General features: G+C 49.8%; 7 protein-coding genes, 1 non-coding gene and 1 pseudogene across 18 annotated transcripts; 4 read left to right on the forward strand and 5 right to left on the reverse strand.

The window, feature by feature from the left end:
* On the reverse strand, window positions 8,370–66,715 carry KMT5B (lysine methyltransferase 5B). Of its 2 annotated transcripts, none has more exons than XM_018043198.1 (11): window positions 65,660–66,715; window positions 45,451–45,686; window positions 35,769–35,916; window positions 32,350–32,418; window positions 27,631–27,796; window positions 27,136–27,245; window positions 25,516–25,682; window positions 25,219–25,238; window positions 25,002–25,138; window positions 20,157–20,353; window positions 8,370–12,689 (listed from the first exon to the last, which is right to left on the reverse strand). In XM_018043198.1, the coding sequence occupies exons 2-11, from the start codon at window positions 45,608–45,610 to the stop codon at window positions 11,212–11,214; spliced, it is 2,652 nt and encodes an 883-aa protein (XP_017898687.1). In that variant the 5' UTR covers window positions 45,611–45,686; window positions 65,660–66,715; the 3' UTR covers window positions 8,370–11,211. The 2 variants fall into 2 exon arrangements, with proteins under 2 accessions (XP_017898687.1, XP_017898689.1); XM_018043200.1 differs by lacking the exon at window positions 65,660–66,715 and adding an exon at window positions 65,365–65,571 and having other exon boundaries at window positions 10,345–12,689.
* C29H11orf24 (chromosome 29 C11orf24 homolog) lies at window positions 102,545–111,536 on the reverse strand. 2 transcript variants are annotated; one of them, XM_018043515.1, is made up of 4 exons: window positions 111,353–111,536; window positions 107,767–107,964; window positions 104,709–104,882; window positions 102,545–104,038 (listed from the first exon to the last, which is right to left on the reverse strand). In XM_018043515.1, the coding sequence occupies exons 3-4, from the start codon at window positions 104,782–104,784 to the stop codon at window positions 102,864–102,866; spliced, it is 1,251 nt and encodes a 416-aa protein (XP_017899004.1). In that variant the 5' UTR covers window positions 104,785–104,882; window positions 107,767–107,964; window positions 111,353–111,536; the 3' UTR covers window positions 102,545–102,863. The 2 variants fall into 2 exon arrangements, with proteins under 2 accessions (XP_017899004.1, XP_017899005.1); XM_018043516.1 differs by lacking the exon at window positions 111,353–111,536 and adding an exon at window positions 110,194–110,384.
* On the forward strand, window positions 143,695–266,180 carry LRP5 (LDL receptor related protein 5). Of its 2 annotated transcripts, none has more exons than XM_018043250.1 (23): window positions 143,695–143,910; window positions 178,741–179,137; window positions 187,803–188,000; window positions 195,172–195,368; window positions 196,442–196,573; window positions 215,072–215,468; window positions 217,215–217,386; window positions 225,247–225,463; window positions 227,194–227,483; window positions 230,078–230,304; window positions 231,486–231,670; window positions 236,863–237,186; window positions 239,319–239,518; window positions 243,789–243,997; window positions 245,461–245,651; window positions 246,288–246,497; window positions 249,442–249,567; window positions 253,236–253,472; window positions 255,652–255,792; window positions 257,187–257,423; window positions 257,695–257,834; window positions 264,353–264,450; window positions 265,714–266,180. In XM_018043250.1, exons 1-23 carry the CDS (start codon window positions 143,820–143,822, stop codon window positions 265,973–265,975), a joined length of 4,878 nt encoding a protein of 1,625 aa, XP_017898739.1. In that variant the 5' UTR covers window positions 143,695–143,819; the 3' UTR covers window positions 265,976–266,180. The 2 variants fall into 2 exon arrangements, with proteins under 2 accessions (XP_017898739.1, XP_017898740.1); XM_018043251.1 differs by having other exon boundaries at window positions 143,779–143,910; window positions 255,682–255,792; window positions 265,714–266,177.
* TRNAA-AGC lies at window positions 274,477–274,549 on the reverse strand. Its single transcript has one exon. It is a non-coding gene; the product is annotated as a tRNA-Ala (tRNA).
* PPP6R3 (protein phosphatase 6 regulatory subunit 3) lies at window positions 275,073–397,349 on the forward strand. Of its 8 annotated transcripts, none has more exons than XM_018043012.1 (25): window positions 275,073–275,179; window positions 296,410–296,505; window positions 313,014–313,166; window positions 328,634–328,866; window positions 333,001–333,187; window positions 336,420–336,557; window positions 338,948–339,013; window positions 341,025–341,137; window positions 343,319–343,432; window positions 351,630–351,759; window positions 354,051–354,203; window positions 356,038–356,187; window positions 357,164–357,228; window positions 359,628–359,743; window positions 361,393–361,478; window positions 367,448–367,534; window positions 371,830–371,927; window positions 373,741–373,795; window positions 374,642–374,772; window positions 379,005–379,126; window positions 383,281–383,434; window positions 384,737–384,843; window positions 386,498–386,648; window positions 392,700–392,819; window positions 395,851–396,269. In XM_018043012.1, the coding sequence occupies exons 4-25, from the start codon at window positions 328,640–328,642 to the stop codon at window positions 395,900–395,902; spliced, it is 2,622 nt and encodes an 873-aa protein (XP_017898501.1). In that variant the 5' UTR covers window positions 275,073–275,179; window positions 296,410–296,505; window positions 313,014–313,166; window positions 328,634–328,639; the 3' UTR covers window positions 395,903–396,269. The 8 variants fall into 8 exon arrangements, with proteins under 8 accessions (XP_017898501.1, XP_017898504.1, XP_017898502.1 ...); XM_018043015.1 differs by having other exon boundaries at window positions 371,848–371,927; XM_018043013.1 differs by lacking the exon at window positions 296,410–296,505 and having other exon boundaries at window positions 395,851–397,349.
* On the forward strand, window positions 441,191–446,943 carry GAL (galanin and GMAP prepropeptide). The gene is made up of 6 exons (XM_018042737.1): window positions 441,191–441,368; window positions 441,623–441,703; window positions 442,553–442,607; window positions 445,326–445,412; window positions 445,698–445,775; window positions 446,704–446,943. The coding sequence occupies exons 2-6, from the start codon at window positions 441,623–441,625 to the stop codon at window positions 446,772–446,774; spliced, it is 372 nt and encodes a 123-aa protein (XP_017898226.1). The 5' UTR covers window positions 441,191–441,368; the 3' UTR covers window positions 446,775–446,943.
* Window positions 455,662–496,157, reverse strand: TESMIN (testis expressed metallothionein like protein). Its single transcript, XM_018042745.1, has 10 exons — window positions 496,089–496,157; window positions 495,002–495,517; window positions 488,764–488,922; window positions 486,684–486,804; window positions 484,779–484,855; window positions 481,868–481,962; window positions 462,816–462,918; window positions 460,038–460,175; window positions 458,155–458,330; window positions 455,662–456,449 (listed from the first exon to the last, which is right to left on the reverse strand). The coding sequence occupies exons 2-10, from the start codon at window positions 495,476–495,478 to the stop codon at window positions 456,257–456,259; spliced, it is 1,539 nt and encodes a 512-aa protein (XP_017898234.1). The 5' UTR covers window positions 495,479–495,517; window positions 496,089–496,157; the 3' UTR covers window positions 455,662–456,256.
* On the forward strand, window positions 500,892–501,145 carry LOC102187655 (annotated as a pseudogene).
* On the reverse strand, window positions 502,159–562,721 carry CPT1A (carnitine palmitoyltransferase 1A). The gene is made up of 19 exons (XM_018043311.1): window positions 562,590–562,721; window positions 544,548–544,701; window positions 541,636–541,775; window positions 535,877–536,048; window positions 533,260–533,361; window positions 532,177–532,314; window positions 530,834–530,911; window positions 528,971–529,078; window positions 527,111–527,198; window positions 526,149–526,344; window positions 523,084–523,272; window positions 521,536–521,641; window positions 518,362–518,478; window positions 516,551–516,715; window positions 509,998–510,132; window positions 508,181–508,333; window positions 506,557–506,670; window positions 506,130–506,222; window positions 502,159–504,242 (listed from the first exon to the last, which is right to left on the reverse strand). The coding sequence occupies exons 2-19, from the start codon at window positions 544,686–544,688 to the stop codon at window positions 504,156–504,158; spliced, it is 2,322 nt and encodes a 773-aa protein (XP_017898800.1). The 5' UTR covers window positions 544,689–544,701; window positions 562,590–562,721; the 3' UTR covers window positions 502,159–504,155.

A 570,917-nucleotide genomic window follows, 5' to 3' on the forward strand; every position in this document is an offset into this window, starting at 1 on the left:
GCACGTCCTCTCAGGGGAGGGGAGATTTGGTCCTCTTCCTGCACACAAACATTGAGTGCCCCGGCCAGCCTTCATTGCAGGGCCCCCCATCTTGGGGGAGGGGAGACCTCTTCTAACAGCCAAGATCTGGGGCTTATCAGGAGCTGAGCAAATGCCAGGCACCAGGCTAAGCTCGAGTCCCTGGAGGCTCTGACGGTAAAGAAACTGCCTGCAATGCAGGAGACGCAAGTTCAATCCCTGAGTCAGGAAGATCCCCTGGAGAAGGGAATGGCAACCCACTCCAGGATTCTGGAGCAGTCTGGCCGGCTACAGTCATGGGGTTGCATAGATAGAGTCAGACACGACTGAGCGACTAACACTTTCACCTTCATGCCAAGTGCATGAAGCCAGTCCTCTTATTTAATCCTCCCCCAAGCTCTGCAAGCATCCGTATTACAGATGAGGAAACAGGCTCAGAAAGACGAAGGTTGCAGGTGGCACGTGACTGAGCCCAGGCTCAGAGCCAGGTCTCTCTGACCCCAGAGCCTGGCTCTATGACCGCCCTCCCAGGGCCTCCCCTCTTAATATTTTTGAATGTATCATCCATATCATAAAAGCAGAGGTCGGGGGCCGTGCCTGAGGCCTCCACTCTTCGCCCCGGGAGGGGGCTGCTGTAGGGGTGTGGTGAGAGAGTGGGAGGGGTCTTTCCTCCTGGACAGCTGAGAACTTTCCCAGCCCCTCCCCTAAAGGACACTTCCCCTGAGAAGCCTTCTCTGCTGTATTCTCCACTGTCCCCTGTGTACCAAGGCCCCTGGGCTGCCCTCATCAGAGGCCCAACCACAGAGTGTCTGTGTGTGTGTGTTTGTGTGTGTCTGTCCGTCTGTCTGTCTGTCTGTGGACGAGGAGTTCCCTGGGAAAGGGCGGGGGCCAGGGATTCCTGGGTGCCCATGGTGGCTCCGCAAACACGCAAACACCCCACAAATGTAGGAATGTCGGTGGGAGGAGGCATCTCATCACAGAGCGAGGGCCCCGCTGGTGGTCCGGGGGTGGCTGGGGCTGGTCCTCCGCCGCTTCCCTTGGCCAGAGTCCAAGATGAGGCCCTTCTTAATCCAGCTAACACCGAGACCTTTGGAAGCCACGTGGCCCATAGCTTGCTGCCTCCTGGGCTGCAGTCTGACCCAGGGCCTGGCCTGGGGCTGCTCACACACCAGCTCAGCGCATGGCAGCCTGGCCTTCCTCTTCTCGGGCTGAGGGCCAGATGCCAGCCCCGCTGCCCCCCTGTCCTCAGTCTGCCCACTGTCCGGGAGGGCAGGCAGCTGGCAGGCGGGGTGGGACTGCCCCCAGGGCCTCTGGGCAGCCCGCCACCCTGGCCCCCGTATTCCTTATCTCTGGGGTGGGCAGCCGAGGTGGCCCGTCCTCTTGAGCCTCCAGCTTGGCTCTGTGGTCAGGGTGCACTTTCTCCCCCGTGGGGGAGGTGCTTGTCCCAAAGAGAGAGAGTCAGGCCTGTCTTGCCCCTGCCTCGGGCAGACCCTGGCCCGCAGGGGCCCCGTTTCCCTCCCTGAGCTTCCTGGCTGTCCCTAGGCCGATCTGGACAGTTCCCTGAAGCTGGGTGAGGCTGGGTTTGTGCGCTCAGGGCTCACAGGGCTGCGTGGGAAGCCCTGGGAAGCAGGCGTTTCTGTCCCCAGAGCTGGGGGCGGGTGCAGTCGGAGGACGGCTTGTGCCCTGCTCTCCCGCTGGCCCCGGCCGGCGGCGCCAGCTGCAGCATGTGGAAGTGAAGAGGCCGCGGCCCCCACCCATGTCCCCCTTGGCCAGCAGCCTCCCACCCCGACCCGGGGAGGGTGCCCAGGCTCTGCTCCCCGCTTCCTTCCCCCCAGGAGCCCCTGTGTGGAGACAAGCGTCCTGGGGCCACGTCTGCTACGGCCCCTCCTCGCCAGCAGCACCTGTGCATCCAGCTTCGCCTGGGGGGAGAGGCTGGCTCAGCAGGCTTTGGCTGTGTGTGTGTGTGTGTGTGTGTGTGTGTGTGTGTGTTTGTGTGTGTGTGTCAGGAAGTGGGAGTAGGTGGGGGGTGGTGGTGGAAGCCCCTCCCATCACCTGTGTCCCCTTGCCCAGGCCTTCTTGGGGTTGATACCTGTCCGGCCATGGGGACCCCTTAGGGTACCAGGACTCGGGCTGAGCAGAGAGGAAATCGGGGTGGAGTGGGGGGCAGAGAAGGGTCCAGGCTGAGGGAAAAGCAAGCAAAGACCACCAAGGGAGCCCCAGGTGGAACAGACAGAGCCCCACCCCGTCCCCATACTTCAGGCCACCAGGGCCTCCTAAGAGCTCCCAGCGCCCATCAGCCCGACCCAGACTCCTGTGGGCTTTTGTGAAGCTGGTCCACTCAGCAACCCAGGATCCTCCTCCTCCAGGAGGGCAAGAGGGGCCCACCTGCTGCCTTTGTGCGTCTCTCCCAGAGATCCAAGAGACCCTGGGAGGCCTCACCTCCCCAAGGCCAAGGCCCACTCCTGCCTGGGGGAGGGGCAGAAGGCTTTGGGCCCAGCACTGGCCTGGGGTCTCACTACCCAGCGCCCCCTCCTGCAGCTCCAGGGTTGGAGGGAGTTGAACATTAACCCCCCTGGCAAGTGGCCCCAGCTAAACAAACACCTGTTATCACATGTCAACAGGAGCCGTCTCGATGGCCGGGCTGGCCACTGACTCAGGCCGCAGGGCAGGCCTGCCTGGGCACTGCCTACCACAGCCAGCGTCTGGGGCTGAGCTGCCTGTACCACCGCGAGTCCAGGTCCCGCCTCTGCCTCCTGCTTGCTGTGTGACCCCCCGGCAAGGCACGGTCCCTCCCAGCGGGCAGTGTTCCTCTCTATATTAATGGCCTCCCGGGATGCGGGGCCACAGGTGGGGCTGGGGTCTGGAGGAAGACTGAGGAGGTCTGGACTGGACCTGGGTCTGACCAGCTCCCTTTTTCAGAGTAACTGTATCTCGTTTAGCGGACATACAGGTATCCACTCTACTAGTCTCGCGACTTTCTGTTTGAAGTTTTTCAAAACAGACATTTGGAACCACAGAGTCCTAGCTCTGCCATATTCCTGCACGACCTCGATCAAAACGCAGCATCTATTGTATCCCCTCAATTGTAAAACGGGGAGAATTGGACTCCAAGGAACCAGAGCATCTGTTAGTTACCGATCACCACGCATCTTTCTGCTTCATGAGTTGGACACCACTCCCGTCTCCATTTTACAGGACATGAGACAAAGGCTGGGGAATTAGGAGGCAATAGAGACAGAATCTGACCCAAAGACGCCTGACCAGAACACTGCCCCCTCACCCCTCAGGGGGCCTGTCTCCCTCCCACCCCCACCCAGGCTCCTCCAGGCTGAGGGCTGGGCCCGCCTCTAGTCTTTCCTTGGAATCTTCTAGAGTGGCCACACTGAACTGCTCATCTTCCTTCCTGGAGGACACCCTGTCCTTTCCCATCTCCAGGACTTTGCACGTGTTGGCTGCCTCTCTGCTCTTTTTGTTTATGAACTCCTATTCACCCCTCGGGGCCCTTCTTAATCTTGAGTTCTCCTTGAAGCCTGCCTTGATTCCCCAGTAGAAGTTGGGGGTCCCCTCCTCTGTACTCCATCAGACTGCTCACACACCGTCAGGCACTTCTCGTGCTGACCTGCTGTTTGTGTGTTTGCTGTTTGTGAGGGAAGGGCTTGGGCCGCATCACTCCTGTGCCTGTGGAGCTGTGGGGGGCGGTTTTCATGTCTTTGGTGCTCAAGGAGGGAAGGGGGTCAAGGGAGCAGGTGGACCTGAGACCCCTGTGGAAGCAGGAGAGGAAGGGGGATGGAACAGCATCCTTTGGTGAGCGGAGGGGGAAAGGACTGGAACCACCTGGTGCCATGCTAACAGCGGAGATCAAGCGGAGACCAGCTCCAGCCGCCGGTGTTTTGAGGTTGGGATGGAGGGGGTCATGATTTAGGCCCTTGGAGCAGGGGTCAGCAGGCGAGGGGGCTTCTCCCATGGCTCAGCGGTAAAGCATCTGTCTGCAATGCAGGAGATGTGGCAAGAGCTGCGGGTTCCATCTCTGGGTCAAGAAGATTCCCCTGGGGAAGGACATGGTGACCCACTCCAGTATTCCTGCCTGGGAAATCCTGTGGCTAGAGGAGCCTGGCAGGCTAAGGTCCATGGGGTCACAAAGAGTTGGACACGACTGAGAGGCTAAATAACCACCACAGCTGGCGAGGGCAGAGGTCAGAGGACATTGAGGGCAGGGAATGCCATACAGGCTGTTGAGCTGGCACTGCTGGCTGGGGTGCCAGGCGCCACATGAAGGCCCAAGTGATGTTCTCACTTCACCCTCAAGCATCCCAGAGCCAAGTGGCAGTGTTACCCCCTGGTACAGGGAGGACAGAGAGAGCAGAGGGCTCAGGTAGCCATGAAAGGTGCTGTCTTGGAGCCCTGTGGGCAGCCTGGGCAGGGGGCGGGGGGTGGGAGGCCAGCTGCGAAACTCTGGTCGTGACCCCAGACGGGGTCATTTCTAGGGCCAGCTCTAGTCCACCTGGAGGCTGGCAAGTCATCCATCCCTCACCCTTGTACTCCAAGAGGAAAAATGTGGTTTAACTGGTAAGAGCAGGAAGTCATCTTCTGTTTGGTTTTCTAGGAGAGCAGCTGCAAAGGGCCTCCTCCACCTGCCAGAAGCGGGGAGGGAAGGTAACAGCCTTGGGCTCGAGCCCGGGGACCTCTGCCAGTGGCCGCGTCCAGCCCGCAGCCCCAGGGAGGTCCAGGAGGAAGCACAGAGCCCAATCTCCCCAGGCCGGGGGCCGAGCCCAGGCGAACCCGCCTCCCGGGGGGGCTTCAGAACCAGAAATCAGCTTTCCGTCCTAGAATGGAGCCCAGCTGCCCGGGCCTGTCGTGGCAGTGTCCAAAGTCTGTTCCGTCAGAGGCCAGCTGCCCGGAAGGTAACACAGGTGTGTTTCAGGGAATAACACAGAAACCTCCTGGTTGGATCTGGTCCCTCCTCCCCACCTGGACATTTGTGCGAGGTCACTGCCGCCACCACCACAATCACGGGCTTGCCAGGCTGGAGGAAACCCTGGACTTTTTCTTCTGCTGTCTAGAGGCGTGTTTGAATCACTTTTTCACACACAGACAAGCCTGCACCCCTCGGGGCCCAGAGAACATGGGTGGGGGCCTCACCCACTCTGGGCAAAGTGGGCGGTCACCCCACATATCTGCACGATAACCTCTGGACAAAGTTCTCCCGGCCCCACAGAACCACGTGGAAATGAGGGTAAAAAGCAGTGATCGCTATTTGTCATCAGCCAGGGGAATTCTTAGGAGACAGACGTTTGCAGAATTAACTCGGGGAAGGTGGGGCCTCCAGACTCAGGCTGGAGTGACCCTTGGCTCTGTGACCCTCACCAGCCAGTGCGGTCCTGGCTTGACTCCACCAGGAGCAGTGTCCTGGGGCCACAGCAGCCACTTGCCACCAGCCACGTGGTCTCGAGCAGACTGATTCAGCCTTTTTCTGAACTGTAGTTACTGAGCACGTACTACCCCAGCTCTGGAGGTGGGCAGGGAGTGGATGAGACGCCCCTACAGCCTGAACCCGGTGCCCCCTACCCATGTTTGTCCCCGCCAGGCTCAGTGCTGTCTGGCTTTGGGAGTGCTTGCTTGCTTCCCAGGGCTCACAGACAAGGCCATCTGCTGCCAAGGTTCTGCTCCCTTGGTTCTGCTCAATGTCCTGGCAACTCAGGACCATGACACTCTTCCCCAAACCCCATTGAAAATGCAACTCTTCCAGCCTCGAGAGCCTGCCTTCCAACCTCAGGTGCTTGTCCAGATACTGCTGAGCTATTCTGACTGCAGGAGTACCACCAGGCCTTGGGCAACTCTACTTTCCCTGGCCAGGGACCCACTCTTGCTGCAGACTCTTCTTCCCTAACCCAAGTGCATGCCAGCCATCCTCATTCAAGCCCTTTCCCACCCCCTGAAGCCTCCAGCCCTGCTGCCTTCTGAGATCCCCCACCTGGCTGAGAGCCTCATCCCTGTGCTGAGAAGTGCTGCCACCAGCCTTGGCTCCCGTGGGTCCCTACAACACTGACTGGTACCTAGACTTTGGTGATGCTTCACACTGGGTTTCTGCAGTCAGCTCCCTTCCCCTCTCTTGATTTCAAATCTTCTCCATGCTCCTGAAGCTTTGGGCCCCTCATTTCCTCCCAATCAGATGACCTCACCTCCTGTGCTTTGCTGTGCTTAATACTCAGTCGTGCCTGACTCTTTGAGACCCCATGGACTGTAGCCTGCCAGGATCCTGTCCATGGGGATTCTCCAAGCAAGAATACTGGAGTGGGTTGCTATGCCCTCCTCCAGGGGGATTTTCCCAACCCAGGTCTCTGCATTGCAGGCAAATTCTTTTCCAGCTGAGTTACCAGGAGGTCTGACCTCACCTCCTCAGTTCAGCTCAGTAGCTCAGTCGTGTCCAACTCTTTGTAACCACAGCACACCAGGCTTCCCTGTCCACCATCAACGCCTGGAGCTTGCTCAAACTCATGTCCATAGAGTCACTGATGCCATCCAACCATCTCATCCTCTGTCGTCCCCTTCTCCTCCTGCCCTCAATCTTTCCCAGCATCAGGGTCTTTTCAGTTGAGTCAGCTCTTCGCCTCAGGTGGCCAAAGTATTGGAGCTTCAGCTTCAGCATCAGTCCTTCCAGAGAATCAGACCTCGCCTCCTCCTTTAGACCAAATAGAAACCTAGTGCTGGAACTGGCTCCCGTTGCACGTACCGTCTCTTTACCTCTTGTTGCTAAGACAGACCTGTAATCCTAAGACGACCCCTCCTCACTGACTCTGAGGAAATCACGCCCCACCGCCAGCCCCACCCTGTGGAAATTTTCTGTCTCCATGGTCTGACCTGCTTGTCCGCACCGCCTTCCTTTCTTCATCATTTCCACCTTCAAACGTCCTCTCCGCCTGCTCTCTCCTCAACCTGCCTGGCTCCTCCTGGAAGGGCCTCCCCAGACTGGGCTCCCACAGGTCATGAGGACCAGAGAGAGACTGCACCTGCCACTCTGGTCGGAGCCTGCTCAGGGGCTCAGACCAGGGCAGCCCTCCTGCACGCCTGAGCAGACCCAGCAGTGCTCTGCTCCCCCTTAGCAGGACAGGGTAGGTGACCCCCAAAAGACAGAAGCCACTGTCCACTGCAACTGAGCAGGAAAACTCAGAAATCTGACAAGAAAACAGGGTCTGGTAAAATAAAAACTACCAGTTATTTTGATGAGGCTGTAGGCTTCCAACTGCTTCCAAGAATGAAAGCTTAACACCCTGGGAGAGTGCGAGGGGCAACAAGCAAGAAGGCAGGTGGAGGGAGCTCGAGCGGGAGACCGCGCCCCTCTTCCCAGTTCTGCCGGTCTATGTAGCCTGCCCCTTCCAGAAGAGTCAAAACCCACTCTCCCTCTGGGCCCGTCACTAGCAAACACAAGCGATGCCCAAGCTCTGACATCGGGGAAGGGAGGAGGCTGGAGAACTTTTCGTCCTCCCTTGCAAGAGGGGTCATGCTTCCCAGTCCTGGGGTTTACCCGAGGTCAGAGGCAGGCTTGCACCTCGCTGAGTGCTGCTCCAAACACCATGGGTGCACGCTCACAGTCGGCACTGGAGAAACAACTCACATGAGGACTCTGGACAGCAGGCCACTGGTTATGGAGAAGGAGCAAATTGCTTCAGGGCAGACAGCAGACTCAAGCCTCTGAGAGTGGCTGTAGATTTACCAGGCCACCTCTTAGCTTCTTTTTCACACTGGGAACCCAAGTTCACGTGGGCATTTCAATTATTCAGGAAGTCTTTGCAGCCTGGTTGCACCTCTCACGCTTACTGCCCTGAGAGTGGACGCAGCTCACCCTGCAGCATCACTGGCAGTAGGACCAGGTGTCCACGCTGACCTACAGGTGCTTCGAAGAGGTGGTCTGGGGGTGAGCAGCTTGTTCAGGGTCACCCACATTTTGCAGAGCTGGGCAAACTCAGCTTTCCTAAGTCAGTCTTTTCTCGGCTACGTTTTACTACAGTAACTGGGAGAGAGAGGCCCACACCAGTCTTGGACGTGCTAGTTCTGTCCAGTTCAATGTGGAAAAAAAAAACAAGAAGTGAGGAACCATTAGTTAACTTTCTCAGGTTCAAGGAATTTGGAAGGTATTCGATTTACAAGTGGTCTCCCCACTGGGAGGAACATATGCTCACCCTAATCTAAACCAAATGGCCCCAGAGCAGGAGACCAGGGCTCGGAAAACTCAACATGCAGAGACACGGAAAAGCTTCAGAAAGTGTGATTTTTACAAATTCTACTGCAAATGAAAACCTTGTGGACAAAGTCACCACTTTGATCTTCTCAGATACAGTGAACACCGGCCAAACTGTTTTAATTTCCGAATTTATTAAAATGATTAACCTCAATACTGCAAGTGCATGTACAAAATATTTGTAAAAAATGTTTTTTAATGAAACGTTAAAGAACTTACCTCAAATGCTGAAAAAGTCCTTTTTTTTTTCATTCTTTCAGTACAATACATTGTATCTCAAAAGTATTACAACTCAGCAAAACAATTTAAAACAGTAATTTGAAAAATGATTGAAAATTGAATACTTTACATATAGTTCTACGATCGTTTCCTAATTCTTACAATGCCACAATCTTTACCAATCATTGCATAAGCTCAGGCTAGTTTTATTGATTGCAACCTCTTCCAAGTGGTCGGCATTGTGTGGACTTGGCCGTTCCACACAGAGTCCTACAGCACAGGCACGCCAACTTCGAGGCCCCTCACTGTAAGAACGGAAGTCAGGTTTCCCTGGAAGGCGTCGGCTATGGCCGCCGAGCGCTTGTGCACACCACCGCCCGAGGCAGTGACCGCCGGGCATCACTGCTCCAGACCCACGGGAAGGTCGGCCCCCAAAGACGGGGCCTCAGTAAAGTTAAATGTCATAAATAAGTTACTAAAGTTAAGCTTAAAAAATGGAGTAAAGTGGGAAATGTGGTATTGTTACTTTTTCCTTTAAGACTGAAATTCCTGAAGTGGCTATCGTTGGTATTCCAAAAGAATGGTTCAAGATGCGGTCTCTGAACCTCTTCCAGACTGCAAACTAGGTAGGGTTCCTACCAATCAAGGTGACCCGCTGTGCTCCGGTGCTTCCCGGACGCAGGGTTTAAGCATGACCTTGGCGCGTGAGCCCCCCTGCTACCCCCCACGGCCACCCAGAGACTCGGGAGGGCTGGGTGAGTCTGTAAAGTGCTCTGAGTGCTCGGGGACAGACCTGCAGGGCTGCCCGACTTCGAGAGGTGAAGATTCTAGATGGAGTGAGCCAAGGGGGTGTGAGTGGGTGAGGAGGTGGGCCACCTGATCCCACGTTAATACCTGAGGGATGTAACTGCACCGTAACAAACAGGGACGAGACGAGAGAAGACCACGGAAGTTAATTCCTTCAAGGACAGGAGGGGAAAATTTTAAATTCAGAGAACCTTTACAAATATTACCAATTTTCATTTGGAATCTACTAGCAATAGTTTTAAGGAACTTAATTTAAATTATGTCCCCAAGAACCCAGAAGCTGGCAGGAATCACGAAATCCTAACAGTAAGCATTGAGGTTTTCCCATTGGATTGCTCATTACCTGCAGAGGCCTTTCAATATCTCAAGATATGGGTTACTCTTCTAGACACTACATGAATTCCCTAAATTGATTTTACTCAGGAACACTGTATATCCGAAAGCACATGTACACATTTCCCAGAAATAAAGAGACCCACTGGTATCAAACACCTGCTACAGATTTATATTCTCAAATCCTTTGTCCAATGATTTGTAAAATAATCCAGAGAAATGGAAGGTTGGTATTGAACATAAAGTAGTAATCAAAAATTTGCTCATTAAGTTACTTAAAAATTAATTTCTCTTTCAAAGTGCTTCAAAAACAAATTAAATCTGACTCCTCTTTTTTGTTTAACTGAAAATATAGTAAAAAAAAAAATCTGATATTTTCAAACATAAACTAACATAAGCCAAGAACTCCCACTGATGCAGTGCTTAAAACTATATATTTATAATTTCCTATTTTATTGGCATGAATATTTCTAAACTTAAAAACCTTCCTGGTAAGTTCTTTTAATTTCTTATGACAAAAATTTCTCACAACACAAATATTTACAACATATACACTGTTTTCAGTTCTTTACACTGAATTTCAAAGACGAACATTTTTATAGGTTACCACAGAACAAAAGCTGTGACTCATGTTTTTATTTCATAAACTATTATAAGTTAAAGTGAATAGTTTTTTTTTTAATATTCCTTGTAGCATTTTACAAGTGCAACAGAAAACTCGAAGACCCAAATTAAGAGAGCTGTAGTTCATTAGATAAATGTTGCTTGTTGTCGTCACATTGTTCACAGCAAATTTTTTGAAAAAATAAGCACCAATCATTCTTGCAAAGAACAATTTTATCTAAAAGGATTGAAAAGTGTTAAATACAAGGTCTTTTAATTTACATGACAAGCAATAAATACGCTGTATCGAAACTCATCCTGCACACTGCTATCCTTGTACATGTAATGTACTGAAAATTAGCTGTCACGCATGTAATTGTACTTTTTTTTTTTTTTTTTAAGAAACCAATTTGACTCCCACCCGATGGTCTGCTATTTAACCAAGGTCACAAACAGTACACCTGGGCCAGCAAACAGCATGAAACTGACAAAACTCCAAGGGGGAAACACCTAGCAAATAAATCAAAAAGCCAAAGGTCATTGCTGGTGATATTAGCATATACTAGAAAACCTTAATATGCTGCTGCTATGATTTGTTTTAAATTATTGTTTAGTCATATATTAAAGAGCCAGTTGATGCTTTTAAAGTTAAAAAAAAAAAGAAACTGTGTAGCCACATTATTGGTTTCAATGTCCTGTGTGGAAAGTTGCTATCACTGTACAATTTTGCTTGAGCCTTTATTTTACAACAGGGCTTTACCTCTAACTCAGAATTGCACATAAGAAGGCTATTTAAAAAGTACAATAAAAATTTGCACAAATCAGACTTTTTTAAGAAGAGTCAGTACGCTGTACACTTTCTACAGTATTATGCTGATAAGTGAAGAGACAATAGAAGTGCTGCCACTAAAACGTTTTCAGTTGAGGAATAATTGACTGGAATTTTTTATTTCTTTAAAGTAGTTATCCCGGGTCAAGTTAAGACCAAGAGCTTATTATGCGTTAAGCCTCAAAGACTGATCTTCTCTCCTCCTGGAAGAAATGTCAATATCTATAGAGTCTTTCCCAACTATGAGCCTCAACCGCTTGGCCGGAGGCAGAGGGATAAAATCGTCTTCAAAGTCATCGTCATACTCCTCGTCCTCGTCATCACCCTCCGAAGAGGAGTCGTCGTCTGTGCTCTCCTCCTCATACTGACTGTAGTCATCCACCTCCATACGTGACTCCAGGAGGGACAGGGGATCACTACAGCACACCCCGTTTTCATGAAGCCCCTCTGTGTACGGCCCCCTACTTTCCTCGTCCCGCTTTAGCTGGATTTTTAATTTTGTGGAACTACTGCCCGATCCTGAGTTAAAGCCATTGTTCAGCTTTGCTACATAGAGGTTATTATCATTTTCATGGTCTTTACTCAACTTGATGCTGATTTTTGAAGAATTCATCCCATCGCTCTCTTGGTCATTTGTCTTGCTACTGCTGTCATGACGTCTGCGAAGAGTCAACTTGGGAATCCCAGAGTTATTTTCCAGGATTAACTGTGCGTCATACCTCGTGATCCGCCTCTTTTTTTTACTTTTCGCAGTTCGGAAGCCGTCTTTTGTTTTGAAGCTCTCTGACGTCACCACGGAAGCGCTGACAGGCGAAGGGGCCCAGTCCGCGTAGGCCCCGGGCACGCCCTCCACGCCGCTGTGCTCGCCCGAGTCGGGGTGGGCCCCCGCCACCTCTGGCCCCACGCCGGCCCTGCCCGGGGCCTCGTGCACGGGACTGGCTTCCTCTGTCTTTGCCAGCTGCCGCACCAGCTTCCCCGGCTGTGACTTCTTTTTGGACGTGCTGCTGTCGCTCCTAGGACACCTGGCTTCTCCTTTCTGTGCAGCTTCGTGGGCCAGCTCTTCGTCCGGCGCCGCGGGAGCGGGCTGCTCGCCGCCATCGGGGCAAGGTTCTGCCAAGTCACTTCTATAGCCATCCAGCGTATTTGGTTCAAGCTTGATGTCGGAGGTCTCCTTCAAGGTCATCCTCGTCCTCATGGACCGCCTGGTTGTGTAGGTGCAGGGGCCGCCCTCCGCGTGCGAAGGGGCACCTCGCTCCGAGTTCTGTCTGTGCTCTCTCGCCGCGTGTCTGGTTAAGCACCCGCTGGCCACCGTGGCCTCCACTGGTCCCTCTGGCTCCTTCTCTTTTTTAATGGGCAAATTTTTGTATAGAACGACTTTAGGCTCTTTTAGTACCAAGTTTCCCATTTCGAGTTTTCTCGAAGCACTCTTCGGCTCCAGCCGTTTGCAATGATTTCTTAATTTTATCTTTGATAATAAAGGCTTTGCAGGTTTTTTCAGTTTCTTTGGTACCCTGGAATTATTTATAGGAGTTAGCTTAGATGAGGTAGAGTTGGGAGGAGCTGGAATTCTTGACATAGACTGCCTTGTTAATGTTCTGCTCTTGCTGTTCTTTTTTACACCAACTGAAGATTTTCGGTTAGAAGCTGTAAAGTTAAAAGAGAAAATAAGGGTGAAAAACAGTCTTGGTAACCCAGTTATGTTCAACAAAACAATGCCAACACCCAGATGATTCGTTGTGAAGCGGTTCACTTCCACACACAGGTGGTACACAGGCCCCAATTGAGCTTCTGTCTGCTCACAAGCAATTCCTACAGTTTTCCTTTATGTTATCCCTCTAATTTCTGCCTCTAACTTAAGAAGCATCGATTCACGTTCCAGGTAAGTAAACTCAGGGTTAAAGAGTTCTTAGCACAGCAAGGACCTAGATTTCACTCTAAGCTTGTCAGGACACTAGTCCAAACTGAGGATTTCTTTTCCTGATTTAATATTTTACTACAGAAAATATGTGAAGTATAACCAGTATTTTTTTTGTTCATAAATTCTTCTTAAACTCATCATTTAAAATGTTTCCAGAATCCATTATTCATTAACTCAAAGCATAGTACTTGACCAGTAATCCGGAACAGCAACACATGACTAAAGGGCTCCAGGAGACAAATTCCATCACAATGTCTTCAACTGAGAAAGAGATCCTAAAAACCACATGTAGAATGCCAGGCTGGATGAATCCCAGGCTGGAATCAAAAGACTGCCAGGAGAAATATCAACAACCGCAGATACACAGATGATACCGCTCTAATAGCAGAAAGAGGAACTATAGAGCCTCTTGATGAGGGTGAACAGGAGAGTGAAAACACTGACTTAAGACTCAACATTCAAAAAACTAAGAACACGGCATCCGGTCCTATCACTTCACAGCAAATAGAAGGGAAAAAAAGTGGACACAGTGCCAGATTTTCTTTTCTTGGGCTCCAGAAACACTGTGGACGGCAGTTGCAGCCATGAAATCAAAAGACCTGCTCCTTGGAAGGAAATCTATGACAAACCTAGACAGCATATTAAAAAGCAAAGACACCGCTTTGCTGACAAAGGTTCGTATAGTCAAAGCTATGGTTTTTCCAGTGGTCATGTACTGATGTGAGAGTTGGGACTGTAAAGAGTGAGTCCTGAAGGATTGGTGCTTTTGAACTGTGGTGTTGGAGAAGACTCTTGACAGTCCCTTGGACAGCAAGGAGATCAAATTGGTCAATCCTAAAGGAAATCAACCTGGAACATTCACTGGAAGGGCTGGTGCTGAAGCTGAAGCTCCAATACTTTGGCCACCTGATGCAAAGAGCTGACTCGCTGGGAAAGATTGAAAGCAAGAGGAGAAGGGGATGACAGAGGATGCTGGCTAGATAGTATCATTGACTCAATGGACATGAAGCTGAGCAAATCATGGAGGACAGAGGAGCCTGGTGTGCTGTAGCCCATGGGGTCTCCAAGAGTTGGACACAACTTAGCGACTGAACAAGAACCACATATTGTCACTCCCAGTAGCTATTTACCCCAAATTTCGCGCTATTGAAACTGTTCCCTTCAGGGCTGTGAGCACCTGCAGACTCTGAGGCTGCAGGGTTTAGCTCACCCCATCCCCCCAGTGACTGCCCGCTGCCGACTATTCTGAGAGAAGGAAGAGGGCACAGCTAGAGTCACACTCTGGGGACGGGGGCACCCAAATTCCTTCCTCTGGACAAGGATCCCAAAAGGCTGTAACAATCCCTGTGGGGACAAAACGTGGGAACTAATGTGACAGCTGACGGGCTTCTCGAAAGGCTTACATTCGACTCAAAGGCTGAGTTCCCTCCACGGTGGACCTCTGGCCTTGCCGCTGACTTCCGCCTTCCGTTTTTCTACTTACACACTGGATCTGTTATAGTGTTTTACAGGAGCTCTTTTCTCCATGACTTCGTCTGCTTCCCATCCCCCACCTGAAGGCCTCTTCCCATCAAGATACCTCTTTAAACCGCTCACTAGGGATGTTGAGGTGACCAAATAACTCACCACCTCTTAGGAGAAAACAGAGAATGAAAACCAGTTTACTATGGGTAAGCCCAGTACATTTCCCAACAAGACCATCATTCATTCCATGCTGGGGGTCGCCCAGGGCAACTGCTGTTCCTTCTGCATGGCTGAGCAAGTTAGGTTACCATTAGGTCATTTTTATTGAGAGAGGAGCAAGAATGCCTAACAGAATTCCAAAAGTATCAGACCACCAAGAACAGAAGTCTCTGTACTAAGGAACTGGTTCATAAGTGGCTTTGGGATCTACAAACCAGCAGAACCCCAGGAACAATATCCCCTGACTGAACTAAGAGCACACTTCTCCCTGCAGGCTGCCACCAGCGAGGCACTTATTCTTGGAATAGTAGTAGCAGTCAAGTTTGGTGCCACTCAACTAGAGAACCATTGTATCATGAACTGGAAATACCCAGAACTTGCCAGAAATTATTTTAAAGTATAAGGATATCCAGGGAATCCTTTTGCTAAAGGCTTTCTTTACGCTTACAAGGCTTCCTACAAGGTGAGTGGAGGTGTGTTTATTGATGGAAACACACCAGTGTTCTGGTGTTCATCCTTCTCAATGTGGTTGCTGGGTGGCCTCTCTCCATGGCTCTTTGAGGACCATTCTGTGATCAAGCTTCATGGTTCTTGTTTCAGATCTGCAGTCACCCCTCTGCAATGGTTGCGTACTTCTTACATCCTTGACAATAATCCCCCTGGAGTTTGGATCCATTTATCGCCCTCTCTCTCACAGCCTCCTTGCCATGAAAACCCATGAAGACTTTTCAGCGGGGGCCTTTGCTGTTTCTCTGCAGAAGGAGACACTGCTAGCCACTCTTCTTTCTGAGCGGCTCCTCTCCTTGGCTGTTCATGAGAGCCATCCCCTGGCTGTCTCTCTGTCCCTGGCAGTCTTCCTCCATCTGCCCTGTGGCCTGCACTCTGCAGGCCTCTGTGTCCTAGGCCCCTTCAAAACTCAAGTCTCCCAGGGATAAGCGGCCCCTCTGTCCGGGCTGTCCACATTGACATCCTGGCAGTTCCCATACGGCGTTCTCTAGCCCAAATCCATCCTTAATTACAGATTCACGTCACCAGATGGCCCCTGGACCTTGATCTCCCTCTAAGGTGGTCTCCCAAGCCCCTCGCAAGCCAACATGCCCAAAGGGAGCTTGCCACCAAGCCTCACGCTCCTCCTCCTGCTCTCCATCTGGTTTACTGCCAGCACCAGGCAGCCAGCTGCCTGGGCAGCAACGAGGTTACCCCTGATGCCAGCCGCCCCGTCTCCAAGAGTGCACTCCTGCACCGTCGCCGGACCCACCTCCCCCTCCAATCCCAATGCCACCGTCTCCTGCCGTGACTCTGGCGCCAGCTCCCGCCTGTCCCTGCCCCTACTGCTTCCCCAGTATTCCACTCCCCACCACACAGCCCAGGGTGATTCTCCTAGGACTTCTGGTCACCTCTGGGCTTGAAACCTTCCCGTAACCTAAGACCTAAGAATAAAGTCCAAAAGTCTCAATTCTGGTCACATCCCTTCTATTCCAGCTTTGATGACTAGACTCAAATCCTACATTGGTCTGCACGTCCTCATCTGGGACGTTCCATCTGCTCTGAGTACAGTCCATCTGGCCAACTTCTCACCCCCTTTCAAGACTCAGCTCAGCAAACACCTCTCTCAGGAAGCCTTTCATGACTTTCTTGACAGGTTACCCCTCCTACGATTCCTCATGGCACCTGAGGTTCTCCACACTCGGCACTTCCTTTTAAGCCCTGGATGAATCTCACTGTGTGGTGATCCTCAATCTGGGCTCTCCCCCTTGCAGCCCGCCTTCCAGGAGGCTGTTAGCTGACTGCAGTGAACCACTGACAGAGCCCTTTAGTATGTTTGTGTTCTAAAGAGCACAAGAGACGTAGGCGATGCTCCATCTTATTGCAGTGGAGTTCACTTACCTATTTATGTCATATATCGGTGTATTCTCATTTTGTTTGATAAGTATTATCTTATCAAAAGCCCAGCTCAAAGGTGTGCTCAAGTCAAAGGACAGAAATAGCACAGCTGGTAAGACAACTGTGAACAACGGGACTCAGTGTCCAGGGCTCTTCACCGTCCCAGAGAGGCGCTGCTACCCTCTCTGGCACAGAGAGTGCCAGCAACAGCAGGCTGAAGGAGAGGCGCTAAGAAAAGTCTATCAAGAGACTGAAGATCCTGACACAGCAGAGGCGGGCAGGGCGGTGGCTCCCCTGGCTTCAGCACTAACACACCGTGTGGTACCCTTCCCTTGTCGGGGACAAATCCCAACCGCATTAACCTAGACAGTGATTTGAGGTGGAGACACACACCCTTAGCCATTAGTATACACTAGGTACAGTGCAGGATGGCCAAATTAGTATGACCTGAATCCTAATAAGCATTCTTTGAAGTAAAAGCTATTACCCTAAGTGAAAACCAGGTTCACGTGGACTCACGTGCCAGTCAAGAGTGTCCATCTGGTATGCGGCAGAGATGGGGTTTGAACTGAGGCTTGTGGGTCGACGTTGACCACACTATCACATGGCCTCTAAGGCACACCACAGAGCTATCATGGGGCCAGTGCCAGCTCCTAGTAAAGGACCCACGGTATGGCTACCGTGGTGACCTCAGGGTGTCCTCAAAATCATCAGGCAGCTCTGCATGGGGCTCAAGAATGACAGCCAGAAACAAGCACAGTGAAACAACGCCAGAGCACCCCAAAGGTTTGGCTGCATCTATGCTCTGCGCTGGAAGAGCCTCAAACACACATGGTGGGACCAAGGGAACAGGAGGCCACGCAGCTTGAGATGTTCACAACACGGGGTCTAAGGACTTCAGTTCAAGGAATTTATCAGGCACCACAAGCAGGCTCCACCTCATGGGGCCACCATGGGCATGTCTGCCTGGAACAGGGTATTGGAAAAGATTAGGAAGCAGCCTGTAGGCCGCTTCATCCAGACTCACTAGAGATGTCTGTGGCGGGAGAGAGTGACAAGTGGCGGCCCAGCCCATCTCCAGGATGGGTGCTCCTCAGTCAAGCTGGATGAGATGGTTCCGCTGGGGGGAGTCCTCCGGGACTTGCACTCACATCCTGAGGCAGCACTGTGGGGAGTGGCCTAGCCACTGAGCCACAAGAGCCAAAAAACCCTGGATCTTCTATTAACAGCGTATAGTTCAGGTCTCTGGACTGATTCTATGAAAATGGATCTCTTGCCTCCTCTCTGGATGCTAAAGCAAAGTCAAGTTGTGGTTCTTGAGAAGATTCCAAAACAGGAGCTGCATGGAAGAAGTAATTTTTTCTTCCAACGAGGCAGAAATGTCTCTGTAAGAAGAACATGTTCAAAGAAAGCAGCTCCTCTCTAGCTGTGAGCTGCTGGATTCTAAGCAAACCGCGGGATGAGACAGGCGCCTCCGACCTGTACACTTGAGGTTCGCCCATGCCGCCCAGGAGGAAGGCTGGGCAGCTCTGGCCCTGCACCAGCTGCAGACTCAAAAGGTCCTCCTTTCAACAGGTAGAGGAGCATGGTCAGGACACAAACACCAAAAGAAATACAGCTGAAAAGAACACTTGGAAGAGCCTCAGAAATACTGCTACAAATATACTTAGTGAACAAGGTTCTCAGAGACGGCTGGAGGGAGCCTTGAGCTCCTTCAGAGCCCCTGGCCACGTCCAGTAACTGTCTCATGGCCCTCACAGTTACTTACGCCAATCCTTGAATTACTCAAGACAGCCATTCTGTAGAAAGGTAATCTGAATAAAGGAAGCACCCTAATATGAGCAGTCACAGTAAAGGGCTAGTTCTAGTCTGTAATGCTCAGACTACTGCTCAAAGGATTACCTGCCCCCTCCAGCCTTTAGGAAGTGGAGCTCCTCAGGGTTACTGTGTACTGGTCCGGGTCTGGAGCTAAGGCCTAAAGTTCCTGACAGAAGGGCCTGAGCCTCACGCACTTTTCTATTTCTTTAACAAGAGCAGACTTTGAACACTTATTTGGTTTGTTAACAAATATTCCTGAGATGGTCACATAATATAACACTCAGCACCTTCCAAAATTTTCTTTCCATTTTGATCTTTTAAACTAAGTGGTGTACTGAGTTCAGTATCCCTATATCAGTAATAGAGTTAATGCATCAGAACACAAAACACCCCCACCAATGTCACAGAGCCATGTGGACAGTGTCGGGGCCATCCCTACTTGCGGATGGCGGCTCGCTCCTAAGTGTTATCATGCAGACACTTATTAAAAGGGGCTTCAGAAGTCTCCAGTTTCACCAAGGAACCAGACTCAGGAAACAAAATGTTGATTATGCTGCATTTATTATTAAAACCAACAGTCAACAGTGAATGACAAACTAACTGCTCTTTTTGGTTCACTTTGGACATAAAGCCTGAAGAGGAACAGCACTGCCTTCCACACTAGAGGTCAGCCCTGGCTTCCAACTCCAGCAGCAGGCTGATTCGGAAACACATGGCAGTGACACTCTCCATCATGGGAGACACCGTCCCTTCTCTCTGGGACTTTCTGTAGTGGAGAGCACCCAGAGGTGGGCTGAAAACATCAGAAGACAGGAAGAGTCTAAAATAGTCAGACCTCAGAGGGTACTTACTACTCAGAAGTATGTACAGACATTTATAGTGCTAAAATAGGCATATCTGGGGACTATCAAGTTAAAACTTTTAAATTTTATTCCTATCAGAGACAAGAAAAAGTGAAGAGCCTACTGCTTTAGCGGCCACTAGAGCAAACTGGTGTCACCCAGATGAAGACCAGCAGCGATCAGAATGCTTCCAGGATGTCAAAGCTCCACAAACATGGCGTATTTTCTTATGCTCATTTGGGATTTCTTCTTTCTTTTCTCTTTATTCTTCATTCTCTTTTTCCAGTTTCCATTAGGTCTTGCCCCCACAAGCCACTGGGATCTTAAAGCTTGTCCCTTTCTCCTTTCCATCTCTCTTCCCACTTTTGGCAGTGGCTACAACTCGTCACAGTACAGTGACATTCAAACTGCCACTCTACCACAACTCTGAGTCTGGGGACTGGTGGCTTGGCGAACTGGGTCAGCTCATTCTGAAAACGGCAAGCAGGCAGTAAAAAGGTGGAAGCCTTGAGGCCAGAAGCTACGAACCCCAAGTCCATCACCCCCGCTAACAGACTGGCCAGCGCGGGACACGCAAGTGCCCGCGGGCCGCGGCCCCGTCCTCTCTCTGTCTTCTTGCAGACCTAACACCACCGCTACAGAGAAACTCACACCGGGAAAGCTTTCTGTCAAACATATGATGACCCTGGAACACATGACGAAGAAATTTAATGTCCTGTTACCAAGTATTCACAGAAAGCAGACAATTTAGTACCATCTAAAATCTGGAGGCAGGATACAGACTGCTTTGTGCTTGAATCACTTCTAGAACCTTGCAGTGCTGGTGAAGTGCATGAATCCCAGGGTTGCTCTCAATGTTCAAAAGATCAAAACTACTAAAGCACGCTTTAGAAAGCAAACTCTGTGAAAATACTTAAAAAAATAAAAAATAAAAAAAGATACGCTTATGAAACCTCCCTTACTTACTTGTATTGTTTTTTTCCTGAGTGGTATCTGCATCAGTGTTTGAGCTGACAGATTGACTGTCTGAATTTTTGCTGCTGTCACCTAACTTTTTAAGCCTATTTAAACGTTTATCTGTTTCTCTGAGTCCGTATTTGCTATTGATAACAGGAGCAGGCGCAGGCAGTCCCACTCTGGATTTAAAAGCACCAGTTCCCCGTCTGAAAAAGAAACAGCACAGGTTACACACACAGCATACTCACTGCCGTCAGCCTGGTTGCTGAGAGCACCTGTCCACACCAGGTCAGCAGGTGAGATGAACTGATGAGGCTTAATCACTGCAAGCTGCCAAGTCTAGGACTCTCAAAATAAATATGGAGATAAAATTAATGCCCCAAAGCCCCAGACTTAACACACTTTGTTATGACTACTGTCAATCACTTGAGAAGGTATTGGACCCTGCAGAATTTCAAGTGTAGGTAAAAATAACCCACCTGTTAATTATATCCTAGCTTTGTTCTGCATAATTTAACACTCCATTACTGAATATTGAGAATGAAGGAATTAAAAGGGAAACTAAAGAATTTCCATAAACTAAGTCATTGCTTAGAAGATAATGTTAGATACAAATAAATTCTGATGGAAATTTTATATTAGGAAGGCTAGGCTATCTTAGTGAAAATCTCATTTCTGGAGTAATGAAAACTGTAAAATTCCTCCTTTATAAAGTTACTGGATGAACATCATTAAGTTAACAAAATGTTACTAAATAAGAGACATTAAAAGACCTGTTTTTATCACTAGCTAAGAATGATTTGTAACCTGCTTTGATTATTCCTATTGTTTAGTCGCTAAGCCATGTCCGACACTTTTGTGACCCCATGGACTGTAGCCCTCCAGGCTCCTCTGTCCATGAGATTCCTCAGGCACGAATACTGGAGTGGGCTGCCATTTCCTTCTCCAGGGGATCTGCCTGGCCCAGGGATCAAACCTACCATCTCCTGCATAGGCAGGTGGATTCTTTACTACTGAGCTGAAGGGAAGCCCAAGATGGGCCATACTTACTAACAAAACAAATGATCATGGGTGGAATTATCTGGAAATTAATTTTTTAAAGTAAAATGACCATTCATCTGCTTCTCTACTTCCCTGATTTCTTCTTTTTAACTTATGACAGTGATATGTGCTTGCTGCAACCGGTGAGACCATCCATGGCTCTGCCTCCCCAAAGCGGAAGTTCCCTGAGCTTCCCAGCCATCTCCATGCGCAGAGCCCCGGCACCTGTGTTAACCACCTGCCAGCACCTCATCTGCTGCTCTGCCGCGAGCTACACACCTAGACCCACTGCTGTTTCTCCTTAAGCAAAAAGAAACCCCAAATAGGTAACATTCCCCTCAGCAAGCAGCTTTCCTCCTTGCCTCCCACCCCACCTCTCTTATCGCTGTATTGTGCACCAGCACTTCTGAACTCAGCATGTTTTGAAAGCTGTACCTTTTACAGACTAAACATACCATCATCTGTTCAGGCACTGGACGGTGATGACTGGAACCTGCAGGTGCTCTGGTGTCTGCCTGCCACCAGGACACTGCCGCTACACTGCTCTTGAAACCAAACCCATGCTAACTAGTGCTGCTTCTTCCACAGGACAGATTCTTCCACATGGAATTGACTGCCAGATAAAAGGGTGCTATTATTTTGAACAAATACTGCCAGAATAAGTTCCCAAAAGGTTAAAGCACTTTACAGCCCTACTGACATTGTGTGAGGGCTGGTCTCTCCATATCCTCACCCGCAGCACAGAGTATACTTCTCAATGTTACCAATTTGATGGTGAAAATGAATACCTAGCTATTGTTTCACTTATCTCGTTTATAGCTACCATTCTCTGTGTGGCATCCTCTATACCCCTCTTTCCTCCAGTGGAGCCTATCTTTTCTTTATGAGCTCTAGGAGCTTTCTGTCCTTGGGTTATTAACGTGGCCATATGTGTGCTTTTTCCTCCCTTCAAGTTTATCATTTATCTAACTTTTGCTTTTGACCATTCAATGTTCATACTCACCATTTCTTATACTAACTTCTTCCAGAAAATTCCACTACCAAGTTTAGACATATAAGTCTAAAATTTTTCTAATCATTTTACCTAGTTTTTAAATTTAAAATTTTAATCTATTTGGAATTTATCTTGTATATGGTATGAGATGGGAGGTGAGCTTGGTTTTCTTTCAGACCCATGATGTATTATACCACCACCTTTTATCAAAGAAATCATCATTTCCCTACACATGGTATTAAGACCTCATGCACACTGAGCTCTGCTTCAGGACTCTGTTCATGTCCTCTTATCTATTTGTTCCTATCTGAGCCAGTATCATCAGGTTTTGAACACAATTATTTCACAGTAATTTTTACTACCTATTAAAGCAAACTGCCCCTAGTATACTGCAAAATGTGATCATCAGACATACTTTCACACACTTTAAAATACTTTGGTCCTTCATATTCTTCAATCCCTCACTAGATTTTATTCTTCAAATTCTCGAGAGTTACATTTGCAGCATCTACTTATGAAAAGCATTACTACTGTGTCAGGATGGTCACTGCCCAGAAGCATGCACCCCAGGTATCGTTTGGACACTGCATCCGTGATGTCAGGGCCTTGTCAACACTGCACTCTCCCGTGTTCACCCTTCAGCAGCCAGCACACCACGTGTCCCTTCACAGTACTGCTCTCAGAGCTGGTGGGCTGGCCTCGTTTACCCTGCCTGGACAAGGTTTAACACGAGAACCATTCAGTAACTAGACGATAATAACTGAACGAGTTCCTTTGACTGGTCTCATTTTCTTGCCTAATTTCTGGAAAGGCAGAAACAATCTGCTCCTGAGGATTTCAAGAATATTCTCAGACAACCTTTAAATCAAACTCTCCAATAGTCTGATAAAAGCTGTGCCTACTGCTCCATATGAGGCCTTTCCATTTAAAAGTGATTTGCACATTTCTATTTATTCCTTGCACTAACCCCATCGAGTAAGCAGGATTAGCCCACCTGGCCTGTGAGAAACAGTCTCAGGGAGAGCTCAGCTGCCCAAGGAACATGGCGGCACCTGCGGTCCTGAGCCAGTGAAAGAGCTGCCTTGCGGCTGGTGTGGACTCCTGTGTATGCAGTTACATTTTGTAGGAAGACTCCTAAACATATTCAGCGTATCATTTACTCCATTCATTCATTCACCAAACAGTTATCAAGCACATAGTTATTACTACGTGTCAGGTACTGTTTTGGATGCTAGCAACATAGCAATAAATGAAAAAGATAAAAATCTTTGCCTTCATGGAACTTACATTCTAATAGGAAAATGACCAGAAACCACAAAATACCTTTATACCTAACATCAGTGTGTGTTTTATATACTTATTGTGAGATAAATTTAATCCTCACAGCAGTCCTATGATACCCTAGTGTTATCTCCATTTCACAGATGGTGTAATTAAGGCACAAAAGCAGCTAAGCTGCCCAAGACCACACAGCTAGTAAACTGTAGAGTCCCAGGATCCCAACATAGGGCGCTGATGTCAGGCCTCAGGTCGGGCTATGCCATGCTGTCTCTGCACAGTGGTTTAAAGCTTTGCTCGACTATACTTAAACGACTTTGTGGGTTAAAGGGTCTTTTTGTGGACTGGTCTAAGATTTAACCAATGTCTGAACCATTTTTTTTAATTTATAAAAAGATAAATTGTATCTCCCCACACTCCCAACCCCTCCTTTCCTGCCATCCTTTCAAGTCGAGGGCCCAGGAGCTGGGAGAGAAGCTGCAGGGGCTGTGCCATGGCTCCATGCCTCTGCTCTCACGACACAAGGGACCTCTGGCTGCCCAGAAAGGAGAGGAAGCCGAGCTCTGGGGAATCAGCATGTCTCCAAAGGCCGGGAGGCTGGCAGCTGGGTGTTCACAGTGAGAGAAACAGCACTACCCCCATCTGCTCCCGTGTGCGAAAAACAAGAAGCGGCGAGAGTGCAGGCTCTGAGTCAGGCTGAGCTGGGTCTCTGCACCTGCAGTGTCCCACTCTTCCATCCTCTCCCAGGACAGCCGAGAACTGAGTCCAGGAGACTAAAGCACCCGGTACCTCACACAGCACGTAAACTGGGTTCAATAAATCTACGTGTGCTCACCTGAAGAAGAATGTGTGTATATATATATACACACACGTATAACTGAATCACTGTGCTGTACAGCTGCAACTAACATGATACTGAGAATCAACTATATTTCAATTAAGAAACTAAAACAATAACAAAAACCAAATCCAGAAGTGCTCCCCGTGTGGCTATGCCAACTCAGACAAGCCTGTGAAGCTGCCTCTGTGAGCTCTACACACACGCTGCCACCAGGAGATGAGCAGTGTGGACAAGGAGTCCTGCTCAGTCAGATCTAGGGGGTTTCCACAAGGACCCGTCTCGATGTGTCACAAAAGGAAGGTCCTCATCAAGCAGTACGACTCAGAAATCGTGAAGAGCACATATATCAAAACACAGCACTTCCAGAAGACACAGCTTGGGGTTTTTAAATGGTGATCAGTGGTGAATCTCACCTGCCATTTTGGAGCAACCCCACCCTGGAACTGTATGTGTGTCTCCCACTCTCTGCTGAAGCATATTTGCATTCTGACTTACTCATAAGGGTAACAGCTGGGAACGATTTTAACATTTTAGAAGGCCAGGCACTGGTGCCCCTAAATAGTTCTGTCCTCTCTGGTCTCGCTCCTGTCTGCTGTCCTGGGTGTGACGCTACAGGACACAGAAGACTATCTCTGCCTCCAAATGATGAGGACGGCGCGCACTCATTCTCACAGCCATCAGGCGCTAATCGATACTTTACCTTTCGCAAGTGTAACACTCGCAGAATTCATTGTTTTCTCCAAAAAACCCATCTCCATAATAACAAGAAATTTCTTCTCCAGGTTCAATATCTCTTAGGGCCTTCACACATGCTGTATCTCGACCAGTTGACACAAACTGAAATAAAATGAACTCATTAAGAAACGCATACCTGAGCAAAGACAAAATACTTGAGATAAAGTATTTTTTATGCTTACCTTACAGTTAGGTCTGCAATCTGAAAAATGTCCAAAAGATAAAGTCAATTAACTGTAGATAAGATCTGAAACACGAACAATTATAGAAATCTGAAATAAGCTTTCCACATAATTTTCCCAACTTTTTTGATAGAAGTTTTTGATCTCGAGTTAAACTACAGGAAGACTTATTTTCATAAGTTTGTGCAAAAAGAATTTCCATTTCCAACCCTCCTTTAAAGGAAGACAGATAAGGTTACTCTCAGTTATCGCAGTGCTACCCAACACTAGAGCTAACACCTCGGAAATAGAGCTTACCATGGTTTATAAACGCAGCAGGACCAAGCCAGAGCTGAGCACAGTTTTTCCTTGTGGAATACATGACACTGAAGTCGTTTTCTCCATGTCTAAGCAGCATGTTCTCCTCAATTTCTGAAAGTTCGGCAATACAACCCACCAGTAATTCTATTTTGTCATTTCGTTTCCTATTTAAAATATGTGATGGTAAAAATTACTAGTAATTATAAATAATAAGGCTTCTTTTAATAAAATAAGCCTGTCCAATAAATACCAGGAATTGAGAAGACCTAGCTGTGCGTGTTTTAACTGACTCACGTTGACCGCACCTGGATATCATCTCCTCTTCCCTGGAAGCCCCACAGCCTTGCGCAGCTGCCTGATCCCTACAAGAGACCAGGAAGTCCTGCAGGCATCGTGCTACCTACACCTCTGAAGCCCCTGTGCTCTGCAGGCAGGAAGGACTCAAAAAGCCGCTGCACTGAACTCAGCTTGCTGACCCTGGAGAAGGACACAGATGAGCAGCAGTAAGAGGTCGGGAGCACCCAGAGCTGGGGTGCCAACCTCTGGAGAGCACCAGCCAAGTGCAGTGCGAGCCCGACACGCACCTATCTAGGGGCTATGGGAAGAAAGGCAAGTGGAACTGGTGAAAGTACTTTCAGTAGCATGTTTTAACCCAGTACAACCCAAATGCTAGTTCAGCAGGTCAGCAGTATGAAATACGAATGAGAAACACAATATAAAATCTGACATGTTTATCACAGCTGCAGCACTTCTCAACTCATTAAGACCAGCCACATTTCAAAAGTCCAATAGCCACGCATGACTGGTGGCCACTGTCCTAGATGGTGCAGTCCAGAACCCAAGACCTCAAACCTCACACCCATCTGCCAGGCAGGGAGCCACAAGAGCCCAGCAGCAGGCTGGGTACCATCCCACGGCAGACAGACACGCTCACTCACGTACATACACACATTTTTTTCAAGAGGCCAGGAGTCAGGCTCTTTAACGTTCCATTTTCAGGTAACTGACCCTAACATTTTTGCTACAAAAAATGTCGGGGGTCTTATAAGAGAGAAGCTACAGGTTTCTTCTGGGAGGTAAGGCAGGGAATAGGCATTCTTCTTTCTAATGAAGAAAGATATAACCACATACTCTCTTTCCTGTATGGCTTTCACCCCTCCTACCTGGGGTCAACTTCACTACATTTGTTTGAGCTGGCACACACATGTATTTTTAGCAGGCAATGTGCTCGTCAGCTTCTACACATGAAATTCCTTGGACCATTAAAACGTCATACGTAGCCTTTCTTACAGGCCTGTGAAAGACTGATTCTGGAAGCTAGGTCATCTAACCCCACACCCCTAACCGTTCAGCAGTCCCTGAGCAGGCATCCGGATTTGTCAAGAGGAAAACACAAAGCCCTTGGCTTAGAAGTAGGACCTGGTTCAACTCAGAACTTCCAGCTTCACCACCGTCCCAACCCCAAGTCACTGGGCTGAGGCGCTGGCTCTGCACTGTCTCCTTTAGGGCAAGCTCGGGTTTTATTCCTTCCCACGGCTTTCTTAGCACAGGAATGGTAATTTGAGACAGAACTTTAAGCAAGATTATTTTATGGGTTTACACTAGTGTAATAGTTACCACTCTTTCGTTGCAACTATCTTGGCTCCATTTTGTTCTGAAGAGTATCTATTACAAGGCAATATTTCAAATCCACTGTCAGTTGCAAACATTCGCAAATAAATAAATACCTAAAACGGAAAAAAAATTTTGATACTTACTTCACACTAAATTATTTACCTTGCTAGACTCTCAGAATTATAAAAGCAAACCACCACCACCAATGAAAAAATTTAAGATTAAGTCACAAGTATTGTTATTTTAAAATTTCACATCTTTGTATACTTGGTGACTTGGCTATGTTACTCTAATAAAAGTTCACAGAAGTTTCACTTCTAGACAACAAAGTTTTCTCTATGGATAGTCATAAGTTATCTAATGTATTATTAGACCTTCATATTAATTAGTTTTATGAAAATTGGATTTAAAATTTCAGTGTTCACTAAAATTTACATTTTAGTTTCCTTTAATCTTATCCAAACAGATAAACAGTATTAATTCTTTCAATAAACTCACATGTTCCTTGAATAATTTCTCCTGCATTTTGTTCTTGTTGAGAAAATAGTGCCGTGCCCATTCTCCTGAAGTCAGACATTTGAAGGCTTTCTCCAAGTGCTCATCTTTCTTAAAACGTTCAATTACTTCTTTGAGTTCTTCCTGCCTTCCTTTAATAGGCCGAAATCTGAAAGAAATCAAAACAACGACTTTAGTTATCTTCCATCATCCCTGGGCCACTGTTAGTTAAAAGATTTTGAGAAAAAAGTAACCTAAAAACAACAGCCAGGCCTAACAAGAGAACAATAAGTAGTCTGGATAATGAGTACTAAAGTAATACTGATCACCAAGAAATATAACTTCCCTTCCTCAAACTGTACTTTAGTATTTTTATTTCACTGTTATCTCATTAACCAAGAGGTGACCAGGTGACTCAAACGAAAGCTAATGCAGGCTTTTAACTGTCGCCTAATTCGGGAGGCACAAAACGAGAGATTCTAGGACACAGCTCATCTAATCGAGTTGGAAGGACAAGGATTTTTTAAAACATGCAGAAGCAAGCCAGAAGAGTGCAGGGCACTGAGCTTTAGAAGAAGGATGAAGTAAACAAACTTATGCCATAAACAAAAACACCCTCCGTTTACAGTTAGAAAAAACCCAAACTAAGCAACCTGACAGGTCCTAAAACACACTTGGATGGATGTTCTACCAGCCACGTCAAAGGAGTCTGTGATAACTGCATTCCAAGAACAAAAAGCGTGCAAGGGTACAACTTGAGAGGTGGTGCTGCTGTGGTGGTGATGGAAGGAAAAACTGCTGGGGCAAAATTTCAGAAGGCATCTACGTCAGCTATGACGACTTCAGAACACTACATGGCCAGGCACGTCAAACACACGATACAATCATGGCCCAAGTAAAATTTTAGTTTTACTCATTTTAAAGCTATGTTCTCAATAAAACGTGCACTATGATTAAAAGTTCTTGGAGCTTAACTTCAAAATTTCTTCTCATGTTAATGTAGTTTATTTTTCAAAATAAAGCTTTTTAAAAAATCAACAGCCAACAAAAAAAAGGAATTACAGACTGCTCTTCAAGTAAATTACATTAAGATTCAGTAAGATTTTAAGCCACAATATTTCACCAAGGATTATTTTCAGGTGCTGTGCATACAGGTGCTATGGTGAAAAATATAAGCTAGAAGACATGGCTACTGTTCTACGGACACTTTTGCTGGGACTGAAAGATATATCCATGCATCAAACAGAAAAGCAAGGATCAATGTGCAAATACACATTAATGTGGTACAAACAACACTGCTGTGGCACTTCCAAGTGTAGAGATTATACCTAAAGCGTGGTTTGGGGCTGACACTGATACGGACAATGAAGAAAGTGGTGAATTGAGATTTCTAAAGAAAAAACAGACTATCACTAGAGACAGGAAGGAATCAGGAAGAGGAAGGCAAAGGAGAGAAATTCTAAGCAGAGGACCTAAGCAGAAATTCTAAGGCTTGATTCAAAGAGATGACCAGGGCTGAGGGAGTCAGCCGGCGAGCAACAGGACAAGGAATGTTATAGAACAAGGAAGGGGGAAGATGCGAGGAAGAGAATAGGTATAATACAATTTACTGGGCAGGATCTTCAGAGGCCTTCAGGTGGGTGAGCACACTGACACCTCTAGAAACTCATGAGCCCCAGACTTCAGGGTTAGGAAGCTCTCGCGACTCCTAATACAAGGATCCAAAGGAGCTCTAGAGATAGCACATGAACAAACAGTGCCCTATTTTATTTCCCATTTCAATCAGTTAGCACACCAGCCCTCACAGACAGATGAGCGGAAGTCCTCTGGACAATTCAGAATGTCTTTAACTAGACTGTCAAGACTATGGTGTCAGGGGTCACTAAAGCACAGATGTGCAGAACTGTGATGGTACTCAAGCTTCCACAGTTGCAGTGTTAAACTACTCTTGAAGTGCGGCCACCACAAGTGATTTTGTCAACACTGGGTTTCACGAAGAAACCCAAACTAAACCCTTCTGGCTGCAACCCTGCACTATGGGATTATGTGCATATGAAGGACAGATAAGACCACTCAGCAGCTGTTAGCTGAGGCACACCACTCCAGGCAATACCAAATGACGGGGAACAGAAACTCACATTTTGCACAGTAAAGAGAAAAGTAAAAGTTCCCTGTGAGCAATAATACATGATGTTAAGTGATGGGGCCACAGCAATCTTTACATGTTCAATGCAGGCCTGACCAATGGTGATACCTGTAAAGTAACTGCATGGCTGCACACATCAGAGTCAGGACTATATTCACCTCAAAATCTTAAGAACATGACAAAAAATAAGTCACAGACCTGGAACAGACACCAGCTACTCCTGCTCTCCACTTTCTGAAACCTTCTATCTAAAGACACCTGATCCTTTTGTTTACTCTTTGCTTGTGATGGAAACCCTGAATACTCATTGGAAGGACTGATGCTGAAGCTGAATGAAACTCCAGCATTTTGGTCATCTGATGAGAACAACTGACCCACTGGAAAAGTCCCTGATGCTGGGAAAGATTGAGGGCAGAGGAGAAGAGGGCATCAGAGGATGAGAAGGCTGGATGGCATCACAATGCAATGGACATGAGCTTGGGCAAACTTCTGGAGATGGTGAGGGAGAGGGAGCCCTGGAGTGCTGCAGCCCATGGGGTCACAAAGAGTTGGGCACAACTAAAGAACAACAACACGACGCCAAACCATCAATATGCTAAACACACACACAGCAACCACCTGTTGAGTTACTAACGCTGTACCTTCCACACAACCTATGACTTTCTTTTCTGCTTTCCTGACTTCTACTGCCTCAAACACAAACAAAACCCCCTAAACTATCCCTTGCTGCCCACTGGACAAGAATCTCCATTTTACTTAAAATGTAATTTACAGTCAAAACTTACTGTCATATTTGGCTGCTACAGGCATATGACAGTAAGTTTTGACTGTAAATTGGTGGTTCAGACGGTAAAGCGTCTGTCTACAATGCGGGAGACCCGGGTTCGATCCCTGGGTCGGGAAGATCCGCTAGAGAAGGAAACGGCAATCCACTCCAGTACTACTGCCTGGAAAATCCCATGGACAGAGGAGCCTGGCAGGCTACAGTCCATGGGGTCGCAAAGAGTCGGACACGACTGAGAGACGTTCCTGTATAGGCATGAAATGATAGTGATGAAAAGGAGGAAGAAAATGCTACTGGGTGCAGACAGGAAGGGGAATAGACAGCTGTTTTTGATAACCAGATAGAACATCAAAATCACCTGGCTGACAGTTCAAGTTAAATCCCATTATAATAAAAACTGTGAGGAAATAAAAATTATTTAATAACAAGGCTGTTACAACTATCAGGTCCAGAGCAAAAGGCATGGGGGATCTTGGAAAAAATTAATTTTCTATTATTGAATAGAAAAATATAAAAAAAGAAAGAAAAGAAAAATATGCTCTGTCCTCTCCTTTATACAGTCACGCTAAATCTCCCATATAAACTGGATAAAGCTATTCTACACCATGGCTCCTAAAGGTAGAAGAAAATTCAGATGATCTAAAAAATAATGTCTGGCTCCACAAATGAGAAAAATAAGGCCCAATGAGGGCCAACTGCTGGAAGGAGGGGCCTGTTACCCAAGCTTTTCTTGGCCCTGCTCTCATCTGAAGCATGGGCGCCCTCTTGTGTGCCTTCACCATGAGAACGGGCTCTGACTTCTAGCTGAGCACCAGCACCAAGCCCCGCCCGAGACCGCGCCTGCCGCCCTGACAGCACAGCCTAAGGAGTGGAAGCAAGCTGTGTATGGAGCGGCAGGCGGGGCAAGGCAGACAGGTCTTCAGCGTTTCCAAATCAACATGCCCCTCCTCCCTCTTAATATGACATGTGCAACTTTCAATAAACCAAACATTTATTTTTCTCTTCCCACACTTCTCTGATCCCATGGCCGGTATAGGAAATTTAAAAATACGGCATTTACAATTATTTACTATTAAAAGGGGCAGGGGAAAAACATATGAATTCACACTCCCACACACCTGTTCCCCACTCTTTCCAGAGACTGACTTCCCAGGTTTTCCTGCTATTTGGTTTTTCTGTTTCCAAACCCAAGAGGCCACTGTGGCAATGAAGAAAAGCTGCAGGTGGGTATTAGCTGCACTACTGCCCTTCCAATGTAAACCAAGAGCTGACTGGAGGGAGGGAAAGAGGAGGGGCACAGAAAAAGGGAGCGAGGGAAGGAGGGAGGGAGAGAGAGAAACATGCTCAAATATTTAAGATAAAAAATAAACCCGTGAGGCAACATCGTGACCACATTCCCCCTCTCAAGAAAGTTTAACTGCAAACTGACATTCCAAGATGCTGGGGGGCGAGGGGGAGTTCCGCTAGGACAGCTCTTCATTCCTTCTTGACCTGAAAGTAAACAACAACCAGAAACATACCTGGCTGAGTCCTGCAATCAGTGCTCAGCTAATCCCATGGAGTGCCTCCTGATCTTTGGATGAATGATTTCTCTTAAAATTACCCTGTTATGGAGTACAAGTGGTTTTTTAAATATAGCTAATACTAAAGACCAAATTTTCAAAAGGTTTGCAAAATGTTCTACAAATCTTGTTTACGCTGACACCTCCAATTACTTAACATAAAAGAACATTATAATGGCTGAAACAAGTTAGTTTGTATCTTATTACTATTTGTAATGCTCTCTACCTACCTTACAGGGTTGTTGTGAGAAAAACTGTCAGATTTTGAAAAATGCCTTGAGCTCCTCGGAGGAAAGGCGCTATATAAATGCAAAAACAAACAATAAAAAACTATTTGTATAATTTGCATCTGTAATTTCTAAACAGACTTACAATAATAGATGTAGCAGAAATCCATAACATGCTGTGATATCTAACAACTTTAAGAAGCCACAGGTTGGCTCAAAATGATAAAAAAGGCCAGGAAGCTAAAATTCTTTCCTTCCCACAAAACATTTTATCCTTGATTATACTAAGTTAAGAGTTCAAAAACTTTCTTTATGCTTTCCAGTCAAACACTTGATATTAAAGTGACATTTAAAGTGATTTATAAGTTCACATTCAACAGTGGATACAAATGATAAAACAGTGGATATCAAATATATAAATAATGAAAAAAAATCAGATGGTTAGTGTAGTGGAATTAGGTAAGTGAGGAGTGCACAGGCGGAAAGTCTGTGCCCTACGAGGACTCTTCCTGTTTCTTCACAATGTGATGTCCCCTCAGCTCCTCAGGATACTGTGAAATCACTGGTCACACGGCCTGAACAATGGGGCATCACTGACAACACCTATTCCTGATTCACGACCTTCATCTCTCCACTAGCTTTTTAAAAATCATTAGAGGTATTACTAACAACTCTATTTTCTAGTTTAAAAGATGAATTTAAATTTTATAACTGACAAAAGTCAACTAAAAACATTTCCTGATAAATTGAAATTACTATTTTGCTTATGCTATTTCTAGGCATTCATACCACAAGTCTGGATTGCCTTGTTAGTAAATACAGGGACATGCTAAGGTTAAAATATAACCAATTCATAACATATCCAGTTTGGGAAAATCTCAAATAATTAAACATCTACTGTTTCTGAACAGTATCACTGAAGGTAAAACTGAAGTAAGTAGAAGGGAGGAAGAGGGCATAAAACCAGAAAAACTAAAATCAAATCACAGATCAATAAACATGAGAACAAAGAAGCCACTTATTGTAAGTAACAGATAGCCTGGAGAGTTAAAATCCAAGTTCCAATCACAACCTCCAGTCACTTCTTTGCACCTCAAAGAAAGAGAAGTCCACAAAAAACTAATGATTTCAGAAGTATACGTGATTATTCGAAGAAAACACTGCGAAGTTTCCTTACTGCCTATAACATAACTTTGAAAACCGTGTAAGTGGCATTCTGGCAAATTCTCACTCAGAAGATAAAGAACTAAGTGACAGCTTTATTTTCAAATAGTCCCACTAAGAATGAATGAAGGCCTCTACCAAGGCGGCGGCAGCACGCCGTGCTTGACACAGCGGCACTGACCGCTCGCCGCACTGTAAGCGGTGACCCTGTCACTGGGCCAACGGAGTCTAACTGGGGGCAGCAGCATTAGCTACAGCATCAGAGGCTCTTTTAGAGCTATTTGAGTAGAACCAAATGAAGCACTGGAAAATAGGAACCTGGGGCACTTGGATACAGTAAGATTTAAAGTTATAATAATATTATCTGTGTGGTAATCCTAAACTTTACATTTTAGGACTACATGTCTTAAGATGAGTCCCAGAACTACTGCTAAGGGGTCTCTTTCCACTTAGCACATGGCGACAAGGCTCAGCAGGCTCGATGGTTTGGGACTTTGCTTCCCAAGTGTAACTGGGAGTTTGTGACAAACGGAGACTCTCAGGCCCCACCTCAAAGCTACTGAATCAGAACCTGCATCTTAATAAGGTTCCCAAGTGACTCATATGTAAGCTGATTATAAGCAGCAGTTGTCCAGGACTTTCACAGAAAACATGAGTTATTTACTGTTACGGAAACCAGTAACAGGTAACTCTTCAGCCTTGGGGACAGTCAAAGCATGAGGGCTTCAGAATACATGGAGTTCTTTCCCAAGCCATTAAAACTTTTGTTGTAATTCTGATGGAAAACTTTCTAAAAGTGGTTTATATGCTTCCATATTTCAGGATACAAGGCATAATAAACATAATCTGTTTCTTGATGACTCCAGGCCGTAATTACAGGCCTTTGAGGTAATATTCTGAATGCCACTAGACTACTGGGTCAAACAGCGAGTGTATCACTTTTTCTTCCAGGCTAACCAGTGAGTTAAATACTACTAGGACTCTACTAGCAGGAGAATGAGCCCTGGCCTCTTATGTTCACTGGGAAATAAGTGATACGGACTCAGAATAATGCAAGCCAGATTTTAGTTAGGCACTAGGGCATCCAATCCTGCTGATTTTAGGAAATCTATGTGCCCCTCTGATGGCAGGGAACCAGCTAAATAATCTCAAGTCCATTCCAAATTTCACTTCATTTTAGGAAGTAAAGATACATGATGGCAGGAAATTACATGAAAATATCAAAGGCATGTTTTAACCGGAATTACTTCTTTGGGAATTTAGAATATAATTTATAAATGAATTATCTGGTTTTAATTGTTAACAAGGGACAGAATTAAAGAGGAAGAAATGAACACATGACTTTCCTCTAACCACCTGTCCCCAACTAGTTACTGGTGACCATCTGCCTGGTGATCCAGTCCCTCCAGGGCTGTCCCTGACATGGCAGCTACACAGCATCACGCTGGTATGACGCAGCCAAGAGTGAGCAAAAGTCCAGAATTTGCTCCACATTCTGAATGAACCCCCACTGTCCTGCTTTTCCACCAGATTTCAAAACCCTCTGGACATTAAGAGGCAACAAAAAGTTGTAAAGGTCTGACTTCAGTGCTTGGCGGCAGTTAATTATGAAATTATCAAAGGGTCTTTTTGGGAGCAAGATGATGTTTAAGACAATTAAAGAAATTTTTAAGGGTGACAGATGTAAAGAGTTATGTAGTATTTTATATCTGTGGCATGTGATATTCAATAAAGCAGTTACAGATTTATTGGTATTTTTTATCTGCATACTGAATATAAGCACGTCTTTACTTCTAATGACTAGCTGAGTCTCAAAGATAAAACATAATGGTAAAACTCCCTATATATAGTAACAATTATTTAAAAGAAGAAAAGTTTGTAATAAAATCATGAAAAAAACTGATGCCACCTAATTTAAGTAGGAAAAAAAATCATCCACATTTTCAAGATTGTACAGGATGCATATAAGCTATTTCTTTCAGCTAAGATAATTCTCATCAACATCTAAAACAGAATATAAAGATATGCCTCCAACTTTATATTTTAATAGAACCATCTCAAGATAAAATAAGAACACAGAATTAAAACACACAGCTCTTGGAAGCTTTTGTTCCTCTTCTTGGCTCACACTTGGAAAATTCTTCTGCAACAAAAACTTTCCTTTAACGTCACTTTAAATTTTGACTTAAAATTAACCATCTATTTTCTCAAGTTCAACGACATCATCTGTTCCACTCAGAATAAAGACTTAAAATTACCTAGTATTCATTTTGTGTGTTTGAAAACCTAAATAGGGATCAAGAACCAAACTGGTTGCTAGGTCATCATTTTCACAGAGTTCCTTGGCAGACATTCCAGAAGATGGTACATATCGACTCTGTCCTTCAAAGCCTGAATTCCCATTACCTGTGAGAAGAAAAGAGAAAAAGTAACTTGCACTGAATACTACTTAAATCTACCTTAAAAACCTTTAGCCTCACTGCCCATTCAAGTTAGTAATTAAGAATTAAAACTGCTACTTCAATCAATTTTACCAATTAAAAACTGAGTACCCTTTGCAAAAACAGAAAAACCAAATGCAGTACATTAACTCAATTATTGAGAACATTTTCGTTAGATAATATTATCAAGTTTCCCAAGAACAGGGTCTAGATAGCTGTGATACCCTGGCTCAGATACCTTACTTGCCCATCCAAGGAAGAGCTGAGACACAGGAGACCGGCAGATGTTCGTCACAGTAGCAAGACAGCATCAAGGGCCACTGCAGACGGGGCTGGGGTCAGAAGGAAACAAGAGGAGCACAAGAGCCCTCTACAAGAAGTGCCAGAAGGGCAGATCTCAAAGGAGCCAGAAAGGAACATCACGGTGTTACACCTTCAGCTTCCTGCTTTTGGGCCAGATGTGTGATTATCATCCCCACTATGCAGGAAATTGAGGCCCAGAGGTTAAGAAACTTGCCTATGGTTACAGAGCCAGGTAGCAGAAGAGGGGAGAGAGGTAGAGAGAGACTGAGAGGCCTATTTCTAACTAACCTGCTTGAAACAGATTTTGAAGGAATGGATAAAAATAGGGAAGTGACTGAAAAAGGTAACTAAAGTAAATGGGTTCAACCGTGTAAAAAAAAACAATGTAAAGAGAGGAAAGGAAGACTAAACTTGTACGGCTGAAGCTTCCTCAGTGCTGACTTAGGTCTGATGTACATGTCACTGAGTCTTCATGGAGCCAGCACATGTAATTACAGAGGATACCAGCAGTGTAACTTTAAGCCTCTCAAAATTAAAAGGTGGAAGCATGAGAGACAAAGCGAGAGGTCTAACCATTTCATTCACTCTTCCAGTAAGTAAATAAATAAATAAACACTTACATGTAAGTCCCTGGCAAAGAGTATTTGTTTTCAAGTCAAACTTTTGCATGTAGGTATGTGTACAACTATCAAAGTTGTTACATTTTCTATAACAGCTTTATTAAAATTTAATTCACATACAAGTCACCCATTTACAGTATACAATTCAGAATATGGTTTTACACATATTTACAGAATTGTATAACCATCACTGCAATCAATTCTGGAACATTTTCATCACCCCTAAAAGAAACCCCATACCTACTAGAAGTTACTGTCCATTTTTCCCTCCCACACAACCTCCGGCAACCACTCATCTACCCTGTGGATTTGCCTAGCTCTGAAAATTTCCCATGGATGGAATCATACGACATGCTGTCTTCTGTGACTGACTTCCACGCTGTACCACGCATCAGTACTTCATTCCTTATTAAGGCCAAAGAATATTTCACTGTATGAATAGACCACATTTTGTTTTTCATTCATCAGCTGATGGAAACACAGGGGCTGTATCCATTTCTGGCTATGATGAATAACGTTTCCATGAACATTCAAGTAAAGTTTTTGTGAGTACATATGTTTTCCAACTCTCTTAGGTACATATCCAGGGGTGGAAATTGCTGGGTCATGTGGTAACTCTATGCTGAACCTTTTGAGAAACTGCCAGACCGTTTTCCAAGTGGCTGCACCATTTTACGTTCCCAGAAACAGTGTATGAGGACTCTAAATTCACCACATCATCACCAGCACTCGTTACTATTTGTCCTTTTGATTTCAGACATCCTACTGATTGTGAAGGGGTACCGCTATGGTTTTGATTTGAATTTCCCTGATGACTAATGATTTTGAGTATCTTTTCAGGTATTGGCTATTTGTATATCTTTGAAGAAACGTCTGTCTATTCAGATCCCTTGCCCATTTAACAATTTAAATTGTCTTTTATTATTTACTTGTAAGAATTCTTTTTAAAATTTATTTGGCTGTGCTGGGTCGCTGTTGCTGTGTGAGCTCTTCTCCAGCTGCAGGGTATGGGCTTCCCAGCGATGGCTTCTCTCGTGGCGCACACGGGCTTCGGTAGTGCCACACATGGGCTCGACGCTTGCAGTTCCTGGGCTCTCGAGCACAGGCTCAGTATTGTGGCACACCACCGTAGCTGCCCCACCCCATGCATGTGGAAGCTTCCCAGGCCAGGGATCAAACTGTGTCTCTTGCACTGGCAGGTGGACTCTTTACCACTGGGCCATCAGGGAAGCCCACAAGAGTTCTTTATTCTGGATACTAGTCCTTTACCAGATATGTGATTTGAAAACATTTTCTCCTGTTCTGTAAGCTGTCTTTCCACGTTCTCGATGGTATTCCTTAAAATCTGCAACTTCAGCGAAATTCACGTTATCCTTTTTCTTCTGATCCCTGTGCTTTTAGTATCATATCCAAGAAACCACTGCCTAATCCAAAGTCATGGAAACTTACCCATGTGTTTTCTTCTGGGGGTTTTATAGTTTAAGCATTTAATCTAGGTCTTTGGTCCATTTTGAGTTAATGTTGCACATACGATCTGAGGTTCGATCTAACTTCATTCTTTTGCATGTGAGTATACAGTTTGGCCAGAACCAACTGCTAAAAAAACTATTCTTTTCTCACTTAATTTCATTCACTTCTGTCAAAAATCAATTGACTACAAACATGAGGGTCTTCTCTGGATTCTCAAATCTATTTCATGAATATACGTCTATCCACATGCTAGTATAATGCTATCTTGATTACTGCAGCTTTGTAGTAAGCTCTGAACTGAAAAGTATGAATCTTTCAAGTCTGAGTTTTTTGAAGACTCTTTTAGCTATTGTAGGCCCCTTGAATTTTCTTAAGAGATCTAGGATGGGCCTGTCAATTTCTACAGAGAAGCCAGTTGAGGTTTTGATAGAGATTACATTCAATCTGTGGGGCTTCCCTGGTAGCTCAGCTGGTAAAGAATCTGCCTGTAATGCAGGAGACTCTGGTTCGATTTCTGGGTTGGGAAGATCCCCTGGAGAAGGGATAGGCTACCCACTCCAGTATTCTTGGGCTTCCCTGGTGGCTCATATAGTAAAGAATCCATCTACAATGCAGGAGACCTGGGTTCGATCCCTGGGTTGAGAAGACCCCCTAGAAGAGGGCATGGAAACCCACTCCAGTATTCTTGCCTGGAGAATCCCACGGACAGAGGAGCCTGTCCATGGGGTCCCAAAGAGTCGGCCACGACTGAGCGACTGAGCACAGCACACAGTTAATCTGTACATCATCTGGGGAGTATTACCATCTTAACAATATTAAGTCAATCAATGAATATGGGATGTCTTTCCATTTACTTAGATCTTTAATTTCTTTTCAATAAGGTTTTATAGTTGTCAGAGTGTAAGTTTTACACTTTATGTTAAATTTATTGCTGTTTCTGATGCCATTATAAATGAAACTGTTACTTTTATTTTTGGATTCTTTATTGAAAGTGTATAGACAGACAATTGATTTTTGTATACTTGTATCCTGCAATTTTGCTGAACTCATTTATTCTAATATTTTTGAGGATTCCTTAGGACTTTCTATATACACAATCATGTCATCTTCAAATAGAGATTGTTTTACTTCTTTTCCAATGTAGATGCCTTTAAGTTCATTTTCTTGCTTAACTGCCATAGTCAGAACTTCTAGTACAATGCTGATAGTGATGAGAACAGATAAATTTCTGTCTTGTTCCTGACCTCAGGAGAAACCATCCACCATTATACATGACATTAAGCATTATCAGGTTGAAGAATCCCTTTCTATTCCTAGTTTGCTGAGAGTTTTTATCCTGAAAGGATGTTGGATTTTGTCAAATGCTTCTTCTACATCTATTAGGATAATAGTATGGTTTTTGTCCTTGATTCTATTGATATGATTGATATCACATCAGTTGATTCTCAGACATTAAACCAACCTTGCATTCCTGGGACAAATCCCACTTGGGCATGCTACAGAACTCTCTTCAACTGTTGCTGGATCTGGCTGACTAGTATTTCACTGAGGATTTCTGCATCCATATTTATTAGAGACATTGGTCTGCAGGTCTCCTTTTCTCATGATGGCTCTGGTACAAGGATAATACTGGCCTTTTCTGTGCTGGTAGTGCTTTCTGTTTTTTATTTTAAATTTACTGATTCAATCTTCTTTACTTGCTTTATAGGTTTATTCAGATTTTGTATAAATTTCTTTCTAATTCAGTTTCAGTAATTTATTACTTTCTATAAATCTGTTCACTTAATCTTAGCTATTTTATTTCTTGGTATACAGTTGTTCATAGTAGTCTAATTCTTTACATTTTGCTAAGGCAGTAGTAATACCCGTCAATCCCACAGCCTCCAGAAGAATTGTTCCTTTCAAATTGTTGTGTTAGAGAAGACTCTTGAGAGTCCCTTGGACTATAGGGAGAGCAAACCAGTCGTAAGGAGTTCAGTTCAGTTGCTCAGTCGTGTCCGACTCTTTGCGACCCCATGAATTGCAGCACACCAGGCCTCCCTGTCCATCACCATCTCCTGGAGTTCACTCAGACTCACGTCCATCGAGTCAGTGATGCGATCCAGCCATCTCATCCTGGGTCGTCCCCTTCTCCTCCTGCCCCCAATCCCTCCCAGCATCAGAGTCTTTTCCAATGAGTCAACTCTTTGCATGAGGTGGCCAAAGTACTGGAGCTTCAGCTTTAGCATCATTCCTTCCAAAGAAATCCCAGGCTTGATCTCCTTCGAAGGGACTGGTTGGATCTCTTTGCAGTCCAAGGGACCCTCAAGAGTCTTCTCCAACACCACAGTTCAAACGCACCAATTCTTCAGCGCTCAGCCTTCTTCACAGTCCAACTCTCACATCCATACATGACCACAGGAAAAACCATAGCCTTGACTAGATGGACTTTAGTTGGCAAAGTAATGCCTCTGCTTTTGAATATACTATCTAGGTTGGTCATAACTTTTCTTCCAAGGAGTAAACGTCTTTTAATTTCATGGCTGCAGTCACCATCTGCAGTGATTTTGGAGCCCAAAAAAATAAAGTCTGACACTGTCTCTACTGTTTCCCCATCTATTTCCCATGAAGTGATGGGACCAGATGCCATGATCTTCGTTTTCTGAATGTTGAGCTTTAAGCCAACTTTTTCACTCTCCTCTTTCACTTTCATCAAGAGGCTTTTTAGCTCTTCACTTTCTGCCGTAAGGGTGGTATCATCTGCATATCTGAGGTTATTGATATTTCTCCCGGCCATCTTGATTCCACCTTGTGTTTCTTCCAGTCCAGCGTTTCTCATGATGTACTCTGCATAGAAGTTAAATAAGCAGGGGGACAATATACAGCCTTGACGTACTCCTTTTCCTATTTGGAACCAGTCTGTTGTTCCATGTCCAGTTCTAACTGTTGCTTCTTGACCTGCATACAGATTTCTCAAGAGGCAGGTCAGGTGGCCTGGTATTCCCATCTCTTTCAGAATTTTCCACAGTTTATTGTGATCCACACAGTCAAAGGCTTTGGCATAGTCAAGGAAGCAGAAATAGATGTTTTTCTGGAACTCTCTTGCTTTTTCCATGATCCAGTGGATGTTGGCAATTTGATCTCTGGTTCCTCTGCCTTTTCTAAAACCAGCTTGAACATCAGGGAGTTCACGGTTCATGTACTGCTGAAGTCTGGCTTGGAGAATTTTGAGCATTACTTTACTAGCATGTGAGATGAGTGCAATTGTGCGGTAGTTTGAGCATTCTTTGGCATTGCCTTTCTTTGGAACTGGAATGAAAACTGACCTTTTCCAGTCCTGTGGCCACTGCTGAGTTTTCCAAACTTGCTGGCATATTGAGTGCAGCACTTTCATAGCATCATCTTTCAGGATTTGAAACAGCTCAACTGGAATTCCATCACCTCCACTAGCTTTGTTCATAGTGATGCTTTCTAAGGCCCACTTGACTTCACATTCCAGGATGTCTGGCTCTAGATGAGTGATCACATCATCATGATTATCTGGGTCGTGAAGATCTTTTTTGTACAGTTCTTCCGTGTATTCTTGCCACCTCTTCTTAATATCTTCTGCTTCTGTTAGGTCCAGACCATTTCTGTCCTTTATCGAGCCAATCTTTGCATGAAATGTTCCCTTGGTATTTCTAATTTTCTTGAAGTGATCTCTAGTCTTTCCCATTCTGTTCTTTTCCTCTATTTCTTTGCACTGATCGCTGAAGAAGGCTTTCTTATCTCTTCTTGCTATTCTTTGGAACTCTGCATTCAGATGCTTATATCTTTCTTTTTCTCCTTTGCTTTTCGCCTCTCTTCTTTTCACAGCTATTTGTAAGGCCTCCCCAGACAGCCATTTTGCTTTTTTGCATTTCTTTTCCATGGGGATGGTCTTGATCCCTGTCTCCTGTACAATGTCACAAACCTCATTCCATAGTTCATCAGGCACTCTTATCTATCAGATCTAGACCCTTAAATCTATTTCCACTTCCACTGTATAATCATAAGGGATTTGATTTAGGTCATACCTGAATGGTCTAACGGTTTTCCCTACTTTCTTCAATTTAAGTCTGAATTTGGCAATAAGGAGTTCATGATCTGAGCCATAGTCAGCTCCCGGTGTTGTTTTTGACTGTATAGAGCTTCTCCATCTTTGGCTGCAAAGAATATAATCAACCTGATTTCGGTGTTGACCATCTGGTGATGTCCATGTGTAGAGTCTTCTCTCGTGTTGTTGGAAGAGGGTGTTTGCTATGACCAGTGCATTTTCTTGGCAAAACTCTATTAGTTTTTGGCTGCGCAGGCACAGGAGGACCTAGAGGAGCTATTCCACGTTGAAGGTCAGGAACGGTGGCAGTAAGGAGATACCCCTCGTCCAAGGTAAGGAGCAGCGGCTGTGCTTTGCTGGAGCAGCCGTGAAGAGATACCCCCACGCCAAGGTAAGAGAAACCCAAGTAAGATAGTAAGTGTTGCAAGAGGGCATCAGAGGGCAGACACACTGAAACCATACTCACAGAAAACTAGTCAATCTAATCACACCAGGACCAGAGCCTTGTCTAACTCAATGAAACCAAGCCATGCCTGCGGGGCAACCCAAGACGGGCGGGTCATGGTGGAGAGGCCTGACAGAACGTGGTCCACTGGAGAAGGGATGGCAAGCCACTTCAGTATTCTTGCCTTGAGAACCCCATGAACAATAGGAAAAGGCAAAATGATAGGATACCAAAAAGAGGAACTCCCCAGGTCATTAGGTGCCCAACATGCTACTGGAGATCAGTGGAGAAATAACTCCAGAAAGAAATGAATGGATGGAGCCAAAGCAAAAACAATACCCAGCTGTGGATGTGACTGGTGATAGAAGCAAGATCCGATGCTGTGAAGAGCAATATTGCATAGGAACCTGGAATGTCAGGTCCATGAATCAAGGCAAATTGGAAGTGGTCAAACAAGAGACGGCAAGGGTGAACGTCGACATTTTAGGAATCAGCGAACTAAAATGAACTGGAATGGGTGAATTTAACTCAGATGACCATTATACCTACTACTGCTGGCAGGAATCCCTCAGACGAAATGGAGTAGCCATCATGGTCAACAAAAGAGTCCGAAATGCAGTACTTGGATGCAATCTCAAAAACAACAGAATGATCTCTGTTCGTCTCCAAAGCAAACCATTCAATATCACAGTTATCCAAGTCGATGCCCCAACCAGTAACGCTGAAGAAACTGAAGTTGAATGGTTTCATGAAGACCTACAAGATCTTTTAGAACTAACACCCAAAAAAGATGTCCTTTTCATTATAGGGGACTGGAATGCAAAAAAAAAGTCATAAGGAAATCAACTCTAAATATTAATTGGAAGGATTGATGCTGAAGCTGAAGCTCCAATACTTTGGCCACTTGATGCAAAGAGCTGACTCACTGGAAAAGACCCTGACCCTGGGAAAGGTTGAGAGCAGGAGGAAAGAGTGGCAGCAGAGGATGAGATGGTTGGATGGCATCACTGACTCAATGGACATGAGTCTGAGCAAAATCCATGAGACAGTGAAGGACAGGGAAGGCTGCTGTGCTACAGTCCGTGGAGTAGCAGAGAGCTGGACATGACTTAATAACTGAACAACAACAGTAATGTCCCTTCTGCTGTTGATTCTTCAGTCTTCTCTTTTTCTTAATCAATCCTGCTTAAAGGTTTGCCAATTCTTGTTGATCTTTTCAAAGAATGAACTTCTTGAGCTTTGTTCATTTTCTCTGATTTCTATTTTGTTAATTTCTACTCTATATCCTTCCTTCTTCCTGCTTTGGGTTTAGTTTTGCTCTTTTTCTGGTGTTTTAAGGTAAAAGGTTAGATTATTGATTGATTCCTTCTTTTTAAAATACAGGTGTTCACAACTATAATTTCCCTCAGGCACTGCTTTCGCTGCATTCCGTAAGTTTTTGGTATGTTGTATCTTCATTTTCAATCGTCTCAAACTATTTACTTATTTCCCTTCTGATTTCTTCTCTAATCCACTGGTTATTTAGGAGTGAGTTAATTTCCACATATTTGTGTACTTCCCAGGTTTCCGTTATTCATTTCTAATCTTACTCCACTCTGGTCAGAACATATATTGTATGATTTCAATCCTTTTAATTTACTGAGGCTTAAAGTATGGCCTAGTCTACGGTCTATCCTGAACGCTTCACGTCCACTTGAAAAGAATGTGTGTTCTGCTCCTGTTAAGTGGAGTGTTCTATAGAGGTCTGTCAGGAACAGCTGGTTTAGAGTACTGTTTGAGTCTTCTTTCCTTCATCTTCTGCTTATCCGTTCTATGCATTATTGAAAGTGGGGAACTGAAGTCCCACATTATTGCCGAATCGTCTATTCCTCCCTTCGGCTTTGTGAGTGTTTGCTCCATGTATTCTGTGGTTCTGGTGTTAGATGAAGTCACTAAAGTCTTTAATCTAAGATGATGCATCTCCTCACCACTAACACTCTTTCTGCACCATTCTTGCCCAATAACATCCAGTGTAATGCTGTTCGTCGTCACAGGTTTACATTCATCCTGGGGCAATTTACTACTCCTAAAAGAGCTCTGAAACATGGATCAAATCTACACTTTCTTGAACTCTCAATATGTAGCCTCATTATCAACCCAAAGATACTGAGATAAAAAAGTAATTCATTGTCAACAGTCCTTCTCTATTAGGATATTCATCGTAAATAAGCAGAAGAAACAGTGACAATTTTAACATGTAATGAGGGCTGACTTTATCATTCATACCACTCTACAAGTTTTCAAAGAAATACATACTTATACTTACATCAAACATAAAAAAACAGTTTAAAATTAAAAGAAATTTAATAGCAGTCTTTTAACATTTTTAATAGAACAAAGCAACCATTCAGGTATAAATTCTACAAAATATATAGTTATGGATACAAAAACAGTATATTAAGAATTAAATTTGAGTTGTACACAATGTTTGATGAGAATAAAAGTTGACACAACTGTGAAAGAGTAAAAGAACCATACTGTTAATTGAGAAGAGAATATACATGGCAAACTGGAAAGAATTCCTGCCCCATACCACAATTAAAAGAGCGACAGTTGAGGTGTACATACATCTGCTCGACCTCCTCTCGCCTGCGTTTCTGCCAGCCTTCACGCTGTCCTTCCCCGTGTGCTGTACTTTTGCTTGATTCTGCTGATGGTCGTTAGACAACTTGCCTCCATGTCTCCTGCCATTCACCACCATGTTCTTGGATTCTCCCAACCACTTCATACCCACAGGCAGCCTGACCCAGGTGCATTTAGTCACTCTCTTCAAATAGCTTAGAGAATAATTTCAACGTTCTCTCCTGACAGAAACAGAACATGAAAAACAGAGTAAAACGGGGAGGTAAGTACATAGAAGACCGCGCTGCACAGACCCCTGAGCAACTTTCAGAGCAGTAAAAGACCATGCTGCACAGACCCCTGAGCAACTTTCAGCGCAGTAAAAGTAGCTGCACAATCCATGCTTCCACTCTTCACAGACTGTCCTGGCCCTCCCTCCTTCCATCACGCTGAGGCCTACAGAGCCCCCAGACTCACTCCGCCCTGCTCACTGCTTGTGCTAACAGCGACCGGTAACTAGTAAGTGTTCAATAAATAGTTATCTCTCAGTTACCAATAAGAATCATCTTTGCTTCCCATTACTGTGATATCTAGGTATAGCTAGACATCAATAACTAGCTCAAACTACAAGTTTTGGAAAACTGTATTAACTCTGTGAATAAACTACAAGAAAAATTGCTTCTTCTCTTTTTGAGGAGCTGAAGAAAAGGCATCTAAGTTAAGCTTTCTCCACAAGAGTTTTGTTAGTCTGAAATCAGTATTAAGGGTATTTAAGAGACCAACATTCAAATATCAAAATACTGCTCATCATGAAATACCTGCCTTAGCTTTCTTTACATTGGCAACAAGAACTGAAATTATATTTGCTAGTACAGTGGTTTCCCTATCTGAATTTTAAATGGCTGAATTTAGGGGCAAAATTACTAGGACAGTGAGTGATGCTTATCATATGTAAGAACCTATGGAAAAGAAGGTATAATAGATGGCGTTTGCTGGTAGTGAAATAAGCGAGGATGTCCATGTCATCACCTCATTAAGTCAAACTAAAAAGGCTCAAGGAAAGGAAAATACAACAACAGAGCTGAGGGAATTTTCGGATTTCAGCACAACTCTTTCAACGTGCAGAGGGAACTGAGGCAGCACACCCAAGGCGCACAGCCAGCCTGCAGCAGTGTCCAGAGAGGAGCCCAGCACTGCTGCCGAAAGGTCTCTCACTCCAGCAAAGGGCATCTTCCCTCACTTTCCCCAAACACACAGAAAAGTACACGATAAATCATTCTGAAGAACTCCCAGAAATGTAGAGCTGGAGATAATTACTGATACCCAACACAAATACGAAATATTAATTTTTACTTGACCTCCAGTCTCTCTGACATCAACAGGAATTCTGTGTGAACTCAGCGAGGTAGAATGTGTGTTAGAGCAACATGCTTAGATATAAGAAGGTAAAAATCAGCTGATCCATATCAAGAATACTTTTAAATTGTTCTCAAAGATGTATTTTCTCTTAGTTCCTTCACTAATTAAATTCAATTAGTCTACAGCTCTTACTGTACTGATCTTTTGATTCTTCCTGTGGGCTTCACTAAACCTAGAAAAATGCCGCAGCTTAAATAGGTAAAGGCAAGTAAAATACTGATATACCAGTTACAAGCTAAATGTTTTCGAACTAATATACTTTATTAAATAAAACAGTATCTCCTAGCAATGATGGAATATCTTATACTTACACTTAGACAACTGGTCTTTTTGTCTAATTCCTACATGTTCCAGGAAGTCTTCCTTGACCTTCATCCCCAAATCCAGATAGACACCCTACTATAAAACTGGGTGAAAGCCCGTAAGTCACCTTATAGTGGAGGCCTGTCTGTCACCTCCAAAGCTAGCGGAGATGATGGAATTCCAGCTGAGTTATTTCAAATCCTAAAAGATGATGCTGTTAAAGAGCTGTACTCAATGTGCCAGCAGATTTAGAAAACTCAGCAGTGACCATAGGACCGGAAAAAGTCAGTTTTCATTCCAAGCCCAAAGAAAGGCAATGCCACAGAAAGTTCAAACCACCTTAAACTCATGCTCATCTCACATGCTGGCAAGGTAATGCTCAAAACCCTTCAAGCTAGGCTTTACCAGTAAGCGAGCCAAGAACTTACAGATGTACAAGCTGGATTTAGAAAAGGCAGAGGAAACAGAGATCAAATTGCCAACATCCGCCGGATCACAGAAAAAGCAAGGGAATTGCAGGAAAACATCTACTTCTGCATCACTGACACCCTGAAGCCTCTGACTGTATGGATCACAACTGGAAAATTCTTAAAAAGATGGGAATACCAGACCACCTTACCTACCTATTTCCTGAGAAACCAGTATGCAGGTCAAGAAGCAATAGTTAGAACCAGACATGGAACAATGGACTGGTTTCAAAACTGGGAAAGGAATATGTCAAGGCTAAACATGGTCTCCCTGCTTATTTAACTTCAATGCAGAGTACATTGTGTGAAATGCTGGGCTGGATGAATTACAAGCTGGAATCAAGACCGCCAGGAGAAATATCAATAATATTTGATATCAAATATCTCAGATACACACAGATGATAACACTCTAATGGCAGAAAGTAAAGAGAAATTAAAGGGCCTCTTGATGAGGGTGAAAGAGGAGAGTGAAAAAACAAGCTTAAAGCTCAATATCCAGAAAACTAAGATCATGGCATCCGGTCGAATCACCTCATGGCAACGAGAAGGGGAACAAGTGGAAGCAAAGACAGATTTTATTTTCTTGGAATCCAAAATCACTGAGGACAATAACTGCAGCCATGAAATTAAAAGACGCTTGCTCCTGGGAAAAAAAGCTATGACAAACCCACACACCATATTAAAAAGCAGACCTTCCGCGACAAAGGTCTGTACAGTCAAAATACACTTTTCCCACTAGTCACGTACAAATGTCAGAGTTCACGAATGTGAACTATCAAGAAGGCTGAGCACTGAAGAACTGATGCTTTTGAACTGTGGTGTTGGAGAAGACTCTTGAGAGTCCCCTGGACTGCAAGGAGATCAAACCAGTCAAGCCTAAAGGAAATCAACCCTGATTATTCACCGGAGGAACTGATACTGAACCTAAAGCTCCAATACTCTGACCACCTGATGAGAAGAGCCAACTCATCAGAAGAGACTCTGATGCTGGGAAAGACTGAGGGCAGGGAGAGAAAGGGACAACAGAGGATGACGGTTGGATGGCACTGCCGACTGAATGGACATTAATCTGAGCAGATTCCAGGAGACAATGAAGGACCGGGAAGCCTGGCGTGCTACAGTCCATGGGGTTATGAACAACAGCAGCAGCCTGCCTCCTTAAGGGACTGAGGGTTCCTGAAGTCAGGAACGTACTTTTCTTTTCCTTAGCATAGCACAAAGTAGATCAAAGGTACTCAACTGATGAAAGAATAAATTAGGCTGTGATCTAAGCCACCTCACAGGAACTGCCACGTCCGTATTTTTTGGACTGTAAGTTATAACCTCACCGCCAGCTCTCTTCTTCCTCAAGGTGCCTGTGCTGGCACTGGCAGCTGGAGCAGGGCTGGCACAGGCGGCACAGCTCTCATCACCAGCAACCTCCCGCGCACCTACCACAGTGCTTTCAGGTCCACCCCCGACTCTGTACCTCCAGAGAAAACAGTAAGGAAGTTCATCTCAAGAATGTCTACGTATATTGGTAACACAGGACCTACAGACAATGATGAAAGAATGTGTTTTTAAGCCTCTTTTAGGAGTCCTAATACTCCTCAATGATATAAAAGGTAACTATATGGAATAAAAAAGAGGAACGTGGCTTTAGACAGAATTAAGAGACAAAAGAAAGAGCAAATCACCTCCCCAGAGAACCCTTCAGCCCCAACCAAGCTCCCAGTCAGAGGAAAAAAGCAGAAAACCTGGGACAACGCCCAGCAATCTGTGCTTTAATAAGCCCTCCAGGTGATTCTGATGCAACTCCAGGGTCTGAACTACTTTTCTAAGTTACTTGTTCATCTACCAGGGCAAAGAATAGATGTCAAATTTTTAGGGAAAATTAAAGAATAAAAAATTTTGAGGAAATTATACCTATCAACCCAATTTCTCCCAAGAATTCAGAAAGTTCACCAATAAATCATTTTAGTAGTACACTCTAACTCAGTTCATGGAGAACAGACTGAGATCCACTCTAACTTACACATAATTTCAATTAAATGTAGGTTAATGACCAAAAAAAAGGAGCAAATGCATAATCCGGGGTGTCTCAAGTATATTGCAGTCAATTGATACTATTTTATTTGAACTGAAGGACCCAAAGCACTCTGTCAATCAGAAGACGTGGCTGAATTCCACTGGATGGACACGCTGCAGGGATGTCTGGGTGGGCCCCATACTCCAGCAGAGGCGCCAACACTCTCCACTCGTCTGGGCAACAGCAGCTATCGTTACAGCAAAAGACTTCAGCTCACGATGAATATTCTGTGAAAGCAGTTTTAGTAAAGCTAGCAGATTGGGAGCTATGTATAAAATTTTAGCTCAAAATAAACATACCCTCTACTAATCATCAGGTCATCGTCTGCTCTGCCCTCATGAGTACAGGATCTGCTCTTGTTGGCATGATCTTTCCCCCAGGACGATGAGCTGGAAGAACACTTTCATATTAAAGGTGGAGATGGAATGTGAAAAGCTAACACAGGTAGGTATTTTCATAGGAGAAACAGGAGCTCAAGACACGGGGTGGCTCCCCCTCCCAACAGAGGAAGGGTGCAGTCTCTCTGGCCTGGAACCCAGCTGGCTCACATGGAAATACTACCATGGTCTTGACTTGGTTGACAGTATCTGAGCTGTATTTAGAAGTTAAAATCACCTCAAATTTATCTCAAAATTGGCAGAAAAAAAATTTTAAGAAAGGAGTACTGGCTATACTTTAAATGGCCTAACAAGTTACAAATCACTCTGTTGATTTCCCAATTAAAAAATCATGAAAATTATTACATCTACTACACTCCAGTCACTGAGGACGCAGCAAACAAGGCTTCTGCCCTCATCTGTGCTTAAATTCTAATGAAGAAAGCTCCGGAAAATGACAAATTAGCAAATAAACGCCAGCATCTTGGAGAAAATAAAACCATTTCTAAGTGGCAGGGGGTGTTTTAGGTGCAACCCAGGTGGGGCAGGGAAAAGCACCGGGGAGCACTGGAGAGCGAGCACAGGCAAAGGGCAGGTACAAAACTGGGGGAGGAAGGCCCAGCAGAGCCCCGTGCAGCTGGGGCAAAGGAGGCGGCCAGAGGGCAGGAGGCAGGCCAGGGAGGTTCCCAGAAAAAACAGTGTTGACAGGGGGCCTCCAAACCCTGGCTGAGACCTAGGCATTAACTCTCAGTGAGAAAACAGTAGGGATGGGAGCTGAGTGGTAAAGGCCTCTGCTGGCTGCTCTTATGAAGAGGAGCAGCACTAATTAAGCAACTAATAATCTGGGAGGACGAGAGAAAAAGCAGTTAAGAGACCACAGCAATAAATGAGAGGAGAGATGGATACTGGTGGCCCGCAGTAGCAGAGCGGGGGAGAAGGGGTTGAGCTCAGGGGTCCTTTCAGAAGGTTTTGCTGACAAACAGGATTTGCTAACACTGCGTGGAAGAAAGAGGTCTCAGATATGCTTGCAAATGGAAGAAGGGACTCAGAAGTTATGGAGGTGACTGGGGGGCTGTTTTTCCCCACCCCTCTGCCCTGGGAACATGTTCCTGTGAGTCGGGGGTCTGTGGGAGGTGAGCCTAGGGGCTGAGGGGCCGGGGCACTTCGTGGACGGCGTGAAATAGGTGCTGCCCGTGTTCACTGCATGTAAGCCATCACCTGCAGAGACTTAAACACCCTGCTGGAACCTCCCCCAGCCACGCCCCAACCCGCGCTTTTAAAGTCTCTTCAGGTGATTCCTAGAGAAGGAAATGGCAACCCACTCCAGTATTCTTGCCCGGAAATCCCATGGATGGCGGAGCCTGGTGGGCTACAGTCCACGGGGTTGCAAAGAGTCGGACACGACTGAGCGACTTCACTTCAAGACCACAGGAAGGTCAGGTTTTGGTAGGGGCTGGGGGGGAAGGAGTTTGGTTTGGTTGTGTTTGAGGTATCTGTTAAAAAGAGTCCAAGCAGAGAGGTCTAGGCAGCCGGACACAAGGCCCTGGAGGTCAGGTCCAGGCTGGATGTACACACTTGGGAACTGGGGACTAGTGAGAGGTCAAACCACAGGACCAAGTGAAATCTCCTAGGGAGGAAGTACAGAGGAAAGAAGTCAAGGGCCAAGGGGGCCCAGGTATTTAGAGCTCCAGATGATGGAACAGCAGCTGAGGACACCAGGAGGAGCAAAGAGTAAGGAAGGAGGCGAAGCAAGAGTGAATCAGGGACCCGCGTTTCAGGAAGGAGGCCTGGCTGGGCACAGGCTGCGGGGCTCATCAGGCAGATCTCTGAGGGTCCGGGCCGCTGTGAGCCTCTTTTGGAAAGGACAAAGAACCTCTGAAATGGACATGATGTCTTGAAACATGAGCTCATGGGGAAAGAACTAGATGGCAGAAAGGAATATAAAGAATCATGAGTAAAGAGAATCCTAAGGTCTTTTCATTTGTTTAAAATAAGAGAAAGAAAGTCTAAATTTCAGGTACCAGAAAAGATATCTGTAACACTGAGAGGGTGGGAATAGGTCAATTTGAGACCAGCATGCTTTGAGAGTTTCTAAGGATCTTTGTTCTGTTGTTTTTAAATGAGCAGATTTACTAGTTATCAGGAAGGGACTAAAATCACCAGTATGCTGATGGAAGGAATTCCAAAGTGTCTGTACAAGGCTCTGCCCCGTTTTTACAGGTGTCACAAAAGGGACACAACTGGGCAGCTGTCAGTGTGCTCTGGGACGGGACACCCTCCCTTACCCCTACCCGCCCCTGGGGTTTCTTCTTGTCGTTATTCAGGCTCCTCTGTCCATGGGATTTCCCAGCAAGAATAATGGAGTGGCTTGCTTTCCTCCTCCAGGGGATCTTCCCCAACCAGGGATTGAACTCGAATCTCCTGCATTGGCAGGTGGGTTCTTTACCACTAAGTCACCAGGGAAGCTCACAGGGGCGTTTACCTGACACTGAAGCAACAGGAAGGGGCTCACTGGACCAGTGCAGGTGGGGAAGGATGCCCGTGCTTCAGATTCTACTGTCAAATGTAAAGGGCTTCCCTTGTAGCTCAGCTGGTCAAGAATCCACCCGCAGTGCAGGAGCTGCTGCTGCTGCTAAGTCGCTTCAGTCATGTCCGACTCTGTGCAACCCCACAGACGGCAGCCCACCACGCTCCGCTGTCCCCGGGATTCTCCAGGCAAGAGTACTGGAGTGGGGTGCCATTGCCTTCTCCGCAGTGCAGGAGACCGGGGTTCAATCCCTGGGTTGGGAAGAGCCCCTGGAGAAGGGAAAGTATTCTGACCTGGAGAATTCAAATGTAAAGAAAAGGGCATACCACTCATGATGATACAAAACACACCAGAAAACTGCTAAAACAAGAGATGCATTTAAAGAGGAAAGCATATAAAGAATTATTTAGAGTTGTGTTTAAAGAGGAAAGTTTGATCACATTTTAATACCACTAAGGTAAAAAGCACGCGCACACACACCCCCCCATCATGAATTCCAAATCACCAACAGACAGCAATGGCTGTTTTGGGGGAACAGGATTAATATAAAAAAGACTTTTCCCCAAAACATTTACAGTGAACCTATTTCTTTATAATTGGAAAAAAACAAACAGCCCACTCCGCCTAATACTTGAAATTCAAGTTTCCAAAGAAAGCACCGAGTTGCTTCACAGACAGTGTGTCCAGTGAGGGACCCTCAGCAAATGCCAACATGCTTCCAGACTCCCACTGTGAGAGTGTCCTTTATGCACACTCACAAGGACCAAAACTGTTCGTGCCTTTGAACTCAGCTGCTCATTTCTGAAAACTCTAGTTTCAGTTCTTTTTCACTTAAAACTTCTGGACAGGAATTCTTCATTGAGTATCCTAAATACAAATCGGGATTTTTAAAAATCTGTTATAAAAATGAAAACATCAATTCTGAAAGACTACCAAAAATTTTGACACAATTCTGGTAACATCACCAATAACTCTCTAACCAGTTTCTAACTGAACTTGTCTGAAGGTAGTTTATCTTAGAGAAATTATCCACTGACAAGGAAACAATTTCCCAAGTGGCTGAAACGAAAAAGTTGACACGTTTTTAAAAGCAGGCTCTAGCTTGCTAGAGGACTTTTGAAAATCTTTATTGAGAAAAAGCAGAACAAACATTTTTCAAGTGATTCAGTTACAATTTGCTAAGAAAACAATTCAATACACCAAACAGTTAACAGTCTTATTTTGGAGAAAGAGATTATGAACAATTTTTTGACTGTTATATGATATATTCTTCAAAAGGTTTGACTTTTCAAAATGAGCATACACTACTTTTGTAATAAAGAGTAAGTATAAAAAGGAAAATAAAACAGATCTCACAAAAATCCTTCTGCATCATCCATGTGTATGTAAGTTAAAGCCAATTTCTAAACCTTTACTCACAGCAATTAAAACCAGACTTCTAGGCAAATGGGAAGTGAAAAAATGTCACTGAAATCCTACAAGTTTTCAGTGCTTGTGGACTCTGATGCTCACACTGTCACAACGCCAGACTTCCAGGAGCTTTATATTTCAAATAAGCACAAGAAGACAAACACAAATTAAAGGCATAGAAATGAAAGAAAGCACGGTCCAAAGATGAAACAGCAAACAGACACGCACCCCAAAAGAACAAAGAGCACACCCCGGCTCTGCCGTCAGCGCGCCCAGCAGACTGCCCGATACGTGCTTTCGCGGTTCTCCTTCACGGTGCTTATCACAACCGTACTCACTTCTTCTTGCGGTCCTTGATGACGCCTGCCTCTCCCACACAGCGCACCCAAGGTGAGGCACACCTTCACATCACTGGAACCCGTCACAAGGCCCAGCACGGCACAGGCCCACGCGTACCGTACCCCCTTTCCAGTCACAACCCTAACTGCTACATATAGCTCATCCGTTCTTTCAAGTCTGAAATGACAACAGGACTCTATAACATACGGACCGAAGAACTCCTGCCAGTCTTTGTCAACGGCCATTCCAAACTCACTCACATCCAACATGTAGCTGAGGTTCCACAGAGTCCTCCAGTAATGATTCACGCAATGAGACCAGCTGAAGCCTCGCAAAGCCACCAGAAGCATCTGGGATCACTACTACTCCACTGTTCAGACTTTAACGCAGTTGGTCAGGGTAACTGTGCATTGCCAATTTGTTAGAAAACTACCAGGAAAGCTGCCACACCTGTAACCTTAAAACTTGCTCCTGTAAACACTGCCAGAAAAAAAATCTCAAGAATTCAGATGACCTGTCAGAGTTCAACCAGTGGTAGTGCTAGAAATCTCAGGGATGATTATTCTCTTAAATTCAGCAGCAAGCCCTCACCTAGGGCAGGGCGCTGCTCCAAATCCGGAGTTGTCACGCAGATTCCGTGCTCACCGGGCATCTAACACCAAACTTCAGAGCAAAGAACGGGTCTTTACGCTTGTAAAAGAGCTATTAAAAAAGTATCATTTCTGCTTTTCTCTTCCAGCTTTTGTACAAACTCATATGCATCTTGCTTCAGTCAACTCAACAGCTTTCTCAAGCAGTCTCAGGAGGCGAAACCCCACTCACACCAGCAAGAGGATGGTGCCTGAAGACAGCAGTTCCCCACCAATGCACAATAATACTCCAGCCACCTGGTCAGGATAAAAGGATAGCTAGAGATGGCGTCACTAATCCTGCTAGTGGAGTCAAAGTCACTCAGTCGTGTTCGACTCTTTGTGACCCCATGGACTGTAGCCCACCAGGCTCCTCTGTCCATGGGACTCTCTGGGCAAAAACACTGGAGTGGGTAGCCGTTCCCTTCTCCGGGGGATCTTCCCAACCCAGGAACGGAACCAAGTTACTGGCTGCAAAAACTTCTCGAAAGGAGGCTGGAAAATGGTTGCCAAAGATAGCTATCATGTCTTAATCTGGAACCTGTGAATGTTAATTTACAAGCAAAGAGGTCTTTGGAGATATGATTAAATCAGATTTTTGAGATGAAAGAGATTATCCTGGTGGGCCGTAAATGTCATCACAAGTGATCTTAAAAGGGAAGGGCAGAGGGAGATTTGACACCATATACACTTTGAGAAGATGACGAAAAGACTGGAGAGAGGCAGCCACAAGCAAAGGAACGCACGGACACCAGACACTGGGGGAGGCCAAGAACAAGGCTCTCTGAGAGCTTCTGGAGGGAGCCCCGCCCAGCCCCTAACTCCGGTCCACTGGAGCTGTGAGAGAAGATGAGTCTGCTGTTACAAGCCACCACCTCTGCGGTATTTTACAGAACACCCAGGAAAGCAATATGGAGACCGTGAAAAGGTAAACCGAAGTGTACATACATTCCAGCTAGACTCCAGAAAGGCATGAAATTCCAACACATTAGAGGAGATGTTAAGCACCTTTAAACAGTTGTTAAAATACATTTTTAAGAATCATTTCCCCCTTCAACTGCAGGTATCAACATAGCTACAGAGAGAGCTGTATGGATTGTGAAGATACAACTGGTGTCTCAACTAAACATCGAATTACTCATGCACTGTTAACCAAGACCTTCCTTAGAAGCATCATACTGAACATTACATATTTATATATGTTTACAACAAGAGGTGAAAATTAAAACTGTTAAATTTTTCATTTAGCAGACCATTTTAAACAGCAAAAGAGCCACCACTGGTAGGTCTACAATCAGATGTTTACAACACTTACACTGATCTACAGCTGAGCATGTAAAACTCCTCATTACAGAAAATACTGCTTCAAAGCACCTTATTTACGTACACCATAAGTACACCAGTATGTATCACAACAAAGGATTCTATGTAAGAAAGATTTGTGCCTCCAACTGTCTCGGCAGCTATCTCTAAAATAAAGGTTTTAGCTGATGTGGTTGCCGAGGGAAGTTCTGCCCCAATCTCCTTCCCTATTTTCTCCACATTTGCTCCACCTGCTCACCTAGGAGTGTCCATAAACAAAATCAAGGACGCTTCCTTTGTTACCCTCCTCTCTGGGACCCAAACTGCATTTTACTCTTCTATCAACAGATGACACCTAGTGGCAAGACCCTGTAAGCACAGTCCACAGTTCCCGAGAAGCTCTGAGAGAAGTAGAACAAAGAATCATCAATTCTTATGGGCAAAGACAAGGGTGAGAAAAATAAAAAACGTGAATCCTGGGCTGAATCCGAGTCTTGGCCCAAGACTGAGTCTGCCGGGTGTAAGACTGGGCAGAGGGCAGCGCACACCCCGGGGCGGGCTGTGGCTCGGGAGGGCGCAGAGCACCCGGGGCCCACCCTGGCTCCATTCATTACTCTCCAGCAATGTGACCATGGAGAAGTCACTCAACCTCGCTAATGTCTCATTAGTAAAAGGAAGAGAAGTCCGGCACAAGGATTAAATGAGCAGAAACTGCTAATACAATAAAGGTCTCCAAGTATCTCCTCTTTTCATGTAACTAAGGAAGAAACAGAGAAGACCAGGCATGCTGATATACATTCACAGAACTTTCAAGAATCAAATAAAAGTTCCCCGTTCCTCATCCTACCATAATCCCCACAAGAAAAAAATAAAATCACACCACCTCATCCATTAGAAAAAGTACAAAGTTTCAAGAAAATGAAAAGAAGCAAGGTGCTCATTTATGGTAGAGTTGAGATCAGCTCTGCTTTTCCTACTGCTCCTGAAGAGGAGGAGTGTGACTTCCGGCACCAATGTATCATTAAACATCACTGAATATACCTCATAGTTAACAGTCAGAGGAACTAGATATTTTTACACAACAGAATAAACATACTTTGTTGTACATCTGATAAAACATTATCTTTCTTACTACAACTCCATTTCTTAAAACAATAATAGTTCCTCCATCCACTTGCTGTTGTTTAGTCACTAAGCTGTGTCCAACTCTTTGTGACCCCATGGACTGTGGCCAGCCAGACTCTCTGTCCATGGGATTTCTTAGGCAAGAATGCTGGAGTGGGTTGCCATTTCCTTCTCCGGGGGATCTTCCCAACCCAGGGATCAAATCCTGTCTCCTGTGTTGGCAGGTGGATTCTTTACCACTGAGCCACCAGGGAAGCCCTCCCTTTCACCTAGTGCTTCCTAAATTAACTGTATCATGTAACTGTCATGCCCCGTAAAGTAGGTACTTTATTTCCCCCCCAGTTATACAGATGAAAGACTAGAGAATATGCTCAACTATACTCACAGAAGTATCCCACTAGTGGAAAGGCATGTGACTGGGGGCAGAGAGACCACTTAAAAGAATTAAATGCAACGAAGAGTAGCAGTAGATGGGAAGAGAGGAAAGGTTTCATGTTTCAAATACAAGCTTGGCAAGACTTAGTGAGAAATCAGATACGGGCGCTGAGGGACAGAAAGGAACTCACGTCAGAGGTCTCTAGTTGGGACACAAGTTTTAGCTGGGGAGACTGCAAGATGGCCATTAACTGCATTAGGGACTGAAGAAGGAACACATTTGCAGGAAAGATGAGAAAGTCTGGACTTGCTAAATTTGAGGGAGGGGCAGTACCCAGCATTCTAAGATGCTGAAACTCAGGAGACAAGTGGCTGTGAAGAGAGTAATCAACGGTGCCGCACTCCTGTTTTCTGGTCTGAAGGGATCCCATGCACACAGGAGCCTGGCGGGCCACAGTCCACAGGGCCGCAGAGAGCTGGACGCGGCCGGGTGGCAGCGCGACAGGAGCCTGCAGCTCGGCGAGCAATTCAACGCTGTCTACGCCACAGACTTGCCACTTCTCGACAAGTAATATGCTACCAACACATGACACCAGAAAGACGACTTTCTGAGCTTTATCACGGCCACTGGAATAAAAGCGGAGTGAAGAGAAAAGAAAAGAAGCCAGAAGCACACGCTGGCATCCTGAGAGGCAGACAGGCCTTGCCCAGGAGCACCCAACTCATAGTGTTTGGGGGTGTGGGCTGCTCAGTGCGCACCGGTGCCCGACACACAGCTGAGCGAGCGTCCGCTCAGACACGAGCGGGGAGCTGAGCGCCACAGGGGCCACCTGGCTGCTCGCACTATGATCCGACAACTGTGCCAATAACTTCATATATATCGTATCATTTATCCCTATCACAGTACCTTCAATATACAGTAGGTCTTTAATATTCACAAACATAAAATAAAATAGCAAATTCTACAACACAATTTGTAACATAAAACATTAAAAATATACAATAACTTATGACTGTTATCACCCTCATTTCACAAATAAGAGGAAGCCTTAAGAGAATGAGAAAAAAAAAAAAAAGCCACGTTAAAAGACTACATATACACTCTTGACCATACAAGAAAGCAATGTAAGCCTGACTCAAACAAAATTTTAAACATATTTTGCCACATAGGTGATGAGGAAGACCCTAAAACAAAACAGACATGGCTCCTGGTTTCACAGAGCTCAGAGTGCAGTATGAGATGAGAGACAAGCAGGTATGAAACGGTAAGTTCTGGTAAGAGCGATAAAGGAGACAAGCAGGATACAGGAGAGACTAACGTGGGGCAAACCTCCAACTGGAGGATCACGAAGGAGACACCAAACAGCGCGAATACAGAGGCCCAATCACCTCTCTGGATCAAAGACACTCCGGTGTCTATTCACACCCAGAAACAAATGTTTTCTGAGGCAACTGGCTTGGTCTAAGTCCTCCTCTGAATGAGGTGTCTTTCTGTCTCTTTTTTGAGGGGAAGGGAGAAGCGGGTTTGTATCTGGCCTCTCTAGCTCCAGCATCTACTGGCTGAAGGATCAGCCCCCTTTACTCTTCAGCAGGTGGGTGAGGGGAGGGGGTTCCATCTTCCTAACAGTAAGTTGGTTTTCTTGCCAAATATACATATCCCTTCACAACATGCAACATAAGGGCTTTTCCTGAAAATACTCTTCAGAGGTTAAACTGTATCAGCTATTCCAACCTTGTTAAAAATGAGACAGACAAAATGACTCATTCTGCAGACGGAGAATCAACTCAATCCAGTATTCACCAAGAAACTACCCGGAGCCACTAGGCACTGTTCGTGGTGCTGGAATACTGCTTGCATCCAGGAAACACTAGAGGGCGCACGAGAGTTTCAGCTTTCGGGAAACTGCACAAGGCAACTATGGAGCGGGGGACCTTTGCAAAACCAAAGGGAAGCCTGAGAAAGCCAGGTATCTGATGAGCAGACAGAAGAGAGCAGAACAGAAGCAGAACACCTTCACCTGAAGGGCTCTTCTGCCTTAGACCCGAGAGGCAATCCTAGTGTCACAGAGATCTACAGACCTGGTGCTCCTATAAAGACGCCCAAGTCAGCTGTTTGTTTCAATCTGGGGAACCTAACAAGGGTTCCCCAGATTGGCAACACTATGAGCTAGGTGAGACAGGTATTATCACTACAAATGAGATGGCTGAAGCTCAGAATGAAGTTGCCTTCCTCAAGTCAAGGTGCCTTAAACAGTAAGCCTGGGTCTAGAACTCGAGCGTCCTGGCTTAAGTCTGGGAGGACTACTTCCAGACTGGAGTCACATGCGCATCACCCACAAAGAGGCTTATCACTTGCTCTTTTCTCTGTGTGCTCTCATAATACAGAAAATAGGACATCCTGCAGAAATGCAATTGACAAATAGGAGCCACAGAGAGGTGGGAGCCATACAGACCTTAAGAATCAAACTTCTGGGATCCCTGTCTCCAAATTCTAAAACCCGACTGACTGTAAGCTGTGCGCGCCCTCGCTGAGCCATGTCCGACTCTTTGCAACCCCATGGACTGTAGCTCACCAGGCTCCTCGTGGGATTTTCCTGGCAAGAATACTGGAATGGGTTGCCACTTCCTTGTCTAGGGGATCTTCCTGACCCAGGAATTGAACCTGCATCTCCTGCATTGCAGGAGGATTCTTTACCACTGGGCCACCAGGGAAGCCTGATTGTAAGCTGTACCATCAACTTAATAATATTTCAAAACAAGGAGGAAAGACTATGTAAACCAATTGGAGAGATGGCAAAGTGACTAAGTTAGCTCTTAGAAATGAGAAAATGGGTGGTGATTAAGTGTAACAGAGTATACTTTAGAACTGCAAGTGGTGTCAGAGATTAATGTTAAGCTATTTTACAGATGAAGAAACTAAGGCTTGGCTCCATTAATGCTTTAAACAAATAAGGAGGAGCAGACTGGAACACAGGTATCGATTCTTACTCCAGTGGCCCTTCATCCAGCCCTGGGACTGTCTGTCTAGCTATACTATGAAATTATGCACATCCTCAGAGAAGGCCGTGCAGTGCTTGCGTCTGCGTCCGTCTCATGCAGACGCTGCCAGCCCCCAATGTGGCTGGCACAGGAGACAGAGGCAGCGAGTGACCAAAGTCCTCCAGCGGCCCCAGGAGCCTTTCAACCCAATGGGAGGAAAATCATAAAGCAAAACATAATTCAGAGCATCAATGACTATGGAAATCAGTGACTTTTTTTCCATTCTGTGAGAATATTTTAGAATTAACGCAAACAGTTCTGCTTCCATCACCAACTATATAAAGACAATATATCCACTGCCTCTGAGCAACATGGGGATCAAAAGTGTTTTTATTTTTAAACTAGACATTAATGTGGGTTTAGAAAAACAAAGTAATGAGTCTTTCCTGTACAGATGGATTCTCTCTATTCCACACTTTTAAAATAGTAAAGCCCTGTAAAGTAAGTTAAATAAGATGTGCGTGACTAAAATTTGAGGACGTGTCTGTTGAATAAAATAAGATACATTTGTAAGTGAAAAGTTACTCAGACTTTCTGTAATCTGATTTGGACAAACTCCAGTCACATTAGTAGAAAAATACAGTTAAGATATTGGTTAAATATGACCATTTCCTCTCAACCAACACTTCTAATCTGCTGCTGCTAAGTCACTTCAGGTGTGTCTGACTCTGTGCGACCCCATAGACAGCAGCCCACCAGGCTCCCCCCGTCCCTGGGATTCTCCAGGCAAGAACACTGGAGTGGGTTGCCATTTCCTTCTCCAATGCATGAAAGTGAAAAGTGAAAGGGAAGTCGCTCAGTCGTGTCCTACCCTTAGCGACCCCATGGAATGCAGCCTACCAGGCTCCTCCATCCATGGGATTTTCCAGGCAAGAGTACTGGAGTGGGGTGCCATTGCCTTCTCCGTCTAATCTTCTAGGAAACACCAAATTACGGGGAAAGGGCTTATAGTAAGAACTCAAATAAAACCAGATTTGTAAAGGGTTTTGTTTTGGAGGGGGGTTGGGAGGAATGGAATGTAGAGTTGACAGAATTTAAATAAAGTTGTGAAACTTGCCTAAGCCCAGTGGAACTCCTGACTTGTTCACTAGGACCCTTTCTTGTACAGCTTGTTCCATGGAGCTCGGTCACGAAACCACAGGGTTCAATTCACATTTCATACTTAAGAGCTTCAGAGTATGTTTTTTAAGATTTCAAAGTTGACAGTCTATCCAAGAAAAAAGTTACTTTTCAAATCACTGTGTTTAATGGTTAGAACTCCTGATACTTGCAATTTAAAGTGCACTGGCCAGCTTTACACAGTAGTGAATTTAAGTGTGTGCTTTTTATTGCAATTAAAACCATATCCTACACCAAGACACATCAGCAAATACATTTTCCCTCCAAATAAAAAGTAACTAAAAATCAGGCCGAAAAACCGAGTTACATCTTTACACATAAAACTTCTGCTGCACAGAGCTCCACCTGAGACACAGCTGTCCACGCTCTCTTCATTCCCTCAGTGTGTCTGTGGAACTAAGATACACACTGGAACAAAGACACACGGTCCCTACCTTTAACAATGGGGAAAACTTTGCAATTAGAGTGTTCCAGGGCTGACAGAGACCTGTAGCTCCTGCCCACCAAAGAAGGGTTTATGAGAGGAGAGAAAGTAAAGCTTATACGTGGCAGGCAGCACAGGATAACGGAATCGACAGCATTTGTCTGAAAGGATTTGCTTTCCTAAGCCGTGTGAAGGGCATTCCTGTGGACAGGGAGCTGCTACCATGCTATACACACAAATGGCTTTGCAACACAATCAGGCCACACGCTCATGTCCCACAAGGCCACAAACTGACCCTCTAACAGAAACCAGACTCAATCCCAGATACATAGGACCCAAGGAAAACCTGTAAACCAACATGCCCCACCCACAAAGCTCAAAGACACAAACAACCTGCAGCCACTTCCTTCACATGCGTATTCCGCTAGACCCCCACATAGCCCACTGCTATTTGCTTCCGGTGTGGAGAGTTCAAAACATAAGCACTTCAGCGTGCACAAGAAGATGAATGAAAACACAGGCAAGACAGCACTTGGAAATGGCTTTGAGTTTAGTTTCAAAATTTATGGGTAAAAAATGAAGCGTAAATATCCCCATTACTCCTTTCGGTCTCAAACTAAGTGGTTTTGTTGATGACAACAACGTTGTAATAATAGTAGAATGCACGTATTTTGAAGAACTACATATAAATCACCAAGCTCTATTAATAAATTACTATTTTTCATCAAGTGTCTACTGAGCACCTGCTCTGAGCAGAGAAGATAACTCAATAAGCTACCAAAAAGATGGGATGGGCAGGTAAATGACCAAATTCAATTAACAACTGCTCAGGAACACACAGGAGGTGTGCCTTCTAACCTGAGGGCTGTCTCGGCACCTGTGTTAAGAGCTCTGTGTGGTGTGAAAGAGTTACCCAGAAGGTCACACTCTCATGAGGCCTTTCTGAGGAGTGTCATTCTGGGGTCTGGAGTGCAGGAGTGCTGGGCAAGACATGATCAAAAGACAGCAGAAGGGGAAACTGCCGGGCTCGAGCTCAGACGTTAGAAGACAATGCTGAGTGATTAGAAACTGGAAAAAGGGCCTGAGTTCCCACATGAGCTGGGATCAAAGCGTTTGTGGACTTTAATCTTGTAATCTAGAGAGCCCCACAGTGACAGGACCACACCTGTGGTGAAGGGGTAAACATTTGGCTACAGAGTAAACTTGTGTCTATACTAAGTAACTCTTCAATTTCCTGGTAGGTACAAATTATCTGTGATGATTTCAGGCAAAACTGATTCCCCCTTCCTTCTTCAAAATGATTCAGTTCAGTTCAGTTGCTCAGTCCTGTCCGACTCTTTGCCCATGAATCACAGCACTCCAAGCCTCCCTGTCCATCACCAACTACCGGAGTTCACAAAAACTCACGTCCATCGAGTCGGTGATGCCCTCCAGCCATCTCATCTTCCGTCGTCCCCTTCTCCTCCTGCCCTTAATCCCTCCCAGCATCAGGGTCTTTTCCAATGAGTCAACTCTTCGCATGATGTGGCCAAAGTATTGGCGTTTCAGCTTTAACATCAGTCCTTCCAATGAACACCCAGGACTGATCTCCTTTAGGATGGACTGGACCTCCTTGCAGTCCAAGGGACTCTCAAGAGTCTTCTCCAACACCACAGTTCAAAAGCATCAATTCTTCGGCGCTCAGCTTTCTTCACAGTCCAACTCTCACATCCATACAACCACAGCGTTGACTAGACGGACCTTTGTTAGCAAAGTAATGTCTCTGCTTTTGAATATGCTATCTAGGTTGGTCATAACTTTCCTTCCAAGGAGTAAGCGTCTTTTAATTTCATGGCTGCAATCACCATTTGCAGTGATTTTGGAGCCCCAAAAATAAAGCCAATGCTTACACTTGGACAATTAATCACCAAAAGTTATAGGCGTGTTCTTACTATTAAAGACCAAAGGGGGAAGGAAAAAAAGCGCTTCAGCTGGCAACTGTTTCCATTAATGGTCTTATTAAGCCATGCTCCACTGTACTTTATATCGAAACGCTTTACGTCTGAAAAAGGTCCTGATGAAAAGTAGCACAATCACAACCAATCAATTTCTCTGCGTCCTACTCTAAATAAAGATCCTCCCCCCCTCCACCCGCCGCCGGAGAGAATTTCGTTTGGCAAGTTCTGAAAAACTTAATTTCAAAGAACACACGTTCGCCTCCTCGGTATTCTTTAAAAAGTTTCCCCTACTCAATGGGTCGGAAGCCAGAGCTCCAAAACTGGGTCAAACGAACCCAAACCGACAAAGAGTAACTTTCTCTGGGTCCCAAGTGCTTCTATACCGTCCCAGCAAGTCGGGTCCAGTTGTAACCTTCTTCACGTTTCCCCCACTCGCACAGTCGGGGCTGACGCGGCTCATCATCTCCGGGGATGTAGCGGACCGTATCCTCGGGACCCAAGACGCCGACAGACCGAGGGGGACCGGGCCGAAGCGCACGGGGCGGGGGGAGCCCGGGGCCAGGGGAGCCAGTCCGGGCCAAGGTGCCGGGGCCGCCGTCAGGAGAAGGCACGGAGCGGGGCGGAGGACGGGCCCGGGACGAGACCAGGAGTGAGGCTCCAGCCCAAACAAAAACAACCCGAAGTTGAGCGCGGCGGAGACAGCAGATTGGGCGAGACCGTTCACGGCTGCCCATTGGAGAAGAGGGAAAACAGAGTCCCCCAATCGCGAGCGGCGGGGCTGCTCCCCTCGTGCGGCCGCGGGCCGGCCCGGCGCTGCCCGGCGGCCGCTACCGCTCCCTTCCGGCCGCGGCGCCCACTGCAGGGCCCGCGCCCCCCGCTCGCCGCCGCGCCCCTCCCCCCGCCGGCCCCACCGCCCCCGCGGCCCCGGCTCCGGGCCCCCCAGCCCCGGCCCGGCCCGGCGCCCCCCGCGCTCCTGCCGGCCCGCCCCCAGCCCGCCGCCCGCGTCCGGCGCCCCGCCGGCCCCCGCACGCCCGCGCCGGCGTCCGCCCCCCTGCTCACCGCCGGGCGCTACCCGTTCCTCCTCGGGGCGCGTCGAGGCCCCGCCGCCCCGCCGCCGCGCCGCTGGGGGGGGCCCCGCTCTGCCCAGCGACACTTCCTCGTCCCCCAAGAAAATTAATCACCAAAAATAATTCCACAGAAAAATGGGAAGAGTAAAATCCAAGATGGCGGCCCCCGCCGCAGCACCGCCCGCTCCATCCGCTGTCGGGAAATGAGTCCCAGCCGCGGCCGGAGCCCCCCGCCCCCACCGCGCCGCGCCCCCCGCGCCCCCGCGCCCCCGCGCCGCGGGCCTCACCTCGCCTCGCGCGCGGCCTCAGGGAATCCTGGAGGCAGCCGCTGGCCTGGCGACTCCGCGCCCCGGGTCCTGGCGCCGCGCGTGCCGTCTCCGGTGCCCGGGCGCCCTCACCTCATAGCCCCGGAGCCTCACCGTCCGCGCCGCAGACGCGTCGCCGCCCCCGGTGAGCCGCTCGGACGCCGCCCGGGAACGGTGGAAGGACACGAAAAGGAGTACCCTCGGCCGAGCGGAGGGACACCACTTCAACTCGTGCCTCTTCGGCCGCCTCTGTTGCTTTTACGGGACTGGGGGTTGGGTGGGGGTGGGGGAGGCGGAGAAACCCGAGAAAGAAATGAGTTCCCCCGCCGGCTGCTTCCCGCGGCGGAGGAACAAAAAAGCGAATTTTGAGAGGACGAGGCCCGTCGTCGCTTCGCTTCGCTCGCAGCGGAGGGATTCGTAATGAGCGGTCGGAAAGGATCCCTCCGCCTCTCGCTGCCCTTTAAATCGCGGCTGGAGGCGGCGTCGCCGCGCGCCCCTCGGGCGCTACCTGGGCCTAGGCTTTTCCGTGCGCTCGGGGTCTCGCGAGGCTGCCTTCCAACCCTCAGTCCCTGGCGTAGCAGCACCCACCGGGGACCGCTTCTGAGTCAGGACGGGGGTCAGCCGCGGGGGACGGGCAGGCTTCTCGCCCGCTGCGCCTCCCGGGTGCGCCGAGACGAGGTGGCCCCCGTGGAGGCGAGCCTCTTTGTTGTGGGAGTGGGTGTCCTTGGGAGCAGATAACACCCTTCAAGACCGTGTGGGCAGCCCGAGTTCCACCACCTCGTGTGGGAGAAGCGGGACGTGAGCCTGCATCAACCCGGCCACTAGCTTCCTAGCGTCAGCCGGCCATTTCTTGAGCACCTACTGTGCGTCGGGTTTTCGGAGAAACGGGTTTTTCCGATTCACTCCCTCGTTGGGCAGTGCCGGTACCCAAGGATGCGGGCCCCCTCCTGGGTCTCAGGCTGGTCGGGAAGTTGTTGAGAGGCTCCCACGGGCCGGGCGCGCTGCCTCGCCCTCTGGATCCTCCCTGCGAGGTTGATGACAATGGCTGCAAAATAGCAATCCTGAGAGGAGCATCTTTTCCTGGATACCAGGCACCATTCTCAAGCTTTGGTGCCCTATCTGGTTTACAACGACTCCCAGGAGGTGGGGACCGTTTTTTCCCACTTTATACGTAGGGAGACTGAGGCATCGAGAGGTGAGGCGACCTCCAAAGTCAGTCAGGGCTTGAGGCAGAGCCCTTATCCTGATAAAAAGCGCAGAGGCCAAGAAGTTGAGGTTGCCACAAGCGGGCAGATGGCACGGTATTGGTGCCTAAACGTCTCCGCCACCCGGAAGAGTGGATATGGGTATGGAAGGAAAAGGGAGTGGTTGAGAAAGGTGAGCCCGAGAAGTGCAGAAGCCCTGGGGCCGGAGTGGGGGAGGAGGTGGTAAAGAGCCCAGCTCGGTCCTGCAGAGAGGAGGCAGGCTGAGCAGGCGGGTCCTTCTATTCCAGGAAGAGCCCCGGGCCTTCCTTGGTTTTCTGCCATTCCCAGGGCCTGGCACAGAGTAGGCATGCCAGAAAAGCGGCTTCCGTGGGCAGTGTCGATGACCACAAAGTCTGTGGTCCACCAAACAACCACCACCAACACGGCTGCTTACTTGATTTTCTCTCCCTCTTGACCTTGAGTGGCAGACATAGCGCTTATTATCCCCTTTCACAGATGCGAAATTGAGGCACAGTGATTGGCTGAGGACAGGAATCTAACAGAGGTGGAGGCGTGACTAGATCTTAAACACCAGCGCTCCTCCCACTGCCCTCACCTTGCCTCCTGGGGAAGCCCATTGGGCGGGGATGGGGCTGTGCGGGGTCTCACCACCCCTCCGGTGAAGCCGATCGGCTCAGGACCCTGCACGCTCTGCTCTTTCACTCTGAAAGCCTTCGGGCGTCTCTGACATCAGAAGCTGCCTTGTCACGTTCTTCGCTGCTAGCACAACTAATGAATGATTGCTTCAGTTTCATTAGCTTCTGATTTATGGCTAAACTTTCCAATAATTTTCATAGTGCCTGGCTCCAAATCCTCAAATCGCACCCCACCGAGACTGCCGTTGCCACCTTGTCTCCTCTCTGGGTGCCCAGGGAGGAAGAAGCCCAGGGGGCACCACAGTCCTGTGTGGGTCCCCCTGGGTCTCGGTGCCCAGGCCCCAAGTCCAGCCATGCCCGGGCAGCCTTTCACAGCCCTGAACATCCCTGTCTTCCCCACTCGAAGCTTTCCAGAGTCCATCTCGACGGCGCCTCCTGTGGCTGACACCCAAATCCGGACCCTGACAAGTCCCCAGAGTCCCAAGACTCTGGCTCCATTTGCTTCCGGCCCAGCGCCAGGCCAAGTTTTCTGGGCGGTGACTTGCAGGGAGCAGGGGAGGCAGATGGGTGACCCCAGACACAAGTCCCTCCGGCTCCCCACTTCTGAGCCTGTCTCCACCCCCCACCCCCTCCCTGTCCCCCCTGTGCTGCTGGCTGCTCTTCCAGCCTGCGCTGAGAGGCCCTCAGGGTGGGCTGGAGCTCTCTGAGCTGGCCAGAGGCCACAGCCCAGAGTAGCTTTGCTTGGGGGAGACTGGAAATTCGACTTCCCCACAGTGAGCGTGGCCAGCTGGAGGCTGCCTCCTGCCAGCTGGCAGAGGAGGGGGGTGGGGGACAGGAAGTAGTGTGGCCAGGCACCTGCCCAGCCCCCCACGTGACAGGAGCCACCGGCATTTACACCGTGAAGCCTCTGGATGCCCCGAGTGGAGGCGCTAAGCCACAGAGGCAGTGGGGCCCCACCAGCCCTGGACAGACGGAGAGATATTAACAACTCTAAAGAAAGACTGAGTTGGCGGAAGGAGCCTGGGCCAGCCCCGGAAGCCCAGGAGTGCCAGCCCAGCCCGCAGCTGACCTGGGCGCCGCACCCCTGCCACGGGATCTGTTCCAATCCCCCCAGAAGGGCCCAGGGGGCACTGCAGAGACCCAGCTGGATCCCACCAAACCTGCATCCCTCTCCCACATCCCTTCTTCAAATACCAGATTCACGCAGCCACTGGCTGGCAAAGATTTGCTTGCTGGGATCCTGTGCCCACAGGGAGGGCCCACAGGTCCTGCTGAGCCCAGAATACCGGTCTGGGTGGCAGGTGGCTTCTCGATGTAAAGCGACACCTTGGCTTTCAGACTCTGCTCTCCTGTCTCCCCTTTACCCCTGCCGACCCCACCCCTGCCCGGAAGGCAGGGCTGCTTTGATGGGAGCAGGTGCCAGAGTGGGTGGCGGGAAGAGGGCGGAGGATATACCCAGGGTGATTCCAGTGATCCGTCTGGGCGGCTGCGGGCTCCTCAGCCACCTGCCTGCGCATCGCAGCGCCCCATGCATCGTGCTTGCCCCTCCACTACCCAGTCCTGCTTTGGTAGAGGAGAAAAGGTCAAGTGACCCGCCCAAGGCCAAGTCAACAGCAGCAAGACTCCAGGGCAGCTGTGATTAGAGCCTTGGCATGTCTGACCTGGGTCTGAATCTCAGTTCCGCAACCTAGCAGCCAAGCGATTTGGGCCCAATGAGGCAGCGTGTCTACACGCCTGTTCTCTCGCCTGTGCAAAGGTGCCAGTCCTGATCCTGCCCAAGGAGTCCCCTCTGTAGCTTCAAAACCGCTTATGTACCAAAGATGCCCACCTTCCTGTCCCCACCTACACGTTTCTAAACTTCTGACGCCACCACTTAGGTGTTTCACAGGCATTTCGCATAAAGTGAGGTTAAAACTGAAAACACATGCATGCCAAATTCCACTTCCCAGAGAGAGACCGTTCCCATTTTCTCAGGCCCAGTACCCAGCTTTTATTTTCTCTTAATGGCCTTTGTGTTTGGTTTGGTTGGTTTTCTCCTTAGCACATACCACCATCTAGCATCCTGTGTGTGTCCATTAGTCTCTCTGTCGTGTCTGGCTCTTTATGACCCCATGGATTGTAGCCTGTCTATGGAATTTCCCAGGCAAGAATACTGGAGTAGGTTGCCATTTCCTCCTCCAAAGGGCTCTTCCTGACTCAGGGATCGATCCCAAGTTTCCTGCATTGCAGGCAGGTTCCTTACCATCTGAGCCACCAGGGAACCTCCCTGGCGTCCTGTGTCTTTCACTTATTCATTGCATCTAATGACCGCCTCTTTCTTCCAGGCTGTGAGTTATTTAAGGATGGGGGGCTTTGTCTGCCTTTTTCACTGCTCTGTCCTCAACATCTAGAACAGCGCCTGGGGCCCTGGTGTGGAGGCTTAATTCACAAAAGGTGATGCTAACCTTCCGGTGTTGCTGCAGGGATAAAAGGAGTTGTAAGCGAGTTTCTAACCACTCTCCTGTTTCCGAGGCTCAAGCTCCAGTCGAGGAGGTTTCTCCACCACCCACCCCTACACGCGCATAGACTTCCCTGCCTTTCAAGCTCAGGAGTGCCCTGGGCTTCGTGCCTGCCTAAGACAACCCATAGGGTCCCAGAAACAGCCCCATGCCGAGGGCTGGTATTCTTTCCAGTTCCCACCAGCACCAGAAAGGAACCCAGACATAAAATAGCCACCCCTGTCCTCTCAGACACACCTGGGATAAACACAGAGAGGATCAGTGGCTGCTGAAAAACTGGTTTCCTCAAGGGCAGAGAGAGCGTCCTCTTATTATTAGTCAATACTTTCAAACTTACAAGAAGGTTTCAAGCATAGCACAAAAACTTCACTTTCCTAAACTATAAGTTGCTGCCGTGATGCTCCAAGACTTCTGAGCAGAGTTGGGTGTGTTTTCCAGCTAGAGGGCCCCCACAGAACCAGGTGATAACGATTGAGACATTTACACGGATGGGTGGATGCTGTTTCATCGCCGCACCGGACTCAAGTTTTCCCAATGACCCTGGTAATGTCCTTTATAGCAAGGGAGCTTGCCCAGAGCCCCCAGTTACCTTGGTTGTGGTGCTTCAGCTTCCTCCACATGGAGCAGCTCCTCACCCTTCCCTTTAATTGCGTGGTTTGGGCAGTCATGAAGGTTAGATTATTGTGTAGTCTGTCCCTCGCTTTAGCTTTTTTTCTGACAGCTCTCTGTGATTAGATTAAGGTCAGGTACCTTGGGTGGGAATGTCGGAGTGAGGCTGTTTCTGTCACTGCATCCTCTCAGGTGGCAAAGCATTTCAATTTGACCCGCAACTGATGATACTCACTTGGGTCCCTTGATTAAGGGGTGTGTGCCAGGCTTCTCCACGGGAAAGTCACTTGTGGAGAGCCTGAAGAGTCTTTGTAATAAGTACTCTGTGGAGATGAACTTTGGGAGGATATAAACATCTGATTCTCATCAAACTTTCAATGTATTAATATATATTGTATCAGTATGGATTGACAGGCTCCTGTTCAGTTCAGTTCAGTCACTCAGTCGTGTCTGACTCTTTGCGACCCCATGGACTGCAGCACACTCGGCCTCCCTGTCCATCATCAACTCCCAGAGTTTACCCAGACTCATGTCCATTGAGTTGGTGATGCCATCCAACCATCTCATCCTCTGTCGTCCCCTTCTCCTCCTGCCCTCAATGTTTCCCAGCATCAGGGTCTTTTCAAATGAGTCAGCTCTTCGCATCAGGTGGCCAAAGGATTGGAGCCTCAGCTTCAACATCCGTCCTTCCAATGAACACCCAGGACTGATCTCCTTTAGGATGGACTGGTTGGATCTCCTTGCAGTCCAAGGGACTCTCAAGAGTCTTCTCCAACACATAGTTATAACCTATCAAGAGTCTTCTCCAACATGTAATTATAATCTATGTTCCCGTTTCTTCCCCTGTCTCTCTTCTCTCTCCCTCCAAAGATATTTATGGCAGCTTTATTTATAAAAGCCCCAAACTGGAAACAATGCAAATGCTAACCAACAAAAGAATGGATAAAGTGTGGTCTAGCTATGTGATGAAATACTAATCAGAAATCATAATGAAAGAGCCACAACAAGGATAAATTTCAAAACCATTATGCTGAGATAAAAGAAGCTAGAAACCATAGAGCTACAAACCAATTTGTAAATTGCTTAGTTTCACACAAGTGATGTCCTAGGAGAGAAAGAAACTCATCTATGGGGATAGAAATCTGAAGCATCGTTTGCCTCCTGGCAGGTGGTATTGACTAGGTAGGGACACAGAGAACTTTCTGATATCATGGAAACATCCTATATCCAAGGCTGGCTACCTGGGTATGTACAGTTTAAGTGTGAGTTCTGTACAAATTACTGAAGGTCAGTTATACCCTCAAACAAGAGAGGAACAACCTGGGAAAAGAGTGAACTGAACTGGCCTACTGCTCAATGAAGCCCTCTCCAGTTTTTCCAAGACTTGTGGTTGAGCAAACTTTGCAAAACAGTTGTTCCTTGGCTCTTCCACAACCATTGCTTCTAGGAATGACCCAGGTTCAAAGTGCACAATCCAGGTTCCAGGTGCAGGTGAGGAACCTGAAGATTCCTGCTCTGCCATCTGCCCTGTTAGAGCTGGCTCTTGCTGGGTGATGCTTAAAGGGGTGGTGGTGGGGGGGGGTTGCTGCTCTTTCTCCCACCACCAGGAGAGTTTCGAGGGCCACCCTCAGATGCTGTCAGACCTGCCCAGAACTGGGAGCCTCCAGCCAGTTTTAAGTCGACCCCGGTCTTCTCGGGCCAGGACATATGAGCTGCACTCGGAGTCAGTTCTCTGCTCCATCACCACATCGGAGAGTCCCTTCTCGTATTCCATAGGTCCACTTTGGGCTGTTGGCTTGTCCCCTGGTGAATCCCTGAGGGTGGTGTTTCCTGACTCAAAGGTAGAGTTGATTTCCAGCCTGGGTGGTCAGGCCGACAAGATGACGGGGGCCCCGGCCCTGGCATTCGGTGTGGAGACCCTAGCTTCAGAGTTGGGGGCCCCAATGTGTTCAAGAAGGCCTTAGGATGGCGGAGGGAACACTCACCAAGGGGGAAATGAGGGGCTTTGACTGTCTTTCTGTGGGATCATTCCTGCTGTTCAAAGACTAAAATCATGACAATCTACCCCCACACCTCTGTGAACAACATAAAGCGTGGGCCACAAAGACTCAGAATCTTCATTTCCTTTGACCCTACTGTCCACAGACACACAATCCGCATGCAGGACCCCAGGCCTTGCCCCTGCATGCCCAGGCCTAGGGGTGGGGGGGACCTTCAGGAGACTGGACATTCTGGCAACCTTGGGCTGTGGTGGAGCCCAGTTTGGGACAGCGAGTTTCAGAGACTGCTAAGAATTTGCTGGAGAGATGGAAATTTCCAGGAGAAGGCCCAGTGGACCTATAGATGCTGCCAAGGGTGAAGGCAAAGGAGCCCCCAGATCGCAGAAGCAGGACAGGCATGGTCCCTCCCACACACAGGAGGCCACACCCCGGCGATCCAAGCCCCCTGCACCCTGCATCCAGCCTCTGGAGGGAGACCTGGATATGGGGATCTCCTTCTAGCCTGACCCCAGCTCAAGCTCATCACAGGGTCTGTCTCTTTACAAAGGGCTTTAAATCAAGCAGAGAAGAGTCATTCAACCTGGAAAGGACTCAGCCCAGAGGCAAGGGACCGTCTTCCCATTTGTGTAAGTTTCCTGTGGCTTAAAACAACAGGAAATTATTCTCTCCCAGTTTGGAGGTCAGAAGTCCCAAATCAAGGTGTGGGCAAGGCTGCGATCCCTTCGGGGGTTCCGGGAAGGATCCTTCCTGCCTCTGCCAACTCTGGGGGCTCCAGGCGTCCCTGGGCTCATGGCCTTGTCCCTTCAGCCTCTGCCCTCGTCCTCCCGTATCCTCTCCTCTGTGTCAAATCCCCCTGTCCTTTCTCTTAAGACATTTTTCGCTGGATTTAGACCCATCCAGGTAATCCATTGGAAAGGGGGCGACAGAGGATGAGATGGTTGGATGGCATCACTAACTCAATGGACATGAGTTTGAGCAAGCTCTGGAAGATAGTGAAGGACAGGGGAGCCTGGTGTGCTGCAGTCCATGGGGTTTCAAGTAGTCGGACACAACTTAGCGATTGGACAACAATGAAGTCAGCCCAGGTGGGGACCAAGCTCTGATCCTTCCTGCTTGTTCCAGAGTCTGCCTGGCTTTGCTTAACCGGTTCTAACTTGAGCAGGGGAGATGTTGTCCTGCACCTGCCCTCCCTGCCCAGGACGTGGGGCTCCCAGCTCACCCAGGTCCTCGGTTCATCCAGGCGTGAAGCAAGCCTAGCACCATTTTCTGATTTCTCCATTCCCTTGCTGAGGGCAGCGGCCAAACTGGAGTTCCTCCCTTTGGCAAGTGGAATGGAGTCTCACACCCAACAAGAGCAGCCCCAGCAGAGGGCTGATGGTGGCCGAAGCAGCGGCCCCTCCCCTGAATCCCACGATGGGTACCCAAAGCTATGAGGCTGGCCCTAGCATCTGATCCAACATTCCTTGAGCATCCCTTCTCCACACCAAAACGTGAGCCCTTGTCTACGGCTAGGTACCAGTGGGAGACAAACCACATGGTAGTCTGAACAGGGGAGGTTATATGGAGCTTTTATACAAATCGCAGATTTCTGGTAACCCTGTGTCCAGCAAGCCTACTGGTGCCATTCTTCCAACAGCTTCTGCTCACTCTGTGTCCCTGAGTCACATTTTGGCATTTATGGCCGTACCGCAAAACTTTTGGTACATTTGTTAACAGTAATCTGTGATCAGTGGCCTTTGATATGACTATGGTCATCATTTCAGCATTGTTTAGCAATAAAGCATTTTTTAATCAAGGTATGTACAGTCTTTTAAGATAATGATGTTTCATACTTAGAAGAGTATAGAATCGTGTAAACATAAATTTTATATGCACCAGGAAGCCAAAAACTCACGTGAGTTGCTTTGTTGTGGTACAGCAAGTCCCCTACACACGAGCCTTTAAGTTGCGAACTTTGAAAGACGTGTACAAAAAAAAAAAAAGAAAGATGTGTACATACGTTCCATCAGCGCCAGGTGTGACCGACACTGCAGCTCGCCCTCCGTCTCCTGTCGCTGACCATCCTTCAGCTCTGCCATCTCCCACCTCCTCTCCCTCCCCCAGTCAGTCTCCTGGCCTCTTCACTCGATGCCAGCCTCTGTATGCCAGGCGTTGTACTATTCCACTGTGCTTTTCAAGGTGCTATACTGTAAGATTAGAAGTGTTTTTAGTGTTTGTTTTTTATATATGAATTATTTGTGTATTATAAACTTATTACAGCACAGTACAGTATGGATTTCCCTGGAGGCTTAGACAGTAAAGAATCCATCTGCAATGCAGGAGACCTGGGTTGGATCCCTGGGTCGGGAAGATCCTCTGGAGGAGGGTATGGCAACACACTCCAGTAGTCTTGCCTGGAGAATATTATGGTTGGAGGAGCCTGGTGGGCTACAGTCTAGGGGGTCGCAAAGAGTCGGACACAACTGATGTGACTCAGAACACATGCACACGTCCCAGGGATGATGCAGGCAAAGCCATGGGCACAGGGTGGTGACTGGGACACCGGCGGTTACCCCCGTCCTGTCTGGGCGCTGAGGCAGCTGACCTCAGCCTCTGACCCCTCCTGACCCCTGCCTCTCCATTCCACCTGGGAACAGAGCTTCTTCCAACGATAGAATATAACTTAAGGGCTTGTTCAATTAAAATAATAAAGCCATTCATCCGTGTTCATAGCAGTATCATTCACAACACCCAAAACGTGGAAGCAACCCAAGTGTCCACGGATAGATGAATCAATGGGGAAAACGTGGTCCGTCCATGCAGTGGCATATTCTCCAGCCTTGGCAAAGAAGGGAATTCTTTTTTAGAGCTAATATTTTATTATAACTCTAAAGGACCGTAAGCCTTAAAAACTGTGGATCACTGCATTGTATACCTGCAACTTACATAATATGGGACATGAACTATACTTTGATAAAAATAATTAAAAAGATGACAAGCGGAACACTGTCTTTTCAGATACAGTGGAGATTATCAGACCTTCCCAGAAAACACTCCCCGGTACCCAACTCGTGTTCAACTGGGGTTAGGATGCAGGCACAGTACGAGGTCTACATTGAGCTCATGTAACCTCATCAGCAACCAGTGACTGCGGTTGAAAAATGCTCCTTACAAGCCCAGGTTTTGATTTATTCAACTATGTATTGTATACCTTGTGTTGTTTAGCGGCCAAGTCCCGCCTGACTCTTCTGCGACCCCATGGACCCCGCCAGTCTCCTCTGCCCGTGGTTTTCCCAGACAAGAATACTGGAGCTGGTTGCCACTTGCTTCTCCTACCAAAGGGAACATTGACACTGGATACAATGTGGGTGAACCTTGAATTATGCCAAGTAAAATAAGCCAGTCACAAAAGGACAAATACTGCGTGATTCCACTTACAAGAGGTACCTGCTGCTGCTGCTGCTAAGTCACTTCAGTCATGTCCGACTCTGTGTGACCCCATAGGCGGGAACCCACCAGGCTCTGCCATCCCTGGGATTCTCCAGGCAAGAACACTGGAGTGGGTTGCCATTTCCTTCTCCAATGCATGAAAGTGAAAAGTGAAAGGGAAGTCGCTCAGTCCTTTCCGACTCTTCCCGACCCCATGGACCGCAACCCACCAGGCTCCTCTGTCCACGGGATTTTCCAGGCAGGAGTACTAAAGTCGGGTGCCATTGCCTTCTCCAACAAGAGGTACCTAGAGTAGTCAAAAGCGTAAGGACAGGAAGTACTAACAGGATGGTGGTTTACCAGGGATTGCAGGGGGTCGGGGGAGAGGGGAGTGAGTGTTTAGTGGGGACGGAGTTCCAGCTTGGGAGGATGAAGAGGTTCAGAGGTGGATGGTGGTGATGGTGGCCTAACAGCATGGATGCACTGCGTTCTGTTCCCTGTATTTCACTTTGGTTAAAGAAACACTGCCACCAGCAGGGAACTCCGCCCAGTGCTGTGCGGCAGCCTGGATGGCAGGGGAGTTTGAGGGAGAAGGGATACGTGTGTATGCGTGGCTGAGTTCCTTCGCTGTCCGCCTGAAACTGTCACAACATTGTTAATCGGTGATACTCTGATATAAAATATAAACTTTCAGTTCAGTTCAGTCACTCAGTCGTGTCTGATTCTCTGTGACCCCATGGACTGCAGCACACCAAGCCTCCCTGTCCATCACCAACTCCTGGAGTTTACTCAAACTCATGTCCATCATGTCAGTGATGCCATCCAACAATCTAATCCTCTGTCTTCCCCTTCTCCTCCTGCCTTCAATCTTTTTCAGCATCAGAGTCTTTTCCAATGAGTTGGTTCTTCCCATCAGGTGGCCAAAGTATTAGAGTTTCAGCTTCAGCATCAGTCCTTCCAATGAATATTCAGGACTAATTTCCTTTAGGATGGACTGGTTGGATCTCCTTGAAGTCCAAGGGACTCTCAAGAGTCTTCTCCAACACCACAGTTCAAAAGCATCGATTCTTCGGTCCTCAGCTTTCTTGATAGTCCAACTCTCACATCCATACATGACTGCTGGTAAAACCATAGCTTTTACTAGATGGACCTTTGTTGATAAAGTAATGTCTCTGCTTTTTAATATGCTGTCTAGGCTGGTCATAGCTTTTTCCCAAGGAGCAATTAATTTAATTGTTTAAATGAAAAACAAACACCAGAGCCCTGTTTACTGAATTTCTGTTTTGTGCTACGTTCTGTTTTGTGCTATGTACTGGGCAAGGCTCTAGTAGTGACCACTGTGACCCTAGCTTACAGATGAGAAAACTGAAGGGCTCAGAGTGACCTGCCCGAGGTCACATAGTCTTAGCGGCAGAGCTGCGACCGCCAGTGCACCCTGATCTGGAGCGTGGCGCCGTCCCTGGTCGTGCTAGTCATTCCAAGTCCCGGCGCTGCAGTCAGTGTGGGGTCTGTGAATTCTACCTCCTCTGGCAGAAGGACACTCTGACCACCAGATTTAGGGCCTCGCTTTTTGGCACGTTCTGCCCTCTGGCCGTAGAAGACGGGGTGCTATATAGCTTTTGTGGGGCCTCTTGGCTCACACATGCCCCAAGGTCAGTCCTCGGCTGCAGGGCTGATGGTCCCCTCCTCCAGGGCTCTGCTTCGGTCCAGCCCCACCGATCGTTTCTGCTGTCCTGGGAGTTCCTTTGGCATCCATATCACTCAGCTTCTCAGGCCGGTGCCCCCTTCCACCTGGGCCCAGTCCCCCCAACATGTGAGTCTCAGCCTGAGGGCTTACAGTGGGCCCGAGACACCACCAGCCCACGCCTCTCAGCAGTGGGCACCTGGTGACCTTCTGGTTGGCAAAAGATCCCATCCTGAGGGGCCACTTTCTAGGACCGTGTCTGGTACCAGCTGTCTCAGGCTTGGTCCCCCAGATACAGCCTCAGAGAAAAACACATGAAAGCATGCAGTTTATTGGTGGTTGTTGTCCAGCTGCTGAGTCGTGTCAGACTTGCTGCAACCCCATGGACTGCAGCACACCAGGCTTCCCTGTCCTTCACCATCTCCTGAAGCTTGCTCAAATTCATGTCCATCAAGTCGGTGATGCCATCCAACCATCTCATCCTCTGTCGTCCCCTTCTCCTCCTGCCCTCAATCTCTCCCAGCATCGGGGTCTTTCCCAATGAGTTGGCTCTTCGCATCAGGTGGCTAACGTATTGGAGCTTCAGCTTCAGCATCAGTCCTTCCAGTGAGTATGCAGGGTTGACTTCTGTTTAAAGAGACCTTATTTAATATTGTTAATTCATTGACACCAGCCCCACGGCCAGCAGCACGACAGTGCACGCGTGAAGGAAGCTCATATAACACATGTGATTTCTCTGTGACGCACAGACAGTTCTTCAGCACTATGCCTGGTGGTCATTTTAAATAGCAAAGTCACCAAGAAAAAGCACAAAGATGACAGCATCAGGCACCAAATAGACGGTGAAAAGGACAGTTATTTACAGTATGAGAGCAGGAACAAGGAGGAGGGGCATCACCAAGTCTGACTTCAGTTCTAGCAACTCAATATTGTCACCTGTCTGCATGTGTGTGTGTCCATGAGTGAGCACAAAAGCACCCCAAGTATCAATTTTAGGGTTGCAAATACATTTTAGCTTGAGGTTAATTGGCAAATACAGAATCCACTAATAGTGACTATCAACTGCATGAACATACTGTGGACCTTTCAAAACAAGGTAACCAGTCATTTTACCAGCAAACAAGTTTATGTGGGAACAGCAGAGGAATTGCAATTTGGGGTGAGCTGCTGCTGCTGCTAGTTGCCTCAGTCGTCTCCGACTCTGTGCGACCCCATGGACTGCAGCCCACCAGGCTCCTCCGTTCATGGGATTTTCCAGGCAAGAGTACTGGAGTGGGTCGTCATGCCCTCCTCCAGGGGATCTTCCCAACCCAGGAATCGAACCAGTGGGCTCCTGCATTGCAGGCAGATTCTTTACCATCTGAACCACCAGGGAAGCCCCATAGAACCAATAGCTAGTTTCAAGTTTGGGGTTATTATGAATAGAACTACTATGAACATTTGCGTACAAGTCTTTTTGTGGACAAATATTTTCATATCTACTGGGTAAATCTCTGGGAGTAGAAGTGGTGGGGTCAAGTGTAGGTGTATGTTTAACTACAAGACCCTGCCGGATAAATCTTTCCCAAAGTGGCTGCACCATTTCACGTTTCCACCAGGAAAGTGTGACAGTCCTGCTTGCTCCACGTCCTCACCAACATCTGACCTGTTGGTCTTCTTCAGTTTAGTCATTCCAAGGAGTGGGCACTGGTACCCCACTGCGGCTATAATTTGCATTTCTCTGAAGACCAATGATGCTGAGTGTTCTTTCACATGCTTATTGTCCACTTGTATATCTTCCTTTAGCAAAGTGTCTTTTCCAATCTTTTGCCAATTTTTAAACTGATTTTTTGTCTTATTATTGAATTACAAGCATTTTAAGTTTATTTGGGATGCAAGTCATATACATATATATTATGAACAACTTTAATAAATTCGATAAGTGATGGAAAATGGGCATATTTCTTTTTTCTTTATTATTATTTTAAAAATGTATTTATTTTTAATTGAAGGATAATTGCTTTACAATATTGTGTTGGTTTCTGCCAGATATCAACATGAGTCAGCCATAGGTATACATATGTGCCTTCCCTCATAAACCTCCCTCCCACTTCCCACCCCATAAAATGAGCATATTTCTTAAAAAAACAAAAATACTACCACTGATTAAATAAGAAATTACATTTTGATCTGCCCACTATCTGAGCAAAAGAATTCATTATGAAAACCCTTCACAGACACACAAACACGCACACACAAACCCTCTCCAGGTCCAGATGGTTTCACTGGACAGTTCTAGTGGACATTTAAGGAAGAAATCGTATGAGTCCTACATGTCTTACTCAGAAAATAGAAGAGGCAAGTTCCCAACATTCTGCGTCATTAGGGAATTGCAAGCTAAAACAATTAACAAGATATCGCCTACACTGACCAGAATGGCTAAAATCCTAAACATCGATGATGCCAAATTCTATACGAATACGAAGCAGCAGGAACTCTCGGCCACTGCTGGTAGGAACGCACAGGGGCGCAGCCACTTTGCAAGACACATGGGTGGCCTCCGACGAGACTAGACGCAGTCTCACCACACGGGCCAGCATCTGTGCTCTCTGGTTCTTACCCAAGGTGAGAATGTTTGTCCACATAAAAACCTGCACATAAATGTTTATAGCAGCATTATTCATGATCGCCTCAAAAGGAAGTGACCCAGATGTCCCTCATGAGATGAAAGGATAAGGAAACCATGGTCCATCCACACAATGGAATATTATTCAGCCATAAAAACGAGGCGTGATGAACCTAGAATTATTATACTAAGTGAAATAAATCAGACAGAGAAAGACAAAGATCCTATGGCATCGCTTATACGTGAAATCTAAACTATGACACAAACGAACTTACTAACGAAACAGAAACAGACTCACAGACACGGAAAACAAACATGCAACACACACGGTTGTCAAGGGGATAAATTAGGACTTCAGGATTAGCGGATACAAACTACTATATACAAAGCAGACAGACAACAAGGTCCTATTGTATAGCACAGGGACATATATTCAGTATCTTATAATCAGCCGTAATGGAAAAGTATATGAAACAGAATATATATACACACATATGTGTATATCACTTTGCTGTATGCCAGAAACTAACACAACATTGTAAATCAACTGTACTTCAATGAAAAAAAATTTTAAGCACAAAAAATGAGCAATCCAGCCACAGAAAGATATGGAAGAAACTTAAACACATATTACTTAGTGAAAGAAGCCAATGAGAAAAGGCTACGTACCGAACGACTCCAACTAGACGACACTCTATGTGATGGGATGGTTGGATGGCATCATCAACTCAACGGACATGAGTCTGAGCAAGCTCTGGGAGATACTGAAGGACAGGGAAGCCCGGCGTGCTGCAGCCCACGGGGTGGCAAAGATTCAGACACGACTGAATGACTGAAAACAACATATGACTCTTTGGAAAAGAGAAAATTATAACCACAGTGAAAAGATCAGCGGAGACAGGGACTTAGGGCTGGGGTGGAGAGTGGTGAATAGATGGAACCCAGAGGACTTCCAGGGCAGCGAAACTGTCGGGTGTTGCACCATATTGGTGGCTACATAGAACCATGCAACATAAAGAGTGAACCTGTTGTAAATGATGCGCTTCAATTAATGATGTATCGATACTGGCTCATGGAGCGTGACCATCGTATGACAGCACACGTGATGCTGATAATAGGGGAAACCAGAGAGGAAGGGGGAGGGGCATGTCTGGGAACCCTACACACATGCTTAATTTTTCTGTAGACCTAAATCTGCCCTAAAAAAATTCAGATTTAATTTTAAAAGACAACTGAACAGAGGATAGGAATCTGCCAACTGGAAATGTCATTTGCACTCCGCTGGTCTCCTGGAATTTAGGGTCATGTAAGTTTGGCAGCCCCTGGCTGGCTGCCCAATGCCATGTTACAGGGCAAATGGAACAAGCCGGTTTACAGAGAGGAGCAAGCCACTCTTCCGAGAAAGATGGAGGGTCCAAGACGAGGCAGAGCTGGGAGAACAGCCACTTGTGTTGAGTGTCTTCCTGGTTTCCTATTCCAAGCTCTGGGGCGGCCAAGCATCCCTTTCCACCTGTGGGTTCCATCCGGGCTCCGTGAAATGGGAGAGTGGGTACCTACCTCCAAGGGGGACTGCAAAGGCTTGGAGGGAATATATGTAAGTGCTCAGTGAACATTAGTCCTAATTAAGCCATCATCGCTTTACCTTTCCACCCGGCTGCCACACACACACACACACACACACACACACACACACACACACACACACACTCACACACACACACACACCACAGCACGTGGGATCTTAGTTCCCTGACCAGGCATCCAACCCGTGCTCCATGCATTGGAAGGGTAGAGTCTTAACTGCCGGACCGCCAGGGAAGTTCCTCATCATTTTACCTTCAAGTTGTTCAATAAAGTCCCGTCTTGGCCCTACCTGTTTTGATTTGTCTTGTATTCTCTTTGTAAATAATGCTACTATGTATTTGTTTTGGGCAGTGCTGGGTCTTCGTTGCTGCGCGGGCTTGTCTCTGCTTGTGAGTGGGGGCCCTCTCTGGCGGTGGTGTGCCAGCTTCTCACGGAGGCGGCTTCCCATGTTGTGGAGCTCGGTCACTAGGGCGTGCGGGCTCCGTACTTGGGGCTCCCGGGCTCCAGAGCACAGGTCCGGGGGTGGTGCGCGGGCTTAGTTGTTCCACGGCTAGTGGGATCTTCCCAGGCCAGGGCTCGAACCTGTGTCCTGTGGATTCTTTACTGCTGGGCCACCAGGGAAGCCCAGTCTTGTATTTGTATACTAGAAGAGTCTTGACTAAGATGAGAATATTCCCCACTGGAGAAGAGAAGTGGGTGGTCTAGGTGGGCTGGAGTGCAGGTGTGAGAGGGAAGGACAGTCTTGAGCAGGGCGTCCGTCTTGCCTCTCCCGACATCCACAGCCAAACAATTCTCAGTCGCAGAGGCCGTCCTGAGGACTGTAGGATGTTGAGCAACACCCTTCCTGCCCCACCCCCAGTCCTGATGAACAAAAATGTCTCCAGATATTGCTCTGGGGGCAGAGGTCACCCCTGTTGAAGAACTACTGGCTTAGCAAGGGATGTGTCTCAGTTATGGCATATTTCGGGGGAGGAGTGGTTCCTGGTGGCAGTAAGATCCACGCTGTGGACACGGGAGTGGATGACTGGACTGGAGAGGAGGGGGTCCAGGAGATAAAGAGTCCAAAGCTTCAGGAAGTTGCCCAGCTCTGGCAAGAAGGTGGTATTCGATAATCTGAAAACCTTGCTGCTTACTAGCACCTGGAAATGCTAGATAAAATGTATCAAAAATAATTTCTAATGTATAGCAGGGTTTTTTTAAATGTTAGAAGCAGGCTTGTTTTGTGTTGGTATACAGGTCAGTGAGATGTAGCCTATGTGTAGTTTGGGTGACCGCCGCAGAAGACTGCAGTGTGGCCCCATCGCCCCCCAGCTCCCCTCACACTTCCTCCTTGAAGTCAAAGCATCCTCCGGCCTCTGGCCAGCACCAATGTGTTCTCCATCCCTTTCTAGAGTGCCATGGAAACAGGAATTCTTCACTAAGTAACCTTCTGAGACTGGCTTCTTCTTTCGCTGGTGCAGTCCTTTGGGGAGCCTTGCAAGTTTCTGGGGCATCACTCGCTGGTGTCTTCATGTTGCCGAGTGCTAGTCCATTGCAGATGTACTTCGGTCTGTCCCTTCTCCCATCAAAGGCTATATGGGTTGTTTCCAGTTTTTCACCACTATGCTGCTATAAACATTCGTGTACAGGTTTTGGTGCGATAAATCATTAGAAGTAGGGTTGCTGGACCACATGGTATGTGTTTGTGTTTGTAAGAAGCTTCCAAACTGCTTTCCAGATGCTGTGACATTCTGCATCCCCACCAGCAGCCTGTGTGAAAGCAGCCCCTCAGGATCTTTGTCTGAACCTGGTACCGTCAGTCTTCTTTTATTTCAGCTGTTCAATAGGTCTACAAGGTGTATCATGTACTTTTAGCTTGCACTTTCCTACTGATTAATGACAAACATTTTTTTTCATGGGCTTATTTGCCGTGCTTACATCTTCTCTGTTGAAGTGTCTGCCCAGATCTTTTGCCCATTTTAACATTGGATTGCTTTTCTTGTTGTTTAGTTTGAGGGTTCTTTACGTATTCTGAACACATATGAAGGTTATTTGTACATTTTTTCCGGTCTATGTCATATCTCATCCTCTTAACAGTGTCATTTGCAGAACAAGCTTTTTATTTTTGATAAAGTCCAATTTATCAATTTTTTCTTTTAAGGATCATGATTTTGATGTTATAACTAAGAACTCTTTGCCTAACTCAAGATCATAAAGATTTTCTCCTGTATTTTCTTTTAAGAATTTTATAGTTGTGTGTTTTACTGTCTGGACCGCATTTGCTTAATTTTTATATAAGGTGTGAGATACAGGTTGAGGAATTTTTTCTCTTCCTTCTCTCTCTCTGTCTTTCTTTGTAATACAGATGTCCAATTGTCCTGGTGCCATTTGTTGAAAGACTATTCTTTAATTTACTCACATTTTCATCTTTGTTAAAAATCTGGAATTATTGTGAATTTCTCGACTTTGTCCTTTTTCAAATTCTTTTTGACAATTCTAATTCCTTTGTCTTTCCATATAAACTTTAAAATCAGATTTTGATTGTGATTGAATGCAATCTATAGATCAATTTGTACAGAATTGCCATGGTAACTACATATATATCTGTTCAGCCAGTCAGTTCAGTTGCTCAGTCATGTCTGACTCTTTGCAGCCCCATGGACTGCAGCATGCCAGGCTTCCCTGTTCATCACCAACTCCTAGAGTTTGTTCAAACTTATCTCCATCAAGTCAGTGATGCCATCCAATCATCTCATCCTGAAACTCATGCTGAGTTTCAGCTTCAGCATCAGTCCGTCCAATGAATATTCCGGACTGATTTCCTTTAGGATGGACTGGTTGGATCTCCTTGCAGTCCAAGGGACCCTCCAGAGTCTTCTCCAACACCACAGTTCAAAAGCATCAATTCTTCAGCACTCAACTTTCTTTATAATCCAACTCTCACATCCATACATGACTACTGGAAAAACCATAGCTTTGACTAGATAGACCTTTGTTGGCAAAGTAATGTCTCTGCTTTTTAATATGCTGTTTAGGTAGGTTGGTTATAGCTTTTCTTCCAAGGAGCAAGCATCTTTTAATTTCATGGCTGCAGTCACCATCTGCAGTGATTCTGGAGCCCCCCAAAATAAAGTCTGAGACTGTTTCCATTGCTTCCCCATCTATTTGCCATGAAGTGATGGGACCAGATGCCATGATCTTAGTTTTCTGAATGTTGAGTTTTATGTTAACTTTTTCACTCTCCTCTTTCACCTTCATCAAGAGGCTCTTGAGTTCCTCTTCACTTTCTGCCATAAGGGTGGTGTCATCTGCATATCTGAGGTTATTGATATTTCTCCGAGCAGTCTTGATTCCAGCTTGTGCTTCATCCAGCCCGGCATTTCACATGATGTACACTGCATATAAGTTAAATAAACAGGGTGACAATATACAGCCTTGACGTACTCCTTTTCCTATTTGGAACCAGTCTGTTGTTCCATGTCCAGTTCTAACTGTTGCTTCCTGACCTACATACAGATTTCTCAGGAGGCAGGTCAGGAGGTCTGGTATTCCCATCTCTTGAAGAACTTTCCACAGTTTGTTGTGATCTACACAGTCAAAGGCTTTGGCATAATCAATAAAGCAGAAATAGATGTTTTTTCTGGAATTCTTTTGCTTTTTCTATGACCCAACAGATGTTGGCAATTTGATCTCTGGTCCCTCTGCCTTTTTCTAAATCCATCTTGAACATCTGGAAGTTCACAGTTCACATATTGCTGAAGCCTGGCTTGGAGAATTTTGAGCATTACTTTGCTAGCATGTGAGATGAGTGCAATTGTGCAGTAGTTTAAACATTCTTTGGTATTTCCTTTCTTTGGGATTGGGATGAAAACTGACCTTTTCCAGTCCTGTGGACACTGCTGAGTTTCCCAAATTTGCTGGCATATTGAGTGCAGCACTTTCACAGCATCATCTTCTAGGATTTGAAGTAGCTCAGCTACTTCAAATTCCATCACCTTCACTAGCTTTGTTCGTAGTGATGCTTCCTAAGGCCCGCTTGACTTGGCACTCCAGGATGTCTGCCTCTAGGTGAGTGATGCACTATGGTGGTTATCTGGGTCGTGAAGATCTTTTTTGTACAGTTCTTCTGTGTCTTCTTGCCACCTCTTCTTAATATCTTCTGCTTCTGTTAGGTTCATACCATCTCTGTCCTTTATTGAGCCCATCTTTGCAATTCAGAGGGGCATATAGAAGGACATACACTCATCTTCTCCTGTGAGAACTCCAAAATTACAAGTCTCTGCTGAACAACCATTGACAAGAGAATGTTGAATCCCACCAGAAAAAGATACCCCACCTCCAAGGGCAAAGGAGAAGCCCCAGCAAGATGGTAGGAGGGGCAAAATCCCATTTAGAATCAAATCCCATACCCACCAGAGACACTTGGAGGGCTCAAGCCAAACCTTGTGCACATCAGGACCCAGAGACCCCAGAGACCCCACAGAGACTGAGCCAGCCCTGTGTTTGAGTCTCCTGTGGAGGTATAGGTCAGCAGTGGTCTGCTGCAGGGGCAGGGGCTCTGGGTGCAGTTTTCTGGGTCACACAGCCTGTGGCATAAGCCCTCTTGGAGGAGGTTGCTATTAACCCTACCACAGAGCTGCTGAGCAGACGACCCACAAACTGCAGAACAATTATACCAAAGAAATTCTTGCACTGTTAAGAAAGTTCTAGGACTCCCAGCAGATTTCCCAACCTGGGGATCTGGCAAAGGGCCTGAGAACCCCCAGGGAATTTGACTTTGGAGGCAAGTGGGATTTGAATACAGAACTTACACAGGACTGGGGAAACAGACTCTTGGAGGGCACAGACAAAACCTTGTGTGCACCAGGAGCCAGCAGAAAGGAGCAGTGGCCCCATGAGAGACCAACCCAAAGTGTCTAGGAGTCTCCAGCGGAGGCATGGGTCAGCAGTGGCCGGCTGCAGGGTCGGAGGCACTGAGTGGGGCAGTGCCTGATGGGACTTTTTGAAGGAGGTCGCCATTATCTTCATTACCTCCACCATAGTTTGGTCTCAGGCCAAACAGCAGGGAACTGAACAGAGCTCCACCCATCAACAGAAAATCAGATTAAAGATTTACTGAGCATGGCCCTGCCCATCAGAACAAGACCCAGTTTCCCATGTACTGTTACTTAGGTCTCATTTGATTTCCTTCATCAGTATTTTGTAGTTTGCAGCTTATAGATTCGATGCATTTTTAAATTTACATTTGAGTATTTAAGGGACTTCCCTGGTGGTCTGGTGGTTAAAACTCTGTGCTTCCGGTGCAGAGACCAAGGGTTTGATCCCTGGTTGAGAAGTTAAGATCCCATGTGTGGTTTGGCAAAAAAAACAAAAAACAAAAAAACACACACACACACAAAATTTAAGTACTTAAAACTTTGGGGACCTGTTTTAAGTGGTAGAGTTTTATTGTTCTTACTCGTTAGTCATGATCCCTGAGGGAGACTGAACCGACCCTCTTGCTGCCAGAAGAGTTTCCCTGTGTGGTGTAAAGGAGAACTGGGGCCTGGTCTGGAGGCCCCTGAGTTGAGACGGAGCTGGCTACAGTTCACGGGCAGATACTGGGATGGAGGAGACACAGAGGCTGACTGTGCTCTGGAGACCTGCTAAGTCCTCGAGACACCACTCGCTGAGCGTGAAAGAAACACTCAACGAAGGGTCAGAGGGGGCAGTCACAGGAGCTCGCACAGGGCCAGGAAGGTAGTCCTTGCTCCCACTGGCCAGGGTGGAAATGTCACGGAACTTCACGTCAAGTACTCGCAAGGGTCCCATCTCACTGTGGGGAAAAGTAGTCCCAGCGAAACCCTGCTCTGGTCCTGCCTCACAAAGCAAGGCTTGTTGTTGTTCAGTTGCTAACGCCTGTCTGAGGCTTTGCAGCCCCATGGACTGCAGCGCACCAGGCTTCTCTGTCATCCAGTATCTCCTGGAGTTTGCTCAAATTCATGTGAGTTGGTGATCCTATCTAGCCATCTCATCCTCGGTCACTCCCTTCTCCTCCTGCCCTCAGTCTTTCCCAGGATCTTTCCCAGTGAGTGGGTTCTTCCCATCCGGTGGCCTCAAAGTATTGGAGCTTCAGCATCAGTCCTCCCAATGAATATTCAGGGCTGATTTCCTTTAGGATTGGCTGGTTTGATCTCCTTGCTGTCCAAGAGGCTCTCAGGAGTCTTCTTCAACACCACAATTCGAAAGCACCAATTTTTCAGGGCTCAACTCTCACATCTGTACATGACTACTGGGAAAACCATAGCTCTGACTATATGAACCTTTGTCAGTAAAGTGATGTCTCTGCTTTTTAACATGCTGTCTAGGTTGGCCAGAGCTTTCCTTCCAAGGAGCTTTCCTTCCTTTCAGTCACCGTCTGCAGTGATTTTGGAGCCTAAGAAAACAAAATCTGCCGCTGCTTCCACTTCCCCCTTCTATTTGCCATGAAGTGATGGGACTGGATGCCATGATCTTAGTTTAGTTTAGTTTTGTTTTTAATGTTGAGTTTAAAGCAAGAGTAGAAATAATCAAACTATTTTCATGGAGGGACTTCCCTGGCAGTCTAGGAGTCAGGACTCTGGGCTTCCAACGCAGGTGACGCAGGTTCGATCCCTGGTGGGGGAACTAAGATCCCACGAAGCCCACTTGTCATAACAAAGAGCCCATGCAACGAAGACCTGGTGCAGCTAAAACAAAAACCGAAACAAGAAAACCCAAACCATTTCCATGGAACTCAACCAAGTCCCAGAACAAAGTTCAAGAATACATGTGTGAATACAAAAATGGCACACGACAACGTATCATTATTTTTAAAAATGTCAAAAATCATATATGGCACGTAAAAGGGTTTCCAAGTATGCTAAGAAACCAGAAACTGTGAGCCATAATGGGGAGAAAATGAAATCGACTGAAATTAACCCAGAAGTAATACAGATAATAGAATTCGTAGACAAGCCATTAAAATAGTTACAACACTAATATTTATATCCCGTATGCTAAGAAAACCAAAGGGAAGATTAAGCAAAGTCATGGAAACTATTTGTTAAAATACCCAAACTGAACTCCAAGATATTAAAAGTACAATGTCTGAGATGAAACATGCAATTCTGAGGATTAACAGCAGATTAAACAGAGAAATAGAGGAAAACAATAGAATGGGAAAGACTAGAGATCTCTTCGAGAAAATTAGAGATATCAAGAGAACATTTCGTGCAAAGATGGGCTCAATAAAAGACAGAAAGGTATGGACCTAACAGAAGCAGAAGATGTTAAGAAGAGGTGGCAAGAATACACAGAACTATACCAAAAAGATCTTCATGACCCAGATAATCACAGTGGTGTAATCACTCACCTAGAGGCAGACATTCTGGAGTGCAAAGTCAAGTGGGCCTTAGAAAGCATCACTATGAACAAAGCTAGTGGAGGTGATGGAATTCCAGTTGAGCTGTTTCAAATCCTGAAAGATGATGCTGTGAAAGTGCCACACTCAATATGCCAGCAAATTTGGAAAACTCAGCAGTGGCCACAGGACTGGAAAAGGTCAGTTTTCATTCCAATCCCAAAGAAAGGCAATGCCAAAGAATGCTCAAACTACCGCACAACTGCACTCATCTCACATGCTAGTAAAGTAATGCTCAAAATTCTCCAAGCCAGGCTTCAGCAGTACATGAACCATGAACTTCCAGATGTTCAAGATGGATTTAAAATAGGCAGAGGAACCAGAGATCAAATTGCCAACATCCACTGGATCATAGAAAAAGCAAGAGTTCCAGAGAAATATCTACTTCTGCTTTATTGACTATGTCAAAGCCTTGACTGTGTGGATCACAACAAACTGTGGGAAATTGTTCAAGAGATGGGAATACCAGACCACCTGACCTGCCTCCTGAGAAATCTGTATGTAGGTCAGGAAGAAACAGTTAGAACTAGACATGGAACAACAGACTGGCTCCAACTCAGGAAAGGAGTACGTCAAGGCTGTATATTATCACCCTGCTTATTTAACTTTTATGCAGTGTACATCATGAGAAACGCTGGGCTGGATGAAGCACAAGCTGGAATCAAGACTGCCGGGAGAAATATCAATAACCTCAGATATACAGATGATACCACCCTTATGGCAGAAAGTGAAGAAGAACTCAAGAGCCTCTTGATGAAGGTGAAAGAGGAGAGTGAAAAAGTTGACGTAAAACTCAACATTCAGAAAACTAAGATCATGGCATCTGGTCCCATCACTTCATGGCAAATAGATGGGGAAACAGTGGAAACAGTGACAGACTACTTTTTTGGGCTCCAAAATCACTGCAGATGGTGATTGCACCCATGAAATTAGAAGATGCTTGCTCCTTGGAAGAAAAGCTATAACTAACCTACCTAAACAGCATATTAAAAAGCAGAGACATTACTTTGCCAACAAAGGTCCATCTAGTCAAAGCTACAGTTTTTCCAGTAGTCATGTTCAGATGTGAGAGTTGGACTATAAAGAAAGTTGAGAGCTGAAGAATTGATGCTTTTGAACTGCGGTGTTGGAGAAGTCTCTTGAGAGTTCCCTGGACAGCAAGGAGATCCAATCAGTCCATCCTAAAGGAGATCAGTCCTAAATATCCACTGGAAGGACTGATGCTGAAGCTGAAACTCTAATACTTTGGCCACCTGATTTGAAAAACTGACTCAATTGAAAAGACCCTGATGCTGGGAAAGATTAAAGGCAGGAGGAGAAGGGGACGAGATGGTTGGATGGCATCACCGACACTATGGACATGAGTTTGAGTAAATTCTGGGAGTTGGTGATGGACAGGGAAGCCTGGCGTGCTGCAGTCCACGGGGTCACAAAGAGTTGGATACGACTGAGTAACTGAACTGACTGACTGAGTGAGACAGAGCAGAAGAAAAGATTAAGGAAGTAACATGTCAAAGGAAGTGCTCCAGGCAGATGGAAATCGCTATCAGAGAGAAACTGTGCAACGAATGAAGAACATTGGAAACGGTAACTATGGGTTTTTTTTTCCTTATTACTTAAATTTCTCTAAAAGGTAATTAAGTGTTTAAACAAAAAAATTTAACATTTGGAAACAGACTGTTTTAAGTTTCTTACAGGAGAACTGGTAAAATAGCACTTGAAGGTAGAGCCTGATAAATTAAAGATATATACTACAAAGCAACCATTAAAATATAAAGCCGAAGAATTTTAGCTGATAAGCCAACAGAGGAGATAAATAGAATCGTAAAAATTCTCAATTATATGAAAGAAGACAAAAGTAAAAGGGGAACAAAGAAGAGATGGAACAAATAGAATATAATAGCAAGATGATAGATTTAACCCTAAGCATATCATATTGTTAGTATTCCATTGTTAAGTCATGTCCGACTCTTTGTAACCCCTTGGACTGCAGCCGACCAGGCTTCCCTGTCCTCCATTATCTCCTGGAGTTTGCTGAAACTCATGTACATTGAGTTGGTGATGCCATCCAACCATTTCATCCTCTATCACCCCTTCTCCTCCTGCCCTCAGTCTTTCCCAGCATCAGGGTCTTTTCCAGTAAGTTTTTTGCATCAGGTGGCCAAAATACTGGCGCTTTTAGCATTGGTCCTTCCAATGAATATTCAGGGTCGATTGCCTTTAGGATTGACTGGTTTGACCTCCCTGTAGTCCAGGGGACTCTCAAGAATGTTCTCCAACACCACAGTTCAAAAGCATCAATTCTTTGGCATTCAGCCTTCTTTACGGTCCAACTTCCACATCCATACATGACTACTGGAAAAACCACAGCTTTGACTACACAGACCTTTGTCGGCAAAGTGATGTCTCCGCTTCTTAATATGCTGTCTAGGTTTGTCATAGCTTTTCTTTCAAGGAGCAAGCGTCTTTTGGTTTCACGGCTGCCGTCACTGTCCACCGTGATCTCGGAGCCCAAGAAATAAAGTCTGTTACTGCTTCCGTTTTTTTTCTCCATCTATTTGCCATGAAGGGATGGGACTGGATGCCACTCTCGTTTTCTTCTGTTTTGAAATGTGTACCTCCCTTCTGCAGCTATGAGAAACATGTCTCCCTAAATCCTCGATCTATTTACTTACTTGATCAATTGCCTTCCATGTAACCAACTCTGTCTCTACTGCTCCCCACCACAAGTGTCCTCATCAGACTCTTAACAACACCTTGGGAGGCACACGGCCACCTGGAAGCTCTTCTCAAGCCCCGTTGGCTCCAGCTATCCGTGTCAGTCTTCCCTCCTGCATGAACACCCTCCTTACCTTTCCCGGACTCCAGTCCCTACACCCGGCCACTGCTGTGTGAATGTCCTCTGCACCTTCCTGGGGCTCTGACCGTCTACACAGGTGCCTCACTCAGGCTCTGCAACCCACGCTGAGCACCTCATGGACCCTCCTCAGGTTCTGACACCCCACATCAGTCCATACCCCATATGAAGGACAAGTAAGAGTTTCATAGTGAGTCATATGGAGCTTGAGGCAACATAAAAAAATATCAGTGATTCTGATCCTCAGTTAAACATTTTGATATTTTTCTCACTATAGATTTTTTTTGCATTCATTTTGATTAAAAAAAAACAAAAATGTATCAACATGATATTTATCTTAATTACTAGTTTTTGGGAACCATCTTACATTTCCTACCCAGGGTAAGTGCCTCACCTGCCTTACCCTAGTCCTTGCCCTGTATCTTCACTTTGCTATAAGGTATCATGTGCTTAGTTGCTCAGTCGTGTCCGACTCTTTGCAACTCCATGGACTGTAACCTGCCAGGCTCCTCTGCCCATGGGGATTCTCCAGGCAAGAATACTGGAGGGCGTTGCCATTTCCTCCTCCAAGGTATTATAGCTCTTCTTGAACATCTTCTATTTTGTGCCCTACCTAATGGCTTTTGGACCACATTGTTTATAACGGGAATGGAAAGAACAGGAAATCAAAGAGATTTCTAACTGTCCATGGAATCCTCCAGGCAAGAACACTGGAGCGGGTAGCCATTCCCTTCTCCAGTGATCTTCCCCGCCTAGGGATTGAACCTGGGTCTCCTGCATTTCAGGCAGACTCTTCACCATCTGAGCTGCCAGGGAAGCCCCAGGTGTTTACTAGTTTAGCCATACATTTTCTGTGCTTCCATTCGTACTCTTGGGGTTGGGCTCTGCAAAGGTTTGGGAATCACTGGAAATTCTTAGGGCTTTCCTTGTGGCTCAGCTGGTAAAGAATCCTCCTGCAATGCGAGAGACCTGGGTTCGATTCCTGGGTTGGGAAGATCCCCTGGAGAAGGGAAATGCTGCCCACTCCAGTATTCTGGCCTGGGGAAATTCTTAAGCTAATGGATGTTTCCTTCTTCCTGAGGAACTCTAGAGTCAGCTCAAATATTAATCTATACTGCTTCTCTGAAGGAGATGCTTACAGTTCTTTAGTCATATTCTGTTAATATTTGAATGTGTTTTCTTTCCAAAAATTAAAGCTTTACCTCCTTACTTGTCTCCATCCCTATAAACAATTCTCATCCCTCTCCTATTATAAGAGTTCAGTGCATCTTCTTCCAGAACTTTTCCCATTCTTTCATACATATATGTATACTACTAGCTTATTTAGAAATAACATATTCTGTAAGCAGTATGGTGGAGAAATTAAGGCATAGCTTTTCTTTTAGGGAGCAAGCACCTTTTGATTTCATGGCTGCAGTCCCCATCCACTGTGATTTTGGAGCCCAAGAAGATAAAGTCTGTCACTGTTTCGATTTTTCCTCCATCTGTTTGCCCCATGTTCTCAGCTGCCCTGGTTTTCAGAACCTTGTGTGTTTCCCTCCCCTTGAGGATGGGCAGGACCCAGGACCTGCTTCTTCTAACAGTAGGATACAGCAAAGGTGATGGGATATAAGTGATTATGTATACGTGATTGCGTTTTGCACAGTTGTGATGTCACACAAAATTGCAGAGGAGGAAGCTTTGTGAGTTGACCCTCCACTGAAGCATAGATCAGTTCAGTTCAGTTCAGTTGTTCAGTTGTGTCCGACTCTTTGCAACCCCATGGACTGCAGCACGCCAGGCTTCCCTGTCCATCACCAGCTCCTGGAGCCCACTCAAACTCATGTCCATCAGATTGGTGATGCCATCCAACCATCTCATTCTCTATCGTCCCCTTCTCCTCCCACCTTCAATCTTTCCCATGGAGCAGGAAATAGTGACTTGAACCAACCATTTTAGAACTCTGGAACTTGATTGGACACTCTTCAATCAGTGAAACTGATTAATCAGTGGATCGATTCAGAGGAATGTTTAACAGAGAGAAGCTGCTCTTCTTTGGTATGAGAAACGTGTGTGCCAACCAGCTGCCACTTCCTGTTCCTTGGTCCTGCCACAGCTCTGGGGCAGTGGCTCACATTTCTGGAGTGGCTGGTTGGTGGCAGAGTGGACAGCAAGGCTCTTGTTCTCCAAAAATGTGAGGTTGTGCAGATCAGTTGGTCTGCCAGTGCTTTGAGGGGCCAACGCAATACCTGCCTTGGTTTCAGCCCTCTCAGCCGCAGCAGCTTCCCCTGGCAGGATCTATGGAGAGATTCAAAGAGACGGAACCTTTATTTATTTCGGAGGAAGCCAAACATTTAAGGAAAGCTTTGTCAGGTCACTTGCTGACCACCAATTTAATAGAACAGAAGCTTCCATGACCACGCATGAGGGACATAAACTTTGCAATAATAGTTGGAAAAGTCACAAATGGATTGTTCCAGCCTCACCAAACAAAACACAGCAATTCCTGAGGAGCAGAAGAATCAGAGGGCTTCCCAGGTGGCGCTTGTGGTAAAGAACTCGCCTGCTAATGCAGGAGACGTGAGAGATGTGGGTTCAGTTCCTGGGTCGGGAAGATCACCTGGAGGAGGGCATGAAGATCCACTTCAGGGTTCTTACCTGGGAAATCCCATGGACAGAGGAGCCTTGCGGGCTACAGTCCATAAGGTTGCAAAGCGTCAGACATGGCTGAAGTGACTTAGCCACATGGGCATGCAGGAGAATCAGAGGCATAGGGTTACTACAATAACATATTCCTAATGTCCAGTTCTCACCTAAAACTACAGAACATAAAAATAGACAACAAAGTATGTAAACAGCAAAGTATGGCCCATTCACTTTGAAAAAGAAATTTGATTCAATACAACCCTTAGGAAGCCCACCCATGGGGACTGTCAGCCAAGAGCATTAAATCAATTGTCCCAAATATGCTCAATGAACTAAAGGGAACCGTGGACAAAGAACCAAAGGAAATCAGGAAAATGATCTTTGAAGAAAAGGAGACTCTCAATAAAGAGATAGAAGATACAAATAAGGAGAACTAAACAGAAATTCTGAAGCTGAAAAGTATAATAATTGGAAGATTCACTAGCGTGGTTCTCTAGAACCACTCAGCTTTTGTTTATCTGCATGCTAAGTTGCTTCAGTCGTGTTTGACTCTGTGACCCTATGGACCATAGGCAGCAAGGCTCCTCTGTCCATGGGATTCTCCAGGTGAGAATACTGGAGTGGGTTACCATTTCCTTCTCTAGGGGACCTTCCTAATCCGGAGACTGAACCTGCTTCTCTTACGTTGTCTGCATTGGCAGGCGGGTTCTTGACCACTAGCGCCACCTGGGAAATATCTTAATTTCTCCTTCATTCTTGAAGGAGAGTTGGTGCCATCGCTGACTTGAGCAGGCAAAAAAAAAAAAAAAAAAAGGATCAATGAGACAATTGAAATTATCCAGTCTGAGGGGCAGAAAGAAAAAAGAATGAGTAAAAATGAGCAGAACTTAAGAGATCTATAGGACACCATCAAACATACTAACATATGCATTATAGAAGTCTGAGAAGGATTCGAGAGAGAGAAAGAGACAGGAAAATATTTGAAAATAAAGTGGCTGAAAAATATCTTAAGTCTGAAAAAAGCATAAATATGCATATCCAAGAAGCTCAACAAACCCCCAGTAGGAAAATTCAAAGAGATCCACACCAAGGCATATTATAGTGAAAGTGTCGAAAGCCAAGGACAAGGACAGAATTTTGAAAGCAGCAAGATCAAAGCAGCTCATCACATACCAGGGTCCTCCATGAGATTAACACCTGATTTATCCTCTATAACGATGGAGGCCAGAAGGTAGTGGAATAATATATATAGTTCTGAAAGAAAAAAAAAAAACAAAAAACCTGTTAACCAAGAATTCCATATCAGCAAAACTCTCCTTCAAGAATGAAGGAGAAATTAAGACATTTCCCAGGTGGCGCTAGTGGTAAAGAACCCATCTGCCGATGAAGATTACGTAAGAGAAGCGGGTTTGATCCCTGGGTCAGGAAGATCCCCTAGAGAAGGAAATGGCAACCCACTCCAGTGTTCTCGCCAGGAGAATCCCAATGGCAGAGGAACCTTGCTGGCTATGGTCCATAGGGTCACAGAGTCGAACACGACTGAAGCAACTTAGCATGCAGATCAACAAAAGCTGAGGGAATTTATTCCCAGCAGAGCTTCCCTACAAGAAATGCTGAAAGGAGTCCTCCAGGGTAAAATGCAAGGACACGAGAACGTAACCCAAAGCCATTGTCCTTGTTCAGTCGCTAAGTCGTGTCTGACTCTCTGCGACCCCATGGACTGCAGCGCGCCAGGCTTCCCTGTCCTTCACCATCTCCTGAATTTCGCTCAAACTCATGTCCACTGATTCAGAGATGCCATCCAACCATCTCATCCCCTGCCATCCCCTTCCCTTCCTGCCCTCATCTTTCCCAGCAACAGGGTCTTTTCCAATGAGTCGGCCTCCCCACCTGGAAATGGGCATAAGATGAGCTCCTACGGTGTGGGGAGGCGGGGAAGCCTATTCTGGGTGTTGAACCCCTTCTTGGTCCCCCTTTTAAGGACTCAGAGCTTTTACCCTTTCATCATCGTCTCTCACACGGGGATTCTCGTCAACAAATGAATACAGTCTAGATGGTTAACATAAAAAGGATCCCCCCTGGTCCCCTACCCACCTGCGCCCACTGCCTAGCCCGACCCGCTCCCCAGTAAACCTCCTGAGAAGGCGGCCATCGTCTCTGCCCACCTTGCTCACATGCCTGCCTTCCTCCACCCCCCTCACAAGGCCAGTGGGGACGTCCTGGGAGGAGCGGCTACTCCTTCACCCCTTTCTTGCCTGGCCGACAGGGCTGTTCACGGCCTCTTTCTGGGACCCTCTTGGTGGAGGAAGACGCGCTTTCTCTCTCCTCCCCATGGCCAGGTTGGTCTCCTCCTCCCCTCCCGCCCCTGACCCTAACCCTAACTGTGACCCTAACACTAACTGTGACCCCAACCCCAACTGTGACCCTAACCCCGGATAGTCTCTGCTCTGAAGGCTCCTGAGTTTCCTCTGCTGTTGGGACCTTCCTGAACTTCAGACTTGTATCCTCTGTCCTCCTGACACCTGACAGACTTCTCAGCCTCAGCCTATCCACAGAACTCTTGGTGGGGTGCCCATCCCACCCCCAAGTCCTCCCACCAGGAGCTAGGGGGGCCTCTGGTAAGTGTGTGGAAACCGGGGTGGTGTCCGTGGGTGTGAATCGGGCTCTGTCGCCCCCACCCCATGAGATGGGGAAGGTTCACCAGTCCCTCGGGGCCTCAGCGTGCCCTCTGTGATGGGGGAGGGGAGGATGCTCAGGAGTCAGGATGAAACAAACTAACATATAAAGCTCTGGAAACGACACCGCCAGCATCCCAGGTCATTGAGCCAAAGACACCGGGCTCAACCCGGCTTCTGCTTCGTGCGTGCGGGATGTGAGTAAAGAAATAGTGGCAGTCCCACTGACTCAGCTTTCAAAACGTGTGCCAGTTCAAGGGTGTCTCTCTGTCTGTGAGCACACCCTGGTCCATCTCCCCCGGGGGGCAGCGGGGCAACCTTTCCAGCCACCAAGCCACCCTCCCCAACCACGCAGTGCACCCAGAAGGATCTTTCACTTAGAGTTAAATCGAACTCCATCCCCCTCCTTTCTCTCCTTCTAACTTTTTATCACAGAAACTGCCAGACATTCAAAGACAAAGCAAGTAGGATGGCCAGTGACAAGCCCACCAGCCACCGTCTATGCCCAGCGCTACTATGATGCGGCCTCCTGACACACCACCACACTCCCCTCCTGCACCCCAGACACCACATACTACACTCAACAAAGTAATTTTCTTCAACCTACACTGTGCTGGTTTGTGGGAATTAAGTTCCCCCACCAAGGACTGAACCAGGGCTGTGTCAGTAAAAGTGCCAAGTCCTAACCCCTGGGTCACTAGGGAATTCCCAACAAAGTAACTTTTGGGATTTTGGACATCCCCCAAGTTGGATGACGTTATTCCTCAGCTGAAAACCCTCCTGGGACCCTACCTCCTCACCCTGGCCTTGACCCTGACCTGTCTGTCCCCTCCCTCCTCCAGCTGCCCAGTCTGTTCCCTGTCCTGGGGCTCTGTGTTCACGGTCTGTCTGCCTGGGTCCCCCATTTCCCTCACTTTTCATGAATGTCTCCCTCTGGCCACCTGTTCTCAGTTCCCTTGTTTGGATTTTTGTCCTAACGGCAGTGAGAAGTCAGTGGCAGGGTCTAGGCCGGAGCACATGGTGACCAGGCTTCTGTGTGGAGGATGTTGTGGGCGGGGGAGCAGGCCGCCGGGATCTGAGATGATTCAGTGAGATGCAAGCTGGAAGGCACTCCAGCCTGAGACACAGTGAGTGCTCAAAAAATACCAGCTATTGGCAGTACCTGCATGATAAACCTCGGCCTCCCTTTTAAAGCAGAGTTGCAGGAATAAGAACTGTCTGCCCCGCGTAACCCAGCGGTGAGGCTACAGGACAGAAGCCCCGGGGCCCAAGCGTGAATTTCCTGCACGTTCCTGAACCCTGGCCTGGCTTCCTCCAGGGAGACAGACAGAGGCACAGACGAGGCAACTTCACCAAGAGCATTGCATCCACCACAAGGAGACCCGGTCTAGCAGTGAGTGGGCGAGTCCTCCCAGTGTGGGGTGACCGGGAAGGCGTCCCCAGTGCCAGGCTGGAGGGATTTCCCTACACCCAGCGAGGCTGGGCAGGGGGTGGGTGCCGTCAGGCAGAGGCGGACCCAGTGCCCCCAGCCAGGGCCAGCACCCAGGGTGAAGGAGGACGGCTCGGCCACCAGGGGGCGCCCGGGGATTTCGCCGGTTTGCAGACTCGGAGCTCCGCCATGAGGAACGCGACAGCTGCCGCGTGGTGGCCAGTATTCGCAGAGGGACAGACCGACCCAGGATGAACCCTGTCCCGCCACTGCTGGGAGGGTGAGCAGCGGCCTTGGGCAAGCCACTTGGCCTTCATGTGCCTCACTTTCTGCACTGTGAAGAGAAGAAATCGCTTTCGGGGGCCAAGCCCCGAATCTGACGCATCTCACCTTGACCTCCTGGCACCTCTCATCCATGGAACAGGGACCCTGCTCCTCCCCGAAGCAGCCAGGCCCCTGCTGCTGGAGCAAAGAGCCGGGGAAGGGGCTCCGAGCCCTTCTGCCAGGCAGCCCCCCACCCCAGGATCCCCGGCAGGTCGGGCACCCCATGTGTCTCCTCTTTCTTTCTCACGACCACCCTTCAGATCTCAAGCTGGGGGGGGCCAGTGTGTGGCAGCTGCACTCCTGAACCCCCAGTTGGCTGGCAAACAGCGGGTGCTGAATAGGTCTGAAGGGACCTTCTGCCTGGCCTCCTGCAGACTGGTGGCCTCCGGGCAGGGGACAGTCTGGGCTCAGACCCGCAGGCCCTGGAGTGGAAGGCCTGCGTGGAGGGGCCTGTGTGCTCTCCCTCTCCTGCAAACCTTCCTGAGACTCGCCCCTCCCCTCAGGCTCTGCGGGGGCCAGGACCCCCTGGAAGGTTTGCTCTGGCCTGGAGGCCCGGCCTGGCAGTTTGGTCTTCATCCCAGGAAAGACTGGGCAGGGACAGCTGTGATCAGCTGTATTCTGAGGGTGCCCTGGCTGCAGGGTGGAGGACAGCTGGGGAGGAGTGGGCAGGGGGCCCCCAGGTAGGGCAGGAGGAAGGACTCAGGCTGGGAGAGGCCCACTCACAGGAAAGCTCAGATGGCCAGCTGGACTCGAGGGTAAAGCCTGGGCATCCAGTTCAGGTAAGTGGTGATGCTGTTGGCTTTAGGAAGAACCCTGGGGGCCACTCACATTCCTGGGGGCCACTGCTGAGCTTGGCCTTGCATGTTAAGGATTTGCGGTCCGCCAGTAGGAGCCCCAGACTCAATGGATGTGAATTTGAGCAAACTTCGGGAGACAGCGAAGGCCAGGGAAGGCTGGCTACAGTCCATGGGGTTGCAAAGAGTCAGACACGACTCAGCAACCGAACAACAACAAAAAACAGGAGCCAAGATGATGGGAACGGGACCCTAGGAGGCAGGAGTAGAGAGCACAGTGGATTCTTGGGGGGAAAAGACTTGGAGTCCCGGCTGGAGCAGGGGGACTGGCGAGCCCTGGGACACTCCACGCCTCTATTCCTTGGAGGCGAGGCCCCTGGTCACAAGCTAAGGATGAAAGCCAGCCCTGTGGGCTGCCCCTTGTCCTACATCCCTGCAAAGGAACACGGTGCCCAGTGTGGTTCACATGGGGGTCTGGGCTCTGTCCGTCAAGTGACTCAGCCAGACAGCGTGTGGAGCCTGCCCTTGACGGGCCAGTACCGTCATGTCGCTGGGGTGATGCTGGCAGAGAAAGGTCATTCCTTAAATCCCCCGATTGTCTACCCTGACGTGCAGAGGTGACTTCTCAGACCTGAGAATGCAGCTGCAGGCTGGCCTGGAGCTCCAGTCAGTGAGCCTGACACCTTCTCAGCCACAGTTGGAGCACCAGCCCCTGGGATCAAAGAGCAGATGGGCTCAAGCGTACAATGGGTCTGCTGGGGCCGGGAGAAACAGAGGCGTGTAGGCCAGTGGGTAGCGGGATCAATCCCTGGGTCGGGAAGATCCCCTGGAATAGGAACTGGCAACCCACTCCAGTCCTCTTGCCTGGAGAATCCCAGGGACAGAGCAGCCTGGCGGGCTACAGCCCATGGCGTCGCAAAGAGTCGGACATGGCTGAGCATGTGTGCACGGCAGAGGCTGGTGGGAGTCCAGCTGTCGGGAGGCACAGCTTGGCTGTTGGGGAAGGAAAGGGGGCTGCTGAACCAGTCAGTGAGACCGGGGCTGGGGAAACCCCAGATGGAGCCGGAAGACAGGGGAGGGCTGTTCGGATCCCCCTCCCTGCTCTGTGTACCCTCCACCCATGGCTCTTAGGTTATTTGAGATGGTTTCACTGTCTTCGTGTTTTGTCTGTGTGTTCAGTCACCCAGCCGTGCCTGACTCTTTGCGACCCCATGGACTATACCCCGCCAGGCTCCTCCGTCCGTGGGATTCTCCAGGGAAGCATACTGGAGTGGGTGGCCATTTCCTCCTCCAGGGGATCTTCTCAACCCAGGGACGGAACCCATGCCTCCTGCCTTGGCAGGTGGATTCTTGGCCCACTGAGCTTTCAGGGAAGCCCCTGTCATTGTCTCTTGTTATGGACCATTTGAAATTCTTTTGGGAGGCAGAACTTAAATAGGAGGATCCAGACACGCAGTTCTGGCTCAGGAGACCCCTGTGATGGGGAACCCGGCGTCTCCAGGTAGAGTCTCCTCCTCCGGGCTCAGAGTAGTTGAGAAGCAAGAGTCAACCCCGGTCCTGGAATCTTGCCAGGCAGCATGGCCCTGGGGCCATGACAGACGTGACTGGCTTCCCATTTCACAGGACACTGAGTCCCTGTGCTACCATCACACAGCGCAGAGACGTGGCTTGGAAACCGGTCTCACGTGCTGCGGGGCCAGCTCTCGCTGCCTCGGGCAGGTAGGCAGTGAGGCCCGAAAGCCAAGTGCGGTCTGGACAGCATATAAAACAAAGCTATTAAGCAAAGAGCCGGCCTCTGGAACTGGTGGAACTCTGACTCTGGCCCCCCGAGGATGAGTGAGGTCTCTGTGTCTCGGGGGTCCCGCCTTTAAAATGGGGCTCAGAGTGCTGGTGTCCTGGGGTGTGGGTGGGCGCTGAGTCACGTGCGCTGAGCACCAAGATAGTATGTGGCACGTGACAAGCGCGCAGTGTGGGCTCTGACGGCTGCTGGGAACGTGGGGCCTGGCCTCGGGCTCGCTCGGGCCTGGGGCTCCCCTGGATTCCGGGGTGACCTGGGGTGCAGTGCTGGTAAATGACAGCCCACGGCACCACCTGGCCAGGCTCCCATGCGGCCAGAACATATTGTGAGCTGTGCAGGGTCCCCGAGAGCCAGGTCTGGGCAGATCCCACCCACCTGGCTACACCATGAGGCTCACACCTGGTGTACGTGTTGCTCTCAGCTCTCATATCCAAAGCAGGCTCCATGAGTCCACCACGTCACGGTCCCGAGAAAGGATTCGAGGAAAGGGCTCACGTCCATGCGGTGCCAGGGACCCTCAGAGGCAGAGGCTCCTCCCACCCAGGCTCGGGCAAGGTCAGGCCTAAGAGCAAAGCCCAGGAGAGCGGCAGACACAGCCCACATCCAGGGCCTCGCGGTACTTTCAACGTCGACATTGCACCCCATCCCACGATCTTGAAAAGGCTCCCCCAGGTGCGACGGGGGCAGGGGCAGGGGCAGGGGGCAGGACACAGCCCACACAAACGGAGGGACGCGGTCTGAGTGGAAAGGGGTCACTGCTTTAATTCAGGTCAGGACCCACCCTGGGGGGCCCGCCAGCCCCATCCCAAGGCAGGACCACTGGCCCTGTGTCAACATGATCATTACAAAAATAAATATGAAAAAAAGCAGCCGCTCTTTAGTGATCGTGGAATTAATCTTGACAGCAATTAAATGTGTTTAAGCATCTGGCATGTCTCCTAAATTGCACCAAAAGAATCTGGAAGCACTTGGTTTGGCCTCAGAGGCAACCCGGAAGGGAGGGCAGGGGGGGCCCGGCCCCAGGCCCGGCTGAGCACGGTGCCCACTGGCCCGCAGGTCACATCTCAGAGTCAGCGTACATGCCATTGATGAGATAGTCCACCTGCGTGTAGTCCTTCTTCCTGTAGCTCTCGTAGGCCTGCAGCGCGAACAGGATCAGGACCGTGATGAAGAGGGTGACCCCCAGCAAGAGCACCGCCAGGAGGAAACTTCTGTTCACTGAGGACAGGGCCAGGGGCTCGCTGGAGACCACCAGGTACCGGCCCTGGGTACTGGGCTGGCACAAGTCTGTGGGTGGCACCTTGGAGTCCCCGGGGGTCAGCCCCAGGGAAGTAGTACCAGGCGTGGCCGCAGGCTCAGCCTGCTCTGGCGTCTGAGCCGGGCCCGGCCCTGCGGCCCCCGGCATGGATGTAGCAGGGCTGGGCCGTGTCGTGGGGGTTGTGGCCTCCACCACGGGGGCTGGGCTGGTGTGAGGTGTGGAGGCTGCCGCTGTGCTGACGGTCGGCTCGGGGGCCTTGGTTGTGGAGCCCACGGTCGTAGACTCAGAAGCTGCAGATGGGGAGGTGGGCTCCAGGGTTGTGTTCAAGAGGGTGGGTGTGGGCCTCTGTGCCATGTCATCCACAGTCCAGGGTGTTGGCCTTGGCGCCTGGATAGTGGGGCCCTGCGTGGACTCACTGAGTGCTTGAGGACTCGAGGGTGTCAGGCTGGTGGTGGGCCTGGGAGGACCGTGTGAGCCTGCGGGGCTGCTGACACTTGTGGGGGTCGTGGCAGTGGGCTGGGCACTTGTGGCCAGTGTGCGTGTGGCGGGCAGCATGGCCGTTGCTGGCCTAGACGATGTGCCGTTGCCGGGCGCCCGCGTGCCAGGTGAGGACAGGGTCCTCCAGGCAGACGCCGGGGCAGGCGGCATGGCCGTCGCTGGCCTAGACGACGTGCCGTTGCCGGGCGCCCGCGTACCAGGTGCGGACGGGGTCCTCCAGGCAGATGTCAGGGCGGGCGGCACGGGCGCCCTGGAGGCGGCTCCGGCCCGGGTCCCTCCAGCCGGCCCAGAAGTGCCCACGTCTGTCCTGTGTGTTGTCCCCGCTGTGATTGCAGGAGAGGTGTGGTCACCTCCCCAAGTCCCTCTGGTCAGTGTGACGGGAGACGGGGTCATTCTCTCAGCTGTTGTGTTCAAGACTCCAGTCGCTGTTTGCACGGATGAGTTTTTCTCCAAATGGTCCCACGTCTGGTTGAGGACTGCGTACCGTTAAGAGTCAGAAAAGGAGAAAGACAAATGATCGTCTTCTCATTAGAGAAGCGGATTACTCAGGTGGATTATTCAGAGCCGGTCTGAGTTTCTGGCCCGTGGGGCTGGCTGGGGAGGACGATGGTGACGTGGGGCCAGGTTTCCCTCTTATCTGACTGCGCACCTCTGGCCTGCAACCCATCACATGGGTGCTCGGCACTGTGGTTAAAAAACTCCTTTCTGAACCCCAAATGCACGGGAAGGCTTCAGAGCTTCACCCATTGATCCAATTCCCAAAATATCGAAGTCTCACATCACAGGTGTGATTCACCATTAAAAAAAAAAATCTATCCAACACACACTCAGGTTTTCAAAGCAGCTAAATCCTTGCCCAGATATTCACACCGTGCCACAACTCTCGGCTTTATGGAAGGACTTACAGAGAGATTTCTGGGGATGCACAGTGCCTGGCACAGAGAAGCGCAGCTAAATGTGATGTTTGGGTCAACCAACGCCCCAGTAAACACCGGGCTTACGGAACAGATGAAACTTTGCAGGACCTAGTGAGTAACCCTCGCGGGGCTCAGAGGCTGGGTCCCACGTCGGCTAGACGGGCCTCCCCAGCCCAGCCCCCAGGGCCCCGGCAGGCCCGTCCAGTGGATGTGTGGCTTTCTCACTTACGTGGATGCTTGGATATGTGCAGGCTTTCGGATACGGACCAGGAGGAAACCCAAACGAGCACGAGGGCTGTCCACATCTTGCAGGTGGGCCGGGAGCGAGGCTGGGTGGTCCCCGAGGCTCCCAGCCAGCCGCGCCTCAGGCTGCTAAGGGCTCCCTGCTGCTTGGCCGAGGGACCTACAGTCAAGACAGCAGGCGTCTGGTCAGGAACGCGGGGGCAAGGGCTCCCCTGTCACGGGAGAGGGAGGGCTCCGGCAGGCCACAGGGTACAAACCCAGCCAGATGTCCCTGGGACCTGGCATGCGGGAAGGGTGTGCCGGTTCTCAGCCACGTGTCCGGGGATCGGCCCGGTGCCTGCTTTCATGGGCTTAGAGCACTTCTTGACCCACTTTCACCACGAGTCCCACCATCCCACCCTGGAGTTCAGACTACGAAAGAGCAGCAGAGAGAAGGTATAAAGACTTCCAGTTACCGAGATCACCCAAGTCCTCCTCCTGAACATCTCCTGCGGCCCGCAGGACCTGTGATGGCTGAAAGCATGCGGACTTGCCACAAGCAGCCAGCCGCCACCCATCCACCAGTCCAGCGCGCCCCGCGCGAGTGCCCACTCACGTGCCAGGCAGCGGACTTGGGACAGAAAGACGAGAGCCACACGACTCTCTCCTCCAGAGGGAGGCACAGAAGAGGGGTCACCGCAAGCTGCTGCCAGCGCAGAGCGGAGCGTGACTCAGGGTCGGGGAACAGCGAGGGGATGGCGCCTGGGCTGGCCGCGGAGGAGGAGGCGGAGGCTGGCCCTCCATGCGGAGGCCCCAGAGGCGGGTGGGAGGGGACTGGGGCCCCTGAGGGCAACCCCACAAGCAGTCTTGCCCGCAGGCACCCTAGGCCATCAGCGCGAAGCTCTGGAGTTCCACAGAACATCTTGGAAGGGAGCCTTCAAGTTGCCCTGAAGGAAACATGCTGACCGACTCCTCGCCCGGCCTGATCTAAGTGCTGCTCTCCACGGACCAGTGGCCGGGCTGGCTCCCTGGCCTCCCAGCAGCCCCAAAAGTCACCTTCAAGCGTCCCCACCCTGGCCCTGTGCCATCTGCCACTCCACAGCTGCCCGAGAGATTTCTGTAACCCACAAAGCCCACCCTGCCTCTGCTGCTTAAACCCCTACTCTCCCAGGATAATTCCAAAGCTTACTGACCAGGGATTTTGGCAGAAACTAACGCCTGTGGCTGGCAATTTGTCAGGGAAGTGAATACTGAAATGTACCCCTGAATATTCATTGGAAGTACTGATGCTGAAACTGAAGCCCCAACACTTTGGCCACTTGATGCAAAGAGCCAACTCATTGGAAAAGACCCTGATGCTGAGAAAGATGGAAGGCAAGAGGAGAAGGGGACGACAGAGGATGAGATGGTTGGATGGCATCATTGACTCAATTGATATGAGTTTTAAGCAGCCTCCAGGAGATGGTGAAGGACAGGGAAGCCTGGCGCGCTGCAGTCCACAGGGTCACAAAGAGTTGGAGACGACTAAGCCACTAAACAGCAACATTTAGGTAACAGAAGACGCATTAACACATCTCTGGTCAGTAAGCTGCAGCATGGCAAGGCAGCCTTCCATGTCTGACCCTCGACCCCTCCTGGATGCGCCCACTTCCACCAGACACGCGAAAGGCCTGCAGTTCCCCGCTCGGCTTAAAGGGGCCCCTCGGGGTGGCTTTCTGCCTCCTGTGAGCAGCGGTGGGGGGGTGGGGTAGCCCCAGGACTGGAAAAAAATCCCCTCAGAGCACAAACTCTGCTGGAAGGCTGCGCTCTGCCCCCCAACGCCCCCCATCCCCACCCCCACCCCCGGCTTCTAACCAAGTGTCACTAACTTCAGTTTAGCCTCATGGTGCACTTTCCCGCCGAAACCGTCCCATCATGGTTCCTGGGGTCTCACAGGTGTCAAAAGGTCCCTGGGCCCTACCAACCACAGAGTCGCCTCTGCTCTCTCGAGTGCGAAAGGCATCCTTTGTTCCGACAGAAACACGTGGGGGTGGGGTGGGCCGAGAAGAAACAGACCCATGTCACGAGTGAGGACTGAACCAGGGAGGTTTCAGGCACAAAGAGTTCACACACCACCCCCACCCCCAGCCGCCCGCGGCTGAAGCAGATGCAGCTGGGCTCTCCATAAATAAATGTATTGAAACGGCTCTCTCTTCAGCCAGTCACACCCAGCAAGTGCACTGACAATACCCCCAACACCACGCCCCATGTGCTCCGCATCTGAACCCTGGATCTCAGGGCTTCCAGAATGCACCCCAGGCCTTAGGGCCTTCCACTGCCCCCTCACTACGAATCTCGAGAGCAGGGACAGCGAGCTTTTTCCTGTGAGAAGCTCGATTGCAAATATTTCAGACTCTGTGGGCCATGCGGTCTGTCTTGGCTCCTCAAGTCTGCAAAAGCAGGCATGGACCCTAGGCAAGTGATAGGTGTGGCTGTGTCCCAATAAACCTTTATTTACAAAGACAGGCAGTGGGTGGGACATGGCCACCCCTGGCTCTGGGACTTCACTGAGCTTCAGCTGACGTTCCAGCTAAGGCAGGAGGAACCGATTCAGGGGGCTGAACGGATTTCCTCCTTCCGTCCAGCTCCTCACCCTGGAACAGACGTGGACTATCCCATTCTTGGTCCAGGGACAACCTCCAGGTGGTCTCTTCCTGGGGCCCCTTCTGCTATGAGAGGCCCCCGCCCCCCACATTGCTAAGATTCAGCACCCCAAGGGGCTCCCACAGTCTCGTGGTATCTCAACACGAGGCCTAGAGGGAACCTTCCAGAAACAGAAGATGGCCAGAGGAGCACATGGTTCCCATGCCCACCTGGGGAGCCCTGTCTAGGGCCACCAGAGAAAGCAGAGGCTCTGACGGCGCAGCGCCACCAGCCAGGCATCCCGGTCACTGGATGTCTCGGCCCGCTGATGTTTGCACCTTCTTTTACCCACCCTGACCCTGCAAAGGCCCCACAGGGCCGTTTCTGGGCTCCCTGTCCGGTCACTGAGCAGGTGGCCCTGCCTGCAGGCCTTGGACACTCACGAGAGGCAGTTGCTCAGGATGCACTCCCAGGCTGGGCCACCTTCCTTGGAGAGCTGAGGGCTTGGCACTGAGGGCTTGCAGGGTGAGGTCTGGCTTTGCGGGAGGCGAGGGCAGCTTTGCAGGGCACTCCCAGGCCATGGCGCGCTCCACGGCGCAGGTGGGGTCCAGATAGATGCTCCACTCTGGTGAAAGGTGCATCTAGGGTTTGAAAAAGAGCAAGTGCTTCTTAGGAAAAGCAGGCGGTAATGTCCAGTGAGGAGGGAGGCATTTTCCTAGGAGCCAACCAAAACTTCAGAGGAGTCCAGGATACAGCTGTATAGATATGAACCAGCAGGCATGATTCCGTCATTGGTGAATATCTGATACACACTCAGGAAGAGATGCAAGAAACTCACCACTTTCAAGAGTGGCAGACACAAGAGGCGGTGATGCCTGAGGACCACCACTAGCTGGCTCACAATCACAGACACCCACATCCACATGTGCCACGCAGGACACTGCGAGGCTCCTACGCAGATCTTTTTGTCCCTCCATTCCTTATAGGCAAGACTCCAGACTCCATGACCTTCTCTCAGTTCCCAATGGCCTGCTACTGCTGCCAAGTTGTTTCAGTCGTGTCCGACTCTGTGCAGCCCACCAGGCTCCCCCGTCCCAGATTCTCCAGGCAAGAACACTGGAGTGGGTTGCCATTTCCTTCTCCAATGCATGAAAGTGAAAAGTGAAAGTGAAGTCGCTCAGTCGTGTCTGACTCTTAGCGACCTCATGGACTGCAGCCTACCAGGCTCCTCTGTCCATGGGGTTTTCCAGGCAAGAGTACTGGAGTGGGGTGCCATTGCCTTCCAGTTGCTAATCACAGGAGGAACAGTGATGAAACCCAAGGCAAGACTAATGGACCTGACAGATTCATCAAGATTAGGAGCGGGCCCACCCTGCATATACCCTAATCTTGTCAACAACCTCATCCTTTTGAAACTTTGCAGAAGTTACTGCCTTGTTCCTTATCACATCCCCCTGACTGACGGTAACCTCTTCCTACTCACCAGGGAAGGGGGCCCAGTTCTTGAGGCCCTAGCCTACTGTGCCCCGCCTTTGCATGGCAAGGTAAGAAAGCCACTCTTTCTTTCTCCTCCATGACTCTGTCTCCGTATCTCTGTTTGGCCTTGGTGCACAGAGTCAAGGTTCTGGCAACCCACATGCGCAGGCAGTCACACTCAAGCACACAGCTACACATGCACTCAACCCATGTGCACAAGGCAACACAAGCACGCACACTGCCCCATGTGTACACGTGCAATCGTACCTGTGCATGTGTGCAACCACACACACAATTACATGCACGAGGTGTGCGTGCTCACAGAGCATATCTCGAGCTACCTCAGGGAACTCCACGGGTCTCTCAGGAAACCTCTGACGGCTCCCATCACTGCCTCTTGCCCCAGCCAGTGTGGCTGGTGATCACTGCTACAGAGACAGGAATTGGCCTCTGTGCAGTCAAGAGCAGGCCCTTGTGCCGTGACTTCATCCCTCTGGTATGGTACGGCCTCCACCTTCCAATCCCATATTTTAAATGTTAAGATTCCCCTGTTGGGACCTGTGCTAACTGAAGTTGACTCACAATGGAAAGTGAAAGTGAAGTAGCTCAGTCGTGTCCAACTCTTTGTGACCCCCATGGACTGCAGCCCACGAGGCACCTCCATCCATGGGAATTTCTAGGCAAGAATACTGGAGTGGGTTGCCATTTCCTTCTCTGGGGGATCTTTCCAATCCAGGGATTGAACCCAGGTCTCCTGCACTGCGGTAGACACTTGTAGACACTTTACCGTCTAAGCCACCAGGGAAGCCTGATGGAGAAACCACCACCAAAACTTAGTATCTGGTTTCCCCTGCAGAGGTTTTTGGTATTGTTTAGTCGCTCAGTTGTGTCCAACTCTTTGTGACCCCATGGACTACAGCACACTAGGCTTCCCTGTCTTTCACCACCTCCTGGAGTTTGCTCAAACTCATGTCCATTGGGTCAGTGATGCTTTAGTGAGCCTGAAAGGAGGGTCTGGCCAATTATTCTCATTATCTGGTGTAGAATGACTAGGCAGGTCAAGGTCTCAGAAAGAGACCCTTGGAGCAGGAAGGAAATGGTGTTAAGACAGCAGGCCAGGAGCAAAGATAGGAGGTTAGGCTGGTGCTGAGAGTTCTCATTTTCAGGGCTCAGTTCCTCACGAGCTGTGCAGGGAAGGGACAGGAGCCAGGGAACACTCCATGAGAAAGGCACCCTCAGACGTGGCTCTGGACGCCAACATCATCCTCCTTCTCTGGTCCTTGACTTTGTGCTGCCTCTCAACATCTCCCACTTCCGATTTCTGAGCTCTCAATCTTGGCTTGATTTTAAATTTTTTTGAAACTGGGATATACAGGGTGCTGCATGCACATTACCTGAAATCAAGACTCCAAATTGCTTAATTCCTTTTTCTGGCTTACACAGGTTCCTGAGCCCAACACAAGTGTTTCCTGCCACAGTCCATCACACTAGTAACTTACTTATCAGCGGCAGCGGCAATGTGACTCCAAGCTGGAGAAACGACACACACCAAGGAATAGGGATTGAGGAAACAAACACAGGGCAACCACAGACATCTGTCCTGACACGTCACCTGGCTGAACTTCGGTATCAGAACGCAAGGAACCACAGGCGTGTGGGCTTTTGTCTTTAGACATTGTCCTGGGTTCCAAAGGATGTGTGTCTGTGGCAGATGGGAACCTGGAGTGCTGGAGAGCATCTTAATTATATTGCTTCCTTCCAGGCTTCTGGAGTTTTGGGTATGATGCTAATTGCTGATCAAGAGCCTAATTTTGCTGGCCACGTGGGTAAATTCCACATTCCTTTGTCCATCAGGCAAGTCTGGCCTATAAGCTGAACATCTGTACTGAAATTTTAGAGATGATTCCTCCAGAGAGGGGGGGGGGGGAAAACAATATTATTAAAGACAGATTTCTAAGTAGGTATTTATGTCTTATGGCATACCATGTGGATGCTGGCTCCTCATACTAGCTGAACAGCTAATGGCAGAGACTAAGCGGCTACCCAGACTCACGTGGGGGAGGTAGGCAGGTTAAGTGGAAATGCATAAGCCCCTTCCAGGTAGAGAGGGCTTGGGGGAGGCCTGGGTCGCCTGAAAGGGCCAACTCTGTCGTTGAGGGCAACACTTCCTGGGGCCCAGCCTTGGGCCGGGCAGGACCTTTTAAGCTCCCCACCCATCCGGGTGTGTCCCAACTTTCCCTCCTTCACTCCCAAACTGGATAGGCCTCGTCTCTTCTCCGGACCGGGGTCCTCTTAAGGTCCCCTTTTGCCTCCTGCCTCTTGGGCTCCCCCGTCCCCGCTCCTTCCCCCAGCTGACTCCTCCTTCCGATCCTTCCTCTCCTTCCTCACCTCAAATCGTCACCAGTGTGCACTCCGTATCCCCATTCACCTTGTCGCTGCCTCCCTCCTCCGCCCCTCGAGTCCCCCATGCACCCCACCTGCCCCTCTCCGCCCCCAAGCCGGTACAGGCAACAGTGACAACAGCTCCCCGCGACAGCAGGAAGGCCCGCTTACCCGGGCGCGGCAGGCCTTGCGGCGGCCCGGCGGCCCTCGGGCGGGGAGAAAGCGCCCGCGGTCCGGCGTGGAGACGTGGCCGGCAGCAGAGCCGCGGAGCCCGATGCCAAGCCCGCTCAGGGCAGCCGCCCCAGCTCAGCCCCGCCCCGCCCGGAGGTGACGTCACGGGAGGGCGCGCCGGGTGGGCGGGGCAGCCTTGGACGACCCCCGAGCCCGATCCCCGAAACGAGTGGGGCTGCAGGAGGCGAGCCGGAAGTGAGGGGCGTGGCCGATCCAAGGCCCCGCCCACCGCGGAGCGGCTCAGGTTACACCTCGACCGCGGCCGGAAGTGGCTATTTTGGACTGGTCTCTGCCGGAAGTGGTGGTTCCTGGGGCTTTGCCACCTGGTCGCGGATACCGCCTTGTGGGCCGAGGGTCTCGGAGAGGGTCATCTCAGACCTCCCTCGGCGGCGTGGCTGTGCCACGTGCCCGCCCCCATCCCACAGACTTTATCCAGGCCCAAGGGCCAGCGCTGGGACTAAGTAATAGAGATGGCCATCCGTGTGTCTTGAGTGCTTGCACGCGCCAAGCCCTGAGCTTGGTTCAGTGATTTTACTCCGCAGTGAGAAGGAAATGGCAACCCACTCCAGGGTTCTTGCCTGGAGATTCCCAGGGACGGGGGAGCCTCATGGGCTGCCGTCTGTGGGGTCGCACAGAGTCGGACACGACTGAAGCGACTCAGCAGCAGCAGCAGCAACCCTGTGACATGCTTCGCACCCGTTTTACAGACGCTGTAACTGAGGCTCACAGAATGTTCTTTAATTGTGAGCCGTGAATAACAGTGGGGCAGAATGAAGTACAGAATAAAGCTGATGGGACTTGACCTTTATTAGAAATAGGCTTTGAGGGGTGAGACAGAGGCTCAAGAGGTATTGGTGGTGGTGGTTTAGTCGCCAAGTCATGTCCGACTCTTGCGACCCCATGGACTGTAGCCTGCTAGGGTCCTCTGTCCATGGGATTCTCCAGGCAAGAATACTGGAGTTAAGTTGCTGTGCCCTCCTCCAGGGGATCTTCCTTACCCAGGGATGGAACCTGGGTCTCCTGCATTGCAGGCAGATGATTTACCGACTGAGCTATGAAGGAATAAGTGTTGGATGTATGTATATACTTATGGCTGATGTACGTGTATACTTGGGCTTCCCAGGTGGCTCAGATGGTAAAGAATCTGCCTGCAATGCAAGAGACCTGGCTTCAGTCTCTGTGTCATGAAGATCCCCTGAAGTGGGAAATGGCAACCCATTCCAGTGTTCTTGCCTGGAAAATCCCATGGACGGAGGAGTCTGGTGGGCTACAGTCCATGGGGTTGCAAAGAGTCAGACACAACTGAATAACTGTCACATGGCTGATGTGTGGTGTTGTGCCTCAAAAACCAACACAAGGTTGTAAAGCAATTATCTTCCAATTAAAAAAAAAATTTTAGAGTTTGGAAAAAAAAAGAAATAGGCTTTGGGAGGGAGGGAGTAGACTGGGAGTTTGGGTTTGGTAGATGGAAACTATTACATTTAGAATAGATAAACGGGACTGTATCCAATCTCCTGGGATAAACCATAATGGAAAATAATACTTTAAAAAAGAATGCCTGTTTGTATGGGCTTCCCTGGTGCCTGAACGATAAAGAATCCACTTGCTAATGCAGGAGACATAAGATCGCCTGGAGGAGGGCATGTCAACCCACTCCAGTATTCTTGCCTGGAGAATCCCATGGACAGAGGAGCCTGGTGGGCTACAGTCCATAGGGTCTCAAAGAGTTGAACATGACTGAGTGACTAAGCACAACACACAGATAATGGAAAAGCACTAAATCGTTGACTTGAGATGTCTGGTTTTCTTTACCAGTGATCTTTTGATGTTCCAACTCCCTGGTTTTTGTTGCTGAAACTCCTATATCTCCCGGCTCCTCCCTTACCTCTTCAGGGCAGTATCTCAGAATTTTCTGAGATGCTGTATCCTTGGCTTAAGTCTTCAGTTTTGTCTGCCAAATAAAACATAATTCTCAACTTGTAGGTTATATGTTTGTTTCAGTCAGCAGGGCCCTGGGCTGAGAAACTAAATGGGCCACAGAAACCTGGGAGTGTGTGATGACAAGGTCAGCTAGCCAGCTGTGAGCCCTGGGAGCACCAGAAACTCAAGTTAGGGTGGCACCGCCCAGTACCCCATGGTTTCAGGTTGTGTAGAACTTACTCTGAAAGACATAGGTTTGCTGAGATGTAGACCAGATGGGAGGATTCATGAAGACAAGCTCCTTTGATTTGTGTTTGCTTTAATTTTCCCAACTGCTGCTGCTGCTGCTAAGTTGCTTCAGGCATGTCCGACTCTGTGTGACCCCATAGACAGCAGCCCACCAGGCTCCCCTGTCCCTGGGATTCTCCAGGCAAGAACACTGGAGTGGGTTGCCATTTCCTTCTCCAATGCATGAAAGTGAAAAGTGAAAGTGAAGTCCCTCAGTCGTGTCTGACTCTTCAAGACCCCATGGACTGCAGCCTACCAGGCTCCTCCACCCATGGGATTTTCCAGGCAAGAGTATTGGAGTGGGGTGCCATTGCCTTCTCTGAATTTTCTCAACTAGCTCCAATCTAACATGAAAAGTGCAGCATCTCTGTTCAATTCACAAGTGAAAATACACTCAAGCAACCAGTTATAGTTCTGTGCTTGCCTTCCTCAAAGCCAGCTTCTGTGATCCTGTGTTTCATTTCCTCTTTGCCAAAGCTGGAACAGTATTTACCACTAGGGCTGAAATTACAAAGATAAGACACAAGCTTCCTTCTTAAGGAGCTCATGGTCTAGAGCAGGGTCTGCTGACCCTCTGTCTGCTTTTATAATTTTATTTATTTATTTATTTATAGCTGTGCTGGGTCTTTGTGGCAGCGAGGACTTTTCCCTAGTTGCAGCAAGCAGGGACTACTCTCTAGTTGTGGCGTGCAGGCTTCTCATCTCAGTGGCCTCTTCTATTGTGGAGCACAGGCTTTAGGGCACACGGGCTTCAGTAGTTGTTGCACGTGGGCTCAGCAGCTGTGCTTCTTGGACTCTAGAGCACAAGCTCAATAGTTATAGTGCATGGGCTTAGCCACTCTGCTGCTTGGAGGCAGGTGGAATCTTCTTGGATCAGGAACTGAACCCGTGTATCCTGCATTGGCAGTCAGGTTCTTTAGCACTGAGCCACTAGGGAAGCCCAGTGTTTGCTTTTGTAATAAACTTTAATTGGAATATCATTACACCACTTTGTTATGTATTATCTGGCTGCTTTTGCACTGCAAGGGCAGAGTTGAGTTGTTGCCGTAGAGACTGTATGGCCTACCAAAACCTAACATATTTACTGCCTGGCCCTTCAGAATGTGCTTGCAAACCCCTAGTCTGGAATGTCGCAAGGAAATGGATTCAGACAGCAATGGAAATACCTTGTTGAGGTGGTCCAGAATATAGAGAAACTCATTCTCTCATAGGGGAATTTGGCAACTCTCAGTGGATTGGGGCCACCTGGCGCCTTGAGTCCACTGAGCGCAGCTCTGGGAACCATGTTGCTGCTTGTGCAGAGTATTATGAGCAGCTGGCAGGCCAGGCGAGCTGACTCTGATGGCAGCAGAGGAATTAAAGACAGAGAAGGAAGGATAAGCTTAAATCCTCACGCTGTGACTCAGGGCACAGATGCCCTCGGGTTCTTTCTATGCAGAAATGGCTAAATAACAAACTCAGCTTGGTCCTTTTAGCTGTTGATTTATAACGTCATTTGAATATAAGGCCATGCGAGACCCCCCACGTACATGTTAGGGCCAGAGCACTGCCAGGCTTCAAATCCTGACTGCTGTAGTTTTTAGCTGAGTGACGGTGGGCAAGCTGCTTAGCCACTCTGTGCCTCAGTTTATCCTACAGTCGATTCTCATGACTTGTGGTTGTTATGCTTAATAAAGTTGCCGTGAGTGCGGACTTAGTGAATGCTGAACCATTGCTCCTAAGGAAGAAAACAAGACCAATACTTCCCCTCACGCTCTACACTTTACAGTCATTTTTACACTCCAAACACAAAATTGAGGACATTGAAATTGTGAGAATTTTTAGAATAATAATAGATTATTCATGAGGATAGGAATATAATTATATACACATTATTGGATTGATCCTGCTGACCTGTCAGTTACAATGTTCAGAAATACTAATTTGCTTTTCGGATATTTACTATGGATAGCTGGAAAATTTTTTTTAGAGATTACAAAAGCAGTTTGCTACAGATTTACACTGACATGTTCAATTTTTAAAAAGCACATTTTAAATTTCAACACATCACTAATTTAGCAAAATTATTCAAAGGTATCTTGTATAGTTTAAAAATCTTTTTATTGAGGATTATTATACCTACAGAAAAGAATATGTACAGATTTATAGCTTGATGAATTTTCACTAAGAGCCCCCTGTGTGGCCACTCAGATAAGAAAGTCAGTACCAGCACCCTGGGGATCCCCTTGTCCTCCTTCCCAGTCCCTCCAAAACTACCAAGTATCTGCAAAGATTCAGAGCAACTTGAACTCTTACACATTGCTGATGGGAATGCAAAATGGTAGAGCCTTTTGAAAACAGTTTGACAGTCTCTCATAAAGTTAAATATACACTTACTATATGACCCAGCAATCCCACTCACCTTGGGTATTCACCCAAGGGAAATGAAAACATATGTTCACACAAAGACCTGTATGAAAAAGTCTACAGCAACTTTATTCATATTTGCCAAAGGCTGGAGACACCCAAACGAGCCAGCGGGTGAACGGACAGACCAAGCGTGGCATGTCTGTGCCGTGGACGCCTGCATGCAGCCGCACGGATGAGCCTCAGAAGCACGTGCTAACAGAAAGAAACCAGAGGCAGGAGGCTACAGTATGAGCCCATTCACATCATTTTCATGAAAAGACCGAAGCATGGAGACAGAAGCCAGAGGTCACCAGGGCATGGGATGAGGAAAAGGACTGGTTTGGGGTCACCAAATATGCACGTTGCCCAGCTAAAGTTGCTGAAACTGACTGCCCCAGCAAAAGAACATGAGGGAACTTCTTGATGACAATATTCTATATCTTGCTTATGGTGATGGTTACACAACTATATACATTTGTCCCAACTCATGGAATTGTGAATTTTACTGAATGTAAATTCTGCCTCAATGAATTTCACTAAAACACTAAACACAGGGTTGTAAAGAAAGGTGAAAGTGAAAACAGGATTGTGATGATAGTTATGAGTGTATGTATATGTGTGTGCGTGTGGTAAGTGGAAACAAACACAAAATGAATGCATTTGGTCGTATGTAAATCCAATAAAATTGATTTTTTTTTGCAAAGTTTTACTGGGGCTAAAGAGACCCACTTCCTTGGGAATTCACTGGCTGTTTAGTGGTTAAGACTCTGCACTTTCACCGCAGGGCTTCCATCCCAGGATCCCTGGTCGGGCTGGGAACTAAGATCCTGCATGCCTTGCAGCAGAGCAAAACAAACAAAAAGAGACACACTTCCTAGTTACACAGAGTTCAACACACCAGGAAGATGTGTAATTCCTAATCTTCGAAACTGGAATAGCCCCAATTACAAGACCTCAAAATACGTAGAGCAAAACCGGCAGAGAAGAAACAGAAAAATTCCCAACATAGGGAGAGATTTTAATATGCTTCTTTTCGTAGTGTATACAACAAGCAGAACTTGCCTCGCCCCCAGCCCAAAAACACCCAGTAAGATTGTTAAAGACTTCGATGACACTGCTAAGAAATCCTGGCTTCATGAACATGCGTAGATCATTCCATCTAATAACCGAATAATTGCTAGCTTAATTGCATGTCCTGGGGAAGAGGATTAAGGGTGTGCTTATCAAATCTGCAGATAACAGTAGCGATTCAACCTTTGGCCCCTGGGTTGGTCCCGCAGGGCCACCTTGTCCAGGGCTCTGTGGAGAGCATCAGCACAGAGAAATGTCTGGTGACCAACCCTGGGGACCGCAGCAGCAGACAGCCAGTCTGAGGGGCCGTCACACGCATCACTTTCAGCAGCAGCGGCGGAGTCAGCTGTCCCTTCACCGAAAAGAGTAGCGGTGCAGCCAGAGGTGTTCATGTTCCAGGGAATCAGGAAACAGGGCTCAGAGTCCAAGAAATGGAAAATGGGAGGTGGAGGGACTTTGTGACAGAGCAGGAACTCTGGTCTGAGATGGCTGTTTAAAAAAGAATGGTTTTAAATGTTTATCTCCTACTTACACCAAGAACGTGTCTTGTATATCGTCATTACCAGAATTCTGAAGAGAGAGGAAAAAAATCTCGATGAGGAATTCTATGTGGTCGTCACAACCATGTATTCACTATGTATGATGTGGGTTAGGGGGAAGTGATAGGAATTTATATTACAAATTTTTTTTTTTTATATTACAAATTTATCTTTTAATTTTTAGTTTTTTATTTGGCCCTTCAGGCATATGGGATTTCAGTTCCCCAACCAGGAATCAGACCCGTGTCCCCTGCGTTGGAAGCACAGAGTCTTAACCACTGGACTGCCAGGGAAGTCGCTAGTTTTTAAAAGGGTTAATGTAGCTGCATTAAATGGAGAAGGCAATGGTACCCCACTCCAGTACTCTTGCCTGGAAAATCCCATGGACAGAGGAGCCTGGAAGGCTGCAGTTCACGGGGTTGCAAAGAGTCGGACACGACTGAGCGACTTCACTTTCACTTTTCCCTTTCATGCATTGGAGAAGGAAATGGCTACCCACTCCAGTGTTCTTGCCTGGAGAATCCCAGGGATGGGGGAGCCTGGTGGGCTGCCATCTCTGGGGTCACACAGAGTCGGACACGACTGAAGTGACTTAGCAGCAGCAGCAGCAGCCGCTGCATTAAAAACTCAGTTAACTACAAATAGAAGAATATTGACTTGATATGATAAAGAATAATTATTTCTGATTGATATCCTACATCACATGCTGTGCACATGTGCTAAGTCGCTTCAGTCGTGTCCAACTCTTTGTGACCCTATGGACTGTACTCCACCAGGTTCCTCTGTCCATGGGGGTTCTCCAGGCAGGAATACTGAGCGGGTTGCCATGCCCTTCTCCAGGTGATCTTCCTGATTCAAGAACTGAACCCAAGGTCCTTACTTCTCCTGCATTGGCAGGCAGGTTCTTTGCCACTAGCTCCACCTAGGAAACCCCATCCTACATCGTACATAATGATTTTTTAAAAATTAGAGCTGTTCCTAGAGAGATCACGGATGAGGTCTTAATGAACATTATTCTAGTCAAAGGAATTAGAGAAGAGCAATGAATAGAGTGTATTTTTTTTAAATTTTTTTTTAGAGTGTATTTTTTAAAGACAAATTTTCATTATTTGCATAAGGTATGATCAATCACCTAGAATGTCTCAGAGAGTCACCTTAAAGTCAACTAAAATGTATAAGTTAATAATTTGCCCCAATGCAAAATAAGTTTATGTCAGTAGATTTCTTGTATACCAACAATGAAAAACAGGATTTCCCTGCAGTCCTGTGGTTAAGACTCTGTGTTTCCATTGCAGGGGACTCAGGTTCAATCCCTGCTCTGGGAATTAAAATTCCGATGTGGCATGGTGCCATCAAAAAGGAAAAAAAAGCTTTAAAAATGTCAGTTACTCTGGTGACAAAAATATAAAATAGCCGGCGATACATTAGTGAAAAATATTCCAGACTGTCAAGTTTTAGGATGTTCTTTCTATGGAGGAGTCAAAATATACTTGAGGACTTCCCTGGTGGCACAGTGGATTGGAATCCATCCGTCTGCTAGTGCAGAGGACATGGGTTCGATCCCTGGTCCAGGAAGATCCCATATACCTCGGAGCAACTCAGTCTGTGCTCCACAACCACTGCTCTAGAGCCTGAACTCTGCAAAAGAGAAGCCGCTGCAAGGAGAAACGCGCACGCCAAAACCAGAGCGCACCCCCTGCCCTCGGCGGCTAGAGAAAGTCCATGCGGCAGAGACCACCTGCGCAACCGAAAATAAATATGTGAATAACTGTTATTTAAAAAATTAAAATAGACTTGAAAAAATGGAGAGGTATATCATGTTGATGGGAAAGTAAACCCTTGTAGAGAAGTATATTTCCCCAAATTAACTTATAGTTCTGTTGTTCAGTCTGACCCTTTGCCCCCATGGACTGTAGCATGCCAGGCTTCCCTGTCCTTCACTATCTCCTGGAGTCTGCTCAAACTCATGTCCACTGCGTTAGTGATACCATGCAACCATCTCATCCTCTATCACCCCTTCTCCTCCTTCACCCTCAATCTTCCCCAGCCTCAAATTTATGGTTTTAATACAACTCTAATCGAAACCTCATTTTAAATTATTTTGGAACTTGAGAAAATAATTCTAACATTTATCTGTAGCACTAAATGGTAAAAATAGCAAAGAAGCTATAATGCCTTTCTGTATTTTGCAAAATTTCTGTAAAATGTGTATTATTTTTATAGTAAAGAAAGTCTTCCATTTTAGCAACAACAAAAGACAACTTAATCCCAGGACACATTTAAAAATAGTATAACATGTAATCACCGAGATGCAAACCTTTCTCTATTCTCTGAATCTATTCATTCCTTATTAGATTATTGTTAGAAGTTCAAGTTAATGGCCTGACAAAGGAATGGGAAAATAGTTCTTTGAGAAGGTTTGATATGATTTGATACTGTTTTGCTTAGAGGAAAAAACAAAGAAACAAATCAGTTACAGTCTTGCAGAACCTGAATGATTTTTCCAAGAATTATGTTGATCAGCTGTCAGTATAACAGAGCAAATGAGCAACAAAACTCACTCATTTGAACAGTAGTGTACTTGGGAAATGAAGAAAGGCTGTTTCTGGGTTTGAGATTTTCACCATAAACCCTATTATCATCTGTGTTCCGTGCAGTCATCTGTTTATTTCCAGCCAAATGAATCGAAATGTCCAGGTACATCCGACGGATTTGAAATACTAAACCTCACCCAGTGTTCCCAATTATAACCCGTCACAAGGGCATCACAGGGAACCCCAAGTAAGACCCCAGAGGGAAATACCGCACTCTGCCTCTCCTTTAAATTTCTGATTTAGGTTTTGCTGCAGCACTTACGGTTTCACAGACCATTTACACACACACACACGCACACATCCACACACATACAAATACTTCTTTCCTCAAGCTTTTTGTCTTCTGGGGATTTCATGCGTTTGGGAGATGTCTGATTGTCGTAAAAGCTGGTTTAGAATTTCCATTGCATGTTTTCAGAAAGGCAACCTGAAAGAAGCTCTAGGGAAAACCTTTCCATGCCTCAAAAATTACTCGAGGAGGTGCTTCTCTGCCTCCGCTCAGAGTCTAAGCCATCCTCTACTGCTCCTGGGCACCGCCTTCTCCCAACCCCCACATCCCACCTCTGATGGCACCAGACCACGGTCTTCCCCACCCCTACTTTGATGTCATCAGGCGGACTCCGTCCTTTGCATGCTCCTTTGTCCCCATCCCAGGAGCCTTTGTGGAGGTCAAGTTCCAACTGGTCTCTGTGTTTAAGGGAACCAAGTCTAAGCTGAAGGTACCAGAGAGTGAAGAGGACAGAAGAACCAATTTCAGCTTTTCCTCACCACAAGGTGTTTGTGGCAAGGTGGCTAACGTGGGTCAGCATCAAGGTTTGCTTCTTCCTGGGAACCAAGAGGAAGCCTTTCAAAACTAGATGGGAAAGGCATTTTTTCCCCTCGTCAGTCCAACTTTGGAGACATTCTATTAAATGGCAGGTACCCTTCCACCCAAAAACAACAATGAAGTATTCGGTGTGCTAACAACATAGCTTTAAAAAAAGTAAACCAAAATTCTGCATTTTAATAAAACTTGATTAAAAAAATAGTATCTCAAACTGGACAGTCACCAGAAGGACCCAGTTATCAGAAACGCACACACTTCAGTGGGCACGTGCAGCATCTCCCGGGCTCTGTGCCTGGCCCGCCCCAGCATCTCCACTTTCTGCAGGGTTAGTTCCACACTTGCCAGCATCAGCTTGCCCATCCTTTTCCCTTTGGGCACCTTCTCCCCCTTCTTTGCAGGGGGCCTTTTGAGGCTTGGGTTCTGGCACCGGAGGGACAGGTTTAAGACACAACCTTGCAGGTTTTCGCTACAGTTGGTCCTTCACCTCGAATTTATCTCCTTTAACATCCCCTTCAGCCTTTCTCTCCAGCATGGTGGCAATGGAGGCAGGACGTAGGCGCTGGACATGGGATGCCGTGGCCCAAGGGCTTTGGTGGGCCCATGGGTTACTCTTGCTTCTTCTTCATACTGCTTCTCTCCTTCACTCTTGTTTTTGGACATGTGTATGTGTGTGTGCGTTTAGTATATTAAAGTTCTTATTGAATTTGTCACAATACTGCTTCTGTTTTCTGGGAGTTTTGGGGGTTTTTTTTTGGCCACACAGCATGTGAAATTTTAGTTCCCCAACCAGAGATCAAAAACACATTCCCTGCATTGGAAGGCAAACTCTTAACCACTTGGAATGCCAGATAAGTCCCTCTCCTTCACTCTTGAAACGTGTTTTCCTTAGGCATAAAACTCAAGAACGACAGTTATTTTCTCTTTGCACTCTGAGGACATCTTTCCCTGCTCTCTCTTCCTTCCACTGAAGCTACTGCCATGTCAGTAAGATGTTACTGCCGGTCTTACTGCTCCTCTTCGAAAGGCCGTGAGCCTCTTCTTCTTGCAGCTTTTAGGAATGTTCTCACTGTTTTTGACTGTATGCTGTATCTCAGAGTGAATTTCTTTTTCTTGTTCTGCAGTTCCTTGGCCTGCCTCCTCTAATTCACAATGGCGAAGCAGGACTAGTAAATTGCAGTGAAGAGTTCAATGAACGATAGATACTCAGGAGCTGGTGGCCCATCATAGTGACGCAATCCTGCTAGGCAGGCCATGTGAGGTCCTTCTGCCCTTGGCCAGATCCTGATTTTGCTCTAAAGGAGGAGCCCCTTGTATAGGATCTCTTTTGAGTGACTGAATACACAAATAGACAATGAGCAAACCATATATGAAAATAAATCTCTGACCCACAATCTGCATGAGCTATCCAGAAAACCAATGCCTTTATCCATGATAGACACCCTAGGAAGTCAGACTGTTGTCAGGCTCACAAGAAACCACATTCCTAACTCCAGCAACAACGCAGGAAGCGAAACAATCACTTTTGTAACCATCAGCCCAATATGGCCAGGACCTGATGATGAACTGCCAGCTTCCCAGATTTTTGTCCCTGTTTCCAATTTAGGACCAATGAGAGAAAGTCAAATATGCCCCCCTAACTGATCACATGGGCTACCCCACTTTTAGCGAACCCACTTCCAGCTCCCCAGGTCAACAGTCTCCAGCCAGGGCACACCTGATGGGTCTCCCCCACACCCATGAAGCTTTCCCTCTCCTCTGTCTGCCTTTGAGCATCTGCCAGGCGGAAATGACGGTGACTGACCCCTTTGCTATAGCCAGCTGTGAATCAGTAGCCTCTGCCCGTTCTCCTTTGGGAGTTCCTTGTTTATTTCCTCATGTTCCATTCACCTCTGACCACAACAGAAGCAACCCTCCTTGGGAGTGGCAGAATCTTCCACACCCTTGCTCACACCTGAGTAAAGACGGCCCTGCCTGTACACCTGTGTGGAGGGCCTAGCTCGCTGAATGCCTTCCTGCACTCTAGAACAAAGAAGCCTTCATCTTCCACTACCTGTGGGTTTTCTTCTGGCCAAGAGACACATCTGCAGGCCATGTTTTCTGGAAGTCAGACTCAGATGCTGGATTCGTGCGCCCGTGGTTGACTGAGGGTTCCTGGGATCAACACGTATGGGGAAGTGGAGGGGGCAAAGCTGGACAAAGGAGGAAGCTGAAATGAGATGCAGTCACAGCAAGGCCTCAGCTGATTTTACAGGGAACTGGGTGACCTGTTGTTGACCTTGGCTGCCCCAGGAAGGGGTCACGACCCTGAAGAGGCAGCTTTCATTGTCCAGGAGAGGAAGTCCCCGGAGAGTGACCAGCTGCCCACACTCTAAGCAGGGGTAGGGGTGGGGGTGCTTATGTCCCCGAGGAGGGGTGTGGGGATCTGACCAGCCTGGCAGTGTCCACCACAGAATCCCAGAGCCCAGCTGATCCAGAAGCCAAAGGAGCTGTATGTTCGCATCAGCAGAGAAAACAGCCTCCATGGAGTGAGAGGAGGTCCCTGCCGAGTCAGAACTCAAGAGGCTTTGAAAGAGAATAAGAGGTACCTAAAGGAGGTACAGAGAGACGAAGACAGCCCCTTGAAATGAAAAAGACATAGCTTCCAAAATGGAAAGTTCAGGGACTTCCCTGCAGGTCCAGGGGTTAAGAATCTGCCTTCCGTCGCAGGGGACGTGAATTCAATCCCTGGACTGGGAACTAAGATCCCACCTGGGGCTACAGGGCGACTAGAGAACTAGAGTTGTCTTCACAACTAGAGAAGCCTGTGTGCCCCAACAAAGACCCAGCGCAGCCAAGTAGGTAAACCGAAAAGTTCAAAAGAGGAAGTGAAAAAAAGGAGAAAGTCTCTTCTGAGAACCTTCTGGAAGATCAGGTGATAAAACTGACAATGTAGCACGAGATAACTGTGGACGTGGAAATCCAGACAAGAGACAGGAGAGCCGGCAGATGGGTCCAGAGGCCTGAGCCCTGACAACCGGGCCTCCAGAGAAGAGAGGGAGGAGGGCTCATGCTCATCGCTTCAGATGTGTCCAGCTCTTTGACCCCATGGACTGTAGCCCGCCAGGCTCCTCTGTCCATGGGATTCTCCAGGCAAGAGTACTGGAGTGGGTAGCCATTCCCTTCTTCAGGGGAGCTTCCCGACCCAGGGATAGAACGCAGGTCACCAGCATTGGAAGCAGATTCTTTACCATCTGAGCCACCAGGGAAGCCCTCTTTTCCCTTATAGGTTGTTGCACAATATGGGGTATGGTTCCCTGTGGTATACACTACATGCTTGTTGGTTATCTGTTTTATATATAGTAGTGTGTATGTCCCCCACTCCAGTGTTCTTGCCTGGAGAATCCCAGGGACGGGGGAGCCTGGTGGGCTGCCGTCTCTGGGGTTGCACAGAGTCGGCCACACCTGAACCGACTTAGCAGCAGCAGCAGCAGCAGCATGCCACGCAGGTGGAAGCGTGGAGTCAACCGCTGGAGCCCAGGGAAGTCCGTTACCTAGGCTTTGGGCTACATTGCTTCCTCCTCCCACAGATGCGACGTTTCCATTATTTTGTGCAGTAATTTGTTTCCATTTAATCCAGCTCCTTCCATTTCCTTTGCTCACGGTTTCCTCTTGTGACGCAGACCTTGCTTCCCACTGAAGAACTTGGTCAAGCCGCTTCTCCACCCGAGGGCTTACTGGTCACCTCTCTTAGTTCTGTCTGCAAAAAGTCTTCCTTTGGCCCTTGTTCTTGCAGATCGCTCTCCTGGCTTTGCTGGATTCCTGGCTTCCCCTCCAAGGCTGTTCTCTGCTGTGTCCGGTCTTCTGGCATTCTGTCATTTTCTCCGGCTGGTTTTAAGAGTTTCCTTTTCGTTCTGCTGCTTTCCTGATCTGACAGTTACTAATTTACTGCCTGCCAGCCCCAACCCTCACCCCCCATTGCCTGCTCTGCAGTAAAGGGGCTGGGGGTGCTGCAGGGACAGTGGGAGGGGGCTGGAGCCGGCACAACTCAGCAGCCTTCTCCCAGGGACCCAATTTGAGGGGCCTCTGTCTCAGCCCTGGGGTTGTAGCTGTTCCTTTATGTACTATTCCAGCATTTCTTTTCTAAAAAATATTTATTTATTTACTGATTTATTTATTTGGCTGCACCAGGTCTAAGCCGTGGCATGCGAACTCTTCTTTGTGCACGTGGGATCTAGTTTCCCAACTGGGGATCGAATCCAGGCCCCCCTGCATTGGGAGCGCAGAGTCTTAGCCACCAGACCACCAGGGAAATCCCACCTTTCCTGCCTTCTTTAAAGCTGTCTTTATCTCTTTTACCAACCCCCCATGCCCCAATGACTCCAATCCCCTGCTATGGTTAGCAACTCTTCAGAATAAACTTTCCCTATCCACTAACTATGTGATTTCTGTCTCCAGATTGGACTGAACCAGACCGCTCTGAAGTGTCTATATGTGGATTTCTTTCCTTTTTTTCTCTTTAAAATCCTGCTTGGGATTCACTGGGCTTTTTGAGTCCAAAGATTTAATCAGGTCAGTTCAGTTCATTCGCTCAGTTGTGTCCAGCTCTTTGCGAGCCCATGGACTGCAGCACGCCAGGCCTCCCTGTCCATCACCAACTCCTCGAGTTTATCCAAACTCATGTCCATTGAATCCATGATGCCATCCAACCATCTCATCCTCTGTCATCCCCTTCTCCTCCTGCCCTCAATCTTTCCCAGCATCAGGGTCTTCTCAAATGAGTCAGCTGTTCGCATCAGGTGGCCAAAGTATTGGAGTTTCAGCTTCAACATTAGTCCTTCCAATGAACACCCAGGACTGATCTCCTTTAGAATGGACTGGTTGGATCTCCTTGCAGTCCAAGGGACTCTCAAGAGTCTTCTCCAACATCACAGTTCAAAAGCATCACTTCTTTGGTGCTCAGCTTTCTTTATAGTCCAACTCTCACATCCATACATGACTACTGGAAAAACCATAGCTTTGACTAGATGGGCCTTTGTTGGCAAAGTAATGTCTTTGCTTTTTAATATGTTGTCTAGGTTGGTTATAGCTTTCTTTCCAAGGAGTAAACATCTTTTAATTTCATGGTTGCAATCACCATCTGCAGTGATTTTGGAGCCCCCCAAAATAAAGTGAGCCACTGTTTCCACTGTTTCCCCATCTATTTGCCGTGAAGTGACGGGACCAGATGCCATGATCTTAGTTTTCTGAATGTTGAGCTTTAAGCCAACTTTTTCACTCTCCTCTTTTGGAGAAGGCAATGGCACCCCACTCCAGTACTTTTGCCTGGAAAATCCCATGGACAGAGGAGCCTGGTGGGCTACAGTCCATGGAGTTGCTAAGAGTCAGACATGACTGAGAAACTTCACTTTCACTTTTCACTTTCATGCATTGGAGAAGGAAATGGCAACCCACTCCAGTGTTGTTGCCTGGAGAATCCCAGGGACAGGGGAGCCTGGTGGGCTGCCGTCTATGGGGTCGCGCAGAGTTGTACACAACTGAAGTGACTTAGTAGCAGTAGCAGCTTGCTTTATGACCTCTGTAAAACTTTCAATGATGATGACATTGACTATCGCCTCTCCCCACTCTGATTTTTCCTTCTATAACATCAATTTTGTCTATTAGATCTTCTCTGTCCACATTCTATGTGTCAACATCAAAAAGAAAAAAAACAACCTTTATTGTATTCCCACATCTAGTGTACAACAGGGTTTTTTTTTTTTTTTGAATATTCACCAAGCTGTGCACCCATCACCATGCTGTTAGAACATTTTCATCACCCTCTCCCACTAGCAAGCTCCACGCTCATCAGCAGGCATGTCCCTCCTCCCACCCCCGTTCCTGGTGAGCACACACCCGCCGTCTGTCTCTACGAATCTGCGTCTTCCGGACATTTCAAGTAAACGGAATCGTACAACACGTGGCCTTTGGTGCCTGACTTCTTTCACTTTTCCCAGTGCTCTCAGAGTTTTCATCATGTATTGGTACTTCTTTTCTCTTTGGGGGTAAATACTATTCCACTGTATAGACATACCACATTTTGCTCATCCGCTGATGGGCGTTCACGTTGTTCCCACTGTTTAGCTCTTAGGAATAACGATGCTGTGACTATTCAGTGCAAGTTTTTGTGCGGATTTATGCCTTCGTTTCTCCTGAGTGAATGCCTAGAAGTGCAGTTGCTGGGTCACGTGGGAACGCCACGTTTAACCTTCTGGGAACCTTCCAGACTGTTTCTAAAGTGACTGCACGGGTTCCCATTCCCCAGGGACACGACTCTCCTCTCTGATTTCTCCGTCTCTCTGAGCCCCTCTGCGGAGTTCTGTGCATCCCTCTCCAGCACACTCTCGTGTCTCCTCTGGTGTTTAACCCGCTCATTGAGTTTCTGACTTCAACTGTAATTTTTATTCCTGGAATTGCTTTTCAGTCGTTTTCTGCAACTCTGATGTTTTCTCTCTTCGCTGTCATACTTTGAACGGACTCTTTTGTCTCTTCAAATGTCTGAGGAAGACTTCACACCGACAGCTGGTGAGTGTCGCTTTTACGGCCCGGGGCTGCCCAGTCCGCCCTTTCGCCCGCGCTGGTTCATTCCCTGCCCCTAGAGAAGCCTGTGGCTTTGTTACTGGGGATTCTGAGGGCTGGGTCTGAAGTGCACTTTCTCTAGAGTTGCCTCTGCTTTGCCAGGCTCTGGAGGCTCCACCACCAACTGGGCCCACTTTATTTATTTTTAATTCAATTTTTATTTATTTATTTTTAGCACCCAAAACACTTTGTATTGGAGTATTTTAACAATGTTGTGATAGCTTCAGGTGAACACGGAAGAAACTCAGCCTAACATACACCAGGATTGGTTCTCCTCCCAAAGCCCTTCCCATCCAGGCTGGCACATAACACTGAGCAGAGTGCCGCGTGCTATACAGCACATCCTTGTGGGTTATCCGTTTCAAATACAGTAGTGTGTACATGACCTTCCCAAAGCCCTTAATTATCTCCCCTGCCCCCAGCAACCATGAGTTCATTTTCTGAGTCTATGAGTCTCTTTCTGTTCTGTAAGCTCATCTGCATCATTTCTTTTCAGCTGTCACATGGAAGGGCTGTCATATATTTCTCCTTCTCTGTCTGGCTTACTTCACCCAGTAGGACGCTGTCTAGGTCTCTCCATGTTGCTGCGAATGGTAACTGGGTTGACTTTAGATCACATCCTCAGGGTGAGTCTTGTGCGCAATCTGGCTTGAGACAGTCATGGGGGACTTTTCTCTTCCTTTTAACTGTTTCTGTTCTACTCAGAGCCAAGGCCAACATGGGGACATCTCCCCCCTCCCACCTGCAGAACTCAGTGGGTGGATTTTTACTGTTGTTTACCCACTGGGAAGGTCCTTTTTTGGAGGGTTCTCAGATTTTCAGGAGTTTCTGATCTGACTGACCTTCCTCTTTACTCAGGGAGGTTCCTGGAAGTGGAGACAACCCCAGCAAAAGGCCACCTGCAGACTGCCCTGATATTCATTATGTTTTAATATATATATTAAAAATAAATTTTAATGGAGAATTTCAAATATATATACACGTACAAAGAATAGTACAGTGATCCCAGCAAACTCATCACGTGTCATTAACCTCTGGCCAGTCTCAAAGCTCATTCACCTTCTGTGTGGTTCAGAAGCAAATTCTAGAAATCATACTATTTCATCTGAAAGTTCTTCAGTATACATTTCTGAACGATAAGAACTCTTTTCACAATAAAGCCACAATATATGTATTCACACCTAAAATTTTAAACAATAATTTCTTAATACCATCAGTGTTCAATTTTCTGCTATAATCAGTGTTCAAATAATCAGTTGCCACATAGCTATGAGATGGCTTTCTTGTTGCTGCTGCTTTCTTATTATTTCTGGCCTTGATGAAACCCCCTCCTTTCCCACCAACTTTGCCATACATTAAAAAATGTTTACTTAGTATTGTTTCCTGTATTTGTATGTGTTTGTAACAAATGGAGTCTCGGATATTTAGTCTGTGGTTGATTGCTGTTGAGTTGCTCAGTTGTGTCCGATTCTGCAACCCCATGGACTGCAGCACAGGCTTCACTGTCCTTCACCATCTCTTGGAGTTTGCTCAAACTCATGTCCATTGAGTCGGTGATGCCATCCAACCATCTCATCCTCTGTCGCCCCCTTCTCCTCCTGCCTTCAATCTTCTCCATCATCAGGGCCTTTTCTAATGAGACGGCTCTTCCCAGCAGGTGGCCAAAGTATTGGAGCTTCAGCTTCAGCATTAGTCCTTCCAATGAATATTCAGAATTGATTTTCTTTAGGATTGATTGGTTTGATCTCCTTACAATCCAAGAGACTCTCAAGAGTCTTCTCCAACACCACAGTTCAAAAGCATCAGTTGTTCGTTGTTCAGCATTTTTTATGGTTCAACTCTCAGATCCATACATGACTACTGAAAAAACCATAGCCTTGACTAGACGGACCTTTGTTGGTAAATTAATGTCTCTGCTTTTTAATATGCTGTCTAGGTTGGTCATAACATTTCTTCCAAGGAGCAAGTGTCTTAATTTCAGGGCTGCAGTCACCATCTGCAGTGATTTTGGAGCCCCAGAAAATAAAATCTGTCACTGTTTCCATTGTTTCCCCATCTATTTGTCATGAAGCAGTGGAATCAGATGCCATGATCCTAGCTTTTTGAATGTTGAGTTTTAAGCCAGCTTTTCGACTCTCTTCTTTCACCTTCATTAAAAAGCTCTTTAGTTCCTCTTTGCTTTCTGCCATAAGGGTGGTGTCATCTGCACATCTGAGGTTATTGATATTTCTCCCAGCAATTTTGATTCCAGCTTATGCTTCATACAACCTGGCATTTTGCATGATGTACTTTGCATATAAGCTAAATAATCAGGGTGACACTATATAGCCTTGACGTACTCCTTTCCCAGTTTGGAACCAGTCTGTTGTTCTGTGTCTGGTTCTAACTGTTGCTTCTTGACCTGCATATAGATTTTTCAGGAGGCAGGTAAGATGGGCTAGTATTTCCATCTCTTGAAGAATTTTCCACAGTTTGTTGTGATCCACACAGTCAAAGGCTTTGGCATAGTCAATAAAGCAGAAATATATGTTTTTATGGAGCTCTCTTGCTTTTTCTATGATCTCTGGTTCCTCTGCCTTTTCTAAATCCAGTTTGTACATCTGGAAGTTCTCAGTTCATGTACTGTTGAAGCCTTGCTTGGAGAATTTTGAGCATTACTTTGCTAGTGTGTGAAATGAGTGCGATTGTGCAATACTTTGAACATTCTTTGGCATTGCCTTTCTTTAGGATTGGAACAAAAACTGACCTTTTCCAGTCCTGTGGCCACTATTAAGTTTTCCAAATTTGCTGGCATATTGAATATAACACTTAAACAGCATTATTTTTAGGATTTGAAATAGCTCAGCTGGAATTCCATCACCTCCACTCTGTTTGTTCATAGTGATGCTTCCTAAGGCCTACTTGACTTGGCATTCCAGGATGTCTGGCTCTAGGTGGGTGATCACACCATCTGGGTCATTAAGATCTCTTCTGTATAGCTCTTCTGTGTATTCTTGCCACCTCTTGTTAATATCTTCTGCTTCTGTTAGGTCCATACCATTTCTGGTCTTTATTGTGCCCATCTTTGCATGAAATATTCCCTTGGTATCTCTAATTTTCTTAAAGAGGTCTCCAGTCTTTCCTATTCTATTGTTTTCCTATATTTCTTTGCAGTAATCACTTAGGAAGGGAAGGCTTTCTTATCTCTCCTTGCTGTTCTTTGGAACTCTGCATTCAGATGGGTATAACTTTCCTTTTCTCCTTTGCCTTTTGCTTCTTTTCTCAGCTATTTGTAATCCCCCCTCAGACAACCATTTTGGCCTTTTGCATTTCTTTTTCTTGGGGATGATCACAGCCTCCTCTACAATGTTAGAAACCTCCATCCACAGTTCTTCAAGCACTCTGTCTATCAGATCTAGTCCCTTGAATCTATTTCTCACTTCCACTGTATAATCATAAGGGATTCGATTTAGATCATACCTGAATGGTCTAGTGGTTTTCCCTACTTTCTTCAGTTTAAGTCTGAATTTGGCAATAAGGAGTTCACGATCTGAGCCACAGTCAGCTCCTGGTCTTGTTTTTGCTGACTGTATAGAGCTTCTCCATCTTTGGCTGCAAAGAATATAATCAATCTGATTTCGGTATTAACCATCTGGCAATGTCCATGTGTAGAGTCTTCTCTTGTGTTGTTGGAAGAGGGTGTTTGCTATGACCAGTGTGTTCTCTTGGCAAAACTGTTAGCCTTTGCCCTGCTTCATTCTGTACTCCACGGTCAAACCTGCCTGTTACTCCAGGTATTTCTTGACTTCCTACTTTTGCATTCCAGTTCCCTATTATGAAAAAGACATCTTTTTTCGGTGTTAGTTCTAGAATATGAACTGGAACCTGTGCCTTGGGAGCAAGCTTTTCTGTCCACTGCCTGGTTTTCTTAATTCCCGGTTCTGCCAAGTGGGCAGCTCCTGTTATCCCCACTGGCACAGATTAGGAAACTGAGGTCTCCAGGGGTTCCACAACTTGCCCAAGGTCATGAGTGGGGTCGAACTTGTTCCCTGATCCAAGGATTGGCAGGTCCTTCTCCATGCCCCTCGGTGTTGACAAGCGCTTTCCTTGAATCCCTGAGCACCTGGAGAGCCTGGCATGGCAGGATGCTGCTGCCCCCTCGTGGCCACTTGGATCACTGCAGGCCTGAGCTAGGAGCCCCTGGAGCAGGGCCGGGCCTGAACCACTGACTCCGGAGGCCCTTAGTCTCTTCCTTGCTCCCCTCACTTCCCCGACCCCCCAGGACTTGGGAGAGATGCTGCAGTGAAAAGGTGAAAAAGGAAAATGAGTTTTTCTTTTGTTTCCTAAGAGCAAAGAAGATGCAGCAGTGAGCAGGCCTGATCACTCCTAGCTTTTACTTGGTGCGTGCGCCCAGTGGCTCCGTCGTGTCCGACTCTGTGACCCCGTGGACTGTAGCCCGCCAGGTTCCTCTGTCCATGGGACTCTCCAGGCAAGCATACTGGAGTGGGTTGCCATCCTGTCATTTCCTATTCCAGCGGATCTTCCCAACCCAGGGATCAAACTTGTGTCTCCTTCGTCTCCTGTACTGGCCAGCAGATCCTTTATCACTTGAGCCACTTGGAAAGCCCCAGGTTTTACTTGAACTGTTCCTAATCTGTTCTGCCCCCTAACTCTGCATAAGCTTTATTCTGCATCTACTAGCCTTTGTGCGTGCGTGCTAAGTTGCCCTGTGCGACCCCATGGACTGTAGCCTGCCAGGCTCCTCTGTCCATGGGATTCTCCAGGCAAGAAGACTGGAGTGGGTTCCACGCCCTCCTCCAACTATCCTTTGACGCCATGCTAATTACACCTTTACAGAACTCTCTTTGCAGACCATCCCTTGTAGTTTTTCTCTTTTTGCCTTATAGAAAGAAGGCCTCAGTACAATACACAAAAGACAATGGACCCAACTACCCGACTGCCAGACCCAGTTACTGGGCTACCTGACACCGGCCTGTGACTGTTGTGAAAGAATACTAGAGGAAGAAGAATGCAAGATCCTGACACCTTTGTTCCTCATCACCAACCTCTGACTGCGGGCCCGCATCTATGTAATCCCCCAGATTTCTCATGGAAAGGGGGCACCGTTCATGAGGCACAAACCTCCTTCCGCCATCTGAGGATTACAGCCACCTTTCTATTTCCTCCAAACTGTCTCCATGTTTTCTTTTTTCTTACTTGGTTTTCGTGGGCACAAAGAAAGCCCAGATTTCGGTAGCATCAGAGAGGAGAAATAACAAAAGCCTACAGCTCCATCCTTTGTTCCCTGTGGGATCTCAGTCAAGTCACCTAACCAGCCAGCCCTCAGTTTTCCCATCTATAAAATGAGCAGAATCCCTCTTCTGGTAGGAGGATTTCATGAGCAGGCAGGTGCTCCTGGAGAACCTAGACCCTGGGCTGGGGGAGACGCACCGGTAGCCCCGTCGTCCCCCCCTTCACCCCACCCCACCCTAGAGAAAGCAGCGGGCAGCCCGTAGGGGGTACACCACGTCCTTGCCGGGAGTACAAACTCTCGGTGCAAAGTCTGCAGCGTTTGTTGACTGGGTGGTGGGGGCTGCTCATCAAAGGCGCCGCGCGCCCTGCGGGCCATTGCGGGCGGTGAGCTTTGGTAGGAGGCTCGCTGATAAGCAGGGAGGATGTGTGATCCTGGCCCGGGAGGGGCTCGGGCAGGAGGCGCCTCCCCCGCGGTCCGCACCTGGTGCTGCCCAGGGACAAGGCCGAGAGGCCGGCTGTGCCTCGCCGCTGCTTGAGGGAGGGTCTGTGTCCTCGCCGAGCCCAGCGCCCCCGCACGGGTCTCTCCGGGCTCAGCACCAGGCCCGGATATCCAAGGGGATCTCCGCGGGCGGGGATGGGGGTGTAGGTAGGTGCGGGGAGGGGTGGTCGGGACGGAGAGGGAGATAACCCCCACCCACTCCCCCCAGAAGCTGGGGGCTGGTGCTGCTTCTAAGACCCCAGGGGCAGATGGCGGAGCCTTCAGGGGACCCAGGATTCAAGACCCTTTCCAGGCACCCTCCTCCACCGCGGAAGGGGACTTCTAGAATCTGCGATCACAGCTTCCTCCGGAGACTGCCAGACCCGCCCCCCACCCCGGAACGCTCCTACACAAAGTTCCCCCCGTGAGGAGCTCGCAGGATACCCCGCCTGGGTTCTCAGCCCTGCAGTCGGCCTGCCTACAGGCCACCTCCCCCTTCCACACCCCACAAGACAGCGGCTCTTGGCCTCTGGCCGGGGGTCATTGTTCCCTGCACACACCGGCCTCCCATGGGAGCGCCAGCCCTTGTGGGTACCTGTCCCAGCCAACTCTGTGAAGGCTCAGCTCATCTCGCCACCCTGCTCTGAGGGCCCCTGCCTCCCCCAGAGAAAGGGGACCCTCAGGCCTTGCAGAGACCCAGTGGGAGACCTCAAGACCGTGGGGCCAGGAGAACTGTGACCAGCCGGAAGGAGCTGTGCCCGACCTGGGGGAGGGCAGAGAGGCAGCAGGGAGAGCCATCAGGGGCACTGGGGAGCCAGAGAGGGTTTGTGTGAAGGGAGGGCCCTGCCGGGTGGGCATCTTAGGGCCATCATGCTGGCTGCACTGACAGACAGGCCACAGTGGGGAAAGCGGCAAAGAGAAGAAAGAAAGTGAGGTCGCTCAGTTGTGGCCGACTCTGTGACCCCATGGACTCTAGCCCGCCTGGCTCCTCTGTCCATGGGATTCTCCAGGCAAGAATACTGGAGTGGGTTGCCGTTTCCTCCTCCAGGGAATCTTCCCAACTCAGGGATCGAGCCTGGGTCTCCTGCACTGCAGGCAGTTTTTAACGTCTGGGCCACCAGGGGCTCCTGCAGCAAAGAGGGCCGTGCCTAATACAGGGCAGCGTGTGAGCAGGACAGCGTGTGACAGTCTGGAAGGGGGAAGGGGCTCAAGGGAGGGAGGCTGGGGAGGGTGCGTTTGAGACCTGCAGAAGCCTCACCAAGACGGACGCAGCAGCAATGGCCTGTGCAGCTGGCGACCGAAGGTCATCGCAGGGGCAGGACTGAATGAGCAGGTGGTGAGGCCAGGCGGAGAGTGTAGACGGTGGGCTGGAAGGGCCTGGCAGCTGAGCGGACAGACAGGAAGGCCTGGTGGGGGATGGTGAGGTTCTGCTGCCCTTTCTTAAGAAGGGAGACTCTTGCCGGTGTTTGCAGACTGAGCAGCTTGAACTGGCCTGTGGCCAGACCCGAGCGGTCCCTGCAGGGGCCAGGACCCGGGGAAGGGGAGGTGGTCGCTTCAGGCGGGGGTTAGCCTGGCAGGGGCAGAGCCTGGAGACAGGTCCCCATCCCGGCCTGGCCACTGTCCAGCTGCCTGACCTCCTGCAAGCGCTGACCTCTCTCTCCAGTCTCCAAGGGGGCAGTTAAGATGGGACTTCCTGCCTCCATTCTGACGCTGGTGCGTGCTGTTGTTCAGTCGTATCTGATTCTTTGTGACCCCATGGACTGTAGTCTGCCAGGCTCCTCTGTCGTGGGATTTTCTTGGCAAGAATACTGGAGTGGGTTGCCATGCCCTCCTCCAGGGGATCTTCCTGACCCAGGGATCGAACCCGTGTCTCCTGCATTGCAGGCAGTTTCTTTACCGGAAGCCCATTCTGTCAGATATTGAAGGTCTAAAACAGAACAGTAAGTGCCCTCTCGCTTGGGTCTCCAAGCTTCAGAGGGGCCCACTCTGCCCCTCCAGCTTGCCCATTCCCCACTGGTGACCCGTGGGGACCCCTGGCGACCCCCACCCCCCACCTCACCCCAGCACAGGGCCCAGTCCAGGCAGTATGGGCACCTCTCCCAGACCCCACCTCCCGCCGCAGACCTCGCCCTGGGGCCAAAGTCCAGAGAGGTCCTGGGCTGGGTCTCCTGACACCTGGCTCCTACACAGAAGAGTCCAAAAAGTTCTGCCTGGCACTCCCTACCTGCTGTCGCGACTGTGTATTTGTCCAGCCAACAAATAAAGAGGGAAGCCACACTCTTTATTCCAGTCTGTGGGCTGATTTATAACATTATTTTTTTATGGTTACCACCCATAATTTTATTATCTAGGTTCAAAACGCTTTAAGGTTTTGCCACATTTGCCAAAAACAAAAATATCGAAAGTATGTCACAGACAGTATGATGTGTCTCCATTAAACAGTTTGAAAGAGGTCTAAGAACATTCTCTCACATAAACAGAAGACTTTTGTTTCCTCTTTAAAAAACACTCATAATTCTTAATATCATCAGAGTTATTTTTACAAGCATGAAATGATCCACCAGGATCTCTCTGTTGTCTCTTTTTATCCAAAATATCCCTCCACTTAAAAAAAAAAAAAAAAACAATGGCACAGATGTGTTGACAGTGACTTATAATTTTAAGTGGCAGGCATGGAACTGGGCCTGCCTTGGGCCTGTGTCCTGGCACCCCACGTGCCTAGGGTGAGGGTCCCGCAGAGGGAAACCTGATTCCACCAACCCAAGGGTGACCCACTGGCTGCTGTTGGCCTTGACTCGCCCAGTTTTAGCTCTGAAAGCTCTGCATCCTGAGGACCTCTCAGTTCCAGGACCTCCAACCAGTTCGAGCTGGTTGATCACCCCAGTTAGTTCCCGGCCCACGTTGAGAGTAGGAGAGAGTGCCTTTCATCCCGAGACTGGCAAGAGGGGCTTCAAGGACCCAGGCAAACAGGTATCTCCTGCTGCTTGCTCCACGCTGGATGCATTAAAGGCCAAGGTCATCCCTGTTGCTGCCCAGCTGGCCGTGGAACTGGACCAGTGGCCGTGTTTTCCGGATGACTGGGCAAAGGTATGCTCCCTGGGGGGTCAGGAACCATCCAAGAAATACCGAAGGCCCTGAAGAGAGCCTGAAAGAGAGATCTGCACTCGGAATCCCCCGATCCTGGAGGGTCCCAGTCCCCTCCCGCCCTCCCTCCCAGAGGAGGACGGCAGAGGCCCAGCTGGCCTCCCCTGCTGTGGTTCCGCGGCTGCTCGAAGCCCAGTGGAGCTGGAGGAGGGGAGAAGCCGTGACTGGGAATAAACCTTCGTTTTGATCATTAAACCAGAACTAGAGTTGTGATTCTTAAGCGGACGCGGCCCCTGGGACTAGAAGGGACCTGAGGATTTACTGCCCATGAGAGCAACCAGAGAGGTGCGGCAGCTGCCCAGGGCTCCATCCAGCTGCTGGGGAAGGTCTCCACCTCACCCTGAACTCCCGTGTGTTTAGCTAAGGCCCCGTGGTGTATGCAGCTCTCAACATAAGACGGGTGTGTGCGAGCGACTTCGTGATTCCAAACAGCTCCTCAAGGTCAAGGATGAATGGCCGCCCCGGGCCCCGTGGACACGTGTCCGCGCCCGTCCCAGTGTCTGGCGGCCACACGGGGCCCTTCCCCTCCACTCGGCGTCCTCCCTGGCTCCGGGGAGCTGCTGTCTCCTGGTGCTCCTCACCTCTGAGCTTGGAGGGCCCCAAACGCTCAGCCCCTGAACCTCCTTCTTCATAACTGCTCCTCCAGGATCACAGCCTCAGATGCTGAAGATTCCCATGTTTCTAAGCCCAGCCCAGCCCTCCTCCCCAAAGCCTGGGTCCTGGCCACTCTGCTCCTCCACTGGGAAGTCTGCTAGGATCTCGGCTAGATGAGCTCAAGGCAGGACTCACACTCTGTCACTAACACTGATATCATAGTGAAGGGCAGGCCCCCAGCTGGCCTCCTGGGCCCCTCTCCCGCCCCATACAGGAGCAGAGAGAGTCCGCAACATGGAAATCAAATCTCAGGCTCCCTTTGTTCCTGGCCCTCTGATTGTCCCCCAGCTCACTTGGAGGAGGTGGCTCTCAGGACCCTGCAGAGATGGCCTGCTCTTTAAAAAAATAAATAAATAAATAAAAAATTATTTACTTGGTTGCCTTGGGTCTTAGTTGCAATATGCGAACTCTTAGTTGCAGCATCTGGGATCTAGTTCTCTGACCAGGGATCGAACCCAGGCCCACTGCATTTGGAACACGGAGTCTTAGCTACTGGACCGCCAGGTAGGTCCCTCTGCTCCCCTCTGACCTTGGCTGTCTCTCTGCTTCAGCCGCTCAGGCCCTTCACTGTGCCTCAGGGCCTGTGCACAGGACTTCCAGGTCCCTGCACAAATGTTCACTATCCTAGTGAAGCCTTCCTTACCTCTTGTCCCTCTTGCCCTGCTCTATTTTTTCTAGGATAGGTATTGCCATAGGGCCACCTAGAGCAAGAGTGGGCGAACACATCTGTAAGTGGCTGGATCATAAACAGTTCAGGCTTCACAGGCCACACAGCGTCTGCTGTGACCACTGACCTCTGCTATTATTGTACAGAATAAATCGGAGGTGATCCCTGGATAAGCCCTTACCTCTTTGACCTCAGTTTCCTTCCCTGTAAAATGAGTTTATGAAGATTAGGGACTGTGATAGATTCCTGTGTCTGCCATGACAAATCACCACCAACCGAATCTTGAAACAGCGGAAATGTCTTCTCTCAACGTCTGGAGGCCGAAAGACTGAAATCAAGGCATGGGCAATGTTGGGCTCCCTCCAAAGGCTCTAGGGAAGGACTCTTCCAGCTTCTGGAGGCTCCAGGTGTCCCTTTGGGGGCCTCATCCCTCTGCCCTGTGCTTCCATCTTTGCACAGCAGTCTCTTCTGCTCTAAGACGGTGTCACTGGGTTCAGGGTCCCGTGGGATAATCCAGATGACCTCCTGCTCTTCAGATGCTTCACTATATTTGCAAAGACCCTTTCCCCAGATCAGTTAACATTCATGCGTTCCAGGATGAGGGTGTGGGTGTATTTTTTGTTCTTGGTCGCTCAGTCGCATCCGGCTCTTTGTGACTCCATGGGTTGTAGTCCTCCAGGCTCCTCCGTCCATGAGGATTCTCCAGGCAAGAATACTGCAGTGGGTTGCCATGCTCTCCTCCAACCCAGGGATCGAACCCAGGTCTCCCGCATTGCAGGCGGATTCTTTACTGTCTGAGCCACCAGGGAAGCCCAAGAATACTGGAGTGGGTAGCCTATCCCTTCTCCAGGGGATCTTCCCGATCCAGGAATCAAACCATGATCTCCTGCATTGCAGATTCTTTACCACTATTCAACTTCTAAAAAGTAAGATATGGCATCATTTAACATTTAACATATTATTTAACATAAAAAAACATTTAACATTTAACACACTAGTATTAAAAAAACTAAGATCATGGCATCTGGTACCATCACTTTATGGCAAATAGATGGGGAAACAATGGAAATAGTGACAGACTTTATTTTCTTGGGCTCCAAAGTCACTGCAGATGGTGACTGCAGCCATGAAATTAAAAGATGCTTGCTCCTTAGAAGAAAAGCTATGACTAATCTAGACAGCATTTTAAAAAAGCAGAGACGTTCCTTTGCTGACAAAGGTCCATCGAGTCAAAGCTATGGTTTTTCCGGTAGTCATGTATAGATGTGAGAGTTGGACCATAAAAAAGACTGAACATTGAAGAATTGATGCTTTTGAACAGTGATGTTGGAGAAGACTCTTGAGAGTCCCTTGGATTGTAAGGAGATCAAACCAGTCAATCCTAAAGGAAATCAGTCCTGCATATTCATTGGAAGGACTGATGCTGAAGCTGAAGCTACAATATTTTGGCCACCTGATGGGAAGAGCCAGCTCATTAGAAACGGCTCTGATGCTGGAAAAGATTGAAGGCAGGAGGAGAAGGGGTGACAGAGGATGAGATGGTTGGATGGCATCACTGACTTGATGGACATGAGTTTGAGCAAGCTCTGGGAGTTGGTGATGGACAGGGAGGCCTGGGGTGCTGCAGCCCATGGGGTCCCAAAGAGTTGGACACAACTGAGCAACTGAGCAACACCTATTCAGCTTACGGGTCCCCAGGTGGCTCACTGGTAAAGAATCTGCCCACCAAAGCAGAAGGATGCAGGTCCAGTCCCTGGGTTGGGAAAATCCCCTGGAGGGGAAAATAGCAACCCGCTCCAGTGCTGGGTCGGGCAGATCCCCTGGAGAAGGGATCGGCTACCCACTCCAGTATTCTGGCCTGGAGAATTCCATGGACTACAGTCCATAGCGTAGCAAAGAGTTGGACACGACTCAGTGGCTTTCACTTTCACGTCACTTTCCAGTGGCGGACTGCAGTCCATGGGGTTGCAAAGACTTAGCGACGGAGCACATTCAACCTACTGCAGATGTCTTTAAAATGCTTCAAAAGGAGGATGAAATTTGAAAGTCGACTCTTTCAGCTGCAGTGAAAATAAAACTGCCAAGTGGACCAGATGCTCCTGGGGCTTCCCAGGGCGTCCTTGCCAGGATGTGAGTTACAGGCAAGCCAAACCCCAGGCAGGGCTGAGGCTCAGGGCTGCAAAATCTAAGGGGTGGATGGAAACTACTGGAGGGAGAAGAGCAAGCAGGTGGTGCCTACACGAGAGGGGTGCCTGGCAATCCATCCCCACGCCCTGTCGTGGACCCATGTCAATCATGAGTCACGTTAATACAGGGCTTCAAAGCATAGAGAACACTGGTCCAAGCCTTCTCTTCTCCTCTTTGAGGGTGGGCAGTGGTGTCATGGCGGGGAGAGGCCCTCGGGGTTGGGAAGGATGGCCTGTTAGATGACGATGTTCCCACTGCACGCCTTGGGAGAATGCTCGGGGCTCCGAGCCCGGAAATGCTGGAGCCCAGGGCACACCTCTGACCACAGCAGCCAGGCCTGCCAGGCGGGAGGGCTCGTGTGCCCAGAATAACTTTCCAGAGTCAGCATGTTCCAGCTCAGGAGGGAAACCAAAGAGGCACTTTCCCCCCAAGTGTCAACGGGCTGAAATGTCATCCTCTGATGGGCCCTAAATGGACCCCAAATGAGCCCCTGTCCCCAGAAACGATTAGATCTGACAGGTGCTGAGCCCCCCTTACTTCACTGCGATGGAACTCGCATCTGAGCAAGGAATTGGGAGTGAACGCTTGCAAACGCAAGGCCTAAGAAAAGCTGGGTGGCGTGATGAGCTGTGACATGCGGCCTTCTGGGGAAGTGGAAGCTTAGCACGTTCTCCAGTTGCTTCTTACATTAGTGAAGAGTCTAAAAATGACTGCCCTTGTGAGGCTGGAATCCTGCAGAATCAAACAGTGATTCAATCTCATTGTTCTTCTCAAACAGCTTTCCTCGAAGCTCTGATCAGAGTCAGGCAACCTGGGCTCTCCGATGCTTTGAGACCTGGGGCACAGTCCTGTCCCCCACAGGTGGTCTCTGGTGACCCCTCCACCATGGTCGTTGTGAGAGTCCCTTGGACTGCAAGGAGATCAAACCAGTCAAGCCTAAACGAAATTAACCCTGAATATTCACTGGAAGGACTGATGCTGAAGCTGAAGCTCCAATACTTTGGCCACCTGATGCAAAGAACTGACTCATTAGAAAGGACTCTGATGCTGGGAAAGATTGAAGACAGGAGGAGAAGGGGTGACAGAGGATGAGATGGTTGGATGGCATCACCAACTCAATGGACATGAGTTTGAGCAAACTGCAGGAGATGGTGGAGGACACGGAAGCCTGGAGTCCCACCTGCAGTCTACGGTGTTGCAGAGAGTGGGACAGGACCGAGTGACTGAATAAGCAGAGCCCCTAGGGTGGGCCACCCTGGGGCTCCTTCTCCTCCTTCCCACAACCAGCGCCTTTGGGGAGTCCCATTAGCTCTTCCTAAAGCACCCAGAATCCAGCTCCTTGTGAGCCCCCCACCCCCACCTATCCAAGCTGCCATCTCTCCTGGGTGCTACTGTGGTACCCACTGCTGGCCAGTCCCCAGCATCTTCTCTTTCATCCTAACAGTCCTGTCCCTACTCAGCAGCCAGAGTGATCCTTCTATAAATATAAATCAGGCCTTTTCAGTTCACTCAGTGATTCAACAAACATTTATTGAGCACCTACTGTGTCAGGCCCTGGTGTAGGCTCTGGGGATACACGTGGAATAAAACAAGTGAAAGTGTATTCTTGTGGAGGGAAGAAAGATAAGGAAACAGTAGTCTGTCAGATGTTGGTCAGTGAAAAGGAGAAAAATTAAGCAGAGAAATGGAGCAGGAAGTGCTGGCAAGGGTGGGCGGTGCAAGGGGTGTGGTGTGCAATCTCCAAGCAGGGTCAGGGAGAGTCTGGCTGAGGAGCTGAAGATGTGAGGGAGTAAGCTATGTGGGTAACAGGGGTAAAAACAGCTCTAGCACAGAGGCTTCCCTGGGTGTCCAGTGGTTAAGAATCTGCACTCCAAGGCAGGAGGCCTGGGTTCAATCTCTGGTCAGGGAACTCCACCCCCATCCTGCAACTAAGAGTTCACGCAGTGCAACTAAAGATCCCACATGTCACAGAGCAGTTAAGACCCTCGTGAACTAAGTCACTTCACCGTCTCCAACTCTGTGCGACCCCATGGACTGGAGCCCGCGAGGCTCCTCTGTCCATAGGATTCTCCAGGCAAGAATACTGGAGTGGATTGCCATGCCCTCCTCCAGGGATCTTCCCAACCCAGAGACTGAAGCCGCGTCTCCTGCCTTGGCAGGCAGATTCTTCTACTGCTCCCTGTTGGTAGCTCAGACAGCCCTACTTCCCAGGCATTGCAGCCCAACACCCTCATTCTTCACGGCATTCCTGAGTCTGTTAGTGGTGTTTTGGTTTGTTTGCTTTGGTTTTAAATGTATCTATCTTCTTGTTTTTGTTTGTCTTCTTCCCTAGAATATAAACCCTAGGGGACAGAGACATTCTGCCTGAGCACCAGCTTTGTAAAGTTGTCACAAATACAGGAAGAATGCCTGTATCCATGGGCGGGGCTGTTCTGGTGAGTTGTCCATCCTTGTCTCAGCACCTGCAAGGTAAGTGTTCTCACTGTTTTATAAGGGGAGGAATTCCAACGCCCCCTCCCCAACCCTGGCCTGGAGAGGTTATATTTGGACCTGCCCAAGGGCACACCCCTGGGCTTCCCTGATGGCTCAGAGAGGGTAAAGAATCTGTTTGTGATCCAGGAGACTCAGGTTTGATCCATGGGTCAGGAAGATCCTGTGTATGAGGAAATGGCAACCCACTCCAGTATTCTTGCCTGGGAAATCCCAAGGACAGAGGAGCTTGGTGGGCTACAGTCCAGGGAATCATCAAGAGTAGGCCACGACTGAAGCACACACTTTCAACAAGGGCACACCTTGTAGGAAGCAGCAGAACCAGAGTTTGAATTTGGGCCTATGGGTTCCCGAGTTTGTGGTGCTCCTCGCCAGGCCTTCCTGTACCTCCAAGGGTTCAGTAGCCGAACATGATGCTTAGGTGGGCAGGGGGCGGGGGTGGGGGCTGGGGAAGGGTGGTTCAGAGCCTGCTTGTTGAATGATCAAAGGTGAGGTCTGCATCCTAGAGGCCGCCTACAAGCATATTTGGAAAAACAACGTGTCTACCGCTCAGTCTTCCGTACCCTAGTTAATGTCGAGGGTATACGTTCAGTTTAAAAGTCAACCTCAAACCTACCCCGATTCCCCTGCAGTTTCCACCTCTCGCCATCACCTGCTTCTGTCCCTGTCCCGGCCCCGCCTGGCGGTCGCCTTCCCGCGCCCCCTCCCCGGTGAGAACAGGTGTCGGGGGCCCGCCCCGAGGAGGACCCTGCTGGGGTGGCTGCGGTCGCCGGAAAGCGCGCGCACCTGGCTCGGGGCCCCTGGCTTCCAGCCCTGAAACCGCCTGACCGCGCGTGCCCTGGGGCAACCCCTTTCGCACACCCCGGTCCCGTGCCTCAGTTTCCCCACCGGGAGAGCTCGGTCCTGGCCGCTCTTAACAGGTGACACACCTGCTTCCGGGGCTCGATCCGGCCCCAGGCCCCGCGGGGTGCAAACCGGGCGCCCGCCCCCGCACCCCCGCGGAGCCCCGGCGCCCGGCCCCCAGGGGCAGGGGGCGCGGGCAGAGGCGCCGGGACCCCGCGCACTGCGGTCGCCTCGCGGCGGGCCGGCTCCGGGGGGCGCCCGCAGGAGGGCGCGGCCGGAGCGGGGGGCGCGGAGGGCGGCGGCGGCGGCGGCGGCGGGGGGCGGAGACGCGGCTCGGCTTCCGCTCCCGCGCCTCCTCCCTCCTCCCCCGTCGTCCTGGCCCGCGGCGCCCGAGGGGGGAGGCGGCAGGCGCCCGGAGCCGCGCGAGGAGCCCGGCAGCCGCGCCATGGAGCCCGAGTGAGCGCGGCGCGGGCCCGTCCGGCTCCGGACAACATGGAGGCGGCGCCGCCCCGGTCTCCCGCTCCTCCGCCGCCGCCGCTGCTGCTGCTGCTCGCGCTCTGCTGCAGCCTGGCCCCCGCCGCGGGTAGGTGGGCGCGGGCCGGGGGGACAATGGCCCGGGCGTCCGGGCGACTCGGTTGGCCCCGCGGCCAAGTGCGCCGCGCCGCCGCCGAAGCGACTTTGCAAGTTGGGGGCGAGTTGGGGCGCGCGCCGCGGGGCCCCGCCGCCCCCCGCCGCGCCCGCCTCCCGGGGGCCGCGCGCGGGCCCTTTGTCTCGCCCGCCCGGGCCCCTCCCGGGGACGCCGGGCCCCGTCCCGCGCGTCCCGGGCCGGCGAGCAGGGCGCGCGGGCGCCGCCGACCCCGCCAGGTGCGGCGCGGGCGGGTTCTCACCTGCCCCGGCCCCGAGGCGCGCTCGGAAGTGCGCTCGCCCGGAGCCGGCCGGGCGAGGCCGTGCGGGCACTGTGGGGACCCCGGCCCCGCGGGCAGGCACGGAGCGGGGACGTTCGGCCCGGAGGCAGGCCTGGCCGCCCTGCGTCGGGAACTCTTTTCCCGAGCCTGTTTCCGATGGCCGCGCGGCCGGCCTGCGAGCTCCGGGAACTGATTTAAGTCGCAGAGAAAGTTCTGAACCCCGCGCGGGGCGGCCTGGCCTGCGGCGCTGCCCCTTTCATCTGCGTCGCTGTCGTTTTCCCAGCGGACTCACACCTGCCAGGTGTGCCCGGTCGACTCGGACCCCCCGTCTGGGCCGCTGGGGCCCCCAAATCGTGACACCCGGCGGGTGTCTACCTCCGGGGGGCCCGGCTGCGTGGGGCCGCCGCGCGGGGTGACGGGGTCCCAGCCTGCGGCGTGGGGGCCTTGGCTGTATACACACACCCCCTTTGGGAGATCAGAGCCTGGGGACCTTTCTTTCCAACTGTTGGTGTCTCCCAAGGGGTGGAGTTGAGGTCAGGAGGACTCAGGAAACGAAGCGCCTTGTGAAAAGCTACACATGTTCTTTTAATTTGGAGATTGCCATGTGGTTTTTGAAGCAAGCCTCTCTCGCTACCTAAACCATTCTCTTCCGACGTGAGTGTTTTGTTTTTCTGGAGTGTGGCTGGCCCAGTGGACCCCGGAGCGGGAGTCCTCTGCGCCCTGGGCTGCTCTTCTGCTGGTGGCAGTTGGGGGTGGGGGGCCTCGGGTCCCTTTGTCTGGGCCTCTTTAAGGCAAACAGCTGTCTCCCTGAATATTTCCAGCGAGGATACTGCAGGGAGGTGTCCTGGCCTGGCTCTGTGGTCACATTCCCGGGGCTGCGGCCCCTCCGCTGAGGTTTGGGGGGGCGAGAAGGGGTAATTCCTCAAGTCCTCTTGCCTCCCAGACCGGATCCCCGGAGACCCTTGGCAGTTTCAGGCTGAATTCTCCTCTCTCAGGAGTGTTTACATTCTTGGCCCCGTCTGATACCAGCAAAAAAACAATGACAGTATCTGGGTAGTTCAGGCCGACACTACTGCTTCTCTTTCCGGAAATGCCTGGATCACGGAGGCAAAAGGGTTTTTTTGTTGGGGGGGAAGATGTTTGTTTTAAAGGTGGGGTTTCTCTGCCAGCAGAGTAGCTTTTCACTGCGTTGCAGTTTCGGATTTCCTGGACCTTGGGGTGGTGATGTTGCTGGACTGGAGTGCCTGTCCTGCGGTTCGAGCCCCCAAGGAGAAGGATCACATTTGTGGAGCTCGGTCGTGTAGGAGGCAAAAAATAGAGTTGATTATTTTAACATTAAGGAAGCATGTCAACACGAGGTTTGTAGAGCCCTGGCTAATGTGGTAATCTGGTCCTAAAATGGAAGGAGAGGGAGGGAACTTTCTGCAGAAACTATTTTGACTGCTCTTGACATGTCATGTCCCTGATTTCTGTGTTAGATTTATGCCACAGTCCAGAGTGGAGCTAGTAAGTTGGTAGCTAATTATTTTTCCTGATTGCTTCCTGTTGCAATATGAAGGGGTGAGCCCAAGGAAATGCCTTTGTTGGAGTGATCCTAGAGCTGGGAGTGGTCGGCCCCAGCTCCATGCCGGGGTCTCTCCCTTTTGGCCCCACTGCACTGGCCCCAGGACCACCCCCAGGGGAGGGAGTGGGGTGCTGCCTGCAGATGCTCACTGCCTGGCCTGCAGGTGAGCATCGAGTTAACTAAGTGCTATGGGGAGTCCATGGAGAGGCTGCCGGCAGGACCCTCTGCTTCCCAAAGCGGGGGCCCACATGCCTGTAACCCTCCTGTGCAGTTCCAAGAATTTACCCAGTTTACCCGCGCGTCCCAGCATTTGCTGTGGCCATGCCGTTGTATTTGGAACCCGTTTAATTTCAGCTGCGCTGTGTCACTGCTCAGGCATTTAGCAGAATTTGCTCACGGGGTGGTGGTGGGGGCTGTAGTTAGGTGAGGACTTCCTGTCCTGCCACGTGGGCTTGCCAGGGCTAAGGTTGGGGGACCCGGGGGTCAGACCCCTTGGGTCTAGAGCGAGGGTCCCCAACCTCCGGGATCTAATACCTGTTAATCTGAGGTGGAGTTGATGCAATAATAATAATAGAAATAAAATGCCCAGTAAATGTAAAGCATTTGAATCACCCCCAAAGCATACCTTTCCCCCACCCCCCAGGTCTGTGGAAAGATTGTCTTCCATGCTATCGGTTTCTGGTACCAAAGAGGTTGGTGCCACTGGTCAGTAGCTCAGTAGCTATTTGACTTTGGACAACTTACTTCGCTTCTGTGTATCCCATGTCTTCACCTGCTTCCTCCCCCTGCTCAGGAGTGTAAAATACCGCCTGTGAAACCCTCTGCATGTCCCTGGCTGGGGGAGGAACTGTTGGTGGCAGAGCTGTGGTGCCTGTTGGATAATAAGGTTCTTGATCTTTCTGGCCTGGAAGGTCTAGAAGCTCTTATCACACAGTCTGGATTTTCCTCCTGTGTGGGACCTTGAACATCCCATCCACTGTCTGACTTGTTTTTTGTGGCAGCACTGGGTGAAGGGTATTGTGGTGGTGAACTGGGCTGAGCCTTGACTGTGGGGGGCGCTTGGGCAGCTGACTCCACCTTCATGCGTCTCAGTCTTCTCTTCTGTAAAATGGGCATAACGGAACTTCCTCCCGGTAGGTCAGCGCGTTGACGCATGCCTGGCACTTGTATCATCTCTTTTATTGATGCTGTTACTGTTGGTACCTGCTGAAGCGCTGGGGATAGGATGGGGTAGAATGGTGGAGGCGGCCCGGGCCTTCGCTGTCAGGCTGTCTGGTTGACAGGGAGGCAAACAGCAGCTGACTGTGCAGTTCTGGGGGAGGTGGGCTCCGTCCCAGGACCCTGTCCTCAGAGACCCGGTGGTCTCTGCTGAAAGAGGCCAGATCACGCTGCAGAGTCTGGATGTGGTCCAGAAGGCACTGGAAGCTTCCAGAGACTTTAGCTGGGGGAGGGAGATAGGAAACGCAGGGGAAAGGTGTTGAATTGATCTTTTTTTGTTTTCCTCTCTTGTTAAATTGAGGTGAAAATCATGTCACATAAAACTAACCATTTTAAAGGAGACAATTCTGTGGTACATTCGCAGTGCTATACAAGCATCCCTTCTGTCAAGATACAAAACATTTCCGTCGGCCCAGAATAAAACCCTGCACCCTTTAAACTTCCCATCCCCCTACCCCAGGTCTCTATGGCATTGCCTGCTCTGGATACTTCATCTGCAGGGACTCACAGGCTGGGCTGCCTGTTGCCTCTGGCTTCACGATTAGCGGAATGCTCTCGTGGGGTGTCCACGTTGCAGCGCGGGACAGCGCTCTGCTCCTTGCATAGCGTGGACAGGGCACATCTGCTCATCCGTCCACCCGCTGATGGGCTGACCTTGCGTGGGTGCTTCTCCCAGCAGGCACGGGCTCGGAGCCCATTGTCCCCGTGGGGTTTGGACAGCGGAGGCTGTTTAAAGCTGGGCTGGGGACATGACCACATTAGCTTCAGAGATGGGAGAGGCCATGGTGAAGGAAGCTTGGCTGGGGGACAGACTGGGGGCCAGTGCTGGCCTCTGGTGGGGTGAGGGACCCTGGGAGGTGGACCTGGTGGACTTCGATATCACAGAAGCCCTGGTAGGAGCTGGACATTTGTGGCTTACAAGGCCTCTGGGATGGCCACACGCCCTCAGAATGGGGAGGCTCTGATGGGAGTGGGGGCTGCATCCAGCCCCTTCCTCTGCTGGGCCCGGGACATTTTTGTGCAGGAAGCAGCGGGCTGTCCACCCTGCGGGTGCCCCGGAGACACTGCGGTCAGAGCGCTGCTGATGTGGAGGCCGGTGGGGACAGCAGGGACCCAGAGAGCGGGCCCCGGGGCCCCTCTGCTGCTGTGGGCTGCTGTCCGCTTTTTTTCCAGCTTGGGAAGTGGTCTGTTAACTCTGGGACTTAGTTTCCTTATCTGCAAAATGGGGAGGATGGCATGTGTTTTTTGGGGGTGCTGGCGGGGGTTCTACGAGGAGGAAGCTGCCTTCTAGACGGTCCGTCATGGGAAGGGCATGGTGTGGGGGGAGTCCCATTTCTTTTTGTTAAGCTGTTTTTGTTTGTTTGTTAACATAGTGAAAACTTTTATATTTGGAATTAGCCAGCTGGACTCAGTTTAGATGATCCTAAGTTTGTTGGCAACATCCAAAGCATCAGGAGCCAGTGGAACGTAGGGCTGCTTCTCCCTATCAGGCCTGATCAGAGTATTGACCTCAGCCACGTCAGCGTCACAGAGCTTCGCAGCCTGTTTAATTAGGTGCTTGCTGGCACTGACATCCACAGTGAGTTCTCTTTTCCTCACGGCTGACTTGGTGGTAAGGGGGATCTGATGATGGCACAGTGGTCAGGTTTGTTTCTCCTGGGGCCCCTCTTCCCAGGATCTTTGGGCCGCCTCCTGAGCCAAAGTGTTTTGGGCAGCCGAAAGGTGGGTGACATCCAGATCTTCTTCTTTTTTTTTTTTTTGGGCTGTGGACACCTTCCAATACCCCTTTTTCGTCTTCAAAGCCTTTATTTTGGCTTTGGCTTTAGGAGGGGCAGGGGCTTCCTTCTTCACCTTTGGCGACATCTTCATAAAAAAAAAAAAAAACCAGTTAAAAACGAATTGTATGTATTTATTTGGGCTGCACTGGGTCATCGTTGCTGCATGGGTTTTCTCTAGTTCTGGCGAGTAGGGGCCACTCTCTAGCTGCGGGGCAAGCTTCTCATTGATGGGCCTCTCCTGCTGCAGAGCACGGGCTCTAGAGCATAGACTCAGTACTTGTGACACGTGGGCTTAGTTGCTCCCAGGCCTGTGGGATCTTCCCGGATCAGGGATTGAACCTGTGTCTCCTGCACTGGCGGGCAGGTTCCTTACCACTGAGCCACCAGGGAAGCTCCAGCCATTTCCTTTTAAAAGAGCCACCAGGGAAGCTCCAGCCATTTCCTTTTAAAAGAGCCCGAGGGTCTGTCCCAAACACCCTCTTCCAGTGGAAGGCTAGAAGAAGCGGAGAGGTGTTGCAGGCCAGCTGACCTCAGGCTCTACGTGGGGCTGGAGCCTCAGGATCTGATTGCACCGGTGCCCAGAGTTACATGTCCGCCATCCTCTGTCCCCCTTCTCTTGGGATCTCTCTTGCACAGCAACCCCTGGGAGGTTGTCATGGTGACGTCACCTCTGAACCATTTTGCAGGGGTGGGAGATACTGTACTTTCTGGGTATTTTCTTATTTGCTTTCTTGGTTGGTATCAGAGTCACTGGGGCTTCCCTGGTGGCGCAGCGGTAAAGAGCTTGCCTGCAATGCAGAGGACGTAGGTTTGATCCCTGGCATGGGAAGATCCCTTGGAAAAGGAAATGGCAACCCACTCCAGTATTCTTGCCTGAAAAAAAAATCCAGCCTGGTGGGCTATAGTCCATGGGGTCACAAAGAGCTGGACATGACTTAGTGACTAAACAACAAAAACAATATTTAATTCATTGTAGATTTTTTTTTTAGTACTTTCAGTTTGCCTGGTGTAGTTTTTCTAGTGGTTAAACTGAAGCAGCGGTTAGAACTGGACATGGAACAACGGACTCGTTCCAAATTGGGAAAGGAGTATGTCAAGGCTGTATATTGTTCCCCTGCTTTTTTAACTCATATGCAGAGTACATCATGAGAAATGCACGGCTGGATGAAGCACAAGCTGGAATCAAGATTGCCAGGAGAAATATCAATAACCTTAGATATGCAGATGACACCACCCTTATGGCAGAAAGCAAAGAGGAACTAAAAAGCCTCTTGATGAAAGTGAAAGACGAGAGTGAAAAATGAAAAAACTGGCTTAAAACTCAGCATTCAAAAAACGAAATTATGGCATCCGGTCCCCTCACTTCATGGCAAATAGATAAGAAACAATGGAAACAGTGACAGACTTTATTTACTTGGGCTCCAAAATCACTGCAGATGGTGACTGCAGCCATGAAATTAAGACACTTGCTCCTTGGAAGAAAAACTGACAAATTTAGCGTATTACAGGGCAGAGACATTACTTTGCTGACAAAGGCCCAGATAGTCAAAGCTATGGTTTTTCCAGTAGTCATGTATGGATATGAGAGTTGGACCATAAAAAAGGCTGAACACTGAAAAATTGATGCTTTTGAACTGTGGTGTTGGAGAAGACTCTTGGAGTCCCTTGGACTGCAAGGAAATCAAACCAGTCAATCCTAAAGGAAATCAACCCTGAATATTCATTGGAAGGACAGATAATGAAGTTCAAATATTTGGCCACCTGATGCGAAGAACTGACTCATTGGAAAAGACCCTGATGCTGGGAAAGATTGAAGGCAGGAGGAGAAGGGGATGACAGAGGATGAGATGGTTGGATGGCATCACTGACTCAACGGACATGAGTTTGAGCAAGCTCTGGGAAGCCTGGCGTGCTGCAGTCCCCGGGGTTATAAGGAGTTGGACACGACTGAGCGACTGAAGAGAACTGAGCCTCTCTTCGGCTCTGCTGTGTCTTTGACCTTGCCTTTGTGGTATCTCTTTTTTTGTGGAATCATATGGTATTTGCCCTTTATGTCTGGCTTATTTTAATGCTTTGCTTTTCCGCTCACTTGGGGCTGTTTCTAGCTTCGGCTGTTGTGGAGACTGCTGCTGTGAACATGGGTGTGCAAGGATCTGTATGAGGTCCTGCTTTCATTTTGGGGAGATTTACCAAGAAAAGTGAAGTTGCTGGATCATATGGCCATTCTGTATTTAATTTTTGAGGAACCCTGAAGCCCTTTTCCATAGCAGCTGCACCATTTTACATCCTTCCCCAGCTACACACAAGGGTTGCAGTCTCTCCCCTTCCTGGCCAGCGCTGGTTAGGGCTGACACTGTTTGGGCTCTACCAGCCTGGCAGGTGTGAAGTGGTTCCCTGCTGCGGTTTCGACTTGCGTTTTCCTGGTGGTGGCTTAGACGGTAAAGCGTCTGTCTACAATGCGGGAGACCTGGGTTTGATCCCTGGGCTAGGGAAGATCCCCTGGAGAAGGAAATGGCAATCCACTCCAATACTCTTGCCTGGAAAATCCCATGGACAGAGGAGCCTGGTAGGCTACAGTCCATGGGGTCACAAAGAGTCGGACACGACTGAGCGACTTCACTTTCACTTTCACTTCCTGGTGGTTAATGATGTTGAACATCTTCATACATGCTTGTTGGCCACTTTCTATTACAAATGTGTTTATATTAAAATGCATGAATATATTATATATTATACATGATACGTATAACTTAAACACTTAACTGTGTGGCTCCTCTTTCTGTGAAAACCAGTGTCCTTGATGGCCTGTTTTCTCCCCTCAGAGGTGGCGATACTCTCCACACCTATGTCTTGATTTGTTTCGAACATGTACTCATTTTTTACATAAATCCTATCATCCTGTAATCTTCTCTTTTTCATTTGCTGTTGTGTCACTAACATTTTCTGTATCTTTACTTTTAGATTTTCAGTCCTTTTTAAAAGCTAAGTAATTTCCTAGTATGTAGTGTAGTACTTAGTCGCTCAGTCGTGTCCGACTCTTTGCGACCCCCTGGACTGTAGCCCACCAGGCTCCTCTGTCCATAGGGATTCTCCAGGCAAGAATACTAGAGTGGGTTGCCATGCTTTTCTCCAGGGGATCTTCCCAACCCAGGGATCGAACCCAGGTCTCCTGTGTTGCAGGAGGATTCTTTTCCATCTGAGCCACCAGAGAAGCCCATTTCCTAGTATGTGGACACCATATTTCATGGCATTTACCCAGTTAAGGAACATTTATGTTTTTCTAGGCGTTATTACTATAAAGCCTAGTCTAGGTCATGACATAGCGAATAACGTTGCATATGTACCTGTGCACCTGCGTTTAAGCTCTTTTGTATGATACCTTCCTCATCAAAGAGTAGATCCATTTAGACAATTTTAAAGATACTGACAAATTCCTCCAAAAAGGCTGCACCAGTTTCTACCCTATCAGGCACATCTCTGAGGGTACACACTTTCCCCTCACCTCTCTGTTGCTAGAAGTTACCAGCTTCTATTTTTTAAAATCACTTTGGTTAAAAATTATAACACACTTTGATTCGTTATATCTTCTGGAGTTTGGTCAAAGTCATGTCCATTGAGTTGGTGATGCTAACCAACCATCTCATTCTGCGTTACCCACTTCTGCCCTCAGTCTTTCCCAGCATCAGAGTCTTTTCCAATGAGTCGGCTCTTCACATCAGGTGGCCAAAGGATTGTAACTTCAACTTCATCATCAGTCCTTCCAATGAATATTCAGGACTGATTTCCTTTAGATTTGACTGATTTGATCTCTTTGCAGTCCAAGGGACTCTTCAAGAGTCTTCTCCAGCACCAGAATTTGAAAGCATCAGTTTTTCGGTGCTCAGCCTTCTTTATGGTCCAGCTCTCACATCTGTACATGACTACTGGAGAAACCATAGCTTTGACTATAGGGACCTTTGTCAGCAAAGTGATGTCTCTGCTTTTTAATACACTGTCTAGGTTTGTCACAGCTTTCCTTCAAAGGAGCAGGCGTCTTTTAATGTCATGGCTGCAGTCACCATCCAAAGTGATTTTGGAGGCAAAGAAAAGAAAACCTGTCACCGCTTCCACTTTTTGCCCCATCTCTTTGCCATGATCTTAATTTTTTGAGTGTTGAATTTTAAGCCAGCTTTCTCACTCTTCTCGTTCACCCTCATCAAGAGGCTCTTTAGTTCCTCTTGATTTGTAGGAACTGTTCTGATTTGTGGGCTTCCCTCGTGGCTCAGCTAGTAAAGAATCTGCCTGCAATGCGGGAGACCTGGGTTCGATCCCTGGAGAAGGGAAAGGCTACCACCCACTCCAATATTCTGGCCTGGAGAATTCCATGGGCGGTATAGTCCATGGGGTCGCAGAGAGTGGGACACGACTGAGCAACTTTCACTACTGCTTTGCAGGAACTATTTTTATTTGATATGGACATGAATTCTTTGATGTATTTGCTCCAGATTTTTCTTCTGGTCTGTAGCTAGTCCTTCGTGTTTTTAGTGGTTTATTATTTCCAGAAACATCAGAAAGTTCCATGTAATGAAACTCAGTCTTTTCTCTGATGGATTCTGGGTCCCATGCCTTGTTTCTCTATCCCTAGATGATAGATGCATCTTCCTTTATTTTCTTCCAGGACTGTTCTTATTTTGTTGTTTTATATTCAGACATTATTCTTGTTTCTTTGTGGGTGTGTATGGTTATGGTTTTGCGGATGTATGGTATGAGGTAGGGATCTGACTTGTCCACCCCTGCTCCCCAGTAAGGGGACAGGGAGTGAACGGTGTGACTTATCTAACCCTAAGCCTCATTCATGTAAAATGCCACTTTTTCACCTACAGTGTTCTCAGGTGCTTGCCTCCTCATTCTGGAACCTTCCCTCCTCTCTTGACCCGTGTCTTTCTGTTGATCTGGTGTCTTTCTGTACCAGCCTGCTGCTGTTTTCAATCTCGGCAGCATCGTTGTATATTTTGAGATCAATTGTGAAATTACCCTTCCATTGTTCCTTTTGAGAAATTGTGTTGACTCTTCTTGTGCGTTTATTCTTTGGGAATAAACTTCAGAGTCAGCCTATGAGATTCTGTCGTTTGCTCTCTTGATCTGGGGACAGCAACTGGTGACATGCGATGGGTATCTGAGGGCTGGGCTTTAGACGTGGCCTCCGGCAAGCAGTCTGGTCTCTGGCTGTGGCAAGAGATGCGTGTGCGGCCACGATGGAGCTGGTCTTCGCATTTCGGGTTCCCGTTAGCACACGGAGCGCTTCAGAGGCGTTGTGTCTGTTGGACGGCCTCGGCCACTCCTGCCACCCGCGTCCGCTCGGGATACGAGCTCTACTGCAACTAACTCCAGCACCAGCCCGGAGGCAAATATAATCACCTCTTAAATGACTGCTCTCCTGCCCTTGTTCATTCCAGAACAAAATGTGAGCAACTTTAATTTCTTCCCTGGGCTGTACCCTTCTATTAACCCAGATGGGGAGGCGGTTCCCGCCTAGCAGAACTCTCAGGAAATGGCTCAATGGGCATTAAAGGCCGCCTGAGTGTGTGGCCCCAGCCCAGACACGTGAGTGCGGGGGCCTGGGGCCTTCCAGACCCGCCTCTTGTGGGCAGCTGCCACCCTGGACTCCACCCTGAAGTGAGCAGGCATCGTCCTCGATGGGAGCGAGGGGATGCCTTCCCCACAAGCTGGTTGCCGAGCAAGCTGTGCTTTTGAGTTAGCATTCACTGGGGAAGGCCATGGCTCTGAATTTTCCCCAGAGTGAGCTTGGTTCCCCAAAGAAGACTGGATGGGGGACTGGGGTGTGGTGGAGCCATCTCAGCCACCTGCCCTGATTCCTCTCTACTCAGACTGGAAGTGGAGGGCACTTTGGTGCCCATTCTTTCTCTCCTCTCTGGATGTGGTCTGTCTCCCTTCCTTCCCAAACCCAGGCTCCCGGCTCTGAGGCCTGCCCCCTGGGCCCTCACAGGGCCCCACGGAAGACAAGATTCCGGGTAGAGGATTACATCAGCTTCTAGCTGTTGTTCAGTCCCTAAGTCGTATCTGACTCTGTGACTCCTTGGACTGGAGCCCACCAGGCTTCTCTGTCCATGGGACTGTCCTGGCAGGAATGCTGCAGTGGGTTTCAGGATTCCCTCCTCCAGGGGATCTTCTGACCCAGAGATCAGAGCTGCACCCCTTGGCTTGGCAGGTGGATCCTCGTGTCACCTGGGAAGCCTCACTTCTTGTTGTTCTCTGCTTTCCAGAACCTTCCCCTTGCCCATTTATCTTTCATTCTGGCCAGATTCATTTTTCTGAAGCTAGTTTCATTACCTCCTCCCCTTTTTAAGAAAATGTACGCTGGTTTCTGGGTGTCCAGAGTTGAAACGTTTTGGCCTGGCATTCCACGCTGCTGCTGAGCTGGCATTATTCTCTGCGCTCCAAGGTGAGCGCTTCTCCAGGCAGATCCGTCTCCTCCGAGTCCATGGTCCCCTTTGAGACCTCCCACGGGCCACCCAGTCTGAGGGCCTGGGGGGCAGATGTTTCCATCCCCTCCTGCTGCCTCTGGCCCGGGGTCTGGTGGGCAGAGGCCTTGAGGCTGCCCGAGGCCTCGTCTGCCTGGGGAGTGGCTCTTACCCATCCTTACCCACTCTGGCCCCTAAATCCACTGTGTCGTGAATTCCTGCCTGCGTCCCGGACGCCACCCTGGTTGTGTTCCCCGGGCTTGTAGGACACCTGTCCTGCTGCATGACAGAGGCTTCTGGGGCCAAGTGTGGGGCCCCCCTCCCCTCCTTAGAGCGCGCATTTCTTTTTTAAAGATCTTCCTGACCATTTGTAAAGTCTCTTGGATCTGATACAATATTGCTTCTGTTTTACGTTTTGTTTTTTTGGCCATACGATCTGTGGGACCCTAACCCTGACCAGGGATGGAACCCATACCCCCTTAATGGAAGGTGAAGTCTTAACCGCTGGACCGCTAGGGAAGTCCTAGAACCCATATTTCTGAGATCTGTGTTCTAAGATGAAAAGTGAAAGTATTAGTCCTTTCGTCATGTCCAACTCTGCAACCCCATGGACTGTAGCCTGCCAGGCTCCTCCAGGCAAGAATTACCGGAGTGGGAAGTCATTCCTTCTCCAGGGAATCTTCCCGACCTATGGATCGAACACCTCCCCACCTCTTGGAAATCATCCTTGAATATTCATTGGAAGGATTGATGCTGAAACTGAAGCTCCAGTACTTTGGCCACCTGATGTGAAGAGCCGACTCATTGAAAGAGACCCTCATGCTGGGAAAGATTGAAGGCAGGAGGAGAAGGGCATGACAGAAGATGAGATGGTTGGATGGCATCACCGACTCAATGGACAGGAGTTTGAGCAAGCTCCGGAAATTGGTGATGGACGGGAAGGCCTGGCGTGCTGCAGTCCATGGGCTCGCAAAGAGGCAGACATGATCACAAAGAGGGAGACATGACTGAGCGACTGAAAACACCTTCCACAGCCCAGACTGAGACATCACAGGGGGCCTGACACCTGCATTTTTCATTCGTAGTTTGTATCATCTTTCAAAATCATGTAGAACATTTTCGGTCATGCAAAAATAGTGGAGAGTGGTGGGAGCACGATTTCTATGCTAAAAAAGGAAGCTTGTGTGCTTTTGAGTGAAAACTGCAGAATAGGAAGCTGAGTGGCAGATACTGTTAATGAGTTTTCAGGAGTTTAAGCATTAAGAGAGCTTTGTCCCTTTAAGGTTGCCCCCTTGAGAGATATTTTAGTTCTTTTCTCAGTTGTATCCCTTATTAACATTGAATCTTGTAGCGCTTGTTAAAATTGAAAAATTTCTTAACTAAAAATAAGACTTTGAGGGACATCCCTGGTGGTCCAGTGGTCAAGACTTCGCCTTTAGATGCCGGAGGTGTGGGTTTGATCCCTGGCCGGAGAGCTAAGATCCCACATGCCTCACGGCCAAAATGCAAAACATAAAACAGAAGCGATATTATAACAAATTCAATAAGGACTTTAAAAATGGCCAACATCCAAAACACAAAAAGAATGAGACTGTTTGTCTTTTCTATATTTAAGCAGGTTTGTGGTGTTGGAGACTTTCAGATTAGGTATATTTATCTCTATATCATTTTATTTAGTGTCCATTCAAAGCATTGGAATAAGTTAAATGAATTTTTAATGAAAAGTTGCACCCTTGGACGTCTGAAGCTTGTTCTGGTCGCGTTGGCACTGCTCGGCATTGGCGTGAATTTGCTCGGTACCGTTTGATTCCTGGGCTTGTGCTGTGTCGTGGGCAAGTGGGCGGTGCCTGGCCCCCGAGCCTGGGTGCGGTGGGCTTGCCACTTCTGCCTTCTCCTTTAAGAGACTCACTACTCTGCGCGTGGCCACTGCAGCCCAGGTCCTTGCCTGGCTCTCCGCTGAGGCTCTGAGGCTGCCCAGAACCCACGAGCTGCTGACTGCCTGCTCAGGGTGCCCCAGAGGAGGAGTGGCCTGTGCTGGCTTTTACCATGTTGCCTGTGTTGGCAGAGTTTTCTCCAGCTGGAGTGTTGGCTCACAGGGCTGAGGTGCTGGCTCTCTGCGGGGGGATGACCAGTTCAGGGGACCTGGGCATGCCCCCCTGCCTGAGAGCACAGTCCTGGTTCCCTTGGTGCAGGCAGTGGTCTGCCCTCGGGGTGGCCCATCCCCACCTCCTTCGAGCAGTGAGTGGTTCTCGATGTATGGAGAACACTTAGCACCAAAGAGCATTTCCATCCTTTTGGCTACTACTCTAGTTTTTTTAAAAAATTTTCCCTCTTTTGAAAGATTTTTGTCCTTCCAGGGAGAGTACACTTGTTAAGTCGTAATCTTTTCTGCTTATTGATCCCAGACACGCACAGTGGCCAAGCCGGGCTTGCAGGGTTTCCATCAATCCCTCACCAGGGAGTTTCCATTTGGCTTCTCAGCCATGAAAGTGCCTCTTGGGGCCAGCACACCATGTGGCCCCTTGGGCTGTGGAGCCAGGCTGGGAATGAACTGATTTGGAGGAGGACGTGGGGTCGGTTCCAGGAACCAGGTAGATCTGGCCTCAAGGTGGGCGTTGGGCCTCAGGCAGCTCCCTTGCTCTGCTCTGTCCGTGAGGTTCCAGGAAGACGGGTTCAGAGCAACCACCAGGTGACTTTCTCCTGCTGGGCTCCAGTCTTAAGACCCCTGCAGGGCCTGGGTCTTAACATCACGTTTGTCTAGGTACCCAGTGCCCCACTCTGTCAGGGTGGAAGATGGCTGAAGGGGGGACCCCACCCCATACTCTGCCCTCCAGCCTTGGATGCCTGAAGGATTGTGTTAGGGACTTTGGACCTGTGAGGGGGCAGTTTTCCAGACTCTCTGGGCCTTTAGTCCCCAGTCTGATCTTCCGTCATGAGGGTTAAGGTCTTTGGATGGCAGGGATCTCAAGGGATGTTGTGTTTTCAGTGGGGAACTGGTGAGGTTTAGGGTTTTTCCAGGTTTCCCTAGCTGGTGTCAGCAGCGCAGGGCAGCGACAGGGTGGGTGTGTCCAGTTAGAAACGAGTTCTGATCTGTGACTTGTGAGGTCCTGTGGTATCAAGGGGCACAGTTGGTATTAGTGTCCCTTGCCTCTCCTTTGTAGGGGTGAAGAGGACAGGTGGACCTCTCTTCCCCCTTGCCTGCCCACAGGACCTAAGGCCAGCTTGGTCCCCATTGGACGCTCCGGGTGGTCACCCTGCCGTGGTGTGTGGTCCCCTCCAGCAGCCGTGTCCAGTGCTGGCCTCCAAGCAGACCTGCTATCTGGGACACCCTGAGTGCCCGGCCTCCTTCCCTGTCACCACCCGCCCTGGTTTGCTGGGAACAGCTGAGGGGGCGGCTGGCGGAATCCCAGCTGCGATCCTGGGGGCCCTGGCCCGGGGCTGCCCACCCAGCCTCCCCTGCCTGGAATCCCGGGGCACATCGGGCCCCGCCCACCTGTTCCGGCTCACATTTCTGGCTCCACTCCCGGCTCTACAGCCTCCAGCCAGCGAGCTGACTCCCCTGGCCTCAGTTTCCCCACCGTCTGAGGGAGGTGTGTGTGATTGTAGGGCGCCCACGTGGACACGCCCAAGGATGCACAGAGGTGAGGCTGTAAAGTGCTTAGCGCGGGCCAGCTCCTGTGAGCCCTCAGTAATTATTGGTTATTAGGGTTATTATGGCAGTCATAATTGTGGTTCTCCAGGGAGAGGACCCTCAGGGGCTTCTGGGATCAGGTTCAACTCCAGCTGAAAAGGTGGCGTGGTGGGAACCACCTCGGTCCATCTTTGATGAGTGTCGAGTTGCGTTAGATTGCCCCGAGCGGCCTAATTGCTGTAGTCGCGGACTTTCTTCCTCGGTGAGGTCAAGACGGCATTTATACTGTAGCTGGAAGCCCGCCGCGGTGGCTGCGGGAACCCCGGGGCTGGGGGCAAAGGTGCAGGTGTCTGAGGGCGGGGTCCCTTCTGGGGCCTCTGCGAGAGGCGTGGCCTGGAGGGCGTGGCCTGGGGCGTGGCTAGCGTGCTCTCCCCTGTCTTATTTGCTCAACCCCTGCCCCTCCCTCCTCAGAGGCCATAGTCCAGCCGCCCTAGCCGACTCTCAGGGCCTCCTCTCTGGTTGGCTGACTAGGCCCTCCTCCAGTCACCTCCACCCCCACCCCAGTCCCTCCAGCCCCCATCATCGCTGGCCTGCCTGCCCCCATTTCCTACCCCCGCGCTGAAGGCCTACGAGGGAGCCCAGGTGCCGGCTCTTTGCCCGCCCTTCGCCCTCCAACCGCAGTCCCTGCTCCACGGGGCTTCCCACTCAGCGCCTGGAGGTGGAGCCCCTCGCCCCTCCTCTGCAGCCCAGAACTCCTGGGCCCCCCTCCATACTTGCTCAGGTGGGGCGGGCCTCCGCCCCAGGCTGGAGGCTCCAGGCCTCTCCTGACCCTGCTGTCGCCTCCTCTAGCCTCTGGCAGATGCCCAGAACCACACCCCCCGGAGCCGCTTAAGCACCGGCAGACAGGGGCTCAGAGCAGAGGGTTGTGAAGGGCCTTCCCTCCCGTGCCTGCTGCCCCGGGGGTGCCACTTGGACCCCGTCTTCCACGGTCACTGATGCGGCTCAGAGTGGGGACTTAAATTTATGGGGTGTCCCAGTGAAGGGACGCGCCCCTCCTCCGCCCCCAGACTCAAGGCTCCATCATACAGGGTACATGTAACTCCACTCTTAGAACACCTGAGCACCGCCCCCCCCCCCCCCCCCCCGCCCCGACTAGAGCCCACACGGTCCTTGTGAGGAGAGCTCCTGCGGGGGCATGGGTTTTTGGACTCTTAGGTGGTTGAGTGGCTAAAGCTCATGGTTTGTCCCATCCTACAGATGGTACACAGGGACAGTTACCTTCCCTGTCCACGCTGTGGGGGCCCAGGGTGGGAGCCCCAGAGATGAGCAGGAGGGACTGTTGACCCAGCATCCTGGCCAGCGAACCCTTCACCCCCACCCGGAGCAGCGTCCTGCTTCCTGGGCTCTTTCTGCCTGAGAAGGAACAGCAGGGAGCGTCAGGCTGATGTATGCGTCTCTGCTGCCCAAGGACGGAAGGGTTGTCCTGAAATGCTCGAGGGAACCTGGTCAGAGCCCAACGGTCATGGCAGTGCCTTGGGGGTGGCAGCTGCCTCGGTGTCCAGCCCTTTTGCAGAGAGATCCCGGGTCATTCGATTGCCCTGTTACGTAAAATGAATGGATTTCAGATGTGGCAAGAAACAGCTCTTTGATCTCTCATCATTGGCCGAGTGGGACTTTGGTCCCCTTGTGCCTCAGTCTCCTTGTCCATAAAATGGGGTTTCAGCAGCTCCACTTCCTATGAGGACCAAGGGGCATCAGGTACTTGGAGCACTGGGTACTCACATGTGTTGCAACTTGGGAAAGATGGTCAGACGTGGGGAAGCGGGAGGCCTCCAGGCACAGTGACTGAGGGAGGGGGCTGGGGAGGGAAGGACTTGGGGGTTTCCTCCAGGTTTTCTCTCTGGTAAAACCTGCTCCACGTCTCTGTACCTGTCTGCAGGCTCCCCCAGCATGCCAGAGCCCTGCAAAGCCCTAACTGTGGGCGTCTCCACGTTTATGTGAACCAGCAGCCCCAATGCCCAGCTTAGTTCACAGGAGAATCTTTGCTGATCCTCAGCACTGCACCCCAAACTAACATAAACATGTGGAATTGAGAGCTGCCAGCTCCTCCAAGAATGTCAGCGTCCTGAAAGGCTTCAGCCGGGAACAGGGGGCAAGAGTTTTCTTTTATTCAAGTTTTCTTTTATCTGATGGTTTTCGTTCGTCTCCCTCTCTCCGCAGGACAGAGGTGTCCTGAACCCGAGGTCTTTGTTTCGGCTCTTGGGGCAGCCTCTGGGCCTTGGCACCCAGGTGGCTATTTTTTTTCCAGGAGCATTGGAAAACAGAACCTCCATATTTTGCCCCATAAAAAGGAGATTTTGTAGAGTGATGGTCAATTTGGCACATCTTTATTATTTTTTTTTCCTGCAACACTTAAAGAGAAGAAAAGCTGGTACAAAGGTATGTTTGTTTCTGAAGTGAGTTTCCTTTCCCAGATGTTCTTCTCTGCCAATTCCAAAATGCATTCTGAGCTCAGCTCTCCGGTTTCCTCTCTGCGGGGCAGAACAATGAGGTCTCTGTAACCACACGGGGAACACGCTGCCTTCCTTGCCAGTGGGCATGGGGGGAGGTGGGACCGTCCCACCTTCCCCCACCTCGGTGGAAACGACCAGTCTGTGCCAACCTGGTGAGAGGCCCTGGCTGCCTGTCGAGGGCCTGGCGGTCTGCTTGCCCGTGGGGGTGATCTGAGGGTTGTGACTCAGAGGCACTGCAGGCTGCACCTTCGTCCCCAGTCCTTGAGTTTGCTGCGTGGCCTTGTGCTAAATTCTTGGGTTTGCATGGCATTTGTGGACCCGGGGCTCGGTACTGTCTCTGTTACCAGGAGTTGATCTGGCCCCTTTCCTCTTATTTTTTCTCTTTATTGCATCAAATACCGGCCCCACGCCAAGGGCAGGTCTCTAGGACACAGTGCAGCTGCAGTTTGCTGGAGAGCCAGGTAGAACCAGGTGGGCATAACCAGAGCCCAGTCACTTCATTACTTAACACACGAGGTGTATGGGAGCTGTGATGCACACACACACACACATGCACACACACACAGTACCCTTAGAGGTGCTTTCTTGATTGATTTCCAAGGACAGCTAAGAGACCCTGAAAACTTGCACTTAGGGCTGTTCAGATACCGGTCTCCATTAAGAACGACCTCTGTGGGATACTTTATTTGGAGTGTGCATTAAATGAAAATCTTTATTTTTTTGATCACTGCATCCTGCCTTAAAACACCGAAGATCGAGATCTCTAGACTTAATAGATAAAAATAGCTCACATTTATGCACATTTACAGTGTACCAGGCAGGTTCTAAGAGATGTTCACTGATTGACTTATTGAATCCTTCCGGCCTCTCAGGTGGCTGGGTACCATCCGGCCCCATCCTACAGGCGAGGAAGCTGAAGCCGGGAGAGCTGAGGAGCTCTCAGGGTCAGGCAGGCACTACACCTGGCTGACAGATGATGCCCCAGTGCCTGCCTCTTAATTGCTATTTGAACTGCAAAAGTATTTTCTTTCCATCTAAAAGGAATTGGCTGAAAAGCCCCCAGTGCATTTAAGTAAGTGTGGTGCTGAGTCCTCTGCCCAGACCTCCCTGTCCTCATTTGCCAGGCGAGGAAACTGAGGCATGCAGGGGCACTGCCCTGGGAATCCCTCTCTGGGGGATGCCCCGCTTTGTGTACAAACCAGGGGGCCTCCTGATGCCTGTTCAGGTTGGGGCCTTGGGCCTTTGGGCGAAAGCCACGGGCTTGCCTTCCCCCGGAATGGACAGAGCCCGTCCCTGTCCAAGGACCTGTGTCTCCTATCTTTGCCATGACCTTGGGCCACTTCCGGGAGCCTGGCAGGCCCGGAGCCGAGGAACCGAAATGGTATGTAATCAGAATGCTATATTTTGTCGAAAATAAGAATGTTAGTAATGGGCTGGTTTCTGGCAAGTCAAACTGGGACTCTGAAATACATATTTTTCCTGTTCTGCCCTAAACCTTCTAATTAGTGAAAACGCACATTGGCAGACATAAATCAAATGTCATATCCCCTAAAAACTTGTCCTTGGTATCACTGAGTGGGTAACCTTCAACAGCTGCTAAATTAGGGCTTCCAGAGGGGAGCGTGTGTATGAGTGAGTATATGGGTTTGTTTGTAGGGTGTGTGTGTGGGGGGGTGGGTGGCTGTGGGGGGATGTGTTTCTGTGTGTGTGTGGGGTGTGCATGGGGGGATGTGTTTGGGTGTGTGTGTGGGGTATGTATGTGGGAGTGTGTGTGTGTGTGTGTATGCGGGGTGTGTGTCTGTGGGCTGTGTGTGTGTCTGTGTGGTGTGTGTGTCTGTGTCTCTGTGGTGTGTGTGTGTGTCTGGTGTGTGTGTGTCTTTGTGTGTGTCTCTGTGTGGTGTGTGTGTCTGTGTCTGTGTCTCTGTGTCTCTGTGGTGTGTGTGTATGTCTGGTGTGTGTCTGGTGTGTGTGTGTTTTTGTGTGTGTGTCTGTGGTGTGTGTATGTGTGTGTATGTGTCTGTGTGGGGTGTGTGTGTGTGTCTGTGTGGTATGCGGGTGTGTCTGTGTGTGGTATGTGTCTGTATGGTCTGTGTGTGTGTGTGTGTGGTGTGTCTGTGTCTCTGTGTGTGTGGTGTGTGTGTGTGTTTCTGTGCGTCTCTGTGGTGTCTGTGTGTGGTGTATGTGGTGTGTGTGTGTCTCTCTGTGTATGTGTCTCTGTGTGTCTGTGGTGTGTGTGTGCGTGTCTGTGTGTCTGGTATGTGTGTCTCTGTGTGTCTGTGTGGTCTCTGTGTGTGTGTGTGTGGTGTGTGTGTCTCTGTGTGTATGTGTGTCTGTGTGTGTTGTGTGTGATGTGTGTGTGTCTGGTGTGTGTGTCTGTGTGGTGTATGTGTGTGTGTGTGTGTCTGGTGTGTGTGTGTCTCTGTGTGTGTGTCTGTGGTGTGTGTATGTGTGTGTGTGTATGTGTCTGTGTGGGGTGTGTGTATGTCTGTGGTGTGGGGGTGTGTGTCTCTGTGTCTGTGTGGTGTGTGTCTGTATGGTCTCTGTGTGTGTGTCTGTGTGGTGTGTCTGTGTCTCTGTGTGTGTGGTGTGTCTGTGTCTCTGTGTGTGTGTCTCTGTGGTGTGTGTCTCTGTATATGTGTGTCTGTGTGTGTGTGTCTCTGTGTGTGTAGTGTGTGTGTGTGTGGTGTGTCTCTGTGTCTGTGTGTGTGGTGTGTGTGTGTGTGGTGTGTGTGTGTCTATGTGTGTGTCTCTGTGTCTGTGTGGTGTGAGTGTGTGTCTCTGTGTGTGTGTGTCTCTGTGTGTGTGTCTGTGTCTGTGGTGTGTGTGTGTGTGTGTGTGTGGTGGGGGTGTGTGTGTGTGTATCTGTGGTGTGTGTTTCTGTGTGTGTCTGTGTGGTGTGTGTCTCTGTGGTGTGTGTGTGTCTGTGTGGTGTGTGTGTGTCTCTGTGTGTCTGTGTGGTGTGTGTGTCTGTGTGTGTGTGTGTGTGTGGGCACAGGAGGCAGGGAGGGACAGAGGTGCCCCTGGTGAGCCCCGGCTGCATGTCTCCTTCCCTCGGCTCTGCTTCCAGCACCCCCGCCGCCCCCACCAGCCTGTCAGCACCTGTCCAGCCTCTGCAGTGGAATATATTTGCCCAGTTAAAACTTAATTATGGGGGGACTTCCCCGGTGGTCTAGTGGCTAAGGCTCTGTGCTCCCCGTGCAGGGGTCCCAGGTTCGATCTCTGGTCAGGGAACTAGATCCCACAGGCCGCAACTAAGAGTTCATGGGCCGCAACTAAAGATTGCTGGTGCCGCAGCGAAGATTGAAGACCCTGTGTGCAGCAGCTAAGACCTGGCGCAGCCAAATAAATAATCAAAAAAGAAATCTATTTTTTAAAGCAGTAGATAAGATCGCGCCTGTCTCAGCAGGGGGCCCTGGGGGTAAGTAGGGCAAAGGTAGGGGGTGGGAGCCCACTGCTTCTTCCTCTGCCCAACCCGCTGGGGTCTGCAACACCCCCTGCCCCCCACCCCTGTGGTGTGGCACCCCCTGCCTCTTGCCCCCGTGGATGTTGGGCTGGGGGCTGGGCACTGGTGGTCGTCACTCGTAAGGTGCCGGACTTGAGGACAAGCTGATGTCATCCCTGGGAGTGATCCTGGGCCAGGGGCTGCCCTTTTGATGGGTGGGAATTGGGGCCACACAATCATTCCTGGAAGGGTCCCAAGTCACCTGGCTCAGGGTCCGGACCCTCAAAGGGGCCCTTGGGGGTGATGGGCTGCCCTGACTGATATCCAGGGTCCCTCTGCAGGCAATGGGCCTGGGTCAGGCCCTGGCCCTTTGTTTGTTCCCCAGGCCTTCCAGAACCTTCCAAGCCCAGGCTCTTTCCAAAACAGAGGTTCAGTCCTGTCTTTGGCACGGGCCTGCATGCCCTCCCGCTGTCCCAGGGCTGTAGTGGCCTCTTGTCAGGGCGATGGCCCCCCATGTGGGGGACAGCAGGGACACCCCCCCTCCCCAGCCCATCTCCCTGTTTCTTGAAGACTGGGAGCCCACATCCTTAGTTTCTTTGACCTCCAAGGTATCTGACACCAACCAGCTCATTTTCTTTTTATCTTTTGCAACTGATTTCTTCTTTCCTGCTCCACCCCCAAACCTGCCCCTGACCGTTTCCTGTTCGCCTGCTTCCCTGACCTTTGAAATGTGGTCCCTGCTCGGGGAGCTTGCTGGGGCCCAGGGTTAATTACCACCTTCCCACAGGGCCCAGTGTGTGTGGGGAAATTAGACTGGGATGGGGGCTGGGAATAGCAGAAATGGGGGTGACTGAGCTGGAGGTGAAAGGGTGTGTTGAGAGCCTGGGCCTGGCTGTGGGTCTGGGTGGGGAGCACATGGTGAGGGTGGGCAGGCAGAGAGGCACCGGGAACCGGGCCGTAGGGATGAAGGTGGGAGTGATTGCGGGGAGCAGGGTGTGACCACGTGCAAGCAAGGACTGGGAAGAGATCGGAAGGGGTTGGCCTTGGTCCTGCCCCTGGTGATATGCACAGACTCGGGAACGCAGCTTGATGAGTGAACGTCCACAGCTCACCCGTTTGCCCGGATCAAGTGTAGAACCTCCAGTGTTGCGGAAGATTCCTTGAACTGCCCCCCAGCCTTCACCCAAACGCTGACCCTAGGAACCAAATTGTAGTGTGCTCTGCTCTGAACACCCTTGATAACCCAAGCAGCCTGGACTTGGGAAGAGGCAGACTGTCCTCCAGAGTGGCTTCCAGGCTTCTGCCTGCCTTGGCTGCTTCATCTGCTGCGGATCTGAAGCAAACTCTGGGTCTCGAAGAGTCATGACTGAGCATGCACGCCCGCGTGCATTTCTTCATTGTTTGTACACAAATGTCAGCAACTCACAAGCTTGGTCAGTTGATCGCTATCCTGACAGCGCCTGGAATGGGAAGGGTGGGCAGCAGCCCCAGTGGCAGCCGGCCTTGCTCTGCTGGGGCCCTGTGGGTGGCACCCCATCCCTGCCCCCGGGGGGAGTGGGGTGTGGGCCCCACCTGATGAGGTAGACTCTCAGGGGAGCAGGGCCAACTGGGCGGGCTCAGGGAGGACACAGGCGTTCACCTGGGCCAGGTGTGGCAGCCAGGGAGGGTTTGATGGGGGTGGGAACTGTGAAAGGCATGGGGGTGGAGTCCGTGCAAGGGAGCCTGGGGCCCTGAGGCCAGGGTGGAGAATGGAGAGAAATTGGAGGATGTTCCCTGGCTCAGTGGGTCCAGATGGGTGGGTGGGTGGGCGGGAGGGTGGAAGGATGGGGGGTGTGGACTCTTCTTATGAAGGGAGGGTCTATGATAATTTAGCTGAGGTGGAGGGCGGGGAGGAGACTCATTCCCCAGCATTCAGAGATGTTATCAAAGATTCCACTTTCAGGCCTGCAAGTTTCAGTTTGCCAGCTTTCCATAAAAGGCAGAGAACATCTGTTCAGTTAAAGGAAACCTAAGGTTTTATTATTGTCATAAATGTCAGATCTCTCCTTTAGAATATTTAGACAACTGCAGGATAGTGTCCCCGAGTCGAGCCTGTCTCAGTTGGATCGAAGACCGGGATAAAACGTAGGGATCTGTGGCTGGGATTGTGGTCCCTGAGGCTCCACGAGGGTCCCTGTGGCTTCTGTCCCCCCCGCCAGAGCTGCACAGGTGGTGAGGGCTCCTTGGGAACTGAGGGTCGGGTCGGAAACCTGGGGCAGGGGGCTCTGGGCTTCGAGAGCCTGCCTGCAGAGAAGTGAGCTTGGATTTTTATGAATAGTTTTTCGTCTCCCTTAATTAGGAAAGCTCCAGGAGAAGCCGAGGTGTTTGTGATTTTGCGGAGATGCTGCTAATGGTTCGGCAATGACTATTTCCAGCCCGTTTTAAGGTCTCTGAGCCTCATTCTGTGGTTCTTATATCATACGTGGAGACAAGGGACGGAGTTTTCCTGTGCTCAGAGCCAGGGAGGCTCGTTCACTGGCAGTTGGGGGGACCCCACAGGTTTCTCCTTGGTCCCCATCATTGTAGCTGGATCAGCAGTTTTCACCCAATTCCTCTTAGAGGGGTAAATAGAACTTTTCTGTCTGGGGGCTGGGGGAGGCTTTGTCCACACCCCAACCAAAGCATCTTTGAAGTTTCATGTTTTATCGTAAGATTCATGGGAATTTGGCAATCTCTCTCTGCTACAGTCATGCTAGTTTCTTTCTTTCTTTTTTTTTTTAATGCTTTGAATTTTATTTGAAGCACCTGGAACTGTATCTAAGAAATAATGTGCAAAATCATATGCACAAGAAATAGTAAAATTTTACAGAGAAACCACCGAAAGAAGACCTACCTAAAGGTTTATGGCTGGGAAGGCAATATCGTAGAAACACCATTTCCCCCCGCAGTGAGCTATAGACTCAGCAGGATTCCCTGCCTTTCCCTTCCCTGAGCAGAAATGTCGGTGCCTGGCATCTCAGGACAGGTGGTGGTGGTGGGGTGCCAAGTAGAGGGCAGAGGAGTGGAGGGGGGAGGCCAGCAAGGGCTGTGGGAGTGGTTGGAGGGGGGTGATACTGAGCGGATAAGTGTATATGTTGACAATCACAAAAGCCATCTTTCCACTTTGGAGAGGGTACTAACAAACGTCGAAGAAGGAGGGAAGGATAGGAAGTACCTTGAGGAGGGATGTCCCTGGCGGTCCAGTGGTTAAGACTCAGCACTTCTGCTGCAGGGGGCAGGGTTTGATCCCTGGTCAGGGAACTAAGATCCTGCATACTGTGTGGCACGGCCAAAGATACATTTATAAAAAAAAAAAAATCAATCAATCAATGAATAAGGTCGTACCTTATTTTAAAGAAAACAATAAAAATTTTTTAAAAAGAAAGTACCCTGAGGAAATGTTTAATATTGCAAGAAGAGCTGTGAACTGTGAACACATAAACACACACCCGCAGAAATGGAGTCTCTGATGTGTGTGTGCGAGTGTACATGTGTATACACAGGGGAAGATCCCCTGGAGGAGAGCACGGCAACCCACACCGTATTCTTGGCTGGCGAAGCCCATGGACAGAGGAGCCTGGTGGGCAACCCACACCGTATTCTTGGCTGGAGAAGCCCATGGACAGGGGAGCCTGGTGGGCAACCCACACCGTATTCTTGGCTGGAGAAGCCCATGGACAGGGGAGCCTGGTGGGCTATACGGTTCATGGGGTTGCAGAGAGTCAGACGTGACTGAGCGACTGAACACCAGCGCACACAGGTTTTCGTTGTTCGCGGTCGCTCTGTTCTATAAAGCTGCTGCAAGCACCGAATGGTGCACATTCTCAACTGTTGGTCCCGGAGGAGATACAGGCTTGGGTTTCCCAGAGCCTCGGGTCTCGTTTTCCTCTGCTGATCAGTACACACCTTTGTGAGCCATTAAACACCTGATCTAATGTGAATTATGGTTTTGTGCCCTGGTGGCGCGCGTGGTAAAGAACCCGCCTGCCAGTGCAGTCCCTGGGGCGGGAAGATCCCCTGGAGGAGGGCCTGGCAACCCACTCCAATATTCTTGCCTGGAGGATCCCATGGACAGAGGAGCCTGTCAGGCTACAGTCCATAGAATCAGAAGAGTCGGACCTGACCGAAGCGACTTAGCGTGCACGCGTGTTGTTCGATTCACACTGACCTAAGCTAACCTAAGCCCCTGTTTTCTCTGTATCAACACCACACCGCCAGCCACCCTGCCTTCCGACAGCCCTACAGCCCTGTGCCTGGGGCCATTGTCAACAATGACTGTTAGTCACTCAGTCATGTCCAACTCTTTTTGATCCCATGGACGGTAGCCCACCAGGCCCCTCCGTCCATGGGATTATCCAGGCAAGAACACTGGAATGGGTTTCCATTGTCTTCTCCAGGGGGAATCTTCATGACCCAGGAATTGAACCTGGGTCTCCTGCATTGCAGGCAGATTATTTACCGTCTGAACCACTAGGGGAGCCCAACAGTGAAATTCAACAGGGAAATCACACACAAAAAGCACAGAAATGCAAACAGCGTGGCATCGAGTGGAGAGGATGCTCATTTACAGTGTGAGCTGAGGTAGGAACCTGGAGCTAGCCTGGACCGCCTCGTCTAGGGGCCCGCATGTGGGGTGACTCAGTTTTTTCACTGTTCTGTGCATGTCCAGGAGTGACCACAAAGCTCCCAAGCATCGATGGGATTATGTGGAAATCTGGTCCAGCAGATGACTCTCCAGGCGGCATCTGTGAAGGACGATGGTTGGACTGTGAATGTTGCCCAGCACTGCCTGATGAGAAGACCCAGGAGCAGTGAGCATCCCCGGCGCCCAGCTCTTGGCTCCTAGGGATCACGTTCCACTCAGAGAAGCCAGAGCTCATTGAGAAAGGGCCGATTCTTAGGCTAGAGCAGGGAGAAATTCACTTGAGCCTGGAGCATATTATTATTCTAGAAAGAAAGTAAAGAAACCCTCAAGGGATGATGTGGGGACATGCCAAGAAGATACATGGGACAGTGTAAGGGACTCTCACTGTCCAAACCTGGGAAACACTTGAACGTCAAAGTGAGTGAGGATATTGCATCTTAACCCGTTTGATGAAATGGGAATAGAGAAGTCTACCCTGGCTTCAGTCAGTTAATTAATAAATATTGGGTTGGCCAAAAAGAAAGGTGGTATGGAAACCCGAACAAACTCTTTGGCCAACCCAATATTGTATGTAGTGGACATGCTTTAACGACCAGCCAGCATTTGAAATAAAAGACCCTGGATGAAGTCTAGCTGTAGTTCTGAATCATTATTCTTTTTCAAAAATAATAGTAATAATAATGTTATTTACTTATTTACCTTTGGCTGCGCTGGGTCTCTGTCGTTGCACGGGCTTTTCTCTGACTGTGGTGTGCGGACTTCTCGTTGCGGGGGCTTCTCTCGTTGTGGAGCACGAGCTCTAGGACACACCAGCTCTAGTAGTTGCAGCCCAAGGATGCAAACTGCTTTCGAGTAGTTCTGAAGCCGCTCCCAGGCTTCAGAGCTCAAGCTCAGCAGTTGTGACACACGGCCTTAGTTGCTCTGTGTCACGTGGCATCTTCCCAGACCAGGGATCGAACCTGTGTCTCCTGTATGGGCAGCCAGTTCTTTTCCCCTGAGCCACCAGAGAAGCCCCGAGTCATTTTTTTTTTGGGGGGGGGAGCTTATAATATTTGAAAGTATCACTAGACCATCAAGTTTCATTTATATTTGTGTTACTATTTTGAATTCTGTTAAAATACATATACCTTAAAATTGACCACCTTGGACCATTTTGACGTGTCTGGTTCGGTAGCGTGAAGTCCGTTCACATTGTTCAGCCGTCACCTTCGTCTATCCCCCACCGTAATTCAATAAACAAGTAAAACCAGGTTTTTACATTGTAAACACTTTTTAAAAACGATGCCATGGAGGAACCCCAGAGGGATTTTATGGGACTTGGGGAGCTGGTGGTGGGCCTGGGGCAGCCGGGACATCCTGAGGGACATGCATTGGGAGGACCATCTCCGTGGCAGCCGGGGCCGGCGAGGTCGAAGGAAGAGGGGCCAGTACCCAGTCTGAGAAGCCCAAGCTGGAAGGCACCTGGAGCCATGAGGTGTCAGGAAAGCTGTGTGGGTAGGATTCATTCCCTTGAGCGCCTTAGCTGCATCTTAGGGTGGGGTGTCAACATACTGACTAAGATTCCAGTCTCCCTCCTCCAGGAAGCCCACCGGGGCCCCCACAGCCAGCCCTTTTCTCCTCCAGGAAGCCTGCCAGGTTCACATAGCAGCTCATTCACCTCCAGGCTCCAGGCACCGCCTGTCTGTGTTACTCATCTGCCTTTTCTTCCTGCTTGGTGGCTGTTTATCCGCACGTGTGCGTGTGTGTGCCTGTGTGTGTGTAAAATGTGTGTCCTGCCCGATTGCTCTGTGAGTGCCCTGGACGCAGCCCCACGTTGTCTTCCGTTTCTTGGCCTTCTTCGTGGGGCTGGTGTGGGACGAAGGACTGGTCCTGACCGAGAAATCCGTAGGTTGTGTCCAGGTTCCAGGCTGCTCCAGCGAGCAATGTAATGCTTGGTGAAGAGCAATAAGGCATGTACTAAGACGTTGCTTATTTTGGTGTCGTAGCGGAGGATTCGGTTACCGTGAGTCGGGCTGTGTTTAGTGTAACCATGTGAACAGTGTAAAACAGAGGCTATCGGAATGGAAGCCCAGACATCTGCTATGAATTCTATATATAAATACTGGCTCTGCTTACTTTACATGGGTTAAAATGGGATTGTTGGCACTGGCTTCTCAGACTCCCGATTCCTCTGTGGTGGGGACTGCACGTTAACCATGGGTCCCAGTACCCAGGCCGGGAGTGGAAAGAGAGGCCTTTTTCTGATGCTGATGGGCCAAGGGTGCTGGGAAAGCCCGAGATCCACCCCAGAAATAGGTGGGAGTGGTCTGCTCTCCATCCCCAGGCAGGGAGCTGGGGAGAACCCCTGGGACTTTGTGGGTGTCCCGAAGGCCGTGCCAAGAAGGGGCTGTGTGAATTCAGGGTCACAGAGGGGTTTGTCCTTGCCTGAAAAAGCCAGTTGGGAAGCCAGGCCCAAAGACAGCTGTCACGGGGGGAATTCAGTGGACTGGGCGTGCAGCAGTGCCTCTACAAATTATTTATTGAAAAAAAAAAAAGGACTACCCTGGTGGTCCAGTGGTTAAGACTCTACTTCCTTGCAGGAGCATGGGTTCAATCCCTCGTCTGAAAACTAAGATCCCACATGCTGCAAAGAAAAAAAAAAAATTTGCCATATGTGGCCAAAAAAAAAAATTATCTATTAAGGTGAAATTCACGCAATTTAAAATTAACCATTTTTTAAAAAGCATATTTATTATTATTAAAAATATGTATTATTCCATTATTATTTTAGGCTTCGTAGAGTCTTGTGGCACACGGGGTCTTTCTTGTGGCACGGGGGCCTTAGTTTCCCTGTGGCGTGTGGGATCCTCCCCAACCAGGGATCAAACCCGCATGCCCTGAATTGGAAGGTAGATTCTTAACCACTGGACCAACAGGGAAGTCCCTAAAAGTAACCATTTTAAAGTGAATAATTCAGCGGCATTTAGTGCATTCATGGGCTTCCCCGGCGGCTCAGCGGTAAAGAATCTGCCTGCCACGCAGGAGAGGCAGGAAGTACAGGTTTGCTCCCTGGGTTGGGGAAGATCCCCTGGAGATTGGCAAGGCAACCCACTCCAGTGTTCTCGTCTGGAGAGTTCTGTGGACAGAGGAGCCTGGAGGGCCGCAGTCCGTGGGGTCGCAAAGAGTCGGACACGACTGAGCGACTTGGCATGCACACAGTGCATTTGCAATGTCGCAGCTGCCACCGTCTAGTTCTAGAACATTCCATCACTCTCACAGGAAACCTTGGAGCCAGTAAGTGATTTCGCCTCATTGCCCCCTCTCTCCCAGCCCCTGGCCACCACTAATCTGCTGTCCTGTCGGTCTTTATGGAATTGCCTATTTGGGACCTTTCGCGTGACCAGAACCCTATGCTGTGTGGCCTTTCATGTCTGTCTGCTTCTCAGAGCACGATGTTTTCAAGGCTCCTCCGTGCTGTGCCCTGGGTCCGTCCTCCACGCCTTTTTATGGCCAAATGATATTTCACTGTGTGGACAGAGCGCACTTGGTTTATCCACTTACGAGTTTTGCTTCTGTGAACATGCGTGTGCATGTATCTTTTTAGATAATTTTACTTATTCACTTACGTTTGGCTTGGTTGCAGCACGGGCTTTCCTCTCCAGTTGTGCACGGGCTTCTCACTGTGGTGGATTCTCTTGTTGCGGAGCACGCAGGCTGTAGGGCGCACAGAGTTGCCGGCCCCGACTCTAGAGAGCAGGCTGGGTAGCTGTGGTACACAGTCCCTCTGTGGCGTGTGGGATCTTCCCAGACCAGGGATCGAACCTGTGTCTCCTGAATGAGTAACGGGATTCTCTGCCTCTGACCCACCAAAGCAGCCTGAGTGTTCAAGTGTTTGTCATCATCCCCTAGCTTCAGTCTTTCGAGTACACACCTCGGAGTGGAATTGCTTGGTCACGAGGTAGCTCAGTGGGTAGCCGTCGAGGACTAGCTGGGAGGCTGTGCACCACAGCAACAGGGGCCAGCGGAGCCTTTTAAAACTAGTTACCGTTTCCTGCTGTATGGATGAGGAAATAGACTCAGAGCGGAGATAAAACATCTGGCCCCAAGTCTCCCAGCTGGAGGTCAGGCTGAGGCTTGAACCAGGCTCCCTGAGTCTAAGTACGTTCCTTTGTAGCAGGACTGGATGAATGAAACATTTAACTACAAATATTAATTAGCACTTCCCTGACTGGTATATATATATGTATTTTTTTAAAAAATGTCCTCGGGTACTACGCCACATTGCCAGGTGGAATTTTAGTTCCCTGACCAGGGATTGAACCTGTGCCCCTTGCCCTGGAAGTACAGAGTCTTCACCACTGGACCACCAGGGAAGTCCCTGGATGGTATTTATTGAGTGCCTATAACGTGCTGTTGCCGGGCTGAGGCTTTGTGTGAATCGTTCTGTTGAAGCCTCACAGTCTCCGACGCGGGGGTACAGTGATGACCCACATTTCACAGAACGTTGAGCTCAGAGAGGCCCAGGTCTCGGCCGTTCCCCTGAGTCGGCTCCAGGGAGAGCTGCCCTGGGCTGTGTCCTTGTGATACAGGGTCCTAAAAATATATATGTACTTGCATAGAGAAAGCCATAGCAACATACATGGAACCTGGGGTTAAAGTACTTAAAGACATAAGGACTTTCCTGGTGGTCCAGTGGCTAAGACTCTGCGCTCCCCAGGCAGGGGGCCCAGGTTCCATCCCTAGTCAGGGAACTCGATCTCACATGCTGCAACTAAGACCCAGCGCAGCCAAACAAATGGATACATTAAAAATAATAATAATAATAAACCAACCATGTAAAACATTTATCCAGTAACTCAACAGAGTCATCTTTCACTGCGCTCCGTGGCTAAGTCGTGTCCATTATCCAGTCTCTAGTTCAGTCTTGGTTCCCACCTAGCCCCTTCTCATACCTGCAGTTCAAGTACAAACCAGGGCTTATAGTTGTGTGTGTGTGTGTGTGTGTTACTTGACACGTCTTACACATTTTCTGGTGTCACTGCAGTCACTGTCTTATTGCTTTAACAGACACAACTTTCTACTGAGAGAACAGTCTAGGTACCCGATGCTGGAGCTTTTGTATTTGTTTATTTTTCTTCTTATGAGGAAGACTGCAGCAAATATTGTGTCTAGAACGTTTTCCTTCCTTCAGGTGTTCCCTGGGATAAGGTCCTGCGAGGCTGATCCCTGGGGAGAGCGTTGAAACGGTTGCGGTCCTAAGTGCCAGCAGATGAGGCATTTCCTGAAAGGGCTGCCCTGCCTCTGTGGCTGCCAGGTGGCGTGTCTGTTTTTCCACCGACCCCGAGGGGGTCCTGGTGGCCCAAGTGTGGCCGGGCCGGAGGCTCGGCTCTCAGCCTATCTGCTCTCCCCTCCTCTGCTCCTCACACTCCTTGTTTCCCCTCACTGCTCCAGAAGCTTGGGCCACTTGGTAAGAGAGCATCCCGGAGTGGCCTGGGGCAGGTTCACCCTTCTAAGAGCCGCAGTCCTCAGCTGGGGCATGTGCGCCTAGGACTCGGACCTACCGGGTCCTGGGCCTGTGGGCGCATCGCCTGGGCAGGAGGCAGCCTCCCCCAGGCCTCACCCCAGGGCCTTTGCACCAGCCATTCCCGCTGCCGGGTGCCTTCCCTTCCCTCTGCCTTTCTGTCTCCCCCTTCAAGTCTTTGTCCAGGGGTCACCTGCTCCATGAGGCCACCCTGACCATCTTACGTGAAAGGGCCGCACCCACTCCAGACCCTTCACTCGGCAACTGACTTCACCTCACCTTCCATGCTGGTTGTCTTTTCCCCCCATGTAAGACAGGCATGAGTCTGGGTTCTTGGTTTGTTTGTGTGTCTCAGACAGGCTGACATGGGCTTTATGACACTCTGCCGCCAGCCTGCTGGCCAGCTTGGTTCCGGTCTCAGCCCAGCGCATCCCTTCCTAGGACTGCCTGTCTGGACCCTAGCCCCTTGCCTGGGTGCTCTGATCCTGCCCAGGCCTCAGCCTGTCCCTCCCGTGGGGCAGGAGGGCCCCGATCCTGGAAGCCACCGACCCTGAGGGGGTCCTGGTGGCCAAGCATGGCTCCGTGACGAGCCGGAGCCCCTGCTAGGCTTGGGGCCGCATCAGCAAGGGCTTCCCAGGCCCTAGGAGGGGCCCTGAGGGGGTAGGTGCTGCTGGCGGGCAGGCAGGCAGCCCCCTCACAGAGACCCCTGTCGCTGTGAGTTCCCCAGCTGACCCGGAGAGTGAGTGAGTGAGTGAGTGAGTGAAAGTCGCTCAGTCATGTCCGACTCTTTGCAACCCCATGGACTGACTATAGAGTCCATGGGATTCTCCAGGCCAGAATACTGGAGTGGGGAGCTGTTCCCTTCTCCAGGGGATCTTCCCAACCCAGGGATCGAACCCAGGTCTCCTGCACTGCAGGCAGCTTCTTTACCAGCTGAGCCACCAGGGAAGCAGACTTGGAATCGAGTGTGTGGTGGTCTCCAACCATCTTCGAGGCAGGAGCCAGTCCTTCTGGAAAGAGCCTGCCAGCCCCTGGCCCTCCAAAGCGGCTCCCCGCCCCAGTCTTCGTTTGGGAAAGCACAGAAAATTGGACGCCCACCTCCCCCCACCCACTAACATCGTCTGCGGCCTTTGAAGGGTGCACCTGAACAGCCCAGCGTGTAAACGGTGGTGAAAATGTGGTCTTTCCAGTTTGGGGAGAAACAACAGAGCAACTCGGATTCTCTGTTCCCCAGGGCGGCTTCCTCCCCATCTCTCCCCAGCCCTGGCTCCCCGTCCCACTCTGGGACTTTTGCCTCGGGGAAGGCTTTACTTACTGGGTTTCTGGCTGACAATTGGGGCTGGTGACTTGCCTCCTGGGTATTTCCTCCAAAGAGCTTCCCCTTGGGGCTGGAAAATCTCCTGTCTGAGACTCCCTGTGTGTGGGCCGTTCACCTCTTGATGAAGATGTCAGGTGAGTTTCATCCCTTACCTGTGGTCACCAGTGTCCACTTGAATGCCTGTGGCATCGGGGAGCTTACCTTCTCCCGAAATAGTCCCTCGCATCGTTGCCCAGAGATGCTCACTTGTCTGTTTATTTTTAGTGTTCAGAGCTTCCAGGTGGCTCTGGTGGTAAAGAACCCACCTGCCAATGCAGGAGACTTGAGACATGGGTTTGATTCCTGGGTCGGGAAGATCCCCTGGAGGAGGGCATGGCAACCCACTCCAGTATTCTTGCCTGGAGAATCCCATGGACAGAGGAGCCTGGAGGGCTACAGTCCATGGAGTCACAAAGAGTCAGACACGACTGAAGTGACTTCACATGCGTGCATTTTTAGTGTTTGTTTATTTGTTTGCCTGTGCTGTGTCTTAGTTGTGGCATGCAAAATCTTTAGTTGTGGCATGTAGGATCTAGTTCCCTGATCAGGGATCGAACCCTGGCCCTCTACATTGGGAGTGTGGAGTCTTAGCCACTGGACCACCAAAGAAGTCCTCAGACATGCTAATTTAGAGAAGAAAGTGGAGTCTGCATCCTCAGGCTGGGGCTGGATACACCCCGTTGTGGGGGAGGCCATGAGGCCTTGCTGTGCATACCTCTGTGTGTGTGTCTGTCCCTGGGGAGGGGATCAGCTTATCCGGGAGCTTTGTGACCCTCAGGAGGTTAGGAACCAGCCAGCAGGTCCTACCTTGGCCGGAAGAGAGGGGATGAGCCGGGACACCTTGCTGCGAGGAATCTCGGGAACCTGGGCACATCGAGCAATGCCAGCGGGGTGGGATTACCGGTCATCTGCGCTCCAGTGCCCGGGACGACCCTGGTGACGATGAATGGGCAGGTGCCCTGGGGGTCCTGTTGCCCTGAGTATGCTGTGGGGGGTTGGTTGGCATTGGCTTTGCTGCCTCCCCCCATAGGCCTCCAGATCGAACCTGGAAGGCCCCCTTCCGCTTCTGGCCTTCACGATTCCTCCTCCTCTGAAGATCTGGACCCTCCCGGATCTGGGCTGTCATCCCCTCACCCACCGTCCTCCGACTGGCCGGTGCCTGACGCTTGGAGGGCACCTGACTGCCAGCCAGGCCTCCAGTGGTGGGTATCACTGCCTCTCTGCTCCCTGGGCCTCGACTAATGGTGGGGTTCCGGACCCTTCTGGGCCGCCCATCCTTTTCCTTCTTCCCTCTCAGCGCAGAAGCGACTCACCGTCTTCAAGCTGGGATGCTAGGGAGTGGGAGGAGGGAGGGTGAAATGCATTTATAGAGCAGCTGCCTGTGCTGGCCCTGGGCAGGGCAGGGGCATTCTTCAGATGGGCAGGTGAGCCCTCCTGGAGTGCAGGGTCCACCGGGCCCCTGGGCATGCTGTAGCAGCTGGGAAAATGGTAATTTCCGTTTTTAATTAAAAAGACCTTTTTATTGAGGAACCTGTCATTTTTGTAAACTAAATATATGCAGGCAAGCAGCATACTTGAGTATGAGTGTTCCAGAGTGTGGCACCGCTGGTGTGCTGTTGAACTTCATTCCTCTCGAAGCCTTAACTTCCCCTTCTATAAAACGGGCCAGCTATCACCCACAACCCAGGCCTCTGTACCGAGGGCTCAGGGCACTCAGAGAGGAGCTCGCCTAGCCCCACGTGCTGTGTGTGGCCGGCAGAGAGCTGTCGGCCCGTGACGACCCATGCTCTTTATTATCTGTTCGGACCTGTTCGGGGCAGGGAGGGGTGAGATTCAGGACAGATATTCTCCGTGGACCATCTCCTCCTTGCAGGATGTCAGGATGCCCACCTCGGGTGCAGTGGTAACATCCCGATGTTTGATTGTTGCCGTGTGTTGTAACATGGCGATGGCGATGGTGGGAGTGGAAGAGCCCCGTGGGCGGTCCTGACCTGGAGCCCTCCGCGTGGCCTCTGTCCTGCAGGGGCAGGGGGCCAGGATGTGAGCCGGTGTGCGCCCTGGCAGTGTGGCCTTGTGATGGTGTCTGTGGGCAGGTGATAGGCATGGCAGGAAGGGCTGTTGGGGCCTGGCAAGGATAGGGGGGACACACGGCAGCCCTCAGTGATTTTAGTAACTACAGCTGCCTTGGAAGAGCCTCTGAACGAGCGCTGGGCCCACGCAGGCAGCTTCCCGGCAGTGGCCGGGGATGGAAGGCAGGAGCCGCGGGCCTCAGACACAGGCCGGGTGGGGGCCCCGGGGTGGTCCGGGCACAGAGCCCCCTGTCCCAGGCTGTGTGGCCTGCAGCTCAGCCAGGGTCCTCACGGTTTGCTTCTGTCCCACAGCCTCTCCTCTCCTCCTGTTTGCCAACCGCCGGGATGTGCGGCTGGTGGACGCCGGCGGAGTCAAGGTGGAGTCCACCATCGTGGTCAGCGGCCTGGAGGACGCGGCCGCCGTTGACTTCCAGTTCTCCAAGGGAGCTGTGTACTGGACGGACGTGAGCGAGGAGGCCATCAAGCAGACCTACCTGAACCAGACGGGTGCCGCCGTGCAGAACGTGGTCATCTCCGGCCTGGTGTCACCCGACGGCCTGGCCTGCGACTGGGTTGGCAAGAAGCTATACTGGACGGACTCGGAGACCAACCGCATTGAGGTGGCCAACCTCAATGGGACGTCCCGGAAGGTCCTCTTCTGGCAGGACCTTGACCAGCCGCGGGCCATCGCCTTGGACCCCGCACACGGGTAAACCCAGCGCCTCACCTCCCTGGGGCAGGGGGTGGTGGTTATTCAGTCGCTCAGTCATGTCTGGCTCTTTGCGACCCCATGGACTGCAGCACACCAGGCCTCCCTGTCCATCACCATCTCCCAGAGCTTGCTCAAACTCGTGTCCATTGAGTCGGTGATGCCGTCCAGCCATCTCATCCTCTGCTGCCCCCTTCTCCTCCTGCCCTCAGTCTTTCCCAGCATCAGTTTCTTTTCTTGATGGTGGGGTGGGTGGGGCCGTGATTTCCCTTTTGAATTTACTTGAGACCAAGTACCTTTTTCAGAGGAAACCAGCAGTCTTAAAATGAGTCCACCCTGCAGAATTTGTTGAAACACCCTGGAATGTTTCTTTTCTAAACTCACTGCAACTGATGTGCTTGGCCATGGATCTGAGTTGTTAAACATCTCAGTGTGTGTATGAGTGGGTGCGCGTGTGAGTGGGTGTGTGGATATGTGTGTGTGAGCGGGTGCGCGTGTGAGTGTTGGAGGAGGGTCCGGGCGCTCTGCCGGGCAGAGCCCACACCTTTCACCCTCTCTGTGACTGCATCAGCTGAACATGGTGGAAAAAGTGAAACTCCCCGTCTGGATGTGGAAGTTGCGGAATTGTTGCTCTGGTGTCTTCTGGAAGCCCTCTGCTCCCTCCAGCTTCATGGTCTGGCTGAGCTCACGTGACCCCCAGAGGCTCAGGGCCCAGCCCCAGTTGCAGGTGGGGTGTTGTGAGTGGCGGGAAAACTAAGAACGTATGCAGAGTTGAAGGCTAGGCTGGAGGGATGGAGGGGAGATGGCAAGCTGCCCTCCAGGCCATGTTCGTGGCAGGCTTTCCTAGCGAGAGCTCTTGGCTCAGTCACCCACAGCCCTCTTCCCTGTCTTCCTACCGCCTGGGAAGGACACCCCTTAGCTGCGCGGCATTAAGCCTGGTGCCCGCCCACTGGCCATGCCCAGTGCACGGCTGTGTCAGCCCGCTCCTCTGCTGTCCGCTCATCAGGAACGGCTGTCGGGCATCTTTTGAACAGGAACGCAGTAGGACCCTGGTCTCTGGTCCTGATGCCCTCTGCTGCCCTGGGGGTGGTGCTGGCTGCCCTGCCTGCAGCCTGGGTGGGAGGGACCTCTCAGCCCACCTGGGGCAGGTGGAATGAGGGCTGAGGGCGGGTGCCTGGGTAGCTCGGGGAGCACGCTGGGTGAGGGGGGGCACTTGAGTGGCCGAGTAAAGTTCCTTCCGTGGGCTCCTTGGCATGTTGACTGAGAAAGCACACTCGACTGCCTCTTGATACCAGGGAAGAGTGGTGCCTCTGGGGCCGCTGGGTTGTGTAAAAGCTGAGTGTGTGTGTGTGTTCATGCATTGCCGGAAAGTGTGTCTGAGCCACTGCGTGTGGGACTGGAGGGTGTGGGCGTGTGTGTTTGTACCTATTTGGGTGTACCTCTGAGTGCACCTGTGAGCACACGTGTGTCTGTGTCAGTGTGTACACGCATTGGGGGTGGGTGCATGAGACTTATTGCCCTGGGAGCTGACTGGCCGAGGTCAGGCCAGATAAGCCCGGTGTCCCTGCTCCCGAGGGCTGCCCCAGCATCCTGGGTCTGGGGCATGCCGGGTGGTGACTTATCTTTAGGCCCCCTCACCCCCCGAGGAGGGCTGAGCCACTCCAGCTGCCAGGGGGCCAGGCTGATCTTCCACGGGGGTCCCTGCGTTGCCTGGGAAATGGCCCTCGCCTCAGGCCTCTCCCATCCCGCAGTGTGGCTGCAGGGGTCACAGAGGGTCACTGACTGTCTTCTAGGTTGTGGTGGCTGGGGTGGCTGAGTCCTGCTGGCTAAGAGGGGGCATCCATCAGCATCGGGAGAGGCCCTCACAGTGCCCTGGAGGGGCTGCGGAAAGGGTGGTGTGCCCCAGGGGAGGGGGCGGCAGGGCGCGGGCACAGGGAGGGGAGGCGGGGCCTTCCCGCTGTCGGTCAGGAGCCCGGGGCGTCTCTTGGTAGCATTTGAACAGAGACCTGAAGGGATAAGCACAGGAGACATCTGGGGGAAGGGTTTCTGGGCAGAGGGCGCAGCTACTGTGAGGGCCCTGGGCCTGTGGCAAGGGTGGGTGTGGGGGTGGGTGGGAAGGGCTTTGAGGGGAGGGATCGCTGGTCTGACTCATGCTTAAGGGGCTCTCTCTGGCTCTTGGAAGGAGGGGAAACTTTAGAGTGGGAGCGGGGAACTCCGTGAGCAGCTGGTACTGTGCTCCTGGCAAGAGAAGGTGGATAGGACTGGGCTAGTGGGTGGGGGGTGAATGGATTAGAGGTGGTGGGCTTGAGTAGTGGGGGGTCTGTTTTGAAGCTGGAACCATCTGGATTTAGACAAGAAGGGAGGATGGTGCAGGGCTGCCCTGTGCCTCGGCATCCCCATCTGTACGGGGTTGTGACCCTGCCCCATGTCATGGACACCAAGAATGGTTATGGCGTCAATAAATGGTCACTGTTGTTATGTTAGAAAATGCCCCTCCCACCTACCTGAAATGTAGTCTTCACATCTGTGCACAGACCTCTTTTTTTCTCTTCCTTGCATCCTTTTGCCATCTTGGCTAGGAGGTACTGGTGCTTGGTTGGGAGGTGTTTGGTGCTTGTTTGGAAGATGCTCAGTTGGGAGTGTCTGGTGTGGTTGGAATGTGCTCAGTTGGGAGGTGGTTGGTGCTTGGTTGAGAAGTGCTCGTTGCTCAGTTGGAAAGTGTCTGGTGTGGTTGGAATGTGGTCAATTGGGAGGTGCTCAGTGCTCAGTTGGGAGATGCTTGGTGCTTGGTTGAGAAGTGCTTGTTGCTCAGTTGGAAGGTGTCTGGTGTGGTTGGAAGGTCCTCAATTGGGAGGTGCTGCAATGGCACCCCACTCCAGTACTCTTGCCTGGAAAATCCCATGGATGGAGGAGCCTGGTAGGCTGCAGTCCATGGGGTCGCTAAGAGTCGGATATGACTGAGCAACTTCACTTTCACTTTTCACTCTCATGCATTGGAGAAGGAAATGTCAACCCACTCCAGTGTTCTTGCCTGGAGAATCCCAGGGACAGCGGAGCCTGGTGGGCTGCCGTCTGTGGGGTCGCACAGAGTCGGACATGACTAAAGTGACCTAGCAGCAGTAGCAGTGCTTGGTTGGGAAGTACTCAGGAGGTACTTGGTGCTTGGTTGGGTGATGCTTGGTGCTGAGTTGGGAAGTGCTTGGTGGTTATTTGGGAGGTGCTTAGTGCTTAGTTGAGAGGTACTGGGTGCTTGTTTTGGATATGCTTGGTGCTCAGTTGAGAGGTATTGGTGCTTGGTTAGGAGGTGCTTGATATTTGTTTGAGAAGTGCTTGATACTCAGTTGGGAACAGTCTTCATGCTCACACTCCTGCTGGCATTTCCTGTAGCATCCACAGGAGCTGGTCCATCTCTGGCTCTGGCTTGTCTTATTTGAAATCTTTTCTGATCTTGCCTTTGAATTCTCTCCTCAGGTCCTGCTGGGATCACACCCCTGCCCCTGGGGGCAGAGTTGGCTTTGGTATTGACACCTTGGGTAGGATTTCTGAGGCCCCAGTCTTTCCCCCGAAGCTCCCCCTTCCTTGGTGATGTGTCTGATGTGTGATGCAGCGAAACTGGTGCTGCAAAGAGTCAGCCTCACCAGGGTGAGAACACTGCACCGTGATCCTAAGCTGGCTGTCTAGGGTGTGGTTAAGGCCAGCAGTGCCTGCTTTGTCTTCTTAAGCGCCGCTGCCCAGCAGGGGAGGACGCTAGGCTGGTGTGGAGGGACCAAGGGCAGCACCCCAACCTCACTAAACACTGGCCTGGTGGTGGCCCTTGGTGTGAGCTTGAGCTGAGTCCTGGGACAGTGGGTTTCGTTCTCTGGCCACAGATGTGAGGCTGCAGGGACATCACCACCGCCTCCCCAGTCCCGTGGGAGGCTCCCCCGTCTCCCTGTGTCTTCTTGTGATGTCCTCTTCCTGCCTCACAACTGGGCTCCCTCCTCTGATAAAGGGATACTGCCCCAGATGTCATTAGGAGGGTCCTCAGTCCTAACGTCCACCCCAGGGTGCATGACCAAGAGCCCCACAGGCAGAATTGCCCACAGACCCCGGGGATTGCACTCGGGCCATTTCAGCAGTGGCACAGTGCAGTGCCCAGGCCAGGCACCTCTGCTGCGAGCATCAGGCTCCCCGGTGGGGGGCAGAGTAGCCCCTCTGGCCCTGAGGCTCTGGGGCTGGGAGGACATCAACCCCGCACGGGGGCGGGCGATGGGGTGCAGGCCTGTACCAGCCCACGAGGGGCTGTGGTGGCTCCTGGATCTCCAGCTGAAGCCAGGCTGAAACCCAACCCCCTCTTTAAAATGCAAAATGGTCCTTCCCTAAAATAAGACCCAACCACAACCGCACCAGCCGCTGCCCTCTGCGCCGAGCCCAGGCTGTAGTGCTCTGCCTCGGAAGTTGCTGGTCCTCCGTGGAGCTTGGCGGGGCCTCTGGCAGCGTCCAGGCCCTGCACGAGCACGTCCGCACCGGCCGGGCTCTGGGAGCGGGGTGGCCCGCGAGTTCCCCATTTAAGGAAACCAGCCGGCCTCTGTTATGAAACCCGGGGGAAGGAATTTGAATTATGCTCCTCACGGAGGTCCTGAGCCTGCACTTTTTCCGGCCTTTCCCGCTGGCCTCCGAGGAGCCTTTGGGGAGGGCATGAGTGGAGGGCTCCGAGATTTATTCTCCTGATAACTTCTGGGCAGCTGGGGGGCCCGGAGGCTGGGCTCATTCCAGGCTGCTGGGGGTGGGAAACAGGCCTGCGGGAGCCTTTGCAGCTGGCCGAGGGCACCTGTGAGCCTCAGGGGCCGGGAGGGGTTCACCACCGCCCCAGGCTGGCAGAGGGGCATGTGTCCTGAGGTGGACAGGCCTTGGCCCCAATGAGAAAACCACGCTGTGCTCCTGGAGCCTGTGACCAGCACAGCGCGCCCTTTCAGAGCCTCAGTTTTCTCACGTGTCCCACTGGAACAGTGATTCCTGCTCTCCCTGCATTTTGAATTGTGGTGCTGGAGAAGACTCTTGAGAGTCCCTTTGGACTACAAGATCAAAGCAGTCCATCCTAAAGGAAATCAACCCTGAATAGTCATTGGAAGGACTGATGCTGAAGCTGAAGCTCCGATACTTTGATCATCTGATGTGAAGAGGCGACTCTTTTAGAAATGACCCTGCCCTGATGCTGAGAAAGACTGAGGGCAGGAGGCAAAGGGGTGACAGAGGATGAGATGATTGGATGGATCACTGACTCAGTTGACAGGAGTTTGACAAACTCAGGGAGGTGATGAAGTGCTGCAGTCCATGGGATCGCAAAGAGTTGGACACGACTGAGCGAGGGAACAACAACCGCACTGCTTCTCGCTGGATGCACAGGAGCGTGCGTGCATAAGAGGCTTTTTGGAGAGGCGCTCTGAGTTCTCTGTCCCCACGGGGCTGGGGAACAGGGGAGCTTGTGACAGCAGTGGGGTACGGCAGGCCCCTCGCTGCACGTGAAGCCCCCTCAAGCTCGTTCTCATCATCTGTCACAACCCAGCAGCACCAGCGCTGACATGACCCCCCACCCAAGGTCGCTTGACCTCACAGATGGGGTTGGTCCTTGGAGCTCGGTCTCGGGGGGAATGGCAGCCTTGTGCATGTCGTTTTCTCTCTCCCGCTGGACAGAGACCCCCAAAGGGCAAGTCTGGACCTGTTCTCCCCCACACCCCTGCCGGCTTGGCTGGTCCCTGGTGGACGGCAGCGCGGGGTTTGTGATGAGGTTTTACCTCTGAAGATGTGGAGGTGAGAGCTGGGGGGTAGGGGAGGAGCTTGATTGGTAATAGAAGCAGCTGAAAGGGAAGCCCATGGTCCACGGAACTAGGATGCCCGTGAAGTCACCTGTTACCACTCCTGGTGTCCCACAGCCCCTCCGGTCCCTGGCTGGGCTTGAGCTCCCTCCCTGGCTGGGCCTCCCCGCAACAGGACAGCTGGCTCCTAGGAGCCACCCCTTCCAGGCTGATGCCTGTTTGCCCAGTGTAAACCAATCATTTGTCTCTAAAGCAGCCGCTAAGGCCGAGGGTGGTGGGGTTTGCTGATTGCTCAAGGCTCTTCTGTGCTGCCCCAGAAGCGAGTATCACACCAGCTGGAGAGTCTCATGGGCCTCAAGTGGGAGGGGGCCTTTCGAGGGGAATCCAGGCCCTGTCCCCACTCCACTCTGGAGAGACGCTGATGGACAGAGAAGAACGGGTCTGCCCTTTTGTGGCCTGTGACTCCCCCAGAGCCGAAGGAGCCGGGAACCCAGGAGATGCGTGCCCTCCAGGCTGGTGTGGGTCCCCTGTGCTCTCCCCTGAAGGGCTGCATGGAGCGGGCGCCCCGCTAGGACAGCTGGGCCCTGGTGGGGTTTGAATCCATCACCCGAGGTGTATGCATATTATCTCCGCCGCTCTCATGGTGGGACATCAAATAAGGAAGCCTCTACAGAGGCGGTGGGTTCTGGCTGGAGACCCTGAGATCGTGGTTAAGCAGAACAGAATCACCCATAGCCCACCTAGGAATAACTGAGATGTTTATAATTTATTTATTTTGGCCACACCAAAATAAATAGGACACGTGGGATCTTAGCCCCCTGCGATGGAAGTGCAGTCTTAACCACTGGACCGCCTGGGAAGTCCCAGCAGACTTATTTTTTTAAAGCAGTTTTAGGGTCACAGAAAAAATGAGGGGAGGAGTATACAGAGAGCTCCCACATGTCCACAACCATTTAGTGATTTTGACAGAGATTTAATGTCACATATCCACCGTTGTATTATCCTGTGGTGGTGGGTGATTCAGTCCTTCACTGATTTCCTGTCCAACTCTTGGGACCCCATGGACTGTAGCCCGCCAGGCTCCTCTGTCCACAGGATTTTCCAGGCAAGAACACTGGAGCGCGTTGCTGTTTCCTTATCCAGGGGATCTTCCCAACCCAGGGATGGAACTCGGGTCTCCCGCACTGCAGGCCGATTCTTTATCAACTGAGCTACCAAGGAAAGTCCCGTGTTATCCTGTAGAATCACTGTACTGCCCTCTGTGTTCCACTCATTCGTCCCTCCCGAGCCCCCAACAGCCCCTGCTGTTTTTACCGTCTCCGTAGTTTTGTCTTCTGCAGAGTGTCCTGTGCGGCAACCAGAGTATGCAGCCGTTTCACGCTGGCCGCTTTCGCTTACTAATAGGCGTTTCGTGTGGCTCCGTGTCTTTGCACGGCTTAATAGCTCACTTCTCTTTGGCGCACAGTAATATTCCATTATACGTGTTTTAGCTGCCTTTTAGAAGTTCCTTTACGGCATTTTTGTAGGAGGGAAAAATCAGAAGCAACTGCAGATGTTCAGTGTGGAATCACTTAAATAACTTAATGGAGCCTGGTGGGTTAATAGTCCAGTCAGTCAGTTCAGTCACTCAGTCGTGTCCGGCTCTGTGCGACCCCATGGACTGCAGCACGCCAGGCCTCCCTGTCCATCACCAGTTCCTGGAGTTTACTCAAACTCATGTCCATTGAGTCGGCGATGCCATCCACCCATCTCATCCTCTGTCGTCCCCTTCTCCTCCTGCCTTCAGTCTTTCCCAGCATCAGGGTCTTTTCAAATGAGTCAGTTCTTCGCATCAGGTGGCCAAAGTATTGGAGCTTCGGCTTCAGCATCAGTCCTTCCAATGAATATTCAGGACTGATTTCCTTTAGGATGGACTGGTTGAATCTCCTTGCAATCCAAGGGACCCTCAAGAGTCTTCAGCACCACAGTTCAAAAGCCTCAGTTCTTTGGTGCTCAGCTTTCTTTATGGTCCAACTCTCATATCCATACATGACTACTGGAAAAACCAAAGCTGTGACTAGACTGACCTTTGTTGGCAAAGTAATGTCTCTGCTTTTCAATATGCTCTCTAGGTTGGTCATAGCTTTCCTTCCAAGGAGCAAGCGTCTTTTCATTTCATGGCTGCAGTCACCATCTGCAGTGATTTTGGAGCCCCCCAAAATAAAGTCTGTCACTGTTTCCATTGTTTCCCCATCTATTTGCCATGAAGTGATGGGACCAGATGCCATGATCTTCGTTTTCTGAATGTTGAGTTTTAAGCCAACTTTTTCAGTCTCCTCTTTCACTTTCATCAAGAGGCTCTTTAGTTCTTCTTCGCTTCCTGCTATAAGTGTGGTGTCATCTGCATATCTGAGGTTATTGGTATTTCTCCCGGCAGTCTTGATTATAGTCCACAGGGTTGCAAAATAGTCAAATGTGACTTAGCGACCAAACGACAAGAAAATTCCCATTAAAAGAGCAAGAAAGATTCCTATTAGTAAGAAGAAGACAACACTCAGAAGATATTGCTAAATGAGAACAAGTGGAAACAAGGATATTTAATTATCCAACTTTGATTAATAAATAATATATTAGTGGGGATTCCACACTTCCATTGCCAAAGGTGTGGGTTCAACCCCTGGTTGGGGAACTAAGAACCCACAAGCTTCCTGGACAAAAAAAAAAATACATATCACTAACTGCTTAGAAAGCAAATCGGAAGTAGTAAGACCCCACGGCCTGAAGACTGGATGAGGTTTCCGGGCAGATTCATTGTCTCTGTTTCATATGCTTGCATTCATGTAGACAGGAAACAAAAATCAAACAAAAGCAAGCGTTTCTGTCCTCGTTAGGTACATGTACTGGACAGATTGGGGAGAGACACCTCGGATCGAGCGGGCAGGGATGGATGGCAGCACCCGGAAGATCATCGTGGACTCCGACATTTACTGGCCCAACGGGCTGACCATCGACCTGGAGGAGCAGAAGCTGTACTGGGCCGACGCCAAGCTCAGCTTCATCCACCGCGCCAACCTGGACGGCTCCTTCCGGTAAGTCCCAGCTCTGGGCCCTCCCCTTACCCTCCGGCCCGCCAGTCCCCGCTGGGCGTTGGTTGATCCTTCTCAACTCAGGCCCGTGGTCTTGCACCTGAAACCCTGGGGGCCTCAGGAACGCAGGCCTCCCCAGAACAGAGATCAGTAATGGTGCTCACACCGTATCTGACATCCCACCCGAGCAGGGTCTGGGGAGGCACCTGTATCAATTTTATGGCAAAATATAGATGGTTCATTCTAAGTGGGATGGAAAAGGCTATAAAGAGCCCCGTGTCTACATCTAGGTTTGGCCACCAAAGCATTTTAAAATTTCAGAGTTTTTAGGGTTTCAGTATTGCAGATATGCAATTGTGGGCTCAGGCCCAGGAGTTGATGGGGTTGTGATGACTTCTCTGCACACCTTCCTCCCCCCACCACTGAGCTTCTGGAGGCAGAAGTGTGGCGAGAATTGTGTTCACTGCATTCCTGTCTGGCTAGAGGGCCTTACGCATAGTAGGTGGTCAATAAAATAGGCTGAATGAATGAAAAAAGTGTTGTCTTTGTTGGTAATTGCTGTTAGGGCTTGCTGGTCAGCTGGTCGGCTTAACAGTTTCCCTGCTTCATGACATTTTACATGTAGGAAACCCCCCCTACCCCCACCCCGCCCGCCTGCCCGCCCTTACCACTCAAGGGTGGTTTATTCATTGACTTCCTGCCTGCTGGCTCTGTGCCAAGTCTTGGGGCTTCTCCCGCTTGAACAGACCCTGAACCTACACTGGCCGGGCTCCTGGGCCAGGCGGGCAGGGTGTGGATGCTCAGGGTTGTGATGACGCCGCATGCGGAGGATGCAGCGGCCGGACCTCGGTAGACACGGGCAGACACCAGCTGGAGCAGACGTGCAGAGGTGGCAGCCTTGCCACGTTTTATCCAGGCCGTGTGCCGTGGTAATCTGCTGCCGTGTAACAACGTACCCAGATGCTGGCGGCCTGAAACAGTGAACAGACTTCTGTGGGCATCTGAATTTAGGAGGGGTTTAGCTGGGGGGTCCTGGCTCTGAGTCTATTCCGAGGTTATAGCCAAGCTCCCGACTGGAGCTTCCGTCACTGAAGGTGGGACTGTGGCTGGAAGACCCACCTCTAAGGTCACTCTCCGGACTGTCGGCAGGAAGCCTCAGTGCCTCTCTGCCTTCTTAGAGCTGAGCCGTGTGCCCCCGCTGATCTGAAATGTTTCCTCCCATTGTCCTTGGATCACAGCCTGGCCTGGGGCCTGGTTTGAGATTTGGTGGCCTGGGGAACCAAGGTCCTTGGATTGCTGAGTGATCCAGGCAGTTGTGAAGGGTGAGCTTTAGAGTCTACAGCGGCTGCAGGTGGGAGTGCCCTGCTCAAGGGGTTGTGATGAGGGGCAGTGAGGATGATAGTGGCATTTAAAATGGGGTGGTGGTGGTGGTAGTGATGATGGTGATGGTGATGAAGGTGATGATGGTGGTGGTGAAGACGTGATGGTGGTGAGGATATGGTGGCCACGTGATGACCCTTGTATAACACTAGTGTTTTCCTGGACATCCGTCTGTTCATTTTGCTCTCATACCAACCCTGTAAAGTGTTTGCCATCTAGTATGCCTGTGTTCGGTCATGTGTGACTCTGCGACCCCATGGACTGTAGCCCACCAGCCTCCTCTGTCCATGGGATTCTCCAGGCAAGAACACTGGAGTGGCTTGCCATTTCCTCCTCCAGGAGATCTTCCCAACCCAGGGTTCGAACTCATATCTCTTGTGTCTCCTGCATTGACAGGCAGGTTTTTTTATTTTTTATTTTTTTACCACTGGCGCTACCTGGGAAGCCCTGTGTCTGCGGTTATGATCCGCTATAATGCCGGTGTACAGAGAGGGACGTGAACTCGCCCAAGGCCGCACAGCTAGTCAGAGCCAAAGCTGGAAGTGAGGCACTGTGACCCCGGGGCCCGCTTCCAGCCCCTCTTCTACCTACCTGATTTTTCTGGCTCTGCAGATGGTCAGTGCTCTTTATGGGTGTGCCCAGGGCTGTTCAGGTGGCACATGACTTCCTGGTAAAGAAGGTGAGCCCTGGAGCAGACGGACCTGCCAGGCCTCTCTCTTGCTCATGACCGTGGCTGGGTTGCTTCACTGCTCTGAGCCTTGGGGCCTGGGATGGGCGTTGGGGATTGTAATGGTGCTTCCCGGAGGTATTCACAGGGTCTGGTTTTATTATGCACGGTTTCTGGACACAGTAAGCCCTCAGTGAAGGCAGAGGGGGCAGAGGGGTCGTGGGTGGAGCTGCATCCGGGGGCCTGGGGCATCCTGAAAGGAGCAGGGAGGGTGGGTGAAGTGAGCTGAGTCTGGCACTGGCTTCGTGGGGGGGCCTCCAGCTGAGGCAGGGCTCAGGGAGGAGAAACAGCCCTGAGAAGTGACGGGCGTCTGGATTCTCAGTGACGTCATGGAAAGCAGTTTCATGGTCCCTCGGGGCATGAACATTGAATTGGCGTAGGATCCAGCGATTCCGCTCCTAGGTTTATGCTGCTGCTGAGTATGCTCAGTCATATCCGGCTCTTTGAGACTCTATGGACTGTAGCCTGCCAGGGTCCTCTGTCCATGGGATGTCCAAGGCAAGAATACTGGAGCCAGTGGCTATTTCCTGTTCCAGGGGAACTTCCTGACCCGGGATCGAACCCACATCTGTGTCTCCTGCATTGGCAGGCGCATTCTGTACCACTGAGCCACCTGGGAAGCCCTGCTAGGTTTATACCTGCAAAGAATTGAAAATCGGCATTGAAATAAATGTGTATACATGAATATCCATAGCAGGACCATCCCCAATAGCTGAAAGGTGGAGACAACTCAGATGCCCACCAACAGATGAATGCTAGATGGATACATGAGGTGAGTCACGTCTGTGCAACGGAGTATTGCTCACCCACAACAGGAGGGAACAGAGAGATGACACGCCACGGATGGCCTTGAAAACTTGCTGCTCCTGAAGGAGGCTGGACACCAAAGCCCACATATTGTGTGACTCCGTTTATTTGGAAAGTCCAGAGCAGGCCAGTCCTTAGGGACAGAAGGCAGACTGGTGTCAGCAGGCGCTGTGGGGGCAGGAGAGTTGAGGAGATGAGGATTAATTGCTTGGTGTGTTCGGGGTTTTCCTATGGGGATGGGAATGTTTGGGAAGTAGCTGGAGGTGGTGGTTGCCCAACATTATGAATGTGCTACGTGGCCCTGAATTATTCACTTTGAAATGGTTAGTTTGTGTTATGTGAATTTCACCTCAAGACATTTTTTTTTTTCGTTTGTTCGGTTTTGGTTTTTATTGAGATATAATTAGCATATGCAATTATGTTCGTTTTGGGTGTATTACACCATGATTTGCTACACACGTATGTTGCAAAGTGATGACTGTAATAAGTTTGGTTGTTTAGTTAACATCTATCCTTATCACATAGTTGCATTTTTTCCCCCTTGTACATATATATTGCAAAATGATAACCCTAATAAGTTTAGTTAATGATTATCCCTATCAGTCAGTTCAGTTCAGTCGCTCAGTCGTGTCTGACTCTTTGCGACCCCATGGACTGCAGCATGCCAGGCCTCCCTGTCCATCACCAGCTCCCGGAGTTTACTCAAACTCATGTCCATTGAGTTGGTGATGCCATTCAAGCATCTCATCCTCTGTCGTCCCCTTCTCCTCCTGCCTTCAATCTTTCCCAGCATCAGGGTCTTTTCAAATGAGTCAGCTCTTTGCATTAGGTGGCCGAAGTATTGGAGTTTCAGCTTCAACATCAGTCCTTCCAGTGAACACCCAGGACTGATCTCCTTTAGGATGGACTGGTTGGATCTCCTTGCAGTCCAAGGGACTCTCAAGAGTCTTCTCCAACACCACAGTTCAAAAGCCTCAATTCTTTGGCACTCAGCTTTCTTTATAGTCCAGCTCTTACATCTATTCATGACTACTAGAAAAACCATAGCCTTGACTAGAATGACCTTTGCTGGCAAAGTAATGTCTCTGCTTTTGAATATACTATCTAGGTTGGTCATAACTTTTCTTCCAAGGAGTAAGTGTCTTAATTTCATGGCTGTAGTCACCATCTGCAGTGATTTTGGAGCCCCAAAACATAAAGTCAGCCACTGTTTCCACTGTTTCCCCATCTATTTGCCATGAAGTGATGGGACCAGATGCCATGATCTTCGTTTTCTGAATGTTGAGCTTTAAGCCAAGTTTTTCAGTCTCCTCTTTCACTTTCATCAAGAGGATTTTTAGTTCCTCTTGACTTTCTGCCATAAGGGTGGTGTCATCTGCATATCTGAGGTTATTGATATTTCTCCTGGCAATCTTGGTTCCAGCTTGTGCTTCCTCCAGCCCAGCGTTTCTCATGATGTACTCTGCATATAGGTTAAATAAGCAGGGTGACAATCTACCGCCTTGATGTATTCCTTTTCCTATTTGGAAGCAGTCTGTTGTTCCATGTCCAGTTCTATCCCTATACATAGTTACAGTTTTTTCCCTTCTGATGAGAACTTACAAGATCCGCTTTCTTGGCAACTTTTAAATACACTACAATATTTTTAACTGTACATTGTTATGTATTATTAATGTACATGCTGTACATTACACCCCCAGGACTGACTTACCTTAAATCTGGAAATCGGTGTGTTTTGATCTCTTCCACTGTTTCACCCACCGCCCCACCTCTGGCAACCGCTAGTCTATTCTCTGTATCTACGAGGTTGGGCTTTTAATATTTTTTATGGAGTTATAATTAGCATACAATATTACTGTATTCCTTTCAGGTGTAAAACATCGTGATTCAATTATGAAATGATCACAGCAAGAACAGTTAACCATCCATCCCCAAGCAAACTCATTATGGTATTATTGACCATATTCCTTATGTGTGCATTGTATAAATCCCCATGACTGATTTATCTCGTAGCTGGAAGTTTGTACCTCTGATCTCCTCTGTCTATTTCGTCTGTTTCCCCACCCCGACCCCTCTGGCAACCACCTGTTCTCTGTATCTGTGAGTCTGTTTCCCTTTTGTCTTCTGGAATTCACTTGTCAAGAAAATCATATGGTATTTGCTTTTCTCTCTCTGACCCTTTTTCACTTTGCATAATACTCCAGGTCCATTCATGGTGGCACAAATGACCAGATTTCATTATTTTTATGGCTGAATAGTGTTCTGGATTTTATTCACACACACACACCGTCTTTTCTTTATTCACTCAGTTCATCTGTTTATGGACAGAGGTTGCTTCCATACATTGGCCATTGTAATCACAGTTGCAATGAACACAGGGATACTTATATCTTTTCAAGTTTGTGTTTTCATTTTCTTAGGGAACTTATTCAGGTATGGAATTGCTGGATTGTGCGGTAGTTTTATTTTGAGTGTTTTGAGGAAGCTCCATACTATTTTCCATACTGGCTGTACCAATTTACATCCCCACCAACAACACACGAGGGTTTCTCTTCTCTACATCCCTGCCAACCTTGTTGTGTCTTGTCTTTTTGGGGATAAATGTTCTCTGCTTCCTCTTCTATTTTTTGGAATAATTGGAGATGGATAGGTATTAACTCTTCTTTAAATATTTGGTAGAATTCACCTATGAAACCATCTGGATCTGGACTTTTGTTTGGGGGGCATTTATTGATTATTGACTCAATGTTGTTACTAGTTCTTGGTCTGTTCAGATTTTCTGTTTCTTCATGATTCACTCTTGGAAGATTGTGTGCTTATCGGAATTTATCCATTTTCTCTAGGTTGTCTGATTTGTTGGTATAGTGTTCTCTTATGAGGGCTTCCCTAGTGGTTCAGTGGTAAAGAATCCGCTGGCAATGCAGGATTCGATCCCTGGGTTGGGAAGATCCCCTGGAGAAGAAAATCACAACCCACTCCAGTATTCTTGCCTGGGAAATCCCATGGACAGAGGAACTTGGTAGGCTACAGTCCATGGGATGGTAAAAGAGTCGGGCATGGCTTAGTGACTGAATACATTCTCTAATGATCCTTTGTATCCAATAATTTTTTTAAAAAAGTGACGTAAAAGAAATGGGGAAGGGATTTCCCTGGTGATCCAGTGGTTAGGACTGTGCACTTCACTGCAGGGAGCTCGGGTTCGATCCCTGGCTGGGGAAACATCCAATGTGCCGCGTGGCGCGGCCGAAAAAAAAAACAAAAAAAAAACCAGGCAATCGGGTCAGATTGCCACTGAGCACGAGGGTGTGGTCTTCAGCCAGTGGCGCCTCTCAAGTATTTCTCTCCTGGGTGCTGCACTTGGGGCTGAGCACGTGCTGGTGGCCACCCACCCACAGCTCCTGCCTCCTACCCTACAGTGGGGCGAGAGTCATCAAACCAGGTAATTGCATGCTACCAGCTGTGTAAATTATGATTCTATTACCAGCATCCATAATTTCATGAAAACACAAGTTGCTGGGTATTATAAATACACAGAACTCTTCTTCCCTGTCCCTGTAGGTACTTTGTCACTATGTTGTGTCCGACTTTTTGCGACCCCAGGGACTGTAGCCCGCCGGGCTCCTCGGTCCAGCAAGAATATTGGAGTGGGTTGCCATTCCCTTCTCCAGGGGATCTTCCTGAACCAGGGATGGAACCCACGTCTCCTGCGTCTGCTGCATTGGCAGGCGGATTCTTTATCACTGAGCCACTTGGGATGCCCTGAATACACAGACGAGACTACCTTTTTTTATTTTCAGATTGATGCAAGTTTAAGTTGCTTTGGTAAATAAATTATTGGTTTCAGAGGAAAGGGCAAGGTACTTTTGTTCTGGTTTGTATTAAGCTGTTAGAGCGTCAGGCAGGACACGTGCTTGTCATCAGTGTGTTGCCACCAGGTGTGGCTTCTTGCTTGCCACTTCCCTTCCGTGTTTCTTCCTTGTGGGGTATTTTGCCGGCATCCCCTATTCTAGAATCAGGGTGGATGGGGAGCAGTTATGTGTGCAAGAGTGCACATGTCATTGTCAGGGGTGGTGGGAAGTTGGCTGGGACTGGAAGGTGCAACCTGATGGAGGGTTCCTGGGATGCTGGGGTCTCAGGCTGCTCCATCGCCGCTCCATGATCCGGTGAGATGTCGATGGGTCACCAGTGACGATGGAAGGCTTACAAGAAGGGGAACGCAGTGGGGATCCCCCCTGATGGCTTCTCCACCCGCCTCTGCAGGCAGAAGGTCGTGGAGGGCAGTCTGACGCACCCCTTTGCCCTGACGCTCTCCGGGGACACTCTGTACTGGACAGACTGGCAGACCCGCTCCATCCACGCCTGTAACAAGAGGACTGGAGACAAGAGGAAGGAGATCCTTAGCGCTCTCTACTCGCCCATGGATATTCAAGTGCTCAGCCCGGAGCGGCAGCCTTATTGTAAGTCAGGGGCCAGGCCAGGGCTGAGCGCGGGAGGCTGGTGTCTTCACCTGGGGAGGGGGCAGGCTGGGAGAGGTCCCTCTGCAGAGCTGACGTGGGGGCTGCTTTGGGCAGGGCTGTCCTCAGGGGTGGCAAAAGGATTCCCAAGGAAGGTTGCCCTGTTTTATCAAGGCCCGGTGGAGGTTACATACTTACTCATGGAAAATCTGCTCCACGTCTGAGTTCTCAGCCTGGGCTCTCCATGGGGTCGTGGAGGGATCTCTGATGGTGAAAAGCCCCTGTGACAGGCAGCCAGCAGGGCCAGGGACTTGGGTTCACCCACTCCCTCAAGGACCATCACCTGCCCTTATGGGGACCTCCACCAGGTCCCATGGGGACCACAGAGGGTGAGGGGTGGATTCTGGCCTCGATGCTGTTGAAGGTTCCAACTTTGAATTTAAGTGGGGCCCCAGGGGTGGGGCTCTCTGAACTTGTTTTCTGGGGAGAGCTCCCTGGTCCTTATATGGAAGCTGGATTCAATCCTTGGGTTGGGAAGATTCCCCCGGAGAAGAGAATGGCAATCCATTCCACTGTTCTTGCCTGGAGAAAGTTGGACACAGCTGAGCGACTAACACTTTCAGCACTTGGTGTTTCATGGGTCCCGCCCCATCCTGTCCTGGGCAGAGCGAGATGCCGGGAGTGTCAGTTCAGTTGCTTGATGGTTGTGCCAGGGAGAGCTAAAAGTCTCATCACCAGCATCGGGAGGCTCAGCCCTGTGTGGCCACCGAGCACCTGTGCAGAGCCCATGAGCTCCAAGCACGTGACAGATAAAACAGGCCTCCGCTCCAGGAACCCCCGACTCAGGGCGGCACCGCTGCCAGGCGGGCAGGTCCTGGGATCCTGCCAGCGAGGGCTGGGGGTGGCCTGCATGGTGGAGGTGGCCTTGGAGGGGCCCTTATGTAGACGGGGCTTCTCGTTGTAGGAAATTGAGAGCAGGAGGAGGAGGGGCAGGGAGGATGCCCACGTCGGGCGAGGCGGGAGTGTGGGTCGAGGGTCAGTTCCGGAACCGTGTCCCCCCGCCCCGTTTCCCGCAGACCACACGCGGTGTGAGGAGGACAACGGCGGCTGCTCCCATCTGTGCCTGCTGTCCCCGCGGGAGCCCTTCTACGCCTGCGCCTGCCCCACGGGGGTGCAGCTTCAGGACGACGGCCAGACGTGCAAGGCAGGTGAGCCGTGGAGGGGCGGCCACCAGCCTGGGTGCCCATCGTCTGCTTCCCTCAGGGAGGGGCTCACACGGTCTGGGCTCCAAGCCGCGGGGATTGGGTCAGATCTGGGCTCTGCTGCCTGACGGGCGCCCTGGGGTTCCCGTCTGTAAGAGGAGGTCGTGCCGGATGGGCTGAGATCCCGAGTGCCGCGCACCCTGCCTGCTTGTGTGATCACACCCTAAAAGCCGGCCGTTGTCAACTGTTAGGGTAAGGAGGGCGGTGTGCCGGGAACCGGGAGGCAGGAGGCAGCGGCAGACACGTCGGCCTCTCCTCCCGCCTCTTCCGAGGGCTCCCCACTGTGCGGCACCGTGGGCCCTCCCGAAAGCTCCTGTCTTTGCTCTTCTACTTTTTCATAAGCGTTGCTGTGGAACTTATAATTCACTTAAAAAACATTTTATTTTTTATTACTTTTTTTTTTTTGGCTACACTGTGACAGTGTGGGATCTTGGGTCCCTGACCAAGGGTGGAAACTGTGCCCCTTGCTGTGGAAGCAGAGTCTTAACCCCTGGACCTCAGGGAAATCTTATAATTCATTTTGACCCTTGCATCCCATTCCCATGGAATCTCCCTGCCATAATCACCCCCTTCCTTCCCACCGCCTGGAAACGTAGGTCGTGAACATATCCTCAACGGGAGTTATCTTCCGGATGCATGAAGTTTACCTGATTTCCCGCCCCCCCGCCCCCCGCACGAGTGATATTCTTTGCTTTTGACATTTTTCCGCCTCTTTACTCTCCCCCTTGCTTGTTGCACGCTTGCCGCTTCAAGCACTCATGCTGTGATTATTTGTAACGAAGTGTTACCCATCTTGGGGTGCTGCCTGGGGGCCTTTACTGCCAGGTGTGGGGTTCAGGGTGTGCTCTTCTGGAAACGATGTGTGTCCAGGATACAGCTTGTCCCTGGGGACGTCCAGGGCCCAGCACAGCCAGGCAGCACCAGGGTGAACTCGGGCCAGACCAGCAAGGGGGGTGGTGAGAGGTGACTGGAAGCAGCCGCCCCTGGGCCAGCCCCACTTGAGGGAGAGAAAGGGAAGGCAAGGGCTTTCCTGGTAGGCTGTGGGCAGAAGGGAGGAGCAGTAGCAGAACTTGGTCCTGGACTTAAAACAAAAGTTCATGATGGCAAATCTGAAAAACGTGGCATCCACTAGGTTCCATATACCCCCAGGCCGTTCCCATGCGCCTGCTGCGTGCTAGGGTTAAAGCAGGTAGCGAGCCGGCAGGCCTGTTTCCCCGCCGCTCACAGAGCACACGGGCCAGTTGGGTCAGGTTGACGGGTCACACACGCGAATAAAAGTTGTCAACAGATTTGGATCAGAGTAATGCAAGGCGCACAAAAGGGGCTGCGACAGAGAATATAGTTGAGTCCCCTAATCTGAATGAGTTCCCTTCTGGGAGTGCGTTGGTAAGTCCACTTTGTTGGTAAGTCTAACAAAGTTAGCCAAGGTAACCCAGCTAACACAATCGGGTATTTGGTCTGGACTGTAAGAGGCTTATAACACTTTTCATGCAAATAATATGTAAGAAGCAAACACGAAAATTAACACATTTCTTATCTTACAGTATAGTACCTTGAAAAGGACGGTAGTACAGTACAACAGCAAAGAGGGCAAAAAGGGGCTGGCATAGAGTGAACAGGCCAGAAGAGTTACTGACTCGGGGAGGGAGAGGAGGTGGGAGATGGCAGAGCTGAAGGATAGTCAGCGGCAGGAGATGGAGGGCAAGCTGCAGTGTTGGTCACACCTGGCTGGATGCCACAGATTCTGATCCCTCGCCGGAACCAGATGCACGTTCGCATCTTTAAAGTTCGCAACTTGACAGCTTGTGTGTCGGAGGCTTACTGTAATGCACAGGGGGGTGGGTCGGGGGGACTGACTCCCTGAGGTGGATGGCCAGAGAAGGTCCACCCCAGGAGGTACCGTTTAAGCTGAGACTTGGGGATTAGCAGGGAGGAGGGAGATGGAACAGAGAGAAGGAACAGCCTGTGTGGCTGCCCTGTGGCAGGAGCCAAGTTGGTGTCAGGACCGACCTCACAGGTGTCTGATCTGTGCAGGCGCACGGAGCCCCAAGCTCAGAAGAGCCTCGTTTTGTGCTCTGCTGTCGACTTGAGAGGACCCTGCATTTCCACTCTGCAGCGGTCCCTGCAAATTATGGAGCCGTTTCTGCTTTGTGTATCGCAGAAACTAAAGGGAAATCTGGAAATAGTGGAGATGTTTTGGTGTATCTTTCTCTGCTCTTTCGCCGCATGTGTCTGTACTTTCCGGTTGACAGTATTGCAGGAGCATTTGCAGTTATATGAGATGCGTCCCAGGTGGCTCAGCGGTGAAGAATCCCCCTGCCAGTGCAGGAGGCGCAGCAGGTGTGGGTTTGGTCCTTGGGTGAGGACGATCCCCTGGAGGAGGAAATGGCAACCCGCTCCAGTATTCTTGCTGGGAAAACCCCATGGACAGAGGAGCCTGGTCGGGTACAGTGCGTGCGGTCCCAGAGTCGGGCATGACTAAGCGCGCACACAGCGCTTCAAGAGCATGTGTTTACTGCCTGAAGAATGTTTTATCAGCGTGCAGACCTTCAAATCATCTTCCTCCTGTTGGGCATTTCTGTTCTACTTGTGTTTTTGCAATTTCCGAGTCTCGCTGCTGTGAGAGGGCTGGCTTCGGTCCTGGCCCTGGAGGTAGAAGGATCTGGATCTGCTGTCTGTTCTCTGCCATCGATGGGTGCTGTCTGCCTGAGCCCTGTGTGGGATCGGTTGGTGATGTCTGCTCGGGGAGAAGGAGGGGGATACATGTATGGTTGCCATCTCCACCCACTCCAAGTATCTAGAACCAGGCTGCATGTGGGCATTTGGGGAAGGACCAGGGATGGATATGTCAACTTAAAAAAATACACAGTATGAGAATTGTGAGTTACGTTTAATTTGGGGTAAAATGAGGGCGATAGCCCGGAGATAGCATCTCAGATAGCTGAGAAAGAGGTAGGGAAAAGGTCAGTATATATGTGATCTTGGTGAAGAAGTTCATGCAGTCAAGCGCATAGTTTTGCAGGTTTCTGCTAGTCGCAAGGAACAGATGTCACGTCACATGAAGGGCTGTAGCGCTTTTCTAGATATGAGGAGATACAAGAATTGGCTCATAAAATGGGCATCTGAAAATATCTAACCATCCGAAGGCCCATCCTGCCAGTTTTTCCTGGAGCACAGATGCCTCCACTTCTACTCTCCACCCCGAGCTCCTTTCAGGACGAGTTGAAAGTCAGCAGCAGCAGCAGCAGCACACGACCTAATCTTGGTAGAGGCGGATGGCAGTGCCTGTGCCGCGTGCCAATTTGTAGCTGACAGACACAACCCCAGGAAGGTAGCTGGCGCAGCAGCGCCTTCCCCAGTGGGGGCCTTGTGCAGCTGCTTTGGTTAAGGGGCCTTCCTGCGTCAAAGTTCCACGAGTGGGGTGTGGGCAGAAATGGGCTCTGAACCCTCATGGAAGCCCAGAGTCACGCCCCAGTGGAGTGGCACAGCCAGAGAATCCTGGAGTTCCAGAAGATACTTGACCAGACCGCCCTGGGGTGTAGCCCTGGGGCCCTGCCACTCTGTCCCTCCCTTCCTAATCTGTGATTTGGGGGGTGGGGGCGGGTCGAGACCACCCCCTGCCAGGGAAGCTGTGGAGAACCCAGGGCGTCAACAGGAGTTGCAAATGCTGAACGGGACCCCGTGCACTCAGTGGGTTTACAGAAACAGTAGCCATGCCCACCATTCATGCCGTTGACATTGGGTCAGGCCCACGGGGCTGGGTTTGCCTCCATTGTCTGAGGATCCCTGGGGGAGGCCCCGATTCCTTTCCAACCAGAACAAGTGGGCACTGTAGCCTTCTTTTGGGTTTCCACCATCCCAGTAGCTGGGGCCTCTGAACTCTGGGGGCTGCTGCCTGGGGTCGAGTCCTTTGAGAGGATTGTGTACCCTCTGCAAGCATCACCTGCAGGGAGAGGGGTGGGAGAGCTTCCTGGAGGAGGCGATACCCAGGACTGGAAGCTCTGTGCTGGGGAGCTGACACCGATACCTGATACCCACGAGGGGAACTGGGGATTAGCAGCAAAGCCCGTCTTTCCTGTCGGAAGCAAGCCCTCGGGGGCGGGATGTGCGGGGTGTGCGGGGTGTAGGGTGGGGTAGGGCTGGGGCTCATCCAGTTCCCAGAGAGCCCCTGGGAGTCAGCCACTGGGGCCACCTTCCCTGGTTTGGTCAGAACTGCCCCCTCCCCAGCTGGGAAGTACACTTTTTCAAATGACTCAGCTGGAGAATGCCAAGCTCGTGGAAGAAAAATGTTCTTGTTGTCATTCCGAGGGGCCCCTGCTTGGGTGGGAGCGAGGGACAGGGCGGGGGGCTGCATAGAGGCAGACAGGACGTCGTCACACTGAGGCAGCGTCCACCTGCGTTTGCTCCATATGCCCCCGTCCAGGACCAGAGTGTCAGGTCAGAAGAGGGAACAGCTTAGAGAGACAGAAGCCATGGACGGGAGTCTTGGTTTGCATGAGAATGGGATGCCCAGGGCCCGGTTTTTATAATGCTGGTTCACAGCCCAATTGCTTCCCACTGATGCAGGGTTCATTCTAGGGGGTCAAGGGCGGCTTATGTAGCTCCTGCCTTGGAGCTTGTTAGAAGCTGAAGCGATCTGGGGGCAGCTGGGGTGGGAAAGGGTAAACAGAATTTCCTAAATGTTCTAACTGAAGTCGAGAAGCAACCCAGAAGCTTCTTAGAGCATTTCAAGGGTTTGCCCCCAAGGTGGCTTTCTGGACATTCGAGGTGGTCCTCAAACATCTCCCTGTGTCCTTCACCCAGAGGAGCGCAGGCGTGAATGAGAAGGGAGTTCTGTCCCCAAGGGGTCCTCCTCAGCTGTCTGGATGACAGATGCAGCGAGGACCCAGTGGGGCTGAGGGTTTCAGACGTCACACACAGCGATGCCTCCCCTGGCGGACGGGGGTATTCGGGACGCAGATCCCCCCGCTCCCAGCCTCTGTTCTTTGCCACAGACGGAGTGTCATGTTAAAGGATGACGTTTGATGGAAAGGACCCCACCCCCCACCCCCTGCCCTGCTCCCGTCTCCTGGGCGCGGTGGCTGCCTTCCCTGCTCCTGCAGCCTCCCAAGCGGCCGCATCGCTGGTGTGTGTCGCTCTGCATCCTGGCGGACGTAAATCATGTGTGGAATGCGGGTTTTGACTGCTGACGCCACGCGGGGTATCAGCTGCAAACACTGCCTGGAGACAGAGGCTGGCAATGCGAGGGTAACATGAAGCAAACGAGGCGCTGAAGCCTATTGAATGTCACTGGCGGGGCTCCGAGGATCTGGCGCAGGTGCCTTGCCGGCCGGAAGGCAGCAGTGCCCGTGGAGGGCCGCCAGGGTCTTCCGAGGCTCGGGGTGTCCGGTAGGGAGGATGGAATTCTGGGGCCAGCTGAGGAGGCCCCGGGATCACTCGGGGATCTCCTCTTGGCTGTGGAATTGGTGAGGTCCAGTGTCCCATGGGGGTCAAGAGACAAAGCCACATGGTGAGGGCTCTGGAGGAAGCCCTGGGCTAGGGGGATGGCCTCTGGGACAGAGGGAAATGGACACAGACTGTGCCTGGGCGGCTTCCGTCCAGGACAAGGTGTGTCGAAGGCAACATTTGCGACAAATAACACGGCTTTGGTCTTCAGTTGAGAGCCTGCCGAAGACTTCGGGTAGCGAGGAAATGCTCTCTTGGGCATACCCAGAATTTAGAGTGATTTTCCTGGTGGCTCAGATGGTAAAGAATCTGCCTGCAATGCAGGAGACTCAGGTTCAATTCCTGGGTTGGGAAGATCCTCTGGAGCAGGAAATGGCAACCCGGGACTCCAGTATTCTTGCCTGGAGAATTCCATGGACAGAGGAGCCTGGTGGGCTACAGTCCATGGGATCACAAAGAGTCAGACACGACTGAGTGACTAACATTTTCACTTTTCAATCATGTGATGGCTTTCTGTGTGCAGTGTTCCTTTTATGGAACCTTAACTCATGTGCCGGCTGTGTGATCTTGGGAAATTGGCTTAGCCTCTCTGTGCTTCCATTTCCTCAGCAGTAAAAAGGGATGATCAGCTTCCCTGGTGGCTCAGACGGTAAAGAATCTGCCCACAATGTGGGAGACCTGGGTTTGATCCCTGGGTTGGGAAGATCCCCTGGAGGAGGGTGTGGCAACCCACTCCAGTATTTTGCCTGGAAAATCCCCATGGACAGAGGAGCCTGGCGGGCTATTGTCCACAGGGTCGCAAAGACTTGGACACGACTAAGCGAGGAGTAAGCATGTAGTACCTGATTCATGGGGTTGTTGGGAAGAAGGCCTGGCTGCCTAACAAATATGAGCTGTGCTTGAATTTGAACTTGAACTTGGAGTCAGGCAGGCATGATGGCAGGAGAGCAGTTCTTCCATGGACATTTGGAATCAGAAGTAGATGTGGATGCCAACTGGTACCCAGAGGAGCTGGGAAGTGGGGCCCAGTGTTTGGGGAGCCCTCTTCACCTGGCCAGTTGGAGAGCCAGGCGTGTGGCTCTCCTTTCTGGGGATGAAGGCCAGTGTTGAGCTAGAAGGATTCTGGATCGGGGCAGGGGCCTGGCTGTGTTGGAATTACCATCACCCATGTGACATCCAGGTTCCCGGCCCCAGCAAACCTCCATGACAGGGGACTAGGTGTGGGTGGCTGAGGGCTGCCTCCACCCTGGATGCGTGCCCAAGGCAGCTGCCGGGTGGCCGGTCGGGAACCACCCGCATGGCCGGAAACTTCTCAGGGTGGGAAGCCAGGGTCTCGGGCGTGACTTGCGGATTCACCCCAGGTGCCTGACTTTTTATGCTTGTGTCTGTGTGCTAGTCACTCTGTCCTGTGCGACTTTTTGTGACCCCGTGGACTGTAGCCCTCCAGGCTCCTGTCAGTGGGATTCTCTAGGCACGAATACTGGAGTGGGTTACCGTTTCCTCCTCGAGGGGATCTTTCCGACCCAGGGATCGAACCCAGGTCTCCTGCATTGCAGGCGGATTCTTTACCAGCTGAGCCATCAGAGAAACCCATGGAGTTGAATTTGAAGACATTTGTGTGATGTGCGTGAATCCTGTATTTTTTCCTGATTTTGAGCCAGGGAGAGACGGCCTTGTGCAGGGGTCAGCGCCTTCCCCGGGGCAAAGCTGAGATGGGATGATGCTTGGACCCCAGCAAATGGGAGCCTGCGACATCCTGAGGCGGGTGTGGGGGCCCTCAGGGAAGTGGAGGGTGGAGTGGGGGCTGGTTCACTTGCTGCTGAATGTGCACAGAGCGGGGAGTCCGTCAGCGCCCTGAGCTGCAGCCTCCTCACTAGTGACGTGGGGAGATCGGAGCACGCCCCTCAACGGGGCTGGATCGGGTGTCCGGAGAGGCAGAGCCGGCTGGGCAGGGGCACGCAGACAGGACAGGAGCCCCGGGACTCCCTGCCTGTGGGCCGAGGGGCGTCTCTTTTCCCACAGCCCCCTGGGCGGGGAGGTGACACCCACTGGCTTTGGGGGCCCGTGTTTCCAGAGACCCAGGGAGGCGCCTATGGGTTCCGAGACTGGAGTGGATGCCTCAGCAAGTGGCCCTCCTCCGCCTTGGCCTTGCTGGGGGCTGAGTGAAGCCTGGGGGGAACCGAGTGACTTTGGTCCTTGAGGCGGGGAGACCGCCCTGGGCCAGGAGCCCGGTCCGGGCCCGACCGCGAGCCCGCGTGCCCTCCAGCGCCAGCCTCCCCGCCCCCTCCCTGGCAGCCACGCCGACGGAGGTGCCCGGCTGGCTTTGGTTTTCCCCATGTTTTTCCAATTATGTGGAATGGGCTAAAAACAGCAGTAGCGGGGCCTTATTTGGGAGTTACCACCACCGGCCCAGGGCCCTCGCTCTTGCCGCTGCTCCCAGCCGCTCGGGGGCCCGCCCCTCGGGGGACCTGCCCTGTTCTTCTGACTTCTGTCCCTGGGCCTTCCTTATGCCCGTGGGACAACCCCCTCCTCAGGGCCTGAATGACCTGGGCAGGTGACCTGCGGGCCCATGTCTGGGGCATGTGGCTCCGCTACCCGAGGGTGGCCAGGCGGTGCTGGGGCGTCATTCTCCGTACCCTCAGCCCAGGCCTTTCCAGATGAGGCGGGGGCCTGCTGACTGACGGCCCGCCTGGCGCACCTCGCCAGGAAGGAGTTTTAACAGATGTTCGTGGGGACAGGAGACGAAAGGGCGGCGGAGATGTGGCTGGGCGGGGGTAGCCAGAGGGACAGAGGCGCCTACTGTCGGGCTGACAACTGGGCCCCTCGCGTCCGTCCGTCTGTCCGGGAGGATTAGCTGAGGCTCAGGCCCGAGGGATAAGGGGTGCGTTTGTTCCCAGCCTGGCTGTCTTGTCACTTATCGGGGAAGTAGGTCGAAGGGAAAAGAAAGGAGGCCCTTGTGGCCCAGGCCGCCGCCGCCCGGGCAGTGATTGGCGTCGACTCTGCAAACAGAAGGCAGCTGCTGTTCTCAGCCACGGACCGTGAATTTTTAATAGCAAGAAAATCAGATTCCACTGTCCCAAGAAATGGTGTCACAAGCCCAAGTGCTGACTTTTTTTTTTTTTTTAAGAAATTGAGGTATTTAATATGACTTGCAGACAGTAAAACGCGCAGGTTCTAAGTGTAGATTTTGATTAGTGCTGACAGTTGTATACATCTGCATAACCACCACCCCACACCAGATACAGAAGACTTCCACCACCCGGAAAGCTCCCCGGTGCCCTGGGCAGCCTCCCGCCATAAACCAATCCCCCCACCCCCATCCCCCCCACCGAGGCGGCCGCTGTCCTGACTTCCATCAGCACGGATTAGTTTTGCCTGTTCCGGAACGTCATAGAAATGGAACCACACAGCATGTGTTCTTTTGTGTCTGAATCTGAAGACTAACTTTTAAAACTAATAGAAGAGGAGAGGGGAGCCTGCCATATTCTTTAAAAGAAAAACGTGACATTGTGGGTCTGGGGCCTTGGACAGGCGGGTGTCCTGGCTGCGGTCAGGCGCGCGTTTGCCCGTGTCCACTGGCCACAGTGAGACTGCGGTCACTCCACATGTAGCCCCAACCCTCCCAGCCTGTCCGACGTGCCCCTTGCTTCTGCAGCCGCGCCCACCTCCAGCCTGGCCCTGGACCGACCCCGGGGGCTGAGATGGGTCCCCTCAGGGACACATTCTGTGCTCTCAAGGTCTGGGCGCTGGTGGACGGATGCCCCAGCCCCCAGCACCTCCTGGGGGCTAGGAGTGACGCTATATGAGGTAGGCTCTCTGGCCAGCCTGCGTTGTCCACACGCACCGTCAGAGGCACAGAAGGAGGGGCAGAGACGAGACCTGAGCCCACGCAGCCTGGCCCAGGGTCTGTGCCCAACACTCCCCTGCCCCGCCCGGGCCCCAGGGACGTCTGCCTGCCGTGCACCAGAGTCGTCTAGGGATGCTTCTGGTCTGCCTGGGCTCAGAGTGACCCCTCTGTGGGCTTTCTAAAGAACAGAGCCTGAAGAGGTGGGACAGAGCCTGAAGAGGTGGGACGGAGCCTTCCTCATGCAAGTCCTGGGCTCTTTGCCAGCCCCCACCCCACATTCCTGCCTTTCAGGGAGCCTGGCTGCCCACTTCTCATTTGCCCATCCAACCACACTCTGTTGGAACACATCTCTCTCGTTCCCAGCCTTGTGTGGGGGCCTTATCCACACCTGAGTCCTACCCGTGAGGAACAGGCCAGCTTGCCTGCTCAGGGTCACTCAGGAGGGAAATGGGGCTGGGGGTGAGGTTGGGTGTGACCCCCAGGCGGTGCTGTCTATGGAGGGCCAGGTGAGGGGCCTGGGGATGGGACCGGAGGCAACTGGCTGTGGGGGGGTTGCAGGACTGGCACTGACCTGGCCACTGTCCAGTGACCCCAGGCCTCAGGGCGGGGTGACCCCGGTCCCAGAGCCGTGCACGCAGGCCCAGCCCCCAGGCCAGGGTGCCTACCCGGCCCCTGGTTCCCAGGGGCCGTAGCCTCCCTGCAGCCTGGCTGGCAGGCCTGAGGTGGGCCGTGTGGGGGGACAGCTGCTTGGGCCTCAGGTTTCCAGTGGAGCCAGCGTCCGGCCCGGCCACTTCCTCTGTGCCTTGTGACCCTGTGGTCGCTCAGCGCGGTTTCCTGGGCTGGGGTGCCGGCCTGTGGTCTCAGTGTTTGTCCAACTGCTTACCCCAGGGGGGCAGTGGAGAAAATCAATTGCTAAAAAACAAAAACAAGCCTGCTGCCTGCCTGCTGTGAAGCTGTTTATGGCCTTAGAAGCTGCAGCGTGGACCGCGGCCTACGCTGGGCCCGGCTCTGCCTGTGTGGGTCTGGGCCCGGGTCACGGTCAAGGCTGGCTCTGCCTCCCATGGGGGCAGCGAGGGGAGACGGACGCAGGAGACCCGAGAGCCAGGACGGGGGCTGAGGATGCGTCAGGCAGGTGGAGAGGCATCTCTGGCAGGAGGAGCCTTCGAGGGTGGTGCGGCCTTGGGGGAGCCGTGAGGTGTGAGCCCCGTCCTTCCCGTGGGGGGCCGTGACCTTGGAGCTATAGGTGGTTCAGCAGGGGCAGGGTGCTGTCCACCCTGCCTGCTGGGTTGGGGGGCAGGGAACTCACAGGCCCCCCCCCCCTTCCGTGTATGGTGATGTGGTCAGTCCAGGCCCTGGGATGCACTCTTGTTTTGCGCATCGTGAAAAGTCCGTTTTCCGAGTTGAGGTGCGGAAGGGGTTCACCCTGAGGCCCTCTCAGGTGGTCCCCACACCGGACGACCGCCGCCAGCAGCGTCCTCCTGGTCCGCCAGGGCTGTGGGTGCTTCTTCCCTCTCCCTCCTTTCTCCTGTTCTTCAGCTCAAACAGCTCAGAACCTGGAGGCCGAATATATCCCCACCCCCACCCCCCTACCCTCGTGGCAATTTAGTGGAGAGCTAGGGCACTCCCTGCCAGGTCACCCTTGAGAAAGCCGTCGTGGGTCTCTGGAATGAAGACCATCGCCCCACCTAGTCTGTGAGATCCCCTCGGGATAAACTTGTGCGTCATCTTTTAAAGCCTTTGTTTTTCTTCTTTTGAAGTGACATTTGTGTTAGCTGTAGGAAGGAAAACATAAAAAATAACTGGAGAAAATTTAAAACTCTCATAATTTTGCCACCTAGAGTGTTCTTGCCTGGAGAATCCCAGGGACGGGGGAGCCTGGTGGGCTGCCGTCTATGGGCTTGCACAGAGTCGGACATGACTGAAGCGACTCAGCAGCAGCAGCAGCAGTAGAGATAGCTGCTGTTACTATTTTGAAGTGTGTTTCTTGTCCTTTTATCTATTTATTTATTTGGCTCTCACACGTGGGATCTTAGTTTCTTGACCAGTGATCAAATCCGTGCCGCCTACAATGGAAGCAAGGCGTCCTAACCACTGGACCCCCAGGGCAGAGGGAGCACCCTGTCCTTTCTCCTGTGCCCGCATTCACATCTTGCGTGATTTGTTCGGATCTGGCTTTCCCGCCTACCACCTCCCCAGCCTGTCCTGGCCCCGCCTTCTCCAGAGGGTGCCGTTGGGGCTTGTGTAACGATTGACCTAGACTCCAGCCCCTTCATATATATAATGCTTTCCTGGTGGCCCAGAGGGTAAAGCGTCTGCCTGCAATGCGTGAGACCTAGGTTCGATCCCTGGGTTGGGAAGATCCCCTGGAGAAGGAAAAGGCAACCCAATGCGGTACTCTTGCCTGGAGAATCCCATGGACAGAGAAGCCTGGTGGGCTACAGTCCACGGGGTCACAAAGAGTCGGACACAACTGAGCAACTTCACTTTCACTTTTTTCCCTTTAGTGAGATCTCTAGGTTCTTTACAGGTTTTTCCTTTCAGGTTTGGGTTTTGCTGTTTTCACGAAGCTTTGGGGACCCTCTGTGACGGAGAACCCACGTGCATTTCTAGCTGCTGCTTTGGGCTGGCTTCTTGGAGGGGAAGTTGCCTGGTCAGAGGGTCCCTAACCCACACTGCCATCCAGGAAGCGTGCACGAGACAGTCCCCTGGGAGGTGGGGACCTACTGACCCAGCTGGCCCTCACTTCTACCTGGAAGAATCCTGCAATGCAGGCGGCCCAGGTTCGATCCCTGGTCAGGAAAATCCCCTGGAGAATTCCATGGACAGAGGAGCCTGCTGGGCTACAGTCCATGAGTTCACAGAATCAGACACAATTGAGCGACTAACGCTTGGGCGTCCCTGGTGGCTCAGATGGTCAAGTTACCAAGAAGTTAGCCGTTTGTCATGTTTATTGATTGTGATTTTTGTCTTCTATTAGTTTGTGTTTATGGACTTTGCCTGTTTATTATTGGGGTCTGGGTAGTTTTCTTGTTGATTTATATGCCTTTTAACTTTCTTTAAAATACTTAACGGACTTTATTTTTCAGGCAGTTTTAGGTTTACAGGGGAGTGGAATGGAGAGCACTTGGAGTCCCTCTGTGTCCCCGCTCCGTCCTGACGTGGTTTCCCGTGTTGTCAGACTATAGTTCTGACGCTGTAGAAGTCACAAGTACTGTCCCACGGAAGGACTAGCAAACCCCAGCCCCCACCCGTGGGCCAGACGGCTCGAGGCCTGTTTGGGGGCAGCTGTGGGCTAAGTTCGGTCTTTACACGGTTGAACAGAGATCACGAGAGGAGTGTTTGGTGACCTGGGAAAGCGGTAGGACCTTCAGGTTTTGGCGCCCACGTAGGACGGTTTGCTTGCACGCCTTTGCTGACGCGTCCACTGTGGCAGCTTCTACACAGTGGTGGAGCCGAGGGGCCGTGAGAGGCGGCTGTGGCCTTGCAGAGCCCGGAGCGTTTGCCGTCTGCCCCTGGATGGAAGGCGCACAGAGCCCTGTGGGGACTGGAAGGCAGGCCGGAGGGTGTGGAGATGACGCTGGTCACAGGGGCTTCCTCTGGCCTCTGTCCCGGGGGGCTCTGTGTGTCTCGTGGCCAGGCTCTGCCACCCCCACTGCCTGCCCTTTCCACAAGGCTTCCTTGCAGACAAGGGTGGGCTTGGAGCTGCCCCGGCATTCAGCGTGCAGAAGGTATTCAGAGTAGAGTCATGGTCTGCTGGTCCACCCTCGGCGGGTACCCAGCCTCCGAGTTCAGATCAGACCCCACGGATAGGGGGCGGTGGAGGGTTGCCCCACGCCTGCCTGCCCTACGCCCTGTGTCTGGAGTTCCTGCCCTTGAACCCGTCCTTCTGTGGAAAGCGTCCCCCCGCCCCGTGCTCCCCAACTGTTGGGAACAGAATCATATCCCCCCAAAAGACAACGGTGAAGCCCGCAGCCTTGGAACCTGTGGATGTGACCTGATTAGGAGATAGTCTCTGCAGCGGGAACCAAGACAAGGTCGTGCTGTGCTTGGATGGGCCTGACACCCAGGGACCAGTCATCTTCTTGGAGGGCTGCTTAGACACAGACCCCAGGGAGGAGGGCGAGTTAAGACGGAGGCAAGCAGCCACAGCCCAGGGGGCGTCGGGGACTGCTGGCAATGACCAGAAGCTGCAAGAGGCTGAGAACGGCTCTTCCCAGAGTCTTTCGCGGGAGCTTGGCCCTGCCAGCACCTTGATTTTGAATATTTAATTTGTTAATGTTTATTTTATTGATGGATTGATATTTATTTTGTTTATTTTACTGAGTTGGCTGTGCTGGGTCTTACTTGCAGCGTGTGGGATCTAGCTCCCCTACCAGGGATCGAACCCGGGCCCCCTGCATTGGGAGTGCAGAGTGTTGTTAGCCACTGGACCACCAGGAAGCCCTCAGCACCTTAACTTTTGACTTCTGGCCTCCAGGACTGTCAGAGAAGCAGTCTCTGCTGAAAAGAGCTGCCCAGTTTGCGGGGGATGTGGCTGCAGCGCTCGTTTGTGGGGACGGTGGCTCGGTCTGGATGCTATGTTGTCAGGGAGGAGGGCTTGAGCTGGACGAGTCCCTGGCGTCGGGCTCTCCCTCCTGTCTGCTTATCCATTTTGAGGCGAACACTCTGCCGGGGAGGGCTCTGTCCCGAGCCCCATGCCTGACCCCAAGGCAGGGGTGCGCCCCTCTTTCCCACGTGGGTGGATGCAGGGGGGGAGGGCAGCGGTCAGAAGCCGGCCGAGGAGGCTCCAGGGACTGCTGCCCAGACGGCAAGGGAAGCTTTCACTTTCTTCGGCAGTGCCGCGGGGCAGGCTATTTGTTTAAACAACCCCAAAGAAAACCATTTGGCCAAACTGTTAAGTTTCTAAACAGTTTACTTCCCTGGTGTTTAAACAAAGTCCTCCCCAGGCCCTGTGTCTGGTCCCAGGGAGGGGGTTGGCCTCTCTTCCTGCTGGGCCGGCCCAGCGCCCTGCACCCACTCCAAGGCCAGCTGCTGCTTGCGCCTCCCCGCAAACAACCCTGGAGGTCGCCCCGGTGAGCGTCTGCCGACCAAGGGGTCCAGGCCCGCTTTGGGGTCTTCTCTCTGCAACTGCCCTGCTGACCTGGCCCAGGACAGTACTCCCCATGTCTCCGTGTTGGGCTTTGCCTGCTCAGACCTTCAGGCTGACCAGGGCCAGACCTTGGCTTTCTCCTGGGGGTCCTGGTCTGTGTGTGTGTGTGTGTGTGTGTGTGTGTGTGTGTGTGTGTGTGTGTGTGTTTGCAAAGCTCAACTAAAAACCTCAAAGGCTCCGTGGCCCAAGGGGTGTCAGAGGAGCCCCCCAACCCCGGTTTGGAGTCAGTCAACACCTACAGATTTATCCCAGCATTTAATTTCTGCCTCAGCCACAGAGACTTGATTCTAGGAAACACTGATGATGGGGCTTCCTGATGGTGGGGTGTGCTCGAGGCTTTGTACTGACTGGTTACCTGAGGGCTGGGTCTGGGCACACTTCGCCCCTGGTGGCTCTGCGCCCATCGGGGACAGGTTGCTGGAATCTGTTGCATCCGGGGTCACAGCCCTGTGGATCCCAGAGGCTCCTGCTGGAGCCCAGAGCCCTAGTCTCAGCCAGCCCCCTTCGCAGGTGCCCATGACCCCTGCTTTCCTCCCAGCGCTGGTTCATTAACGGTCTTGCTTACTGAAGGTCTGTGCCCTGTGACTGCAGGAGCACCCTGCGGGCAGTTCCACTCTTCTGTCCACTCCCAACCCCAGCACGTGGTTCGGGGCCTGGCCTGAAGCTGCTGCCCACAAAGCCACTGGTGGGGCAACCAGGCCTGCTGGGCCAGTGCGCTGGCCTTGGGCTTCCTGCATGTGCCAGCTCCGGGGATTGAAGTGTTCATGGTACCTTATTTTTCCCACTTGCTGCTGTGTGTCCTTGGGTGAGGAGCTTAACCTCTCTGTGCGGCGGGATTCCTCTGCAGTAAAACGGAGCATGAATCCACCTCAGAGGTTGTTGTGAGGATGGTGCTATCTTGGATAACTGTGTCTGTAGGATCATGGGAATAGGGATGGGTGAAACAGGCTCAAAATATGTTTGGGAACCGAGTGTCTGGTTCCCTAAGGAACCAGCATTTTCTGGGCACTCTGGCCAGCTCCCGTGGGGGCAGATTAAGGCAGAACCCACCATAGAGTTTGGTTTATGGTTCTCCTTGATATCAGGGCTAGATGGGGACTCCCATCAGGTCAGGCTGAGTCTTCACTCTAAATTAGGAAACCAAGGCCCAGAGAGGAATAGAGACCTGCCCCAAGTCACACTGCAGGAGTGGGTCCAGGAAGTATCTGCCCTGAATTCTCTCTGCTTGTCCTGGGATATTGGCACCTGCTCTAGGCAGGGCCTTGTGTTGGGCTGCAGAGAGCAGAGCGGGGTATGGGCCAGCATCCCTGTGAGGCAGTAGGCGGGGTGCCTGTGTGTGTGGTCCCTCTGACCACTTGGAGGGGAGGCAGGGATGGCTTCCTGGAGGAGGAGGCAGCCCGTGACCTGGCCCTTGAAAAGCAGCCCTGATGTTACTAGGACGTTTTGGGAATGGAGCCCAGCAGAACTCCCCTCCTCTCTGTCTGCCATACACCAGGCCAGAACTTGCATCAGCACCTCTAGCTAAAGCTGGGTTCGGGGAGGTTTCCATGAAGCCGGGTGCCTGGGCACCTTCTCCAGCACTCCCTGCACCTCCCGTTTTACCCTAGCTGCCTCAGTTTCCCCAGCCCTCAGTTCGTGAAGCCGTTGCTGTCCGTGAGCACCCTCTAGTGGGGGAATTGGGTTACGAACACGGGGCCTTGGATCAAGTTCCTGCCCTCACTGGAAACACAAGGCAGGGTGACCCCAGAATCCCTCCGCAAAACAGCGGGTTCCGAGGGCTCCACCCTGAGGCAAGAAGCTGATCGGCTGTTTGAGGCCTGTGGCTGGACCAGGCGTGAGGAGACCCGCGCAGTTGGGTGCAGAGCCCGGTCCTGGGGGCCTGGGCATGAGGGGTGCTGGGTTGGTCCCCACCCTGTCGGCAGCCCTCCCTGCTGTGTGACTTCAGCCGGGTCCTTGCCCGTTCTAGGCCTTTCGTCAGACCAGGCAAGGGGCCCCCTGAGTGCCAGAGGTGGCTTCTGAGCATAATCTTTTTGCTTCTGTGGATCCTCAAGACCAGAAGGGGTCAGAGTGAGTGAATGGGTGGTGGCGGGGGAGGGCCACATCCTGGCCCCAGCAGCCTCTCGGGGTGTCCGGGTCAGGGCTGGCCAGCACCCCCGGAGCCCTACACACGAGGCTCTGTGCAGTAGCACGCGAGGCTGCCTCGGCCAGAAGTTCTGATGACTCCCTGGGATGATCCAGGATGTGTTTTGTTCAGGGCAGATTCTGCTCAGAGGCTGAGACTGTCTTTGCCAATGATTTATCTAACACAGGTTCACCGTGGGGAACTATGATTTATGCTGTTAATAGTTCACAAGTTGGTACTGTAAGGAATACTGTCTCTTAATAAGTCAATGAAGAAATAATATCATTGTTTTATCACTAAGTCGTGTCCGACTCTGCGACCCTAGGAGTGCAGCACTCCAGGCTCCCCTGTCCTTCAGTGTCTCTTGGAGTTTGGTTGGTGATGCCATCCAGCCATCTCATCTGCTGCCCCCGTCTCTTTTTGCCTTCAATCTTTCCCGGCATCAGGGTCTTTTCTAATGAGTCGACTTTTCCCATCAGGTGGCCAAGTATTGGAGCTTCAGCTTTAGCATCAGTCCTTGCAATGAATATTCAGGGTTGATTTCCTTTTACAATGGACTGATTTTTGTTCTTGCAGTCCAAGGGATGCTCAAGAATCTTCTCCAGCAACACAGTTCGAAAGCATCCATTTTTTGGTGCTTAACCTTCTTTATGGTCAGCTCTCACATCCCTGTACTCAAAACCAGTTACATTATTGTTCCAGGCAAAGGGGAGGCAAGAGCAGTTAAGGTGCGCCTTTCAACGAGCTGTTTCTCTGTAGAGTCAGTCCATCCAGTTAAAAGCTGCATATCGGCTGCTGGCTCAGGTCCCTTGCTAGCGGGCGACAGCGCCTGTTGGGTGGGCAAGGTGGGCTGCTGTCAAGGTCATCACTCAGGGGCCCTTACGCGGCTCTCCCATGGTCTATGTGGAGGAGCCTTTCCAGGGCAGGAACAGCTGTTTCCTCCCTTCCTGAGATGGCCGCATGCTTTCACAGCACTGCTGACCGGGAGTGGCCTGGGCATGGCTGGAGCTCTCAAGATCTCTGGAGAGCAGTGTAGGTCAGCCAAGCGTCTCCTTGCCCAGGACTCACAGACTTTCAGTATTTAGAGTCTAAATGTCCTTTGAGTCATCGTCCCTATCAAGAAGCCCCCCAGCAGAGCCTGGAGTCTGTGACCAGCTGAACTTATCAGCCATGAAAGGTATCGATGACATCACCCTGGCTTGGCTTCCTCCATGTAAACAGATTCACCTTTAGATCAAAACAGCTTCACTGTAAATAAGCCGGTTGGAAACCACAGCAAATCAGTAACACAACAAAGCACAATACGGCCAGGGTGACAAAGGGGAAGGCGCTTACCGGTGTTGGTGAGATGGCCACCTGGGAAGGATGGACTTGTGATGGTGTGCGTGGTCACGGACTTGAAGCTGCCTTGCTGGGTGGGTATAGGGAGGCAGGGTGGGCTTCAGGGAAGAGGTGGCGTTTGAGTCCAGTGGGAGCTTTGAGGAGTATGGTGAGCAAGCAGGGCCTGGAGCCCAGAGCCTGGGCAGGACTGGTTACTGGGGCTGTTTGTGGCCAGGAGAGGGGCTTGCAGGGGAGAAGGCGGACTGAGCAGGAAGCAGCTCTCCTAGTGGCTGAAGTCAGATGGCTGTGTGGCTTTCGACTGGCTGCTTAACCTTTCTGTGCCTCTGTTTTCTGTAAGACGGTGATAGAAGTAGCGCCAGATGAACTAGGGATCATGTAGGAAGATCCCGTGAATATTCCCTAACCTTACCTGCCCCAGGAAGGAAGCCCCCGGGACCTGGCCAAGCCCCTCCCCTGCCGCAACCCCCACCCCCACCCCCTCCCTGCAGGCCCGCCGTGCCGCCCGCCTCTGACCCCGCTGCTCGTGTGTGTCGGTCACAGGGGCAGAGGAGGTGCTGCTGCTGGCCCGGCGGACAGACCTGCGGAGGATCTCGCTGGACACGCCGGACTTCACGGACATCGTGCTGCAGGTGGATGACATCCGGCACGCCATCGCCATCGACTACGACCCGCTGGAGGGCTATGTCTACTGGACGGACGATGAGGTGCGGGCCATCCGCAGGGCATACCTGGACGGGTCGGGGGCGCAGACGCTGGTCAACACCGAGATCAACGATCCTGACGGCATCGCGGTCGACTGGGTGGCCCGCAACCTCTATTGGACCGACACCGGCACCGACCGCATTGAGGTGACACGCCTCAACGGCACCTCCCGCAAGATCCTGGTGTCCGAGGACCTGGACGAGCCCCGAGCCATCGTGCTGCACCCCGTGATGGGGTAAGGCTGGGAGGGGCCGCTGGGAGCCAGGCTGAGGGGGCCCGGGGGTCCCGGAGCTTTCTCCCCTTCAGGAGGAAGCAGATGTCTGGTTTAGGAGAGCTTGCCTTTCTAATGAGCTCCCAGGTGACAGGCTGGTCTGGGAACCAGACTGAGAAGCTCCAACACAGAGCTTGGCTAGGTTTATAGAAAACCCTAGAGACCTTGGGTAAGTCATTTCTCACCCTGGGCTTCAGTCTCCTCACCTGCTGTCCACCATGAAATATTTGGGCCAGCAGTGGTGGCCAGAGTGACAGCCTCCGCAGCCCTTACTCCACGCGTGCCGAGTCTCTTCTGTGCACGTTCCGTGCTGCAGGCACGTTTCCCGCTTGCCCTCACCTGCCGGGGTAGGTCCGTTGGAGGACGCTGAAGCCCAGAGAGGTTAAGTGACTTGCCCAAGGTCACACAGCTGGGAGGCGGGACTTGGACCTGGCAGTCTGGTTCCAACGTTCCCCTGTAGGATTCTGTGAATCTTATCCATCAGGGTAGGAGCCTTTCTGAGACACTCTCCGGCCCCAGCGGCTCAAGAGGGTAGCAGCTGAGCACCTTCCTGCAGCTTCATGACCAAGAACAGGAAAAGTTGGGGGGCGGGGAGCCCTGAGAGCTCTTGAGGGCTAGGGTTGGGGCTGCAGGGAAGCTCTCTGCCCTCAGTGTGGGATGGGCCCTCCTCAGTGGGCCCAAGTCCTGGGCACGGCCTGGAGGAGCTGGAAGGGCAGTCCTGGGAGGCAGCCCCAGGGGCGATCGCTGGGTGTGGGGGGTGGGTAACTGAGCTGTGCTGGCCGTAAGCATGGTAACCGGAGCACCCAGGGGTCTCCGGGTGCTCTTCCTTTTTCCCCTGGGGCTGAGGCTCCGAGTGACCTGACCCTGCAGGAGGCCTGGTGGTGGACAGGCTTGCAGCCCTTTGCCCGGGGAGCCTGTGCTCTCGGCCCTGCTCCGTGTGGAGCTGCCTGTCTCTAGAAGCCCAGTGGTGTGGTCCTCGGGGTGGGTCACAGGGCTGTGGCTGGACAGGCCCGGGCCTTGAGCCCTGAGCACCGTGGAGTCCAGGGTGGGGCGGACCGGCAGACAGATGCAGCTCCGTATCATCTGCCGAAGAGCAGGACCGTCCCTCGGGGAGGGCAGGTGGGCATGAGAGGCCAGTCCCCTGGGTCTGCAGGGCAAGGAGGCAGGAGCTTGTCACCAGTGATGGGAGCCGGGCTCTGGGCTGGGGAGACGGGTACCTGCTCCCCCGCTGCCCTGATGGAGGCTGTCAGGTCAGTGCCTCTGCCGGCTTCACTCGGGGGCCTTGTCCTCCCTTGTGAGATGGGGTCGGGTCCTTCCCAGTGCTGGGTGTGCTCAGGACACGGTTCTGGATGCTTCCCTGGACTGAAGTGTGCACGCAGACACACGGGCATCTCACTTTGCTTCTCGGGTCAACAGACAGCCTGTTGCCTGCTGTGCTTGGCACGCAGGGCCCTTGAGCTACTTGAAGGAGGTTCCACTATGCCTCCCTCTCTCCCTCTGAGCGCTCGTTCCCTGCAGCCCCGGGACCCTCGGCAGGTCTCTGCTGGCTGCAGTTCCAGAGCCCCGCCTGGTTAAGCCCCTGCTGTTCCCTGCAGAGCCCCTGGTCCTGCCCATGGGCTCAGGCGTGATGAGGGTGGGCACCATTCTCAGTCCTAGGGGTGCCGGGACATGACAGACGGGCAGCCTCACAGACGTGTGCTTCTTCTCCAGCCTCATGTACTGGACAGACTGGGGGGAAAACCCCAAAATCGAGTGCGCCAACCTGGATGGGCAGGAGCGGCATGTTCTGGTCAATACCTCCCTGGGCTGGCCCAACGGCCTGGCACTCGACCTGCAGGAGGGCAAGCTCTACTGGGGAGATGCCAAGACGGACAAAATTGAGGTGAGCTTCCCCACTGGGGATCCCCCACTGTTCTGTGGAGGTGGGGGCACAGCCCGTCAGCCCCTGGCCCTGGGGCTTTCCACCTTCTTTGGTCCTGCCTGGAGCACGGGGCAGACCCTTCTGGCGTGTTTTTCAGTGGTGAAGGGCTGCAGGGTGAGTTTTCTGGAGATGGCCTGGGCATTCCTGGAGGACTGGCTCGTGTGTTCCTGCCATGGGCTGTCCCCCCTTGGGTCTCAGGGTTTGCCTCTGAGCACCCAGTGAGCGCCAGCTCTGCTGCACCTCTGGGTAGATGTGCCCAGCAGATGCTTCTCCGTCTTTATGCCAAGTCGCTTCAGTCATGTCTGACTCTAGGCAGCCCCACGGACTGTAGCCCACCAGGCTCCTCTGTCCATGGGACTCTCCAGGCAAGAATACTGGAGTGGGTTGCCATGCCCTCCTCCAGGGGATCTTCCCGACCCAGGGATCGAACCTGCATCTCCTGCATTGTCTCCTGGATTGCAGGTGGATTCTTTACCCTTGAGCCACCGGCTTCTCTGGTGCGCCCCTCAAAGGACAAATTTCGCAAACCTTGGGGATCAGGCCGTCAGCCCAGGTGCGGACGCCCCTGTTGGGGTCCCGTGGAGTCGGGGCTTCGGGAGAACAGCCTTGGGTGAGGGGCCGCGTCTCCTTTCCTGATGGCATCCTCGGACTCCAGGCGGGTGGGACGGTCAGAGGAGGCCCCTCTGGGTCAGCCCGGCAGCGGGGCGGCTTCTGGCAGCGGTTCTGTCTCCAAGAGGTTATGCCCCGCCAGAGGCTAAGGCGCCGAGCGTCTTCTCCAGCATGTCTGGCCAGGTTGCCTTGGAGGGGAGAGGGGAGTCTCTTCAGCATGATCGCGCCCGTGGCCTGGCTCTGGGTTCCGAGCCAGGGCACCGGCAGAAAGGACCCCCACGTGGAGTCAGCCGGCTTCCCTTTGAAGCGGGCGGCGGTCCAGCTCCTGCTTCATGGCGCAGCTGCCGCGGGTCCCCCGGGGCGAGTAGGGAGGAGAACCGAGCCCTGGAGCCCATGAGGCGGGGATTCCTCTGGCCTTTGCTGGCCGGTGGTGGCAGCACGGGGATGGATTTGTGGAACAGGGTCCAGACTGTGGGGGGGTGCGGGGGTGGCAGGGGAGGAGGCTGCAAAACCTTGCAGGTGGGCCTCCTGCTGCCTCATCTGTGACAGCGTCCTGGACGGCAGGGTCAGGCCAGCCCAGGTCAGCAGCCCCTCAGGGGGCTTAGCGTGGGGTGGCTCCCAGTGTGGGGTGCGGGTGGGGATGGGCTTGGGGCCGGCTCGCCCGGGAAGACAGCCCTGAGGCGCCCTCCCCAGCCTCGGGCACCAGAGGTGGACTGGTCAATCAAGGTTGGAGCCATCTGGGGTGTGTGTGGGTGCGGGCTTGCCTCCCATGCAGCCCCAGAGCTGCCTGTGACTCCTGCCCTACTTACTTGGGTCTGGAGTTCCCCTGTGGCACTTCCTTAACCCTCGTCCTGAGTCTGGAGCCCTTGGGGGTGGAAGTTCCTGCCACCGGTGATCAGCCCTTCCTGTGACTCCGGCCACACCCGGGGCCCCGGCCTGTCATCCACTTCCTGCTCCCAGCCCCTACTCCAACCTGCCCCTGCTCTCTTGCACCACGAAGTTCAACTTCATTGGTACAAATATCTGGGACTTGCTGGCTCCCTGTTTAGTCTCAAATCGATGGCCCCTTTGGCCCAGCATCTCCCTCCTTTTCTCTCTGACTTGCTTCTTGGTAGACGCCAAGCCCATGACACCCTAGCAAGGGTTCTCCCCCCGGCGGATCCACCCATCCAGGGCTTGTTCTCGAGGCCACATGCCCAGCTGCTCCGAAGCATCGATTCCTGGGCACTCAGACTTCTTATTGGTCCAACTTTCACATCCGTACACGATGTGGAACAGCCAGAGCTTTTGACTGTATAATGAAATACATACCCCTTCATGGATCACAGCCTTGTTGTAGCACAGGGGCTTGCAGATTTCATTATATATTTCACAAGTGTAATAAAAATAGCGATAAAGTGCTCAATAAATGTACTGTGCTGAAGCCATCCCCTGACCCTGGCCTGTCAAAGGACTGTCTTCCACGAAACTTGTCTCTGGTGCCCAAACGGCCGGGGACCGTTGAAGGGGAGGCAGAAGTCCCGCCCTTTATTAATCCTGAAACAAGTAGAGCGTGTGCACAGCCCTGTGCGCACGCCGTGATCGGGCAGGGTCCCTGGGTGGCAGTTTCAGCCGTTCCTGAATAAGAGCAAGGTCGAGTCTTGGCCTCTGTGGCCTTGCGGTATCTTCTCAAGCTTCCTCCCTGGGGCTTCCCTGGTGGCTAAGACCGTAAAGAATCTGCCTGCCAGGCAGGATACTGGGATTCAGTCCCTGAGTCGGGAAGATCCCCTGGAGAAGGGAATGGCTACCCACCCCAGTGTCTGGAGAATGCCGTGGACAGAGGAGCCTGTCGGGCTCCAGTCCACGGAGTCACAAAGAGTTGGACACGACTGAGTGGGTAACCCTTTCAGTTTCACTTCTCCTCAGGGTTGCTCTGACACCCGGCGGCAAGAAGCAGAAGTCTCATGGGCCGACCCCATAGACCTGTTTGGCCCATCTTTGAGGCAGGAAGTGTCACTTTTGTGTGGGTTACCTGGTACTTGCTGGAAGCCCTAGGGGTCACCCGGACTCCTTGCGGCTCCCACCCCCACCCCGATGCCCTGGGGAGCTGATGTCCTTGCAGCCAGCATCTACAGTCACGGTGGATGCTGGTGGGAAGTACCCAGCGGGGATTGTCCCCCCCAGGGGGGCAGGTGGGCCAAGGAGGATTTACAGACTAGGATGAAAATACATCGGTCCCCTGCTCCTGACATTTCCTGAGTTGGTGGAGGTGACTTCCAGCACACGTGGAATAAACCCTTATTGGAGGAGCGACGGATGGGCTGTGTGTCCAGGTCCACGAACCCTGGGGAAGAAGGGTGCAGGACCCCTGAGCAACGGGGCCACAAGCTCTGCGGGTATGTGTGGGTATGTGTGTAAGATCTTTTGAATTACATGAGTCAAAATAACCAGGGCAGTTTTAATTTGGGTTTTATGTGAGTATAGTTATTCCATCAGAGAGCAGAACTCTTTTTCCTTGTTTTTTGTTTTTCCAGTTATTATTATTTTTTTTAATGTAGGTTATTTCTAATGTCTTTATCAAATTTATTACAACACTGCTTCCTTTTTCTTAAAAATGTTTTGGGTATTTTTTGGCCTCGAAACATGTGGGATCCCAGCTCCCTGACCAGACATCGAATCCACACCCCCCTCATTGGATGGTGAAATCCCATCCACTGGACCACCAAGAAAGTCCCTCTTTTCCCTTTAAGAGTCATGCTTTCAAAGGATTGGTCCTGGGAATCACACCCCTTTGCATGGCTAAGTGCTGGAAACAGCATTCAGTGTAAGGAAAGTGCGCTTCAGATGACTTTTCGGGGTCCTCTGGTTTGCGGGTGGCCATGCAGACCCCACAGCAGTGGGTCCTGCCCCTTGGACGTGGCTGAGGGTGAGCTGCTCTGGGGTCTGCCCACCCTTCCTCCCTGCGCACAGCTGTTGTTCTGCAGGTCGGGCAGTGAGCTGCTCGGGGGATGGGTGTGTTCTTCCTGCTACCCCCCCCCCCCCCCCCCCCCCCGCTTCCCCTACCTGAGACCTGGGGCTGGTGTGTTAGGTCAGCTGAGCATAGGAGGCCGGAGGCCTAGAGGTCAGAGAGAGCACGCTGCACGCGGGCCCCTTCCACATCTGGCTTGGCCATTTGGACATAACTTCCTGGAGGCATCTAGTTTCCTTTCCTGAAAATGAAGGGCGGGGAACTTCTCGAGCAGGGGTTGAAAACTGTGGACCGGAGGCCAGACTGCCTGATTTGTGCCACTATCAAATGCTTGGGGGTTTCTACACTTAGCTTTTTGCTGACCTGCGTGGCTCGTGGGATCTTAGTTCCCCGACCAGGGATTGAACCTGGGCCCAGCAATGAAAGTTCCGAGTCCTAACCACTGGACCGTCAAGGAATTTCTTACAGTTTTAAATGAAAACAGTCAAAGGAGTAGTATCTCATGGCATGTGAAATTTATATGAAATCCCAATTCTTTTGTTTTTTGCACAAATGAAGTGTTATTGGGACATGTTCCATTCCGTTCAGCCGCTTAGTCGTGTCCGACTCTTTGTAACCCCGTGGACTGCAGCATGCCAGGCTTCCTGTCCCGGAGCTTACTCAAACTCATGTCCGTTGAGTTGGTGATGCCATCCAACCATCTCATCCTCTGTCGTCCCCTTCTCCTCCTGCCTTCAATCTTTCCCAGCATCAGAGTTTTTCCCAGTGATTCAGTTCTTCACATCATGTGGCCAAAGTGTTGAAGCTTCAGCTTCATCATCAGTCCTTCCAATGAATATTCAGGACTGATTTCCCTTAGGATGGACTGGTTGGATCTCCTTGCAGTCCAAGGGACTCTCAAGAGTCTTCTCCAACACCACAGTTCAGAAGCATCAATTCTTCGGCACTCAGCTGTCTTCATAGTCCAGCTCTCACATCCATACATGACTACTGGAAAAACCAAAGCTTTGACTAGATGGACCTTTGTTGGCAAAGTAATGTATCTGCTTTTTAAAAAAAATATAAATTTATTTATTTTAATTGGAGGTTAATTACTTTACAATATTGTATTGGTTTTGCCATACATCAACATGAATCCGCCACAGGTTGTCTCTGCTTTTTAATACACTGCCTAGGTCAGTCATAACTTTTCTTCCAAGGAGCAAGTGTCTTTTAATTTCATGGCTGCAGTCACCATCTGCAGTGATTTTGGAGCCCCCCAAAATAAAGTCTCTCACTGTTTCCATTGTCTCCCCTTCTATTTGCCATGAAGTGAGGGGACCAGATGCCATGATCTGAGTTTTCTGAATGTTGAGTTTTAAGCCAGCTTTTTCACTCTCCTCTTTCACTTTCAACAAGGGGCTCTTTAGTTCTTCTTCACTTTCTGCCATAAGGGTGGTGGCATCTGCATATCTGAGATATTGGGACACACTCACACTTATTTTAGGCTTCCTCCGTGGCTGTTTTTCTGTGGCAATAACCTTATGGCCTCAAAGCCGAAAATATTTACGCTTCTTTTCAGAAACTGCTTGGTAGCCCCTCTCCTGGACGGTCCGCCTCCCGTGCTCTCTCCCGGCCCCCATGTTGTCAATCTCCCAGGTTCAGATCTGTTCTCTCTGGATTCTGTTCTGATGCGTTGCCCACCCCGGAGGCTGATGGATGGGTTCCTGTGTCTGTCTCCTCGCCCTCCATAGAGGGCCAAGGGAAGGTGGGGGTCCCCAAGTTGGGCCCAGAGGGAGCCTGGGGGGCTGACATGTGTCTCGCTGTAGATAGGCCGTACTCGTCGGTTCCAGGATTTGGGAAAGGCCTGGCCCAGCAGAGTTACTTTAACAGATGTATTGGGTTTGGTCAAGGTGTGCTGAAAGCTGCTGTGAAAAAGGCTGCTGTGGGATCATTTATTTTCTTGAGTGTTCGAGTCTTGATGTTCTTCCAAGTTGGAGGGCTTGCTCGGTGTTTCATGGGGTCTGTAATTGTGCAGAGAGTAAGCAGGGAGGCCTTCCGAGGCAGAGGGGTGCCCTGCCAGCCCAGAGCTGCAGGTCTGTGCTTGTGGTGGGAGCCACCAGCCTGGCCCTGGGGAGCAGCTCACAGCCTCCCCCACTTTGTTCTGGAAAACCGAGACGGCAGGGTGGGGGCGCACAGGCAGAAACAGGGAGGTGCTTCTGGGCAGCATCCGCCCCCCTCAATCATCCTGAGTCTTCCATGGGCTCACGTTCATCATTCCTAAGCTGGGAAAATGTACTTCCTCACGTCGGTCAGTGGAACGTGAGCTCACTTATGTCTGGAGTGGAGTTAGTAAAGGAAATGAAGAAAATGTGGACCCAGAGAAGGACGAGAAAAGTCTCTAAAGAGACACTGCTGACCCTCCGGTGTATAGCAGGCGAGTCTTTACTTTCCAGATGTGGATTGTTTTTGTTGTACTGATCTGTATCCACAGCCCCTGCCTGGCCCTGGGTATTCAGTGTCAGAGAAGGAGCAGGCGTGTTGCCTGTGTGTTTGTGAGTGTGAGACGGGCCGTGTGTTCTTGGAGACGCTCTTCCTCTTGCTGTGCACTTCCTCAGGAGAGACCCCTTCCCAGGTCCAAGCGCTGTGTAAAGCGTGTGTTCACCATCTTTACGTGCCTTCGTGTTGTGGGGCCAAAACCAGATCCAGCACCCTAGACCAGCTTGGAGTGTTCCTGCACCCGTTGTCTGACCCCTGCGGCTAACCCGCGGGCCAGGAGCGGAGCCCAGAGCTCTACCCAGAAATCCTGCTGCCCGAGGTCTGCAAGCCAGCTCGTGACACAGGAGATGGTCCCTCACCTGGGCGGCTCATTGTGCCCCTTGGGGGCCTGTACCTGGCCTTCCAGTTCTGATGTACTTGCCCCTGGTTGGGGCCCAGCCACAGTTTGGTTAAGTTCCCGGGGTAACTTAGCTGCTCCCCTTAATTACAGGTGGATAGACTGAGGTCTGTGGGGTGCAGGGACTCGGCCGTGGACAGAGCAGGGGTGGGGTCCCTGGTGCCTGCCCCGCCCCCCACCGTTTGACCCAGCAGTTTTGAGTTTTGTCCGCTGCTGTCCAACAACAGAGGACCAAAGTCTTTTCTGTTCAAGACGTTCCCGATCTGTCTTACGTGTGTACCACCTGCACAACAGAAGGCTTGGATCCTCTCTGATGAGCTGGAAATGTAGTCTGGCTGCAGGAGGCCCGTTGAGACTTGCCTTTAATTCATCGTGTCTCTTTGGTCCTGGCCTGAGAGCCCAAAGTTCGGATGCTGCGTTTTCGTCGTCTTCCTTTGCACATCAGCCTCTATTGGACTGTCTGTCATCACAAGCACGTCTTAGTCTGTTGTCTGTGTGTTTCGGTTGGTTAAGGCGTTCTTACGTTTGAAGGTACTTTTCTCGTCTGTGGCTTTTGTGGTTGATGCTTTTAATCAGCACTGACTCTTCAAGAAGAGTCAGAGTCAGAGTCTTTTACATCTCAGAGTCAGCGGCCACCATCGTGTGTCTGCGGGGGCTTCCCTGGTGGCTGAGCAGTAAAGAAGCCACCTGCCAACACAGGAGATGCAGGTTTGATACCGGGGTTGGGACGATCCCATGGAGTAGGAAATGGCAACCCTGTCCAGTGTTGTGCCTGGGAAATCCTGTGGTCAGAGGAGCCTGGTGGGCTATAGTCCGTGGGGTCACAAAAGAGTTGGGTAGGACTTAGCGACTCAACAACAAGTATGTCTGGGGCTGGATATCGGCTTAGAGCTCTGAGCTCAGACTTAGAAGCAAAAGTGTCCTCCGAGTTCACCTGGTCCTGACCGAGCAAGAAATTAGTCCACAGGCAAGTGGGAGGCCTTGTCTGGGTTAGAGTGTTCATGCTCCAGCCTTTTGAAACTGGGCTCTGTGTCGGGGGTGGTGATCAGTGCCTTCTCATGCTGCGTCTGGGCAGGCATCGCTAATCAATGAGCCTATCCCCGGTCGGAGACCCTGCACCTTGGTACTCCAGGCAGCCGTGGCCAGTCGATCCGCGATGGTGAGGCAGAGGATGCGTGTTTGCCTTGCCTGCCCCTCTCAGCACAGCATGCACACCCAGGTCGGGGAGGCAGTAGGGAAGAGGCCCTGAATGGCACCATCACTGAAGACGTCATTCCTCCAGCTGCCTCAGTGACACGGTGCCCAGCCTGGCCAGATGCTGCTGGGGCCCGTCCCGTTCCAGGCCGCTCAGGCCCGAGGCTGGCTCAGCCCCGTGTCTGCCATCCTGCAGGTGATCAACGTCGATGGGACCAAGCGGCGGACGCTCCTGGAGGACAAGCTCCCGCACATTTTCGGGTTCACGCTGCTGGGGGACTTCATCTACTGGACCGACTGGCAGCGGCGCAGCATCGAGCGTGTACACAAGGTCAAGGCCAGCAGGGACGTCATCATCGACCAGCTGCCCGACCTGATGGGGCTCAAGGCCGCGAACGTGGCCAAGGTCGTCGGTGAGTCCGGTCAGCTTCCACCCTGGGGCCAGCCCTGCCACAGGCTGGTGGCTCCCCTTTGCCACAGGCAGCTGAGCTGGAGGCTGAAGCTGGGGGTGTACGTGCCGGGCTGGGGCACCTGCTCTGGGGCTGGACAGGGCAGGAGATGGTGACAATACCAGGACATGGGGTGGGGTATGGACCCGGCACAGTGAGTGGGCACGGCTGGCAGTAATTGCTCTCACGGTGGCTAACACTTGCCTACTGTGTGCCAGGCTCTGGCTAAGCATCTTAGTACAGCCCTCTACACTAATGACAAGGTGGCCCCATTCGTACTGGGGCATACAAATGGGGGCCAAGCTCAGGACTCACACCTGGGGCTGCCCCGACCTCATTGCTGGGCTGGGCTGAGATCGTTGTCCAGTGTGACAGGCTGGACCCTAAAATGCACACCGTTTATCTAAAAGCTGGGATCTGCAGAAAGTTCCCTGAACACAGTGACTTGTCTCTTTATGACTAGGATCCCCAGTGCAAGTCCACAAGCTGCACTGGGGACAGCAGTGTCCAGCTGTGCCGGGGAGACAGAAGCGGGGATGGGACAGTGGGCTCTGTGGGGACAGGGACTCTGTCCCCACCCGGGGTCCCGGTGCCTAGTCCTACACCTTCTCATCAGAGACAGTTAACCTTCGCTGGAGGGAGGGACGGGGGACTGACCAGAGAGGCCCCAGGGCTTGGCCTCAAGTTGCTTCTGGTCCAGTGGGTGAGCTCTGCTGCCAGGCTGGTGAGTAGAGCTGAGATGTGAAAGTGATACCTGGCTTTAAAATGCAAGGGAGGGGATTTGAGCATGGAATTTGGGGAGCAGTTCGGGGGCAGGGTCTGCCTGGCAGAAGGGACAGCTGAGCATGGGCCTGGAGGTGCGGCCTGAGGGGCACTTGAGGGGTGGGGCGGGGACAGTGCACCCCTGTCTCCAGGAGAGGCCTTTGGTCTCAGCCTGCCCTCCTGAGACCAGATGATGGAATCAACACACTTGGTTTATCAGCCGCCTTGGCAAGCATGCTCTATCTACGGCAGAGCGTGAGGCCCACCAGTGAATGGGTGTTTGAAAAGCAAAGAATAAAGCCTCAGAGATAAGAAATGCGATGCCTCCATGGGGGGTGATTTAAAGTTGAGAAATTGGGTCCCTTCCCACCTCTCTCTCTCTCTCGTCGGGATTTACTGAGAAAGATGGCAGAGAGGATTTCTTTTTTTAGCTGAAATATTTAACATGAAATTAAAGCCAATTTTAACAGCACTGCGGCAGAGTGAGTCTAACAGGCTGGCCCAAAATAAAATGTATGCTGACTACCGTCTGCTGGAATAAGAAACAGGCGCCTTGGGCCGTGCTGGGTGAATCTGAGATTTCAAGGGCGCTGAGAATGTAGGGGACTCAGAGGAGGAACCATCTGGGTGGTGACTTGGGCTGCAGTCTGGTTGGTCAGCAGGCAGGGAGGCCAGCCCAGTGGGCAGGGGGAGCAGAGGGCGAGGCGTCCCCAGGCGGCCTTGAGGAGGGGGGCGTTCAAGTGTGCAGGGAGGCCTGGGGCCCGGAACCTTGCTCCGTCCTGTCCTTGAGCCAAGGGGGACCTGGGTTTCCACCAACCCTACCTGCTGTCCCCTAGTGGTGCCTGGGGGAAATGAAGCCACATACAACCGGGGAGCCACTGCCCCCCCATTGCAGGGCCACTGGGGCCTAGAACCTGTGTCTTTCCGTCCAGGAACCAACCCGTGTGCGGACAGGAACGGGGGCTGCAGCCACCTGTGCTTCTTCACGCCCCGCGCCACCAAGTGCGGCTGCCCCATCGGCCTGGAGCTGCTGAGCGATATGAAGACCTGCATCGTGCCCGAGGCCTTCCTGGTGTTCACCAGCCGGGCCGCCATCCACCGGATCTCCCTGGACACCAACAACAACGATGTGGCCATCCCGCTCACGGGCGTCAAGGAGGCGTCTGCCCTGGACTTCGACGTGTCCAACAATCACATCTACTGGACCGACGTCAGCCTGAAGGTATGGCGGTGGGGTGTCCTGCTGTTCACCTCTCCTGTGAATACCTGCCGGCGATGGTATCGCCTCAGAGGCTTAAAGAAGGCTTTCTTTTTTTAATAGGGGGGCTTTCTTTTTTCTTTTTGGGGGGCCATACCGTGTATGATCTTAGCTGTCCAGTCATGAGAGAGCACGATGCGTGATCCCCCTGTGTTGGGAGCAGAGTGTTAACCCCTGGACCCCTGGGAAATCCCTTAATGTATTTTTTTAATGATTTATTTCTCTGGCTGGGCCAGGACTTCGTTGTGCAAGCGGGATCTTTGGTCTCAGCGCGTGGGATCTAGCTCCCCGACCAGGGGTTGAACCCAGGCCCCCTGCATTGGGAGTGTGGAGTCTTAGCCCCTAGACCAATAGGGAGTCCCAATAGTTTTGTTTTGTTTTTTTAATTGAAGTTTAGTTGCTGTACAGCGTCGGTAGCGAGAGCACGGTATAGTGATTGACCGTTTTGAGAGCTTATACTCCATTTATCGCTACTGAAATTATTGGCTATATGCCCCGTGTGGTCCAGTGTATCCGTGTAGCTTATTTTACACCTAATAGTTGGTGCCTTTTACTCTCCTACCCTGGTGTTGCCCCCTCTTCCCTCTCCCCACTGGTATCCACTGTGTCTGTGAGTCTGCTTCTTTTTTGTTATAGTCACTAGTTTGTTACAATTTTTAGATTCCCGGATAAGTGATACGCCACAGTATTTGTTTTTCTCTGTCTGACTTATGACAAAGCATAGTACCCTCCAAGTCTGTGCATGTTGTTACAGATGGCAAAATTTCATTCTTTTTTATGGCTGAGTATCAAAAATTAAAACAACTCTAGGGAGTTCCTTGGTGGTCCAGTGGCTAGGACTCTGTGCCTCCACTTCAGGGGGCACAGTTTCTATCCCTGGGTTGGGGAACTAAGATCCCGCAAGCTGCAGGGTGCAGCTGAAAATAAAGTTTTAAAAATTAAAACAAAAATTAAAAAAAATATTTATTATGGCTTGATTCAAACCAGTAGAACACTAGTGAACCCGTGTTAATACCTAAGCACGAATGATTACAATGAGCAGATCCGGTGGACACACAGGTGGCTATTTCTAGAGTGATTATGTATCCATGTGTCTTTTGCTTCATTCCACTCACTCCCTCACAAGGGCCCACTTACTTCACAAACTTTCTTTGTTCTGGGTGCTAATGTAAATATCCTGGATAAATACAGGGGAGTCTCCTTTATCTTCTCAAGTAGAGTTTGGCAAACTGGTCCTTGGGCCAGCCTCCTCATTTTGTCAGTAAAGTTCTATTGGAACAGTGGTGCCCATTTGCCTGTGGACCATCCGCACCTGCTTTGTACCGCTGTGGTTGCGTGCTGGTTCACTTCAGTCGTGTCTGACTCTTTATGACCCCAGGACTGTAGCCCACCAGGCTGCTCTGTCCATGGGATTCTCCAGGCAAGAATACTGGAGTGGGTTGCCGTGCCCTCCTCCAGGGGATCTTCCCAACCCAAGGGCGAACCTGCATCTCTTGTGTCTCCTGCGTTGGCAGGCGGGTTCTTTACCACTAGCGCCACCTGGGAAGCCACTAGGTCAGTGGCAAATCCATGGACCCTGTGATGCCTGAACTATTTACCGAAAACATCCTCTAACCCCTGTTCTAAAGCACGGGACAACTGCAACGGTGTCATCACCTACCTTTTATTCTACCATTGGTATTACCTGGTTCATAAGGTTTTTTTCTGATTTTAAAAGTCATAGGGTTCACTGTAGAAAGAGAGAAAAATATACAGAAAAAGTATAAAGAAAAAAATAAAACATCCACACCTCCATCATTTCAAGTCAGCCGCTGACGTCATTTTAGTGTGTTTCCTTGGATTTTCCCCTTTGTTAGTGTTTCTCATAATCAGTCATATGCTTCATAGAATTCTGTATCCTGTGGTTTTTTTTTTGTCACATTATAACATATTTTGTCAAGCTATTACAAACTCTTTAACATAATTCTTTAAATGTGTAAATTATTTTACTCTGCATATATTTCTTAATCATTGCCTTATTTTAAATGGCCTTCCAGTTTTTTTCCCAACTCTAACCCATACCACAGTAACAGATATCTCTGTGTATAAAGTCTTTTTGTATTTTCTTTCCTTTGAATAACATTTCAAGAGGAAGATTACTGGGTGAAAGATCCAACGATTTCTTTTTTAGGATGTAACTATTCTGAAGGGTCCTGAGACATGTATATATAATATAGCTTATATAATGATATATTATTTTATAATTATGTGCTATTATATAATATGTTTACATAGTTTAAAAAAGTATGTATCATATATATATATGTATATATATAGCCAAATTGTTTCTTTTAAAAAGGTTGTGTTTTAAAAGTTCCCTTAAAACCTCAAATGCTGAGGGGGAATAGATAGAAGAAATAAAAAGAATAGAAACTCAGATGTTGTGATCTGGCCCCTCATCAGTGGCTGGTCAGTTGCTGATAGTGGTTATGGTTAGCAGTCGCTCCAGCATCGCCTGGTGAGATGTCTGCCGAAACCCTGGTTCCTAACGGGTGGCCTCTCCTCCTCCCCGCTCCCAGACCATCAGCCGGGCCTTCATGAACGGGAGCTCCGTGGAGCATGTGATCGAGTTTGGCCTCGACTACCCAGAAGGCATGGCTGTCGACTGGATGGGCAAGAACCTCTACTGGGCAGACACTGGGACCAATAGGATTGAAGTGGCCCGGCTGGACGGGCAGTTCCGGCAGGTCCTCGTGTGGAGGGATCTAGACAACCCGCGGTCACTGGCCCTGGACCCCACCAAAGGGTAAGGGCTGCTTTGCCAGCCTGTGCGGCCATGCCCCCACCACCTCTCCACACCAGCCAGTGCAGTGATGCCCCGAGGCACACGGCTGCCCGCTGCCCGTCAGCGCCGCAGTTGAGAGTAGTAAGGACCGCTGTGAGCTTGGAGGTGGCTGGGACCAGCAGGACTCTTGGGGGGTCATCTGGTTCATTTCACAGTCAGGACACTGAGGCCCAGAGCAGAAGCAGGAAGGAAGGGAGGCCCCCATACCAGGCACTGCCTGGGCCCTCTCAGGGGAACCTCTCGTCAGAGCGCTCAGGGGCCTTGCCAGGGAGGGTGTCTTTGTACCTGATTTCACTGATGCAGAAACTGAGGCTCGGAGAAGCTCAGTGACTGAAGGTCATGTCAGTGGGCCAAGAAGTCCTGTCCAGACCCCTGTCCGGAGCTTCTCCTCCTGGCCTCGTGCAGCTGCTTGGCTGCAGATTAAACCCTCCCTTGCGAGGCACATGCTTTGATCTGTCAAGCAGCCTGGGGGCCCTGTCCTGGGGCCAGAGGGCTGGGCAGCGCGTTCCTCTGCCTGCAGCGCTCACCCCGTAAAGCATCAGTGATGTGTAGGGAGCACCCCAAACCCGGCCTGCTGCGTGCTGTTAGGGAAGGAAGATTTCTGCAAACAAAGGGAGAGGCCCAGATTTCAGTGAAAGAACCAGGTAGCGCAAGTCTGAGATGGAGGTGTCTTCCCCAGAGCTGCTGCTGAAGAGCCAGGAAAGAGGACCTTTGGTGGAGGTGGAGCCAAGTTCGAATCCCGGCCCTGCAAAGCCTGTTTGTCTCGGGGGTCTTGTTTTCTTCTTTCTTTGAGCAAAGGGACTGTACGCCCTGATTGGCCCACATTCTCCTGTCCAGCCTACTTAGCATTTGTCCCTGAAACGGGGTCCCCGCCCGGAGGTCCTGGCACATGGCCACCACATTTGTGCATGTGAACAAGAGTATCAGGGCTAAGCTTGCAGGAGGGCTGCTGTGCAACCCCAGGAGCCAGTTCATGGCCACTCCTGGAGGGACAGTGGGCTGGGGGGGCTCCAGGTCTCCCCTCGTCCCTGCTTCCTATACGATGCCTTCAGCACGGCCCAGAAGATGGCGCCAGGCAGGCTTCCTGCCCTGACTCGGGGTGGACACGCTGACGGCACCCGCCCTGCTCCCGTGTCTTCCAGCTACATCTACTGGACTGAGTGGGGCGGCAAGCCCAGGATCGTGCGGGCCTTCATGGATGGGACCAACTGCATGACACTGGTGGACAAGGTGGGCCGGGCCAACGACCTCACCATCGACTACGCTGACCAGCGTCTCTACTGGACGGACCTGGACACCAACATGATCGAGTCGTCCAACATGCTGGGTGAGAGCCGGTGGGTCCTGCCGGGAGGGGGCGCCCCTGGTGGGGTGTCAGCCACCCTCAGCCCCCAAGGCATTGTGCCCTCGGGCTTGCAAGGTGTGGACGGGCCCCAAGTCCTGACCCACCCTGCCACCAGAGGTGTCCCTTTCTGCCGCTGCTGACGTTGCATAGAGGCCCTGGTGCTGACAACCGGGTCCAGACCAACCCCAGGCCAGGATTCTAATCTGACCTGACACCACAGAGCATAGGTTTTCAGTGATGGGGAAACTGAGGCCCTGGGAGATCACAGGACCTGTGTAAGGTCACCGAGCACTGCTCAGCCCCCAGGACCACATGCTCCCTCTCCATCTGACCCTGAATTCCTCCTGGGTACCAGGTATCGTTCTGGGGCCACTCAGCACCCCGGGATGAGATTAAAAACAAAACCCAGGGCTTCCCTGGTGGTCCAGTGGTTAGGATTCCACCTGTTAACGCAAGGACACAGGTTCAGTCCCTGGTCAGGGAAGATTCCACGTGCTGGGGGACATCTAAGCCCCTGGGTGACTAAGCTCCTGCACCACAACTCCTGAAGCCCATGCCCTAGAGCCTGTGCTCCCAACAAGAGAAGGGAGTGCTCCCCATACACGGCAGCTAGAGAATGCCCACAGGCAGCAACAAAGACTCAGCGTAACTGAAAACACATAAATAAATAAAAAGCCAGAAAAAAAAAAACAAACCTTATTCCATATCACCTAGCTGTGAGGGCAGGATTGGAACCTAGAGCACGACTGGACTTCTTGGTGGTGGAGGGGGGTGGCTCTCTTGGGTGGTACCAGTTGGTGGAGCTACTGTGTGCGATTGAGAGAATTTGGCTGCCTTCCTTACCGCTGCTGCTGCCACCTGTGGGCCCACTTTACAGATGAGGAGACTGAGGCCTTGGTGGGCCGAACCGCTTGTCGCAGGTACTGTGTGAACAGCGCCAGGGCCAGAAGCTCTGTGTCCTGGTTTCTGCTTGCAGTGGGGCTGCACTCGCCCTGCACACTGACTGTCCTGGTTCGTGGGGCCCGGAGCGAGGCTTGACTGCGTCTTCGAGGCCACCACGCCAGCCCCGCAGGGAGTTATAGAGGCTGGTGGCAGGTGGGAGACTTGTTGCAGCACAGCTGTGGTTGCCCGAAACAATTAAGCTCCCTGATTACCCCAGAGTGATGACACACTCAGAGGAAAGCCAGTGAAAGCCCTGGAAACCCGCCCAAGCCTGCAGGCCGAGGGCAGTGGGTGCATCCGGCCGGGCTGTTTGCTGCCGTGGCAGGTTTCCCGCTGAAAGCACAGATGTGTTCAGAGCGCTTGGTTAACAACAGGGGAGGCCCCCGTGGGAAGAGTGCCTCTGTGTAAGAGCTGAGTGTGGATTGTGAGCCTGGGTTTTGTTTTGGTTTTGTTTTTTTTTTTTTTACTTTTTTCCTTTTAAAAAAAAATCATTTTCAAAACATTATTTCAAATCGTGCCATAGATGATTTCCGTTCCGCTTCCTCCTGCTCCCACATAGGAGGAGCATGTCCACACGTCTCTGATTTGTTTTCATGGGCTTCATTGTTTTAAAAACTATTTATTTGGCTGTATGGGGTCTTAGCTGTGGCACGGAGGATCTTCCTTCGATCTTTGGTTGCAGCACGCAAACTTAGCTGTGGCATGTGGGATCTAGTTCCTGGATCAGGGATTGAACCCCAGTCCCCTGCATTGGGAACGCAGAGTCTTAGCCCCTGGACCACCAGGAAGATTCCCATCATTGGCATCATTTTTACCATAAAATAGAGCATATGTGTATATGGGTTCTGCAGTGACTCAGCAGTAAAGAATCCGCCTGCAATGTAGGAGATGCAGGTTTGATCCCTGGGTTGGGAAGATCTCCTGGAGGAGGAAATGGCAACCTGCTCCAGTATTCTTGCCTGGAAAAATTCCCATGGACAGAGTAGCCTGGCAGGCTATAGTCCATGGGGGTCACAAAGAGGTGGACACGACGGAGTGACTCGGCATGCACACAGAGCTTATGTGAGGTGTTCGCACAACACACACTTTGCCGGGGGAAGACTTAGGACCCCACACCGGGGTCGAGGTCGAGTGTCCCCAGGCCCCGCACGTGCTCTCTCCCTCCTGTGGGGCTCAGCCCCACTCTGTGCCCTTTCCACCATGCGCCGTCCCAGTCGGCCCTGAGCCTGCCTGTTGCCGCTGTAGCCCTGGCAGCTGCCCACAGGTGTGTGTGTTCCGCACGTGGCTGCCCAGTGGTCAGACCCTGGTTCATTTGACAAGTCCTCTGCTGCTGGCGTTAGCCTGAGCAGCCGTATCCCCAGATGGGGTCAGTGGGCTACAAGCAAGGTGTGAGCCTGGCCCCCTCCCTTCCGGGGGCTGCTGCCTGGGCCCAGTGCCTTTTCCATCTTCTGGAGGCTGCCTGCCTCCTTGCCTCGTGGCCCCTTCCTCCAACTTCAAAGCCAGCTGTAGCGACCAGCCCCTCTCACTGTCCTGTTCTCTCTACCCTTGTGTTTACACCGGGTGTCCTGGGATAATCCAGGATCATCTCTGCAGTTCAGAATCTTTAATTTAGTCACACCTGCAAAGCCCCCGGCCATGTAAGGCATGATGTTCACAAATCCTGGAGATTAGAATGTGGACCTCTTTGGAGAAGAGGGAGTGAGTGAGTGAAAGTCGCTCAGTCGTGTCCAACTCTTTGTGACCCCATGGACTGTACAGCCCATGGAATTCTCCAGGCCAGAATACTGGAGTGGGTAGCCTTTCCCTTCTCCAGGGGATCTTCCCAAGCCAGGGATCGAACCTAGGTCTCCCACATTGCAGGAGGATTCTTTGCCAGCTGAGCCACCTGGGAAGCCCAAGAATACTGGAGTGGGTAGCCTATCCCTTCTCCAGAGGATCTTTCCTACCTAGGAATCGAACCGGGGTCTCCTGCATTGCAGGCAGATTCTTTACCAACTCATCTATGAGGGAAGCCCTGGAGAACAGGGATTAGAGTGTTATTCTGCTCATAACTTCTTCTTGTTCAGTTGCTGAGTCATGTCTGAATCTTTGTGACCCAATGGATTGCAGCACTCCAGGCTTCCCTTCCTTCTGTCTCCCAGGGTTTGTTCATATTCATGTCCATTGAGTAGGTGTTGCTATCTATCTCAGCCTCTGCCACCCCCTTCTCCTTTGGCCTTCAGTCTTTCCCAGCGTCAGGGTCTTTTCCAATGAGTCCCACCTGGTTCCTCTGTCCATGGAATTCTCCAGGCGAGGATACTGGAGTGGGGGGCTTCCCAGGCGGCTCCATGGTAAAGAATCTGCCTGCCAACGCAGGAGACACGGGTTCCAACCCTGGTCTGGGAAGATCCCACATGCCTCGGAAAAACTAAGCCCATGAACCACAACCATTGAGCCTGTGCTCTAAAGCCCACGGGCCGCGACTGCTGAACCCTCGAGCCTGTGCTCGGCAGCAAGAGAAGCCGCCGCAGTGAGAAACTCACTGCAGCGAGAGCACTGCCCCTGCTAGAGATGCCCGGGAAGCGAGAGAAAAGCTGAGAAAACAGCTAGAGAAAAGCCCGGGCAGCAGCGAAGGCCCAGCACAGCCAAAACCAGGTAAACAAATACAAGGAATACCGGACTGGACAGCGGCTCTCTTCTCCACGAGACCTTCCCGACCCAGGGACTGAACCCGGGTCTCCTGCACTGCACGTGACTTTCACCAAGCACTTATTTTGTACTGGCATTTTGACCATTCTACATGCATTCTACATGATCTCACTGAATATTTATCACAATGATAATCACAGACCTCACTGATTTTTTTTTTATCATAATTTATTACATTTAAGTATCACGGATACCCATGAGGACACTCTTTTCGTTTTTCAGTTCCTTAGACTGCACTGGCTCTTTGTTGAAGCATGAGGGATCTTTAGTTGCGGCCTCCCTGGTAGCTCACTGGTAAAGAATCTGCCTGCAATTTGGGAGACCTGGTTCGATTCCTGGGTCGAGAAGATCCTCTGGAGAAGGGAAAGGCTACCCACTCCAGTATTCATGGGCTTCCCTGGTGGCTCAGACAGTAAAGAATCTACCCAAAATGTGGGAGACCTGGGTTCAGTCCCTGGCTTAGGGCAATCCCCTGGAGAAGGGAAAGGCTACCCACTCCAGTATTCTGGCCTGGAGAATTCCATGGACAGCATAGTCTATGGGGTCGCAAAGAGTCAGACGCGACTGAGCAGCTTTCACTTGCACTTTGTGACGTCTAGTTCCCTGACCAGGGATTGAACCCAGGCCCCCTGCATTGGGAATGCAGAGTCTTAACCGCTGGACCGCCAGGGAGGTCGTGAGGGCACTCTGGAGAATACTCACGTTGCAGATGGGGAGACTGAGGGTCAAGGAGCTTATACAGATTGCCCGAGGTCATGTGATCAGTGGAGGAGCAAGGGGACCCAGGCTGAATCCAGAACCTGGTTCCCATCCCTGTGGTAGACGGCTAGGCAGACTAAACCTAGTTTAAAAGATTTTATTGACATGCAGGGAACTGAGGTTCTGCAAGCCTCATGATGTGGCCAAAATAAAATGAAATATTTTCTGACATACAAATACAGTCAAGTGCCAAAAAAGTGGTCAGGCTGCCGAACTTTTACATACTGATACGTGCATATCCACAGGAGCATCAACATAGGCTGGGCGGCTGCCGTGCAGATCGAAGCGAGGAAGTTTCCAGCCCCCGAAAGGCTCTTAGTCAGTCTTACCCCATCCGGGCTCACCGCTGCACTGATGTCTGTCTACATGCTCTAGTTGTACCGTTCTGGAACTTTCTATCACTGGCCGGACGGCGTGTGCTCGTCAGCATCCGGCTTCTTTCTATCTAATGACTGAGATTCTGTTTTACGCTGCGTCATTTCCACGGCCTGAAGATTGTACCATGTTTGTTAGACCCATCCTGCTGTTTGGGTTGCTTCCTGCTGTGGCTGTCACACACAGTCGCCGCTGCACACAGTCTCATCTGCGTCGTGTGGGGGAACACTCTCTTGTGCAGCGGGAGGGGAGTTGCCTGCCCTCAGGGTAGGTGCACATCCAGGCTCAGTGGGCCCTGCCGGTTTCCCAGAGTGCTTGCACACTTTACCAGCCTGACGCAGGTGGCCAGGCTGTGGGTTGGCGCCCGTGCAGGGCCCTGGCTGACGCCGCGCCCCCGTGTCTCCGCGCAGGTCAGGAGCGGGTCGTGATTGCGGATGACCTCCCGCACCCCTTCGGCCTGACCCAGTACAGCGATTACATCTACTGGACAGATTGGAACCTGCACAGCATCGAGCGGGCCGACAAGACCAGCGGCCGGAACCGCACCCTCATCCAGGGCCACCTGGACTTCGTGATGGACATCCTGGTGTTCCACTCCTCCCGCCAGGACGGCCTCAACGACTGCGTGCACAACAACGGGCAGTGTGGCCAGCTGTGCCTCGCCGTCCCCAGTGGCCACCGCTGCAGCTGTGCCTCGCATTACACCCTGGACCCCAGCAGCCGCAACTGCAGCCGTAAGTGCCTCGCTCTCCCCCTGCCCCTCACTCCCACATGAGATCCGCCTGCCTCTGACAGGTAAGGCAGAAAGAAGCGTCTTATCTGGGGTGCACGTGGGCAGTTGGGCAGGTTGTGCACTGCACATAAGCATGATGTTACCTGGAGGCTCAGGCTGGGTAGAAGCCCTGTTGCTGCATTAAGACATGATTAGATGGGCCAAGCCCTCACCTGACACGTCCCAGGGGAGGCTCTTTGGCTGTGAAAAACAGTCTCTGTCACTTATAGATTTGGGCACTGTTCCAAATGCTTTTTATGGCACTTAATCCTCCAGTCTTGGAGAAGGAAATGGCAACCCACTCCAGTATTCACAGAGGAGCCTGGTGGGCTTCTGTCCATGGGGTCGCACAGAGTTGGACATGACTGATGTGGCTTTAGCGGCAGCAGCAGCAATCCTCCAGTCTATGGGATAGGCAACATCACTGTCCCCATTTCACAGACAAGGACCCTGAGCACAGAGACACGTAGTTACCCACCCAAGGCCACACAGCAGTGAGACTTGGAACCAGGTCTGAATCCAGGCAGGCTGGCTCCAGAGTCCCCGTCCTGACCCCTTACTGCCAGCCTCACGTCCACTTGTGTGATCCTCACACTGACTCTCTAAACGAAGCCAGCCTTTTTTCTTTCATTCCGGTACTCAGAAAAGCGAGGTTCAGAGAAGGTTCAGAGAGCTGGAGCATGACTTCCCCACAGCCCACAGGGAGAACAGACGTGTCCTGTTGGCAGGCTTTTCTCCTGTGACATCACCAGAGCGCTGGTTAGAACTCGGCCTCTGAGCAGCTGTAGACAGTTTACAAAGCTCTTTGTCACCCGGGGCCTTGTGTGAGCTTCTCACTGCCCTGGGCGTTGGGAGGGCTGGGCGTCCACGGTCCAAAAGTGTGGATGAGGGACCCACAGCCTCGAAGGGCGGAGGCTTGGTGGCAGTCCTCGGCGGGTACGTGATGGGCCGGGGGCCGCAGCTGGGACTTCTCACTCCTGGGCTCCCTTTGGTCCTGTTGTCCAATTTCTGGGGGGGCCATAACCTCGAAGAGTCAAATGGAGGTGCAGGTCATCCACCCTCCAGAGGGGATGTGAGCTGGGTGCCGGCTCGCACGGCTGCAGACCCAGGGCCATGATTGGCTCCCACGGCTGCAGACCCAGGGCCATGATTGGCTCCCACGGCTGCAGACCCAGGGCCATGATTGGATTCACGTGGCGCAGCCGTAGCTCTAACAGTGGCCTGTGCACGTTCTGGGTCCTGACAGCCCCGAGGAGCGCCCCCTCCTGGTCTCACTGTTGACACGGTTTTCGGCCGTTCCCTGGAGCTCATAGAAGCTCCTGAAGATTCCCACAGTCACCAGAGCATTTCACACACTTGACAGTCTGAGGCTCACTGCCTTTCCCTCCTTCCGACTTAAGTCTTGATAATCTAAAAAGAAATGGAGGCCTTCCCTGGCAGTCCAATGGCCAAGACTTTGCCTTCTGGTGCAGGGGGTGTGAATTGGTTGGGGAGGTAGGATCCCAAGTGCCTCTCGGCCAAGAAAACCAAACATGAAACAGAAGCAGTATTGTAACAAATTTAATAAAGTCTTTAAAAATGGTCAACATCAAAAAAAAAGTGTTTTTTTTTTTTTTTTTTTAATGAGGGGCTTCCCTGGTGGTCCAGTGGCTAAGACTCTGCTTTCCTGATGCTTAGGGCCTAGGTTAGACCCCTGATCAGGGCACTAGTCCCACATGCATCAACTAAGAGTGTGCATGCTGGAACTGAAGGTCCCACACGCCTCAACGAAGGTCCGGTGTGCTGCAACGAAAACCTGGCACAGCCAAGTAAATGTTTTTCAAAAAGAAATGGATATCTAGTTTTAAAATAACAGATACACTTATAATAAAATACTGAAACGACAGAGACACGTGTAACACGGAGAGTCAAATTCCTCATAGTTCCCCCGCCCCCACCAAGAATCGACTGTGACTTCCCAGCCGTTTTCCACGTCCATCTCATAGGTACACACACGGACCTACTTTTTATCATAGCATGCTACGCCATCCTCCCCAGCCCCTCTCTCTTTGGCTCTGACACTGACCGGCGGCCCCTCTGTCTGCCCCCCTCCAGCGCCCACCACCTTCCTGCTGTTCAGCCAGAAGTGTGCCATCAGTCGGATGATTCCTGACGACCAGCACAGCCCGGATCTCATCCTGCCGCTGCACGGCCTGCGCAACGTCAAGGCCATCGACTACGACCCGCTGGACAAATTCATCTACTGGGTGGACGGGCGCCAGAACATCAAACGAGCCAAGGACGACGGGACCCAGGCAAGTGTGCCTGTTGGGAGTGCTGGAGTGTGGAGGGGCGGCCGGCGGGGTGCGCTTCCACAAGGAGCTGGCCCTGGCTGCTTCCAGGCCACCACCACCCCCTTTTCTTAGCAGAGGGGGTGCCAGGGAGCACAGAGGGCGGTAGGTGATGATCTGGGCCCCAGTTATGTCCTTGGGTGGCAGGCTGAGTCGTGTGAAACCCTGAGATGATGACTCTATGTAGAAACTGGATTTTGCAGTTGTTTACAGAGTGCTGGTGGATGTCAAACCCCATGGGGTCTTTTTTTTTTTTCCCCTTTCCACAGTGGTTTTGTACAAGGACAGTTGGTATTGGTTATTCTAGGTTTATTTTTTATTTCAGAGGAGTTGTATACAGTCATTTCTGCTATGAAGCAGTATGTGTGTTTCTGAAAATCACCGCACGGCGTAAAATGGTGCAGAACAGACCCCAGGGTTGATGGGGCAGGGTGGGGGACAGGAACACAGCTCTCAAAACTCCATCAACGACAAACTAAGCAAAAGAGAGGAACCTGGCGATGCAGGGGCCCCGCCCTGCCCCTTAAATGGTTCAGTACGTAAATGCTACAGCAGATACGGCCCTTGACCTTTCAGAGACCTGAAGCTGGCTGAGGAGACGGGAGCCGGAGGGCTGCGGCTAGTGGGTTTTGGTGGAACTGTGGAAGGAGGGTGGCCTGAGATGGGACGCAGCGTTGAAACCCCCGCATGGATGGTTTGGCTCCTGGTGCTTGGGGTCTGAGGGGTGCTGGAGGTGTGTATTCACTCACCCCTGCTTAGCACGCTGCCAGGTGCGTGCTCTGCCCTTACTAGTGTTTCTCCTGGGTGGAGTTGTGCAAACTTGAAAACCACGCTGTGCTGAAGTTGTCCCTGATATATCACAGTGTGGGAGCGGAGGTGCGTTTTCCAAACCTGAGTCTAGCAGAGCTGACTGCTTTCCTAGTGTTTGTGACCCAGGCCAGGAAGGACGTTGTTGCTGCCGCCTCCGGGCTCATCCGGCGTATCCAGCCGTGTGACAGGGAACTGTGGCCGGAACCCCAGTAGGACACGCCTGCCTGGCCATGCCAGTTTCAAAAGGCTCCTTTCACAAAAGAGAACCCAGCCGTCTCTTTCTCGATGAAGTAGTCACTGGAATAGCTTATGTCATCATGGGGAAGTCTTGGCACTATCATGATAGCAAGGCTGTTTTGTGTCAGGAGGGATTTTCAGAAGATCTTCCTGTCTGTAATGTTAAGTGTTTCTGTTCCCTGCCTCAAACTGGGTACCAGGGCTGCCTGTACAGCTGGGCAGCACGAAATATGTCATCCAGCAACAATGTCAGGTTAACCATCCTTTGACTGTGTGTGTCCTTGGTGCATGGTAGAAGCTCCAGCTATCCCCAGATGGGAGCAGAGCCTGGGGAAGACGGTGGGAATGGATTTCTTTCATCTCTCTCCGGCTCAGGTGACAGTGAGTTTGAGTCCTTTGGAGAACATGAAGTGTTAATTGATGGACTGTGGCTTCCCTGCTGAGAAAGTTGCTGGGTGAAAATTGCCTGCAAGTCCCAGGGAGAGGCGTTCTTTTGCATTCTTTATGGTGTCTGCAAAAGTGGGGGAGGACTTTGAAGAATAAGACCCTTTTAAGAGCACTTAATCTAGAGAACATTCATTTCCCTCCCTACTGAACTCCGTTTTCCTGTGGCTTTGATTATCTGGAGCACCACCCCCACCCCAAGGACGGTGTTGTTCATTGCTAGTTGCGTGCCCAGGTGCGTCTGACTCTTTGCGGCCCCATGGACTGTAGCCCACCAGGCTCCTGTGTCCATTGAATCCTCTAGGCAAGAATACTGCAGTGGGTGACCCAAGGATTGAACCTGCGTCTCTTGCGTCTCCTACACTAACGGGTGGATTCTTTTACCACAAGTGCCGCCGGGGAAGCTCGTTATTATCTACTTGGCTTTTGTTTTTCTAGTTAATATTTTATGCTTTCGTTGTGGTAGACATACATTGCGTAAAACGTACTATTTTAGCCATTTTTAAGTGTACAGCTCTGTGACATTAAGTACATTCACACTGTTGAACAGCCGTCACCACTGCCTGTCTCTGACGACAGTCTGTCCCTGTTAACACTAACTCTCCACCCCCCTCGTCCTCCCCCGTCCCCGGCACCCACCATCCTGGTTTCTGTCTCTCTGAATCTGACAGCCCTTAGGTCCTGCATATAGTTAGAACCGCGCGATCGATGTCTGTCCTTTTGTGACTGGCTGATTTCACTGATTACAGTGACCTTGAGGTTCATCGTGGCAGGTATTGGAATTTTCTTCCTCTTTAAGCCTGAATAATATCGCCCTGCGTGTACAGAACACGCTTTGCTTATCCGTCCACCCACCAGTGGACACGGGCTGCATCCGCTTTGGGGCCACTTGGTTACGGGCCACCCTGTACTGTGAGGGGGCGGGCTGTTGATGGCGACATTGAGTTGGCTTCTGTTAAGACCTTTGGCGCTGGCACTGTGCTGTTCCTTACGTTAAAGCCGGAGTTCGGGCTTTATGAAACCGGCCGGCCCTGTAAGGTTGGTCTCCTCGTTCCTGTCTGCCCGGGGAGGGACGTGGGCGCTGTGTTATTACACCATGCCCTTTTCTCCCCTGGTTGTTCCGATGAGTGTGTGCCCGGCCCCCACATACCCACCCTTCACGGGGAGCCTGACTCTGGCCAGGGCTGGCTGGAATCTTGCTTTACTCCCAGGCCGTCAGCTACACTCATTTGTGGTCTTTGGCCACAGAGCTCCGTGGCTCCTGAGAGAGGAAGGCGCTGTTTGGAGTTGATGCTTGCTTCCCAGGATGTGGATGTTGTCACCTGCAGAAATGCAAGTGGCGCACTTCTAGCTGTCCAGCAGGGCCGAACCAGAGGCTGCCGGGTGTGGAGGGCTGGGAGGGTGGGGGGGTTCCTCTCCAGCTGGGTCCTAGAGGCTGGGCCTGGGGAAGGGGGCTTCCTGTTGCCTGCAAGCAGCCTCTCCCCACCCTGGTGACTTGTTGTTTTATTAACGCCTGAAAAGAGGCAGATAAAGAGGGTCTGCGATGAACTGTGGTCAGAGCATCATTAGAAGAGGATGGCCTTCTCAGGAGAAGGGGCTTTTCATCCAGACCATTGGTGGCAGCAGCCCAGGAGCTTGGGAAGCCCCTTTGCACCAGGTCAAGTCACCCGAGCACCCAGGGGGACCACATCCACCAGGGGGTCGGGCTCTGGCCTGGAAGGGAGATGAGGGGCGCTCCTCCTCCAGCATCAGTTCATGAAATGAGGTCCCCCCTTGAAGGGATTCTCTGTCGGTGACTCTGAGAGCCAGGCTCATCCCTGAGATGCAGTGAATGGCATGAAGTTGGGCAGAGTTCCCAGGAGAGGCTCGGGGTGGAGACCCAGAGGGATAACAGCCTCCGAGAGGGGCCCGCACTGCCCCTGGGCTTCCAGGATACACTGCAGGTCGGCCCTGTACCCTCACCTGCCCTTGAGCCCCACCCCCAGCTCTGGCCCTCAGGGAAGAGACGGAGAGGGGGACCTCCAGGCTGGACACCCATTATCCCGGCAGCCTAAATTTTTGTTGTTGTTCAGTCGCTCAGTTGTGTCCGACTCTTTGCAACCCCATGGACTGCAGCACACCAGGTTTCCCTGTCCTTCACCACCTCCCAGAATTTGCTCAAACTCATGTCCATTGAGTCGGTGATGTCATCCAACCATCTCATCCTTTGCCGCCCCCTTCTCCTTTTGCCTTCGATCTTTCCCAGCATCAGGGTCTTTTTCAGTGAGTCAACATGTCACATCATTTGGCCAGAGTATTGGAGCTTCAGCCTCAGCATCAATCCTTGAGTACTTTAAAAGACAGCAAGACTTGAGAGTCTTAGTCCAAAAGCCTGGGTCTAAGGAAACAAGAAGGGAGGAGATGCCTTGAGCCGGGGGCCTGCAATCCTGGCTGACCACTTGGCCACCTGGCAGTCCCCCTCTCTGCAAGCAGGCCCGGGCCGGCCAGTGGGGGTGGGATGGCTACCATCTGGGTCCTGCGCTGTCACCAGTGGCTGGGCCTGGCCCAGAGCTCATGGTGAGAACTCCCCTCGAGGCTGCGGGGGAGCCCCTTCACTCTTAGGTGGATGTGTGGACAAGAGCTGGTTGGAAAGGAAAGGTTCCAAACAGGGTTGAGATTTTGATGCTTGCTGTGGACTGGGGCGGAGGCCTCCGCCCTCCCCGCCTCATCTCCAGCGGATGCTCTTTTCTTTACTGTCTTACAGCCCTTCGTTCTGACCTCTCCGGGCCAAAGCCAGAACCCGGACAGGCAGCCGCACGACCTCAGCATCGACATCTACAGCCGGACACTGTTCTGGACGTGCGAGGCCACCAACACCATCAACGTCCACCGGCTCAACGGGGACGCCATGGGCGTGGTGCTGCGGGGGGACCGCGACAAGCCGCGGGCCATCGTCGTCAACGCCGAGCGCGGGTGCGGGGGCGCCGCGGGCTGGGGTGCTGTCCCTGCAGGGGTGTGCCGGGCACCCTTCCCATGCATGCTGGCCTCTCGGGCCAGGAGGGATCTTCCACCCCCTACACGCCCATCCATCAGGAGCTCCCCAGGGTCCCTCGCCAGCGGTCGGCGGGGTGAGGAAACACCAGCTCATTCCCAGTCGTGGGGAGGAGGCGGAGACCCCCAGGGACGGCCTGGACTGAAAGCCTGTGCAGGGGTGGGGGCTTTGTCGAGAAACAGGCAGGATGTGAGCTCTAGTTCATAGGTGTCAGACCATCCCATCGAATTTGAGCCCTGTACAGCCATCCCTTCCATCGCATCCCAGGTGGTGCAGGTAATTCACTTGCATAGGTCCCACTATGGGGAGGTCACTACCTGACTGGGAGCTTCTTCCTTCCGTGAAGCTCCCTGACGCTCTGTCAGCCCTCAGGTTCTCTGGTAGGCTGAGACATGCGGAAAGATGTGGAGGGTCCTGGAGGCAAGGACCAGGGCAGGGGGGCACCCAAAGCCCCATGACATGAGGTTAGGAGCGTTTGGAGGTGGGAGGCAGGAGCGTGGTGGTCACCCCAGATAACCCACAGGGCTGGCCTTTCGGAGCCAGAGTCAGACCTGTCCAGGCACTGTGTGCTGGAGCTTCTACCCAGGGGCTGTCGTGCAGACCCGAGTTCAAATCCCAATTCCATCACTTACGGCCTGTGTGACGTGACCTCCCAGGGACTCAGTTTCCTGGTGAAGAGAGCGGGGCGTACCAGCCATGCAGCACCCGGGGGCTCAGTCAGTGCTGGTGGTTTTTCAGGAACCAGAGGAGGGGCTGCCACAAGTGACCGCAAACCGGGTGCTTCAAACACGGAGGCCTGTTCTCCTGCAGTTCCAGGGGCCAGAGTCAAGGGCAGCGAGGCCGTGCTCCCGCTGGAGTCTGTAGGGGAGGCTACTTCCTGCCTCACAGCTTCGGGGGCCCTGGGTGCTCCCAGGCTTGTGACCGCGTCCCTCCGCTCTGTCCACGTCATCACATGGACTCCTCTTTGTGTCCCGTGGCCTCTTCTCTCTCTCTTAAGGCCACTCTCACTGGCTGAGGGCCCTTGCACAGCATGCGGGATCTTAGTTTCCTGACCAGGAATTGGACCTGTGCCCCTTGCTGCAGTGGGAGCTCAGAGCCTTAACCACCTGGGACCGCCAGGGAAGTCCCGAGGGTAGCCTCATCTTGACCCTTGATTATATCTGCAAACACCTTGTTTCCCAGTAAGGTCACATTCCGAGGTTCCAGGCAGCCGTGAGGTCTTGGGGGACATTCTCCAGCCCCTCCAGGGTGTGACCTCTCACCTCCAGGAGCGGGGTCATGCGGCTGCTCGCCTGCTGGATGTCCGCAGGGTCGGGGCTGGTCTCTCTGGGGCTTGGCCGAGGACGGGCAGGACACAGCAGGTCCTCACTGCCGCCCTCTGCAGGTACCTGTACTTCACCAACATGCAAGACCGCGCCGCCAAGATCGAGCGCGCCGCCCTGGATGGCACGGAGCGCGAGGTCCTCTTCACCACGGGCCTCATCCGCCCCGTGGCCCTCGTGGTGGACAACACGCTGGGCAAGCTCTTCTGGGTGGACGCCGACCTGAAGCGCATCGAGAGCTGTGACCTGTCAGGTACGAGCTCTGGGGCCTCCCTGGGGACTGGTCTCTCGGCAGCCACCATGTCTGACCCGCTGGCAACGCCCGCCTTCCCCGTCATCGGTCATACGCCACAGTCTGTCGGGGGCCTGCTCCAAGGAGGCACATACACTCCCCCAGCCACATTCCAGGATGTGGGACCTGAATGATTCCTGATTGGTAGAGTCCAGGGAGGCTCAGAGAGGGTGAGCCAGCTGCCTGGGGCCCCCAGCATGGGGTGGAGCAGGAATCCTGTGCCCTTTGCCTCCAGCGCCCACACTTACAGCTGCTTGGCCATGGCTGCCTTTGTCTGGGGGCCCCTGGGCTGGAGAGGAGCAAGAATGAGAGCTTGGAGGGGCTTTTCTGCCAGAAGTTGGGGTGGGCTGGGGGAAGGGGAGGCACCGTGTTTTCAGGGGATCAGCAACTTGGGTCCACGGCTGCAATCACAAGGCCAGCCCAGGTGGAAGCAGGGCTGACTGAGAGGAGGTCTCAGGTCTGCCTGCTTCCAGGGAGTGTGCCCAGCCTGAGCCTGGCGTCCCCCAGGCTCCCGGCAGCCCTCCATTCTCCCAGAGCAAGCATGGGCTGAGCTCTCGGGGTCAGCCGCCACTCAGGGGGCGCTTATCCCTCTCGCAGGGGCCAACCGCCTGACCCTGGAGGACGCCAACATCGTGCAGCCCGTGGGCCTGACCGTGCTGGGCAAGCACCTCTACTGGACTGACCGCCAGCAGCAGATGATTGAGCGTGTGGACAAGACCACGGGGGACGCACGGACGCGAGTCCAGGGCCGTGTCGCACACCTGACTGGCATTCATGCTGTGGAGGACATCAGCCTGGAGGAGTTCTGTACGTGGGGGGCAGGCAGTGAGGGTGTGCGGGGGCCCCCGAGGGGAGGGAACGCCTCTGCATGGAGCACAGCAACCCCTGGGCTGGCCCCCTTGGAGAAAGGGAGGAGGGCGGACCAAGGCGAGAGTAGGGCTCCGGCTGTTTTCTTTCTGGCTTTGGCTGGGCCCAGTCTCGGTCATCAGAGGCCACCCTCAGGCCCCTACCCCATCCCCTTCTCCATCAGCAACAGATTGGACCGCTCTGACTTCCGTTTCTAGCTCTCGAACCCACTCTGCTTTCCAAGTGCCTGCGATGAGATTTGGCCCAGCTTTAGATGAATCACCCTTTAGATTGACTGAATCAACTGATTAGTAACCTTAATTACATCTGTATGTCCCTCCGCCAAGAAAGGTGATAAAACCATGGGCATGACAGCTCATCACATCCTCCCCAGCTGGGGAGCAGGGTGGGGAATTTGGGGGGCACTTTAGGATTCTGCCTACCACAGCCTGGCTGAGTCCAGGGGCCTGAGAGAGGGATGTCTGTAATCAGGACCTCTGGTTCCTCCATCCGGTCCTTGGCTATATGTGGATGTGGAGGGGTGTGTGTGTCTAAGTGTCTACCTGTCTCTATCTTCTTGCTTTTCTCTCTTTATTCATTATGTACATGCAGCCCAGCGGGCTGCCAGCTCAGTGCGCAGGGCCTTCTCTGTCCTTGTCTCGTGACGCCCACGGTCTGGCTGCCTTCTAGGCCCTGGGGCCGCCCAGCCTCACCCCAGCCCATCCCTGTCGGCCTGTTGCCTTGGCCACACTGCATTTTATATATTATATTATAATGTAATATTACATTATATATGTTATTTCCCAATAATTTATAATTTCAAATGAGATTACATTTTACAGCTGAAAAAAGTAGAACTCAGTAAGGGTAGTACTTCTCCTGTCTTGCAGCCAGTAAACACAAGGGGGCTTGAATTTGCAACCAGAGCCCATGCTTTAGCCACTTGGATTTTTTTCCGTTAGGCTTCCTGCTCAGAATCCGGGGCGTGACCTCCGAACCGGCCACTTCTTTGTTGACTGCTCTGTGGCAGTTTCTGTGGTAATCAGCTGGGTCCCAGATAAGTGAAGTCACCAGGAAACTAGCTTCTAGATAACCGAGGCGCCCCATACCTGTGGGTTAGCATGCTTCTGGTCATCTGGCCCCTTAGTCCATGCTCAGCCAAGTCACGGCTTCCTGGGTGTCACTAGCAGATGGTCAGAACGGTGAATGCTCAGCCCACAAAGGTCAAGACGCGCTGCCTGCTGGTGTCGGCAGAAAGCCAGGGTGCTGACCCGCAGCTCCTTGGAACCGGGGCTGGGCGGGCCAGGAAATGTTCAGTGAGCAGGTTTGAGGTTGGAAACCGGGGACGTGTCTGTGAGCACCAATGTGCAGGCTCTGGGGTGACATGGAGAGGCTCCTCGTTTTGGGAAGTCCTTCAGTGGGCTCTGCCATGTTGATCTGGGACGTGGGCCACCCATCCTGCTTCCGCACACGATCCCACAGCTAACCTCTAACCCAGGGGTGGCACTCTGCAGCCTGTGGGTCCCTGTCATCCTGGCTGCCTTTGCCCTGCAGCTGGCTGACCGGGAGTCACAACCAGTGGCCTGGCCTGTGAAGCCAAAATTATTTACTTTCTCATTTTTTATGGAAAAAGTTGGCTGACCCTGCTCTAAACTCTGACTCTGCCATTTTAAAAACACCTAATCCTTGAGATGAAGGAGGAAAAAACCCATGATTTGTCTTCAGGGGTAGGGGTGAGGAGCAGAGCGCTCTTTGACATTTCCTCTTACCTGGGGGAGGTCAGCCACTCTCCCAGGCGCCTAACCATTGTCCAGAGATTGGGCACAGGAGGTTGATGGAATTGAAATAGTCAAGGTTCCTGGGGTTCACCACCTTTACTACGTTAATTTCCACGTGTATTAGTTTACTGCAGCTGCTGTAACAAGCGACCACAAACTGGGTGACTTAGAGCAACAGAAACGTATTCTTTCCCGGTTCTGGAGGCCAGGAGTTCAAAGTCGAGGTGCTGCCAAGGCTATGCTCTCTCTGGAGGCTGGGAATGAGGGGGCTGAGGGGATGGGGACCGGGGGGATGACCAAGACGGCTCATGGCTACGGGTGTGCTTGTGGCTGTATCATTGCAGCCTCTGCCTCTGCCATCTCGTGGCCTTCCCTCCCGTCTTCACCTCTTGCCTGCTTGCACGCTTAGTCACTTCAGTTGTGTCTGACTCTTTGCGACCCCAAGGACTGCAGCCCGCCAGGCTCCTCTGTCCATGGGACTCTCCAGGCAAGAGTCCTGGAGTAGTTGCCATGCCCTCCTCCGGGGGACCTTCCTGGCCCAGGGGTTGAGCCTGCATCTCTTAGTCTCCTGCATGGGCAGGCAGGTTCTTTACCACCTGGGAAGCCCTCACCTCTTACGCACTCTCTTATAAGGATACTTGTTAGTGGATTTAATGCCCACCCAGATAATTCAGAATTAGACCTCATCTCAAGATCTTTAACGTGATCACGTCGTTTGCAGAGACCCTTTTCCCCAGTAAAGGTCACATTCTCAGATTCCAGGCATTAGGATGTGGACGTATCTTTTGGGGGGCCCACCACTAGCCCACTACACCATGAGAGACACACAGGCGGGCAGTGTAGCATGATGGTTGTGGGCACGGTGGGAGCTGGTGCAGAAGGCTGGGGTGTGATGTCAGGAAAGTTCTAGTTGTGCTTTTGGCCTCCACTTCCTCATTGGCAAAATGCAGCGTCCACAGAAACAGACTCGCCTGGCTGCCCTAGGAATGAAGTGAGAGGTTTGACTGCACTTCTGTAGGAGTGCCAGTTATTGTGAGGTCTTGCCTGGCCCTCACCGCCTCCCTTCTCTAGGCTGAAGTCCTGAGACTGGAGTCAGAGTCCGACCCCTCCTTCTTTTCTCTCCACAGCAGCCCACCCTTGTGCCCGCGACAATGGAGGCTGTTCTCACATCTGCGTCGCCAAGGGCGATGGGACGCCGCGATGCTCATGCCCGGTCCACCTCGTGCTCCTGCAGAACCTGCTGACTTGTGGTGGTAGGTGTGAGCTTGGCACTTTCTGTTGGGACACTGAACAGGGACCTGGTTCTCTGCCTGCCAGGTTGTTGCCTGGCACTTAAAAAAAAATCCATAGTCCCTATGGCACCCAGGGTTCAAGCCAGACTGTCTTGTTATTTGTCTTCTTTTCTAACACATGCATTTCAAGGCTTTGAATTTCCCTCTAAGCACTGCTTTAGCTGCATCCCACAAATTTTGATGTTGGATGGCATCACCGACTCAATGGACATGGGTTTGAGCAAGCTCCGGGAATTGGTGATGGACAGGGAAGCCCCGCTTGCTGCAGTCTGTGGGGTCACAAAGAGTGGGACATGACTGAGCAACTAAACTGAACAAATTTTGATAAATGAAATTGATAAATGATAAATTGTGATAACTGAAAATTGTATTTTCATTTTCAGGTAGTTCAAATATTTTTAAATTGGTCTCAGTAATTCTTTGGCCCTGGTGTTATTTACAAGTGTGTCGTGTAATTTCCAAATAGTTGGGAATTTTCTAGCTATTTTTCTGTTCCCGATTTCTAGTTTAATGCTATTGTGGTCTAAGTGTACACAAATGATTTCTATCCTTTTAACTTTGTTCAGATATGTTTTCTCCCCCAGCATGTGGCCTGTCCTTGGTGAATACTCCTTATGAGCTTGAGAAGTTATGTCATCTGCTACTGTTGGGTGGAGTGTTTCTCTAAATGTCGGTTAGATCCAGTTGAGAGACAGTGCTGTTTAGGTTGTCTGTATCTTTCCTTGCTGCTTGTTCTGTCAGTTACTGATGGAGGCGCTGAAATCCCCAATAATGGATTTGTCTAATTTTTTTAGTAGTTCTGTCTCTTTCCCTCCTTCTACCCTTGACCCTCTTCTTTTCAAAGGCTGCACAGGGAGTGGTTAAGAATATAAGCTTTAGGGTCAGCCAGACCTGGTCTCCAATCCCAGCTTTGCCACTTCCCAGCTGAGTGACCCTGGGCTGCTCACTTACCTCTCTTATCCTCTACTTCCTTTTCTGTGAAACAGAGAAACTGAGAGCATTTATCTGACGGGTTGTTGTTAGTAACCGAGTGCTTTGCGTGGTCCCTGACACATGGCACATGGGAATGCCCGCTGCCGCTAGTCGTGAGGATGGCAGGAATAATAGACTGAACTGTCCTTGCCACCGTGATGAAGCTCAGTCCCCAGGCTTCCTCTCCTCCTCCTGCAGGTCCTCCAGGTGACCTTGGGTGTGTTGTTCCTGTGCTTCTTTCCTCTCCTGTCCTCTGAGCTCCAGGGGGCCGGTCTTTGCCCTGCCCCTTACTTCTCACCCTCACCCCCATCATCCCCATGCCTTGTCCCACACATGGTACATTGCAGGGAGCAGGACCATGGGCCTGTCTTTCTGGAGCTTTCTCCTGCCCCACCTCATCACTGTAAACCCCGGAGACCCTGGCCAAGAAGAGGGGGGCCCTTTAATGACTGTCCACTGGCGGGGACACCTCAGCTCTCCTTAGCTTCCCGGTGGCCTTTCTCTGAGTTCTGGCCCCAGGGCCCACATGGCTTTGTGGCCTGAGAGTGGTTTTGCAGCTCGCACAGACATCCATGCCCTGGAAGAGAGCTGCACCAAGCGCTCAGCTCCCCGTGGGACCCCAGCCCTGGGTTTCCCCACGGGAGGATGCGCCCCTCTGTCACCCCTCCTCAGGGCCTAAAAGGCTTGTGTTCACTGTGTCCCCATCTCCATTCTTCCCTGGCCTCTTCTCTGGGGGCTCTCAGAAGGTCAGGGGCTCACGGAGGTCCCCAGGAGGTGCCATGGCGCCTCGTGCCTCATGCAGTGACCCAGACGGGCAGGGCGCGGCCGGCGATGCCAGAGTGTGCTCCGCAGCGCCCCTGCTGTGCGAGCCCAGCCCAGCCGGACGCTCGCGGATGCGCACGTACTCACCCTGGCACGTGCACGCTCACATACTTGTCCGGCTCTGTTACTTCCAGGAGGAAGCGGTGACCCAGGCGGGCTGCTTCTGTTTTAGGGACAAGGAAACAGAGGCCCTGGGAGGTTGAAGGTTCCTCAGGTTGCCCTGCTGCTGAGAGGAGCCTGGGTTCAACCTCACGTCCGTGCACACATAGACACATACACACACCCCGCCCCATCACGTCCTGGCTCTCCAGCAACATCTGCCAGGACTAGGGGCCCTTCGGGAAATCAGAGCCTGCCCCACCTGGACCCTCTTCCTCTTGGCTGGGCTGTGGGGGCGGGCGGGCAGTGGAAACAGCGGTCAAAGGCACAGGGCCTTTGGTTGGAGTTCAGGAGTGGGGCGTGGGCCACTGTCCGCACACAGCTTTCCGTGGCCAGCATCCCTGTGTTCCTTGGCAGCTCACTGCGCACACATCCGTTGTCCCCTGTGTGTCCTCTGTGGCCAAATGCAGTGGGAACAGCGGGATTGTGTTCATTTTTGCTCACAACTCTTCCCCCATCTCCCATCCCCATTCAGTCCAGTGTGGACCCTGCAGTTATGGGGGAGGCACGTGGATTCCAAATGTTGAAAGTCTTAGTACATCATGAAATCAATGCTTTTGTGAAGTTGATGTCTTTTAAAGGTTTTTTTGTGGGGGGGCATGCTCTGTGGCTTATGCATCTTAGTCCCTCCCCCTGCCCCCCCCACCGCCCCACTGCTATAGAAGTGAAAGTGAAGTTGCTCAGTCGTGTCCGACTCTTTGCGACCCCGTGGACTGTAGCCTACCAGGCTTCTCTGTCCATGGATCCTCTAGGCGAGAATACTGGAGTGGGTTACCATTTCCTTCTCCAGGGTTTAGCAGTGGAAGGGCCCAGGTCCTAACTGCTGACCACCAGGGAACTCCCAATACCTTTTTCCTTAATCAGATTTTATGGATGTTGATGACTGTTCTTAAACCTGAAATGGAGTTTGGGCTGATTTCTGGGCCTCCAGTTTTCTGTGATTTTCCAGCCAGGAGGGAGAGATGATGGACAGGACCCTGGGGAAGGGGCTCCTCCTGAGTGTCTCTGCTGGCGCCCTGGCACTCATCATGCCCACCTGTGTCCAGGCCTCCAGGACAGTGCCCCTCCCTCAGCAATACTGTCCATGCTTGGCCTGCACTAGAGAAGTGGACCCCGAGGGGGGTGACTTACCATGGCCGCTGGCGGGACGTGGCCCCAGGTCCCCTGTCCTTCCCCCTCTCAGCTCACCACCCTCCCAGGACTCCCTCCACCGGGAACCTTCAAACCCCCTCCCCATCGACTCTGCCCCCCTCCAGTACCCTTACCACCTGCCTTTCCTCAGCCCACCCCTCAGTGAAGGGCCTGGGTCCTCCACCAGCCCCCACCACCATGCCCGTGGGCTCTGTTGGCACTCACAGTGTTCTGGCCCCATTGCCCCAAAGGTGTAATGGGTGTGGGCGCTGACCACTGGCTTTCTGACCCTTCTACTTCCGGCGGGGGTGCAGTGGACATGTCGGTGTAGCCAGGCCCTGCGCACACACCCTATGCTTTGGGTCGACAGCTTCATGGCCTACTTGGGGCTGGAGGCGGGAAGGCAGACAGGAAGCAGGGCAGTGGAGACGAGGTGGATGCAGCATATATGACCGGAGCATATTCTCCGCTTTGAAAGCCGGTCGTGCTTCGCCCAGCTTTTGCCCCAAAGACGGCGCCCATGATGGTCTTTCTCTGCTCCGCAGAGCCTCCCACGTGCTCCCCCGACCAGTTCGCCTGCGCTACCGGGGAGATCGACTGCATCCCCGGGGCCTGGCGCTGTGACGGCTTCCCCGAGTGTGACGACCAGAGCGACGAGGAGGGCTGCCCAGTGTGCTCGGCCTCACAGTTCCCCTGTGCGCGGGGCCAGTGCGTGGACCTGCGGCTGCGCTGTGATGGCGAGGCCGACTGCCAGGACCGCTCGGATGAGGCGGACTGCGATGGTGAGGCCCTGCCCCGCCCTCCCGGCCCCGCTCCGCCCTCCCGGCCCCGCCCCAGTAAGGCTCCGCCCATCCCATCGGGCACCCCCTTGCCCTCCTGGAGTTTGGGCTTTATCAGGCCGCACCTGAAGGTCACCATAGAAGCTTTGCCAAGGCTCTTCAGCTTGGGAAGGGAAAAATGTTAGTTTTAGGCCCCCTGAAGGCTCCTGGCGTCTGCCCTACCAGTTTGGCATGAAGGTGGACTATGAGAATCTATCTTGCCTTCCCTCATTCAGTCAAGAATTTTACAGAAATCCAAGACAAATGCATTAGCTTGCTTTCCATGGTTTACACCCTGGTTCATTCCCATCCCCAAAGGCAGTGCTGTCCTCCACCGAGTCTGTGGGTTAATGCTTATTTGTGGGTGATTTCTAGCATCCCACTGAACCAGGAGTTACAGAGAGATTTGTCTGGTCAGCCTGGGTCCACTCTGACCAGCAGGATCTTCCTTTGGACCGTGACAGTGAAACAAATGTCTGAGCTCCCTCTGAGTTTTTTCTTTTATAAATGACCTTCTCGGTTGGTTCCTGCCACACACTGTCAGCCCCACGGCCCCGTGTTGACTGCTACTGAGCTAGCTGTTAATAGGTCTTTCTAGCTGCTACCCCCATAACCACTGGGTCCTGTACTTGGATAACTCAGATTTTATCTGTTCCCTGCCCGCTCATGATAAGCAGCCATTCTGTGGAAGATGAAGGCCTGGGATTCATTCCCCCAAATGTTTCTATAAAGCTGCAGTCATAAAGTCTTTCCAGCTCACAGACCCTTTGAGAACTTGATGGAGACTAGACCAGGGATTAGCACACTGTGGCCTAAGGATTAGGCCACCCTATTTTGGTAAAGTTTTGGGTGCATGCTACGTCACCTCAGTCATGTTCGACTCTTTGGGACCTCATGAACTGTAGCCCTCCGTTCATGGGATTCTCCAGGCAAGAATACTGGAGTGGGTTGCCATGCCCTTCTCCAGGGGATCTTCCCGCCCCCGGGATCAAACTCCTGTCTCTTATGTCTCCTGCATTGCAGGCAGATTCTTTACCATCTGAGGCACCAGGGTAAGTTGGTATTCTTTACCAACTTAAGCCACCTAAGTTTTATTGGGACACAGCTAGGCTCATTCATTTACATATTGTCTGAGGCTGATGTTGCATGAAAACAGCAGAGTTGAGTAGTTACTGTAGAGACCTGTCTGTCTCTTTACAGAAGAGTTTTCTGAGCCCTGCCTTACACTGTTGGCCCCAGCTCTGTCTGGTGGCCAAGATCTCGGCAGGAGGCAGGAGCCCTGATTAGGAACCACTCCCCACCTCCCTCCACTGTGAGAGTTTCTCCTGGTGGAAGGAAGCCCTGGGAGAACAGCAGGCCCTGGTGCAGGCTCTGGGTTCCACCCTCCGTTTCAGAAGCTTCCTCTCCTGCTCAGTGACCAGGAGACCTGCCCACTCATTGCACGGACAGGGTTCCTTGTCTCCAGTTTCGAGCGTGGGGCGCCTGGGCCAGGGCAGGTGGGGAGCATAGACAGGAAGTACTGGGGGCAGGTGACCAGCGAGCCCCCAGGCAGCTCCCTTCCTCACGGGGCCAGGGCCCTTTCCAGGTCAGCAGGGAAGCAGCGGCAGCTGCAGTACCTGGCCTTTCTCTTCCCCTTCCCCCGAAAGCCTGAGAGCTGCACTAGTTGCTTGTGTGGCCGGCCTCTGCCTTTCTGGTTGAGCTCTGCCCCTGCTTCCTGACCCCCGGAGCTCTGCAGGCGCATCAGCTGTCCCCTGCCCTGCCTGGTTAGGAGCCTGGCTCCTGTGGGCCGTCCGCTGACCCCAGGACCTGGGACAGAGCCTGGGCTCAGGGGCTGTGGGAGGTCCGGTGCTTTGCAAGCCTGACCCATGGTAGGATCCTGGTGAATAATTACCTCCCTGGGTCATTGAGGTCCCTTCCCTGCCAGCCCGTCCCCAGCATTTCACAGGCCTTGAAGCGGGGTCATCGAGGGGAGGGTGAAGGTTGGTTTGGCCGGGACAGTGCCCCGACCTGGTCCTCGCAGGGGTCCCTTTGCCTGCTCTGTGTTTGGACCCCAGGCCTCTGCTGCTGGGTCTGGGGTCGCGGGGCTGGGTGCACCTGTTGGTGGTCATCTGCTCAGTGCTCCTGGCTGCGTCATGCCCTCCAGCCTCTCTGAACGCAAGGCCCCTCCTTGCAGCCGTCTGCCTGCCCAACCAGTTCCGCTGTGCCAGCGGCCAGTGCGTCCTCATCAAGCAGCAGTGTGACTCCTTTCCCGACTGTGTCGATGGCTCCGACGAACTCATGTGCGGTGAGCTGGCCTCCTGCAGAGGGTGGAGTCGGGGGGGGGGGGTCACCCTGTGCTGGGCTTCTGTTCCAGGACCGTGGGGTCCAGAGGGAGGAAATGGTGAGGACCAAAGAGGCTGGGAGTGTCAGGCCTTGGTGGGGGAGTCAGGGAAGCCTTCCTGGAGGTGGAGGCAGCTGGGAGAAGGGAGAGACGGAGCTAACGGACGCACAGAAGCAGGCCCCTTTGGAGAAGGCAGAGGTGGGCGGGGCTGACTGTGATGGGCCAGGCCTGAGTGGCAGGCAGAGGCAGCATGTTTCTGCCCAGAGACCTCACTCAGCAGCGTCTGCCAGACAAAATCACCGGGTGGAGTAGGGGCTGGGTCCCTTCCCTGGCAGCCTGCTGTCTGGCCAAGGAGGAGGAGTGTGTGGCCGTGTGCAGAAGCACACATGTGCATGCACACATGCACACATATGTACATGCGTGTGCTGCATGCCCCTTGAATGACATGGTCTGTATAGTCAGGGGTACCAGGGTACAGAGGATGGGAAATGAAGGCAGTCAGAGAAGACTTCCTGGAGGCAGTGGCTCTTGAAAGGCTGTCGGATTCAGACAGGAAGGGAACTGGGTTCCCAGGAAGTGGGAATGTGTCCATGCACCTGGGGATGTGGCACCTTCGTTCACGGCAGAAGGACCAGGGTTGAGAGCTCTGACTGCAAGATAGAGATGACTTATGAATAGGGAAGAAGGAGGGGTCCCCAGGGGACTCACTGAGCGCTTTCGTACCGTCCCATCAACCCAGGGCAGGCCCCTCAGCTACCACCTCAGGGGTGAGGTCTGGGGTCAGAGTGCAGCAGTGGGTTCTGAGCCCTGCTCCTCTGGTGGGCAGGTGTCCATGCGGACCGTGTCTGTCTTCGGCCTCCCGTGTGACTATGACCCCAGTCGTTGGGGTGATTTTCATCCATAGTCAGGCCTCCTCACTGGAACCAGCAGCTTTCCTCCCTTTCTTTGGGGGGTTTGGCCGGCTGGAGGGGACGGAGTTGATTGTCCCTAGAACCGTTGTGCTGACCTGATGGGGAAGTGAGTGTTCTTTGGACAAGGTTGAGTCTAGAGCCCAGACTGGGAAGCTCTAGGTCAGGGGTGTGAATAGGAGGAGGCTGCTTTGGGGGAGTTGCTGGTGAGGGGCTGGGGATGGTGGGAGAGCTCAATCCGGCTGAGGAGGGGCAGGAGGCCACTGTGGGCAGGCTGGAGGGGGCAAGCCCTTCAAGGGTGCTGCCCCAGCCCCCCAGAATCTCCACCAGTGGGTCCTGGGCTGGGGCGGGTACGAGCCCTCCAGGGCACACAGCGCCTGCCGCCCCCCGCAGGAGACCCGCTCCGTTTTGGTTGACGTCCACCTTCTCTCCCTGTCTGGCCTCCGGCAGAAATCACCAAGCTGCCCTCAGACGACGGCCCGGCCCACAGCAGCGCCATCGGGCCGGTCATCGGCATCATCTTGTCCCTCTTCATCATGGGCGGGGTCTACTTTGTGTGCCAGCGCGTGGTGTGCCAGCGCTACGCGGGCGCCAACGGGCCCTTCCCGCACGAGTACGTCAGCGGGACCCCCCACGTGCCCCTCAACTTCATCGCCCCCGGCGGCTCCCAGCATGGTCCCTTCACAGGTGAGGAGCCTGAGCCCCGCGAGGGCCCTGGAGGAGGTGGAGAGGGTGGCTGGGGCGGGCTGCAGGGCGAGGGGGTCAGAAATGCTCTTTGGACTTGAGCTGAGCTCGTCTGAGTCGCCCACTAGGGACACCCGTCAGGTGGGGCTTCCTTTCCTGAGCCTGGCTGGGTCTCCTGGGCAGAGGGGCTGGAGAAAGCATGCCGTGTCCGTGGGGCGCCCTGGCCCCTGACCAGGCCTCCTTCCCCCCCGGCATCCCCCCCACCCCGCCACAGGCATTTCGTGCGGCAAGTCCATGATGAGCTCCGTGAGCCTGATGGGCGGCCGGGCCGGGGTGCCCCTCTACGACCGGAACCACGTCACCGGGGCCTCGTCCAGCAGCTCGTCCAGCACCAAGGCTACACTGTATCCGCCGGTGAGTGGGGGCAGGAGGAAGCCCGGCCAGCTCGGGGTCCCCCCCCCCCGACCCATGACATCAGGGTTTCTAGAATTACCAGCCAGCCGTTCCATCCCTCAGGGTGGTGGGTGCGTTCCACCCCTCAGGGTGCTGGGTGTGTTCACGCGCCTCCCCGTCCTGACCTGTAGTTTTTTCCTTTCTCTTCTTTTATTGGAGTGGAGTTGCTTTACAGCGTTGTGTTCATTTCTGCTGTACCATGAAGTGAATCATCTGTGTGTGTACATATATTCCCTCCTTCTTGGACCTCCCTCCAACACCCTGGGTTTTCTGTTTAGAAAAGAGCACTCCCTGTTCATGGTGGATAATCCAGAAGTCACATGAAGTCTAAAAAGTGGAAGTCGCACTCATAATCCCACCTCCCAGGGCTGCTGTCTGGCGTCCTCGGGTCTGGGTGCCAGTCTTTATTCCAAGGGCCTCCCCCATCCGCAGGGCCTGTCTGGCTGGACGTGAGCTTCCCTTCAGTGTCCCCACCAGAATACCCTATTTTCCCGCCTAAGGCCTTGCTGGTTCCCAGAAACTAGCTGGATTGTTTTCTAAGGACAGGCACTCACGGGGTGACTGTTGTGCTGACGTTTGCTCCCTGGAGCTTCCGGCAGCCCAAGTGGGGTGTGGGCTGGCTCCAGGCCACACCCTGGAAGAAAATGATTGTAGAGGGTGACAGTCTGAAGCCCTTAGTGTCCAGGTTCTGCTGCAGGATCCCGAGGGGGACCTTCTCCTTCATGTTGGCTGGGAAAGCCCCCTATTGCCAGGAGCATGGCCTGGGGTAACCGGGTGAGCCTGATGCATGGACACGAATCTGGGGCTATGTGTCAGGTTCTGACTTTACCTCAATCTGTGCTTCTTAATTCTTCAAAACCTGACTTTTCTGTGATGAAATACTCTTCTGAGGTGAAGATGGCCCCTTGAACTTTCTCTGGGGGGTCCCAGCGAGCGCCACCCACCAGGATGGGGCCTGCCCACCCTTCTGAGTGTCCCCCATATCCAGGGTATTGCCCTTCCTCATTGCACCTGATCCTGGAAGGGTCTAGGAAAAAGGCAGCGGGGGTTATTATATCGGGTCCACAGGATTCAGTCTGAGTCTCCTGGAGGCTATGGGGCTGGGCTCTTCAGGGGTGGGGGAGGCAAAGAGTCAGCAGAGTGGAGCTGAGGAACCCTCCCCACTGTTCTTTCCTTCCTGCTGCTATCGTCACCTGACCTTCGGATGGCCCATGTAGCCAGCTAGAAGCCCCAAGAACCCGTGTGGGACTGAGCTGACTCCAGGACAGCCCCCTGCCCACCCCCTCCCACCCCCAAGGTGGACACCAGGATGCTTGCAGCCTCTGGAGAAGCTGGGAGCTGGGGGGATCGTACTTGGCAGCAAGAGACGACACTGACCACCAGCAGTTTTTACAGCGGCTTTATTGAGATATATAGTTCACATACCATGCAATCCACCCACTTAAAGTGTCCAATTGCGTGGTTTTTAGTATATTCACAGAGCTGTGCAGTCATCACCGTGGTTAAATTTAGAACATTTCATCATCCCCAAAAGAAACCCTTTGTGGAGCCAGCTGTTTAAAAATTAACTACATTGCTTTGAATCAGTAATAACATGTTCATGGTACAGAATTCAAAGGGCACGGTGAAAAGAGGACCCAGCCTTTACTGTAACCAGGAATTCATCCCTCCCGAAAGGCAAAGCCTGTGCGGAGTTTATTGTCTGTCCTCCCAGAGGAAATCTGTGCATAAGCGAGCATATGAGAGTATGGACTTTATCTTCCCAGCAAAGAGAGTGATTTTTTTCCTTTAATTTTGGAGACAATTGTAGATTTATCTGTAGTTGTAAAATATAATACAGAGCGGTCCCATCTCCCTTTCACCAGTTTTCCGCCTTGGTAACGTCTTACGTAACTATGGTTGTCTTAGCACATGCGTGCTGCTGTAACAAAAATACCATAGACTAGGCAGCTTAAACTACACAGGTTTATTTCTCACAGTTCTAGAGGCTGGGAAGTTAAAGATCAAGGTTCCGGTTTCTCACTGTTGAAAGCCCAATTCTTAGTTCGTAGTGACTGTCTTGTCCGTATATAGTAGAAGGCATGAGGGAGCTCTCTGGGGTCTTTTTTTTTTTCGGCTGTGCCTTGTGGATCTTAGTTCCCTGACCAGGAATCGAACCTGCAACCTCCTGCAGTGGAAGCGTGGAGTCTCAACTACCAGGCCACCAGGGAAGCCCCCAGCGTCTCTTTCTTAAGGACACTTGTTTCATCCCGGAGGGCTCTACCCTTGTGGCTTAAGCACTCCAGAAGGTCCCACTCTTAAACCATCAGGTTGGAGAGTAGGTTTCAGTATATGAATTTGGGGGAGACCCAGACATTAAGTCTACAACGGTAATACGATATCATAACCAGTGCATTGATACAGTTCCCTTTGACTGTATTTAGAGTTCACCAATTTTACATATGCATTTTTTAAAGCCAGCTTTTTAAGAATCTGTTTTTATTTGCTTGTTTGTTTGGCTGCTCTGGGTCTTCGTTATGACACACAGGGTCTTTAGTCACGGCACGCGAACCTTCAGTTGCGGCACGTGTATCTAGTTCCCTGATCAGGGATCGAACCGGGGCCCCCTGCTTTGGGAGCGTGGGGTCTTAGCCACTGGACCACCAGGGAAGTCCCAAAGACAACTTTTTATTTTTGGAGCAATTTTAGATCCACAGCAAGATTGGGAGGAAAGTAGGGAGACTTGCCAAATCCCCACTCCGCCCCCATGACCAACCTCCTGCACGAGAGTGGAACACTGGGTACAGTCCACGCGCCTGCACCCAGAGGCCACTGTGTACGTCTGAGTTCACCCTTGGCGGTTTGGATTCTTTGTTGAATTCTGTGGGTTTGGACGAACGTGTAATGAACGACATGTATCCACCACTAGCAGCTCATACAGTGTAGTTTCGTGTGTACTTTTTAAAACCCGCACGATAGCATCTGCAGCTAATGGTAGCTCCTCTCTCAGCCTCACTTTCTTTTTGTAAATGAATTTATCTATTATGATTGGAGGCTAATGACTTTACAATGTTGTGGTGGTTTTTGCCATACATTGACCATGAGTCAGCCACGGGTGTACATGTGTCCCCCGTCCCAACCCCCCATCCCCCCCCCCCCCCCCGCCACCTCCCTCCCCATCCCATCCCTCTGGGTTGTCCCAGTACACTGGCTTTGAGCGCCATTTCATGCATCGAACTTGGACTGGTGATCTGTTTCACATATGGTAATATATGTGTTTCAATGCTGTTCTCTCAAATCATCCCATCCTCTCCTTCCCCCACAGAGTCCAAAAGTCTGTTCTCTATACCTGTCTCTTTTGCTGTCTTGCATATAAGGTCGTCGTTACCATCTTTCTAAATTCCATATATATACGCTAATACACTGCATCGGTGTTTTTCCCTCTGACTGACTTCACTCTGTATAATAGACTGCAGTTTCATCCACCTCATTAGAACTGACTCAGCCTCCCTTTCTGCTGCTGAGCCTCAGTGAAGGGCTGGCTGGCCTCTACCCAGAGGAACTCCCTCTCTGTGTGCTACATCACTCCGACTCCAGAAGGGGGCGCTGTCCCCATCCTGTTTCGCAGTGAGGAGGCTGAGGGACCGAGTGGTAACTACCCGCCCTCCCCGCCTCCTCTGGGGGCCCTTCTGCCCGAGCTGGCCACTCTGCGCCGGTCTCTCCTGCACCCTTAAGTTTGTTTCCCTTCTCGGGCAGAGCAAGCCCCCTTCTTGGTGACTGGACAATGCCCTTTGTTGGGGTGTGGCTGGGCCACACCGGTGGGTATCTAGTCACCCCGGGATCTTGTTACCCCAACAGCAATGCTCAGAACGCCTGCATTTTCCTCGTTTAGGGGAGACACCAGGAAGATGCCCTGTAGCTAAGGCTGAAGGTCATCTTGACCTTTCTTGGCAAAGGGGTCCTTAAGAGACGACAGTCCCTCTTCCCACCAGCAGAGGGCAACACCAGCATGACTGTCCCTCACTCTGCGGGTCCAATTTAGGGTAAAAATGGTATTGTAGTGTAATTTATGTTTCACTTATTACAAATGACGTCAAACATCTTTTTGTATGGTTAAGAACCTTTGTAGTTTTATTTTCTCAGAAAGGTGCGTTTATGTCCTTTTTCTATTGGGTTGTTGGTTTTGTTTTGTTTTTTAATCCGTTTGTAAGGGCTCTTTGGGTTTCCCAGGTGGCACTAGAGGTAAGGAACTCTACTGCCAATGCAGGAGACGCAAAAGAGGTGGGTTTGATCCCTGGGTCGGGAAGATCCCCTGGAGTAGGAAATGGCAACCGGCTCCAGGATTCTTGTCTGGAAAAATTCAATGGACAGAGGAGCCTGGTGAGTTCCAGTCCTTGAGGCTGCAAAGAGTCAGACACGGCTGAGTGACTGAGCACAGCACAGGGGCTCTTTATGTAGAGGTATAGCTATATTAAGAGAATGAGCCTGAGATATGGGTTGAAAATGTTTTTCCTAGCTGTCTTTCGATTTGGTTTATGTTGTGTTTTGCCCTTTATACCATGAAATTAAGTCTGGAGGGGTGTTGATCATGCCCAGAAAGGCTTTCCCTCCTCTTAAAAAATAGTTTCTTTCCATGTTCTCTTAAAGTTCTCAAGGTTTCATGTTTGTGTTTAAAACTTGCCCTTGGAATGTAATTAGAAGGTCTGAGTGAGTCTGGAGGTACTGACTATTTCTGCGCTGATGGCTTCCAGGCAGCTTTTATGAATTGAGGTCCAATCAGGAGACAGAAACCATATGGTGCTTTGACCAGAGAAAGTTCAATACATTATTAGCCGGGATTGGAATTCCAGGGTGTTGCCCGGTGAGAGGTAAAGAGGACTCTTTAGAACACAGGAAAAGCAGATTATCTGGGAGGGAGTGGCTGGGAAAGAGCCCCCAGCTGCCATGCACCAGAAGACAGAGAAGGGGCCAAGGTGCTCACCAATAGAACTTGCTAGAGATCTGCCTACTGCTGTACTGGGAAGACTTCCCCACAACCCTTCCTTGATCTTCACCTCCCCGGCGCCCTGAGGGAGGTAGCTCTGACAGTCAGCAGGGAGGGGATTATGGGCAGGATCCCAGAGCTCCTTGGAGGCAGAAGTGAAGAGGAGCCAGGTCCGGTCAAGTTCAAGGGCAGATGCAGAAAAAGCTCCCCACCCCCAACCTGGGGTGAGGGGCAGGCCCTTTCTGCTGGTGGTGCTTCCTGACTGGTTTCTGCTCCCCTCTTCACCCCAGCTGTACCTTCCCAGCTTTGGGGTCAAATCCTGAGCATCCCGAGGCTGGTTGTTTGGGCTGAAGAGGACCCTTCCCCCAGAATAAGGAGAGGGGTCTATGTGGTTCCTGAAGGGCAGGGGAGAGGCCTGGGCTTTTCCTGTAGGTTATTCACCAAGTGTCAGGACTGCCTTAGGAAGCAAGTCTTCTTAATTTTTTTGTTTCTTTTTAAAATTTTTATTTCTTCCTTGGCTTCTCTCTGACGCATGTGGGATCTTAGTTCCCTGATCAGGGATTGAACCCAACACCTCCTGCATTGGAAGCGCAGAGTCCTAACCAGGGAAGTCCCTAGCCCCATTTTAGAGATGAAGCTATTGAGGCCTCAGAACAGGAAATCCCTCACCAGGGAGCCTGCTGCAGCTGGGAGGTGCTACAAAGGACTCAATCCACATCTTCCCTGGGACAGGATGTGCCCTGTCCACCACCCCAGGGACCTGGGGAGAGTCTGTCCTTCAGGGCGCACGCACAGTGATAGCCCTCTGCCCACTGTGCCCCCTGCAGGGAAGCTGGCAGGAGGTGGGGGGGCGGGGGAGTGCAAACCTGGCCCATGTCTGGGCCCCCTGGGTCCACGGCCCCTTTTGTGGAGCCAGTAGTGTTCTGCCTGGCTCTGGAGGGTGTGTGCTTGGGGGGAAGAGTTGTGTCTACACCACAGTTTGGGGGCAGTGTAGTCCCTTGAGAAAGGGGCACCCTTTCCTGGTTTGTTGAGACGCTGGCCAGGCGGGCAGCTAGGCTGTAGCCCCTCCCTGGTGGGTGGACCCCCCCCCCCCCGCCCCCCGCCCCCCCCCCCCCCGCATCCTCAGGGTTCCCCCAGGAGTGTTTGGAATAAGGAGTGAATTATAGAGATTAGACTTTTGCACCACGTGGAAGGAGATGGGGAAGTAAAAGTCCAGAGGAACCTCGCCAGGCGCTCTGGGGCCCAGTGACACGCCCAGGTCGGCAGGGACACTTCTCCGCGGGTGACCGGCGTGCAGGATCCATCGGGGGCCTGAACGCGCTGGCCTGGGGTCACCACTGGTCAGCGGGGCGGCCCCGGCGGCCACCCTGCTCTGCCCCTCCGCGTGCCCACTCGCAGGCCACGGCTGCCGCTTCCCATCCCAGACCAGGAGGGGTCGTGGGAGGAGGCAAGGCTGGCGGGGGTGGCGGGACCGTGGGCTCCGGGGCGCGTGTGACCTCGCTTGGCCTCCCCACAGATCTTGAACCCGCCGCCGTCCCCCGCCACGGACCCCTCCCTGTACAACGTGGACGTGTTCTACTCTTCCAACATTCCCGCCGCCGCCAGGCCGTACAGGTACGGAGCCCCCGCGGTCCCGCGCCTGGCCCCCTTTCCCGGGAGAGACAGCGGGGAGGGGTCGGCGCAGCGCGGGAGCGCTGAGGTCAGAAAGCACCCGGAGCCCTCGGGTGGGAGCCTTGGGGGTCTTGGGAAGCCACCGGGGGTCCCCACCGCGGCTGGCCGGTCCCCGAGGGCTCTGCGCTCAGGCGGTGCTTGAATCCGGCTGGGGACCGCGGCGGGGCCGCCACCCCGCGATGCCTCCCCCGGGAAGGAGCGGGCTTGGCAGGCCCTCGCCGGGGCGATCCTTCCGCCTTCCTCGCGGCGCAGGCCTGCTTCAGGGGACGTCGGGTCCGGCTCCGAGCCAGGCTGGGCAAGCTGAACCTGCTGAGCTTCAACCACCCGGTGGTCTCAGCCCGCAGGGCCCACCCCGCCCCGGCGGGCTACCTGATGGAGCACGTGGAGGCTGGGCCCCGCTAGGCTTGTCCCCCGCCTCCCGCGTAGAGAGCCGGGGTCTGGGGGCGCTGCGGGTGGCGCCTCGTGGTCCTGGAGCCGCGGACCCTCGAGGAGCGGCGCCGCCCGCCCTCTGGTGGCCGTTTGGGGGACTCCCGGGCCTGGAAGGGGAGCCGGCTGATTCCGGGAGGCACCGCTCTTGACCAGGTGGTCGCGACCCTGGTCAAGAACGTGCAGGGGCTCCCCAGCCTGCCTGCTCCCAGGACCCCACGTGGGGTGGCCTCCTGCTGCACGTTCCTCAGCGGCGGGCCCTTTGGAGCCGGCGCCCCCTTCCTGCCCACTGTGAGCCCCCACCTCGGGCCCAGGCCACAGGGCGATGTTGCGCGGGTCATCAGGAGACATCCCCGGGATCAAGACGAGACTGGCTGGTCTCCACTATTTACAGCAGTGATACAAGGGGGGATAGCCGTCGAGCACTTCCTGGTGTCGGGCACTGTTTCTAGCACGTTCCATGCAGAATCTCACTTTAGTCATCATAAGCCGCTTTTGAAACGGACACCGTTTCATCCTTCCCATTTTGTCAAAGAGAAATGGAAGCTCAGACAGGTTAAGTTTAGTCCCAGGTGGGCTCTGGGGGCCTCGTTCTCCATAAGGGTGACCTTGGCTCGGGGCTGCAGTCCTTGCCAGGGCCTGGACTTGGCAGCCTGCAAGGTAAGTGCAGGCGCGCCCACCTTGGAGGTGGCGCTGTGGAGGCTCAGGGGGCCGGGGGGCAGATGGATGCGCATGTGGGCCACTCTGAATGCAGGCTCCCTTTGCCTGTATCCCCTTCAGGCCCTACATCATCCGCGGGGTGGCGCCCCCGACCACGCCCTGCAGCACGGACGTGTGCGACAGCGACTACAGCGCCAGCCGCTGGAAGGCCAGCAAGTACTACCTGGATCTGAACTCGGACTCAGACCCCTACCCGCCTCCGCCCACACCGCACAGCCAGTACCTGTCAGCGGAGGACAGCTGCCCGCCGTCGCCCGCCACGGAGAGAAGCTACTTCCACCTCTTCCCGCCCCCGCCGTCCCCCTGCACGGACTCCTCCTGACCTTGGCCGGGCCACCCTGGCCTCTCAGCGCCCCTGTACATAGTTTTAAATATGAACAAAGAAAAAAATATATTTTATGATTTAAAAAAAATATAGTTGGGATTTTAAAAACAGGAGAAATGTGAACAGTGATGGGGTGGGCAGGACAGGGAAAAACTTTGTACAATGGAGAAAATATTTATAAACCTAATTTTTTAAAACATCATTGCCATTCTTTCATGCCCTGTGTGTGGGAGCTGCGTGTCCCCGAGGAGTGAATGGCCCACCCTGGGCAGTTGTTGGAGTCCTGCCCTTATCCTCCTGGGCATCTCACCTTCAGGCTCCCCCAGGGAGGGGTGAGACCTCTGGGAAGAGGCCTGCGAGGGGTCAGCTTTGTGGATGCCTGACTCATGCCTGACTTGATGTTTGATTTTATGCTCTGCGATTGCCGTCCTGAAATTCTAGATAATTTTGAAGACTGAGGCCCTGCATTTCATTTGGCATTGGGCTCTGCAGGTTATATACCTGGGCTTTGGGCCATTCCCTGGCTGGTACCTCCTACCGTCTGACCTGTGTGTGCCAGCTCAGGGCTGCTACTGCTCATCAAGACACCCCCACCCCACCCGGTGGTCCAGAGGTTGGGACTCAGCGCTTTTACTGCTAAGGGCCCCGGTCCAATCCCTGGTTGGGAAACTAAGACCCTGCAAGCCGCATAGTGTGGCCAAAAAAAAAAGCGCTGGGGGCCCTGCCATCCATGTTGACCCAGTGGATGGTGCTGCCAAGCCACACTTGCCCAGATAGGGGAGGGAGACCCCAGCCCTCCTCCTCTCCCCGGCCCCCTCCATGCCCATCTGGGTGGATGGGAGGTCAGGGGGGAATTGGGGCAGTGCTGGTGCGGCCTCCACTGGAGGGTCAAACCACAAAGAGCTGGAAGAAGACTGCACTCCTGACCCCCAAGGCCTGGAGAGCGGGGTGAGAGCTGACGGAGGGGAGTCTGGTGAGGGGGCCATGAGGGCTCCAACTGTGGGCCCAGGGGTTGGAGCTGGGATGGGCCTGGCTTCTTGGGACAGATTTTTTTTTTTTTTTCGGTTTTTGGCTCTGCTGGGTCTCTGTTGCTGCAAGGGCCTTTCTCTAGCTGCAGGGAGCGGGGGCTACTCTCCAGTTGCGATGCGCAGGCTTCTCATTGCAGTGGCCTCTCTTGTGGAGCACTGGCTCCAGAGCACAGACTCAGTAATTGTGGCGCATGGGCTTGGTTGCTCCGCAGCATGTGGGATCTTCCTGGACCAGGGATCTAACCCGTGTCTCCAGCATTGGCAGGTGGATTCTTTAACACTGAGCCACCAGGGAAGCCCGGGGACAGAATTTGAGGAGACCCCCCTGAGCCCTGATCGCCTGGAGTCCCCCGAGGTCATGGCTTATCAGCCTTGAAGGCAGTAGACACAAGTGGGCTTGCTGGGGACGGGGTGACTGGCCGTTGGTGCAGACGAACCGTGAGAGTGGGCGGCCTGTCCTGAGTGCTGATCAGGAGTGGGGACCACGCTCAAGGCCCCTTTGAAATTTATTTTTACTTACAGGAAATGGCAACCCACTCCAGTATTCCTGCCTGGAGAATCCCATGGACAGAGGAGCCTGGGGGCTACAGTTCATGGGGTCGCAGAGTCAGGCTTGACTGAAGCAACTTAAGCATGCATGTATTTATTTGACTGTGCTGGGTCTTCGTTGCAGCACGTGGGATCTGTTTAATCATTCCCTGATCCGGGATTGAACCCAGGCTCCTCACACTGGGAGTGTGGAGTGTTAGCCATTGGACCAGCGGGAAGGTCCCAAGGCTGCTCTGCAGACCACAGGGCTTGGGTCTGCCTCTGCCAGAAAAGCTTCGTCTCTTATCCACACCATCCAGCTGCCCCCGTCTGTCAAGGAAGGGTGCCGTCGCCTGCCCCTGGGAGTAGAGTAAGGCTTCCGTGAGATAAGCCTCGCCCAGTCGGGGCCTGGCAAGCCGCAGGTCCTTGGTCATGGGAGGGTGACATACTTCCTCAAGGTCGCAGTGCTAAGGACCAGCTGCTCCCAGGCCCAAGTCGGATCTCCTGTTCACAGAGCTGCCTGCGGAGGCTCAGGGCTCCTAACACTCGCCCGGTGCCCTGAGGTGCTCCTTAAAGCACCTGTCTCCGTGCAGGCGGGGCTTCCCAGGTGGCGGTAGTGGTAAAGAACCCGCCTGCCAATGCAGGAGATTTAAGAGATGTGTGCCTGACCTCTGGGTCTGGAAGATCCCCTGGAGGAGGGCATGGCAACCCACTCCAGTATTCTTGCCTGGAGAATCTCAGGGATGGGAGCCTGGTGGGCTGCCGTCTATGGGGCGGCAGAGTCGGACACGTCTGAAGTGACTTAGCACGGCAATGCAGGCGGCCAGTTGGGGAGGGGACAGTGGCTGCCTCATGGGGGAGACCCCCCTCTCCTGCCTTCCCTCTCCCTTGGGCAGCTAGGGATCTGGCGGGGGGGTCGGGGTGGGGGGAGTGCCTGGGCTGTGTGCACTGACAGAAGAGGGAACCACCCTCTGAGGTCCTCCCCTCCCTCTCCTGCAGGCCCCCGGATAGAGCCGTTGCGTGGCCTAGGAGCCCGAGGGTGCCTGCCACTAGACCCGTTCCTGCCGTGCGAGGTCAGCTGGTGGAGTGGGGTCAAACCTCTGGCCTCCTACCATGTGCCGAGTGAATCTGTCAGCCTTCAGCCAGCAGCTGCGGTGTGCAGAGCTCTGCACGCCAGTCCCACGCTGGAGGACCCAGACAGTAGCCAGATGGGACCCTTCCCTTAAAGGTGCTCAAAATTAGTAACAGAGGCAGCTTCCTAAGTTGTAGAAAGCACAATTTTGAGATATCCTGGGGCCTATAGGCAGGAAGGCAAGGAGGGCTTCCTGGAGGAGATGATATCTAATCTGTGTCTTCAGCGAGGGGATGAAGTTAACTGGCTTATCTCATTTAAACTTCACAACAGCCCAGCGAGGTAAATGGTATCCCCGACTTATTGTTGAGGAAACCAAGGCTTGGGGAAAAAGAAGTAAAGACAGAATTGTTTTCATTCATTTCTTGAACTCTTCCTTTATCCAGCAAATGTTACCAACTGGCTCCTGAGTGCTGCTCAGTGTGGCCAGAAGGGCATCCACCTTCCCCTAAACCCTCTCCCTCCGCACTGTCACCCACTGCTTCCCAAGGCTCTGCCATCCCTTCCGGAGCCCTGTGGGGTCTCCCTCAGGTAGTGGGCTCGCTCCCCACTGACCCCATCAGAGGGGATCCATTTGTTCAGCTCAGCCTGCCTCCAACCCTGGGATGGGTGTGGGAGCTCTTCCCTGCCTGGGGTCCAGTGCTCCCTTGGGTCTACAGCTGCCTTGGGCAGTTGAACAAAAGCCATGTGCCCAGATCTTGGGCACATCCACATGCTGGGAACCAGGCTGTGGGCAGCGGAGGGGGTTCTGTCCCCGAGAAGCCTGGGTGGTTGCTGAGCTGGGTGGGCCTGGATCCCGCTTGGCCCCTGCAGTGCTCCTTCTCTGGTGCCTCCAGCACTGGGACCCCCTGGTTGGACCGTACCCTCCGGGAATGCAGCTGGGGTCCCACCAAGCAATCCCCATACTGGCTCCTCTCCCAGATTTCCACTTCTCGGCCTCTCCCTCTTCACTCAAAGGCTGTCTTCTCTTTTCTTTCCCGGCAAGCTCAATGGTGACCCTCATTATTAGCAATCCTAGTGGTTCTCCTTCCTACCAAGTCCTTTAATGGGAAAGGAAATACTCAAACCCCGACCCCCCACCCCAACCCAGACTGAATCTTAATGCAGTGAAGAAAAGGAAAAGAGACAAGTTAAATTTCCATCTGAAAGTGGGCCCACCTTCACATCCCGCTAGAGTTCCCTATTTGCCCCCTTTTCTCCAGCCTCAGCATGTCGTAGCCCGACCACCCAGCAACCCCCCAGCACTGGCTCGGGGCCTCCCAGGGCATGTCCCCTGCCAGGGCAGCCTCTTTCCACCCCTCGGATCAGGCCTGAGCCCTGGTGACATAACAGAAGGAAAGACAATGTGGATCTTTGTTCTCCGGGCGAGCTCCTTCCATCTCAAGCCTTTTCTTTATCCGGAGCTGGTCTTTTCTGAGTGTATTAAAGTGTCCTTTTTCTTTTTCAGTTGCCTTGGGTCTTGGTTGCTGCACACACGCTTTCTCCAGTTGCAGTGAGTGGGGGCTGCCCTCTCGTTGGCTTCTCACTGCAGTGGCTTCTCTAGCACACGCTCTGTGGCTTCTGTGTGCAGCTCTCAGGGCACGTGGGCTTCGGCAGTTGCAGTTCACAGGCTCAGTACTTGCAGTACACAGGCTCAGTACTTGCAGTTCACAGGCTCAGTACTTGTGGTACACAGGCTCAGTACTTGCAGTACACAGGCTCAGTACTTGCAGTTCACAGGCTCAGTACTTGCAGTACACAGGCTCAGTACTTGCAGTTCACAGGCTCAGTACTTGCAGTTCACAGGCTCAGTACTTGCAGTACACAGGCTCTGTACTTGCAGTTCACAGGCTCAGTACTTGCAGTACACAGGCTCTGGACTTGCAGTTCACAGGCTCAGGACTTGCAGTACACAGGCTCAGTACTTGCAGTACACAGGCTCAGTATTTGCAGTACACAGGCTCTGTACTTACAGTTCACAGGCGCAGTACTTGCAGTGCACAGGCTCTGTACTTGCAGTTCACAGGCTCAGTATTGCAGTACACAGGCTCTGTACTTGCAGTTCACAGGCTCAGTACTTGCAGTACACAGGCTCTGTACTTGCAGTGCACAGGCTCTGTACTTGCAGTTCACAGGCTCAGTACTTGCAGTACACAGGCTCAGTACTTGCGGTGCATAGGCCCAGTTGCTCTGCAGCACGTGGAATCATCCTGGACCAGGGATCAAACCTATGTCTCCTGCACTGGCAGGCGAATTCCTATCCACTGTGCCACCAGGGAAGTCCGAAATGTCCTTTCTTTCATAAAATCACAGTAATAGCAAATAATATTTTTAAAAAATCATTACTTGATAGGATTAAAAGATGGCAGCTCTGTTCCCCAAAGTTAAGGAATCATAGCTAGGTGATGGGCACATGTGTGTTCACTACACTTTCCTCTCTACAGTTGAGTATGTGTAAAATTTTTCATATAATTTTTCTAAAAGTCGAGATGGGTTGAAAATTGAAATATGAAAAATCAAATTATGAAGGGATTAGGGAGAAAAAGGGGAAGGTGGTGATCTGAGAAATCTACAAGTTTTATGATGATGAGGCCAATGCAGAACTTTGAAATCACTGTCCTCTGTGAAGTCTGTCAATGGCTCCCCATGGTCCTCAGGAGACAGGCTCAACTTGGATGCCTCCTCTTCCAGGAAGTTCTCCCTGACTTCAACTCTTCTAGTTAGGCTAGGAGCTCATCATAAATGGAGACTTTGGGTGCCCACTTATGTTAGGTGAGGGACTGCATTATTTCATTTAATTATAGTGCATATGGCTCTGTGATCCACCTGAGTCTGTGATGGAGGAGTCTGAAGCAGGTACCAGCAAGTCCTTTGATGATGAATGAGTAAAGGGATTCAGGTATCAGTGGGTGGCTGGGCCAACTCCTCCACAAGAGGGCAGTCCCAGCCCTGATTGCCCCCTCCTGCCCACACACTCAGAGGTGTCCCTCTGAGGCACCAACCCCTGTCAAAAACAACACTGATTTGTGCCAGAAGACTGGAATAGGGACATGCATATGCAAGAAACAGACCAGACTGAATAGGATGAAGGCTTCGTGCTAGATTATTTGGAAAGGAAAGGCAGGAGATAAATAGGCTTAAGACTTCCTCACCAGATAGAAGGTAACACTAGAAGAAGGAGGCGGTCCCAGCTGCAGAGAAGGGTCACACCAAGGACAATTCTCAGAAAATCCAGTCAATCAGAAAGGTCAGGAGGTCTTTAAAATGTTTTTTTTTTTTTAATATTTTTAATTTTTGGCCACCCCGAGCAGCATGTAGAAGGACCTTAGTTCCCTGACCAGGGATTGAATCCACTAACCCTGCATTGGACGGTGGAGTCTTAACCACTGGGCCACCAGGGAACTCTCTAAAAAGAGTTTTTAATGAAATGAACAAGTATTTCCTGAGCATCTATTGAGCTGGTAAAGAATCCTCTTGCAATGTGGGCAACCTGAGTTCGATCCCTGGGTTGGGACGATCCCCTGGAGAAGAGAACGGCTACCCATTCCAGTATTCTGGCCTGGAGAATTCCATGTACAGTCCATGGCGTTGCAAAGAGTCAGACATGACTGAGCAACTTTCAGTTCAATTCACTGTGTGCTAAGTACTAGGTACTGGGGTGAAAAGAGAGTGAAAGTGTTAGTGATTCATCCATGTCTGACTCTTTGCGACCCCATGGACTGTAGCCCACCAGGCCCCTCTGTCCATGGACTTCTCCTAGCAAGAAAACTGGAGTGGGTAGCTATTCCCTTCTCCAGGGGATCTTCTCAACCCAGGGATCAAGCCCACATCTCTGATGTTGCAGGCAGATCATTTACCATCTGAGCCCCCAGGGAAGCCTCTGTGGTATAGCAGCAAAGAAAGGAAAAACAAACCTCATGAAGCTTCTGCTCCAATGGGTCTAGAAACAGAAAGCTGCGTTTTCAGTCCTGCTCAAAAGCATCACATTGTATAGAGCGCTTTTACTGTCCTGGGGTTGCCTGCAGCCGTTCCTGTGCTCCAGGGCAAGCCTCTCTGGTCCAGCACTACTCACAGAGCACAGCCTTGCTGCTCTAAATCCAAACCATCCTTTCTAAAGTATGGCCAGCCCTGAATTTGCCCTCTGTTGCTCTGAAGTTTTTCCTTTGCTTATCCTCCAAAGCTGCCATGAGTCCCTCCCTCCCATTCTTCCCTGCTTCTCCCCCGCCCACCCAGGTTATCTGTATATAGATCCCTCTCCCTAACCCTCTGCATATCTTTTGAACTTGTTGCAATCTTTTTTGCGGGATCTTGGTTCCCAGATTAGAGATTGAACCTGTGCCCTCAGTAGTCAAAGTGCAGAATCCTAACCACTGAACTGCCAGGGAATTCCCTGGCTTCAATCTTGAAATGAATTCTTCACTAGCTGTAGGGCTTTGGGCAAGGATCCGAGCCTCTCTGAACAGTAGGATTAGGCAAGTAATATCCATCCTTGGTTGGTTGCTGCCACTCTAGAGGCCCAATACCCTTCAGGGCATGGACACAGGTGGTGTCACCGTTATCTACAATCACTGGTACTTAATAGATAAGATCTGGAGGTTTAGCTGTTGTTCAGTTGCTGCAGCAAGCCAGGCTTTCCTGTTCTTCACCATCTGCCGGAGCTTTATCAAACTCATGTCCATTGAGTCAGTGATGCAGTCCAACCATTCTCGTCCTCTGTCGTCCCCTTCTTTTCCTGCCCTTAATCTTTCCCAGCATCAGGGTCTTCTACAATGAGTCGGTTCTTTGCATTGGGTGGCCAAAGTATTGGAGCTTCACCTTCAGCATCAGTCTCTTCCTGGAAACTTAGAGGTGTTAGATTACCCAACTAAGGTCACTCAGCCAATGTGAGTGTAAATCCCTTCTGGGCCTCAGTTAATTAACCGGTAAAATGGGGATGATGATTCACCAGCAGTGAAGTCTTTCTGAATTGGCTTCCAGCTGCAGGTTTGCCGAAGGGGGGGGCTAGGGGACCGACGGGCATGTCTGCACCGGAGACCCAGCTCCCCAGGCACTACGTGTGTGTGTTAAGTCTCTTCGGTAGTGCCCGACTCTTTGCGACCCTATGGATTGTAGCCTACCCGGGTTGACCGAGTTCAAGCTGGGCTCTCTTCTCCCTGCCATTTGGCCCGGGGGTGGGGGTGGGGTGCTCAGATAGTCTGAGTCAGGGAGGTGGAGGGCCAGCTGGGGCCGAGGCAAAGGGGTGCAGAGGGAAGCACTGGCAAGGCAGACCCGGGGCCAAGCCCTGTCACTTTGCTCAGGCCCGGACTCTGGGAGGTAGCTGGGGGAAGCCCCACAGTAAAAGCCTGCCTCCGCTCCGTGAGCCGGAGTGATCATCCCTGACCAAGCCAGTGCCCCCAGAGACACCTGTCACAGTCTCCCTGCCCGGAGCCCTCGCCAACACGTACTGAGCCGCGCAGGTCTGTCCTCCGTGTCCCGTGGGTGGAAATGTCACCTGCTCAGAAACACCACCACCACCGCTTTATGGCCTGCTTTGCTTGTGTTGCTCAGGTGGAGTCTGACGTCCGGGACCCTCTGCTCCTGTGTACCCCGGCTGGCGGGGCACAAAGTGCTCACTACCACTACATTTGAAGAAGCTACTTCTGCATAAATTCTTCCGCAAGGCAAAAGGAAGACCACCCCCCAATCCACCCAGTTTTCCTCCCTAGCAGAGGCGGGTGCACAGATAGGGGCACCTAGCACAACTTGTCCTCACATCTTCCGGTCACCTTTGAGACAAGTGACACTGGCTGCCAACTTCCCCGCTCCTTCCCCAACTTTATAAAATTCAGCCGTGGAGAATGCGGGCATCGATCCCACTACCTCTCACATGCTAAGCGAGCGCTCTACCACTTGAGCTAATTCCCCAGCTCCCGGTGAACTTCCGCCACCGAGACACATGGTGGCTCACGTCATCACCGGTTTCCTCCGGGCCCTCCGGCCCGCCTGCCCGCGGGTCTCGCTACCCCATTGGTTCTTGTGCAGCTCCCTACTTGTGCAGACCTACTGCCATGATTGGCTTGGCTCACTTTAGTTTTAAAAAGCATTGGCCATCGGATTGGTGACCCCAGCCGTCCGTCAAGAGAAGGCCCTGCTGTTGCTATGGCGTAGTTGGGGGGAACCCAGACAAGGTTTCCCTCGGTTTCTGATTTGTTGGCTCCAGACTCCGGGGTCCTAGAGGTTCCGGATCCATCAAGTCCATGGGAAAAGAATGCGCCCCCTCGCCCTTGAGGGACGGTGTCCGGGAGCCAATCGGAGTAGGTTCAACGGGGGCCGCAGAGTGATCCAATAGGCGGCAGGGGGCGGGAGAGGAAGGCCAATGAGCGCGGAGCCGGGGGCGGGGGCAGGGCCGTGATTGGCCGCGAGGCGCTCGGAGGGAGGGCGGGGGGAACTCAAGGCCTGCTTGATACGTCCGCCATTTTGGGCGCTTCGCTGATGGTGTCGGTGAGCGCGTTTCCCGCCTGAGCGCAACTAGCGGCGAGTCGCGGGCACCTCCAGGTAATGAGGAGGGGGGGCGCGGCGGAGCGGGCCGCGGCGCGGGGTGCGCTGGGTGCGCGGCGCGCGGGCGGCGGCGGCGGGGCTCCTCCGCCCGGCCTCGGCGGCGCGGGGAGGGAGCGTCCCGGCCCCCTCCCCTCCCCCCCGGAATTCGCCTCTCGGCCGCCGGGGAGGCGCGGCGCCCGGGCTCCCTGGCCCGTCCCCGCCCGCGCCTGTCAGCCGCCCGCTCGCCCGCTGCGGGGCCCCTCGCCGAGTCGGGCCGCGGGCCGGGAGGCGAACTTTGCGCCCGGGTTGACGTCCGCGGCCTGGCGCGGCGGGCGGCCGGGCGGGCGGCCGGGCGCGCCCCTCACCCGGCCGGGCCCCGCTCCGCGCCGGCCGGGCCGCCCCGAGCGAGCACCGCCCGCTGCCCGCGGGCCCCGGACAAGTTCTCTGGGCGCGGGCCCCGCAGCGTGTCAAGTTGAGGCGGCGGCGGCTCGCCGGAGACTCCCGAAGAGGCCATTGTTGGACTCGGTTCTCCGGGAAACAAGTTCTGTGGGTTTCTGCTCCCTCTCCGCAGAGTCAGCGGGATACGCCGGCGCCCGGCTCGGAGTGTTTAAAACCTCCTTCCGAGCGATTTTTTTTTTTTTTTTTTTTAAACTCCAGGGTTGCGACTCCAGCTCAGACCTGGTCGCGAAAGCCTCCCTGGCGAATACGCGCTAGGGTGGGGGGGTGGTCCTCTCGGCCGCAAGTACCTCCCTCTTAAAGAAGCCCTCTCGCCGCTCCCTTGGAGGGGTTTCCTGCGGCCCGGCTTTCTCTGACCACAACTTGGACTCTTGGTTGGAGGTGAACGGCACGAGTCCTTGGATGCACCTTTGTGTCTTGGCGTCTCACCCTCCGAGCTCCGTGTAATCTCTGTACTTAACCCATTTTCTCTGTGGGTCGGATCGAGCTTTTCTGGGAGCGGCGCTTGGGAGTTGTTTCCTTTTATCGTCACAGCACTTGTGAATGTGGCTGTTTTGTTAACGTGGAGTTGACTGCGATTTTGTCCTCAAGGTCACGTTGTAGGTAGGCAGCAAGTGGGAAAGAGGCTCCGGATTTCCAGCCGCTGGAAAATCCACTGAAGGGATGGTGTTGGAGCTTCTTTTGCTGTTGAGTTAGACGGCGTGGTTTCCAGATCTTGGCTTCACCACTTTCTGGCGCTGTGACCTTGGGCAAGTCCCTCAACCTCTCTGCTTTTTCTGTAATACGGGAATAACAGAGTGGCTGCCTCAGCAGTCTGTCGGGAGGAAATGAGTTAATATGTGTAAAGCAGCTAGAAACGGTGCCTGGCGTGAGGAATCCGCTTAGTAATTAGTGGCTATTATTAATTTGGATTTGGTTTTTAAATGTTTAGATAGTATTGGGAAGTCCTGGCTTTTCGTGGCTGTCTTTAGAAAGCTCTTGTGTTTTTTGCTGAGAACCACCCAGGAGAGGGTGGCTGAGGATTGATTACGTTTACAGACGTTTTCTGGAGTCATTAGTGGTGATGCCTCAGACTGGCTTGTTGAAGAGATGGTTAAATAAAAGCCCACCAGGAGCTCACGTCAGATTCTGTTCCTCCTGTACTTTTGAATACCGCTTATTGCGTGTGATTGGCCCCCAAATCAGTAGTAACTGGAGAGTTTCTTAGTGTACTCTTGGGTTCTTACTGAGGTTTGAAAGGTTACTGTGTATTGAGATATTCTTCAGTGAAGGTACTTTGGGAAATAACTGTTGTCCTGGGTGGATGCTTTCGAAGTTATTTTGCATTTCAGCTAAGTTTGATCAGAGAGTCTAGAATATCTAACAGAATGCCATCCACTCATGCATCTACTCAGAGTCTATTGATTCCTGCCCTGTGGTCTTCTCCCTGCTGCTTGAAACCAGGCTTGTCCTTCCCCTGAAATTACCTGCTTGGGACCTGGCTTGCTTTGTTGCCCTGGGAAATGTTAATTTGATAGATTCCCTCTTAAGTAGAGATGAACATCTTGCTGGTGTAACTTACTGAAGAACAGGAAGAAGATTGTTTTAGATTAGAAAACTAGCTTTTGTGTAAAGTATAGCAGAACAAAACTTGATGGTTTCAATTAACTGCCTGGCGATTTGAGAATCAGACCATAACTGGACAGAAAAGGAATAGTGATGAAGTTAAGGCCTGACAGGGTGAGGCTTGCTTAGTCTCTTTGAAATAAATTTTGGCGCTGATGTGGTACAGAGAGAATGTGCTTATTACAGACAAGACATCTTCCTTAAAACAGTATTTGTCAGGATTGGTATTTAGTTTGCTTCTTTGATAAACTTGAATCTTGTGGTTTTATATATTGGATATTTGAGAGGCAGCCTGAGTATATATCTGCCTAAAATTTTGCACTGCTTTCTTACGGATATAGAATGGCTAAGAATGGTAGTGACAGTGAAGGTCTTGTGACCGTCTGCTCAATTAAAACTCAGTTTATTCACGCACAGAGCACGAGAGGCTGTGGTTGGCTCTCATAAGCCCTGGTGTGGCCAAGTAGAGTTGACTGCTTTTTCTTAGGTGAGCTGGATGGAAAGAATAGACCTGATTTCTTGGCTTTTGGAAGTTTTCTTATTTTTTTCCCTTCTTAAAGGAGCCTCAGATGACTGTTTTTTAATTTACTCTAGAGCAGTAGTTCTCAACTTTGGGGGGCGGATTTTGCCCCCAAGAATCATCTGGTGATATCTGGAGAAGTAAATTTTGCTTGTCACATCTGTGGGGTTGGGCAGTGGCTTCTAGAAGGTAGAGACCAGGGATGCAGCTGGACACCCTGTGATGCACAAGATGGCAGCCTCACCCCTCAGCAGGACGTTAGCCCCCCAGAGGTCAGCGGTGCTGAGGTCGAGAAACCCTGCTCCAGACAGATGCTGAGCTGACCTGCTTTGGGATCATTGGGGATACTTTTCAAGATTGTTCTGTAAATGTGTGATGAGAGTGAGAACGTTTCTAAAAGCTCCCAAGTAATGCTGATGTACAGCTAGGTTCTGGAACCACTAGACCACAGATTCCAGGAGCTGCGTGTGGGTCAAGGGATCCTGTCACCTGTGAGCTTGTCTATGCCTCGACCCTCCTGGGACATGACTTAGTAATGGGGAAAGATGGTATACATCATTTTCAGGTGCCTGAAGACTGAGCTTTGAAAAACGTTTTTTAAAGTGAATGTTTTATAAAGTAATTGAGAAACTTTTGTTTTTCTCTTTCTTCGTGAGACTCCATCAACATATTGTGCTGAAGCTCTCAGGTGTTCAGGGTTGTTACTGGCTATACTAAATATCCTTATCCTGCTGTGATTTTTGAGTTTTGTCATTTCTGCCCTCATCCTGTCAGTCAGCTGTCAATTATGTTTTTAGATGCCAGTTTCATTATTATTATTATTTTAATGAAGGCCTGTTTTCAGAGAGTTAGCCCTGGGTTGGTTTGCCACATCTGCCCTTCACAAGGCAGGAGAAAGGCAGATTGAATGCTTATCTTTTAACGTGGTGACCCTTGCTTGCTACCACAGGGGACTTGCCTGAACCCTGCACTCTGACCGGAGTGGGCAAGTGTTTTTCCCTCTGGGGAGATGAAGTGCAGTGAAAGAGAACTCCTTTTCTCTCACATCCTTAGAATATGGATGATCCTAGTGTATTGAGTGGGATGAAGGTTACTATAAAACTACAGATCTTTGCCAACTGAATATTAAAAGGCTGGACATATAAAAGGGAGATCCGGGAGATCTCCTCCTTCGTCCTGAAATGTGCCCTATTGCTGTGTGTCCGTGGGTTCGCAGAGAGTCGGACACGACTGAGCGACTTTCACTGAGATGCTGAGAATGACAGGTGACCACGTCAGCGTCTGTTTCTTCTGTGTGTGTAGTTGCCAAGTCACGTCCGACTCTTTGAGACCCCGTGGACTGTAGCCTGCCAGGCTTCCCTGTCCATGGGATTCTCCAGGCCAGAATACTGGAGTGAGTTGCCATTTCCTTCTCCAGGGGCTCGTCCTGACCCAGGATGGAACCAAGATCTCCTGCGTTGGCAGGCAGGTTCTTTATACATGAGCCCCCAGGGGAGCCTCTAAACCCGAGTTTGTTTCTGTTTTGCATGTATATTCATTTGAATTGTCTTTAAATTGCATGTAAGAGATACATAGTATCACCCAAGTCTCCTCTGCTCTTGGCTGCCCTAAACCCAGTGCAGTGCTGTGGCGCGGAGGTGCTGGGAAGAGAGTATTACCAGGTAGATAATGGGATCATTCACGGGAAAGCCAGGAATGCTGCTGTCTAGTCCTCATTTATTTGATCAGCAAATATATTGAATCCTTACTCTGTCAAGAACACTATTAGGGATTCACTCATCAACAGGCACTTAAGGACTTTAAGTCTTTGGGGGGAGGCAGCAATGGCAAGGGACGTCCTTTGCGCTGAGGCCAGATATCTTAGCTTGTGAACTGAGTGATGTGGTGTAAGGAAGTAAGCAGACTTCTAGTGAGAGGCCCTAGAGGCTTCAGAGCAAAGAGCTTGTAATTGTTGGTTGGGTGGTTTGAGATTGCCAGAAGTCTGTTGTCAAAGAATGAAGTAGTTACACCTTTGTTTCTCATAGGTATTAAATAGTTAGCTTCCACTTCCCTCTTTGGTTTGGTTTGTTTTAAAAAGCAATGCTGTTATTCTTCCTGTGTTTTTGCCTGGAGAATCCCAGGGACGGCGGAGCCTGGTGGGCTGCCGTCTCCGGGGTCGCGCAGAGTTGGACACGACTAGAGTGACTGAGCGGCAGCGGCAGCGCTAGTGAAGCTGCTCGGTAATGACAAGTAGCAGTGGCCTGTGTTGTCTTTTGCTCCATAGACGTTGGCTGTCACTTGATCAAACTGGAGAAGCTCACTTTCCCTACTGATGAGAGGCTTGGTGTAGATTCATGCTAAACGTCTTGAGTGTGCTTGAAATCCACGGTGCTTCCAGTGGGAATGGGTATTTTTTCCTGCTGCAGTCTGGATTGAGGTGACTGGAGATTTGTTTTTGTGGCCTTTTGACTTTGACTTAGATTTAGTTGCCATGGAAACCCCCTTTCTTCCTCCCTCCCCCTTTATTTTTCTTTACTGGGAGGAGAGCGAGTTACTAGTCGGATCAATGCCCAGTTTGTTTCACAGTTTGGATGTTTATGAACTGACATCTGGATATCAGGTAGATTGGCTAGATGGTAAAGAAGCAAGTGAAAGGGAACCTTGGCGGTACTTGAAAGGCTTCCTACCTTAACTGGGACATTTTTGTGTCGCAGACTCACAAAGGTCTGAGTAGAGGCGGTTTACTACTTCTCACTTCTGCTGGCTAGTGTTGACCTGTTTGATTATTAAGTATTAGTGAAGACTCCACAGTTGACTGATTTTATATAAATAAATTTGAATAGATTATGAACATCTTTCCTGATACAAAGAGACTCTGATTTTATACTTCTTGGCAACTCTGGAGAAAGGGTATTATTAGTTCCAGAATTTCTTACAGAGGGAGTGTGTATTGATTTGGAATGGTTTGTGTGCCCCAGAGGCTGACTGCCATGAAGTCTGGGGGCCCAAAGGAAAGATGAATGAGATTGTTTTTTTTTTTAAACAGTAGGAAGCAGCACTAAAAAGGTTGCAGAAAAGTAAAAAGACTGCAGAAGTAAAAGTATGACTGAATGTTGAGTCAGACTTGGAGAAAGCTATGTGGCTCGCTAGTGAGAGCCTAAAGTTCCCTGTACTTGTATGTAAATCTGAACAGTAATGCTGGCGTGAAAATAGTGCAGTGCGTCAGAAACACTGGCGAGAAGGGGAGCTTGCCTGAAGATGCGTGGCCCCCTGAGACCCTAAGCGGGGCAAGCGAGGCAGCAGCTGTACTGGCCACTAAGGCACATTCCGGGGTGGCTTGCACTGTCCAGTGAGGCTTGGTCAGGAGACACTGGCTGGATCTTGGTGAGGTCTGGGCTTTCATTCTCCAGACGAGGCAGTGGTGGGAGGAACATTGACAAGTGTCGACTCTGTTGGCTGTTTGGCACTTCCTTTCATGAGAATCACGGTTTTGGAGGTCATTGATATTAGAGAAAAATTTAGGTCATGCGGGAGAAGGGGCCTGTAGGCAGCAGAGAAATCTCAGTTCCTGGGTGAGGCCTTAGGGTTTTGGTGGCCCCAATAGACCATAATTTTAAGTGTCAGTTGTTTCAGCAATAACATAGCTGGAACTCACTGAGAGTTAAGAATAAATACAACATTGTAATCAATCAGCTATACTCCAATAAAAATTAAAGAATAAATGTTTAACTTCTGAACTGGTGTTTTGTCTGTCTGTTTTTGTCGTTGTCGTAGGTGAGGGGTAGTGCCTCCTGGTTCCCTTTTGTCGACGGAGGTACACAGGGTTTCTGTTGCCTCTGGGCAGTGGGCAGTTCACACCTGCCTCCGCTGCCTTCCAGGAGAGCCAGTCCCTTCTGTCCTTGGTTTATTACGACACTCGTAGATGGCGCAGCAGCTGTGCATTTGGCGCCATCATAGGCATAGCATATCGAACTGAGGGAGTTTTCACAGATCAGTACCTGTTCTCTGCTCTCAGGCCAGAGTATCTTGTGGAGGGCAAGAGTGCAAAGGACCTAAAATAGCTGACTTTGAGTTCTGGCTCCCAGTCTTCAGCTGTGTAATCATGATGTTAGATGGCATCTCTGTTCCTTAGTTTCCTTATCTGTGAAATGAATATGAAATGTAAACTTGTTAGTACAGTGCCTAGTACACAGTAATATTTGTTTGGGTATTATTACTGTTATCAGTCTTCTTGCTAGTAACAGTGAAATAAGGTCAGAAATGACTAATAGAAGTTGCAGGGAAACGCCCTGAAGAAATGGAGTGGAGTGTTACGGTAGAAGGCCTGGAGTTCTGACTAGCTGCTCTGAGGAAGCATAGGGGGGCGGTGAAGTGGGTCAGGGCAGGGCACAGAGGTAGGTAGGGGTGTCCCCCACCCCCCAAATTTGGATTGTTTTATATAGATTTTACTTACTAAAATGTGACTTTTTTTTTTTTTTTTTTTTTACTGTGGTGAGAGTAGAGATCATAAATTTGAGGTTTTGCTGAGTCGGACACAACTGAGCACGCAAGCACATTCTGAAATAGTCATCTTTAAAATCTCTCTTTCTGGTGCTTGAGGACAGTATAAAAAACTTTGCTTTGGAGTCCCTCATGTTACGTAGAGCCATATTTTTTCAATGTTCTGTGCTGTGAGATAATCACACGTGTCTTGAAGGATCACTTTTTTTTTTTCCTTTTGTTTTTTGAACTTTTATTTATTTATGTACTCAGCTGTGTGGCATGTGGGACCCTAGCTTCACGGCCAGGGATCAAACCTGAGCCTCTTGCAGTGGAACTATGGAGTCTTAACCACTGGACTGCCAGGGACGTCCTTGAGGATTGATGATTGGCTCTTTTAAATGTTGCTCTTAATTTGTTAACAAATTTCACATGATAACCAGACAGCTGTGTTCTGTAAAGGGCCAGGTAATGAATACGTCAGGCTCTGTGGGCTCTGGAACCACTCAGTTCTGCTGCCGTGGTGTGAAAGCATTCATAGTCAACACATGAACAAATGAAGCTTCTAATAGAACTTTATCTACAAAAAGAGGCGGTGGGCTGGGTTTGACCTGTCTTGTTCTAACCTATTTTTTTATTTTAATTTTTAATGGGATCATACATTCCAAGAGTCTGTATTGGCATGTGTACAGATGTTAAACGTTAAGACCACCAGTTTAAGTGACAGAATGTTGCGTTCCCTTTGGCTTCCTGTATGACCACCCCCCCCCCATTCCTCCCTCTTCTCACCTCCCTTAAGCAGGGCTGCCCTGCGTGTGTCATTTTGTTGATTAACTTTATGGTGTTAGCACCTGTGCATGTATCCTTTTATCCTTACATAATGTAATTTAGTTTTTGCATGTCTTTGTATAAATTGAATCATTTTGTTGTGTAACTCACCCTCTTCTCTTGCTGCTTTTTGAGATTCATTTGTATGTTTGAGTACTTACGTCCTAGGCACTAAGACATATGTTGTGATGCTGACTATATTAGTAGTGAGCCAGAAAGACATTGTCATTGTCCTGTCCTCCGGAGGTTACATTTTATTGGAGAAAGATGGTTAACAGGTGAGTCAGAGATGGCAGCTGTCATGGGTGGTACAGCTGGGAGCAGAGTCAGCTGGGAGTGGCTGGGTGGGGGCTGTTTGCAGATTGGATAAGGTGGTCAGGATGGGCCTTCCTGAGACCTCTGAACATCAGCAGGTGAGGGAGGGAGCCACGTGGCTGCAGGTGGGGGTGAGTTAGGGGGAGTCTTTAGGCAGAGTCCAGTGTGCATGTGGTGCTAAGGGTTGTAGCTGATGTGCTGGGGAGACAGAGGCCAGCCTGGCGGGGTGGAGGATGGCAGGGGAGGAGGTCAGAGGGGGTGGGGTGGGAGCCATTCATGCAGGCCAGGGTTAGGATTTTGCCTTTTTCTGTGAATGAGATGGGAAGTCGTGGAAGTGTTTTGGGTAGTGGTGTGACATGAGATCTGATATGTTTTTAAAAGGTCCCCTGAAACTGTGTTAAGAATAGTTGTCCCTCTGGTGCCGAAGACCCCCCAGAACAGCGACGGCAGCTTGGACTGAAGGGGGGCAGGGGTGGCAGGGAGAGGGGGTGGATGCTGGATGCCTGTGGACAGTAGAACCGCCAGGATTTGCTGGCAGATTGAACATGGCTGAGACAGGGGTGAAGGTGCTCCCTACCGACCAGAGGTTTCTGCTTGTGGTCGAGATTGTGGGCGGCACCAGTTGTTGAAGTAAGGTTGGCGTCTGGGCCCGCTGCTGTTGTGAAACTCCAGAGAGCCGCCTGGAGCCACGTGGGATGAAGGTGTTCGGAGTGGAGGGGAGAGGTCTGGCTGAAGACAGACGTGAGAGCGTTCAGTGTTCTCTGACACTTAGAAGTCTTGATGCTGAGTGAGTGCAGGATGAGGGCCTAAGCAGCGAGCAAAAGGGGGCCGGGCAGTTTCCGAGGTGGAGGAGGAGCAGGGGGCCCTTGAATCTCTGAAGTCGGGAGGGGTCTTCAAGGGGGAGGGAGGGAGAGCCCCCGTGCAGTGCTCCTGCTGTGCCCTCCAGGGGCCTGAGGGCCCGGGCTTGTCCTGTGGCTTCGGTGGCGCAGGAGTCATCGATGGTCTTGATGGGAGCAGTCCGCACGCGGTGGTGTGGGGAGGGCCTGGGAGGAAGGCTTCCCGAGGGCTTGAGGGCAGAGGACACAGAGGAAAGCCCTTTCGCTAGAGGGAGAGTTGGGACCATGAGAAGGCTTTGTTGAGATGGCGAAGTTACCGTGTTTCTGTACTGTTGGTGGGAGATGATGTCTGTACAGAACGCACACCTGATGACGTGCATTTCTGGGAAGGAGACAGGGAGTGGACCCACGGGGAGTGGACCCACGGGGAGTGTCCATCGGCTCTTGCTTGGTGAGAGGACGGGGAGCAGACTTGGGTGCTCACTTGGTGGGAGCAGGACTGTTTTCTTTTCTTTTTTTTTAAATTCATTTAATTTGTTTTGGCTGTTGAGGGTCTTTGTTGCTGCTCGGGCTTTTCTCTAGTTGGGGCGCGGGGCGTCCACTCTGTATACATGGGCTTCTCGTGGCAGAGCCCAGGCTCTCGGGTTTGCGGGCTCAGTAGCTGCGGTTCGCGGGCTCAGTGGTTGTGGCGCACAGGCCGAGGGAGCAGCCTTGACCAGGGGAGCGAGCCTGTGTCTCCCGTGTTGGCACGTAGATCCTTCACTACTGAGCCACCCGGGAAGCCCAGGACGGTTTCCTGCTCAGTGAAACAGGAGTTACCAGTCAGTGAAAGTGAGGGTGAGTAGGGCCTGGAGAATTCCACGGACTGTATAGCCCATGGGGTTGCAAAGAGTCGGACTTGACTGAGCGACTTTCGGGGCAGGTGGTCTGTGAGGAGAAAGTGCGGAGTATTCTATGGAAAGAAAGAATGTGAGTGGATCTGCAGTGTGGAACTCAGGGGAGCCATCCTCGTTTGAAGTGGAAAAAAGCAATTGTGTTCTTTTTCCTGGGGCTAGAGTAGGCAGTGTTGCAGCTGTGGTTTCTGCACGCAAGAGTGACAGAGCAAGGGAAGGCCACTGCCGTGTGTAAAGTGGCTAGCTAGTGGGAGCCTGCTGAGTGGTGTAAAGTGGCTAGCTAGTGGGAGCCTGCTGTGTGGTCTGGGGTCGCAGCTCAGTGCTCTGGTGGTCTAGACAAGCGGGATCCTGGGTGGGCGAGGGGGAGGGAGGTCCAAGAGGCAGGGGCTGCACGTGTGCGTGTGGCTGAGTCACCTTGTACAGCAAGCAGAAGGCAGCACAGCGCTGTAAAGCATCTATACTCCAGTTTAAAAATGAGAGAAGGCAAAGGGGCATTTATAATGGGGAGGCCTGGACTTGGAGCTGGGAAGGGAGGGAAGTGAGGCCCTGCAGATAATGAGTTTTGGCTACAGTGATGTGTTTAGTTGCTAAGTTGTATCAGACTCTTCTGCGACCCCATGGGGGACTGTAGCCTTCCGGGCTACTCTGTCCATGGGATTGCCCAGGCGAGAATACTGGAGTAGTTTGCCTTTTCCTTCTCCGGGGATCTTTCTCACAGGGATCAAACCTACGTCTCCTGCATTGGCAGGCAGATTCTGTACCACTGAGCCCCTGGGAAACCCACGTTGATGTGTGTAATTCTAGTTTATTCCTTTTTGCTTCTGTGTTCTTTTTCAGACTGAATATATTTCATTTTATTCTTTGTCCTGTCCTTATGGGATAAGATTGTTTGTTTCCAGTAAAGAACAATGAGGCTTTGGACAAGTGCAAAAAACATTTCTGCAAGGTGTAAAGCCTGGAGAGACTTAGAATTGCAGGATAGTGGGACCTGTACAGTTTTAACTTCAGTTAAAAGTAACTGAGCTTTAGTTAGAAGTACCCTCCTGCCAGCGCTGTTGTTCTCCACCTTTGCCAGCTCTTGGTGTTGTCGGACTATTTTATATTTGTCAAATTGGTGGTTATGACCTTACATCTCATCAGTTACTAGTTTTATTGAGATGTAATTACATGTTACAGTTTACCCATTTAAAGGGTACAGTCTAATAGGTCTTAATATGTTCAGAGAGTTGTGTAATGATCACCACAATCTAATGTTTAGAACATTGCAGCATCCTGAAAAGAACCCTTGCACTTGTTAGCAGTGATTCGATTTCCACCTAACTCCTGGGCAGCCGTGGACTTGCCGGTTCTGGATGTTTCACGTAAATGGAATCGTACAGTATGTGGTCTTGGGTGACTTGCTTCTTTTGCTCAGCATGTAGCATATTTCAGTACTAGTGCTTTGTTGCGTTGGAGCGCGTGGACATACCGTTATTTATCCATTTATAAGTTGGTGGACGTTTGGCTTAATTCCACTTTTTTGACTGTTCCCAACCATACTGCTGTGAGTGTTTGCTTATGAGTCTTTGGAGGGACATAGGTATTTATTTCTCTCGGTGTGTACTTAGGAGTGGAATTGTTGGGTAATGTTCCTGTGTTTTAAAATTTTGAACTACCAAACTGTTCTCCAAGGTGACTGTATCATATTACATCTCACCAACACCATACCAGGGTTCTAATTTCTCCATGTTCTCACTAATGTATATTCTTTTCCTTTTAAAAACAAATTATAGCCATGTTAGTGGGTGTGAAGTGTGGTGTATCATTGTGGTTTTCCCTTTCCTGAGTGACTAATATTGTTGAGCATCTTGTCATGTATGTATTGGCTGTTGTGTATCTTTTTTAGAGGAAAGTCTGTTCAAGTAGTTCTTTGCCCACTTTTATTTATCACTGCATGGTTTTAATGTTCTTTTTTCAAATTACTAACGAAGTTGAGCATCTTTTTTTGGCTATTTAGATTTCTACTTTTGTGAAATACCTGTTTATGTCTCTCTCTCTTTTTTTCCTGTTTATGTCTTATTTTTTCCTCTTGAGTTTGATTTTTCTTATTTGTAGGAATTCTTATATATTCTGATTCTTATTATCTTTGTGAGAAATATCTTTTCCCAATTTGTGAATGTTTTACTGTGTTTATGGGATTTTTAAAAAGGTGTTTATTGAAAGCATGTAATAAAAGGACAAAAATGGATTTTAGTATTTTCCGATCTTTTCTTCTGTCCTTTATACTACCCAGGTAGAAGAGGAAATAGATTTTTTTTTTTTTTTGCCATCTCTACAGTGTTTTAATTAACCTCACGTCCATCATTTCGGTCAGTCCCACAAGCAAAGCAGTCAGATCAAATGGCATTGCTTGAAAACCTCTGTGTAGGGAGAAAAAAATTTTCTTTCCACTTAAAAAAAAAAAATCTTTTGCTTTCTGCACACTGACATAGAGGTGAAAGGAAAAAAATGACTGCAACTTAAATATGAAAGAACTCTTTACAATTAAATCCACAGTTTTACACATTTATCTCAATTATGTGTCAGTGGAAAATCACCAAATATTACAAAATAGGAAAAATTATATGACACAAGAAACAAAAAACTTGATAAAAAATATATCTCTTGCTTTTCTAGCTGTGGTGAGTGGAGCTGCTCTCTGCTCGTGGTGTGCGGGCTTCTCGTTGCAGAGCAGCGGGCTCTAGGGCGTATGGGGCCTCAGTTCCTGATCAGGGATCAAAACGTGTACCCTGCATTGGCAGGCGGATTCTTAACCACTGGACCGCCAGGGCAGTCCTAATGGAGTGCATTTTCTACATCTATCGAGATGATGATATGACAGTTTTTCCAGCTTGATAATGATGTATTCTTTTTAAAAAAGGCTTTTTTGCTTTGTTTTTGTTATATATGTTTTTGTCTGTTTCACGTTTTTGTTGTTGTTTTTCTGTTTGTTTTGGGCTTTTTTTCTGGCCTTTCCATACTTGTGGAATCTTAGTCCCTCAACCAGGGATTGAACCTGGGCCCCAGCAGTGGAGAGTCCTAACCACTGGACTGCCAGGGAGTTCCTCCCACCCCTTTTGTTTTTAATTTGCTAATATCTCAGGATTTATGTATCTATGTTTATTGGTAAGAATGATCTCTCATTTTCCTTTTTTGTTGTATCAGCCTTATGAGTTTTGTTATCAAGAGTATTCTAGTCTCATAAAATAAACTGTGGTGTTTCCTCCTTTTTATTTTCTTAGAGGGTTCCTAAGTAAAATTAGGATTATTTGTTCCTTCAGTGTCTTATAAAACTTGCCTGTAAAACCATAAGGGTGTGGTGTTTTTTCTCTGAGATTTAAAAATTATTGATTTGATTGCTTTAATATTTATAGGATCATTAGAGTCTTTTTCTTGAGTCATATTTGGTAATTTATGTTTTTCTAAAACTCATTTTGTCTGAATTTTCTGTTATATTGGAAGAAAATTATAACTTCTTATTTTTGGAATTTGCCTGACTTGTAATTAATTAATATTTAATTTCTTAAACAGGATTCTTAGGTCATTAATTTTTAGCATGCATAATATGTACTTATATATATGTAAATAGAGTAGTAATTACCCTTTAAATAACACTTTTGCTGTGTAGGATTTTTATCTTTCAGTTCTGAATATATTCACAGTTTCATTTTGACTTCTTTTTGACTTAGAGGTTTAGAAAGTATATTGAAAAATCTTGATGTGTGTGTGTATATGTATCTTTTAAGTTTTGTTACTGATTGCTAGCATACATTGTGCTCATAAGATGTGGTCATGTGATGCTTATTCTTTGAAATTTGTTGAGGCAGTTTTAACTGCTACTGCTGCTGGTGCTAAGTCGCTTCAGTCGTGTCCGACTCTGTGCAACCCCATAGACGGCAGCCCACCAGGCTCCTCTGTCCATGGGATTTTCCAGGCAAGAGTACTGGAGTGGGGTGCCTTTGCCTTCTCCCTTTAATGGCGTCTAGTTAGTAGCAAATTTTTATTCCATGTGTGTTTAAAAAGAATGTGTTTCTAATTTTAAGGTCTGATTTTCCCATGTCTGTTAGATGAAGCACATTAATGGAAGTCACATTCAAACTAGTGTCCTTAACTAATATTGTCTGCTTGTTCCCTTAGTTACAGAGAGGGGTATTGTTAAAATTTCATTATGATGGGAGATTTGCTGAATTCTTGTAGTTCTCAATTTTTGCTTTGTAAGTTTAGAATTGTTTCTAGTGACTTGCACAGTTTGTCATTCTGTAGTGAATCTTTGATTCTAGGAACGTTTTTTCCACTAAAATACAGTTTTGTTGGATATTGGCGTAGCTGTACCAAGTGACTTTTAATTAATGTTTGCCTGATAAGAATTTTTTTGCTTCTTAAGTGTCATCTTTGATGTGCCTTTTGAAAGCAGCACACAGCTGGATTGCATTTTCATTATTTGACTTCTCGTATTTCAACTAATTTACATTAATTGTGATTGAAATATTTGGTTATTTCTGCTATGGTATTTTTGCTTTCTAAATGGGATTTTTTCCCTTTTCTGTTTCTTTTCTTGCCTATGTATTGTGGGATTTTTTTCCCCCTTAATTCCTGTCTACTCTTTTTGCCTGCACTCAGTAAGAGATTAGACGCTTCTGGTGATCTTAGACATTTCATGTTTAACCTAAGGCCTAAAGTTAATTGGTATCTTTATTCTTATAAGAAACTTCTGAATGCTTTCAGTCTCGTGTCCTTCCCGATTTATGTGCATCTGCCCAATTTTCATTTTGCTGCTTTTAAAATCCTACAAATGGGGCATTACCAAAAAATACTGTCATTCTCGAGAGGCCTTTTGCCTGCTGTCTAGTTCTAGGTTGATGATTGTTTTCATTGTCTCCCCTGAGCACTTCAACAGTATTTCCTATCTTTTTCCACTCGCTGTTGTGATTAATTAGAAATGACTTGTCAGTTGTTCCTCATCCAGGAGTCTGAGGTATTCTGTACCTAAAGTGCTCTTCATGTTGACCAGTCCAGCGGGCACATTGAGTCTTTATTTTTAGGTTGCTGGTGTTGGTTTGCTCATTTGGTGTCTTACTGCTTTTGAATAATCAAGTACCAGATACTGTTTTGGACATGTCTCAACTAGTATTCAAAAAAACTTAAAAAATTACAAGTAAAAGAGGATATTCATTTTACTAAGAGCTGGCAGATGGGATTTTTTTTTCTCCGTCCTTTAAATGGAGTGTCAGGAACGAATTTCTTAAAGGTTTTCTGCTCTTTCATTTGGTTGGCTCATTTGGGGGCTTCCCAGATGGCAATAGCGGTAAAGAATCCACCTGCCAATGCAGGTAGATGTAAGAGACAAGGGTTCAATGGGGAAGACTCCCTAGAGGAGGAAATGGCAACCCATTCTAGTATTCTTGCCTGGAGAATCCCATGGACAGAGGAATCTGGCAGGCTACAGCCCATGAGGTCGCAAAGAGTCAGGCATGATTCATTTTTTTTTAAATCCAGAAATGGAAAAGATTTCCAGAATAAGCTACCTTTTTGAAACAAGATCATTTTGACTGCTAGAAAACGTTTATGTGAACCTTAAATGCGACTCTAGCCAAGTATAGAACACCAAAAACAATCTGGAAAAGGGATGTGGACCAAAATAGATTACCGGCCAAATCTGTCTTTGGGAAATGAAAAGAGTAGAGTTCAGCATTTAGAGTGGAGAAAGCAATGGCACCCCACTCCAGTACTCTTGCCTGGAAAATCCCACAGATAGAGGAGCCTGGTAGGCTGCAGTCCATGGGGTCGCTGAGGGTCAGACACGACTGAGCGACTTCACTTTCACGCATTGGAGAAGGAAATGGCAACCCACTCCAGTGTTCTTGCCTGGAGAATCCCAGGGATGGGGGAGCCTGGTAGGCTGCCATCTATGGGGTCACACAGAGTCGGACATGACTGAAGTGACTTAGCAGCAGCAGCAGCAGCATTTAGAGTACTTGGCCTCTCCTGGGGGAGAGGAGGGATGGTTTCATACTTGTTGGTATTTCTTTATACAAAGTCTTTTCTTATTCCAACTAATCAATAAAAAGAGAAATGGAGGCACATACTAGTGTAGGCTGTGTGAGGTTGGAACTCCTTTTGTGAGGCTGGTTGGCAAGCCTTGTAAACTGAGGAAGGATTAAGGGGCTTGGTGTCAGCACTGCTGATCCCAGGAGTAAGGAGATAATTGCTACTTTTAGTCCTTTCCTAGTAATTTTCAGTGATGCCAAGGAGTTTGAAATGCACAGGCATTATAACTACTGTTTTCATCAACTTTCAAAAAATAAAGTTTAATAATCTTCTAGGGCAATGAGGAAAGAATGAGAAGGGATTGTAGGGCACAGGGTAGAGAGCGCGCGCTGGTTTAGCAGAATTGTTGTGAGAATTAAAGGTAAACATTACCAGGCATGTTTGTGTTTATTCCCTGAAAAAAGAAGAGTCCATTCCTGCCATTTACCATATTGTCAGGCCTACAACTTTTTCAGCTTTTGGTGTCAGTTCCTGTTGAATTGCCTCTTGATTAGTGTGAACCTTCGGCAGCCTGCCCTTGCTCATGTACCCACCTTACCCTTACTCATTGTTGTTCAGTCACTAAACTGCGTCCAGCTCTTGGTGAGCCCATGGACTGCAGCACGCCAGGCTTCCCTGGCCTTCATTATTTCCCAGAATTTGGTCCAACTCATGTCCATTGAGTTGGTAATACCGCCGACCCATCTTGTCCTCTGTCACCCCTTTCTCCTCCTGGCCTCAATCTTTCTCAGCATCAAGGTCTTTTTCAATGAGGCGGTTCTTTTGCATCAGGTGGCCAAAGTATTGGAGCTTTAGCGTCAGTCCTTCAGGGAATATTCAGTGTTGGTTTCTTTTAGGACTGACTGGTTTAGTATCCCTGCTGTCCAAAGGGCTCTGAAGAGTCTTCTGCACCACAGTTCAAAAGCATCCATTCTTCAGCACTCCGCCTTCTTTATGGTCCAACTCATGTCCGTACATGACTACTGGGAAAACCATAGCTTTGACTATATAGACCTTTGTTTGTAAAGTGATGTCTCTGCTTTTTAAATACGCTATCTGGGTTTGTTATAGCTTTCCTTCCAAGGAGCAAGCATCTTTTAATTTCATGGCTGCAGTCATCATCCACAATGAGTCTGGAGCCCAAGAAAATAAAATCTATCATGGTTTCCACTTTTGCCCCATCTGTTTGCTGTGAAGTGATGGGGCTAGAAGCCATGATCTTAGCTTTTTTGAAAGTTGAGTTTTAGACCAGCTTTTCCACTCTCCTTTTTCACCTTCATCAAGAAGCTTTTTAGTTCCTCCTCACTTTCTGCCTTTAGGGTGGTGTCATCTGCATATCTGAGGTTACTGATATTTTTCCCAACAATCTTGATTCTAGCTTGTGCTTCATCTAGCCTGGCATTTTACATGATGTACTCTGCATATAAGTTAAATAAGCAGGGTGACAGTATACAGACAATATACTCCAAATTATTTCGCTTTCTGAGCTCCAGCTGCTTCTATGTAAAATGGAAATAATATTAAAGTTCTCTTTTCCCCATTGAAGGTTAACTTTGGGTAATTTGAATTTGTATGGATTTTTTTCCTTATCAGTTTATTAATGTAGAAATTATAAACTTTCATAGAACAAGTGATATGGCGAAGCTGACTTTGTTAATGATTAATACCTTATTTTATGAAATCTCTTACTGGCTTTGGTTTTGAAATCTTGACTGGTGGTAGGATGTTGTGAAATTTTCTTTTTTACTCTTTTGACATTTTTTTGTTTAGAGGTCTTAGTTTAAAAAAATTGGTTAATGTGTGATTATATTTACTTTGAAAAAAATAAGAACAGACTAAAATCTCTTTTGCTCACCTTCCCTCAATCCTTGTCTGTCTTCTGCTGTTAATCGTTTTTTTTTTTTTTTTTGTCTGTTTTCTTGATTTTCTTCTGTTTGAGTATTTATTTGTGTGCTTATAGAATGCGAAGCCCAGAGTTAGGCATACACACTTTTTTTTTTTAATCATTTATCACTTTTCATTGACTCCCATGCAGTACACAGAGATCTGATCTGCCTCCTTTTTAATTATATGAAGGTGTTTTTTATAGCCATTTCCCAGATCAGTGGGCTTTAGATTTTTTTTCTATCACAGACAATTTGACTTGCTTTTAGTTTCTTACAATAAAGCACTTCGAACTTAGAAGCTTTTCAAAGTTTAGTGTTTGGTACAGATATAGGTAGAATACTGAATTATAAGCTGGATTCTTTGCTTTTTATCTTTGTATATAAAGTACAACTGTTAAACAGTGGATGGAAACCTTGTTTTAGAAAGCTTTTCTCTTTCCTTTTCAAATGATGTATGACAGGTATGATGTTTTTAAGCTCGACTGTAAATGAAAAATTATTTAGCAGATCTTTCTTGCTATAAAAATATGTAACATTTATATTTTAACCATTTTAAAAAATTAATAAACTTTATCTCATGGAGCAGTTTTAGGTCCACAGCAGAACTGGGCCAGCAGTACGGAGCCAGAAGCTCATATACTCTGTCTCCCCACATGCCGCCTCCAGCCTTGTGAACGTACACTGACAGCGTCACTGTCACTCAGAGCCCACAGGTTGCGTTAGGGTCGGTCTTAGTGTTACGTATTCTTTGAGTTTAGATGTGTGATGACGTATATCCAGCATCATAGTAGTCTACAGAACACTTCTACTGCCCTAGAAATCCTCTGTGCTTTGCCTGTTCATCCCTGCCTCAGGCTTAACCCTTGACAACCACTAATCTTTTTAATGTGTCTCTAGTTTTGCCTTTTCTAGAGCGAAATATGGTAGAGATCATATAGTACTGAAGCCTTTTTAGACTGGCTTCTTTCTCTTAATAATACACATTTAAGGTTCCTCCATGTCTTTTCACTCCTTAAGAGCTCAGTTCTTTTCAGTGCTGAGTAATATCCGTTGGCTGTACCACAGCCTACCCATTCTACCTGAAGGACATCTTGGATGCCTCCAAGTTTGGGCAGTTACGAAAAGCTGATGCAGACATCGGTATGCAGGCTTTTCAGTTCAGTTGAGTGAATAGCATTGAGCATGATTGGTCTCACAGAATGAATTAAGAAGTATTCCTTCTGTTTCTGTCTTCTGAAAGAGACTGTGGAGAATTGGTACAACTTTTTTTTCTTTAACTCTTTGGTGGAAATCACCCGTAAACCCGTTTGGACATGATTCTTTCTGTTCCAGAAGGTTATTCATAAGTGACTCAGTTTCTTTAATAGATCTAGCCCTATTCAAATAGTCTTACGTGCGTTGTGACAGATTGTATCTGTCAAGGAGTTGGTCCCTTTCATCCAGGTTATCAAACCCGTGGCTCTAGAGTTGTTCCTAAGAGACTTTTATTATCCTTTTGTTGCATGTGAGATCTGTAGTGATTCCCCTCTTTCATTTCTAGTGTTAGTAATTCTGGTCTTTTTTCCTTAGTCTGGCAAAAGTCTTACTGATTTTATTGATTTTGGGGGGAGGGGGCGGGGATACTCAGCTTTTGGGTTTGTTGGTTTCCTCTACTGATTTCTTATTTTAAAATTATTTTCTGCTCTAATTTTTATTATTTCAGTTTCTGCTTAGTTTGGAACTAATTTGCTCTCCTAAGATGAAAGCTTAGATTATTGATTTTACATCTTTTTTTTTTTGATATGTGCTTTCAATTCTATAAATTTTAATCTAAGCAGTGTTTTTTGCATCCCCCTAATTTTAATAAGCTGTATTTTCATTTTGTTCAGATATTTTTAAAGTTTCTCTTGAGAATTTTTTCTTTAATCCATGCATTTTTTAGAAGTGTGGTTTGTAATCTTCAAGTACTTTGGGTTTTGCCAGCTGTATTTCTGTTGCTGACTTGGTTTGATTGCATTGTGGTCTAAAGGCAGACACGGTATGATTTTTGTTCTTCGTTTGTTAAGGTGTGTTTCATAGAGCACGGTCTGTCCTGGTGCATATCCCTGTGTATTTAGGGATGGATAATCTGCTGGCGTTGGATGCCCTAGCCCATACATATCAACTGTGTACAGCTGATTTTGATTGATGGTGCTGTTGAGCTCTGTTACGTCTTTACTGATTTTCTGATGGATATATCCGTTTCTGATAGAGGAGTAGTAAAGTCGCTAACTGTAAAAGTGAATTCATCTGTTTCTCCTTGCAGCTTTGTCTGTTTTTAACTTGTATTTTGATGGTTAGGTGTTGTTAGGTGCATAGCATTAAGAGTTGTTACGTCTTCTTAGAGTATTGGCCCCCTTTTCATTTTGGTAATGACTCTTTTGCCCTGAAGTCTTCTCAGTCTGAAATCGCTATAGCTACTCCCACTCTGTTTACCAGTGTTAGTATGGTACAGCTCCATTCCTTTACTATTGAAGTGTGGGGTTTCTGTGTTAAAGTGGATTTCTTGTAGACAATGTATGGTATACCTGGGGGTAGGTTTTTATTTTCTGTGTTTATCTTGCTAGTGTTCCCTGAGATTCCTGATCTGTGGTTTGGTGTCTGTTATTAATTTGGGGAGATCTTGGTCATTATTGCTTCAAATATTGTTTCTATTCTTTCCCCCCTTCTCCTTCCAGTATCCTATTACATGTATGTTACACCCTTTATGGTTTCCCATGGTTCTTGGATGTCTTGCACCCCTCATCCCCATTTTTGTTTTTGTCTTTTCTCTTTGCTTTTCCATTTTGGAAATTTCAGAGTTTCTTTCCTCAGCTGTGTCTAGTCTGCTGCTGAGTCTATCAGAGACATTGCCCGTCTCTGTTAGTGTTTGGTCTGAAGCGTTTCTTTTGATCCTTTCTTCGAATTTTTGTTTTGATTATTTTTTTCTCTTATTGCATGTTGTCTACCTTTTCCACTAAAGCCCTTAGCTTTTCTGTTCTGATAATTCCAGCGCGTCTGGCATACATGACTTTTTGTTCTGTTTTGTATTTTGGTTGGGGGGCACAGCACATGGCATGTGGGATTCTAGTTCCCTGACCAGGGATTCGACCTGCACCCCTGCAGTGGAGCCGTGGAGTCCTAACTATTGGGCCCCCAGGGAAGTGTCCCTGTAAGTGGCTGGTTGTGATGCTTGTTCAGTCTTTTCAAGCTACTTTTTGCCTTAGTATGCTTTGCAATCTTTCTGAAAGGCAGACGTGATACACTGGTAAAAGGAAATGTGAAGAGCAGATCTTCAGAAATGCAGTAGAGTTGTCTCGGGGACGGGAATGTTGTGCAGTGCTGCGCGGCCTCAGTCTTGGTGAGCTGTGACCTTCACCGGTGCTTCTCTGCTTTTTCCCTTCCTCAGGTGGTGCGGGATGGCTAGCGTGGTCTGGACTTGTGTGCTCCTCTTTCCTCATGCGGAAGGTTAGAGGGGCTGGAGTTGGAGATTCCCTTCCTCCAGGTAGGTTAGGTTCCGGTGAAACCCCAGCGGGTTAGGCTCTGGGAAAATAGCTTTTTTTTTTTGAAGATGAGCTTTGTTAAGGACCGAATGTCCTGATGTTTCAAAAAAAAAAAAAAAAAAGTTCCTTTCCCCCTCCCAGAAACATGAGGGGAAGGGAAAAGTAAGTCTACCCACGCACCCACTGCAGGACATTTTGGTTGCTTCCAAGTATGGAAGAAGCTGCTGTAAACATCTGTGTGCAGGTTTTTGTTGTTCGTGTTTTCAGCTCCTCTGGGTAAACATGAAGGAGCATGACTGCTGGATTATATGGTAAGAATGTGTTTAGTTTGTATGAAACTGCTGAACTGTCTTCCCAGTGCCTGCACCCTTTTGCACTTAGGTCAGCAATGACTGAGAGTTCCGGTGGTTCCACACTTTCCCCAGCGTTGCGGGGGCGGTGGGGAGGGGTGGTCAGCCTTGTGGACTTTGGCCATTCTAACAGGTGTGTGGTGGTATCACATTGTTCTCATAATTTGCATGCTTTTGGTGCCATAATGATGTGGATCACATCATTTTTAATGGCTGTATTTCATTGGATAGATAAGAACCTTGGGGTAGATAAAGTCTCTGTTACTCAGGTTCCATGGATTGTGGGCGACCTGATCGTTTGTCCTGTGGTGGTCCCCGCAGTGTCCTATGACCTCTATATTTGGACATTTCTCTCTTTTTCCTCCCCTGTTATGAACTCTTTGGACATTGTTATATATAAGACTTTTGACTCAGGATGAACGCCTTAGGATGAACTCATTAAAGCAGAGTAATTGGGTCAAGGAATGTATAGATTTACAAATCCTTTGATATCTATGGCCAGAAAAATTACCTTAGTTTATACTTTTACCAGCAGTTCCATCTAAATTTACATTAATGTATGTTTAAAGTCTTTTTTTTTATTAGGGGAAGATTTTAACATCCACAAACATAGAATAGTATAATAAACCCTCAGGTAATCAGCTCCAGCCCCATAAACCCAAGGTCAGTGGTGCTCCGCTTACTCCTTCAGTCCCCGCATTTCTCCTGGACTTGTACTGGTTTAACTCTCTATTGAAGTGTGATAGAAATACAGAAGAGTGTACATCATAAATGGGTTTTCACAGTCTGAAACCCACCTGGGTACCTGGGTCCCAGGCATCGCCTTTGTCCACTTTCAGTCATGCCGTCTGCTGAGCGCAGCCAGGGTCCTTATACTTAGCTAGGTTGATTATTTCTGCCGAGTCTCGTTCCTTCCGTAATCTATGGTGTGTTCGCGTGTGTCTGAGCTTTTCTCTTGACATTGTGTGTGGGATTGTTGGGGATATACCTGGAGGTGAAATTGCTCGGTCGTGGAGGTGTGCATGTGTTCCCCTTTGGAAGCCTGTGGCTGCCTCTGCTAAAGTAGCGGTACCAGGCGACATTCCCCCAGCGCCGCGTGAGGGTCCATTTACTCCATCCTCTCTTGAGTGGCTCCTGTCTTCCATCCTTTTCATTTTACCTACGCTCCTGGCTGTGTGGTGATGCCTTACAGTAGCTATAACCTGGGCTGGTGAAGTCAAGTACGTTTTCATGCCTTTTTTTGGTCAGTTTATTTTATAAAATTTTACTCATGTATGGTTGATTTATGTGTTAACTTGCTATACCGCCAAGCGATTGTTTTATACACTTACACATGCACACACATGTCCTTTTTAATTTCATGTGTTTACTTATTTTTGACTGCACCATGAAGCATGTGGGATCTTAGTTCCTTCCACGAGCTAGTATTGAACCCCTGCCCCCTGCAGTGGAAGCTTGGAGTCTTAACCACTGAACTGCCAGGGGAATCAAAATATATTCATTCTTTTCCATCATGGATTATCACAGCATATTGAATATGTTGCCCTGTGCTCTACAGTGGGACTTTGTTGTTTATCTGTCTTACATATAATAGTTTGCATTGGCTGATCCCAAACTCAGTCCTTCCCCCGCCCTGGCCATACCATAGTTATCCTTTTTTAATGAGTGTGCTGTGCTTAGTTGCTCAGTTGTGTCTGACTCTTTGGGACCCTGTGGACTGTAGCCTGCCAGGCTCCTCTGTCCATGGGGAATTCTGCAGGCAAGAATACTGGAATGGGTTGCCCTCCCCTCCTCAAGGGATTTTCCCAACCCAGGGATCAAACCCAGGTCTCTCGCATTACAGGTGGATTCTTTACCATCTCAGTCATCAGCTAAGCCCAAGAATACTGGAGTGGGTAGCCTGTCCCTTCCCCAGGGGAAGTTCCCCACCCAAGAATTGAACCGGGGTCTCCTGCATTGCAGGCAGATTCTTTACCAGCTGAGCTACCCGGGAAGCCTTTTTTTTTTTTCTCCTTTCAATGAAGAGTGATATTTACGTCTCCTCTGTTTTTTCTATTGCATTGTCTATTTTATGTTGTTAGCTCTCTGTTGATTCATAACAGTTACCCCTAAACCTAGTGGCTTATGACAATGGTAAACATTTACTGTCTCATAGTTTTTGTGATTTAGGAACTTGAAAGTGGCTTGGCTGGGCTGTTTGGCTTGGATGTATGTCATCAGCCTTCCAAGTCTTGACCGGAGTTGGAGGATCCTTCCCAAGGTGGCTCATTTTCATGCCCAGCAAGTTAGTCCTGGCTGTGGTGGGGAGGCCACAGCTCCTTTTCATGCAGGCCTTTGTCCTGATGCCTCAGTGTCCAGTCCTCAGGACTTGGTGACTGACTTCGTCCTCAAAGAGAGAGATCTGACAGAAATAGCACCAAGTGGAAGTGATGATTTTTATGACATGGCCTTTTTATGACATGATCTTTAATTTTGTCATATTCTGTTTGTTAGAAGAGAGTCACTTACTTTGTCCCACCTTGGATAGTGAAGTTCCGTTTTCTGAAAAGTGTCAAAGAGTTTGTGGACAAATTTTCACACACAACACTTGGTAGGATTTGTTTTATTCTGGATATGAATTTTTCAGGAGATATAAATATGGTGAATATCTCTGCCTACTCTCTGGGTTGTCATTGTGTCTTTTGAGGCAGAGGAGTTAATATTGATGTAATTCAGTTAGTTAATTTTCCCTTTATGGTTAGCCTAAAACTCCCACAAAGTAGTTGCTTGATGCTATATAATGCCTAGTCAGAGTTGAAATTTTCAACTGTCTCAAATACAGTAATTTTTATACGTAGAGTTTTCTAATATTTTCAAATTGAGATCCAAATAAAGTCTAGCAGTTAAAACAATTCCCCCTGTACCTCTTACCACCTGTTTGTGGAAGACCTGGATTTTTTGCCTGATGTCCCCGCAGAGTTCTCTGTCGTGTGAGCAGGTAGTTGTGAGTGTCTGTGTTTGGGCGGTAAACTGGACTGTAGTTTCCTTGGCATTTCTTCTTTTGGTTGGGATTGATCTCTGGAGGTTTACTGTGGACCCAAATTGAAATTTTTAAAGGGTTTCCAACCTGAATCAGATAGAAATTCATTCAGATTACAGTCCTGTACTATGTCTTGAAATGTGCTCTGTGTGTGTGAGGCCGTCAAGAGCGCATGGTCTCTGTAGGAGACCTCATGCTGCCTGGAGGAAGCCTTACCCTCTGAGGGTACCAGCCCCTCTGGTAGTTCAGATGTCACGGGGCGTAACATAAGGGCGTCTGACACATCTTTGGCGCGGGGTCCAAATCCTCACCTCCAGGGGTTTTGTTTTCTTTGTTGTTTTCACTTGTTGTTGGAATACAGAACTGTGTTAATTTCAGGTGTACAGCATAGTGATTGGACATTTAAATGCAGTAAGTCCCCTACATATAAACCTTGATACTGTGAGCTTTCAAAGGTTCGAACGTTTGTTTGCGTGTCCAGTCAGTGTCTGACGTGAGTTGTCCCGTGCGCGTGTCCTCTGCAAGTGGCCGTGCTTTTTGGTGTTTCCCAGTACTGTGTAGTGGAGCAGGCGATGGCAGCCCACGCCAGTGTGCTCGCCTGGAGAATCCCAGGGACGGGGGAGCCTGATGGGCTGCCGTCTATGGGGTCGCACAGAGTCGGACACGACTGAAACGACTCAGCAGCAGTACTGTGTAGAGTACCGTAGCGCACTGTTTCAAGCCCAGGATATCCGGAAGCAGGCAGAAAAGCAGCAGTGGTGTGGCTGGGACTGCTAAGACCAGATCTGTGACACAGGAGATGGCAAGGAGATTTTATTCGTTTGAGGAGGTGCTGTGAGCTTTTGAGTCATAGCCCCTGAACATAGAACGTTGCCCAAGAGTTGCAGCAGCCGTTCAGAATGCAGCCCAGCACTACCGTGTCACAGGGGGGCGAGGAAAGGGACTGCTACCCAGACATCACTGGGTAGTTTCTTCAGGAGGGTAGATAGAACTGAATTCAGTAAGGGACCAGAACCTGCGCCGTCAAATGCCGTGCGCGTCAGGCAGGAGTGACCCCGCGGCTCACCCTCCGTCTCCTGATGCGGACGACCCTGCAGCTCGGCCATCCCTCCCGCCCCTTCCTCCGGGCAGCGGCTCTTCTTGCCTGTTCACTCGATGCCATACTGGACTCTTCAAGGTACTGTACTGGGAGATTAGAAATGTTTTTTATGTTTTGTGTCTGTGTGCTTTTTATGTATTGTTTGTGTGGAAAGAGTTTACACTGTTACAGTATAGCACTCCGTAGCTGACTGTGTTAGTTGGGCATCTGGGCTAGCTGTTGGGCTTATTAACAAATCGGGCTTACAGATGTGTTCTTGGAACAGAACTCATTTGTGTGTGGGGGACTTACTGTACATTATGAGATGATCACTACCCACCTCTTATTTGTTAGACTTTCCATGTTAATAACCGCCTTCTGGTTTCTTTTCCTCCTTGTCCTGTCCACTAGCTTTCCTGCTCTCACGATGATCTTTTGAGTTGTGATGACTAATGTTTTAAGGGTTGGTGACTCAAAATCTTATTACGCCACCTTGATTTTCCAGTCTTCCCCAGTTTCTGTCTTCCCCTTCTGATGGAAAATTTTAAAAATTAATGATATAATTAGAATGATTGTTAGAGAAGTAGACAACATATCTTAAAATTCATATATGTGTAAAGTTTTCTTAACAGTTCTGAAATTAATTAGAAGGAGCTAGGTAGGTAAAAGGAGATTGTCACTTTATATGTGTTGTTTTAATAGTTTAAAAGGATGTATTTGTATAAATTCAAATGATGTTTTATTGTAAAAATGCAAAATATGAGAAGCAAAGAAGGCCTTTCTGATCCCACATTATGGGTTTTCCTTCATAAAAGGGCAGCAGTGAGCCCAGCTGGAACAGCGTAGCTGGAAGTTGGGACACATGAATCTGGTGGGCTCTGGAGAGCAGGTCTCAGTAAATATTTGTTGAATTAAACAACGAAGAAAGTAAAGTTGTTTTCCTAATAAAAATTGTACCTCAAAGTGTGGTTCAGCTGCAAGTAAGAGGTAAAATTTTCCATGTTTCGTTTTTAAATGAGTGTGCGTAAAGCATAGTGATTGTTGGCCATCATGCCTCCAGCAAATATCTGGGTGCCCGCCCAGTGCCAGGCCTGTGCTTTCTATACTTTGGTCACATGTGATTAAAATGATGGCATGCTGGTGCCCTCAGTGAATCAGGACAGTGTCTCAGAGATACAGAGCAAGCTGCATGTGTGATCATATGTTTTCTAATGGCCTCGTGAAACGGCAACAGGTAAAGTTAATTTTAATGTATTTTAACCCAGTAATACAAAATATCATTTCAGCATGTCATACAAAATTATTAATGAGGTATTTCACTTCTTTTTGTACTCAGTCTTTGAAGTCAGCTGTATTTTATACATGAGCACTTCTCAGTTTGAACTAGCCATGTTTCATGTGCTCCAAAAGCCTGGCACGGCTGCCGCAGTGGGCCCCACAGAGCAGATTATCAGCAGTGTCTTCATTGCTCACATGGAGGGGCAGGGGACATGGACTAGGAACCGAGGTAAACGGTGGCTTACAGGGCAGAGGCGCTGCAGAGGGGTAAGTTAGCAAGCTGCTTCTGTCCTCTGGGCGGTGGCCAGAGAAGCTGGAGAAGCGGAGGTGCAAGGAAGATGGAGCTGACACAGCTTTGGTGAATTGGATGTTGGGGGAAAGAGGAGTCCACCCAGCTGGGTGTGCCTTTTCTGGGAGGGGCGGACCTGGTGAGAAAGGGTTTGTTAGGTGATCGGTGTGTGATAGAGAGCAAAAGCCTGTTTGCTGCTGCTGCTGCTGAGTCGCTTCAGGCGTGTCCGACTCTGTGCGACCCCATAGACGGCAGCCCACCAGGCTCCGCCGTCCCTGGGATTCTCCAGGCAAGAACCCTGGAGTGGGTTGCCATTTCCTTCTCCAATGCGTGAAAGTGAAGTCGCTCAGCCGTGTCCGACTCTTCGCCACCCCATGGACTGCAGCCTACCAGTCTCCTCTGTCCATGGGATTTTCCAGGCAAGAGTACTGGAGTGGGGTGCCATTGCCTTCTCCGAAAAGCCTGTTTAGGAGAGATTAAATTTAATATGCTTGCAAGACATCCAAGGGCAAACGGGTGCCTGTGTTTGAGGTGCAGAGATGGCCTTAATCAGTTTTATAAATTTGAATCTCATTGTGTTTATAGAGGTATATTTAAAAACCTGCAAAAATGGCTTCATTTATTCAACAAAGCCCTTTAAAAAAGATTCTCCCCAAGTCTTGTTTGAGTTGCTGCGGTGATAGTGTGTGTGAATAGAACAAGTGGAAACTGACACCCTGGCCACTGTCATCAGCCCGGGAGAGTGTACCGAGGCCGTGTCCAGTCTGAACCCGGTGGGAACCTCTGCCTTAGAGGACACTGCGAGGTGGCCAGTGAGAAAACAAGGAGGCTCTGCTCTCACAGAAGCCAAGGAGAGACTGTCAGTAAGGAGGGTCTAGCAGTGAAGGGTACTGACTGCTCTGAGAGCGAAGCTGAGACGAGGACAGAAGAGTTTCGCTTAGAGTAGCCCCACCGGGAGGGCGCTGGCGACTTGAAGAGGCAGTTTCAGTTGAGTGGCGCAGACAGACACCAGACTGGACTGAGGTGAAGAGGGGAGGCTCTGTGACAAAGGGCCCCTTTTCTTTTACTTTTCAAGAACCACTACAAATCATTGAGAAGACAGACCCAGTAGAAAAACAAACAAAGGATATAAACAGACAGTTGGAGAAAAGTGGAGTATAAATGGCTCTTAGAGAAAACCAGCGCTCCCAAGAGAAGAGGATCCTGGGCATGGGTGTGAAGAGCCAGGCAGGGGCTGGTGGGAGTAGCCATGGCCGCTGGGAGAGCCCTTGGGCTTTGTGTACCTAACCGGAAATGGGCCTTGTTTAATCCAGCAGTTCCACTTCTGGAAACTCTGGCATTTTTTGATGGTAGTAAAAATTGAAACTAAATGGTCATTAGTGGCGTCCTGGTTAAATCACCTGTAATGTAAAGGAAAGTCAGTATCAGATAAAACATTTGGTTTTGTTTTTTTCTACCATGCTGTAAATGGTACTTTGAGAGTGAGCCCGTCCCTCACACCATTTTATAAGATGGAGAAAAGTACCAGTGGGTCTTTTACTGGCACAGAAGATATTTGAAAATACACCTTTGGAGAGCAGTGTTAATTAAGCCTGTCGTTCTCTCTTGATCTGCCTTTTAACGCACTGCTCATAAATTATCATCCACTATTCCCTTCTCCTGTTTCCTGTTAGGATTTTTTATCCTGTTTTTCATATGTTCTGAGTTATAGACCACAGGAAAGACGGATCTAACATGTCTTAAAGGTTCATGGATGAATTCACTCCCGTTGTCCTTATTTCACCTGAATACAGCCACAGCTCCTTTCACCAGAGGATCGTTTTACTTGGTTGGGATCATTGACAGAGTCAGCGAATGTCTGGTGTGGTCCGAGAAGCGAGCGTGTAGCAGCGGCGACTGCTGCCGCCTGCCTGGTGGAGGGGAGGCTTCCTTGGCGCACTTTGTGGGAGGGAGGGACAGTGCATCCTGGGCGGTGCATTCTCGCGCCACCTGTGTTCACCCGGTGTTACTGAAATCCCTGCTTTGGAGAAAGCAGCATGTTCCATATGGAATTTAATCAAACACAAAAAACTGGGCACCCATAAATAGACCAAGCCGGTCTCCCAGCGGAGGACACTGATACGGTGTAACTTTAAATTCTCTATCACTGGGACTCTCTACTTTAAGATCTTGTGTTAAATTTAATTTCTTTTGAGTGTGAGACTGCGGTTATTCGTTGATTCCTTTTTCTTCATTTGTTGGAGTATCTTGGTTTCACTTATGTTTCTTCGTAGAGCCACAGAAAAGTAGTAGTTTAGGATTTGAAGCATCAAGGCTATGGTTTTTCCAGTGGTCATGTATGGATGTGAGAGTTGGACTGTGAAGAAGGCTGAGTGCCGAAGAACTGATGCTTTTGAACTGTGGTGTTGGAGAAGACTCTCGAGAGTCCCTTGGACTACAAGGAGATCCAACCAGTCCATTCTGAAGGAGATCAGCCCTGGGGTTTCTTTGGAAGGACTGATGCTAAAGCTGAAACTCCAGTACTTTGGCCACCTCATGCGAAGAGTTGACTCATTGGAAAAGACTGTGATGCTGGGAGGGATCGGGGGCAGGAGGAGAAGGGGACGACAGAGGATGAGATGGCTGGATGGCATCACTGACTCGATGGACATGAGTCTTAGTGGACTCCTGGAGTTGGTGATGAACAGGGAGGCCTGGCGTGCTGCGATTCATGGGGTCGCAAAGAGTCGGACGCAACTGAACTGAGCTGAGCTGAACTGAAACGATCATTTAGTCTAATCCTCTCATCTTACAGTTACAAAAACAAGCTTGAAGAGGTGAGGTTACTTGTCCGAAGGTAGACTGAACTGAGTCAGTGTTCTCGTGGTTTTCCCCGTTAAGTTTGATGGAGTGAGGAGTAGTATGATACCCTTGCTTGATCAGAGGGAGGTAACCTGCCAGAAGCTTGAGGGGGAAGTATGGCTTTAATTACTTGACAAAGGCCTTAGAACTTGTTGACCTGCTGCCCTAATTTATTTTTAGTCACAGAGACGATCAGAACCCTCTTTACATATTTTGGTTGAGGAAATTGAAGCCTATAGATGTGAACTTAACCCAAGATTGTAGTCTATAAATGTTTTATTCTGTGCTTTAATGTGAGCTGGGACGGTGCTGTCTGGTAAAATAGTATTCTTTTATCTGTGCTCAGTGGGGCTATTTAAATTAAAATTGAGAATTCAGTTCCTTAGTCTTAACTAGCTGTATTGCTGGTACTCATGACTGTGTGTGGCCAGTGGCTTACTGTATTGGACAGTGTAGGCACAGAGTATTTACCTTAAAAAAATCATTATTTTTTTTTTTACAACTTTAGAAATGTTGGTGCTGGATACCAAGTTATGAGTCTGATTAGAATTGCCACTTAGGAATCAGATTTGTGTTTAAAAGTAGGCGGAGCTTGTGGCAGTGCTTGTGGTTGTGACTTGGGCCCTTTCTCCATTCCTATTTCATCTACTCTTTAGGCCACACCAAGAGACTATTTGAAGGGATTTTCCTTTTTCATCTCTTAGATATCTTGGTTTGCTAGTTGAAAATCCCATTCCTGGGTTGAGTTTTCAGTGAATACATTCATTCACCTTCCTGTTGCTTAGCATGTTTTCCAGTCTCTGTACTTGGGTTTCACATATTGATCGCTTGGTTACCATGATGTCCTATAGCAGGTTGATGCCTTTCTTGTTCTTGTACTGTGGATTATGGAAGTTTCAGCTTTTACGTCAAGTTAAGCTTGCTGTGTAACTGTGGGTGAGCCAGCTAAGTGTAGTTTTGGCGATTGGAAGGAACCCTGCCATCTTTCGTACCATTGCTCCACCTCTCTGCACGCTGACATTGTAATAGGCAGAGTTGGTTTTCTGAGCTTTACTTTGGATGCTAATTTACTAATTTATGATTTGGCTCCATTTTAATAGCAACTTGGTTGGATTGGCTTTATGCACAATGGCAGTGATTTGAGTGTCCATTAGGGTGCATAGCCGGACGGTGATGTCATCTGATTAGGGGCCAAAGTTTTTATTTAAAGTGCTTTACATTCATGATTTTGCTTTTGGAAGGTGGTAGTATGGATTTACCTTGAGTGTTTAATACTTTAAAAAGTAGTCTTTTCGTATTCTTGGTACAGGTAGTTTTGATTACTGGTTTCAAAGCCTGTATTTTTGCCACAGCTTATATTAAATTGCTATTTCTGAAATTAGCTGATAGTTACATATATGTCTGTGTGCACATATATATAATACATATACACAATTATTGTATATATAATATACAATATTAATATATATAATATACTATATATATAAAGATGCCTCTGAAAATGATGTTACTTATTTAGGTTGTTTCTCTCAATTATGAGTGTTTGTGTGCTCATTTTTGATGATTTTTGTGGTCAGAATATGGGGGGGGTTAGTTTATTTTCTATGTGCTAGGCATTGAGGATAAAATGTTGAATAAAACTTTATAGAGATGGATTGTCTTCCCATCTCACTATCTTGCATCTTTTTAGACTTGGGTGTTTGGGGAGCACGTGTGAGCACGCTTGCAGAAAAAGGATTATTAAAATCCACATGGGAACGATTGAGTTGGCCTGTCTCGGGACTTGCTGGTAACAGTAGTTGCTTGCTTCTGTGTGTCCAGGCTGTTTCACCTGTTTGTAACCGAGAGGTTGTTTTTAGTTGTTTGTGTATGACATGTGATACAAGGAGAAAATATTTTCTTGCCTGTTATGTAATAGCTGTAGTTTCCTCTTGTGAATTTGCATCTGTGAAGAATATCAGGGAATTTATATTAAAAATTCATGTAAGAGCATAGAGAGAGGTTATTATTCCTTTTTTCCCCCAAAGTGAATAAAAAAAAAAATTCAGTTTTCTTTTGGGAGTAAGTCCTTTCTTATTATTCTCAACTACAAAATAGAAATAATACCTAAGAGGATTGAGAAGCTCATGTATAATGCTGGCACAGAGGGCTTGTAAGGGGAGACGTTCACTCTTGCTATTCTCGAGTTCTGTGACTAAGCAAGTACATATTTAGTTACTGTTTAGTTGAGAATCTGTTCCTTTGCTGTTTTAGGCTAAGCCCAGCCCTCATCCTTGACTGATACTTTTATAATCATGTTCTAACATTCTCTTCATTGGCCTTGATCAGACTGATTGGTATTGGAAAGAGGGAGACCCTTTCCGATATGGCTGTTGAGGAAAATGGGGCACCTTTAAGGAATGATTGGCAAGAATAAATATGAAAGTAGAAGTATATTATCTTAAAAAAAAACCTTGTTTTCCCTTTTTCGAAGGGACGCCTCTGGATCCATTTCCTCTGAGAGAATAACGCTGTCAGTTGTTATAGCCTGAATGTTTGTGTCCCCACCCCAAGATTCATATGTTGAAACCTAATCCTCAGTGTGGCGGTTTGGGGGAGTGAGGCCTCGGGGTGATGAGGTCATGAGGGTGGAGCCTTAATGAACGGCCTTGGTAATCCCCGAGGGTTCCCTCACCCGTCCTGCTGTGTGAGGGCCCCACAAAGGCCACTGTCTGAACCAGGAAAGGGGGTCCCCACTAGACGATGGACTTCCCAGTCTCAAGAAGTGTGAGAAGTAGAGTTCTGTTGTTTGTAAGTTGTGAAGTATGGTATTCTGTTACAACCCAGAGGACTAAGACGTCAAATGATTCTTTAGTAGCAAATCTCCGTTTTCCTCCTTCAGCTTCTCTGACTTCGTGCAGTTGGGCCCGCTGTTCCGTTGCCGTGGCCTTTCTCATTTTTGTCCTTGCCAGGATTGGGAACTCTTCAGTCTTCATTAATCGAACAGTGCTGTTCTCATTTCACCTTCACCGTCAGCACCATCTTGGTACCCACCGGCGAAAAGCGGCAGTTTCCCCCCCATTTTACTTCTCTCTGTTTATTATTTCACCGAGTCCTGCTTCCTTCTTTCTGTAACTTGCTCCTGTCCATGGCCACCAGCACCATATTTAAACTTTCGATTATTTTTATATTAGGTTTATAAATGTATTGAAACAGGAAGGAAGTTGAGAGTTAATTTAGCCCAGCTCCTTTATTTTGTAAATGAAGAAATGGACCCTCAGGTCAGGTGGCTTGTCTCAGGTCACACAGCTAGTGAGCAGCTGATGTCACGCGTCTCTGGTCTCAGCATGTAATGCTCTCTCCCAGTGTAATATTCTTCTTAAAATGTGTTTGAAAAAAATTCTTTTGGGGTCAATTTTGCATACCTCCAGTTAAGGGTGAACCAGTTTTAGGAGGTTGGATAGATGACAGCATTTCCTAGGCACCCCTCCCTCTTTTTCCCTCTTCCCTGGAGGTAACTATGTTACTTAGAACTCTTTTAGCCCATTTAAAAAAAAATACATATTTACCTCCATATGTCTGAAGAGCGTTTTGGAAGAGTTCATACTTGTATGCACGCTTGCTGATTCTTTTTCTTTTTAGTTTTAAGTCTGTTGATTTCCTGCTGTGAAAAGATAGGGCAGATAAGGATTCGCTGCCCCCCACTCCCCACACTGCACCCTTGTCCCTGTCTCTCCAGTATAGTTCTACTGTGATTTTGGTTAAATCAGTATTTATCTATTACTACTTGTGATGCTGTTAATAGTGTCAAGGGGTACATTACAAATACTTTTTGTAAACAGCTTCTGGTTTTCCTAGGAAATGTTGCCCTTTTTTTTCTTTAGTGTATCAATCACTAGTTTAGCCTCAGACTTTCAGCCAGTTACATATTCGGCTTAATCGCTTGAAGAAAATTGTACCTGCTCTGGACTGGGCTGCTCGCTCTCCCCGCTGGGACCCTGGGAGTCCTTGCCTCTCTTCTCCATCGCCCGCTTCTCTGCTGTCGTCTTCCGTGGCGTTCTCCCTCTTGGTTTAGTGGAGCACAGTCTCTAGCAGTTTCCTGTGAGAGTGGACTGTGGGAGGTAAATCTTCTGAGACTTTCTGTGTATTCGTTATTGATAGATTGGCTGGGTATAGACTTCTGGGTTGGAAATAATTTTCCTCACACACACACATCTCCTTGACACACACACACACACAATTTTACACACACACACACACACACACAGTTGGAAATAATTTTCCTTATGTTTCCCACACACACACACACGGTTGGAAATAATTTTCCTTATGTATTAGTCTGCTGATTACACACACACACACATCTCCCTGACACACACACACACATATCTTCCTGAGGATGTCAGGTAATTTTTTAAGGTACTTTTTTCCTTGTGTAGTCTTTTCCTCCATCCTGCGTTTTTCTGTCTGTTTCGTTCTCTGTGCTTCATGATACAGGTTTTCCTGAGATGGTATCAGAACCTGTGTTTTTCATTCATGTTTAAAAGTTACAACACACAGAGGTGAATTCATACGACAGTTCCATTCTCCCTCAGCTTTGTTCACTGTCTGTGAACATAGTTTCTCAGATCTTCGTTTCTAAATCACATCTTCCACGATAAGGAACGAGGAGTCCTTGATAAGGGAATGTGCAAAAAACATGAAAAGTACACATTCCTCTGCTTGAAGGGGTTCCCCTTGGCCAGAGCTGGGATAACTTGAGCATCAGAATGAATGGTGATATTGATGAATTAAGAATCCATGAGTCCATACTGCTAATGAATTAACGAATGAGTGGGGAGAAGGAAATATACTTAAGTCATATTGTCAGCTGATAAGTGTAGGAGGAACAGCAGATTTACAAAATAAAATAGTTTTATACCTGTCAGTAGCAATCGATTCAGATAACAATTGCCAGAGGTTGCTAAAGCTACTGGGTGAATGTTTTACGAATGTAATATCAAAATTTATCTCCATACAGATTACTAGTTAATTAGTGAGGGGAAAATGGTTATTTTACATGAAGAAATAAGACAAATATTTTCACTAAGTGATCAAAATCCCAGTAATGGGACACATTGATACCGTCTTACTACTTATGTGATACTCTAGGAAAAACGAACCTCACTTACCACCTGTGTGGTGTTACTGCCAGAAATTCATACCCTGGGTTCTTCAGAGATGCCATGAAAGACAGGACTGCTGCAGAACTGTTCTGGATGGAGACACAGTGCCAGGTGTGATTCGTGAGCCTGGATTGAGGTGAAGGGGGCTTGCCACCAGGGACGTCACAGAACAGTTGGCAGGATTGGAATGCGAACTATATAGTCTATACGGGACTGTTAATGTGTTAAATCCCTGGTTGTGACATAAGTGCTGTGGTTGTATAAGAGAGTATCCTTGATCTTAGGAAATACCTAGTGAACCATTTAAAGGTAAAGGGCGTGATGGCTGTAGAAACTCAAATGTTTGGGATGGGAGAAAGCAAAAGTGATTCGGTAATTAGTTGTGAATCTAGGTGAAGGCTCTGTGGGAGTTTCTTGTTCTGCTCTTGCAACTATTCTGCAGGTTTACGATGAAAACTTAAGATGAAAGTACAGGTGGCTGGAGACTCCATTCATGCGTAGGGGCTCATTGAGTGGGAACTGTTGATCAGAGTGACTGGTTGAGCTCCTTTGGTTGGGAAGTCCCCAGTGTCAGGATTTTCAGGCCTTTGCTTCTTGAGGTCAGTGATTAGAAGTCATCAGCAGTCTTCCTCCTAGCTGGAAACGGCAGAGCCCAGTAGGAGAATCTGGAGCGGGCAGGGTGGGCAGATGAGTGGGCCTCACTCTGCATTCTTTCTGCAGTTCACAGGGGCCCTCTGTTTTTAGTGGCAAACCCGTCCTCAGCTCTGCAGGGGTCGCCATCCTTTCTGGCTTCCTCTTGTCATCTGGGGCTGGGAGGGACGGAAGAAGGCCAAGGGGATTCGGGAATCTTCAGTGTTCATTGCATAACCTTTTTCAGCCAGTGTTCCTTTTGCTTCTTTCCAGCACTCCTCTAATTTTGTTGGTTCTTGGGATTATGCCTTTAAAAAGCAAGACAAAGCACCAAAACAGTTCTTTTACTGCAGTTTTAGAGACATTTCAGTGTATGTTCAGTATACGTTCTTTACCCAGGAGTAATAGGAATGCACTTGCGTACCACTTCATTCTGTTTTCTATCTTTTGATCTTGTTTCTCACATTCTCACACTTTGGAATAACCAGATTTCTTACTATCAGTAGTATAGACCCACTGTTTCCCGTGATTCGTCTAAGGGAAAAGACCGCATAATTAACACAGACCTTTTCCCAGAAAAGTCTTACTTTTTACAACTTCATAAGCACCTGGATTTGTGATGCTCTGAGCATGTTTGAGGGCTGTTTTATCATTTGGCATCCCTGGGCAGGAGTATGCAGCACGTTGGGGCTGGCAGGTCGGTACAGCTCTGCTGGGAGCCTATGATTGACCAGCCTGGAAGTGGATGAAGTGGGTGGTCTTGACTGGTGGGAGAAAAAATTTAAGATCACTTGAGGGCCCTGCAGCTGCTCAAAGTTAAGTGTCAGACATGTGGGGCACGTATGCATTTTGTGGAGTACATAACTTCATTGGATTTTTAAAGGGCTCTGGAACCTGTTCCATGGAGAGGGGTTGTGATGGGACTAGAATTACCTGCAACATTTAGAAACCCACTCATTACACCAGCATGCTGAGTTAGTCATATCTGAGGACTGTGGAGGTGATCTGTTCTTATGATGTAAAGCAAAAATCTAGGTGATTAGTTAAGTTTTTCAAGGTTTTGTTTAGAAAACATTCCACTGGTAAAATGCTGTGTTTTCAGAATCAGATATTTTCTTCATAATAAACTCGGCTTTTGTTGATTCATTTTCTTTTAGCAAGTGGTTAGCATCGTTTCTATTTATTATCTTGTTTGAGGGAAATTGTTTAGTTAATCACCCTGTAGTGTGAGTTTTGTGGAACAAAGGCATGAAATGAACAGCATTTATTTTGAGACGCCTTGTAGACTGCATCCTTCTAAGACTTCCGGTCAGTATATTGTCCATAGTTTGTGTCTTTTCCTGCAGTGTTTAGGTTTAAACGAAGTGCCTTGAAAGACAGTTTAAAGTCCTTCATGTGTAGCATCTGGTTAATTCACATTAGAGACAGGATTTGGCTGCAGCTAGTGCTTCAGTGAACTTAATGTTTAGTTCACAATTTCTGGTAAGTTACCGTTGTTTAAAGGTATTACATGGGGCTATAAGAGAGTACTTTAAAAATCTGTTTTAGTAATTTAGAATGTGATGCCTTTGCTGGTAACTAACCCTGTGTTGAGTGAGCAAGTCATTGATGTTTCCTGAGGTAAAGATAAGCGTGTGTGTTTTATTTGCCCGTTCTTATGTCTCTCTTTCTGGGTTATTGTTTAGTGTAGGCTAAAAGCTGAGGCAGAAGGGTGGCCATGCCTTTTCCCTCTTGTTACATAGAAAACATTTCAGTTAGCCAGAACTTTTCAGTCCTCTGAGGTTTAGTTGTGTGTGAAGACCTCGTGCCGTTATCTGAGTGGCAGCTCTCATTAGACTGAGAAAGAACGCACTGTGATTTTGGCTCTCTTTTTCCTTCTAGGAGAACTTCTGTTCAATGTCCACCATCCGACTTTATTCCTGCTGATCTGCTAATGCAGTAAATTGGAAGACAGCCATTTCCAGGAGAACCTGTAATGGGCAAGGAGCCACAGAGAAGAAAACATTTCTTTAATTTTTAAACTTGGTTTGAAAGGTAAGGTCACAATGATTATGAGGAGTTTCTTTCCATGAGTTACATCAAGGAAAGCAGTTTTCTGTTGTGAAACCCTGGAGTCTAGGCGGACCCGTCTGGGTCATCTCTTTGAGATGACCTGGTTCTGTGACGCCGTGGTATTTTTAGGAAATTAAATAGCAGCCTCTGTAGTTTGCTCTGGGATGTCTGGGAATCAGCAGCACCCATGGGATTCCCAGTTTCCAGAGGATGGGGGTTGGGGTGGGATCGAGCTGGGCCTTAAGGGCCAGATAAGGCGGCATGCCGGAGCAAGACTGCTAGTAGAGACCCAGGTGCCGCCCCTTGGTCACCTGGCCCTGTGTGTGTATTGGGGGGTGGGGGGCTTGTTTTGTGTCGTACCAGCCGAGGGACATGTGGCTTCTAGCCAGCCGCCTGACTCTTTTGAGTCTTAATTATTATCATCTTGCAACTCTTTGCTGAGGTTTTTTGTTAGAGACCAGAGGTTTACTTTGCATACTTGACTTTTGGGCCATTTGGCACTTAAAAGAAAGTGGCCTGGTAGGACCTTTTGGGGGATGTGCCCACCTCCTTGATCCAGTTTCACTGCTCTGTAGTATCTGAAGGAGCAGGTGGGCACGGACCGTTCAGTCACCCACATTTCCGGCTTCAGTGTCTCAGGAGATACTACAGCGGTTCGGGTGTGACAGGTCTCTGCCTCCAAACCCCAGAGAGCGCCTCGAATTCCTAGGCAGTGAGCCCCTTTGCCTGGGCCCACACCCTCAGCACCGCCTTCTGCGCTCGCAGTGAAGCACCGGCTCTTTCTTAGGTCACCTTCACATCTCCTGCTTCGTCCCACTTCCTGTCGCTTATTCATCCGTGGCTGTGCTGGCTCTTGGCTGCTGCCGGGAGCGGGGGCTGCTCTGTTGTGCGCAGGCTGCTCAGTGTGGTGGCCTGTCTTGTTGCAGATTCTAGGCTCTGGAGCACGGGCTCAGTATCAGTAGTTGCTCAGTTGCTCTGCAGCGTGAGGGATCTTTCTGGATCAGGGATTGAACCCATGTCTCCTGCATTGGCAGGCAGATTCTTTACCACTGAGCTACCATGGAAGCCCCTGTTTTGTCCAGCTTTTATCTTCATATTATTCTTGATACATCCTGGATGGAAGAATTCCCTTCAGTGAATTCCCATTCACTCTTGGCGCCTTGTCTCATGTGGTATTGTTTGGTTGCTTTGTTCAGGGGCCCAGCCCCTTGTCCCTCTGCCCCGTGGGTCCTCACTCTGCAGACCTGGGCTCCTCAGTTTCCTGCCTGCCTGCCTGAGTGGAGAGCTCAGTCGAGGGGTCAGCTTTATTAATAAGTCCGGGAGCATGCAGTAATAAACTGATCTGACTGTCTGACTCATATATAATAAAGAGGATATTTGTAATGTACATGATCATGTTTTGTCTTTAGCTGCTAGTTCGGACCTGGGGGCAGTGGGAACAGGGGTGCTAATTTATCAGAACCCCACAGAGACCTCCAGCTTGAATTCAGGTGGTTATCTTACAGGTTCACCATGTCTTTATGTTTATTGGGCAGTATAAATTATTGGTAACATTTATCCTTTTTTTCTGTTGTGATCTATTCTGAGATCTATTGGATCTCAGAAACTAAATCTGTCTGGTGAAGCCTTTTTTTCTTCGTATGCAAAATTCTACCACCATCAGTGTAGCGGCAAGAGAGTCAGGCCCGATGAGTGCCTGGGCACACGCGGCAGACTCCACTGCACGCTGTCGTGAGTTCATCTTTGTTCCGCGTCTCCGACAGTATTCTGCCTGTACTTGTTTCACGCGGACTGTTCATAGAAGCTGACTCTTCGTCACTTCAGACTCCTCAAATAAATGACAACTCCAAGGTCTTAAATTCATCAGGAATCGAGGAAAGTCATCATTGGCTTCTTTAACTTGTTAGCAAACCAGCTTTGACTGAAGTCTTCTTTTCGTTTTTTATGAAGCAGTTTTCCTGTTCTAAGACACTCCTCTTAATGCTCTCTGCGCTCCCCTGTGAGTCGGGAACACTGCAGTGGCCGCCTGGAGTGCTGATGCCACGTGCGGCACCCCTTCGTCACAGGGATGGCAGGATTGCACGAGACACAGTGCTTTGCCCTCTAAGTTCCTAACACAGTTGTCCACATCCCGCTGTTCCTTAGAAACACAACATTTGACGTTCAGGTTTTCTTGCCTTGTTTTGACATGTTGGGTGTGCTCTCGAAATAATAAAACGCTGCGCTACAGCATATGGCACTCGGAGCCCTGTGGTGTTGCCCCCATGTCTGCAGTTCGCAGTGCCCAGCTGCAGTGCCTGCGTGTGGCACTGTGGGGATGTGAGGCCTGCGTGTGGCCTCTTGTCACGACTGCTCAACCCTGCCCTTCTGCCGTGAGAGCAGCCAGAGGCAGGCTGTAGAGGAGGGCATGACTGTGTTCCCTTAAAACTGTATGGACACTGAAATTTGAATTTCACAGATTGGTACAAGTCATGGAATAGCATTTTTTGGATATCTTCTCCCACCCCTCCACCCCCCAGCCCATTTCCAAACAGTGAAAAGGTAAAAACCATCCTTTGCTCAGGCACTGTGTAAAAAATATGGCACATCAGATCTGGCAGCCTCAGTCTTGTACCCCCAGGCGTCCCAGGCCTCTGGAGTCATCTCACACACTCATGGCAGAAAGAAATTGGAGTGGGAAACGATGTAAACTGAAAAGGTTCCGTGTTGGGTTTTGCTGTTGGTTGGATTTTCCTGTTTCTTTGCTTTTTGTATGGAGGAGCCTTAAGCGTGTGGAGTCGCCTCGTGGTCTTTCTGCTAGGCAGTCTTTTATGAATCCCTGATTCTAGTATATGCCTATGTTTGTAGAGCCCTTCCAGAGTGCCAGGGACTGTGCTGAGTGCTTTTTACTTTCTTTTCATAACCTTTTATTTTATCGTACATAGGAATGTAGCTTATAGAGATAACATAGTTGAAAAATCAAATGGTGTCACAAGATTTATAACAAAAAATAGCAGTCCTCTGTTTCATCTTGGCCATCCTATCCTCTCTGCATCCTTGGATTACTCACCAGGGACTGCTCCCTCCATCTCTTAGCTGATTGCTCACCTCTGCTTCCTTTGCGTTTCTGTGTCAGGTAACCATAGGTCACTGAAGTCACTCGTTCGTGTCTGACTCTTTGCGACCCCATGGACACCAGGCTCCTCCGTCCATGGGATTTTCCAGGCAAGAGTACTGGAGTTGGGTGCCATTCCTTCTCCAGATAACCGTAGGCAGCAGTTTCTAGTCTGTCTTACTTCCCAGTTATGAAGATGCAGGTTTAGTTCTTCTTTGCACAGCTGTTTCTCTCTCCGTCTCCCAGCATAGTTAAAACACAGCTTTGGTTAAGATCGATAGTAGAAGTATGGTGTGTGTTGTTTGATTCCTAAATATCTTCCTTAATTTGCAAAACTCCTCTCAACACGGTAACGTATATCTGGCAATGTGTTTCCTGGGCCGTCTCCTTGCCAGAGCCCCCACCTCATGGTCTGTTCACACGGGCCCCTCCTGATGCTGTCTGCAGCTGCAGGGGGGCACCTTCTGGGTGCAGCAGTCTTTGCTGCTCGGTGTGTTGGAGCCCTGGCTTCGTGGATTCTGTGTCTTCTGCTTTTGGCTTACTGCCCAGCTTTTTCTCCAGTAGCTTCCTGAAGAAATTGTGAACAAATCTTTCCGACCTTCCAGGTCTGAAAATGTTCTTTTCCAGAATTACTGTTGAGAAAACTGATGTCGTTTTGACTTCCAGTTCTTTTTTTTAAGTTTTTTTCTCACTAGAAAAGTTTAAATATTCTTCTTCTTTTTTAAAAATCTCCAGTACTGTTGACTTTTACACTGTGTCTTAAAGGATCTTCTTGCATTCAGTGTGATGCCATGTGTAGGTCCTAAGGGGAGAGTCACATTTTTATGTGCTGAGAAAAAATTTTTTTGGACAAGGGAGGTTGGTGGTGAATTAAAATATGTCCTTCTGAAACTTCTGTTACTTGGACGATAGACTTCCTGAATTGTTCCTCCATTTTCCATCTTTTCATGAATTTGCCGGCTGCCTTGGCTGCTGTTTCCTTCCCTTTGTCTGTTATTGTTGTTTTACTAGAGCTTCCAGAGGAGTGGAGAATTGTGTGGGTTTCAACCCACTGAGCATCTGGAAAGTTGCATAATCCTTTCTATTTTCTTGTTGAGACTCCATGTCAGCCCAAATGTAGCCGTGCCTTTTATATCAAATAGACTTTGAAAAGAAATTCATGAGGCCGTGTGGCGATCACTTCGTACAGCCTTCCTCTCCAGAAGGGGAAGTTGCCCTCTTAGAGAATCCAGGCTTCCAGGGCACCTCCAGCCTTGAGGTCTTGTCCGTGTTCCTCACCTTTAGCGTGTTCCTGCACCTCCTGCTCACAGACGATCTGTCCTTTTCACTTACTGGCTCATTTTTCCCTTGGGCGCTTTCTGTGATAGTATAAAAGAGCTCAGAGACATTCAGAGCTAGTTCTTTTTTCCCTCCACAGGGCGGGCCCTCCCGCCATCCTGGTCCTTTTTGGGTGCCATGTGTTGGCAATCTCTTCCTCTGCCCCAGAGCAGGACACCGTACTGCTCGATGTGGGCTGATCTGCCCAGGGGAGGCTGCGCTGGAGTTAGCAGCTCCTGAGTCCTAGACACGATTATCTCTGACATGTTTGAGATTACTTGCTTATTACTCACAGCATAATAAAACTTTATGTTGAGCTTATAATTAACTAAAATCTTCAAACTTGTTTAACAGTTTTCTTAAGTCTGGCAATCCCCTCACCCCATGGTGTCATAGTTTTCAGTTTTTATTTTAAAAGGACTTTACATTTATCCCTGTTTGGTAAATTTGTCTTGGTTTCATCATGTCAGAATTTTAAAATAGTGACTCACTTGTGTTTTCTGTGCATTTTTGTCAAACTTGGCATCCTGGTCAATCTACTCTGATAGAGCCACTGGCCACAGTGCCGCGCGCCTCCATTGTTACCCCCCGCTCTTGGAGCTGAGTGCTGTGTGCCAAGTGAATCTTTTCCTGCCTGTGAACACATGCGGGTCCTGTTGATGAGTGTGTCCCGAGAGCCACGAGGTGACAGGTCAGCCTGCTCCAGGCTGGCCCGGGGCTGGCTTGCGTTCTTGATGACTGCTGCTGGGACTGGCCGCTCACCAGCTTTCTCCGCCAGTCTTGTGGCCACGTGTTGTGCTGGGAAGAGCGCAGACCTGGGAGTCCACCTTTAATGGAAAGTTGCCGTATTAAGCCTTTTACTGTACTGTGGAATGGCTGGAGGAGACTGTTTTTTGTAAGGGGCTGTGAAGACTGTTCGCCCTGCCTGTGTCTCATGCTCAGCAAGGAGCTTGGACACTTACACAGTTGCAGCAGTCCAGGCTGAGACTCTCTTCCTGCATGCTCGGCTGCTTGCTGGTGAAACATTCCCAGGGAGTGTCGAGATAGCCTCATATATATGCCCTAAGATTTTACCCATTCTGATGAAAGTTTGCTGAGCAAGGAAGATGGTAGGTTAAAAAAAATGGGCGGTGGGAGGGCTTTAAAATTTGCGACCAATTTGCTATTTCTGTCTTCTGTTACAAAACTGTAACCAGCTCCAAATTAACCAGGATAGTTAGCTCATTCTTAATCTGAAACTTGTCTCTTTTTGGTCTCCCTTCAGTGGCATCTCAGTTTCCTCTAGGATTTGTGTCTGATTTGAAAAGGCTATTCTCTTTGGGCACCTTGTTCGTATTGGATGATGAGTATAAACGGGGCTGCTGCTACTACTTCAGTCGTTTCCGACTCCGTGCGACCCCATAGATGGCAGCCCACCAGGCTCCCTCGTCCCTGGGATTCTCCATGCAAGAACACTGGAGTGGGTTGCCATTTCCTTCTCCAGTGCATGAAACTAAAAAATGAAAGCAAAGTCGCTCAGTCGGGTCCAACTCTTAGCAACCCCTCGGACTGCAGCCCACCAGGCTCGTCCGTCCATGGGATTTTCCAGGCAAGAGTACTGGAGTGGGTTGCCATTGCCTTCTCCAAAAAAGGGGCTACTTGCTTCAAGTTGGGTGACTCAGAAACTGCATAGAACTGCTTTGCTTTCACTTAATAAAAAACACGGGCAAGTTGGATTTTCTGAGTCTTTCCCCCACCCTGTGTTAGTACAGAATTCTCTTTTTCTGTCTGTGCCATTTTCATACCATTCCTGACTTGCTTAGGACTAACTTTCCTCCTTACAGTTTTATTTCATTTACTCTTTGGCCACATGGTATCTTACTAGTTCTCCCACCAGGGATTGAACCCTGGCCCCAGCAGCGATAGCTTCAAGTGCTAATCGCTGGACTACCAGGAATTCCGTCCTCACAGTTTCAGGTTAGGAGCTGTTTCCTGATCATCTCAGATGGTGGGGTTCTGGTTGTATCACGTTTCCCCCTGCTCTCCAGTTACGGGCCACTTCTTTCTGATGTTTGAGTCACATTTATTGACAACTCACTTGGTGTCAGAGATTCAGAGGATGCTGGACACTTAAGATGGAAAACCTTCTATTTAGAACTTTCTGATTTGACTTTTGTCATTCTCTCATCTACACTGTGTCCTCCCTTTCAGTTTGTGCGTGTACACACACACAGACACACACACACACACCCCTCCCCTCAACAGACACCTCTACGCAGCTGGGTTTTCCTTGCCTTTATTGCTCTGATCTGTGACGAGGTTCCTGGCACAAACCTGATTACTGTTGTGTCATCCCCATTGCTTGTTTCTTTTCCAGTCCCTTAGTTTTGCTTTAAAAACACACACCCACACACACACAACTTGTTCTTGTATGTATAAGTATGTTTAAGTCATGCTTCACATCTACTTGTATTGAAGTTTTTGAAGCTGTGGGAGTTGTGCATAGAGATTCACGTTCACTTGAGTTTTCATAATGAATGTTCGTAGAGGAACACTTTAGTGGACCCTGTGACAGGGGTGTTTTTAATCGGCAGTTGGCTGTTTAAATATAAATGCGAAGTGGGCGCTTAAGGTCACACCCTTGCCTGTCCGCATCATCTCAGAGGTGTATTTGGAGTTAGCCCCAGTGTAGCTAGGTATTTGCTTTGTGTATTTCCCAGGTGGCTCAGAATTCCAGAGGCAAGCCATAAATCTGATGTATAAGTATACAGCTAGGAATTTAAAACATGAAAATTAGGCCTTGGGGGAATTATGATTGAAAATGGAGAGTGGGAGGATAGTTATTTAATGTGAAAACTCTAGGATTTCAGGAACGGAATAACTTGCTTTTCAAGGAGGCTTTTGCAAGGCCTCGCCAGCCTCTGTGAGTTCTTAAGGCCATCTCGGGGCTTCCTGCTGCTTGCCTGGCTCAACCCCTCGCATGCATCTTTCCTGTTCCCGGTGGGTAAACCCTGGCGCTGCTCTTGTTGCCTTGCTTCGCTGGACTTCTCTGTCTGTCTGCGAGTGGTGAACGTGCCTGCAGTGCCCCGCCTCAGCGGCTCTGTCTTCAGCACTCCTTGCCCTGCCCTCATTTCAGTCCCCCTCTCGGCCTCTGTGGGAACACAGTGTGTGTGCGCCACAGCTTCCGTTTCCTCTCCTTTGGCCTTTTCCTCTACTTCTGTTCAGAGTCATCTTTTTCTGTGTACTGTGTTGAATTAGCTATCACTATCTTAATGGGTTTCCCGGGTAGCTAAGTGGTAAAGGGATCTGCCTGCCAATGCTGAAGACACAGGAGATGGGAGTTCGATCCCTGGGTCAGGAAGATCCCCTGGAGAAGGCAACCCACTCCAGCATTCTTGCGTACAAACAGAGCTGTCTTAATGTACGTTATCTCAGGTAGAGCAGACTGGCTCCCTCCCGCGCTGCGCAGCAAGCCTGCCCACTCTGCTGTGCGCTCCTGCGTGGCTCTTTGAGAACTGGTTGCCTCACCTTCCCTAGTGCCTTCTGTGAAGGCTCGCTTTCCTCGTCGTCGGGACCTTCTCCTGCTGTGAGTTCCTTCGAGTTACGGGCCTGTCCTCTGAGCTTGCAGGGTCACCTCCTCAGTCCTGCCCGTGCTCTGAGCCCAGTGTAGGCCTCATTCTCATGAAGTCTTTTCTGGCCGGGCTCTTCTGCCTGGAGCTCCCTTTCTGCAGAACAGGCTTGGCGTGGACGCCATGCACTTTCTGTGTCTTCTCTGTTCTCAGTTGTGTTGCGCTCTTGACGAGGGAGGCAGCATCTGTCTTGTCATTCCTGCGTTCCTCAGTACAGCGCATAGCAGTGCTCTACGAGTGCTGGCTGAGTGACATAGTACGTGTTGAACGGACTCTCCTCCTTTGCTGTTCTCACAGCCTGGAGAAGCCACAGATGAAAACTGGGAGGAGAGTCTGGAACATCTGGGTGGTAGAAGCTTGGTTTCTTTTGATGTGTTTTTCGGAAGAAGCAGTTTTGGAGAAATGTAACGAAGCTGGCCCTGAGTTTGTATTGTCCTTTCCTCTAAAGAAATCGTGTTCGCAGCGGGCACTTTGATTCTTTGATTTGATTAGTCCAGCCTCCGGGTGGGGATGAGGAGACAGTTGTGTGAGTTTCGTGCCTTTGCTGAGAATGGAGAAGCAGCTGCTGGGTAGATGTCCCAGTCCATTGTGGTATTTTTCCTTAGTACTTAACTTAGTACTCACAGGCCACCGTTCCTTCTCTGTTGTGTGTTTCTTCCTCTTCAGATGAAAATGACAGCATTTGCCTGCAGCGTTGCTGTTGGGGGCAGTTTGTCAGTGACTTCCTCCCTTCAGAGTGGCTGCGTCCTCCTGCTGATAGGTACTTTGCTCTCTGTCCTTTGCTGGCGGTGTGCCTTCCTCGGTGGGCAGCGTGAGCAGTCGCCCGCCCTTCTTGGATCCAGCCTCCCCTATTTGGCTTTTGTCAGATGCCGCCCAGCTCTGTTCCCTGCACACTTGAATCCCAGCCGGTGTCCCAAGACCCCAGGGGTCTGGACGGTGGCAGCAGTAGGTGAGCCAGTAAGAACAGCTTTTGGGCAGCTCGGCTTGTTCATGCCATCCTGTTGCAGGCTGCTGGTCAACTCGGCCAGTGCTTTGGGGCAGATTGTCTGTCCCTGTGGGATAATAAGCAAGTTGTTTTGAGTCTAAATGGAGGCAGTGAAGACTCAGTTTTCTCTAGGACAAGTGGGGAATCCAGGTTTATTTATTTATTTTTAAAATTAATCAAACATTGTTTCCCAGTGTGTTTGAGGGATCAAGGCATTATTTTCCTTGGTATTTCTGAATTAACTTAGAAAATGAAATGAAATTCCCAGAGACATGCACCTATTTTAAAGTTTGGCCAAGCGTATCTTTACCAGGAATGAGCCACTTGTAGCCTTCCTGATTTCGGCTAGCATCCTCCTTTATCTCATGGTGAAAATTTTAACATTTTACCTTTAATCCCTACAAGTATCCCTAGATATCAGAAGTTAAAAAACAGTTCTGATTTTCTTGTGACTTGTTTTTTTGAGTTAAGAATGTCTAAGTTGCTTTATATATATGTATGTATGTATGTATATATACACACACACTTGAGAATAAAGATGATTTCTCAGATATGTTTATATTTTGAAAGAAAGGAAAACCATGGCCCATAACCTCTCCTCGCCCACCACACATTGGCCGTTGTGTGGAAAAAGCAGTTAACTATTGACCTTGGTGGTGGAAGGAGATGGGGAGACTATTTTAGTACCAGGAGAGAAACTTTGACTCTGAGTTGTAGCAATCACGATTGTAGCCGTCTTGTCCCTTATGGCCACATGTGACTCTTGACCACCTGAAATGTGGCTGCCCCAGATTGTGAAGTGCTATGAACTGTTGTCAGAACACACAGAATTTGAAGACTTAGTACCAAAAGAATTCCATGTTGAAATAGTAATGTCTGGATATATGTGGTTCAGTAAATACATTTAAAATTAATTTTACCAGTTTCTTTTTTACTTTTTAGCGGCTTTCCCTAGGCAACGTAATTCTCCCAAAAGAGAGAAGAGGGGAATGAGAGGGTAACAGGAAGGCAGGCTAGGAGTCTCCAAATGGAGGAAGTAGACTGCAAATGTCGGACGTCTTTTCTCTCTCTCTTAAGGCAGGAGGAAACAAACTATGTCAGATTTTTGGCCTCCCTGATAGCTCAGCTGGTGAAGAATCCCCTGCAACGCAGGAGACCCTGGCTCGATTCCTGGGTCGGGAAATCTGCTGGAGAAGGGATAGGCTACCCACTCCAGTATTCTTGGGCTTCCCTTATGGCTCAGCTGGTGAAGAATCCCCCTGCAACGCAGGAGACCCTGGCTCGATTCCTGGGTTGGGAAAATCCCCTGGTGAAGGGAAAGGCTACCCACTCTGGTATTCTGGCCTGGAGAATTCCATGAACTGTATAGTCTATGGGGTCTCAAAGAGTTGGACACGACTGAGTGACTTTAAATTTAAGAAAAGAAAAACTGGCTAGTAGAACAAATTACGCTTGCGTAGGACTCGTTGCAGCGTGAGTGATGTTTCTGTTAGTGCCAGCTCTTCTCTTCTGTGTACCACGGATCCCGTGGCCTTAGTTTCTTGAATGTTGAGTTTTAAGCCAGCTTTTTCTCTCTCCTCTTTCACCCTCATCAAGCCGTTCTTTAATTGCTCTTCTCCTGCTCCCATTAGCGTAGTACCATCTGCATGCCGGAGGCTGTTGATACTTCTCCCTGCAGTCTTGATTCCAGCTTGCGATTGATCCAGCCTAGAATTTTGCATGAGGTACTCTGCATAGAAGGGTGACGATAAAAGCCTTGGCATACTCCTTTCCCAGTTTTGAACCAGTCCGTTGTTCCATGTCTCATTCTAACTGTTGCTTCTTAACCTGCATACAGGTTTCTCAGGAGACAGGTAAGGTTTGTTGTGATCCACGTAGTCAAGGGTTTTAGCGTAGTCAGTGAAGCAGAAATAGATGTTTTTCTGGAATTCCCTTGCTTTCTGTGTGATCCAACAAATGTTGGCAATTTGATCTCTGCCTTTTCTAAACCCAGGTTGTACATCTGGAAGCTCTCAGTTCATGAACTGCTGAAGCCTAGCTTGAAAGATTTTGAACATAACTTTGATGGCATGTGAAGTGAGCCCAGTTGTATGATAGTTTGTACATCTTTGGCATTGCCTTTATTTGGGATTGGAATGAAAACTGACCTTTTTCAGTCTTGTGGCCACTGTTGAGTTTTCCACATTTGCTGACATACTGAGTACAGCACTTTAGCAACGTTATCTTCTAGCTCAACCGGAATTCTATCACCTCCACTAGCTTTGTTTTGGGTAATGTTTTTGGTAGTGCTTCCTACTTGACTTCACACCCCGGGAAGTCTGGCTCTAGGTGAGTGGCCACACCATCGTGCTTACTCGGGTTCGTGAAGATCTTTTTTGCACAGTTCTTCTGTGTGTTCTTGCCGCTGCTGAATCTCTTCTGCTTCTGTTAGGTCCATAGTGTTTCCGTCCTGATTGTGCCGATCTTTGCATGAAATGTCCTCTTGGTAGCTCTCATTTTCTTGAAGAGATCTTCAGTCTTTCCCATTCTATTTTTTTCTCTATTTCTTTGCATTGTTCACTTAGGAAGGCTTTCTTATCTCTCCTGGCTATTCTTTGGAACTCTGCGTTCAGATGGGTATATCTTGCCCTTTCTCCTTTGCCTTTTACTTCTCTTCTCAGCTATTTGTGAGGCATCCTCAGACAAGCACTTTGCCTTCTTGCATTTCTTTTTCTTTGGGATGGTCATTGCCTACTGCACAGTGTTATAAACTTCCATCCATAGTTCTTTAGGCACTCTATCAGATCTAATAATCCCTTGAATCTTATTCATCACCTCCACTGTATACTCATAGGGATTTTATTTAGGTCATACTTGAGTGGCCTAGTGGTTTTCCCTACTTTCTTCAATTTAAGCCTGAATTTTGCAATAAGGAACGCATGATCTGAGCCACGGTGAGCTCCAGGTCTTGTTTTTGCTGGCTGTATAGAGCTTCTCATCTTTGGCTGCAAAGAATATAATCAATCTGATTTCAGTGTTGACCATCTGGTGATGTCCATGTGTAGGGTTGTCTCTTGTGGTGTTGGAAGACCATGTTTGCTATGACCAGTATGTTTGCTTGACAAAACTGTTAGCCTTTGCCCTGCTTCATTTTGTACTCCAAGGCCAGACTTGCCTGTTACTCCAGATGCCTCTTGACTTCCTGCTTTTCCATTCTAGTCCCCTGTGATGAAAACGACATCTTTTTTGGGTGTTAGTTCTAAAAGGTCTCATAGGTCTTAGAACCGGTCAACTTCAGCTTCTTTGGTGTTAGTGGTTGGAGCATAGACTTGGATTACTGTGATTTTTGAATGGTTTGCCTTGACGCTTGAGATCATTTTGTCATTTTGAAATTGCACCCAGATGCTGCATTTCAGACTCTTCTGTTGACTCTGAGGGCTGTTCATTTCTTCTTGCCCACAGTAGGGGATAGAATGGTCAGCGGAATTAAATTCACCCATTCCTGTCCATTTTAGTTCACTGGTTCCTAAGATGCTGATGTTCACTCTGCCATCTCCTGCTTGACCACATCCAGTTTACCTTGGTTCATGGACCTACCGTTCCAGGTTCCTATGCGATACTGTTCTTTACAGCATCCAACTTTACTTTCATCACCAAACACATCCACAACTATGCCTTGTTTCCACTTTGGCCCAGCCTCTTCATTCTTACTAGAGCTGATAGTAATTGCCCTCTGCTCTTCCCCAGTAGCATTCTGGATACCTTCTGACCTGGGGGGCCTCATCTTCTGGTATCATATCTTTTTGCCTTTTCATACTATTGATGGGGTTCTCCCAGCAAGAATACTGGTGTGATTTGCTATTCTGTCTTCCAGTGAAATACATTTTGTTAGAACTCTCCACTATGACCCGTCCATGTTAGGTGGCCGTGCACGGCATGGCTCATAGCTTCATTGACTTATACGAGCCCCTTCTCCGTGACAAGGCTGTGATCCATGAAGGGCAAAAACAACTCTAGGATTTTTCGGAAAGATGGAGAATAGTTCGATTTTATCATTTCTCTCTTTGTTAGTATTGATTTAAAAGTCTGTGATTTGGTTTACTGTAAGAAATTGTGTTCCCTCTTATCTCTCAATCCTGTTGAGGTGTAGCAAGGGTAAAAATTTTAAAGAGTACTTATATTTACTGAAAATGAGCTGCTGAAGTTCTGACTCCTTTCAGTTTTTTTCTGAGTATCTTAGACACTTTTCAAAGGGCTCTGTTTACCTCAGGGCCCCTGGCAGTTGACCTTTGTACCTGTTAGTTCATGACTAGCTTGAGTCCGCTTCAAAGGTCAAGTTAGTAGAAGTTAGGGGCAGGCCAGGGGTAACAGATTGACCAATGCTGTTTGCTTCCAGTCCAGTTTGTTGTTTGGCTGGAAGATAAAATAATGTTTGTTTAAGAGTCTACTGTGGTTTTATTTTATTTTTAAGCCTGTAGTATACCTACTCAATTTAAAGAAAATGCACTGTGGAAATGTGTATTTAAAGGTGTCCTGATTTGAAAAATGCTATTCTAATTTAGGATAGTGTAGAGCGAAAGGAGCTAGGCATTTTAAAACATTAAGGATAGTGGAGAGCGAAAGGAGTTAGGCATTTTAAAACATACAGTTGCCCAAGAATTCTTTTCATATGTATAGTCAAATAAGTATAAAGGAACATGACGGTGTGGGCTCAGGAGATTGGAGATGACTGGGGACGTAGGCTGTCCTGCTGGATCCCAGACCAGGCGTGTGCTGGCTCCTCATCCCGTGGCCTGGGGCTGGCTCTCAGGTGGGCGGGCAGCATTCTTCCACAGGTTGACTTGGGGATGGAGGGGCCTTCCATCTTTGGGCCTTACTGTCTGTCTCAGGGTCTTTTTTGTCATCAACATCCAGCCAGATGAAAAGGAGGCCACCTGGAAGTTTTGATGGCTCACAGCACATTGGAGAAAACTTTGTCGTGTGGCCATACCTACCTGCCCAAGAAGCTGGGGATGTGGTCTCAGCAAATACCCACGAAAGGGAAGGAATGAATCTGGTAGATAGTCCTGCCTGGCACAACGTGGCTCCACCCCTCCAGGCAGTTGCAGAGATGGCAGAAGGAATGTGAGACGGGACACTGAACTTCACTGTGAACTGCCAGACTGTAAATGCGCAGGCCCCGTGCTTACTGTCACAGTCTTATCGCTCTCAGCCCTATTCTTTTTAGCGACCCTTTAAAGGTATCAGAGTCCTTCTTAGCTTGCAGCCTGTGGGCCGGATTTGGTCTCTGAGCCAGAGTTTGCCAACACTTGTTATTTCAGCACCACTGGTGATCAGTTTTTTCTGTAAACCAGTATATGATGAGTCACCTTTATAAGGTTAAAATTTTGGAAGGTTTTTTTTAATCGACGTAGATATGTGACTGTATTTTGGTAGTTTGTGGACATTTACAGTTTTCAGTTGATAATCATGAGTGTGTATCCTGTTTATAATTAGCCAATTGTAAGGGCAAGACTTAAGACTAAATTATTAACTACATCCAGCTTTCTGACTGTGGAGAGACTATTAGATTATCAGAAATTTGGCTTATGGATAAAAATAAGCATATACAGGAAATGGCAACCCACTCTAGTATTCTTGCCTGGAAAATCCTATGGATGGAGGAGTCTGATAGGCTACAGTCCATGGGGATCGCAAAGAGTCAGACACGCCTGAGCAACTTAACTTTGCTTTTGCTTTTGGACCCGATGACAGTGGGATGGGACATGGGAAGGTATTTGAGGATCACTGGTAGCTTTTCAGTCAGTGACTGTGCTGAAGTGTTCAAAATAAGCATGGTGAACTATTTTGTCAATCTGTAGACATCCTGAGATTTAATTTTCCATGATAAACTTTGAAGACAAAGTGAACACTTCTCTTTTTAAGGTGATTTTACTATTTTTTGTTTCTTTGTCAAGAATGGTATAGATTTTACTATTTTATGACTTTCCGATTTTCAGCTCTGAAAGTGCTATTGGGGCTAAAAGTTTTGGTTTGTGGTGGTTATTTAATGTAATATTCTGGAGAGTACTGCACACCTAGGTCTCAATAGTTGTCATTTGTTGTTGCGGATACTAGTTCTGTGTAAGAATGTATTTCTCACCCTGAAGAAAAGATTTATTTTCTTCCTTTCCCAGCACTAAATTCTTTAAGTATGGGTGGGTTAATTTTGCAGGTTAAAATACCAAGTTTTAGCATTCTTTCAGCATTTTCAATCAGAATTTTTTGTTATCTGTAAAAATATTTTCTGAGAAGGAAAATGGCTTACCGGTTTTACTTACTTAGAAGGTACTTTATAGATTCACAATGAAACTTGTTTTTCTCGTGTGATTCAAGTTGGCATTTTAGACTGCAAACTAAGTGGGAATTTGAAAAATTAATACGTGAAGTTGAAGTTTTGTTTAAAATATCTCTGCCTTTTGTTTAGACCAGCATGTTTTGGAAATTTGATCTTCACTCATCATCCCACATAGACACACTTCTAGAAAGAGAAGATGTGACGCTGAAGGAGTTGATGGATGAGGAAGATGTTTTACAGGAGTGTAAAGCGCAGAACCGCAAGCTTATCGAGTTTCTCTTAAAAGCAGAATGTCTCGAAGACTTAGTCTCATTCATTATTGAAGAACCACCTCAAGACATGGATGAAAAGATCAGATACAAGTAAGAAAATTCAATCTTCTCTTTAGGGTGGGGCTGAAGTGAAGTGGGGGCAGGATGCATTACCGTTTTTGTTGTCCAGCAACTTCTCAGGGCTGCCGTAGACCAGGTACAGAATGTTAACATGTCAAGAGGGACAGGTTCAGTGGAGCAAACAGCCCGTTTTAGAGAGCCAAGTTCAGTGAAATCACAGGAATTTTTAAATGAATGTTCTAAATTTCCACCAGAAGGTTCTGTCTAAGGGCAAAGTGCATTATAAACAGTGATAAAGTTCCTTAAAATAGTGAGATGATCCAAGTAAATATTTTCTCTCTTTTTGCAAATAGGAAAACAGAGATTATGTGGCTGTCGAGATCAGCCGAGCCAGAGCTTGTTTTATGAATAGTGTTGCTGATTATGAATTCTGACCTTTTGTTAACTGAAAATAAGGGTATGGATCTTGGTGAACATTAGTGTAGCTAAGTTTAAGCAGCTGACGCCTTGGATAAATACTGTGGGTCTGTCTTCGTCAGCACTAGTTTTGTCAGCTCATAACGCTTTCCAGGGTTCAGACCCCTGGAAACTCATTGTAAATACTCCATACGTATTTAAAGCATTGGGGTTTCAGTTGGTTGTTTTTCCATCTCCAGCTCTTCTGAAATATTTAATGTCCCTCTCCATCTGAAAATAGAACTGATTCAGGAACAAAACAAAAGTCATTGATTATGCATTAAATAAGTTTGATGGCACGGGAAGAATTATGGCCTATGGTAAATTCTCGTTTCTCCCTCAGTCTGTCCCTCTTTGCAGTTACCTTTCATTTCTTCATGGGGAGAATTGTGTTGTCAGAGGAATAATACTTGGTGATGCTTTCAGGTTGCTCATGGCTTGGATCTTCAGGGGATTCATGTTCTCTGCCAGCCGTTAAGATTGTCAGCTGGCATTCAATTGCACATCCACTTGGAGATCAGTACTTTAGAAGAGGAAAGAAATTTGGTGGCAGAAATACCTGTGTACTTCTTTCCTCAAAAACAGATGCTTCATGCTTTGGGATTCCCTTCACGGTGAACTTGCATGTGTGAGTGCTGTTTGGCGGGGGCTCATCCTGGCAGGAGGCCTCCTGGGAGGAGTGTAGCCCCTCCTCCCAGAGCTCCAATAACTTGGACAAGAGGCCACTCTTCTTGGGTCTGTTTCCTCACCTGCTGCATGAGGCGAAATACTTCTCTAACTGGAGAGGAGTAGGCGTGCCTTGTGGAAATCGCTTATTTTACCAAAAAGTAGTCATGGCATCTGTTGTATTGCCATGCCAGTGTTTTGTGCTTCCTTGGAGGTTGCAAGAGCAGGTGTGTTTCCCTGGACATGCTGCCTTTTGGTTGGCACCATTTTGAGAGAGCGTGGCTTGAGCTGAGTGGAGCAGCTCCCTGCTCAGCCTCTGGCCTGGACAGAGCCACCAGCTACGGTAGCTGCATGGAGCTGGCTGACTCAGAGAGCTGAACTAGCGCAGAGCAGTTCTCAGATGGGACCCGAAAGCTGCTCGGGGTTAAGGTGGACTGTAGTCGTCTAAGGAAATTTAGACTAGTGTTGTATGTATTTAGACTAGTTTATGAATGATGGAGTGTTTACTATGGCAGAAATTTGAACTAACAGAACTTTAAAGTAAGGCATTAAGTAGTATCATAAATCCCAAAGCTGAGGTGTTGTTGGTCGAGGTTCTCACAGAGGAACTTCAGAAGCAAGAACAGAACCAGGCGGGGCTGCTGCCGTCAATGTCAAGGGAGGCCAGGCTTCAGGAAAGGGAGATGGGACAGGGGGCCTTGGGGGCTGTGCTGACAGGCCAGGCAGCCACTGGCCTTTGCTGTGTGGAGGTCCCTTCAGTGCCCGTTCCTCAGAGCAGTGGACACGGAAGCAGTGCTTCGGAGGAAGAATTGGAGACCAAGCAGAGAGTTCTTTCAGGTAGTTCCCTGGAACAGGAGCAGAGAGAGCAAGGGGGAGGTCTAAGCAGGTGTGGGGCCGGGAGGGGCGTGGTGTGTGTGTTTTCCTAGATGGAGGAAATAATGGTGTGTTTACATGCTGGTAGGGTGATGCGGCATTGGGGAAGCAGGCTGGTGTAGAGGGGCGGGGGTCTGGTGATGTGCTGGGCTGGCCTCAGTGGTCAAGAGGACGAAGTGGGGCTTCACTGCAGAGGAGGAAGGGGCCCAGTGGTGCTGGGCTCTCTTCCCATTGCTACTGTGTTCTCAGTGCAGAGCAGCTGAGGTCAGGGCGGGGCGGGGTGGCTGGAGGAGTCTTGGGGTGTTTGAGAGGCTTGTTTAATCTCAGGGAGGTAGGTAGGAGAGCGAGAGTAGCCCCACCCTGTTCCACACCAGAGGGTTGAGCCTTTGTATCAGAGCCTGGACCCCATGTGCGTGCTTCTTCAGCATGATCAGACCTCCAGATCAGCTGTGGAGAAGCAGGTGGAAAACTTTACAAGATGCCCTTGCCCTCCTCTGGACTTCCTGTGTTAGAATTTTGAGAATACCCCTTACACATTGGGTTGCAGTGAAGTTGGGGTCTCCTACCTTTTTCTGACCCTTTGCCTCCCGGCAGCTTTCAAATTGGGGCAGTTGAGACAACTCCACATCCCAATAAAACTTCATTTCAGAAGTTATATGAAGTAGAAAATAAAGAGAAATTAAAACAGCTGGTATTTACTTACTCTAGAGCCTCTCAGCATTTAGTGTTATTCTCTTCCATGAGATAAAGATTGTTATCTTCGTATTGCAGCCTTGGAAACTGAGGTCCAGTGAAGTCAGGTGATGTGCCTGAGATCATACAGTTTGTAAGTGGTGGAGACAGGTTCTGAGCCTGGGCGGTTTGACTCCAGAGGCCACACGGGTCACCCCTGCTTCCTCCTCCGGCCTACTGGTGACTTTGTGTTGTGTGCTGTAAATTGAAGTGAGGAAAGAGTTTGATTTGATTGAGCCATAGCCTCAAAGACAGTGATTTGGTGATGTGATCTTTGTGCCCACACGCCTGCCGGTTCTGTTGTATGTCTTTTCCGTGCTTTTTCTCCCTGGAAAGGCTCATTGGGGACATTCTTACACTGTTGAGAGTTCGCCCGCTAGCTGCTGCAGCTTCTGGTCTGGCGCCTGTTGCTTCTCAAGTCACTGGCCAACAGGCAGCTGCCGGCTTGTCTCGGGGATGCTGCATGGGTTCCAGCTGCAGTCGCTACTCCTCTCTTTTGTCACAGAGCCATTTCAGGCTGTTTTGTCACCTCCCTGTCCTGGTCAGCACCAGAGGTCGCCACCCCCTGCTGCCCTTGCTCGCCAGGGAGGGATAAAGAGCAGAGAAGTGAACGGCGGGTGGGGGAGAGTGCAGTCTGGGCGGGCCTGGGAGTCTCCGTGATCGCTCTGAGAACAGATGAGAAGGTATTTGTGGTTAAAGAAGCAAGTGGAGAAAAGGAATCTGCTGCCGCCTGTTCAGAGAGAGAGCGCGAGCCCCGGCACTCAGGGCAGACGTGCCCCAGGGGTGCGGATGTCGGGGCTGGGGCCTGTGGAGGGGGCTGTGCAGCCAGCGCTGGGGTCTGCGAGGCTGCTGTGGACAGCTCAGCTCCTATACACACTTTCTTCCCCACCCGGGTGTTCAGGCTGTGTCCTGTTCTCTGCTCAAGTGTATTAAAGTGTTTATTCTCTTAACATGCAACGTGGACTGAACATTGACACGCCCAGCTTTCTGATACCATAGACAATCCCTCTGAGAATACAGGAGCCTGTCCAGGAATCTGGACGCGTCTCGAGTAGCCGCGCGGTGCCGTGTGCAAGCAGTTTCCCAGAAGCCAGCGTGCCCCGAGCGGCCCTGCGAGCTGCGCTCCTTCCCGCACCGCAGCAGGTGGCTGGGGCTGCGGCCCACGGCTTCGTCTTACCCCCTCTGAGGGGTCCCTGCCCTCGCCTCCTGAGCTCCAGCTGTGCTCTGGTTTTGTTGGGGAAACTGTATTGGTTTTTAGACACAGAAGAAAATTCACTCTAGTTTAAATTGGCAGAATGGATTGAAATTATTTTCTCATTGCCAGAAGATTTTTAAAACAATTTTCACAAAGTTTTAGGAAGCCTTTCTGATCTGTGTTCTGATTTATGTAAGTAAACTGTTCATACAGATGATGACGTGAGTATCCTGTTCTTCTAGGTATCCAAATATATCTTGTGAGTTGCTCACTTCTGATGTCTCCCAAATGAACGATAGACTGGGAGAAGATGAATCCTTGCTAATGAAATTGTATAGCTTCCTCCTAAACGATTCCCCCTTGAACCCACTACTTGCCAGTTTCTTCAGCAAGGTGCTAAGTATTCTTATCAGCAGAAAACCAGAACAGGTAAATACTGTTTTCCAAAAAGGTAAGTATTAGGGCTGAGCATCCCCTGAGGTGATCCTCAGTGATTTTGTCGCTTCAGTGTTCTGAGTGTGCCTTATGTCCCACATTCTGTAAAAGAATAGATTTTACAGCTTAAATACCCGCAATGCTTGCTGACTTATCACTGACTTGACTCCTTAGCGAATACATTCTAATTTGACCTCTTCTTTTCTGAGCGCCTCATATCTCAGTTTTTCCGTGTACTTGACCTCCTTTTCTGACAGGTGGCTGGAAGCAAGAGCACGTTGGGGTCAGTCTGTGAGGGTCACGTGAGGAGGGGCACACAGTGGCAGGGTGTGTGGGTGGCATCCTGGCGACTCTGTGGCAGAGTAACTGTGCTCATTTATTCTTCTCCCTGATGAGCACAAGTGACGCTTAAGTCAGAAAGCTTTCCCATAAACGCGATTGCTGATTAGTTTATAGAAACGGCGATTTTTTTTTTTTTTTTTTTTCTCTCTTCTATTTTGCTTCCACCTCAAAACTTGAGACCTCTGGGCAGTGAGTGCTGTGCACACACACAGGGAGCTTTGCTCTTCTGTCCAGCAGAGCCTGACAGGAGTTGGGCAGGACCCTCTCCCCACTGTCTGCCTCCTCTCCCTCCTCCTCGTTCCGGTGTCGTCCCGCTGTGTCCCCACCTCCCGTCTCCTGGGCTTGGTTTTGCTCTCAGTTCCCCTGTACCTGGAAACTTGTATTTTCCAGGTATCTGCTGTTTGCAGTTGTTCTCGAAAGTGTGGTCTCTGGTCCAGCAGTATGAATACCACCCGAGAATTTGTTGGAAACGCAGGTTCTTGAGCTCCATTTCAGACCTGCTGAGTCAGACACCCTGGGGTGGGGCCTGCAGTCTGGGGTGTAAGAAGCTTCCCAGATGACTGGGACGCATGCTAAAATTTGAGAATCACAGCTCTGGTGGGTACTGATGTGGAAAAAGATCTGCTTACGAGGAGACTAGGATTCACTTACGCAAACGGCCCCCAGGGAGCAGCAGGAGCCTCAGATGCCCAGGAACAAACTAAGAGTCTGCAGGATGCAGGCAGTGGGGGTGTGAAGACGGGGTTGCAGAGGCCACAGCAGTTGGGCCTGGCGTCCCTCATGGTGGAAGGCAGGCTCCGTGACCCGTCCTTGCTATCCGCAGACCTGGAGGGGCTGGAACTATTTTCGGCCCAGAACGCCTGCCCTGTGCCAAGGCCAAGTGCATACAGGTCTTATTTTAGACAGACAAGGTCGTGCTTTCGTGTTCTTAGTTGAGCAAGATTGCGTTTCTCAGTGTGTTGGAACTGAGGTTCTTGTTTCTTAGATAGTAATCCCTGAATCCCAGTCACTCCAGTACGGCTTGTCCTTCCTCCTCCTGCCTTTGGATGAGAAATGACAGGACTGCTTACTCCTCTAGGAGAGTTCAGGTCACCCCATCAGCCTGTGTCCTGGTCGTTTCCAGGTGGCTGTGGTTGCGATGGAGACCAGTCTCACATCCCTCTTGCCTATCTCCTCCCTCTGTGCCCAGGGCCTGCATTTGTGGGGCCTGGTGTCCACGTATCTTTGGTAGAGTGAGGACACACTCAGAGCCCTCTGGGCTGCTGAGCATCTGGTTTGGTCATCAAGGCCAGACGTGTTACCTGTGTGCAGAAGGCGGCACGTGCCAATTCAGCGCTGAGAGAAGGCCCCCTTCACTCTGCTGCTTGTGGTGCTTCTCAGTTCAGCCCTCAGTCACAAGAGGATTCGAGAGTCCTTGCTTGCTCTTTCAGCTACAGGAGAAGCCCACACTGGCACCTTCCTCTTCTTTTGAGAATTATGAGTGTAAATAAAGGTTTCCCATCACATGATATGTTAGTAAGGATATGTGCAACTGAATTCAGACTCAGTCTGATTTAACCAGTATAGACACCTCTCAGGATTAACTTGCAGAGCAGCAGGGCCCTCTGTGAGGGGCACCCTAAGTGCTGGTGGGTGAGCCCCTCCAGTGCCATCCCCCAGACAGGCCACCTCGCCGTCCTTGCTGTGCCCCCTTGGCCCTGCCTGCGGGCTCAGGAGTCGGTGCTTCGACCACTAAATGCAGTGTTTTGGCCACATGCCACCTTCTCTTCCCCCTCTCCTCCACTGTGCTTTTAAAAACTACTGTGTGACTCAGCTGTGAGTGGATTAATTATGTATAACTCACTGAAGGTTTGTGCTACAGCCTTTAACCTCACTGTTAAGTGAAGCAGTGTGTGATGGCTAATTCTGCAATTCACCTGATGGTGTGAAGCAGTTTTAGTTCACCCCTGGCTTCTAGCTGTCATGTTGGGTGATGAGCTTGTGGCTCTGTTGGATTTAAATCTCAGGGCAACCACTTTTTAGCTTCTAGCAAAATCCTTGACTGGTCTGAGCCTCAGTTTCCTCACCTAGAACATTTGAGTTGAGCAGCCCCACCTCACAGGCTTCTGGGAGACATCAGGGAGATATTGTCACAGCAGCTGCCTCACTGGCTATGCTGCTTCTGGGACTTTTGAGCAGATGATTCCTGCACACAGACAAAAGCCAGAAGGACAGGGGTGTCCAAGGCAGAGCATGTTTCTTCCTGTGCAGGAGAGACCCAGGTGGCAACACTGACTTTATTCACGTTTTCTTATCCCCTCGGGTTAATGGTCAGCCTCTTCCATGCTCACCCTCCTGGTGTCACTATGATCAGGTGAATGGCTGAAATAAAATGCAGCTGTGATTTTCTGTAGCATGTGAGTTAGCCGCTTTGATGGATGCAGAAGTCTGTTCTGAATGTTTCTCTTACTTGCTAGAGTACAGTTAGGACTTGGGATGTTTAGTCTGCATTTTTGTGTAAAGCCTAATGGACTTGCTTTATGTCTATAAATTGTTAAGTGGTATATTCTGTTGCCTTTTATGGAGTGTTAAATTTTTGATCCTCATTCTTTCAGAATTAATAATGAAAGTGAGCAGAAGTGAAAGATTCTATTATGGTGTGTTTGTATCAGGGAACAGGTGGTAATTTGGGAGTTTTTTTTTTTTTTAAGAGGTTTTTCAGTTCTGTAACAATCAGAAGTCTTTCCGGTTTGACATCTTATGGCTAATTCAGCCTTTGTCTTGCCTTAACTTAAAGTGGTGATGGGACTTTGGAGGGGGCAGCCCCAGGGGTCAGGACTGAAAGTGTCCTGAAGTTGATAGTTCCCCAGGGACGCGTCTTTCAGTTGTGGCTGTTCTCCTTTAGATTGTGGATTTCCTGAAGAAGAAACGTGACTTTGTGGACCTTATCATAAAGCACATAGGAACGTCAGCCATCATGGACTTGCTGCTCAGACTCCTGACGTGCATCGAGCCCCCGCAGCCCAGGCAGGAGGTGCTGAATGTGAGTAGTCAGGCGGCGTGGGCGGGCTGCGGCGTCTGGGTGGGGTCCCAGGGATGGGTAGTCAGGGTCTGGGAAACCGGGGTCGGGGGGCAGGAGGAGGGCTTCACCACTGGAAGAGATCCAGATTTTTCCAGGGCTAGGGTTCCCCATAGGCGCGTCCCGAGAGGCACAGGCTGTCTTCCTGTTCCCTTGCTTTGTTGGCTTTGCTCTTCAGCGGAGTGGGAAGGCAGATAGGATTGAGGATTTGTCTTAGCTGGTCTGGTGGGAAGAGCAGAAATGGGAAGGTGGGGAGCTCTGAGTCTCGTTTGAGCAGGCTGTGAGGGGTCTTCTCTGTCTTGAGAAGACGGTCACCTGCAGGAATGTCTCCAAGAGTCAAAAGGAAGAGATGTGGTATTTCCAGGGAATCTGGCTTCGGAAGTAACCTTCTCATGGATGCCTAGGAGCATGGGATAGCAGGAGAAAGGAGTTTACCTTCAAAGGGGCGCGTATTTCAGATTTGGGGGAGGTGGTTATTCCAGGACATATGGCTCTGGGAGATTGTCTTGGGTGGGAAGAGGAGGGTGTGAATGATTTGAAGGTGAGGTTTCTCGCAGGCTCTCAGCTCTGCCTCTTCCATCTCTTCTTTTTCGTCCCTTCACTGCCTTCTTCCAGAACCGTTCCCCAGTCCATTCTGTCCTTAATACTCAACCTCAAACCTAAGAACTCTGGAAATGAGTTTTATTGAGTTAGTAGGGTCTGTCAGGAGGTGTCCCAGGGAGAGGGGCATAGTCCGCTGAGGGGGGCAGGCATGGCAGGTGTGTGTTGGGGCGTGGTGTGGCGTGATGTGTCGGGATGGCGTCAGGGCTGGGTCTGCAGAACCAGGCAGAGGTCTTCCGAGAGCCACGGTCACGTGAGTATGTCAGCTGAGGGACCTAGTGAATATCCCGGGAAAGGGCCCTAAGCTGGGGCTTCAGGTGTGTATTTGTGAATGTGAATGGTTTCTCTGTGGAGACTGGGGACTCCAGAGAAGGCAGTTAAGGCTAAGAGGGAGGTTGCCTTTATATCTCTTATTACTGGAGTAGGTTATTCAGTATGGTTTCTTAGAGTTCCCAAATTTGGTCACTTCTGGGTTAGATTTTAGGGCTCACTTCCAAGGGAGTAGATGTGCTTCTCAAGGGGTGTAACGGTAGGTGGTTAATAAAGGCAGAGGTCTAGGGAAGGGTAGTGAGAACTCCTGAGTGTCTGGCTTTGGTCTGGGGGCCAGCTGTGGGCTGGGACTGTGGCCGCTTGTTAGTAGCTGTGGAGGTGGGTGGTGGGGGATCAGTTCACTGCCCGCAAAGTTTCCCACTTTGTCTCTAGGTGGTCGAGATCCTCAGCCCCAGCTTCTCTATAGAGGCGTTGGCGTCCTGTTTGAGGATGGGGCTACTCAGAGTGTGGTCCCAGACATCACCTGGATCTCACCTCTGCCCTCCTGGGTCGGAATCTGTGTGTGAACAAGACCCCAGAGGGGCTTCTTGTGCACATTTTAAAACATCTTAAAATAAGATGGGCCCCTGCCTTCCTGGTGGTCTCCTGAGATCTTTTGTTTGCATTTTCCTTTGGCATACTCTCCTTGAGGAGCTTGAAGACAACCTAAGAATTTCTCTGCGGCCTTTAGCAAACTGTGTTTGATTTCCTGCCTCCCACCCCTCATCTCTCTTAACTTTTGGGATTGTGTGTGTGTGTCCATCCATCTGCTATAGGTAGAGATTGCCTTTATTTACTTGGTGTTTCTCTTCCCTGTGGAATTAATATCACACCAGGTGCTTTTTCATTTATTCTTACCCCTTTCATATTTTCATTCATGGCAGTAGTTGATGCATAGTTGAAGAAGAGTGTCCTAGTCATGATATCAGCTGTTTGCTAACATGTGACCAGGCAGATAAACTTTCCGTGGCACCCCCCAGCCCCCACGCTTCCTGTGGTGGTTTTTGTTTTAGAATCTGAAAGTTCATCATGTATTTTAAACCGAAGGCTTGATATGGCATACTGTTTTTCTCAGCCTTTCTGAAGCTCCCTTAAAATGAACCCTCTTACAGAGAAGGGTTCCATCTCTGCTTTCACTTCGTAAGAAAGCACAGGCTTTGTTAGTGCTCGGTGCCTGAGAACTAACGTCACTAAGCTGATGTGTAGGATTTGGGCATGTGGCTTTGTGATATGGGGAGTAGTTGGTACTGTAGCTGCTATTAAAATAATATATGCACTGGCATTTTCTTTGGGGGACTTTTAATTTCCTGTAGTGTTCAAAGTTCAGAGAAAACCTGTAACATTCTACTTAAAATATGATGGATATCTCCAAGTATGTTAATTGTCACTGGGGCTTGGACAGGAGCCACTCATTGCTATGATTCCTTCTACAATGTGTTTTACAGTGGTTAAATGAGGAGAAAATTATCCAGAGGCTCGTGGAAATAGTTCATCCATCGCAAGAAGAAGATGTAAGTTCTCTTTCGTGACTCTGAACTTGAGTTTTTTGGAGAAAGAGCCATGCTCGTTCGGGCACAGAGCGTCGTTTTGCTAGATGTGATGAGGAGGACAGGTGCTAGTGGTCGCCTGGCGTGCTTCAGGCTGACAGCTTTCTAAACACCAAAGGCTTTTAAAGACACTGTGTTTCGCTGAGACCCAGTTTCCTGATGTGAAACGGTAAGCCCTGGGTCTTGCTCCATCTCTTTAGATCGGGGGCTGCATCTGCTCGCCTTCCTCACAAACCTCCTCCACACTTTTTTCTTTTATCCCCATCTTTAGCCCAGACGATGTGGTCATATCTGTCTGCGTTTGTGTTTTCCATTCTGGCAAAAGCCTCCAGACTCACAGCAGCTCCAGGTCCCCACTGCGTCCCAGGGTGCTGGGCTCCTGGGCACTCGCTTCTGTGCCCTGGTCGATTTGGCCTTTATCCTGGGTGCTGAAGGTTGGCTGGGCAGCAGCGTCAGAGCTGCTCTGGAGTTTGCTTGGGGACCTCTCTGGGGTGGCCGGGAGGAGTCACCAGCGGGTGTGCCTCTGTAGTGGAGACAGCCACCTAGCTGCTGTGCGGCTCTGAGCCCTGTGGAGTGGCCAGCATGTGGCCATTTCTGCCTAGAGAAGTTACCATTCCACATGGTTTGATGTAGTATCTACAGAGGAGTTGGTTCAGAGAACATGCTGGGTGTGTCTTGCGCACGGGCGCCCTCCTCCAATGCCCTGGCTTGTGGGTCAGTTGAAGAGTGAGCGCTGTAGAACAGTGCCGGGGAAGAAGCGTGTGGCTGGAGGGTGTTCTCCCCTACGAAGGGGAGACTTCCCTTCTGCTCCAGTCCATTCAAAACCTTTTGGTACCTGGAGTTCATCAAAAGCAGGCTCTCCATCCCACTGTCCCTTTCAGGGAAAAAAAAAAAAGGCAAAGAGCTAGCCATGCACGGGCTGTAGCTCTCCTCCGACAGTTTACTTGTTGCCCCTGTAGTATTGTTCCTGCTGACACTTAGGACACTCCTGTGTGGACTGGTCTCGGATGCCATAGCTTTGGAGGGGCCTCCGTCCTCCTGCTGTGGCTGGGGAAGGGGAGGTGGGGGCATCGATGGTTTCTAGAGCACGTTTCCCGTGGGCTGTAAGGGAGGGCAGGGGCGGGCCTGGCCTGTTCCCGGGGCGGGGACGCAGCTTGCTCCTTACTAGGCTGTGGCTCAGCTGGACACGGTCGCTGTCTGAAGGCTTGGCGAAGGAGAGGCCCACTTCTGGAGTAAGTCCGTTTGCAAAGGACAAAGTGTTGGAGGCATCAGCACCTTCTCTCCTTGACTTGCAAGGAAGTTGTTTGTTTGTTTTTTTTTTTTTTTGGACAGTCCTGTTGATATTTCTGTTGGGTATTAAGTGAGAAGCTGCATGCTACACTATACTGTCCAGTGTACATTTATTGAGGAGGTTTGTGACGCCTGATCCCAAGCCATGGGGTTTGGTATCCCTGGTGCGCGTTGTCACCTACACTAGAATCCCATAGCCTTGCTCCTGCTGGGCGGGCGGCGCTCAGTGCCATGTGCCTGGCGCCAGCATCTGAGAGCGTGCTGTGGTGTCACACGCCAGCATGAGAAGAAGGGGTAGGGTTACTTACTCACTAGTATATTCCAGAAAGCTGCATTTTGGTTTTTTTTTTAAGTCAAGGAGGTGGGTTCATCTTTCTGTGCTGCTAAAAGTATGTCAATTGAGGGCATACATTTTTCTTCGAGTTTAATTGTAGAAACTTTCCTTGCCAGGACTCTAATCACATTTCTCTACACACAGCAGCTGTGTTTTGTTGGCAGCATTGTTAACAAAGCTCATCAGCCCAAGAGGGTAAAATACTCAATACTTTACAAATGTTATTTCTTATTTACTGTAGCTTACGGCCAGTGTTAATTTGTGTTACTTCAGCAGTTTCTTCACTAACTCTTCATGATAAGTTTGACTTCTGGTGTGTTCTGCAGTTGACACTGTGCTTCTTTCCTCTAGCGGCACTCAAATGCAGCACAGTCACTTTGTGAGATTGTCCGCCTGAGCAGAGACCAGATGTTGCAGGTCCAGAGCAGTGCAGAGCCAGACCCCCTGCTTGCCACTCTAGAGAAGTATGTTTGCATCTCTGTTCTTGTTGCCTTTTCTTGTTGACGCTCTGTGATGCGTTGCCCTTGTCACTCTTGGGTAAGTGTTCCTCATGTGGGGACTGGGTCCCTGGAAAATACCTTGGGTGGGTGAGAAGGCAGGAGAGCCTGCTCATCTGATCTCAGCCCCTCGTGATGCCCTTTGGAGACCTGCGGGGTAAGGATGTGTTAATGAATAAGAGCCATTTCTGCGTAGGGTTGTGAGATGGGACAGTGACATCATAACTGCAGTCACTGCCTCCACGGTCTTTGAGGGAAGAGAGTCTTAAGTGCAAACACATCGGATCAGAAGCTCTTCTTCGGATTCACTCTACCTTGGCAGCTGTCGAGGGGTCGCCTGACCAGACCTGATAGGAAGGGTTCTGCATCCCGTGTATTTTGTTTCTTTGTGTTGCTTTTGCCCTTGTTTCTAGGCAATTCGCAGGGAACCGACAGCTTGTGTTTAGGTGGAAGACCACTTACGGGTGGTGTACGATTGTGAAGTCTGTGAGTGGCCAGCCCACCATACTGGTGTATCTAGAGCCACACGTTCTCAGGGAGAGTATTTACCATCCAGCATCGTGCATGCATGCAACCTGAATCCATAAAACTATAAGTGATTTTAATAGAAAAAGTGGCATTTCCCCAGTGGGGATGCGTAACTGGGAAAGACCATGAATGTTAGCATTGTTACATATGATTGACAGTTTAGCTTCAGTTTACTGCTACTGTTGTTCTTTTTAGTGACTTTGTTAGAACTTTTTTTAGTCTTCCTATGTATTGAGGCTCATTTCCATCTTTTGGCTGGGAAGGCCCTTCTCACTAGTTCTCTCGAGTAGCAAAACTTAAGAGATTGTCAGCTTCTGAGTAAAATGTCATCTTACCTGCCCCGTGTTAGTTATCCTTGTCATTGTGACTTATGTACTCCATACAGTACTAGTAATTATACTAGTATGAGGTTGAGCCATGTGAAGTTGCCATTCAAGTAGGTTAAAAAATGTGGGCTGTCAGTAATTTCATATGGTACATGATTGCGTTGTCTAATAAAAATACAATAAAAGTCGCATGTAATTAAAATTTTTCTAGTAGCCATATTAAAGTAAAAAAATAGGTGAAATTTTTATATATTCTAAAATAGCTACATATATATTTATAATTTATACAAAATATATATTTATATACATATATATTATTTATAGATACAAAAATATTTCAACATGTGTTTATTTAAAATTATTAATGAGATATTCTACATTCACTTCTGTGTACAAAGTTTGGGAAATCCAGCGTGTACTTTATACTCATATGGGTTCAGACTGGTACCTTCTGAGTGTTCCATGGTCACAGGTGCTGCTTGGTACCTCTCTCTGGGGTGAGGCTGCTATTTGAAGAATATATGGGTTTACTGTAAAAAGAAAAGCAGCCTGTTTTTCAGAGCTCAATTCCAAGTGTAATATTTATTCTGTAGACTGCTGTGTGTTGAGTGACTTTTACAGTACTGTTTAGAGGTCTTCTAAGCAGTTTGAGTGCTGGCTGGGAGTACTGGAAGACTGCTTCCTGCGAGGGGATCCTCTGAAGTTAGGTTAGATGCCAGTTTTGTTTGCTTCCCCCAGAGAGGAAGAGTTTATTCCCTGCTTGCCATCCTGACCTGGTGGAGGAGCTGGTGTTAGTATCCGTTGAGCCCACTGTACTGTGGGGAGACTGGTGTGTGTCAGGCGAGCGACAGGAACAACCAGCTGTCAGTCACAGTGCAAGAGAGATTGTGCTTCTTAATCCGCATGGGTCCTAAAAATTACTGAGAGCCTGGGAAGCAAGTTTTCCTTGAGAACATGTGTATAAATTTACCTAACAGGTTCCTATTGTATTTTACCTTAATTGTGACCTGTTTACATGCATAGGAGAGTGTCCTGGGGAGGGCTTGTGGAGAATACTTGATGTGTAGCAGTTCATTCAGATCCATTTCACTTCTGCCAAGTTACTTTGATTTATTTACCAGGTTTTAATTTTAGGGCAAAATGCAGCAATCGATATTCTCTTGTACCTGTTTTAGATCTTGGTTGATTAAGTACATTCTTATATAGTACTTGTATTACTGTGACCTTTTCTTCCGAAGTTGTTAGTGTTAAATAACATTACAGTTAGCACTTGACTGTTGATTTGTTTCCCTAGGCAAGAAATTATAGAGCAGCTTCTATCAAATATTTTCCACACGGAGAAAAATGAATCGGCCATAGTCAGTGCAATCCAGATATTGTTGACTTTACTTGAGACACGGCGACCAACGTAAGTTTTCCTTCTGTTTCATGAAATGAGTCATTTGGTTTTCCTTTTAGAATTTTTAAAAACTAAGAATTAAGTTAGTGGTTTATTACTACAGTATCATGCCCTTGAATTTCATTTGTTGAATATTTTTCTACTGTATGAATAGTTTTATATGAATGCAGTACATAGATATAGTTGAAAAAGATGCTTTAGTAAACACTATTGGCAACATTTGGATTCTTGTTATTTGAGTTTTTGTACTCATTACCAAAATACTACTATAATAAGTCAAACCCATGCAGAATGGCTCACATTCAGGAGAAGCTTATTTCTTGTTTGTGAAAATTGAGAATAGCTGTTCCGGTTGGTGTGCAGTTCTCCTCCAAGTGGCGATTCAGGGCTCTTCTGTCCTCTCTGCGCTAATTGAGGCTTCACATGTGAGGCACTGCAGTTCATTAGGCTGTTTAAAAATGGATGGACAGGTGGCTTGAGGCCTTAAGGAAAATTTTAGGTGTGTTTAAGAATCAGAAAGATAGTCTGTTTTTCCTATTTGTGTGCCTCTGGACAAGTCATTTAATATTTGTCATATTCTTTACAGTTTTATACCTAAAGCTGATTTACTTATTGTCAGAGTTTTCCAGATTGTTTCCTGAGAATGAGAATTTGAAGAGGTAGGCATATATTCGTGTTCCAGGAGCGTGTGGTTTAGCGATTAGGATTTGTCTTTTCCTCTTCACCATTGGGTCCATCCTGTGAAGCAGAGGCATGACGTGAAGGAGCAGCAAGGTCTGCTGTCCGCATAAGCGAATTTGGCGGCCCAGGACTTCTGGAGTTACGTTTAATGGTGTCATTTGGTTCCTAGCAAAACAGTAAACACAGCCGTATCAGCCCCTGCTTCCCAGCGTCTCCATCTCTATTCCCGTCGTCTTCATCTCTGGTTGCTTGATCGTGGAATGTCAGTGTGGCAGCAGTGCTTCAAGTGTATTGTAATCTTGGGATTGTATCTGCAGTTCTGACTTCCCTGTTAATTCCTAGTTTAAATAATGTAACCAGTAACTTACGGTATTAATCAGGTGGTACAGGAATGTTATCTTGCTACTCCTGGTGTAAGGCAGTTGCATCCTCTCTTAAAATCCTTTAAAAGCACATGAGCTGGCGCTGTGAGATTTATGTGGATGACTTTGGCTTGAGAACAGAAATGATACGACAGTAAAAGAAATGACAGAAGAAATTCCTGATCAGAAGGAACTTACCCCCAGACCACAAAGGGTGATCAGACACTAAGCAGGCTTAACTTTAAAGAGGGGCGGACGGAGGGGTGGTGGATGGCTAAAATCTTAGCCTTATCCTTAGGAGATTTCTGAGTCCCTAGGGTAAAGGGTAAATCTTAAAACTATTTGAACAAGAAAAAATGGGTTAACTACAAAGCAGATCAGATTGCCAGACATCTCATTTGTGAAGTTGCATAAACACCAACAGACAGAGGGCAGAATTGTGACCCTGAAATACTTTGATTGCTGTGTGAGGGCATGAGGCATTTTCAGTCATATGAGACCTCAGTGCTCCATCCGTTCCTGGGGTCAGTTACTTGAAGATGAACTTTATCAAAGTCAAACAGAAAAAGTAAGGTAGAGTAAAGAACTTAAGATAAAGAAATATATCGGTGAAAGTAATGATAAATGCAACAGGGATGTGAAAATTCCTGTGACTATTAGGAAAGACTTGAACAAGTCAGATGTTGAAAAAACACAGTAAATTCCAGATTATTTTAATAAAACTCAAGAAATATGGAGAGAAGGGGTAAGTTAGTGCACAGTGTAACTCTTATCTTCTACTGAGGAACTGAGGTATTTTCATATAGTCCATTTTTCAGCTTAAGAGGTGATGGTTCCGATATGTTTTTAATAAACAGAGAGTGATAGTAGGTTACTTAATGCCGTAAGTGCCCCAGGTGCAGGGAGAGCAAGGGTGCCCTGAGAACTGTGGACACGGGACTTTGCATTCACTTGTTAGCCCTGCTCAGGACATGCTGGCTGCTGTCTGTTAAGCCACTGGGCAAAGGGCAGCAACCCTGTAACCCTGAAGGCACAGGTGGGGGCTTACAGGTGGCGCTTGTGGTAAAGAGCCTGCTTGCTGCTGCAGAAGGCATAAGAAACGGGGGCTGATCCCCGGGTGGGGAAGATCCCCTGGAGGAGGGCACTCACACCCACTCTGGTACTCTTGCCTGGAGAATCCCATGGACAGAGGAGCTTGGCGGGCTACAGTCTATGGGCTCACAAAGAGTCGGAGATGACTGAAGCGACTTAGCATGCATGGGGACCATTGGCGGTGGGGGGAAGGGACCAGGAAAGAACCTCTATCCCGCAGGACAAGCAGGGACACATTTAGGCTGTTAGAGAGCCCCTGTCCCTGAAGTAAGGGTGGGTTCGCAGAGATGGCCCATTCCTGAGGCCCAGGGGCATTTCTGGTGCCTGAGGCTGAGCCAGAACAATAGTTCCTCCCACGCCTCCCCCGCTCCAGGCCACCGCACTGGAGCGGGTATAGTCGCTCCGGGCCACCACACTGGAGCGGGTATAGTCAAGTGCTGATGGAGGGGAGGCTGCGGCCTGGCGCAGGGAGCCCGTCAGCACGGGAGTGAGCTTGAAGGAGGAACTTCAGCTGAGGGCAGAGCAGACGCTGAGGAAGACCTGGCGGTCCAGCCGTAACTATAAATACAGAGTAAAGTGAGACAAGTTTGAGTCATGGTACACTGAGAAAAAACAGTCACAGCAACAGCAGAGCCCGAACCTAGCTCCGCTGCTGACTGTAAATTGATCCCCAAACTTCACACTAAAGACTTAGGGCAAGAGAGGTGTGTCCGCTGCAGACAAGTACTAGTTAAATCAGTTTCTGTTGTCTTACACAGCATGTCCACGTTTCAACCAAAAAATTGCAAGATGAAGAAGCCAAATAAAAAGAAGCTGACATGCTCTCAAGAGAAAAAGCAGTCAATAGAACTAGAGTCAAAAGTGTTGGAACTATCTGGTAGGGAATTTTACAAAAAACGGATTGATATGTTAAAGACTTGTGGGAAGAGTGAGCAGCAATCTGTGGACAGATGGAGAATTTTAGCAGAGCTATGGAAGATCATCTGGAAATGCTAGAAATGGAAAATATCTTTGGGCTCCTTTGTGAGCGTTGACATAGTTGAGGAGAGAGTCAGTGTAGGACGCTAGAAATTACCTACAGTGAAATATGAAGTTAGACCCAGGCGGCAGTCGCTTTGTGAGGTCCAGAAGCCATGATGTACCAGCAGAAACAAGTGCACCGTGTGCCCAGATCTTGGTTTCTAACCCTGCCCTCCAGTGAAGGAATCAGGGCTCTGGAGAAATGGCTGGTTCTACCACTGGGGTAAGACATACGTGAGATGAGTGTGGAGCGTCGCGTAGTGTAGAGACTAAGGACGTGCTCTACAAGGAAGACCCACAGGGATTTCCCTGGAGGTCCAATGGTTAAGACTCCGTGCTTCCAATACAGGGGACGCAGGTTTCATCCCTGGTCAGGGAACCAAGAACCCATGTGCAAGATGACTAAAAAAAAAGAGGAAAAAACCCACAGTAAGGGTTTGTGAGCAGGACACAGGAGGCAACTGAAAGAGCTGCCGTTAGCCAAGCTGGGACTGCCAGTACTTGCACAATAGAATAAAGCAGCACTGTATTATAACACGAAGCAGCTGCATGAAATAACTTAACCATGAATCCATACTGACACAAATAGATGGTGGAACGAATAAACGGGGAAGAAGAGACAGCTCTCGCGTGTGGCGGAATTCCAAGTAGTTCCTAACCCCATCTCTAGGAGGAAGAGCAAAACTCTGCACTCTTTGCTTGTAGCTGGCGCCTCATGACTTCCTTCTAGGAAGTGCACTGTGGAAGGACAGCTGCAACCAGCACTTCTCAGCCAGACGCGCAAAGTCAGCAGCCATTGTTGAGTTGCAGTGACGGTGCGTAATGAAAATGGCGTCTTACTTGTGTGGTCTTCCTCTCAAAAACCCACGGTCATGAGAGAAGTGCAAGACCAGGTCCCAGCTGAGGGACACTCTGTGGAGTGCCTGGCCAGGAAAGTTCGAGTAACTGTCAGAGCCAAGAGGAGGCGAAGGACAGAGGACTCTTGATGGTAAACATAGTGAGGCGTCCTGGATGGACTCCAGATAGAGACGCAACTTGAGGTGAACACACGGAAATCTGAGTGAAGTGTGGATTTTACGTGTGAGTATTGGTGAATAAATTTTGATAAATGTAAGATAATGATGGGGGAAATCGAGTATAGGTCATATGGGGACTCTAGTACTTTTGCAGTTTTTCTGTAAGTCTAAACTATTCTCAGAAACAGACATAACATTTAGACAGAAATCAGTAAGAAGCACAATGCTAGCAATTCACTGGACCTGACTGACAGCACCAAGTGCTGGCAGGCCCGCGAATCTGCAGGAGCTCTCATCCCTTGCTGGTGGAAACGCAAAATGCTGCAGCCACTTGGAAAGGCCGTCCAGCAATTGCTTACAAAACCAAACACACTCTCACCACACAGCCCCAGCAGTTATGTTCCTTGGTATTCACCCAAAGGAGTAGAAAACGTATGTTCACAAAAACCTACACGTGGTTGTTTAGCAGCTCTACCCACCCTTGCCACAACTTGGAAGCAGCTAAGATGTCTTCAGTAAGTGAGTGGATAAACAAACTATGGTTCATCCATACAGTGGAATATTATTCAGCCCTAAAGAGAAGGTGCCCTCCAGCCATGAAAAGACATGGAGAACCTTGAATGCAAGTGAAAAAGGGAAAGAAGTCAATCTGAAAAGGCTACATAACCTTCTGGAAAATGTCTCATTTTACTGTGGAGACAGTAAAAAGATCACTGATGACCAGAGGGTGGTGGTGGGGGCGAAGTGAACAGGTGGAGCTCAGGACCTTTAGAGTTGTGAAAATCCTCTGTGTAATATCTTAGTGCCCCATACAGGTCATTATTTGTCCAGACCCATGGAACGTACACCATCAGAAGCGCACCGTGCAGGACGCGGGCTCTGGGTGATGGGGATGTGTCAGCACAGTTCAGGGGTTGCAGTGAATGCTCTGGTGGAGGATGTTGGTAGTGGCGAGGCTGGGCATTTGTGAGGGCAGGGGGCAGATGGCCAGTCTGTACTTTGGCCTCCATTCTTTGAACTGAAAGCCACTGTATAAAAATAGTTTTTATAAAAATCAATGTAACTCGTATCAACAAACTGAAGAAGTAAAACCGTGTGACCATTTCATTAAAGCCTTTTATGATAAAACGTCTGCAAATAAGAAATACAAAGGAACTTGGGAACTGAGAAACAGAAAATCTTTGAGCGCCGTCATTCTTAGTGGTAGAGGCTGAAATCATAGCCCCTAAAATCAGGGGCCATGGCGAGAATATCCCCCTCACCAGTTCTTTTTGGGCTCATGCTGTTGGTCGTGAGGCAGGAAGGAAACCTAGGCATCCAGATTGGGGACTAGGAGGTGGACAGTGCGTTTTGGAGGCAGGGGCACCATTCAGCCCACTAAGCGTAGCTAAACCAGATATGCATAAACAACTAGCCGGCGCTGGCAACAGTGAAGCTGCACACGGCCCGCCGGGGATGGAGAGCCACGTGGCCTCCTTCTGCACGCACCTGGCAGTCTTTAAATAACGGACCTTTGTCATCTAGCCCTCTTAGATATCTACCCCCGAGAAGTGAAAACTACACAAACTCAGAAGTGAATGTTTGCGCGCGCTTTACTCGTAATCACCCAAAGCTGTGCGCAGGCAGAGTGTCTTCCCCTGGTGAGCGTGAGGGAGCCGCGGTGTGTCTGGGCACTAGCTTCAGCAGAGGAAGAAGAGCGCTGCCTGCCGGCGCCCCAGCAGCCGCCACAGCCTGCGCCTGTCCAAGTCTGAGTTCCACATTTAACATACCTCTGCTTGGAATGTCAGTGTGAGTTTTGTTTTGGATTTGGTGGGTTTTTACATACATTTTAAAGAACCAAAATGTGAGAAACACCGTGGATATTGACTGTTGTACCTGAGTCAAGGCAGGTAGATAAGTTTATGCTCACTAAGTATTTATTAGATGAACAGCTCAGTTGGTAAAAAGAATCTGCCAGCAATGCAGGAGACTGGGCTTCTGTCCCTGGGTTGGGAAGATCCCCTGCAGAAGGGAATGGCAACCTACTCTAGTATACTTGCCTGGAAAATCCCACGGACAGAGGAGCCTGCTAGGCTACAGACCGTGGGGTTGCAAGAGTCAGATACAACTTTGCCTCTGAACCACCACCAGTATTTATCAGATGAACAAATGAAACTTATGTGAATGAGTAAGGATTTTGAGTATAAGTTTTTGTATGGTATTTTCACACAAGTGGGGAAAAGCAGGTCGTAAATGTAGCTTAGAAAGCGACTCGCCACTTGGGGAAGAAATCCAGTGTCTATGCCTGTTTTGCATAAAAATAAATTCCAGATAAATGAAAAATACTAGAGGAAAAGCATACAGAAGCTCATAGGATATGACATTGTGAAGAAGTTTCAAAGTCTGGCTTCCTGGACAGAAATTGCAGTGAAGAATGCTATGTCTGGCCACATAAATTATTAAAACCCCTACACAGTAAAAAGCACTATAATCAAAGCAGAAGTCCTTTCCCCTGCCCACGCGCCCTTTGTGTAATTGCATTTCTGAACACTGTTATGTGTAGCTCTTGGAAATCACTTGCACGTGTGAAATGTTTTCAGATGGCTGTCGTAACGGTCCCTCCTCCAGGTGTCAGCTGTGCCGGGCTCTGCTCTCGGCCCTCGGTGCCAGCATGGCCCCCGACAGTCCTGGGGGCGCCGTTCTTTCCGTATCAGGACAAATAGCTGGTGAGCCAAGGGCCAGGATTCGGCGCAGGCCTTGCTCCAGCAGCTATGCTGTTGGCAGCGAGTTTGCACTGACACACCACTCCCGGGTTTATCTTTTAACCTGAACTGTGCACCCGCATTGTTACACCCCTCCCTTCTGTCCCCCAACTTTGAGAATCCCCGTGCTTCCTAACACTGATTTTATGAAGGCAATTTTGTCATTGTTTTCCTAAGAAAAAGGGTTTATAATGACTATAAGTGAAAGAAAGTGAAGTTGCTCAGTCGTGTCCGACTCTTTGTGACCCCATGGGCTGTAGTCTGCTAGGCTTCTCCATCCATGAGATTTTCCAGGCAAGAATACTGGAGTGGGTTGCCATTTCCTTCTCCAGGGAATCTTCCCGACCCAGGGATTGAACCCTGGTCTCCCGTGTTGTAGGCAGACGCTTTACTGCAAAGCCACGAGGGATGCTCCAAGCCACTTATAATGACTATAGATAGAGCTTTATACAGAACATTAATATACTCCTTTTAAAGAAGCGATATCGATGGATTAGTTGAGAGAATCCTAGAGCAATACAGGCCTATTTATTTTGGCTGCTTTGGGTCTTCATTGCTGCATGTGGCATGGAAGACAGGCTCTAGGGTGCCCAGGTTTGGTAGTTGTGGCACATGAGCTTAGTTGCCCCACAGCATGTGGGATCTTCCTGGACCAGGGATCGAAGCTGTGTCCCCTGCGTTGGCAGGCCGATTCTTAACCACTGGAGCACCGGGGAAATCCCAGGCCTGTTTATTATTAACAGTCATCCAGTGGTAGGCAAGGATGGTATGCGCTTTTGTTCAGGGGTCTCTGGTTGCTTTCCACATTTTCTGGTTAGAGACATGGTGTTAGTACAGTAGGTGCAAGGAGCTAGAAAGTTCAGAGAAAATGGGAGGAAATGGCATATAATTTCTCCCCTGACAGCATATGTTGGATTTCTGGTCATGTCAGCTGATCCCCATCAAGGTTTTATTATGTCCTCTTCCTATCCTTCCAGAAATTTTGATATAATTACATATATTCCATAGTCGTTTTGAATATCTCTGTACTCTGATGCGGGTTTCCCTGGTGGCTCAGTTGGTAAAGAACCTGCCTGCCGATGTGAGTCAGGAAGATCCCCTGGAGGAGGAGATGACAACCCACTCCAGTACTCTTGCTTGGAAAATCCCACGAATAGAGGAGCCTGTTGGACTGTAGTCGATGTGGTTGCAAGAGTCAGGCATGACCATGTGACTCAGCCACTACCACACGCTGTTACAGAGCACCTTGAATGGTTTGTTCTGAAATAATAAAATTAACTTGCTTTGTTTCAAGATTTGAAGGCCATATAGAGATCTGCCCACCAGGCATGAGTCATTCAGCTTGTTCGGTCAACAAGAGTGTTCTAGAAGCCATTCGAGGAAGACTTGGATCTTTTCACGAACTCCTGCTTGAGCCCCCCAAGGTAAGGCAGCTCTCTGAAGCATCATTGAACAGTTCCGTAGTTTGATTTCAGCTGTTAGAAGGTAGATGAACCTTCTGAGTTAAAGAACCGGCTGTGACCCACCCACCTTGTGCAAAGTATGTTAAAAGGGCCATTGTTTTCATTGCTTTTGAACTGGTTTTTAAATTGGCTTTTATCTGTATATAGTGTCTAAATTGATGAATGGAATAGAATTAAGTAAATTAAGTAAGATACTTACCTGCTTAGAAAACTCAGTTTTTTGTTCCTTTTTTTTTTCCTATAAATTCTGTGTATTTACATGCAAGTAAAATAGTTTTCTTCTAATAGCATGTTATTTTCACATCTTTGAGGTACACGCTAATCTTCAAGAAACTAATCTTGGAAGTTGTCTTACTCAAGAGTTGGAGCAGTGTAACTGCCTGATGGACAGATTGTCATTTAAGAAGTGGTGGGTTGATTATGACTTGGAGAGTTAGTTTTTCTGTCAGGGGCATCCGTGTGCTAATCCAGAAATGACTGTTTATTCAGGCAGCCACTGAAAACGCAGACGGTGAAGGTTTAGAAAAGCAGGGTGTCCGTGGCCCATAGCCTTTGTCACGGCTACCCCTGGGATTGCTGCAGACTGAGGCCGGGGGACGAGGCGCTCCCTTGTGGTGTCTCTGGGGTGGAAGACAGTTCCTTGAGAGTTCTGCCGCCCACGCTGGTTCCTTCACTTTGGTTTTTCCTCCTGTGTGCCTCACTGCATCCGGTATCTCAGGCTTACACAGTGCATCTCTGCGGCCTCTGCGGAGCGAGTTCCTGGGGATAGTGTGTGGTAGTGTCTCCCTTCTGCTCTAGGTGTTTCCAGTTGGTGGAGGGGGCGCAGAGAATAATTTATGTCCATTGTGCTTGGAGTCTGGTTCAGCTCCTAGATTGTCTCCTCACATGACCAGCGAGCAGGCAGTGGTCTGGGGCACAGGCTGGGGTGCTCAGGGCCTGCCGTGGAAAGGGCGCCTACTGATGTTGGCCGGTGGCGTCCTTCATGCCAGGCCTGGGGAGAAGGGCAGGAGAGCCAGGGAAGAAATAGGATTTGTTCAGGAGAAAAGAAGTGCAAGTCGGAGGAGGGGGAGGGCCTGAGAGAGGAGGAGGTGTGGCCGGGCGCCCCTGACCTGGGTCTCAGGTGTCCCTGTCTCCTTTCTCGGTTGACAGAAAAGCATCTCGTGTGGATTCTTACCCTGGTGCTCTTCTTGGGTTGATTCCAAAGTGAGACAGTGTTTTGTGTGGACTCTTCCCTGCTGGGGGCAGTGAGTTCAGCCCCTGACTGGCTTCACGGCACAGGGCAGCATGTGAGCAGGCCCATGCTCAGTAGCACTGTGCTGCAGGGAGTGGGGGGTGGCTCCCCTTTCCCCTGGGCCTGGAGGAGAGCAGACAGGGGTGCTGGGAAGCCCTGTTGGATGGGGACATGGAAAAGGACACCCTTTTCACTTTGTCATGGGTCTCCTGCCAAACTTCTAAAAGTTCTGAAATGTTCTGGGTCTATCTTCTGTGATTTCAAAGAATACAAACTCCCTTTTATGGATGAAAGCAGGTTTGAGGTTGATCCTGCTTCTAGGTTGTGACCCAGAGGCAGCTACTGAGTTTGCATTTTTACCCCGGTTTTGGCAGAGGTTGAGGACTGTGTTCCGAAACCACGTGTCACTTCTCTTAGTTTCTCAGCCTTCTGGTCAGGTTTGGAGTATTGCGCTTTTTCTTCATGGACTTGACAAGCTTTCTGCTTGTTTAGAATATTGAAGGCAGGGGGGTACTTGATTTCTTATAAAATCTGTAGTCTAGGGAAATTACCTATTTTTTTCTCTTATATTTACTTCATCATATCTTAAAGATATCAGTAGCAGTTTTGGATTTTTCTGCAGGTGTAGAATTTAGGCCAAGTTGTTTGTGGGCTTAGTTTAACTAGTGTAATATCTTAGTACATACTCCTGCACCGTTTGTTTATTGAACTGGTTTTTAATTTCTTTATTTGTTTATCTTTGGTTGTGCTGGGTCTTCATTGCTGCCTGCAGGTATTTCTCTAGTTGCGGCGAGTCGGGGCTGCCCTCTGGTTGCAGTGTGAGGGCTTCTGCCTGAGACAGCTCTTCTTCTTGTGGAGCATGGACCCCACAGCACGTGGGCTTAGTTGCCCCATGGCATGTGTGATCTTCTTGGACCAGGGATCAAACCTGTGTCCCCTGCGTTGGCAGGCGGATTCTTGAGCACTGGGCCAGTAGGGAAGTCCTGAACTGAATCTAATCAGAAAGCTTTTTCTTTCTCAGAAAAGCGTGATGAAGACTACGTGGGGCGTGCTGGACCCCCCCGTGGGGAACACCCGACTGAGTGTGGTTAGGTTGGTATCCAGCCTCCTCCAGACAAATACCAGCAGCATCAACGGGGACCTCATGGAGCTGAATAGCATTGGGGTCATACTGGTAAGATGTCCCTGAATGATGTCTTCACTTGCCCTTGAGCTTTTATAAATAAGATCGCTGATTGTAGAACCTCATAAACTCACAGTATGTGTCAGTGACTTTTCTTGGTCTGAGTGCAAACAGTCTTGCCCTTGAGGTTATCATCAGTTTTGAGTGCTTTTAATTTTTCAGTAGTGATTTATTGTTGCTCTGCATAGAGATCTGTGCCTGCGTTATAGAGAATTTCTGGGACAGTTAAGACACAGACATTTCCCTCCGAAAGCTTGGTCTCCCGTGGAGGCAGGAGTGAGTGCAGTCACTTTCTTTGGGGGGTTGTGTGAGCCATAAGTGGCTGCTGCCCGCAGCACTGTTTTCCTTCATAATGCTTGTCTTCAGGGGACAGGCTTTTGTCTTTTTTGCACTGAGAGAGAGCTGTAGAGGGTATTAAGACCGTCTTATCTGGACTTCCTGTACTCCTGAGGTCCCCAGCTCCGAGGCCTGTGCTTGGGATCCACGGGCCTGGCCTGGGGCCCCTGCCGGCTCTGACCTGTCTGCCATAGCACAGGCGGTTCCCAGGGTGGTCACACGGTGCCCCAGGGGAATTTGGCATGCGTTTCAGAGGAGGGCCTGGTATTTGCTCTTCACATGAGAGACATCAAGTGGGCACTTCATATACATTTCTCCTATGATCATGGGTATAAAACTGTTTTTTTTTCAGATCATGCCCAGAGTACAGCTAGTAAGTGGTGGAGCCAAGATTTGAATTCACATCCACGTTGAAACCCGTGCCTGCTCTATCCGCCATGCCATTGCACTTTGTGGCATCGCTGAGCTACGTCAGCTGTGTTCCAGCCTGACGTGTTAGTGGCACAGCGGTAGAAGGCACGGAGAGCAGGGCCCCCTGGAGAGGAAGGAGCGCCACAGGCTCACACTTTGTGTGGTAGCATAGCCCTTGCCCCCTGTGGACAGAGTCTCTGCCTCACCCTCTGACAGGAACATAACTTCCCACGCCTGTCTTTGGGAGTCTCCTTGAAGTCATCAATTACTAGTCTTTAATCTTACTACTAATAAGTGTACAGCTATTGTTAATTCATTCTGTTGTTAATATTAGAGCTACTTTTGAGTGCTAAATTTGATAAGACTTCTAAATGGATCATTAATCATTACTTTTTCATTTTGAGATTGGATAACCAGACTCAGAGATATCCTGAAGACACTGCAGCTGTGCGTTTTGTGCTTTTAGGAGCTGTTTTCTTTTCTGCTCCCTTTGCCTTTTCTGGGTAATCTGGAAAACCCTTGCACCTCCCGGAGCTCCACACACCACCTCCTGCCATACTGTCTTGTTTTGCTCCGTCTGCTGATAGTTCCACGAGTTTCGAGCGCTCGAGTGGTTATTTTTTTAAGGTGTGAGCGCCTTGACATTGGAGACCGTATCTTGCAACTAGTACTGGGCACTGCTCAGGAGTCATCAGTGAACATTTTGTTGAATCAAAATGAAATCTCATAAATTTCTTTGAAAATCATTGGAAATTTACTAAACTTAATATCTGTATTAGTGATACACTGTGAAAACAAAAAGATTTTCTCCAAGAAATTTATTGTCTTTACGTATTCATTGTTGGTCTCTATTAGATTCCTTGCAAATTCTGATGTGTTGAATGAGCAAATATAATGCTATTTAGTGTATGAAGGCGTTTTAAACTGCCTTTAGAAATAATGTATTCCTTTTAATTTGTTTTATTGTACCATGAGCACATCATTTGTTAATTGATTATTTGGTGAATGTATTGAAGTAGTGGCTGAAAGATTGAGGTGACAGTGAAAGAAAGCGTTGCTTTTCCTTTTTTTTTTGTAGGACATGTTCTTCAAATACACGTGGAATAACTTTTTACATACACAAGTGGAAATTTGCATTGCACTGATTCTTGCAAGTCCTTTTGAAAACACAGAAAATAGCACAATTACTGATCAAGACTCTGCTGGTGACAACTTGTTATTGAAACATGTAAGCTTACTTGGTGTCTTTTTCTGCCACTCTTGGTTATAGTAGTTTTCTACTTGAGTTATGAAGTGAATTGAAGTCTAAGGGTAGGAGGTGAGATTTCAGAATCTAAGGATTTAACTGTCTTATTTCGATTGTACTTTTAACCAGTGATTCTATAAATCATATCCTAGGCAATTCACCATTAGATGAACTTTTTGAAAAAGTTTCAGTAAACTCAATAGATTGGAAGATTTAGAAACCTTTTGGAAATTAAAAAACAATACAAATTTAAGTAACATTGAACAGTTATTTGGCTTGCCTGAGTTTCCATTTTTGGTGCTGAATCTGTGACTGAAAGTGGGAGAGGTGAGTCCTCTGCCGTGTCAGCACGCGTCTTCCGGGGGTCTGTTGTCTCCTGTTAAATATGAGGTGGTGATTTTACCGAGTCCGTCTTCAGGTGTCTTCTTGCTCTGCAGTTCTGTGACTGTAGACATTCTCTCGCTCATGCTATGTCACCCCCAAACCTTGAAGATGGGCAAGGCTAGCCTGGAGTGACCAAGTAGATGGGGAAGACAAATGACATCTGAATGAGACTGGCTTTGCACATTCTGATAAAGTAGCCCACAGCTCCGGTCATTGGCCAGCCACACCTGTTTTTAATAAGAATGTAATAATGTTAGTTCATGTAGAAGTAAGTGTTGCTCACATTTGAAAAGTACCAATATTGCTGTGGGTTGTGAACTAAATTTTTGCTGGGGCATGATTCCATTTCAGAATAAAATCTGGCTTTGCTTGAGGTCAGCTGCTCACTGGTAGCAGTTATTTTATCACATTGCATCTGATTTAGCCAATAATTCACAGCTGTTTAGCTTGCTGGGTTGTATGTATAAAGTGCTATGTATCACTTTTCTGTTTAACTAGAGTTCTGTTTCACTTTAAAATTTTGACACTGTGACATTTATGTCAATGTTAACCTGAAACATTCTTTTTTATTCAGCTCTTTCAAAAATGTCAGTTAATAGAACGAATACTTGACGCCTGGGAAATGAACGAGAAGAAACAGTGAGTATATTGCTCTCTGATAGGCGTTCAGGTTGGCTATTTGTGTTGGGCTGCGCTGGGTCTTGGCTGCCGCGCGAGCCTTTTTGCACTAGTTGCGGCGTGGGGCCCACCCTCCAGCCCCAGCACCTGGGCTTCTTACTGCCGCGGCTTCTCTTGTCCCAGAGCACAGGTTCTAGGCGCTCAGGTTTTAGTAGGTGTGGCTCTTGGACTCTGGAGCACAGGCTTAACAGCTGCCACTCCGAGACATGTGGGGTCTTCCTGGACCAGGGACCGAACCTGTGTGTCCTGTGTTGGCAGGCGGACTCCTCACCACTGAGCCTCCAGAGAAGCCGTGCTTTTTAATTTGAAGAAAATGTGCGCCCTTGCTCTAGACAGGGCACAGAGAATATAGTTACACGGTACAGGCCGCTTTACAGTTAGTTACAGATGGCTCTCTGGGGACTCCCAGACTATTTAATTGTTAACAGGTATTTTTCTAATAATTTACTTTTAGATCTCCCTGTCTTTCTACCTGTCTTGAGGGGAAACCGGGGGTTGGGAGTGCGCCCCTCCTCTGCTGCTGCGTTTGAAACTTGTTTCTTGGTGAATGGTGGTTTTTCTGAGAATGATGGGAAGGAGGAAGAGAATGACAAAGGCAAGTCCTCCGTGATGGTAATTAGCTCCTAGAGTCACTTTGTGCCTGGAGCTAGAGGAGGGTACAATTGCCTAGTATTTCCTTTTATAGAAAATTTCCGTTAGCTGATTGGCGCAATTACTTGCGGTATTTGTTGCTGCCTGTGAGTGGCTTTGTTACCCCCTAGCAGTGTTGTCTGGGATGAGCATTCCCCTCTAATGCCCAAGGAGCTTTTATGCCTTCCCATAGATTCTGCAGCAGGGGGTGTGTTTGGGAAACACTCTCAAGGCATTCTTGTGTTTGCTTTTAAGTCAGATTTATGTAAGCATACATTTTGGGGTATACATTTCTTTTAAAAATCACTTACTAAAAACCGATAGGGCTTTGCTTTGATTCTTTGTGGAGAAAGATGGCTTGTAGTTGAGTGTGGCTGGGGCTCAGGTCCTCTCCTCCGAGGAGAACCCTTCTGTGGCCAGACTGACGTCTCTGGTCCATCTTCGCCTTCCTTGACTCCCTTCCTCTCTCTGCCTCCTTGTCTCACCAGTGCTCTGCTCCCCGTGAGCTCTAGCCTCTGAAATCCTGGCTAAGGTTATTTCTTCTTTCTTGGGGGGTCCTGAAAGAGCTTTTTAAGGTTTCCTTGAACAGGAAGCGTAAAGAACACTGGGAGCCTTGGGCCAAAAAGGTTGGAAATGGGTGTTTGTTTTCATTTGTGGAGGTGTGAGGGAATACAGCAGAGTTTGTAAGAATTTGCCCTGAATGAACATTCAGGTTCTTATTGTGAATCTTGCTGTGAAACGGAAAGAGGTCGCAGAGTTGGACATGACTGAGTGACCGAACAACGACGAGAGAGGCTCTTAGCAGCTCAGCTGAAGTCCGCCCTGGGCCTTCTGGCCTGCAGGCCTCCGTGGAACCTCTAAGCTTATTGCAGATACTTTTATTTTTGAGGCAGGCCTGTAAGCATTATATGGTTTTTTTCTCTGTAAAGTGGCTCCTGAAAGAGTCTCCTTTTAAGTAAAGATCTCTTCAGTTTCTTCCCTCCTGTCTGCATTCAAAAGTCTTCTGTTTCATAGAATTTAAAGTATTGACACTTTTTAAATATTCAGGTAGAGAGGTCACAGTGATGTGAGAAGTCTTAAGTGTAAAGATGGGTCGGTTGTGAAGAGTAGACTCTGGTGAGGGAAGGGGTGAGGAGTAACATGCATGTCTGTTCCCAGTGGTGTATGGGCCAAATGCAAGTTGACTGCCTCTCCTCTTGGCCAAGTCCTCGAATCAGCTAACATTTTAACTCAAGAAATGCCATTACTAGATAACTTTCTCTGGTAATTGATGAATATGATTGAAATTTAATATCATGTCTTAGCAAAGTGAACCAGTAGAAGTCTCACCTCAGTTCTCTACAGTTTATTTAGTCTGAAAAATAGTTTTACAGAAAGAGAGAAAGGAAAGTCACAGCCACAGAATCATCAGGTGCCAGTGAATGTTCAGGCTTTTGTTTTTAAAGATAATATGTGACTGAAGACGGTTGGTTTGAATACTTGAACAAAATTTGTCCTGTCTAGAGGGGCTGCAGTGTAATTTTTTTGAGTAGACTGTTTTCTGCCACACATTTCACTGCCCATCCCCGCCGCCCCCAGTCTAATAAGACTCCTTACCCTCCTCTCCTATCTGTTCTTGTCCTTGGTGGCTCGGATTTTAGAATGATTGCTTAACTCCACAGTAGTTACCCAGCTGCGTCGTCACCCCACCCTGTCAGGAGTCTGAACATCTGTCTTCTGCCCCCTGGCAGGGCCGAGGGAGGTCGGCGGCATGGCTACATGGGCCACCTGACGAGGATAGCCAACTGCATCGTGCACAGCACAGAGAAGGGCCCCAACAGCGCCTCGGTGCAGCAGCTCATCAGAGGTAACGGGGCCAGGGCTCGCAGCGTCGTTTCTGTTGGATTGGAGGAGTTAAGGGTAGGGTGGAAAGATTCATAGCTTTTTAAACAGCTGTCTAAGGAGTTCCTTCTGCTTCCACATTATCTGGAGATTTGAATGAGACTGTTGAGAATGTGTTTGAACAATATGACTCTTTGCTGTATCTCCGTTCTTAGTTCTGCAGTCCTTGTACTGAGTATCAGCAGGCTTGGCCGTGAACTGGAGTCACCCACTTTCGTCCTCTAAGGGCATGGCTCACAAGTGGCGAGCTTGAAGTACTCATAGGCTGACAGTGGAGCCTCGTGAGCTACAGTTAGTTACTCTTGATTTTTCTTTTTTCCTGAAGGCCCCCACATGGCCTGTGGATTTGAGTTCCTTTCACTAGCATATTAAGATACTTATCAGCATTTTTTTCTATCTATTACTAAAATGAGGGCTATTAGCCAATATCCTTAAAGACTCTTTCTGTACTAGCATTTGAATGTAATCAGCCCGAGGTTCCTTGAAAAAGCTGTGCGGATGCCTTTTACACTGGCTCCCCGGCCTTGAGTCCACCTCCTCCTGGATGAGAACATGAAGAACCCCGGGTGCTCCAGCGGGATTACTAGTCCTGTGACTCACTCCAAGGTCAAAATGTCTTAGCCTCGTGGTGCAGCGTTTGTTCAGTTGTTAGCTTGCTGAAAATCAGCTCCCAGTCTATCCTACTTCTCTCTTAAGAATGTTTGTGTTCAAGAGGCTGTTACCTATTGAATGTGCAGTAAAGGCATGATTGTGGCCCAGCGATGGAGAAAACTGGGGCTTGCCCACTGAGAATTTTGCTTCTTGAGAGAGAGATTAGCCGTATCATCACACTGTATGTCCTTAGCCGTACGCGTGAATTGGCCATGTCATGTGTGTGTTCTTTTAGAGCAGTCTTAGTTTTATGGTGGTTGCCTCCCAGATGTGTGTGTGAGGGTGTATGCACATATATTTAAACCAGAATTGTCAGACAACAACTTCAGTCTAGCAAGGGCTCCCAGATTGCAGCTGTAGTTTCATTTTCTCATAAAACTATTTGTGTTTCCTTTTCTTTAAATTTTCTGTAGAGGATAGATTTCATTATTGCACATGTATCCGTTTGTTGTCCTATGACACAAGTATTTAGAAAACATTATCTTTGAGGAACTTGAGAACCCACGCTGGGTTCCATGGGGCAGCCATGGGCTAAATGCCCTCAGAATTTCTCAAGAGAGCGAGCAGGAGGCAGTGTGTGCAGTGTTCCCTGGACACGCGTGGCTGTGGAGCAGGACCACTGTTACCCACACCTTTATAAAGAGTTCAGTGGAAACACTTACATTAATATATTCCAGGTTAAGTTTTTGCCAAAAGATCCTAAAAAAATTGTTAAATCCAGGTAACTGGTTAGGGCTCTTGGCATCAAGCATAGACCAGAGGCGGGGTGGGGGGGTTCCTGAAAGTCCTCAGGGTGCAGACTGAGCACGGCTCTAGAACCCTGAGCCTCCAGAGCCCGGCGCCCAGCCCGCAGGGCTTGCTCACCTCTGACGAGCCGCATGGTGGCGCCCTCTCGTGCCCCCTGTCTGTCTGTGTGTAAGTCGCTGTAGTGATGATGCTTTTTTCTTTTTCTCCCCTCTGAAGATCTTCCAGATGAAGTCAGGGAGCGATGGGAGACGTTCTGCACGAGTTCCTTGGGAGAAACTAACAAGAGGAACACGGTGGATCTAGTAGGTTCTACAAGATTACATTTCTGTGGTTGCGGTGCTCTGGGGCTTTGCCCACTTATTCAGAAGGATGTGAGGCACCTCTCTTCCACTTGTGCTGGTGATGGTGGACCAAGGGGCACGCTCGTGCCTCTCACCAGTGAACGAGGTTGCGTCCACAGTGCTTTGGCTCGTTTGTCCCGTCAGCTCCCAGTTCCAGCCTGGGGTGACGTAGGGGACACGCAGCCCTCAGCCCCGCTTCCTGCCACACCGCTGCACCTCCCTCGGCGCCTGCTCCCCGGGCTCCTCAGCTCAGCCCCAGCTGTCCTGCCACGTTCGTGTTGTTGCCTTACGCCTGGATAGCTCCGGGTGGTTAGAGAACCGAAATATTCCTGTGACTGGTTTCTACTTCTGCTTAGTTGAGTTTACCCTCATTAAAGACATTCCCAGTTGGGGGAAGTTCTGCAGATGACTTTGGAACCCCAGCTTTAACAGATTGGTACTTTGAGCCAGGGAACAATGGCATTGATAATATTTTTATAAATTATATTGGACTTTGGAATGTAGTCTTTGTTTTCTTTAAGACACTAAGTTTTAAGGTAAGTATTGATTTGGTTTTGAAGATGAGGGAAAGCGTTTCCTTTTGCAAGCATGTGCCACCTGATAACTGAGGTGGTAGCCTTGATTGTACATAGAAGGAGATGTGTCAGACGTTTCATTCTGTTTTTGAAATTCAGCAGCTGCAGTCTTGAATTTCTAATACATGGTAACTCCCTCGATTGTTGGGCAGTCAAGTGCCTGGCAGCCTTATCTGCTCAGAACAGAATTTAGAAATGAGGGTGGGGGTAGGAGGTGCTACAGAGCAGTGCCCGGGTCACCCTGTGTCACATGGCCTCAGGGGCCGGTCGCCTCCCCCTCTGTAGATCAACTGACAACTTTGGTTGTCTTTTAACAGACTCTTGACAGATTGGTGGCTTGGTAAGGTGGATATAGTGGGAGAATTATTAGGTACTAGAAGCTGAAAGAATTATGAAGAGGTAAGTTTAGAAAGGGAGCTGTGTGGGGCCTTTTAATTACAGCCGGTTTAGTGGCCCCTGTGTCTCGATGTTACAGCCCAGCAGAGGACGTGACATGCACTTGACAGCCCTGTGCTATCAAGGAAGGGTTAAGTAAGTTTTAATGAATGTATTACCCACTGTAGATTGGTTTTTTGTTTTTTTTCCCCCAGTCAAGTTGGTTAAAATTCTGGATGATCAGGGTGTTACTGCAGAGTATTAATTATACTTAAGCTGAACCTGTTAATTTAGAGGTCCCCATATTGAGTCCTTATTAAGAATGCAGGCAATGTGATCTTCTTGAAAGGGAGTTTTGACTTGTTTCTTGTTTATAGAGAAATAGTTAGGAGTATTAATTCTGATCTTGTTTGGGAAAATTTGGTAAAACTTGCCCTTTGATTAACTTCAAAGGTAGAAGTAAAAAATGCCAGGTAAACTTGCTATCAGGATTTTTAAAAACTTTGGCAATTCAAGTACATTTCTCTTGTCAGCGTGCGAAGAAGGACTGCGCTGCAGTCCAGATGATTCTCAGCCCTTTTGCGCTGTGCGGTCGGTCATCTAGTGTGTGGCTGTGTGTAATGTTGTAGATGGCCACACAGCACGGAATTAGTGCGCAGCTCCTTTGGGTCAGGGAAATGCAGACAGACACTTCCATCTAGACAGACATTTACATCTGTGTGGCACGAAGAGCTATCCTGGGCTCCGCGTGTCATGCTGGCGGAAGCCTGGTTCTCCTTTGCCTGCTGCGCTTGCTGCCGTAGCACTTTGGCTATGCAAATACTCCGCAGGAACACAAAAAGAGACATGGGTTTATGCAGCAGAAGTGGCCAGTAATAGAGCCCTGTTAGCATGGCTCATCTCTGTGTCTGCGTGGCCCCACCCTGTGATCTTGTTGTTGCCTGAGACTGTGTTGCTGCTCTCTCAGGACCTCTCACTTCTTTAGTTTCAGACACCCAAGACTAGCAGACCACCGCCAGTTAGTCTGAGTCCTTCAGTGGGGAATGCTACTTTGTGGTATTGGGTTGACCACAGAGTTTGTTGATAAGTGTTATGGCCAACCCTGTATTTTTAGGGATACGGGGGTTCCAAGTTTTTAAGGGTCCATTTACATTAACCCCAGGCCACCATGGAGACTTGAACTGTAGCTTCCAAACTCTTCATTTTTTGCCCAGAATGTTTCAGGCTGTGTCCCAGTAGGGATAGAGAGTTGCCTTCTTGCTGAGCTCTTTGAAGTGCTTCAACCTTGTGGCCCTGCATTGCCAAAGTAAATGCACAAGAGATGGACACGCTCTTACTGTCAATAAAACTCAGCACTTTAGCACCCAGAGACTGCGCTGCTTTGACTAAGCCCCCAAACTGATTTAGATACATTTAGAAAGCGCAGGAGACGTTTTTGTGCTGACTTTGGAGAACTGAGTTTGTTTCATTCTTTGCCTTCCTCTCCAGGGGCAAGGGTGTGTTTTTTAAATGTTGAGGTAGTTTATGAGATAGTTTATGGAGATTGTATAGAGTAATACAGAGCACACATTTGAATTGTTTGCAGGCCCAGTGGGTCAAGGCGGAACCTCTGAGGGTTTGCATTTCTGACCAGCCCGGGGTCATGTAGGTCCTGGGAGTCCACAGTGGGACCACGTGGAGCAAGAAGAGCCTGTGGCTTCTACTTTTCACTCAGATGTTACCAGTCAGGTCATACTTAAGATTGCTTAGCAACCTAATCAGCCAAGATGAAGAAAACTCTTACTTGCCTTTTCTTTTCACAACAGTTAATAAATCTGAAATTTAATCATGAAAGAAGGTAACATCTCAAAGGCTTTTTTTTTCTTTCATTACAGTATCAAGAGTATAGTTTACTCTTTTTGCATAAAACAAAAGCATTTTCGCTTATTTTAAAAAAAGTCTAGTTTGCTTAGAATACGTCTTGCTTGGCAAGAGTGTTCTTATCTCCTTATTACTTTCTTAAAAGTTAGAATTCTGTATTCTCCTTTAGTGATGTGTTCAGTTCAGTTGCTCAGTCATGTCCAACTCTTTGCGACCCCATGAATCGCAGCACTCCAGGCCTCCCTGTCCGTCACCAACTCTCGGAGTTCACTCAGACTCGCGTCCATCGAGTCAGTGATGCCATCCAGCCATCTCATCCTTGGTCATCCCCTTTTTCTCCTGCCCCCAATCCCTCCCAGCATCAAAGTCTTTTCCAGTGAGTCAGCTCTTTGCATGAGGTGGTGATGTATTGGTGTTCCTTAATTCATTAACTCGTTGAGTGGCTACTGTTTGCTGGACACTGTGGATGTTGCACTAGACAAGATTGGCAAAAATCCCTGCCTCAGTGGAGGTGGGTAATCAAAGGGGGAGGGTAAACGAGGGGAAGGGAGTTGGAGTGTTTTGGGCAGACGTGCATTTAAAATTAAGTGGTCTAGGGAAATGTCCTTGAGAATATTGGTGTAGAGGCTGAGGCAAGTGGGGGTAGAAGAGGGGGTGCAGAGGCCAGTAGGGTGCCCACATATTTATGTCAGAGCGTGGCAGAGAAGGAAACGGGGATCTCTTGCAGCTTCAAGGCACGCTCCTGGGGTTGTGATCTTAGTGAGATGAAAAGCCGTTGGGTTTGGAACTGAATGAAAAGTGCCATGATTTAATGTCAGTGGTTTTAAATCTGTCATGATTTAAAGGATCGTCATGGCTGCTGGCTTGAGGAATGACCTCGTGGGACTAGAGGTGCAGCAGAGAGACTGCTGGATGCAGTGTTCACCCAGATGAGAGAGAAACCCTCCCTAGGAGGTGATGATAGACTTGAGGAGAAGTGATGGGGTTTCAGGTTCTGCTTTGACAGTAAGGGTGAACACGTGTGGGTGGGACGGAAGAAGCAAGACAAGACCTCAGCTGGAAGAAGACGAATGAGGGAGGCATTTATTGAGCTGGAGCTGCTTCAGAGGGGTGTGTTCTGAATGTTTAGATCAGGGATAGAAGATTAACAAGTTAAATTGCATCTTTCAGCTCATTTTGTTAATAATGATTTCAGACTGCGTTACCCTGTAGATAGAATCAGAATCACCACGTCTCTCAACAGAATAATTGAGAAGGTGCACATGCTTTATGCCGTTATTATTAATAACTTTCTAAAATAGTAGTTTCTTTCTGGAGGAAAAGATTCCTTGAATTGCTTTGAGGATACTAGTTAAGGAGAAGATGGAAGGGGTCACAGTGTCTGGCACACAGTAGTTGCTTAAGTTTGAAAACAAGACTCTAGTTTCTTGTTTTCATTAATTCTTAGTTTGAAGCAAAAAGTATGAACAAGGATACGTTGTATTCTTATTGATCTTGAAACAGCAAGACCAGCCAGGAGTGGTGGACTCCTTTTTGGTTCTGTCCAGTTCTCCCGGCTTTCTTTTTGAATTGTCTTCTGTTTTTGTGCCCTACCCCCCGCCATGGGCTTAGTGTGATTCTTGTACTGACTTGTCAGCCACGTGGCCTGAAGCTCCTAAATCCACTGCAGCGGAGCCACTTGACCTGCTCTCAGTTGCAGTCACCCTGTAAGGTGCCAGCTGCCGTGACCAAGCAGTATTCCACCCCTCCCATCTGCACTCTGGCTGTGCCCTCATGGGCAAACTACCCACTTCACCACAGACACACACAGACAGACACACACACACACAGACACACACACACACACACACTCTTTTCCCGTCTACTTGCTAAAGGAATGGTTGATTCAGGCAGGCGGATCACAAATTCTGCTTTGATTTCATCAGGTCAAGTGCAAAATTCATGTGAATGTTTTGTTTGCACTTTAGGGAGGATGGAGAGGGAGTTAGTTGGAAACTGGCTTATTCACTTGGACTGTAGTATCTTCCTCAAAGATGTCCAGATAAAGAGAGATGAGATTAGTTTTATTCACACAGTGATTTACTCAGAATTCCATAAGCCACACCACATACAGACCCCTGTGGATTCCACTTGGGGCATCTTGAATCAGTGTTGGAACATCACAGAGCAAACCAGGTCAGTGTCTATGGCTGTAGGCTTCTGGGCACAGCTGCAAGGGCTGGCAGTTAACAGCCGCTGTTTCTCCCCTGAGGACAGAGCTCTCTGCCTAGAACACTGCTACAGGACAAGTCAAAAAATACAGTGTAAGTTACCTGAGAAGTACAGTGCTTGTTCTTAGAATTTTGCAGACTGTTCACATTGATTACTTGCTCTGTAGCAATTACCATTATTAGTGTGGTACTTAGTCATTTCTATTTGTTAATACATTTATGAATGAATCAATTAATGAAAATCACTTGCTGTGAATTGGTAAGCAGTTCCTGTTTATGCTTTTGCTTATTTAATTAATGTGAGTTAGTTTTAAGTTGTGAGGGGCAGGGATTACGTGTTAAGGGGCAGGCGGTCTGGGGTCTTGTAATGAGCAGGGGACTATTGACTCAAGTCATATTTAGCACTTACGAGCAGTGCTTTTCTTGGAATGAGCGAGACGTGCAAGAATTCAAAGTGAAATGGTTGTATTTAAACCCGAGCTTTTTAGTGGCTCATTAGTGATTGCTGGGACTGCAGTTTTACCCTTCAGGCTTGAAATAGTTAATTATTTTATATTTTATCTGAGCCATTGCTTCTTCCTTCGCTTTTTAAACATCTAATTGGAGATAATTATCAAAGTCACATATATGGAGTAACTCATCTCTCATATGCTTTGTGGTGTGGTTAATACTGGTATAGTAGCTGCAGGTGGGCAGCAGAAGGCTAGGCGGCTGAACCTCCTGATTGAGTGAAATGCTCCCTGGAATTATTGGGTGGATTTTATAGCTTAGCTCTTACTTGTTTTTGTTCATGCTATTGTTACACATTTGAGAGAAAAACTAAATGTGATTTTTTTTTCCATGAAAATGCTGATACAAATGTCCAAAATTTTTCTCTCTTAAATAGTTTTTTACATTTTTATGCATATAGGTTACAACCTGCCATATTCATTCATCCAGTGATGATGAAATTGACTTTAAAGAAACGGGTTTCTCACAGGATTCTTCTTTGCAGCAAGTGAGTCATGCCTAAAAGTTTTGTCTTTTGTTTTTATTTTAAATGCTTAGTTTAGTTGTCATTTATGAATCAGCTTTGGAGTCAGACATGCATTAGGGTGTATTTGGGGGCTACTTACTAGTTAGATCCAAGTGTTTAAAAGAGGAAGTGTTGGGTATGTGAGAGAAAGGTGCATGTTGATTATGTTTCCAGGGCATGTTTCTTTAGATCTGATAATGATGGTGAGTCGGGTAACTCTTCAGGAGATTTGAATAGTTCTGGATAGTTCAGTAAGCATGCGTCTCGGACATGCTCATTATGCAGAGATTCCTGCCATAGGGATTTGTGGAGAAGACTAAGAAGACTTGTTTAATGTCAGTGAAAGTAACTTACCCAATGTCCCTGAACCAAATGGCTTATAAGTTTCTGATATCTTCAGATTCTGTAGCATTCCCAGATTCATCCTGTCCCCATATTCCTCTTCATTTATCAGGTCCTGGTAATCTTTGTGGGGGTAAAAACAAGATATAAAAACAGGCGTACTGATATATCCTCCCTTGGTAGTTCCTGCGGAGGTGAGGATTGAATTCAGTGTCCCTTCTGAGTATCAGGTTTGGGAGCTCAACCTGGAAGCCCTTTTGGAAGGTACTAGCTCCTCATATGGAGAAGCTGCCCTTGGTCAGGACCAAGTCTTGCCTATCAGGTGATTTGGTATGCCAGTGGAATTAATGTGGTTACCTTCCCTGGCACTGAACGTTTTTCCCAATCCCAAAGCCCCTTTTACCAGGGCCAGGATGAAGTTTCTGATGACTCTGCAGGCCCTGCTTTTTGGTGTCCAGGTAGACTGACACACCCCAGTATAGGTTGAACTAAGCAGTCGTCTGAGTTTAATACTAAGGCATTTTAATGTGTACATGTTCAGGATGGGCCTGAGGTAGCATTTTGGCTTCTCTTGCTTCTTGGCACTGCCCCTGGAGACTAGCTTCCCGAGGTGAGGGGCAGGGTGCAGCCAGCCCGCAGGGGAGCTGTCCAGTGGGTGGGCCTCCTGGTCCGCTCACACGTTGGTCTGCTGTCTGGCAGCATTGGCCCCCTCAGAGGCCCGGCTGGCTTCCTGTGAGCCCTCGTGCCTTCAAGCGATCCTTCCCTGACCCTGGAGCACCTGGACAGTATAAAGTTGGTCCCCTCAACCTGCTCTGAGCCCCAATTACACATTGTTCCTCCTCTACAGAGAAGCTGAAGGGTGTGCAGTGTGCGTTTTCAGGGTGATTCTGATTTTGGTGAATAGCTTTTAAGAAAGAGAAGGCCCTGTTTTCGCAAATATTTGCAAATAAGTTAATGAACTCGGAGTTTGCGGTAGGTAGTTTAATCAAGCTGATGACCTTCTGGTGTCTGGAAAGTAAATTCCCTACCTCTCTCGAGATCCGGTTCCAGGGTCATAGATTTTCTGGGGAGAATTTTCAGACTGATGATGTGTGTATGAACCGATCTCAGTCAACAAAATGCCTCAATGACACCAGGCTCCTGTTCCTGTGGATTTTATCTGCTTTATGTAACCCTCAAAAGTAGGGAGAATAATTATTATTTTTTGATTGACAGCCTTCCAGTAAACTTTTTTTGCATATTGAAATTATAGACCAGTCTTGAATCATTTTGAAAATAGGAAACATACGCGAAAGCATCTTTTTCTGGATTCAGGAGTTCGCATCTAGGTTAATCTAGAATATCCATGCTGGCCTCCGTTATAACCGGATAGTTTCTGTGTGTCCCCTCGCTGCCCTCACTCACGTCTGAAGCCAGGTCTGGTGACGCTCGCGCACGGAGAGCCCAGGGCACGCCACTGAGCAAACCCGCTCCCAGCCTCGCTGCCCCTCCTGGTTCCCTCCCGCTGGTGGTGTTCTCCTTCCTCCTGCGGCTGCCCCTCTGGGGGAGGAGGCGGAGGTCTTCCTCATGTGCTGTCTGGAGGATTGGGGCCAGCTGCCGCAGGTGGGCACCACTCCTGCTGCCCGGGGGGACCTCCCAAGAGATTGACTCAATAAAGGACCGGAGCAGCCCCTGGCTTTGACCAGGGTGGCAGTTTTGACACATGGGGGCTTTTGCCCCTTTTTAAATGCAATTAAAAGTTTTTAATAATTGCACAACCATATGGCGCTTTCCAGACTTGAATTTCTCAGAGTCCAAAGCACTTTCATAAAGTTTTAGGGAGAATACAGTAACAGTCTTCACGGCTGTGGGTTTAGTAAGCCTTGACAGCTTTATTAGTAAAAATCAGATTTGAAATCTAGGTTCTTTGCTGGTGGTGTCTTCCTAGAAGCAGCAGTGGACCCAGAACTATGGAGGGCTGCGGCTCGCTGGTCTCCTGTGTCCTCTGCGTTACTATGTGCAGGTTGTGTCTGTCTTCCTCCTTAGGTGGATAGATGGACAGAGCAAACACGTGTGTGCATATTTATGTGTATCTGTGTGTACACCTATATGTTCATACATGTATGCATTCACACATGTTTTTGTAATACACCTGGTATTTACATTCTGTTGTGAAGCATTTAAAGGCGCACTTTGGGGAATATTTCTTCCTTTTTATTCCCAAAAGATTTACAGTATTTCCTGTAGAAGTACAAAATTTTTAAAGAAGAAAAAAAAAGAAAGGAACCAAAACCGTTGGAAAGGACCGTTTCCCCTGTGTGACCACATGTTTATCAGTGAGCTCAGAGCCCGATTTATCCGCCTGCTCGGAGAACGACTTTATGATTGCTTATTGCACCTTTGACGTTACCAACCGTGTGTTCCGCCTTATAGGAGATAAAACAATTCAGATGAATCGGTTTCTTTCTACTCATAATATTTTATATTCGTACATTGAGAACTCACCCAGCCTCTTAGGACTTGTCCTTCCCTCTGCTCTCACCCAGACGCCCAGAGCCTTGGTGTGCCTTACCGTGCGCACACCTGGGGGCCAGCCCCCAGCCCTCAGGTGCTCAGGCAGTGTCGTCTCTGTGGGCAGGCAAGGGGGCAGCTTGGAGGTGCGACAGTCAGCGGGGAGTAGTGGGTATCGAGTTAGAGAAATGTGAGCGAGGTTTTAGGTTCTAAGTAAATATATATATGCAGCACTTTTTTAGAGCTAAGGAAAAGATGCCTTCCAAAGCCAAATATAAGGTTTATTTTTTAATTATCCACAATTTGGATTATCCATGCCATAATTCCCTGCCACCATAATGAATCATCAGGAATTAACGGCAGAGGCACTTCTGCAGGGTGGAGTCTGTGGGCCTTGCTCAGAGGAGAACGCAGGAGAGCTTGGTGGCCTGCCTGGCAGGGCCTCAGGGCCAGTGCCTTTGGTCCAGCCACAGCTGTTGCTTGAAGCCCCGCACAGTCCACGGGCAGCTCTGTCCATGTGCAGCGCACACACGCACACGGTTCACCTCCGTATGGGTTGCTCGCGGCAGAGTGAGGAGGGTCCTTGCTTGTCTTCGTCTCTTTAACCCTGACTGAGCGAGCCTGGAGCACGTTTGCTGACTGCACCGTCCCCCTGGCCTGCTGCGGTTCACAGTTAGAACAGCAGCATTTCTGTGGAGTCCACGGTAGCGTTCCCCCTTCTTCACCGGAGAGCCCTGGTGCTCTGTAGAAACGGGAAACCATGTAGCAAACAGAACTGACTCCTCCCTGGATCTCTCAGTGTTGTGGGGTTTTCAGAGTGATTTCTGATCAGTGTTAAAACTCTGTCCTCTCCCTAAGGTAGGTAGGCTAGTAGTTACTTTGTACTCTTCTTAGCCTCTGAGACTTAAATCTTTTTTTTTTTTTTAAGAAAAGGAAGTACCCCTGGAGCTGGTGTGGTAGAGTTGGGGTTGTGCTCACTAGCCGTTTCTCCTCTGTTGCCGTGTTGCTGTAGTGGATGGGGCTGGGGAGGTGCCGAAAGGGAGAGCGGGTGGGTACCGCTTGCTGGGTTTTAAGGTTGGTTGTGTTCAGAGGTGGCCAATACATCTTATAATTTCAGACTGTCACATGTCACTTGATCACTTTTTTGAACCGGACCCAAACCTCTCTCTCAAGACATTTCAGAATAGAGGACAGTGGTCATTTAACACTTCTTACATGGCACGTGCATTAGAATAATTTGTGGACAAAATTCCAAACATTTCCTTTTTGGTGTAAATTGTGTCTGAAATTATTTGATTTTTTTTTTTTTAGAAGAAGAACACACCAACTTTTTAAGCCCTATGGCTACATATAAATAAGGGGGTTTCTGGAAAATAAATGGGCATATAGTATGTAGAATGTCATTAGAATCATTGTATCACTGTCACTGGTCCTGGGGTTGCCAGGCCTTTTCTGATTATCAGATGCAACAAATGACGTCCAATTTTATTGACCAGTTTGGCTTCAACGATGAGAAGTTTGCAGATCAAGATGACATTGGCAAGTGAGTACGCCTTTCTGCACCCTGCATTCCTGCCCTCTGTAAGAGGCGGTGATTGTTCTGAGTTCTGGGAATCCTTGTGTCTACGAGTTGGGAGGAGCCTGCCCTCCAGGTGTTCCTTCAGGTCCAGCCCATCCGCCTGAGTCACCCAGACAACTGAGGGAGTAGAATGCGACTCCCATAAGGGGAGCCTGCCCTTGGGCTTGGCGTCTTCCACAAAGGTTTATTTTGGTTAGACTCAGGAACTCAGGTCGACGTCCTCCCTGTTAGGGTTTGGCGCTGGGTTGCAGCGTCTGCAGTGGTTAATTCCTCTGTCAGTTCAGTGGCCTGAGCAGGTCTGGTCCTTCCACAGCACAGTGGACGGAGCCACGCTGTGGCCAAGCAGGCTCCACCCTGCCCACGTTCTCTTCTCTGAGTGACTAACTGGAAGGTGGAGTTGGGCTGGGCTCCCTGCCCCTGAGGGCCAGGCAGTCAGGGAAAGAGGAGCCCAGAGATGTGCAGAATCCACGAACAGCTGCTGTGGGAGCCATCCACAGAGAGGAAGACAAGTGGTCTAGCCCCTGACCTTGGGAAATGCACGTGTTTATAAACAAACTGTTTACTCGAGGTGTGTTGCAGCTCTCTGAGCAGAGTTCTCTCTCACGGGAGCGCCCTGAGCAGGGTCATCAACACGCAGCATCTCTCAGTTTCCTCCCCAGCAATAGATGCTCGGGCCTTGGTTAAACTAGAGCCAGTGGAGGCTGCTGTTTGTCGTAAGTTGCAGTTTACAGCAGGCGAGAAGCTGAAAGACTTTTTCCACATCCTCTGATCGTGCCAGACAGTATGCCGTGTAGGCACAGGGCCTGGAAAGTTTTAAGTTTAGTCGCTCAGTCGTGTCCAACTCTTTGCGACCCCATGGACTGTAGCCTACCAGGGTCCTCCGTCCATGGGAATTTCCAGGCAAGAGTACAGGAGTAGGTGGCCGTTTCCTTCTCCAGAGGATCTTCCTGACCCAGGGATCAAACCTGGGTCTCCCACATTGTAGGCAGACGCTTTGCCCTCTGAGCCACCAGGGGAGTCCTGGAGGCCCTACTGTAAGTGAGTAGTGGAGGCTGTCAGCTGCCCTAAGAATCAGCTCATTTCAACCCCGGAAGAACAAGGACTCCATACATGGGGCTTGTCTGCACCCTGGGAGCACTCCCACCAGAACCTGCAACCCCCACCCCCCACCTCCCAACATGTGGTGTCTTAGCACCTGCTTGTCTGGGCCCATTTGTTAAGAGCTGCTGGTTTGGAATCCAGTCTTTTTAGAATTTTTTGGGGCACTTGGAATGATGTTTGATTCAAACAGATCCTTTAAGGATTCTAAGATAGCCCTACCTACTCAAAAATTACACATTTAATAGGCTAGGAATTCTTTTAATCCCTGTTTTTGTCCCATCTATGCCATATTATAGTGTAAGACTTCAAGGGTGTCTGTATTTTATGTATGCATTTGTCCGTATCTGGAGAAAGCTCAGGGTCTGACAGTGTCTGTGACCCTTTTTTCATATTTCAACCTGTTTCTTATCTGCAGACAACCTTTTTGGGGTTATGTAAGCATGGCCCATAGAACCATGGTTTCTTCCATGGCTGTTGAACATTGTTTATAAAGAAGGCTTCGGGGCCTCCCGTCCAGTGTGAGTTCCTTATACCGAGGGAGGAGGGATCACTTAATGTAAATAATTTGGCTTTACTAATGGAGATTTTTGTCATACTGTGAATCTGGATGGTCTCGTGAATGCTGTTTCTGAGTCTGTAGATAATTTTAACGATTGCACTCATCTTTTGCTTCCAGTGTTTCTTTTGATCGGGTGTCAGACATCAACTTTACTCTCAATACAAATGAAAGTGTAAGTATTCATGCCGATTGCGAGTAGCGAGGCATATGAGAGGTCAATCGGTGGGAATGGGTGCTGGGTGCTGTGTGCGCTGGGGCTCCCGACTCTAGGAGCCTTTGTCTAAGATGGCGATGACTTTAGCCTGGCACGTGGCCTGCTTGGCCCCATAAGCATGTAAATTTGCTGCCCTCGTTTAAGGTGTGACAGGGCTAATGAAGCCAGTGTAGACATTTGGCTTCAAAGACAGCAGTTTGACTCCAACCTGCTGCCTTTTGCATCTGCTGAGTGTCACCAGGAGAGAAACTTGGGCCAGATGAGGGCCAGTCCCTCATCACCAGGCAGTTCTCACATGCCAAGTCAGCCACATCTACAAGATGGACATGGGCTTAGTGTCATTTGAATGGGCACAGTGTTGATTTTATGTCACTTAGCATGAGAGACCGCTGGTTTATTCGCTGTTCTGATAAGACGGAGACTAACCGATTGGACGTTGACACTCCTTACTGCTTAGCTGGCCTTGCAAAAGCAGAGGAAGTGCAGGTTGCTGTTAGGGTAGCTCTGGGGCTGTGTGCTCGGCGGGTGGCCCAGGGAGGCTCTTGAGCGAAATGCTGCTCTCACTAGATGAGGAGAGCCTGTCTGTAGACAGTCTCCGTTTCCTGAATACTAGTTTTGAAGCCAGTCCTTGGGGGGGCCTTTTTTGTTGTTACTTACATAGAAGCTGACTGCATGCTTACATTTTACTTTGGTATAGGTGATAGGCATTTTTTTTTTCCCCAAACGACATGGAAGAATATGATTTACATTGGTAACTTTTGCAGAAAATAACTTGATTTTTAAATGTTTTCCTCTTTCATTTAGGGAAATATTGCCTTGTTTGAAGCATGTTGTAAGGAAAGAATACAACAATTTGATGATGGTGGCTCTGATGAGGAAGATATCTGGGAGGAAAAGCATATTGCGTTTACACCAGAATCCCAGAGACGATCAAGGTGAGCGACAGCCTGTTACAGTAGTAAGTGTCCAGTGCATGAGACAGGTATTACTTGCCTCTCCACACAAACACATTTGACCCAGAGATCAGTGCTTTTGTCGTGATCAGAAAGGCCCTTGTTAACTGGTAGAGTTGGTACCACCTCCCTGTCTGCAGTGTGAACAAGTCAGGGTAACCTGAGTGAGAGTGCGCCAAGTGTTCTGGTGTAGTTCATGAACTGCTGTGACCCAGCCTCTTGTGATGGGGAAGGAATGCTGAGGAATGCTGTCATACGGTGCCTTGAGGAGTGTTCCCTGACTAGTCGTAAGAGCAGCAGAGCAGGGTGTTGTTGCTTATAAAATCTGAAAGTTTCCCTGGGGAGAGGAAAGTTGTTTCTAAAAATTCATTTTACTTGAGGAGACAGAGTCATGTCATATGATACCCATTGGGACCAATTTTCAAAAGTCTATCCAAAAATCCCAAATAAAATGCAGAGCTGGTCAGATTGGATTAAAAAAAAAAAAAAGGCCTGACTTACTGCCACCTATGGAAAATGACTTAAATTATTTAAGAACTTAAATTTTAAAATAAAAAAGATTTAAACAGGTTAAAAGGTAGAGGAATCTTTATTTAAGTAGATTTCAAAGGAAAAGATTAAAAGGTCATAAAGTGGTTATTAGGAGAGCATAATGCCAGTTCTGTCTATATCTACATTCCTAATAACAGGTCTTCAGAATACACAGAGCAAAAACTGATAGAAGTACAAAGAGAAGTAGACAGATTCCACAGTTACAATTAGATATTTCAATACTCCTCCCCTAGTAATTGACAAAAATAATAGGCCATAAAAGTATAGAACACGTACCTAATACTATCAACCAGCTTGACCGTCTGGGGATTTTTAAAGCACGCCACAGAAGAGTGTGCGTTCTTATCAAGTGTACATGAACTACTTAGTGAGAGAGACCATCTTAGGGCCACAAAGCAAGAGTCAGTAAAAAAAAGATTTCAGGTGATATAAAATATGGTCTCTGACCCAATGGAATTAAATTAGAAATCAATGACACATCTTTAGAAAATCTCTAAATATGTGGAAACGAAATAACACATGAGTTAAAGAGAAAAGGGGGAATTTACACAGTATTTCGAATTGAAAGAAAATGGGAACTCAGTATTTATCAGGAAGTGGGGGTTGCAACTGAAACGTACCTAAAGGATCACTTTTAGCACTACTGCTTACATTGAAAAGGAAGAAACAAATCAGTGACCTCAATTTCCACCCTAAGAAATGGCCAGAAACATGAAACAGAAGACAGTAGGGAAAATCATTATAATCGATGGGTCATAATTAAAAGTTGTTCTTTGAGAAGATTAATAGAATTGATGTACCCCCTAGACAGAAGGATCAAGGAAAAAAGATACAAATTATTAATCATCAGGAACAGGACAGGTGACATCACTATGGATTCCACGGATATTAATAGGGTAATAAGGAATACTAGGAGCAACTCTTTGCCAATAAACCTTACAGGTTAGATGGTCTTTGAAAGACACACACTACCAAACCTCAACCAAAAAGAGAAAACAATAACCCAGATAGTCCTGTCTGCTGACAAAGCTGAATTTGTAGTATAAAACTTCTCACATACACGCACAAAGGCTCAAGGTCCAGAGGACTTCTCTTTGTGAATTCTACCAAATGTTTCAGAAAGAAATCACAGCAGTTTTTACAGAAGTTTTCAGAAAATTGAAAAGGAGGGGGATAGTATCCATCTCACTGTCTGAAGCCACCTCCTTGTAACTTGATACCAGAAGCTGGCATTGCATTATATGGTGTGAAGAGAGCACAGGTACAAAAGCTCTTTTAAAAATCGTAGCAAATATCGGCAGCATTGGTGCATCGTGACCGCGCAAGATTTATTCCAGCAGTGCAGACTTGGTTTACCATTTGAAGGTCAGTAGGCGTGTGGCTGAATTCAGCGTCTACTCCTGGTAGGGCTCTTCAGCAAACTGGGGACAAGGGAATGTCTTGAGGCTGTTTAAGGCTTGTGCAGTAAACCTAGCAGTTGGCGTCACACTCAGTGGTGAAGGACTAAATGACTTACTCCCACGATTGGAAACAATGTGAGGATGCCTGTTTTTAACCCCTGATTTTCAGTATTTTTCTGGAGATGCTAGCCAGTGCAGGGAGTCAAGAAAAGGAAATAAATGGTATCTGATTGGAAAGGAAAAGTAAAAATTACCATTATTCATAGACAACATGACTATCTGTGTAGAAAGTTTGTTGGGATCTACAAAAGACTCCTATAGTAGTTTGGTGGTTTTAGCAAGATTGCACAATCTTGCATCAGTGTAATTGTTTTTCTACATACTGCAGCCAACAGTTGGAATTAAAATGACTAAACAGTACTGTTCAAAGTATCATCAAAATATTAGATATGTACAGATAAATCTGACAGAAGATGTGCAAGGCTCATACATGAAGAACAGCTGAGAGAAATCAAGGCTTGATAAATGTTCATGATTTGGAAGACAGTATTATTAAGATACCAATTCTCCCCAGATCTAGATTGATCTGGAATCATTGCTGTTCCAAACAAAATCATAGCAGGTTTTTTGGTAGCTGTCGATAAGTTGATTTTTAAATTTACATGAAGATGCAAAGGACCTAGAATAGCCAAAACAGCTTTCATAAAGAACAGTATTAACACTGCCTGACTTCTGGGTACAGTAGTTAAGACAGGGGTAGATCAGGGGACAGAACAGAGAGCCCATCAGCTGAGCGCCGAAGAATGGATGCGTTTGAACTGTGGTGTTGGAGAAGACTCCTGAGAGTGCCTTGGACTGCAAGGAGATCCAACCAGTCCATTCTGAAGGAGATCAGCCCTGGGATTTCTTTGGAGGGAATGATGCTGAAGCTGAAACTCCTGTACTTTGGCCACCTCATGCGAAGAGTTGACTCATTGGAAAAGACTCTGATGCTGGGAGGGATTGGGGGCAGGAGGAGAAGGGGGCGACAGAGGATGAGATGGCTGGATGGCATCATTGACTCGATGGATGTGAGTCTGAGTGAACTCCGGGAGTTGGTGATGGACAGGGAGGCCTGGTGTGCTGCAATTCATGGGGTCACAAAGAGTCGGACACGACTGAGCGACTGAACTGAACTGAACTAGGCCTACACACACACATAGGCATCTGATTGAGGGAGGAGGTACAGAAGCAGATCAGTGGATAGAGGCTAGTCATCTGAAGAAACAGAGCTAAGATAGTTGGACATGATAAGTGGGAAAATGCCCTTGGTCTCTGTGTCCTTACTATGTATACATAGTAACCAAAAATGGATCTTATGTCTGAATCAAACACAAAATTAGAAAACTTTAATACTGGAAAATCTTTGTGACCTTGGGTGAGGCAAAGATCTCTGAGATAGAACACCAGAAGCACTATACATGAAAAAAAATTGTGGTAAGTTAAACTTCATCAAAATTGAACACTAGTATTCTTCAAAAGACAGTGTTAACGCAAGCACAAGGCATATACATTAAGAGGTAAAAATTTGCGAATCGTATATCTCATAAAGGACTTACATGTAGAGCGTATGAAGAACTCTCAAAACTCTATAGTAATGAGAAAAGACAAACTAGTTTTTAAAATAGGCTGCTGCTGCTGCTGCTGCTAAGTCACTTCAGTCGTGTCCGACTCTGTGCGACCCCATAGATGGCAGCCCACCAGGCTCTCCCGTCCCTGGGATTCTCCAGGAAAGAAAGAACGCAAGTGTGTTGCCATTTCCTTCTCCAATGCATGAAAGTGAAAAGTGAAAAGTGTGAAGTCGCTCAGTTGTGTCCGACTATTAGCGACCCCATGGACTACAGCGCACCAGGCTCCTCCATCCATGGGGTTTTCCAGGCAAGAGTACTGGAGCGGGTTGCCATTGCCTTCTCCGTAAAATAGGCTAAAGATGCTTGAGAACAGAGGTGAGCACGTGAGAAGCAGCTCAGCACCTTTGGTCGTGAGGGACGTGCGGACTCTCACCACCAGGGGGCACCTCCACCCCAGGCAGCTGTAAGGTTTCCGAACAGTCTGCCAGCACAGCCCCAGTGGGAGCAGCTGGGGCCCGGGGTGGGGTGAGCCCTGACCCACGTGGGGCCCAGGTGAAGCGCCGCACAGTGTTTTAGTGTGGGATGTCTTTTGAACTCTGGATTTAGCGGGGGGCCAATATACAGTAGTAATATTTTGGACTTTTCCCCTTAGCTCGGGGAGTACAGACAGTGAGGAAAGTACAGACTCTGAGGAAGAAGATGGAGCAAAACAAGACTTGTTTGAGTCCAGCAGTGCCAACACGGAGGACAAGATGGAGGTAGACCTGAGTGAACGTAAGTCGCCGCCTCTCTGCCAGCGCCATGTGGAGGTGGCCCCAGAGCCTGGGACAGCCTCTGAAGGGCAGTTGCGTGGGAGCGCACGCTGTCCTCTGAGTTCCCTTGGCGCTTCATGTCTCGGGGACCGGGCCTGAGGGGAGGAGCCAGTTACACCTTGGGTGAGAGGGGGTCTCTATAGTTTGGAAGCCCTGTGTGTGCATCTGGGTAGAGGACAGCAACACATCAGTGGGTCCGTCCTCCAGCTGCAGAGGCTGGGAACCGGAGCAGAAGGGGAGAGACTGTAGCTTCTGGAAGGATAGGGAAAGGCTGTAGAATCAGGAGTGCTCCTAAGCCGCAGGAAATTCCTTACAGTTGGAGCAGTTTTAAACAGGGTCTTCACTGTTAATGAATCCTGTGTTCCTAAAATTTTCCCAGCTAAATGCTTATTTATGTTTCACCACTTGCTAAGAAGACTAAAGTTGACTGGCCTTTTAAAAATACTGTTAATGCCTAAAAGTTCACACAAATTTTCACATGAAGTAGCTGTGTAGGTTGATACCAGGGCTTTCCTCCAGGCCAACAGTGCTTCCTGTTGCCTGGGAAGGTTTTTATGCCTCGGTTCTAGAGGATGAAACCCCACTCCGGGGGTCAGGTTGAACCTCATCGTGACCTCAGAGCGTGGCAGGCATCCAGCAGACCCCGCGTGGTTCCCAGCCTCTCTCTCCTCTGCGGCTCGCCACCTTCAGGAGGGCATGACGCCGTTCACACCAGCCGGCCTGTGTCCGGCTCCTGCTGTGTGCCAGGAGCTGGGGCACAGGCACGGCCTCCAGGGCCTCGGGGTGTCTGAGCAGATGGAGAGTGTGGGGAGAGCAGGGGCCCCGCTCTCCCAGGCCTCTGCAGAGCCCTCCCAGAGGACGGGTTGTGTCACGAGGACAAGTAGGGATGAGTCCGCTTACAGGAAAACAGCTCCTAGGAAGGCACAGGGACCCGCCGCTGGTGAATGCAGCTCAGGAAGGGTGGGATGGTGGAGATGAGGCCAGAGGCCGGAAGGAGAATTATTTTGGAGGTTGTACTCCTTCTCTTGAGGATTTTACTGAGAATCCCATCAATTGATCTATTTTGACATGATTACTCTTGGTAGCAGTGTGAAAGCTGGATTAGAAAGTGTGCTCGGGGACAGGAAGACCAGCATCGAGACTCAGTGTGAGACGTGAGAAACGACGGGGGCTCATCAGGAGCGGGGGGAGGCTGCTGGAGGCCCTGAGCTTTCGGCTTGCTTATGCGTGTGTGTGTGTGTGTTCACCTATGTGGTTCAGTAGTGTGGAGCCTCTAGAACTTTCTCACCTTGCAAAGCTGAAGCTATACCCACAAACAGCACTCACCATTCCCCTTTCCCCAGCCCCTGGCCACCACCATTCTATCTTCTGTCTCTGAATCTGACTCCTCTAGGGACCTCATCCTAAGTGGAATCATGGGGTATTTTGTCTTTTGTGACTGGTTTACTCCCTTAGCATGGTGCCTTCCAGGTTCATCCATGTTCAAGTGTGTAGCAGGATTTTACTACTCTTTCTTAAGGCTGAATGGCATTTTGGAGTCTGTGGATCTCTAAGATCGCTGGGTGGGTGATAAATGACTTGGGGAGGGACCATACACTTGGTGTGACTCACTCCCACTGTCTTGGTGGAGCTGGGTGTGGGGACAGGGAGAGACGAAGGGCAGGGCTGTGATGTTCACCCACAGGGCATGGTCTCACAGGTCTCAGCCCTCCTGAGAGGGGTTTGTGATGGGACTGGGGCGGGGGAGTGCTCCCCTCCAGGGCTCTGAGCTGCCTCGGCCTCTGACTTAAGAGCTTCCACCATCCACCCAATCTCTGTGGCTTCTTCCAGAGTTTTTCTTGACTGTTGAGAACAGTTTCTCAACAGTTAATGTTAGAGTAATTCTGGGGAGCTAGTCTTTCCTGGGATGGTAATAATAGGAAATGACTAACAACAGTCATTTCTGTGTAGCCTAGTTTATTTGGATGGAGTGAGTCCAGAACTTTGCATATGGTGGGCAGGCAGAAATACCTGTCACCTTCCCGGAGGTGACAAATAGTAAAGAATCTGCCTGCAATTCAGGAGACCAGGGTTCGATTCCTGGGTCGGGAAGATCCCCTGGAGAAGGAAATGGCAACAAGCTCCAGTATTCTTGCCTGGAGAATCCCATGGACGGAGGAGCTTGGCAGGGTACAGTCTGTGGGGTCGCAAAGAGTCAGACATGACTGAATGACTAACACTTCCACTTTCTTGACTTTCTGAGGTTGCAGGTGAGGTTTTCAGACATTAAGGTCCTATTCCTTCTCAGAGCCCATGGAGCCCTGCCGCACGGTACACAGATCAGAGGGCAGGAAGCTCAGAAACAGCCCTCCTTCAGTACCTGCTAGATGAGGCCCTCATTTAACCCTCAGGATTAAGTAGATGGTTTTATCTGAAGTGAAAAAATGAGGAAACCTAGCCTAGGGGGAGCTGAGTGAGTTGCCTGCAGTCCCGGGAAGGTCTGTGTGTAGGGTGGAGCACTTCTGCTATGCATAGGCCAAGTAGCTCGCAGATGCCGTAGCCTAGCATTCCTTCCTTACAGCCTGGAGCCTCCAGTTGTGATAGAGAACATCCATGATAAAGAGCGGTGGTCCCCACTGCCAGCTTGTCTGCAGCAAGCATTTGGGCATTCCGCACGGGGTACTGTGCAGGAGCAGCACGGTGTGTGATGAGAGCAAGCAGGCCTGATTTCGGCTGAGGGGGACACACCTCGGGTGGCGACATTTAAACAGAGACAGAGGTCAGCAGGACCCAGACCGCAGCAAGAGAGGAGCAGCCAGACAGGGTGCGTGGTCCTGCCACCCCCATCTCTGAGCACTCTCCCGTGCCTGCAGGCCTGGCAAGCCAGTGGGAACAGAGCTCTTCTCTGTTCTCAGAACTTCACTCCTGACACCAAATGTGTGAGTCTCCCACACAGCTCAGCCGAGGCACTGACCGTGTGAGTCAGGCCCGCAGGTTAGGGCTCACTCGACCCGCAAGTCGGCCACCCGTCCCCACCCCCAGCCGGTACTTCTAACCAACTGGCTGTAAACTGGGAGTTCCCATGACCTCTTTGGGTTTGATTATTTGCTAGAACTGCTCACAGAATTCAGAAAAACCTTTCACCTACCATTACCAGTTGATATATTAAAGGCTACAAATGAACAGGACGGGTCCAGAGGGGTCCACGGGCAGGAACTTGGGTCCCCAGTGGAGTCTCACCTGCCACCTCTGTTCCCAACCCAGAAGCCCTGAAGCCCCGCAGCTTGGGTGTTCATGGGGACCTTGCTAAGTGGGTGTCATTGGTGAAATCTTTGGTCATTAGTGATTAACTTGACCTCAAGCCCCTTACACTTCTAGAAGGTTGAGGGAGGGGTGGTAGGGAAGGGCCAAAAGTTCCAACCCTCTAAGCACTTGGTTGCCCCACTCCCCAAGTCCCCATCCTGAGGCTCTCCAGGAGCTCCCAGTCTCTTCTCATTAGATACAGAAACCTTTGTCACTTCAGAGATGGCAGTGGGGTGGGCACAGACTAAGTCTGTATTCCTCCTTGTATCTCGGGAAGCCCGCTGCTGTGTGTGCTCAGGTGAAGGGCGGCTGTGAGAAGCAGCATTGTGGACTTGGGGTGGGGCGGGAAGCCTTGAGGTTGTTCCCACTTTACTGTGACTGAGTACTAACATGCGTTTAAAAAACTATTTATTTTATACTAATTTTGGATTTGCAGAAAAGGTGCGAAGAGGGCTGTATACCCTTCACCCATCTTCCTCCTAGTGTTCACGTAACCTTGGAACATTTGTCAAAATCAAGAAATTAACATCAGTATATTGTTTTCTGTGTGACTTTGTCTTCTTGCGTGTTAATTGCTGTTGGAAAAAAAAATCATAGAAAGGGGACTTGCTAAGGGATCAAAGGGAACCCGCAGCTTTCCAACAGACAGAGGTTGTGGAGCGGCCTCTGCGTGGCTGTGGCCGTCCGCTTCCACCAGCAGTGTGCCAGAATGCCCTTTGCCCCGCACCTGCAGTCTTTTTTCTTTACTTACCGCTGCACATCTGTTTTTGAAAAATGCTTGTGTTACATTAAATTACTGAAGCATTCTCAAAGTGGAATTCCTCTCCTTTTTAGCACCCAACTGGTCAGCCAACTTTGATGTCCCCATGGAGACGACGCACGGTGCTCCCTTGGACTCGGTGGGGTCTGACGTCTGGAGCACGGAGGAGCCTATGCCGGCGAAGGAGACAGGCTGGGCCTCTTTCTCAGAGTTCACGTCTTCCCTGAGGTGAGCGCGTGCGGCTCTCCCAGCCTTCCCACCTGAGAGCCGGGTGTGAAGCGTGTTCCCAGTTGAATACAGTGCCTTAAACAAGATTGAAAAATCAATGGGGTGGTGGGGGGGATGTAGACACAGCTCTGAGTTACCACCCCCTTCCTCCCTGCTCTCCTCCAGGGTGAGCTGGGAGGCAGAGTGGATGGTAAAGTGGGCTGAGGAGATGGCCCAGGGAGTCAGGGAGCTCCTGAGGGGCGCCTCTGTGAGGAGCGTTACGGAGACGCGGCATGTACCCTGAGTTTAGTAGATGATACTGAACGTATACTCCGCTTGGAGCCAGTCTAGTGCTGTAAATTAGGGGTGTGTCGATGTGACTGTCAGTCTTGTTAATTGCATTCGTCTCAGCAACAGCGGCTGATCATTTTGTGGTTTTCCTGCATAATATTGTCGGCTTTGAGTGTTAACCGTGGATTTCATATCTCCTTACACTCAACTTTGATTTGCTCACTGTTGTTTCATTTTGTCTCCTGAAAAAAATGGGGTGGAGATTTCCACCCCCCGACTTTAGAGACTTTCTTTCCCTATTCTAACAAGACACGTTTTTAAATGGTAACTATAATGGCAAAGATTAGAAAACAGCCTGATGGGAGCTAGCATTCACCACTGTAGACAGATCAAGAGAGGAGACTAAAACCCACATTGCTTTACAGCACCTCTGATAATAGCAGTGAGCTGTTATTCAGAGGTGAAGTGAGATTTATGGGAAATGTCTCCAAAATATAACGAGATGCTGGTTCTCCTCTGGTACAGGGCAGCCAGGTTTCTCTCTTGCTCTCCTGGTTACTTGAGAATGCTGCTGAAGCAACTGCTTTCCTTTACAAGCCCTTGTGCACGGGCCACGTTGTCTCATTAAACATCATCAGGGCCAGGCCCTCTGGGCAGGCTGCCTGGAGGTGATAGGATTTTTGTGAAAGTGGAACTGTAGATACAGTTGATGGTGCACAGTGTATGCACTGCTGTCCCAACCTTGGGAGCCTGGTGGTTGTGCGAGCCTGAGGGGCTGGGGGCATCTTGAGACTCTCTGGAACCTCCGAGAAGTCCCCGTGTCGCTGCCCTGCTGACCCAACAGAAAATCTCCCATCCTGGCTCATCCGCCACTCCGCTCTGCCATCCACACTCACATTTGTGTTTCTCGGAGTCTGTAACCAGCTGTGTCTCCACAGTGGATTTGAAACCAGTGTTCAAAGGTTTTCTGTGAATGATGATCCTGAGGGCCGTCTCCCACTGCTCACCTCTGCATTTTCTCTTTTCTAAAAGTACGAAAGATTCTTTACGGAGTAACTCCCCAGTGGAGATGGAAACCAGCACTGAGCCGATGGACCCTCTGACGCCCAGTGTGGCTGCGCTGGCTGTGCAGCCGGAAGGTGGGTCCGGGGCCAGCGGCCTGCTCTCCTGGCGGGTGTTCGCTCTGGAATGTGACGCTGAGTTCCCCAGATCTGGAAAGTTGTCTTTGTCCACAGTAGGTTTCTAAAATAGTTCAAGGGCTCAAACGACCCAGGAAAATGAGATGTGGGTCTGATATCCTCAGGGCTTTGGGCAAAAAGCAATTGTGTGTTTATTCCAGAACCACAGCATGCTAATCCTAGAAAGAGTAAGGTATCTAAGTTGCCAGTCATTCAGTCCCGTCAAGACAGGAAAGGAAACAGGCCGAGAAAGGACGGTGTCTTGGCCTGCAACACCCAGGGGGAATGAGACCAGCACTTGTGCTCCAGGCCTGGTTGCACCCGGTGCTTTTATTCTTTGGAGTGTGCTGTCTGGGTGCATTTCAGGCTGTGTAGTTATTTATTTGTTTGCATCTTTATGAACAGGTGAAATGGTTGAGGTTGTCCAGTGGCTGTCTTACTCAGAATAGGCAGGTGTAGTTTGCATGGGCCCTGAACTGTTTCCAACCTGATGATTAGACTGTGGGAAGTTGGTGAAGGGGCGAGAAGGAGGGATTGACACGGAAGAGACAAAATTAGTTCTCAGAAAATGAGGGTACATATGTAGGGCACAAGAACCAAGGGGCAAGGGGAATGAATAAATCCAGAAATTAGTGTTTTGTTTGTCATTCTTCTGAAAAATGAAAGTGAAAGTGAAGTCGCTCAGTTGTGTCTGACCCTTTGTGACCCCATGGACTGTAGCCTACCAGGCTCCTCTGTCCATGGGATTTTCCAGGCAGGAATCCTAGAGTGGGTTGCCATTTCCTTCTCCAGGGGATCTTCCCCACCCAGGGATTGAAACCGGGTCTCCCGCCTTGTAGGCAGACGCTTTACTGTCTGAGCCACATTCTATATATATGACCTAGTTTATCATTGAGCAGTTCTATAAGGGGGTTCAAACACCTCCAATTTTGTTCATAAGAAAACTCAGGCCCAGGTTGGGTGCTTTGACCTGGTCTCTGAGGCCAGGTATGAATTCAGATGCTCATCACCAGTTTACCACATGACTCCCTCTCATCGACAGAAAAATGACCCACAGAGGACCACAACAGGGTAGTTTAGCAAACAGGAAAAAGTAGGACCTGAGTGTGGACAAGCCAGAGGAGCAGGGTGAATGAGAACAGTGCCGGCTGAATGGGGGGCTGTGGCTACAGAATATTCGGCCGCCTAGTCTGCCCTGTGCTGGGAGCTGGAGAAGTGAGGGGCGGGGCAGTCGTCTGAGGGACAGCTGGGTGTGCAGGTAGCGGGGCAGACTGGCGGTCTAGCTGGTCCCGGGCTGTAGTCAGTGATCCCTTGCAGCTTCTGTCTTGTGGGCGTCATTAAGAGGCAACAGCGGGCAGATCGTCTCCTGTCTCTTTGCCTCCGAGCAGCTGAGGTGACGCTGGGTGGGTGGGTCTGCACAGAGCGGGTGGAGCTGAGGTGACGCTGGGTGGGTGGGTCTGCACAGAGCGGGTGGAGCTGAGGTGACGCTGGGTGGGTGGGTCTGCACAGAGCGGGTGGAGCTGAGGTGACGCTGGGTGGGTGGGTCTGCACAGAGCGGGTGGCAGACCCTAGTCGATGTCGGTGCACGTGGCCATCAGCTGTGTGTTCTTTTCAGCGCCAGGCAGTGTGGCCATGGAAGCCAGCTCTGATGGCGAGGAGGATGCAGAAAGTACAGGCAAGGTAACTGAGACGGTGATGAATGGCGGCATGAAGGAAACTCTCAGCCTCACTGTAGATGCCAAGACAGAGACTGCGGTCTTCAAAAGGTAACCAGGCTCGGCCATACTGGCAGCTTCAGGTTGTCGGGAGGGTGGTGGAGGAGAAGCCACAAATACTAGCATCTGTAATTTCGTGCCCGTGTGGGTTCAGACGTTCGCCTGACATCGTTCTATTATTTCCATTAAATTTATTAAATCTTAACAAAGAGATGGAGTTTGGCTCTCTCGGTGTCTGTGCCCTTCCCCTTTTAATAGTATTTTGAAGACTAAAGGTTGAGAAGACTGATGGGATTCAAAATACATGAGTTTAAAGAACTGACATACCTCTAGAAACAGGAATTGCATTGGGTACAGGCAGCAAAGCTGGGACCATCTAAACCATAAGTTTGGGTCTTACACAGATCATTTCCTCCAGATACAATGCAACCAGCAGAATTCAGTAACAGAATGATAGGTTACAAAAACATATTTGGAAATTACCCTCACTTGTAAACTTATGTGTCAGAAAAAGGACTCATAATGCAAATTAAAAGCAAAGCTGAAAAACTAGTGAAAAAAATTCTACCAAAACCCACAGACTGCAGCTAAATCAGTACTTAGAGCTCTGATCTCCACCTTACACAGACCCTTTCATATCACAAGAATAACGCTTCCCAGCTTGTGAAGCCGGCACGAAACAAAGCCTGGAAGAAGAAATTACTGCAGGCTGATGGCACGTGGGGGCCTGCGTGTAGAATGCTTTAACGTTACAAGGTAGCAAACCAAAGCTGTGTGTTTTTAGCTCATGATCAAGGATGTATCTCATGAATGCAAGGATACTACAGTATTTTAAAGATTACTGATGGTAATTCATAGATAAAAGGTTGGAAACCTTTTGGACTTTCAGTAGGTGAAAAAACATTTGATAAAAATTAAAGCTATTTGTGACTTTAGCAAGCTAGGAATAAGAAGTAGCTACTGATAAAAGTGTCCACTGAAAATCTACAACAGACTCTATTCTTAACAATGAAACATTTTGAAGAAATACTCATTTTCAAAGACAAGACGGACAGTGAGCCCTGTAGTTACTGCTTCTCATCAGCACTGTGCTGCTGGTCTTAGCATATGCAGCATGAAATAAAAGGAAATAAAAGACATACAAATTCAAAAGAGGTAAAATGGTTTTTGTTTATTTGCAGGTTCACCTCAGTCACTCAATCATGTTTGACTCTTTGCGACCCCATGGACAGCAGGTTAATTGTAGCTTATGACTTCCTATATAAAAATTCCAGTGGAATCTGTATGTATTGCTAGTAAAGTTTAGCGAGTTTATTGAATACACCCACAAGTCGATTGAGTCTTAGAAGCCAGCACAAGGTGTCTTAGATGTGCCCCTTCCCCTTTAAATGAGAGGTGAAACCTTGTCTGTAACTGAGACCGAAAGACCTCAATGCATAGGGAGAGACGTCAGTGCCATGTTTCCTTGTTGTTGAGTTGCTGAATCATGTCAGACTCTTGTGACCCCAGGGACTGCAGTACACCAGCCTTCTCTGTTCGTCACTGTTTCCCAGAGTTTGCTCAAACTCCTGTGTATTAAGTTGGTGATGCTATCCAACCATCTCATCCTCTGTTGCCCCTTTCTCTTCCTGCCCTCAGTCTTTCCCAGCATCAGTGGCCAAAGTATTAGAGCTTCAGCATCAGTCCTTCCAATGAATATTCAGGGTTGGTTTCCTTTAGGATTGACCGGTTTGATCTCCCTGCAGTTTAAGGGCCTCTCAAGAGTCTTCTCCAGCACTACAATTCAAAAGCATCAATTCTTTGGTGCTCAGCCTTCATTATGGTCCAACTCTCTTATCTGTACATGACTACTGGAAAAACCATCGCTTTGACTATATGGACCTTTGCCGGTAAAGTGATGTCTCTGCTTTTTAATACGGTGTCTAGGTTTGTCATAGCTTTCCTTCCAAGGAGCAAGCATCTTTTAATTTCATGGCTACAGTTACCATCTGCAGTGATTTTGGAGCCCAGGAAAATAAAATCTGTCACTGTTTCCACTCTTTCCCCTTCTATTTACCATGAAGTGATGGGGCTGGATACCATGATCTTAGTTTTTTAATGTTGAGTTTTAAGCCAGCTTTTTCACTCTCCTGTTTCACTTTCGTCAAGAGGCTCTTTAGTTCCTCTTCACTTTCTGCCATTAGGGTCGTATCATCTGCACATCTGAGGTGGTTTATATTTTTCCCAGCAGTCTTGCTTCCAGCTTGTGATTCATCCAGCCTGGCATTTCACTTGATGTACTCTGAATAGAAGTTAAACAAACAGGGTAACAGTGTATAGACTTGACATATTCCTTTCCCAATTTGGAACCAGTCTTTTGTTCCATGTCCTTTTCTAACTGTTGCTTCTTGACCCATATACAGGATTCTCAGAAGACAGGTGAGGTGGTCTGGTATTCTCATCTCTTTAAAGAATTTTCCACAGTTTGTTGTGATCCATACAGTCAAAGGCTTTAGCATAGTCAGTGAATATCCTTTCTTTCTCTGTGATCCAGAGAATGTTGACAATTTGATCTCTGCTTCCTCTGCCTTCTCTAAGTCCATCTTGTACATCTGAAAGTTTTCAGTTCATGTACTGATTACCTTGCTAGCATGTGAAATGAGTGCAGTTGTACCGTAGTTTGAACATTATTTGGCATTGCCCTTCTTTGGGATTGGAATGAAAATGAAAACTGACCTTTCCCAGTCCTATGGCCACTGGTGAGTTTTCCAAATTTGCTGGTGTGTTGAGTGCAACACTTTCACAGCACCATCTTTTAGAATTTGAAAAAGCTTAGTTGGAATTCCATCACCTCTACCAGTTTTGTTCTTAGAAATGCTTCCTAAGGCCTAGTTGACTTCATACTCTAGGATGTCTGGCTCGAGGTGAGTGACCACACCATCGTGGTTATCCGGGTTATTAAGACCTTTTATAGTTTGCTGATCACTATGTTTGCCAAAAGGGCTTCCCAGGTGGCACTAGTGGTGAAGAACCTGCCTGCCAGTGCAGGAGGCATAAGAGCTGTGGGTTCAATCCCTGGGTCAAGAAAGCTCCCTGGAGGAGGGCATGGTAACCCACTCCAGTTCTTGCCTAGAGAATCTCACGAATAGAGGAGCCTAGTGGGCCACAGTCCGTAGGGTCGCAGAGAGTCAAGACACGACTGAAGTGACTTTGCACAGCACGTGTGCTGACTTTGGCATTGCTTCTCGATGGATTTCTCCTCAAAATCCCAATGGGAGTTTTTTATGAAAGGGAGAAACTGATTGTAATTTTCAGAGAAGACCGAGGAGAGCCATGAAGAGCAGGATCACTGTAAAGAGGAGGGTGAGGGGCCTCACCGTGGTAGCTTTCAGGGCTCGCTGTTACTAGGACGATGCCGAGGCTGTGGTGCAGAGCTCTGCGAGCAGGCCCATACCCTGACGTGGTCAGGCGACAGTGGAGAGGCTGGCAGACTGTGAACATCCATGTGAGAACACAGGCTGAGCCTCTGCTCTCAGTACATGTTGGAAAGACAAAACGTCTAGTCTTCTAAAAGACACGATGAAGTGAAAAGACAGGTCATAACTAGCGAAGAAACACACAGGATCTAGGGGAACCTAATACCAAAGGAAGAGACAACAAATGACTTCTGTAATTTGAGAGGATACAAACAAGGCCTTATCCGCGGAGGGAAAAAGTAGACTGGCCGCTGGGCCAGGCTCGTGTCAGTGACGGCGAGAGTTCAGGGTGCTTCACGGGTGCCACACGCTGACCTGTCAATTCCTCAGTTGTCACAGAAGATAGAAGTGCCAGAACTGCCTGGACCTGTTTATGAAGTAGTGAAAGCCTAATTCCAGAACCAGATGAAGATAATTACAGAAAATGATCAGCTTATGTCACTCACAGGCAACTAAATGCAGAAAACCTATGTGAAATATTTGCTAACTGAACCTAATAGTATACAAAAAAATTTCATAAGGATCATTTATCACTGAACTGTAAAGATCACTGAACTGTTCAGCATCATTAAAGTATACCAGAAATACTTCATAATGATCAATTAGTTTATCCCTGAATTGTAAAGATGGTTCAACATTAGAAAATCTGTCTGTGTAATTCAGTGCATATTAATAGAATGAAGAAGTCATTTGACATTTTTGATGAAGCGTTTGGGGCGGGGGGCAGAAAGTTGTATATGATTAAAACCGAAAGCGCCATGGTTATCATCCCACTTTCCAGATGGGAAGATGCGGTACTGGAATTAAGTGCTGTGGCCAGAGTCTCATGGTAGTCAGAAGGAAACACTGTTCTCACCTGAGGGCAGAAAGGGGCTGCTATTTCAAAACAAAACAGATTGCCTTTAAAAGCATAAACCTCATGCAGAGAATAGGATAGGGTTGCATTAAAGTGAAGAATTTCTGGTTGATAAGTTACTGTAGACAAAATTAAGAGGCAGATGGCAAATTAAGGGGGAAAAGCTTATAGTTCTAAATCATCCAGAAATTAGCATTTAATATGCAAACCAGTAAGGAAAAGAATGAAAACCCAGATCTGAAAATGGGCAAAAAATAGCAACAGGCAGTTTATAGACAAGGACACCCGAAGGGGCAAAAAGAAGAAAAACTCAGAAGAGATTCTGAGAGCTCAGACACATCTTATTAGACCAGCAGGAGGGGGAACGATAGGGATCATGAGTATTGGTGGGTGTGGAGCCGCAGAGCCCCAAGGCCCTGCTCTTGGGTGGTGGATGCTGACCGGGGCAGTCATTCTCGGGGGCAGTGGGGGCTCTCTTGTAGTTGGAAAGATGACAGTGTTTTCCAGTCCTGGTGTGAAGCCTGAGAGGTGCCCGAGTAGGCCCCCTGGGGCGGAGGCAGGCGGTGGCGGCCGTTGGAGCTTTGTGTCCAGGCTCTGGTCTCTGCGAGGTGTGCTGTGGGATGGGAGGTGGGCTCCTCGGGGTGCTGTGTTCCAGTCAGCAGGGCAGACGGAGCTCCCAGCTATGCTGGGGCCATCCCGAGTGCAGGGAGGGTGTGATTCATGGCCAACCGTGGGTCTCAGAATCCACATGGGTAAAATGACTGTACGTTTTACAACAATGAAGGTAACAGGCATGGAACGCATCAGCATAGCTGTGTTGAGCAGGGAATGGAGAGTGGGGATGAATTAGGAGGAGGAATGGGCTAGACTTCGGGTCCCTTCCCATTAATGTATTGTCCCAAGCCATCTGAAAGCCACTCAGAAGTCATCCTAAAATGAGGTTTCTCCCAAGCGGATCGAAGATAGGACCCAGCCCTAAGGATGGTGGGACCTGTCGCTGCCCTCAAGCTCCGTTTGGTGCTGCCTCGAATTGTGTCATCAAAGAAACGGGAAGTCCAGACAGAATAGGCAAAAGTCTCAAGTTCCTAGTCCACAGACAGTAGAGGCGCCAGGAGCATCGAAGGGGAAACCATCCTTTGGTGTTCCATTTCCTCAAGCCCTCTGACCCTTTAAGGCTCACCTTGCCCCGGTCCTGGCCTCTGTTCCCGCTCTCTCCCGCCATGGTTTGTCCTTCTCAGGCCTTGTCAGAGACAGCTCGAGAAGCTGGTCCTGGCTCAGCTGCGTGGCCTTCTGCTTCCGGGACCTCAGCCAGCAAGCCGATGGGGGGCTTGGCCCTGGGCGCAAAACCTTTAACTGAAGACTCGTTCCTTCAAACAGGTTCATTTGACAGCTTCTCCGAGCCTGCAGTTTTGCTTGTGTGCGGTCGTGGACATAGTATCCCCCAGTGCCTCATTTTAGGGTGTTCTGAAAGCCTTGTCCGTTTCTTTTTCCGTTTTGCACCCTTGGCCTCAGAGTGTTGCGATCCTACCGGTATGTACAGTGCCGCGAGGCCGTGCTTCACCAGACACCAGCTGCATCACATCGCCCCTCTCCCAGCTCCCACGTGTGTGGCCCTCCCCCTCCGTGGTCTCCCCGGCGTGCCCGTGGCCCCTGCCCCCTCCCCGAGCATGCTCAGCCCCGGGGCTTGGCTCCATGACCACCGTGACTTCAGAGCCATCGCATGCGCCCGCATCCTCCGCCTGCCGGTGCACACCGGGGCCTCTCACGCTGCCTGTCGTCCTCTTTATGCAGTGAGGAAGGAAAACTGTCTACCTCTCAAGATGCTGCTCGTAAGGACGTGGAGGAGAGCCCTGAGACGGCGGAGGGCAAGTCCGTGGCCCCCCGGCCCCCCAGCAGCAGCCCAGAACAGAGGTGAGTGCCTGCTTCCCGCCGGCCGGCTTCAGCCCTGCCCCGCTTTGTCTCCTGGGAGCCGGGAGGGGCGCGGGCCTGGGGGTGAGGGCTGTTGCAGCTGTCCTCAGCTGGTCAGTGACTGCTTAGCTCGGTGCTGCTCCCCAGTTCTACATGGCAGCCAGGTGACTGAGCTGAGAACTTAGGTGTCGCAGTGCGCCTCCTAGCCCAGAAGCTGGAAACTGTCTGCTTCTTGGAGGTAGTGTCACTGGTTCTGTGAGTTGTTGTTGGGGGTGGAAGGGTCTCTCGTGCTGGCATACCCCCTCCTGTTTTTCTTGAAGGGGCACCGAGTTGGGGCTGGTACTGAGCCCCTCCAGGATTGGGTTCCCTCTGTCCTGCAGTCACCCAGCTACCAAGGCAAGCGGCTCCTGTGCCCACTGGTGCAGGTGTGTCCGTGTGACACTCGGGTGGCTTCCCAGAGTGCAGCTCGCCGTGTAAGCTCAGTGTTCTGAACTCCCAATGTGAGTCACTCTTGGGTTATATTTTTGCAAAATACGTGTCTTGTCCAGATGAAGTGTGCAGCTCCTGCCTGCAGAGCCAAGGGATTCGCAGCATAACGCTCCCTTTCCAGTGGCCTTGAGCTTAGCCTGGGCCAGTGGCCTGGAGGCACAGGCCAAGCCCCAGCCTCCGCCCGTCCCCGAGGGCCATCGTAGGCCCCACAAGCCAGGACAGCCTCCTGCTGCATCAGAGCTTGCCTTGGACCGCACGGACCTCTGCTCAGCCCTGCACAGAGGGAACTTTTTTGATTGAATATATCCAATATATATTGAATATATCCTATGTATATATATAGAATCAAAAATATATCCTTTTTTGATTGTATATTCCTTCCATAAGGAATAGAGGAACCTTAGGAAGCCTTTTCAGGGACCTTCTTTCTGCTCACCTGACCCCCCAAAATCCAGGCATTTTAGGGGCAGTATAACCAGTGGTCACCAACAGGGGGCACTCTCGGTTCACAAGTCTATAAACCGCGTGTTCCTTGTGTAGCAAACCCAGCTTTTCTTTCTCTAGTGGAAATTACTGCCAGAATGAGGGCTTTGCTTTTGTAATTAATTACTTTGTATGAACTGGATCCGTTATAAGAACTGCTTGTACCTGTTGGCTCTAGTGGAGGATTTGGGAGGAAGAGTCGAGGGGCCCTCTAGCTTCGGGGGGTCCAGCCCGAGCTGTGCTGCTCAGGGTCTAGGTGAGTCATTTTTTTGCCTGGAGTTTTTCTCCTTTGTTTTTCCAGAGGTCCTCCGTAGATCTGACTTCTAATCAGTTATCATCATCTCCGCACTGTCGCCCGTAAATTTCCTTTGTGTTGTGTGCTGCCTACAAGCCAGCTAACCCGCCTGCTCTGGAGTCGCGGCTCCTGGGTCTGCCTTCTCTGATGCGAGTGAGGCAGGCCTGTGGGAGCAGCTGCTGGGCTCTGGAGTGCAGGCTGTCTGCCCCAGAAGCCTGCGTATTCTTCTCTGAGCCTGGAGACATCTCCCAACCTGCAGGCCTCAGGGGGCGGAGGAGCAGGTGGGGAGAGCCAGCAGGAGGGGAAGGAGGGGGGCGTCACACTTTGGGAAGCGGTTGGTCCTGGTGATAGACCCACAGATAACACAGGGGCGTGAAGACTGCCTGCCGCCGGGTGAAGGACTGGAAGGGGCGCTCTGGGAAGCGGACTCCTGACCACAGGGGCAGAGGCAGGCTTGCTGATGCAGCACGCCGCATTCCGAGAGCTGCGTATGTAAAGCGGCGCTGAGGATGGAGACAGCTGTTTGGGACTTCGTGTGCAGTCTTGCCCTTGGGGGTCCATCTACCAAATACGAGGCTTTAGGTGTGCTGTTGACTTAAAGATGTCTGTTGCCACAAAACGTTATCTTTCAGTGTTGATCGAGTCTCTGTGGTATCGTGCCATTGGTGTGTAGATAGGCATTTTCATACGTTGTAGTCCTACTAATCTCTATGGGGACTTACTGTCTCCCTTTTACAGGGGGGAAAAATAAGCTGAGAGAGGTTGAAAACTTTACTGAAGATCACACAGCTCGCAGGTGGTAAAGACAGGGCCCATGTCTCTGTGGCGTAATGAGACAGCATCCAGTGTGGGTCACGTCTGCCATGTGTGTGGAGCTGACTTCACGGGTCTCTGTTGGGACTGACGGGCTGAACCGGTGGACGTTGGGTCAGGAGGCCTTGTGCTGCCCACTGTCAGCAGTGTCTCCTTTCCAGGGTCTACTCTGTAAGGTTTTGGGAGCACCGTGAAGAATCTCTTACATGCTCCAGTTGTGGTTTTGGCAGGAAAGCCCTAAGTACCCTGTCATCTCACACACACACACACACACACACACACACACACACACCCAGCATTATCCTGATCTTTGCCTCATGGGAGTACGTGTTACAGGGCACACAGACACACAGACAGACAGACACACACACACACGCAGACAGACAGACAGACACACACACACACACACCCCACCCCCTGCATTACCCTGACCTTTGCTTCATGGCAGTACGTGTTACAGGGCACACCTTTGTTCTCAGAGTTGGTCCTTTTAAGACAGACTTCTCTTGTTTCCTTTCACCCCCGCCCCACCTCTTCTCTGAGTAGTAGAATCCTACTTTTCCAAGTGAAATTTCATGTGGATGGCAGTGTATGGAACATGAAAAGCTGTGCTGAAGGAGGGGTGATCAGATAGCTTCCGAAGGCTCAGGGAACAGTGGCTGCAGACCGCTGGCTTTCTGCCTCCGTGCTTCCAGCGGCGAGGTGGGGAGGGTCTCCCAGCACCTGCTGCCCTGCAGCCCTTGTCTACCCCAGCCGAAGCTTAGAGCTGTCGGTTAGTTTCTGGAGCTTTAGGAACGTTCACTGAAGAAGCATTTCGTGGGGTGACTCTTGAGTGCAGGCTTTGTTCTAGGCCCGCCTGAACAGTATTCTGATGGACGTCGTCCACCCACTCCGGGGTGTGGCACGGTGTTGGTCTCTCTGGGAGTCCTGAGGCCGTCTCTCACCCCCCTGCAGGACCGAGCAGCCGAGCGTGCCGGGCGACGCGGCAGTCAATGGCCCCGTATGATGAGGAGCCCCCCGTGCTGCTGACCGAGGGCTGCGGGCGCCGCGCGGGCGGGGCTCCGGGCTGCGTGGGGAGCCCGCCAAGCCACCGCTGCTGCACTCACTCTGCAAGGGATCAGGACCAGCAAGCTTTCTATTCTAGTCTAAGACGCTGTACAGAAAAACCCAGACGTGTACAAATGTTGCACATTGACAAATACCAAGAATTTTTGCGTATGTTTATATTGTATTGTTCTAAATAATGGGTAGCCTGTGAAATAAGATCTTGCCACCCATGTAATAATAGTAGTAATACTATAGTTAAAATGGCTGTAAGAATAGTTTTATAAAAGTGAATACACAGATCTATTGTATTTGAAACATAACTATTTGACAATTATTAGTGTGACCAAAGTATTAGGCAGTTTTCATACATTTTTCACCTTGTACAAAATTCTGAATTCATTTTCTTCCAGGTTGACAAGGAGTTGTAGGATTGAAATGCCCTCTAAGTGTTATTTTGGTTGTTCTAACTTACAAAAGTGATTTTGAATAAGAAATATTTGGTGTTCTTTTTATAACCAGTTTTTAATTGGTAACTGTTTTCTGTATTGTTTAAAAACGGATCAAAAAATGTAAGTCTATTGGTAGAGATTAAGTATTTATTGCTACAACTTAGTTGATAAATTGTGTTATTGTAAAGCCATATGTTCTGTTAAAGTCTTGTTTGCTTGAACTGTTTATCCCTGCAGGTGAAACACTAGACTGTTTGGAGTGTACACGGCTTGTGGTTTGGGTTTTTTTTGTTTTATGTTTTGGTTTGGTTGTTCGTCTGCCTTTTAACCCATTCACCAAAATTTACCTTGTCAGTAACAAGCATCACCAATGAACATTTCAGAGCAATCTGCATATGCAACATACCTGAATCATATTAGGCAAGTCAGTGGAGAAATGCTCGTGCTGCTAATGGAATTAGAGTGCGTTCATTTTACAGGCTAGTCTTTTTAAACTAGAAATCAGAGTCCAGCACCTCAGCATGCCCATTGTTTTACTGTACCTTGTGAGATTTTCACTCGTAAATTCTAAACCAGTGTATTTTTTTTTTAGAACTGGTTTGTGTACATATATAGTGATTATGGATACTAATTCAATGTAATTTATAATTTTCTATGTCAATATAAAAATACATCACAGCCTTCTCAAACAGCTGAAGCAATATATTGTATATTGCCATGTCGTCTGGTGAAAGGGTTAAATTACTTCACCTCTTGCACTTTTAGATGCAAATCAGTTTTTCATTTCTGTAATAGAAAATTATTCACGTATTTTTACATCATTTGTTTTTCCTGACCAGTATTTAAAACCAAAAGGATATTCTGAAAAATGGCCAACGATTTTTTTAGAAATAGCATCCCAAGCAGCGTGCCTAAACATTACATTGCATATGGAAATAAAAAAAATCAAATGTCTAATGCCTTATTTCTGGTTTACTTTCCCACTGTAAATGGTGTGGAGGCCCTTGGTGAGGTTTCCGGAGGCAGACTAGCCCCCAAGGACAGTGGGGCCAGCCGCGTGCCCTGGGACAGTCAGTGGGGCTGCCGCGCTGGCCTCTGCACCAACTCAGGGACCCTTTCTGTCGGGAGCTCCTATCAGAAGACACTGTCCTCGAGCACGCTACCCTGGACCCTCAACGCCGCCAGAGGACAGGCCTCCCCTCGCTGGTCTCAAGGGTGCTGACCGACGTGGCCCGACCTCGGGGACTGCCGGTGGACGGCGTGCCCTGGTCTGGCCTGGTGGAGAGCTCTGTGGGCGCTGCCTGGCTCCAGGGCTGCACGCACAGTCCCTCACCCTCTGGATCTCCTCAGCCTCTGCACCTTCCCAAGGTAAACCTGGCATCTTGTTCATCCCGCCCGCTGCTGATGGAAGGGCCCTTGGGGCTTCTCCTTGGGGTGGGTTGTGTCCTGCTCGTCTCGCCTGGCAGGGAGGGGCACGGGTGGGCAGTGCAGAGTCTGTTGGGAGTGGGAGTCTGCCAGCCCCAGGGATTGGAGCAAGTACACGCTCATTGAGTTTCTACTTTAATTTTTGTGGATTGGCCCTACTGAATGCAAGACTACAGATGTCTATAATACCAGACCTGTATTAAAAAAAAAAAAAAACGACAAAATAAAGCCTGGTTCTTTGTTTCCAGAAGTCTCTGTACCTTGCTTGGGCTCTAGTAACCAGACAGGGTTTGAGGCCGCGAGAGAACCACCGCTGGAGTCTGAGGGATCAGGCTCCCTGGCACGGGATCCTGGGCTGGTGAGAAGGAGCCATGCTGGGTGACGAGCTACATGTGTCCCGCCCCTGCGGCGAGAACAGTTGGTGCCGACGGTGGGAGCACCGTGCGAGCCCGAGTCTTCCCTGCTGTGTGTGTGTCCTCCGTGTTTAGCGTCTCCCCAGCCTGGGGCTCTGGTATCTAGACCTGCCAGTAACTTGGAGGTGAAACTTCTCAGTTGTTCCACAACGCCGCCGCCACGGCACAGCTGCTTGCTTTCCCTATTTCCCCACGTGTTTGCATGAGAAAGTGTCCCCCTGGTTGGTACCCGTCCCCCAGAGCCAGCTGGTCACCAGGCCCCCGTGTTAGTCTGGATGCAGTGGGACTGGCCAGGGCACCGAGGGCACCGGGGCCAGCTGGCGTTGACATAGTCACAAGCCACTCCACCCACACAGGACGGAGAGCTTTTCTGTCTCGGCTGCTTTTTCTGTCACATGGGAAAACCACAGCAACGAGTTCATGGATATAAAACAGGAAATGTTAGTATGGACTCCCTACTTGCTTCTCCACCTGCTAACGTTAACCTGCTGGCCTTTGCAAATCTTGGCTTTGAGCCTGGGTTTGAGCTGTTTACAGCCTGCACCTCCAGAGAACTCAAGTGCCTTCACTCCAGAAAGACGGAGTTAGTAATTTTTCCGCCTCAGAGTCAGCTGCCTCTCACATGCCAGCTCTGGCCCAACACCTGTGTGCAGTTTTGTCGGGACAGAGCCACGCCCCTTGGTTTGTCCACTGTCTGCTGCCCCTGGACCCCGGTGACGGGCCAGGAGTCGAGTTGCTGGCCTCACTCCACAGCCAGTCTTCGTCCTTTTCTTTGATTCAGTTTCTTCATCTGCCTCCTGTTCCTGTCCGTACTGGCACCTTTCCTGCTCAGCCCTTCATCTCAGTGGTCAGCCTCTGGGCTTTGCCCTTACCATCTGTACCAGGCTTTCGTCGCTTACCTAGTGAACAGAACAAGCTGCTGCCTTTGAATTTATTCCCTGAGATGGCTTATATGTGCTTAAAGACGAGGACCACTCGGCTGATGGTGTTCCGTACCACGTGACATAAGATGCTGGGTGATTCTGTTTCTCCTGTGCGGTTCTCCGCTTATTAACGGAGCTGAGGTCTCAAAGCACTGTCCTAAAAGCTTCATGTGCGTTGACTTTCCTTCACAGCAGTTTTACGAGATGGATGGCTGTCCTCGTTTCACACATGGATGAGAGGGTCACAGGTGTTGGTTTTGACAAAGGGTGCCCAGCTAGCAGGTGACAAGAGTTGTGAAGGTTAACTTTTCAGTATTTAAAGAACAATGCTCAGTGTGTGAATGCTCAGCTAATATCAGCTGTCAGTATCAGCAACTGTTGGTTACTGTAGTACACTACCAATCAGATCCTTACGGTGTTTATTTTTTTCTTGGAATTTGCCACTTTGGCATCAGAGTAGAGCAGTGAGTGGAGGCTATCAAATATTGTAGAACAATAGAAATGTTAGAGGCGTTGCAGTAGGCAAAGCCAGGTAGTGAACAAAACAGTTTGAACACAGACCAGTGTGTGTATGAGAATCACACTTGACGGGACTACAAGAACAGTGGCTTTTGAGGGGCTCATCCTTGCTCCTGGACCCAACCCCAGCTGGCTGCTCCCGTGATCACTGGCATTGTTGTATAGTTGCAACAGAGGCCGTACAGCCTGCAGACCCCAACGTGTTTATCCTCTGGCCTTTATAGAGAAAGCTTGCTGGCCCCTGACGTAGATCAGTGAAATGGAATAGAATCCATGGTGCGTTAATTTTCAGCAACATCGCCAAGGCAGTCACACAGGGAAAGGAAAGGCTTTTCAGCTGGCACCTGGCTGGCTGTACGGAAAGGGATTAACCTTGAATCCTGTCAAACGCCATATACAGAAATTAATACGGAGGAACTGATGGGGGACTCCCTGGTGGTACAGTGGTTAGGACTTAGCGCCTCCACTGCTGAGGGACCGGGTTCAGTCCCTGGTCAGGGAACTACAATTCCCCAAGCCACGTGTCTGTCACAGTTCCCCTCCCCCCCTGAAAAAAAAAAAAAAACCAAACAGGTGATGGATCTAAAAACATAAGTATTCACATAAGCTTCTAGATGAAGACAATAATTAGCTTTGCAATGGGCAAAGAATTTTTAGGACACAAATTGCAAGGGAAAAGAAATGAGGCTGCCATCAAAATGAAATTTTTCTGCTCTTCCAAATGAACAGGTTAGACCGTGGACAGCCAGGACAAGAGCAACCTCTGTGAGTCTGACAGAGGACTCCCATCCAGGAACTAGAAAGATGCACCTGAAATAATGAGGTGAAGTGGAATCAATGGGGAAGAGATGAGCACATATCACCAAGGAGTCACACGCGTGACCAAGAAGAACATAAGCGGTTATGTCAAGTCACCAGTCACCAGGGACTGCAAATTAAAATCACAAGTAGCTACCCTCTCCCACCTGGTAGAATGGCTAAAATTAAGACCAGCATTACCAAATACTGATGAAAATGTGGAGCCAGTAGAATATATGTCCACGAAAGACATACAAGGATGCTTATTGCCGCTTCATTCATAATAAGATCAAAACCATGTCCAACCGTGGGGAGATTGGTAAGCAGGTTACAGTATGTGAGGTCACAGCTGCTCACAGAGGTCCATGCGGTGGGAGGTTGAGGACAGCAGCTGGGGGGGCTCCTGCTAAGTTGTTTCAGAGGTGTCCAACTCTGTGTGCCTTATGGACTGGCCCCCCAGGCTCCTCTGTCCATGGGATTCTCCAGGCAAGAATACTGGTGATGGGGGGGCATTGCCATGCCCTCCTCCAGGGGACCTTCCTGGACAGCAGCTGGAAGGACTCACTCGTAAAACAAGTGGGAAAAGGGAGCCAACCTCTGTCTGGTGCTGCAGCTCCCATGGAGCAGCTGGGACCTCATCCTGGATCAGCCTGCCCCACAGTGGGCGACTCCATCCAGAATATTCTAGGATCCCCTACACAGAGCAGGCACTTGGCACCATCAAAGGAGATGGTTTGAGGCTGGACAGACTGTCCTAAAGCCATTAGACAAAAATTGAACTCAGAGAAGGAATCATACCACCTCCAAAGAGCTTACAAGCTGAAATTCCAAGATTGTCATACAGAATTCTAATGTTAACAAGAAATCATCCAACTCCGTGACTAGGATCTACTTCAGGTGAAACTGATTTTGTGGAACAGTCTCATAAAGACTATATTGTCATCCTGTTTATTTAACTTCTATGCAGAGTATATTATGCAAAATGCCAGCCTGTATGAATCACAAGCTGGAATCAAGACTGCTGGGAGAAATATCAGTGACCTCAGATATGCAAAGGATACTGCCCTAATGGCAGAAAGCAAAAGAGCCTCTTGATGAAAGTGAAAGGGAGACTGAAAAAGCTGGCTTAAAACTCAGCATTCAAAAAACTAAGATCATGGCATCCGGTCCTATCACTTCATGGCAAATAGATGAGGGAATGATGGAAACTGACAGACTTTATTTTCTTGAGCTCCAAAACCACTGTGGGTGGTGACTGCAGCCATGAAATTAAAAGAGGCTCCTCGGAAGAAAAGCTACGACAAACCTAGACAGCATGCTAAGAAGCAGAGACATCACTTTGCCGACAGGGATCCATTTAGTCAAAGCTTTGGTTTTTCCAGTGGTCACATACAGGTGTGAGAGTTGGACCGTAAAGAAGGCTGAATTCCAAAGAATTGATGTTTTTGAATTGTGGTACTGGAGAAGACTCTTTGAGAGTTCTTGGACTGCAAAGAGATCAAACAAAAATCAGTCCTGAATATGCACTGGAAGGACTGATGCTGAGGCTCCAGTCCTTTAGCCACCTATGTGAAGAGCCAACTCATTGGAAAAGACCCTGATGCTGGGAAAGATTGAGGGCAGGAGGAGAAGGGGGGCGACAGAGGAGATGGTTGGATGGCATCACCTACTCAATGGACATGAGTTTGAGCAAACTCTGGGAGACGGTGAAGATCAGGGAAGCCTGGCATGCTGCCCATCCATGGGGTCATAAAAAGTTGAACACGACTGAGCAACTTGAACAACCACATAAGGACTAAAGGATGTTTAGTAGCTCAAGGAGAGAAATAAAGAGACACAGAATGAAGACATTCCTCCCCACCCAAAGAAACAAAATTGTTGTAAACGTCTAGAAGAACAGAGGAAAACCGATCAGAAATAGTGTAAACGAAAAATACAGCCAGTAATATTTTTTAAAAAGTCAGTAGACAAGATCAACTGTGGACATAAGTAGAGGGCTGAGGGGTTAGAAGATAGTTCTCAGACCTTCGGCCAGAACCCAGCATGAATGATGAGAGCTTGCAGGGCTTGGCGGATGGGTCGAGGCTGTAGCATGGTCTGAGGAGAGTTGCAGAAGACTGTGGAGAAGCAATGTTTGAACAAAGACTAGCTGGTTATTTTCCAGAATTAGAAAAGACACAATCCTTAGATTGAAGTTGTATTTGGAATTCTAAGCAGGATAAAGAATAATCCCTTAGCACTTGCTCAATTGATTTGAAAGAGTATGCACAGGGTATCCTTGAGACAAAACAGCATTTTCTGGAAAGTAAATGAAATTTGTTGGTCTCATTAAAGAACAAATGGATGGCCAAAGGGAAACGGGTCTGTGATGATTATCTAGTTGTGGGAGCATGGAGGCGGGGGAAGCACGCAAGAATATGCACCAGATGGGATGCACCTTGTTAACAGAGCAAGGACTAAAACCATACAGTCTCAACAGATGCATAAAAAGGCATTTGACAAAACTCAGCATCCTTTCATAAGAAAACTCTGAACAAGAGAGTATAGAAGGAACATACCACAACGTAATCAAGAGTCTGTGACAAGATAGCGGTTCCATTTCTTTCCAGGTATTGTTCGGTCGCCCAGTCGTGTCTGACTCTTTGCGACCTCATGGGCTGCAGCACGCCAGGTCTCTCTGTCCCTCACCATCTCCCGGAGTTTGCCCAAGCTCATGTCCATTGCATCAGCGATGCCATCCAGCTGTCTCATCCTCTGAGGCCCTCTTCTCCTTCTGCCCTCGATCTTTCCCAGCAGCAGGGGCTTTTCCAGTGAGTCAGCTGTTCGCATCAGGTGACCAAAATACTGGAGCTTCAGCTTTAGCATCAGTCCTTCCAGTGAATATTCAGGGTTGATTTCCCTTAAGATTGACTGGTTTGATACTTCTGATAAGTACCCAGAATTGGGATTACTGAATCATATGGTGGTTCTATTTTTAATTTTTTGAGGAAACTGCATACAGTTTTCCAAAGTGGCTGCACCAATTTACATTATTAACAGTGCACAAGGGTTCCCCTTTCTCCACATTTTCACCAATATTTGTTATATCTTGTCTATTTGACAATGGCCTTTTTTAACAGGTGTGAGATGGTATCTCATTGTAGTTTCGGTTTACACACCCTGATGATTATTGATGCTGAGCTCTTTGCCATGCACCTGTTGGCCATCTGTATGCCTTTGTAAAAATGTATATTCAGGTTCTTTGCCCACTTTTTAATTGGATTATTTGGGAATTTTGCTGTTGAGTTTATGGGGCTTCCCAGGTAGCACTTAAGGTAAAGAACCCTTCTGGCAATGCAGGAGATAACCCTAACCTTAACCCTAACCCTGGAGAAGGGACTACAACCCACTCCAGTATTCTTGCCTGGGGAGTCTCATGGACAGAGGAGCCTGGCAGCCTCCTGTCCGTGGGGTCAAAAAGAGTCAGACACGACAGAAGTGACATAATCTGCGTGCATGCATGTAGGAGTTCCTTATATATTTTGTAGATTAATCCTTTGTCAGATATCTGGCTCACAAATAATAATATATCTTTTCCCGTTTGTAGGTTGCCTCTTCATTTTATCGTTTGCTTCTTTTGCTGCGGAACCCTGTAGTTTGACGTAGTTCTGCTTATTTACTTTCGCTGTCAAAATAAACCATAGTCATAAGCCCGTGTTTTTTTCTGTCAGGTCTTCCATTTCAAGTTAATTTTGCAAGTGGTGGAAGATAGGGGTGCGACGTCGTTATTCTGCACGCTTCTGTTTTCTTTCATCGCCTTGCCTGTGTTGTTCCTTATCTAATGAGCACACAGTGTTGTTTCTCTGAACGCGGTGTGTTGTTTCTCTCTCTTGAAACTTTCACGGTGTCCTTTGGCTTTACCTTTTAGCAGTTTGTTTATGATGTGCCAAGGTTTGAGAAACTGGGGGCACATGTATCTTTTCTGCCTTTCTCTTCCCTTGCATCCCCTCTCCTCTCCTGGGATTCCGGTTACACGTGTGTTGGACGGCTTCGTATTCCACAGAGCTCTCAGGCTGTCCCTTTGCCCTCGGTCTTCTTCCTCTGTGCTTTTTTGGTTAATTTGCATTGACCTATCTTCAAGTTCACAAGTTCTTTCTCCTACCATCTCATTTTTGAGCCTATCTAGTGAACTTTTCATTTATGTTATTTTGCTTTTGGACTCTAGAATTTTCATTTGATTCTTTTTTGGAGTTCTCTTTTCTCTGTTGAGATCCCCATCTGTTTCCTCATTAAGACTATGTTTTCCTTCAGCTGTTTGGTCTTTTTAAAATTTAATTCCTTTGACATATGTATAATAGCTGTTTCAAAGCTTGTCTGCCAAATCTAACCTCTGGGTGCACTCGGGTCAGTTTCCGTTGGCTGCCTTCTTCCTGAATATGAATCACAAGTTCTTGTTGCTTCATGTGTCTAGTTATTTCGTGTTGCTGACAGGACAGCACAGGTGGTATTTTACAGCCACTTTGGATTCTGTTTTGTTCTTCTCAAGATTGTTGGGAGTTCACGTGACAGATCTGAAACTGTAAAGTCTCTCTCCTCCATGGTGTGTAGCAGCTGGCATTTCTGCTCAGCTTTTTAGCTTCCAGCTGTAGCCTTTGTGGCTTGCCCCCTGCGTCTGCATACTTAACGGAATTTATACTCAAGATTCGGAGGCTCATCTGTAGCTTCCTTGTCTGGGAACTTGACACCCAGTTTTCCAGCAGCTCTGCCAGTCCACACGCTGTCCTCTGACACTTCAAGCCAGTGAGGCTTCAGCTTTCTGCCGCTAAGCTCTGTATGTATAGAGAGAAGACTCATGATTATCACCCAGAGCAGTTATGTCTTTCAAGGGTAGATGCCTCTCTCATGTCTGTCTGCTTTTTTACTGAGGCCCCTGAGAGCTCTGCTGTGCGTGTCTAGTTTGGTGGTTGTTGAGGGATCTGGGCAGAGTGCTGTCTTGTGGGTGGGGCTCACCATGTGGCTTGTGGGATGTCAGTTCCCCACCAGGACCTGAACCCAGACCATAGAAGTGAAAACGCCAAGTCCTAACCAGCCACTAGGTCACCGGGGAGTTCCTCTGGGCAGAGTTAATACTCAGATTCTGGGTCTCATTCCCTTCTGCTTCCAGGAATTCTCCCGTTTCCAGCTTCTCTGTTACCCTGGGCTGGAAGATTGTGACTTTCCACTGCTGTGACTGTGGAGCATACCTCATTGAGGGGCTGGCCTTTTATGCCTTTGCAGTCACTGACTGTGGCCACCCCTGGGCAGGATGCAGGAACGTGATTTCCATCCGCTGAGGGCATGTCTCCAGAGAAGGGGCCGTCCTGAGAGGTTCACCACCAACATCCACGGCAGCAACCGTCCCCGGCCTGGTAAAGTGGATTCGAGGGGCACAACAGCAAGTCACCCCGGGGTATCCCATCGTCCTCCTTTCTGCTCAAATCCTGACATGCTCTTTCTAAACTCAGGGGAAGCCCCAGATTTCTCTCTGAAACACCACCCCCACCACGATTCCAGGCCCCTAAGATACCACCATGGAAGGCTTGCTCAGGGATCTATCTTCCTGGTCAGAGGCCTCTGTCCCAGGAGCTGTCACCAGTATCCTGCCTCAGGGATGAAATTACATGCTGGCTTCTGTTTCGTATGATCCACTCAGACACTGCCCTGCCCCTTGGAGCTCCCACAATGCCAGAGTGGATGGAGAGATGATGCCCGCAGAGCAAACACTCAGTGAGAGGTTTCCTTGAGGGAAATTTTATTCTATTTTTTGGCCACACTGTGCATCTTAAGGGATCTTAGTTCCCCAACCTGAGATGGAACCCATGTGCTCTGCAGTGGAAGCGTGGCATCCTAACCACTCCACCCTCCCAATGCAGGGGGCCCAGGTTCAATCCCTCATCAGGAAACGCGACCCCACATGACCCAACTAAGAGTTTACGTGTCCCAAAGATCAAAGATCTTCACAAAGATCAAAGATTTCGAGTGCCAAAACTAAGGCCTGGCGCAGGTAAATAAATACATAATTTAAAAAATGCCTATTGAATTTTAGGCCCTTCTTCTTTCTTTTATTATTTTTCTAACAGGGAGTGACATGATTTCAGAGAGAAAGTTTGTGTAGACTAGATTGAAAGGCGAAATCTTCCCTCTGGTTACAGCATCAGTAGTGGCTCAGGTGGTAGAGTCTGCCCTCAGCACAGGAGTCCTGGGTTCAATCCCTGGGTCAGGAAGATCGCCTGGAGAAGGGAAAGGCTATCCATCCCAGTATTCTTGCATGGAAAGTTCTGTGGACAGAGGAGCCTGGTGGGCCCCAGTCCATGGGGTTGCAAAGAGTTGGACACAACTGAACAACTAACAAGTTCATCTAACAGGGAGTGACATGATTTTGCAGAGAAAATAATCGAACAGTTTGTGTAGACTGGACCGAAAGGCAAAAGCCACTGTGAAGTAACTGATAAAATTTTTCCCTCTGATTACAGCAGCAGTGCCAGTTCATTATAGAGATTCCAAACATGGAAGCACAGAGAAAGAGAGCCACCTGCAGCGTCGCCACCCGGCCTCGACGCACCCCTTGTGTTTTAGAGTGTCTGTCGCGCTCCATCACCCGGCCTTGACGCACTCCTTGCATTTTAGAGTGTCTGTCACGCTCCATCACCCGGCCTCGACACACCCCTTGCGTTTTAGAGTGTCTGTCGCGCTCGTTTGTTGCACATCCTTGTCATCTGTTCTTCCCATGTCAGGAACAATTGATCAAGGCCATTCAAGTGAACTCCAAAACTCTGTTTTTAAAAAGGGCCTTTCTTTTTCTATCTTGATATTTCTTGGGTGAATCCTGCCTCTGAGTTCTGAGCATCTGTTTCATCATGATACAAAGAGCATGTCCATGTTAATAAACACCAAATCCCAGGAGGTGCTGACTTCATTGGAGCCGGTGTTTTTATTTTAAAATCTAGCCAACACAAAATGTTCTACTTGGTGCTTTTTCCACCTTTGAAAAGAGAACCCGGCTTTTGAGCACCAGGCAGAAAGGGGATCCTTTTCAGAGAAATGTTTAGCCCAGAGTCCAATGCCTGAAAACAGACAGAGGCTGAAAACAAGTAAAGCCACTCTGTGTAGAAAATTACAGGCCCCGTGGATGCATATGACTAATCACGGCTAATGCTCGCTGCTGCCAATTATCCTTATTAGCACCCGCTGTCGGGCCCAAGATGACATTAATTACCACAAGCAGTAGTTCATTTGTGGGGACGGCGCATTGACAAAAAGGTTACCCTGTCCGGAAATTAATCATAACCTCCGCTTTGTTGGAAATTCAGGAAAACGGGGGAGAAAAGGTAAGTGAGTGAATTTTTTTTTTAAAGTGATGAAAGTTACACAGTAGTTTTTCCTATTATTTTTCTACTATTTTATTTTCTCTGCTAAAGTGGACTAGGGCCATTGTATGCTTTTTATTTTTAATCTGTGAGTGAGAGGCAAAATTACTTGCATTAGTGTTCACCCGAGACATTAAGGCCATTAGGGAGGCCATGCAAAAGAGCTCCCCAAACTGAGCGTGGGAGAGGGACCGGGATGGGCCCGGCGATGCTCCTCTACACCGGCCCGGAGCCCCTCGCCCAGAACCAGAGCCCAGCCCCCTAGCCAGCTCTGCGTAAGCCCCTGGCCCTTCCATAGGCTCCCAGCTCAGCCCTGAGTGCCTTTCCCTGCCTGCACCCGGAGGGCCCTGTGGCCCTCCCGCCCCGCGGCTGATGGATCCCCGCAGGAGGGTGGAGGCTCACGGTGGGGGACTCAGACACAGAAGAGAGCCAGGCCCCTCCCAGCACACCCCCAGCTCCAGCCACAAGAGCCTGCACCCCTGACCCAGGCCAGCTGGTGTGTCTCCCAAGACAGCGCCCGAGCCATGGGCACCTCGCTGGGCAGCAGGAGGTCGGGAGGGGAAACAGCACCCTCTTCCCCCTCCCTTCACCCCCCATCTCCCATCCCCCATGTCCCCCCAGGGCCCCAGATCCTGAGCTCTGCTCCTTCACCCTCAGAGGCGGGGTCCATGCCATCAATTCCTGAACTTTCTGCAGGCACTTCACCTCTTGGGAGTGGCCTCTGCCATACACAGGGATGGGGTCATCAAGCCCACCTTCAACCTCCTGTCCACTCTTGGTTCAGTTTAGCTCTTGCTACACGCCGAGCCCTGGGGACCCTGTGGCCCCACCTTTTGGAGCCGATACTCTGCAGCAGGGGTGGTCCTGGAGCTCAGAAGGTCAGAATGAGAACACAGAGCGCTTGGTCATCGGGCCCAAACCAGTGACTCTCAGGGAAGACTTGCCACACGACTTAGATACGGCGAGGTGGGATTTCGTAGGGACCCACTCGGCACAAGGCTGGCTCCCCGAAACCCCCACCACGTCCTGGAGCCTCGGGGATGTGGCGCCTACACCCCCAGCCCTATCGGGTCCAGTTCTGAGTGCGGTTGTGTGTGGCTGAGGGTCACTCATGGGCACTGGTTGGTTGCTCCATAGGTTCCCTTGAGCTAATGACCAGTTTGTTTTTGCAGAAACACAAGGCTGCATACTTCATTGCAGGCGCTGCACTCAGCTGGCCCTGGGCACGTGGGGTGCAGGCCAGCTCTGTCCTTGCCCGCATCTAGGCCGCAGGGTGACATTGAAAGGCCCAGAAAGTGTCGACGAGGCACAAGGACTTGTGTGGCTCCTGCTGCTGTCCCTGCCAGGGCCCTGGAGCCCAGCTGGAACCCGGCTCTGATCGCAACCCTGGAACACGTTCTGGGGGACTTCACTCTGAAAACAAATGGCTGCTGTCTCTGCTGGGGACCCCGGGTCCCAGCACAGCTGGCTCTGATCCCCATCCTGGAACACGTTCTGGGGACTTCACTCTGCAAGCAAAGCATCACCGTATCTACACCCAGAGATCTCTGGCGGCCAATGAGCCGCAGGTGAGGGCTCCGCACCCTGGGGTTGCTCACTCCAGACGGACTCAGCTGATGCTCTGCCAGACAGGCTTCGCAGGCCATCGAGAGGCCTCTGCGACCTCCTGTGCCCTCTGACCTTGCCTAGGGTATGTCTCCCCAGGGTGAACGAGCCGAGCCTCCCTGGGAAGGTCTCCAGGCCTGGGCCCGAGGGCAGCCTCCTCCGTCCTGGGGAGGTGGTGGGACAGGCCCCCACCCCACTGTCCCTGTTGAGGCGGGAGACTCTGTGGCCCTCCAGCCTGTGTCCCCAGCCCAGGAGGAAAGTCGGGGCCTCAGGCCTCTTCCTCGCTCTCACCTGGGGGCTCCTGTGCTGCAGGTGTGGGTGTGGGGGGCACGGGCTGCGAGGACGTGCTCGTAGATCACAGGCCCCCGGCAGCTCTTCTGTGCAGACATTGGTTGGGGGAGGAGGGTACAGGGAGGCTGCCGCTGGCCCCTGGCGGGTAGTGTTCCCACCTGGGTCAGTGGTGCTGAGCTGGGAACCTGGGCCTGAAGGTCCACTTCTGAGCCTAAAGACAGAGCAGGGCACGCAGAAGGAGATGGGAGACCCCAGGGGGCCTGGTGGGCCTGGAGATGGAAGGAGTGGTGTTCCCCTGGGTCGGGCCCCCTCACTGGGCCAGAGAAGCCCGCCAGGTGGGAGGGCCCAGGCTGGAGGCTCAGGTGGACGTCAGGGGCACCTGGGGCTGGGGAATGGCTCTGGGGAGGCCGAGGCCCAGGTGTGTGAGGGTCCCCAGAGCTGCGATGGGGGGGACGCCGGACTGGCGGAGAGCAAGACCCTGGATCCTCAATGGGCTGGGGGAGCTGAGTCCTCCCAGTCCTGGTGGTCCTGTCTCGTGGGGCCTCTGGGTGGGACCTGCAGCTGCCACATCTGGGGACAGCTGCCTGGTCCTGGGTGACGGCTCACAGGGGTGAGGTCAGAGGGGGTGCAGGACATGGCCCTGACCACAGCCCCTCCAGGGTCAGCATCCTGCAGGGGCCCCCACCAGGAGGCTTCTGTGTGTGGCCTGAGGGCTCCCCAGGCCCTGCGCCCGTCCTGCAGGAAGGGGGGGTGGGGGGCTGCCGGCCAGCTGCTTGTCACTGAGAGCCCACATCGTGCCATCACATTCGGGCTGTTTCCTGGTTTGGCTGCTACACAGTGCCTCTGAGGACATTCTAGGGTGTGTCCCCAGGGAAGACAGGGCCGCAGTCCCGCCTCGGTGACCCTGCAGCGGAGCTGTGAGGCGTGGACGTCCAGGTTGACCAGAGGATTCCATCGCAAGGGAGCAGAACCGTTTACAGTCTACCCAACGAGGCACGAGGCCGCACCGACCTGCCTCCTGTCCCACACGAGCAGCAGCCGCATTTGTGTTGCTGGCCACAGTCCTGGTTTCTTCTGCCCACTGAAGCTGAATAAAAAATATGAGACGGAGTTTGGAGGAATAGAAAGGTGGCTTTAATTCTCAGCCGGCAGAGAGGGGAGCGCAGCAGGCCCACCCCTCGAGGACTGTGCCCCCGCCCCTGTGAGGAGTCTAGGGGCTCATATAAGATGAGGAATAAAGGTGATAGCATCTCGATTTCTTGCATTGTTTCAAAGACAGTCATAGGCTGGCATCGGTAAGCCAGCAATTGACTGGCGTTTTGGTGGCTCTGTGGCCTCCTTTCTGATAGCTCCAAGGGGAAGGTGTTGTAAGGGTACAGGATGTGTTTAGCATAGAGTCAAAGGAAAATTAGGTGTGACGTGTGGCTCCTGCAGAGTTAGGGGACAGGAGAGCAAACTTACAGACATACAGAGTTAGGGGCAGTTAAAGTGAAAAACCGGGCTTTCCAGATAGCTCGGCTGGCAAAGAATCTGCCTGCAGTGCGGGAGACCCTGGTTTGACTCCTGGGTCGGGCAGATCCCCTGGAGGAGGGTATGGCAACCCACTGCAGTATTCTTGCCTGGAGAATCCCACGGACAGAGGAGCCTGATGGGCCACCGTCCATGGGGGTCTCAGAGGCGGACCCGACCGAGGGGCTTAAGCACAGGAAGGAGAGACTGAGGCGCGCTCAGGCCTGCTCACTGCCCCTTTCTCTTCTCTTCTCAGAAAAGGGAAACAGAGAAAACTCACTCCCCCTCCTTCCTTTTCCCTGCAACGTCTGTGTGTCTGTTTCAGACGGAGTTCCATCAGCCGCCATGGAGCGAATCTCCACGGTGTATCACTGGCCATACCTCCTGCTCTGTGAGAAGCCTGCTGTGTCCTCCGTCCACTCTGCTGAGTTGACTTTTTTCTCATGAATTTGTGGGACACCTCCACATAGTTATTCTCAGTGCTGATTCTTTGACAGTTAGGTGTTTCACAAACATTCTGCAAGACTAGTTCGTCTTTTCACTTTCGTCAAGACGCCTTTCACGGAGATGTGAACCACTTCATCAGCATTAAGCCTCCTTTCCTGCATCTCCTTCAGCAGGGTGTGCCCGTGTCTGGTTAAGGGCGAGGCTCGCACCGCGTCCGTCTGAGGCCCAGGCCTCCGCGTGCAGGTTCATCTTCCCTCCAGGGCCTGAAGGTGCTGCTGTTGCCTCCTTTGGTCCCGTGTCCCTGACTGGAAACTCAAATCAGTCTGAGTCTCGTTTCCTAGCTGCTGCTGTCTTCTCTCTGGAAGCTTTCAGAAGAGTGTGCATGCTCAGTCATGTCCAACTCTTTGCAACCCCACGTTGCCCGTCAGGCTCCTCCGTCCATGGGACTCTCCAGGCAAGAATACTGCGGTGGGTTGCCAGTTCCTTCTCCAGGGGATCTTCCTGACCCAGGGATCCAACCCTCGTCTCTTGAATCTCCTGCACTACAGGTGGATTCTTTACCTCTGAGCCACCTGGGAAGTGAAAGCTTTTCGACTTCCCCCCTCACCCTCGGAGCTCTGCAGTTCTGCCGTGTCTGGGTCTAGGTTTGTCCCTCTGGCCCGCTGGTCTTTTCAGTTCCAGAATCGCTGTGTTTCTTCTGTTCTGTGAAATTCTACTCTTATGAAGCCATTCAGGGAATGGAAGTGGTGTGGCCACTTCAGAACAGTCTGGCAGCTCCTCAAAAGATTTAACGTGGAGTTACCATCTGATGTGGCAGTTCCCTCCCTAGGGGTAGACCCGGGGGCAGTGAACACACAGGGCCCCACAAACACATGTACCGGAGTGGTCAAAGCAGCATCATTCATAATAGACAAAACATACGGAAACAGCCCAACTGTCCAAATGAGTGGATAAACAGTGATCAAACCATACACTGGAGTAGCGTTTGACTGCAAAAAGAGTAAATTAACCGCAACAGAACCAAAAACCAATTTAGAAATGGGCAGAGGGCTTGGATAGACAAAGAAGGTGTATGAGTGGCCAATAAACTTGTGAAAAGATGCTCAGCATCGCTAATCGCTGCACTGTGCCGCGCCCAGTCGCTCAGTCGTGTCCGACTCTTTGTGACCCCGTGGACTGTGGCACCCAGGCTCCTCTGTCCATGGGGTTCTCCAGGCAAGAACACTGGGGTGGGTTGCCATTTCCTCCTCCAGGGGATCCTCCCGACCCAGGGGTCGAACCCTCCTCTCCTGCGTCTCCTGCGTCGGCAGGTGAATTCTTTCACCACTGAGCCACTTGGGAAGCCCCAGTCACTGCATTAGGGAAGTGCAGACTGAAAAGCCGAGGCTGTTTCACATCTACTCGGATGGCTAGCAGAAAGAAAAGAAAAGAAAATGGTTAGCATCACCAACTCCATGGACATGAACTTGAGTGAACTCTGGGAGATATTGGAGGACAGGGAAGCCTGGTGTGCTGCAGTTCGTGGGATGGCAAAGAGTCGGACAGGACTGAGCAACTGAAAACAGCCGTCCCCACCAAAGGACCCCTCCCCTGGTCTCCCACCTCCTTCTCCCAATCATTAATCTTCCCCATCAGCGTGTAAGCTCACTGTAATACAATCATCCTAATGGTTCAAAAGCTTTGCCTGTGAATCAGTCCTGACACCTCTGGCTACAAGTAATAGAACATTGGACTGGCAATGACTGAAAGTAAAGACATGAATTACTCCTTCTCCTGAGAAGTGGGGAGGAGATCATCTCAGGGCTGGCTTGTGGCACCTCAACCACCCTCTCACCCTCAGAACATTGGCTTTCCATCCTTCTTGCTGTGACCTCATGGTCTTAAGACAGCTGCACAGCTCTAGCCATCACATCAGGATCCCAAGCAGGGAAGAACATTTCACACAGCTTGTTGAGTCACAAGGGTGCCCTGGGGAATCCATCACCCTTGCTCAGGGCATGACATTGAGTGGCTCCCAGGAGAAATTTGTAGAATAAGGGAAAGAGGAAGAATGGCAATAGCCAGAGCTGTGAATGTTCTCACGTGGTTGGTCCTGAAAGTTTTTGCTCAGGCCACCGCGGGCACATCCATAACCCCCGCAGGGAGCAGGGGGCACCTGCAGGCAGAGCAAGTGTCAGGAGGACAGGTCCCGCCCCTCGGGGTCATCAGGACCCCAGGAGTCTGCTGTGGGGACTTGCCAGTCCTGGACCTGTTCTAGTCTGCCCACCAGAAGGAGCACTCGGCCTGTCCTCCCGGCAGCCTCCGTGCGCCCTGTCCAGCTCCCAAGGCCCTGCCCACTTCCTGACACCCATCGGGTTGGAGCCCCTCATCCTTCTGGCAGAGTGGCCGGGGTGTGGTGGGGGCTGCAGGGACCTCCAAGAGTGAGAAGGTAACAAAGCTGCGAGAGAGCAGGGGTGCTGTAAATTCCATTTCATGAGAGAGGAAACCACAACACATTACAAAGTTGCCGAAGTCGCTCGATGTCACCCTCATCACTGAGGGCAGGACAGCCAGGATGCTCAGCGAGGCCGGCTCAGCCTGGCACTTGTCGCCCGGGCTCTGGAAAGTGCTCACCCCTCTCCTCTCCATGTCAGGACCGTGTGATTGTTTTCTGTGGAGAGAAGAGGCTGAGGGCACAGCTCTCCTTCGGGCGGCTGACGTGGATTTGTTTCTCATCGTCGATGGTGGAGAGGGACGTTCAGAAGCCTCAGAGCTCGTCTTGAGGATGCCGAGAACTTTCGGGCTCCATCGAGCTCGTTGTCACCGAGGGGCTTTCACGGCTGTGACTCAAGTTGGCCGCAGGAGCTGCAGGAGCTGCAGGCAGCTTGATGAACCCAATTCCCGTCGGAAGAGCAGAGCCTGGTGGTGCGTCTGTACCTGTGTGCTTAGCGCAGCCGGACTGGAGGGAACTGGGTCTCACTGGGCACCGGCACCAACTGACCCACCTCCCTGAGGCTCAGTGCCCTGCAAGCTGGCTTCTGGCCCCAAATCCCATGCCCTGCTCCCCTGCGCTCCCCATGCACCCCCAGGGCTGGGCTGGGGAACACCATCACCCCTTGGCCATGCCTTGACCCCGCCTCCGTGACAGGCCAGGGCGGCAGCTGTGTCCCCAGGAGCCGCTCCTGTTCGGGGTGGCTGTTGGTCAGTACACTAACCGTGCAGACAGGCCTGCAAGCCACAGGGGCCTGTCCCAGTGAGGGGGCTGAATCCCGTTCCTCGCAAAGACAGGCCACGTCACATATGCCACGATGCAACTGAATGGTGCAGCGAGCTGCGTGAACAGGCTGAGCTCGGCCTTGTGGCTGAGCGGGGACCCGATCAGGTCAGCAAACTACGGCCCTCGGGCCAGAGCCCGCCCTCTGCCTGGTTTTGTGGCGTCTCCCTGAAACAAGGCTGCGCTGGCTTGCCCACACATGCCCTCAGTGGCTGTCACACTGCAGCTCCAGGCTGAGCTGTGTGACGCTGGGCGGCCCGCAGAGCCTCAGCCACTGTCCGGCCCTTTATGGACACCTCTGCCTGCTGGGGTCCAGCCCCAGTGGATCCAGGGAATTCGAAGCGGGGACGGCGTTGGCGAGGAAAGACTTATTTATTTATTAATATAATATTAGATTAGGAAGAAATAGTGTAGTAGGAAAATTAGGTGGAGAAAAGAGGCTGATTAACTTGGTTTACGTGGAAAACCAATAAAGTTCCAGACAAGGAGCTCGCACTGTCTACGTTAGGCTGCCATTGCCCGTTTGAATATCGGAGAGTGCCCCGCCTTGGGCTCTCTCTTTTACGGATCTTAGAAGCCGGGCCAAGTAAGTAGACATGGTGAGCCTCCACGTTCCAAGGGATCAGCCTGAAAAGGAGTAAAGAGGAGACACGGGGGAAACCAGTCCTTCCAATGACCGGCCCTGCCTCTATTGTCTAGAAAGGCCTTTTATACCTTTTTGATTGTACATAGAGATCAATGGGTAATACAAAATTATGTAGCTTTAGCAGCCCAGACTCTCTGTATATCTTTTTGTATACAAAAGGTTTCAGGTGATTTACATTATCTTCTGGCCAAGAGGCTCGCTAACACTTTTTGGCTCCCTTCCTTAATGAATGTTAATTTCGTTTCCCCTGAAGTGTTTTTCTTTAATCTGCATCTCCTTAAAGCACTAAAGTTACATCTCTACAGAACAAAGGTGCAGTGGGTTATAACAAAGAAGGTACTTAACTCAAAGATCTAATGTTGCTACTTGTTTTTTCTATATACCAACTATATCAACAAGTAAAAGATATGAAAATTTGGCAGCAAGTATTGTCTCAACAAATGAAACCTTTAATCAGTCCTATTCTAATGATTTTGACTCCTCGGAAGCCCCTACATTCCTAGGATGTTTTAAGCTTCTTGTGCCTCCTGCGGTCAGGAGGCCTCAAACAATCACATGCGCAGCTGTACGAGTCTTGCAGGCAGACTAGAAAGCCATCAGAGGGGTTTTTGGATTGAAACACCCTTTCAAATGCAGAAGACTAAAGCCTGGAGATGACTTTTTCCAGGCAGGCATATTCTTATTTTTGGGGGTACACGCTCAGGAAATACCAGGGGGAAAACCTGAGATCTGACTCGACCTTGCCCATCAGATCTCTGCTGCATGACCTTGTCACGGGTGGGATTCCTCACGCTGGCTCCTGGCACCTGCCGGCCCTCGATGGAGGTCCAGTCACGGCTCCAAGGGGTGCTCTCCCGTTAGCCCTTACGGGGAAGACACTCTCCGGGACCAGATCCACGTGAGGCCTGGTCCACGCTGAGCTGGCCCTCAGAGGCCTGTGACCCCTCAACGCCCTGAGCCCCTCCTGCGTCTAAACCACGTCAGGGGTCCAGCAATGAGCTTGTCTCCTGCTGATGACTTCCGTGAGCTGGCATTCACTCAGAAGGGTCAATTCTCCAGAATATTCTCAGCTCAACTTCTTAATTCTGGCCAGTATCCTCGAAATGTGTTTTTAATAGCTTCAAATGAAACTCAAATCTCGTTAGGTGATGCCCCAAGTCAATTCAAATATACATCTCCATCTCCCTGTAACGCTTTCAGATATGAAAGTTATGAAAGGGAAGGCGAGTAAAGGGATAAAAATGCAAATGAGATGGAGAGACTGGCCCGCAGGCGGCGGGGCGGCAGGTCCCTGACAGCGACATGCGTGGTCTGGCCGGGAGCTGGGCCACGGGCCGCCGGGCAGCCTGTTCACCAGCCCTGTTTCTAGGGCTCTTCGCTCAGCTGCGGATGCATTAAAAAGAAAGCAAAACACGAAAATATAACCCCCGAAACAGCTACGCTATAGAGTCTGTCTTTATCCTGTGTTCAGGAAAGGCAGTCATCAGCCCATGAGCTTCAATGGCCCAAATTATCGGTAATTTCGGCGTAAATTAGGCCATTATGTGCTGCCACCAGGGCTCTCTGCCTGCTGATGAAAGTGAGCACTGAGCTGTATTGTCCTCTGCGTCAGGGGCGAGGGCGGGGGACAGGGCCTCGCTGTTGTCTCTGGAGGCGAGGGGCCGCTGCTCTGCCAGCCGGGGCCCCAGGGTGCGGGCTCTGCCAGACACACGCTGCCCTACTCCCACCTGCAGGCCCCAGGTGCGGCTCCAGGAGGCATCGAGCCCACTGAGAAAGACTCCCAGCCGACTCTGACATACTGACTGAGCCCACGGGCGGCGGGACTGCCCTTCAGGGCTGCCTAGGGTGAGGTCAGGCGTCCAAAAGAGCAGGCGCTCCTGCACCAGCATGATGGTATTTGGGGGCAGGCGGGGCCTTCGGGAGGTGATCAGGATGGGGTGGCCGCCTGCAGGCACGGGGCCGAGGCCCCTGGGTGAAACCACTCTTCCAGGTTTGGAGTGGGGCGGGCTCACCTTCTTCCCGGCCCAGGACCGGCCTGGGCTCAGCATCGTCTGGGTGGCCAGGACCGTGGCCCTCGTAGCCGTGACCATGACCTGGTCCTGTCACTCTGCTGGGCTGTCCCGCGAGAGAGGAGGCTCCCGCCATGGGACGGAGGCCCTGGGGCGCTGGCCGGCATCCCCGGGGGCCCCTTGGGCCCTGCCTGATGCAGTTAGTCAGTTCAGTCGCTCAGTCGTATCTGACTCTTTGCAACCCCATGAATCGTAGCCCGCCAGGCCTCCCTATCCATCACCAACTCCTGGAGTTCACTCAGACTTACGTCCATCGAGTCAGTGTTGCCATCCAGCCATCTCATCCTCTGTCGCCCCCTTCTCCTGCCCCCAATCCCTCCAAGCATCAGAGTCTTTTCCAATGAGTCAACTCTTCACATGAGGTGGCCAAAGTACTGGAGTTTCAGCTTTAGCATCAGTCCTTCCAATGAACACTCAAGACTGATCTCCTTTAGAATGGACTGGTTGGCTCTCCTTGCAATTCAAGGGATTCTCAAGAGTCTTCTCCAGCACCACAGTTCAAAAGCATCAATTCTTCAGCACTCAGCTTTCTTCACAGTCCAACTCTCACATCCATACATGACCACTGGAAAAACCATAGCCTTGACTAGATGGGCCTTTGTTGGCAAAGTAATGTCTCTGCTTTTGAATATGCTATCTAGGTTGGTCATAACTTTCCTTTCAAGGAGTCAGCGTCTTTTAATTTCATGGCTGCAGTCACCATCTGCAGTGATTTTGGAGCCCCCCAAAATAAAGTCTGACACTGTTTCCACTGTTTCCCCATCTATTTGCCATGAAGTGATGGGACCAGATGCCATGATCTTCGTTTTCTGAATGTTGAGCTTTAAGCCAACTTTTTCATTCTTCTCTTTCACTTTCATCAGGAGGCTTTTTAGTTCCTCTTCACTTTCTGCCGTAAGGGTGGTGTCATCTGCATATCTGAGGTTATTGATATTTCTCCCGGCAATCTTGATTCCAGCTTGTGCTTCCTCCAGCCCAGCATTTCTCATGATGTACTCTGCATATGAGTTAAATAAGCAGAGTGACAATATACAGCCTTGACCTACTCCTTTTCCTATTTGGAACCAGCCTGTTGTTCCATGTCCATTTCTAACTGTTGCTTCTTGACCTGCATATAGGTTTCTCAAGAGGCAGGTCAGGTGGTCTGGTATTCCCATCTCTTTCAGAATTTTCCACAGTTTATTGTGATCCACACAGTCAAAGGCTTTGGCATAGTCAATAAAGCAGAAATAGATGTTTTTCTGGAACTCTCTGCCTGATGCAGAGTCTAACATAAATGAGCTCGTCTGGTGGATACCCCCTGGGAGGTGCTCCGGGTATGTGGAGTGGATGGTGTGAGGGCAGGTGTGGGCCACACCTGGGCTAGGGGTCTGTCCCAGGGCAGGAGCAGAGTCCAGAGGACCCAAGGGCCTGAGATCCTGCTGACTCTCCCCATCTCTCCCCTCTCCCAAGACCAGACCAGCTCAGGGACCACAATTTCTGCAACAGTCCAGCCTGTGGGCAGCTGGGAGGGACGGCAGGGCGTGAGGCTGCCCAGTGATTCCTGATCAAATGAGTCAGGAATCACAGCCCCGGCTTCCCTTGCCCAAGTGGTCCAGCTTGGAAGGTCAGGGATGATGAGCGTTTCAGCAAGCCTCTCCCCTTGCCAGCTGGGGTGACCCTCACGAACCAGCAGCCAAGACGGGCCCACAGGGGGAGGGTTGACACGGGAGGCCGACCTGGAGTTGGGGGAGAGTGGGGGCCCGCTCTTGCCGGAAGCCCAGCCCTTCTCAGCACACGGCGTGTTGAGGTGGTCTCCTTCTTGCTCTAAGTCCCCTGGAGGCCTGTGGGCTTTGATGTGTGGGAGGCAGTTTTCTCCTGGAAGGAAGGGGCTTGACCAGTGGGAACAGAAGGCAAACCGAAATAGCTCCCCACTTCATAACGCTTTTAGGGGTTTTGGTTTTTATTTAAAAAAAAAAGTTCATTTGCTATATGTTATTCAATTAGGAAATTTGCCAGGCATGGTGACGTTTTTCTTAAAAAGGGCAAAAATAACTTAATAAGTCAAATTTGATTTGGCAAACTAGCATCTGTATGCTTTCCAGAGGAGTTGAAAGGCCCATGTGGCCCAGAAGAGGAGAGAGGAGTCAAAGGCGGGGGAGTGAGTGGGGAGGTGAGGGGGGCAGAGGGGTACAGTGAGGCCACCCCAACCCCAGCTGGGAAAAGGGAAAAACCCAGTGACTGCTCGGACCAGCTCAGCAGACCCCCAGCCCAGCCCCTCCTCCAGCAGGGCCCTGCCCCGGGTGCCCTGAGTTCAGGGGCAGAGACCCCAGGCCAGGAGACCCCATGACCCCGCCATGAGGCCCGCAGGGGTGGAGGACAGGGAGGGTCTCCCACGCAGGAGGAGCAGAGGGGCCTCCAGGTAGAGTCAGGTGGCCATGACCTAGGGGTCAGGGTCACACCCGGGGACACAGCCCCAGACATGCATGAGCACACTCGAGCACACACGCACTCCGGGGGGCAAAGGGCAGCCAGAGAGCGGAAGTGAAGACCAGGGACCTCGGCCTGGGCCCCCTCCCATGCTGATATCCACCTGCCCCCAACTCAACAAGGTCCCCAAATCCTCAAGAAGATGCCTACCCTGGGGAAACAGCACCTGACGCCCCCAGGAAACAAAGGGCGCCCCCTCTCCAGCCCCACACTGTGGAACTGCAGGATCGATTACTGATGGGAAGCAGAGCAAGCTTTTCAACTCTAAGCTGCAATATTCATTTAAGAATCTTTCCATCATAATGACCGAGAAATGAGACTTAAAGAAGTTGAGATAATGCCATCGGAAGGGTCATGCCGCCCTCATGAGTCTCTTGACAGGCACGAATTTATACAATAATCAGAAAGCATTTTCGGCATTAAGGGGCCCGGCAGTCTGTCAAGGACGACGAGACCCTGGTTCACGTCGCGTCGCCGCTCCATCGCCTGTCGCTTTTCACCGACGTCTCCAGCTTTACCGGGAACGCAGCACGCTTTGGGAGCTAGGCTGTGAAATTTGTAAGGACGTTTTTCCAGGTTACTTTCGGGAAGGACTTTGTGAATGAATCACATGACTTGAAGGATAATTACAGCTGACCCATGAGCAGCTCGGGCGATGAACACATATTTCGCATGTTACGTTTGTCATTCGTATTATATGCTGTGCACTTACAATCCAGTAAGCTGGAGAATAAATGCTATTAAAATCATACGGAAAATAAAAATATGTTTATGGCTCATATATGTATTTACTGAAAAAAAAAAGCCTATACGTGGACCCACAGGTCAAATCTGTGCTGTTCGAGGGTCAGTGGTCTTCCCTCCAGTCATTTTTTCACTTTCTAAAATTGTGATAAAACATGAATAAAAATGTACCATTTAACACATTTTAAGCCTGCAAATCATCGGCACTAAATACACTCGCAATGTTGACAGGATCGATTGTATAGGGAACTATACTTGGCACTTTTTACTAACCTATAAGGGAAAAGACTCTGAAAAGCAAAAGATAGGTATATAGAGGGGTATAACTGAATTACTCTTGTACATGTGAAACTAATTTGGTATTGTAAATCAGTTATACTTCAATTAAAACAATAGACTTCAGTGCAATGAATAAGTAAAAGATATATAAACCTATGGTTGTATATACCATAGGTCTATACCATATACCTATGGTTGTTTATACCATAAACTCCCTATGCCCCACACCCCACCATGGAGCCCTGGAAACCTCTACTTTATGTTCTGTGTGTATGAACTTGCCTAGTCTAGGGGCCTCCTCCAAGTAGAATCATTAAGACTTCGTCCTTTCGCATCTGGCTTATTTCATTGAGCACACCATCCTCAACGTTCATCCGTGTTGTAGCCTGTGTCAGAATTTCCTTCCTTTTGCAAGCTCCGTTGTATGGAGACCGCAGCCTCTTCATATGTCATCCACCTGTGGACATCTGGGTCGCTGTGAACGAGGACACAGGCGTGCACATTCAGTCAGCCTGACAACGCAGTGCTGGGCTGAAGGCAGAGGTCCCACCCCTGCAAGGGCTCAGCTCTACAGGGCTGAGGTGAAAAACCACATGAATTTAGGGATTTGGGTGCAGATTTCAAGAATATAGTCCATGCTCTTGGATCGATTATTTCCTGGGTTAGAATTCATGCAGACAGAGTCAGGGCTTACCCAGAGAGGTGGCTGATGGTTTTATCTCAAGTGGGAGTACTAGGGACATTAGTTAATAGACAAAATTGAAAAAAAATTTTTATCCGTACAACTGAGTTGGGATATGAGTTAAATTTGCTCTTCGTGGTATCTGTGATCATACATATGTGTATGATTTCAATCATATAGAGACTTTTTATAATTCACCTGTGTAAACCGTTGGATCATAAAGAAGGCTAAATGCTGAAGAATTGAAGCTTTCGAACTGTGGTGCTGGAGAATACTCTAGAGAGTCCCTCGGACATCAAGGAGATCAAACCGGTCCATCCTAAAGGAAATCAACTCTGAATATTCACTGGAAGGACTGAGGCTGAAGCTGACGTTCCAATACTTTGGCCACCAGATACGAAGAGCTGACTCATTGGAAAAGACCCTGACGCTGGGAAAGATTGAGGGCAGGAAGAGAAAGGGATGGTGGAGGACCAGATGACTGGATGGCATCACTGACTCAATGGACATGAGTTGAACAAATTCTGGGAGATAGTGGAGAACAGGAAAGCCTGGCATGCTGCAGTCCCTGGGGTCGCAAGGAGTCAGACACGTCTTAGCAGCTGAACAACAACAAAAACCGCCTATGAAAGGCATGAGCCAAGAGTGACAGCCGGACTCAGGTTACCAGGCAGAATCACCTGCACGGGCCGAGGTGGGGGTGGGGTTGAGGCTCGCCTGTGTACCTCCCCTCCATCCTGGGTCTGCCCCTGGCTCACCAGGCCCTGCAGGTAAGTCAAGATGGCCTCCCAGAGGCGGAGCTTCAGCACCCCTCAGTCCACCTGGAGCCGCAGGCCCAGGAGTGGCCCCTCCAGGAAGGGCATCCGCGACCAGGTTGGCTGAGAGGCCTGCCCCCACCCCTAGCCTGGGTGCACTGTCAACTGAGGAGTTTCTCCAAAAACCTGCCAACTGGCAGCACGTTTTTGCAGTTGGATGAGCCGTTTCCCACGTGTCCTCTGGGACTAGGAAAGCAGGCCCCTGTCCCTGAACGCTCCCCGCCCACCACCCTGGAGCTTGGCTGAGTCCCTCCCAGGGCGAGGTCCGCCCTCTGGCTCCAGCCCCGCCACCATCGGCCCAGCATCTGCCTCCACGGCCCCGTAGACTGGGGGACTCTACAGGGCCAGCGAGGGCTTGGATTCCGAAAAAAATGTCAGCTGAAAGTCCCTCTAATGCCCCTCACGTGTCCCATGGGAGGTTGGAAGAAGGGAAATCAAACCAAAAAGTGGCCAAAGGGGCCAAATTATCACATCGCAGACACATCACAAAGAAGGTCGCCTCTAGCGGGACCCCCTGTCCACGCCCCACTCCCGTTCCCGCAGCCCATGCCCCCGGATCCCACCCCAGTCTTCCTACCCCTGGCCTGTCCCCACCTCCGTCCCCCCAACCCAGCCCCATCTCAGCCTGCACCCCGCCAGTCTCCCCACGCCAGTTCCCACCCCCTGGCCTCCTTGGAGATGACGAGTCTCTCTGTGTGCTGGTTGTCATTCATTCTGCTTTTAAGAACTTTCCTTTCTGGACATTTTGTTCTTGGTGAAAATACACCTTTATTACCATGTACTGTTTCTTAGGGAACATTTTAAGATAATTTCAAAACATCTTGGCTAAGAGGCGATAATGAAAACAGTCATTTTCACAGCTAAACTATTTCCAAAAAAGAAACTAAATGCACTTTTCTTTCCTTCTTTGTCTCAGGAGACTTCAAGTAAGACAGTGATCTGGAGATTCTTCGGGACCATCTTAGTTATAAAAGCTAACCACCGTTCTTAAGTGGTGTCCTGTCGGTGATCAAAGTGAAACAGCAATGTAGGCACAAATATCCCCAATTACATCAAACCGGTCAATCCTAAATTCAGCCCTGAGTATTCAATTGGAAGGACTGATGCTGAAGCTCCAATACTTTGGCCACCTGATTTGAAAAGCCAACTTATTGGAAACATTAAGGGCAGGAGGAGAAGGGGGCGACAGAGGTCCATTGGGTTGGATGGCATCACCGACTCAATGGACATGAGTCTGAGCAAACTCTGGGAGATGGCGAAGGACAGGGGAGCCTGGTGCGCTGCAGTCCACGGGGTCGCAGAGTCAGACACGACCGAGCAACTGAACAGTGTTAACCTCATCGTGTTTGGACAATAATGAACGTAAGGACAGCCTCTTCCTGAGCATGTGAGGGAACCCTTCCCTGAGAAGCGGCTGCTCTGCCCACCCTGGTCCCTGCGTGGTCACTTGATTCCGGCGTAGGGGAGGGGGGAACACATGGGCGTGACTCAGAGCCGGACACGGTGGCCAAACACCGGCTGCCGGGTGACGCGGTAAAGGGTGACTCCTCCCTGTCCTCGTCCTCCTCTGAGCATCTTCACTGAGGACATGTGACCTTTACAATGACCGACTCCAGCTACAGTTATTTAAATAGATTGACGTGTGGGTTTCTCCCTGTTTCAGGGGAGTAACCTGACTTTCTAACAACTGGCAAGGTGACCCTTACAACAGGGTAAATAGCAAAACAGTGAAATCACAAAAAGGTTTTCCGAAGAAAATGTGGACGGATTCCTTTACAAGCTTGGCATAAAATTAAAGACTGATCAATTCCACCACGTTGGAGAAAAGCAGAGCAAGACAAACAAGCGTGCCTCTGTCAGTTAAGCACAAAAGTATCCTCCTGTCATGATACAAGCCAGAGGCTTATCTTCCCAACACAAGGAGAATCCTTCGAGGAAGAAACACCAGCATGACGATGGTCGAGAGATGCAGGCAGAGGGCAGCGCACAGGGGAGAAACGCCGTTAGAGTAGGAAAAACACCCCTCCACTCCTGCTAAAGAAACTCACGTCAAAACTACCCCGAGTGGACATTTCTCAGCTGTCGGAATGGCCAGAACCTGCCAGCCGGCTCACACTGTTGTACAGGGCCGGAGAGTGATGAAATAGAACTTACATTGTAAGGCAAGACAAGAAAACATCTAAACAAAATTCTGCGTGTGTGCGTGCGTGTTTGGGCCTCCACTCCCTCCCTAAAGTGCCATGTGCATCCCATTAACCAGAGCTCCTAAAAGATGGTGGTCCTGCCCCCCTCTCCGCCCCCCCGATAAAGATCTTTTTTTTTTTCTTTCTTCTGAAGCTGGCAGTGTGACTTCTTAAAGGCACTGTGTCCTTTCCCAGCTCCGAGTCGGGGGGTCGTGTGACTTGCCGCTGCTCCCTGTGTCTGAGGCCTGGAGTCCCTGGGGAACTTCACGTACAGTATCAGCGTGTCGTCTTGATGTGTGAGCTTTGGTCTGGAAAAGGTGTGTCACTGGGCCTTCAACTTCTGAGAATCTGCTTCCTGAGTTGTAATCCTCAGTTTGGCTCAAGTAAAATCCCCTTTTGTATTTCTTACCTTGATAGTTCATTGGAGTTTTGTTGACAAAGAGCAGGCGAAACTGTACAACCCTGGGAAGGCAGTTTGGCAAAATCTATCCAAAGGCCAGAGCTGGCACCTCCGACCTGCCCGCCTGCATTCAGGATCCAGCCAAAAACCCCGACCCAGGAATGCACAGCGTACGCTCTGTGGGTCCCCGGTGCAGAGAGACAGGATCCGCTACGGCCCAGAGGACAGACAGAGGGTTGGGCAGCTCTGCCCGCACGGACTCCAGGGCCTCCTTAGGGTGGTGCCCACTGTCTTTCTTTTCCTTTTTGCTCCCGGGAACATGTTCTTCTCTCCTTGCAGGTGCATTGAAGACCTCCCCCCACCCCCGTTCCTTGTAGGCTGTGCCCATGGCGTCTGGGCCGAGACAGCGTTGATGGGTGGGAAAGAGCAACACCTCAGTGAGTGTCTGTCGTGGTCTTTTTAATTTTTCATGCAGTGCAGGAGACTGGGGTTGATCCCTAGATTGGGATCAACGAAATGGCAGCCCACTCCAGTATTTTTTTGCCTGGAGAATCCCATGGACAGAGGAGCCTGGTGGGCTATAGTCCATGGATCTGCACAAAGTTGGACATGACTGAGCGACTAATACACACGTCCGTCCAAATTGTTGTGGTTTTTTAAACAGAAAAGAGAAAGATTTGGCCCATTAGTACCTGAACATCTCCTATCCTTTCTTTAACTTAAAAAGTTTTAATTGAAATGTAGTTGACTTATAATGTTGTATTAGTTCCCGCTGTATGGCAACGTGATTCAGTTATACACAGATTAACATGATACAGATAGATTGTTTTCCAGATTCTTTTCTACTTTAGGTTACTACATGATAACGAGCATAGTCGCTTGTGCTCTACATAAGCTGGTTGGCTATCTATCTTATATATAGCAGTGAGTGTGTGTGAATCCCAAACTCCTAATTTATCCCTCTCCCATCTTTCCCTTTTGGAAACCACAGGCTGGTTTGTTACATCTGTGAGCCTATTTCTGTTTTGTAAATAAGTTCATCTGTACCATATTTTTTTTAGATTCGATATAGAAGCAACATTATGTGATACTTGTCTTTCTCTGACTGTCTGCACTCAGTATGACATTCTCCAGACCCGACTATGTTGCTGCAAGTGGCATCATTATTTCATTCTTTTTATGGCTGAGTTCACTTCAGTTCAGTCGCTCAGTCGTGTCGGACTCTGCGACCCCATGGACTGCGGCACGCCGGGCCTCCCTGTCCATCACCAGCTCCCGGAGTTCACGCAAACTCATGTCCATCGAGTCGGTGATGCCATCCAGCCATCTCATCATCCTCTTCTGTCGTCCCCTTCTCCTCCTGCCCCCAATGACTAAGTAATATTCCGTTGTATATTTGTACCACGTCTTCTTTATCCATTCACCCATCAGTGAACATTCAGGTCGTTTCCATGTCTTGGGCATTGTGAATAATACTGCTGAACACTGGGGTGCATGTGACTTTTTGGCGCATGGTCTTCTCGGGATATGTGCCCAGGAATAGGCTTGCGGGGTCACATGGGAGCTCTCTTGTTACTTTTTTAAGGAACCTCTGTACTGTTCTGCATAGCGGCTGTACCAGTTTACGTCCCCATCCGCAGTGTGGGAGGGTTCCCTTTCCTCCAGGTCTCCGGCACTGTCTGTTGCTTGTAAGCTTTCTGATGCTGACCTTGCTGACCAGGGCAGGGCAGTGCCTAGCTGTTTCAGTTTGCATTTCTGAATAATCAGTGATGCTGAGCGTCTTCTCGTGCCTACTGGCCGTCAAAATTCCCGATTCTGTTTCTGTTTTCATTACTGAGAGTTAAAACCAGAGGGAGGAAAAAACACCAAATGCCGAAAAAGAATTTTATTTTCTAAATGCACACAGAATAATCAGTGGCTGGAGGGGAAGGGCAAGAAGATACCTTTAGTCAACTTGAAAACAGGTTGTCAGGGGGCTCCCCTGGTGGTCCAGGGGCTGAGACTCCGAGCTCCCAGTGTCAGGGGCCTGGGTTCGACCCCTGGTTGGGGAACTACATCCCAGGTGCTGCAACAGAGGATCTCAAGTGCAGCAACTAAGACTTGGCATGGCTATATAAATATTTTAAAAATTGTCACTTCTCATGACCTGAGGCCAGCAAGAAAATATACTGGGTGTGAGAGATAATATTTTTTCAGAATAAGGAAAAAGGTACCCCTGGAAAGGATTTGCTCCGTGTGTGGACCAGATGTTTGGAGAATAAATGAGCCGGGGCAGCTGGAGGGATGAACAGACATGTGAGTGTCGGATACTGGAGAGCCTCAAGTGGAGTGAAAGTCGCTCAGTCGTATCTGACTCTGTGTGACCCCCATGGACTGTAACCTGCCTGCCTCCTCTGTGCAAGGGATTCTCCAGGCAAGAATACCAGAGTGGGTTGACACGCCCTCCTCCAGGGGATCTTCCTGACCCAGGGATCGAACCTGGGTCTCCTGCATGGCAGGTGGATTCTTTCCCATCTGAGCCACCAGGGAAGTCAGCACCACATAAAACGTTTAAATTTGTTTACCTGGCAGCAGAGTTACAGTCACATCTGTGTTTGGGGAAGTTCCCACGGCTGCCATGGACCAGGAGGAGCAGGAGAAACTGGGTCTGGGCCATTAGAAACAGCCGCAGATCCCCCCCACTTCGCCCACGGAGGTGTGGGGGCTGTTTCCCCACCTCCTTGCGTCTGGGCCGAACCTCTGACTCTCTGACCAAGAGCAGAACATGGCAGAAGGGCCACTGTGCCGGGTCCAGGCCTCCTCCCTCTGGGAACTCAGCCTCTATACTCTATACAAGCAGCCACGCCCTCCAGCTGAGCTCCGAGCCCGCAGTGGCCTGCCAGCCCACCCTGGGGAAGGCTGCGTGCCGCAGAGTGCTGCCTGTCTTGCAAAACTGCAGGGAATACTGCTGTTTTGAACATCTCGGTTTGGGGGCAGTTGCCTGCATGCACGCATGCTCAGTCACTCAGTCATGTCCGACTCTTTGCAACTCCATGAACTGTAGCTCACCTGTAGCTACCTGGACAGCTACGTGTCCTGAAGCTCATGGACAGTCTCCTCTGTCCATGGAATTTTTCCAGGCAAGAATGCTGGAGTGGGTTGCCATTTACTTCTTTGGGGAGCTTCTCAACCCAGGGATTGAACCTATGTGTCGTGCCTTGGCAGGCAAGTTCTTTATCACTGAGCCACTAGGGAGCCCTGGGTAATTTGTTACGTGGCAATAAATACCTGCAGCCTGGGACATGGAGACTCTGGGAAGGAGGATTTGGCTGGACTCTGCGAATGAGCACCTGATGGGTGGAGCTGGGGCCAGCACGGCGGCCACCCCGAGAAGCCCCGGACAGGTCTGACTACTGTTCCCAGGTGTCGCTTCCTGCCGAAGTCACAGCAGCCCCATCCCCACCTCACCCCCTCGGCAAGCAGCCTGCAGCCTCCCTGGTGATGTGCGTGGCTGGGCTGGGGGCCCAGCTGTTGGGCCAGGGGCTGCTGCCTGGACAGCTTGCAGGACAGCTGTGCTCCCCGGAAAATGAGGGCCCTGGCAATGGTAATTGGCAATGTCCTTCCTTTGGGAAGTCAGCCTGACTCTTCAAATATAATAAACAGAGTTTGAGAATTTAATTTTTTCCCCCAGGGTCGTGATTTATTCTGCTGTCAACGCATTACGGGGGGAAGAAAGCTCTTACCACAGAGGATCTGTCGACCTGATTTCCTCCTAACTGGCGCTCACATCCACGTCACTACCAGATCCCTATCTTCTTTTAACAAAACATGGAGCCCATTTTTCCTCCGAGCAGAGCTTGACCCCAAATACTTATGAGGAAAGTGTCATTCTTGCTCAGCTGAGGTTCCGGAGGACAGGGTCCCCGAGTCCCCGCCTTGCTCTGACCCCTGGGCTTAGTTACTCAGTGGTGTCCGACTCTTGCAGCCCCACAGACTGTAGCCCGCCAGGCTCCTCTGTCCATGGGATTCTCCAGGCAAGAAGACTGGAGGGGGTTGCCAGCCCTCCTCCAGGGGAGCTTCCTGACCCAGGGATGGAACCCTTGTCTCTCCTGTCTCCTGCATTGGCAGGTGGGGTGTTTACCACAAGCGCCACCTGGGAACTCCAGCTTTTTAGTACAATACATCCCAAATATTTTGCGGACATTCTTACAATCAAAGTTTGTTGTTTATTTGAAATTCAAGTTTAACTGTGCCTCCGGTGTTTTTACGTACTAGGGGGCCGTTTGGGATGAAGCAGAGCTGACTACCAAAGCAAGAGGGACCCAGAGAAAGGATCGACCCAGGGGAGGGGTGATGGGAAACGCAAGGAAGACCCTCCAGGGAGCATGAACTTGGACAGTGTCCTGGCCAGCTACACCTGATCGGAAAAAAGAGGGAGCGGAAGAAGCCGGCAAAGAAATGGTGGGACCTGGGTGGCCATCAGTCCTGGCTTGCCCAGGGCTTCCTGGAAACCCCACAGTCCCAGGAAAATGAGACGGTTGGTCACCCCAAGGGGGAAGGACGATACAGACCAAGGAAAGCAAGTACAAGATTATGGGGGTGAGTTTGCCTCCCGGAAACGTGTGAATCTACCCATTCTCCCAGCACCGCCCACCGCCACCCTACAGGGCCAGGAGCAAAATGTAAGGGGGGCCCAAACTTGACGATCAAGATAAAGCCTTCAGTGCAACAGCTAACTTAAAAATAAAAATGAATGTGGGACTTCCCTGGCCGTCTTCCCGGTTAAGACTTCACTTTCCAGTGCCGGGGGGAGGGTTTGACCCCGGTTGGGGGAGCCAAGATCCCACATACCCTGGGGGTCAGAAGGATAAAACAGAAAACAGAAACAATATTGTAACAAATTCAATAAAGGCTTTAAAAATGGTCCATATCAAAACATCTTTCTAAAAGAGCCAAATAAATGTAACATATCCGTGATGAGCAAAATATTAAAAACGTAAATAAAATTCCTTAAAACATTCAGTATAGAATTCCTATCTGGGGACTTCCCTGGTGGTTCAGCAGTTAAGAATCTACCTTCCAATGAGAGAAACATGGGTCTGACCCCTGCTCGGGAAACCAAGACCCCATGTGCTTTGGAGCAGCTAAGCCTGTGGGCCAAAATTAAGACCGGAGGCAGCCAAGTAAACACACATATATGTATATATTTTTAAAGTAGCAACTACTTAAAAAGAAGAATTCCTATCTGACCCAGCAAGTCACCTCCGAGGTATATACCAGAAAGAACTGTAAACAGTTATTTGAATGAAGGGGCTTCCCAGGTGGTGCTGTCAGTGCAGGAGACATGGAGAGGCGGGTTCAGTCCCTGGGTGGGGAAGATCCCTGGAGGAGGGCATGGCAACTCACTCCAGGACTCTTGCCCGGAGAGTCCCATGGACAGAGGAGCCTGGTGGGCTACAGTCCGTGGGGTTGCAAAGAGTCGGACACAAGAGAAGCGACTTGGCATGCACGCATTTGAATGAAAGCCTGTCCACGAATGTTCCTGGCTGTATTATTCACAGTAGTCAGGAGGTAGAAACAGCTCAAGTGCCCTTCAGCTGATGACTCGGTGAAAATGTGGTCCATCCTCACGAGTGTGCTCCAGAACCGTCAGATGTCACATCTGTGTGTTTGTGCTAAGTCACGTCAGTCGTGTCCAACTCTTTGCGATCGTGTGGACTGTAGCCCTCTCCTATAGTCCATGGGACTCCTCTGTCAGTGGGATTCTCCAGGCAAGAATCCTGGAGTGGACTGCCGCTCCATCTCCAGGGGAATCCTCCCGACCCAGCGTAGAACCTGCATCTATTATGCTTCTTGCCTTGGCAGGTGGGTTCTTTACCACTAGCGCTACCTGGGACGATGTTACATTGCTGTCGTTTAAGCTGCCTTGTTGGTGGTTTCCGCAGCCCCAGCAGACTCCTGCAGGTCCCCTTGTCAGACTGGCAAAATCTGACCGTGTGGTAGGACCAGTCAGGGGTTGGAGTAGAGAGCAGAGGGTGTCAGGGGACTGTGAGTGGGCACAGCCTTTCCAGAAGGTCACTGGGCGCGTCTAACGGAAGTTGAGATGCCCACGTTCGGTGCCCCTGTCCCCAGGGCTAAGACTCTATCCCCTGATCCTGGAGGACTCTGCACAAGGACCCCAGGATGCCGTGGCCTGGGAAGGGGAGCTGGGCGACGCACAGCAGAAGGAACGCGGTGGTCCTCGACTGGAAAGCCGTCCCAGATGCAAAACGGAAGAACAAGCAGAGCAAAAGTCCACTTTGCTTTCTTTCATCTTTCCAACGTTTTATCTTATATTGGAGCCCAGTTGGTTAACAATGCTGGGATAGTTTCGAGTGGACCTCAGAGTGGTTCAGGCACACAGAGGCATGCAACTATTCTTTAAATCCCTTCCCTCTTTAGGTTGCTACATAATATGGAGCAGCAGTAGCACCAACATAATTCTGAGCAGTTTCCTGTGCTAAACCATAGGTCCTTGTTGGTAAGCCACTTCATTTTTGGTTATCTATTTTAAACAGAACGGTGTGTACATGTCGACCCCAAACTGCCTAGCTATCCTTTCCCCCGTCCTTCCCTGCACTGGTGAGCATAAGTTCCTGCTCTAAGTCTGTGAATCCTGTTTCTGTTTTGGATATAATATCATCTGTAGCCTTTCCTTTTAGATTCTGCATGTAAGTGACATCACAGACTATTTCTCTTTCTCTGTCGGACCCACTTCACCAGTCGGACAATCTCTAGGTCCATCTTTTCCTTTCTTTTTTAAAGTGCACAGATCATTGCAGCGAAAACACAGACGCGCCTGGAAGAACACACGCCCGTCTGCAGAGGTTTCTTCTGGAGGCGTGGGTGGCAGAACTCGTGTTTCTTATTGTTCAGACTTTAAAAAGTGATACGACTGTGGGTGATTTTTTATTGTGTGCCCCCCAGGGAGCTAAGGCCCGCCTGCCTTGACTCCAGACCATTCTCGGTAACTGGGCAGGTGTTCCAGCTGGCTGATCAGCGTCCCAGCCGAGGTGGGATTTGAACCTGGTGTTCAGCTCTTGTCCTGGCCTCTGTGTGTGTTTACTTAGTTGGCTCTGAACTTGGAGTGAAGGTGGGGCCACGGTCCAGCTCTGACCCAGCTGGGCTCTGGGATGCTGGGGGGTGGGCTATGTCTCTAGCACCCCCGCCAGACCACCAGGGCCAGGGGTCCTTCCGCAGGGACTGCCCATCAATACCGATGAGAGGATGAAGCTGCGGAGGACTGGGCGTCCCGGTGAAGCTGATCACAGTGGCCAGTACCCCTGAGTGACTGACCCCGCTCCCGGCCGCCCATGGGCTGGATGCTGTCGCCCTCTGGCAGGACACAAAGCAACTCTGAGGGCGCCCGGGGAAGAATGGGAGAGGGACCCTGCTGGGCGGCTCCATCTCCACAGTTTAAAACAGGTGAAGTCACTGATGCTGGAAGCCTGCGGGGGCCACCCTGGCGGGGGTTGGGGCGGTGGGATGGGGGAGGGGGGCCTGGGGCCCCGGGCCGGTGCATCCGTGGGCACATTCAGCCAGCTCCACACCCGAGCACCTTTTCGTCTATGGATTGTTCTTCAATTAAAGGTTTTGGTTTTTTCATTTCTTTTTTAACCACTGAAGGTTTTAAATGCTCATGGCCTCTATGAAGTTCATGGCTTCGTTCCCCTGAAGTGTTCTGGGTCCCTGAGAAGGGGGCGGGGCACGGGGTGGCTGCTTCCCCAGCCCCCACAGTCCGCCCCACCCCGAATGGAAACGCCCCTCCCTTTGGGTCCCCCCACCCCGTTAGCCAGGCGGGCTCCCACATGGCCCTGGCGGTGCTGCCGTGGGTCTGACTCAGGGCCAGGAAACAGGTGCTGCTGCCCAGGCCTGCGGCTGAGTCACCAGCCCACCTCCAGGCTGAGCCACCCGGAAAACACCACCCGGGTGAGTCACTCCAGGCAGGGCGCAAGAGCATTCCCGACACCCAGGGGAGCTGGCCCTCACTGGCAGCAGCACTCCCTGGGGAAGCTCCTGGGGGGAGGGAGGAGGGAGGAAAGGAGGTGTGGGGGGGAGGGGAGGGAGGGGCAGGAAGGGGGCGGGAACAGAAAGGAGTCGGAGGGGGGGGTGGGAGGAGGCGGGGGGGTGGGAGGAGGCGGGGGGGGGGGGTGGGAGGAGGCGGGGGGGGGGTGGGAGGAGGCGGGGGGGGGGTGGGAGGAGGCGGGGGGGCGGGGGGGGCGGTGGGAGGAGGTTGTGGGCCTCATGAGAGGTCCTGGTGCCCCCTGAGACGCTGGCCGAGGGTGGTGGCTGATCAAGAGCTGATGGCGCCTTGAAACGCCCCTGTCTCTTCCCCTGGTGACCCCGGGTTTGTACCACCCCCAGCGCCCAGCTTTTGGAGATGTACCAGCAACTCTGTAGGGCGGATCTGAGACCTGGGTGTGGACACTGTGGGCTATTCCACACTGGGAGGGCCGGCCACACTCAGTGGTAAATGTACTTGAGATAGATTCACCCCACTGTAAGTATACCCACCACGAGCCAGAAAAATCTTCCCTCCCACCTGAACCCCAACTAAATGCAACCCCCAGTCCAACCTCCCCGGAGAGCCCAGAAATGCCCTCGGCTTCCCTGGCACCACTTTTCACAGGGCCATTGCGGTGCAGGGAGAGATGTGGAAGGCGGGGGTCCGGGCTGACTGTGCTTACGTGTGTGTTGGTCGCACCGTCTTGCCCCACTCTTTGCACCCCATGGACTGTAGCCCACCAGGCTCCTCTGTCCATGGAATTCTCCAAGTAAGAAGACTGGAGTGGGTTGCCATGCCCTCCTCCAGGGGATCTTCCTGACCCAGGGATCGAACCCAGGTCTCCTGCATTACAGGCAGGTTCTTTACTATCTGAGCCACCAGGAAAGCTGTGCTTATAGCTTATTTCAATCTTAAAAAAACGTGCAACCTTGAGAACAGTTGTCTTGGGGCCCTGCCTGAGGCTGAGCCTGCTGATCACTAGGACCAGCGTCCAAATTCCTTCCTCTGGTTCAGAACCCCAATTTCAGTGGGCCACCAGCACTGCATATAATTACAGACCCCATTCTGCAGCCTCCATTGTGGCTGACGTGACTCTGGGAGGAGAGGTCCCCCAGGAATTGGTAAAGGGAGGAGGGGATCCTTTCACCCAAAGTTCCCAGACCTCTCATCCCTCTTCTCCACTGTCTCTCCCTTCTTCGCAGCCAGCACCCTACTAAAACCACTGATTGTTCCCGTGGACAAAGTAAACAGATCGTCACACATATCATGAGTCCTTTAATGGAGACGTATGATGAGCTGAATACGTACACTCAAAAGGCCATTCGAAGAGTTGAAATAACTGCCGGGGTCCAGCCCCGGTGGATCCAGGGTGATTCGAAGGTGGGGACGGAGTCGGCGTCTTTGGAAAAATACATATTTAATCACAGATATAGAGAGATTAGAAATGGATAGTGTAGTAGGAAGATTAGTGGAGAAAAGGAGGCTGAATAACTTGGATTACATGGAATAGCATCCATGTTCCAGATGGGAATTCAGCCAGAAAAACGGGAGCAAGAAAGAAGCGACATGGGGGAATCAGTCTTTCCGGAAACTGATCCCTTTTCTTTTTTTGGGGGGTTTGCTTATATACCTTTTGTTACACATAGGGATGAATACAGAGTCACGCGGGGGTCAGCAGTCCTGACCTTTATCAAAATCAGGTGCTTCACATAAATGTATAAAAAAGGTACATCATCTTCTGGCCATGAGTGAGACCTGCTGACATTTTATTATCCTTTCTTTCTGATAACCAAAAAACTTATTTATTCCAAGGGTGTTTTTTCTTAAACCAGGCACCACCCTCCAAATAAAGTTACATTCCTATAGGGTGAGGGTGTAGTGAGTTACAATCAAGAAAGGAATTTATTTAACCCAAGGTTAATATGATTAGTCTTAAAGGTTAATACTTATTTCTCCTATATGCTTAAAGGTTAATACTTATTTCTCCTATATGTTAGTTATATTCATTATAAGGGTAGGGAACATGGAGATTTAGCAGCAAACATCAGCCCAACAAATGAAAATCCTTTCACCAATGCTCCCCTTAAGATCTATTTAGTCATAAGATATGATAAAGTTACATTCTTACATAGCAAGGACACAGCGATTTATAACAAAGTACAGTGATCTATTACAAAAGAGAAAATCCATTAACTCAAAAAGTCTAGTATTGCTAACATCAAAAACTACCATATTTCCTTTTCTATAGTCCAAATACATTGATTAATATAGTCCCAGGTGCCTAAGGATATGGAGGCCTGGCGGCAATCATTGACTCAACCAGAAGAAAAAGCCCTATGCTAATTAAGACTCTCAAAATACTCCAAAACTCTCTGTGCTGTTTACGGTTGAGAGGTAGTAAACAATCATGTGGCAGGAGTATGGATAATCCTGTCACACAAGCTAGTCTGTCAGCAGGGAGGTTTGACCTGAGACATCCTTGTCCCACCCAGAGCAGGGAATTAGCAGCAATTATTGATACAACAAATGAAGAACCCTTCACCAATATAATTCCTAACCAACCCATTATACTAATAATTTCTAACTCCCCAAAAGAATTTGCCTTTAGTAAGTCTAAAACATCTCGTGCCTCTCAGATTGGGAGGCTATAAACAATCACATGTGGTCGGACAAACCTATACAGGTGGGCTAGATAACCTGCAGAGGAGTCCGTAAGCTGAAACGCTCTTGTCACGCCCAGGAATTTTTATTGCCTTGGAGCTGCACGTTTACTCCTCTGAGAGAAACGGTTATGGGGGAGAGCCCCCCATAAAGTCAGGAGTGCAGGTGAGAGCATAAAACAGACTCTGGTTTTGGGGTTAGATGCTCGGGAACAGGGGGTTTCCTGAGGCTCAGTTACCCCTTTGCGTATGCCAAGCCTCCTTCCTCGTGACCTTTGCCATGGGCGGAGTTCCTCACGCTGGCCCCCGGCAAATAACCTTCACTTCAGCCAGATCCTTAGCAAGCTGTTATCTTTAGGGAGCAACTGGTTTTTTTTGTTTTTTTTTTTTTTTCATGATGTCTGTGCCACTACGGGAGGCTGAGTAGGACTGGGACCCACAGAGGGACAGGATCAAGGGCAAATGAAAGCCGAGGTTAGATGGTCAAGCCGTTTCCTCGTTGCTTTAATAGAAATGAGGCCATTGAGGGTTTACCTGGTGGCTCCGATGTAAAGAATCTGCCTACAATGTAAGAGACCCAGGTTCAGTCCCTGGGGTGGGAAGGTCCCCTTGAGAAGGGAATGACTGTCCACTTCACTGTTCTTGCCTGGAGAATTCCATGGACAGACGAGCCTGGTGAGCTACAGTCCAGGGGGTTGCAAAGAACCGGACGTGAGTGAGCGACTAACACACACACAGACACACACACACAGACACACACAGACACACACACAGACACACACACACACACACACACACACACACACACAGACACACACACTGAGCCCATCACAGGACCAGGAGGCGGAGCCTCTGTCATCTCTTGTCCTTCAGTCGCTCAGTCGTGTCTGACTCTCTGCGACCCTATGGCCGGCAGCGCACCAGGCTCCCCTGTCCTGCACCATCTCCCAGAGTTTTCTCAAACTCATGTCCATTGAGTCAGTGACGCCATCCGACCATCTCACCCTCTGTCCCTTTCTCCTTCTGCCTTCAGTCTTTCCCAGCATCAGGGTCTTTCCCAGCGAGTCGGCCTTTCGCACCAGCTGGCTAAAGTATCTTCTCTTGTGAGCCTCCTCTGGGTGCCCCTCTTGCCAGCACTAGCTCCTCACCATCACTGAAGTCGTGCATCCCCTCATTCACTCGTATTCATTATTAATTCATTAAACATTTGCTATTTTGTGTGAAACACCATGTTAGTAAAGTCATTCCAACTACACATAACGTTAACAGAAATCCTCCAAACAACATTTGGCTTAAGTAAAAGAAGTTTGTTTCTCTCTGTAGTAAAACAAGCCTGGAGGTCAGCAGCCCAGGCTGCTTCAGTCCCAGTTCACCCAAAGTCATTACCTTCTAGTCCAAAATGGCTGCTCAGTTCCAACCCTCACATTCACATTCCAGGCAGCAGGAAGGAGGAAAGGAAAAGGACCAGAAAAGGGCTACCCATGGGATTCCGTTCACCTGGACTGTGCTGGGTCCCACCTGGCCAACCCCGCTCACCTGTCAGGTGAGGCCCTCCGAATAGCCTTCTCATGACAATGAAGCCGTTATCTGTATAACTGTTTCTGGGCATCGGGTCCCCACTAGATTGTAATCTCCACGAGGGCTGGGACACCTGCTTCAGTCCCAGTGTGCTGCTGGGGGAAGCGGCATCTCTCCCGGGCTGGAAGAGGGAGAGATGAGACCCAGTGCTGGACCGCAGACTGGGTTTTCTCTGGATTCTCCTTCCTCTTCTTGCTCATCAGACCTGGGCTGGTGTTGGTGGTGAACAGGGCTTCTAAGGGAAGATGGGCCAGCTCACCAAGCAGGGGTAAAATTATGCTTTCTGCTTGATTTCCATTACTCTAATGGTGACCCATTTTGTCTGCCTCACACCAGGCTGTCTTCAAGATGACAAGTTGACAGTGTCCCACTGGGTCACTGCTGAGTACACAGAGCCCATTACAATGCTGGCTGTGAGTCCCGGCACAGCCTGTGCCAGGAAGCCAGTGCCTGCCATCGGGGGTGCGGTCCTCCTCTGTCTGAAGGCATCTGCTTGTCCTGGGAAGTCAGAGCACCCCTCCTCACTTCTGCCTCGCTGTGTCTGCCTGCTTCTGGTGCCCACCTGACTCTTCCTGGCCAGGGTCACCAGGCCCACCCAGGTTTGAACAGTCCCCTCATCAGACGGGGACACGCAGTGACAGTGGGTGTCCCCCTGGCTGGCAACATGGTGGCAGAGCACGCCACCTGACAGGACCCGTATTTGTATACAGCATGTGTCTAATTATTTAATGTAGACTTGCTAAGAGCTCCCCAGGTGGCTCAGAATCCACCTGCAATGCAGGCGACGCAAGAGTTGCAGGTTCGATTCTGGGTCGGGAAGATGCGCTGGAGGAGGGCATGACAACCCACTCCAGTGTTCTTGCCTGGACAATCTCATGCACGGAGGAGCCTGGCGGGCTACAGTCCATAGGGTTGCAGAGCTGGACACGACTGAAGTGACCGCGCATACACGTAGCCTTGCTGAGTGGATTCATAACACATGTAAAGACTGCTTATCATATTCCCTGAGACACGTGGGAAAAAGTGACCAGAGGACAGGTCTTTTCTGTTTTTGAAACGTTCTCGCTCTGTCTACCAGTGCCCCTGCTGTTTGCCCTGGCCACCTGCGTGCTAAGTGCTTCAGTTGTGTCTGATTCTTTGCGACCCTATAGACTTGTAGCCCGCCAGGCTCCTCTGTCCATGGGATTCTCTAGGGAAGAACACTGGAGTGGGTTGCCAGGCCCTCCTCCAGGGCCAGGGCCCAAGCACGCATCAAGGTTTGGAAGATCTGGGGGCTGCTCGCAGGATAAAAATCTGACAGCCCCCCTGAAGTGCATCACCAACAGAGGCTCACTCGTGTCTCGCTTATCGGCGGGGCCACCTTCTCCCACTTAGGGACCTGAATGCTGGCTCCTTGGCCAGAGCATTCTGGAACCCAGGACTTCTGTTTAGAACTTCTGCTTCTTCAGACAGACGAAGAGGTTCCTTGACAAAGTGAATTGAGAGCAGAAGTGTCCTCGAGTTCTTGTCGACGGTAAGACTCCTGAACATGGAAGACAGGGGAAGGCTGGCGTCTACCACTTGTCTGGTGCGCCAGGGCGCATTCATTCTCGGAAGAAAAGCCCGCGTTATGAGTGGCAAGTGACTCTCCTGCTAAAGCAGCCATTGTGGAGAGGTGGTGGCACTTCTCAGGACCCGGGGGCACCCCTGGCTGAGCCCCTGCCTGCTCCCCAACCTGTCTGATGAGAGGGCATCCCCATTCTTTTCCGGCGAGTTGCAGAAAGCTGCCCTCGGCTCTTCAGCATCTCAGCCCTCCGTCTGCCCACCTCTGATAGCCTGCCAGAGCGGCAGTCCCCATTCCCTCTTCCTTCCCTCAAAGGCACACACTCGGTTGGCCAGGGGCTTCTGACATCAGTCTGTGATTCCTACTTAGGCCCCTGCCCCTTAGTCCCCTCCCCCGCAGGCTGCCAAAAATAGGAGCGACTGGAAAGTCAGCTGTGCCCTGGAGAACACACCCCATCTTTCCCTATTGCCCTCATCTCAGCCAGGAGTGTCCCTGAGACCACTTACCAAGCCAGGTGCCCCCTGCATCACCCCTACCCTCCAGTAAGCCAGAGCAGCACCCCAGGTTAGGGCTTTGCTCCTTCCTGACCAGCTAGCTGGCCTGGCCTGGGGGCCTCAGGTGCCCTGCGTCCTTTACCATCCCTGCAGAAGCAAATGGCTCCCCCGGAGGTGGTCGGAGCTTTCAGTACTAAGGTACATGGGACTAAATGGAGGTGACACATAGGTATCATCGTCATGATTCTCTCCTGAATCCTGTTCACTCCAGAGTGCTCAATTAAGTCAGTCAACCTAACATTCAGCTGGGCAGATGGGGACATGGCTGCACCCTGCTGGCAACCAGCTCGGCCACCGGCTGGCACCTTCCAGCAGGGACCCCTCTGTCTGCCTCTGCCTGCTGCCACTGAGGACTTCAGAGGCCAGCAGTGCCCAGCCAGGTGGGAGAGGAGCTCGAGCAGATTTTCTCCTGATGGCTTCCTCCCTCCTCAGAAGCCTGGAGGCGCCCGGCCTGTGTGTCCCCAGCTGTCTGTGCAAGCAAGGCCTGGCCCAAGCTAAGGCGCACCCTGCAGTGAGCCACGGACGGCCTTGTTCCCAGGGGACTCTGGCCGCCTGTCCAGGGCAGCCGCACCCTGCTGTCCGCCGCCCACCCACCCAGCCCTTGCCCGCCTCTGGGAACCTTGGCGGGTCTGGTTCCAGGCCCTCAAAGCCTCAACCACTACCTGACCCTGCTCCCAAGAGCGCTGCCTAGTCCCGAAGGGCTGCAGGTACCCCTTCCCGCCCAGCAGCGCAGTGGGATGGAGAGGGGCGCCCACAGCCCTCAGGCCGAAAGCCGACCAGCCCGCAGACCCACAGCCTAAGTGCGCTTGCGGATCCGCCCCCTTTTAGAAAAAGAGGAGGGGCTTCCAGGTGGGGCTAGTGGTAAAGAACCACTAGAGACACAGGTTCGATCCCTCGGTCGGGAAGATCCCTTGGAGAAGAGGGTGGCTACCCAATCCAGTCTTCTTGCTTGGGAAATCCCACCGACAGAGGAGTCTGGCGGGCCACAGCCTATGGGGTCGCAAAGAGTCGGACATGACTGAAGCGACTTAGCCCACCCCAGGAAAAGGGGACTGGGGTCTGGGTAGGGAGGGCCACTGGGCACGGGAGGAGGAAGCTGGGCGGGCTTCAGGCTGCTGTCCTTCCCCTGTGGATGGTTCTCGAGGCTGAACCCATAATCCTGCCGCTACAACAGGGTGCCTGGTCGGCGGTGCCCAGGACTCCGCGATCGCGCCCAGCTCAGAGTGAGGGCTTTCGGCTGCGGAGCTCCCTGCGCAGGGGCCGCTGTGCCTGGCTCGGGGGGCGCGCTAACAAGCGTGGGGTCTCCGCCGCGGGCTGGGGGCTCTCCATTCGCGGCGATGGGGGCTCTCCCGCCAGGTGCGGGGACGCTTCTCGCCATCCCCGCCAGCCCCACTCGCAAGGCAGGACCACCGCGCGCGCCGCCGCCCCCGCGGGCACTCCGAGGCCCCCCGGGGACTGAGTTCCGGTCACTCCCGCCCACTCGGGCCGGCGAGGGCGCGGGAGGCGGGAGCGGAGCCCGTGACGCGGCCGAGCGGCTCCGGGATGCGCCGCATAAATAGCGGCGGCGGCGGCTCCCGGCGCGGACACGTCGAGGGAGCCCGGCCGCCCTGCGCTTCCCGCTTCCGCGTCCCGAGGCCGCGCCATGCGGTGAGCGTCCCGGCCCTGCCCCACCCGACTCGACGGACGCGCGGCCCCGCCGGCACAGGACCTGCAGACACCCCAGCACCCGCAGACATCCCCCGACCCTCCGGGCCCCGCTCAAGGTACCGCGCCCCCGAGCTCACCCCGCTCTTTCTCCTCGTTCCCCTCTCCAGAGTGCCCGCCTGCCGGTGGACCCTCCCCGGGGCCGGCGCGGCGCCTCCGCCCTGGCCGGGCTCTCTCCTGGGCCCCTGGCTCCTGGCTGCTCCTCCCGCACCCGCAGGGGTGGGGGTGGGGGTCCGGAGCCCCAGGCCGACGTGCGCCCTGGGGAGGGAGGCCGGTCTCCCCGCGCCGCCGCCCACCGCCCCTTCCCTTGCAGATGCCCAGAGGCTCCGTCCTCCTGCTCGCCTCCCTGCTTCTCGCCGCGGCCCTTTCAGCCACCCTGGGCCTCGGGTCACCGGTAAGCGCAGGGCGGGGGCAAACGCCCCCCAAGCCGAGTCTCCTTCTCGGCAAAGGCGGGGGGGGGGGGGCACCGCATCAGAACCAGACTGGGGGTGGGGGTGGGGGTGGGGGTGAGGTGAGTGCCTTGTGCCAGGAACAGAGCCATCGATTCTGCCTCGGGGTGGGAGGGGGTGTGGGGGCTTCGGAAGACTGGGGAGTGGGGCGGGGGGGGGGGGGCGGGCGGCGCCGGGAGGGGCCCGAGTCCTCAAAGCAGATGGGTGGCGGGCTCGGATCCTCCAGGGCCACTAAATGGGGACCCTGCGAACCGGCGGTTAGCGCCTCAGACCAGTGAGGGGTGAACCCCATTTGGTTAAGTTCAGTAGAGCGTCAGTTACCCCGTTTGCCAGCTGGTTTTAGCGACAGGTGTCTTCAGCATCATTTGAAGCCAGTGGGTGCACTCTGAGTCTGTGGTCTGCAGCTCTAAAGGAATTCTTGGTCAAGACAGGCATTGCTGTTCTCCTGTCGAGCGTAGCTTACTGGCGTGCAAGTGTGGAATGTCTTGCAGTTTCCCAAAGTACATGCATTATTCTGATTCCTGTATCCTGCCTGGAAAGTCTGGGTGAATTTCACTTAATGTCTTTCTGATTTCATTTAAAGCTCTTGCTTCAACAGTTTGCCTCTCTCAGCTTATTCTGTGAGAGTCGAGTCTTTGTCATTGAAGCCATGTGGCTATTTGAAGTAGATGCTGACTTCACAGGCTGCTGTGGTGGGTTATATGAGCAGAAGCTGCTGCTGGGGGCTTCTTTGAGCCATCCTGGCCTGTACCAGGCAGGATGCTTGCCCTCTGACCCCTGCCCTCCTGTTTAAGGTGAAGGAGAAGAGAGGCTGGACCCTGAACAGCGCCGGCTACCTTCTCGGACCACGTGAGTGAAACCGGGCCGGCATCTCGGGCAAACCTGCTCTGGTCGGGCTGGCTGCGGCGCTGGTGCTGACCCTGCTCTTCCTGAAACGTGGGGGTCGCCGGTCATTGCTCTGAGCCCTTGCTTTTCCACTGCAAGTCAGATAAAGGGGCACAGGGGAGTTTTCCCTGAGACTTCGAGGCAGGGTGGGTTTTTCTGTAGGTTTAACTGAAGGGACTGACCCAGGCCCTTCCGAGGCCTCGCCTTCCTCTGGGATTCCCAGCCTCAGCCCCTGTTCAGGCCTCCCTGGGTGAGCGTCTCGGAAGGCAGACACTCCTTGGGGCCCTGTCTCGGGTCCCTCTGTCTCTCCCTGAATGCTCCCGTCCATCCTTGACCTGAAGAGGCCAAAACATGCTCGTGCCAAGACTGAGTGTCGATGGTTCTTTCTGCTCCGAATCTGCTCCTGGAGCCGTCACACAGGGTGACTGCCCCTTGGGGTCTTATCTTTGATGTGACATCGTCTGCACTTGGTGTGAGTAATTTCACTCCGTTCAGGATGCAGAACCCCAGTGAGTGCAGACTAGTGGGGGCCTTCAGAGAGTCCCAGTTGGACTGGTGCATTTACGGGCAAGCACACGGGCCCCGGGGCTCAGTGACCGGCTCGACGCCGTGGAATTCCTCCGTGGGCACAGGAGGTGGCGGAGGTGGGAAGTGGCTCGCCTCCAGGTGCTAAAGGGGACGCTGCGGACCCCAGGCTGCATGCCGCCCACCCCCACTCTGCTTTCTGCACGTCCTCTGTCCGCAGTGACCCCTTCAGGTTTGACCTCAAGGAGGGGTGAGGGGAGACCTTTCACTTCCCATCTCACCCTGCCCCTACTTTCAAACTTGCAGGCATGGTTTCACTGGGGACAGCCATCAGCCTTGAAGAAACTCCTCCTCTGTTTATTTCCTGTTTTCCCACAGGAAAGGAGGCGAACAGCAAATAGCTCTTGTCCCAATCCCTCCAGAGTCACTGGGAAGAGCCATCTCCATTTAAACCATCCTGGGAAGCTGCTTTTAGTTTTTAACCCTCGAGTTTAAGTACAGACTCTTCTTCCACTTCACATGGTTGTTTATCTGATCTGCAGCGTCCCTGAGAGCCGGGCTTTGAGAAACGCAGAGACAGAAATGAAAACAAGGCGGGCCACAGGCAGGGTACCCTGGGCATCTCTGGTCTCAGAACAAAAGCAGCGGCCAGTCCTCAGGGGTCTGGGCACTGTGGGTGGAGTGGCCTTGCCAGCCGGACACCGACTCACGAGTTTTCCTGAGCCCTCTGCAGCCCGGAGTCCCTTCCTCCCAAGAGAGCAACTCATCTCCGGTGCTTCTGGCCCCATAGAAAGGAGGAGCCCATGTTGAAAATGTGTTTATCAAGGGCATCTGGGACTCCCCGGGTTGTCCGGTGCTTAGGACTCCATGCCTTCACTGTCGGTTCCCCGGGTTTGGTCCCTGGCTGAGGAGCTAACATCCCACAAGCCGAGCAGCGCAGCCAAAGAGTCCTGAGTCAGAAAACAAGCTGTTTTTCACCATCAAGTTGGATCAGCAGAAGCTGTCCATCTAGACCAGCTCTTTGTCAGAATCCCTTACGACTTCGCGCCGTGCTCCCGGCTTCTGTCGTCAGCACGAGACTGTGCTTGCTGCCGAGGCCGGTCTGAGCCTGGAGGCGCCCAGTGGCCTCCTGAATCGCCGGGGGCTTGTCATCTCTCCACACTGCAGGCCAAGGACTCTGGGGGAAGATGCATTAGTTCGCGCTTGCCCAGGCTTGGAGGTGACCTGGTGCATCAGGCCCGGCAGCCAGAAACCATGGCCCAGGTCTCCTTTACCCCGAAGGGCCCCAGGTCAGGCCCTTCCCTTCACTGCAGGCTGCTTGGCACAGAGTCTGCATTCTTTCTTTCCAGTTCTTTTTATTTTACTTTTTCTTTTTGGTCACACTCTGCAGTTTATGAGATCTGAGTTCCCCGACCAGGGATTGAACCCGGGCTTTCAGCAGTGAAACCGCAAAGTCTACCAGGGAACTCTGTCCAATACTTTCTTAGGGGATCTCTCTGCTTGCAACCTCAATTCCTGCTTTTCACTCCAGCCAACATGCATGCATGTGCACACACACGTGTAGACACATGCACACACATACGCACTCACATGTACACACACACATGCACGCACTCCACCTCCCTTCTTCCTTCTCGCCCCCTCCTCCTCCTCCTCCTCCTCTCTGACCCTGTCTCTCTCTCCCTGGCTCCAGTCCGCCTCCCTCACCAGCAGGCAGTGGTCTTAAAGAGATAAAATCTGCTTTCATCAGAAGGGCAAATCCTGTGGCTCCGCCTGCCCCTGTTTTCAGGGACATAGGACCCCAGGCCCTGTCCTCTGCCTGGGAGGCACCCAGTTCAAATGCCAGCCCCCCTGGGGCACCGTTGGCACACCCGCGCTGACCAGGCCTGGAGCCAGTGCCCTCCACTAGGCGCATGCTGGCCCCGTCTGGACCGGCGGCTCCCCTCCGGCTCTGCGGGCCCCCAGCCCCTGGATGGGAGCGGCGCCCTGGCTCTGGCTCTCCCCTCTGGTTCCGCAGAGAGCGGCCCTCCCTCTTCCACGGTGCCCCTGCCGTGCTTGGTTTGTACACTCTGGTTGTGTTGCGTGTTGGCGGTAAGCAGCCGTGTGTCTTGTCACGGCGACCACACTCAGGTGCTTTCCTCCCTGGTTTGCCGACAGATGCCATCGACAACCACAGGTCATTTCACGACAAGCATGGCCTCGCCGGCAAGCGGGAACTCGAGCCTGAAGATGAAGCCCGGCCAGGTGAGGGGACTTTAATCCCAGGGCACGCAGGGCCTTGGGGGTATTGGTCTCCTGCCCGCCCGATCCATAACCGAGCCTGAGCTGGGCCCCACAAGATCTGTCAGCCGCCAGAACGAGGCGCCCCAAACCTGAGAGTAAGCTCCTGGGGCAGCCACGGGGTCTCAGGGCCTGCCCTGAGCTGAACCGGGCTCTGGGAGGGAGGGAGGGGCGTCCCGGTGGTGCCCCCAGGTGCCCAGGTCTAGGATGGGCACCCCGGTCGTCAACCCTGCCCCCTCTGGTTTCTAGGAAGCTTTGACAGACCGCTGGCGGATAACAGCGTGGTGCGCACGATAATTGAGTTTCTCACTTTCCTGCATCTCAAAGGTACGTGAGGTACCCCAAGGGGAAACCCCACCTCTTGGAAGCCTGTGGAGAAAAGATTCCATGGACTTCTCCTGGGGAGGAGCCGGGTCCACCTCACACCTAGTCACGCTGGCGGGAGCAGTGACAAGGCCGGGGCTGGGTTCATTTGCGCTGTGGACCCAGATTCCTGGACGTGGGGCCGCAGTCACTACACACAGCCAGGCTCTCCGCAGACCACCTGGAGCCCAGGGTCCTGGTTGCATTTTCACTGCGGGCAGTCTCCTGGGGGACAGGCTGCGTTTGACCCCCATAGCTCTGTGGCCTGGGATCTAGGCTCTTCCATGGACACTGCAGACGAGGAGGCCTCCCCATGGCCCATCCGACCTCAGCACTTCTGTGCTTGTGACTGCTGCCCTTGCCCCAGTGACTGTCTGGCCTTAATCAAACCCGCCCTGTGGAAGGGGCTCTGAGAGGTCACCACCGGGACCTCCAAGGGTGGCACCAGGGCTGTCCCCGTTTTGTCCAGTTGGAAGAGTGAGGATGCTTTCTGGGTTCTGTCTTGATCCACGTGCTCTCAGGCTCCACTGCTTTTAGGGGGGCTTAGCGGGGGAGGAGTTTTGGGGGGCGATTTAAGCTTGCAGCTTTCCCTCAGAACCATCCATGGGCAAGCGGGACTGTGGGAGAAGGACTGGGAAACCTCAGAACCAAGAGCCCAGTGGAGCCTCTGGGGAGACCTCTGTGGAGAAAACTGGTGACTCTCCCAGCAAGGACAGACTGACCCTTATGGCTTTATTTGCTCTGTTTGGAATGTTGCCACATGGAACTTCTTTCCTTAGGGGACATTGATTTTTATTACCTAAATGCATGCCCAGTGTGGGGGTTAACTGTGGCGCATGCCTGATGCCAGGCTCGATGCAGGGGGATCTGAGTGTGGCCCTTCCCCCTGCAGACGCCGGGGTCCTGGAGCACCTGCCCGGTCTCCCCACAGCAGAGTCCGCAGGAGATGCCGAGCGGTCCTGAGCGGGCTCCCGCACGCGTCGGGCTCCCCGTGTCATGCCCAGTCGTGCCCCACGAGGGTGCCCGTCACATGGCAACCGCCCCATCCCTGCTGCCCTGATGCTGTGTCCTTGCCATTTCAGGTTCTTTCCCTTTGGTCATAAGTTTGAGTGGCAAAATTAAAAAAAAAAAACAGCAATGGCTTGTGATTATCATTTCCTTCCAGGTGTCTGGCTTGTCACCAGTGCCACCAATGTGTTTTTAAAGGATGATGCTTATTTATAATCACGGGTATTAGATAAAACCTTTACCCTCAAATTCCACCATCTAGAGTATCTCTGAGACACCTTCTGTTGTCACTCATGTTTAGGGAACAAAGTTGTCTTAACATGAAGCTGAGTCAAAGATAATTATGAAGGCAAGTTTGTTTCTGAGACAGACAAAACCACAAACAGAACCCTGTCCTCCTGCGGCTGATATGGGGAGATGGGAACGGCCACAGCAGCCCCGAGCCTGAGGGGGAGGAGTGGCGTAGAGGCGGGCGTGAGGGTTGGGGGGTGCAGGGTGGCGAGGGGCGGCGGTGCCGGGCTGCGCGAGGTGGGGACCGACAGGGCAGCGCGAGTCACGCGGTGGGTCAGGAGGCCACTGTCCGAAGCACGGCAGCCTTTCTTTGGATCAGGAGGTGTGCTAGGCTGATGCTGAGTTAAGGACAGCACGTGGGGACTGAGGGTAGAAGTCTTGGTCCCTCTACTGAAGACCCAAGAAGGAAACAGGCGATGCCGCGAAGCCAGACAGTCGTCCTCAGGAGCCCGAGCGGCCTGAAGGAGGCAGCGGGGTGGTCTTCCTGCCATCTACGCCCCAGCAGCGCCTCTCGGCCCTGGGGGCCCAGGTGGCCCGCAGACCCCTGAGCCAGTCCGGGTGCCCACCGTGTTCCCATGCTCCCCAGGTGACTGCAGCACGCGGCCAAGTGTGGCGCTGACTGCCCGCTTCCAGGAAGTAGACACGGCTTAGTTCTCCGAGGCCTAGCCCAGCCCGGCCTCCTCTCCCTTGCGACTCACAGGGCCTCTCCCTCCTGCCCCCAGCCACTCGGCCTGGCACTTGCCACGCACACGCCTGGGTGGGCCATCCCAGCTCAGGGTGCAGGCGCATCGCCCGCAGGTCCCACAGGTGCCAGGCCGTCCTTCACCTCCTGCCCTCACCGTCCTCAGGCTCCTCTTCTGAGCTGCTCTAATTCCCCCAGGCTCGCGGGGGCCCCAGCACCCCAGAAGCCTGTCAGAGCTTGGGGGCCAGGCCCCTGCCCAGAGTGCTCAGAAGGACCAGGTGCGCAGAGCCTGAACTCCCCACAAGCGCCCGGCAGCAGCAGCTGGGGGGGCCGCACATACCTCATTCACACTCCCCCCACACCCGCCTGCAGTCTGCCTGCCCTGCCTCTGGCCTTGGCCCCTTCCATCCACACTGGGCGCCACCCGGGCTGCTCTGCTAGCCTCCCTGTGCCCCGAGCCCCAGATCCTGCCAACTGCAGCCCCTGGCCCAGTCTCTCTCACTTGAAACCTCTGCACACCTCCCTACCAGTGCCTGGTAAACTCCTACACATCCCACACGGTCCCGCTCGGTGGTGGCCTTCTCCAGGACACCTTCCTGTTCATTCTCCCCGAGCAGGGCTGTGTGCAGGCCCAGCGAGTGTGGCGCCGCCCCGGCCTGTCAGAGTTCTGTCTGCAGCTGTCTCTCCTCACCACGCTGAACTCCGTCAGGAAACCACCCGGAGAAACAGAGGTGAGCCGGGGCCAGGCCCTGGCTTCCAGCATCGCACCTGACAGGCAGGAGAGCATCTCAGGGGCCTCGGTGCGGGCGCAGCCGTGTGGGCTCCAGGCCGAGCTCTGCAGTCTCACCCCCCCTGCCCACCTGGTGTAAATGGAGTGGGAGAGATGGTGGCAGCGAGAGGCGAGGGGCGGGGGGCGGCCTGGTGCCATCTGCTGGTCACAAGTGATGGACTCGGTGGCCCTCCTCAGAGGAAGGCTGTGGGGGAGACGCTTTACTTCCCGGGGAGAACGTGGCTGCAGCTGGCCATGGCCATGCCGGGTCAACCAGTTGCCAATTGTGGCCAGTATTTCCAAGGAGAAGAGTTCACCAGACCCCAGAGGAGGTGGAGAACTCACAGACAGGCCTGGGAGCCACCCAGGGGACCGGCTGAGAGGTGGAAGAGGAGAGCGCAGGGAAATTCTCCGCGAGGCTGCCTGTCCCGTGAGGAGCAGTCATGAAAGCTGAGGGCTTCGATCAAGGCCAAGGCCAGGTGCCTCCCCCGCCTCTGTGCAGAGACACGCTGCTGCTCGGGTGCACTTGGGGCGGGGCGAGGCGGCGAGGAAGGGCGAGTCTGCCTCCCTGGGGAGCTTCAGGAGGGGGAGAAAGGGGAGGAGAAGGTGATGCCTGAGAGGAGGAGAGAGGTACTGGGAGGCTAAGGAAGGCCTCGGGGAAGGGCGGTGAAGTCTCAGGAAGATGACAAGCATCACAGCTCCTGACCGTTCTGACATACAGCTCGACTTTTATTTTTAATACATTGCAAAAGAGAGCTACTAGTGGTTCATTTTAAAGTCTGGATTTTCCCCTCTTTTATCCATGGCAACAACAAAGAAGGCTCTAGAAAGCAGAAAGCTTGACCACCTCTGATCTAAGCTTAAAATGCGATGTTTGCTGACTTGCAGGCTTGAAAGGAGGTATCTTTTCTCTCGTTCCCGTCAGTACAGTGAAAATCCCTGGACATTATGCATAAAACGAACACCAGGAGACCCAAAGTCAGGAGGAAGGCAGGGCAGCAGGGAAACCGGGGCCCAGGGACGACACAGTGTAGGGCTGGGTCCTTTCTTGTCTCCTCAGCAGAGGGAGGAGGTCTACTATCTCTGAATCGATTCACAGACAACACGATACCCATCAAGAAGGAGCGCGAAAAGAACAAGGACTGGGAGAAAATATTTGGAAACCACATAGCCCACCAAGGACTGTTTTCTAAAACATATAAAGGACTCTCAAAGCTCAACAAAAATCCAGTTAAAATGAGCACAATACATGAACAGACGCTTCACTGAACAGCTTACAGAGATGGAAAAAAAGCACCAGAAGAGATCTTCAGCATAATTAATGTTTAGGGGGCTGAACATTAAAAGCACAACCAATTATTAACACCCATTAGAACAGCTGAAGAGACAGTCACAGCACCAACTGCTGGTAAGGAGGCAGAGAAGGTGGACGACTCACACTGCTGCTGAAAATGTAATGTGATTCAGCTGCTCTGGAAAAGAGCTGATCACATCTTTAAAAATCAAACATGCCACAACCATCCAACCCAGCCACTGCACTCCCAAGCATTTACCCCAGACAAATGAAGACTTACCTTTACACAAGAACCCACACACAAATATTCATAGTAGTTTATTCATAACAACTCAGCTGCCCTCCAACGGGCTATTCTCTTGTCACCCACACCTACTACCGAGCGTGAAAAGGAACTAAGTATTAAGACTCACAACACCCTGGCGATCTCCAGAGAACTCCTCCGAGTCACACACTGCACAACGCTGTCTATTTAACATTCCTGAAGCGACTAAGGTACAGGTGTGGGCAGTAGACTAGTGGCTGCCAGGGTTTGGGAGGGGAGGGGAAAAGGCGGGAGGGGTTGTAAATACGAGAGTGACTGGAGGGAGTCTTGAGGCGGCAGAATGCTGCATCTCGACTGTGTTGATGTCACCGTCCTGGCTGTGACACTGTGCTAAAGGTTTGCGAGATCTCACCACTGCTGCTGCTGCTAAGTCGCTTCAGTCGTGTCTGACTCTGTGCGACCCCACAGATGGCAGCCCACCAGGCTCCCCCGTCCCTGGGATTCTCCAGGCAAGAACCCTGGAGTGGGTTGCCATTGCCTTCTCCATGTTACCACTAGGGAAAACTAGATAACGGGTACATTTCTCTCTGTATTATTTCTTACAATTGTAAGATCACAATTATCTTAAAATGAAATGTTTAAATTTTTAAGAAGCTACTAAAATATATTTTGGGGCCTTGGTATGTTCACTGGTGAATTCTACTAAATATTTAAGGGAAAAATTATTCCAATTCTTTACTATCCCTTCTGGGACACAGAAGCTGAGGGAAAATGTCCCAACCCATTCTAACTCATCCTGTGAGTGCAATATTACCCTAAAAAGACGTGCGCACGCATGCACACACACACACACACACACACACACACACACACACACACACACCACATGACAACTGCAGACCAATATCTCTGATGAACATAAATGCCAAAATCCTCAACAAAGTGTTGCAAGTCAAATCCAACTGAGTATAAAAAAATTATACACTACAACTAAGTGGGATTTCACCTATGTATGTAAGTCTGGTCCAACAATCCAAAGTCAATTAACGTAAGATTTTCCTGGTGGTACAGTGGATAGGAATCCACTTGCCAGTTCAGGGGACCTAGGTTCACTCCCTGTTCCAGGATGATCCTACATGCTGAAGAGCAACGGAGCCCAGATGCCCGCACTACTGCGCCTGCGCTCTAGAGCCTGAGAGCCGGGACTGCTGAGGCGCGAGCGCCCCAGAGGCCACGCTCTGGCCTCAAGAGAAGCTCTGGCAACAAGAGAAGCTACTACAGTGAGAACCTGAGCACTGTCAGGAAGAGCAGCTCCTGCTTGCCACGACTAGAGAAAGCCCGAGAATAGCAATGGACGGCCAATTAGCCAAAAAAAAGAAAAATTTAAATGCAATCCATCACATAAATAGGCTAAAGAAGAAAAACCCCAGGGTCGTATCAGTAGATGCAGAAAAGGCATGTGACAAAATCCAATACCTGTAGATGATTAAAAAACAATAAGCCTTTGGTAATCAATGAATCGATAAAGAATATCTACAACTTGATTAAGAATATCTAACAAAAACCCTACATGCGTGCGTCTAAGTCGCTTCAGTCATTTCCAACTCTTTGCAACCCTATGGACTGTAGCCTGCCAGGCTCCTCAGGCAAGAAAACTGGACTGGATTGCCATGACCTCCTCCAAGGATCAAACCTGCGCCTCTCAAGTCTCCTGCACTGGCAGGGCTGGTTCTTCACCACATTATACTTAACAGTGAGAAACTAGAAACTTTCCCACTAAGATAAGGAGCAAGGCAAAGATGTCCCCTCTCATTACTACCTTTCAACACCATACTGGAAGTTCCAGCTAATGTGAAAAGAAAAGGAAATAAAAAATATACAGGTTGAGAAGGAAGAAATAAAGCTTCCTTTGTTCAAAGATGACACAACAGACTGTTAAAAATCAGTCCCCAAACTCCTCGGACAGAAAGACAATTACAGCAAGGTTGCAGGAAACAAGGTTAATATACAGAAGTCAATCTCTTTCCCATATAGCACTAATGAACAAGCGGAGTTTGAAATTAAAAACACAATGCCATTTCTGTTAGCACTCCCCAGATAAAATGCTTAGGTATGAATCTAACCAAACATGTACAAGATCTATATGAGGAACTGCCGTGGTGGTCCAGTGGATGAGAATCCCCGTTGCAACACAAGTGACACTGACTCTGTCTCTAGCCCTGGAAGATCCCACACATGGTTCGGTTCAGTCCAGTCACTCAGTCGTGTCCGACTCTGCGACCCCATGGACTGCAGCACACCAGGCCTCCCTGTCCATCACCAACTCCCAGAGTTTACTCAAACTCATGTCCATCGAGTTGGTGGTCACCAAATGGTTGGTGATCCAACCATTTCATCCTCTGTCATCCCCTTCTCCTCTCACCCTCAATCTTTCCCAGCATCAGGGTCTTTTCCAATGAGTCAGTTCTTCGCATCAGGTGGCCAAAGTACTGGAGTTTCAGCTTCAGCATCAGTCCTTTCAATGAATATTCAGGACTGATTTCCTTTAGGATGGACTGGTTGGATGTCCTTGCAGTCCAAGGGACTCTCAAGAGTCTTCTCCAACACCACAGTTCAAAAGCATCAATTCTATGGTGCTCAGCTTTGTTTATAGTCCAACTCTCACATCCATACATGACTATTGGAAACACCATAGCTTTGACTAAACGGAACTTTGTTGGCAAAGTAATGTCTCTGCTTTTGAATATGCTGTCTAGGTTGGTCATAACTTTTCTTCCAAGGAGCAAGTGTCTTTTAATTTCATGGCTGCAGTCACCATCTGTTTCCATTGTTTCCCCATCTATTTCCCATGAAGTGATGGGACCAGATGCCATGATCTTCGTTTTCTGAATGTTGAGTTTTAAGCCAACTTTTTCAGTCTCCTCTTTCACTTTCATCAAGAGACTCTTCAGTTCTCTTTTTCTGCCATAAGGGTGGTGTCATCTGCATATCTGAGGTTATTGATATTTCTCCTGGCAATCTTGATTCCAGCTTGTGCTTCTTCCAGCCCAGCGTTTCTCATGATGTACTCTGTATAGAAGTTAAATAAGCAGGGTGATAATATACAGCCTTGATGTACTCCTTTCCCAATCTGGAACCAGTCTGTTGTTCCATGTCCGGCTCTAACTGTTGCTTCTTGAACTGCATATAGATTTCTCAGGAGGCAGGTCAGGTGGTCTGGTATTCCCATCTCTTGAAGAAGTTCCCACAGTTTGTTGTGATCCACACGGTCAAAGGCTTTAGCGTAGTCAGTAAAGCAGAAGCGGAGCAACTAAGTGCCTGTGGCACAGCGACTGAGCCTGTGCGCTAGAGCCCGGAGCAGCAACTATTGAGGCGCCAGGGCCCTGGAGTCCATGCTCTGAAGCAAGACAAGCCACTCCAGTGAGAAGCCCACACAGCATCCCCTAGGAGCAGCCGTGCTCCCCACAGTCAGAGAAGAGCCTGCTCAGCAAAGAAGACCCAGCACGGCCAAGTGCACAACAGTCAGATAAACATTTTAAAACATCAAAGAACTAAATAGATATTCCGTGTTCATGGCGAGAAAGATTCAGTGTTTCCAAGATGTCAGTTCTTCTCAACTTGATCTATAGAATCAACACAATCCCAATCAAAATCTCAGCGGGTTATTTCATGGATGTCAAAAAACTGATTCTAAAGTGATGTGAAGAGGCAAAAGACCTAGAATGGCCAACGTGATATTGAAGGAGAAGAACAAAGTTTGAGGACTGACAGCATCCGACCTTAAGACTTACCATAAAGCCATAGCAATCAAGACAGTGTGATATTCGTGGAAAAATTAATGAACAGATCAATGGAACAGAATAGAGAGACAGAAACTTACCCACATGAATAGAGTCAACTGATAGGGAATTCCCTTGTGGTCCAGTGGTTGGGACTTGGTGCTTTCACTGCCAGGACCTGGGGTTTGATACCTGGTTGGGGGACTAAGGTCCCACAAGCTGTGTCCTATGGCCAAAAGACAAACAAGCAAACAAAAAAGGAAAAAAAAGAAAAACTATATATAGTCAGCTGCTCTGTGGCAAAGGAGCGAAGGCCATACAATAAAGAAAAGGTGGTCTTTTCAGCAAATGGTGCCGGAACAACTGGACACCCACATGCAGAAAAATGAATCTAGATCCAGACCATATATTCTTCACAAATTTTAACTCAAAGTGGAGCACAGACATGAGTGTAATGCAAAATGCAGGACTAGATGAAGCTCAAGCTGGAATCCAGATGGCCGGGAGAAATGTCAGTAACCTCAGACATGCAGATGACACCACCCTAATGGCAGAAACCAAAGAGGAACTAAAGCAAGGAGCCTCTTGATGAAGGTGAAAGAGGAGACTGAAGAAGCTGGCTTAAAACTCAGCATTCAAAAAACTAAGATCATGGCATCCAGTCCCATCACTTCACGGCAAATAGATGGGGAAACAATGGAAACAGTGATAGACTATTTTCTTGGGCTCCAAAATCACTGTGGACAGTGACTACAACCATGAAATTATAAGACACTTGCTCCTTGGAAGAAAAGCTATGACAAACCTAGGCAGTGTATTAAAAAAAGAGAGACATCACTTTGTCGACAAAGGTTCGTATTAGTCAAAGCTTTGGTTTTCCAGTAGTCATGTACGGATGTGAGAGTTGAACCATAAAGAAGGCTGAGTGCCAAAGAACTGATGTTTTTGAATAGTGGTGCTGAACAAGACTCTTGAGAGTCCCTTGGACTGCAAGGAGATCAAACCAGTCAGTTGTAAAGGAAATTAATCCTGAATATTCATTGGAAGTACTGATGTTGAAGCTGAAGCTTCAGTACTTTGGCCACCTGATGCAAAGAGCTGACTCATTAGAAAAGACCCTGATGCTGGGAAAGATTGAGGGCAGCAGGAGAAGGGGACGACAGAGGATGAGATGGTTGGACGCACCATCAACTCAGCGGACATGAGTTTGACCAAACTCAGGGAGATAGTGAAGGACAGGGAAGCCTGGCTTGCTGCAGTCCACACGGTCGCAGACTAGTCAGACACGACTAAGTGACTGAACGACAGCAAGTCTCCCTTTGGTTCCCCGTCAGAGCTAGACTGCTCCAAATGCAGCTCCACAAACCTCAACCTGCTCCTCGACTTCTTCTCACTGACGTGCCCGGTGACCAGATCCTAGGACCCCACTTCTTTAAGCGGTGTGTGCGAGCTTTTTAAACATTCTCCAAGGGGCCAACACTCTTAATGAACACAGAACATAACAAATACATGTTCAGTTATTAAGTTAATTGCAATAATGGAAGACATTTGAAATTTTTATTCCTCTTTGCTTTTACAATAGAACCAATAGTCAACTTAATAACAACTTGCCTGCTAACTTCTGCAAATTAGTTATTTTAACCATATTTTACAAACAATAGTAATATTATAACAGTAATTATGGAGAAGTTAATTGGATAATAGAGCTTTTCCACAATTTAAATGGAAACATATAAGAAACTAGATAATTTCAGCCCCACAACTCAAAATGCTACTGATCAAACCAACCCCACTGTCTGCATTTCATGGTGACCCTAGAGAAGACTAGTAATTTTTGAGACTCCAGGGAATACTTACACTCAGAAATTCTCCAAGGTATTTAGTAGTTCTCTACAGATTTTACATTGTATCTTAGCAGCCTATCTGGGGAATTTATTTCTAAACAATTTAGGGGAAAAATCATTATGGCTTTTCATAATGAGGAAGAAAATTCCCTGGAGAGGGTAAAGTCAATAGGAAAGGACTTGTATTTCTCTCCAGGGCCTGCTTCCACCCTCCATTACTCAGTGTTAGTGCAGACCATTCTCCCAGGATTACAGGAACCCATGCTGTCTCCTTGGGTCCAGACAACAGTAGGGTCATGCACTTCCTCAAAATTGGGGGAGGATTTTAGTCGCCAAATCCCTTAGAGACTCTGAGTAGCCCCTCAGTGTACTGATGCAGAGAGAAAATTTGTTCTTAATGATGAAGCTATTGGTACAGACCCAGCCTCATGCTCCTTAAAACAGTCTTTCTAAACTAGAGATTTCCTTCAGAATATAAAACCTACATGTGTGTGTATTTCACCATGCTGTACTCTACTCAATTTTCAGCCCTTTGGATTTAAACTCAATATGGAGAATCTGCGACAAGCATCTCCCGAACTCCTCTAGGATCATTTGCTCCGCCAGGCACTCGGAGCAGTGCTCCTTCTCTGCCTCTTCGCCCTGGGCCAGCAGGCAGGCGCACGTGGCTTCCACCACCTCCCAGGAGATGCACGAGGTCGACCGCCTGTCAGAGTAAACCAGTTGAAGGCCAAGGTCAGTCACTCCACTGTTTTAAATGCCTTTCACAGTCCAGGGGACATGCTTGTTATAGCACTTTAAAGAATGCCACTGGTAAAATCTAATGTTGTTTTCTTAATACTGGAAATTATATGCCCTGTGACCATATATAGGACTGCTTTTAGAAGAAGAATGCAGAGGCCAGATGAGTCTATCAGCTCCTAGACATCCTTTTCCCTGAAGATTCTACATTTTCTCAAACTTAGATCCACAAAGGAGCCCGGAGGCCTGGGCTGCAGCATCAAGCCTGCAGGCTGGGCAGGGGTTGAAGCAGCAGGAGTATTAGCTAAGACAAGCTGCGGTCTGGGCTCCATGCACAGGTCTGTCTGCCTGAGGAAAGCGGCCACAGCACAGCGGGCTCTGAGGAGTCGCCTCCTGGGGGGCACACTGTCAGCTTGCCTCTCAACACCCCCTGGATCCCTGAAGTGGTTCTGAAAGTCAGCTGAACCACGTCATACAGGACCACTCACCTCCTCACTGGGCTCCAGGGGCAACTGTGACTTAGCTAGCTAGTTGCCCAAATCATGCTCAAAATGAGAAAATTTAGCAAAACTATAGATTATGAAAATATAAACATTGGGATTGGTTTAAATCTGTCAAGGCAATACACGATGACTTTTGTTGCAGATGAATGAACAGGGCTGGCCTCAGGTCGAGAGTCTTAACATTTTGCGACTGGACTCCCGAGTATGGAGTCCCTGTCACATTCCATCAGACACTCAGCATCACCATGTCAGGCAATAATGTTTCCACATGTAATTTCACAGAAGATGCAGCCATGTTTCAGTAAATTTTTACCAGTAAAGGCCTCTGCAGGTCACAGTGATGAGCATTTCTGATATCTCTAACCAACAAAGCATGAATTTGTCTTTTGTACATGCTATCAATTAATTACATCTGGTAATTTATCATGACATGACCCATCCCATCAAACTCAAGGAAATTTTTTTAAACAGGTGAATCTAGTCCGATATCTGATAAAATTATTACTCAACCTTTGAGACTTCCTAGGAGTATAATAATTACAAATATTTTTGTAATTATTACAAAATATTTTTAAAATGGCCTCAAAATAATTACATGGGACGACATCCCACTAAAGTGGATGCCATAAGCCCTTTAGTGAGGCGCGCAACACACACTGAGAGCGCTTCTCTGCAGCCACTTCCTGTGGTGAAGAGCGGTTCAGGCATGTGCTGTCTAGAGACCAGGCCTTTGCCGCCTGAGTCCCTGGAGGCCCTCTGCTCTTGTACAAAACAGGGGTAACTCAGACAGAGAGGACCAAAAGGTTGAGCTAGGAGGACAAAGAGAACTGAGGGGTTTGGGCAGCGGGGGCGCCTCTGGGGTGACACAGTGTGGGATTGAAGGCTGGTCGAGACAGAGGAGCTGGAGGCTCCCTTCCCCATCCCTCATCTCCTGCCCTCCTGCAGACCAAAATGCTTTCTTTCCAGCATGGAAACTATTTTAACTCTCCTCTGACATTTTTTCTTGGCCGTGAGGTGAGGATCTTAGTTTCCCCGATCAGGGACTGAACCCACGCCTCCTGCAGTGGAAGCGCTTAATCCTAAGCCTTGTTTCACCAGGAAGTCACAACGCCTCTCTCAAGTTAACCTTGAATTCCCTTATTAGGAGGCTGAGTTCAGAGTACCTACCTATCTTTTCTGAATTTTGGCAGTCCTGAAAATTTCGTTGGTGACAAATGATGGCTGCCTTCAAAACCTCCAGTTTCCATGTAGTTTGGCATGTTCATTAGTGTTTTCCGTTCTGGGCTTTCTTCATAATTTTTGCAACCAATGCATTTGCAAATAGAAGAACACATAATTTTGGCCTGGTAACATAAAATGCTTTAATAAAATTAGGTTGCCCTACAATTCATCAAAAACTGACAAAAACTATTTGGACCTTAAATAATGTTTTATATTTGTGTGTGCACACATGTAGTAATCACAATATTCATACCAGAAAAAAAGGGGGAGGGGAGAAGTGAAGACGGATGAGTGACGTGATATAAAGAGAAAGGCACACTTCCATCCACATTGTTGCCACCAGGGGTTGGCGGGGGGGGGGGGGTGCTTCTGAAGGCAGGTGGGTGGGTGTGGGCATGAGCCCTGAGCAGAGCTGGGTCTCTCCCTCGCCCAGGGGGCACACAGTGAAGACTCCACCTGATCCTTGTTCTGAAGGAAGCCTGCTCTGGCCGATTCTAGAACTCCAGCCGCCTAGCCACCCTTCTTCAGCACTGAGAGTATGGGTAAAACACGAAACCTACCCGAGGCCAGGCCTGTGGTGGGCTTTCTAGGGGAGGGCCTTCTTTCTTCCTTGTTGGGGGGACATTGTTTCTTGTTACATGGTTGTGTGACACTCAGGGCCGGGGGCCAACCCCTTGTGCCAGCTGGACCTGGGGGCAGTGGGAAGACTAGCTCGTTTCTGGCCTCCTCATGGTTTCAGCCCCTGGGGGTTCCCCTCAGGGAAACTCAGACCTGCGTCTAAAGGGGTGTGCTTTCGTTTGCACTCCTCTGGGAGTTTCTAGTCTGCTGCAATACCAGGCGCTGCAGGCCCTCTGCCCAGCTGGGGAAAGCGGCTGGCACACTGCCCTGGGGCAGCAGCGGGGGCGCGGAGAAGAGCAGATGCACTGAGAGGAGGTTTGAGAGCAGCCCCACCGGGTGAGGCCGCTGCCTTCCTGCGCCGCCAGCTCTGCGGTGGTTTTGACTCTACTTTCAGAATGTGAGCTGGGGGATTGCTAGGCCTGCTGGATCTCCAGAATCAGGAAGACTTTACTGCAGCCTGACCTTCTACGACAATCTTCTAAAAGTAAAGTTCACAGGAACATCCCCGAGAGACCTCAAGCAAATCAGAGTCTTTGCAGGAGGGGCTTCTCGGCTGCTTCACTGACAGGGCCTGAGGGTTTCCTTCCTCCCTCTTTCTTCCTTTCCCTTCAACACAAAGAAAGACAGAGAGAGACCGAAAAGGGAGGTGAGTGAGGGATGAACCTAAAGGAGAAAACCAGTCCCTCTACTGCCTCTAAATCTTTTGAGGAAGAAAACAAAGCTCTGTCTGAGAACTGGTCAGCATCTCCCCAGCAGAAAAGGCAACTGCGCATTCTGGTCCCTGTCCACTCGGAAGTTGCCCCCTCAAAGCACCCAGGGGAAGGCTCGTCTGGGGACAAGGCTGTCCTCACTGCCCCTCCCAGAGCCTCTCTGCTCTGCTCAGCCGGGCAGAACCCCACCTCAGGGAGCCAACAGATTGCTGGCCCCCGAGGGTGGCTCCAGCATCAGATCAGCAGCCGTAGAGCGGGCAAGGCTGTGGCACTGGGCACCCTCCCGGGACACTCAGGGCGAGCTCAGCGGGGATGACATGCTCCCAAAGGAGCCCTTGCTTCATGAAGTGAAATCTACATTTGAGACCTTAAGGTAGATTGATGAGTGCTCTAGAAGCCCTGGAAGGAAGAAAATTAAATTCTTAATTAAATTTTTAACCACAAAGTTACTTAGGCCATTTACCTGGCTTTAAAAATAACGCTTGGCAATTGTTGACTGACCTCATAGCACTCACAGTAGTTCTTAAGGCAGCCCGACCTCTTGCAATTACACCCTTTGTTATGTCGAGGCTTCACATCACCCAGTTTTCCTTTCCCAATTTTTGGTTGGAAAGCTTCTGGATTTCTATCAAGACATGCCTAAGACAGAAAATGCAAAACTCCATCAAGATATATTTTATTACTTAAAACAATGCTTAGTGCCAGGTATCTGGCTTGCCATAACTGGGTCTAGCTGCAACTTCAGAAGTGGCCACAACAAGTAGCGGGCCTCTACCCACGTCCTGTTCCATTCACTTGAATACCTAAAGGTGGAATAGTGGACGGTAAAGGTGCACAGAAAATCACTGTGTCCACGTGAACACAGCTCATTCCCAGCGCCTGTGTGCACCGTTCCCTGAGATGTGAATAGTTGGGACCACGGCATTCTGCTACCCCACATTTATTAAACGTGCACCGTGTTCCAGGCGTCTTTCTGTGCGACATACGCATTCTCTCACTGAAGCCTCACACAACCCTGTGGAGCAAACACCACCCCTCCTCTTGGTGTCTGATGGGTGAAGAAACTGAGGCGCCGAGGGGTCAGAAGATTGTGGCCCAAGGATGGCATCCGGTCTCTGAGTTCACGGCCAGCCCCAGATCTCAATCCCCTCTCTAACAAGACGGCACTGTGCTCTTTATTAAGCTGGGTTGGGGCAATATGGACATCACAGCGGCAGCCCCATGCTCCCTCTCCCCTCACTGTGAGTGGGGGGATCCGTCTGACACCAGAGCCTGGCCCTGCAGAAGGGCCTTTGCAGGGAGGATCCTTTGGTGTGTGTTCTACTTTTTAGTGAAGCAGAAGGGATGGTGGAATATGATGAATTTGGGCATTCGTGACCCCATGTGACCCCCACCCAGGCCAGGTCAGAGGACAGTCCAGCTTCCCACCCGAGGTCCCTCATGCCTTCCTCGCATCAACACACCCGCAGTGGGAACCCAGCTTCTGCCCTGGGCTGCTTTGATTTGCTGCTCTGGAACTTCAGCTAAGCGGAACCATTCAGCATGTACTCTTTGTTCATCTGACTCCTTTCATCAGTGCAGTGTCTCTGAGGCTCTCTGGGCTGTGGCACAGAGCTGGAGGTCTTCCTTTTCCACTGACATGTGTAACCCATCACCATATACTGCAGACCTATCCAGTCCAGCACAGAGAGGCACCCAGCTTGTTTCCAGTTTGGGGCTATTATGAACACAGCTGCTGTGAACATATTTGTACAGGCCCCTGGTGGACATGTACACTCATTTCTAGAGCTTGTATTTTCAGGAATGAAACTGCCGGGTCACAGCACACACAGAGGTTTAGCTTTAGTAACTATTGCCAAACAATTTTCCAAAGTGCTTGCACCCATTTACATTGCTACCAGCTTTCCATGATTTTTAAATAAAACTTTTCATACTTTTAATTGCAGATAGTGTTCTTTACCCCTAAAGAAAATACAACTGTGTTGAACTTCAGATGAATCACTATTTTTTCTGTCAGTGGATCTGCCGGTATCAAAACTGATTTTCAATTGATTTATCTATTGCTGCTGCTACTGCTAAGTCACTTCAGTCATGTCCGACTCTTAGCGACCCCATGGACTGTAGCCCACCAGGCTCCTCAATCCATGGGATTTTCCAGGCAAGAGAACTGGAGTGGGGTGCCATTGCCTTCTCCATGATTTATCTATAAATCAAGGCAAGTTAAATTGTTTTAGAAAAAAAACAGACTAACCATAGCACAGTGTGAGAGCCTCGAGTCCAGGTTTCCTCTGGGAAGCGAGAGGCCGCAAAGGCATGGCCTGGGCAGGTGGGCTGTGCTCCCCTCTCCGGTGGTCTTTCGTGATCGGGGGTGCGGAGGGGTGGTGGTTAACCTCTCTCCTGCATTTAGTCTTTAGCAGGTGGCCTGAGGGGCTCTCCAAGGTGCTGTTCACCTCTAGATTCTCCCTTTCACCCCAAAGCCAAGAAGAATAAAAATCAGCCCAAACTAACAATGGCTGAGGCTTTCATCAAAGTTTCTTCACACAGTGAACCATCTACGCCTTTTCAAACTATACTCTTTGAACTTAGGCTTATCTGCTACAGGACACAATCTAAATTTCTAAACCCCAAATCAAGACAAAATGGATATCTGCACGTCCTTAAACCAGAAACTTCTGGGACCCTGCTGCCCCTCTAAGCCTCCTGATACCAGTTGGAGAATGAAGGTCTTTCTCTGGCTGCACTCTCACAGCATGGCCAGTGCCCACACCTTCGTGAATAGAGTCCCATTTAATGTATACTCTTCAACACTTTCGTGTTTCCCCAGTATTGAAATTAGAAACCTGTAGAGATTGTTTTGTGAGTATTCCTGGAACTTTTAAATGCATTTTTTATCAGAGTCTAATTGCTTTACAATGTGGTGTTAGTTTCTGCTGCACAACAGTGAGCCAGCTATATGCATACATATATCCCCTCCCTCCTGGGCCTGCCTCCCATCCCACTCCCCGTCCCACCCTTCTAGGTCGTCACGGAACACGAAGCTGAGCTCCTTGTGCTACAGAGCAAGTTCCCTCTAGCTATGTGTGTTACACAGGGTAGTGTGTATATGTTGACCCTGATTGCTCCGTTTGCCCCGCCCTCCCCTTCCACACTCCCCGTGCCCGCAGGTCCGTTCCCCACGACTGCATCTCTATTCTGGCCCTGAAAATGGGTTCATCTGTACCGTTTTTCTAGATTCAGCATATATGTGTCAACATGAGTGCATTTAAAGGAAATTTTTACCTTAATGGCCTTAAACCGTTCGATTTCATGACGTAAATTGTTGCAACAATTATTACAGTTGCAGTTGTTGCAAAAGTCCCCGCTAGCAAAGCAGTCACAGTACCTGTGGATGAAACAACACAGCGGGTCAAAGGCACCCAGCGAGGTGACGGAAACAGGCGTGCATATACCTGTAGGGAGAGGGCTGGCTGGCACGCTGGGGCAGACACGACATTCAGTTACCTGACTCTCCTCTTTCTGTGAAAATAGATCCACTGGGATGATGTTCTCCAGTGACCAACACAGGAGAGAGACTCGTGAAAATCATGGGTTTCATAGCACGGCAGTTGGCAGAGCAAACAATATTGCAGCCAATGTCCGCAGGCATCCATCACCTCCTTCCCCTAATGCCCACTGCCCTTGTTCCAGGAGAGCTGTAAGCTGGTGAGCTCACAGCCATTTCCCCATCAACCATCCCAACCCAGCCACCACCACTGAATGCCAGCTCACTTCTCAGCCAGACCTTGCCTATGAGAAAAACCTAGGGGACCTAGAGGTGGACCCAGGCTTTGTCGCACTTTCACTCCATGTCAGCATGTGGAGGAGGGAGACATGACTGGGGCAGAAACACAGGTGAGTGCTGTCACACGTGATAACACAGGTCTTCCACGTGCTTAGAATCCACAGAATGGCAGGCTGAGTAGACCTGTCTGAGCATCCACCTCCCCCACCCCGAGGTCCTGGAGCCAGACAGGCAGTACCCTGCGGCTCAAGTGGCCAGCACCTTCTCTGCTGTTTCATCCTTGAAGAACTCTCAGTGTGGATGACCGTGAAACCGCTCCACGTGCTCCTGGAGGAGCTTCCTCTAGTGCCACATGACCGAGACATTTACAGGCCCGAGGTTTTTCAGTATGAAGAGGGACAAGACACTTTCTTCAAGTCATGTAAGAATTCAGCATCTGAACAAAGACTCCTAACAACCTACCTGTAATCTGCACCCCTGAGAGGCTTTGGAAGGCTCATTAACCACCCCACGGCTTCAGCTTGTGACTAGAGAGGACCCATAGTGTTCTCTTCCTGAGCACAGTTCATGGAAAAGAGCTTCGTATGTAGATTTAATATCAGCTTTGCTACTAGTTTCTTATGTTACCTGATCCAAGTTATTTATTTCAACATCTAGAGCCAGGACATGAGAATTCTGCCACTTGACTGCCTGGTCTCACAGAGTTGCTGAGGGAAGGCCTGAAGCCCTGGTGTGCTTCCTTCGACAGAGTGCTGCATGAAGGCAGGAGGGCCTCTGCGTCTGGCTATATGGTGGACTAGATGCTTGCAGAAACCTTCCTGTTATAGAATTCCTAAGTATAGTTATTTTAACATTTATTATTTTAATATTTTAAATAATGTGTCAAAATTCATGCCAAACAAAGAGGGGAGTAAAGGAGATTGTCGGGTGTGAAAAGGTAAGAAACTATCGGCCCAGAGGGGTGAGTTCTGTAGCTGCCAAGTGTTGTCCTGGGCCCTTTGCTGGTCCCTAGTGGCCCGGAGCTTGGGTTCAAATTGGCCACTCCTGCAGGAGACAGCGTCTGGGCTACAGAAGGTGGGAGTCGGATCAAAAGACCCCTTATTAAGTGTGAGTCCTTGAAAGGTAACCTTCCCTCAAATCTACTTCATGGAGATTTCAGAGCACAGGGACCAGAAAGAAGATCCCAGAAGGTTCTAGAAAGAATAATACAGGTTTCATACAAAGGGTGAGAAAAAATTTCATAACAACACCAGAAACTAGAAGAAAATGCAGCAAAGCCTTCCAAATCCTAAAGGAAAACTTAATTAGTTGAAGTTGAAAACCCTACCATCCATCCAAAGTGATCATCTTAGTGTGAGGCCAGCCATGATGCTTTCAGACAAGCACAGTCTGAAAACGCTCTCTTCCATCACTCTTGCTTGGGAAGCTGCTGGAGGACATGCTGCCTGAAAACAATGCAGTCAATCAAGAATGAGGAAGATAAAGTTGTTCAGGAGCCGGGGGTCAGACATGAGGAAGAAGCAAAGGAAGCCCTGGGACCGATGCTGGAAGGAGGGTCTGAAAGGAGAACTGTACCTAGGGCTGAGAACCAGCCCCTCAGGAGCAGGACCTTGACAGCTACAGGAAAGGCTTCCTCCAGACCAAGTCACTGAACAGCTAGTGTGTTCGCATGTGTTGAGAAAGCAGTTAGACAAGCAGAGGAGAGTTAAGGGTTAAGTTAGTGTTAGATACATTTAAAAACTAAATATTAACGTGAAGGAGAAGAGAAAGAAATTGAGGGAGAACATTAATCAAGCCTCAGATGTGTTTTCATAGTCATAAAAACACTACTGATCTAACAAAGTACATCTGATGTCTGGGAACAGGCCATGTGCATGTTGGGAGGGGGTTAGGTGTGAGTAGGAAGAGGAAACAGCTAAATCCACATCTTTCATGGAACAAAAACAAGAGATCATGCCGAAACTGAAAAGCCATAAGCAGCAATACAGGCATGTTATTTAGATTTATGGAGGCAAATACTAAATGATTTGGTTAAGGGGCTGAAAGCATCTGGAGATCAGAAAATAAGGAACAATTATCAGGAACTAGATTTTTTGTCATAAACCTTGTATAATTATTAGACTTTTCTTTTTTGTACTGAGCCACACAGCTTTCAGGATCTTAGTTCCCTGCTGCTGCTGCTGCTGCTGAGTTGCTTCAGTTGTGTCCGACTCTGTGCGACCCCATAGACAGCAGCCCACCAGGCTCCCCCGTCCCTGGGATTCTCCAAGCAAGAACACTGGAGTGGGTTGCCATTTCCTTCTCCAATGCATGAAAGTGAAAAGTGAAAGTGAAGTTGCTCAGTCTTGTCTGACTCTTCGCGACCCCATGGACTGACCAGGACTCAAACCCATGCCCTCGGCAGTGCAAATGCTGCATCCTAACCACTGGACAGTCAGGGAATTCCCTATCTGGCTCTTTAAACTATGTACATATGACCTGGATAAAAGCAACAATTAAAAGTCAGAAAGGATAAACTGAAAGATGAAGAGTTAGATCCAGATTCAGCATAAAATGACAAAGAAGTTAGAAATACAGGAGAGATGAAGTGAAATGGTCCCTAGTTAGGGGGTAACACATGTCTGATAAGCATTACAGGGCAGAAAAGAGAAACAGAAGAGAATTATACTTGGAGTGAGGATACCTGTGCTTTCCAGTTGTGGGTCCTCAGATTTCAGAAAACTAATGACCCTCAAAAAACAAATAAAAAGAAAAATCAAAGATAAAAAGGAAATTGTAAAACTCCAGAGAGAAAAGACATTACCTAGACTGACCACTGACTTTGTGTTAGAAATAATGGAAAACAGTAGAACAATATTTTTATAGCATGGAGAGGAGAAACTGACAATCTAGAATTTTATACCTAGTCAAGCTATGTTTAGTGACTGAGATCCAAGCGGGCACATTTCTTTTCTCGCTCTACACACTTTGCTGGGTGATTTTATTTATTGATTACTTTTTAAAACTTTGGGCTTCCCTGGTAGCTCAGTTGGTAAAGAATCTGCCTGCTATGCAGGAGACCCCAGTTCGATTCCTGGTCCAGGAAGATCCCCTGGAGGAGGGATAGGCTACCCACTCCAGTATTCTCGGGCTTCCCTGGTGGCTCAGCTCGTAAAGAACCATCTGCAATGTGGGAGACCTGGGTTCAATCCCTGGCTTGGGAAGATCCCCTGGAGAAGGGAACAGCTACCCACTACTGGCCCGGAGAATAGGCCTGCAAAGAGTTGGACATGACTGAGCGACTTTCACTTTCTTTTTAAAAAACTTTATGTAGAAGATTTGTAAATCTGTGTCACCAAAGTCTCATTTTCTTCTTTCCCAAACATCATGAAAGGGTTTCCCCACTTGCTGCTCATCCTTCCTCATCCCCATTCCTTCTTTAACCTGCTACTCTCGGACCATCTTCGGCCTCCCTCTAACTCTCAAAGGGGGTCAACAGCCTCCTTAACCAGAAAGTGCAAGGGCCCCTGCACTGCATTCACCTCACAGCAGCGTGTGGCACGATCAGGCTCCAGAACCACTTCCCTGCCGCCTGTCAGACATTCCCACCTTCAGCTTAGCGTGTCTGCACCTCAGGTTTTGACCTTCACCTTCAGCCTTCACCCTGCTCTTGCTGCAGTCTCTCTGCATTTGTGGTGTCATCACCCACCCAGTGACATGACCCCGAGTCATTTCTGATGACTGCCTTTCTCTCTTTTCTCATATCCAAGAGGTTACCAAGTCTTCTGACTCTGGCTCAGAAATGTCTTTGCTAATTGTATTCTTGATACAAGAAAATAACATTTGTTGTAGCTTTTTAGAATATAAATAAAAAGAAAAAATTAAAATAATTCAGAATCCTGCTCCCTAGAGATGACCATTTGGTGAATATATTTCAGAGTTTTTCTGTATAAACTATGCATGTTGTCAATAACTACATGCTGTTTGGTTGCATATAATACATAAATAAAAACAAGATCATATTCTATACAATTTCAATATGACTTTACTATGTATCAAAGTCAGTAATCAGTATGACAGCTTGCTTTTATTACTTATCAACATGAACATTAATATTACATTAAATAGATTTACGCCACTGTAATGATTGCACTGTATCCCACTCTATAGTAACATCACTATAGAGTGATTAATCATTCCCCTTAAACTGAACATTCAGATTATTTTGTATATTTTGGTATAATGAACAATATTATGCAAATGGCACTGGCCTCCTTTCTGTTCCCATAACCTGGTGCCCTCTCTCTCTTGCCACTTGGCCTTTGTACCTACTATTTCCTCTGCCTAGAATGCTCTTACTGACCCACTTTGAATCCACCTCATTAACTCCTGATTAACTCCTCCTCATCCCAAACCTCTCCCTTCCTCAGGAAAATCTTCCTGGCTGTCATACTTGGTCAGTTCCCCCATTACTGTCTGCCCATTGCTGTTCCTTTGCCACACATCCACCATGATCTCTGTGTATGTGACTGTTATATTCATGTCTGTCTCCCCAGCTGGACTGTGAGTGTTGAGACGGCAGGGACCATAACTTATCTTGTTAATTTCTGTTTTCTGTATCCCTGAAATCACAGGAATCAAAAATATTTGTGGAATGAATAAATAAGAGTGGAAAATGTATATGTCTCTTTACATACAGTTTGAAATGTCCCTTAAATCTGTGGGTTTTTCCTCATCCTGCCATCTCTGCCCTAGTTCAGGTCATCATCATTTTTGTCTATGCTGTTGTGATAGTCTCCTATCTATCTGAAGGAAGTCTTCAACTTCCTCCACTTTGCCATTAGTTTTTTAAAACATATATCAGGCAAAAGGAAGCAAGGAAAAAACAGAAATCAGAAAACACAAAAGTGGTACTCTGTATTTCTGGTGGGAATATAAAATGGTATAGTCATTGTGAAAACCAGTAATGCGTTTCCTCAAAAAGTTAAACAAAAAGTTACCATACAATTCAGCAATTCTACTTCTAGGTATATACCCTGCAGAATGAAAGCAAGAACTCAGACGGACACGTGCACACCCACGTTCATGTCTGCATTGTGCACAATAGTCAAAGGTAGAAACAACCCAAGTGTCTATCAACAGATGATGGACAAACAGTCAGTGGATAAACAAATGTGGTCTATGATACAGTGGGATATTAATCAACCTGGAAAAGGAATAAAGTACTAATACATGCTACAACATGGATGAACCCTGAAAATATTATGTTAGTGAAAAAAGCCAGACCCAAAAGCGCAATACTGTATGAATCCACCTATATGAGGTGCCTGGAACAGGAAAACTAAGAGACAGAAGGTAGGACGGAGGTTTGCCAGGGGTTGGGGGCAACAGAAACCTGTTTAATGGGAACAACCTTTCTATCTGAGATGACAAAAGAGTTCCAGAAATGGGTAATGGTGATGGTTGCTCAGCATCATGAGTGCAGTTAATGCCACTGGATTGTGTACTTAAGAATGGTAAAAATGGTAAATTTTACGTTTTGCATATTTTACCATGATTTTGAAAAAGCAAGGTGCAGATTGCACATGTGAAATGCTGCCATTTTGGGAAAGAAAAGAAATAAATTTTAAGACTTCAAAAAAAATTTATGAGACTTATTTGTAATACAAATAAGTCCACATATGTCAATAATGAGACAAAGAATGCAAATAGATTTTAAAGTCTATTGAAACATGGATTATTAGATTTGCTTTTTAAAAACCCAACTATAGGACTTCTCTGGAAGTCCAATGGCTAAGATTCTGTACTTCCACTGCAGGAGGTTCAAACCCTGGTCAAACCCTGGTCACTGGTGGGTTCGAACCCTGGTCACTGTGTGGCATGGCCAAAAGAATAATAGTAATACAATAAGTAAATAAAACAAAATAAAAACCCAACTATATTTAGATGACAGAAGACACACCTAGAACACTACCACACAAAGTATGAACACAGAAGGATGTTAGGAGCACCAAAGAAAAAATGGTGTAGCAACAGCAATACGCAAAAAAGAACACAAAGCAAAAAGCACTAGGGTACAGAGCCACACTTGACAGGTAACGGAATGAGTCACAAAAAAGATGCGCCAGTCATGAATCTGTACACCTTTCACTATAGGCTCAAAGTATATAAACTAAAATGGAATTATAAGGAAAAAAAAAGCAAATTCACAATCATAATGAGACGTCTTAATGAACTTTTATAAAAAACAGATAAATCACACAAAATTTAATAAGGATTTAGCAGATTTAAAAAACAAAACTAACAAACTTGAACTAGTGGATAGTAAATGCATCTAACAAATAGAGAATATACATTTTTAAGTTAATATAGAATATACTAAAAATTGATCAAACATTGTCATAAGGCAATCTTCATTAATTTCAAAGTATTGCTATCATACAAACCATATTATCTCATTACATTATAATTAAACATAAAAATTGACAATAAAATGTTACTTAAAAATATATATACACAGATACATACACATATATGCATACATATATATCTGGATACTCTGAAATGTACACCTAAATAACTAATGCAGTGAAGAGAACATCACAATGGAAATCACAACATGCTCTGAGTGGATGGCAATGGAGTAGCACATAGCTCCTGGAGGGTGCAGCAAAGCAGTGCACAGAGCAATTTTTGGCTTTAAATGCATTTCCAAAAAAAAGACTGTAAATAAATAAGCATTTAACACAAAAAACTATCAAAACAAGGGAATAAAATGACAAAGGAAGGGGGAGAAAATGGGCTTCCCAGGTGGCACGGTTGTAAAGAACCCACTTATTGATGCAGGAGACTCAAGAGACTCAGGTTAGGTCCCTGGGTCAGCAAGATCCCCTGGAGAAGGAAATGGCAACCCACACCAGTATTCTTGTCTGGAAAATTCCATGGGCAGAGGTGCCTGGCAGTTTGGTCCATGGGGTCACAGAGTCACATGACTGGGCATGCAGGCGTGCATTGTAATAATTATTATATGAGGGAGAAAAGAGTAAAGAGTACGAAGTAATGTTTTAAAACAGGAATATAGGCAAGAAAATCAATAAAGCCAAAAGCTGCTGCTCTGAAATGACTGACAAAACAGACAAATCTCTCATGAGACTGATCAAGGAGAAGAAGAGATACAACAAACAATAGTAGAAATTAAAATTAGAAAAATGTACAGCTCTAACTACAGATAGATAATTTTTAAAAATAAAAAAGAGTATATGAACAGAGATATACTGAGACTTGAAAATGTCAATAATAATAATCAATAATCTTCAAGAAAATATAAAATAAAATGGACTCAAGAAGAAACACAAACTTGGGGATGGCAACAAGTTGTAAAGAAAGTGAATGAGCACTCCATCTCTCAGCCCCACTCCAAATCCCAGACATTAAATCAAACAGCCTTATGCACAAAGTTTAATCAAACTTCAAAGAGCTAATAAATCCTATCTTGCCCAACTTTTCCAGAGGCTAGAGAAAAAGAGGGTCCAGTGGGAACTGGGAAGACTGCTAATGCATTTTATTAGGCAATTCAGCACTAATAGCAATTTCAAACAAAGAAAAGATGAGAAAGGAAAACTACAGATCTATCTCACTCATGAAAAAGATACAAAGATCCTAATAAAATATTGAAAACTAAATCTAGCAGTGCACATGAAAGATAAAATCAATACATCATGATCAAATCGGGTTTAATCTCTGGCCTACGAGGGTGGATGACCATTAGAAAATGTTATCATAGATCAAACTGTAAGATTAAAAGAGGAAAACAATCTGATCATTTAAAAGAATGCAGGCAAAAAGGCTTTGTAAAATTCACCCCTCATTTATATTAAGAATTAAAAAAGAAAGCCACTCAGGAACCCAGGCATACATAGGACACTTTCTGAGTTTGAGGCGGGCATGCAGCAGAAAACAGCCCGCACGCCCCCTCACTCTGCCCCTTGCCACGGCTCTAGCAGAGAATGTGGTTGACTCCGCTTCACTTCCCAGCTTCCTACACTACATGGTCTGACCACATGACTAGGTTCTGGCCAAGGGACGATGGGTGGAAGTGGCTGTGGCGATCACGGATCGCGCCTTAGAAGGTAGGGAGTGTGCCTTTACCCTGCTCTTTCCTCTCCCCTTGGCTGGAAGGCGAGCCGGCGGCTGGGGCAGCCCTCTTGGCCGCACAGTGGAGTCACTCGAGGATGGCAGGACGGCTGCTGGAGGAGGCGGAGGCACTGCACCGACCAGCCCCCACAAGAGCCCTGCTTGGCGTTCAGAGTCGGTTACAGCGTCTAGGCACGTCCTCTGTGTACCATAGAGCATGTCTCCAAAACCTGCAGCAGATGTCTTATTCAGGGAGTACAATTTAGGTGAGGGGATTTTAGAAGTGTTCCTGTGAAAATCAGGGGCAAGGCAGTACCCCGCACCAGCTGTAGAGGTCCTAGCTAAGACCACAAGGCAAGGAAAAGGAAAGGATGGTAAAGGCATCATCAAAGACACTTTACAGACAAGATGATTGCTTAAATACAAAGATGAAGGAAATTCACAGATGAATCATTGCAACTAAGAAGTGGGACCCTTGCAAGGAGCCGGATTAAGAACCCAGAACCAGGCCCACATGTGTACTTCAAACTCTGACAGCTGACAGGGGATGGCAGGCAGACCATATGGATGGGTGACCATACTAGGGTTTTGCAATAAATGGTGCTATAAAATTAACTGTACATATGATAAAAATTAATTTCTACCTACTTCCATTCACAAAAATAAATTCCAGGTGCATTAAGGCCTCAATGACAAAAAGCAACCCTTTATACTTTTATAAATAGTCTAATGGCATATCATTTAACCTTGGGATATGGCCAGATTTCTTAAACAAGGCACACAAAGGCAGTAACAATAAAGACACGTGACAATTTTGACTATATTAAATTGAAAACTTCTGTTCAACAAAAGCCACTGCTCATTTTCTGCCGTGTGTATTAAGTACCCAGTAGACATCAACCTTGCACTGCACACTGGAGGTAGAGTTGTAAAGAAGACACAGACCTCCTCACCGTGAGACTTTCAATCGTGCACACGTTCTCTCTCTCAGGGTTAGAATAAGGGTCAGACAGGGTCAAAAACCCATGTCTAGGGCCAGGGCATATACCTTGGCCCCCAACCCAAATTCCACTCCCTTCTGTTACCTCTGTGGGCTCCTCTCTAAGCAGAATCACTTTTCCTCCTAAGAAGCTTAGACTGATCTGCCCCACTGGTAACAGCTATAATGGCAACCGCAAGATGAGAGTTGGAAAAGCATCCCCCTCTCTGGTCTCAGGCTCCTCCACTTGGTGGATCAGTTGGGACGGACATAAGGGTTCCAGTCTTCAGTAGAAGAAAATCCAGCTGCCTGCAGGTTGATGAGCGAGAGCGGGTGATGGTGTCTCAGGGCGTGCCGCATTCCTAAGAGCTCATGCTGTCTCACCAGTGCTGTCCACAGTCTGGGTATTCTTGCAGGAGGCGTTTGTATTGTCCTCCTTCGTTAGTCCACTCTCGCCACTGCCCAGGAAACCACGTCTACAGCCGTCACTTGAGGTTTGTGGCCCCTCTCTTGGCTATGAAACACCATGCATCATCTGTTAAAGACACTGTCCTCGAGGTACAGACCGCTTCAGTGCTGGCAGACAGCAATGTTCCAGCCTCTGTGGGTGGTCTCACTCTGTCCCTTAACGAGAAAGTGACAGTACTATTCAAGAAAATACCCATGATGCTCTGTGGTACATTCACTTCCCGCAGGCACATTATATCCTAAAATTTTAGTTGTAGTGCTTGAAAAGACTTGAGATGATATATTCTTTGTTCATTGGCATCCTAGCATATCCCTGGCTACAAACACTTTAAAACTTCTGAACAACAATAAAAACAAAATTTTGAAGTATAAGGTTTTTGAGTTTCAAGGGTAAACAGCAAAGGAACTGAAAACGGTGGCTCTAGCCGAGGGGGCTGAGTGTAGAGTGTCCCCTCCTCTCCCACAGCAAGATGGCAGCAGATGATCTTTCCAGACTTAGAGGCAAAGTTCGGAAAGCCTGAACACAGAAGTCACTGAAGTGGCGGCCTCTAGGGAGAAGTCTGTGGACGGGGGAGGGGTGCGGATTATGATGCAGTTCTCTCCATTGTATTCAGATATACTTACTGATTTTTACCCACATGTATGCATCACTCGGATTTTTAAAAATACCGTAATGTGGTTTTCTCTTTACTAATGGCCAATTAGTAGTAATCCCTCTTAACATTTATCCAAGAGAGATTCCCAACAACGTGGGACAAATAGACTCCAAGAAAATTAGATTCCACTGCTTTGAACATGACTTAGCTGCGGGGAGTCAAAAGCTAAAGGAAGCTAAGAGCTACGACTGGTGCCGATGCCACGCTTGCTAGTGGAGCCACAGTGCTGAATCCACCCCTGACTGGCATCAGGACAGGTACCTGTGGCACACGGAGACACAGAGTGGTGTTGCCCCCAGCACAAGGGCACAGATCTCACCAAGAAGGCCCACTGGGCTGAATATGCCCATCTCTAGCCTTTCCAAGAGCAGTATTTCTGGAGATAATTGCTTTCTCAGTGGTAGACTGATACCAACCAACCAAAGATGAACTGTTCAGAGTGCTATGTGTTAATTTTTGGTGGAAACAACATCCCCTCCGGTGCCTATCATGTTCCCAGCCTTTATTCAGGGCCCCTGCTTCTCAGGATGCTGCGACTGAGGAAGCAAGCTCATCGGAGATGCGTGTGAGTTTAGAGGTGCAGAGACACAGCACACACTGGGAGGGCCGCACAGCCCCTATGCGCGGCACCCTACTTCTCTGAAGTAGGCGGCCCCCGCAGCCCCCAGACACAACACCTTCCCGGGACAGCACCACAAACACTCTGAACCTCCTTTTCATTTGTTCCAATGCTGACCAAGCCCCCTTGTGATGATAAAATCTTTCCTTAGCACGTTAGTCACCGATTAATCTGGAAAGCCGCTTCTAGGCAAGAAGCTATTTCTTGGGCCTTTCCATTATGAGGTAATCAATAAGTAACCCTTCTTCACTTTAGCTTGGTGGCTCAGACAGTAAAGCATCTGTCTACAATGCGGGAGACCAGGGTTCGATCCCTGGGTTGGGAAGATCCCCTGGAGAAGGAAATGGCAATCCACTCCAAGACTATTGCCTGGAAAATCCCATGCACAGAGGAGCCTACAGTCCATGGAGTTGCAAAGAGTCAGACACGACTGAGTGACTTCACTATTCACTAACCCTTCTTCAGTTCAGTTCAGTTCAGTCATGTCCGACTCTTTGCAACCCCATGAATTGCAGCACGCCAGGCCTTCCTGTCCATCACCAACTCCCGGAATTTACTCAAATTCATGCCATCCAGCCATCTCATCCTCTGTCGTCCCCTTCTCCTCCTGCCCCCAATCCCTCCCAGCATCAGGGTCTTTTCCAATGAGTCAACTCTTCGCATGAGGTGGCCAAAGTATTGGAGTTTCAGCTTTAGCATCAGTCCTTTCAATGAACACCCAGGACTGATCTCCTTTAGGATGGACTGGTTGGATCTCCTTGAAGTCCAAGGGACTCTCAAGAGTCTTCTCCAAACCACGGTTCAAAAGCATCAATTCTTTAGCGCTCAGCTTTCTTCACAGTCCAACTCTCACATCCATACATGACTACTGGAAAAACCATAGCCTTGACTAGATGGACCTTTGTTGGCAAAGTAATGTCTCTGCTTTTCAATATTCTATCTAGGTTGGTCATAACTTTCCTTCCAAGGAGTAAGTGTCTTTTAATTTCATGGTTGCAGTCACCATCTGCAGTGATTTTGGAGCCCCAAAAACATAAAGTCTGACACTGCTTCCACTGTTTCCCCATCTATTTCCCATGAAGTGATGGGACCAGATGCCATGATCTTCGTTTTCTGAATGTTGAGCTTTAAGCCAACTTTTTCACTCTCCTCTTTCACTTTCATCAGGAGGCTTTTTAGCTCCTCTTCACTTTCTGCCATAAGGGTGGTGTCATCTGCATATCTAAGGTTATTGATATTTCTCCCGGCAATCTTGATTACAGCTTGTGTTTCTTCCAGCCCAGCATTTCTCATGATGTGCTCTGCATATAAGTTAAATAAACAGGGTGACAATATACAGCCTTGATGTACTCCTTTTCCTATTTGGAACCAGTCTGTTGTTCCATGTCCAGTTCTAACTGTTGCTTCCTGACCTGCATACAGGTTTCTCAAGAGGCAGGTCAGGTGGTCTGGTATTCCCATCTCTTTCAGAATTTTCCACAGTTTATTGTGATCCACACAGTCAAAGGCTTTGGCATAGTCAGTTTTCATTCCAGTCCCAAAGAAAGACAATGCCCAAGAATGCTCAAACTACCACACAATTGTACTCATCTCACACGCTAGTAAAGTAATGCTCAAAATTCTCCAAGCCAGGCTTCAGCAATACGTGAACCGTGAACTTCCAGATGTTCAAGCTGGTTTTAGAAAAGGCAAAGGAACCAGAGATCAAATTGCCAACATCCACTGGATCATGGAAAAACCCTTCTTAGAGACATCTTATTTCCAAGTCCTTAAGAGCTGCCTCACTCTGTCCCCAGTCAGTGTACACCTTGCTCTAGGCTTCATGGGTGGTTCATGGGCAACTCAGTGGCCGACCCAGCTGGCAGCATGGCAGCCCTTGTCCACAGGAACCCCTTCAACCCCCCAGCTCTGTCCACTCTAGTCTCTTCCACCTTGTCCTCTACCACATCAGAAGTTTCCATCTGAGCTGGCCACTCTGGCTTGACAGTGTCACATGGTCCAGGCTTTTCCCTCTGTCCTCCTTCCTCCTCACCCAGCTGCACTTTTAGAGTTCCTGATCAGTAGTCTCATGGTGTGTCCAGCATTCAGAGAGGTATAGGACTTGCATTCACAGACTAAACCAAAGACAACTCAGTATTTACATACAGGCAACCCTAGATTTTAACATTGACTTAATCAATTTGTTTGTTCAGTTTTGTTTTGTGAACCAAGTTTCACAGACTTCTGGATTTTTACCCACTTCTGCACCCCCACATCTCTGTCCCATCAATGGAGCTCTCAGTGACTTCAGCAGGAGCTCTGCAATGGAAAAATCATGTGGAGACAGTGGTTAGGGTTGTTGGACATCGGCACAAGGCGGCATTCTCCCCTTCCATCATGTAACTTAGAGCTAGGCGGGCACTCAGGGCAGAAGCTGAGAGTAGACAGACTGCACGAATGAATCTCCACATGACAGGTGGGGATGGGAGCTCAAGGGCACGGTGCCACCAGTCATGGTGACCGGTCCACCTCCTACTCCAGCCACACAGTCCACCCCAGCCCGGATTCTGCTTCACAGCCTGCCCTACCACCCCCCCGACTGAGCCTCCCAGGAGCTGGTATCCCTGGGGGAGAACTGTTCTGAGAAGAATTCAATATAGAGTAAACCGATTCATCCAGCTTTTAAAAACTAAGATGCGGAAATGTTACAGGTAATGCTCAGCAAGAATGCAGTGTTTAGCACTTGTTGGAGGGGCTGGAGAATGTAAACCAAAATCCAAGAAAATCATACCACTTGAGGCGCAGGCAGAGTCTTTTACTAAGTTAGTTGGTCAAGATAATACCGAAAGACCCCAACCAGGCTTAGGCACTAAGTGCTGTTTCTTGTCGCTCTGGTTTACAAGGAGCGTGAGGACACGGCTGTTGAGTCTTAACTGTAGCATACACACTACTAGCCGTTCATGTTTGCCTGGACCGTGCTCCACTCACTGACTTCTAAACAACCTTATTTCTACTTAATAATGAAGGATTTGCGATTACTTACAATTTCAGACACTGGGATTTGGTACAGTTACATGGCTTTTTAGACTTTGTGTCCAATGAACTAAGAGTTACTCTATAAAGATTAAAAAAGAAAATGTATTCAGATCATTACTCTTTAAAAAGAGAATTAGCTAAGCAGCTGGTGTTTTTGAACAAAGACTGAAAATCTCAACACCAGAGAGTTATAGGTATCATTTATCAGTGCCAGATCATAAGGTGGAGCGGTATGCAAATTCACAATGTGAGGAGCAGGCCTGGCCAGGTCCAGCTGCACGCCCAGAGACCCTATTGCTGCCCCCTCCCCAAGCCCGCACACATAGTCTCGGGGAGCAGATGGCCAAACTCGAGGGCATAGGCCCCAGGGAAAGTGAAAGTGAAAGCGTTAGTCACTCAGTCATGTTCGACTCTTCATGACCACATGAACTGCAGCCCGTCAGGCTCCTCTGTCCATGGGATTCTCCAGGCAAGGATACTGGAGCGGGTTGCCGTGCTCTTCTCCAGGGGATCTTCCCGACCCAGAGACTGAACCCGTACCTCTTACGTGTCCTGCACTGGCAGGCTTGCTCTTTACAACTATGACACACACAGTTTTGGGGAGCAGAGGAGGGAGAGGTATTTCATATCACTGGGGCCTTGGACCTTCCCCAAGCTTCTTCCATGGATCTGTTTAAACCTCTACTGTGTGTGGCTCCCCACACCAAATAGATTTTTATTTTTGTATTTTTCAAATCAGAACACTAATGAAGAGTATAAAGAAACAACAGATAAACCGCCGTCCGCTGTGTTAGAGCTGACTAGTATTACCACTAGTATCAAATGTGTTTTGAATGTTATCATGTGGGTATTGGGGACTGCCCTCCTAACTGTTCCTTTGGGGATTAGCCCAGAAGCCATTTTCAGGGGCGTCAGAAGGGGAGAGGTGAATGTGTGCTGGATGCTACTAAACCTGAGGGCGACTGTGGGTTAAGAAACGGACAGGGTCCCAGGTGCTGCTCAGCAGCACTGCTGCCTGAGGGGACTTGGGATGTCGGCACTGTGAGACGGCGGGTAGACCTTGGGGCTGAGCAGGAGCACACACGTCCAAGCGCCAGCTGCGATCGGGGCTCTCCCTCCCTGGGCCCGTGGCCCTCGAGTTCAGCCTCCTGCTCCCCGAGACTGTGTGTACAGGCGTTGCCTCTGTAGCACTGGCTGCTTCTAAGACCACATCTTGGTCTTGGTCTCAGGAGCTATGGCAGTGCTCGGCACACAGTCTTGCTGACAGCCCCCTGGCATCCTGCAGAGCACGGGAGCCACCCTCTGCCATGCGCTGCGCCCTCACACACACAGCTGTCTTCAGTCAGGGGAGGTCAGTCTAACGTCAGCTCAGGCCCCCGCCCCCATGCTCTGGAAGCTTCCCTCATCAGGCCTCCGCCTCTCTTCTCACCGGCGGTTTCTGTTTCAGGAGCCCTGTCCTCTCTCGTTGGTTGTAAACGGTCCCTGACTCCTGGCTGAGCTACTGTGTGTTGCTTCTTCTGGAGATGTCTCCCATTTTTAAGATTATCTCCCCACACTATGTTGTTGAATCTTTATTAACTTATTCTTCATCTAGTCTAGTTTTCCCCTTCATAGAGAGGAGAGTGGCAGCCTTCTATCCTCACGGGTGCCTGCACGTGTCAGGTCTGGCTACGCTACCCCTGGTCCCCCAACCTGGATCAGATGCGGGCTGCTCAGAGGAGGGGGACACGGGCACCCACTTCACCACTCTTGCCCTCGGCCTTGCCTCTAAAATGGGGCATGGTGTGGCCTGGCACGACCTGTCCAGAGGAACCAAAACTCTTCTCTTTAAAAATGGAGTAGGGGCCCATGGAGACACTCCAGTGGTGACCTGCCGTGATTGTGGAAGGAGAGAGCACAGTTCAGTGAGTATCTACAGTGCAGGAAGGTGCCAACAGGCACTGACTATGAGATCACTTTGTGGCTGGACTGTCATAAGTGCTTCAGGGAAATACCAAAATATACATATATACACATATCTTTTAATTTACGTTGCCTGTTCTAGAGGAATCCACCAAATAATTTGGAACATGAGCTATATACAATTGAAAAATTAGAGAACAAAAGATATTATATAATCAACTATCAAATTATATGATATAGATTATAAATGATATAAAATTTGAGGGCAGTTTAATAGAGATGAAAAAAAACAAAACAAACTACTCCTGAAAGAAGTAGAACTTGACATTGACTTTCAAGGGTGTGAAGTTTTTTTGTTATTCATCAAAAGGATGTTTCAGTTGAAATAACAGGACAAGCAAAGACACCACATCAGGGATGAGCAAAGAGTGCCTGAAGAGACAGTAAAGGGACAAGTTCATTGCAGCGGATTAAACTGGAAAAAAAAAACTTCCATGGCTCTAATATTAATAATATTTGACTATTCTTCCATGCCAACCTGAAAATTAAAGGGCTAGAGCAGATCTGGACAACTCTCTCTGCCTCAGAAAAGCATTATAAACAAACTGTACCACAGTGAGATATGACCTCATCTTTAGGAAAAAATTTCCAGAGAAGCAGACTCGTGAATTTTATAATTTTCAGTATGTTACCAAAAATAAAGACATCAGGGACACATCAGAATTCACAGTGACGTCTGATCAAAAATTTGATTGTTAAAGCCGTGCAGAGTGACAGGACATGAATTTTTATTCATATGATAAGCTACTTAATAAGTCAGCCAGTTCACCACCTATATGTCAAGAATGGTGACTGGGTCAATTCACCCATATGGACTGCTTGCTGTAAGGCCCAAGCTGGCCTGCATCTAAGTCATCTATCTCAGAACGTTTACACCATATGGGCTGACAGAACATCCTTTCTCATGTCTTCGCACCTAGGTTAACCTTGTGGTCTGGTGAAAGTTTAAAAAAAAAAAAGCCTAACAAAGCATCTAAAGAGGTCTAGCAAATTAGTCGTGGTTGGGAACTCATACAGAATGAAACAGCCAGCAAATGGTTTTCTGACAGCTCCCTCACCAACAATACCGAGTTGGTAGAGAGTGCAGTATGCCGTCAGTGCTGTGGATGTAGAGATAACGATCATCTGGGTGATTCAGCGGCACGACATCAAATCAAGTAATTATTTGCAGCAAAAAATACAGAAACAAAGCTCATGTTGTTCCTGGCAAACCTTCCTGGCACATCATTTATAATAGAAAAATATTTTATGGCCTGCATAATTACTTCACAACACAGAAAACCTTTAGAGACCGGGAAGAAGGCAAGGGAGGGTGGGAATAAGGGGAATGCGCTGAATGAGTTCCCTCGATGCTGCTCCTGTGGGAAAGCGCATCAGCTGCAATACAGAGAAACGCCAAACGGCACTCGACTCCGAGAGCCACACCTGAAAGAGAGCACCGGAAGCACCAAATGCCCGTGGATTCGGTAACAGGCTAGAGCACACAGTGTGCAAAACCATGGGCTGGATGCTCCCAGACTGCAAGCAAGGTAAAGTGCGTATCCTCAGAATCTGAAAATCCTGGGTCATATGGCGTCACCAAAGAGGTAATCCCATCAGCAAATCTAGAAGCTGCTCACAGAGTTGTGTCCACAAACATTATGAGCCATGATTACAGAACCAGTCAAATAGCAACCGCTGACCCATCATGCCAAGATAGTGAAGCCAGGAGAATGGCTGCCGTAGTCTTAGTCAGTCAAATTAGATGAGAGTCAACAACTGAGGTGGCACAGAATTACAACCAGCTCCACGACCAACTGCTACGACCGAAGCAGCAAATCATGCGAGCAACTGACATTCTCCAGCGACGACGCAGAGGTCTGTGTTGACTGCATCCCACCGGGCCACCAGAACTCCACCTAGCGGCTCACCTAAGCCTCTCACACGGCCCCGATGGCTCTCCTCACCCTCATCAAAGTCATAGTGAAGATATGCCTAAAGGCAGACACTGCGGGAGGCTGGGGGCACTACAGACCAGCCCACATTTCCTAAATTGCTGGCCTGACTTCTTTCAGGCCCTCAAATGTACTTTTTCATTAGGCTGTGTGCCCCAACTTCTGGAGGCAGGAAGAGGTGGCCCTCCATAACCAACTAGATGGCTCCATGAACAAAGAGGGCTGCTCTATTCACTGACAGCAAGTGAGTGTGAACTCAAGAAAGTTTCAACCAGCTTGGTTAGTTTAATTAGTTACAGTTATAGACATGATTTTAAAATGTCCAGACAAGGTCCCAGAGAAGCGCAGCCATGTCCACCTGCAGACCACGTGCCTTGGACCCTGTCACTGAACGTGAGCAAAGGCAGCGGGCAGAGGCTGCCATAAAGGCACGGAGACTGTGGTCAACGTTAAGTGACTGCCACACCATCACCTGTGCTGATGGCAGCAAAAAAGAAACAGAGCAGCCCGGTTTAAGCCGATGTGCTCTCAAGACAGCTAGGATCGGCAGCAGACCTCCGCAACACTGACACTGGGCAGTGGGCAGAGAGTGTAAGTAGATGAAGGTTACAGACCAGGCTTTCAAGCAGCCGCAAACCAGACACTCACAGCGGTACTGTTAGTGCCCTGCTGAATGTGAAGTCCTCTTTTAGAAGTCGTGAAGGTTTGCAGGTGAAGCCGACTTTAAACTCAGAATAAAATCACAAACGTTCCCCAGAGCCTCTTAAACTCTTACATTACAGTGACAGTTGCTTTTAATTCTTACCCAGCCAAAGTTATTTTTGGTGGTGGTCCTGGAAGAGTTGATCCTGAGGGGAAAGCAGGCCCGCTGATTGCAGATGGTAAGGCTCCACTGTCAAGCTGTGTAAAGTCAAAGGCAAGCATAATTTGAATTAGTATACATTTTTAAAGTTTATTATACCTCCCTCCCCAGGTATAGACAAAAGTGATTTTCTTCTGGAGGTTTATACCACGATCCCTTTACAACAACATCCAGGCCTTGTTATCACCATGGTTCTGCTAACGCCTGAGCAGGTTCTAGCCAAGGGTTTCAGTAGAAGGGAGAGGAGTCCAGCCCCAGTCACCTCACCCACCAGACCACAGGATGCCCTGGGGCAAGAAAGCCTGACTGTGGTCAAAGACTGAGGCAGGCCAAGGATTCAGGGCCAAGCCATCTACCAGCTGACAAGCAGCTCATAGCGCTGTCAGTCGGTTGCCCAGTGTTACTACAATGGACGTCTTTTTCACTTTTATGAACTACAAATTCGGAAATAAATTCAATAACATATTTCTATAAACTAAACATGTTCTTTAATTATTATTATGTTCTTAGTATAACACAAGAGATCTTGACATTTGAAATCTCATTGGCAACCATTACTTTTTCATCTAATCATAAAAAATTTCATAATCAGTTTTAACAAATTCAAAACCAGTGTCCTACTCTGCAGTACCCATGTCCTTTGCCTTCTTGGTTCTCACGCTCTTTTATTGTATGTTATCCATTCACATGGCTTACAGGGAAAGAAAAGGGTAGCAAAATCAACACTGACCTTTATTATCTTAAAAGAAGCTTGAAGAAATTTCAACTGTTGAATAAGTTTAGATTTTGAAATTATTTGTATATACACAAACATCCTATCCTTGTCCCTTCCTCCCTGAAAACTTGAAATTTAAAAATAAGCTTTATTTAAGAAACACAGTTTTGGAATTTCCTGACAGTCTGGTGGTTAGGACTCTGTACTTTCACTGCTAAAGACCTGGGTTTGAGTCCTGGTCAGGGAACTTCCTTGGTGGCTCAGATGGTAAAGCGTCTGCCTACAATGTGGGAGACCTGAGTTCGATCCCTAGGTTGGGAAGATCCCCTAGAGAAGGCAATGGCACCCCACTCCAGTACTCTTGCCTGGCGAATCCCATGGATGGAGGAGCCTGGTGGGCTGCAGTCCATGGGGTCGCAAAGAGTCAGACACGACTGAGCGACTTCACTTTCAGGGAACTAAAATCCCACAAGCCACTCAGTGCAGCCAAAAAAAAAGAAGCATGATCTTGGGAAAACACAATTTATCTATCTTCCTTTTCTCTCTTCCGCTTCTTTTATCATTGTGTGTAATCATTCCCTGATGGGGCCTGAAGACACTGAGAAACCACCCAGGGTCCAACTCCTTCATTACAAATCCCCCACCACAGTCTCACAGGGGAGTCACCACCAGAACCACCCCCGTGGGTCTTGCAAGAGCTGGGAGGCTCTGTGTTCCTCTCCCCGGCTTTGCCAGAGGGAAGTATTCACCAGTGACTGCAACTGTTTCCTTTACAGTCACCCAGACACCCAATTATTGGGCCCGCATCTCCTCGTGGCAGTCCATGAGGAGTAGACTTCTCTGGACTTTTGCCTTCTTTTGAGGAAGTGATTTCACAGTTCTTGAGGTTGAGACGATTCTCAGAATAAACCCGATATAATTTCTCTCTTTCTCTTTTGCTTATTTATTTAGCCTCAAAGTAAAGCAGAGAAAAAGAGATGTCTTTTAAGTAAGATGAATTCTGTCGCATTCCGCTTCCTCCTGCTCTCCCCTCGCTTGCTCCACCCCTGCCCCGTCGGCCTCCTGACTGTCTCCACAGCCTGCTGGACCCATACTCTGCGTGCTCTTCCCTGTGCCTGAAAGGCTCTTCCACATGACAGTCACATGGCTCACCTCTTCCTCTCTAGACTTCGCTTGAGTGTCACCTTCTCAGTGGTGCCAACACTCACCACCATGCTTACACTTGCCACCTGCCTTCCTCCTCCCAAACCCCCACCTCCAGTGCCCCTCCTCTGCTCTCCTAGCATGCAGTATAATTCATTTATTTACTAGGTTCGCTTATTGTCTGTCTCCCACACTGAAATGTAAACTGTGGGGGGGCAGTCATCTGTTCTGCTTTGATTTGTTTTAGGGGGTTCACTGAACACTGGCTCACTGATGTAACCCAAGTGCTCAGGCATGCTGCCCTATTGAAGGCCACCCTCTATGAAGGCCTGATACATGTTAGCTTTGCTCCAGCCCTCAGTCCACAGATATAACCAAGAATTGCAAGATCTCTGCTCTGTGGAGCTTGTATTCCTGTGGGTGGATACAGGCAAACAAACAAAGTGAAGAACACAAGACAGTAACTGTGTGCAGAGAATCAAACAGGTACTGTGGCAGTGAGCGGCCGTCTACACGGGGGACGTACGGAGGCTCTTCTGGAGAGGGGACATTTTACATCAAGACTTAAGGAAAAGAGTGCATTTGTCTTATATTTAATCTATGCACATTATGGTGTAATCATAAAAGTATTTTAAACTAAAGAGCATTTTCCTGATGTGGACAAAAGTGGGAAATAAATATTCTAGACCAAGTGAGGGGTACGTGCTGATGGGTGTCAGGACCACGAAGGACACATTCAGCAAGTGGGGCAGAGCTGGGGTCCAGAGGCCACAGGAAGGGCCAGGTTGTCTCACAGAGCCGGCAGAGAAGGGGGTCTTAGACTCACTTTGCCACTCCCAGTGCCTAACATGGGGTGAAGGTGTTGGATACTTGGTTTAACCACTGATTGTAAAACAGAGGATAAATATGCTTTCTGAGTAATTCAAACTTAAACAATCGAAATTTCAAGAGACAATAATACCCTATTGTATTTTTTTTATTAAAGCAATAACTCACTTGTTGTGTAATGAGATTTAATTTTGCTGGTACTGGCAAAAATCTTCCTACTAAAGTAGTCATGGGTTTAGGGACATCTGTAAGGAAGACAATTACAATTAATTGATAGCATATATTGTTCCTTTTCCACTTGCACATGGAAGAAAGTACAAAAATGATAATGTATCATGAATTTAACACGTGCAAAGTCATTTACACTTCTCTTGATCCTATTTATGTTTTCTATAATACCTTTCTGGTCAATGTTTTCAGCTTGTTTTTTTTTTTTTGTTTGCTTGTTTTTACTTATGACACCCTTTTTCTTTGTCATAATGCTACTTTACTTGAGCTTCCAGGGATGTTATGCTAAAAAACGTTGTCAGTGCCAGGTTCCTAAAGTCTGGGCCACGGTGCCCTCGAGTGCTGCAGCACTCACCAGGGAGGCACTAGATACTCACATTTTCAAAGAGAGCACAGCGCCACCTGTAGGATGACACACCAACTACTTTCAGTTTCTGTGTATTCTTCCTCAGATACTTACTGGAATGTAAGTACTCATTAGGCTATTGGGAGCAAACTACTGAAGATTGGAACCGATAACGTATTTCTTTGGCCTAAGCGTGCCATGAAGAACACCCGTGAGACACTACGGTCCCTGTGAAATTCCGTGTTTGAATTGGAGTGACAGGAGAAGTCTCCTGATTGCCCACCTACTGAAGGCTTGTGCCTCCTCTGAGTGGTGTTTCCTTGAGATTTACGTAACTGAATGCATCTATTTCATGGTGATATTTAATGCGTTCACAGTGACAAAGGAAACTAGGCTGGGGGCTGAGCAGTTATGATGATATGACAAGGAAATAGACGAGGAGAGCATTATGTAAATCTTCCTTCTGGGGATGACCTAAGGCATTAGGATTTTGTCGTGTTCCAGAAGGAAGGGAATTGGGAAAGAAACCTTCTCTGTCTGTGTAGAGGATCAGAGGAAGCTCTAACTCACAGGGACTAGAGCCTGAAAACCCATGGCTGGTGTGCAGCAAAGTGCTCCTGGAGGCGCTTTGCATCAGAGAAAAGTAAATGCCTTAGAAGCATGTTATCTATCCCTGGGCAAGGAGACTATCAGGATGGAACAGGAGTCACATTCTGTCTTTTTTGCTCTGGCTCCAAAGGCTCACTGAAATGGCATCAGGACTTAATATTGACTTAAATCATGACAAGGTCAGTAAATCATATGATAATGAAATATTCTGGTTAATTCAAGCTTTAGGGTAACACAATTATGTACATACTACACACAGATGCCCAGTTTTTGAGTATTAGTGTCTAACTTTTGTAAACACAATCTTAAAACTATGTCATCTGATCTTCCTTTAATCATTCATAAGTCATTTGATGGTAATCAAGTAGTTATAGATTATTTATTATTATTGCACCAGTTTAAAGAAGTTTCTGAATAAATCAATGGCAGATAAGTCAGCATTTGATAGTTATTTCAGAACTCATGATGATTAAAGCAGAGTGGTGGTTCTCCTTGACTGCATTAAAACATTTACATGAAAATGTGTATAATTTTTGCCCCATCTGAACAGTCAACCCCCTGCCTAATCTGGGAAAGTTTGTTTCAACCCAGTTACCTCTGGCCACACCACTCATGGGTACGAGTAGTTGCCTGTTAGGATCACAAAGCTCTCTACAGCTAGCAGAAGGAGAGGACAGCTATCTGCGAATTTGAGATAGTCAGAACAATGTACACAAATTAACCTATAAAGATCTATTTTTCTAGTCTTAACTCACTAATACGGGCTGTAGGGGTTGCCAAATTGCCTAACTGCCTATTTCACTTTCACTCTACATACATATTCACAAACATATTCACTTACCAACTTCCGTGTGATATAGGACATATTTTTCTATTAATTTGCTTTGTACCTGACTGTAGATAATTATTTTGGTCTTGATACTGAGGAACCAGATGAAGTGCTTTTAGTTCTCTTGTGCCAGAGTTGTCTATACACAGCATTTGTGTACCCCCTTTCAACTGACATATCACCTAAAATGAAAAATAATGATCAGGCTTCATTTTAAAAAAGATATCCAGTAATATGAATCTAAGTAAACTTAAATCCAAGAACACAGTTCTAATTCACAATTTAAGTTTTAATGGAAAATGGTAAACTAGAGATATATTCTCACTTTTTTACTCTACAATAACATGCTCTCTGGAGGGACCACAAGGCAAGAAAGTTCCCTGGGGAAATGTCTTGTGAGATGTGTTCAGTGTGTTAAAGAGAAGTTCCTGCTCACGCCTTTCTCTACAGGTATAGGTTTAGGGTAGGGGACAGGTGACTATGAGCCAGATCTTCTGTCCACCTGTCCATGTACTCCACGGTCTCCAGGAATGGAGAGAGGGTGCTGATTTGCCCAACCTGGCCCCACTGAAGTCCAGTTAACGATATGAAGGGCTTTGTCCCCCGGACTCCATCTCTGTAGCTGGTCAACTACTTAGAATAATCTTTAATTTTATGACAGTTGTTCTCTCCTGCCACATGCACATGTTATTATTCAACATCTAATGTGTTTTTAAGATACCCATTTATTTCATTTCCTACAAGCACAGTTTAGAAAGTTTAATCCAAGTACTGGAAAATTCTAAGAAACCATGTCAGTCTTTCTGGGCCTGACCAGCACTCTCAGATCACCTAGTTGGATTCTGACCATATATAAGTCCTCAGCAAGCCTGGTGAGTCAGCCAGACCACCACACCAGTCAAGCCAAGCATGGACTCAGCCCTCCCTGTGGGCAGCCCCGTCCATGACAATGTAGCATGGACATGAAGGTGAGAGAAGTCACTGTCTCTCACTGCACACAGCTTCTAATTCTGATGGTCAAATCACAGATACCCAGAGAAACTATGGTTTCTGTCGTTAGGTTGCCTTTGGGTTTCCTAGACAGGAAAACCCAAATAAGCTTAAAGGATCAATGTTACCAAAATAACACACATACAGCCTATATTAATGAGGTGCTGATCACCAGCTCAAACCTTCAGATCATCCTGACACAGGATAAGAGTCCAGCATCATGTTCCACTGCTATTTTATTTGTATTTAGAGGATAATTACAGCCACACACGTGCAGGTGCGCAGACAGGCTGAGTGGACTGTCCAGGCCTCTGCCCATTGCACAATTCTGGACTCCTGAGGGACACAATCCTGCCCCTTCTGTGAGCATTCTAACATTACTCAGGAGTCTGGTGCAATTGGAAGAGTTCTCATCCTGTTCACCTGATCTAAGCGTCCTAGAAAAGCTCTGCTCATTCTCAAGTATTTTCTGGTTAAAGTACACACCTTAGGCTTAAGGTCTCCTTTCTTGGAATAGAGAGCTGATGGCAGGGACAGCAGTTGGTTCTTTGGACCTTTTGCCGAATGAATGCTTGGGGCTGGATTCCCTGGTTTCCCTCCCTTTTTGGTCCTCAACACAGCACTTACAAGCAGACTATGCAACATCTCTGTTTTCTGATCCATAAAATGTAGATAAAAATGATGTTTACCCTACAGAGTTTGTGTGTATTAGTAGCTCAGTCGTGTTGGTAGGAGGGATTTGGAGGCAGACAGGGAGGAAAGCGGCTTTTGCCCTGCAGCCACAGAACCGCAGCTGCCCCCTTCCACCAGCATGCCAAACCACACCGGTCAGCAGCTGCTCCTTTCCCGGGCCAACTCTGGGTCTGCCTGGACTGAGATGACTTACGGCTTCTCTCTTTAGTGAATACAGCAGTGTCCTAATCTTTGATTTGCTAAGATCGAGTAGAAATGAGAATCTTAGATGTGAAAGAAACATTAGAAAGAATCTAATTATATCCCTCTTTTCATAGATAAGACAACCAAAAATGCTGACTCAACAAGTAAACAGAATGCAAACCAATGACTGAAAATATTTTACTGTTGACTTAGTAATGACAAGGGTCAAACGTTTAATATCATGTTAGTCAGACACATTTTCTTTGCATAATTACCATTGGGTTAGAGTCTTTCTTATGAGAGCAACCAGAGGCATCCTCTGCTCCTTGAGATGATGGGAACTTGCAACTTGACTCCTGGGCCAGAGGATGTTGAAAGGTTGCTTCCTCCAGATTGTTGCTTGTGACAGAACCACCTGCTTCCTTGATTTCAACCTGAAAAAGTAAATGTTCTCTTAGAAATCACATTGTGGACACTGCACTTTACGTTTGCATAACATAGAAAATTCTTTGCAGAAGTTACATTTTTAAAGTAAAGAACATTCTCATGCTTAGCATCCTCTCTTCCCCACTATTAATTCATCCTCTGGGGCGACAAGTCATCTGACCATCCTGACTGGGGATCGAGAACATCAGAGAGATCAGGACCATGAGGTGTGGGGATGTGACTTCGATGTAACCCTCTTGCTGTTTGAAAAACATGGTGTGGGTAATTTGAGAAGATTCTGTGATTGGTCAGCTCCACCTTGAGCTTCCAGACAACCCCCTACTACAAAAGAGCTGGTTGCCTCTTGGGACCTTCCCTAAAATTGCCTAAAATGCTTCTCCTTAATCATCGTTCTCAGAGCACGCTCATTAAGTTGTATTAATGTTCTAGTCTGTTTTGCTTTTTCCTCAAGAAGCCAGACATCTTGATGTTTTAGTGATATTTATATTGTAACTTGGAGCTTCCCAGGTGGTGCTAGTGGTAAAGAATCTTCCTACCAATATAAGAGACAAAAGAGGTGTGAGTTTCCCTGAGTCGGGAAGATCCCCTGGAGGAGGGCATGGCAACCCATTGCAGTATTCTTGCCTGGAGAATCCTATGGACAGGGGCGCCTGGAGGGCTACAGACCATGGGGTAGCAAAGGGTCGGGGGACGTGACTGAAGTGACTTAGCACACATGCACATTGTAACTTACAATGTATTTATAGTTAAATAGCAGAGCTTCCCTCACTGAATGGTAGAGCGATAATTAACATGAAAACTGTGAGGGGAGAGAATAACTGCCAGCTTTGTTTTTTAAGCTATCCTCTGCAACAACCCAGCGACACATCAGCAAAAGTGCCAAAACTAGGGAGAAACATCAGTGATGTCATTGAAAGGCAATGGAATTTAAAAAACTAAGTAGTCTCAACGCTTTAAAAAAATACCACTCAAGTGTTTCAAAAAAAATTACCATTTAAAGTGTTTCAAAACTATAATTATATATATATAGCATATGTATAGTATATATAAATATATTATATATGTATATAACACATGTACACCCATGGTAGATTCATGTTGATGTATGGCAAAACCAATACAATATTGTAAAGTAATTAGCCTCCAATCAAAATAAATAAATTTATATTAAAATATAATGATAATATATAATATGATAAATATAAATATAAAATATAAATATTATCTAATATACTATATTAATATTAGTTATATAATTATAGGGGCTTCCCTGGTGGCTCAGATAGTAGAGCTTGTCTCACCAAATGGTAGAATGATAACTAACATGAAAACTGCAAGCGTAGAGAATAACTATCAGCTTTGGTTTTTTTCAATCTATCCTCTGCAACAACCCAGTGACACATCAGCAAAAGTACCAAAACTAGGGAGAAACATCAGTGATGTCACTGAAAGGCAATGGAATTTAAAAAACTAAGTAGTCTCAATGTTTTTTAAAAAATACCACTCAAGTGTTTTTTTTAAAAATTACCATTATAATTATATAAAATAAAATAAAATAATTTTATTTTTATTAAATTATAAATTTTAAAAATTATAAACTTTTAATTATATACATTATTATATAATATACTATTATATATTATCTATAAATATATCTATTATATATTAAATATATATTATATATATGTTTGCTAGTTGAAGTCAGCTAGTTGACTATATATATTATATATAATATATATTAATACTATAGATATAATGTATAGAATTATAGTTATATATTTATATTATTTATATATTATATATATCTTTAGAAGGCAATGGCACCCCACTTCAGTAATCTTGCCTGGAAAATCCCATGGATGGAGGAGCCTGGTAGGCTGCAGTTCATGGGGTTGATAAGTCGGACATGACTGAGCGACTTCACTTTCACCTTTCACTTTCATGCATTGGAGAAGGAAATGGCAACCCACTCCAGTGTTCTTGCCTGGAGAATCCCAGGGATGGGGGAGCCTGGTGGGCTGCCGTCTATGGGGTCACACAGAGTCAGACACGACTGAAGTGACTTAGCAATTAGCAATATATATCATTATATAATTATATATATTATATATTTATAATATATATGATTATATATATTCATTTCATACATAAAACATATATAATTAGTATATAATATTTATTTATATATTCATATATATTTATATAATTATATAATCATATACAAATATATAATTATAAACATATTATATAAATATGTATTATATAATAATGTATAATTATAAAATTAATATATAATTTTATATATTGATTATATATTATATATATTATATGACACAATGTAATATATTAATTTAATTATATAATATATATTGTTATATTAATGTATTATTATATATTTTTAAAGTGCTTCTTTAAAATGTAATAATGTAAGGAGATCAGGAAATAGCAGTCAACCCACAATTTATATGGTCTTTCCCCTTCCTTAACCTCCACCTGCACGGACTGCCTGTTAGAGAAGTACAGGTGAATTTTCCCACAGGCCAGGAGGCAGATCATAAAGTCCTTCAAAGAAGATGGTGATTCTAAGGTAACATTCTGAAGACCTTCTGTAAAATCACAACAGAGACGACTATCTTTCAAAGTGTGGGGACTGACCCAGACTTGAAGATCATCTAACTTAAAATCTGGGACCCAAACAATTGATTATTTTCATGGACTGGCAAATCCCTTAGCACAGCAGACTAGTATCTAGGTATAAATCTTTTAAAAGATATAGGAAAGTTTAGCAATATTTCAAGTTCTAACTTTATTAGACATTTCAAATTTTATAGAAATGTAGAATTTCTCAATTTTCTCTGCTTTCTGCTTTGGGGAATTTGTCATGTACATGTCATCAAAGTTTAGATTTTGGTTTTTAGGGAAGAATAATTTTATTTTTAAAATTTAGTTTTTAAATGATCAAAGCTTAGATTTAACTTATCTCCCTGTAATTAACAGGTACTTATATAGTAAATACATCAGTTCGTCAACCCCATGCAACTGATACTTGGACTACTTATAGAATAGTAAAACCCTATTTTTACAGAATAAACAAAGGTCAATATGTGGAAATGAATTTCTAGAAAAAGGAAATTAGCACTGACCCTGAATATTCACTGAAAAATAATTCTATTCTGTTTAAATGATAAATATGTTTGTGCTAAATCTTTTTCATTTTATTAATAAATTTGGACTGTCAGAATCATGTGACTCAGATGGTAAAGAATCTGCCTTCAATGTGGGAGACCTGGGTTTGATCCATGGGTTGGGAAAATCCCCTGGAGAAGGGCATGGCAACCCACTCCAGTATTTTTCCCTGGAGAATCCCATGGACAGAGGAGCTTGGTGAGCTACAGTCCAAGGGATTGCAGAGTCAGACATGACTGAGCGACTAACACTTGGAATTCGTCAATAAAATTAAAAATATATATATTATCCAAGTAGTCCCTCCTTTATTTTGCTAAAGTTGAGTTACATTAAAAGAGAATTTACTATTTTAATGAGCCAATTCCCTTCCCGTTCTGGTGAACACTGAGTCCACTGGGCACAGGAAGGGAATTGCGCTTGGACCAACAGGCAAAAGGTGCTGGGACACAAGTCTGGCCTGGTAGCAAGATGGAATGTCCGACACTTCAAGCCGTCTGAAAAAGGTTCCGAGAAAGACCTCTGCGCTGACTGGAGTCTGAGGAACAAGGTGTGCTCTCTGGTTTCTCCGGGCCTCAGCCTCTCTTTCCCAACTTTCCTGTGCACTAAGGAGCAGTGATTTCACTAAAAGAACCCAGAAAACAGGAATGAAGCTCCTGTTGCTATGGCTTACGATATACAAAGTCAGGGTCCAGCCAGCTTAATACCAGCTCAAAAATGTCCACACAGGCTTAACTTATAACTTACTAAAAGTAGTCAGTGGTTGAGTAAACTAATTTTCCAAACTAGATCCTTTTGGGGGGCCAGTACACATTTCCTTGGAAATCCTTTTCTTCCTTTAAAAATTGATTTTTTAGTTTCAGCAAAAATAAAATGAAAATGGGAATTCCCAGGTGGTCCAGTGGTTAGGACTCTGTGCTTTCACTACCCAAAGCCCAGGTTCAACATAAGTAAAGCAGAAAAGTACTAGTGGTTATCCACAGCAAAATAGGGTAGCTGGCTGACAATTAGCATGAATTCATATAGACTCTGATTTATATTACCACACTTGAGGAACAGCTACTTACTAGCAGAGGGAAGCTCTAACATCATGATTTCACAGCTCACGAAACACAAGTACTACCTGTAAGTCCTACCTAGCAGCAAGTCCTAGCTGTGGAAAATTCTTAAAGAGATGGGAATATCAAACCACCTTACCTGCCTCCTGAGAAATCTGTACGCAGGCCAAGAAGCAGCAGAACTGGACATGGAACAAAAGACTGGTTCCAAATTGGGAAAGGAGTACGTCAAGGCTGTATATTGTCACCCTGCTTATTTAACTTATATGATGTATCATGCGAGATGCCAGGCTGGATGAAGCACAAGCTGGGATCAAGACTGCCAGGAGAAATATCAATAACCTCAGATACAGAGATGATACCACCCTTACAGCAGAAAGCGAAGAACTAAAAAGCCTCTTGATGAAAGTGAAAGAGGAGAGTGAAAAAGTTGGCTTAAAGCTCAACATTCAGAAAGCTCAGATCATGGCATTCAGTCCTATCACTTCAAGGCAAATAGATGGGGAAACAATTGAAACAGTGAGAGACTGGTTTTTTTTTTTTTGGCTCCAAAATCACTGCAGATGGTGAATGCAGCCATGAAATTAAAAGACGCTTACTCCTTAGAAGAAAAGCTATGACCAACCTAGACAGCATACTGTAAAGCAAAGACATTGCTTTGCCAACAAAGGTCCGTCTAGTCAAAGCCATGGTTTTTCCAGTAGTCATGTATAGATGTGAGAGTTGGACTATAAAGAAAGCTCAGTGCTGAAAAATTGATGCTTTTGAACTGTGGTGTTGGAGAAGACTCTTGAGAGTCCCTTGGACTGCAAGGACATCCAACCAGTCCATCCTAAAGGAAATCAGTCCTGAATATTCATTGGAAGGACTGATGCTGAAGCTGAAACTCCAATACTTTGGCCACCTGATGCGAAGAGTGGACTTTTTGGAAAAGATCTGATGCTGGGAAATATTGAAGACCAGAGGAGAAGGGGATGACAATGGATGAGATGGTTGGATGACATCACCAACTTGATGGACATAAGTTTGAGCAAGCTCCAGGAGTTGGTGATGGACAGGGAAGCCTGGCATGCTGCAGTTCATGGGGTTGCAAAGAGCCAGACACAACTGAGTGACTGCTCTGAGCTATGAATTACAACCCTTATAAATCTAAAGGGGAAAATATGTAAAAGGCCAGTGCACGAAAACTCACACTGCACTTGTTTGCACGGACACTAGGGCTTCTTTCCTAAAGCTGCTTTTAAAACTTTCTAGGGACTTCCCTGGTGATCCAGTGGTTAGGACTCCCACTTCCATAGCAAGGGGCACAATTTGATCCCCAACTGTAGAGCTAAAAGAAAAAAAAATTCTAGTTGTTTCTCTTCTCTTTTGTTTTTTAATCCCTGCTAGGTCAGGCCATGTATTTTTTTTGTTTCTTAAATACTTATTTGGTTGCACGAGTTCTTAGTTGATGCACATGGTATCTTCGATCTTCCTTGCAGAATGTGGGATCTTGGGATCTTTAGTTGTGGCATGTGGGATCTAGTTCCCTGGCCAACGATTGAACCAAGGTCTCCTGGATTGAGTGTGAAGTCTTAGCCACTGGACCACCAGGGAAGTTCCTGAAGTCAGGCCAGATCTTACCTAGGGACGAAGGACCTAATTCACCATCAGGGAGGATGCTTGGCTGGCTGATGCATCTCGCTTTAGCAAGGGATGCGCCTTGTTGGGAATGGTGAGTCCAATAGCGATGCTACCGACACAGGAAAAATCGAGGTAAAAGCCGAAAGGCCTCCCTCTCTACTGGGGAAGGGGAGCAGGGCGAGTTGTGCCATGTGGATCTTACTGGAATCACGCGTACACCCGGGTGGGCGGCTCCGTCCCTGGCCCAGGCGCCCAGGGGCACGACGGCAGAGCTCCTGTGCGGGGTGAGCAGGGAGGACAGGAAGTGGACGTTGTAGGCCGGCGGCTGCGGGGCGGCAGGGAGAACGGCCTCTTCCAGGGGGTTGAGCTCGGGGAGGTTCGAGTACTCCCCCAGGAGTCCCTCATCTTCGTTCTCATCCACCAGCAGCTCCACTTTGACCTTGCTCTGGCAGTCCCCGCCGAGCGCGGGGTTGAACGCGTGCAGCAGCGGCTCTTTGGGATCCGCTGGGCCCAGGTACGCATCCTTGAAGACGTGAAAATCGTCTTCCTCGTGCTTTACCGCCACCGGAGTTTTCAGGGGAAGGTTTTCGGGAACAAACTGACTCTCGGCGCTGAAGAGGTCTGTCACCATCTCGTCTTCGGGGCTGGACATGCTGCCCAGCAGAGGGGCGTCTTCCATGGCCACTGGGGGCGCCGAGGCCCGGGCATCACCCCGCACCTGCAACGAGGCGGCCCGGTCAGCGGCGGCACCCAGAGGGCCCTGCAGCCATTCCGGGGGGCCCGCGGCTCCTAGGATCTGATCCGGTCGTCCGCCACTCCCAAGGTCTGGTCTGGGGGTACCCCCGCCCTCAGGATCTGATCCAGAGGGCCCGACGCTCCCAGGGGCTGACGAGGAAAGGGTCTTGCGGGATGACAGGGGAGGGGTCCCGCCGTTCCCGAGGGGCCGACGGGGTCGGGGCCCGCCGCTCCCAGGGACTGGCCTGGGGGTCCCACCGTCCCAGGCGAGGACGACCGGAGAAGGGCTCCCTGCTGGCCCGACGCTCTGACAGGAGCGGTGTCCCGCCGCTCCCAGAGGAATGACGGAGGCAGGGTCCCGCCGTTCCCCAAGGGGCTGACTTGGAGGTCCCGCCGACCCCGACAGGGACGAAAGGAGAGGGGGACCCCTCCGCCCCTTCGAGGCTGACTCCGGGGCCCACGGTCCCCTTCTCGTCTGCAAGCCCGAGGCCGGGCCCGGGACCGCGGGGAAAGCCGGTGATGGCGGGAGTGTCAGGTCTCCTCAGACGACGCACCTGGGCCTGCGGGCGCTGTCAGAGCACCTAGCGCAAATGCGGGGGCGAGCCGTTGGGTTAGCCGTTGGGAGGAGGCGGGGCCAGGGAGGGCGGGGGCGGGGCTCGCGGTGATGGGCGTGGCAGTGGTGGGACACGTGGCCTAGGTGGCAGGGGTGAGAGGGTGGGACGCGTTGGGGGTGAGGTATGAAGGCAGGGAGCGGAAGTGAGCGGGGCGGGGCCGGTCAGTGGGAGAGAATAAGCCAGGACTGTGGAAGGGCACGTGGAGGGCTGTAGGGCGGTGTTGGGCTGGGTCCCGGGACCCGCCAGTTGAGGTGGACAGGGAGGGACACTCCCGGGACCAGCAGCTCTCGGCTCAGGTGGGGAAACTGAGGCCAGTCCGAGGCAGTGACTTCAGACCCCTAGGCTTCACCACATACTTTTCTGCCCGGCCATAGAAGAGCGCAAGTGGGTGGAAGGTCAGGGGTCCGCACAGGCAGGTAGGTTCCCAACCCAGAGTGCACTTGAGGCCCGTGGTACTGGAGCTCCAGACGAAGACTAGGCGTTGCTCACCAACACAAGCAACCCAACATTGATGATGTTCTGGGAAAGAGGGAGGCGGTCAAGACCTAGAACTAACAAACACAACCACATTAACACAACGCAAACTTAGGGTGGGTGGTGAGCTAAATACACCTTCTTCATCAAGAAACGAGGCGGGGGGAGGGCGGGAGATGTGGAGAAAGGAGAGGGTGAGGTATGGAGAAAGTAGCATGGAAACGTACACAACCATAAGTAAAATCAGTTCAGTTCAGTTCAGTCACTCAGTCGTGTCCAACTCTTTGCGACCCCATTAATTGCAGCATGCCAGGCCTCCCTGTCCATCACCAACTCCCCGAGTTTACTCAAACTCATGCCCATCGAGTCACTGATGCCATCCAGCCATCTCATCCTCTGTCGCCCCCTTCTCCTCCTGCCCCTAGTCCCTCCCAGCATCAGGGTCTTTTCCAATGAGTCAACTCTCTTCATGAGGACGCCAAAGTATTGGAGTTTCAGCTTTAGCATCAGGCCTTCCAATGAACACCCAGAACTGATCTCCTTTAGGATGGACTGGTTGGATCTCCTTGCAGTCCAAGGGACTCTCAAGTGTCTTCTCCAACACCACAGTTCAAAAGCATCAGTTCTTCGGCACTCAGTTTTCTTCATAGTCCAACTCTCACATCCATACATGACCACTGGAAAAACCATAGCCTTGACTAGACGGACCTTTGTTGGCAAAATAATGTCTCTGCTTTTCAATACGCTGTCTAGGTTGGTCATAACTTTCCTCCCAAGGAGTAAGCATCTTTTAATTTCATGGCTACAATCACCATCTGCAGTGATTTTGGAGCCCCCCAAAATAAAGTCTGACACTGTTTCCACTGTTTCCCCATCTATTTTCCATGAAGTGGTGGGACCAGATGCCATGATCTTCGTTTTCTGAATGTTGAGCTTTAAGCCAACTTTTTCACTCTCCTCTTTCACTTTCACCAAGAGGTTTTTTAGTTCCTCTTCACTTTCTGCCATAAGGGTGGTGTCATCTGCATATCTGAGGTTATTGATATTTCTCCCGGCCATCTTGATTCCAGCTTGTGCTTCCTCCAGCCCAGCGTTTCTCATGATGTACTCTGCATATAAGTTAAATAAGCAGGGTGACAATATACAGCCTTGATGTACTCCTTTTCCTATTTGGAACCAGTCTGTTGTCCCATGTCCAGTTCTAACTGTTGCTTCTTGACCTGCATATAGGTTTCTCAAGAGGCAGGTCAGGTGGTCTGGTATTCCCATCTCTTTCAGAATTTTCCACAGTTTCTTGTGATCCACACAGTCAAAGGCTTTGGCATAGTCAATAAAGCAGAAATAGATGTTTTTCTGGAAATCTCTTCCTTTTTCCATGATCCATCGGATGTTGGCAATTTGATCTCTGGTTCCTTTGCCTTTTCTAAAACCAGCTTGAACATCTGGAAGTTCATGATTCACGTATTGCTGAAGCCTGACTTGGAGAATTTTGAGCATTACTTTACTAGCGTGTGAGATGAGTGCAATTGTGCAGTAGTTTGAGTGTTCTTTGGCATTGCCTTTCTTTGGGATTGGAATGAAAATTGACCTTTTCCAGTCCCGTGGCCACTGCTGAGTTTTCCAAATTTGCTGGCATGTTGAATGTAGCACTTTCACAGCATCATCTTTCAGGATTTGAAAGAGCTCAACTGGAATCCCATCACCTCCACTAGCTTTGTTCATAGTGATGCTTTCTAAGGCCCGCTTGACTTCACATTCCAGGATGTTTGGCTCTAGGTGAGTGATCACACCATCGTGATTATCTGGGTCATGAAGCTCTTTTTGTACAGTTCTGTGTATTCTTACCACCTCTTCTTAATATCTTCTGCTTCTGTTAGGTCCATATCATTTCTGTCCTTTATTGAGCCCATCTTTGCATGAAATGTTCCCTGGGTATCTCTAATTTTCTTGAAGAGATCTGTAGTCTTTCTCATTCTGTTGTTTTCCTCTATTTCTTTACGTTGATCGCTGAGGAAGGCTTTCTTATCTCTCCTTGCTATTCTTTGGAACTCTGCATTCAGATGCTTATATCTTTCCTTTTCTCCTTTGCTTTTCGCTTCTCTTCTTTTCACAGCTATTGTAAGGCCTCCTCAGGCAGCCATTTTGCTTTTTAGCATTTCTTTTCCATGGGGATGGTCTTGATCCCTGTCTCCTGTACAGTGTCACGAACCTCTGTCCATAGTTCATCAGGCACTCTGTCTATCAGATCTAGTCCCTTAAATCTATTTCTCACTTCCACTGTATAATCATAAGGGATTTGATTTAGGTCATACCTGAATGGTCTAGCGGTTTTCCCTACTTTCTTCAATTTGAGTTTGAATTTGGTGATAAGGAGTTCATGATCTGAGCCACAGTCAGCTCCCAGTCTTGTTCTTGCTGACTGTATAGAGCTTCTCCATCTTTGGCTGCAAAGAATATAATCAATCTGATTTCGGTGTTGACCATCTGGTGATGCCCATGTGTAGAGTCTTCTCTTGTGTTGTTGGAAGAGGATGTTTGCTATGACCAGTGCGTTCTCTTGGCAAAACTCTACTAGCCTTTGCCCTGCTTTATTCCGTATTCCAAGGTCAAATTTGCCTGTTACTCCAGGTGTTTCTTGACTTCCTACTTTTGCATTCCAGTCCTCTATAATGAAAAGGACATCTTTTTTGGGTGTTAGTTCTAAAAGGTCTTGTAGGTCTTCATGTTGCTGCTGCTGCTGCTAAGTCGTTTCAGTCGTGTCCAACTCTGTGTGACCCCATAGGCGGCAGCCCACCAGGTGCCCCCGTCCCTGGGATTCTCCAGGCAAGAACACCGGAGTGGGTTGCCATTTCTTTCTCCAATGCATGAAAGTGAAAAGTGAAAGTGAAGTCACTCAGTCGTGTCCGACTCTTGGCGACCCCATGGACTGCAGCCTACCAGGCTCCTCCGTCTATGAGATTTTCCAGGCAAGAGTACTGGAGTGGGGTGCCATTGCCTTCTCCAGTAGGTCTTCATAGAACCGTTCAAATTCAACTTCTTCAGCATTACTGGTTGGGGCATAGGCTTGGATTACTGTGATATTGAATGGTTTGCCTTGGAAATGAACAAAGATCATTCTGTCGTTTCTGAGATTGCATCCAAGTACTGCAGGGCCTTCCCTGGTGGCTCAGACGGGAAAGCATCTGTCTACAATGGAGGAGACCCGGGTTCGATCCCTGGGTCGGGAAGATCCCCTGGAGAAGGAAATGGCAATCCACTCCAGTATTCTTGCCTGGAAAATTCCATGGACAGAGGAGCCTGGTTGGCTGCAGTCCATGGGGACGCAAAGAGTTGGACACGACTGAGCGACTTCACTTCACTTCATCCAAGTACTGCATTTCGGACTCTTTTGTTGACCATGATGGCTACTCCATTTCTTCCAAGGGATTCCTGCCCACAGTAGTAGATATAATGGTCATCTGAGTCAAATTCACCCATTCCAGTCCATTTTAGTTCACTGATTCCTAGAATGTTGACGTTCACTCTTGCCATCTCCTGTTTGACTACTTCCAATTTGCCTTGATTCATGGACCTGACATTCCAGGTTCCTATGCAATACTGCTCTTTACAGCATCGGACCTTGCTTCTATCACCAGTCACATCCACAAATGGGTATTGTTTTTGCTTTGGCTCCATCCCTTCATTCTTTCTGGAGTTATTTCTCCACTGATCTCCAGTAGCATATTGGGCACCTACTGACCTGGGGAGTTCCTCTTTCAGCATCCTATCATTTTGCCTTTTCAAATAGCCAATGGGAATTTGCTCTTGGACTCAGGGAACTCAAACTAGGGCTGGGTAACAACCTAGTGTGGTGGGATAGGGAGGGATGTCCAAGTGGGAGGGGATGTAGGTAAACCTATGGCTGATTCATGTTGATGTCAGGCAGAATTGCACTTTATACAATACCATAAAGCAATTATCCTTCAGTTAAAAATAGATAAATGTATTTTTTCAGGACTCTGCAAAGGTGCTAGATGAGGAATTGCAATTGACTCATTGGAAAAGACTCTGATGCTGGGAGGGATTGGGGGCAGGGGGAGAAGGGGATGACAGAGGATGAGATGGCTGCATGGCATCACTGACTCGATGGACGTGAGTCTGAGTGAACTCTGGGAGTTGGTGATGGACAGGGAGGCCTGGCATGCTGCGATTCATGGGGTCGCAAAGAGTCGGACACGACTGAGTGACCAAACTGAACTGAGCAGCTATGGTTGCCACCCCTTTGTGTTCAACCTCAGGATGTTTCCCTTGGCCAAAAACACACTAAGTTGTCTCAGGGTTCAAAGCATTGAGCAAGCAGTGGCAAGGGAGATCCACCAGAAGCGGGCACCTGGTTTCCAAGACAAGCATGGTAATATGCTGTACTAGCTAGCAGAGCCACTTTCTGTGTGGCTCTAGGGGTACATATGGGAACACAAATTGGAATAGAGTGGAACCCATCACCTCTTGGCAGAGTCACCCCAAAGGAATGGAGAGGACAGTAATCATCCTAGCTGGTTTAATCCTGCATTGTTTCAAAATCAACTCATAATTGATGCCAAGTAAAAGTACTGTGCACCCATTAAAATATGGCATGTTTAAAGAAATAACATATACTTAAAACCTTCAAAAAAAGTGAATAAACTTTAAAATAATAATAATATAAAAAAAGGTGAAAGCTTATCCTTTAGGCCTCAGTTCTATATCAGCATCCTTCACAAGCCAGGTATTCTCACCGCACACACACACACACACACACACACACACAAACACACACACAGAGTCTAGGAACCCTTAAGATCCTAGAGTTCTCTTGGTTCTTGACTTCCTCCCACTGGGATATTTTTTCATTGGTGTATAGCTGCCTTACAATGCTGTGTTAGTTTCTGCTGTACAGTGCGAGTGAGTCAGCTGCTTGTACACATACATCTGCTTCCTCTTGGGCCTCCCTCCTCCCCCACCCCCACCTCACCCGCTCTAGGTCATCACAGAGCACCCAGCTGAGCTCCCCACACTCTACGGCAGGCTCCCACTAGCTGTTTTACACGTGGCAGTGCGCACGCCAATCCGTCTCCTAATTCATCCCACCTCCCACCCCGTGTCCAAATGTGCCTTCTCTGGGTCTGTGTCTATTTCTGCACTGCAGGCAAGTTCGTCTGTACTATTTCCCATGACAGCCAGAACCTGGTGGGGTTCCCGCTGTATTCCCAGTGCCTAGAACAGAGCTTAGCATACAGGAGGTGCTCAATAAGAGCCTTGGAGGAAACGGAGGTTCATTGATTGAGCTATGCGTCAGTGCTGTTCCAGGCCCCGAGGCACGGGAGAAGATGGAAAACGAACACAGAGCGAAGCCCACAGTCCTTCTTAGCAGCAGCCCTTCTCCAACAGGGGTGTGACTCTTGTGAGCCACTCTGCCCAGCCCGAGGCCTTTTCTGCATATCTTGGTCGGTCACCTTTGTCCCAAGAGCCTGACCTTTAGCTTCCTTATCAGTATAACAAAAGAGACAGAAAGCAGTCCTGTGGTTAATATTTTTATTAATGGTAACATTCATAACTGCATATCTAAGATTTACATCCAAAAGGGATCTTGTATTTACATGCAATGGCCAGTCCAAGATAACAAATTCAGACCACAGCTCTGTTAAGACTATGGCTTGTTCCAAATTAAATTAAATACATGAATACTCTTACTTCCTGCTTTCAACACATACAGTACAAACCCAGTCTTCTTCCTTTTAAGGAATATAAAATTGCATTGATGACTGCATGGATTAGTGATGATTACCTCTGAAATATTTAAAACCTGAGCGACAAGCCCAAATAGGTTTGAGTGCTAACACGTCTGCTCTCGAATTCACCTGTAAATCATAATACAGACCGGTCAGTGGTCAACAGTGGATAGTCTGGGGGCCCTGGCTTCAGCCGGAAGCCACACCTGGCTGAGGCAGGGGGTCTCCCGTATCCCCCGACACCCCCCGACTACATACCACAGACGAAGAGGGTCTTTCGTTGCTATGGTGGTTAGATGCCTTTTTTGCTTTTTTGTCTGTTCCCATTTCCGCTTGGTTTTAACAGGTAAGAGTCTTTGGCCCATTTAGGTGGGGTTTTACATCACAACATGTACATGGATAAAAGGTGCATGCGCTCTGCGGCCAGTGCCTTGCTCCTGCTCCGCCGGTTCAGCCTCATCACCATATCACTGGAGTACAGGACCCTTAGAGACACGAGCCCCACCAGAACAGAGTGGTCAGAAAAATAAACACGTGATTTAAAAACTGGACAGCTCAGCCTGTCATGACAGCCCAGAGGGAGTGGGTCTATTTCACTCCATGATTCGTTTTGCATTAAATACTGAAGACGATACAGCACATCGTCTCTTTCTGGTATATCGCTCTTTCGAGCAAGGCACACGCATGCGAAGGGTAGGCTGTGTTAAACTCAGCACCTGTCACCTGCGACATTCTAGGAGGTCACCGAGATGACCCATCTCCCCCGTCTCCCTGGAAACGGGAGTGGGTCTCCTCTCTCACCAGGTGGGACGGCCAACCCTGACTGCCTGAGGTTCGCTCTTCCCAAGTTTGTTCCTTTCTCAGTGGCCAGTGTCCTGTTCTCTCTGCTGTTGGGTTGGGATGTGTGTTCTCCAGACACGCTATCTTCAACCATCACATCCCTCGCTCCCCATTTCTGACACACACCCACATCTTCTTTTGTAGCTTAACAATGAAGCTTGAGGAAAGCAGTCTGATGGAAGGGAATCCAGCTCACAGCTGCCCTTGTAAGGGAACTGGTCCCTCTGGGACATGGGGACACGACAGGAAAATCCCTACATAGGGATATCCACCCAGTAAATTGAGACGGGAGTGAGACACCCACAATTCCACCTAAAGACTTAAATCTCTTGTGTGGTCTCCCTTACACTTAGGGCCTTCTGTTTTTAAGGCACTGGGTGTTGAAGACTTCAAACACAGAGAGGCAAAAGCAGATGACTGAAGTAGACAGCGACGTGTGACCACAGGACAGAACAGATTCCAAAAGCACAAAACTTGTCTCGGTTAGTGCCTCGCACGTGCATTGGCTGTTGACTGCTAATATCTGCAACTTAAAAGATGCTTTTCTCTCGGAAGGAAACAAATGCTTACACTGCTCTGATAAAATCAAATGCCCGTAAGTACCAGGTGTCCAGTGGCAGCCAAGGAAACGTGCCGGTCTGTTCCCAGCGAGTATGAAGCCACAACCCCACTCATTCCAAAAATCGCTTGTCCCTTAAGGAATGTAAGGTGATGGGAAGACTTTAGGGGGGACTTCATCCAATGTCCCCCAAATGAGGAGCTGCTTAGAAGGAGTAGGGTTATACTTCACGGTGTGGAGCCTGCTGTCCCAGAAAAGCAAAAAACACCAAACCTTCACTGGAAGGAAACAAATTTTCATCCTGAAATACAGTCAGGATGCAGAGCTGTCTTTCATTTAGTTTTTCATCAGAAGAACTTCTTTTCCTTCCCGGAAGTGCTAAGAGATTCACTTTCTGGAATTGGGGCTGAACCCGAACAAACTGATGATGTCAGTCATGGCTTCTCTCAGGTTCTTCCCGAAGCGATGCGAGTCCTTCCATTTAAAAACAAGCAGACGAAAAAGAAGCAGATTACAACGTGGGACTGTTCACATTTCAAGCCTTTTCACTTGTAATCTGATTCAAAGAGCTACCATTCTTTTTTGCTGGTTCTCTTAAGCTTCGACTCAGTGCATCATTAAGTTACAGAGTCTGGTGAGATGGTGAGGGTTCATAAAGATAACAGCCTACGTGTTTGTGTGGCTGTGTTTGTTGCTTTTTTTCCCCACGTTATTATTACGAGACACCGACTATAGTCCCCCTGTGCTATACAGTATGACCTTGTTTACCTATTTCATATGTGGTTGTATTTGTTTTGAGATCTAAGGTGTTTTATTTAAAAAAAAACAAAACAACTTATTAAGGGCACTTTGAACAGTTCTTGTCATATAACATTACACAGAGCAAATATAAGTTCTATGCCTCTGCTAATTGTCACACACCTTTTGAAGTTTCCATTAGCTTCCAATACCTTATCTTTCATAGTGAAACAGCCTTAATATTTTTAAAATTTAATTCTTATTTTATATTGGAGTACAATTGACTTGTAATATTGCGTTAATTTCAGGTGGACAGCAAACTGATTCAGTTATACATATACATATATATCCATTCTTTTTCAGATTCTTTTCTATATAGGTTATTATAAAGTACTGAGTAGAGTTCCCTGCGCTACGTAGTAGGTCCTGTTGACTGCCCATTTTATATAATAGTGTGTATCTGTTAATCCCAAACTCCTAATTTATCTCTCCCCACTCCCTTTCCCCTTAGGTAACCATAAATTTGCTTTCTATGTCTGTGAGTCCATTTCTGTTTTATAAATAAGTCCATCTGTATCATTTTATTTCTACATATAACTGATAACCATATGGTACTTGCCTTTCTCTGACTTACTTCATCTAGTATGGTGATCTCTAGGTCCCTGCATGTCGCTGCAAATGGCATTATTTCATTCTTTTTACGGTTGAGTAATATTCTAGTGTACATATGTGTGTGTGTGTGTGTGTGTGTGTGTGTGTGTGTGTGTGACCTCTTTATCCATTCATCAGTTGATAAACATTCAGGTTGCTTCCATGTCTTGGCTACTATAAATACTGCTGCCATGAGCACTGGGATGCCTGTTATCTTCTTTCCCTAATGTCAATGCATTACATAAGACACAATAAGCGAGTGAATTCCAAACGTCTCTGTTAAAGGTGAACCTGGCGCTGACTGCCAGGCGACGTACAATGTGGGAAGGTGAGAATATCGATCAAGATTAAATGTGCCGTGCTAGGAAGGAGGTCACGGGTTCCATTCAGAGATCACCGCAGACCGCTGCTGCACTGCGTGTGTGAATTACTTAGCTCATGCACACAGGTCTTAAGTCTGTCCTTCAATGTTTCGTGCCTGCTAAGTCACTTCAGTCGTGTCCGACTCTGCGATCCCACGGACTGTAGCCCGCCAGGCTCCTCTGTCCATGGGATTCTCCAGGCAAGAACGCTGGAGTGGGTGGCCATTTCCTCCTCCAGGGGATGTTCCCGACCCAGGGATCGAACCAACGTCTCTTACATCTCCTGCACTGGCAGGCGGCTTCCTTACCACTAGCGCCACTTGTAGGAAGCCAACCATTCCATGTTACAGAGAGCCTAAAAGTTGTACAAGCACTCCAGCTTAGCAAGATCTGAAACCACGGCCAGCAGCAAAGATGAAGACTTTCAACCAAATAAGATGGATCCCTCTTAAACTATTAAAATCCTTGTTTTGAAAACATCCCAACCAAGGAAGAATGTATAACTGAATTGAAATTTTCTGTCAAATCAGGGATGTGCCCCCCACCCACTCCCTTCAAAAGAAGGTAGTACAAATACTCCATCCTGGGAAGGGGGCACTCTTGTACTTACTGTCTCAGGACAGGAGAACTTGGAGGATATATGGAAATTGATGAGGTCCTCGCCGACGAGAATGTACGACACCCCATAGCCGTCATCAGCAACCTATAGCAAAGCACATTCACATTGAACTCGGGGGGGATTTCCTTGGCGGTCCAGTGTTTAGGGTTCCGCACCTTCACTGCAGGGGACATGGGTTTGATCCCTGGTCGGGGAACTAAGATCCCACATACCATGTGGCATGGTGAGTGAATGAATCAACAGAACCGTGGAAATGAGGCCCCGGAAAAAGGGGATTTCGGACCTTTAATGAGAATGCCATTCACACCGGCATGAGTAACCACTAGGAGCTCCTTCAGGGCGGGGTGGTTATAGCTGAGACAGGCCCGTCCTGCCCCGGTGCTTGCTGCTCTTTGAACTCTAACGCCCAGCCACTTACCGGCCCGAAGCCCCCTCCGCTTGACACGTAGTCCGGATTCCTATCCAAATTGAACAGTTCCACCTGCTGTGGAGGGGTCTGGCTGGTGGATAATCTCCAAGGCTCAGAGAGGACCTGGGGAGTTAAACAGGCGGTGTTCTAATGACACTTCCCAGCTCCACCCTCTTCTGTCCCCAAGGAGCCCAGGAGCTGAAGAAAGGCTTGCTTGGTGTTTGGCCTGTTTCAGACCCCAGAAGGCTATGTCCCTGGGGGCCTTGGTGGCTCTCGGGCCAGGGGTTCTTCGGAGAGGGATGGGGCAGCTGAGGGCACCTGGACTAGAGAGGCAAACGCTGGCTGATGGGGTCTCGGACAGAAAAGACGGCAGATACACGGAGTGAGGTTTGGAACGGAGCAGCTGCGTGCTGTAGCACGCTGGCACCAGTGCTCCTAAGCTGAGGGTCAAACTTCCAGCAACTGTCCAAGGTGCCTGTTAAACACAGCCACTGTTAAGAAGTTATATTTTATAAACATAAAAGCAACTATATTAAAAATGAAAGAAGTAAATACTCAGAGCTCAGGACTTCCCTGGCTGTGCAATGGTTATGACCCGGGGCTCCCACTGCAGGAAGCACAGGTTTCAGTTCCTGGTCAGAGCACTAGATCCCACATGCTCTGCAGGGTGGTCAAAAACAAACAAAAAAAAACAACCCACCTCAGAGCTCATCAGTTCAGCTCAGTCGCTCAGTCGTGTCCGACTCTTTGCGACTCCATGAATAGCAGCACGCCAGACCTTCCTGTCCACCAGCTCCAGAGCTTACTCAAACTCATGTCCATTGAGTCGGTGATGCCATCAACCATCTCATCGTCTGTCATCCCCTTCTCCTCCTGCCTTCAATCATTCCCAGCATCAGGGTCTTTTCAAATGAGTCAGTTCTTTGCATCAGGTGGCCACAGTATTGGAGTTTCAGCTTTAGCATCAGTCTTTCAGAGCTCATCACTTAATAGTTATTTTAGTACAAGCATGGTTTTTCCAGTAGTCATGTACAGATGTGAGAGTTAGACCATAAAGAAGACTCTGCACTGAAGAATTGATGCTTTTGAACTGTGGTGTTGGAAAAGACTCTTGAGAGTCCCCGGGACTGCAAGGAGATTAAACCAGTCAATCCTAAAGGAAATCAACACTGAATATTCATTGGAAGGACTGATGCTGAAGCTCCAATACTTTGGCCACCTAGTGTGAAAAGCTGACTCAATCAATGAAGGAGACCCTGATGCTGGGAAAAATTGAGGGCAGGAGGAGAAGGGGGCAACAGAGGATGAGATGGTTGGATGGCATCACCGAATCAATGGACATGAGTTTGAGCAAACTCTGGGAGACAGTGGAGGACAGAGGAGCCTGGTGTGCTGTAGTTCATGGGGTTGCAAGGAGTCTGACGTGACTTGGCGACTAAACAACAATGGCATCCCCGGGGCTGAAGAAACGTGGCTCAGATTTTCCAGCGTGAGGACTGCTGAGCCCTGGAACCCATCTGTCAGACCAGTTCTGACTGGCAAAGCTGTACTAAGTTTTACCAAGTTTCGTCCTAAGATTGACTAAGTTTGGTTTAGCCAAGAAAGCCAAGTGGGCTGCACAGAAGGGCCTCACCTCCTTCAGGAAAGGGGAGTCGACCGCGAGGTACTTGGAGACCACGTAGAGGCAGAAGAGGTGGCGGTCGATCCCTGCGCCGGTCATTGCCAGGCGGTACAGAAGCTGATGCTTCTCAGACGCGATCTTGAACAATTTGAGCTTCTGTTCAACCTGAAATAACAGAGGACGGGCAGTTTCAAGTCGTGCAGCACGGTCTAAGCTCCAAGATGACGGTCACGGGCCCTTCGCCCCAGCGGTCCAACAGGGTGCTGAGACAGCAGGTCACTGGTGGGGCGGGCAGGGGGTCTGGGCAGTCTTTGGGTGGTTTCCAAGGCAACCTGACCAGAAACGCCACTGGCCGGCTGCCCCTGCCCCAGATTCCTGCTGCGAGGCTGTGGGAGGGACAGGTGGTCGGAGAGGCGGTTTGGGGATCCTGTGTGCTGCCCACTGGGCATCATTTCACCTTTCACACAAATGAGGCCACTAAGTAGGTAGGAAAACACCAGCCTCCGTGTCTCATCGTGTGGAATGAAGCCCCTTTCCTCTCAGGGGGCTGCGACATTCCTGTGGGCCCTTAAGTAACCCTCCAGGGTGGTCTGTCAGCTCGGCTAAACAGCACTTCTGGGGCCTACGAGCCAGACCCGAAAGGCCGCTCCAGGTTCTTTAGGACCCTGTTGGTCAATCTCAGAACGAGAAGACACAAGCCCTTCCATGGACGTGGAGGCGCGTCCACTCCAGACCCGGCCCTCAGGCTGTTCTGAAAGCAGCCGGTGACAGATCAGAGCCATCTGTGATGAGACTTGCCAAGTTCCTCCCCTTGGAACCAACAGCCTGTCCAGGAAGGAGCTCCCCAGAGGGGAGCAAAACCCTGGGCCACGTCCCCTCGGGGGTCAGCAGACCCGGACAGGATGGGCCTCAGCCCCTCACTGGGTGTGTGTGGTCAGCAGTTTGCCGGATTCAGCTAAGCCTCTGTTCCTTTACCTATGAAAAATGAACTGATAATGCTTCACGAGCCACCACTAGGACTGTCAAAGGCAGTGCACAGAAAACCCAGGGCCCTGAGCCTGCTCGGCGGGCCTTCAGTGTGGGCAGTGGGCTTCAGGAACCCTGGGCAGAAGGTGTCTGTGTGAGACTTCCCTGGTGGCCTAGTGGTTGAGAATCCACGCTCCCAGTGCAGCAGCTGTGGGTTCAAACCCTGGTCAGAGAACTAAGATCTCACGTGCCGTATGTGTCAACAAAAAACAGTAATAATAATAACAATAATAAAATAAGAAGGCGCCCATGGACGGTCACCATTTTCTCAGCCAGACACCGACTACCAGCACTGTCCTGCCTCACCTCCCTCCCATTCCTATATTCACCGGCTGTGCACCACTCTGATTTAAAGACTCTGAGGGGGCCCTCCCTGGGGGTCCAGTGGCTATGAGTTTCCCATGCAGGGAGCCCAGGTTTGATCCCCGGTCTGGGAAGCAGATCCCACATGCCGCAACTAAAGATCTCACATGACTCAACGAAGACCTGGCGCAGCCAAATAATAACAAATAAATAAATATTAAAAGACTCCTATGAAGTATAACCCCACTTGTAGAAGTTACAGAATAACAGGATGGATGCAAACACGAACCTTTGTGTCTGTCTAGACGGTTGCCTTTTAATACTCTCTGTTCTCCCCGGATGGGTGGAGGGAAGGAAGGAGATGCTGGACGCGGACTCGCTAGAGAAGTATGCATGGGATTTAATCAGGGAAGACTACGTGTCAACCTCGGGTGTCGTCCTCTGAACAGCAGAGATGGCCCCTCGGGGGGCTGTTCTCCTGCTGGCCGAGCAGGACCTACCGTCTGTGTGGGGTCCATCATGGCCAGCACGAAGTTGCACGACTCGGTGGTACAAGAACGCACGGTCTCTGTTCTGCCCTCTCGGAAGAGCCGGGTCATGGAGGCCTCGTAGGTGAGGGAAAATTTACCCATGTCCTGGGAAAGGAAAAATATTTTAACACAAGGCTGGGCGTGTTGACAAAGACACGAGGGGAACGGTTCAAGTCAGCCGGGAAAAGCAGACGTCATTGTCAGAGGCGGTTTTTAGTCAGTCAGTTTTTACACGGGCTTATGCAGCAGGCAGGTGGAAACGTCACTAGCTTGAAAGGGGTGGGAGGGTCCAGGTTTCTGTGTCTAGATGCGACTGGTGCCATGACCCGGCGTCCAGATCTCACACATCTGCCCGAGTGCAGACGTGGTTTTAGGAAGGATACGGTACAGGACCGGGAACTGCATACAGGAGCTGGGAATTCCTTGACTCCAGGTCAGGAAGGTCCTCCTCCGAGGGGTCGGGAAGCAGGTAGGTGGCCAGTGCCTACAGCACAGAGAGCTCCCCATCCCGGCCATTAGACAAGAGGGAGAGAAAGCAGGAGGGTACGGCTGTAGGGGGCTGGCAGTCGCTGAGGGGAGCAGACAGGGGATCTTTTTAGAACATTCACTTTCTTGGTGAAATAAGGAAGTTCACCTCCTAAGAGAGAGAGGATGGAGGGGAGGTGCTGGGAGTCAGCAAAGGGGTGTGAAACAGGCTCTGAGGGTGTAGAGTGGGTGGTCTGGGACCACCAAAGTCAGGGCTCATGAGTTAAGAAAGATGAGCTGCGGTTTGGGGGGGGCGTTTCTCGGGCTATGTCGGCTTCTCAGTGCAGCATCAAAGCAGGCAGACACTGGACTGACCCGGGGGTGTGTCTGCTGTGCTTGGGGCTCTAGGGCAGAGGTCAGGGTGATAGCGACAGGCTGCGGAATCTAAGCCCGAGAGGCAAACAGGGAGGCGAGACAGAGGGGTAGAGGGCAGGGCAGGATGGAGACTGCAATGAGGAATGCTGGTGTCAGGGGCCAGAGGGGAGATGGGATGACAGGAACAGCTGGGGGTGATGTGCGGACGGTTCTGCAAGGGCCCGAGACAGAGGTGGCCAGGGATGACGAGGACAGGCACAGGTCCGCAGGAGCTCGGGGCGGCCCACCACCTGTGCTGTGGGTGGAAACCACCTGCAAAGCCCCAGCTTGAAGACGACCAGGTTCCCCATGGGGACGGGAAAGTGCTGGGCAGCAGACTGTGGGCCCAGGTTATTTCTGACCAGATGATGTCTCTCTGGGCCTTTGGGTCCTGGTGGCCCCAGGGTGGCAGGGGACCCCTGAAATAGGCCAATATTGCTCATTCAGGAGCTGGCAAGGCTGAACCTCCGGTGTGCAGTCCAGACCTGTGAGCAGCCCGGCTGCATGGGGTCCTTAGCCCCAAGGCTGGTCGGCTGACTGAACACTGGCTGTCCCCACCACCCTGTGTGGTCAGGGAGGAAGCCAGCTGGCCATGGGTTCTGAGCGCCATCCCAGCCTCCGGTGGGCACCCCCAGCACCCAGCACAAAGACCTGCCAGCTCATCATCTACTCATCCTTTAACACACTGGCTATTACATTTCCCTTGGATGGGGTCTGAGAGGTTCTAACCCCTCATCTGGCCTACAGAGCCGAACTAAGGTCATTTTACCAAATATGCCTTTCAGAGAATTCCCTATAGGAGGGGAGCTTACTACGGCGGGCTTTCCCAGGGTCTTATCATAAAGCACTGGGGAGCCCAGAAAGGAGGGGATGAGGAAAAAGCATAAACGTGCTATTTTAGTCATTTAATACAGGTTAACTTGGGGTATACGATGCAACGATTTATTTGAAGTCAACTTTCCAATATCAAACTTTAACTGTGTAAGTGGTCAGTGCAATCATGCATTACACCCACAATTTTTTAACAACCATCTAAAAACCTCATGGCTGATGCACTGACTATTAGTGCACTCAGACCCCAAGCCGGGTTATGGCTACACCCACTTAACCTGCTACGACCAGCCACCACCTCACCATTGGGAGAGCGGCCATCTCCAAAACATCTCCAGTGTCTAACCAGCAGGATCAAAAGACAAAGTCTATAAAGATATTAACACACATGGTGTGAGAACACAAACCTTTTGCACACTTGGATTGCTGCCCTGGAGCTAACTGTTGGGGTTGGTGGAATTTGGGGGGAATCTTTCACCTCCGTTTTCCAAGTGAGAAATAAATACAACCCCCAAACAGGAAGCCAATAGCTATAGCCTAGAATTATGACTACGGCCCAAGGTCTTCGTTAAATCAATTGCTCAATATGTATTTACTGATGCCTCTTCCACGGTGGCTATCATGCTCCTGGCACTGGGATACGGTGGCAAACAAGACAGATCACATCCCTGCCGTCTCCGACATTCCAGTGGGAGAGAGGAAGGATGACCACACACCTGATGTCACGAGTGGCAGGTGCAACGCACAGAAATAGCGCTCGGTCGGGGAAGAGTGTGATGGGGAGGAGGGTTATTTGTTTGTTTTAAATTTTTTTTAGTTTTTGGCTGCGCTGCACAGAATGTGGGATCTTACTTCCCAGACCAGGGCTCAAACCCGAGCCCCTTGCATTGGAAGTACAGTCCTAATCACTGCATCACCAGGGAAATCCCAGTAGGGCTCTTTTAAATAGGAGATCTAAGCAACCCCACCTTGATCTGGGAGGTAGCGAGGACTTCCCTGGCAGTCCAGAAGTTAAGACTCAGTGCCTCCAATGCAGGGCATGCGGGTTCTATCCCTGGTCAGAGAACTAAGATCTCATATGATGCAATGCCAAAACACTATTTTTAAAAATCTGGGAGTTATTAATTGCCAGTGCAGAGCAAGCGCAAAGGTCCTGGGGTAGAAATGAGCCCAGCACATTCAAAAGCAGCAAAAGGAGGGAACAGGCCCGGAGCAGCACCGGAGATCAGCATAAGGAGCAGATCAAGGGTGACTAACCCCGGGGATGTGCGAACTTGGATGGAAAATATGCATAATTTTTTAATTTCACAAAGTGAATTAAACCACAAAGTAAGATACAGCATTGAGAAGCACAGGCAACAAATCTCAGGAGTTATGAGCAGTGCCTGTGATGCTGAATAGGAAAAATATCACAGCTCTTTTCACATCAAATTATGGTGGCTCAGTAGTAAAGAATCTGCCTGCACTGCGGCAGACCTGGGTTCGATCCTCCGTTGGGAAGATCCCCTGGAGGAGGGCATGGCAACCCACTCCAGTTTCTTGCCTGGAGAGTCCCCATGGAAGAGGAGCCCGGAGGGCTACAGTCCACAGGGTCACAAGGAGTCAGACACGACTGAGCGACTAAGCATGTGGTTACTGCAGATACCCCCAAATAGCATCTAAGCTTATCACTGCTTCAAAGTCAAAGGCACTTATCAGACCTGCTGCCTGAAAGTCAGTGCAAGAACAATTACATCTAGGGCTTCCCCTGGTGGCTCCGTGGTAAAGGATTCACCCGCCAATGCAGGGGACACGGGTTTGATCCTTGATCCAGGAAGATCCCACCTGCCACAGAGCAACTAAGCCCGTGCATCACAACTACTGAGCTTGTGCTCTGGAGCTTGGGAACCACAACTACTGCACCCACGTGCCGCATCTACCGAAGCCCCCATGGCCCAGAGGCCGTGCTACACAACAAGAGAAGCCAGCGCGATGAGAAGCCCGCGTACCACAACTGGAGAGCGGCCCCCGCTCACCACAGCTAGAGAAAAGCCCAAGGAGCAGAGAAGGCTCAGCACAGCCAAAAATAAAAAAAAAAACAAACTGTATCTAAAAAAAAAGAATCACATCTACTGTACCACAAAAGGACGCTTACTATTTTGACACCTGCATGTTAATTAACTGGTTACTTTTGTAACCCTGTGTATTTCATTTTATGCTTTCTAAACATTATTCGGAGAAGGGATCCCCAAGGCTTTCTCCAACTGCCCAAGGGGTCCAGGGGACAAAGAAGGTTAGGTGGCTGGAGCAGAAACCCCCCCGCAGGGCCACCCAAAACATCTGGATTTGTGCAGGAGCCCCCATGAGGCCCTCCAGCACAGAGCTGGGCAGAGATGGGTCTGACCGTGAGTGCCACAGTGAAGTCTGTTCCTAACAGAGCTAGCCTTCCAACAGGGGTGCAGGAAAGAACTTTTGAATGGAGGAGTCTGCTTTAAACTATTAATAGACTTTGGTCAATCATTTTTAATAGACTCAGTGACACATGATGAATTGGTAGAGGGGTGGGGGGCCAAGAATGAAATTCTAGCTGTTTCTAGCCAGAGTGCAAAGAATAAATATAACTGCTTGGGTTATTAAAACAAATAATCAGTGTCAAATAAACTGTTATGTGATTCCATGGAATTATTCTGGCACCAAAACTATACTGTGTTAATCAGTATAAGCTTCTGATTTCTATATTTTCAGCTTTGAAAGAGCAAGTCTCCACCTCACCCTGTCCCATCTCCACCTGACAACCTTTCCATTTCAAAATATTACCAGTTATTCTCAAACGTCAGCCCTCCACTTGAACTTGGAAGGTAAACCAGCCCAGCCCTTCTCCTAAAGTCTTCTGCGGACCTCTGACGACGTTCACGGTGCATGTGTGAACCGGGGACATTAATCTCAAAGGTGCTGAGCCTTTCTGTCCAAAGTCACAGCCTTCCCTCCCTCTCCGAGGGTCCATTCCTTCTCCGAGGCTCTGGGTCTTTTCCCCAAAGGTCCTGACTGCTTTATAAATAGAGGCTTGGGGAATCCCAGGGTTTTGCTTCTAGTTTGTATCACATTTTCCTACCATGTTTGCTGCTTGACTATCACAGCTATAATACAAAGATGCTTGTCTTTGTATAGTTCTGCACCAGACCTCCTTACTGAGCATGCTTCCTAACCATAGAAGCTTTCCCACCCACTCCATCTTCTGAGCAGATGTGCGAATATTTCTTCTGCGCAGTGATCCTGTCAGCTGTACTCATGCCCTTTAATGCAAAGACATTCAAGAACAGCCCTGGAGGTCGCTTCATCCTTCCTGCTTGAATGGGGCTGCCTCCACACTCCACTTTTGAGGAAGACCCTGGCTGCTCAGACGGTAAAGCGTCTGTCTACAATACGGGAGGCCCGGGTTTGATCCCTAGGTTGGGAAGATCCCCTGGGGAAGGAAATGGCAATCCACTCCAATACTATTGCCTGGAAAATCCCATGGACAGAGGAGCCTGGTAGGCTACAGTCCATGGGGTCAAAGAGAGTCGGACATGACTAAGCGACTTCACTGGCTGCTGGCACATGACGTGATTTACTGTGTTGAGGAGATAGCCCCTATGCTACGAGTTACTGAGTAGGGATGCTCCATTATGAATGCCTCGTCAGCATCTGTCAAAATGACTGGCTTCTTCTCTGAGCTAGTAACATGATTAAGTCTATTACTGGATTTACTAATACCAAACCATCCTCCTGCCGCTGGCGTTGGCTGTTGCTGGCTGCTGTATTTTCCCTGTACTGGTTGATGCTATTTGCTATTACTTTTTTTAGATTTTTTGCATTTGCGTTTGTGAGCAAAACTGGTCCGTGGCTGTCTTTTTTCGTGCACCCATCAGCTGTATTAGAGTCGATTTGAAGTACAGTTGTGGCCCATCGGTTGTCATTTATCTGGTACTAACACCGCCTCTTATGCTGTTCTGCATCTGTTTATCTTCCTGACTTGAGTTACAGAGGAGTCGAAGCTACAGGCTGCCCCCGGGACCCATGCCTGACTCCAGTATCATCTTGGCAGCTGGTCAGCTGACCTCTTGGAGTGAACCCCAGTTTTCTCAACCGGTAAATTGGGCCAGCTATAGAGACTTGCTAGTGAGGAGACTATGAGAGCTATGTGTGAGAGCTATGTGTGAGAGCTATGTGTGAGAGCACTGAGGCCAGCGCCTGGCACAATGCAAGCTTCACACAGCAGAACCACTATCCAGAAATGCTGCCCTGCACCCGTGTTCAGCCCTCAAGCTTTGAAGACAGAAATTCTCCATTAAAGCCAGGGCATATCTTGACCCAATGTCATAGGGACTTCCACGGCCCCTGGAAACCAGGGCCACCCTTTCAGGGTGGAATGCTCCCTCCAATGGAAAAGAGTCTCACTGAGGTCCTCCAGGGCCCTGGAAACACCACAAGCTTCTGTGAGTACAGGGACCCCACCCATCCCAGAATACCTCCCGTGGGGCTGGCGTATCCCCTCCTATGGAAGAGGATGTCAAGGGTCAGAGCCCCACCTGTTGCCTGCCCTAAGTAGTTCTGCTTTCCCAAACCCTAGCATTGGGAGCTTACACGTCTAATTCCTGCTTGGTGGAATGAGGAGATCTCACTTGCCTTCCGCCCCCTACGTTCTGCCTCTCCTCCCGTGAGAAGCATGAACCCACTGCCATCCCAGGCACGACTAGCTCCTGTGACGGGTGCTCCCCTACTCGCTGGGTGGGCAGCCTTGGGCCCCCAGGAGTGCTCAGGACAAAAAGCCCAGCTGGGGTTGGGGGGGTCTCACCTTGTAATGAGCCAGCTGGAGCGAGAGCTGCACGAAGGCGTCCGGGCTGGTTTTACATTTCTTGATCAGCCCTTTACCGAAAGTACGGAATGGGAAGGAGTGGAAATCCACGTCGTTGGCCAGGAGGTTGGCGCTGCTCAGCGAAGTCTCAATGACCTCCTGACACTTGGGGAAAAGGGAGAAAAGGCTTCACTTAATGGGAGGGGAAGTTCTGACACAAATTGAAGAAAACGCAAGCTGACTTTCAGCACAGGTAACAGACAAAATGCAAGCTGACTTTCAGCACAGCTGACAGACAGACTTGTTGCTTGGAAATACATACGTCACGTTTACTTCTTGGTTTTTTCCAATCTTTCTAACCTAAGAGTCGCAGTAAGTTGGTAACGTGGCACTGCCCCTCACTCCCCAAACAGCAACGGGGTGGCCCACACAGGAGGAACTCCTGGTCCCAGTGGGACCCACAGAGGGCATTTCAAAGAGTCACGGGTTTTGTTTCATGAGATCCATTCTTGTTATATGCTAGCCATCGAGGAACCAGTTTTAAAAAATAAATGGACTGGGACCTCCCTGGGGGTGCAGTGGTTAAGACTCTGTGCTTCCCCTGTAGGGGAACTAGGTTCCCACATACCAATCAGCACAGCCAACAAAAAGGACGTGGACTGTGGGACAGCTGTACAATAGAAGGGAGTCCTCAGCCTCGAAATCATACAAGGAATCTTAAATGCACGTGACCAAGGGCAAGAAGTCAATGAAACAGCTCCACACTATACGATTGCAGCTGTATGACATTCAGGGACAGGCGACGTGATAGAGACGGTGAGATCCGTGCTGTCAGGAGCAAGGCGGGCGAGACGGACGAGCCGGCAGAGGAGAGGTTTTAGGGCGGTGACGCTGCTCTGCGTGTCATTATATCTCTGCCCACACCGCGGATGCACAACACCAAGCGTGACACCAAGCGTGACCCCCAATGTGAGCTACAAACTTTAGTGACACTGACGTGTCAGCGTAGCTGCATTGCCTGTAACACACGGACCAACTGGTAGGGATATTGGCAGCAGGAGTGACTGTGCGTGTGTGAGGACAGGGCGAGTGTGGGAAACTCTGCACCTTCCACTCAGATTTTGCTACGAACCTAAAAGTGCTCTAAAAACCAGAATCCATCAAAAAAAAATCTTTTTAATAAACGGTACGTGACTTAGTCAGCTAGAAGGACTCTGTCACACACTCCATCAGAAGTCACGCCTCTCTGAGGACCACACACCAGCCACAGGGATGCAGGCTGGACAAAAAGATGCAGACGGATAAGACCTTGTAGTATGGATCCAATGTTTTCTATGTCAAAAATGATTTCAAAAAAGAAAAAGACTTCCCAGGCCCTGGGAATTCCTGCTTGGCTTTGATTTGGTATTTCCAGCCCTAAAATTCCTTCCCCAAAGGGCTTCCATGGAGTAAATTGTATTGGAGAAGGCTCAGACGGACAAAAATGACAAATTAGTGATCTAGCGTACTTCAGCTCCAAAGGAAATGATTTCACTGTGATGTCTAGCTAAGTTTGAGCGAAGAATTTCACTGACAATCTTAGCCAAAAGCTTTCGGTGAAAGAACTACTGACTGGGGCTGCCAAGGCGATAGGAGCTGTATACAGCAGCTTTGAGGTCCCAGGAAGAAACACCCAGGTGGACAGGTTTCTGTCTTGGGGGCATTCTGAACTCGTGAGCACTCAGGAAGGACCACTGGAAAGTTCGACTGAGAGAGTTTAGACACATCTCCCAACCGAGGTAATTGACAAGCGTCTGAGGAGTGGGACTTACTTCCTCCGGGATGTCCCACTGCAGCCGGGTAGGGTACGGGATGTTCGGGTTGGTGTCTCCTTTACAGTGCCCATCCTCCGTGTAACCCAGCTGGAAGCTGTCTGTAGCCATGACGTACTGTCAAAAATAAAGACACATCTGTTAAGTCTGAGATCATCACAGGTAACTGTTACATACAAGTCACCTGACCTCTCAAAGCACATCCTTTTCTTTCTAGAAATGCAAGAAAGACTTAACCATAACTACTTGCTTAGGGTCTGCTGAGCACTTGGCATCCTGTGAACACCCACCTAATAAGGTAGTTTGATCTCTACTTCAGGGACAAGGAAGATGGACCTGGAGCTAGGCCCATCCTCACTGTCCAGGTTCGACAGTGTTTGGACAGGTGAGGAGCACAGCCAGGATTCAAGCTGAGTGTATGATGTGCAGAAAGTAGCTCAGAGCCTGCTTCTAGGTCCTGGCTGTGAGCTAGTACCCTCTGGGTGTTACCCTGATGGATACTGACCCTGTAAGGTAGTAACCTATACTTCTCACGCGTATAAATGAGAAGACCACCTCAGCGAGGTGAAGAGTCTGTCCGAGTTCACACTTCTCAGGGAGCCAGGATGTGGGCCCAGGTGTGAACACTTTCTGTTCACTGGCAGGTAATCTTAAGCCAGTTTATTTAATGGTATTTACTGAGCACCAACTATGAGTCAACCCTGAATATTCACTGGAAGGACTGATGCTGAAACTGAACCTCCAATACTTTGGCCACCTGATTCGAAGAGCCAACTCATTGGAAAAGACCCTGATGCTGGGAAAGATGGAGGGCAGGAAGAGAAGGGGATGACAGAGGATGAGATGGTTGGATGGCATCACCGACTTAATGGACATGAGTTTGAGCAAACTCCAGGAGACGGGGAAGCCTGACATGCTGCAGTCCATGGGGTCGCAAAGAGACGTGACTTAGCGACTGAACAACAACTCTGAGTCAGCAATGCTTCTGAGCACCAGTGGACAAAGCAGACAGGAATTTCTGCCTTTCTACAAAAGTTTAAAGATGGCCATGACCAGGCAATTCCATTCTTAGGTATGGACTCAAAAGAAATGAAAACGCATGTTCACATACAACTTGTACACTGACGTTCACAGAAGCGATGTTTATAGTAGTTAAAAAGTGAAAAGAACCCAAATGTCCATCAAGTTATGAACAGATAAAATATGGTATTATCACGCGAAGGAATACCATTCAGCCATCAAAAGGAACGAAGCCCTAGTGGTTAGGATTCTGGACTTTCACTGCTGTGGGCCAGGTTCAATCCCCAGTTGGGGAACTGAGATCCCAAAAAAAATTTAAAAAAAGGAATGAAGCCCTATAGAACAATATAGATGAATCCTGAAAACATTAGCCAGATACACAAGACCACGTACTCTGTTGATTCCATTTCTATGAAATGGCTAGAACAGGCAGAGACAGAAAGGAGATGAGTGGTTACCAAGGGTTGGCTGGGGTGGGGCTGGGGGAAGGTGTTTTCTTTGGGGAGTGATGAGAGTGTCCTGGAATGGGGCAGTGGCGATGGAGAGAACAACCACACTGAACTCTTGAAGAGGTGAACTGTATGCTTTGTGAATTACATCTGAATTTTTAAAAATAATAAAAATATTTTTAAAAGGTATTTCTACCCTCGGGGAGCTTACATTCCTGTAGGGGAAGCAAAATGAAGAAAAAAAGAGCCCAAGGTCAGATGGTGACACTGTCGGATGGGGAGCGGGGGAGGGCAGCGGCTCAGGGACCGGGAAGTGTAAGGGGGGCCCTCATCTCATGCCCCTGTGAGCTGAGCCTGTGAAGGGGCCCAGACTAGCTGTGTCTGCTCTGCATCAGAGCCCCCGAGTCCAACACAAACACCAGAAATACACAGAGAGCCAACAGGACTCAGCTTGGACCAGATTTGTTTTTGAGTGGCACAGGTGGCTTCTTTATACCAGCCCGTTAACTGGCCCTGGTGTGGGCCTCCGTGACAAGACGGTGGGTCAGTTCTCATCCACATAGGGAGCATCTGGGCTCCTGTCTGACCTCTGGAGTCATGGGCCACCAGTGTCCATTGGGCGGTTAACAGTTAAACACCACGGCATCCAACTGGTCACCCTGATGTAAGACTAAATCCTTTTATCTTTATCTTATCCAGAGTACTGAAAAAATATGCCTGGCCTTGTCAGTATCCTGTAGATTTCTCTACTTGGTAAATGGACTTAATGTGATCCAGACTGCCTATGACTCAGAGATTTCTCTTTCACCCAAGTACTGCTCTGATGCTCTTATTACTGGGAAAGTCCTTGGAACAGGGTGTAATAGGCATGGACCATTACGAAGTGCAAAGAGACTTCAAGTGTCTCATTTCAACATTCAGCAGTGGTGAAGGGGGTTTGATCTATGACAGATCTTTAGTTGAAAGGCTCTCTCAGCCTTTGTCGGCATCAGCAAAGACAAGGGTGGTGAAGAGCCTTTTTGGCAACTTGGCTACTTTTATCATGTGTTAATATCTTAGGACCACACCACTGTCTTACAGACTGGAGCAATTTTTTCTTTCCTTTTTAAAGGTTTCCCGGTCAGGGGAGCTTGGCGTGCTGCAGTCCATGGGGTCAAAAAGAGCTGGACATGACTGAGTGACCTGACACCAACAGCGAACAGAGGTGAGGACTCCACACTTCCACTGCAGAGGGCTTCCCCGATTGGGGAACTACGATTGCACATTTCACGGCACAGCCAAAAAAATAAATAAATGTGAAATATTAGGTGGAGGGAGAGGATGACAGGCTTTGGGGGGGGTTTTCGGTAACTTGGTAATTCTAAGAATTAAGCAAAGCGGTAAAAGGCACACTGACTACACTTTCATAAACCAAGATTTCAATATCCTTGCTTTTATTTGGCCTAAAACTTGGCAGCTTTCAAAATAACCGCGCTTCAGTTCTGCCCTGAAGTCACTGCATCAGAGCCAAGGCCATCTCATTATTTGGGCCCCTTCAGGGTGTGACAATAAATGTTTCCATTTAAGGAACCTCAGCCATAAGTTAATAGTGCCAACACCTGCTGAAAACATTATAACTGGACAGACACTACCAAGTTTAATTCAGTCTGGGGTTTGCTTTCTCAACAGCAATTTCTACAGTCAAGTTAAACTTTCAGACACTCACCTCCCAAAGGTGACCCATGATGGGTGCATCGGCCCAGGAGTGCTCCGCGTTAATGCCTATCTTGCCGTTTTTAAAGATGATAAACGTGAATGATTTATCAAACCACCTGCACGACACAAAAATATTTATGCAGCTGACACGTTTACAAAGACAAAAGCAAATCCAGACAACGTGTTTGTTTTCTTATGGATGGCCTCAGCTGACTGTATCCATCCCTCCTATGGTTGATAGAGGTGAATGACTCTCCACAAGTGATGATCAAAGTACGTACAGAAGGGCCTCCTGGGTGGCTCAGTGGTAAAGAATTCTCCTGCCAACGCGGGAGATAAGATACAGGTTTGATCCCTGGTCCGGGAAGGTCCCACCGTGCCTCGGAGCAAATAAAGCCGTGGGCCACAACGATTGGCCTGTGCTCTAGAGCCCAGGTGCTGCAACGACTGAGGCCTGTGCGCCCTCGAGCCCGTGCTCAGCAACAAGAAGCCACCGCAGGGATTTCCCTGGTGGTCCAGTGGCTAAGACTCCACACTCCCAATGCAGGGGCCCCGGGTTCGATACTTGGTCAGGGAACTAGATCCCACATGCTGCAACTAAGATTTTGCATGTGGCAACTAAAGATCCCATGTGTTGCAACTAAGAACCAGCACAGCCAAATAAATAAATGAATACATCTTTAAAAAAGAGAGAGAGAGAAGCCACTCCAATGAGAAGCCCGAGCACCGCAACTAGTGCTCGCTGCAGCTGGAGAGGGGCCTGCACAGCAATGAAAATCCAGCACAGCCGAAAATAAATACACTTTTTTAAAAGTTAACAAAATAAAAAGGTACACATAGAACCCTAACTCACTGGTTTCTCCCCTGCTCCCGACACAGAGATAAACACTTGGGTACTGGGGACCAGAAGGAGAACAGGCTGTATTGTTATAACGAGGAAGGGTGCATGACACCAGCAGATGCAGGAAGCCGCAAGGTCATCCTCAGGGTATCTGCTGGGGGCGTGGCTCTGGGACCCACTGGCTCATAAGGAAACCTGAGGCTGCTCCGGCCCCAGAGTTGGCCCTCTGCAGCCACAGGCTCCACAACCGAGGCTCTGAAACACGCTCCCTGATCCACAGTGGGCTGAACCCCGCAGACATGGAGGACCAACTGTGCCTGCCCCACCCTTTCCCCAACTCGGCCAACCCTCACCCCCAACCTGGATGGGCAGTCAGGACCTCCCTTCACGGGGAAGGGGAAGGAGGCTCCAGGAGGTGGAGCAGGCTCACCCAATCACATGACCAGTGAGCAGAGCCAAAGCTGACATCCAGGTCAGGCCCCGGGCAGCCCCTTCTCACAAGCATCTCCAAACGGAGGAGGTGGTGCAGAGGGGAAGGATCTCAAGGCTGCTGCTTACGCGTGTGCATGACGGTTTGGGTGGAAAGAAGAAACTCCCCAGTCGTATTTTCACGGCCCCCTTGCTTCAGTGGATGCCTACGGCTGGGTGTCAGCCACAGGCAATGCTTCCTCCAGGTTTACAGGCAAAGCACTGTGTTTCAGAAGGTAAGCGCAATACCTGTCGAAACACCTGCCATGCAGCAGGGACTTAGCATAGCTGTCCATCGACGTTCCTGGGTCCTCCTCCCGGTATCCCTGCTCGGTTTCGTCTAACGTCACGAAGAACGCTGCTTTTTCAATGGCATCCAGAGACTGCTTGTTTTTCCCGTGTCCAAAATAGGCCTGGCGACACCGGGCCCAGGGGACCCTGCGGTGAGGATTAAGTACCATGAGACCTGCAGCACTTTGGTGACATCTCCTTTGAGGCACGTGTGAAAGGACAACGTTTTTCAGTTCTCAGTGTTTTAGGGGTTTAAGGAAAACTAGGCATTAAAGACTTTCTCCATCTGCAACCACTGCCTGCCTGCCTGCTGGCTGGGCCGCCTGGTTGGAGGGCAGGGGTCTTGCCTTCTCCTTATACCTGCTCCAGGGACGTTGCAGGCGGGGAGCTTCATCCATAAATGCCGAGTGAAGGACAAGAAGGCCGATGGGCCCGGAGCTCTGCCGTCCAGGGCAGCAGAGCCCCAGCCAGGCAGGGGCCTTCCTTGTGGCCTTCTGACCCTCTCCATGCGACCACCCCTTGGAAACCACAGCGAGGGCCAAGAGCACGGCCCTGGTGCCGGGACCAGCTCAAGCTCACAGACCCCGACACCACTGTCCCATCTTTCAGATGAGGAAACCGAGGCACAGGCAGGAGGTCACAGTGCCTTCATGGTGGGTCGGGACTGCTACCCATGCCAGCCAGTCCCGAGTCCACACGCCCGTGCTACAAACGGCCACACGGCAGCCCCGTGATGAGGGGCACCCCCGGGAGCCGAATTCAGGGATTCTTTTCCATCCTGCCCCACGTGGGGTGCACGGAGCTGATGAGACACCCAATTCCCGAGAGGCGCCCCAGCTGTGGCCTCCCCAGCTAGCTCCTGGGCCCTCCACCCCACCTTCCCAGCCAGGGCCATCTGTTTGTCTCCCGCCCTCTTCTCCCCACCTAGTGCTCAACCCAGACCCCCAGGGGTGCCCAAAAGCCCAGAAACACAACGGGTCCCATTGCAGGCCCAGCTCCAACCACTGTTCTTGACGCCTGGGGACAATGGTGACCACGAGAATCGCTGGTACGTGCTCAGCACCTAGGAAAGTGAGGGGAGGCGATGCCCCACGGGGGATGCATCGGGCAGGGGTTGCTCACTGAGTCTGCACCCTGCCCCTCTCTGCCTCACTGGCTGCCCCCAGTGACGCTCGGTCAGCACTCAGGACCCAAGGTTCTTCCCCAGGACACATCCCCTCTGTCCCAGCCGAGCCCTTGCCCCCCAGCGATGGCCATGCCCTCCAGCTTCTCAGACTGAGCCTCCTCTTTACTAACACTGCCCATGTCCAGCCTCGGAACCCCCCGGACCAGAATATAAGTCTGGGGCTTCCCAGGTGGCGCTAGTGGTCAAGAGCCTGCCTGCCAATGCAGGAGACGTAAGAGACCGTGGGTTCGATCCCTGGGTGGGGAAGATTCCCTGGAGGAGGGCAGGGTCAACCACTCTAGTCTTCTTGCCTGGAGAATCCCACGGACAGAGGAGCCTGGCGGGCTACAGTCCGTGGGGTTGCACATGGGACGCGACTGAGCATGCACGTAGGTCACTCCAGGCTAATGCGGTCCCTTTATCAGCGCCTAGTCACAGAATCAAGCCCAGATGTAGCCAGGCACCGGGGACCCACTCCACAGCTCCCAGCATCTTCTCCCCGGACTTCTCTGCTGCCCGTCAGTCACCCGGCTCACCACCGCCCTCTGCGTGCCCTCGCCTGGGTCCCTTCCTCCTCTCTGCAGGACAGTCACTCACCATCTTGCTCCCAGCATGACCCTAAGAGCAGCCACACTGCCGGCCCCAGGGGTCCTCATCAGGGACCACACTGCCCCAGCAGCCCTGGGCAAAGCCTGAAGACAGACTCGCTTGTCCCCTAAGTGCTGCCCTCCCCCACCCCAAACAGACTAGCCCAGCCCCAGAGGCATCAGAGCCCAGGCTGTACAGGTCAGGCCCTCGAGCTTAGATGGGGCAGGAGAGTAACCCTGACACGGAGGCCTTGGCTAAACTTGTCTGTTTCCTAAGTCCAACATGCCCAAGAGCTTCCCTGCTGGCTCAGCGTTAAAGAATTCACCTGCCATCGCAGGCGACAAGGTTCGATCCCTGGTCTGGGAAGATTCCACATGATGCGGAGCAACTAAGCCCGTGTGCTAACTACTGAGCCTGGGCTCTGGAGCCTGGGAACAGCAACTACTGAGCCTGGGTGCACTCGAGTCTGTGCTCGGCAACAAGCCCAGTCATTGCACCGTGAAGGGCGTGCACCGCAACTAGAGAGCCGCCTCTGCCCTTGGAAGCCAGAGAAAGCCCTCGTGCGGCAACAGAGACCCAGCAGAGCCAGACTAAAGAACAGTACTTAAAAACAAAACAATAACCAAAAACATGCCGCAGCCCCCAGGACAACGCCTACTTCCTTCCTTCGGTCATGCGTCCCAAGATCCACGCACACGCACACCTGCCGGTCACACAGACGGCCAAGGGGGCCCGGACCCATCTCCCCACCGGGGGGGACCCTGGTGAGGAGAGGACCCTGAGCCCCCGAAACACGACAGCATCTCGGAGGGGCTGCACACCTGTCTGCCCCCCTGAGGAGGAGAGAACCCCAAGACCCCCCGACAGCCCCCTGGCGTCTCGGAGGGGCCGCACACCTGTCTGCCCCCCTGATGAGGAGAGAACCCCGAGACCCCCCAACAGTCCCCTGGGGTCTCGGAGGGGCCGCACACCTGTCTGTCCCCCTGATGAGGAGAGAACCCGAGACCCCCCGACAGCCCCCTGGCGTCTCGGAGGGGCCACACACCTGTCTGCTCCCCTGGTGAAGCAAGAACCCCAAGACCCCCCCACAGCCCCCTGGCGTCTCGGAGGGGCCGCACACCTGTCTGCTCCCCTGGTGAAGCGAGAACCCCAAGACCCCCCGACAGCCCCCTGGCGTCTCGGAGGGGCCGCACACCTGTCTGTCCCCCTGATGAGGAGAGAACCCCGAGACCCCCCAACAGCCCCCTGGGGTCTCGGAGGGGCCACACACCTGTCCGCCGCCGTAAGCGCCGCCAGCTTGGCCTCCCCGGGCTGCGGCTCCGACGGGTCCTCCAGGATCCGCTGCACCTGCTGCTCGATCTCCCGGGGCCTCAGCAGCCGGCCGTCGTGGTAGAGCCAGACCTTGAAGTAGCGGCCCCGGTGGAAGACGACGATGTGCTTGCTGTCCCTCAGGTGCTGGATGGTGTCTGCAGGGGGGTGGGGGGGGCAGGCATCCAGGGGCACGTGGTTAGAGGACACGAGAACACACTCTCGACGGCACCACCTCCTGTCCCTGCGTCACTCGGCTCCGCTCAGAGTCCATTTACCACAAGCCTGCAGAGGGCTCGGGGCTCTGGGCTGGGGCAGGCCTGGGCGCTGGCTCCCCTTGCCCACACCCTGGACGTGTCACCTGGGCCAAAGGACCAACAAGGGGCAGTCCTAAGTGGTACCGTTCTGTCCCCTTGCATTTTCGAGGGCGTCCCGACTGGAACAGATGAGGCCCCCCTACACTGGGCAGTAAGGAAGGCAGGGGTCAGGGGTCCTAGGTCAGGCTACTGGGCCACAAATCTGGCTCCCCCTGAACACAATAAACCCTGCGTGGAGGACTTCCTCGGTGGTCCAGTGGTGAGGAATCTGCGCTTTCACTGCAGGGGCCATGGGTTCAATCCCCGGTTAGGGAACTAAGATCCCTCATGCCACACTGTGCGGCCAAAAAAAAAAATTCCTAACCCAATCTGGAAAAAAACTACTGTAAGACAGCCTTCAACTGAAGAGAAACTGAGTCAGTTAAATTAATTAACTGTCCAGGCCTGAGAAAGACAAAGGCAGTTCAACAGAAGGAAGGTTCTTGAGCCTGAAATCTCTGAAAGCTTAGGAGAGGCTAGGAGCCACTGGTGTGGGCTTCTCCGATGTCTCCTGAGCACAAGGATAGGAAGTTCTCATTTCTGAAGGAGCCCTGAGTGGGCTACCCACCTGTCTCCTCTCCCGGGATCCGAGAAGTATTAAACATGCGCTCCCACTGGGCGGAGCAGAGCGGAATCGTAGACCCCAGAAGAAGAATCTGGAACGGAAATATGTCTCAAACAAAAATTCAAGGAGCAAATTAAGTCCACACATTTAAATGCTGGATTTGTTTTCCGGGCCCATAGCATGGCTGGAGACCTAATCTCCAAACTCTGTAAGAATGGGGGTTCCCTGGGATACCAGGCACCCTGGGGTTTGCTGAAACAGACCAGAGCACAGAACCCTGCATCTTAGTCTTAAATAACCCGTCCTCAGCAGGCTCCACGCTTCCACTGCAGGGAGCACGTTTTCAACCCCTAGTTTCGGAACTGAGATGAGATCCCGAGTGCTGCATAGTGTAGTTAAAAGGAAAGAAAGAAAGAAGCTGACACTTAAGTCAAAGGAGTAGTTTAAAAAAAAAAAAAAGGCCTCAAGACTTCCTTGCTGGTCTAGTGGTTAAGAATCTGCCTGTCAGCGCAGGGGACACAGGTTCGACCCCTGGTCTGGGAAGATCCCCTGGGTCACAGAGAAGCAGCTAGTCCGCGTGCTGCATCTCCCGAAGCCCGGAGGCCCCAGAGTCTGTGTTCTGCAACAAGAGAAGCCACTGGGACATGAGAAGCCCGCTCAGGGCAACCAAGAGCAGCCCCGGCTCACACACCTGGAGAAAGTCCCCGTGCGGCCACGAAGACTCAGCACGGCCAAAAATATAAATACATAAACAAACAAAAAGAATTTTTGTAAAGGCCTGACATCTGTATTATTTCCTTCACAAGCAAGAGAGGGTTTCCTCAAAGGACAAATTATGGAACTAAAGTGCATCAGACATATACCCATTTAGGACACCACAGAAGAGAATTAAATCTCAAAATAATTATGTTGAGTGAAAGAGGTCGAAACAAAAAAAAATAAAAAGTGAATGGGAATTCCCTGGTGGTACAGTGGTTAAGAATCCATCTTCCAATACAAGGGATATGGGTTGGATCCCTGGTCAGGGAACTAAGACCCAAGCGCTGCAACTAGAGGGTCTGAGCTCTGCAACTGAATGTCCTGTATGTCACAACAAGGATCCTGGATGCCGCAAATGAGACTCAACACAGCCAAATAGACACTGGTTGGTTTAGTCGCTCAGTCGTGTCTGACTCTTTGCAACCCCACGGACTGCAACCCACCAGGCTCCTCTGCCCATGGGATTCTCCAGGCAAGAACACTGGAGTGGGTTTTCATTTCCTTCTCCAGGGGATCTTCCCAAAGCCAGGGATTGAACTCGGGTCTCCTGCACTGCAGATGGATTCTTTACTAACTAAACTACCAGGGAAGCCCCAAAATAATGAATGTTTAAAAAAAAAAAAAGCAAGCAAGCACAAGCTGTAAGAATCCATTTACAGAAAATGCAAGCTAATCTAGAGTGACAGAAAGCAGATTAGGGTGATGGTGGGAGCAGAGACGGACAGAGGCACACAGAGGAGCCCAGGGTGGGCCAGTGGGCAGGGCTCTCACTCACTCAACTGTGATGGTTTCACATGTACAGACATACATATCAAAACATCAGAACTTATTACGGTGGATGCTTTGAAGGTGTGCTGTACATCAATTACACCTGGATAAAGCTGTTCTAAAGAATTTTTTTAAAAGCAGTTTGGGACTTCCCTGATAGTCCAGTGGTTAAGAATCCACCTTGCAGAGGAGGTTGTGCAGGTTCCATCCCTGGTCAGGGAACTAAGATCCCACATGTCATGGAGCCACTAAGCCATAAGCCACCACAACGACCAGCCCTGAACAGCCAAATAAACACATTTTTTTCTTCTAAGAAAAAAGCACTTGTGTGCATACCGGTTTGATTTCCTCCCGGTCCAGTTTGCGTCTGTAAAGCAGGATGGCGTGGATCCCGTTGCCAGCTCTTGCCGCCTGGCTGTGAGTCGGTTTGATATACAGCAAGTCCTGACACAAAACGCACAGCGTTAGGGGGAATGTTCACGGAAAGACAAGTGAGCTTCAACACACAGCGAATGCATTCCTACACACATGTTCACGACACCTGCTCTGCTGTTTCAAGCTTCCAAGCAATTGTCCGGCTATGAAAGGTAATGGTGTATTTTAAAATGAAATGGTAAATAAATATAATTCAAGTCTAAAAACAAGATAACAGTACTACATCCTAAATATCCTCATATAATGCATAAAAAGGAAAGCGGAAATTAAAAGCAGCAATTAGATAATTAGGACGTTTTCTGAGTGAGAAGTAACGAAAAATTAAAATAATCTTTTATATAGACTAATGCTGGCAACATTTTAGAAACACATTTTCTAAGTGTTTATATTTTTCAAGTCCGTAGTGCTGGCAACTTTTTAGAAACACATTTTCTAAGTGTTTATATTTTTCAAGTCCAAGGGTCACTTGTCTGTCTCAACGATACTTTGAGAGAAATTATACGTGTGGGGTTGTCCCCCGATTACGTGGGAAATAGACACCAAAGTCTTTGGGAATGAAAGGGGACCAGATGGGCAGTTCACTCTAAAATGTATTTTTCTGGGCCATGTCAACAGTTTTTCTCTAAGTCTGACCTTGTTTCCAAAGGACAAGAACAATTATTTTTAAAGAAAAGAAATTTTAAAAGAGAAGAACAGAAAACGCAAACAATAAGATAGATATAAGTGAAGGGAAGTTGCTCAGCGTGTCTGACTCTTTGCAACCCCATGGACTGCAGCCTACCAGGCTCCTGGCCGTGGGATTTTCCAGGCGAGAGTACTGGAGTGGGTTGCCATTTCCTTCTCCAGGGGATCTTCCTGACTCAGGGATCAAACCCGGGTCTCCCACATTGAAGGCAGACGCTTTACTCGCTGAGCCACCAGGGAAGATCTAAGATAGGTATCAGGAGAAGGCAAAAAATACAAAAGAAAGCAAAGAGGAGAAAGAAGGGGAAAGACAGATTCAGCAGCTGTTTAAGGCCAGTGGTCAGACACCGGTGGTGGTTAGCTGCTCCCTTACGTCTGACTCCTTTGTGACCCCATGGACAATAGCCCTTCATGCTCCTCTATCCACGGATTTCCCAGGCAAGAATGCTGGAGTGGGTTGCCGTGCCCTCCGACAAGGGATCTTCCCGACCCAGGGGTCACACGCACATCTCCTGAACTGCAGGCAGATTCTTCACCTGCTGAGTTATCAGGGAAGCCCAATGAGGTGCTTCTAACAAAATAATGGGGTGTGCTCTCCAGACCACCCATGTCTCAGAAGGCAAAAAGGACCAAAGAGACGTGAAATGACACTCAGGGTGGGACCCACGTCACCCCAGGGCCCAGAGGGACAAGCTCAGTATGTGGACAAGCTCTCAGTTGACCCACAGGTCAGGAGCGGGCAGGGATGTGGGCCTTCAGCGTTACTCAGGCTCAGTTAGGAAAACAGAGGGAGAGGTTTGCTGAGGGAGGAGTCTGATCGCCACGAGACCATTTCTGCAATCCAAATTCCTCTGCAGCAGCTCGGTGGGCACCCTTGAACCTCATTGGAAATACAAAAGGACCTCCATGGGGCCCTCTGCTGTGGACGGCAGGTCCTGGGCTCCCTGACGGGGCCGTGAGGCCTTGGGTGGGGGAAGCAGGGCCAGGAGAGGCCCAGCGCATCCCCAGGCAGCCCGCAGGGCCGGGACGGGCCACTTGCGGCCTGGTCTCCACCGGACGCTGCGGGCCCGCGGGACTCACCATCGCGAAGTAGTTGCTATTCACCATCAGCGGCCCTCGTCCTCGGAGGTAGATGTATTCCTCCCACCAGTCACTCACCTGTCAGGTGCAAGCAGGAGAGAGCAAGGACAGGCTTAACCAGGCTGCCCGGGACGGGGGTGGGCATGGAGGGTTGGGGAGGGCACATTTACAGAATTTCTCTCTCTCTCTCGGGGCCAAGTCAGCCCCAGTGAGACCAAATGCAAAACAGTGGGCACCGGAAGATGGCTTTATTCAAGTCAAGACTCAGCTACAGGGTACATCACCTTCATTTCATAGATGGTTTAAAAAATAAAAACACCCAACGGGAAAGAAATGATCAATGTCTGGCTGCTCTAGCATTTCTTAACAGTGAACACCACCAGTAACTGTCCACAGACTGCCTCTCCCCTTCTGCTCCCACAGCTTCCACTCTCCTTGGAGCCACCCCGGGCCACGTGTCCTGTCTTCCCAGCATCCCTCAGGAGGCCAGCAGTCTCGTCCTAACCACACCCACAGCCTTCAGGACCCAAGGACCACCATTCTTCCACTTTGTATAAGAAAGTACATAAACACACAGAACAGTGCCCACCTAAGAATCTAAGTACCTGCAGAAACTTTCACAAACTCAAAACACCCATGTAACCAGCGCAGGATCAACCCCCCACGTGACTTGCCCCACCCACCCTGGACTCTGACCGCTCTCTCCGGTCACGACTCACCCCATGGCCGTGCCCCTGGTGTGCCCCACCCACCAGTTCTGTCTGGGTCACACCTTCTCTTCCACTCTGTTGCTGTTTAGTCACTAAGTCGTGTCCGACTCTTTGTGACCCCGTGGACTGCAACCCGCCAGGCTTCCCTGTCCTCAATACCTCCTAGAGCTTGCTCAAACTCATGTCCATTGAGTCGGTGATGCCATCCAACCATCTCATCCTCTGTCACCCGCCCCCTTCTCTTCCTGCCTTCAATTCTGCCCAACATCAGTCTTTTCTAATGAATCGGCTCTTTGCATCAAGTTGCCAAAGTATTAAGCATCAGTCCTTCCAAAGAATATTCAGGGCTGCCTTCCTTTAGGATCGACTGGCTTGATCTCCTTGCTGTCCAAGGGACGCTCAAGAGTCTTCTCCAGCACCACAGTTTGAAAGCATCGATTCTTCGGAGCTCAGCCTTCTTTATGGTCCAAGTCTTCCACACTAGCTGTTCCTCAGATCTCAACTCCTCTGCCTGTTTCACCCACCACTTGTCTCCTTCCACTCGCCATATGTAGGGAAACTCAACTGGCTCAGGAACAAATTATATTCCTACACAAAATTCCACCAAGAAAAACAGCATGCTTGTATACTCACATAATTGGTAGCCCACCAGGATTTTAGCTTCAAATACCACTGCAATCTCGGTCCCAGATTGACAGCAAAATCTTGTGCCAGAGCCGTCATCCGTGTGAAGTCTCCCTCCTTCATAAGAGGCTTCACAGATTCCAAGTACTGGGGTTAAGGGAAAAAACATAAGCCCAGCTAAAATAGGAGGTTTCTTTCCTTATGCCTTAGAAAAAGGCTAGTCTTCACTCAAGTTAGCTAACTTCAATACAAAGAGACATTTTACATCAGGGATAACTCAACAATTAAACTTTTGGGGGGACATCGCCAGTGGTCCAGCAGCTAAGGCTCTGAGCTCCCAGTGCCAGGGGCTTGGGTTCGATCCCTCATCAGGGAACTAGGTCTCACATACTGCAACTAAGAGTTCGCAGGCTACAACTGTAAGACCCCGCAAGTCACAATTAAGACCTGGAGCAGCCAAATTAATTAATTATATTTTAAAAAGACAACCTTTTTTGTCCTTTTACTGGCATGCACGCTCCTCAGATCTTGAATCAGCACAAAATCACCAAAGTGGACTCTAGACTGACCAGATCAAGATTTGGTCTACAATGAGCTTTTAATGTGTGGGGTTTTTTCCTCCATCATCCGGTCCTTCATAAGAGCTCTATTCTCACCTAGGCTATGAAGGTGCCAATGAGATGGGTGGGGAGGCTCTGAGAGCCTAAGGTGGTACTAAAGGCTGGTGCTTAGGACCCCAGGATGGGAAAGAGGAGCTGGAAAAATGACAGGGACAGGGAAGGTCACACCATCAGGCTGAGGCCAAGCCACCAGTTCAGAATTTTCAGGCCCCCACTTTGATTTGCTCTGGTCCTTGCAGGTAGGAGGAGGCAGGTAGCAGTTCAACAGCATCGACAGTGTATTTTTTGGTTGCACCAGGGGGCATGAGGGATCTTAGTTCCCCGAGCAGGGATACAACCCAAACCCCTTGCCGTGGAAACTTGGGGTCTTAACCACGGACCACCAGGGAAGTCTCATCAAGTCATAAACCTTGATCGCAAAGATGCTGGTGCTCAGAGCAGATGTTCCAGAGGGAGTGTGAGGTTGACCTACCCTGTTGACAGTGTCCTGGACAGCTGGGACGGGCAGGCGCGGCAGAGATGTCTGGAAGCTGTACAACATGGGTTTTCGGCCTGAGAAGATCTTGACCATAAACTAACAAAAAAGAACAAAAGTACGTTCTGAAAGACGAGATTGTGTCAAAGGCCCCAAACCAGTTTTTCAGCGTATGTGACTCGCCGACTGTTGACTGATTCTCCACTGCAGTTCATCTCCTCCAGTCCATTTTCTGCCGCAACCCCCGCAGGCCTCAGCAAACAGCAAATCCCAAATAAAATCCAGGGCGAATGAAGCCCTGTGTCTGAGACACGTCCTGCCCTGTCCAGGAGGTGCCATTCCCTGGGCACCCTGACATGGGGTCTGATCACACTTCTGCACAAGGGGATTAAGTTCCACGTGCCCACTTCTGTAAGGCCCTCGGTTTCCAGATTGGCACCAGGGGCTGGGTGAGGGGCCTGGACCCAGAAGCAAGCTTGGGCGAAGCAGTGGGACTCTCTGGTCATTGACACGTCTGGTGAAGGGCACATGCTTGCCCCTGCTTTAGTCTGGAACGATCTAAACATGGTCTAGTAATTGGTCACCTCATGCTGACCTGACTTCAGAGAATTTCTGGGGCTCGTGGCCCCAGGGGGCCGGGGGGGGAGTGCTGTGATTCTTGATGCTGAAGAGTAGGTGGGACTCAACTGGACATCAGCTATGAAGGCCACCCTGGGGCAGGTCATTTCTCTTGCTTAATAAAGTGTGGACACTTTATTAAGGGACATCTCTCCTGGGAGTTAAATTCTATTTCTCTGGAAATCAGAAATCTTACATGCAAGCAACAGCAAGAAGTCTGTTTGGGAAAGCGGAAAGGTGTGGTGTGGTGGGCTCCAGCATGGGGATGCCCACCCCTTTCAGAGGGAGCCCCAGGGGGCAGCGTTCAACCACAGGTGGAGGTATCACTGGGTGAGATAAGGACAGACATCCATGCTCATGGCACTTAAGTGGCTGCTGCACTAAGGACCAAGGTGAGCCGGTGAAACGTACTAGAAGCTAAGGGTGAGTCAGGGTGTCCTGGTCTCAGCTAGGGAAACCATTCATTGCCCGAGTTAGTCAGAAAGGCTACAAAGAAGTAGACGGAAGGTACTTTTGTTTGATGGGTGACCGAGATGACAAACCCAGCAGACATCAACCCAGATATTCAGGACACACTAATTAAAGGAAAAGAGTCCCCAGCCCAAGCTTATGAGTCACAGTGGGTCAGACTTCTCTGGCAATTACAGGGCAACACTCAAGTCACCAAGGGGACGGTGTACCACAGGGAACGCTATGTAATACTCTGTAGTGACCTATTTGGGAACAGAACCTAAAAACAGAGTGGCTATATGGATATGCACAGGCTTTCCAGATGGCTCAGTGGGGAAAGGATACACCTGCAGAGCAGGAGATGCAGGTTCCATGCCTGGGTCAGGAAGACCGCCTGGAGGAGGAAGCGGCAACCCACTCCAGTAACTATTCTTGTCTGGAGAATACCATGGACAGCGGAGCCTGGTAGGCTACGGTCCACAGCGTTACAAGGAGTCGGACATGACTGAAATGCCTGAGCGTGCGCGCGCACACACACGCACGCACACACACACACGTGTACGCATAACTGATTCACTTTGCTATACACCTGAAACTATCACAACAGTGTAGATTAACTAGACTTCAATAAAAACTAATGTTAAAAAAGTCACCAAGGGGAAAAGGCCCAGTGAGGACCCTTCTCGCAGAAGAGAAAGTCTCCCACACCAGACACCAGGCTGAGTGGGTGAACAAGCCTCAGAAGGACATATCCTGGGTGGTCTCAGGGGTCCGTGGAACCCCAGAAGCAGCAAGGAGGGAGGGGGGCTGCCAGGGGCCGGAGGACAGGGGCTGAGGACTGTGGATCTCGCTGCCTTACACTGCTGTGTTAGTTTCCGGTGTATAACACAGTGAGTCAGTTATGCATATACATGTGTGGGTATGTCCCTTAAACGGGACAAGGTTTCAGTTACAAGATAACTATGTTCTGTTTGGTTGGGCGGTTTCTGCTTTTCTTTTCCTGCCTTTCTTTTCTGGCCGTACCACTGGTTATGTGGGGTCTCAGTTCCCTGACAAGGGATGGGAGCCTCTGCAGTGGAAGTGTAGACTCTCAACCACTGGACTTTTCAGGGAAGTCCTGAAAAAGGTATGTCGTGGACACTGGGCCTGGAACAAACAATCCTGCGTCAGACCTTACAAATTTGCTAAGAGGGTGAATCTTAGGTTAAATGCTCTTACGTTCAAAGGCAAAAGGCATGGGTGGGGCCCAGGTTTCAGGGAGGGCAGGGTGGATATATTAGTAACTTTGGCAGAGATGAGGGTTTCACAAGTGTGTATTTGTCTCCAAACACATCAAGCTATGAAACAGCCACGGCTTTGAGGATGTCAGGCAGTTGAGAATCATCTACCAGGGAGCTCCCTGGCAGTCCAGCGGTTAAGACATGGCCTTTTCACTGCCACGGACTCAGGTTTGACCCCTGGTTGGGAACCAAGGTCCTACAAGCCTCGAGGCCCGGCAGAAAGAAACAAAGCCCTCCGCGCCAGCTGCGTGCTGGGGCAGCGTTACCATCCAGATCTTGGTGGTGCGGCTCAGGCTGCCGTGCTGGGTGAACATCCAGCCGTGGTAAGACAGGAGCACCTTCAGGGAGTAGCGCATGGTGACGATGAGGGCCGCCCACAGCCCCGTGCCGAAGATGACGCCGCTCACCACCTTCTTGGTCTGGCTGGACATGCAGCCGCTGCCGAGACAAGACCAGACAAGCCGCGGGTTCATCAGCGAAGGAGGCCACGGGCCACGGCGCCGAGAGACGCTACGTGCTCCCAGGCGGGGTGGCCTCCTGGGGCCACAGCGGAGGCCGCGGACCCCAGGCCTGATCAGACAGAGGGGGCTACCCGCGTTAACCTGATTCTCCCAAGACTCAGCCATCTTTCTTCTGGATGTGAGATGAACCAGCCCCCATCTGCTTTGCTGGTCCTCGAAACAAACCCAGGCTAATGGGCATAATCAGGGAAAACAGACAGCCTCCTCCAGGTCCAGGCAGGATGAGAAGGTGAGGCACTGGCTGGCCCACAATGGAAGCTATGCCCCAGCCCGATGACTGACCTGCCTTCTCCTCGGCCGGGAGCCGGCTGCAACTCTGTGACTTCCATTCCTGCTACTCAAGATGTTTTTCCCTTCAACATACTTTTGCATTTCATCATGACTCATAAGGAATGCAGGTCACTTGACAGAACTATTACTTCAACTATTTATATCAAAAGAGCTTGGTTTTGATCTGGGTAGCAACATTTATCATGAATACATGTAGAAACTGATGCTGTAACATGATCACTTAAAAACCTAGAAAATATTTTCATTTGCTAGGGAAAGTGATATAGATAGGAAAGGGATCTGATAAAGATGGGACTTAAAAAATGAGAAGAAATACAGCTACTCATACACCCTTGTGGGCTGTAGTTTCAGTTGTTTTGAAAAACCACAAAATAGTCACAGAATAAAAATAGTTTAAGTAGCAAATGTTGGTGAGGATGTGGAGGAAAAAGGGAACATTGATGCACTGTTGGTGGGAATGTAAACTGATGCAGTCACTATGGAAAACAATATGAGATTCCTCAAAAAAAAGAAAAAAAGAACTACCATATGAGGCAACAATTTCACTTTTGAGTATTTATCTGAAGGAAATGAAATCACTCCATGGTCCCTACAGCATTATTTACAACAGACCAGACATGGAAACTTAAGTGTCCATGGACAAATGAATGGATAAAGAAGAGATGGTATTAATATCAATTGATACAATGGAATATTATTCAGCAAAAAAAAAAGAATAAATGCTGCTATTTGTGACACATGGATGGGCCTTAAGGACATTATACCAAGTGAAATAAGTCAGACAGAGAAAGACAAATACCAGATGATATCACTCACATGTGGAATTTGAAATATGATACAAATGAGCTTTATTTTAATGAAACAGAAACAGACTCACAAAGAAAACTTATATATATGTATATATAGATTATATATGTGTGTATACATATAATATATATGTGTGTGTATATATATTATATGTGTGTGTGTATATATGTGTATGTGTGTATATATATTATATATATGTGTGTGTATATAATTATATATGTGTGTGTATATATTATATATATGTGTGTGTATATATATTATATATATGTGTGTGTATATATATTATATATATGTGTGTGTGTATATATATTATATGTGTGTGTGTATATATATTATATATGTGTGTGTATATATATTATATGTGTGTGTATATATATTATATATGTGTGTGTATATATTATATATGTGTGTATATATTATATATATGTGTGTGTATATATTATATATATGTGTGTGTATATATATATTATATATATGTGTGTGTATATATATTATATATATGTGTGTCTGTATATATATTATGTATATATGTCTGTGTGTATATATATATATTATATATATGTGTGTGTATATATATTATATATATGTGTGTATATATATATTATGTATACATATGTGTGTGTATATATATATTATATATGTGTGTGTGTATATATATTATATATATGTGTGTATATATATATTATGTATACATATGTGTGTGTATATATATATTATATATGTGTGTGTATATATATTATATATATGTGTGTGTATATATATTATGTATATATATTATATATATGTGTGTGTATATATTATATATATGTGTGTGTATATATTATATATATGTGTGTGTATATATATATTATGTATATATGTGTGTGTGTATATATACTATATATATGTGTGTGTGTATATATATTATATATGTGTGTGTGTATATATATAAGGTATATATGTGTGTGTATATATATATTATGTATATATGTGTGTGTGTATATATATACTATGTATATATGTGTGTGTGTATATATATATTATGTATATATGTGTGTGTGTGTATATATATACACATCCCTGAATCATTTTGCTGTACACCAGAAACTAACACAACATTGAATATTAATTATACTTCAATTAAAAAAAAAGTTAAAAAAGAAAGACATATATTGTATGGTCTCACACATGAAATCTAAAAAAAAAATTTTTTTTTACTTTGTAACTGTACTGGGTGATGGATGTTAACAAAACTTGTGGTAATCATTTTGTAGAATATATATATCAAATCATTATTTTGTACACCTAAGAACTGATGTTTTCAAACTGTGGTGCTGGAGACGACTCTTGAGAGTCCCTTGGACTGCAAGGAGATCAAAGCAGTCCATCCTAAAGGAAATCAGTCCTGGGGGTTCACTGGAAGGACTGATGCTGAAGCCGAAGCTCCAATGCTTTGGCCACCTGATGCGAAGAGCTGACATTAGAAAAGACCCTGATGCTGGGAAAGACTGAAGGCCGGAAGAGAAGGGGGCGGCAGAGAACGAGATGGGTTGGATGGCATCAGTGACTCAGCAGACATGAGTTTGAGCAAACTCTGGAAAACAGTGAAGGACAGGGAAGCCTGGACACGACTGAGCAACTGAACAGCAACGAGCAAATGATGCATTTGGCCTTTTCTCTATGTACACCTATAGGCCCTTCGACTGAAAGCACTAGCAAAAAAAGCATTCTGTTACACGTTGTGGCCCTTCTAAGGCTGCAGCGGATGGCCTACCCAGGGCTCTGGGGGAGGCCACGACTTCAGGGTGTTGGGGATCCTCTCCAGCAAGAGTGTGCAGAACAGTCCTTGACCCTTGACCTGGGAGCTGCTGGCCTGTTAACCTGGTCTTTCTAAATCTGGGCCAAGGATGGCCCAGTTTACTGCAATTGGTTTAGAGGGAGGAAGAAACAAATCTTATAAAGACTCAGATTAGAAAGGGCTTTAAATAGCCGACGTTTCTAAATATAATCCAGTGTAAAGAGACCGCCCGCCGTCCAGGGTAAATTAAAAAGTGTGTTAAACCCAAGCAGGCAGGGATGCAGAGATGAGCTGTCTATAGCGGGGCAGGCCTGTGACTCTCCGGAAAGAAAGGGTGGAGACATGGGCAAGGTGATGAAAGAGAGACGGAGTCTCCTGCTCGGGGACCCTGTCGGGACTCCCGGCCCCTCAGGCAGACCAAGAAGTCTGGCAGATGCGAAGCGCGGGTGTGCATTCCCCGCGGGGATGGGTTTGTACCCAGGGCCTTGCAGACGCTGACAGAGGTGTGAGCCGGGGTTCCGAGGCGGCTGGGGGCTGCGGGTGACTCAGAGCGTCACACTAGCTGCCAAGCACCCCAGGGCCTGGTGCACAAGGAGCAGCTGTCGGCAGGCAGTGAGGGGCACCGGCCCAGACCAGGGAAGATTCAGACCTTTCCGCGAAAAGTGCTTAACCCTTTCTTGACCGTGATCGGAATCAAACTCAGTGTTGAACCGTGAGCTTTCTTTTATGTCGCCTTTTGCCACTTTATTTTCCTGTCCTTTTCTGAAGGCAATATTGAATTCCAAACAACCAACTTAGCAAAGGGCCCAGAAATTCATCTGTTTATCTTGGGCCCAACCCCAACACTGCAGCTACAGCCCAGAGACGCGGTGGACACACCTGGGCTACAATCTGTCCCCCACCTTCCTCACAAAACTCCTGGCCCCAAAAGCAAAGCTCAGGAATCCCTGGTGGTCCAGTGGTTAACACTCTGCCCTGCCGCTGCAGGGGGTGCAGGTTTGATCCCTGATCGGGAAACTAAGATCCCATCTGCTCTGAGGCACGGTCAAAAAATGAAGAAAATTTAAAAAACAACAACAACAAAACAAAGCAAAGCCCAAATATGGCACGAGGACTTGGGGATTATCATGTCTCCAGTCACAGACCTAAAATGTTCACCGACGTCAGCAAGCAACCCATGAACAGGATCAAAGGTCTGGCTTGGGACAAGACACGGCCAAGGTGGAGGCACTAGGCCTTTTCACCAGAAAAGAGAAACTGGTATCCCACGGGAATTCCCTTGCAGTCCAGCGGCTAGGACTCAGCACTTTCACTGCTGACGGCCTGGGTTCTATCCCTGGTTGGGGAATTAAGATCCCACAAGCCTTATGGCACAGCCAAAAGAATAAAAATGTGCCTTTCAGAGCTGCAATCACAGTGTAATGGAGGAGGGGCGGGATAGGCTCAGCCCCGTGCGGGTCCCATCACTGGGCCCCTCAAACACCGACGAGGCAGAGGTGCTGTCCCTGCCTTTGTCTGGCAGGAAGGTTCTCCGGGGGGAGGTTCAGGGCCTGCTGAGGGGGGCACAGGGGTCCGAAGTGCTTCGCAGAGCTGGGTCTGGAGCCCAACCTCCCCACTTCCTCTCCGTGACTCTGGCAGGAATCCACATCTTTTTTTTCTCAGTATTTACTTGTGAATTTATTTGGCTGCACAGGTCTTAGTTGCAGCAATCAGGATCTTTGATCTTTGCTGTGGCCTGCGGGATCTTTACTTGTGGCATGGGAACACTTAGTTGCAACATGCGGGATCTAGTTTCCTGACGGGGGGTTGAACCTGGGCCCCCTGCATTGAGTCTTAGCCACTGGACCCCTAGGGAAATCCCAGGAGTCTTCAAGTTTGAGCGTTTCCTCACTTTACATCAGAGAGCCCAGTGAGAGAGGTCACTGCAGTGCAGGGGCCACAGGGCAGGAGATGATAGCGGGAGACAGGGTCACCCCAGGACCGGAGGGAAGAAAGGACATCAAAGGGGCTCCACAAAGACCCTCGAGGGCACGGCCAGCATTCCCGCACGAGACTCCAGGCACCACATACCTTGAAGGAAAAGTATCAACCAAAGGGTTCTCCAGGCCAAAGCTCACAATATTTTTTTTTTTTAAAGCCTATTTTCAAGCTCTTAGAAAACTACAGTCACTAGGATAGAGTGTTGGGGGTCCCCCTACCCAGATTCTAAGTCACTCAGACAAGGAGCTGAGCAGCTGAAGTCTCCCCAGAACGCCCCACAGCAGTCAGCTCTCAGAGTCCCAGAACTCCAGGCTGGCCCCCTGTATAAGGAAGACACCATGTCCGGAACCAGTGCCTGGGACAAAATTCATTCTGAGGGCCCCCTGGCCAGGCTAAGTGGACTGGCAGGCACCCCAGGACAGAGGCTGCTCTTCACACCTCCGGGCTTCAGAGAAAGAGTGAGAAGGGACCCCAAACTCCCCAGGGGACCTCCCCAGGACATGGGGAGAAAGCTGTCGTGAGAATCGTAGCAAAAGCCTCAAAGAGAATATCCAGAACAGACTGCCATGACGTTTGAAAAGATAGAAAAACGGCAGCAATAAAAAAGGGTCACTCCCTAGACCCTTTGAGATTTGAGAGGCTTACTCACGTCGTGTCCAGGGTCCGATTGATCTTAGCGATTATTCCCAAAGAGGGGTCAATCTTGGCGTACATGGTCGACATCACGCCCACAACCACGATGAGCCAACTGGAGGGACTCGCTGGGTACACGCCGGTGATGATGCCATTCTAGAAACAGACAGGAGCGCCGTGAGCAGTGCCCCAGGAATACTGGAGTGGGTGGCAGTTCCCTTTGCCAGGGGATCATCCCGACCCAGGGATCACACCCGGGTCTCCTGTATCGGCAGGCAGTCTTTACCACTGAGCTACCAGGGGAGCTCATGAGTCAGAAACTTCTCTAAAACCGTCTCCCTGGAGAGTGACCCCAGGACATTCGAATCACCCGAAGTTAGAAGCCTTAAGTTAACATACGGATTCCTGAGCTCCCCTGAGACTGACTCAGGGACACTGGCCACCTTGCCCACCATGATGTCCTCTCCCCAACCTGCTGCATCCGGGATGCCCTGAGACCCTCACTCTCAGATCACCCCTCTTGCTGCTCCTGAATCAGACACTGCTTAACCGGAGGCATTAATAGCTATAGGAGACCTCACTCCATGGCCAGAATCTCCTGTAAGATGCTTCAGCCAAAGCCCCACAGCAGCCCCTTAAAAAAAAATGTAGCAGGAAAAAGGGTTAGGAAGAAATAGGACCTCCAAATCGGCAAAATGTTGATAGTTGTGAAAATGAGCGATGTGACTTTATTATAGCTGTGTGCCTTTATTATTTTCTTTACTTTTGTGTATGTTTCAAAACATATAATTAAAAAAAAATCATACTGAAGTCATGTTAATAAGAGATTGATTTGACCAAGACAACGGATTAAAAAAATTCTCAAAGCTTTACTGAATTCTCTTAGGAGAGACTACCATGTTATTCTCATTATTGAGAGGTATGGAAGATTTTAAACAAAGTGGTTGCGGGTGAGGGGCAGGGGCAGGGAGGGGGTGCCTTCTGGTGTTCTCCGTTCTCTGAAATGTTCTTATAAAATAAACAGACACATTAAATGATAACAGGGGAAAGAAGGTTCTAGATAAACAGCCTCCACTCATCACACTTCCCACCCTGCAGCAGCTCTGCCAGCCTTGGCCCCACCCCCTACCCCTGCGTCTAGGTCCCCTAGGAAACCACGGGATCAGGAAGGTACAAGGAGACTCCCAACAAGGTCAGGAGCACAGAGGGCACTTCTCTCTGCAGGTGGCGCCCTCCTCCACTCTGAGTGGGTCACAGCAGCTGGGGTCTCAGGCAAAAGACTATGTACCTGATGCGAAGAGCTGACTCATTAGAAAAGACCTTGGTGCTGGGAAAGATTGAAGGCAGGAGGAGAAGGGGACGACAGACGATGAGATGGTTGGATGGCATCATCGACTCAATGGACATGAGTTTGAGCAAGCCCCAGGAGTTGGTGATGGACAGGGAGGCCTGGCATGCTGCAGTCCATGGGGTCGCAGAGTCGGACACGACCGGGCGACTGGACTGGACTGAGCTGAAGCTGGGCCCCAGGACCCTCCAATAGAGCCAGGGGACAGCTGTCCCACCAGGCCAGGCCTGGCCATTGCTCTCACCCACTCCAGCTCCAGGCCTTTCTCAACAGCCCTCCTCTGAGCTGCCCTCGGAAAGGGAAACTGGACAACAAACGCAGTTTTGCTGAGGAATGCGGAGCAGACACTTTTGATACACTTTCAACTTGCTTGAATTTTTTTAAACATGCATTTGTCCTTCTGTGACTTTCATTTTTTAGGAGAAGGAGGATCTGTTATTACTGGCAGTGAGAAAAGAGAACTCTGGGGACTTTTCCCAGCACTTATCTCCCCGAACAGCAAAATTGAGGACGTTTCCAGCGAAGAGTATGTGAATATTCACGACTGCTGTGATTTTTAAAATAAAACGAATTAAAAATAAGACACCTCGGACTTCCCCGGCCATCCAGTGGTTAAGACTTCGTCTTCCAATGTAGTAGGTGCGAGTTTCATCCCTGGTTGGGGAATTAAGATCACCCAGAGGCCGCCAGCCAAAAACCCAAGGACGCAAAACAGAAGCAATGTTGTGACAACGTATTTCAATAGACTTTAAAAATATGTCACTCTGTGGCCTATATGGGAAAACAATCTGAAAAAGAGGGGATGTTTGTATGTGTATAACTGACTCACTTTGCTATGCACCTGAAACGAATACAACGCTATAAATCAACTATACGCCAGTAAAATTTAAAAAAGCAAGACACATGGCTAAAAACAGTGAATGAATGTCCACTCTTGCCGGTAAACAGAACTGAGAACTTTGCATTTGCGCAGCCACTCAGCTGGGTCACGTCCCCATGGACTGGAGCCTGCCAGGCTCCCCTCTACCTATGGGATCTTCCAGATGGGAACACTGGAGTGGGTAGCCAATTCCCTTCTCCAGGGGATCTTCCAGACACAGGAAATGAACCTGCGTCTCCCACTGGCAGGCAGACTCTCTGCCCCTGAGCCACCTTGGAAGCCCGCATCCGCATTCATGTGCATCTTTTTCAGTGGTGGACTATTTCATCAGTGAGATACCTGCTACAGAAACTCTCTGTGGTTTCACACGGATGGAAAACAATCCTCTTCCTGTGAAGTGTAGAGAGGCCCAGACTCAGAGCTAGAGACGTTTATTCTCCTTCTACCCCAAAGGTCACTTAACTTCTCTGAACCCCGATTTCCTCATCTGCCCAAAGGGTCCCAATTCACCCCGCCTGCCTTACAGAATTTCTCCAGGAATTCAGTGAGCCAATACATATAAAATTGTCTCACAGGCCTTAAGAACCAGGAAACATACATTAGCTGCCAATTATCACAGACACACTGAAACTTCAATAGAACCTGGAGTTCTCAAATAGGAAAGCAAATACTGGACAGATTGAAGCAAGTATCTGGAAACCTTGAATCTGATGAACTTCTTCTTCCAGGAATGAAGTCCAGACAGATAGATCTGCCTGAGGGCCTCATGGCTCATTCGGAGGTCGATCCCATCCGGAGTGACTGTGAACTGGAAGGCGACGGCTTGGTGAGCTTCCGCCATGATCAGCGAGATCCTGGAATGACAAGGGCGGACAGAACACGGTGAGTGCTGACCAGGCTTTAGAAAATCCCTTGTTGTGATTGCTGTTTAGTCACTAAGTCGTGTCTGACTCTTTGCGACCCCAAGGACTGTGGCCTGCCTGCCCCCTCTGTCCACAGGATTTCCCAGGCAAGAATACTGGAGTGGGTTGCCATTTCCTTCTATAGGGCATCTTCCCGACTGAGGGATCGAACTGGTACCTCTTGCATTGGCAGGCGGGTTCTTTATCGATGAGCCACTGGGGAAGCTCCTACGTAGACGTGTGATCGATTCTGAATTTGACCATTTCCTCCCATTTGATAAATTGAATGTTACTCATTAACACACCTGGTTGTGATTGCCCATCACCTCTCCCTCCCTGCTCCAGCGGGATACAGACAACCCATCGCTGCCTCTGTTTGGAGGCGCTGGGTGGTCAGCAGAGTCCAGGAGCTCGAACCCTTCACCCCTAGGCCCCTGGCCATCCCACCAACGCTGCCTCCAGGCAACAGGCAGCTGGACCCTCACCCAACTGGAATCCTGAATCCCAGGGTGGTTTAGCAACTTGCCGGGCCAGGGCAAATCCCACCCCTACCCACCAGGCAGCCTGGAGGCTGGCACAGAAAGTCCTCAGACACATCCATAACAGCTCTGATCTTTTATCTCAGATGGGAACCAGGGTCAACACCACACACCTTGGCTACGCGGTAGTCACTCCACAAACCACTTCAGGTTCTAGAAGACTCCAGGAAAACCCAGTGCACAGAACCCTGGGGCAGGGAGTGGGCCTCCCTCCCGGAGACTTAGGAAATCAGACAGCTGCCACACTCATCCCCTGTAGGTTTGGCCCTCTCGGCTGGTTTCCAGCCTCTGCGGGGAGTGCATTTCACTTTCTTGCTGTAAATATTTGTCCTTTCACCTTCTTCCTTGACCAGCTCCTGACCCACCTCTTCCCTCTTGGCTTCCCAGACATTAGCCCTCCCCCGATCTGCTGAAAGTGCCCGATGGCACCACCTCCTCCTAAACCCTGTGCCAACAAGCACACCTGCACACAAAGGGGCTAAAAGTATATCAGTTCAGTCGCTCAACTGTGTCCAATTCTTTGTGAGCCCGTCGACTGCAGCACGCCAGACTTCCCTGTCCATCACCAACTCCTGGAGCTTCCTCAAACTCATGTTCGTCGACTCAGTGATGCCAAAGTTCGTAGTAAACCAGAATAAAACCCCAGAACTGTGAGTGTGCGTATCCCTAGTGCAGGCTATTTTCCCTTTTCTCACCATGCAAGCCTCTTGGGCACAGACATCAAACCCATCAAAATCAAGGGTAATGTGGTTTCAAAGATTTGTTGTTCAGTTGCTAAGTTGTGTCCGACTCTTTGGGATCCCATGGACTGCAGCACACCAGACTTCCCTCTCCTTCAGTATGTCCCTGGAGTTTGCGCAAATTCATGTCCATTGAATCAGTGATGCTATCTACCAACTCATCCTCTGCCCCTCCCTTCTCCTTCTGTCTTCAATCTTTCCCAGCATCAGGGTCTTTTCCAACTGAGTTGGCTCTTTGCATCTGGTAGCCAAAGGATTGGAGTTTCAAATTCAGCAACAGTCCTTTCATGAATATTCAGGACTGATTTCCTTTAGGATGGACTGGTTTGATCTCCTCATAGTCCAAAGGACTCTCAAGAGTCTTCTCCAACACCACAGTTCAAAACCATCAATTCTTTGGTGCTCAGCCTTCTTTGTGGTCCAACCCTCACATTGGTACATGATGGGAAAAACCACAGCTTTGACTAAACAGACCTTTGTTGGCAAAGTGATGTCTCTGCTTTTTAATACACTGTTTACATTTATCATACTTCCAAGGAGCAAGCATCTTTTAATTTCACGGCTGCAGTCACTGTCCGCAGTGATTTTGGAGCTCAGGAAAATGAAATATGTCACTGTTTCCATTTTCTTGCCATCTATTTGCCATGAAGTGATGGGACTGGATGCCATGATCTTAGTTTTTTGAATGTTGAGTTTTAAGCCAGGTTTTTCACTCTTCTCTTTCACCTTTATCTAGAGGCTCTTTAGTTTCTCTTCACTTTCTGCTATTAGGGTGGTGTCATCTGCATATCTGAGGTTATTGACATTACTCCCGAAATCTTGATTCTAGCTTGTGCTTCATCCAGCCTGGCATTTATAATGAGTTATTCTGCACAGAAGTTAAATAAGCAGGGTGATAATATACGGCCTTGTCATACTCCTTTCCCAGTTCTGAACCAGTTTCTTGTTCTGTGTCTGGTTCTAACCGATGTTTCTTGGCCTACATACAAGTTTCTCAGGAGGCAGGTAAGGAGGTCTGGGATTTCCATCTCTTTAAGAATTTTCCACAGTTTGTTGTGATCCACACAGTCAAAGGCTTTAGTGTAGTCCATGAAGCAGATGTTTTTCTGGAATTCCCTTGCTTTTTCTTCAGGAAATCAGAACAAGTGATCCCGGCTGTCACTCACTTGTCCATTCAACAAATGTGTGTTGACTATCTCCTGTGTGCCAGCCAGCTGTGGAGAGGATGGAGATGCTGGCAGGAAGGGTCACCCCACAGCTCAGAGAGGGGGGCCGGAAGAAGCGGGAGCGACAGAGAGGACCTCCCAAATGACACAGAAGCCCAGAGGAAGGACTGGACAGAGGGCAAGATTTTCAGGATCGAGGCAGACCTGTGAAAGGGCCGAGGTGCAGGCTGGCTGGGGTCAGGGCAGGGCTGAATTCAGAGAGGAAGGCCCAGAGGCAGCCGGGTTTCATGATTAGGGTGATAGAGAAGTATCAAGGGCCATGATTCGGGGGTGTCAGTTCCTGTGTCTGTTCCAAAGAAAACACAGGTATATATGCCAAGTTGCTCAGTTATGTCTGACTTTGCAATCCCATGGCCTGTAGCCTGCCAGGTTCCTCTGTCTGAGAGATTCTCCAGGCAAGAATACCAGAGTGGGTTGCTGGGCCCTCCTCCAGGGGATCTTCCCCACCCAGGGATCAAACCCAGGGTCTGTGAACATCTACCCGCATTGGCAAGCAGGGGGTCTCCACTACTAGCGCTACCTGGGAAGCCCAAAGAAGCCCACTCTGGCTGCTATATGGAGAGCAGGTGGACTGGGCAGGGCAGTGAAACCAGTAAGAAGCTGGGGCAGGTTTCTAAGGAGAGCATGGCCCACAGTGGGAATGGCGGGAGGATCCCCTGCAGACAGGTCTCAGAGACACCCTGGGGCTGGATCCTGGCCTGTGTGGGCTCCACCAGCCTCCCTAACACAGGAGAGCCACAGAGCAGGGTGGGCGAGGTGGGGACTGGGAGTGGAGCATTCACCCAGGGGGCAGTGGACGAGGGGCACCCAGGCAGGGATGTCAGGGTCGAGGGCGAGGCTGGGATGGGCAGCCGAGAGCTCTGCTTGGACAATCTTGAAAGAAAAGAGCAAGTCAGTAAAACTGCATCCGCGCATGAAACCTTAGCCTGGTGCCACCTGCCTGGCCTTCAAGGATATTTACACGTGGGAATTTCCTGGCAGTCCAGTGGTTAGGACTCTGGGCTTTCACTGCCGAGGGTTCAGTCCCTGGTTGGGGAACTAAGATCCCACAAGCCACATGTCACAGCCGGAAAAGACAAAACATGACCCTTTGCACACTGTTTACCTGGCATGCAGCAAACGCCCACAGCCCAGCCAATTTTGGAGACATAAGTCCCATTTTTGAAAGCACCAAGATCTCTAAGCAAAAGCTTGCTACAAGCCAGTTTAAACTGTTCAAGAGGGCACCCCAACCAACAACTCAAATCTGTTTCTCAAAAAGCTACCCAAGTGGGCTCGAAGATTCTTCCAGAGCCTGAAGGTTAACTCAGCCCCTCCCCCCATCAAAACCTTGGGGTGAACACGAGTCTTAAAAGAGATAAGAATTCTATATGGCACGCATCACAGCAAATACAACTGTGGCTGGCTACCCTTTCAATAACTTATCAGATCTTTCAAGGGCTTTACACAGAACAGGAAAGGATTATTAAAGGCAGTAGATTAAATATAGTGTCAAGTGTTTGTAGCCAATTCTCCCCAAAGGCGCATGCCCAGTATTTGCTCGTGGCTCTAACCCCCTCTAGACAGGGGCAGACTGAGCGTATTTGCAGCCTCCTTTTCTGAAGTCAGTGGCCTTAGTAGAAGTCTCTGGAAACAGATAACTAATAAGGACCTACTGGGGGCTTCCCTGGTGGTCCAGTAGCTAAGACTCCACACTTCCAATGCCAGCGGCCCAGGTTCTGAGTACCCCAACTAAGAGTTTACACGACTGCAATTAAGACCCAGCGCAGCCAAATAAATAGATGAATAAACATACTTTTTTAAAAAGAGACCCACTGTATAGTACAGTACTGTATAGGTCTTTCCCTGGTGGCTCAGAGGTTAAAGTGTCTGCCTCCAATGCGGGAGACCCAGGTTCGATCCCTGGGTTGGGAAGATCCCCTGGAGAAGGAAATGGTAACCCACTCCAGTACTCTTGCCTGGAGAATCCCATGGACGGAGAAGCCTGGTAGGGTACAGTCCACGGGGTTGCAAAGAGTCGGACACGACTGAGCGACTTCACTCCTTCACTGTATAGGGAACTCCACTCAATACTCTGCTATAATGGCCTATATGGGAAAAGAATCTAAAAAAAGTGGACACATATATGTGCATAATTTACTCTGCTGTACCTCTGAAACTAACATTGTAAATCAACTATACTCCAATAAAAATTATTAAAAAAAACAACAACAAACAAAAAAACACACCTCCCTGAATTTAACTAGAGATTTGCTTGGTTCAGACTAAAAACTGTGTGTCTTAGGTGCCAAGCAGGAATTAGTGAATCAGATGACAAGGACTTGAGACATTCCCTCGGCAAATCTAATGAGGGAAAAATCCATCCTGCATCCTGGCACTCACAGCCTCAGAGTTGGAGACGTTTAGAATTGTAACAGTGCCCCCTGCAGCCGTGAGGGCAATGCAAAGCAGAGATGCAGCAGAGGACCACTTCACACCCACCAGGATGGCAGTCTTTAAGATGCGGAGAAATCAGAAGCCTCGTGCATGGCTCGGGGCGGGGAATGTCATTCTGGCAGCTCCTCAAATGGCCAAACGTAGTCACCACGTGACCCAGCAATTCTGCCCAGTCGCCCAGTTGTGTCCGACTCTTTGCAACCCCGTGGACTGCGGCATGCCAGACCACATGTTGAATGATTCTTGGCATGTTAAATATCCAGAACAGGCAAAATCTACAGAGACAGAAAGCAGTGGCTGCCTAGGGCCAGGGGAAAGTGGGGGGTAAAGGAGGGGAGGGCATCTTTTGGGGGTGATGAAATGTTCCCAAACTGACTGGGGTCACAGCTGAACACATTTGCGAACGTACTAAAAATCACTGACGAGTACATGTTAGATGGGTGGATGGGGCGGGATGGGAACTATCTCCCATAAAGACTTGGGAATTCCCGGGTAGTCCAGCGGTTAGGAGGGGCTTCCTGGTGGCTCAGTGGTGAAGAATCTGGCTGCTAATGCAGGAAACGCGGGTTCGATCCCTGGGTCAGGAGGATCCCCTGGAGAAGGAAATGGCAACTCGGTCCAATATTCTTGCCTGGAGAACCCCATGGACAGAGAGGAGCCTGGCAGGGCTCCAGTTCACAGGGTCGCAAAGAGTTGGACACGACTTAGCGACCAGATAAGAACACCACACGAGAGCGGTGGGGACCTCGCCAACAGATCGCTGAGCTGTCCCTCGGGATGTCTACCTGGAGTCGCCCAGGTGAGCAGCCCCGCCGTGGAGGTGAATGGGCCTGGAGCTGACCCAGGACAGGGCCACCCAGGAGTGCCCTCCCCACACTGGTGACTGCAGTTGCCTTGGGAGCAAACTGCCTCCAGGTGAGGCTGGGCAGGGGTGGGGAGGCGAGGCCTGCTCCAGGGCAAGGAGGCAGGCCGAAATTGACTCTTGGACACTCAGGAATTGTGAGGAGCCCCAGTGAACAGGAAAAGAAGGGGACAAAGAGGATGAGATGGTTGGACGGCATCCCCGACTCTATGGACATGAGTCTGAGCAAGCTCCGGGAGTTGGTGATGGACAGGGAAGCGTGGCGTGCTGCAGTCCATGGTGCTGCAAAGAGTCAGAGGCGACTGAGCGACTGGACTGAACTGAACCAGCAACTTTACTATATTAATACAGCAGGATGTTTTCTATCTTGAATCAGGAGAGACTGCCAACACACTAGAGCAAGGAATCACCCCTACACACACTCTTCCTGGAAGGAAAGCTGATCAGAGACTGCCGTACCCCCAGCCCTCCCTTCCTGGTCCGCCTCCCTGGATCTCTGAGGCACCCCCGACCCGGCTGGCACGGCCCTGCTGTCTGGAACCCCAACACGCCGCGAGAGGAAGGGCCCTGGGGCCAGCTGGCAGGCCAGGCCTGTGTCCGGATCGGGGCCACTTAGCTGCACAGCTTCTTCTCTGGATCCCTTCAACCTTCCAGTGTGAAGTCAAAAGGCACTCCAGGGCCCCAAGGTCAGGTGAGCAGGCGCACACAGTGTGCAGCCTACGCCATGTGCCAGCCCAACCTCCAGCTTCCTCTCCCTCCTGGGTGAGGTCACCGGGCATGCAGACCGTCTTACCGGTTCATCCCCTGGGGGTCCTCTTCCAGCCCCCTTGCACCGGGAGTCAGCCACCCACAGGGCCCTGCCTGGGGCCTGGACTTTTATCGGTGTAGACGATTCGCTTGAAGCCCCACTGATGCCAGAACAAGTCAACTGGAAACCCATCTTGCATCCTTCCCACACCCTCCCTGCCATCACTCCTTCAAACACCTCCACCGCCTGTCATGCCCGGGCATGAATGGGTTGGGGGTGGTCCTCACTCCATCCCCCACTTGCTGATGTGGGGGTGGTACAATGCCCCTCCCCCTCCAGGATCACTCCCACCCCCACCCCTGGGTGGAGCAAGGTGGCTTCCCTGGGGAGAAGGTATACTAGGCATGACCGCTGGGACCCACCCACAGAACGTGCACCTGTGCCCCGGGGTCTCGGGAGGCTGGAGGAGAGGAGAAGACATGTGAACGGGCTCCCTTCCTGTCATTCCCTTGTTCCTGCAAACCATCACTGGGCAGAGACTGGAGGCCCTCTGACAAGAACCCTGAGCTGGAGGGGGCAGCGGGAGCACCTCCTAGGAGCACAGGCTGGCTGCTCCTCCCAAGGTCTGGCTGGGTGATGGGAGAAGCCCCTTGGGGACTATTCTTGATGCGAGGTCACCTCTTGCCATGTGTGCCCAGACAGCTCAGGGGTAAGCCGGAAGTGGCTGCTGATGGCAGCAAGCCCTCAGCTGCAGGGAGACATCCAGTGATTGATCCGACACACTGAAAACAAAGCCCGCTCTGTGTGTGCGCGTCTGCAGCGGGACTGTCCATGAACGTGTGCCAAGTCACTTCAGTCGTGTCCGACACTTTTGCTACCCTATGGGCTGTAGCCTGCCAGGCTCCTCTGTCCATGGCACTCTCCAGGCAAGAATACTGGAGTGGGTTGCCATGCCCTCCTCCAGGGGATCTTCCTGACCCAGGGATAGAACCCAGGTCTCCTGCATTGCACGTGGATTCTTTACCACTAGGGCCTCCTGGGAAGCCCCTGCAGTGGGGCTACATACCCGCTTATTCTCCCTGGCAGGACAGAAATCGCTTCCAGGTGCATCATGTGAGAGCGCCCACCTGGAGCCTCACCTGACGGTGATCGTCCCCACTTAGGACACACCTGGGTGCTGCTGCCAGCCCCGCCCATCTTGGCTGAACGTGGGAATCATGGGTTGGTGCCACCTTAGAAACCAGGAGGGCCACTAGAAGAGAGAGACTGTCACGAAGGTCTGTTCCAGGGCACTTAAGCACCTTACGCTAATCTGCTCCAGGAAAACACCAAGATCCAGAATAAGAAGCCCCGATTGAACATAACGACCTATTTACTGCCATTAAAAAAGTTCACAGCTCTGGTCTTAATTCCCTCTCAGGCTCAGGCCCCTGTCACCCTCCTCTTTGGCCAGGCCCACCCACAGGTCCTGCTCTGTAGCCAGGGAACTCTCGATTCACAGCTGGGCTGCCTTCGGCCGTTTTTTTTAAATTTCTCTTTCCCTGCTTCACACCTGGCTCACAGCTCCCTCTCCCAGGTGCCTGCCTTGGAATCCACATTCTGGAAGCACAGGAAATTCTATCCGTTATATCCAGCAGTTTTAGCTGTACTTGCTGCGAAAATGACTTTCACTTGTCAATTATTCATTTAATCTCTTGTTATAAGCTGCAAAGCTCCCCAGGACACAAATCCTTGTTGAACTCTCTGAACAAACCACAAGTCCACAGACAGTTCTCCAATCTGGGGGCAAATACCGCATGTCTCATTCAATTTTGGTAAAATTACCTTCATTTTAACAGTGTTGCCCAAAGCCAGCCCCAAGATTCTTAGCCAACGAACTGGTCTATACTTTGCTTTTCAAACGTGTTCACTTTGCCTCTTTCTCCACAGCCACTCCTGCAAACAAAAGCCTTTCACCTCGGAAGCCAGTGGCCTGCAAATCCTAACACTGGTCTTGTAATCAAGAAGTCATTCATAAGACTTTCTGTTTCCCTCAAGGGTATCTGGCTTCCTTCAGAGCAGTTCCCTGTTCTGCCCGTAGCTCCCCGCCCCGCAACCACCACTGTGGTTCTGCAACAGGCAACAGGAAAGGAGGTGAAAGGTCATCCAATGCAAAGTTCAGGTCAAGACTTCAAAAAGGCCTGGGGGAAAACTGAGGTGTGAAATCACCTCTATGCTGCTGCTAAGTCGCTTCAGTCGTGTCCGACTCTGTGCAACCCCACAGACGGCAGGCCCCCAGGCTCCCCCGTCCCTGGGATTCTCCAGGCAAGAACACTGGAGTGGGTTGCCATTTCCTTCTCCAGTGCATGAAAGTGAAAAGCAAACAATAAAAACTCGCCAAGTGACAGCAGACTTCCAAGAAAACTTTATAGCAATGGAAATACACAATAAATTACATGTTGTCAGAAGTTTTTCAATATGGTCTTGAAATTAACAGATGCTGAAGCCCCAGTCTTTTGGCCACCTGATGCAAAGAGCTGACTCATTGGAAAAGACCCAGATGCTGGAAAAGATTGAGGGCAGGAGGAGAACGGGGTGACAGAGGATGAGATGGTTAGATGGCATTACCGATTCAATGGACATGAGTTTGAGCAAGCTCCAGGAGATAGTGAAAGTCAGGGAAGACTGGTGTGCTGCAATCCATGGGGTTGCAAAAAGCTGGACAGGACTTAGCAACTGAACAACAAAGAAGTCTTTCAATGATAGTCTTGAAATCAACAGAGAAGGAGAGAGGTAGCTCACCAGGTAGAGAGAGAGATAAATAGGGCATTTAGACTAATTTTTTGCTATTAACCATGAAGATACAAAACATCCTTTCTGCCAAAGTGTTTGGCATATGCCAGACAATGTGATGCATATTTTATCTGCATTAGCCCATTTAACGCCCACCAGAATCCTAGGATTTACTGATGCCATCTCATTTAGTAAGACCAAGGCTTGGAGGTCAAGAAACTTGCCCAAGGTCACAGCTAGCAAACAGCAAAGCTGGGAATCAGGCCCAGGTCCAACTCCAAGTTAAGTGGTAAGCACTCTGTACAAAGTTCACTTAAGATTCCTAAAGTTACGACACAGAAAAATTAGGTCACTCTATCGTAAGCAAAATGAGGTGGCTGCAACCAGCAGTCAGAGGACAGTAACTGCAAATGCGGCGGGTGCCAACTCTCAAATTCTTCCCATGCTCCAGTCACCCCCTAGAATTGCACAATTCACAAGCCCAAAGAGGCAGGCCCTGCCTTCTGTAAAAACCCATCTCATCTAGCAGCAACCAACTGAGCTGGAAATCCTCTGAGAAGAGGTCACCCCCAGGAAGCGATAGCTGAGCGCAGCACGAATACCAGGCAGGGTCTCCAGGCGCACAGCCAGCATCCCACACCGGGGGAGGCTGGAGGACATCCCACCCCCTTTTTAAAAAAAATAAAAATAAAATTTATTCATCTCTGGCTTCCCTGGTGGCTCAGTGGTAAAGAATTCGCCAGCCAGTGCAGGAGATGTGGCTTCGATCCCTGGGTTGGGAAGACACCCTGGAACAGGAAATGGCAACCCACTCCAACAGTCCTGCCTGGGAAACCTCATGGACAGACAAGTCTGATGTGCTACAGTCCGTGGGGTTGCAAAGCGTCAGACACGACTTTGCGACTAAACATGTATGGCTGGCTTGGGCCTTAGTTTTGACATGTGGGCTCTAAGTTCCCCAGTGAGGAGTCAAGCCTGTGTCTCCCGTACTGGAAGGCAGATTCTTAACCACCAGGGAAATCCCTGGAAACACTCTAGAGAGAAGCTACTGCAGGCGGAGAAGGTGTAGCATCATCTTTAGCTGAAAGGAGAGCAATTATTTTGTCATCAACAACATACTCTTCTACTGTCTGGTAACCAGTGCCTGGGAGGGTTCTGCTTGGCTACACAAAGCTGGTTCTGCCCTCCAGGACTGGCTCCAACTTGGGGAGACCGCGTTCCTGCTGTGCTCGATGGCCAAGGCGGTCTCCAGGCTGACCTCAGCACTGCTACCCAGCACACTTCAAGGAAAGCACCAGGAAGGTTCAGGAAGGTTTCTCCAGCCTAGGGGGTTCACGACTCTTATTCGGTTCCTGCTTACTCTCTAGTATTTAATATTCAGCCACTTGGCTGATGGTGAGAGTTTAGGTGCGGGCAAAAATTAGCAGTAATGGAAAGACAAAATGAAAGGGCTCCTCTCCACTTGAGTGTAGGTATCCAATCCCTGTGCACTCACGAGCCACGTCCTTATTTCCTTGCACACGTGATTCTCTGTAATTGTGCTCTTGTGTTTTTTCAGGAAGTGTGTACACAAACAAATTACTCTTTCCCTAATCTGATGGAGGTAAGAATGGGACTCAGCGGGGATTCTCAGATGGCTCAGAGGTAAAGAATCCACCTGCCAGTGCAGGAGACAAGGGTTCGAGCCCTGATCCGGGAAGATCCCACAAGCCGTGGAGCAATTAAGCCCGTGCTCTGCAACAAGGGATGCCACCGCAACAAGAAGCCTGCACGCCAACAGCTAGAGAGTCCGTCCTGCTAACCACAATTAGAGGAAAGCCCAGCCAGGGACGAAGACACAGCACAGCCATAAATGAATAAATAAAGTTATTTAACAAAAGAATGTGGGACTGAGAACGCAGAGCCCCCGTGTAAACTCTGCGGAGGGCTCTGTGCACAGGAAAGGGACAGGCATTTTCACTCATGAAGGGCTACATCTTGAATTCATGACTGAGCACCGAATGACCGCATTATTTAATAACCGCTTTATTTAAACTGGCCACATGGTTCATTTCTCACAGTGAAGTGTATCATCATAAACCATTCACATTTACAGGGTAAAGATGCTGAGTCAAGGCAGGTTACAGGGGAATTCGGCATCATTATCCTCTTTACTATGACTTTTGAGAAACAACAGATTTTGCCTACAGAGCTGCTATAGAAACAAAGCAAATTCAAATGCAAGCGTTATACTGTGCCGTATCCACAAGCGATGATTACCAGATAAATCTTCGCCAGAAAAAGAATAGAGGAAAGGTCATTGAGGGCCATATCTTCATAAGAAAAATACAGAATGTCTTGGGGACTCCCTGGTGGCCCAAGGGTTAAGACTCTGTGCTTCCACGGCAGGGGGCACAGGTTGGATCCCTGGCCTGAGAACGGTTCGGTGGCACTAGTGGTGAAGAACCCGCCTGTGAATGCAGGAGACGAGAGAAACTCAGGTTCAATCCCCGGGTCGGGAAGATCCCCTGGAGTAGAAAATCATAACCCACTCCAGTATTCTTGCTTGGAGAATCCCCACGGACAGAGGAGCCCGGCGGGCTACAGTCCATAGGGTCGCACAGAGTCAGGCACGACTGAAGCGACTCAGCATGCGTGCAGGCACTGGGATAATATACTGAAAGTCCTTCACTGGAAGGACTGATGCTGAAACTGAAACTCCAATCCTTTGGCTACCTGATTCAACAAGCCGACTCACTGGAAAAGACCCTGATGCTGGGAAAGATTGAGAGCAGGAAGAGAAAGGGACGACAGAGGATGAGATGGTTGGATGGCATCACGGACTCAATGGACATGAGTCTGACCAAACTCAGGGAGACAGAGAAGGACAGGGAAGCCTGGCGTGCTGCAGTCCACGGGGGTCACAAAGAGTCAGACGTGACTGAGTGACTGAACAATGACAAGCCATGGGGCGTGGCCAACAAAACAGAAAAAAAGAAAATACAGAATTGGGCAGGCCCCAATTAACTGCGCTACCTATTCAGGTGTTTTTCTCTGGATGCCCACCCGGAAGGACCCCCTTCAGACTGGCCAACATCAGCACAAGGGCCTGAGTGATGAGAGCTGGGTGGGGCACGCATCCACCCAAGAGGGCTCGTAGAGCCTCTCCTCCCCACCATGGAGTGTTTCCCTCCAAAGCCTTGGCAGGGGGACGGGCGCCCTGTATTTGCCACCATGTGCTTCTCCTTTGCACCCAAAAGTGCAATTGAACTGGTCAAACCACATGTTCCAATCTGGGGACTGCAGAAAGCAGCTGTACCCATAAAACCTGCCTACAGCCAAGGGATTCACACCGGGGAAACTACTCTCACATCTGGCCCCCTAGGGATCCTCATAAAATCCCTGTGAGACAGGATGACAGGTGTCAGAGGCACCGGCTTAGAGAGGAAGAAACAGAAACCCAGAAACACACACAGCTGGTCCAATGTCATGTCCAGTGGGCCTAGGGGAGGGGGAGCACCAACACCCAGGCCCTTGACCTGCACAGTGGTCTGGGAAGCAGCCTATTAGAGGAAGGGGCACAAGCTTCGGCAAACACAGATGCAGGTTCAGATTCCAGCTCTGCCACGTACTCAAGATGTGTGTGTGTCTGTGTGTACGTCTGTGTGGCCTAGAGCAAATATCATTGCCATTCATAAGATCTGTTTCCTGGCAAATAAAGTATGCACATTGCCCATAACTCACATCAGGCCTCCGGTGCAGGAACACACTCTGTACCTTCCCACCTGCAGCCACAGGCCAGCAGCAGCCCTCCAAGAATGTGGGTCGCCATGTGTGTCCCATCCCGCCTCTTGCCACTGTACTTGATACCGCCACTAAACGTCTTTGACATTTAACAGCATCATTGCTATACTTCACTCTGCACAACAATGTATGCTGGCGAAAGTTGAAAGAAACCAAAATTCTAAACATCACCTACTCAATGGACATGAGTCTGAGTTAAGCTCCAAGAGTTGGTGATGGACAGGGAAGCCTGGAGTGCGGCAGTCCGTGGGGTCGCAAAGAGTTGGGCACGACTGAGTGACTGAACCGAACTGAAATCTTTTAAAAAGGGCACAGATGAGCTGACACTTGGGGAAAAATCAGTGATACAGATACAATCTTACAAATGAAGTATTTCAGAAAAAACAAAGTCCCAGTTACCGTATAAAACAATTTTTTAAAAGGCAAGGTTATTTTGTGTTTGCTTTCAGTACAAACAGGTACTACTTGTTTAATTGTGTGGGAGGGAGTGACTCCTTAGAAAGTCACTGCCTGTCCTTAAGGAGCTTACTCCCCTCCCCACCAGGATGTTGGAACACAACCTAACATATCCTGCTGAATGCTGTGTGTGTGCTGGGGGTCAGGGCTTGGGACCCCAGAGGAAGCCAGTATGCTGGTGGGAGAGGGGGATCCTGACCCCTTGATGTGGGGAAGGACAGAGCTGGCAGGAGTCCCTGACCCCGGTAATAACAAGGTGAAGCAAGGCTTCCCAAGAGAGACCCAACTGTCCCAAAGGTCCCTCACCATCTTAGGAGGGTACAGTAATCCAGGGGAGGGGCTTCCTTGGTGGTCCAGTGGTTAACACTTTGAGTGCTTCATATGCAGGGGGGGCCCAGGTTCGATCCCTGATCAAGGAACTAGATCCCACATGATGAAACTAAGAGTTCACAGGCTGCAACAAAAGATCCTGCGTTATGCAATGGAAATCGAAGCTCCCACGTGCCACAGCTAAGACCAGATGCAGCCAAATAAGTGTTAAAAGAAAAGAAGACCACACAACAATCCAGGGAAGAAAGGGACTCAAACTCTCCCTTGCTTATACAACAAATACCTGAATGCCTGCTCTGGCTCATGGAAATGAGGAGGAAGGCCAAGTTCAAGAGCCATTCAGGAAGCAGAAGCAGCAGGTGCAGCTTAGGGGCCAGTTGGGAAGAATCTAGGAGGATCCTGACCTCCTAGGACATGGGAGTGAACCACCACCTCCAGAGTAGGAGCAATTACTTTCCTTTCCTTTCTATCTAGAGAACTTGGTGTCCAACAATCAGCTGATAAGCCCTGAGAAGTTGAGCCTGGCTGCCCTGCTTCCCAACCCTCCATGGGGCCATTGCCCTACTGTACCACAACTACTTTCAATTATTAACTTCCCGAAACATTGTTGGACATAAAAACAACTCACATGCAAAGAAAAAAAAAGTAAAGGGCATTCCACAGTCACCTTACCTAAGGAGTTCAAGTTGGCCTCAGTCCAGGGCCTGCTGGGAACGCAGTGTCCACCTAATATTTGCTTGGGGCAAAAGGTGAAATTCACAAAAGGCAGCAAAATAATCAGAAATCAACAAGCAGAAAATATTCCTTATTTGTGTTAACTAGCAGATTTTCTTTTAAATGCCCTGTAGAGTCTAGACTCTCTGCAGTTGTCAAAGAAACAATAGGAGCGGCTTCTCGGGAGGGGCAGGAGAGAGGCAGCCCGTTCTGTGCTGAAATCCCATTGGTACCCACTTCGTTTTGCATCCGGGGCTTGTATTACCTATTATTTTTAGACAGAAAAGTCCTCGTAGGAAAAGCTCAAAAGAGGGGCTCGGGCAGAGGCCTCGTTGAAGCTGGGAGACAGAGAATCTCCGAAACACACTTGAAACAGACCAGTTGGAACAATTTTATTCTTAAAAGCATCAATTTTTTTCCGGAATTCAAAGTGCAGGCTTCCAGCGGCAGCTGCACTCGGTCGGGTCTGCCAACAACAACCATGCAGAATGACTAAACACTTTTTTCCAACAAAGGAAAAAATGCATCCGATCAAAGTGCAGAAGCAGCCCGGGGCCCGGAGCGGGAGGGCGTTTCCGCCTCCCACCTTCCCACCGCCTTCAGACTCCAGGCTGCGACTTTAATTGCTCGCTTGGAAGGCTTCCTCGCCGCCGCCGCCTGCAACTGCGGTCGGCGCGCCCCGCCCCTCCCGCGGGCGTCACGTGACGGCTGAGAAAAGTAGGGGAAAGGTTACGGCGAGCCCCGCCCCCGGCCTGGCGCGTCCCGGGCACGCAGATCCTGTTCCACCAGCCCGGCCCAGAGAGACCTTCCGGAGCGAGCTGTCGCCAGCGCTGTCACCCCGGAGGCAGCAGGCGACAAAAAGCGCCTTTGGGTGGGAAGGCCTGGGTGGTCAACCTGGGGGACAGCGAAGAGCCTGATGTCCCCGAAGACAACCCACGTCAGAAGGGCGGCGCCGCGCCCCGCGAGCGCACTGCGCCTCCGGAAGGGGCTCACCGCGAAGCCCGAGAACAATTAACGGTGCTTCCCTGAACCCGCGCGCGGGGCCAGGGTTGCATAAGTCCGCGCCCTCGCCCCAGGACTCCCCAGACATCCAGGCTTGACCGCTCGGTGACCACGGGCCCGGGACTAAGGGCGGCAGCGACGCCAGGTGCATTCCCTTCACCTCTTGTTTTGAGTATAAACTCGAAAGGTTATTTGGGCCGGTGCCTGACGCCCAATTTCTGCCAGTCTGACACAGAGTATGTGCACGGCTCAAGGTGGCCCTTTTTCCGATTCTCACAGCTGTTCAGACGGAGTTCAGCATTCAAGATCAGATCTCGCCACCCGTCTTAGGAGGGAAACCAGTCATTTACATACGAAAAGGAGCCCTGGAGCCCGCAGAGGCAGAACCACCCCGAACTCGGCAAGAATACAGCCTCCAGTTCCTATCATAACTAAACACTCCCCTGCCTCTACGATAAACAGTATCACCTTAAATAATTTGGAAAGGTTGGGGGGTGGCTGATGCTTGCTGGCATTAAAAAAAAAAAAAAAAAGACCAGTGTACTCGACCATTTTTTATTCATTTGGCTTGGGGTTTTGGAAATGGTAACCCACTCCAGTATCCTGGTCTGGAGAGTCCCATGGACAGAGGAGCCTGGTGGGCTACAGTCCACAGGGTCGCAAAGAGTCGGACACGACTGAGCAACTAGCCTTTGTTTCTTTCTTAGAAGGAAGTAAACATGCTTGAATATCTGGAATGACCAGAAACCGGACGCCTGTGTGAGAAAATGGTATAACAACAACAACAACAACAAAAGGTGTAACAAAATACACGTTTCAGGAGGTTAAGCTGAATTTCATTTTATTAGGTAGCTTACAAAGTTATCAGTTTCCTACTAAAATCTGCCCTTCATTATTTTAATATCACATGGAGCGCAGAGGAACCGAGAGTAGTTCCCAGTTGGGAATATTAAGTTTGCTCTGTATTCAACCCGATGACTCGAGATTTTTAACTCTTGGAGTGAAGAGTACGATCATCCTTCTCTTTGGCTTTAATGAAAGTCAATCACCGATTTACAATATAAAGGCGCTGACCCACGGTCTTTCCAAACAAAACGAAAGGGACTGGCTGTCGGCTCGACTAGTTAGTTGGGGTTAGGGACTGACGGAGCCCGGGATGCTCCACCGCCCTGACCACGCCGTCAGGGCTCGCAGGCCAAGTTCGCCTGGGCCTGGTCACGTGAGGCCCCCAACCCTCCCACCCTCCGCAAGTCAGTTCCCTGCCCCGGCACGACCTTGGGCAGCCTCGGCGCCCACCTGCCCTAGACCGCGCGCCGCACGCGGGGATGGAGGACACTCGCGAGCGGGGACTCAGGCCCGGCGCCCCGTTTCGAATGCACCTAGGGCGCTCGGACTGCGCCTGAGTCCCAGCGCCAAGGGCGTGTCCCCACGGCTGCACTGCGGGGGCGGACGCCTGGAAGGGGGTCGGCGGCGTCCTTCTGAATCCCTAGCGTCCCTCTGGCTCCCCCTTGGGACCGGCCCGCGATCCGGCGACTGCACCCCAGACCCAATCCACCCCAGGAGGGGGAGGGATGGGGCGAGGTCGAGAAAGGATCCGCAGCGCCCTGCTCAAGCCCCCTGCCAGGTCTGGAGGGCTGAGCATCACTCCCGCCGCCCTACTGCGGATCCAGACCCAAACCACTTCGGCGAGGGCAGTGGGGTACAAGGAAGGGAGAGGGAGCCGGCGGTCCTGGTGGCCCCCGGCCGGGGGCATCGTGCCAAGTCCGGAGAGTCAAGCACCCCGCCAGCTCCCGCACGGTACCTGTCCCCAGGCCGATCGACCCTCGGACTGACCCCCAGACCCAAACTACCTACTCCTTGAAAGTGAGGGTGAGATAGGAAGGGAAAGGGAGCCGGCCTTAAGGGCCCCGGGCCGGAAAGTCCTGCTAAGTTCGAAGCGCTGAGCATCCCTAACCTGCAGCCGCATCGGACTGCTCTCTTGCACCGCGACCCTGGCGCAGAGCCCCCAGACCCGGTCCGCTGCGGGGGATGTGGAGTCCCTCCTCGCTCCAGTTCCGAGCTCTCCACGAACCCCGTGTCCCTCGGTGGCCCCAGCCAAGAAGTGCCTCCCCTCGCCCCGCCTCGATCGGGACCCCTGCCGTCCCCGTCCGCCCCCGGCCCCGGGCCCCGCCGCAGCCAGTGCTCGGCGCCCGCCTGCCCTCCCCGCGGCGCGCGGACTCAGCCCGGCCTTACCGAGTCTCGGGACAGAGGTGCAGCGGCAGCGACAGCGGCGGCCGAGTGAGCGAGCGGCGAGCGGGAGCCGGGGGCGGGAGGACCGCGGGCGAGGCTGAATGCACCCGGCGCCGGCCGAGGCCGATTGGTTGATGCGCGCGGGGCTGCGGCCGCGCGGGCGGCGACTCTCGGCACCCGGTGGGCCGGGGGCGGGGCCTGGACGGGGCGGGGCGCCCTGGGCAGCTGGGCCCGCGAGGAAACTGAGGCTGGCGTGGAGAGTGTCACGCCGCCTCCGCTTCGGCAAGCCTGGGGCTTAGGGGGTAGATTTCTCGCCCTGTGAACCTCAGTTTATTCATCTGAAAAATTGGCCAGCTCATTAGGGCTATGCTCATAAACGCGCTCAGCACAGTGCCTAGCTCGTGCTCGACATTTATAGGCATTGCCCCGTATAATCCTCAGGGCACTCCTATAAATAGCTGATCCTAGCCCGGGCTGGAGAAGGGATCACTAACCTGCCCACTAAGATCACACTAAGAAGATGGATCCGAGTGTCTGATTCTAGAGCCCACACCTCAAATTGGACCCTATACCGGGAGTGAGAGCTGAGAGGATCTTTGGACCGCGTGACTCCTGGCACTGAAACCTTAATGCTAATTCCAGTGAGCTTTCTGAGCCTCTTCTTCATATAACTGGCATAAAAATTCCTCCCCTGCGAGGCTTTGGTAAGATTTAGGAAACTATTCAGATGCCGAAAGCATAGTAGGTACCAGGAAAGAACTGGCTGGAGGTGGAGACGAAGTGACCCGTCTACTTTGTATGGGTCCTGGGCTCCCACTGGCCGGTCTCAGGGTCTAAATCTAGGCCGAGGGCAGCGGCCACTGGGCGGCTACACCGTGGGGTCCGCGCTTCTCGCGGGCTCAGCCGCCCCTTCCCTGACTTTGCCGGAACTGCTCCGCAGGGCCCAGCTCGTGATCCCGCATGCAGCAGGTGCTCCGTCAAAGAACCCGTTTAATGACCAAAGACCGGGCTTTCCTAAAGGCCAACCACTCCTTTGGGCGGTGAAAAACCCTTGCTGGCCTCTGTCTTTCGGTTTGCAGTATTTGGTCGGCACCGCAGATGGATTTAGAAGAGAAAATGAAAGTCCTCTCTAGTTCCCGCCCCCATCGCCGCCGCGACTACTGCGCACTGTGGGCGCACACTCTCCAGGCTGCTTTGAATGAAGTCGCAGGATACCTTTGTTTTCACTTGGCTTAGGTTGTGGACGGGTCACCGAGATAACCAAGGCTTTCACTGTATCTAACGCACCCCAAGGACACTTAGCGCTTCTCTAGTGGCTCAGACTGTAAAGAATCTGCCTGCAACCTTGGACACCCGGGTTCGATCCCTGGGTCGGGAAGATCTCTTGGAGAAAGGAATGGCAACCCATTCCAGTATCCTTTCCGGGAGAATCCCATGGACAGAGGAACCTGGTGGGCTACAGTCCATGGGGTCGCAAAGAGTCAGACACGACTGAGTGACTAACATGGACACTTGGGCTCCCCCTTGTCGCTTTCACAGGCATAAATGAACCTGCTTGGGCAGTCAGTGTGCGTCTTTGAAAGACTGTATCTCCCTGTAGATCACTAGACGTGAATCAACAAGGTCAAAGGACAGGCACGTGAGACATCTTGGTGACATCTTGGTGCCACTTGCAGAGCTGAGCTGCTCTCTTGGAAAGTGTCCACTCCCACGGGTGCCTGGGAGGGCAGCCTCATCTCCAGGAGCTCACCACTGCTGACCCTCAGTCCTAAAGAGGGTGGAGCTGGGGTATCTCTCCTTAGTTTAATTTGCATTTCTTTACAGTTAGCAGTTGAAGATTTCATTCCCCTGCCGGCTCCTGTCTGGCTGGTGAGCGATCCCAGACCGAGAAGGCTGGAAGATCTCATGGCCCAAGAGGGCAGGTGGGCTGGACCAGGGTGCAATCGGCGAGGTTGTGGGCCTTCCAGGCTTGTGCCTCGCAAGTTGGACTGCAGGTCCCTGGCGGAAGGTCACTTTCTCCCTCATTCCTTCCTCCCTCCCGCACCCCTCGGGGCATGGGGGGTGCGTGGGGGCGGTGGGGGGCACCGGATCCGTTTCCAAGGCTCCACCGCCTTGATCGTGCAGCCCTCCCTGCGAGCCCCCTTGGTGTTACCTGCTGCCGGGAGGGATAGGGGCAGGGACCTCGGTGGCCTCCCCGCTCACCTGTGCCCCAGAGGCTGGACTCTCTCCGGGAACCTTAAAGGGCCCACACCCACGAGCAGTTGTGGCCAGGGGGCGGAGGCCTTACTCCCTTCTCAGCTCTGCTCCCCAGACTGCAGCTCCCTGGGGACTGCAGCTCCCTGGAGTGACTATTAATAAAGAACAAAGGATCTAGGCCCCTGGGGAGCTCTGGCCTGACTGGACCCTGAGTTTCCTCAGGGCCAAAAATAGGCTAGAGTCTGCCTTAGAAAATAATCTTTCTCCTCTGTTTTCCCCAAATTCTTTCCCAGTTTGATTGGAACACACTGTAGCAGCCGCCTGTTGTGGCTATAAGGAACCCTTTTCTAAAAAAGATGCATGTAATGTTTTCATTACTACTCAAGCATTGTCCCTCTGTGCTTCTGATTTCTTTAAAGCAAATCCAGAACTCTTTTCATCTTGTCCACGAGTTCTTGAGTACCAATCACTAAAAGATAAAGATTCTTTGATTATTTATTTTTAAATTTTTTTGGCGGTGGCGCATGGCTTGTGGTATCTTAGTTCGCGACCAGGGATGGACCCGAGCCCTCGGCAATGAGAGGGCAGAGTCCTAACCACTGGACATCCCTAAAAGATAAAGGCTTTTTAAATAAAAACATAATGGCAGTGCCATTGTCCAACCTAAAATAGAGAAACAATTGTAATACAAAGCTTTTAAGGCCTTCCTGGCCTGCCAAGAACACAGTTGAGTCCCACTCACTCTTGCCAGCTACATTTCTTGCTGGCATCTCCCAGCAGGTTCTGATCCAAAAGTGTGTGAGATTTTTGGGAACTCAGTTTCCATTTCCCAATGGAAGAATTTTGTAATCTCTGGGTTCTGCACTTCTGAACTTGAACTTTGAACCCTGTAGGCAGTGAGTAAACAGTGACAGTTACACGTCAGGGTAGTGACAGTGTTTGCTTGGCCACCATCACTGGGGTTTGGTAAAGGCAAAATGAAGTAATGCAGATGCAAGCAAAGAAGGAAGGCAGCTAATCCATGTGTGGGTGAAAGAAGCTCGGAGTGAGAGCATTATCCTACTCCTGCACATGCAACAACAACAACAACAAAATGAGAGCCCCCGTCCTGGAAAAGACAGATGCGTGCAAGAATGTTTATGGAAGATTCACTTCAGGTGACAAAAATCCAGAAACAACCCAGATACCCAGCAGCAATAGCATGGGTAAATAAATCGTGGTTTCGCCAGACAGTGTAATACTACTCAGAAAAAAGTAAACTACGGACACATGCAACATGGGTAGATCTTACAGATGTTATGTTGAGCAAAAGGAAGCCAAACAGACACACAAAAGTAAATATACCGCATGATTTCAATAACAGAAGTGAGGCTTATTGGTGGCAGTGATGGTAATCACTAGAAATACACAAAGAAGCCCCCAGAGTGGGCGTGTGTGTGAAAGTGCATCGCTCTGTATGCTTAAGATTATACTCTTAACAATCTTTGCTCCCTGCATGTTAAGCCTCAATTTTAAGAAATCAAAACTTAAAAAGAGATCCTTGATGTCGAGATCTTGACAGGCCTGCCTGGACACTGGGACCTCAAAGACCAGAAAGGACTGTCCTGCGGCACACACTAGCAGATGCCTGAATATGCAAATGAGAGCACTTACGGAAGACTTCAGTGTCAAGATGCTAATTCTTCCTCTTCGGAGAAGGAGCTGGGGAGGTCAATAGCTTTTGAGTGGACAGTTTTTAAACTTGGGGGAGGCTGGTTCACTGACCCTTTGAAAAGCTGATGACAGCTGCAAACCTTTTTTTTTTTTTTCCAGAAAAATGCACACACACCTAAAGAGTGGTAAAGAATATCAGTCTTGGAGCTTCCTAAGCCCTTGTACCAACTCCTGACCCACATAGATTAAGAAAAATGTATCCGCAATTTTGAAACAAGGTAAAAGGATATCTGAAATGTCCTTTCACTGGCTCACTGTCTAACAGGCCGCCCAGGGATTAGCTCTTTCTCTAGGGATTTGTGTCTTGAATAAGCTCTAGATGCTACAAAGTTACATGTAACTGGTAGATTTTTGACCAACAAAAATGCAAGGGTTAAAACAGATCACAAATAAGGACCCACCTACAGCACACAGAACTCTACTCAGTACTCTGTAATGGCCTATATGGGGAAAGAATCTAAAAAAGAGTGGATATATGTATATGTATAACTGATTCACTTTGCTGCTCACCTGAAATAACGCAACATTGTAAATCAGCTATATGCCAATAAAACTTTTTAAAAAAGAAAAAGAAATGCAAGGATTTCTATTGGTTGAAAAAAAGGATTTTCCCCAAAGTTGTGGTTTTGTGGCCCCGTAGAATATTAACCAGTTTTTTAAATCTATTTAGGAAAATCAGATTTTTGTCTATCTTCCTGTGCAGGGAAACCCCCAGCTCTTCCCCATTGTATATTTCTTCTTGTTTGTTTTCTTTACTGCTCACAGGAAATATTTCACTTTCTTTTGGAAAGAATTTTCTGGTTTAAAACTTTATTTATTTATTTGCCACACTGCATGACACTTGGGATCTTAGTTCCTTGACCAGGGATCGGATCCCTGCCCCCTGTAGCCGAAGCTCTGATTCCTAACCACTGGACCACCAAAATTCCCCAACACTTCATTTCTGAGTATCTGGACACTCAGTGTGTGGAGGTTTTCCCCGCACCAACAAGCGATTCACGGACACCAGCAGGGTGTCTAGGAACCAACTCCAAGTTTGACACCCTCTATCCATTGACAGCATCGGATTTCATAGGTTAAGGGCTCAGACCCACAAGACTGTCTCCCCTCTTCCCCTTCATGTCAGGTGCAAGCCCAGATTATCATCTGTGCTTCTGACCACCTGCCACAGATCAGAGGTTCCTAAGAGCCCCCCTGGAGTTCGACTGATCACAGAACTCAAGGAAACACATTCACAAGCTCAGTGAAGGGCATGATCAAGGACGCAGAGGAACAGCCGGATGAAGGGATACGCAGGGCTCACCCGTGACCCTGTGCACCACCCCTTCCTGGGGTACCACCCTGTTGAGACCCTCTGCTCCATTTCACTGTTGCCCCATCTCCCCCCAGGAGACTGCTCCTTCTGTAACCTGTGAGTCACCCCTGCCCCTGTCCCCCCCGCCCCTGGGACTTGTTCTGAGATGCTTTCCCTGGCTCCCTTCCATCTGCCCCTGCCCCGGCCTAGATGAGGTTCCCAGATTCTTGCCTTGGCCCTACCTCTGCTTGCCAGCCTTGCTCCCCTGCGAGATTCCACCTTGCCACACTGGCACCTCCATTCTGACCCTCCCAAATCCCCAACAGAGGGACTCGCTCAAGAGAAATGACTCAACCTCCTTGCTCTCTAGGCCTGAGTGACCCACCAGGAGAAGTCAAGCTTCAGGTGCCAGCAAAGCAGGGCCACAAGGAAAGGAAAAATGGGGGAGGGGTGTTATATTGTCTATGCTAAAGAAAGCAGCAAATAGCCTTCGAGGGGAAAATGAGACCCTTGATGGATTTTCTTACACTTATGTTAGTAATATGATTAGGGTAACCTCTTCAGGTATAATTTAAAAGATATTAAAATATTTAATTTAAATATTAAATTACACGTGAAGAGGTTACCCTAATCCTTTTAGCAAGTAGGGCATTTTTTGCTTGCTTTTGGCCATACCATGCAGATCTTAGTTTCCCAACCAGGGATGGAACTCATGCCCCCTGCAGTGGAAGTGCACTGGACCCTCAGGGGAGTCCCAAGTAGGACTTTCGAATGATCTGAATACAGCCCTGGTCTTACCTGTATTCATTCACTCGTCCATTCATTCATTCACTTGGGAAATATGTACTGAGCAACTCAGCAGTGACAGAGCCTTTAGATCAAGGCCTGTCCTTAGGAGTCCACATTCTGGTGGGACAGGCGGGCAAGAAACAAGTACTGTCTCCTGTGAAAAGAAAGGGAAAATGAGGAAGCAAAGTAGAAAGTGGGAGAGAGGGTGTGTTGCCTCGGCCAAGGTGGGTGGGGACTGGTATTCAACGGACCACAAGCTCCAAAGAATGGGAACGCTATAACCAGAACCTAATATATCACAGAGCCTTAGAAATGCTAGCTGCATGATTAACCGATGAATTGGTGGGTGGATGGGTGGTGAATGGATGGGTGGGTGGGTGGATGAGTGGTGTATGCATGGAGGACCCTGCAGGCTTTGGCTTCCTGGTGCCCCACCATTTGGCCCTTCCTTTCCAGGCCCTCATCCCATCTCAAAGTCCCCTGCAGGAACGTCTATAAACTGTCCTGCACCTGAAGTCACCTTCTGGATCTCAACACCTTCACTGCATCCTGTGACCTCAGGCAGATCTAGCTATTCACACATAATTTGCCCGGCACAACATGAAGTGAAAATGCAGACTCTTATTCAAAAGTTATCAAAACTTTCAAGACAGTGGGAAGAGTACTAAACCTACCACAGGGCTCTTCTGCTGCTGACCCCACACGCAGGCAGGACACTCACGAGACCTGCCTTGTCTCCAGGGCAGGCCCAGAAGGCCTCCCCAGACCTGCGCCCAGGGGACCACCCCAGCCTGTGCTGACAAGCCTTGATTCCTGTGCTCCTTCTGCTCAAGTCTTCACCCCACTTCCTGCCTCTGGACATCTATTCTTGCTGTCTCTGCTGCCCAGGGTGCTGTCCCACGCCACGGGCTAGGTGTCAGGGAGGGAGAGGGGAAAACCACACCCAGTCCCGACTCCCCAGAGAAGATGGGTTTTGGAGCAGCTGCGGTCCTGCCCAGCAGTGAGACACAGATCGGGAAACTTTCCTTTGTTGCAAACGAGAGCAAGGAGCACCATGCTGGGTCAGTCCTTTAGAGGGAGGAGGGCTTCGAGGTCATCATAGCCCTCCTCCGTCTAAAAAATCCTGCTAAGACAAGACAAGTTCCCTGGTGGATCAGACAGTAAAGAATCTGCCTGCTCCCTGGGTCAGGAGGATCCCCTGGAGAAGGGAATGATAACCCGCTCCAGTGTCCTTGCCTGGAGAATCCCGTGGACAGAGGAGCCTGGCGGGCTACAGTCCATGGGGTGGCAAAGAGTCCAACAAGGCTGTGTCTGACTGAGTGACTAACACACACTGGATGGATGACCTCAGCTCTTTCACAGGTGAGCTTGATGGATACCCACCAGCTTCCAACGCGCCTGTGTGTGTGTCTGGGGCTGGGGGTGGGGGTGGGGGTTGAGGTGCAGCCTCCTCTCTGACCTCGATCCTGAAATACTAGCCACTGGCCAGCTCCATTTTCACTTGAAAAATTCCCACTTAACCTTCAAAGTCCAACTCAGACACTATAGCACAGAAGCCAGCCTCAGATGACCCCAGACAGACTGACAACTACCCCCTCCCGCCCGGCTGGCTCCAGACACCAGCCTTTTCTGAGATCTGAGGCGTCTCCCAGCCTCACTGCTGGTCCGGAACCGCGGTCCGGTCCCATTTCGGAAGGCCCTGGGCTTGGACTCAGTCAACTCGCCAAACCTTTTGTAGACAGGAAAAGAGACTGGCTGGGCGCTAACTGGCCGCCTGATACACGAATCCTTTCCCGGAGATCTCTTGCCTTTGGCGCGAGAAGGAAGACCCGCGGGATTTCGGGGCTGGGTGGGGTGCGGAGGAGGAAGTGACAGCCCCAGCAGAGCGGGGCCGCGGGGCTGGGGAGAGATCTCGCGGCGGGAGCGGCCGACCGGCGGTTTCTGGCGGCTGCAGGACGCAGTTTCAGTTGGGAAAAAAAAAAAAAAAGCTCAATTGTCCTGCTCCCTCGAATCGGTGTGTTTCTCGCAGGAAGCTCGGAAGCCGGTCCCGAAGCTTCAGTCCCCTCTCCTGCCCGCCCAGAGTACCCGCCTGGGTACCAGCCGTAGGCCCGGGGAAGGTCAAGGCCCGGCGGGTCCAGCCGGCAGCGGCGGCGCTGGTGGCGCGTGGGGAGGAGCCCGGCTTGCTGCACTCTGCCTCCCCGCCTCCTCTCGGCGCGCACCGGCGGCTGCTTCTGCGTCCCGGGGGCGCCCCGTTACGCAGGAGGAGGAGCTGGAGGTTAGGTCCGGGAGGGGCCTCTGATGCGCGCTTCCGCTGGGGTCAGCCGAGGTCCCAGCCGGCG

Source organism: Capra hircus, chromosome 29 (genome assembly GCF_001704415.2).
Source record: "Capra hircus breed San Clemente chromosome 29, ASM170441v1, whole genome shotgun sequence".
Classification (NCBI taxonomy): Eukaryota; Metazoa; Chordata; class Mammalia; order Artiodactyla; family Bovidae; genus Capra; species Capra hircus.

Excerpts from the sequence above, each read along its gene's own strand:
- PPP6R3 (XM_018043013.1), top strand. The coding sequence starts at position 328,640 with ATGTTTTGGAAATTTGATCTTCACTCATCATCCCACATAGACACACTT. Across the intron at positions 328,867-333,000 it reads GATGAAAAGATCAGATACAA|GTATCCAAATATATCTTGTG; the intron begins GTAAGAAAATTC and ends CTGTTCTTCTAG. Across the intron at positions 356,188-357,163 it reads ACAACTTGTTATTGAAACAT|CTCTTTCAAAAATGTCAGTT; the intron begins GTAAGCTTACTT and ends TTTTTTATTCAG.
- CPT1A (XM_018043311.1), bottom strand. The coding sequence starts at position 544,688 with ATGGCGGAAGCTCACCAAGCCGTCGCCTTCCAGTTCACAGTCACTCCG. Across the intron at positions 526,345-527,110 it reads GATCCCGGGAGAGGAGACAG|ACACCATCCAGCACCTGAGG; the intron begins GTGGGTAGCCCA and ends ACCCCCCTGCAG. Across the intron at positions 510,133-516,550 it reads TCCAGCTGGCTCATTACAAG|GACATGGGTAAATTTTCCCT; the intron begins GTGAGACCCCCC and ends TTCCTTTCCCAG.
- TESMIN (XM_018042745.1), bottom strand. The coding sequence starts at position 495,478 with ATGGAAGACGCCCCTCTGCTGGGCAGCATGTCCAGCCCCGAAGACGAG. Across the intron at positions 488,923-495,001 it reads CGGGTGTACGCGTGATTCCA|GTTGAAATCAAGGAAGCAGG; the intron begins GTAAGATCCACA and ends TTACTTTTTCAG. Across the intron at positions 484,856-486,683 it reads AAATAATTATCTACAGTCAG|ATGTCCCTAAACCCATGACT; the intron begins GTACAAAGCAAA and ends TCTTCCTTACAG.
- LRP5 (XM_018043250.1), top strand. The coding sequence starts at position 143,820 with ATGGAGGCGGCGCCGCCCCGGTCTCCCGCTCCTCCGCCGCCGCCGCTG. Across the intron at positions 231,671-236,862 it reads CGAGTCGTCCAACATGCTGG|GTCAGGAGCGGGTCGTGATT; the intron begins GTGAGAGCCGGT and ends GTCTCCGCGCAG. Across the intron at positions 239,519-243,788 it reads CCAAGGACGACGGGACCCAG|CCCTTCGTTCTGACCTCTCC; the intron begins GCAAGTGTGCCT and ends ACTGTCTTACAG.
- KMT5B (XM_018043198.1), bottom strand. The coding sequence starts at position 45,610 with ATGAAGTGGTTGGGAGAATCCAAGAACATGGTGGTGAATGGCAGGAGA. Across the intron at positions 27,246-27,630 it reads AGAAATTATTCAAGGAACAT|GTATTTATTTATTTGCGAAT; the intron begins GTGAGTTTATTG and ends TTTCCGTTTTAG. Across the intron at positions 25,683-27,135 it reads ATAGTTGCAACGAAAGAGTG|GAAACGAAATGACAAAATAG; the intron begins GTAACTATTACA and ends TATTTTAAATAG.
- GAL (XM_018042737.1), top strand. The coding sequence starts at position 441,623 with ATGCCCAGAGGCTCCGTCCTCCTGCTCGCCTCCCTGCTTCTCGCCGCG. Across the intron at positions 441,704-442,552 it reads CCCTGGGCCTCGGGTCACCG|GTGAAGGAGAAGAGAGGCTG; the intron begins GTAAGCGCAGGG and ends CTCCTGTTTAAG. Across the intron at positions 442,608-445,325 it reads CGGCTACCTTCTCGGACCAC|ATGCCATCGACAACCACAGG; the intron begins GTGAGTGAAACC and ends GTTTGCCGACAG.
- C29H11orf24 (XM_018043515.1), bottom strand. The coding sequence starts at position 104,784 with ATGTGGACAGCCCTCGTGCTCGTTTGGGTTTCCTCCTGGTCCGTATCC. Across the intron at positions 104,039-104,708 it reads GCACATATCCAAGCATCCAC|TCCTCAACCAGACGTGGGAC; the intron begins GTAAGTGAGAAA and ends AACGGTACGCAG.